This window comes from Tamandua tetradactyla, chromosome 12, assembly GCF_023851605.1.
Source record: "Tamandua tetradactyla isolate mTamTet1 chromosome 12, mTamTet1.pri, whole genome shotgun sequence".
Taxonomy (NCBI): Eukaryota; Metazoa; Chordata; class Mammalia; order Pilosa; family Myrmecophagidae; genus Tamandua; species Tamandua tetradactyla.
In genome coordinates, this window is record NC_135338.1 from 92,019,369 (window position 1) to 92,596,084 (window position 576,716).

Consider the following 576,716-nt stretch of genomic DNA (forward strand, 5'->3'; position numbering starts at 1 on the left):
TTACGGTTTTCCCCCTTTAAGAGGCCATGTACCCAGAGAAGAGATGGAAAACGTACATGTCCTCAGTGTCGAACTGCTTAACTTTTGTCTCTAGACCTATCCCAGATTTATCATTTCTATTGGTTCTAGTCTAAATGGCTTTTGTCACTGGACATGGAAAGGGCCTTCTCTGGAATGATGCTACATTCTGAATTTTCTCAGAGCCTTCAGCCAGGAAGTTGCCTTTCAACTTCCAGAGGCCATGGCTACCTTTGGAAACAGAAAAGGCCCCTGGCACGGGAAAGGAGGAGGATTGTGCCACTCGTTTCCTCCATTGGAACACACACCGTCAGCGTGGCTCCTTTTGATCTTGCAAAGCTGGTAGTAGACAGGAGAACTGAACAGGAACTACCTTCTCAGACCACTGGAGTTCACCCTCCATCACTGGTTGGCGATGAACTCCCCCGCATCAGCATTCACGCCAGACTGTTATGAGTGCTGGGTAACTGCAGCCCTGGGGTGGTCCTTGAGGAAAATGAAACAGTCAGGCTCCAGCCTGCAAATCACATCAAATATAAGCCCAGATTCTTGGCATTGGAAAATACCAAAAGGAACTTTCAATATCTTTTTTTTTTTCAAGAAAGGGTGAGTGGATATTTTTTTCAGGTGCGAGACATATGAAGGCAAGAGCGGGAGAAGAAGGCTAATTCTTTTCTTTGCAGATTCCCTCTGACCTTTGGGTTCCAATCTCTATAACTGTGGTAGCACAAAAATATTTTGCAATATTAATGAATGTATTTTCATCTCTAATGACTCCTTTTTTTTTCATTCTTTAGTCTTTTCCTATTTAAATTAGACATCTATTGCTTCCATAAAGGATTTGTAGAGCAGAAAAGCAGTAAAAAAAGAGTTCAAAAGCTTGGCCTTCTATATAAAAATCCAAAGCCTTGAAGGATGGCGAGGAGTCAGAAAGTCTCTTCCCTCTTCCCACCCCAGCACCAGATAAACATCCAATGACATAGGAGAGGGAAAGGAGAGAATCAGAGGGCAAGACATAGGGTGAACTCCAGTGATCTGAGAAGGTGCCGAAGCCCTGCCCATCTTCCCAGGGTGGAGTCACTTAAAAGTGGAATTCCCAGGTAGGTTAGGGGACAGTCCAAGTGTAGCTGTCACCTGTGTCTTAACGCTTTACCTGGGGGAGTTGCAAGCTTGGTAGATTCTACCTGAAGACAGCATGGCTGGGCAGATACAGATTAGAAGTGCCTGCTTAGTGTTTCTTTAGTCAGAAAGGTCCTGAGACAGCCTTGTGACTTCCCTAGAGCACACAACAATGGGAAAGAGAAGCTGAAATTCCTGTGACCCCGAAGAGAGCATGGGGGTGGCAGAGATGGAGCCAGATCTGGAGACCTCCAGTAGTTTGGGTCATGGCAGGTGCTGAAGTGACCTTATCCTTCTCTCTAAATCTTGCAGTAAATGTTTTCTCTACTGGAATAGAAAGGGGTTGTGACTGAAATTTCTTGAGTAATCCAGACGAATATTTGCCCCGGGATACTTTCAACCCTTTGACTTGGAGCCTTTGTAGGAGGAGCTCAAGCTTCCCAGTCTCTCCATTTCCAAGTAGGGTGTAGGGTATAGGGTGCAGGGTGATGTCTGAGGTCTGTGCTACTTAGTACAGTGCCACAAACAGATGTGACTATTCAAATTTAAATTTAAGTCTATTAACATCAAATTGGATTAAAAATTCTGTTCCTCAGTTGCATTAGCCATATTTCAAGCACACACTAGCCACTTGGGGCTTGTGATTACCATTTTGAATTGTACAGTATAGAACAGTTCCATGTCCATCATCGCAGGGAATCCTATTTGACAGCATGTGACCTCTGCAGCTATTTCTGCTGGGACAATGGCCGCTTCCTTTTACTGTGGAATACCCACACATGCCGCACACAGAGACACACACACACACACACACACACACACACACACACACACAAATGGTTGGCTGAGACCAGGAAGTTCTGTCTCCAGGCTCTGACTGGGCTTTTTCCTGGATTTGGCCACATTTGTTTAGTGGTGTTTTGCTGACACTTCCTAGTCTCCACGCTGCTCTTACTACCACCGCACTTCTGATGCTTTGGTATTGGGTGTAAGGAAGAATGCGTCATGAAGTCTCAGGGTGGGGACCCCACCTAAAGAATTGCCTGTTCCTCCAACAGCTATCTCAGATGTCAAAGCCTTTATGAAACCTGAATCACTTCATGAAATGGACACAGGGACTTGCAGGACCCTTTATGCCCAGCAGTGTCCTTGAAGAGTCAGTAATACCGTGGCTTGTGTGGGGGACATTGACAAACTCACAGACATACTGGAATAGAAGATTTACCATGAAAAACCAGTATGGATCCCCAGTACTCACTCTTCCCATCTGAATCAGTAATTAACACCATTCTTCCAACTAAGACTAGGAGAGAGAAGCCATTGCCCCCTACTGGAGATAGGAGCCACAGGGATTTGGGCTTGGACCCCAGCTCCACCCATTCCTAACGGGGACTTTGGTGGGAGCGGGTGTTACTTACCCCTGGAAGTATCTGTTTCCACTTCTGAAAAATGGGGACAATTGTACTTACCTTATAAAATTGTGGGGATAAATGTAAAACGTCTAGAACAGTGGCTACCACTTAATAGGGCCTCAATAAATAACAGCTGCTATTTTTATTTCTCAGCTGGCCGTTGGGATAATCTGCATTTTTAGAGTAGAGCAGCAGGAGTGGGACACACAGCAGTGGCTCGCTGCACCGCGGGTGGCTTGGCCTTGCCATCTGGCATAATGAGAACTTATCCTGCTTAATTTGTGGAAATGGCTTCCTACCTCAGGCCTACTCGGCGCTGGTGGGTTCTGGACTTTCTTCCTCAGATGGGGCTGTGTGTCATGTGCCTCTCTGGGGATGAATTCAGGAGCGCTTGCAGTTTGTCTTGAGGGCCTTTGGGAGAAGGAAGTCCAAGTCTCTTCTCAGAAGAGTTGGAAATACAGTCCGTTAGCCTTGACCTGCCTAACATAGGGTGAAGAGACCTCAGCCTCAGGGCGCTGGCCCACTACCAGCAGGACCGTGGAAGAGAACTGTGTGCTGTTTCCCAGGCTTTGAGTGCTTGAGGAAGGATGACCTTTTTGCCTCTAAGTGGGTCTCAGCAGAGTCACTGGAGAAACAACTTTTTAACCCCTCTCTTCCAAAAGAAGAATGGCTCATTCTGCAGAGTTTGCACTGGACATATTCAGAGGGATTGTATAATAATCCAAATTATACTCAGAGTGTCCTTGTCCTGGGCCAATGCAGACCTTAGAAAGGGGTAATGAGGGATCCAGATCACAAGGAAGGACCCACAGTGTCCCAACTTGATGCTAAGAATGCCCTTGGACTAGAGGAAGTTTGGAGAGGGGTCCTGGGTTGTTGCTAGAGTTGAGGACGTTGGCCTTCAATGCTTATGTTCCAGTCAGCTGAGGGTAAACCTTCCAGAACTCAGCAATGACTGATAACCCTAAAGGTTTCCCAGCACATGACACAAGCGTTCCCCTCTAGCAAGATGGATAAGTCATAGTTGTATCCTGGGAAGAGGGATTGAGAAGTTATGCAGTGTCTCACATGGGTGGCTATGGAATCTTGTGGCTTTCTGGACCACAGTTAGAAGCCACACAACCTAATCTACTTGAGAATGAAATCTTGGCCTCCAGCAAAAGACTGGGTTCTGGTCCTATACCATTTTCACCTGCACCTTAAATCAGGAATTCACTCCTGATTTTGCTGCAGCATCAAAGAGGTTAAAGCACTTAAACCTTGGAAGGAGGCATACCAGACTTTTAATCCTGTCACTTACCAGCCAAGTGTCCTTGGCTAAGCCACGTAACTCCTCGAGATGTCTGAGTTGTTGGAGAGTCAGGAAAGATCACAACTGTTTTAAAACTTTGGAAGAAATCTAAAGTATTACATAGGCATAGAAAATTATCAGTCCAGGTGGCTGATTTGGGTTAGACTAAGGGGAGATGGGGAAAAGGAAGATACTTTCAGTCCTGGCCTTCACCTGTGTAACCTGAGAAGAGCTCTATCTGAGCCATCAGGGAGGAAGTGTATGCTTAGAATGGTTCTGGACATCAGACTCTCTCCATGGCCATGTTGTTTGTCTTTTTAGGTCACTGGAAAAAAAAATTCACTGCATGCATTAAAAATGTTTAATGTACTGTTATAGGTACAAAGTGTTATCTTAAGCACGACCAGAGTTAGAGAGTTAAACAAGTTACAGATCTCGATTGTAAGGAATCTAAACTCAGTAGGGGAGAAGAAGTGCTGTGAGAGCAAAGGACCATAGAATATAATGGGAAACTATCATTCCTGTTGAATGAACTCTGTGTGTGTGTGTGTGTGGTGTGTGTGTGTGTAATCAATAAAACCTTGAGTTACTCACCATTGAGTTTTCTGGATCATTTAAGAGTTTCCCAGCCCAACTTCAGTCCATAGGATGCCAGTGGGGCTGAAAGATGAGCAACCAGGATTTGAAAGATGCTTTAATATGGCCATCCTGGGGATAAGTGGGATGGGCAAGATATCACATGGGAACAATTAAATGAACAAGTTATTGAATGACTGGCAAAAAGCCACACTTACTGAATGAATCCTAGAGTGCATCATGGTTCTTCATAACATTTGGGCTGGATGTTGAAGGATGGGTGGGATTTAGACCAAAGGAGGCAGTGACATTATTATTAACAGGGATGTCAGGACACAGGCAAATGAAGCTGTGTCCCCAGTCATGCTCCAGTGTAGGTCATGATGAGGAAAGGATTGGAGAGTGGCCAGGAACTGAAAACCTGCTCACCAAGGATCCCTGAAGACTTGAATCTTGTCATAACATGGTACCCTCTTCCCTCTGTCCCCACTTCTTTATTTGGGGCAGATACTGAGAAATGCAATTTCTGGGTCTTAATGTGTAAGCTTTAAAAAATTCACTGCCAACTTGTCTTCTGGAATGACTGCACCAATTTGTATTCTCTGCATCAGGACATGAGCCCTCGAGTTGCCCAGGCACCCTAATTGACATGAGATATTATCAAACGAGAATTTTTGCCACCCTCATAGGGGAAAAGCAACATCTAATTTTTAAAAAATTTGTATTTACTTGATTACTACTGAGTTTGAATATTTATAGGACATTAATTTTTTCTCTTTTGTGAACTGCCCATTCGTGTTATTTGCTCAATTTTTCATTGAACGTACAGAGATGATGATGGGACTGGCAGTCCCTGGAATATGTTATGGCAGCTCTGGTTGTTTCCCTTTTTTCCACTGATTTATAAAGATTCCTTACATAGTCTGACAGTAATTCTTTGTCATTTGTACTTATTTCACATATTCTCTTCTACTGATTTTGTATATGTTGCTTTAGATTATACAGATATTTAGATTTTGAACAAATGTGGCCATTGTTTTATTAGTGAATTTTTGTATTTTGGAACTTTTAGAAAACCCAGCGTCACAAATGTATTCTCCTATTTCCCCTAAATCTTTATAGTTTTAAAAAATTTTAGCCATGTAGGATTTATATTTTTCAATGGTGAGAAGTAAGTAATCAAACTTGTTTCCAAATTGTCTCCCAGAACTGTTAGCTGAGAAGCCCAATGTTTTCTCAAGAAGTCGAAACGCTCCCCTTTAATACATTCTAAGTTTTGATGTATGTGTGTTTCTGCCCGTTGTTACTATTCTGAGCCTTTGATCTATTTGTATGGTGCCACATCTTTTAAAGTATAGTGCTTTATTCCATGCTTGATCTTTGAGAAGTCTATTCCTCACTCTTTGTTGCTTTGTATTTTCAGAATTACCATGGCTATTCTTGAGCATTAACTTCCATATGAGTTTTATGATTAGCTTGTGAATTTCCATAGAAACTCTTGTTGGGATTTTTTAGTGTATTGAAATTAGAGGTTTATTTCGGAGAGACATGACATTTTTTCAATATTTAGTGCTTCAATCTAGAAATACAGTAATCCTTTCTATTTTTCAAGTTATCACTTTTGTCCTTGAGGATGGATTTACAGCTTTTGTCTGTGAATGATACACATTCTTTTCTGATGGTTCCTACACTTTTTTTTTCTTTTAAATTTTACTCTAATACCATATATAAGACTTCAGATTTCCCCTTTTAACCACATTCACATATATAATCCAGTACTGTTAATTACATTCATAATGTTGTGCCACCATAACTTAATCAGTTCCAAAACTTTATAATCAACCTAAATAGAAATTTTATACAATTTCAACATTAATTCCCTATTCCCTGCTACTACCTTGGCCTTTGGTAAACTATATTCTAGTTTTGTCTCTATGAATTTGCTTATTTTAATTTTTTCAATTCAGTGAGATTATACAGTATTGGTACTTCTGTATCTGGCATGGTTTTTTCAAGGTTCATCCATGTTGTTGCATAAATCAGGACTTAATTCCTTCTTTCTGTTGAATAATATTCAACTGAAGTATACACCACATTTTGTTTATCCATTTATTGATGGACACTTGGGTTACTTCCATCTTTTGGCAATTGTGAATAATGCCTCTATGAACTTTGGTGTGCAAATATCTGTTCATGTCGCTGTTTTCAATTCTTCTAGCAGTGGGATTGCCAGGTCTTATAGTAGTTCTACATGCAGCTTTCTGAAGAACCACCAAACTGTCTTCCACAGAGGTGTACCATTTTACATTCCCACCAGAAATGAATGAGTGCCCCTATCTCTCCACATCCTCTCCAATACTTGTAACTTTCTGTTTTTATTTCATAGCAGCCATTCTAGTGGGTTCTAGGCATTTTTATAGGCTAAGTGTGGATCAGAAATGAGGTGGCATTATCATCATTGCTTTTGTAATTTATAGCATTTACATATAAAATATCAAATCCTTTGTAAATAAACTGAGATGAATTTGATTTTCTGTAGCCATGACTTTGCATTTAGCTCTTTTATAAGTTTGAAAGCTAAGTAGGTAGGAAATTCATATTCCTCAGTAGTCAAGCAACAAGATGATGTATTTACACCTGGTATGTCCCAGATATGACATACAGATGTGTACAAAGAAAGAGGTGACCATGAGTCTGAGCCAACACAGATAGAGAATTGGTGGACCTCAACTCCCACGTTACTAATTGATGCACAGTCTACTAATGGTCCGATGACCAAGAAGGCCATCCATTTACACTAGTGTTCAGGCAAGATGACCTTATGTTAAACAAGAAAAAAAGAAGGCAACACAAGAATCTTTCTAATACCAAAAATTTTAGGTAAATATTTGGAAAGATCATTAGATGGTCTTCTGACAAGTTGAAGGTGGTGCAATTTGGTTGTCTTTATTGGGTTAGGTCATTAATAAATGTGGTTTGGTCTGATGGTACATTTCAGGGAAGCTTGAAATTCCCAAAGCTAACCGTGGTCTAGATTCTGAAGGCATTTTCAAACATCTGTGCAGTGGACATTGAACGTATCCATTTTTACTTCTGCATAGCATTGTGCAAAAATTCTCTTTCATGTCTCAAGCTGTTGGAAGTGATTAAAATGCTCTTGCAGGCCAGTAATGAATGGCTTGTGGCCCAACTCCTGCAGCCATCGTGGGACTCAGTAACCAGATGGTTATATCTTCCTCTGTGACAAGACTGAAGTAAGTGTCATTGGGAAAGACACCTTTCCTCTTCTGGATTTTTCCAGGGGTAAAATTAAAGTTTTATGCTTTTCTTATCTCTAACTCACAGAAGTATTTCAAGGACCTAAGAAGTATACCAGTGTAGACTGCTGCCAAAACTCATAAATGAAGACCTGCATAAAAATTCATGTAAATAACAGATACCAATTAACTTGAGCCTTTTGGAGTGATAAATAGTAGCCAAAAATTTAGGAAGTGAAAACTTAGACCTATGTTCATAACAACAATTAGAGTATTGCACACCACCAAAAGGAAAATGAAAACGTTTTATCACTCGGTGCCATAAATTTGGACTATGACTAACGATTACTACTCTGTTGTGGAATTCATGAAAAATTAGTAATGCATTTGTAAATTTAATTGTTAACGCCTTTTATGAGCCAAATTGCCATATGGTTATTATATACTTGTGGCATTTAAGGGCAGGAAACTATATTTGTGAAGAATGATCAGATTATATTACAGTCTTTGCTCATTTCTTAAAATATAATTCTCACGCCAGGAAACCATATTATCTGGTTAGTTATTTGCTGAATTTCTTTTACCGCAAAATATTATTTCTTTTATATATTGTTTTTATACAAAGATCAAGAGGATTTGTGTGTGTGTTTATGCTTGTGTGCATGTGTGGTTTAAAAACTCACTGTCTTTTCTTAGCTTCTCAGAGGTACGCTATGCTTTATAAGGGTTGGAGACATGCAGATTTTTGGAAAGGAATGAATACATAATTTGAATTCAGAGAACAAGCTTTTAAAAATTATGACCCAGCTTGGAGAATCATTTCTGAAATACCTCTGGGGAATAAATTTCTTTTATTAATCTAATCAGCCATTGGATGTCATTCCTCCAATTTAATTACGTTTTTCTGCCAATGGGTGATTCTGCTTCTTATGCGTGCAATTTCAGTGGGTGCAAATGGCAATGGCAAATAATTGCCCTCAGGGAGATAACTGCTGTTATAATTATTTATCCATGCAAGTTAACTCTATTAGAAATTTAACCCTCTGTCTGATGACCTGAAAATAGGATAGAATGGGTTTCCTATGTCCTCAAGTGGAGGAGGAGACCTGACAATTCTTGGGCATTTTCTAGATGCCACGTATAGCACGAAGGGCTTTACCTACTAAATCCTCACAACCTCCCTATGAAACGGGCCATGACTGCCTTCACCTTATTAATGAGGACCTCACAGTCATATAAGTAGCAAGTATAGGAACCCAGGTTTAAATCCAGGCCAACAGGTTGAAATGAAATGATTCATACTTCCCAGGAATTAAGTAAGGAATTACATTTGTAAAGAACTTAGCCCAGTGCTTAGTATATCGTTATGATTATCCTAGTGTCTGTTCATCAAGATTTTACTTCCTTAACCACTTTCTTGGCTCTTTTCCATTCCAATGGGCAGGACAAGGCATCATATCTGGAGACGACATAAGAGATTTTTCTCTTTGAGTCCTTTGTACATCCCACCTTCTTGAGAATGCTTTTCCTAGCTATGCCAATTCTTAGGGATTTCCATCCTCTCTATTTCTCTCATGTCTTTATCACTTAATAAGAGCACTTGGATATATAATGTGTCATAAAGATCTTTCTATTGTATGCAGGCTTTTTATTAATCTAGATTGCATATTTATTATGTACAGGTTTCCTGGAATCCCCCCACAGGGGCCTCCTGCAGTACAGGGATCCATAACAGGCCCTGGATCAATACTCTTTGATTTTAAGTGAGAAACCTAGAAATAACTAACCACCTGAAGGCTATAGAAGGTAGCTGTAGGTTCAGTCATTTTGAAAAGTTGAGGGACTTCTCTTGAGGGAGTGTCATCTGTCATTATCGCCACCTGCTGGCTGGCCTTCCTCTTTTGATGATAATGGCATATTGGGGTGGTGTGATATGTTGGGAAGGATTTATTGAGTTTTCTCCTTTTCCACAAAACCAACCCTACCAATTCCCTACTCCTTCCTCCCTCACACACAGGCTGGAGAAGAGCAGCAGAGGTCAGCTTTTGGGGGCAGGAGTGATGTTCCTGAAGGGGGCATTGACTGGTTTCTCTCTTCCAAACTGAGGAAAGTGGGTCCCTAAGGCAATTGTCCTTAAAGGTTGGGGACATGTTAAAGACAGGGAGGCTGGCAAACTGCACACTGGTTAGATGTCTGCCCAGCCCACGGCACTGCTCACTTGCCCGGTCGCCATCAGGACAGGTTGGGAGAGGTGGGGGCAAGTACCCTGAAGAAATGAGCTGTGGTATGACAGGGGGAGGGAGGCAAGGGCAGCCCTTGGGAGTAACCTGTTACACAGAGGTGGTAATAATGGTCCTGCTCACACCTCAAGCCCAGAGCTCAGGTTAGGAGGGAAGAAATGGTTGGGGGCTGTGGATTTTCCAGGACATTTAAAAGGGATGCTTACTGAAGAGGAATGAATGGTTGGCAACTAATGGTTTATGAGAAGTCGGGGCTGCCCTTTGAAAGGGAACCCTAGAGCACAGGAGCTCTCCTTGGATCATGTCCTTCAACTGGGCTTGTTGGGGTCTGCTTCCCTCCACACTAGGACTTTGCAGAGGGCCTAGATAGGCAGTGATGACAGTGATGAGAACAAGCTTAACCACAAGTGGTCGGTTGAGGAGCACTTCGTTCTTGAGCATCCATACCTCCAGTAGGAGCTGAGTTCCGCCAGGGAAGGTGGTGGAGAGGAGCAGATCATGGCTCCCTCCACTCCAGGCCTCCAGAACCATGGGTCCAGCCTGTCCTTGGGAGACGAGGGTGGTGGTGGTGATGGTGATACTTGAATGGAATATGAGCCCAAGGTTCTCAAATATCAAGATTATCTTAGTAAGTGAGGCAAAGCTGTTTTAATAAGTAAAAGTGACTCAAAAATTAAGAAATTGACTGAGAAGTCATTCAGGAAGTAGCCACCCAGCAGGAAAGAGCATTTCCAAAGAGCACAGTGGCAGCAAATATTGAAAAACAGAAGCTGTTTTATATTTATACCTCCAAAGACGAGACTTCTCAATGAAACTCATTACTTTTTGAGCTTCACCAGGGACTGTTGCCAGGCTGTATATATATTGAATTCTCACAACATTTCTGCAAAGCAGGCAGTAATCATCTTACTCTACATCCATACAAAGACTGAGGTTCAAAGAGGTGACTTGACTTGCTAACCTGGCAAGGCGAGTGAATAGTTGAGCTGAGATGCAAACTCAGTTATCTGCTCTTTCCAAGAAGCCATCTTGCCTCTCCTACTGATCGCAGTGAGGGAAATCTACTATGTGTCAAACACTCTGGAGAGTCCTTTACGTACTAACTTACTAAAAATCACAGCCTTGTTTTAAACCTGACATACATCATTTTAAAATGTGGAATGAAATTAACCATTTTCCTAGGGTTCTTCATTCACAGGGACCATAGAAAGCCGGAAATCAGAGGGTGAATCAAGTTAGAACCAAGTATTACCTAAGCTCCTTTTCACCCAGCGTGGGTTCTGAGTTCTGTACCTCTCCTCTCCAATAACTGCCTGTGTGTTTTCGTCAGTATTGATCTGCTGACATCATCTAGAGAAATGACTGATGATGATATGAGCCTTTAAGACTCATGGTCTCAGGTACAATTGCAGTTTAAATAAAATCTTAACTCTAATGCCCTACTTAAGACATATGTCTTCTTTTCTAGCATTGTATCATAATGCCTAATGATTTCTATCAAACTTGAAGAGCTAGGCAATGATTATTTTAGAAAACCTGAGGGGACTGCCAATTTATTTGGGTTGTTTCCCTTTTTACCTTAGATCAAGCACTGATTTTACTACAAAAGTATAGTTGCCTCAATATGGATTCCTTCCCCCAAAACCTAAAGAAGTAGGAATGGGGTGAGTTAAGCATCTAGGGTAAGTAGGGAGCCAGGTGCTAATCTGGGGAGTGTGACACTAAGGACAGTAGGCTTTTCATTCCCATCTCACTGGGAAGACACCTGTTTTAGTCTGCCAAAGCTGCCAGAATGCAGCACATCAGAGATGGATTGGCTTTTAATAAAAGAACATTTATTTTATGTATAGTATGCTTTTCCTTCAAAGGAAAGGCAGCTAACTTTCAACTGAGGTTCTTTCTCACACAAGAAGGCACAGGGTGATCTCTGCAGGCCCTCTCTCCAGGCCTCTGGGTTCCAACAACTTTCCCCGGGGTGATTCCATTCTGCATCACGAAAGGCCTGGGCTGAGCAGCGAGTGCTGAGATGAGGCATGCTGAGCTGCTTGGGCTGTGCCACATTGAGCTCTCTCATTTAAGCACCATCCAATTAAATCAAACATCATTCATTGAAGCAGGCATGCCTCCTAGCTGACTGCGGATGTAATCAGCAACAGATAAGGTTCACATGCCATTGGCTCATGGCCATAGCAATAGAACTAGGCACCTTCACCTGGCCAAGTTGACACCTGAACCTAACTACCACAACGGCTTAGTTGCATATGCATATTGTGGAGAAGTTTCTCCATGCCCTGTACAGGGGAATCCTCACAGGAAGAGGTTTTCTTTCCAAGGAGACAAGGGACTTTTGCCATACAGAGATAAGAGTCCCTACGGCAGTTTTCCGTATTACAGGTCAGATGAATGTATGCACTTGCCACCTCTATTTCACTCCATCATGTTCTTATTAGGAACAGAGAAGCGGAATTGCCTGAGAAGCCCTCCTTTGGGGATCAGATAAATACATATTCATACATTTCATAGCTGGGAACACTGGAACTCAGGGATATTAAGACACTTCTTAAGTGCTTTCTGGAAAGCAAGTGGGTCTCTGCCCTATGCCTTAACTACAGACATTTCTCTGCAGAGAGGGAAGCAGTTCTATAGCAGCATTTCCTTAAGTAACAAAGACTTTAAAAAGCAAGGGGAAGATGAGGAGGAGGGGAGGAAGGGAGGGGGAGGAGGAAGAGAAGGGAAAGGAGATGGGAGGGGAAAGGCAGCAACAGCAGCTCTTCATAAAGTGGATGTGCTAGCAGTGGTTCTGAATCCTCATTCAACATCACAGACATAGGCTGCTGTTACTTTGGTTGAGCCAAATGCCTGGGCACATGACACTTTCACAAAGACTGAGAAAGGAGTCAAGTTAGATTTTTGGATCTGGATCAAGAAAGATCAAATGTGTCTATGGCTCAAGGTCCTGGCAACCCAAGGTAGATGATAGGACATTGGGAAAAGATGGCATTTGGGGCTTAATCCAAACCTTCCATTCTCCCTGGGGTGGTTGAGCAACCTGTGTGGACAGATATCTCACGGACCCACCTAAATAAAAGTTGAAGGAAGAATCTCTTAATTCCACAAGAAATAAGTCGTCTTTGTGGGATTAAGATGGTGAGTGACATTTCCATAAATTGACTATCTTTATGAAGAAAAAAATAACAAGGGAAAAAGAACTGGACTGTTGATGAAAAACAAATATGAAAGTTTGAGCTGAAAGCACTGATGCCTTAAACAATAGCCCTTTGCTGCTTTCTTCTGCCTCCAACTGAATTTGCACAGTGCAAATGAAGCCCAGGTCCCAGGAGGAATCACTAACCACTTTTTCAGCCACTTCAGCATTTTTCATATTAGGGCAGAGAATGTTGAAATTGCATTTTCTTGGGATTTTTATGCCATAGAGAATAAATCATGTTGCTTTGTAAAAAAAAAAAAAAAAAGAACAATCACATAAATAACAGCATCGGGTTAGGAAAGAGTCCCCTAGGTGTCAACAGGTCAGAGAATTGGTCCTTAGAGAAGGTAACTTGCCCAAGCATACTCTTTCCTACTCCATCAGCCTCCAGAGTGAAAGGACAACTCAGGGCTGAGATGGGGGCAGAGTCTTCAAGTGATATTGGTTTGACAAGCTTTGATTTCAGATAAGCTGAACTTGAAAGGAAGATGGGGTCGTAGGGAGCAAGACTCAGGCTGGATGGGGATTTGAAGAAAGTGGCTCTGTTTCTGGGATTGGCCCCTAAGATGAGATCATCCTAGGTCTTTTGTCTAAAAGACAAGTACAGCATTCAGGCAAACATGTCTGGAGCTTCTGTCTGGTTGATGAAGTAACCCAGTGGCATTCTTAAGATGCATGCCAGTGGCGGGTGTCAGCCTGAGTAACTTGTCCATAGGAGGTAAGAATCCAGCCAGTGAACTAAGGATGTGGAGGAGAAGCTGGCCAATTAATAAAAGGCCTGGCAAAAGCCGGGCAGGTTATCTGAGTTCCATCCATGGAGTGAGGCTTGGGGGTGGGTCTGTGGGCCAAGAGAAGGGGAGGTGAATGCTGTTTTTGGAGTCAGACTATATGTAAAGCCCCACAATGGTGGGTGCGAGGCTGTTTGCTCCTCATTCACTCACTCATTGAGCACCCATCAAATGTTATGCCCCCTGCTAGACAGTGTGGTTGTCATGGCGAACGAGAAGATATCATTCCCTGCTCTCCCAGGCTTACAGACAGCAGGAGAATCAGAAAGGAAAACCAGATAGTGACAGTACAAGGACCTTAAATGTGTCCAGAAGAGCTGTACTGGTGCCGTGGGAGCATCGAATTCCAGCCAGAGGTTGGGGTAGCAATGAACAATTACTATTTAGTAAGCATCCATTCTAGGCTAGACACTATTCTTGGCACTTTCATGCATGATCTCATTTAGATCTTATCACAACTGTATACAAGAGGTGTTAATAGTCCCATTTTACAGATGATGAAACTGGGGCTCAGAGAAGTCAGATCATTTAATCAATGCTACACCAGAAATAAACATGGGGGTGAGGATTTGAACCTAAGTCGGTCTTGGCTCCAAAGCCCGTGCTCTTTTGAACATCTCAAAGCCCATTCATATAGAACACACACAACCAGAAACGCCATCCCAAAGGACCCTCTTGATCATTCTACCAGAAGACACAAGAAAGATAACCGAGATTACAGCATGAGACAGAGGAAGAATTAAAATAGTGCTTTTAATATAATTTTTCAGCAAACGTACAGTATGTACTTCACATCACATATTTCTAAACTGCTCATCTGGAAAATATAAGCTGCAAAAATACAGAATCCCACACTCAAAATCGATTGAGTATGTGCTTTTTTCTCTATTCAGTGGAACAGGGTGATTTTTATCCCCCTCCTATTAGAATCCAGCCTGGGCTGGTTTCGGGGGAGCTGTTGGAGGCCTCGGTCAGTGAAGCGTTTTGGAGAGAGGGTTTTCTAAAGCATGTCAGGAAGCCATCCCCGCAGGAGCCAAAGGAGGGATGGTCGGAAGGGAATTTGCATATCGGGCCAACACCGCTCTGCAGCCACCTGGCAAAATAGCCAACTGTGAGGGCTGCTTGGATGACCAACTGTCCCCTGCTTGGTCCCCCTCACAGGCCTGTGCTGAGAGCCTCCAAGGACCACCCTCTGGCCAGAACACCCACGTGGCAGATCTTTGGGTTCTTGGGCAGGGCAGAGCACGCTAGGTCGGGCCAGCGAGGCCCGTGGGTGGTGGTGGTCTGCTCTGAAGGAGGAAGAGGGCCAGGCCCTCAACTTCTCGCGAAGGAGTCTTCTGAAGGCGAGTGAGACTCAGGGCAGGCTTTCTCAGTCTCAATGTCTTGGTACTCTGTGCCTAGAGGGGAAGGAGGGAAGAAGAGCCAAGAGGAAAAAAGAGATCGGTCTTTTCAGCTTTTCCTTTTTGTTTAGACTTATCTAATGGCATCATGGTTTATCAGTGGAATGGATAAGAGCAGGAGTGCATGTCAATAAAGTGGCAGGTTTCCATGTAACCCCAAGGGACCAGATTCCAGGCCCCAAATACCTCTTTTGAGGCCTCTGAGATGCCCACATATCTACATGTCCATACCAACACCCAAGTGGATGTCTCTTCTGTGGGGGTGAGTAAGGTGTGTCCCGGCCATGAACTTATCCTTATTCCGTGTAAATGCCCTGGACAGACCCCGTGTTACTGTAGATCTCTGCTGGAAGAGGTGGCTCAGTGCCACCGAAAAGCCCCAGCACCATAATCTCATGTTTCCTCCTTCAGCATCTTGACCAGTGTGTTTTTCATTTAGCCACAAGATACACATCGCTTGCTGGGTGAAACCATCTCCTCACAGGAGCCAGCATTTTAAGCCTCTGCCACACTTCCAGAATAGATGCTTATAGGCCTTCATAGAAAAGGCATTAAATGCCCAACTCCGTGCCTGTGATTATTTACAAGGCGTGCAGATCTCATTGACCCTGACATGTGGCTTTCATGTTTCATGGGCCAGAAAGTCCCATTTGGGGTATTTTTCCTCTTTAGACTTTGACTTGATGGTACAAAAGGTGACAGGGTTTGCAATGTCACTCCTTTTCTCGGTATTTTGCAGCTGAGCTCTGGCACATGAAGAAGCCCATGTGTTCTAGGCAACATGGAGCATCCTTCCTCAATTTTCGCAAGGTTCAAGTTCTTGTTGTCAGGTTTCTGCTAGAAGCCTCAGAGACAGGGACAAGCTGTGGTTGGTTCTTGTTAGCAGAATGGAAGTGATAGAGGATGAGTGGCTGCTGATCTGGCTATGGTTGAGGAATGTAGGAGGAGTGTTTTTAAAGGTTCTCTGCTGTTTAATTATTAAAGTGAAAATAGTTGTTCTTAAATTCCTGTGCCTGCAGGCAGCCTTTTGCAGAGGCTCTTACCTCCAGCTCTTGGCTCATTTCTTTGTGAAACTGGAGACCCCTCTGTAGGGGCTTCCTGATGGTGGATTCCCTGCTGGCTTCCAAGAGGCTTCCCAGGCAGCTGGTCTGTATTCACTTTGGTGGCTGTGCAGCATAGCAGAAAGAGCACTGGTTTAGGAGCCAGACAGAGCTGGCATTAGCTCCTCAGGACTTCTTAAAAATTTTTTTTCCCATGGGCAGGCACCGGGAATCGAACCCGGGTCTCTGGCATGGCAGGCGAGAACTTTACCCGCTGAGTCACCATGGCCCACCTCCTCATGACCTTTATAACAAGCTGTGTGACCTTGGGAAGCATGATATGCGGAGTCTTAGTTGCCTGATCTGTACAAGTGGGAAACAATGATACTTACCTCCAGGGCTGAGGCGAGAGGACTGCTGGGAGCATTCCGGGGCTCCCATGTTTAGGGCACCTGACATGCAGCGGGTTCTCAATTTCCATGAGTTCTCTGCCCTTTCTCTCTTTTAAGTGGCTGTACTAGAGCAAAATTTGTTCAGTTGGGTCCCCTCTTTTTTATGAAACTTCCTACAGTACATAATTTCAATTTATCTTAGGACCTTTACAGTATCTAACCAAACAGTCTATTAGATTAGCATGGATTTAAGAAAAACACTATTCAGAGAGATTTAATGGGATGACAAAATCTCAATCTAAAGAATGCTAAACCTCTAAAGCTCCAGAAAATTGTACTATGAGCTTGATCCATTTATTGATAATAAAAGAACATAATCACATTTGCCTTATGGAAGAATATTAAAATTTTATGAAAATCACCAACTATTGACTGCTGGCTTGCATCATTATCACAAAAACAAATGTCAAGCTCTGTTCCTAAAAACTTAGAATCTGAGAAAAGAGTAAGATGTATATCCAACCAATGGCCAGCTTTGCAATGGGTTTGAGGCCCCTGGAGTGAGGCCCATTCTGAGGTTGGTGTTGCCAATGGCAGTAGTGCTGGCCACAGAAGGCATCTGGGGTCTCCCCCTGGAGCTTATGCAGACACTGGAGTCCCTCCCTGGCATCGTGGTGCTTTGAAAGTGCATTTCATAATGGATTAGAGTGGATAAACAGGATAAATCTCTTGTTACCTCTTACCTCTCCACCTCTGGTAGAATAGCTCATAGAAGTGGATGACCAAGCTGATGGCTCAGAGACTTAGACCCTTAGAAAAGCATGTGGAGATCAGATGTCCCCGGAATCTGGCTGCTGTGGAGTCCTGGTTCTGTGATTGGAGGCACGTGAGTGTGTGCAGAGCCCCAGAAGTATCTGGTTCGCTGTCTTCCTGATGAGGCAGTCCCTACAGTTGCGGAGGGGTCCTTCCCATCTTGTCCAGTAGGGAGGGAATACGCATAATGGCTAAGGATGCGAACTTTGGATTCATAGACCTGGGTTTGAATCTGGCTCTGCCACTCTCTAGCTTTGTGACCTGAGCCAGTTACGTCTTCCTCTGTAAAAGGGAGCCAATAACAGTTCCTGCCTCACAGAGTTATAATTCAGATTAAATAACCTAATACAAATAATAGGCAGCTGTTGGCTCATAGTAAGCGCATGATCACTGTTAGCTATTATTATCGTTGTTAGCTATTATTCGAGTGCAACAATTACTCCATCTGCCATATCTATTAGCTTTTACATGTCAGTTTTTTGTGTTGATGGGATGGAAGGAAGGAATGTGAAATACTATTTGATATCTGGATCCAGTCTTCTTTTTCTAGCTCCTACATTTTCCCCTCTTACATTTATTTCCATCATGTAAGATCAAAAGGGTGATTGGTTAGAACTCCCCAGTGTCAGGGCTGGAAGGATCTTTAGGGATCATATGGTTCAAGTTTCCCATTAGAGAAGAGAAAAGTAATGTTGCCATCAGTTACAAAAATAATTACATCAAATACAAAAATAACGTCTCCATCAATTTGATCACAAAGGGGCACTTACCTCATTCTTGGAAAATCAGATATCTGAGCTAGAGTCCCGTGGTCAGGGAGGTCAGGAGCACCTGGCCACAGGCTCCCACTCAAACCCATGATTCTGCCCAGACTTCAGCTGAAGCCCGTGAGCCACTTCACCAGTTGCTCCTACGCTGGGCCAATGGCATTCTCCAACATGCACAAGTGTTCTAAGCCTCGGCTTGAGTTCTAGAGCAGGAACCAGCATGCTATGGCCCTTTGACCAAACCCACCCACTGCTTGCCTTTTATAGTTTAATAAACTATATAGTTTTATGAACGAACATGCCCATGCATTTACAAATTGTTTAGGGTTGCCTTCCTACTACAACAGCAGAGGTGAGTGGTTGCAACGGAGACCATATGGCCCAGAAAGTCTAAAGTATTTTTTATCTGGCTCTTAAAGAAAATGTTTGCTGACCTAGCTTTAGAAGTCCTCTCTGGGAGGACTCTTCTTCCTTGGCTCATCTGATTTCTACTGGCAGACATCCACTGTCCCTTAGTTCTGCACCCCTAGACCCCCTTCTCTCCGAAGTCACCTGCCCAGGCAGAACTTAGCACCACCAGGAATCTGTCCTCATTGCACCTATGCAGACAGACCTCGGCTCTTAATATATTTTTTTGCTTTCGTCTGTGCTCTGCTCTGTCCATCTCGTTAGACTGTCCTTCTTTGAGGGCAGGAACTATGTGTCCTTCACCTTTGTATGAGGCACCTTACACGTGGCCAAATTTTAAAATAAAGGAATGAATGAATAAATGCTTACGAAGTGTCAAGCTCCTACAATGCAACCCCAGATTAAAACCATGCTATCACAAGGCTGCCTCTGAGAAGCAGATCTTTCCCATGTCTGCTGCTCTCACGGATCTCGTGGTGCAGGAGAATTTTTGCTTTCATGAATTTCCCACTTTCGGTTTCTTAAGTCACACCCTCCCTGCTGCGAATGACCAGGGTGGCTGAGGTCCCTCACGAAGGCGAGTGAGGGAGGCGGGGGGGGCAGCTGTGGGTCTTAGTGTGGAATCCATGCATCAGTGAGCACGATAAGCCCCGGGAGAGGCGTCTCAACAAAACCCCTCCCTTGCGTACACCACCAACCAGAGATTTTTCTGTCTTCTCAGTTTACTCTCGAGCCGTGATAACACCCCCAGGGGTGGAGGTGGGGACTGAAGCCTGTCGTTTAGGGCCAGTTGCTCTAAGAGATCAGGTCTCACAGCTGTCTACGTGTAGGAGTTTGGACTGAGCTGGGAGAGGTGGAATAAAGAATGAGGAGGGGAGGGCAGAACAAGGGAGATGCGATGATATGTGGGACCCAAACTATTCCACCAGCTTCTCTTCTTGGGAAATCTGGGGCCTCTTGGGAATTTGACCTGGACTTTCACTTAAAGGGCAACAGTCCCATGGAGTGTGTCTGAAAGAAAGCCAACAACAGGACAACTGGACAAGCTGGGGGCAGAAATCAAGTCCCTACTGCGTGGTGGCACTTTCTCCTGGCTTGGGGCCAGACATCCAGTTCTCTCGAGCCTCATGATGGTCAGGTGAGGACACCACTAGAGGACACATATTCTCCTCCCGGGGGGACTGAAAAACTGCTGGCCTGGCTTTTTCTCCTCCACTAAACCAAATCAAATAAACATATGACAATAGAATATGGTGTAATTCCACCAAACTAGAAGACACGTATCCTGTCCTCTGGTCTGAGCTGACTATACGACCAGCTGCATTATTTCTGCACATTGCCCATTATTGCCGAATGCGGATGAGGATGGCTTTAGGCCACCCAGGAGGTGCTCCGAGCAGATCGTCCTGGCCTGGACACATGGCCGGGCAGAGAAGAGATGACACTTCCCAGGACCCGAAGCAGCGAGCAGAAAGAAAACCAGCTTGAAAGGCCTGTGTAGAGGCAATGGCTGCTTTTCCTTAGAGGGTTCCTGCGTGTGTAGATATAGGGATCCCCTCTACCTTAGGATGAATGAGTGAGTGGCTCAACCAGAAGGTGTGGAATATATCCACTAGCAACCACTGCTGAGGAGAGAGGTCCATTTGGCTCTGATTTTGAGAAAAAAGACAGAAATTGTGTGTGTGTGGGGGGGGTGTGGGGAAGGAGGGAGACGGGGGGGGGGGGGGAAACCGTTGTATCTCTTTCTGTCTGTGCTGTGGTCTTAAATCTTTCCTGAGCGAACTCCTTGGGAGCAGTGTGGATTCATCCCGGGGACCTGCCGGCTGCCCCTGCGTGGAGTGAGGCTGGGGGTCCCCTCGGGCTGTGGGCTTCTGGTGAGCAATGGCTGGGAAAGCGCCCCATGCCTGAGTGAGGGGAAGCTTTGGGTGGCTATCAGACAGAGGGACATGGACTTGGGATTTGGATATACAAGGACCATTTAACCAGACTTTCAAAATCATATTACATTTAGCTCTTCCATTATAAGGTGATGAAAAACAAGCTGTCTTTGTGGAGAAGCCCACTACTCTCTTCGTGGAAGACCCTAGGAACTCAAATCATGCCTTAGCTTCTGCCTGCCCCTTATTACTACTTAAGTGCGACCAGCAAACTCCTTAGGGGCCTGCGAGAGGAGGCGTCTCTTGATCCTTGGTTAGGAGGACAGCCCCCACACTGCAGCCTCCTGGAGTGTGTCCCAAGGGTTCCCTGCAGGCTCACAGCCTACCTTCGCTGAAGGCCAGGAGGGGAAGGGAGCAAAGCGGCATAAAGTCACAGCTGAGGGAAGGCGGCAGACCCTTGTCCCCTACAGAGAGACACTTGCACAAAATGTGTTTACTTCATATGCAGAATAATATTGGTAAAAACTTCTTGGTTTGTACATAAGAGTTAAAAAAGATCTGTCAAAGTTCGCAACAAAGAGAATTTTCATTCATCTCTGGGCATGTTCAACTAAGATGAGGGAGGGGCTTGTAGTACAAGGGAGAGAAATCTAGCATTGACTTTCTAGGTTTATTCCATCCCTCACATTTTTGTTCTCTGCAAATCCAATGGAGATCTTACCAGGAAATCTTCTCATTCAAAAATACTACTCAAAACCAAACAAATAGCCAACGGGCTGGATCTAACATTATATGTACAATGGTTCTTTGCAGTATAAAAGGAAAACTAAAACTATACTGGGTTTTCTGTTCTGTAGCATGAGAGAGAAGTTAAAATCATAAAAAGGCAACACAATGCACTGGAGAGCATCTTTCAACAGGAGACTTTAAATTTATGTCCAATTGCTGATAAAACTTCACCCTGGAGTTGCTTTCTTTTGTCATTCTAACATCTTACTCTCATACCAACCTTTAATGTTAGAAAACATAAATCCAAAATGCAAAGGATTTCACATAAAAATTTTTTTTAAGCAAAAAGCCCTACAAAATATTAGGTCATAGGGCTCACTGTGGGTTTACTGAGTTTGGAGAGGTACGCAATAAGAAAAGAGAGCAGTGACCTATCAGCCATACAGTTTCAGAACAAAACTAAACCAAAACCTGTACAGAATGTCATCAAAGCTTCAGAAGCGACAGAGCATACATATTTTATGAACTGGTTGGAGAACCATCCCCCCTGTTCACTTGTTAACATACTGATGAGCACCTTCCGTTTCAGAAACAAAGACTTAAACTAAACAGACGAAACGACTGTTCGGAAGCATCCTGTCCCAGGTAGCATGACACAAGCTTCTTTTTGGGTTGTCCTTGCTTGACGCTTTCTCTCGTTTTGGACTATAGCTCCAATCTCCCCAGTTAAGAGTGTTTGTTTAAAAACGTGGCATACTCCCCATCTCTTCTTTTCTCTTCTGATTTTTTGTGGCTGTGTGGGTGAACTGCAAATATTATGTGTGAGGTGAAGAAACAAACCAACGCTTGAGGGCTTTTCCAGGCCCCTGGGGGTGACATGGACGAAGCTCACTGAAGAAGCATGAAGGCAAAGCAACTGGACTTTCTGTCAGTGTGTGCATGCATGTGTGCGTACGTAAGCCCTGCTCCTTTACGGAAATAGCCTTATAAGGCTTAGTGTGCTGGCTCCAAGAGGTTTTGCCACATGATTCTCGTCTCAAACATTGACAGGTTCATTCTCCAGCTGTTCAAGATTCAGCCATTTTCAAAACAAAGTCCTCTCAGTTCAGGATCGACCCTGAAAACATTACGGATGTTTTCATGCATTGGACACGAGGCAGCTGGCTTCCAGGAGCTTGCCGGTCACTTCACTATCACCCACACCACTGGCCGCTCCACCAAGAAAGGAACCTTTCATTCTCTTAATTCTTTGCACCTGAGTATGTTCTCCCCTCCCCACATCTCAGTGTGTACTTCCACGGGCAGAAGAGAGCGCCTCTTGGAAAGTGGAGCACGAATAAAAAAGGCTTTCCCATGACCATGATTACTGAATCATGGGGAATAAAGTGAGAAGGCAAATTCGCAATTCATCACATTATCCCCTATTGTCTCAAATGTGATTCTCCTGAAGGCTGGCTGCATTCCCATTCTCTTTTTGAAGCATTTTTCTCCCTTCTTCTTGGTACACCCTCTATTTCTTTATTGTTTTGGTAGAAAATCCGAATGAAGATAAAACGATAAAAAAAAATTACAATAGATTAATTGCATCCCTTGAATCACGTTATATTTTTTTGGTGCATGAAAAAAGGAGAAAAGTAAAAGCAACCAGCCTCATAAATTTGGCCTAGAGAACTGCCCTAGTGACCGAAGGGTTTGAGAAGGAGTTTAAAAACAGTATTAGAGGATGATACATAAAACAGTTCAAAATCCATATGCATCGTTTCCTTGTAAAAAAAAAAAGGTAAAATGCTTGGCAAATGTAAGCAGGTGACTTGGACTGAGTTGGGTCTGCTCGGCTCTGGGCGGTGGCGTTACAGCCCGGCGAGGCCCACAGCTTCCTGAGGTCGCTCTGCGGGGCTGGGGGAGGTGGGCGCCCACCGCGGGGGGAGGGCTGGGCGCCGGAGCCCCACACCCGGCTGCTGCCCCCCACCCCAGGCCCCCAGTCTTGAGTATGGAAATGGAGCTGGTGAGAGGTGCCAATGACGGACCGCGGCGCGGATCCCCGGTTAGCATCGCTGAGAGCACTCGGGGGCCCTGAACCACCGGAGGACGGGGCCACCCATATTGCGAAAGTTGGAGAGGGGGGTGGGCGTCCACGCCTCGGCCTGGCACACCCCCTGCTGCCCTCCCCCCCACACCTAGGAGGGAGAAGGGGGCTGGGCGTGTCGCTAGCGAGCAGCCTGGCCACGTGGCCGGCTTGTGTCTGCTTGGTGGCCTTGTGGACCTGGTCTTCGCGGCTGCTGCTGTTTGAACGCTTTCTGTCTGCCATGTGCACGCGTATCCAGAGACTTCGGTCCTCGGGGATGGCCCCCGCCGCTCCCCGGGGCTCTCGGCATCCGGGATCCCCCAGCGCCCCCAAGGGCAGAGGCTGTCCCCGCAGAGGGGCGACCTCCGGGCCTCCGGCTCTCCTCCGTGCACATCCTGTGTGGCTCTGACTTTGAGGAAAAGGGCAAGGGTGGTGTGTGGGCGTGCGTGTGTGTCTCTGTGTGTATTGCAATTTTTTTTTTTTAAAGAAAACCTTTTTTTTTTTTTTTTGTAAGAAAAACGACTCTTTTGATGTCTGATCACGAGTCCGGCCCTCTTTAGTCACTATAAAACGGACTCCATGTTTTCACACCACTCGTGATCTTCCAGGCTATAGATAAATTTTGTCCTATGGGGCTGGTGTGCAGGCACAGGGTCCCTCCCCGGATTGTCTAGGGTCAGAGTAGAGGCAAAGAACTCACTGGTGCTCAGCCCGCCCTCGTGGCTCTGGATGTAGCGTTTATAGTTCCTCCGCAGGCACTGCCACGTGGTGCTGTAGAGCAGGAAGGCCGACGACTTGAGCACGATGGCGATGCTCACGTACAGGTGGCGGTAGGCCACGTTGTCGTAGAGCGCGCAGGCGCCCGGCTCCCCGCAGAACGTGCTCCAGAACAGGCAGGTGGAGTCGATGCCGGCCCCGAAGATGAGGGGGGGCGGGATGAAGCCTGCGACAGGGAACAGAACAGTTACGCACCTGCTCGGCCGCTCGCCTCCCCTTCGCCCGTGCGCGCGCATTGCGGGTTATATAGGGCAGCGGGACCACCCACCGGTGCTCGGCGGCTGCGGGGTGTAGTGGTCAGCACCGCAGCCTCGAGACGCGTGTGTGCGGAGGCCGGGGGTTCGATTCCCGGCTCTGCCCCTTCAACACAGCGTAAGCCCTTAGTAGACACGAAATGAATACCAGCCAGGAATGATGATTACTCCCCTCTCTATATCAGAGCCTGAGAAGGGAGAGGGAGGCCCCCCAGAAGGGGAGGGGGCGTTTCATTCTTGGGGTCACAATGCAGACTCAGAGAGGGAACTAGTTGTTCAGGGGCTTCAGCCCCGTCCCAGCGAACCACAAGGGACTAGGAGTTGAACATGAGCACGTTATACCCGGTAAGGCAATTTATTTAGTCCGAGGATGGAAAATACCTGCGCACCCACTGATGACCTCCCTCCCCTGTTCTCGCCCTGCACCTGCGTGCTTCTCACTCTGGGCTGCGGACCTGTTTTAAAACCGTCACATCAGAGTGTTTCAGGCAGCTACAACAGCCACCTAGCTGGCAAGCGGGATGAAAACTACCCGCCATCCTTTATTCAGCTCCACCATACGCGCTGCGGATTTCCCTGCTGTTGTCCCCGAGCTAACTGTCTCAATCCCGGCTGCACATGACACACATCTGGAGTGTCCCTTAAACCAGCATGTTTAGAGCCGGTCATCTGCACTGTGAAAATGTAAAAATACAGCCTTCCCAGGTCTTTCTGGCTTGTTGAGAACCAACCCCCATTGCTGTGGGGAAAGCAATGGATGGGTCCCCAATGCAAATTAACTGTTGAAGAGAAAACAATGTCCCCTGAGGCCAGATCATGCAGCTCACCCTCGGTGAGAGGCCTCAGGAGCCCAAGCAGAGACAACCCCAGGCCCCGCTGCTGCCCACCTCTCCGGGCTAGTCCCAGTGTGGCCGAGTTCTGTTTTTATTAAGAAAGGCTCTCTGGGAATTTGATGTGATAAAAACTCTTCACCCAGAAAACTGCACAACCCCCACCCCACACATGCATTTCAGGGGGTTCATACTCGCCAGAATGACACTACATTAGCTTGGCAGAGCCCTCAGAGGGCAGCCCGGGAGAGGAAAGGCTTAATGAAGGAAACAGCATGTCCTCTGGTTTTAGTGACAGGCCCAGAAAGGAGCGAGAGGGTGACAGCATTATCCTATCAGAGCTAATGAGTTTGGTAGCATGCCCGGCTCTCCCAGGCTCCCCCTGGCCAGGGGCCTCAGCTCTGCTTTTTAGCCCTCTCCAGCTCTGTCGCTTGTGACCCCAAAGAGAAGGCCCTGAGAAGGAACTCTATTGGAAAGCTCATTAAATCTCCCAAGGTTTAAAAAATAAACTCCAAATCTAAGGATCCTGCCCGACCTGTCCCCTCCTCCAGGTCCAGTTCATCTTGCCCAGTGGCCGGCGGGTCCCCAGCACCCTCTGCTGTGCCAAAGGCTGTCCAGATGCCTGAAAACCTTCCCAGCAGCCTATGTGTGCCCTCCCTGCTCCTCAACAAATGCCTTTCTTCATTTAATTGACATAGAGCCAACTGGAGGAAATGGGGGCAACGACCACACTCCAGGACACTGAGCCACTTTAAATTATGGATAGATTTGGAGATATGCAGAGCTCATCTGGACTGTTCCTATGGCACCGTGGGGCAATGCAAATGCAGCCACCTTTTTGCTTGTCAGGGTTTTATTATGCTGCGATTAGCTCCCAGATGCTTCTCCCTCTGCTCCCTTTTGCCTCTTGAGAAAATGTTTTGTGATCATCTCACTTGGTACCAGGCAACGTGTGTGAAGGATACAGAGAACACCTTTGGAAAAAAGCTTTGCCATGGGAAGATGCAGACGGCAGAGAGTCCTTGCTTCACAACGCATGGGCTCCTGAGGAGTTGTACACAAATGCAAGTTTGGCAAATCTGGCCATATTATACATACGTCAAAGGAGATCTGAAATATAAAGGAACCACTGAGTGACACTTGCTTAAATCCAAGCATCCCCTGAAATGCCAGTATGTGGTTCCTTCATGGGCCTGCTTCTGAGATGATAATTTTTATATCCGGTCATCTTTAAAGCAGAGCCTATTTCTACATCAGTTTTATCGTGCCCATTGCCATGCTCCACTGCCAGATGCCAACGCCCTGGAAAGAGCTAGAACAAGCCTTCGAACAGTTATAAATTAGGTAGCTAAGTGCCTCAGGCTGTTTTTAATATTCTGTGGAACGTTTGTGGTTGAGAATAAAGAACCTTCAACTTAAGGAGTCGAAAGCTCTGGGGCAGGTCACTTGCTCTCCTGGAGCCTCAGTTTTGTCATCTTTACAGTGGTGCTCACACCATCTGCACCATCAGGGTTTACGTGGGAGTGGACACGGATGAGATATCCATGTGTTAGGCAAGTGCCTGGTCCTTCCACATGGCTAGACCTTTTGCTCCCTTATTCATGCCATACATGGGATTTGGGGTGGTGCTTAGAATAAACTCTGGGTTGAGTACCTTAATTATAGCCTTCATGAGATTCCTTTTATATTTCTGAAAAGAAAAAATATTGGCCTGCTCTTTAACCAAAGTCATCCACTCCTATTTATTGACTTACGCGTCTTTCTCCAAGGGGAGCTCCAACAGGTCCTAAATTCCAGGTGTGCAAAGAATACCAGCGATGAAGAACTGGCTGGATCTTTTTCACTGGAGGCCTTCGAGCTCACCTCTTTTGTTAGACGACAGTATACCTCTATGACTAATTTTCAAACATGGCCACTTTTCTTTGTATTTTTAGCACTCAGGCGGGCCAAATAAAAGCCTAAGCAGTCCCTGCAAGATGTTGGAATCCCAGAGACCAAAGGGAGCCTTCTATGGTCTGAAGACTATAACAATAGCTTCCATTTATTAACCCTTGGCACTGTACAGGCTGCTGTTCACACACTATGAATCCCCTCCATTACCTTCTAAACTGCCTCCCCGCCTCCAATTTTACGTAAAGAAACTGAGAAGCAGAGATGTTAAGTATTTGTTCCCAGGTATGCTATTTCAAAACCCCAAAGCCTATAATCGCTTACCTTCTAATTGGGAAGATTTTAGGGTTCTTAATAGGAATTTCCAAGGTTACAGAACCTCTTATTTACCCTTTGGTGAAGCTCCTGGTAACCACTGGTGTGTGGAAGCCTGGAGGCCTGGTTCTAAAGCACGCGGAGGGCGAGACAAACATGGGCCCTGACCTCTGCAAGGTGCTGGAATCTTCCCTTCTCCGGGTGCCTAATGCAGGGCAGAAGCTGGGAGACTGTTATTTGTAAACTCTCACCTTCTCTCCCTGTTCGGCAGAGGCCCTGTGGCAGTGCCGACAGATCCTTGTCAGCAGGCAGAGAAGCTGAGCAGCTGCCTTGTCTCAGAGACGGAATGTGCATCTGAAAGTTGCTTCGACGTGGGGTAGGAAATATGAGCTTTGGAACTAGAGAGAGGTGATTGCTGGTGGGTGAATCATGTCCCCCCCAAAGGCATGCTCAAGTCCTAACCCCTGGTACTGGTGGGGGGAGTGTCGTGAATCCATCTATGGAAAGAACCTTTGAAGATGTTTTTGGTTAAGGTGTGGTCAAACGGAGTAATTAATGGTGGGCTCTAATCCAACATGGCTGAAGTCCTTATAAGCAAAGGAAACTGGGTCCAGAAGTAGGAGGCAGAATAGAGAGATATTTCCATGTGACGGAGGCAGAGTCCAGTCAACACCGGAATGCTTCAGACTCCGGGAGCACCAGGAGAGAGCACAGCCTGGCAATACGCTGATGTTGGATTTCTAGGCTCCCAAACGCTGAGACGATAAACTCCTGTTGCTTAGGCCAATCCCGTTGTGTGGCATTTGTCCTGGTCATCCTAGCAAAGGAAGGCACTGAGTTTTGGATTCCACTTCTGCCACCTGGGAACTGTGTATCGCTGAGCAAATCACTCAACTTTATGGAATCTCAGTCTCCTTGTTTATAAGATGGGTGTGACAATACCTTCTTATGGAGTTTTTGTAAGGACTGAATGACTTCTGTTTGTGAGACCCCTCACCTAGTTGGCGTTCAGCCAATCTGGTTCTCTTCCCTCTCTTTGGCTTTTCTCTTAACCCTCTTTAGATAATGAAAATTTGACCTCTTTTAAATCAACACCTCTAGAGAAAGGGTTGCAGAAAACCCTTCAAGCAATGGTTCAGTCAGTAACCCCAACTGGCAATGATCCTTTGTATTATAAGGAAATTCAGTTTTGGAAGAAAGTCCAGAGCTTCCAGAAGGATGCCCACATGGGTGAGGTGTAGTTTGGTGTCTATTTTTCCTTGGGCATCTTTGCTTCGTTATGCCCTTAAATTCCTGAAGGAATAAGGAGGGAGGGTGGCGGCAGTGGAGCACTGTTTTGGGAACTGTGTGTTTCAGAAGAACACGCTCCCATTAGAAGCTTCGGGAAAGCGTTCTCTTCCTTTTGCCTCTTTTCCCTATGCCCGGGGTTAGAAATTCATGGACGGGACAGGCACCCACGAGGGGCCTGTCACAGGGACACTGCTGGGATCCCCTGATGTTGGGGAGGAGAGTTAGAGGCTCACTGCTGCTATATACTATTAGAGAGAATATTAAAAGGATTAAATCTTACTTCCTATTTCTCTTGGGCTTAAATTGCAGCTATATATATATATTTCAATGTAGAAATTGCACTGTTTAAGGAAATTGTTTCTGTTTTCCGGAAACCTATTAACAGAGCTTAAACCTTGGGGCTTTGTATTTTGGCTATTTAATTCACTCCCCTGGTGGGAAATGCTAGGCCTATTTATATTCTTTGGTCTAAACTTAAAAGGTGAACTGAAAGGCTTTTGTAAGTAAAATACACTCACCTTCCTTTATAGGACAAAATGGAAGCTAAAAATTACTTGGCCATTTACATTTAAAAAGATACCCGTTACTCTTCAGTATGCCTGCCAAGACTTGAATTCACCATGGAATCTCTGTTCATCCTGCTGGAATTACTGCTATGTCCAGCACGAGCAAGAGAGGAGGATGTTGAAAAGAATATTTTCCCGAAAGGATGAGTGGGTCTCCCTGCTTTGGCAATGCCAAGAGAGATACTGGACCGTGACATTGGCAAATGTCCCATAGACATTTGACGCCCACTCTTCTTATATCCAAGAGAAAATCTGGAGGAGCTCCCGTGTTTTCATCTCATTCCTGGGCACCTTGCTAAAACAACTGGGGCCCCAAGAGATGAAGTGACCTGTCAGAGGCCTCTCGTTCAGACACGGAAGAACAGGACGCAAACCTGGATCCTCCTGACTGCAGAGGGCTTCACGGCAGAGGTGTGGTGCCACCTTAGCACAGGTCAGGGGAGTAGATCCTGGGTGCTGGGGGATGAACTGAGTCTCCCACAATGATGTGTTCACGTCCTACGGCAGATAACCCCCAGTACCTGTGAAAGTGGCTTTTGGAAATAGGGTCGTTGCACGTGGGCTGGTTTGAAAGGATTATATACCCTTGAAAAGCCATGTTTCATTCCAGATCCAATCTTGTGGGAGCAACCCTTTCTTTTAATCCCTATTAGGTTTACTATAGGTTGGAATCTTTTGATTATATTATGTCTGTGGAGATGTCTCTGACCCTATTTATGGTGTTAACCTATGAGTAGAGGATGATATGACTCCACCCATTCCAGATGGGTCTTGATTAGTTTGCTGGAATCCTTTAAAAGAGGAAACAGTTTTTGGAAAGACCAGCAGAGCCACAGTAGAATCACAAGAACCACGAGAGCCCATGTAGCCAGAGACCTTTGGAGATGAAGAAGGTAAATGCCCCCGGGGGAGCTTCATGAAACAAGAAACTGGGAGAGGAAGCTAGCAAATGTCACCAAGTTCACCATGTGCCTTTCCATTTGAGAGAGAAACCCTGAACTTCATTGGTCTTTCTTGAGTGAAGGTCACCTCTTGTTGGTGCCTTAATTTGGACATTTTCACAACCATAGAACTGTAAACTTGCAACTTAATAAATCCCCCTCTTTAAAAGCTGTTCCCTTTCTGGTGTATTGCATTCTGGCAGCTAGCAAACTAGAACAGCAGGTATATTAGCTAAGTTGTGGTCATACAGGAAAAGGGTGGACCTAATTAGTTCCAACCACTGGTGTCCTCCCAAGAAGAGAAAACACAGATGCACGTCACGGGGGGAGCTGTCCGTGTGAAGGCAGAGGCAGAGACTGGAGGGATGCAGCCACATGCCAAAGGCCACTAAGGCTAGCTGGGCTGCCAGAAGCTGGAAGGGGCAAGCGCAGCCCTGCTGACTCCTTGACTTTGGACTTCAAGCCTCTAGCATTGTGAGGCAATATATTTCTGTTGTTTTAAGCCACCGAATTTAGGGTGCTTTGTTACAACAGTCCTAAGAGATTAAGACACTTGGAGATGCAGGTGCATCAGGAGGTCAGAAACACAGTCGGGGCAACCCGAGCACAGCTTGATGCCTGTTTGCTGAATTAGTACACAGATGCATGCTGGATAGAAGAGGTCATCCATGCAAGCCCCCCACTGTGTCCTGCTCCCGACTGTCCCACAGCTAGGTGTGTGGCCTCTCGCCTAGGTCCATGGCATCCTGTGCTGCCTTCCTCCAAAGCACCTGCTGAATGCATCTGGTTTTCCTGCTTGCCTATGAACGTCTTTATATTCAAGACTGTTCACAGTAGGAGCTCAATAAATGTTTGGTGAGCCACAACAGGAGTTTCCAAGATGCATTTTTCTGAAAGTCACAAGTCACCAAAGACCAGAGACTACATCTGCTTGGGAATGACAACCCAAAAGCGACATCCCCAGTGCTAAGGGCAGAAAACAAAGAGCAGGCATTTGTGGGTAGAGAGTTTCTGGTGGAGAGACCAGCCCATCACTCATAATACCCAAGACATTATTAATTGCTTCTGTTCTCTCTTTCTGTTAAATGCTTTTCTGTAGGCCTAGGCCCAGGGGTTCCAAGCTTCAGCTTTATCTTCAGTTTCTGCTTCTCTTTTGCTTTCACCTAATCAGTTAGGGGGTTCAGTAGCTATTACCTCCACAATATTGCTCCCATTTGTCCCTGCCTTTCCATCACCCTGCCCAAGCTGAGTTCAGGTTCTTCTTACCCCAACACTTTTGGTGAGCAGCTGTGCATCCTGGCAGACCACCCTGCACATGCTTCCAGGCTGATCTTCCTAAAGGAGGTTCTGAAAGGAGATTCACTCACCCATTAAAACTCATCATTTGCTTCACCCTGACAACTACTGAGCCAAGTGAAATCTTTTCCCCTCAAAATTCAAGGTCTTCTATAAATACTCTTCTAACCTTATACATTCGCCACACTTGCTTCATTCTCCTCGTGGAGGCCCTCAAAGGCAGGGTAAGACTCCTATTTATTTTTATACCCTTTGTGGCACCTAGAGCAGTGTTGTGGACATAGCAGGACATTGGTGAATATATGTTCAATGAATTTAATTCAGTGTAGTATCCAGGCAAACAGCAGACCCCAGAAGGAGTGAGATTCTAGATCAGACCCACAAGCAGATGGCTCGTCCACACCCACAGAGGAAAGTATAACCATGACTTTTGTGAAAGGCTGTAGAATGATGGACTTGATTACACCAGGAGGTCTGTTATGAGCACATTATTTGGTCACTCTGAGTTTACTATTCCTTATTCAACTCAGTGTCCTCCTCCCCACCCCCAACTTCTGTCACTGTCTTGGGTGACCTGAATTTCTCCATGGACATCCCATTCCTCACTCTGGCCCACAACTTGTTCTCTTTAACGTCACAGTTCTTTATGCCCTTTCAACTCTGGCCAACCATGTTCTGGGCTTGGTCATCTCTCAGAACCCTCTGGAATCTCAAATACAGCCACCACCACTCTGACCACATCTCTCTTTTTCATTTTTCCATTATCTACTGCAACCTGTTCTTATAGTCCTTTTATCTCTTTGTCCTCTCTACTCTCTCCTATCTTTTCTTCCTTCTTTATCCAATCTAGGCACCATGGTTAACCATTTAATTGCCCATCAGCCATCATCCTCAATTTCTCTGCTCCACCCTCCTTCCATTGCCCCCTCCTGCAAACCCCACCACTCGACTGATACCATCAGCCATGCTGCAACTTCGATTTCACCTGAAGGCTGCTAGGTAGCACTGTGCACATACTGACAGATGCCACTGGTCCCCGCCTGCTCCTTTCTACCAAGTCCTTTCCATTGGCATGGAAAGCAGCAAGGGAAACCAACATCACATTCACTTCTAGGTCCTGCCCTCTTTCTTGACACCCCTCAAACCACGTGTCTGGAGAAAGTGGCCCTCCCCTACTGCCCTCACTCTGACCCTCTGAGGGTGGGCATCAAACTACAGACCTCCCTCTTACGCATGTGTTCTCCAAGATGACTGTTACTGGCCACATGTGTCTACCGACATTAAAATGAATGAAAATTAAATGAGTTTACAGAAACCACAGTTTAAGTGACCATCAGCCACATGTGCTGCAGACAAAGAACATTTTCATCACCTGAGAAGGTTCTGTATTGTCTATGCCATCCCCAAACCGCTCTTCACCTGCTCTTCCTGTCTCGGTAAACAATATCTCCATTGACCCCTGACCCAAGCCTTTTTTTAGCAGCTGTCATTGTAGACTCTTCACTGCCAGATGCTCCAGTACTTATACATCCCATCAGAGATGAAGTCTTGAAGGTTATTCCTTCTTAATATCTCTCCAGCCCAGAAACCACAGTTTCAGCACTGCCCTCCTCACTACTCCTCCATCACATTAGTGGCTTGCATTCTCCTTCTCCACCGGTAGAACCAGGCCCTTTCTAAAAGCCTGATGGATCTGTCACCCCCTATATGAAATCCTTCAATGACTTCACTTTGCCTTAGAGATAAAGGTCAGACTCCTCCATGAGGCAGGCAGCCCTTCTCCACCACACTCCCGACGGCCGCTGTCCCTGGACCCATCTCTCACCAACCCTCTGCAGCCTGCACCCAAGTCACACCATGTTTCCCTCAGGTCCCCAACACACAGTGCCCTTTCCTCACCCCAGGCTTGTGTCCATTTCACCCCCTCTGTCTGAAATGCTCGCTCTCTCCTTCCTCGTTGTCTGGCCTTGGTGTGGACATTTCTCCTTTGCCCCCCACCTGTGCCCAACCGAATCTGTTGTGCACCCCAAGAAAGCCAAGCTCTTTAATCCTCATTCAACATTGCTGGGTGGGATCTTTTTTATTGTTTCCATGGAGATATGACCCACTCAATTGTGGGTGGTAACTTTTCATTAGGTGGCTTTCATGGAGATGTGTCTCCAGCCATTCAAGGTGGGGTTGCTTACTGGAGTCCTTTAAGAGGGGACCATTTTGGAAAAAGCTTTAGAGCCACAGGAGCTTACATAGCCAGAGATCTTTGGAGATAAAGAAAGAAAATGCCCCCGGGGAAGCTGTTGAAGAAGCTTAGAGAGAAAGTTAGCAGATGTTGCCATGTGCCCTTAAAGCTGAGAGAGAAACCCTGAACTTCACTGGCCTTTTCAGCCAAGGTCAAAAAGGATGCCTTAGGTATTCCCTGGATGCCTTAGTTTGGACGTTTTATAGCCTTGCCTTAATTTGGACATTTTCATGGCCTTAGAACTGCAAACTTGCAACTTAATAAATTCTCTTTTAAAAAAGCTGTTCCGTGTCTGGTATATCTTATTCTGGCAGCTTACAAATGAAAACACCATCCCAACGTCAGGGCCACTGGCATGTTCCCATTGCACCTGAGCCAACCCCATCACAGGTCTTGCCACAGTCAACTGAGGTGCCCAGAGACAGGACCTGGCACAAAGGATGAACAAAACAATGTCAAGAATATGATTTTGGGGGTGGGGGGACCCTCCATTAACAATAACGGTGGCTATTATTATCAGCTGCTGCAGGAAATGGAATCAGACCAGATGCAAAGACTTTTTTAATATGCTGCTTTTAATTAAAAATGGAACTGTGTCATATTCTTCTAGATCAAGGTTTTTTAACTGTGATTTGTGACCTGTAAGGCATGATAAAATCAATACAGTAGGTCATGGTACGCTTTTTAAAAAAGCATAAAACGAGAAAACTAAATTGAACTGAACAGAATAAAACAGAACAGAAAAGGAAAGGAAATATCGGAGTGCATTTTACATAGTAAGGGTCTGCATTTTTAAACGAAGTGTTTGTTTCAGCGATATCTATATATAGGCATGTTTGTACTGGGTCCTAATGTGAATTTCATCACGTGCCGTGGATAATGGTCACAGAAGGTTGGAAAACGTTCACTGTACTAGACAATGACTGGTTGATTATTCCTCGGGCAGAGACACAATAGTAAAACTGCTTTAGAGAAACCTATGATGATCTTCACAGTATCACAATATGCACTCCTTATAATTTTCAGGTTTCCCTCAAATTATCCTATAATTTTCATTAGCTTTTCAGAAATATCTTGTAAAATTTTTTATTTTGTGCTCGCAAACCTATTTTGAAGGGTAAATGTTTGTTGACTGTATTGAGTACTTAGTCTCTGTTTAGAGGTGCCCTGGCCTCGGTAGCCTGTCCACAGAGGTGGGGATGGGGTGGGAAGGGTCTTCCACTTTCCGCGGTTGGCTCCTGAGGACAGGGCTGTGCTCACTTACCTGGGTATGCTCCATGGGACACTGAACCCATTACGGGCTCAATAAATGTTAATTCATTGAATCAATGTGCATGTGGGATGGCTTCACCATTTTCAGAGAAAGGGTTCTCACCTTCTTAGCTGGTATTATAGTTTCATCTATTAAGCCACCCCCAACTGCCTGGGGTGAGAGTGGGGAGGTGATGACACATGCATAGTCTACCCTTCCAATGATAAAGAAACAAAATCAGCGTAATCATAGCTGTGTGGGTAGTAGATAACTGCAAGCTACTGCAACTTCCCAGGATGGCCTAAACTTTCTTTTTTTTCTTTTTAATTAGTGCTGAATTTGTTTTAGCTGGGACGTCTTGACAGACAGAGCATTTCTATTTTCCATAAATTAGAAATAGGATGGAGATGCCATTTAAGTTTTCATGGATTAATAGTGGTTAAGAAGGGTTCTGAGGCCTTTCCCAGTCATAGCAGGAACGATCACAGCAATAAGCTGTAAATTGCTACAGGTACAGAAGGGAAGTGAGGAGACGTACATGCATGTATTGCCATTCCCCAAACAGGAATTTATCTTGTTAATGGATCCATGGGGAAAATAGTTTTCTTTTTTCAGGTATCAGTTATACAGGAATTTAATCTGATTATAAAAGTAATGTACATACACACACATATATTATCTAAAAATTAAAAACAATTTTAAAAATATTGTTTATAACCTCATTATTTAAATATAACTGCTATTAATTGATATCTAGTTCTCCAATATTTTTTCTAGGCTTATATATATATATATTCAAAACACTATTAAATATTTTATCATAGACCTCTTTTGACCCTGCCACATATCACATGACTTTTCCATGTCTATAAATTTTTTTACAGAAGTTTAAAGGGGAACTATTATATGCTATAATTCACTTAGCTAATTCCCTGTGGTTATATGTTTGGGTTGTTGCCAAGCTTCACTTTTATAAAGAGTTTTATAAATCTTTTCGTAGCTAAGTCTTTGTGCTCTTCTGTGATTATATACTTGGAATGAGGATTTTTTTTTTCACTCTGAAATGCTGGCCATGATTATTTTCCTTTCTACATTAATTTACCATTTAAAATCCATTAAAGCAAACAGCTGCCCTATTATTTAAAGAAAAGGTTTATCTTGGTCATGACAAAGGAATGATCATAAAGCAACAATGTGGTCTCGAGGGAAAAGGACAAGGGACAGCTGGGAGCTGGGTATCCTGGGTGGCCATTCCAGCTTGGACCCTCCCATCCCACATGGCCCTGGGAAAATCACTGACTGCTCGCCTCCTCTGTTCCCCCTTGTAAAACTGAGGCGGTAGACTTTATTCCTTCTATGCATACCAAATCTTGGAACATGGGCCCTACAGCGTGAAGGTCACATTTGCCCTATACCGGAAACCCAAGGTAAATAAATTTGTTTGGAAAAATTTAAAGGATGCAAAGTTTTCATTTGAGAGGTAATGTGAGAACTTCTCTCTGTCTCCCAGCTGCGAGCCCAATAAATGAAGCATTTCACAAGCTGCTCATGGGTTGCTTAATGAGTATGCCAAATTACACCATCAAATTTTTTTCCCTTTGGTGCCATCACTTTTCCTCTTTATGCCATTGAGAATTCAGGGTGGCATGAAGACTTGATATAAACAAAAACTTTGCAATAGACAGAGAGTGCCTATGTTTAGTCTAAACCTGGAGCAAAAAAATTTTCACTTAAATCTCTCTTGTTTATTAATAATTAAACTTCATAGGAAAAAGGGACAAACTCAAGAAATGGGAGAATTCCACTGATATTTTTCACCTGTTAATAAGCATCAAATTCATTATTGAGGGAATAAAGAGGTAATACATACCCAACAAACGAAGGAGGAGAAAAAGAACTCCCAGGGCATAAGACTTGAGTTCTGGGCTGACTGTCCTATGGGCAAAAAGACAAGGAAGGAAAAAAATGATTCTCTTATCACTCTACTTTAATTAACAGACCCTAGAGTCGTTCACTGCTGTCTAACAGAGCCCTTCTTTAGAAAATTACTAATATACACATGCATATTTTGGTTGCCCTACCTAAAGTCTGAAAAACAACTGCAACTGTAGGGACAAGATAAGTTTAGGAATTTAACAGGGTTTTAATAATGATAGTTAATCTTGTCATTCAAAGGACAGAAGGCAAATCTTGTCTGCAAAGTCTCCATTTAAGATACTCTTTTGTTGGGGCAAGAAAGCATCTTAAGTTGGTGGGACGTTTGTATGGAGAAACATCAAGTGGGGAAACCATCTGTGGGGAGCAAGATGGAACCATTTAACACATCTGCCATCCTTAGTTCGTTTTGTGAAATCAACCAGAGTAGCCTGAGTGTGGCCCCTGAATGGACCATGTGGGAAACAATGCATTCATCTATATCACGTTTCAGTACATTCCAAATTGGCAAGGTATCTTCACATGGCCACAGTTCTTCGCTTTGAACTGAATTCAATCACCCTGACCTTGGTTTTACCAGAAGAGTCGCCGAGAATGATCTCAGACATTTTCTAGCACACTCTCAGAGTGACAGAGAGATGGGCTTGGAAATGATGATGATTCCAGATAAACCAGTCCACGGAGCTGCTGATACCATCTCCTTTGTCATGCCTCATACTTTTGTAGTTAGCATTTATTCAACGCTTGCCATCTCTCTTTGAGGCCAGGAACTCTCTGAATCTTACTTATCCTAACCTCTAAGGCTAGCATAGTCGAGCACACAGCACGTGCTGAGTCAACGTATATGAATGGACGGATGGACAGGCGATACCTCCCGCTTATGACCCAGTGCAGCCCAATCTCCTGGGGGTGAGGGAGCATGAAGGGAGAGAGATTTGACAGGCTGTGCATATGTACTTCAGGTCATTCTGAGCTCCTGGGCTATGAATCATCCTCTTCTCCAATTCCATTGGCGCCCCAGGGGACAGCGAGCTGTAAGCACGTGGCTGTGACCCTCACGAGGACTTGGCTAGGCTTAGAGCTCCTGTGAGACTGAGGCTCTAGAACCACCAGGGGCTTTTCAGTGTGGATGAGAGGCTAGGAAGACCCAGGCAATGTAGAGAGAGCCTGGGCAATTAATACTGCAGAAAACTACATATTAGAAATCAAGTTACTGATAGGATTTCAGTACACAGATATTTTTAACCTGCCTGATGGACTTGGTGGCTAGAATCATTTTTAAAATGACCCCAAGGATCACCCATCCAACCATTCAATGGCACCTATCCAATGGCCTCGTACCTGGTCTGAGCTTCCGGGGGATATGTCTTTGGCTGCTGGGGATGGTAGGCAAAAAAGACACTTCAAACTAAAAGGGCCTGGATACAGTTTTTACAATCATGCCTTTATTTCTGAAATTTCCAGGCAAGGCTAAAATCGTGTTATCCTTGGGGAAATAAGCATTTCTTCTCACATATAAAGAATACGGTCTAGGTACGTAAGCCCAGGGCAGGAGATCAAGACTCTCCCTAAGAGATGTGGAATCTCCCCTGAAGCTGATAAAACCAGACATGCATACAATATCAGCGATGAGGCTGGTGTTGCTACACAGCAGTACAGACAGTGCTCCTTAGCGTGCGCATGTTACAAAATCCAAGTTCTTCAAAGTCATTATCAGCTCCACGGTTCTAGTTTTACGCATTCATTTGAAGGTAATGACTTGAAAGATACACAAACAAAGGCAAACTCTCCTTCTCAAGAAAACACCCTGATATAATGAGCTGGAATATTTATCATCCGGCATTCGATTTTCTTTTAGCTATCATGTTGCAAGAAACAAAGTGAGCAAGGTGCTAAGATCTCCTTTCATATCCTGTTGGGAAACTGGCTGTCACAGAAGGGATAATCCTTCTTGGATCTAGTTACAGAGAAATGGGGGGCTCAGGTTGGAATGTTACTGAAAATTGCAGGCAAGATCAGCAGGGGAGCCTTGGCTTCCCAGCTTAACAGCTGAGTGACCTTGAACTTGCTGCTTTGTCTCTCTCCTAGCCTCTGTTTCTGTCTGCGAAAGGGGAACATTAATACAAACGTGAACACAATAAGCTAGAAAACAAGAGCGCAGTGCTGACACGTCTAGGGGGTCCATGACTGCCAGTGTCCATGTGCCCTGCAGGAGCTCTGCAAAAAAGCCTGAGAACAGGGCGGGGCATAGGCTGGCAGCTTCTGGGCCGAGGCACAGACTGTAACTCCGGGCTTGCCTGGAACACCTGCAATGGCAAGAGCGAGCAGGAGGTGACACAGTGCCCTCCCGCCCTGCCTCTCTCCGCACACGTGGCGCGTGAGCAGGTGCCGCCTGCATGGGGCAGGGCACCAGGCGCTGGATGAGGTCCAAGTCTGGGTCATTTAGGCCATCTGTTGCTTATTCATTTAAAGGGAATCAAATATTCCCTGAAAATCATCCAGATCTGTTCATCAAGCTGAGACTGGGAAGTGGTTGAGATTTCAACAGACTCTCTGCATCTGGTCCACCAGTCACCACTGCTTATGCCCTGGAGGCTGGATTTTTGCAAGGGGGTTATGTGGAGAGAAAAAATAAACGGGGCCTTGCCACGGCTAGTGATAGTGAGGGTCCTTTTCCCCTCTCTCGACGCCTTTTGAATGTGAATATCTCACAATATATCTTCAGGAGAACTTCTGATAAGAAAAATAAGCTCCCCAATAACGCAACCATTGCGAACACATTCCTGATTTCTGGCGGGGTTTGTCCACAGGCGTATTATATATCAGCAGCCTATGAATACAGTTTCAAATCCGACGGTCCATTTCCTAGACACCTTCCATATTCTCAAAGATTTTCATTATTCCATTGAGCCATAATTTAACTCACTACTCCAATTCAGGATTTTCTGCTGTTACAGTTAACATTATAATAAACATCTGCCGGTGCTGAATTCTTTTCTTAAGAGAAATCGAGTGGGTAGGATTCTCGCAGGAAAGGGCCTCAACATTTTCATGGCTCTTGAAGCTCACTGCCATATTGCTTTTTCTGAAAGGTGTAATGCACTATTCAATGCCACCAGCAATGTTACTTTTAACACTTTTGCCATGGCCTTGCAAGCGCTCAGTGTTATTTTTTAAAATTTACTTTTCAAACTTTGTGGATTCAAAACAGCCACCTGCTACTATACCCTTAATGCTTTTGCACATTAACAAGCGCTTGCTAATGACTTTCTAGATAAAGTAAGTACTTCTTATAAGTCCTCTTCCGTGGGATTCTTAAGAGACCCTGGAATGTGGTAGGCAGGGCTGGAGGAAGAGAGAAGCTGGATAAAGCAGCCAGTGACTGACAGTCTACACGGGCCACCTCTGAGCATTTTGTTTCTAGTTTTATTTTCAGTCCTCGGGACCGAGTTGGCTTGTTTAGATAATTGCATCCCAGTAAGTTAAGTCTTTCCTTGCAGGGTGGTGATGCTTCCCCTGGTTCGGAAGGATGCTGGGGTAGGAATTGGCACATTTCTAGGTTTCCCACACCAACCAAGACAACTTCAAAAGTGATAAAAGTTACTCATAATATTACTAAATGGACTCACCTTTGAGGCACCTCCTCTGCCCCAGGGACAGGTCCCGAGAGAGGGGGGACTAGGAGTTACGGCATTTTCAACCACCCAGCTGTATGAGAACCCCACCGCTGGCGAAGCTTCTCCCCACTGCTGGGATGCCGCCCTCCCCACTCCCTGATCTCAGGACATCTGCACCACAGGGTCTCACCTGCTCCTGCACCATGCCGGGAGGCAGGCAGGGCCAGTGACCTCACCCCATTGACAGGTTCAGAAACAAGCTGGAGGGGGAAATGGCACACCCCAGGTCGCATGGCTAACCCGCAGGCGGGCAGGGTTGGATAGCAGGACTTTCATCTGCTAGCCCAATGCCATTTTCAGTTTACTCCAACAACACTGCGCTCTCCCACGCTCAGTGCAGGCCGGAGGTCCCTTCCGAGCACCTGCAGAGGTCCCACCCGGGAGGAAATGACAGCGTTGTCTCTCCCTCCGGCCCTGCTGCCCACTCTGGATGTGAGGTCCCTACCAAGTGAAAGCGATTCCTACCAGCCTCGGGGAGCCGAGCCGACCCGCAGGTAACAGCTCTCAAGGCTCGGACCTCCGGGAGAAGGGCAGACGCCGGCGGGGGAGGGGGGGAGCAGGGGAGCCCGCGGGGCTCGCGCGGGCTGTTACCTGATGAGGATGATGACGGACGGCGTCTGCGCCATAGCGCCCACCATGCTGCAGGCACACATCACGCAAAGGAAGGTTAGGAAGGCCTCCTGGCAGCCGGGGCTGGGGCATTTCCCGGGCACCACAGTCGCGTTCTCGGGGGGCACGCTAGCGAGGCACGCGCAGCCGGTGAGATTCTGCAAGGGAAGCATCCAGCTCTTTTAACCGGGGCGAACTCCAGGGTCCCAGCCCACAGCCACCCAGCCGCTGAAGCCGGCGCAGCCTGAGGATGCATCCTGTGGCATTCCATTCATGAGGCCTGCAGGCACGAGTCAGCTGTCAGGGGGGCTGCAAGAACACATGCGAACAAAGGAGTGCCTGCGGGGAGGAGAGCCCGCTGCCCTCTCTCCCAGTACTCCACGTGCATTCTCCAGGACGCACCCCACCCCCATCCACCGCACCCTAGTCAAATGCACCCCCCCACCCCCCCCAGTGCAGTTAAAGAGGAAACTGAGCCTCCACAATATGATAAAACATTGCCAAATTAACACTGCAATTACTTGCCAATTTGTTTTCTCTTTATGCAGTTATAATTACACGGGAGTGCATTAAAAGGGGAAGATCAGGTAACGTCCATATTGTCACTGGTTCACTGCTCAGAGGGACACTTGGAACAGAGGACGGGAGCTGTCAAGGGCATGAAGTGGCCCCGGCCAGCAGCTAACGGGAAAGTTCCTTCGTGGCCGAGAAAGCCAAGAGGCTCAGACACGCCAGGTAGCTCAGAGGGGCCCATGGGAGCGGAAGCCCAATGAGACAAGTTCATTAATACGAGATCCAAGAGAAGGAAGCGATGGGAACCCATCCCATTTGATATTCTGGCGAAGGCTCCAGCTGCTGCCCGTTTCCAGGTATGGTCCCGCATTCACACTTGAGGAAGTGCTGATGGCAGAGGGAGAGGCAGGGGCTGGGAGAGGCAGTGACGAGTGCTGAGCCAATTAAGGTGCGGTAATAATAGTGTGGAGCCTTTAATGAATACGAAATGAAAACAACCGTCAGTGATTCACTGCTTCCCTTTCCAGGTCTGCTTGGTGTTCAGCGCCACCATGCATGGAGGTCAATCCTCCTGAGGGCAACGCAAATCCCCTCTGGCTTCTGCAGTTCTCCTCCTCACCTCTCTCCCCCTCCTTGTTCCTCTTTCCTTGCTCCTCCTTTTCCCTTCTTTTCTTTTCCCACTGAACCCATGGATAGGGGTTTCCTTGTCTCATAAAGCGACACAGGATGAGTCAGGGGTGTCTGGATGCCTTTTGTGTGCCCCCACCCACCTCCCAGCAGAGCTGCCCTGTGTGGCTGTGTCTAGCACTTGGGGCCGGAAGGCCGGAGGCACCAGCCCACGCTCCCCTCATCAGACTGTGAGCTTGGGCTGGACCCCTCTTCCTAAGCAGCCCACCCAGAGCAAGGTCTGTGTGCACGGCCCAACCACAGCGCCGGGGGCCGTCTGCTGTAGTTCCCTAAAAGATGCTGAGGCCCTTTCCCACCCCGCCCCACCAGGGACCTCTGCCTGGAGATTTCGAAACCAAGAGCGGACAAACCAAGAGCGGACAAACCAAGAGCGGACGTCCCTTATCCTCTTGCAAGGTCTCTCCTTGCTGAACCAGCTCCAATCTCCCCTCCTCGACCCCTCTGAACCCAGCACTCCCACATGCGAGGCTTCCTTCTTGCCTCTGGGAAACAAGAAGTGTGTTTTAGGTGCTCTTTTTTGAGTGTTTTATCCCAGCACAGTGGCTGAGATGTATTAGATGGAACGCAGCAAAGAGTTTAAACGCATGTGCGAATGAATCACTCTGCTTTTACTGGGAAGCAGGGCTGCTTCTACCCTAAGAGAATATAACTGGAAATGTCACCTCTCCCCTTACCCAGGAGAGGAAACTTGCCCCTTACACTCCAACTTCATAGCTAAACTTTTCTCATTAACACTCACCAGCCCCATTTCCACACCTCCAGTTCCTCCCTCTACTCACTCTACCTGGACTTCTGCCCCCACATGCATGAACTGGGTTTTGCTATGCTCTCCAGTGGCCTTCATAACCCCCACAGCCCTTTACCCACCAGCCCACTCCCCTTTTAGTGGCGCTGGGAGCTTCCAGGAGTCTATGTCTGCCGTCCAGGCCCTTGCTGGCTTCTGGGGTGCCGTTCTCCCGGTCCCCTCTTTTCCCCTCTGCTTGCTCCTTTTCCATTCTGTTGTTGGCACCTTCTTCCCACTCCCATCAGAAAAGGCCAGAGCTCCTCAGGGCTCTGGTCTGGACTTCCTTCTCTCCCCACCCTGCACCCTCTCCCTCGATCTCCCTCATGCATGTACCATCTGTGCACCTGCTGATGACTCTCAAATTTAATCTCCAGCCCAGAGCCCCAGACCCACATGATGTTTCCATTCCAAAGACTCTTGTGCGAGCTGAGATACCAAAACTGAATCCATGAACTCATACCCTGCACGGTCAACTAGGTGCTTTTCCCATCTGCAGGATATGTTTTCCCCAGAAGTCCCATCCCTGCATGGATTGGAGTTAGCCAGGAGAGATTCAGAAGGCAGAAGTAAAGTTATTTCTTAGAAAGTCATGCAGTCACACACGGGAGTGGATGGACATGGGGGCAGACAAATACAGGATGGATGGACATGGGGAGGGACAGACACAGGGATGGATGAACATAGGGAGGGATGGACACGGGGACGAATGGGTGCTCAGGAGGTCAGTTTGTCCTAGCACTGCCCCCACTTTAGTTCCGTCTTTCCTGCGCGTCCCGCTGACCCGCAGTGGCCCTACGCCCACCTCTGGTGCCAGGTTGCAGCCCGTGGAGGTGGTTCTCACGGATTTCTTACTTAGCAGGGAGATGGTTGCTTCTTAAGAGTTTCCCACAAGCTAACTTGTCCCTGTGCCAGTGCTTTAGGGGCCTTACAGAGTAACTTCACCTCACTTCCTCCATATCTTATGTCCCATCCTCACATAAGTTGTCATTCTTATATTAAATCCTTTGCTCCCGATGCACTCATGGGTGCTGGCATCCTGGCCGAACCCTGACCATCCCAATCTCCTTTCCTTCTACATTTCTTGCCTTAGAAATAGTAACCAGCTCCAGCCATAAGCAAGGCAGCAAGTCTGCTTCCCCACACCTTCCATCCAACCCATCTTTCCCGAGACCATACGGCTAGCTAGAATAGGAAACTCTGCATTTTTATTCTATAAAGGGCTTGACTTGCCACAGGGATTCAGTAATGACGCGTTGAATAAATAAATACCCAGGTTATCCTAGGGATCTTTCAAACCTTATTCTAGAGCCAACCACTCCCTTCTTTCTCTTTATTGAAGGAGCCTGTGAGAGAAGAGATTTCTGATTGGAGTCCTTAGAACAACATGGAAAAGGGTAGTGGGGTATAAACGAGGGCTAGTCCCCAAGGGATGTCTCGGGCCATATCTGGCTACCTGCCCAGGTCCTGACTTATGGGGCTCCTCGGGAACACTCAGGAATGTGATGTGGGGAATGGGGCTAAGTGAGAGGGGCCAGAAACTTCTGATGAGCCATGTGACTGGTGAGCTTTGGTTCAACAAAGAATCTTGCAGTGAGTACTGACATCCACTCTTAGACTTTTGCCACATACCTACAGTGGACTGCCTTACATTTACCCTAACAGAGGAAAGGGTCTGGTTGCTCTCTGCTCTAGATGGAAAACCCCTTGTGAAAGGGACCCACCCTGGATTAGGTCTGTGACGACACCCCTGAGGGAATGGGATGAAACGAGAAGCCTTTCACTTGGACTAGGGCTGGGACAGTAACTGTGCTGCCCTGTCTGGTGTGTGTGGGGGGACATACCCCAACTAAATGAGCGCAGTGTGTTCTAGAAGCCAGCATCCTGGGAGAAGAGGGAGCAGAGAGTGAGGCCAAGCCGGGGGTCTGCAGCCAGGAAAAACGGGAGGAGCGATGCTGGGGGGGGGGGGTGCACAGAGAAGGGGAGCGATGGGGCACGCGTGGACCAGGGAAGCCCCGCGGTCACCAGACAGTAACGAGGTGTTTGTAGCATCAACGCCAGCAGCAGGGAAGCTGGAGGCTGGCACACACGTGAAGGTGTCGGTCTGTCGGTGCCCAGGAAGAAAAGCTGGGCATTGGTGGGCCCCTCGCAAAGGTTCTAGGTTAATCTCTATTTATTTATTCAGATTTTAATCGACTTGGAAAGAGCTGTGCAAGAGGCTGGGGAGAAGGCAAGCCAGAGCGAGCCGAGCAAGGCCCTGGACAGGCTTCCTTTTCCACCAGACAAGTCATCTGACCGCTGGGTAGGAACTGCTGGGTGGGCCCACGGCCTGGGGACAGGGTGGGGCATCCTCGTGGCCCTTCCAGCGGGGACCCAAGGGAAAATGCTGAGGTCGTGGCCATATTGTAAGGGATGGGAAACGCTCTGATCTGGGGGTCTCGGGAGCAGAGATCTACGTGGACGGTGTGCTGCAGGGACTATGGTAGCTCTGGGGACATACGGTGATAAAGTTTTAAGGAAGAATCCACCACTGAAAAATCTGAGGGTGGTGGGATAAGCCTCAGACGTTGTTTCACCTTGCCCACGTGCATGATTGGAGGAGATGTGTCCCTCTAAGCTGGGCATCTAAGTGAGGGCCCTTAGAGCTGCAGAAACTCCAAGGAGTAGTCAGTTTGAAGGACAGAGATTATCTGAGTGTCAGAGAGATATCTACTTTAATTAAGGAGATCAGAGAGGTTGGGATTCTAATTCTCATCCTCTCCGTATACAATAATCCTGCTTTGCCAGTTCAAAAAGTGGATGGATTCTGGAAACTGCCTATAGACTATCATGGCATAATGAAGTGGTACACCCCACACTGCTTTCTTTGGCAGACCCTAATGTGGTGTAAACTATTCAGAAAATGCACCCAGCTCCAGGAGACTGGTTTACAATGCCTGACTTAGCAAATTCCCTCTTTTCCATCCCCAATTCAAAGGCATGCCTTGTCAGTTTGCCCTTCCCTGGGAAGGCATGCAGTCTCTGCTGTCTCCAGAAGAGTTGAATTCTCTGCCTGGTGTGGCAGTTTGGAGGGGCAGAATCTAGCTTTACTGGGAATAAATTTACTGTTGAGATCTAATGACCCTTCTTCTCACAGAGGAACAGCCTGACAAGCTTTGGAAGCAGAGATGCCCTAGAGGATGGAGTAGGACCGGCCTGCACATTCTAAAAGAATTTCTCCTACAGATATTTTATCCCAGGCACAAAGTGAGATATGACAATAGGAGCCACAATGTTGTTTGTAAAAGTTAAACTTCTGAAGCAATCTGAATGACCAGCAACAAAGATGGTTTAAATAGATTGCCACAGACCCACCCAATGGAATATTATGTAGCTGTAAAAAAGTATGTGGGTGCTCTTTATGTGCTATTATGGAAAGAACTCCAAGATAAATTATTAACAACAACAAAAAACACACACACAGATGGCCTTATATGTGCAGTAAAAAAATCCAGAAGGTTCTATAAGAGACTGAAAACAGTGATTAACTATTTGACAAAGTGGCAGGTTGAGAAGTGGGCGAGCCCGGGATGGAGGCGGAAGGGAGATTTTTCACTCCCGATGCCATGTATTTAAAAAAAAAAACAAATAAAAAAATCTCCAGCACATTACAAAATAAGAAAGAAATCAATGAGAAAAGAATGGCACTGTCATGGCAAATTGTTCCATTCATTAATTTAAATTGAGAAATGTTGCTATTTACATACGGTGATGGGGATAAATAATTACAGTTAAGTTGAAGACCAGAAAAATTACTCTGTGCAAGTTTGGATTAATTTTCTATTGATGGAGGAAATCATGAGCGTGGTATTTTGACAGTTTCTATTACAAGAAGAAAATACTCTTCAGCTGTGTTTCAGAAACGCTGGTTAAAAAAAGTTGCTTTTGTTTGGGCCTTTTCTTTACATTCAAAACTGATGGATCAATTCCTATTAATTGAACAAATAAAACAAATTTCTAGGATGGAAGATTATTTTTCTAAGGGGATGGGTATGGGTGATGCTATTTGTATTAAGAGCCTCTTGTGAAACCTTGAAAGGTGAGGAGAGACTTCCCTTTGCAATGCCTTTTTTCTTTCCTTTTTTTTTTTTCCCTGTAAAACATTCTGTTACCAAGAAAAAAAATCACAATTTCTATCAAATATCTGGTGCTGGTCCTGCAGTTCAAAAAGGGAGTTTGCCTGCTCTGCAGGCAACAGAACCAGAAAGGCAGGTTCTGTTCTGCTTTGCCTGTGAAATCTTCCAACTTTTGTATGTGACATTCTAAAAGCGGGGAAGGCAGAGGTCTGGTGACACCACCACAATTGACTGGGCCGTTTTCCTTTGAATGATAACACACTCCTTTGTGACCCAGGCATTTATGGATTCTTTCATGATTCACTGATGTTTCTTAGACATTCTCCTGTCATTCATTACTGCCTTTTCTGTAGCGCTGACTCCTGTTACCTCTCTGGTTTCACCCAAGCTGGTATTTCCAGGCAATGACTTCAGACCTTATCCAAAAGCACACTGTCGGCAACCCCTGGCCTCAAGGCAAAGGGGATATTGGAAACCGCGAGAAGAAACACTGTCTCTTCTTCCCTTGGACGGTCACTGACCGAAGGATAATGGCCAGGAGGACATCTCCAAAATGAAAGCAAGATCTCCTGTCCACCTCTCACTTCCATCACCTAGGACGCATGAGCCAGAAGACAGCGAGCATCCTGTCAGAGCCTTAGCCGTCTCTGGCAGAAGGGGAGGAAAGAGGCTGCAGGCTGGGGAGCGTCAGGGCACAGTGTGCTCTGGCCGTTTCAGGGCAGGAAGCTGAAGGATGTGCATGTAACTGAGCAGACGACACACGTCTCCCTCCTTCTAGCTTTCTTTCTCCGCACTCCAAACCAAGGTCCCAACTCTACCGAACACCCACGCTTACACACAGCTAGATCAGCCTTCCACGACTGTACACCAGGCCAACACCTGCTCAGCTTTCATGACGTCCACCTCCCTGCCAATACCTCCCACCCCAGGGAACAATGTCCACTCCCTCCCCGCCTTGGAACATTTTTACCCCAGGAGGAACAACATTGCAGGTTCACTAATTTGTCTACATATCTGCTTCCTTCCTATTAGAACGCAGCCACCTAACCTTTAATGTCAGATTTTTTTTTTTAAGAAAAAAGATTTTCTTGTGGGGAAAGTGATACATGTTCATTCTAGATACTTCAGAAATAAACAGAAAATTTCAAAGAAATATATGAGAATTAAAATTTCAATCCCCAGCCAGAGGTAACCTTTGATGAGCAGTTAGGTATATATCCTCGCAATCTTTTGTTTTGCGCAGTTATATATCAAAATCATATTTTGATTTTTCTTTCTCTTTATGAAAAAGCATCATAATATATATTTACGATTTTATAATGTGCTCTGTTCACTTAACACTATGCTGGAAACATATAAGCCAAGTTGGGCGCTGCTCTTTGGGAGTTTCCTTGTGCATAACTCTATTGATAGGTCGCGTCTCACTCTGCAGTAAACGCAGCGCCTTACCTTATTCATCACTAAACCTGCAATGCCCAGCAGGGGGCCTGAGATCTGGTCAGTAACAATGTCCTAGTAGGACTTGACTTCAGGATAGTCACAAGTCCCTCTCATCAGGAGAGTGTAGGCTTTTAAATCGGTCCTGGCAAATGGGGCTTCACACTCCTTCCAGATGGGAAGGTTTGCCCACTCAAAGCTTTTGGGTGTGAAATAGAAAACATGAATAAGAAAAACGGTCCAGGTTTATGGGGTGGCCAGCTGTGGAACTCTGGCTGGCTAGAGATGAGATGTCCTGTCTAAAGTGGCAGCCACTTCTCAGCTCCAGCCATCAGCTGCCCTACAGGGCGCAGGCCCCCCGTTAGCTGATCTTACAACATGTTCAGAGAAGCCAGAGATCCAGGTTGGCTGAGAAAACGGCCAGGCTGCTAAGCCTTGCTGTGTGCCACGGTGAGTGTATCTTCAGAGCACCCACGTTGCAAAAGCAGCCAGTTTGTTCCTTCTGCTGCAACATGTTCACAGGGCGCCTCTAACTCTCCAGCTTGGTTTCTTCCAGTACCACAAGAAGAAGTGAACAAAACAAAGGTACAAAGAAAAAGAAGACAGGGTTTCCAGAAAGATAACAGTGTCAAGAACATGTCTCATTCCCTGTCCTGAAGCAGGGGTTCTCAATGGTGGGTGTGGGGGGCTGCCTGCAGGGACACATGCCCCCGGGGACAAATGTCTGGAGGCATTTTTGGTTGTCCTAACCGGTGGGGGGTGGGGTGGGTGGCTACTGATATCTAGTGAGTAGAGGAGTGCTGTTAAACATCCCCCAATGCATAGGACAGCCCCCTATGGCAAAGACTCACATGTCCCCAACGTCAGGGGTGCTGAGCCTGAGAAACTCAGAACTGGAACACTGGCTCTCAACTTTGGTTGCATGTCCAAAGCACTTGGGGGACTTTAAAAAATATACCAATGCCTGGGTCCCTTTCCAAAATAATAAAATCAGAATCTCTGTGGCTGGGGCTCAAGCATGATCATTTAAAAACTCCCCAGTGATTCTAACCTGCAGTTGGGATTGAGAACCGTAGTAATAAATGGTGAGTGCCCTGCATGCATGGTGGGTCTGAAGTCGGTACTTTGCTCACACAGCGCTCAATAAATATCTGTTGCCGCGATGGGGCGATAAATTAGTCACCCATCATTAGTTCCCTATAAATTGCTGTGCTAGACTTGTATTGACTTTCAGCATTCTATTGGTGGCTGATAAAAGCTTTTTTTTCTTTAGTCAATTATTCAGTACATCAAAAGGATACAACATCCAGCAGTCACTCAGCAGCATACTAACGCACTTCCTGTTGGAATAATTATTTCTGAAAGCCAAAGGTACAGGGACAATCTGGACAACGTACTCATACCCAAGGAAGCTTACAAAATTAACTCGCAATCTTTTTGTCACCTCTCCTGGTCATAAGCAATGAGAAGATTTGGAAATTATGTATTAAATGCAATCCTGGAAACTTCCTCTGCTATCACACAAGGAGAGAGGAAATGAGAAAATAAAGCAAAACCCAAAGCAGCATAGGAAGGAAAGTCTAATATCGGGAGTAATTGCAGTTTCCTGATACTAGACTGCAAACACGAACCAGATTTCCTGACAGTCAGAATTTGATGGGTGACTTTGCACTTCTAGTCAAGTTATTAGGGATTTTCACGAATCTTGATGGAAGCTATAAAGTGGTGAGAGATGAGCAGTGAGATGGTGTTTAGTATTCGAATCGGCACCATCCAGCCAACCTACCTGCTGACTGCTAGTCAAGAGAACGGGCATGTCACCTGCGGCCACGGGGCCTCAAAGGTCAGGACAGGGGCCACTGCCAGGCCCTGAGAAAGCCTGGGACCTCTACTCAGAACCACAGGAGTGCCACAGCCAACAACAGGGCCTCCCTCCCAGGGCCCTGCAGTCTGATGAGATGCGCAGGAGTGAATGAGCATCAGAACCCATGGGTGCGAGCTGGCAGCCGAGGGCCATGCAGGGGGCTTGGTTCCACGGGAAGCGATGTGTCAGAGAAAGCTTCCCAGATGAGCAGCACAAAAGCCGAGTTCCAAGGGCTAAGGAGGTGTTAGGAGTGTGCAGGGGTTACACGGCAAGGTTATTCCGGATAAAAGCAAATGCATGTGCAAAGGCCCTGAGGCGAGTGACAGCCTGTTCGGTTGGGGGAATTGCTGGAAGCTCAATACAGCAAGTGTTTCTTTAAGAGGTGGGAGGGGAGGGGAGATAGAGGCTGGAGAGGCAGCCAAGGTCAGAATGTGGAGGCTAAAATGTCCCCTCAGTGGAAAGGATGTAAAAGAGGTTCTTTCAGTTAGAAAAAAGTAGGGGATCTAAGTAGGAGTGTCACCCCAAGGAGGGAAGTCGTAGAGGCAGATGAAAGGCATTAGCTTTGGGGTCAGACAAACTTTATATTCAAATGCTAGCTCCACCACATTCTACTGCATGACCTTGGACAAGTCACTAACCTCACCTGTAGTCAGGGAATAAAATAACACCTCCCTCCCGAGGCTGCTGTGCGGATATAAGACAGTACATATATGTGGGAGAAGATATGGGTGAAAGAACCAATGGAACCAGGTGAGAAGAGCTAGATTCACATCACAAAAGGCAGAGAACACCAGGAGAGAGTGAAGGAATAGATATGGAAAGGAGAAAAAGGTAAGAGGCTGTGGTAGTTAGATTCAGGTGTCAACTTGGCCAGGTGACGGAGCCTAGTTCTACTGCTGTGGACATGAACCAATGGTAAGTGAACCTCATCTGTTGCTGATTACATCTGCAGTTGGCCTGGAGGCATGCCTGCTGCAATGAATGATGTTTGATTTAATTGGCTGGTGCTTAAATGAGAGAACTCAACATAGCACAGCCCAAGCAGCTCAGCACACCTCATCTTAACACTTGCAGCTCAGCCCAGGCCTTTAGACATGCAGAAAGGAATCACCCGGGGAAAGCTGTTGAAACCCAGAGGCCAGGAGAGAAGACCAGCAGATATCGCCCTGTGCCTTCCCACGTAAGAAAGAACCTCAGTTGAAAGTTAGCTGCCTTTCCTCTGAAGAACTATACATTAACTGAATAAATCCCCTTTTATTGAAAGCCAATCCGTCTCTGGTGTGTTGCATTCTGGCAGCTAGCAAACTAGAACAGAGGCCCAAGGAAGCTGTTAGCTTGTAGAAGGTGCTAGAAGACGAGAAGGAAAGAGGGAGGAAGGGAGCAAGGGACAGAGGGAAGGGATGAATGTAAGAGAAATAGAATCCACCCTTGGGCCTTGTCTAAACTGCTGCGGCAAAGATTTAAAAGCCTTACATTGCTTGTTGCTTCCTTTTGGCAGTGGACCTGTGATTCTTTTGCCTCTGAACCCAGCTGCCATGGGTCATGAGTGACATGTGGAAGGCAGTGTTGGCGGCCCACTGGGGCTTCCGACAAAGCTCGCTGCTGGTGCAGCTTTTTATGACAGTGGTGGTTTTGGAAGGCTTGACTCCCTCGAGAGCCTCTTTCCAGGATAGAGCACTGCGCTGTGCTCCTGCCCCCCAGCTACCTGGTGGAACTGGCACACCCAAAAATCGTCTCTGGGGAGAAGCAAATGCCAAGCCCCCGCTCCCCGCAAGCCCCGTGGTTTGTTGTTTCTCACGCTCTGCTTTGTAATTGCACGGGATACCCACTCCCCTCCCCTGTTGCACCCCCCAGCAGACAATGTGAGGCCTCATAAAAGGAAGAAAAGGCAGGTGTCTGGGGAATAAACAAGGCATTCAGAGGTAAAGTGAAGAGCATGCAATCTGATAACTGCATTCCACAGTTTTGCTGCTTCAGCAGCTGGAAGCAACCCTGGGTCTGGTTAGGCTCATTCAATAAGACTTGCAACTGCAGGATCGGGGGAAATGCAATTTTTAAGACAATTTTTTTGGTCAGTGCATTCTCTGAAACGGCGGCTCACTGGGTCTAGGACACCAGCTTCCGCTGGGTCGATTTAATTCTTCCAACAGGGCAGTCACCCAGACTGATCTATAATATAACTTTTTGGATATTAAAATGTAAATGAAATTGTTGTCAGGAAAAATAATAGCTTGTGTTTTTATTTTGATGATTCTCCAGGCCCCGTGCCTTTTGTAAAATCCATTTCCACTCACATGAAGAAATTGCTTTCTAGCATAATTTAAAAAAATCGGTTCCTTCCCACCACCCTCCCCCATGGTGATTTGTTTTCTTTATAGAAAAATGTTAATTAATAACTGGCCAGGAATCTAAATGTTAAAAGCAAGGGAAACTTAAATCTTTGAAAATGAAAATAAATGACCCATTTTTTTTTTCTTTTCAGAGAAACCACTGTTTCCAAAGCTACAGGATGTGGGAAAGGAAGGAAACTCATCATCTCAACTCAGAGTTCCTTGAAAGCAGCCACGCTGCCCTGTTTGTGTCTTCCTTCTCATCCTTGGTTCCTTGGACATTTATGGAAGACTTCCAGGGTGCCAACCCTTTGCCAAGCACAGAGATTTCAAAAGATACAATCCCTGGTCCAGCTCCTCAGAGATCAGAGCACAGTGACAGATGCTTTGAACAGATCATTGCTGCAAAATGAGAGCAGGGCTTCCAGGAGAGACAGGTGCCAAAGGACTGTAGAGGCAAGAACCGCCTAGAGAAGGGAGGGTAGGGATGGCTGCACAGAGGCAGTGACATGTCAGTAGGGTTCTGACAGGTGAGTCGGAGTTGCCTAACTGAAGGAAGAAGTACGACAAAACACGTGTGGTGTGTGGGAGAGCTGAATTACACCAGCTGACAGGAGGCACAGCTGAAGAGGAAGGCTGAGGGACAGACACCGGGTGAAGACACGGACGAACGAGTCTAAGTGCCCAGACCTCATCTCCCAGTCGACAGGGCGGCATTCGGAAGGGCCATCTGTAGTGTCCAGCAATCGTTCTGGCTGCCGTGCAGGAGAGCGACCAGAGCGGGGTCACCCTGAGCCAAGGAGGCCAGGGAGACTCCTGCACTAGTCCAAGCAAGAGACTCGGCCGCGGCAGCTGAGGTGGCGTGGGTGGAGGAGGGCAGGTGTGACGGGCACCTTGAAGGCGGGGGTGGGCATCAACACTACTCAGTGGCTGGCCACTCAGCACCAAGTTTTCAAGCAGAGGACACTCAAATGCTACGGAGTGACAGCCAACTGTACAATTCACACGGAAGAGTTTAGTGGAAGATGGAGAAAGGTGGGAGGCATTTAGTCGAGAAGATCAAGGTGAAGGAAACTGAGTAAGGAAGAGGCTGAATTAGTGTCAGATCGTCTCAGGCTTAGAAGAGATCTTCCCTTCAAAGCAAATCCCAGGATTTTCTAGGCTTTGCTTACATACTCCTGGTGATAGGAAGCTCACTACCTCTAAGACATCCCATTCCGCTGACATCCTTTATGAGTGCCTCAGACAAAATTTTTGTCTCTGGTTCCATATATACAGCTTCTTTTGAAGTTCCTTAGAAAACTCACTTGATGTAGCAAGAAAGCCTGTATGGCCAGTTAGCCCTCTTTCCGTCCTGGCGAGGCTGAGGAAAAGCCAGAGGGCAAGGTAAAAACCCAGGAGGTTGCCCACTCTGACCATGACTGGGTTTTAAGCTATTCTGACTGCCTGGGGTCCCCTGCACTCAGGTTGTGTGTGCACCGCCCCGCCCCATCTGGCAGTCCCCGATACCATACCGTGCTGTTGCAGCCAGCGAAGCAGGCAGACAAATAGGTGATCCCATCTGCCCCACACACTGGAGTGAAGGAATCAGTTTGGCATTCACAGTTTTTATTGCAGGGTGAGTAGGGGTCCACGGCTGAGCTGCGAAAGAAAGGAAAGATGGAAGCCATCAGAGATCTGAGTTCCCCAGAGGACCTTCCCAGCGACAGCCCTCTGCCCTCTGCCGTTTGTGTGGAGTCACGTGGCATCCTTGGTCATGGAATTCTTACCTGGAACCCCTTTCCTTCTCATCTTCCAATCTTAAACCTCCCTGTCCTTCAAGGTCCAGCCCGGGAGCCCATGCTGCCATGCCTCTCACCAAGCACAGGGCTTTGTCTGCCCGAGGAAGAGGCCCCCTTTTCCTCCTTTGCACCCTCTGAGCTGGTGGCAGCCGTGTCTCGGTTAGCTCCACCTCCTCTGTGAGGCTGGCCCCATCACCGCAACCTCAGCTCACCGCCCCCACCCCTTCTGGATCAACAAGCACAGCTGGGCACTGCCTTCTGCCTTCTGTGGGCTGGTCCTTTGTCTCTCAGCTTTATTCATCCTGGCAGCCAGCAAGCCACCGGACACTCAATGCTCTGCTACGACTAGCCTAGCCTCAATGAATACTGATTGCTTGGTTCCTTTTCCTGGGGAAAATAACACCACAGTGTTTTAAAGTTTCCTTTGCATCATTAAAAGCACAGCTCCCTAGAGCAAGCAAATTGCAAAAGAGAAAAAGGTAGAGAACTCTAAGAGAGAAAGGATATCTTCTTTACCCTATTATTTTTGGTGGAATCTCCTAGAGCTTAGAGTCTTTCATAATAAGAAAGAAGATGAGAATGAGATCTGACCACTCACACGGGCACTTTCAAGGCACTGCACGTGTTATTTCATTTATTCTTAGTATACCTGTGGTGGGCAGGTGCAGTTATTTTCCCCATGGTTACAGATAAGGAAACTGAGGCACAGATAGGTGGCATAACTTGTCCAAGCATGTATAATCTGTAAATGGTAGAGCAGAACTGGAACTTGGGCAGTTTGACCATAGGTCCTGCCATTTTTTTCTCTTTTATTGAAGAATATCTTCATAATGGTAAGACCCTGCACTTTTAACCAGTATTGTTTACTACTCGAGGCCTGGGCAATCCAGAATAAAGGCTGGTGGTCTTTATCTCCAAGTCCTGCTATGCCTCGCATGGGCCAACTAGAGGACACCATATCTGGAGAGGAAGGAACTGGGGTTTGGAAGGGGCTGCCTTGGGGTGGTGGTGAAAGATGAAAGAGGGGCAGATGGGGCTTGGACTGAGCTTGGAGGTAAGTTGTTGTTGGCTCTGGTCTCTGGCCTGTCAGGCCACCTGCTCGCCTTTGCTGGTGGCTGCAGGTAAGCCCAGCTGTACTTGCATCCTCCAGCTGATGTGCAGGAGCAGCACAGCTGCCTGGAAGAGACTGCGAGGAGGACCTGGGGGAGTGGCAGGCCAGCCTGCCATGGCCCGAACCCGGAAGCCCCATTCCCAACGCAGCTTCACCAGAAAAGGGACAACTGCTGCTGCTGGATGTGAAAAGATCTATCATTCCCTCTAAAAGCACTTCAGATTAGACGCCAAAGCCTTGGGAAAATAACTAGGAAATGAGAGATGTGGTCCCCTAGGGACTCACTCTCCTCTTTCCTTCCTTTCCTCCTTGCTTTCTCTCTCCCTGCCCCGCTTTCCAATACCCACCAGGAGCCAGACCCTGTGATAAATGCATCTAAGGATGTTTCTGATACCTTAGTGGGTTGTTGACATTTATCGTTTCATTTTAAGCTGAACTTCAAACTGCACTTTATTTTTATTTCCTATATTCATGTCATTCATCAAGTCAAGTGCCAAAAATAATCATTAGACAATTCTGGGGTGAGGGGTGCATGAGTTATGGACTCCCCTGAGCTCTCAGCCATTCTGGAGAGAGCTTTGAGGGTGGAGCAGTCTGTCCTTCCCGGCCAGGGCGCCACACCGATGTGTCCAGCAGGGAGTAAGAGGCAGAGGTGGCACCCCTCCCCGACTCACGGTTGGTGGCATGAGGGGGGCGCCCTGCACCCATCACGGGGAGAACACCCTGGCAGCCCCAGGCGCATGGGTGGGTGCAGGCTTTTCCAGTGCTTACTTGTTTCCATAGGGAACAGTGACCCCCGCCACAGGGCCCGTGTCGCAGCCGAGGAAGAGGAAGGAGACGTAGCAGGCCGTGGACACCAGGTTGACAAGCATGGCCATCCGGATGGCTCCGAGCGCAGACAGGCTGAGCTTCTTCACCAGGAGGCCGCCCAGGAAGATGCCGAGACAGGCGCACGGGATCGCGGTCATCCCTGCAGGAAGGGCGGAGGAACGGGGCCATCACCGCCGCGGGAAGGGACGGGCCACGCGGAGGCCGCGCCCTGCAAGCAGCGAATTCCCCCGACACCAATGAGTGATCCGCAAGGACCGACCAGGGGCCTAACCTCTGCCCTCAAAGAGTGCCCAGAAAACGGGGGGAGTGCCCAGAAAACGGGGGGAGACAGACGAGGAAAAGCCAGGTGCCGGAGTCCGTGCACACCCCGCCAACCACGGGAAGCTCACACGGCTGAGGTGGGAGAAGGAAGAGCCGAAGCCAGGCGGACGGGGGCGTGGACGTGCATTTTAGGAAAGGAGACTTCGTGCTCCGCAGTTTTGAGGGGATGGGGGGAGGAGACCCAAGACTGTTCAGGGAATTTCTACCCCTCTTCTAATGAGGCAAGGAGGGCTCCAAGGAAGGGTCTGCAGGCTGGGGAACCCAAAGGTCACAGAATTCACCCGCCCACGGAGACAGAGCTTTAACCAGCCCTGCCACTGCTCAGGAAACAGCACCAATCACATCAACAGGTTTTATAGCTCTTCGTGACTAATTGGCATAAAAAAATATTTGTTTTCCTCTTTTATAAACAGAGCTATCTGCAAGGCAGCAGGACCTCCTATATCTGTCAAAGACGTGTGGAATTTGGGGAGGACCGAAGGATCCCAGGTTTCCAGTCTCTTGTTTGGTTTTGCTCTCTTCTGATTCATTTACTCTAACGCCCAGCTTTGAGGTAACGGTGTCATTTATCTACTGTGCAGATTATGCACAGCCAATTTTCTAGTCCGGGCTACGTCCTCCTTGCCAATCAACAGGCTCCAGGAGCAGTCGGCTACATCAGCAGGCTGGTAAGTGTGAAAGGAATGCAAATTAATTTTAATATTAGGATAAGAAAAGCATAAATGGGGAGGTTGAGCTCTGCAAGGAAACTGCACAAGTCAGTGTTAAAACGCACAAATCATAGCCATGGATTATCTGCAGCCCTCGGAGTATGTGTCACGGTTTAACCCTCGTGGGAGAGAAATGATCTTCACGGCGAAGTCCCGTGTGCTTCTCCACCGCCCTCTCGTGACCCCGGCCCAACCCGCTGCGCCCATTCCGCTTCCTTTCCTTCTTGGGATGAGGCCAAACCCTTTCAGGTCCCAGGCCAGGGCCCTGGCCAGTCCTCTTCTTGGGATGCTCTTCCCAGGCCGCGTGGAAAGGGTCCCTGCGCCCACTCGCCCCTGGGGCCCCACGGCTCATCTCCGGGGCTCCCACCGCCACCCGCCGCGGCCGCGGGGGTTTTGGTTTTCTGGTTTCTCGTTCTCTCTGCCCCACCACGACACGCCCTCCGGTTCACTCCAGGAAGAGTTGCGGGCTCTGGCACAGAGCGGGTGCTCTGCAGTGTCTTCTGAATGAATGAAACGGTGGGCACACGAGTCCGCGTGGACGCGCATCGGGGGGAAAACGCGTCGTCGTGGGGGGCAGACCTTCGCCTCACGGACTCGCCCCCAGGCGGGCAGGGCGCCCAGGATCGAGGAGCCGGGCGGGAGCACGCTCCCAGCAGCTGTCCCCCAAGCCGACCCCGGCGCCCCCCACCCGCCCCCAACACTCTGGGCTGCTGCTGCAGGACCATCCTCAGGCGCTGGCCGGGGCACACCGGGCCCTTCTCACTCGCAGACCAACGCCATCAGCCCTGCCACCATGGGGGCGGCCACTCTGTCAACTCTGCCCATGGCTCTGCGGGGTTCCTGGAGCCCGTCAGTGGTGCCCGAGGACAGCCGAAAGGGCGCCGGGTCCCCAGGCGGTGGAGCAGGTTCTCACAGGAGCCTCGGGCCCCCCAAATCCGCACTAAGCGGGGGGTGGGGGTGGGGGGAAGCCACAGGCAGGGCCCTGCACGGGGCTCGTGTGCTGCCTTCCTGGACCCCCGAGGGGGATGAGGGGCTGCCCCTCTGCGCAGCAGGCCAGGCCCCTGGTGCGAGCCAAGCGCTCTCATCCACGGAAACCACAGGGAAACGCGCAGGCGCAGCAGGCCAGACTGTTTTCCTGACCTCCTGTTCTGCACGCTATTGCTTCATTTGTCAATACAAACACTCAGGAATCGGCCGCAAGTAGAGCCCCAAAGTTCAAGCAACTGTGAAAATGCAGGCAAAATTTAAGGAATGGCAGCATTAAGATCATGAAAGAGAGACAAACTCTTGGGTGGGGAAGGGCCAGACAGGAGAGATTCTTAGGGATCGGACAGAAGCGATAATTTTATCCATTTTACCAGGTTGCTGTCAGAAAGGTATTAAAAGGCTGACTGCATTTTGTTAACACCTCTTATAAGGAAGATTTACAAAATAGTGGGTGGTAAACAGCTATTAGTTAAAAAGAAGAAAATACTAAGGCTTGTGTTACCCTAGCAGGGCCCAGGGAGGGATGTCACAATCCAGCCACACCCTTGTGGTAGGTTTTTGTTTGTTTTCTAGATTTAATATGTATTCGCTTCATTTATTCAAATATTTTAAAGTTAGTCACAGACCTATACCTTTCACTCCTAAATATTTACTTCCATGTGCGTCTCTAAAGTAATTTCCCTTCTTTAATAACATCTCAGACATCATCACACCTATAACATTAATAATACAGTAAACAGAAATGATAAATATAGTTTGTTGCTTAATTATTTTCCAGAGTAATTGTAGATTTACAGAAAAATCAAGCAGACAGTACACAGTTCTTGGTAGCTTTTTAAAATTAAAAAGAAAAAGATATAAGTCATGTGTAGTAAAGTGCACAAAGCTTAAAGGAATAAGCTGATGACTTCTTATTCACCTGTTTACAGCCCTGCAACTACCACTCACATCAAGCTATAGGACATTTCCAACACCAAGGAGGTCCCCTGATGCCCCTCTGGGAGAGCTCCCCTCCTAGGGAACTGGTATTCTAGGCTCTCTCACCTTATTTATTTGTGCACTTTTAATTCATATAAATACATACTCTTTCTTGTCTTATGTCTTTCTCTCAATATGGTGAGATTCATCCAAACTTTAATTCATTTGGGAATGAATTCAAGTCCTTTCTTTTTCATTCTGTTTAACAGGCCATTGTATGCATGTTCTCTCATGTTTTTGCCCATTTACTGTAGCAAGACACTTGCCTGGTTTCTAGTTTGGGGCTATTATGTTCAAACATAAATCTGTTTGAACACGTGCCTTTTTAGTAGACACAGGCACTCCTTTCTGTTGGCCATATGCCCAGAGAGGGACAGATGGGTCACGGGATAGACGCATGCTTAGCCTTAAAAGTACTGCCAAAGGGTTTTCCAAAGTGGTTGTACCATCTGACTTTCCCATCAGTGGTCTCAGCAGTTCCAGTGACTCCACACTCTCCCCAGCACTGGCTGCTGTCAGCCTGCTGTGTGTGTAATAGTATCTCACTGCAGTTTTCTTTAACTGTCTATTTTCAAATACTTTCAAATGTACAGGGCAGTTACAAAAAAAAAGACAAATTCTATTCAGAGAACTCCAGTATATACCTAGTCCACTCCCCCTTACCCAGAACCACCAATTTTAACATTGTGCCACATTTGCCCTGTCATTCTATCTCTCCATTCATCTATTTGTCTATTTATTAATGCATTTTCTGAACACTTGAGTGTAGCTTATATACATCATATTCCTTGAATTCTTAATTCTGCCATGCACATTCCCTTAGAGCAAGGATATTTACTAATGTGTGCATAAGTGCAGTTATCAAATTCAGGAAATTTAACATCGATAGAACTTACGGTCTATATATCTATTTTTTTCACATGTCCCAATAATGTCCTCCTGATCCTTTTCTCCTCCCTTGCCAGATCCCATCCAGGATTGTTGTTTTGGTTTGCTGAAGCTGCCTGAATGCAATAGACCAGAAATGGTTTGGCTTTTACAAAGGGGATGTATTAGGTTACAATAAATCCTCTTCGTAAAAGCACAGCTTTAAGGCTGTGAAATTGTCCAAATGTAGGCATCCAGAGAAAGATATGCTGACTTTGGAGAAAGGCCACTGGCATCTGGAGGACCTCTGCCAGCTGGGAAGGCACATGGCTGGTGTCTACTAGTCCTTGCTCCTGGGTCACTGCCTTCGGCTTCTGACTGCAGTGACTTCTCTCTAAGTGTCTGTGGACCTCACACCGCTTCTCTGGGGCAAATTCTGGGTTTCATCTCCTACCTTAGCATCTCCAAACATCTGTGTTTCTTGGTGTCATCTCTCTGCCCTCTGTGTCGGCTCTGAGCTCTATGTTTTCTGCTTTTTATTCTCTTCAGAGAGGACTCCAAGAAAAAGATTAAGACCCACCTTGAATGGGCAGGGTCATATCTCCATGGAAACAACCTAATCAAAAGACCCTGTCCAAAAGATGGATCTGCCCCACAAGACTGGATTAGAAGAAACACAGCTTTTCTGAAGTTCATAACAGTTTCAAACCAGCACAGTCATGTACTGCACTTAACTGCAATGTTTATTTAGTTCACCTCTCTCTCTCTCTCTTTTTAATTGTGGGAACTTAAATGCAACATAAACTCTCCCATTTCAACCACTTCAAAGTATACCGTTCACTGGGATTAATTGAATTCACAATACTGCAGTACCCTCACCACCTTCCATTACTAAAAATGTTCCCATCTCCCCAGACAGAAACCCTAAACTCATTATGCATTAATTCCCATCCCCCTGCCCCCCACCCCTGGCAATCTGTATTCTGATTTCTGTCTCTATGAGCTTGTATATTCTCTGACATTTTTTTAAAGTTATCATGGGGCCTAAATTTAACAACCTAAATCTGTAGTAATCTCATTTGCTTTGATATTTTATGCATTGCCTTTTAGATTCTATAGGAAGTAAAGAGTGGAAATACAAAATAAAAATATAATAGTACAGTCATTTATATTTACCCATATAATGACCCTTACCAGAGATCTTTACTTCTCCATGTAGCTTTGATTTATTTTTTATTGTCCTTTCCTTCTTAGTACAGCCAGTCCAATAGTAATAAACTCCCTCAGCTTTTACTGGGAATGTCTTAATCTCACCCTCGTTTTTTGAAAGACAGTTTTGCTGGATATAAGAATTCTTGGGTTGCAATTTTTTGTTTTCAGCACTATAAGTATGTCATCCCACTGTCTTCTTGCTTCCATGGTTTCTGATGAAAAATCAACATGTAAAAATCTTATTGAAACTTCCTTTTTAGTGACATGCTGTTTTTCTTTTGTGATTTTCAGTATTTTTTCTTTATCTTTGACATTCAACAGTCTGATTCTAACATGCCATGTTCTCTTTAGGTGCATCCTGTCTGGAGTTTGACGAGTGTCTTGGGTATGAATATTTGTGTCTTTTGTTATATTTGGGAAGTTTTCAATCATCATTTCTTTGAATATTTTCTCTGTCCCTTTCTCTTTTTCTTTTCCTTCTGAGACTCCTACAATGCATATATTGGTACACCTGATGGTGTCACACAGGTTCCTCAGGCTCTGTTTACTTTTCTTTCTTCCTTCTGCTCCTCAGACTGGATGATTTTAATGTTCTTACCTTCAAGTGAAATAATTCTTTCTTCTATCACTCCAATCTGCTCTTAAACCTCTCTAGGGAATTTTTAATTTGTTACTGTAGTCTTCAACTCTGTGTGGTTCCTTTTCATAATTCCCATCTCTATATTGAAATTTTGTTCACCTGTCATTTTCCTGATTTTCTTTAGCTCTTTGTCCATGTTTTCTTGTAGTTTTTTGAGCATTTTTAGGACCTATTTTTAAATCTTTCTGTCTTATGTCCCAAGCCTGGTCCTCCTGGGATGATGGTTTCTAATGCTTTAAACTTCTTCTTTGTCTGGGTCATCACTTCCTGTTTCTTTGTGCATTTCATATCTTTTACTGAAACCTGGACACTTTGATATCTTGATGGGCTATCAGTAGAATTTAGACTCTGAGGCATCTGCTCCTTAAGCTTGTATCTAGCTAGTGCAATGACAGAGCTTTTCTTGTATGTCAGGAGCTATCTCTCACTCTCTCTCTCTCAGTCTCTCTCTCTCTCTCTCTCTCTCTCTCTCTCTCTCTCTCTCTCTCTCTCTCACACACACACACACACACACACACACACACACACACACACACACACACACACACACACACGGAAAAAACCTTTCTCAGTCTTTGCAGATTTACCTGTGTAAGAGCTCTGCTTCAGGGCTTATGCATACAGTGGGTTTAGAGAACAGCTGGAGGCCAAAGTGTAGGAGCTTAGAAACCTGATCAAGTCTTTCCTGTTTTAGCACCACCACAGTTGCTACCCTTCCACCTCAGCTGCAACGCACATCACAGGCCTTTCTACTTTCCCACACAGCTAAGCTCCAGGAAAATATCCTGTGCTCTTTCCTCTCAACAACTGCTCCCGACATTGCAGTCTGGCCTTGGTCTCTGTCATGTCACTGACACAGCCCTTTAGAGGTTGAAAGGTTTCCTCATTATTAAAGCTTATAGAGGCACTTTAGCTGCCTTCTTGTTTGACTACTCATACTGCTGATTTCATTCTTGGCATCATCTTTTCTTCTACTCCCATGACCCTCACACTCTGGATTTTCTTTGAGATGCTGCTTCTTAGACTTCCTTGCAGGCTTTATGTGCTGTTTCCTCAGGTTTTTTTTGTTTTTTGTTTTTTTATCTTTCCTTGTCTAATTCTATACCTTATCTCTTTGTAAATTCCACTTTCGTGTCCTCAACTATCATCCAAATGTTGATGGAAACCATAACTATACACTAACCCAGTTCTCTTTCCTGAGTCCATGACTAAATGCAGGGCATCACGGCTTAGATATTTCACAGGCATTGCACACTCAGAAAATTCAAATATGAACTCACAATCTTCTTCACAAGTTGTATTCTTCTCTGTCTTTACAGTTTGCACAAATTATACCACCAGTTGTCCAAGTTAGAACCTAGAAGTCATTCTTGGCTTCTCCCTCTCCTGCTGCTCTCCTCCTCTTCTCACTCTCCTCACCATACAGAAATAATGCAGCTTCTCATGAGGGCAAACTAACTTTCTTTAGTGCGTCGACCCCAAACAACTGGAAGTATGTGGAGGTAGTCTATTATTAAGGACTGTAAGGCCTTCCCTGAGCTTAGAGGGAAGGAGTGCCATGGCCAGTATGTCATGGCTGCATGGGCGCAGGAAGGGGGCATGGGGGAGGGAAGGTACATGGCTTCTGAGCTCAGTATTTGCCAACCCCAGGTTTCATGCTGTCAAGAATATTCTTGCTTTCTTATGAACCTGAAAAAATTCTTTCCTCTTCCCAGATCCATCTTTATTCCCCTTTTCTTTCATTTTATTTCCCCCCAACCCTCCAGTTCATTCTAATCTATCAGTTTCCTAGCCTCTCACTATACTTCCTATGTACTTTTAATATTTTGGCTCTTTATCAAAAACCATGTACTTACAATACTTGCTTCAGGTGGGCAAATTGTACCCTGAGAATATAATCTGAAATTACTTCTGCACAAAGACCATACACATAATGCTTCTGCACAGAGCTGGGCTCTCTGGACGGTTTCGGTAAATTCTTATAGGATTATTCGTGCATGCGAAAGCTTCCCTCTGCCCTCTGAGGGGCACCGAGGAATGGACTTACCGAGCAGCTGGTTAGCAGAGGAGGTGGTGAGGTTAAACTGCTGCTCCAGGTACTTGCCCAGGAAGGCAGCGAAGCCAGCCACCACCGCAATCTCCATGCAGGCAGCCAGGACGATGCAGGTGAACACGGGGTTAGAGAGCAGATGCTTGGTGACCTTGGGGATCACTGTGGGGAGAGAGGAAGCAGAGGGCCAAGGTCGTACTCACTGCACTCCTACCTGCTCCAAATGTACCTTCTTGTAGACCCTTCCCCATATCAGTAAATGGCACCAGGAGTCACCAGGTCACTCGTGCCCAAACCTATACCCTATAATTAAGCAGTAATTCCTGAAAACTCAGGCTTCAAAACAGATTCTGAATCCAGCCCCTCCTAGGCACCTCCATACCTACCTCCTGCGTGAAAGCTTCCGGGAGCTCTCACTTAGGGCACTTCCAGAGCAACTCGAGTGGTGGCTCCATTTTCACTCTTGACCTGGCACAACCATTCCCTACCAAGCAGCCAAGAGGTCAGCTCAAATCATTTCCTGCCTAAAACCTGGTGATGGCCTCCCATCAAGCACCCTGGTTTGTGGTCTGCCCCCCTGTGATCTGGCCACACTCCTACCCCGGCGTCTTCCCTCCCTCCAGCCCAGATCCACCTGCTTCCTGCTGTTTCCCCCACGTACCAAGGCCATCCCCACTTCAGGGCTTTGTGCTTGGGCCACACCCCTCGATGGCAATGCTCGGCCCCGGCCGCAGGTCCCCTCCTCCTCAGGTGGTCTTTGCTAACCCCCCACGGATCCCTGAAGACCCCACACAGCCCAGGTGCTCAGGGCTCCTGAGAGAGTCCCTGGGGGGCAGAAACCCCTGCTGTGGCTCGTGCACCACTTTACACAGCGATGGAGCCAGAAAACGGGTCTTTCTGCGGTCAGGTGCTTCCATTTTATTTTATGTTATTACACTCTATTTTTCTTAAAGCTGTGGTTCCATAAACCACTACAACTTCCTCTTAGATGGGCCCTTTTGAAAATGGAAAATCACTTTCTCCCAAGTCCTTTTAGAACAGTCATATTATTTGAGTATTTCCACAGTTAGAATTCCTGGCACTTGATCTTCAGTCTCACTCACACGCGGGGCATGGACCTGGTGGTGTGGAGAGGGCTCTGGAGGTCCCAGGCCCCTCACCATTATTCTAACATGCACTTACAGGAAGAGTTAGTTGAAATACAAGTGATACATAAAACGTGTGTATTAAGGTGTGTATTAGGTTAAAATGAGTAAGTACATTTAAAGTTATCTACAGAAAAGTCCTATGTAAATAATGGAACAGGTGGGAAGCAGGTAAGGCAAAAATTATAAGGGTGGTCTGCCAGGGACTAAATATTTGACACACGGTGTATTTGTTTCTATCTGTTAGGGAGAAAAGAGAAAACACAGGTTCTCAGACGAAGCAGCTGCAATACCGGCTTTAGGAAAAACTAATCAGTGTCCCTGGCCATAAAGATAAACAGTGGGGAGGGACCGGAGTACCTCCTTCCTAGGTGATGTATTAGCCAGCTATCCAAAACAAAGGGAGCTAATTATAGGAGCCCAGTCTCATCTCCTAGGAGACAAAACCTCCCAATGGCCTAACTAATTAGCATAAAATAATAATAGTGAACATAAGTTTTTATTAACACTAACAGACAAGTTCAATAAATCAATATTATAGAAAAATGGGTCAGGAACTGGCAGAAATACAAAATTAAAATTTATCATTTCTGTGAAAGACACCTGTTTCAAACATGAAAATATATCAACAAGTTAGGGACTTAGGAGTCCTTTGGCATCACAGCAATAATTTAGTTATGAAAATGGACCGAATTAGGTGATGGCAGGCTTCAAATCACCATGGACAGGGCAACAAAATCCTACATTCCAAACAAGTGGCAACCAGATGAGAACTGGACTTTGTAACCGTAGCTGGTCTGCAATGGTTTCTTCCAAATTACTGAAACCTTAAGAATGCAAATCTTGGAATAACTGAAAGCACAAATAAAAATAAAATGAAAACTTTAAAAAGGATATCCGTAAGAATAAAGATAATGAAGAAACAACTTGAAACGCCCTGCTTTATTACAAACATACCGATGGCTACGGGTGTGCTTATTTTTGCATGACTTCGAGCATTGAAGATAATCTGATTTTTCTAGAAGTGTGATTCCAATGAAATGTTTAGAAGCATTGCATTTAAATATCTATGTTTCAACGTTAGGAAATGTTCTATTAAATCCCCATTATTTTCTAAAGCATTGTACAAATATGTAGCGGCATACGGACTTGGAGTGTTTAAAATGATGATTGTTAAACAAATAGATGCTGAATAAACTGGGCATACACAGAGGGCAGCGAGGAGTGTTTGTCTTCGTGGACAAAAGCCCCTTGGATATTAGGAGTTCGTCACCATAAATCAGTGCTAATGAGTGAGGCCGTGCTGCTGTAGCGCGTGGCACGTGGTCTGTGCTTGTGACAAGTGACTGATAGTCCACATCACAACACCAAGACGGACTGGCATGTCGACAGGCTGGCAGGGATCACGGTGGAGGGCCACAGCTCGTCACTGCCACTTCCCTGTACTGAGTGACCTTGGAAGTCCCCGGCTGTTTGCATATTTTGTCAGGTAATGGCACCCTCACTCAGTCACTGTGCTCTTTTGGACCTAAGATAGCTAAACTCTAGAAACATTCCCAATGATGAATGGGGGCTGGAGATATGCCAGGAAAATGATGCTCTATTGTGCTTTCATTTCAGGCTTCATTACCTTTGGTAGGGTGTAGACTCCTTAAATTCTGGGACCCCAGAAGAACGAGACACCACAGCCGTGCTTGCACATAAATAAAACTGCCGCGGAGCCGACAGCACCGGCGTCTGCCAATGGCTCCGATCAGGATTTGAGTTTGGCTGCGCCATCCACCTAGGCCCCAGACTCTCCTTGTCCTCGACCAGGGACCTCGTGAGTTGTTTGGGGAGGTGGAGGGCGTTTGCTCCACTCTGGCTAATGGAACATTTTTATAATTCAGCAAGCATTAAAATTATTCCAGAGATGATTCTGCTTCAGTGGGAAGGGCTCCTTGTCGAGACAGGAGCCTGCCTGCCTGCTTTGTTTTAATATCTAATGACTAATTCATCCTTGAATTAGATGTGAAGATCATGAAGTATGAGAATCATCTCACTGAAAGCCTGGGGGAGCCTCGGCGGGTCTTATTTGCATGAAGCATATGCTTTTTTCCCCCTGCCAAGCCTAGTTGCCTTCAGAGATGATTGCTTCTTCTCGTGCGCTGATACAATCCTCAAAGACTCTTCCCACTCCCGGTTGTGCTGCCCTGACTTATAATGCTCACAGAAGAAGATGCCTTTTCAAAGGTTCAGCCCATCCTGCAAAGCCCCAATTAGAAAACAGGTACTTAATTAGCTTGATCCTAGGGCTATCCAAGTGTTTCAAGCTTTTTCACTCAAATGGATTGTTAAAGCCCATAAACTCTGGCTTTCCAAGGAGGAGGGAGCTAATGAAGTGGGCCAGGCAAACAGAAACTGGTGAACCAAAGCTGTGCCAGGCCACTGAACACCTGCGTGCTCCCTTACCCATCTACTCCCACCCACAGATTTAGCCTCGGAAGCTAGGAGGGGGGCGGGGAGGGGGCGGGAGACAGGGGGGCTTGATGGGGCCGTCTCACCCGCTGGGAAAACCTTTTCAACTCTTCCCAGGAGGGCAGTGCTGTCCCCAGCAGGTGAGCACAAAATTGGCACCGGTGGGAGGAGAGTGGTCTCTGGGGGAAACCAGGTCTCCCACTGCTTGTCTTCAGGAGCCATTCCTTGAGGTTGAGGCTTCTTGGGAACTTGTGGGTCCTTCAGGAAGGAGAAAGGCCTGCTCGGAGAAGTGAGGAGTTCAAACATTGACGGAGGGCTTCCCACATGCCAAATAAGCACAGGCAACCCTCCCAGCAGGCCCATGACACTGGGACCATTAATGGCCCGATTTCCAGATGAGGGGACTGAGGTGGAGCGAGGGTTTCCATGCTCGAGCCCAGAGTTTCCATCCCGAGCTGCCTCCAGACAGGTAGGTACTGCTCTTGGTTTTAAGGCCACTCTCTGGTGATCAAAGGTGCAGCTTAATTCTCTCCAGATATAATAATAATAATAATAATAATAATAATAATAATAATAATAATAATAATTCCTACTCAAGCTGGGGAAAACGATAAATCAGGGCTCAGTCCATGCTTTCTGAAGGAGGAGAGCTAGGAAAGGAAGAGAGGGAGGAAGAAATAAAAAAAAAGCAAGGAATGGAGAGTCCAAAGACCCTAAAGGACAGCAGCCTTGTCCAGTATAAAAGGTTTCAGTGCACAGGGTGGCATGAGATAATAGCTAAAAACCTGGTCTACATGGCCAGGTGAGCCAGGTTTGAGGTTTGCCCCCATACCATTATCAGTCTGTGGCTTGAGCCCACCACTCCACCCCACAAGTGCTGGAAAGATGAAGAAGGGTGCATGGCAGGCATCTGGCCAGGGCCACTGGTGCACAGTCTGAGCTCTATTCGGATAAAGGTGAGGACGGTAAAGTGGCCACCCCAGGAGGAGCGCCGCAGCCCCTCGCCCCTGGACAGTGAGCCTGAGTGCACACGTAGGCCTGTTGTGAAGATGCCTATGTGGGGGCAGACGGGGCAAGGGACCGGGTGGGAAGAACTGGGGCAGGGGGACCCCAGCAGTGGGGGGTGCCCTGAGCTCCCCAGTGCCGGCCTGGAGCTGTGGGCTTCCCAAGAAGGCCCGGCTCCTCCAGAGGGTGTGACAAACACCAGGGGTGGACACGCTAAGGGCCAACATCTTTCTGGGAAACTGGGGCTGCCTAGGTACATGCTCCACTCCACTCACAGTACATTTCTGCATTCAATCTATCTCTTGTCACTGGGCTGGCTTTCTTTCCCCTTAACAGCACTGCTGTCAAGAGACCCACCAGTGACCCCCATGGAGGTGAAGCCGCTGTGTAGGACTGAGCTCCGTAGTAGTAGCCAGGACTGTTGGCTACTCAACAGGGCTCCAGGCTAAGTGCTTCTGATTTCACTCCTGGGCATCACCCTGGGGAGTCCCTTCCTCTCCACCAACGCTTCTCTGAGGGGCTGCAGCACCCTCCTCCCCAGGAAGGCAGAGCTGATAGGTGCAGATGGACTCGGACTCAGGTTTGCCCGAACTCCAGAGATCGATCACACTCCTAAACCCTAGGTTTCTGAGGGGGGGACTTGAATCAACAGAAAGCTGTTTTTCTGCTAGGTGAGTTTCCATGAAGCCCTTCTCTACTCGTGATCCCTGAAAAGAGGGAGTTGATCACCAGAAGTAAGAACAGAGGGGGAGAGGGAAGTGGGGGTGAGACCAACATCAGCCTTCAATTAGTGACTTAGAAATAAAGGAAAGAAAAGAAGCATGATATATGCAATCTCTTCTTGAATGTTTAGAAAATAGATTTGATAGCTAGTGGATGGTTGATCAACAGGGAGAAGGGTGGGAAGGAAGAAAGGAAGGAAAAGAAAGGAGAGAGGAAGAGACAGAACGGAAGGGAGGAAGGAAGAGAGAGAGAAAGGAGTTTTAAAAGAGTAACTCTGGGTATCTTGGTAGAGGGTATATTGGAGCTCTTTGTATTATTTCTGTACTATTTTTGCAACTTCTCTGTAAGTACGAAATTAACTCAAAGTAAAAAATTTAGAAAATGAAAGAGGAAGGACGAAATAATGAAGTGTAAAAGTGTGGAAATACCGTAATGGAAATACAAAAACAAATCTAAGGTGGGGTAAATCCCAGGAAAAATGAGGTTCCCTGGCATAACACAGATATTCAGTGGCCACAGGGTCAGTTCCCGCAGCCCCATGCCCCCACGCCCCTGCTGGACGCACCCTGACTCTCCCGCCCCCGCAGTGCTACCGGAGAGCAGGATGGAGCAGCTCACCGCTGGACGTGGGGGCTGTTCCTGGTAAGAGCAGACACTCCATAAACATGAGGTGGGTGAAAAAATCCCAGCAACTCGCAAATGCTGGTGTGGAAAGAGAGACACACATATGATCAAACCTCTGGTGGGCACGGGTTTGCACTGTGCTGGGAGTGGGGACAGCTGGCTCCTAAGGCCAGGGGAAGGGATCCTTGCTTCTGGGGCCAGGAATCCAGAATGGGCATCTCTTCCTCATTCCCACCTGGGGTTCAGCTGGGGAGGCGCGGCCCAAGGGAGCTGGGGGTCTTCTGGATGGCGGCCAGGCCTGGGGTCCCACTGGGCCACCTCTGGCTTCAGCGTCAGCCCCCCCAGTGGCCCCGTGTGCTGCAGATGCGCCCCCCAGCCCCCATGATGATTAACCCGGGGACCCCCTACACCCTCTCACTGCTGGGTTGGTAGAAGCGCGCAGAAGTTTCCTTCTGCTGTCCTGGGTGAGACTATAGCCAGAACGAGCAGCTCAGCGCTTCTCTAGTCTGGAGGAGGCAGCTGCGGTTTGAGTGAGCAAACAGAACAGCCATCGGCACAGGGAAAGTATGTTTAGACTCCAACCCAAGTGTCACCTGGGCAGGGATGCACCAGGACTGCCCAGAGCTGATCGATTCCATTGATTTTTTTCTTTAAATGGCTCTTTATAATGAAGGGAAACGAGTAGGGTGGCCGCCCCTTAGCCAGTTTAAACAAGAACCAAGCGCTCCTCCCAGGCACAGCTTACAGCGAGTGGCAGCTACAAATCGGTGCCATCCCTGTCATCTCCCTTCCTTAGGCGTGTGAACTCAGAAGCACAGACTCCCCACAGGGTCGCAGAGACGAAGAGGAGCCTGAGATGCAGCAATCTCTACTCAGACCCAAAGATTACGGCAGCAGACAGCAAATGACTAAGGGAATAAAGAGTCTTTTGTAAGCAAATAGCTACGTCAGTAACTTCACTCCAGCCCCTAACAACCGCCTCTGGGAAAATAAGTTCCCATCTCCTCGGTGGCAGGGCTGACTGGATCTTGTATTCGTGAAAACTCTAACAATATGAGAATTCATTCCTGGAAGCTCTACAAAGACAGACAGCAACTTTGAGGAGAGATATAGTGAGGTTAAAAAGCCAAAATTGGTGCAAATTCCTGTCTTTAAGCCTGGTCTCCTGATGCTGAATTCTGGCTGCATTTCCTGAAGCGCTGGGTGACTGCAGACCTTCTCAGAGCCTTTAATATGCTCATGTAAACTGTGACCCTCTTGAGGGTTACACAGCAGTGGGAGGGCCCCACATTTATCTTCATACACAGCTGCTGGAGGGACAGCTCTGAAGCCTCAGCCCCTGGTGGACACCTCTCACAGGGTGCCCGCTGCTCAGGCATTCGTTTTCACTGGGTGTTCACGTCAGAATCATGTGGGGTGCTCAAAAGCCATATGGGGGCTGGTCCCACCCCAGACTCACAGAGTCAGAATTTCTAGGGAGGAGCCTTGGCCTGGCTCCAAGCTGATGCTGATTCAAACCCTGGCAAAGAAACAGAAATGGCTCGTATGATAAAGTCCAGCTACTTTAGGAGGCAATCTTAAGGCTCTCAATAATTCATTCATTATTTTATCAAAGAATTACTGAGCCCCTTCAGGTACCCGGAACTCTTTAGGGAGCCTAAGCTGACCCCCGCCTCCCTTCTATCCTAACCTTTTCTGAATAAATCCTACATCCCCAAAGAAGGCGTCTATTTTTTCGGCCCCGCCTTGGAATTCCTACCCCCATACCTCTGTTCACACCTGCCGCTCAGCCTGGCAGCCCTCCCGCCGTCCCCCACCGCCTCCATCCCTCCAGACAGGACTGAAATGCTACTTCCTTCAAACGCCTCCCTTCAAATCCTCCCTCCTTGGAACTCCGTACATCCCCTGATGCCTCCCGTGATCCTTGCCAACTTCTATCCTGTATCTTAGAAGCATTCCCCACATAAATCTGAGAAATACGGAGGAAATCAAAGTCAGCCAGCTGTCTGCAGAGCTGGCCTTTCTCAGAGCCTTAGTATGCTAATAAAACTGACACATCTCCAGGAGGGTCATCTGGTGTACAGAGAGTTCACCAAACTTATTTGGTCATGTAGCCACTCCCCTTTTTGCTGTGGTTGTTGCTGATTTCTGGAAGGAAGGGATGCTGGGGGAATACGACAGACTCGAGGGAAGCCGGTGTGGCCGGGCAGGACAGGACAAGGGAGGTGGTGGCAGCAGCTGGATGGGGTAGAACATAACTAGGCTTGGGGTCACGGGATGACTTTGCCTGTATCCCTTCAAACAGGAGGTGCGGGGGGACCGGATGCATTCTGAAAAGATCAGAGTGAGGATAACAGACAAATGTTAGCTGTCGTTGTGTGTGTGTGTACATGCTGGTGGAGTTAGCTGGCAAGAAAGCACTCATTTGTTTCTTCATTATTTGACCAATGTCATTGTCGTGCTATAAATGAGAGCTGCCTCCTCAGAGAAACAACCATCTTTTGGCAGATACAGACAAATAAAGAGTCCATCATGATAGTGGAGCAACAAATGTTTGGTGGGGGCCATGCGGATGATAAAGGAAAACAGCTCCTCTAACACAGGGCATTATGTGGGATGCATTTAGAGGGGCTGGAGGGAGGGCTTCCTGGAGGAGGTGTGGACCAAGTCCAGTCCAAAAAAAGACTGAAGGAAGAAGAGTGTTCCAGCAGAAGAAGCAGTAAAGAGGGTGACTGCTGCACACCAGGAACAGCACAAAACATGATGGGGATGGGGAACAGATGTATGGCCACAGTAGTGGCTGGATTGTGAGGGTGAAGGACTTCCAGGGTAAGGGACACCAGAGACACTTTCTCAATGAAATGTGTAGACATGAGACTCCACACACTTGCTGGTACACTCACTGTACATTGCATGTTATGGGCTCCTGAATCCCTCCGTCCCTCCACCTCCAGCCTTTCAGGAACAATTCTACCAACTCTGAGCATCTAGTCGATTCAGGACACCAAACGACAGGCAGTCGCTGCCCACGCACAGCTTGCCACAGAGGGGAGGGGGCTGAGAGGACATGAAGCCAGGTACGTAGGAGGAATGGGGAGAGGGCTGTGACATGTTCCCAAGGACAGATGAACAAGACAGGGTCATTGAATAGCAAGATCAGGGAGAAGCTGAGTTAGATCTGGGGCTTAAAGGAAAACCTGTTTGGAGGAACAGTTGAGATGCAAAAATGTTCTTGCATCGGTAGGCTCCCACCTGCGGGAGACACTGGAGTTTAGCAAGCCCAAGCGTTTGCACCCCTGCCGACTGTTTTGCAAAATGGTATGTGACTGTCACCATAAGATGAGACCCTCCAGGCTACACAGACACAAAGGAGTAAGAAGTAACAGCAACTCCACACAGTTTCAGACAAGATTCTGGGCTTCTTACCTCTCATCTTGTCTGGGTGACAAACTCAGCTGATGGTCATGTTTGTTATAAACAGACCTTCTAGCCTTGCTTTTTGGAGAAGTGACCCATGGTTCTAAGTTCCTATAACACTGTTCCAGAAATGGGAATAATAAATCAACCTCACTCAGCTGCTGTAAAGCTTGAACCAGATGCTAGGTCAGAGCTGAGGGGCATTAAGTAGTGGCCAAGGATCCATGCACAGGAAGTGTCCGGGTGGGATTCGAAGCCCAGGTGGCTCTGCTCCATAGCACGCAGCAGCGTATCTCTCCCTGAAGCAAACCCTCCATGGGGAAGAGGGCCTGGGCAGATGGAGGGGCTGTTCTTAGAGGTCTGCTTGGGGCCTGTGCTACCTGCAGAGTTAGCGTGAGGCACAGGTTGGTGGCTGAAGAAGATAAGCATTTGCAAACCCAAACGAAAAGGATGACCAATGTTGAGTCCTCTGATATCTGCAACCCTGCTCAACCTATTTGTATCCATAACTGTGAAACCCACTTCATGGAGACGATGGGGCTTTTAAGGTGGCCACTTTGATAAAGAGTACAGGACACCAGGTAGCATTGCTCAGAGCTTTTGGTGTGAATGTCTGGATGGCAAAAAAAAAAAAAAAAAGTCTCACTTGGGAACAGAGAGGATGTAAACTTCTGTGACACCTCTCTACCTGCTTGCTTGAGTATTATTTGTTTATTAGCACACTAGCTCACTTTACTGTGTTCTGGCTCGTGGAGATTCTTCTAGGGACACTGCCTTCCTTTCCTGCTGGAACATCCTGTATGTCCATAAGAGCACCTACTGACTCTGGGAATTGCCAATTCTAAGAAACCATTAAGCATCAGAATGAAGCCTGCCTGTCTACAGGTCACATAGTGGCCATGTGTGCTGGTCTGAATCTGTGGTGGACCCCAGAAAAGCCATGCCCTTTGATCCTCATTCAATATTGCTGGGTGGGAGCATTTTGATTGTTTCCATGGAGATGTGACCCACCCAACTGTGGGTGGTAACTTTTGATTAGATGATTTCCATGGAGGTGTGTCTCCACCCACTGAAGGTGGAGTTGCTTGCTGGAATCCTTTAAAAGAGGAAACATTTTGGAGAGAGTCCCTTTTTGGTAGAGCCACGTGAAAGCCAGCAGATGCCGCCATGTTTGCCATGTGCCCTTCCAGCTGAGAGAGAAACGTTTGACGTCGTTGGCCTTCTTGAACCAAGGTATCTTTCCGTGAATGCCTTTGATTGGACATTTCTATAGACTTGTTTTAATTGGGACATTTTCTGGTCTTAGAACTATAAAACTAGCAACTTACTAAATTCCCCTTTTTAAAAGTCATTCTATTTCTGCTATATTGTATTCCAGCAGCTAGCAAACTAGAGCACCATGTACAGACTAGCAGGTCTCAGACCCATCGACCCAACTGCATACTTGACATCTCAATCACAGCCCACCCAATGCTTACTATTACTTCGATGTTGTGTATTGCACACCTCTCCCTCCTAGAGTACCAGCTGCCTTAGTGAGCTGTTTTCAGACTCTGGTGGGACCTTAGTAGATACTGAATGGGTTGACCAAATGAGTTAATGAGCGACTGAACCATAATCCAGGAACCGTGAGGCCATAACATGCCCCAGCGCTCAGCTCAGCTCCTTCCCTGAGGAAGCATTTGCCGAGCACTCCCTCACCCCCACCTGTGGCCCACAAGTCCTTTTTTCCCGGCCTGTTCTATTCCTCTTACTCCAGACCTCATCAGAGGGGCTGTCTTCTCGGGCTCGCTGGTCTGCCCCCACACTGGACAGTGCGTTCTCTGATGGCAGAGTTGACCTTTCTCATCTTTGCATCTCTGTAGATGATGATGTGAGATTTCCATTGCAGCCCTGCAGTCAGAGCCGCAGGAAAAGAGCATCGTCCACCCGCATGCAGGGCTGGAGCGAGGTCCGTTCACACACCTTCCGGATGTGCTCCCCTGCCCTGCCTACTGGAACAATCTCCGTGGCTGGCTGTGCCACCAGGAGAGCAGCAGGGCCACCCCCAGGTACAAGGTGGGGGGGCCCTGGGAGGTGAGCCTGTTTGCTGGGGAGGGGGTGTGGATCTTTTATGATTAAGCACAACTTCCTGGGATCCAAGCCAGGGCAGCCTCAGAGAACACAAAATGTACGTCCTTCTGGTCTACCAATGCATTCTGGAACTTTGAGAGATGAATTTTGAGATTTTCTAAGGACAATTCCTAATTACGACTTTAGTAGAAACCATAGCAGATCATGGGGTCGGATGTGACATGAGATCATTAAATTTAGTCTCTGTGGGGAAATGGCACAAGTTCTTTTGATTACTCATGAACCAACAGGTACTAGAACAGACACTTCTTTAATTCTTTAATTCTCAGGACACCACTGCCAGGAACTGTATTATAGTTTTACAGTTTGAGGAAATGAAGCATGGGGAGAAGTTAATTACCATGGAGCTAGAGAAGGACAGAACAGGGTCTGACACAGACAAGTCTGAAGTTCTCTCCATGATTCTTGGGCATCTTCCTTCAAAGGTGCACCTCAGCTTGCAGAGACTCAGTAAAGAGACTTGGGCTATGATGGAATTTCTAAACTGAGCACTAGTCTGTGTCTGCATCGGCTGACGGCCACCTCGGCCAAGTGCCCAGGTTCCTGCAGAAGTAGTGACTGCCCACCTTGTGCATATCTCTTAAAACCCAGCAGGCTCTGCAGAGAACCCAAGGAAGGGGTCCTTGGGAATTAAGAAGGATCTGCGTGCACCCGCTGGGGAGGGGCTGTACTAGAAAGCGGGTGGTTTGGAGGGGCTGTGCTTCCTTTGGCCACGTGGGCATTCCCCCACCTCGCGTGGAAAGGACCTGGTGGGGAGGCAATCTGCATTCTCCTTCTGTGTCATTGCTCATATCTCACCACTTTGTCAGAAAAGCTGCTTTGTTTTTTTCTTTTGAAAATGACAGAGTTTTGTTGCCTTGTTTACTACTAGGACTGTGTTAATAGCTCTTTTCTGGGCGGCACATCTCTCATCTTCTCTGGAGGGGGATGGAAGGGCAGCGTGAACCTGGAGAAAGGTATCTGGAGGTGGCTTTTGAGGAACGCCTGCATCGGGAAAGGGAGCCAACTTCAAAGGCCCTTTGCTGCTCCAATGTTTTATAAGTGGACGGAAAGAGGATTTTTGTTTTTCCTTAAAAAAACAAAACGAAACTCTCATTCAGAGCTCTTTTTAGAGTCCTGCGAAGTGTCTAACTCCGTCCTCCCTTTCTTTGTTTACTTCCTTCTGCAAATATTTGTATCTATCTATCGTCTGTCAGCTCCTATGACAGCCACCAGCTCCTCTGCCGGGGGACAAGGGGAGCTTCCTGTCCCTTCAGTAAGTGACACTTACCTTATTTTTGTTTGTATTCATCAATTCAGGTCAAGCACAGAACCGGAGGCAGGGAAAGCCGCTCGTGCAAAACAAATACTCACTGCCTCAAGCGCCCTAGAACCAGTCCCTGGGCCCTGGCCCCTGCCCCCCGCCACCCGTACCTCTCAGCTGCTGGAAGCAGGAGGCGCTGCTGTCCGGCTCCAGGGGGTGCCTCAGGACCCCGTTGCTGGGCTTGGGCCGCTCGAAGTCTCTTTCGGGGAGCATGGCCTGCTCACTTTCCATGGCGGGGCCTGGGTGCGGGGGCAGGGACTGGGGGAACCCGAACATCAAGAGGGAAGAGAAGAAGAGTGAGGCACCGCAGAGCAGAAAGCCGCCCCACCAGGCTCCGATCCAGCGGGGGTCGTCCGGCGTGATGTCCAGGTTACCTGCCAAGGGAAAGAGCACAGCTCAGCGGGGCCGCAGGCGTGGGCGGACGGGCCCAGGGCTGGGGGAGCGGCCCCGGGGGCGCAGGAAGCCCGTGTGTCCACATCGGAGCGTCTGTGCCTCTCAGAGTCGTCCTTAATTTTCCCGTCTACCCCATGCTCCCATCAGTCTAAGCAAAAGCAGCAAGAAGCCAGACAGCCTCTGAAATGCAGGATGCCATCGGCTGCTTTGGCAGAGCTGCCAAGGTCTGCTAACGAAAACACGAGAAACAAAAACTGACTTGAGGCTCAAGGGCACATTTTCACTAAGTACACTCACTCGCATCCCCCCAAAAGCAGCTGGTCTGAGATTCCACACCGCAACCCACGCCCACTGGTCAGGTCAGTAGCACCGTTTATAAAGAGAGTGGTACAGCATGGACCTCAAGAGCAGGCTCTGGAGCCAGGCTGCCTGGTTTCAAGTCCTGCCACTGCCCACTTGTAGCTGTGTGACCTCGGGCCAGTGACTTGAACTCTCTGTGCCTCTGTTTATATATCTGGACCACACTGATGATGACAGTACTTACCTTTGGGAAGACTGAATGAGCCACACCAGACAAGGTATTCAGAATAATGCTTGGCAAGTGCTTGAGGACTTCAATTCATGCTGGTTTGATTTTTATGTTAGGGGCTTCTGATTCCAAGCTGCTAATGGACATGTTAGCTTGACCCTTGTCAGTGCCCTGAGGCTTGGGGCCAGGCATCTATCAGAAAGCAATGCAGCCAACTCTTACGTGGGAGACAACATGCATATGGTTTGGCCTCCTTGTGCTGTTATAACTTTGATTTGCCAGCTGATGTCATGAGGTCACAAACTGCAGCTCTAGCCCTCGAGGTTTCTTTTTCTTTCCTTCCAATTGCCTGGTGTAGCAGCACTCCCAGCTGAGCTGCGTAGGGGTGGCCCCCATAGTCCCTGGAGCACAGAAGAAGTGTTTTGGGGACGTGGGCAATGGCACATCAGCTACAACTAACAGGGCTGGAGGGCTGGGTCAGACAGATGGACAGACCTGGGAAGACCCTTTACCATTTATGAAATGTTCTCCCAGAAAACTCTCACTTGACCTTCAGCTTACATTAATGAAAACACCAGCCATCATTTACTGAGTATTTACTTTGCACCAGGCATTATCAAAGCACTTTTTTTTTAAACATAAGCATTTAGTCAACAAGCCCCATAACCTCACAAGATAGGAATTTTATCCCTATTGCACAGATGGGGATACCGAGGCTTAGGAAGGATTGGGTACCTCTCCTGAGTTCGCAGAGTTGAACCCTGGAACCCAAACCCATGCTCTTCACTGCTCTGCTCTGCTGCCCTCTGATAGTCTGGACTTTGCTTTGGGCTCCCTGTAACGCCCTGGGTGAGTGTCCAATTCCTGTGCTTTGTCTAATGGGCCTAAGACCACCAACTCTACTGGCAGCTGCCAACTCAGCCCTTGGAACATCGGTGGTCTCTGTCTTGGAGACTCTGGCATAAACCCAGCAGCAGTAACCAGGCGTTACAGTGGAGCCAGGTGCTCTCCTGTGGCTGCACGCTGGAGAGGGGAGGGTAAGCTCAGGAAGGCTCAGGGTTCAATCCCAGCTCTCTCACTTACTAGCACACGATATCATGCTATATGTGGTAAGTTACAGCCCCTGAGCCTTTGTTTCACCATTTGCAACATAAAAATGACATCCAGCTAGAGTGGCTGGGAAGACTAGAGAAAATGAGCAAGAGCCACCCAGCACATAGTAGGCTCTATGTATATTGTAGCTCTTGTTGGTGATACTTTTATGTATGGATGGATTTGCATTAAAGGGAATTTCAATATATGGATTTCTTGAATGTATACTTTGGATGGTTTGTATGGTGTGTGAATATATCTCAATAAAATTGCATTTTTTAATAAAAAAGGGTAAGGCTAGGGAAACACAGGCTGATCTCGAAAGCATATTTATGCAATAAAGGAGAAGAGGAAGTAAAACTGCCTCAGGCAGCTGAGCAGGAAGGTTTTCACCGCCACTCACGATGCTTCTTCACCTGCTGCCGACAATGAATGAAAACAAACGAGAGTAAAAGGGAGCTGCAGTTTTCCCTCCATTATCTGTGGGCTCCATTGAGTAGGAATGGAAAAGCTGGCTAATGTGAGCCAGTAAAGAGAGAGAAATCCTGGTAGTTATTTATCTGGGGGACCAAAATTAGTAACGTGCAGAAGTGGTGTTTTAGTTAGGAAGTTAGTGTCGCCGCTGTGTGCGTGAGAAAACAGCCCGGGGAGCGGAGCTGCGGTGGGGGAGGTGGATCTGAGCGTGACTGTGTCAGCCTGGTCCCTGCAGGTACTTGCACGTGTGCTGAAAGCCAACATTTGTTTGCAGTGAGCAGGGCAGGGCGGGCAGGGCCACCTGCAAAGCGAGCTGGGGAGTCGGGACCTGCATGAGGGCTGCAGAGGATGGGATTCTGCAGGTCCAGGAAAATCACAGTCCACTGGCTATTTGGGGAAGTATGCCTCTTTTATTTTCCATTTCGATTTGCCAGGGCACTGTGGCAGGGAGAGACCACCACTTTGAGCAGCTTTGGCGTGGGCTGCTCTCAGGTCGGGAGGTACTGGGCGAGTGGAGCTGAAGTCTGGTGCTGGAGGTTCCCGAGAAGCCTACATGGGAGCTGCCTCTAGTCTGAGAACCTTCTAGTGTAACTGGTGCAGAGGGAGATTTCTCTATGTGGAGTGGCCACAAGATTTCTCTATGTGGTAGGTGTTACTGTGTCTGCATTCAGATCTCCTCTTCAGGGACAAGGAGGGCTACAGCCCCCCTCACTCTGTGAAGTTAAATGCACCATGTGCCTAATATTGCCACGGAAATATGAGCAGAGGGAGCTTGTCTTTCCTGTATGGAAGTGTTCACAAGCTGGCAGATGACTCCCCACACTCTTCCCCTGCCCTTGTGATCAGGAAGCATGTGAAATCTTCAAGAGGCGGCACCTGATGGCCAGAGAACAGTCACCTTGCTAAGCTGCACTGGCTACCTAGTATGCACAAGAATTTAAGCCACTGAGATTTGGGAGTTGCTTGTACCTTCTTGCTTATCCTGTCTAGTACAAAAGACTTTGGAAATCAAAGCTCAGGCTCTTTAAGAACAAAGGCTCTGAGTGGGCTTGGGGGAGCAGAGTACAGTCCTAGGTACAGCTCGGAGGCAAGGCTTGAGAACCTTTTTGCTTCTCTTTCTACCTTGTTCCAGTTAGCATGTTGACTGTAAAAAATTGCTGCCTCTTTGGCCTTGTGGTGAGAGCTTCTGTCAGCAAAATGCTCAGAACAGAGCTTAAAAGCCCAGTCCGTCTTACTTATTTGGATGCATTAAATTGCCAATGCAACTAGAAGCATGGATGGAGGAAGATATTGGAAAGAATGGGGGTGGGCCAGTATCCCAAGCTGAGCTAAGGGGTCTGTAAGAGGACCCCTAACCTCACTCCAGCCACATGTCTACCCCTTGGCTACTCCAGACCCCCCCAAAAAAAAAAGATGCTGCTTCATTCTCAGGGGAGTCTGGGGAGGGGACAGAAGGATGGGCGCAGAATCAGAAGGAGAGCTAGCCACGGAGCGCCGTGACGGCAGGGCCTGCCTGTCACGAGGTCTGCCTCTGCACAGGTGTCTATGGGCGTGAAAGGTTTCCCTTCTTTCCAAGATCTGTTTTCTTAACCCCTCCACTCTTGGAATTTGACCTTTGGGGTGTTCAGTGGTTCTATTGGGTAAGATGAGCAAGTTCTTGGCAGCTATTTGTTCCCGCCGTTGAAGGTCAAATAAACACACGGGGCTCATGGAAGTTCCCATCCACTTCCGAGGACAGCTCCATGTTAGGGGTCAAAAGAACAACACTGGGAACAGGTTACACCAGTTTAAGACCAACCGACTGACCCATGAGGATACGTGAAACTGTGAAAAGTGCAGAGCAAAGCAAATCGGGGACATTTCCTTCTTACTTCTGGGCCATACTGATGCGTAAGAGATACTGTTCGTCTAACTAATTTTTTGAGACTTTTGCTATGGGACTCCAGAATTCCAAGAGTATCATTAAGTTACAAACCTAATTAGAAATGGGAGACAGGGAAGGGTTGGGAGGTGGGCAGGCTGGGAGGGCAGCAGGGAACACGCAGGATCTCCAGCTGCTGGGCTAATTAGTCCAGTACGAAGGCTGCTGGCCGCACAGCCAGGCCTCGGGATGGCGGAGCAGGAGGTTCTCGGCTCGTTGACCTTTTCTGTGAAGCAAAGAGGTGGCGTATTTTGTTCCAGCTGGAAACGCGAGGCACCTGGTTGCAGGGCCGGCTGGCGTGGGCCGTGGGATGAGTCTGTGTGGTTATGGCGGCGAGGCTGGGTCACTGCAGGGAGGCCTTTGTATATGCAAGGAGGCAGCCTACTGGCCAAATCCAGGGAAGCAGGCTGTTAAGACGCGGGCTTTGGGGTCAGAGAGGCCTGGGGTTTGAATCCTGGCTCTCCTCTTTACTAGCTGCAGAGGTTAGGTAACCGCTTGGCTTGCTCCTAACACCTAACATTTATTGCATGCTTCCTTCATGCCTGGTCTAAGCGCCCGGTGCTAAGTGTTCTCCGCGGTTGATTCGTGTCATCCAAAGATAGACCTTCAAGCAGTAATGCAGCCAGGATCACAAAGCTGGTAAGTGGCATCGCCGGGATTCAAACTGAGGGGTGCCTCCAGTGCCAGAACTCTGAACCAGTGCGTAGGAACCCTTCACCTGCTCGATGGGGATAATAATAGGGTCCACCTTTCAATGGAAATGTTCTGAGGTTCAAATGAAGCCTTAATAAGTGGCCAATTCACAGCTGCCCTTGCCATGGCCCTCCTAACCAACCCACCACAGTAAGGTTGGCTGATTCAAGGCGTGGGAGCCTACTCTGCTGCTGAGTCCTTCTTTTTCCAGGTCCTGCTATAGACTGGGTCTTGGTTTAACAAGGATAATCCAAAACAGAAATTCTGCAGGCACCATCCTTCCTTTTCCTGACTATCAGGGGAAGCCACACGGGGATCAAACAGGTGGCTGCTGCAGAATCTCATGTCTAAGCCCAGTTAGTCGACTCCTCCAGGTATGCTGCCCATGGGCCGCCACCCACAACTTGCCCATCTCGAACCAAACTCCTCTCCGCTCCCCAGGTGCATCTACTCAGAGATTTCAACCATGCTTCCTCACTGGCCTCTCCTTCTGGATCATGCTCTCTTAGCTGCTGCCAGACCACATGGGGGAAGGCAAATTCTCTCCTCCATCTGCCTGACAAATGGGCCCCCCATGGACCTGTTTCGCCCACCTCCCCATTGGCTTTTCCTGGTCACAGCTTTCCCTTGTATACTCCCACTTAAGGTCCTGCCTGTATAGATTGGGCAACCCTAAAGAAGTCCCCTGTTTTGGCAGGTGTGGGCCATTCCTAAAGAATTTAGAGCTTCCATGTCAAAATCCACTCCCAGACAGAAGGACCAGTTTCAATGATAAGATTTGGAAAAAAACATTTCTTTCTGGAAACCATGGAATTCTCTGGCTGCCTCCCTAATGGAATAAATTATATTCTTCTGCCCTCTACTGGCAAACAGCAGTACTAACTCTTATAGTCCCTCCAGCCACATGGCAAAGACTGCGACTCAGTTGCCTCCTTCCATCCTTCAGAAACAGGCTGGGAAGTCCAGCGCTGACCCCGGGAAGAGCTGCCGCCAGGGTGGAGCCGAGCCGCACCCAACTGTCTTACACTCGGACGGTCAGACTGCCAGTGAGCCTGGAACCTGGAGGAAGTCCCCTCAAGGGTGCGGCATCATCGGGGTGGGGGGCTGTGAGTGGACTGGCCCAGCCCCCTCCAGCCACCCATCTACCCGTGGTCATCTCACACACTGAGAAAACCACTCTTCTACTCTCCGGAGAGAGTGTGAGGAGGGGGGCTGTTTCGTGGAACTACCCCTCCCCTGCTTGATCGGGACACTTGGGTTTTAGTCGAGATACACACCCCTTGCAGCAGCCCTTTCCCTCTCGGTGCCTCAGTTTCCTCATCTATAGTCAACAGACCCTGATTCAAGGTGGCACTCCTGATCACCCTGGTTTGCGCTCAAGGCAGCTTCCCCCACTGCCCTCGAAGCACTGCCGCCCCTCCTGCCTTTCGCCTTTGGGGATGCAGAGGAAGCCAGCTTTCCCATCCCTGACAAGAAAGGTGGCAGCTAGCTCTGACCGTGTGCCCTTTTGCTTACAGCCCACCCCACATCCCACTATCTATGAATAGGGTGCAGAATGCCAGCCACCTTCCGGAAAAAAAAGAAAACGCAGCATTCATCACCCTCTGAACAGACTCAGCACTTTAAAAGAATTAATAAATAAGGCTGCGTTTGATTCTTTTTTTTTCCATTTGGAAATCTGTAACATCATTAGCTACAAGTACATGCATCTGTGGGATTAACGGAGTGAATCACAAAGTGGCTTGATTGGATTTAAAACCACATTACTTCTTTGGGTTGAATTAGTAAATTTAGCACTGTCAACAGATGATGGATTGAGAATCCAGAAAATGAGAGTTCTTATCGATCCTGAGAATAGATTGGCCCGGGAAGGAGAAGCTGGAATGGTTTCCCACACTTTGTTTTCAGAGAAAGGAAACATGGCTTCTCTACTTACTGAACTACTTAGAAATACATGGTAGAAATAGAAGTCTGAACTATTTAGAAAGATATGGTTGGAGTATCTGAGCTGGCCCCCTGCCTCGTGCCACTCATGTCCTTGTGCATTCAATCCTTTCTCCTTGAATGTGGACTGAAACAAGTGACTCACATCTAGCAGACAGAATGCAGCGGAAGTAATGAGACATCATTTCTGGGGTGAGGCTATAAAAAGCCTGTGGCTTTTGTGACAGGGGTTTTCTCTCACCCTCACTTGGGCTGTTTGTTCCAGGGGAGACCAGTTGCCGAGGTGTGAGGTAGCTCTGTGGAGAGGACCATGAGATTGGGACTGCAGGTGGACCTTCCATGGCCTGCCAAGAGCCCTGGAAGTCGGCTTGGAAGTTATTCCACCCAGTGTGATCCTTGAGCCGATTGCAGACCTGGCCGACGCCTGGGGTGGAGCCTCATACGCCACACTGAGCCTGATCTACCCAGTAAGTGGTGCTGTGCTCCAGACCCACAGAAAACTGTGAGATAATCAGTTCGTTGTTTTAAGGCATTATGTTTGGGGTAATTTGTTATGCAGCAACAGAAAACGAATGCACTAAGTGACGTGCTCTGGCCCCAGAAACACGAGTGGAAGCAATGTATGTCACTTCTGAGTAGAAGCCTCAAGAGCCAGTGTGCAACTGGCTACAATCCTGTCGTGCAAGGTGAGAGGTCTGGATGAAACTTCTGTGAGCCTCAGTCAACTCCACCCGCCCATGCTGGACGTGTAGTGGCATCAAGAAACAAACTTCTGTTATATTTAGTCACTTAGATTAGGGGATCCTTAGTTAACGCAACCTAACCTAGCCTGTCCCGGCTAGTATATTATCCAACCACAGGATCGTGATTCAGGGGCCCTAGAACAATCTGAGAAATACATTCACTCTTTCTGCTGAGAACATGAGAAGTTCCGCCACCACACGTCTCTTATGGAAAGGACTTTCAAATACTCTGCTTCATTTATCCCATTCTGGACCACGCACTCCAATTTTGTTTAGAATATAAGGTTTTCATAGAGCTTAACAGACCCACAGGCAATGGATGCATACATAGGCCAGGTACTTCTACAACTAGCTTTCATTTATTTTTACAATAACCCTGAGAGGTGGGTATAATTATTATCCTTAATTTGCAGTGATGAAAATACAGATTCGAGGTGTAAAATCAACTCTAGCAGGTGATTCGGCCCTAGGCAGACATTGGTAGAACCCGGGCTTAGATCCAGGACAAATGTTCTCTCCAGCTGATGAGAGGTGAATTGCATTAAGACTCTCACTTGGATGATTTTAGGACCCAAAGGCTGAAGACTCTTTTATGAATGGGGAGGGGGGCTGGATATTTGTGGGAGGCAGTTAGAAATTCAGATATATTCTTACTTGTATCAATGAAGACTGCATCCACATAGATTTTGGTACAGAAAGAGCCCAGGATAAATCCACAGGCTGGTCCAAATACCAGCATCGTGAACAGGATTCCTGAAAGAAGATGAAACAAAGATTAGATTAGAAAACAAGGACCACTCGATGAACCAAACCATCCAAGGTCAAGGAAACTATTTTGTAATGATACGATGAGATGACTGATCATATAAATGGTGTTAGAGGAATAGTCTAAAAATCTTAGAAAGGAAAAGTTAGGATATTTAACTTTTGGAAACTCTACTGAAGCACTGCGCGTTATGCAGGAATTCTATAGTTGTGGGTAGGCTGTCTTGTGGACCCTAAGTACACAGGTCTAAGTAAGAGACCTCCAATCCCACATCACACTGACCTTATCAAAACACACCCATACCTATCATTTTTTTTGCTATAAACACATGGAAAGATGTTTCTTTATCATTTTTGCTTTTACATTTATTTGGCTCTATCCAATTCCTTTAATTTATAGTTGGCTAAGATTTCTTAATACTTCTTGTGCAAAATCAGGAATTCTTTTGAGGTGAGAAAAACCTAAGCCAGAAATTACTTTCAAATGCAGTGAAATGTTTATGAGCACTAAATTTAGCAAATAACAAAGCTGACATAGTGGTGTGCTTTGAGAGCACTTAATAATATATTTATTAATTTTAATTTTACAAACTTCCCCCAGGTTTTGGGAGCCATTATTTGTAGCTGTTGTTGCAACAGTCTTCTGGGTCCCGAGCATTTCCATGGCCTTAAGGAGGTGGCAGACCCTGGGCACATGATTCGGGAGCCACTGGACACAGTACCTGGAATTTTACACAACCTTTTGAACCATCCTGGGAAAAGTACTGGGCCAAATGAAAACCTACAGGCTGCCTGCATTTAATCAAATTTCACATTGGCAGACATTTCCCAAGCACGAACATTTTCCCAGGTTCTAGGGATAAAAATAAGAGCAAAATGTGGCCCTCCTCAAGGACCTTGTCATGTTACGGGGACAAACAATATATGGGTTTTGTCAACTGGAACACCCATCCGGAGGGCAGGAGCCAATAGCTTGTGAAAAGCAGGGTAGGAAGTGGACTCAACTGCAGGGAATCTGAGCTCAGTAGAGGGAACCTCTTCCACCTGGCCTGAATTCCCTCGGCGATGCCCCCCGTGGAACCAACTATTCATCCATTTGATCAATATTTACTGGGTGCCTTCTATGTGCCAGGCGCTGTTTTCAGGGATGAAAATTCAGCCACGAATCAAACAGGCTAAAATACCAGCCCTTGTAGGACTCATTAATTTGGAAGGCAAGGGGAAAAAAACAACCTAAGACTTTATAGCCAAATAGCTCAAATGGTTTATAAATACTCGGTAAAGGAAGGTTTGCATTGCCAGAGCCCCAAAACAATCACTTGAAAACTCCTTGCAAGGAATTATAGTTCGATGAAGGAAGGAGTGAAGATGACATTTTCCATCATGGAAATGGGGCTGAATCCACTCCCTGTGAGATCCCACTGTGTGATTTGAACAAATCTAGAAACTCTAGTATCTGAAAAGAGCCATTCCCATAGCCAGCCAGCGCTCCCCAGCTGACAGTTCCTCCTGTCTATAGAAGGGCTCCATCTGAAAAACGTGAAAAGACAGCATCTGGCAGGGAAGCAATATCCATACCCTGACTGCATCAGCGCTGGTTTGCCACAGCTTAGATTCAGATGGCCCAACAGAGGAAGGTGGGAAAGCTGGGGGAGGTGGTACTACTGGAAAACTCAGGAACATCTGGGATCTTTCAGTAGCTAGATTGAGAGGGCATGAACCTTGGCAGAGGTGGGGTCAGCGGCTGGGGCAGAACCAGTCTTGTCCCCCATTCCCTGGGTGGAGGAAACAGAAGCAGGAGGAGACGCCAAGGAAGAGGCAGGGGAAGAGGGAAGTGGAAGTGTCCAAGGCAAGCTCAGCATCAAGGGTGGAGGAAGGAGATTCTTGCCTCAGGGCAAAGTCATGAGACCAGCTACGTGGCCCGTCCAGCCTGCAGGCGGAGGTGGGCCCTGGGTCAGAGCAGCTACGCTCCCGAGGAGGCCCAGCAAACAAACCACTCAGTTCTTACCCCCTAAAGAGGGACAGGGGAGCAGGACACAAGGGCGCTGCAACTTTCCTTCTGACTTGCCACGTGTTCCCAGCTTTCACTCTGACCCTCGGCAGCTGCCCCCCCCTCCCCAAACCACCACAATAACATGCCTTCTTTCACGCAAATTAAATAAAACTCACCGCTAATGTAATAATCACTGAGCCATCCCCTACAGATTGAATGAAAACTATAATTAATACTCAATGGGTCAAAGGGCCAAGCTTTTATGGATTCTTGGAGAAAAAAGACCCAAGCACGGAGCTGAAGAGGCTGTGTGGCAACTGCTCTCTGTCCCGACACTTGGGGACGGGAGAATGTGCCGGCCAGACAGCGGGGGACAGCGGGGCCCCCACGCCCTGGGCCTCCTGCAGGGCCTGCGTGGGCGACTGGGTGGCGGCTGGACAGGCGTGGCCTGAGCACACACCGTGTACCCGGGGGTCCTCTGTGTCCACCTTGGAGCACCTCCTGCTCCAGCCCCTCTAGGAGAACAGCGGTTTCGGGAGCTTTTGGACCGTGTTTTTCCATTTTAACAAGACAGAGTCCTCCCCTGCCCCCAAAGGAACTCGACAGGACCCCAATGCCAAAAACCACTGAAGCAGGGAGGACACATGCATTTTTAGGTAAAGGACATTTTTCCCCTCACTCAAACATCTCCTGGGGCCATTTCCTAAGCAGCTCCTCCTGAGAGAAAGAGGTCCAGCTAAGTCTCCAGATGCAAACTGTTCTAAAACCTTTCCCAAGGGGCGTGGGGAGGGGCCCTGGTGCAGCAGGGGGAGCCCTTTCCTTTTCTCTGCAGGGAAAGCTCCCCCCACCCCGGGGCTGCAAGGCAGGCTGCAACCTCAGAGGAAGGCACGGCAGAGCGTGCTTTCCTTAGGCTCGTCCTGCCAGCCTGGGATTTGGTTCTTACAGACTCAGCAAAACCATCTTCAATGTTCTGCCTGAAAAGGACTAGGAATGCCTCCTCAGGCTCTGAAGTCGAGGGTCCTACGGGGCAGGAACGTTCCAGAGCGGCTCAGCACTGCCCCCTGCTGTCTGCTGGGTGCATGTGCACCCCAGGGGGCCAAGACGGGAGAGCCAGAGCCAGGGGCAGGGGTGAAGAAAGCGGGAAGGGCCACTCGTCCCTCTGCGGCCCCAGCACCCTGTGCCCGGCGCTTTACACAACAAACGTCCCACACGCTTTCACCAGCCCCGCGGGGGGAGGTTAACGAGCCCATTCCACCGCGGAAGAGACAGGCTCTTGGAAAGGGTCAGCCTCTCACCCCGGACACACAGGGGCAGCAGCGGCAGGAGCCGAAGCGGGAGTCCTCGGATGGCCTAAGGCAAAGGCCCCGGGAGCTGGTGAGCACACGGACGGCCTGAGCTCCAGCCCCAGCCCCGCCACTCCCAAGCCCCGGGAACCTTGGGCAAGGTATTCCGCGTGCCTCGTTTTCCCTCCTGTGTAAATGGGAATACTGGTAGACCTGATTCACAGCGTCGCGGCCAGGGCTGAATGAGTCAGTATTTGTGAGGCTCTCAGACCAGCGTCCAGCGTACAGGAAGGAGCCGTGTCTGTTTAGTAAACAAGGAGTCTCTTCGACGGCAGCTCACCTGGGTTCTGAGTCCTTCTCTTTCTAAAGCTCGTGTCAACACCCCTGCTCCCCCAACCGTCACTTCCTAAAGCTATCGGGGAGGCCAGCTGGAGGCAGGCCCCCGAGTTTCACCAGGGCCCAAAAGACCATCCATATGGAGCCCGCCCACCCCCTGCCCTCGGCCTGCCTGCCAAGGGCACTGGGACGCTCACGTGGCTTCCCAGGGCTTTGATAAGTGGACACATGGGGCAGAGGGAAAGGCAATGACCCCGCGGGGCTCTAACTGGCCTTCTGGTCCGTACATGGGCTTGGGTAAATGAGGGGAGTGTACACCTGCAATCCCAAAACTGTGTGCCGGGGTATCTCAGGGGTGCTGTGGAATATGTGAAGCTTTTGAGGGAAACTCCACAATACTTGTCAGCTACTGGACACTGTGGAATGAATTGTCCAAGGCAGCCGACAGTTTCAACACTGGAACCCACTACATTCCTTTTGATCAAATTATGTGTTTGAGAGGCTCAGTTTTTGGTGGTTGCTGGGATTAAAAAGTAAGAGCAAATGAAAATCAATGTGGAAAGGAAACAAGCAGTACCCAACCTGGTTCCAAGTTCTGAGAAGCTGTGCGGTCCCCACAGGGACACAGCTCCCATTAGGAAGTGATTGTGCTTATTTAAAATACAATAAAACACTTTCTCTTTCAGATTATGTGTTATTTCTTCCAAACAGCTACAGAGTTGTTGGGACATAAATACGTATTAAGTCATTTGGACCTAACTGACTGACAAATGGTTAGGCATTTCTTTCGGATTCAGCGCTTGGGGAATCTAAGGGCATAGTGTGATGGTTAGGGGTTCTGGTGTCAACTTGACCAAACGGTTACACCCAGTTGTCTGGTCAGGCGAGCGCTGGCCTGACCACTGCTGCAAACGTATTTCATGGCCAGCTGATAAATTGGAAGGCTGGTATATTAAATCATCAGTCAATTGACTGTATCTGTGGCTGATCACATCTGCTATCAACTAAGGTATGTCTCCCACAGGGAGATAATTCAATCAGTTGGGGGCTTTCAAGGAAGAAGAGAGATTCTTTCACTGCTCCATCAGCCAGAGAGATCCTCTCCTGCAGAGTTCGTTCAGACCCTTCATTGGAGCCACCAGCTCACAGCCTGCCCTACGGATTTTGGACTCTTCCATTCCCACAGTTGCACGAGGCCCCTTTATAAATCTTGCATTTACAGATCTCTCCTGTTGGTTCTGTTTCTCTAGAGAATCCTGACTAATACACATAATAAAGTCTGGGAACTTCTGGTGCAAATTTGCCTGAAAAGCTGACTGCTAAAGAGTTTCCAGCCATGCCAGGTGTGACAGTTTGAAGCTGTACATACCCCAGGAAAGGTCATGTTCTTTCAGTCTGTTCCTGAGGGTGCAGACCTTTTGATTAAGCTACTTCGATTGAGATGCGACTCACCTTCTTCATGGTGGGTCTTAACCCTCTTAGTGGAGTCCTTTATAAGAGCACAAAAGACAAAAAAAGCCCCCAGAGAAGGTGAGAGAGGAAGCCACTGAAGCCAGAAGCTGAAAGCAATGAAAGCAGGAGAGGACCACCAGATGCTGCTGTGTGCCTTGCTTTCCAGCAGAGGAGCCCAAGCTTGCCTGTAGCTGTTCTTCAGGGAAAAAGCATCACCTGTCGATGCCTTGAGGCGCACATTCTCACAGCCTAAGAACTGTAAGCTTCTAAGTTAACAATTCCCATTTTAAAGTCAACCCATTTCTGGCATATTGCATTTTGTCAGCATTAGCAAACTAAAACACCAAGCTAGGCTAGGTAGAGCCATGCAAATACAACAAGGAAATGACACTGGTAAGACCTTCCGGTGGTGAACCTGCCTCGACTACACTGTACCATCTTCCATATTTCACCCCAGATTCCTTGGGAGGCCAGAGAAGAAAGATGAAATGGATGAAGATTTGCCTCCCGACACTTGCTGTCTTACTGGAAGGACTTTCCACCACTCATTCAGTTAGTCATTCAACAAACAGAGTTCAGCACCTACTATAGACCAGACTCTGTGCCAGGAGCTGGGATATGGCAGTGAACGAAGCAGAGCAAATTCCTGCCCTGCTGGGGCCTATATTTTGGAAGAAGAAAGGTAGTAAATAAACACCAACTTATCGTATCACGTCCAGAGTGGTGTCCAGAGGTGAGAGCATGATGGGGATGGGCTAGAGAGAGACCCCCCTACTGCACTCAGTCCTATCAAATGTACTCATGGTACAGGGTAAGACGTGCTGTGCAGCCATGGCTGGTGGCCTTGGAAGTTAAGGGTTCCATTACTGAGGGAGAATACTGGCCCCCCAAATGTCCATGTTCTAATCCCTGGAATCTGTGAACATGTTATATTATATGACATGGGGGAATTACGGTGACAGATGGAATTTAGGCTGCTAATCAGTTGAGTTTAAGAAAAGAAAGTATCCCAGTGGATTATCCTAGTGGGCCTAATGTAATCACAGGGTCCTTTAATGTGGAAGAGGGAGGCAGAAGGACAGAGTGAGAGCAGATATGTTCATGGAACAGAGAGATGGCATCACAGGAAAGACTTGACTATCCTTTGCTGGCTTGGAAGAGAGAAGGGGGCATGAGCTGAAACATGAGAATGGGTTCTCTCCTAGGGCCCCCAGGAGGGCCTGCAGCCTGCGGCCACCTTCACTGCAGCCAAGTGAGCCCCTTCCTGACTTCCAGCCTCCAGAACTATAAGTAAAGGAACTTGTGTGGTCATTTAAGCCACTAAATTTGTGGTCATTTGTTCTATCAACAAGAGGAAACTAAGAAAATTTGGGGAATTGCTGTGTTCACCCAAAGGGTGTTTTAGATCTTCTGAGTGCTGATATGCACGTGAATCTCTCAAAAGCAGGACAGTGCATGAAGTTTTGTTAACTACACAACGACAGGGCCTTTTTGGTGGTGCATTTCTCGGGATTGGTGTTCACTGGGGCCCCGTACGAGAGACACCAGAGCAGACTGCAAGCCCTCATGAGGCAGAGATGGGACCTGATTATTCTTTAGTTTCCGAGGCTGGCCCAGGGCTGTTGAAAGGATGTGTGGAGGAGAGGATGAGGTGCAGAAGCAATGTGACAGGTGAAAGGCAAAGCTGGAACTCAGACCCCGATCTGCTCTTTCCCTGCACAGAGCTCTTTTCTCAGCCTTGTGTCCCTGGGTGCTCTACACAGGTCAATGTCCCTGAGTGCTGGGGACAGCCCCGCCCCATTCAACACGCCCCCTTCTTGACAGCAGCGATGGGACTTGCCCGACTGAACTCAAAGAAAGGGTCAGGCTGGAGGCATAAAACCAGAAGAACAGCTTGGAAAATCCAAATAGAAAGTTCTATTCAGAATTTACTGGTCTGGTCCAGGAAGAATTATTCAATGTTGTTATTATTGCTAATATGTGATAATTAATAAAAGTGATAATGTTTTTTGCTTATGGAATGAGACAAGTTACTCTAAATTGTTTACAGAACTGCAAAGAGCCAAGACCAGCCTAGCCACTTCTGAAATGAAAAGAACTGCTGTTTGTTTTTTCTCTAATGCATCGGGACTTTTAAAGAATGCTGCGATGATGATGATGATGACAGCTTTGGGCACAAGGAAAAACAAACACATCAGCGAGGCAGAATAAAGAGCCCAGAAATAGGCCCAAACCTAGACGGACACCTGATTTATGACGAAGGGGAGACTACAAAGCTGTGCGGAAAGGGTGCTCTTTTCCCATCAATGGTGTTGAGAGAACTTAAAATTATAGGGGGAAAATAAAGAGCCCCAACCTCACCACATACGGGAAAAAATCAGTTTCAGGCAGATTGAAGACCTAAATATTAACAGCAAAACAGTAAAGTTTCTAGGAAGTATCTTCATGATGTTGGGGAAAGGGAGAGATTCTAAACTGGCCATAAAAGGCAGTAACCATTAAAATAGATTCATACACTGGTCTCCATTAACATTAAGAACTTCTATTCATTAGAAAAACCCATTAAGAAAGTGAAAATGTGATAAAACATTTGTATAACATAAAAACTACTATAAATTAATGAGGAAACGACCACCCCATTGAAAAATTCGTAGCTACCAAGGCAAGGGTTCCCCCCAAAAGGAAATCAAAATGGACAATAAAATGTGAAAGCTTAATGTCATTAGAATTTGAGGAAATGTAAACTAAAACCGCACTGAAATACCATTATATTTTCAGTGGACTGAAGAGTCCGACAATGCCACAGGAGACCTAGTTCCCCGGTTTTGGCAAGGAAACGAAACAACTGGCCAGGAGACAAAATATCCGGAACTCTCGCATGCTGCCGGTAGGAGTGTCAATTGGACAGCACTTTGGAAACAGTTTGGCAGCGTCTGAAAAGCTGAAGACGAGCTAACTTACGACACACCGTTCTAACTCCCAGGTAAATGCTCCACCGCAGGTGTGCCGAGATGTCCCTGGACACACACGTGCCCGCACCTCATCGGTATCAGGACAGGGAAACAGAGTGCTCTCGGCATCCTCTGAAATCACTGCATAGCAAAGAGAACACTTCATCTACATGTCAACCCAACCACGTGAATGACTCTTAGGATGTGCCGGTGTGCAGGTGAGCACAGACAGACAAGAATGCACACAGGTGTGATTCCACCGATACAGAAAGCCGGACAGCTGAATCTAACTACATTTAGTGGTCTGTAACCAGGTCGTCAAACTATACAGACAAACAAGAAGTGGAGCTAATAAAGGTCAGGACGTGGCTGCCACCAGGGGAAGGAGCCAACTGTGGCCAAGAAGGGGTCCATGGGGGGTGGGCAGGATGGAAGGCTCCCTGGCGCTGGTTTTCTGCTCCAGCTGCTTAGGCCACCTGTGTGATTATGTTACAACAATCTGCTAAGCTATGTAACTGTTTCATGCACAACACACGGCTGTTAGATTTTCCTATGTATTCTATGTGCGTGTGTGGTATATGTTCATAGGCACACGTGGCTCCTTCTTGAGTGCTTACGTTGTCATACCGGGGACTGGACCACATGACTGAGACATGACTTCATGATTCCTTCTAACAGCGCAGTGAGTGGGGTGCCCTTATCCCAGCTTCACCCAAGAACAGAATAAGCAGCTTGCCGGGCATCTGCCTCCTGGAGGCACACTCTGCAGCGTGGCTGAACGTGAACCCAAGCTGGCCATCCAGAAGTCAGAGCTTTCCACTCACACACAGTGTAGGATAATCCACTGGCGTTTCTGAGCTCAGTCTCCCCACGTGGGGAAGGACAGGGACCATCCCTGCCTGGAGGGGGAGCTTGGGATGCTACAGGAGGGGCAGTTTGGGGCTGAGTGGCTGCACCTCCACTGCGGCGGGGGCGCCTGTGAGCACACACTCTGCGTGCGCTGCTCCCTCCCCCGTAAAATGAGATCCTGCCAGCCCCTCCCTGCTGGGGGGCCTCTGAGGATCAAAGGAGTGAGGTACAAAGAAGGGTTCAGATCAGTTCCTGCAGCATGGACCTAAAAAAGTATGGGCTGCTAGGTGTTATTCTCACTGCTGCTTCTAACCTCAGGCTTTTCTTTCCTTCTGCTTTACGAATTTTGTTTTTCTGAGTCCTTAAGCAATAGATGCTTATTTTAGAGAATGTGGAAAATAAAGAATTGCAGAAAGAAGTTAAAATCTTTCTCATAGTTCCTCTAAGGCATTCTCTCTTTAGAAAAGATCGTATTTCCTTCTATGCATGTTTTACATTGATGAGACCGTAAAGGTTCATTTTAAAACACAAACGCTCTTCCTTATTGTAGAAGAAACCCGTGTGTATTGCAGAATGACCTGAGAATGGATGGAGGATGGCGTGGCAGCACAGAATGTGGCTGAGAACACAGATCCTGGCGCTGCACGGCCAGCGTTTGCATCCTGGTTCTGTGCTTTCTGGCTGTGTGACCTTGGGAAAGCTCCTTACCTTCTCTGGGCCTCCCTCTTCCCACTTGCAAGGTGGCTAATAAAAGTACCTACCTCATAGGTTTTTCTGACATTTAAATAATTAGGTCAAGGGCTTACACCAGTGCCTGGAATACAGTAAGTGCTCAATAAATTTTAGCCATTCTTAATAAAAGGCAAACAGCACAAATCACCATCTTACCACCCAGCAAGAAATAGATATGTATTTAGATAAGCTACCTAGAAATTTGTACTAGAAATAGGTACATAGTTTACTTTTTAGAGTATTTTTCTTAACCCCCAACACAGCTTTCCTAATGAAAGAAAGCTTGGAAACAAATGTGATTTTCTAAAGAATACAGTTCTAAAGGACAGAATTATCTACTGCAATAGAATTCACGGTGCTGGTGGCCCTGCATTCCGCGGACCAGGCACTTCCCACTGTTCTCAGAAGAGCGCTGAGGGACTCACCTAGAGGTCCCTCCTGCCCAGCACCAAGCCCCTCCTGCTGGTCCCTCCTCCCTTGGGAAGGAAGGGCCCCTGAGGATGCTGTGACCTCACCCCAAGCCCCAGGGTTTTCACAGGGACTGAGAGAACCCTGCAGGGCAGAGCTGAGGTCTCTGTACCTGATGAATTCAAAGATCACTTCAGGGAAAGCCTGAGGTTTTCTTTGAAGGGATTCTGGTATTTGCTTGATACAACTTTGAAAAAAGTCTCTCCTATAGCATCTCACTGGGCTGATCCACACAGGTAAGTGCTTAGACCTTTTTTGAAGAAAGTTGGCATAATCAAGCTTTCATTTTGTCTAATAATAAAAGTAATGAATTCAGCAAGGGAGGGGGAAGCCACCGCCATCTCATGTCCCAAGGCAATCAATCACTTTCTTCAAATTTTTTTTCCATCCCTTTGGATACTTTTGAGATCAAACAATAATTCTCATGAACATCTTATAAGGTAAGTATTATGACCCTCTTTTCGTATCTGAGAGCACAGAGACTCAGAGAGGTTATTCAGTTGTCCCAAAGCCACACAGCTTGTACACGATAGAAGTGGATTTGAACTCAGGCCTCCAGGACCAAGGTCCTCGGAGAAAGAAGAGATTGGAAACCATGGTATGTGGTGAAAGCCCTGGCTTTAGAATGAGCCAAGCCTCGGTTGGAATTCTGGTTACACTTTGTGGGTGACTCATTACCCCACTTTGAGTCTGGGGATAAGAATTATAGGACAGTGAAAATTAGATACAGTGCTGGCAAAGCTTTTAGTGCCTGGAATGCTTTCTAGAATTATCTTAGCGTCTTAGGGATGATGAGCTAAAGAAGGAAGCCTGCATGGCTGGTCTTCTCTGGGCATGTCTCTGTTTTTTAGGTCTGGAGGGTCCGCCCTGGAGTGGGAAGAGAGAGGCTGGAGCTCAGGGTGCCTGTGGCACTTCCCCAGTAGAGGGCAGTGTCGGCTTAGAAAAGAGAACGCGGCTGCAAGGCGCCCCTGCTGTCCCCCACCTCCCAACGGTCCAAGAATCTTCTGTCAGGGCAGTTCATCTCCCACTTGCCTCCTGTGCCCTCGATTTATACAAATGCATTCTTCCGTCCTGAAATCCTCAGGCTGGAAGTTCTCCCCTAAGAAGAGGTGTTCTGCATCATACATGCATGAATAAAACATCCTCCATAAACAGCAGGAAGCCTGCGAGATAGGCAATACATATTTATCCGGTGCCCATGCCTGGCCTGACAGCGTCACGCAACTGACCTTGCTGATGTCCGAGGCTGGAGGACACACTCACGGAGCACATATTACGGGCCAGACACCGCTCAGAATTTGTGTACTAGAATCATCCCCCATTGCAAAGCTTACAGACAAGACAACGTAACAAAACCAAAGTTGCTCAGGCAGCGGGATATAGCAGAGCTAGAGCTTATATGCCTCTCTCACAGGATCAGACCAGTTGCTTCTTCCCCCATCAGCTAGATCACTGAATGTCAAACTCGGCTGCACGTTGGAATCACCTGGGTAACTGTAAAAGCTACTAACGCCTAGGTCCCATCCCCAGAGAATCTGATGTAGTTGGTCTGGGTTATTTTGAAGCTTCCCTGGGGATTCTGAGTGCAGCCGAGGCTGAGGAAGGCTGGGCTAGAGAGAGCCTCTGCCCTAGCTGACCTTGGCTGAGCTTACTTTCCAGTCAAAAGCATCAGCGGCTTCCGCAGCACTGACCAAGGAACCAGTTGGTACCCAAAACGCACAGGCATGTAGGAAAAGGGAAGTACATGGATGCTATCTCACATAAACCCTACAGGGTGAAGGGGCAACTGTCACTGAGCACGGCCAGAGGAGGCCACAGCCAGCCAGAGTAGCTCCGTTCACTGCCGCAGAGGCACACGCAGTTACAGGACTGCCCGGTGCTCTCGGTGTGGCCCCTGGTGCTGGTCAACTAAAGCAGGTCCTCAACTCAGGTTCTCCCTCTCCTTCAGACTGCAGCATCACAATGAAGTCCTATTTTTCATTCAATGTCTGCCTGAAATGGCACCACCTCCAGGGGGCCTTCCTCGATTTTTTCATTTGAACTTCAACCTTCCATTCTCTTCTTTCCCTTTCACTTAGCTTGAGACTATTTTTATAGCGCTTTCAGGCTTGCCTCTTTGCAAAAATAAAGTTCCATGTTTTAGGTATGCCATCATAATTTTAAGTTCAGGGAAGGTAGAGCCTCTGCATTAAAAAAAATTAATAATAACCCTCTTTTTTTTTCTCACAGGCCAGTGTAGCCCTTCAGCTGGAGTAGGCAGCCAGTGTTTGTCTGATGAAATGATTATGACCAGACCTGGGAAACGCAGGGAGCCCTCGCTTTACAGAGGGCAGCACATTACATAAACATCATCCTAGAGTGCTGGCTCCGTAAGGATGCTCAGGGAAAAGGTGCACGTTTGGGCAAAGCTGCAGCTGTGGCCGATCTTGGCTTCTTAGCCCAGTGGACAGAAGTCTCTCTTCTTCCTCTCCAGCCCTGGCAGGGCCTTTCCTGGGTGAGGGCACATGCTTTCTGGCTGGCTGGTCAGCGGGACATCTGGACGGAATATCCACCGGGAGGAACTCGGCTATGAGCAGGGGCCAGACTCTGCCAGCCGCCCTGTGGACCTCATGTGACAGGGGTTGAATTGCCATCTCCTCTTCCTGTAGCTTTCTTTGAACACGTCAGATGCTAAACAAGGAGGGTTAGAACTAGCTGGCTCTCTTCAAGGCAAGTGAGAGCAACCTTCACCACTTTCACTGAAACCTCTGGCAAAACCTCCTAGGAGCAGAGACTCCACCGGCTGACAAATGGGAACATACTGCTGACAGCGTAAGGGATAGGAAGACTTGAGTCCTGTAAGCAGGAAATCCACCCAAATAAACAACAGGGTGGATACCTTCCTGGGAAGCCCACATCCTGTCTGCGAACCAAGCAGCTCTTCCTGGAACCTCTCTGAAAGCACAGGGTGGCAGATGTCCCATGGTTTCCTGCTGCCCTAGCAGCTCCAACAGGAGCAGTGGAGAGTCCAGGGTATGGCATCCAGCCAAGCCTGCCAGCTTAGGGCAGGAGGACATGCCCCCATCACTCGCCCTCTCTCAGCCTTAGCAGCACCGCCTGTAAAATGGGGCAGTGACACCTGCCTTGCTTCCAACAGGAGCAGTGGAGAGTCCAGGGTATGGCGTCCAGCCAAGCCTGCCAGCTTAGGGCAGGAGGACATGCCCCCATCACTCGCCCTCTCTCAGCCTTAGCAGCACCGCCTGTAAAATGGGGCAGTGACACCTGCCTTGCTTCCAACAGGAGCAGTGGAGAGTCCAGGGTATGGCGTCCAGCCAAGCCTGCCAGCTTAGGGCAGGAGGACACGCCCCCATCACTCGCCCTCTCTCAGCCTTAGCAGCACCGCCTGTAAAATGGGGCAGTGACACTTGCCTTGCTTACAGCCCATGACTGGTGGGAGGATCACATGTGACAATGCCTGGAAGCTGTAGAGTGCCACACCAACGGCAGGCACTATTAGATGCATAAGCAAGTCATTAAACAGTTGTGAAGCCAGCCCAGGACTCTCGGATGCTGGGCTGGAATCTACATCCCACACAGCCTCTGTAGGTATCACGTCCTGGTTAGGACTGGCAAGATAAAAACTAGCAATGAGCACTGCCATTGTGGCGTTTTTTGTCATGTTTATTACCTCTGAAGCCCTCACTGTGCCCAGGCCATGGCAGGTTCTCAGTAAAGGTTTTTTGATTGTTGGTCACAAGAAAAGTGGTGTGTAATTGGGTGTAAGCTTGAGTGTGACAGAAGAACTGCATAAAACCAGATGAGGGAAATATCCCATTCTTAGTATAGGGCTGAATTTGGTTTCAAAGCAGGTTTATTATTACTGAGTTGATGGTGGTGATGGTGATGATAGCGATGGTGAGTGACAGTGGTGATGATGGTGACAGTGGGGCAGAAGGTGATGTGATGGTGGTGACAGTGGTGATGGTGACAATGGTGCTAGTGACAGTGATTATGATGGGGTGACGGTGGTGATGGTGATGATGGTGATGAAGGTGATGATGGTGGTGATGGTGATGATGATGATGAAGGTGATGGTGGTGAAGGTGGTGATGGTGATGATGGTGATGGTGATGAAGGTGGTGATGGTGATGATGGTGATGATGGTGATGAAGGTGGTGATGATGGTGATGAAGGTGGTGATGATGGTGATGTTGGTGATGATGGTGATGAAGGTGGTGAAGGTGGTGATAGTGATGAAGGTGGTGATGGTGATGATGGTGGTGATGGTGATGAAGATGGTGAAGGTGGTGATGGTGATGAAGGTGGTGAAGGTGGTGATGGTGGTGATGGTGATGAAGGTGGTGATGGTGATGAAGGTGGTGATGGTGTGACGGCGGCTGACAGCACGTGGAGGGCACTTTCATTTAACCCTCATTACCACACTGTCAGCAGACACTCTCCCTTCCATTTTCCATGTAAGGAAGCTGAAGCCCAGAAAGTTAAATTAACGTGTCCAATGATACATATACAGTATGTGGGAAGTGCAAATAAGAACAAAGGGATTTAAGAAAAGGGAGGAACTTGGCAACATGGGACAGAAATCCTAGAATGAGCTGGGACTCAGCATCAAGGGATTGAGAAAACCTTCTCGACTGAAAGGGGGAAGAGAGAAATGAGGACAAAATAAAGTATCAGTGGCTGAGAGATTTCAGATAGAGTTGAGAGGTTATCCTGGAGGTTTTCTTTCACATGATATAGATATCCCCTTTTTAGTTTAAGGTGTAACAGAGAGGCTGGAGGGAACTGCCTGAAACTGTAGAGCTGTGTTCCCGTAGCCATGTGTCTTAAAGATGATTGTACAATGATATAGCTTTCGCAAAGTGACTGTGTGATTGTGAAAATCTTGTGTCTGATGCTCCTTTTATCTATGGTATGGACAGATGAGTAAAACATATGGATTGAAACTAAATAAATAATGGGGGAACAAATGTTAAAATAAATTGGGTAGAGGGAAACACTAGTGGTCAATGAGAGGGAGGGGTATGGGGTATGGCACATATGAGTTTTTTCTTTTTTCTTTTTATTTCTTTTTTCTAGAGTGATGTAAATGTTCTGAGAAATGATCATATTAATGAATGTACAGCGACATGACGATATTGTGAGCCATGGATTGCATACCATATATGGACTGTTTGCATGTTAAGAATGTATGTTGCTTGTATGTTGTTTTGTCAGCAAAAATTAAGACAAAACCAAAACCAAAAAAAGAGGAGAAGTGAGGAAGGAGAGGAAGAAGGCAGCCCAGGAGATCACCCCGGCGACGGCACAGCAGTGGGAGCAGACCCAGGAGGCTGGCAGGCAGAAGGAGACCCTTCAAACGAGGGAAAGGTCGGTGACGTGGCTTTGCAGAGACGGTGGGGAGTGGCTGTCAGTGGCGGTGCCCGCAGGGTAGGCTGCGTGTGCGGTGCCTGCTGCAGGCAGCATGGGCAGCCCCCGGGCAAAGGCATGTCCTCGTGAAGCTGTGCTAGAAAAATAAACCTGGAGGCAGGCTGTGGGGCAATGCGAGGGCAAGTGAGCAGGCCGCAGGGAGACCAGTCAAGACTCAGGAAGTGTCAGGGAGGGGAGGAGGTCATCTAACCTCCAGCTAACGTCACTGTTGCTGGCCCCTTCCCTTCCTAGGGGCCGCTGTATCCTGGGACCCCTCCAAGAGAAGCAGGTCACGGCCCGGTCACTGCGTGCGGTGGACTTTCTGGACCTCCCAGAACCAGCCTGCCCTGGCTCTGCCGACAACTCACCGGCTGCCGAGCTCTGGCTGTCTGATCTTCACAGGAGCTATCTGAATCTTCAAAGTGCTCTACAAGCCTTCACGAGCTTCTCAGCAGCCTCAGGATGACCTTAGCTACACAGGCTGCCAGGGAGCTCTGACAACGGTCGTGTGGCCAGTGACAGCCCAGGCTTCGGAGACAGCAGGACGCAGTGTCAGGGCCCAAGCCCGCCCCCTAGGTGTTCTTCACCCCCAGTTGCAGGTGAAGAAACTGAGGCACACAGAAGACAGATGGGCAGCCTGAGGACACATCATGATCCTGCATACTTCCCTCCACCCTTCACTCAGCAGCAGAGGGGTTATGGGTCCATGGAAATCCCTCTAGAAAATTCTAAAGGAACTGCGTCTGCAGGGGGCTGAGAAGACCCTGAGCTGAGCCTTTGCCCGCCTGCCGCAGGGAAGCGGAGTGGCCAGAGGGAGTGTGGGAGGCCCCCAGGCCTTCCTTTCCCATTCTCAACCTCACAGTGTGCGGCCCGAGGTGAGGCTTCGGCATGTCACCTCTTGTCACCAGAAGGAGCCAGACGCCAGCCCATGCCCAGGACGCTCGGCTGGACAGCAGGAGGTGGTAGGGAGGCCGCCTCCTGCTCCCCTGAGGGCAGCTCCTGGCCTGAGCAAGCAAGTGGGCAGCAAAGGATGTGGCAGATCCATGGACATCAGAGAAGGGCAGAGGCCCTCAGGCTGCATCTGTCGAGAAAACAGTGTCTCCAAAATCCCTGGGGGTGGGGTGCTTGGGTCCTAAGATCCACGGTTACAGGGCCTCCCACTCCCCACAGGAGGCACAGCCCCTCTCTCCCAACCGCAGACTAGATTAATCCAAACTTGTCTAATTATACTCCTCTCTGGCTTGAAAGTGTCAGGGGCTCCCCACTTTTTACAGCTCCAGTCCAAACTTCTGTCCAGCCCTGTCGCTAGGAGTGGCGGGGTGGTGAGAGGAGATGCAGGCCGCCAGCCGCTGCTGGGGTCCGGCCGCCGAGAGCAGGCTGCGGACCCACAGATGGGTGGGCCCCAGGCCCTGAGTCCCCCACATGCACCCTGAAGGAGGGGCAGCCCAGCATCTGGCATTGACAGCACAAGCATGATATCCGACAGGGACAGGGAGTCCTGGACCTGGTCTGAGCAAAGAGAGAGACCTAAGCATCGGGGCTGGGGGCTGGGATAGGGAGAGGTCCCTGGGGCCCATCGTGGCTGCAAGTCCAGATCTCAGGACAGGCGGCCCCTGGTACAAGCAAATAAGCAGAAGCCTGGCTATGGTGCACTAGGTACAGGACAGGGATGGGGTCTGGGACTCTGGAACAAAACGGAAACCCCATCATCAAGCCAGTGTCTTGTGTAAGAAACGCTGGCCCCAGAGCATGGCCGGCAGCTGCAGAAATCCCTCCCGATGAGACCCAGAGCTGGCCTTGACGGGGATGGCCCACCCCTGTGGCTGACATCCTGGGGTCCCAGTCAGGACAGACGGCAGAGGCGAGAGGCAGGGAAGGCTGGTGAGGGGTGAGCTCCCCACACACCTGAGCAACCTCATCTCTAGCAGGTCCTGACACCAGGGGCTTTGTCTGAACAACTGGAAAACAGTGGAGATGCCGATGAAATGAAAACCACTCCCCAATTCTTATTAGGAAGGGAGCCACAGCTGCCTGTCGGAGTGACAATCTGATGATTCTGAAGCCTGAAAACTTCGAGGATGGATTATTAAATGCCTGGTTTGCGTGTTCTGAGAGAAGGAACCCGTGGCACTCAGAAGTCGACAGAGGTCAGCAGGAACAAGGTGCAATGGGCCGGCTTCAAGTCCTCTGTGGTTTCTGATGGGGTGGGAGGCTGATGAGGTGGGGAGAAAGTCATAAACATGCTGTCTTGGGAGGTGAGTATGAATGGGACAAAAGCTTGCTCGTGATGGAGAGGGGAAGGCGGCTCTGATGGTCGGATTCAGAGCTGGCTGAGCAACCTCAAGCCAATGCAGCAGCTCTGCATGGAGCCAAAAGGGAATGGATGCATTGGTTCTTTATACCAATTGAGATGAGGTTGATATACCAGGGGTACAATAAGGAATCTCGATGAATTATACAGGCTGGAATTGGAGACCCAAGCTCTCAGGATGAAACATGGCAAGGATTCAGGAATCTACAGGACATATGAAGGGAGGCTGGGGAAGGTATGGAAGGCTAGCTGCTCAAAGCAGGGTGAGTTTCAGTTCCCTGGGTTGCAGCACAAGTGAGTTCTGCTTTGTGAAGCAGTTGGCTGAAATGCCCCTGCAATCTCGGCAGCACTGCGAGAACTGCGCCTACCTTCTTGCCTGGTCAGACCCCGGCATGCATGGACTGGAGCACCACATTTTGGGAGGACCATGCCACACTGGATCATCCCCTGGAAGAGCTACTGGACAAAGGCCGTGGATTCTTTTGCCTGAAGCTCAATAACCAGTTCCTGAGACACCGGGGTTTCAAAGAGAGAGAGTTTATTACTAGGTGCATAGTAGGAGAGCAGATGGCCTAGTGGCCCAAAATCTGTCTCCCCAGACTGCAGTAATTCAGATACTTTATTAGAGAAAACATTGGCAGGTTTTGGATAATGAGTACAGTGGCCCCAGATGATGCAATTTAGAGGTGATCTGATTATTAAGCATGTGCAGACTGATTACATGCTTAGTCACAGGTAGGAAAATGGAGGAATATTATAATGAGGCCTAGGGGATTTTTGGTTAAAGTCTAAGCTATTGCACAGGTGGGCCCACTTTGGTTAGATGCAGTCTTGGTTATCAAGATAACTTTGGCTTTGGGTGGGTTAGTTCTGGGCTGACCCAAAACCCTTCATTAACAAACACTAGGGGGTCTCTTCAATGATTACAAGACTCTAAAGTTGAAAAACTGGGTAACCATACAAAGGATGGTTAGTCAGAAGGTTTTTACAATCACAGGGGCTGAAGAGAAGAGCTAGACAATTATCAGAGATCAAGGCAGCTGGGCTATGATTTAGAGATTTCAGGAATTTCCCTTTTCTACTACAATATACCAGAAAGCAAAAAGGAATATCTATATAATGATTCAATAATCAAAATCATTCCTTAAATCCTAATTTCTTGGTTACAGAAGGGCACCTGGGAAAGCAAAAGATCTAGAAGCCAGGGTTTGAAATGACTGAAGGAATTGGGAAAGTTTAACTTCAAAAAACTTAGCGGGGCATATGATCACCAGCTTTGAGTGTCTGAAGCACTGTCAAAGAGAATCAGATGGCAGCCAGATTCAGGACGGGGTTATACTGAAAGCAGGAGGGCTGGGCACCAGTGCTATCTGTGAGGTAATGAGCTCCTCACCATTAGAGGTGTTCAAGTGGAGGCCAAGTGCTGGGGTATAAGGATAAGGTCTTCGTGCTGGGGATAGACCCCTCTCCTGGGGTCTCAGTGCTAAAGCTCCATCTTTGTGTATGGACACTGAAATTTGAGAGAGGGCTTCCCAACTCACAGGCTGGAGAACGGGAGTGAGGAATGCCATCCTTTAAAAAGGCAACAAGACAGACGGATGGATGGACAGGCTTCTCTCTGAGTGTATTCCATGCTCACCTGGGTGAGTCAGTAGGTTGTGGGTTATCAAGGCCGATGCGAGAACAAAATCCAGGAAACCACTCAGGTAACAGGACCAAATATGGTGAGCCTTTTGCTTGGAAAACTGCTTCTGGTTCTGCTCAGAGATAGGGCTGAACAGTGGACCCCAAAAGATATGTCCGTGTGCAAGAACCTGTGAATGCACTGTGACCTCAGCTGGGCAAAGGGTCTTTGCAGATGCAATTGAATTTAAGGATCCTGAGATGAGACCCTCCTGGATTACCCAGTAATCCAGAGACTGGAGAGATGCAGCCATAAGCCAGGGATACCTGGGGCCACCAGAAGCCGAAAGAGGCAAAAAGGAAGGATTCTCCCCCAGATCCACTGAATATACTGTAAAATACAACATATAGACCAAAAAGCAGTTAATTTCAAAGTAAATTTTAACAAATAGTTATAGAACAGATTTCAGAGTTTGGTACTATGGGTTACAGTTCCACAGTTTCAGGCGTTTCCTTCTAGCTGCTCAAAGACACTGGACACTAAAAGAAATATCAATATAATCAACTCAGCAGTCATACTCATTTTTTAAATCCTATCTTCTTGTTATAACTCCTCCTTCTTCTTTGATCTTTCTCCCAGTCTTTAGGGGTATTTGAGCTATGCCCATTCTAACTTCTTCATGTTGAAGATTCGACTTTATGGGGTAGGGGGATGGAACTGCCTTATGTTTTTGGAGAGACTGGCACCTCTGAGTTTCAGGATTTATCTGGCCTAGGAAACATCAGAAGCTTTAGGTTTCTAAAAAAATAACCTTAGTATGTGCGATTTTGTAGGATCTCAGATAGAGCCCTGGGTGTTCTTTAGGGTTAACAGAAATGATGTTGGTTGGGGTTTTGCAAACCATGGCAATTACAACAGAAGACTCCATTCTATTGTTTTAAGCCTTCAGGTTTGTGACAATCTGTCTAATACAGGATTGTTTAAAGAAAGGATCCCAGGGTCAACGGTTTGAAAACCACAACTCTATTTGGCCAGAGCAGGGACTCAAAAATAAAAGCAGACAGAATATCAAGCAATGACTAAGGCACAGGTGTCTGTCCCCCGCCATAGCCATTACCAACATATGGTCAATTTCTCTGTAACTCCCGTAACACTGTAACCACTGTAGCTCCTATCGCTGAGTTATTTTGTAGCACATCCCCAGACACCACTACATCTGTAATTATTTCAGATGTATCTTTAAAAGATAATGACAAAATCACAACATGTTTATCAAATCTCCAACACTGCAGAAGGATGTTTAACTTTCAAAAGCCTTTCCATGCCTGAACTCCTCTATCTTCCACACAACCACGCGAGTGAGATGCCATTGCTAACCATTCCACAGACAGAGAATCTGGCGCCCGGAGAGGCTGAGTGATTTCCAAGGGCTGCCGATGTTCAGACTTTAGGCTTTCTCCATCAGATGCTCGCTTTTCACCCCGCCTTTGCTGCTCTGCAAGGACGCCTTGCGCTGAGCAGCTGACACCGAACGACCCGAGGCCACACAACAGAAGAGTATTCATCAAACTCTGACCTTTCTGGATTCTAATTTGGGTAGTCTCCCAGTTTGGCTTCTTTAAAAAAAAAATTACTTTGTTTTCTTATTATAAAAGTTACTGCAGTAAGACGTCTGAACTATCTTGCGTTTTATTTTTAGCCGTGTGCGTGGAGAGGCAAGAAAGGAATTGGGAAAGCGGATTTATGTCAACTGTGTGAGTTCTTAGCCACCACTCCAGGAGGCTTTCCCCGGTGAGTCATGCAGCAACTCAATTCTGCCTCCCAGAGCGCGTCGCAGGCTGGAAGCCCTGGATGAGAAAGGGGGCGCTCACTGCCAGCATCCCGGGGGGGCCTCCATTCTGGGTTCCCTCCGCCCTGATGGCCCTGCTGACCTGTCAATGCAGGTGAATTTTAAAATATATATTTTTTTATTGAGAATTATCTACACATGTACATCCACCTGCATTATATAGTCAATGGCTCACTTAGGTGTGTATTCATCATGACCATTTTTAGAACATTTGCATCACTCCAGAAACAGAAATAAAAAGAAAAAAGAAAGAACTTGTACATCCCATACCCCTTACCCTCTCCCTCTCTTTGACCACTAGGTATTTCCATCTACCCGATTTTTACCCTTTATTCCCCACCCATTATTTATTTTTTATCCATATTTTTTTTTACTCATCTGTTCATAACCTGGATAAAAGGAGCATCAGACACAAGGTTTTCACAATCACCCAGTCATATTGTAAAAGCTATATCATTATACAATCATTCTCAAGAAGCAAGGACACTGGAACACAGTTCAGCAGTTCAGGTACTTCCCGCCAGCCACTCCAATACACCATGAACTAAAAAGGGCTCTCTATATAATGCATAAGAATAACCTCCAGGGAAACCTCTCAACTGTTTGAAATCTCTCAGCCACTGATACTTCATTTTGTCTTATTTCTCTCTTCCCCCTTTTGGTCAAGAAGGTTTTCTCATTCTGATGATGCTGGGTCCTGGCTCACCCCTAGGAGTCAGGTCCCACGTTGCCAGGGAGGTTTACACCCCTTGGAGTCATGTCCCACATAACGGGGAGGGCAGTGAGTTCACCTTCAAGGTGGCTTAGAGAGACAGGCCATGGGTGCAGGTGGATTTTGATGTTAAGTGGAACCAAGAGTCAGGACAGGACTGGATCACACGAGCCAGCTCTACGTCCACTAGTGTGACACCCTCTGCAGCAGTGCAAAGACCGCTTTCTTTCTTTTGGCATGTCCCACCAACATGGGTCCTTGCAGGAGCACAGTGCTGAGTGAAGGACAGCTTTACTGAGTCATAGGCCTTGCATTTGGACTACTTTATTTAACTCTCAAAACTTCTACAACACGGAATTGAAATTATTTGTTTATATACCCGGATTTGTCCATGAGACTGGGTTTCAGCAATTGCGACCCTACTGACCTGAAGCGGTCGGTAATTCCTGGTTGTGGGGGGCTGACCTGCACATTGCAGGATATTTAGCAGCTTCTCTTGTCCTGCCTTTTAGATGCTGGCAGCACACCTTCTCCCCTCTAGCTGTGACAGCCAAGAGCGTCTTCAGTCATTGCTGAACGTCTCCTGGCCATGCACATGGCTCCCAACTGACAACCACTGATATAGGGCGCGAGCTTATTGAGGAGTCTTTGTCTTAGTCTCCTATTTCCCAGCCCAGTGCCTGGCACAGAGGTGAAATTCCAAAATATCTGTATCTCCAAAGATTTCCCACCATGTCACAGAAGGGGCCATCGAGGCCCCAGTGGGTGTGGGTTTGCCTGGGCTACACTGCCAGGGAGCAGCAGGGCCAGTGACTCCACAGCCTGTGCCCCTCCAAGCCCCGTCTTTGTGATGAAGCGTCATCAGGGGTCTTTCTGTTTCTAACCCTGGCCACCAAAAGAAGGAGCTGTTAACGCCATTCAGACAGAACATTGCAAGTGCCTGCAGCTGTTCATTAATGAAAAGCCACACCTGGACCTTCTGTGCTTGGCAGGATCAGGTGACAGGAAGCCTCCTGCATGGACAGGGCAGGGTTAATTATTTTTTAACTCTCTCTAGGAGCTGAAGTCTGCACACATAATGATTGGAAATGGGCTTGATAACTTTGAAGGCCAGGGGAAGCTCCGTGTCCCAGCGCAGTTGGGCTGCGGAGTTATTTAGTGAAGCTTTGAAGTGCTGTCTTAATCAGATTTGGATTCTGCTTTTGTTTGTCAAGAGGGAAGTAGAGCAGAGTAAACCATCCTACGTGAACGTGGGAGTAAAGCAGGAACGGGCCCACACCTGGCAATCCAGAACCTGATTTGCTGATGAGAAAAGGCTAATTTCTCACTCCTTCACTGAAGGCTGATTGCTAAATTTTCCTTCCTTGCCTTTAAAATTGTAAGGAATATAAAAGCTTCCGACGTCGATACGCTCAAGCAATGTCATGTCTGTACCTGCCTTTGCCTGGCAGTGTCTTAAGGAGGTGGCCTGGGCCAGATGCCATTGTTTCCAAGTGACCCAGTGCTGCAGGGGGAACCACAAACGGTCTGCACTAGCACTCCTGGTTCTCGACAGCGGGTCCCTAAAGGCATGGCACGGTCCCCTTGCAGTTAGGAGATGCTTAATGAGTCTCATTTCATTATCAGTCGACAGCACTTGACACCAGGATGTCTTCTGTGCTTCTGATTGCAGGGGTGCGAGAAGTCCACAGGCTTTGTTAGGAGAGAAAATGAAAACAAAGAAAAACGTTCCCAGCATAGTATCTTAATTTGATTCATCAGCTTGCTCACGATAATAGAAGCTCTCTCCCTCCTCTTTCTCTCAGGGAGGTAGGGCCGCAGGCTCTGGTGGGCAGAGAGGAGGGAAAAGTACGTAGGGCTCAGGCAGCCACCAAGAAGTGGAGGGAGGTGGGGACGGCGGGTGACAGGCCGAGGGCTGTGCAGGCCGGGCACCTGGCCGAGGAAGACAGCGATGGTACGAGCCTCGGTACCAGCTCCCCTCTGGAAGAGGCCTCTGACCGGCCTTTTCCTTCCACCTGCCTTCAAGACAGACCCGTGAGGCCCACCTCCAAGGGCTGCTCATCTTCTCCCTGAAATGCTGCTGCCAGGGAGGACGAGCTGCTCCTTGTCCTTCCCGGGATGGTGTTCACCTCTGTGACCGTCACCCTAAGGTGCCTCGGTGCTTTCAGCCTCAGAAGAGCTTGCTGGAGGGGCGGCTTCTGAGCTGCTTCCTCAGGAGCCTTCGTGAACAGCCTGGGAACCAAATTTGCGTTATAACACAGAGCTTCCTTGATTCAAACTTTTCAGTCGCAGGCTTAACAGAACCAGCGCATAACATTTTATCTGCTTTTAAAGAGAAATAATGGGGGTGCTGGAAATATGCTTTATATGAGATTGTGGTGATGGTTGCACAGCTCTGTAAAACTGCACACATAAAATGAGTTGAATTTTATGGCATATACATTATACCTCCATAGAACTGTTTTCAAAAAGAAAATAAATAACAAGGTTAGAAAAAAAAAAAAGAGAGCTATAAAGGGACTTGAGCCCCTGGATCCTCTGTTATTTTGCAGAGAATTAGGTGCTATGTAGGAAACACAGCCACTTCCTTATGATAAACCAGCTGGGATATTTAACCCATTCTTCTTTCTTCTTTGCAGGAAAACTGGAATTGAGGCTCTAGTTTCTCCAAATGAAACTTAAGTTCATTGGAGGAATGGGGGGGAGGGAAGAAGGGGGGATTAGTGGCCCCAAAGCAGAATTTTGCATAAGGCACCCCATCTTAGCTCTCATCCAGGGGAACCATTCCCGGGAGCCCCGACGGGGCCCTGGCAGGGCACCTCGTAGCGTGGACAAGCAGGAGGGCAGTGGCTGGGGAGGTGATGGAGGTTATATACCCCAGGATGCTGGTCAGCTCAGAGCAATCCTGCTGCACTCCCTAAGTCTCAGCCATCCCATCTGTAAAATGGGTGTTGCTCTAGTACCTATTTCAAAGATGTGTCGTGTCCTAAGGTCAAATGAGATGATCATGGAAAAGGCAAAAACTAGAACGATGCGTGGTTCAATGATTTTTGTTTTTAACTCATATTGCCTAAAGGGGACTTTTGTGGGCAGAGCTCACACCCTGCACTGGTGGAAAGATGAGAAAGAGAGGCTCCCTGGGGTTAAGGCACCTGCATCACCCCCACACAACATTTCCAGGATTTGGGCTGAAATGGATTGAACGGGTGACCTCTCTGCCTGAGGGGTCCCACCAGCACCTGTCCCATTACACAGCTCCCTGTCTCTTCTGAAGTCTACACTCGTGGGTGCCAGGGCCGCCATCCCAGAGCAGGTCCTGATGAAACACCCAGCACATCAGGTCCCCAGCTGGTTGCATTTCCAGCTGGCCTGGAGCTCATTGCTTACCAGCAGAACTGGCTTAGCTCTAAGGGCCGTCTTCAGCGGCCCATCTTCATTGTCTTTTTTGGGTGATCTGACAGTTTGAGCTGAGCTGACATTTTCTGCTCACCAATCTTAGCAAGAGAGAGGTTCCAGAGGGTTGGCCCAAGACAGAGCTGCAACTTCTGGCTTGGTTAAAGGTTCTCCTCACCTCCAGCATGTTCCAATGCTCACCCTTAGTGCACCTTCCCATCCCTTCCACCCTACTGGGCTCTGGATTTCTTATTCATGTGAATACTAGACCTATTGTACTGAACACCTCCCAAACATGTTCCATCCCACAGCATCTCATTTGTACCCAGAGATCATCATCTCCATTTTGCAAATTAGGGGACTGAGATCCAGAGAGGTTAAGTGACCTCCCTGATATCACACAGCTAGGAAGTAGGGATGCAGCTTCACTGAAGACACACCTATTGTACTCTCAATGGTGATCTGAGATCCCTGCCCACATTGTCCCTCTCAGCTACTGTCCATGGGTCCGGCCCTTTTCCCTGACTCAGCTCTTGCTGTGGAAGGCCACAGAACCCCAAACAAACCCCAGAGAGAGAAGCCTGGGGGAAGGAGGCAGGCCCTGACCCGGACCCCTCCCAGCACTGGCGGGAGGGAGGCTGGATGGAGCTGATGGTTTCCGGGCACAATGACTTGTCATCTGGGGAAGCCTTAGTGAGAACCCAGCAGAGGGACCACCATGGCCACTCCACTGGCCATGCTCCAAGCCGTGGGCAGGACAAGCAGGGGCCAGAGAGAATGGCCTAGCATGGCAAAGACTGCTTCTGGGCGACAACTCTGGGTCCCACCATGCCCAACTGACTCCCCTAAATGTCCATAAACAGAAATTCATTCCTTAGGCCAACTGGTTCCCGTGGCCAAACCCTTCCCTTTCCAAGTCCTTACTACATTGCAGCAGAGCTGCCTTCTCCAGGACACACGGTTGACCACGGATCCTCCTCCCCAAAACTCGTAAGTGATTCTTCACTGCCTTCTGGACGAAGCTCAAACCTCCCCTCCAGTTTTGCAAGACACTGCAGCCCTCCCCAGAACCTCCCTTCCCCCAGCACCACACTCCAGACGGTTCGGTCCATGCCATTTTCTGGGTGGTCTCCCCTTTCCCCACGTCCTGATCAACAGTAGGGATAATATCAGCGTCAGCCGTCATTTGTGATGTAACATTCCAAGTCCATCGGCCCACTTGCTCTTTATAGCAACTTTCCCGGTGCAGATTGAATTCCATCCCACCTTACAGAGGGAACCTGGGCTCTGGAAGTTGGGCCCGATTTCCCGGCGTGGCGGGGTGGTAATTCCGATGCACTCTGAGTCATCACAGCACAGTTCATTCTGAACTCACATTGCCTCCCCCATAAACCCACCCCCCACCTCCCAAAGTTTTGACTTCTCAAAATTTAAAATTTAAAATTTTATTCCTTGGAACTTAATAAATGCGTGACCCAAGTTTGCTACACTGGATTAATTTAAGGCATCTGTCTTCAATTAAAATATGGAAATTCTAAGGAAGTGCTCCTTAGTCATTGGCACTTCACTGGGTGCTTCCCTGAGTGTAGAATTTGATGGTGGGGTGAGGACGGAGCGCCTGACCTGGGCAAGGAGCACGGGGGCAGCTCCGGGAAGGCCTTGCCTCCCCTCTGAGCCACGGAAAGAAGGAGAGACACAGGGCAGCTGCCTGCAAGCCTGCAGCCCCTCTGCTCTTCCCCACCCCTGCCATGGAGAACGCATTTTCTGCACCTTGTTTTTTATAATGGTATGATGGGAAAGGCATTCACCCAATCACAACAAGACTTGAAAAATGGGTCTTGGCTAAATGATGGCTGTTTGCCCTTGGGTATTTGGCTCTCACTGTGCTTCTGTTGAAAGTGGTATCAAGGAGCTTGTGGTCTGATGGGACAGCCTGGCTCGGGCAATGATCTTTCTGCCATAGAGAGTGTCAGTGCAGTGGGAGGCGAGATTTAACTCATGGCCATGCTCTGAAATCATCCAGGGAGTACAGAAACCGAAGCCCTGTGAACATGTGATTTGTCCACTATCCTACACCTCGTAAGTCGGGAAACTGGGACCAGAAATGAGACCTCTGCAGGCCGGGGCCAGCACTCTGTCTACTTGCCACACTGTGAGTCTGACCACATAACACAGAGGCCCATGCAGCTGACACCCGAGCCAGGTTCCCATAATGCACTGGCATATGCCACGTGGCAATGGATACAGGGGGGCTGGGCTCCGGTCTCCTCTTGTGGAGGGCTGGATGCCAGAGAAATTCAGCCTCAGCCCCGGGGCTGACACAGTGACCTTCAGGATAATTCTCTATCAAAAACGCATTCTCATACAGAAGGTTCTGGAATTCCTCTGATATCCAGGCCTGGAGCTGGACACATCTGTGGGCTAACATAAGCTAGTGCCAAAATCCCTTTGCTGTATCCAAAGAGGCAGTCTCTTCTACACATGAACTGCAGCATGTGTGTAGCCCTCTGGCTGTTCAGCGACCTCAGAAGCCACCGATCAGGACAGCTCCCCAGGGACATTAGAAGGATTCATATCCATACCCCCCACCCCCAATAATCTATTAGGAACTAACATCTATCAAGCACTTAGTAAGTGCTAAGTGCTTTTATCATTTTTAAGATAAGAAGCAAAATGTTGTCCTGAGATGGATTATCTTTATCCACATTCAACAGGTGAAGAAGCTGAGCATCAGAGAGGTTAAGCCACTTACCCAGGGACACACAGGAAGAAGTGGTGGAGGCAAGTTGAACCTAGGAAAATCTGGCTCCAAAACTAGTTCACTTAACCACTATAGCCTCTCAAGATGCAAGAGACTGGGCTGTATTCAGCTTCACATCTCCTTATCCAGTTCCGGGCCTGCATCTCAGTAAGTACTTAGTGAATATTTATGTATGAGCAATCAAATAAGCCCACGTTGGTGAACTCCACGGTATACATCTCCTTTGGGGAATATCAAGGGGTTTTGATCACCCTGGTTTGCTTAGAATTCCCACAGCACTGGAAGTCTGGGGGCCCTGATTGCATCAAGTCACCCTTTTAATAAATGCTCTCCTAGTGCCCTGGTGGAACAAGGAGGGGCTGTTCCCTCCCAAGAGCCCTGCTTCATTGCTTACAGTTTCCGTGGGGCTTTCTCAGCTCCTCACCCCTGGCAGCTCACACGAGGCAGAAGGGCTGCCCTCTTCCCAGAAGAGTGAGACAGAAAAGGCGATCTTGCTACCGGATGTGAGGAAATCACAGGAGAAAAGTCATGCACAGGGGTCCCTTTTCTCTGCGGTCCGCTATAGAATGCAAATGAAAAGCCCTGAACCACTTCACAAGGCGCAGGCGAGGAGAAGGCACCTCTGGGCAGGCACTGAAGAGATGGGGGTGCGGGGCTGGCGGAGGTCTTTTTAGTGGCAAAAACCTGAAAGTTTATTTCCATCATCTTTTTATAGGACCTTTCCACTGAAAACATCAACATGTATCTTCAAAGTCCCTCAGGGAAGACTGCATTTTCAAGCCCTCTGTCTGATTTCAGGTCAAAGTGGGGATTCCAGAGAGCCCGTGAGTGAAAACCAGCCCTACACACCAAAGCAGGAGACTCCTGCCTGGTTTGGGGGCCTAGGGTTCACTCACTCCATAAGGATTTTTGACTCTTTAAAAACTTTCTGGAACAGAATGGGATGTAAATTGTGTGTGTGTGTGTAAGAGTGGGGAGAGGAGGAGGGAAGGGGGGGAGAGAGAGAGACAGAGATTGAGATGTGAAAGCCTGCAGTTGGTCATGGCTCAGCGCTGTCTCCTGGATGAATTTCCCAAACGTGTGCAGATACAGCACTGAGTGGGAGTTCTGGGCTGGCAGGTGTGTGTGTGTGAGTGTATACACATGTGTGTGTGTGTGTGTCCACGCATGTGTGTGTGCTGGGGAAGTCTATCAAGGCCTCACAGGAAGGCAGCAGGCATGCGGCTGCCACAGGTTCGCTGATATGACCTGCCCAGAGCCTTGCGTTTCCACGTCTCTAGAGCCCTGGGACAGCCACAGGGGAGCGCGCAGCTGTGCGTGCAGGTGTACGTGTGCACGCAGGACCAGGCAGTGGGGTGGCTGGACGGCCATGTGGGTCCCTGGGGCACACCCCGCAGGCCTCCTGCCCGGTCTCTGCAGCCTGCAACCCCTGGCTTCCCACAGCTCTGTTCCCGTCCGGATGGCCAGCAGGAGCGCAGTCTGGCATCCTCCATCTCTGAGCTCCCCACAGCTCCAGGGGCCCTTTGGGTTTTAGAAATTTCCAGCTGGTTGCTCTCAAGGAGCCGTCATTAAAGAACCACGAGTTTGATTCAAATGTGAGTGGCGAGGGCTGGCCTGGGAGAGCCCATGCTGCGCTTCTCTTCCTCCTGGCTCGCTGGCGTGGGGCCCGGCCACGCCCTCTCATTCCTGTCCCCAAGGAAGGAAGGGGGCACCCAGAGCAGGGCTCCGTGGTCGGGCCCCCACCATATGCCAGACCCAGCACAGGCAGAGAGGAGGGGAAGCGGCTCCCACAGACTCACCCTGCACCAGGCCGGCAGTGGGGAGGGCGAGAGATGCACGGCCGCTGCCCACGGGGGTCAGCTGCACACGCTCAGACGCGAGGGCGCAGGGACCAGAGGCTCTGCCCAGCATAGCCCTTGCCCGCGGGTGTGGTGTGATCTAAGGTCCGCGGTGCTGTTGGGGACCCTCCCTGCCATCCACTCACCAGATCCAGGGAGCCCGGCCCCAGAGCTCAGAGAGAAACACGGGGCCAACAGGCATGGGGCTCCTTGGGCACCACTGGGTCAGGGCCCGGGGGCCACTGCTCACAGGCTGGACGCAGAGCGGAGGGACAGGCTTCCCCGAGCCCGCCTGCTGAGGGGGCCGTGGACAGCGGAGGCCGGGAGACCCCTCCGAGGGCGGGCTAAGGGACGTCACGGGGCCCAGCCCCCTGCTTCAGGGCAGAAGGGAGGCTGACCCTGCCCGGCAGCGGGGCACACATCTGCTTCCTGGGCAGGGGCAGATAACACAGCCCTTCCAGAACGCCCACCCCCCCACCCAGCGTCTCGGCCTCTGCCTTGCTCTTCTGGTGGGACCCGCCCCGAGGGTGGCAGGCAGGAGGGGACGGGACTCACCCGACCTGAGACTCTCCACCACCTCCTCACCTGCTGGTAAGCACGACAGGGGTGGGCTGACGAGGGCCCCACAAACAAGACGCCCGCGTCCTGAGCCCAGAGCCTGGAAGATGACATTTCAGAAACTTGATTTTGGAGGACCAGCCTCCAGAACTGCGAGAGAATAAGTTTCTGTTGTCAGAAGACACCAAGCTGGTGGTAATTATGCGGCAGCCCTGCAACCAGAACAGCTGCCTACTGTCCTGGCCAGGTGACTCCTGATGGGACCTCTGGTGACGTGGGCTGGGAACAACTGTCAGCCAACGTGGGTGGCACACGAGGCCATCGGCCTATTCTCCACCACCAAGGCGGCCGCTGGGGTCACCCAATACGGAGCTGGCCTCCCCTCAAGGGACATTCTGCAAGGCCGTCTGAAGGTCAGTTCTCTTAGAGATAACAGGGGCAGGGGAGGCATGGGTCTTGTCAACCTTCTGATTGATTTAAACTTGTAGAGTAAAAGGGGAAAAACTCACAGAATTAATTATGCTTGTTCGTTAACTCTATGCTCAGCGTTAGAGCACTAAGACCTGTTACTGCACACAGGAGAAGCACAGAGCTTAGACTCTCAGACCTCGATCGCATTCTCCCAATCTTGTGGAATCAATTCCTCCCCGCCCCAGCCCTCCTGGGGATGCAGGGATGTGTGTGTGTGCATGTGTGCGTGTGTGTGCACACGTGAAGGTAAAATCCAACTAGACCCCTGACCTGCTGCCTTGCCAAGTCACACGCTTCTCTGGGTCTTAGTTATCTCATTTGAAAATTGGAGGATGTGCTAGGTATCTTTCACAATGACAATAAAAATTAGAGATAATAAATGCCACGAGCCTTGAACACTGCTGGAACACAGCATGCCTTGGTTTCACATTAGATGTTATCACCAATCACCGTCAGAGCTGGGCCCAAATTCAGGTTCTATTATTTTCCTGCTGTCACCTAGAGCAAGGGACTGCTCTCTTCTGCAACCCAGTGTCCTCATCTGCCCAGTGAAGGAAAGGGACAGGATGATGCTGAAGAGTCAGCAACCTCTGGCAATTAGTGATTCTTCAAGTAAGATGGCTTAGGACGTCTTACAAGATGAGTGCACCAAGAAGAAGCAAACTATCTCAGCAATGTCTGCATACTGCTCACAGGCCTCCCTTGCTGCTCCCTGATGATCAAAGAGACGGTGAGGCTCCTGGGGCTGGGCTGGGCTCTCCAGCCCCTGAGGAGTGGGGTTGTAAGGAGTCCCTTCTCTCTGGGGCTCTGTCTCCTCAAGGACTGACCGGTCTTGAAGTCCATGGGCAGACTCCATGAAAACAGGCACGCCAGTCCCAGAGACTCCAGCACGCTCAGATTAAAACCCCCACTGTATTTTGTTTTCTCCCAACTTAGCCCTGCATGTGATGTTTGGTGCTTGCCAACATTTTTAGTGCTAAGCACTTTTTTCAGGAAAAAAGCAAGTGACTCAAAAGTAATAAGAAAACAAACACAATAAACTCCTGCCCAAGACCTAGCTTTTCCTGGGATGCCTTCGTTCTCTGACATGTGTGCGGCTCGGGCTGCGGTGGGGCAGTGGTGTAGGAGCCACCATGCCCTCTGCAGCCCTGCCCAGCTGAGCCTTTCTATCTGTAATCAGGAGGCAGCACCCATGGCAGAACCACCCATGTGCCTACAGGCTTCTAGAGGAAGGATGGGCAGAGCGGCTGGTCGGCCAGTCTAACAAACGAGAAGAGTGACTGCCAGGCCAGTGCTGCCTTCTGGAAGGGGACTGACGGGGGGCTCTGAGATGCTGGGGAAGGTATTTTCTAGCCAGAGGGAGAAGATGACATGCCATGAAAATTTTGTCCATCTGCTATGAAAGAATCAATTGGGTGACAAAAGAAAGAAAGTTGAAAGCCAAATATCTACAGACACAAAAGTGGTAAAGACTAGTTCTCTTCTTTAAGCCACTCTGAGTGTGGAGTTTACCCTGATGAGCATGAAATCCCCGTGCTCCCATAAACACAAAACGTGCTGCCTGCCAGTTAGGTTTCCATCGGCAGAAGTCAACCAGGAAGGCACCTTTTCTGCCCAGTGGGGAGAGGGCTAAGGAATAGATATTTTTACACCGTCTTGCAATCACTAACAGCAAAAGAGGATACCTCCACACTGGATGTCAGGAGAGCGATTTCGAACAACTTGAAAAGGGGATTTTAGGAAATATGGCTCTGGAGAAAAGGAAGCCCTAAGAAATAAACAGCCTCACTAACACCACACAGGGGATAAAAATAAGATGAGTCTAGAGTTTAAAAGGGAATTCTTAGATCAACTTAGAATTTCTAATGACAAAAAAATGGAGGGAATGAGCAGTTTTTAAGGATGTATGTCAAAGAGTGAAAGAGACCTGCAGCAAGGATAGGCTTAGTCTGGCCCTGAAGGAGTTAAGGTTCTGGAAAGTCAAGACCTCAGAAACGCAATTTCTTGAAGCAAGAAGTAGCAGCAAGGGTTTGGTCTTGAATTTAGATGGTTCACCAAAAAATTGAAGTCATTTAACTACAATTTTGATTTTTTTTTTCCTTCAAGGATACATCTCTCCAATCCCAAAAGGCTGAACAAATGTGATTATGAGGGAACCAGAGCCCAGAAAGAAGAAAAAAAACAAGTCTCCACGCTCGCCCCGGCACTGGACACAGACGACCGCAGGATCACACAGAGACTGCGTGGGAAAGGCATGGAAAACAAAGAAAATACTCCTAGTGCCCAATGTTGAAAGACAGATGAGCAGATTCTGGAAATGACGATGGCAAAATTACAGTGTGAATTTAACCAACGGTTTGTGGGACTCTTAGGGAAACAATGGCCATAAATAGGATGAGAATGGGTTTCCCGAAAGCAAATAATATCCAACCAACCTCATTTGCTATTTTTTCCTCAGGTCGCTAGACTGAGTAAGGGAGGGGAATGCTACAGACAGTGAGTCTTAGCGGACAGTGACTCTCCTGACGTCCTTCCTTGATTCCAGACACAGAAACTGGCTGTGTGAGGACCACACACAGACTCCCGCTGACCGTGGGTCCGCAGGCTGGGGGCTGCCTCCGCACAGGCCTTGTCTGGCCATGGCAAGAGGACACGACTCTCAACTGAATGCAGGGCAGGCAGTGGCTGCGGGAAATTGCGGCCACAGGGGGTCACGGCGGGCTGCAACAATAGGAGACTCAGCAGTGCAAGAAAGTTCTGCATTTAGAGACCAAAAGTAAATTGCGTAAGTACAGCACAAAAGCAAGCTTTGACTTAAGAGGAGTTTGAATGAAAATAAGTCCTGCAATCTTTCCGCTTGACAGAAAAAGCTCAGTGTGGTGATACAACTTTTAAATGTTTTTCCTAAAGGTTATTTATAGACGTATACAAGGAAAAAGCAGTACTTACACTAACATTTAATCCTCGGAACGCCACCACAAGCTAGATGCAAAAATACCCCCATTTTAAAACATGCTGAGCATGCAGCATCTTGTCATGCCAGAATCAGGAAGCATTAAAAAACAAAAACAAAAACACCCCGCACGGATAGAGTGTGCCTAAGGGACAGAGCCCACTGAGAGAGTCCCCAGAGGCCAAGGCAGGAACATTCTGAGGTGCAACAAAATAAAGTAGTATTTGATTATAACTTCTAAAGTGAAAAATAAATACCCATGAGACCATAATGATACAAATAAATGATTAAATAAATGGGGAGAAGAGACAAAGCCCCCCGCAAATAGAATTTCAAATAATTTACATCGATACTCCACCCTCAAGGAGGTGCGACGTAACTCCGGGTTCCTGGGTGAGCTGTGCACAGTGACTTCCTTCCGAAGGGCACAGCAAGGAAGGAGGGGGACAGGGCAGCTTTGCGAGGTGCATCCCGACAGACACAGCCTCAGCCAGGTGACCAAAGCAACCTCAAGAGTGAGCAGTCAAGGTGACAGGTCACACGCGCCCCGATGTGATGTGATGGGGATGGCACCTTACCCCAAACCCACAGCCCTGGTCCAATCATGATCAGATAAATCCAAGCTGAGGGACATCCTAGAAGAGACAAATCCAAGCTGAGGAACATCCTAGAATAGACAAATCCAAACTGAGGGACATCCTAGAAGAGACAAATCCAAGCTGAGGGACACCCTACAAGAGACAAATCCAAGCTGAGGGACATCCTACAAGAGACAAATCCAAGCCGAGGGACATCCTACAAGCCAGCCGGAGCTCCTCGAAACCAGCAAGTCTTCAACCACGAGGGAAATCTGAGAAATGACCCCAGCTAAGAGGAGCCTAAGGAGACGCGGTGACTAAATGGAGTGTGGCTTCTGGATGAGACCCCGGTGAAAACCAATGACATGTGAACAAAGTGTGGATGTAACACCACGATAACGTGTCGACACTGGTTTGTCGATTGTAACCACTGCCCAAGCACGCCAACCTAAGACATAACCATGGGGGAAACTGGGTGAGGGACGCGTGGGGCTCTTGGCACTGCCTTGGAGACTTCCAAGTCTACTCTGAACTTTAAGCGTCTCTTAAACAAGAGGGATAGGGGGCTCTGGGAGCTGCGCGTGCACCTCTGGGACCAGTCAGGCCCTGGGACGCAGGGCTCACCTGGGAGCTCCCCCTTGAAGAGGAGGCCAGCCCAGTGGAGAGGCAAGAGGCGGCAGCACTGCGTGAGGAATCTCAAGGGCACCCCGGGAGCTGCTGAACCTGGCCTGAGGCTAGAGTGCAGAGAGGAGCTTGGGGGGGGGCACAGTCACTTCTTCTCCTCCCTGACCCCCGACCCCCTCCTAACTCACACAGTTTGTCCCAGGAACAAACGACTTACCCAGGCTGAGCCATTCACATGGTCTCCCCTGGGAATCTGGACTTGAGACACAGAGACTGAGGCTACCTTGAAATAACGAGGTTGGGGGACAGGGCTGCTGCAGAGGCTGTTGTTGGGGGGGCACGGAATGGGAGGGGCGCTGCTGTGTGGGAAGGGGCAGGCAGGAAGGCAACCCCCGTGCACAGGGACCAGAATGTAAACTGAGCTTCCAACCCTCCAATTCTATTTCTGTCGGCCCAGTCGAACCACATTTCCTGCTCTGAGCTGCCTGTCAAATATCCCACTGAATCCTCAAAATAAACCCTGCCCGTGAGTTCTCTTCCTTGCAAGCATAGTCACTAAAACAATGGGCTCTGACGTCCGGCCAACCTCAATTCAAGCCTCAACCCTAGTCCTTATCATGTAATCTGGTCCCCAGGCCTCAGTTTCTCATCTGTGAAATGAGCCTAATGCCACTCATTTCCTGGAGATACTGTAAGGCATGCATGAGTCAGGGAGGTGGCAAGGACCTGCCTCGCATTTAATAAGTATCTGCTGGATGGAAATTCTGCTCAATATGTGTGTGTGGGGGGCAGGGTGTGAGGAGCGGGGGGGGGGGGCATCTAGCGATGTCTGGAGCCATTCCTGGGGGAATAATAAGCATTCCAGCAGGAGCAGGGCAAGAAATTATGGGCCCCAAATGTCCAGGGCGCCGAGGTGGAGAATCCCTGGTTGGAAATTTGGCTTACAGCCTCCACTCAGGCCAGGGACTCCGCCCCCCAAACACAGCCGCACTGCACCTCAGCGATGGGACTTTTGAAGTGACCCCTCCCAGACCCTCAGCCCCCCCAGTTTCCCCTCGGTCCCTCTCGCTCCCATGACACTCCCTCACCCCACCCCGACCCTCCTTTCTTTGAGGGGATGAAAGTGGTCCATGGGAATGGTTTTAGATTTGGGGTGAAAGAAGAGCCTGTGATCACACTTAGAGTTGTGTGGCCATGAGCACCCGTGGCACGTCACAAGGATGGGCAGAGGGGGGAAGGGATGCAGGGGCTGTTGGGGCCCGGCAGTTTCTGAGATTCCCCAGGGGAGGACGGAGGGGACAGCGGCCCAATTTCAGAGTCTAACGAGTGTAGCAAACGCACCTTCCTAAGAACTGACTGCCAGGTCTGGGGTCTGATGAAGGAGCAGAAGCCCCAGGCAAAACAGTGATATTTGGGGGTCTGGGGGTGCTGGGAACATTTGGCAGTTCAAACAGACCCCAAGTAGCATCTGGGGTCAGGGCAGGGGAAGGGTCGCCATGGAGAAGAGGCCATTCAAGGCCAGCAAGGTGCAACCCAGGGCCCCAGGCTGGGTGATGGGGGCGTGTAGTTCAGTGAGCTCATGAGCATCATGCCAACTCAGCCCTGGCTCTCAGATCCCAAGCTCCCAGCAGCAAGGCTAATTTCAGCCTCCACCTGCCACCAGATGGGGCATCTGGGCCACTGCCAGACTTGGGGGGAACCAGCTGAGGCAGGGGACTGAGCGGAATCTGCAGCTGGGAGCCAGGGGGCCAGAGGGTGGACAGGAAGGCAAGAGGCTCAGGCCAACAGCTAGGATGATACAAAATGTGGAATGGATCCTGAACGTCAAGTAATGTAAAGGAGTGAAGGATCTGCATGAGGCAGGTTCTCACCACCTTTAAATTAAATTGGACTAAAATCAAGATGGTTAATTGCATGACCTGCCATTTAATATCCTGCAAGTGGCTAAAGGCGATGGTTGTCAAAGCGTGGTCCCCAAACAGCACCATCAGCATCACCCGGGAGTGCGTCAGAAATGCAAATGTGGAACCAGAAATGCGGGGGGGGGGGGGGCACATACTGTGTTGGGACAAGACTCCCATCCACTCCCAGGGGATTCTAAAGACTGAGAACTAATCACTTGAGGAAAAGAAAAAGGCCCAGGTGACAGGAAATTAAATACTGAGATTTTAATACTCTGGCAAGGAAATCAGAGGCGGGAGTCACATTCTCCCTCGGACTCTGTTCTACCCGGGGGGGACTCACAGCATCTGCAGCTGAGGTGCCCAGGGCTCGGCACTGATCCTCTGACACCCACAGGGGGTGGAAGTGACCACAGGAATTGCTGCATTAGACAAGGCAACTGGACCACCTTTCACTATAGCTACAGATTCAGACACCTTAGCACAGAAAAGGTAACAGAGGACATCATGTCTTAAAAGTCAGATCTACGTGGCTACTATAGGCCACTCACACTGAGTCTACAGACAGAAACCCCTTAAACCTCTCAGCTTCTTCACTCATAAAATGCAAAAGTCCATTCCAGCTCTGATTAGGGCTAAGATAAGCCCTAAAGGTGTACACTAGACATTTAAGAGGACCTTATAATGTCAGTAAAAAAAGCAGCCATCCACCATCGACTGCCCTGGGGAAGTGTGGCCCCAGTGCTCAAGGCACTGTACTGCGACCAGCACCTGGACAAGCAGCGAGGGCCGGACTTGGAAGCAGGGACTGGAGCCAAGCCAGTCCCCTGCAGCCTACCCACTGGGTGTGATGTAAGGCAAGTTACTTCAGATTTCCGTAAAAACAAGGCTGCCAACACCAACGCTGTGGGGTAGCTCCAAGGAGTGAATGGATTCATACAAAGGAGGCACCAAGCGTGGAGGCTGCACCCAGCAGTGGCCAGGTAAATGCGACGTGAATCTGGATTATACTAAATGCTAAATCATACAAAAGGGAAAACAAATGACTAGAGCAAGAGAACAAGGGTTTGTTAAAATTTATAATCCTAAGAACCTGGAAGCTGCAAAATGATCTATAAGAGTCTACAGATTAAATAAATCAATCGCACATGCCTATGATGGGCTGTTACTCAGTTATTGAAAATGTTGTTTAAAGACAAATGAATGGAATGGGGAAAGTCTCATAATAGATTGGTTAGAAAATAAAGACAAAATGTCTAAATAGCATTAGTACCAATTTTGTGAAAAGAATATATACTCGTGTAGAAGTATGCACACTTAACCCTTGAAAGCCACCCACAAATAATCACAGTAATTTCTGGGTGGAGGGATCATATGTGAATTTTCTCTCTTCTATAGACCTTTCTGCTCTTTAAAACACGTTTTACAGTGAGTATGGGTTATTGTGAGACAATTTTTATTTACATTTTATTTGTAAATCTTAGAAATAAGAAGCAGGATGAGTGGACGGCTAGGAAAATGAGAGAAGGAAAGAAAACAGGAGGATGTTGAGACCAGGAAAGAGGAGAGCCCAAGAAGTGTGGATGCAGATGGATTCCAGAGCAAGTGTGGGGAGGGCAGGGGGGTGCAGGCTAAGGAGACCTGCTTGCTGAGGCTGAAGAACATGCTGGAAGTCAGGGGAAAGCAGTCTCAAAGGACAGACAGTGTGGCAGCTTAGGAAGAAGCCGACATCAGGGGGGGAGCAGATTCCATGGCAAAACCCACTGAGGAGCCACTGCAGATTCCTGAACAGGAAGCAACACAATGAAAAGCAGTGCCGTGGGAGCTGCACCAGCCCCCGAGAGCAGAACGGTCTGAAGACACGGGGCCCTAGAAATAGGAAGATGAGGAACCACTGACAGCAATAAGATCTAGAGGAAGGAGCTCTGGGGTTAGGATGGGCTGCCTGCCTGGTTGTGCCGGGAAGGGCTGAGAGGAGCCATGGGTGGCTTCCCTTTTGCTGGCCTGAGAGGACAAGCACACAGCAAGTCTATCCAAGGAAATGGGCAATGGAAGGAGGTCTTATCTAGGGGTCTAGCAGATGAACATGCCCGGGGCTGCGGCTCATCTGAACAGTATGAGAGAAAGAGTCACAAGAGAGAGAGAAAGTCCTAGGGAGAGAAAGGATGGAGGTCCACAAAATAGGCCTGGAGAGGTGCTCATCGCTAAGGGACTGCAGAAAGGAGAGCAGTTCCAGAAAGGGATGAAGCAGTGGTCTGCAAAGAAGGACGGCACCCAGGCCATGTCCTTCCAGGAGGCCAGGGGAGGAGAGGGCTTCATGGAGGGTAGCAGTGGTGCTCAGAAGGCGATCATTGGTGCCCTTTGGAGGCGGGGCTGACCCTAAAACCTAAAGGGCTAGGAATTAGCGTGCTGAGTCATGAAGCTATGCATGAACAGTTACGCAGAAGTAGGAGAGAACCCGAGCTGAAGTCAGAGGGAATATCTGGGCCAAGAGTTCCTTTAAAGATAAAGGAGATAGAAGCAATAGAAGCTGGAAGCAAGCCAGAATGTGTCTGAAGGCACAAAGGGAGTAGGTTCTCTGAAGCGATGGCAAAAACGACAGGTTCTCAAGCTTCTCCGAGCTTCACTGGGCTGATTTCTACCTCTCATGTTCTGGAAAAGGATTAAATGAATTAGAGCAGGTAAAACACTTGACGTTTTCAATACTTGGAAATGGTTATGTGGAAATAAAGTACATTTCCGAGATGCAGTAGGTTGAACCAGAAATCAGTTGGGAACTTCACCTAGAGAAAGACACAAATGAAACCAAATTCCTCCATGCATGGAACCGTTTACTATCTGGCATTCAAATGTGGGCAACCTTGACCAAAGGTCACATTTTTGTGAACACTGAGTTCTCCATTTGGGGGTGATCAGGGTGCCAAGTGATGGGTCTCCTATGGTGGACCTGATTGTGGTCAATGAGGGGCCAGCTTTATGAACTTCATAAAGTTAATAAAAAATTAGGCCATTTGGGACCTGCTGTTTCTGGTTATGCAGGCGGAGCAAAATCCCTCGTCAAAGATACATGGAGGCATTTAAAAGTTTCCTTGGTCAGTAAACAATTCACAAACTGGGCAGCATCAAACCAAAAGTGGTGAGGAGCCCTGCTGAGGGAGTGGACAGGCGAAGTCTATATGGGGCAAACATGGAAATAAGCAAGGAAATGTTCTGATGGCTGATGTTAAGTTTCTATTTTACATGGTGGGGGGGGGCGTGGTGGCACTTTCAAAGTTGGGAGCAGATATGCATTGATTAGTATGGCAGGCTTATCTGTTCTGATAAGCTCTCTCTTCTGGACTGGAACTGACTTATCTCCAGGCATTGCTCATCAGCAATTCCACAGGGTACTTTCTACTTTCTAGGAAAGACCCTGCAGGTCACATGTTTCTGTTTTCTGGAAAATCCTTTCTTGGAAAGGCGTCCCTCCTGACCACACCGGGTGCAGGAGGCCATTTTATTTTACTTAATATCCTGCAGCTGTGGGATGTTCCTTTCTCAGTATGTCTTTCAAGAGGGCAAGTTCTGTCTGATCTTTAAGACAATGGCTTCTGTTCCCCAAATTTATCAAATGCCTCTTTTTTAGTTCAGATTCAAAACCAAATACTGCTGACCTGTAATGAATGCATGAAGGGCACTGGAGTATTTATACAATGCCAGCTATTCGGCTGCTGTTTGTTTGCGGGCCTGTGCTGGGAAGACAAGAGAGTGCCTATAATCAACAGGGGACGCATGCCCTCTTTCTTATGCTCTGCTTTCGTTCAGTGGCTGAAACAGGTCCCAGCACTTCCCCCCACCCACTTGCCCTCAAATCTGGCCAGGTTTAGGAGGCTGGCCCTGCCCCAAGGAGCAAGTTCAGGGCAACTGACCCATCACTAGCATCACAGCCTGAACAACTCAAGCCGATCAACCAGGGCTGTGACAACTGGCAAGCATTGTCACAAGTGATTAGAATTTCCCTCAGCTTCTAATCACTCTGGCCACCTGAGCCATCTTCCTAAAATAGACATCTTAAAACCCACTGACAACTTCCTGTGGCCTAAGAGATAAAGCTCATGCCCCTCTGCAGCAGATAGGGCTCCCCAGAAAATGACATCAACTTCTCACTTTTCCTTGACCTGTCGTACACTTGGTGGCTTCTAAATGAGACTTGCTCTGTCATACTTCTCTACTTTTATATCTCAGTGGGACACTATCCCCTCCGAACGGGTTGTCTTCCTTCCTTCCTTGTCTATTTGGTGAACTCCTATTCACCCTTCACTGCTCAGCTGGTCATGCCTCGTCTAGGAGCCCTTCTCCGCCCCCACCAGGTAAGCCAAGGTCCCACCCCTCTGCACCTTCATGGAGTGTGGACACACTGTGTCCCCCCATGTGCTCCCCCGGAGTGGGAGTGACTCCCGAATCCATCACGGCCCTGCACAGCGAGTACCCCCAAGGAGAGGACCTTAGAAGCCAAGGCTGCATTAGAGCCTCAAGTCTGCATTAACTGGCCCTAAAGTCTGGATGCTCAAGAGGTCATTTTCTGGGGGCCATAACAAAACAGTCCAAACTAATCCCTTAAGCCATCCTCCGCATTTGTCTGCAATCATCAACATTTTTTCACTTTTAGAATTAATTTTAGGTTTACTAGGCAAGACGATCTGAGTAGGTTTAGCACAGCCTCCGCCTGGCACATTTTTGACACCGTGTGAAAGTTAAATGGCAACAGAAAAAAAGAAGAGTAAAGAGAGTTTGCTTAAGGAAAGATGCCAAGAGCCAGGTTTAGACGGGAGCAGCGTGTACTACTGTCCCTGTGTGGGGACGAGTGAGGACCGGGCAGGGCTGCGGAGAAGTCGGTGAGAGCCGCGTGGAACCATGTGTGGTGGCCAGTGTTCCCGCATCCTACCTCCCACCGCACCCCACCTCATCCCGACTAGAAGGGGCATCCGGCTCGCCGCATATCTGAAGCTGCACCTATGGCCACTACAGGTATTACAGAGTCAAATACACATTTAAAAATCAAGAGCATCTCCCTACCCCATGTTATTGACAGCCTCTTTCAACATGAAAAAGTTAGAATGGGCATAGCCCAAATACCCCTAAAGAGTGGGAGAAAGATCAAAGGTGATGGTGGAGTTGTATAGAGAAGGTAGAGTTTAACAAACGAATATGATTGCTGAATCACTAAATTGATGTTTCTTTTAGTCTCCAGTATCTTAGAGCAGCTAGAAGTAAAAACTTAAAATTGTGGAACTGTAACCCATACCAAATTCTGATATCTGTTCTACAACTAATTGTTGTGCTGTGCTTTGAAATTTGCTTTTTTGCATATATGTTATTTTTCACAAAAAAGAAAAAATCTTAATTGTGACAGCAACAAAAAAATATTTATTCCTTCTACCCTCCTATTTTCCGGAGCAGCTAGAAGGAAAAATCTGAGATGATGGTATGGTAACTCATGACAGACTCTGGGATCTGTCCTGTAATTACTTTGGAAACTATTACTTTTTTCTTTCTTTGCTTTGTATGTATATCATACAATAAAAAAGTTAAAAAAAAAACCAAGAGTATCAAAATTAGATCAATGAAAACCAGCCTGGTGTGATAAGCAACATCTGGATGGAATGTGACATATTCAGTTAAAGAACTGTCTATCTAATCATGTTGGTTGAAAATGGCTGCTTTGGAGACTGTAATGTTGGATTTTCCTGAAAAGATTAAGCCATGCAAGAGGGGTGATTCTAGTGTTAGCGAAATTAAGTGTCAAACTTACATGCATCAGACTTCCTGGAAGATGGCAGCTTAGTAAGACGCGCGGATCTTAGTTTCTTCTCCAGGGCAGCTACTAGGGGACTAGAAACGATACAGAAAGCGCCCAAAGCCACAACAGAGATAAAAAAGACAGCGTACCCCATCCTGGAACGGCTGGCTGGCTGAGAGAAGCAGCTCGGGTGAGATCGCCGAGGCGCGTGGGCCTCACCGGGCGGGGCGGGAAGCGGCCGGAGTCACTCCCTTCCCCCTTCCCGGGCCGGCTGGGAGAATTGGAGAGGCGGTCCCCTGAAACCAAGGCGGCTGGCGCCCACACCACGCGCAGCCCCCGGACCAACTGAGAGAACTGGATCGGAAATCCCCAGGCCGTGGAGAACGGTGACGGGTGGGGGAGGCCCCTTCCAAACCCGTGACTCCCGGGGAACGTGCACTCTCCCGGGCGGGCCGCTGCCGCTGGCGCCCTCTCGCCACGCTTGTCGCCCAGGGCCGACTAGGAAATTCGGACGGGCTCTTTCCCGGGCTGCGGCGACCAGCAATCCTACCTGCGTTCGGACCCTGGGCCGGCTCAAGCCGCTTCGGCTAGCGAACCCCCCGGACGGCGAGAGTTTTCCAAAGTTTAAGGTCCCACAGCACCTTTTACTGGTGGGACCCGCAGACAAACGTGTGCCACGAGCGCCACCTACTGGGAAGGATAAGAAAAACAGAACCCAGAGATTTCACAGGAAAATCTTCCAAACTTTTGGATCCAATACCCAGGGAAATCTGTCTAAATGCGCAGACGCCAACAGAAGATAACGGATCACGCTCAAATAATTGAAAATATGGCCCAGCCAAAGGAACAAACCAATAGTTCAAATGAGATACAGGAGCTGAGACAACTAATTCTAAATATACGAACAGAAATGGAAAACCTCTTCAAAAACGAAATCGATAAATTGAGGGAGGACATGAAGAAGACATGGGCTGAACATAAAGAAGAAATAGAAAAACTGAAAAAACAAATCACAGAACTTATGGAAGTGAAGGACAAAGTAGAAAAGATAAAAAAACAATGGATACCTACAATGATAGATTCAAAGAGACAGAAGACAGAATTAGTGATTTGGAGGATGGAACATCTGAATTCCAAAAACAAACAGAAACTATCGGGAAAAGAATGGAAAAATTTGAACAGGGTATCAGGGAACTCAAGGACAATATGAACTGCACAAATATACGTGTTGTGGGTGTCCCAGAAGGAGAAGAGAAGGGAAAAGGAGGAGAAAAACTAATGGAAGAAATTTTCACTGAAAATTTCCCAACTCTTATGAAAGACCTAAAATTACAGATCCAAGAAGTGCAGCGTACCCCAAAGAGATTAGACCCAAATAGGCGTTCTCCAAGACACTTACTACTTAGAATGTCAGAGGTCAAAGAGAAAGAGAGGATCTTGAAAGCAGCAAGAGAAAAACAATCCATCACATACAAGGGAAACCCAATAAGACTATGTGTAGATTTCTCAGCAGAAACCATGGAAGCTAGAAGACAGTGGGATGATATATTTAAATTACTAAAAGAGAAAAACTGCCAACCAAGACTCCTATATCCAGCAAAATTGTCCTTCAAAAATGAGGGAGAAATTAAAACATTCTCAGACAAAAAGTCACTGAGAGAATTTGTGACCAAGAGACCAGCTCTGCAAGAAATACTAAAGGGAGCACTAGAGTCAGATATGAAAAAGACAGAAGAGAGAGGTATGGAGAAGAGTGTAGAAAGAAGGAAAATCAGATATGATATATATAATACAAAAGGCAAAATGGTAGAGGAAAATATTACCCAAACAGTAACAACACTAAATGTTAATGGACTGAATTCCCCAATCAAAAGACATAGATTGGCAGAATGGATTAAAAAACAGGATCCTTCTATATGCTGTCTACAGGAAACACATCTTAGACCCAAAGATAAACATAGGTTGAAAGTGAAAGGTTGGGAAAAGATATTTCATGCAAATAACAACCAGAAAATAGCAGGAGTGGCTATACTAATATCCAACAAGTTAGACTTCAAATGTAAAACAGTTAAAAGAGACAAAGAAGGACACTATATACTAATAAAAGGAACAATTAAACAAGAAGACATAACAATCATAAATATTTACGCACCGAACCAGAATGCCCCAAAATACATGAGGAATACACTGCAAACACTGAAAAGGGAAATAGACACAAATACCATAATAGTTGGAGACTTCAATTCCCCACTCTCATCAATGGACAGAACATCTAGACAGAGGATCAATAAAGAAATAGAGAATCTGAATATTACTATAAATGAGCTAGACTTAACAGACATTGATAGGACATTACATCCCACAACAGCAGGATACACCTTTTTCTCAAGTGCTCATGGATCATTCTCAAAGATAGACCATATGCTGGGTCACAAAGCAAGTCTTAACAAATTTAAAAAGATTGAAATCATACACAACACTTTCTCGGATCATAAAGGAATGAAGTTGGAAATCAATAAGAGGCGGAATGCCAGAAAATTCACAAATACCTGGAGGCTCAACAACACACTCTTAAACAACGAGTGGGTCAAAGAAGAAATTGCAAGAGAAATTAGTAAATACCTCGAGGCAAATGAAAATGAAAACACGACATATCAAAACTTATGGGATGCAGCAAAGGCAGTGCTAAGAGGGAAATTTATTGCCCTAAATGCCTATATCAGAAAAGAAGAAAAGGCAAAAATGCAGGAATTAACTGTTCAATTGGAAGAACTGGAGAAAGAACAGCAAACTAATCCCAAAGCAAGCAAAAGGAAAGAAATAACAAAGATCAGAGCAGAAATAAATGAAATTGAAAATATGAAAACAGTAGAGAAAATCAATAAGACCAGAAGTTGGTTCTATGAGAAAATCAATAAGATTGATGGGCCCCTATCAAGATTGACAAAAAGAAGAAGAGAGAGGATGCAAATAAATAAGATCAGAAATGGAAGAGGAGACATAAATACTGACCTCACAGAAATAAAGGAGGTAATAACAGGATACTATGAACAACTTTACACTAATAAATACAACAATTTAGATGAAATGGACGGGTTCCTGGAAAGACATGAACAACCAACTTTGACTCAAGAAGACATAGATGACCTCAACAAACCAATCACAAGTAAAGAAATTGAATTAGTCATTCAAAAGCTTCCTAAAAAGAAAAGTCCAGGACCAGATGGCTTCACATGTGAATTCTACCAAACGTTCCAGAAAGAATTAGTACCAATTCTCCTCAAACTCTTAAAAAAATCGAAGTGGAGGGAAAACTGCCTAATTCATTCTATGAAGCCAACATCACCCTCATACCAAAACCAGGCAAAGATATTACAAAAAAAGAAAACTACAGACCATCTCTCTAATGAATACAGATGCAAAAATCCTCAATAAAATTCTAGCAAATCGTATCCAACAACACATTAAGAGAATTATTCATCATGACCAAGTAGGATTCATCCCAGGTATGCAAGGATGGTTCAACATAAGAAAATCAATTAATGTAATACACCATATCAACAAATCAAAGCAGAAAAATCACATGATCATCTCAATTGATGCAGAGAAGGCATTCGACAAGATTCAACATCCTTTCCTGTTGAAAACACTTCAAAAGATAGGAATACAAGGGAACTTCCTTAAAATGATAGAGGGAATATATGAAAAACCCACAGCTAATATCATCCTCAATGGGGAAAAATTGAAAACTTTCCCCCTAAGATCAGGAACAAGACAAGGATGTCCACTATCACCACTATTATTCAACATTGTGTTGGAGGTTCTAGCCAGAGCAATTAGACAAGAAAAAGAAATACAAGGCATCAAAATTGGAAAGGAAGAAGTAAAACTATCACTGTTTGCAGACGATATGATACTATACGTCGAAAACCCGGAAAAATCCACAACAAAACTACTAGAGCTAATAAATGAGTACAGCAAAGTAGCAGGTTACAAGATCAACATTCAAAAATCTGTAGCATTTCTATACACTAGTAATGAACAAGCTGAGGGGGAAATCAAGAAACGAATCCCATTTACAATTGCAACTAAAAGAATAAAATACCTAGGAATAAATTTAACTAAAGAGACAAAAAACCTATATAAAGAAAACTACAAAAAACTGCTAAAAGAAATCACAGAAGACCTAAATAGATGGAAGGGCATACCGTGTTCATGGACTGGAAGACTAAATATAGTTAAGATGTCAATCCTACCTAAATTGATTTATAGATTCAATGCAATACCAATCAAAATCCCAACAACTTATTTTTCAGAAATAGAAAAACCAATAAGCAAATTTATCTGGAAGGGCAGGGTGCCCCGAATTGCTAAAAGTATCTTGACGAAAAATAACGAAGCTGGAGGTCTCGCGCTGCCTGACTTTAAGGCATATTATGAAGCCACAGTGGTCAAAACAGCATGGTATTGGCATAAAGATAGATATATCGACCAATGGAATCGAATAGAGTGCTCAGATATAGACCCTCTCATCTATGGACATTTGATCTTTGATAAGGCAGTCAAGCCAACTCACCTGGGACAGAGCAGTCTCTTCAATAAATGGTGTCTAGAGAACTGGATATCCATATGCAAAAGAATGAAAGAAGACCCATCTCTCACACCCTATACAAAAGTTAACTCAAAATGGATCAAAGATCTAAACATTAGGTCTAAGACCATAAAACAGTTAGAGGAAAATGTTGGGAGATATCTTATGGATCTTACAACTGGAGGCGGTTTTATGGACCTTAAACCTAAAGCAAGAGCACTGAAGAAGGAAATAAATAAATGGGAACTCCTCAAAATTAAACACTTTTGTGCATCAAAGAACTTCATCAAGAAAGTAGAAAGACAGCCTACACAATGGGAATCAATATTTGGAAACAACATATCAGATAAAGTTCTAGTATCCAGAATTTATAATGAGATTGTTCAACTCAACACCAAAAAGATAGCCAACCCAATTACAAAATGGGAAAAAGACTTGAATAGACACCTCTCAGAGGAGGAAATACAAATGGCCAAAAGACACATGAAGAGATGCTCAATGTCCCTGGCCATTAGAGAAATGCAAATCAAAACCACAATGAGATATCATCTCACACCCACCAGAATGGCCATTATCAACAAAACAGAAAATTACAAGTGCTGGAGAGGATGCGGAGAAAGAGGCACACTTATCCACTGTTGGTGGGAATGTCAAATGGTGCAACCACTGTGGAAGGCAGTTTGGCGGTTCCTCAAAAAGCCGAATATAGAATTGCCATACGACCCAGCAATACCATTGCTGGGAATATACTCAAAGGACTTAAGGGCAAAGACACAAACGGACATTTGCACACCAATGTTTATAGCAGCGTTATTTACAATTGCAAAGAGATGGAAACAGCCGAAATCTCCATCAACAGAAGAGTGGCTAAACAAACTGTGGTATATACATACGATGGAATACTATGCAGCTTTAAGACAGGATAAACTTATGAAGCATGTAATAACATGGATGGACCTAGAGAACATTATGCTGAGTGAGTCTAGCCAAAAACTAAAGGACAAATACTGTATGGTCCCACTGATGTGAACAGACATTCGAGAATAAATTTGGAATATGTCCTTGATAACAGAGTCCAGCAGGAGGTAGAAACAGGGTAAGATAATGGCCAATTGGAGTTGAAGGGATACAGACGGTGTAACAGGACTAGATTTTGATTTTACTATTATTACTTTTATTTTTTTCTCTATATTAACATTCTATATCTTTTTCGGTTATGTTGCTAGTTCTTCTAAACCAATGCATATGTACTAAGAAATGATGATCATGCATCTATGTGATGATGTTAAGAATTAATGATTGCATATGTAGAATGGTATGATCTCTAAATGTTGGGTTAATTTCTTTTTTTCCGTTAATTAAAAAAAAAAAAGAGAGAGAGAAGGGATAATTGGAGCTGAAGGGATACAGACTGTACAACGGGACTGGATATAAAAACTCAGAAATGGACAGCACAATACTACCCAATTGTAATGCAATTATGTTAAAACACTGAATGAAGCTGCATGTGAGGTATAGGTTTTTGTTTTTGTTTTTGTTTTTTTTTTCTTTCTATTGTTTTAATTCTTATTCTGTTGTCTTTTTATTTCTTTTTCTAAATCGATGCAAATGTACTAAGAAATGATGAATATGCAACTATGTGATGTTATTAAGAATTACTGATTGTACATGTAGATTGGAATGATTTCTAATTGTTTTGTTAATTCTTTTTTTAATTAATAAAAAAAACTTACATGCATCATTTATATGATCAGTTTGTTCTGCATCGAAATGCATTTTCTGTTCAGAGAATATGAAGAGTGAGCTCAGATGTGCACAGAACTTTATAACACACCACATACTGCTACCTACATTAGTTTATATATTTCCTCCTGGACACCAGTGAGGCTGTTCAGACTGGGGTCATCATCTCCATTCAGGGATGAGGACAGAGGATCAGAGAGAGCAGGGGGCATGGCCCACACCCAGCTCTCCCAGGTCCCGTGGAGAAACCAGCAACTGAGTGCAGTCTTCAGCCCCAGTACGCTTGGCTTTTCTGTCTGACCCTCAAGGGGGGCTCTCATTGATCTCTGAATAATTTCCTTTGGATCAGAGCAGGTCTGCAGGGCCCACTGAGGACCGTGTGAGGTTAATCCCTCTTCTCGTGACCTGCGACACCACTGGTCCAGAGGTCATTGTTAGGCATGGGCTGTCCTGTCATGATGCAGAGAACCAGGTGATGGTCTTGAAGCCAAGACCCTTTTGGAATGCACGCCACTCGGCTGCTACACTGGTCAGAGAAAAATCAGAACCTAAGGGGAAAGAAACCTTGTAACATCGTGTCTAGGGAGCCGGTTAAAGTTCTAGCAGCTGAAAGAACACTTTGGAGCAAGGTAGTGTAAGCGGCAGAAAGCTTTAGGTCTTAGCTGTGTCTTCCAGGGAACTACACAGTTTGACGCAGAGATGGAGAATGAATGAGAATGAAGTGACAGCATGCTTTTGGTTAACTCAAAACTGGTGTTACAGCAATTTAAACACAGCTTCAGGAATCTGACATGCTGGAGGTGGGGAGGGGCAAGGCTGGAAACAGGACCTATGAATCAAGTTCTAGGTTTAGCTTTCTGGAAGCTGACTCCCTACATATGGGCACATGACTTTATTAGGTCTTAAGATTTTAGTTGAAAGAAGCCTAATCATAGAATAAAAAGTCTGGGGGGAGATAGCTAGCTGGACCATTTCTTACAATTATCACCTTGAGTCACTGCAAGCCTAATGTTTCTATCTACTCACAGGAGAGCTGTTTGGAGGGTCTAATGAATAATACATTAATTCCCTCAAGTCGCCAAGAAGAAAAGACAGAGCTGTTTGGCAGTGGAACATAGACTCTGCCACATTCGTTTCCAAACCCACGTGGGTAAGAAGTACTGTGGACCTTGAAGACGATGGCTGTAAGCAACAGAAAGAGATTATGGAGGATCAAGCTCTGGGGAGATACAGAGACAGTCACAGGTATCCCTGTGCATATGATTACAATCTAAGCTGCTCTCTTGAGAACAGGGTTTTGTTTATTTACAGCAATGTCCTCAGTAGCCTCAAGAGTGCCCAGCATCTAGTATGGACACCTTCAGTCATGATTTTTTTTTTTTAATTTTTTTTTATTAATCAAAAAAAAGAAAAGAAATTAACACAACATTTAGAAATCATTCCACTCTACAAATGCACTCAGTAATTCTTAGTTTCATCACATAGATGCATGATCATCATTTCCCAGTACATTTGCATCGATTTAGGAAAAGTACTAGCAAAACAGCAGAAAAAGATATAGAATGCCAATATAGAGAAGAGAATTAAAATAATAATACTAATAATATATATAAATATATAAAGAGGAAAAAGAAAAAAAACAAAAACAAAAGATACAAACACACAAACAAACAAACAAAAAACCATATTTCAGGTGCAGCTTCATTCAGTGTTCCAATCTAGTTACATTACACTTAGGTATTATTGTGCTGTCCATTTTTGAGTTTTTGTATCTAGTCCCGTTGCACAGTCTGTATCCCTTCAGCTCCAATTACCCATTATCTTACCCTGTTTCTAACTCCTGCTGGTCTCTGTTACCAATGATATATTCCAAGCTGATTCTCGAATGTCGGTTCACATCAGTGGGACCTTACAGTATTTGTCCTTTAGTTTTGGGCTAGACTCACTCAGCATAATGTTCTCTAGGTCCATCCATGTTATTACATGCTTCATAAGTTTAGTCTGTCTTAAAGCTGCATAATATTCCATCGTAGGTATATGCCACAGTTTGTTTAGCCACTCGTCTGTTGATGAACATTTTGGCTGTTTCCATCTCTTTGCAATTGTAGATAATGCTGCTATAAACACTGGTGTGCAAATGTCCGTCTGTGTCTTTGCCCTTAAGTCCTTTGAGTAGATACCTAGCAGTGGTATTGCTGGGTCGTAATCCATTCTGCCATTCTATGTCTTTTGATTGGGAAATTCAGTCCATTAACTTTTAGTGTTATTACTGTTTGGATAATATTTTCCTCTACCATTTTGGCTTTTGTATTATATATATCATATCTGATTTTCCTTCTTTCTACACTTTACTCCATGCCTCTCTCTTCTGTCTTTTCGTATCTGACTCTAGTGCTCCCTTTAGTATTTCTTGCAGAGCTGGTCTCTTGGTCACAAATTCTTTCAGTGACTTTTTGTCTATAAATGTTTTAATTTCTCCTTCATTTTTGAAGGACAATTTTGCTGGATATAGGAGTCTTGGTTGGCAGTTTTTCTCTTTTAGTAATTTAAATATATCATCCCACTGTCTTCTAGCTTCCATGGTTTCTGCTGAGAAATCTACACATAGTCTTATTGGGTTTCCCTTGTATGTGACAGATTGTTTTCCTCTTGCTGCTTTCAAGATCCTCTCTTTCTCTTTGACCTCTGACATTCTAACTAGTAAGTGTCTTGGAGAACACCTATTTGGGTCTATTCTCTTTGGGGTGCGCTGCACTTCTTGGATCTGCAAATTTAGGTCTTTCATAAGAGTTGGGAAATTTTCAGTGATAATTTCTTCCATTAGTTTTTCTCCTCCTTTTCCCTTCTCTTCTCCTTCTGGGACACCCACAACACGTATATTTGTGCGCTTCATATTGTCATTCAGTTCCCTGATCCCCTGCTCAAGTTTTTCCATTCTTTTCCCTATAGTTTCTGTTTCTTTTTGGAATTCAGATGTTCCATCCTCCAGTTCACTAATTGTAGCTTCTGTCTCTTTAGATCTATCATTGTAGGTATCCATTGTTTTTTCCATTTTTTCTTCTTTGTCCTTCACTCCCATAAGTTCTGTGATTTGTTTTTTCAGATTTTCTATTTCTTCTTTTTGTTCAGCCCATGTCTTCTTCATGTCCTCCCTCAATTTATTGATTTGGTTTTTGAAGAGTTTTTCCATTTCTGTTCGCATATTCAGCATTAGTTGTCTCAGCTCCTGTATTTCATTTGAACTATTGGTTTGTTCCTTTGACTGGGCCATATCTTCAATTTTCTGAGCGTCATCCATTATTTTCTGCTGGTGTCTGGGCATTTGATCAGATTTCCCTGGGTGTGGGACCCAGCTGGTTGAAAGGTTTTTCTGTGAAATCTCTGGGCTCTGTTTTTCTCTTCCTGTCCAGTAGGTGGCGCTTGTGGCGCTCGTCTGTCTGCACGGCAGTCGGTCCGGGAAACCGCGCGTGGAGGTGGGGGTCGCTGGCCGTCGCGGCTTGGGAGAGTGCCGGTCCTAATTGCCCAGCTGGCCCGAAACGCCAAGCGTGACGGGAGGGCCCCGCTATCCAATGTTCCCAGTCAGACCAGGGAGCCACGTGCGTGGAGGGGACCCCAGTCGCCCCGGCCGGGAAAACGCGCGCCCCTCGGGTATCTCACCGCAGCAGATTCTCCCTGCCCGTTCAGCTGTTCCAGAATGGGGTACGCTGTGTTTTTGGTCTCTGTCGTGACTCCGGGAGCTGTTTCGTATTGTTTCTATTTCTTTAGTTGCTTTTCTGGAGGAGGAACTAAGACCCGCGCGTCTTACTAAGCCGCCATCTTCTCTGGAAGTCTCAGTCATGATTTTTTGAAATAATAAACCTTTGGGGCTGGTCAGCAGGGAGCAGAAGATCTTGGAACATCCACATACCCGGTTCTACCAGTTAACCAAAGTTAACCAGAGTTAACCAAACTGCTTCAGGAGATGCAGACATGCCAACCTGCCTCCGTCATCCTTGTCTTCTCAGAGGTTATGTTTTAATGACCTATTGAATGAAACTGTAATCATCATGGGATATTCACGATTCTTAGCATGGCTAAGTGAGGAGTTAAGAAAACACAGAATCAGAAGACTTCAGGGCAGGAAAAAAATCACAGAAGCCACCTGGCATCCCCCTATTTGGAGAGGAAGAAACCGAAGCCCAGTAAGGTTAGGTGAATTCCTGTTTTCAGAATTGGTTAACAGCAAAGCTAGAATGTAGAACCAGGTAGTGTCAGCTGAAGCAATGTTCATTTATAGAGAGAGAGACCTCGGCTCTGAATGCCTCTGCCAGGTGGGGCAGATGTGGGCTGACAAGTCTGAGACCTAAGGGCAGCTCGCAGGAGCTGAAGCCTCTTCATTCTTGGCAAAACGGAATCTTCACTGAGATCGAAGGAGAGAAACTTAAACAGTGTCATACAATAGTCTCAGAAGGTTTCTCAGACACCACAGAGCTCTTCTTCAGTAAGAGGAGGGCAACTGAAGCATGCGGATTCGATTTCCCTAAATGAACTCTGAGGCTGCCTTTAAAAATTGGAGGAGAATGTGCCCCAGGCAAGACCCATTTTGAATTTTTATCAAACCCAGCTGGCCAGAAAGACTGTCAGAAACACAGGTGTAATACAGAAAACAGATGGCGTGTCTTCCTCTAATTGCAACTCGCCTGGGGAAGTTCTGGTTGGAGCAGAGCGTGGAAGTGCTGGTCCCATTCCAGGGCAGTGGCCGTGCCCCAGTTCCACCAGAGGAGACGGCCTTCAGTGGGCAGTGTGTGGGCGCAGCAGGCCTCGCTCAGGATGGGGACCAGCTCCCAGAACTTCTGTCCTCTCACCACCATCTGTCCTTACATCCTCTGCATGAGCCTCTGAGCTCCCCTCGCAGTAGGGGTGGGGGAAACTGGGTGAAGGGTGGGGATTCAGACTCTCAGGGGCCTCCCATGGATGACCCCCTCAAGGGAACGGTCCCCTGCTAGGGTCTGTGGCATCGTGAACATCTTCTTCTCTTTCATCACTGCCTCTAAGTCTCTCCCCCTTCAGTTTTCCACTCTGTGTGTCCATCCAGCTGCCCAAACTTGAACGTGGTTACTTCTCCCCTAACAGGACAGGAGTGGGGAGGGCGTCTGTGGGAGGGGGCAGTTACTCTGCTGCGTGGGGGGCAGGAAAGGTTCTCCTAGTTGTGGGGACACTGGGAGGAGACAAGTGTGAATGTCAATGCTTCCAGATTTTAACTTGCTCAGAAATCTTCAACTTGACTCCCTTTTTCAATGATCAACTCCCATGTGGGCACAGCCCAGTTCCCTCCCCACAAAATGGAGATGGTACCTTTGCTCCATTATGCTATTTCTGCATGTGAGATTCTTTTGTAAATTCTAAAATTCTATGCAAATTTGAGCAGACCTTACTAAGCTCCTTATACCATTTTCCCTCTGATCTGTCATCTGTGTCCCAAAACCACACCCCACACTACCTGCTCAAGTTTCTGACATAGGCCTCCCCAGACACCGCAAAAATCAAAATGCCCAAATGTGACTTGCCTTCTCTCATGTCCCCCTCCCCTTTCCCCACCACAGGCTGCCAGCTGCGCCAACTTGACTCTCAGGGTAACTGTCATCTCCCTGTCCCTCCTTAGCCCAACCCAACCAGACCCGTCTTTGCAGCCCTCTCGGCGCGTAGTCCTCACAGCTGTCTCTTCACCCGCATCTCTGATTTGGTCCACTGCCTCCTAACATCTTGCCAGGAATACTGCAACCGCCTTCCAAGGGGCCTCCCCACCTGCAGCTGCTTTCCCTCCAGCCCACCCACACGTGGCAGCCCGAAGTTTCTGCCAAAAAACCCAGAGTATCTCCACTATTCAAAAGCTTCCAACACTTCTCCCATTACACACATAATAAAATCTAAATTCCACAGCCTTGTCCAAGGTCCCTCCCTTCCAGATTCATCTCCAATTATATACCCTTCTCTTTAGGGTGGTGGAAGCGCGACGCGGCTCTAAGACCCTACATTGCCCTGTGCTCCCGGCTGCTCTGCCTTGACTAATTCTTCCTTTTACCTGGACCCCAGGTGAAAGCCCTCTTCTTCCCTGAGAACCTCCTGGGGTTCCACATCCTCCTTCTGGGATCATCCTAGTGGGCAGGCAGTTGCTCTCTTCTGCACACCTGGCCCTGCTATTCCCTAAGGCTCCCTTCCCCACTGACTTGAGCGTGGCATGGCCTTCTGGGTTTGGGACAACGCTGGACGAAGTTTAACAACAGCCCTTCTCTTACGGGGTTCTGCATTCCAGTTCCCAGTGTTGGCCCAAGACACCACTGCAGAGACCCCACAGGCTACACGAGCCACAGATATGGTCTCCAGCAGTGGCCTGAGGGTAAAGGCCAAATAACTTCGGTGCTACAAGGACCACAGACTGACCAAACCGCCATTTAGTCCTTACACCAACCTGTGAGTGGACAATGCCGAATCCATGTACAGAGGCTCAGAGAGTCTGGGGCACAGAGAGTCTCAGCCACTCTGCCAAGGTCACACAGCCAGGAAGTGGCAGAGCCCAGCTTTGAACCAGTTCTGTCTTGCTCCAAGGACTGCGGTCTTGCCACAACCCCAGGCCCCTCCCGGGAGTGGACGTGGCTACACCAGACTTAGGCGCTGACCTCAGACAAACCAGGTTCAATTCTGTACCATAAAATTCTGAAGAAAATCATGTTTAGGGATCGCTGAACCAATGCACCCCAAACCCTTTGCGGTCTTAAGGACTACGCGAGGGTATTAGCAGAACAATTGAGCAGCCAGCTCAGCCCCCTTCCCTGGAAGTGGAGAAAGTGTTGATAGAAGGATGGTTTCAACCAAACAAAACAGGCTCCAGCTCCTGCTGTGCGGTGAACAAATTCTAAAAGGTTAACATAATTAACAGTCTTTCTTTCTTCTTAGGCTTTTCAAATTCTTTTTATACTGCTATTATTTCTCCACTGAGTCATCTCTTTGAAAAAAAAAACCTCCTTGTGTTTAGCTCCTTTAATTTGTTCTCATTCAAGAAGCCGGTTCTTTCCCCTTGTCTTTTCTCCTCCTTGCCCCTGGCTTTCACTGCGGGCTGCGGCACAACTAAATAAAGCCCAGGAGATACCAGAGCCCGCGAAGAACATTTCTTTAAGGGGGCAGGAGACACGCACAGCATTCAGAACATGCTGTCCTCACGGCACTCCTTCGCAGGGACGGCTCCCCTCACACAAGATGCCAGGTCGCTGGATACTGCAGCTAGCAGGGCATTTACACAACTCAGTTACGACAAGGCACTCGTTTCAGTTATTCACAAGCTGGGGGACTCCATAGGTTGGCATCTGTTTTCAAGTACTCAGACTGTTGAGTAAACAGCGTTTCTCGTTTCCATGGAATCCTGGGGACATACCTGTGGTGTCCTTAGACTCGGAGCCCTAAGAGGCACCAGAGGGGCACCGAGGAGGCGCGGCCTGGGCCCCGGAGGATGTGGGTTCGCATCTCCACTCTGCCGTGGTGGACGTGGCCAGGAGCAAGCTGCTGGACCCTTGTGGGGCCTCAGTTCCATCATCTGTAAAATCAAGGTCTAGAAGACGCCTCCCAAGGCCCCCTTTAGATCTGACATTTCCTGAGTCTTTTATTCCTTTAGTGAGCTGGATTTATGGTAGCGTTCTTCAGAGTTCACGCTGGGCTTCCTGGGCTCAGAGAGCGGTAAGGGCGCCACTGGGCTTTTACACCTTTCTTAGGTGGGGTATGATTGTCCTGTTCACGGGGACTCTGTTGTGAAGCATAAGAAGGGACGACCAGCCTTTCCCCAGCTCCCCCGGCCCTCCCATGGCTGAGCTCCTGCCAGAGGCTCTCAGATGGTGAGAAACCCTCTGTCACGGATTCCCAGGAGGAAATTTTACATTTCACAAAGGTCTTTTCCATTTTTCCATCTAAGAAAAGCATCAATTCATAAACCTCAAGGCCACAGAAGAGGAAGCAAAAAAAAAAAAAAATCCAACTGTGTCTAAAACGCAGCTTTTGAAAAACCAACTAACCCTTTGGGGCGTTCTGTGGCAGCAACTACACAGAGAGACTCAACGGGAGGACGGCGTTAAATTATTCAATGGAACATCATTAAAACAAAATTTGCTCTGCCGATGGGGGACTGGGCAGAGCCGATGTTCAAGATAAATGCCTGGTGCCCTTGGGACGCCTATTAACAAACTGTTACAGAAATGGAGCCAAGAACAATTTTTATTGGAGCCATAAAACCACCAGAGAGGGAAGACCCAATGGGCGACAATTCCTCAAGTCTCCAAGGTAGCTGAGCAGTGGCCTTTCAGCTCACAGACTTTTCACCTGAGCCCAGAAAGTGTCTGATTGAGTCTCAGATCTTCTACTTTGCTAACACGAGACCGAAGAGTTGGGGGGCAGGTTTCAGCTGGAAGGGGAACCCAGCTCCTTGGAAAGGTGAGGCGGTCTGCCTTTCCTTGACACAAAGTCCTGGGAAATAATTCAATCATGCAGTGCCAACTTGACTGCGTCCGTGTGCTCGGGAGAGCATGCTGGAAGAAAATAGACAAAAATGTACTTGATCCCAAAATTGTGGGCAAATGGGTGATTCTTAGCTGCCCCCTGTGTCTTTATGGTAGCTGCAGATCTTCCGGTGGGAACATGCATTCATGGACCTCTGCCCAGACTAAGATTACTTTTAAGTAGGTAAAAGATGCAAAATGGAGTGTTTGTATAGGACACCCACCAGGCCTAGGAATAATCCCCTGCTTAGGGCCCATGCAAATGTCTTTAATCACAGTGCAAAGATCTCCGGCTGCACATGCTCAATGGACTGCATGTGTCTGGCCTGGAAGGCAGAGACAAATCCCTCACAGCTGTTCCCCCATTGCCAGGGACAAATCCTAAATTTGGCATCCTCTGGAAGCAAACAAGTTTCCTTTCTTTCCCCCAGGGTCAGAGATTTGACGTGTAAATACAATAGGCCGTAGAGACTTTTCCAATAAACCATCTCCTCCCAAAGAAAGCTTTCGTAAACTTTCCCAGAAGAGACTCCATTTACCACCTCTCCTCTAAGAAATTACTTGGCAACAGGATGGAAATTAATTAAAGAATTTACTTAAATGCACACCCTCTGGGGCCTGGAGGAAACGGGGTATTTTACTAAGCAACCGGCAGTTTTTTGGGGTTGTCTGACCACAGGTGGGGCTTTTTCGGATGTTTAAACGTGCGCATATGCGTGCACACACACACGGACACACACATACACGCACCCTGCTTCTGAAACAAGAAGTCAAGAGCCCCTAAATGCTAGCCAAAAGCAAACGATCTCATTTGCAGATGCTCAAAAATTCGTGGGAATGCCAAACTTCTGGCATTCTCCCCTTGACTTCTGAAGGGACTGAAAATGCTTCAGTTACAGCATCTTCTTCCTGAAGATTAGAAGCAGTTGTTTCCTTGGGGAATAAAATCTACTTAAAAAAAGCATCTGAGTCCTGACCATCGTAGCCTGAAACCTTCACTGTGTATCTCAGGTGTGTGAACACTGCACCAGTTCCTGCACCCCAGCGGTCTCTGGGTAAGAACACTACCCAGGGTAGGACACTTACATCTCTCTCTCTCTCTGTAATACGTCCCCAGGGTCTATCATATTCTCTGATGCTGCTGCCCTTCAATAAATATTTACTGAATAAATAAATCTGCTGAATGGAGTCTGGCAGGGATAGTCCTGAGAAGCACGAGGGAGAGGGGCATGCATCTCTGGGGTAGGAGCCAGTAGACCCAGGGCAGCTTAGCCAGGGCAGATTTCAGCACTGGGGGCTCACTGCGGCACGGATGGGGTCAGGAGGACTGGGTTCTCTTTGGGCCTTGACCACCCCGGCTGGGGCCTGTGGGCTGCATCCTGTGTCCCTCTCACGCTGGCACCTGCACCGACCACCCACACAATTATTCTGCACACCTGTGTGCCTTCCTCTCTCCCTTCACTGGGCCTTCTCTGGCTTGGTTTCCTCCAGGGTGCTTGGCGGCAGGTGCGCGGTCACGGTGTAAACAATAGCAAACCAGCAGCAGGGATGGATCTGCCCGCTGCTAATCCGTGGCAGAAACTTAGGGGAAGATCATCAAGCAGGTGGTTCGTGCACATTGAGAAGAGAACACAGAGATCACAGAGGGTCCACTTAGACCCCTGGTCATCCTCGGTGTTTTCACATGCTCTGATCCTAAACCCTCCTCTTGCCCCTTATGGCCCATCTAAAAGTTAAAATAAACCAAAAACCAAAACGCAGAGATGCACACATTTCAGCAATCACTTGTTGTCTCTGCCTGTTCCTGGGCCAGATGGGATTATTTCACACCGTGCTGTGCATAATCTGTTCCTCCAGCGTGTGTCTGGGTGGCCCAGTGACACGGGCCTTTCAGGTTTCTATCCAGGTCATTGACAAAAAAGTTGACAAGAGCGGGTGCGAGGGTAGTTCAGTGGTAAAATCCTCGCCTGCCATGTGGAAGGCTCAGGTTCAATTCCTGGCCCATGCACTTCCCAATCAAACGAACGAAAAACCAAACAAAAATTCAGCAAATGGTGCTGCAATAAGGAGATACTCACATGGAAAAAGAATGAAGTGTGACCCCCACCACACAGCATACAAAAAAAAAAAAAAAGTTGATGAGAGCAAAGCAAAGGGGCGGATCCTGTTATGCTTCATGCCAGACGGCTTTCCAGGCCAATGTCAATCCATTAATAAATACTTTGGGGGCAAATTGTGCTACAGTCGTTCTTGGGAGGCAGTGGGAAGAGAGACCTGCCTAAAATGCTGTGTGTCCACTGCCTGCTGTGTGTCATTGGGCAAGCTGCTGAATCTCTCTGAGCCCTCATGTGCTCATCTATAATATAGGAGAAATAATGATGGTTAGTCAACTTAGTCTGTCTAATACCCAACTCATTTCCTAAAAAAATGGAAGCAGCATATTGTTTTTCAACAAATTCATAAGGATAGTATGAGAAAATGTGTTAACACATTGCCAGGAAATTACATCGTGGGTATCACTTGACCTCACAGCAGCCCTATCAAAAATGCAATGCATTAATTTGCTTTGTTTGCTTTTAGAAAGCTCACTGCAACTCCAAGTAATCTCTTATCAAAGCTCACCATCTGTTTAATAATCCACTCTAGACATTTGGTAGGGCATGCTTTTGCTCTCTCTACAGCATTGTCTATTATTTCCAGAATCCATCTTTTCCTGCTTAATAAAACTCATGACAACTTTCCCGGCCTCTCTTGTACATCTCCCTTTTCTCAATTCTCATGATTTTTCAAAAGAACCAGACAGTGCATCTATAAACTCGCATCCCCATGTTCTCTTCAGAAAACGCAAAGTAGAGCAAGGGACCCCCTCACTATGTTAGTTACTACACACTCCAGTTGCCTTGTAAACCTGTCCGCCCCACCCTTTCCATTTTTAAAGTACTCTAATGTGTGGGAAAAATAAACATGAAACAGGAGCTGACTAGTTATACTTTCTGTCATCTGTTGAATGCAGCACCACCTGCTCGGGCCATTTCTGCCCCCTTAGCGAGAAGTTTCCCTTAGATTCAGAAATGGAAGAGCCAAATGAAAAAATCCAATCTCCTGGCCCCATCTCTCTGCCCCCCACCCAACCCCCGCCACTTCGAAGATAAGGAAACCAAGGTTCTTGTCTGCTGCCAAATCAATTAAACCAATCAAACTGGGAGGTCAGATTCCAGGCTGCAGCTCTCTTGCTTGCATTTCCTAATCTTAACCATTCGAGGGATCACTGGGCGTAGACTCAGGGCCCTGTCCCTATGTCTGGCCACCAGTGGTGGACACTGTGTTGGACGTGTGCAGGGGTGAGAACTGCTCCAGAATATCCTGGATGCACAGGCAGCAGGGCTTCCCTCAGCGCTGACCGGGAGGGCTGAGATAGTAAACAGTCAACTCCAGTAACAGATCAGCTGAGCTCAATAAAACGCCTTTATGAGGTAATTAGCAGTTCATAAAATCTGTTAACTAACTCAGAAACCTCTGTACTACTCCTTTAGCATTCCTTGCTGATTAAGGACCCTTGGGAAATATAAGCTCTTAGTCTATGATGAATCATTCACCATCCAAGAGGTAGATAGTAGCTGCTTGCAGCAAGTGCAATTTTTAAAATCAAGCCATTCTGCCTTTGCTGAGAACAGAGGCTCAAGCCATCCCAGTTTAATGCTCAACTGTTGCCGGAGACAGATGTGAGGATGGTCAGGGAAGGAAGAAAACCATACTGGCCTTAACTCATAGAATGGGATGGACCTTCCTTAGGAATTATTTTGCACTGCTCTAAACCCATCAGTGGCCACCCCCGATGTGTTTGCTCTAAGCAGCAGCAGTATTGTAGTTGTCATCTGCAATTAGCACTCACCGCACACCTTCATGGATTCCCCATGAGAGCCCTACGAAGTACCGACCACAGCCTTCAAACAAGAACCTGAGGCTCTCTGAGAGCCTGGCTGGGCTACCTTTGAATCCATACCCTTAAGTGCTTCTTGGATTTGAAAACCTCTTGAAAGTGAACAAAATCACTCTTACAACATAAAACCCAAAAATATAAAAGGAAAGTCTCTTATGAGTGAAAAAGCATAAAAGAAAAAAAAAAAAACCTGTAACAATCAGCTATGGAAGGATAGCAAGGACGGTAATTATTCTGCTGCAATGGTTTGTAGGGGATTAGTGCATCTTCATGCCCTGCCATGAGGATGCGCCATTAGGATGATGGGTGGATGGTATAGATGGGCAGATGGAGCCATGGATGGGTGGACAGACAGATGGATGGGTAGATGGATGGATGGATAGATGAATGGACAGATGTATGGATGCATGGATGGATGGATGGATTGTGAATGGATGATGGATGATGGATGATGGATGATGGATGGATGGATGGATGGATGGACAGATGTATGTATGTATGTATGTATGTATGTATGTATGGATTATGAATGGATGCTGGATGCTGGATGGATGGATGGATGGATGGATGAATGGACAGATGTATGGATGCATGGATGGACGGATGGATTGTGAATGGATGCTGGATGATGGATGGATGGATGGATGGATGGATGGATGGATGGTGACGTAGGTGAGTGCATGAGTGAGTGGGTGGGTGGATAGCTGGGTGGGCAAGCTTTTATACTTTGCGGGTCCCTAAATACCTTCCAGGGTCATTCCTTCACTTCATGTCTCTGTTCAAATATCACTTTCTCAGAAAGGCCTTCCTTGACCTACCTATTGTAAAATATCACCTCATCTCCCCCTGCTATTTTATTATATTTAATTTGTTCATCTCTGTGTACTAGGGGAACACATTTATTGGAGATCAGATGGGTGAGTAGAAAAATACATATACATTTATATCAATCCACAGAAATATATATCAATACATGGTAGTATCCATTCCACTTATATACAGATTATCATGGATTTCAGAACAAATCTAAACTCACAATAACAGCCAGTTGCACAGCACAATATTTCCATAAACTTCCCACTACCCTGGCACTCGATTTTCTTTGAACACCAAGGCCTGACTGGGGCAGGGGGATGGGGGAAGAGTGATTCTCCCTTGCTAACTCTCAACCAGTAACTTCTACTTATAAGACTGTAATTCAGCCATGAATAGAAAAGAGAGATTCCACTAAAGCGAACACTGAGCACATCAGTGCTTTCCATCTTCTGGATTCGGCCCACAACAGGCATAGCAGTAGGTCATATCAGCTCATTTCACTTGATTTTTCATTCACGCTTTTGCTCGTCAGGGGACATACTGAGCCTGACCATGTGTTAGACGTGTGCTATGGCCTGGGTCTTGCAGCCTGGTGGTCACACAACAGGGAAGAGGCAATGAAGCGAGCCAGGCATGAAAGTGATACTCAGGGAACACAAGAGGCAGTGGAACTGGGACGCAAACTGCCCAACCAATTTATTGGACCTGGCTCCAGATACTGGACCTGACTTTATAGAAAACATATCCTTTCCCACCACTGAGAACGAATGAAAAACGGTGTTAGTTCAAGAAGAGAGAGCTCAAAAGCATATTCAGTGTAAGTTTCCATGGGGGAGGAATCCAGGCCTAAGGTGACTTCCCAAAGGAAGAGGGAAAGGACCAAATCAACTTTAAAATGTGTGTTTATTAAAAACCAACAACCAACTTTGACTCAAGAAGAAATAGATGACCTCAACAAACCAATCACAAGTAAAGAGATTGAATTAGTTATTCAAAAGCTCCCTAAAAAGAAAAGTCCAGGACCAGACGGCTTCACATGAGAATTCTATCAAACATTCCAGAAAGAATTAGTACCTACTCTCCTCAAACTCTTCAACATAATCGAAGTGGAGGGAAAACTACCTAATTCATTCTATGAAGCCAACATCACCCTCATACCAAAAACCAGGCAAAGATATTACAAAAAAAGAAAACTACAGACCAATCTCTCTAATGAATACAGATGCAAAAATCCTCAATAAAATTCTAGCAAATTGTATCCAACAACACATTAAAAGAATTATACATCATGACCAAGTAGGATTCATCCCAGGTATGCAAGGATGGTTCAACATAAGAAAATCAATTAATGTAATACACCATATCAACAAATCAAAGCAGAAAAATCACATGATCATCTCAATTGATGCAGAGAAGGCATTCGACAAGATTCAACATCCTTTCCTGTTGAAAACACTTCAAAAGATAGGAATACAAGGGAACTTCCTTAAAATGATAGAGGGAATATATGAAAAACCCACAGCTAATATCATCCTCAATGGGGAAAAATTGAAAACTTTCCCCCTAAGATCAGGAACAAGACAAGGATGTCCACTATCACCACTATTATTCAACATTGTGTTGGAAGTTCTAGCCAGAGCAATTAGGCAAGAAAAAGAAATACAAGGCATCAAAATTGGAAAGGAAGAAGTAAAACTATCACTGTTTGCAGACGATATGATACTATATGTAGAAAACCCAGAAAAATCCACAACAAAATTACTAGAGCTAATAAATGAGTACAGCAAAGTAGCAGGCTACAAGATCAACATTCAAAAATCTGTAGCTTTTCTATACACTAGTAATGAACAAGCTGAGGCGGAAATCAAGAAACGAATCCCATTTACAATCGCAACTAAAAGAATAAAATACCTAGGAATAAATTTAACCAAAGAGACAAAAAACCTATATAAAGAAAACTACAAAAAACGGCTAAAAGAAATCACAGAAGACCTAAATAGATGGAAGGGCATACCGTGTTCATGGATTGGAAGACTAAATATAATTAAGATGTCAATCCTACCTAAACTCATCTACAGATTCAATGCAATACCAATCAAAATCCCAACAACTTATTTTTCAGAAATAGAAAAACCAATAAGCAAATTTATCTGGAAGGGCAGGTTGCCCCAAATTGCTAAAAACATCTTGAGGAAAAAAAACGAAGCTGGAGGTCTAGCGATGCCGGACTTTAAGGCATATTATGAAGCCACAGTGGTCAAAACAGCATGGTATTGGCATAAAGATAGATATATCAACCAATGGAATCGAATAGAGTGCTCAGATATAGACCCTCTCATCTATGGACATTTGATCTTTGATAAGGCAGTCAAGCCAACTCACCAGGGACAGAACAGTCTCTTCAATAAATGGTGCCTAGAGAACTGGATATCCATAAGTAAAAGAATGAAAGAAGACCCGTATCTCACACCTTATACAAAAATTAACTCAAAATGGATCAAAGATCTAAACATTAGGTCTAAGACCATAAAACAGTTAGAGGAAAATGTAGGGAGATATCTTACGAATCTTACAACTGGAGGCAGTTTTATGGACCTTAAACCTAAAGCAAGAGCACTGAAGAAAGAAATAAATAAATGGGAGCTCCTCAAAATTAAACACTTTTGTGCATCAAAGAACTTCATCAAGAAAGTAGAAAGACAGCTTACACAATGGGAGACAATATTTGGAAACGACATATCAGATAAAGGTCTAGTATCCAGAATTTATAAAGAGATTGTTCAACTCAACAACAAAAAGACAACCAACCCAATTACAAAATGGGAAAAAGACTTGAACAGACACCTACCAGAAGAAGAAATACGGATGGCCAAGAGGCACATGAAGAGATGCTCAATGTCCCTGGCCATTAGAGAAATGCAAATCAAAACCACAATGAGATATCATCTCACACCCACCAGAATGGCCATTATCAACAAAACAGAAAATGACAAGTGCTGGAGAGGATGCGGAGAAAGAGGCACACTTATCCACTGTTGGTGGGAATGTCAAAGGGTGCAACCACTGTGGAAGGCAGTTTGGCGGTTCCTCAAAAAGCTGAATATAGAATTGCCATATGACCCAGCAATACCATTACTAGGTATCTACTCAAAGGACTTAAGGGCAAAGACACAAACGGACATTTGCACACCAATGTTTATAGCAGCGTTATTTACAATTGCAAAGAGATGGAAACAGCCAAAATGTCCATCAACAGAAGAGTGGCTAAACAAACTGTGGTATATACATACGATGGAATATTATGCAGCTTTAAGACAAGATAAACTTATGAACCATGTAATAACATGGATGGACCTAGAGAATATTATGCTGAGTGAATCCAGCCAAAAAGTAAAGGACAAATACTGTATGGTCCCACTGATGTGAACGGACATTCGAGAATAAACTTGAAATATGTCATTGGTAACAGAGTTCAGCAGGAGTTAGAAACAGGGTAAGACAATGGGTAATTGAAGCTGAAGGGATACAGACTGTGCAACAGGACTAGATACAAAAACTCAAAAATGGACAGCACAATAATACCTAATTGTAAAGTAATCATGTTAAAACACTGAATGAAGCTGCATCTGAGCTATAGGGTTTTTTTTTGTTTTTGTTTGCTTGTTGGTTTGTTTGTTGTTGTTGTTTTTTACTATTATTACTACTTTTATTTCTTTTCTTTATATTAACATTTTATATCTTTTTCTGTTGTGTTGCTAGTTCCTCTAAACCGATGCAAATGTACTAAGAAACAATGATCATGCATCTATGTGATGATGTTAAGAATTACTGAGTGCATATGTAGAACGGTATGATTTCTAAATGTTGTGTTAATTTCTTTTTTTTTTCTTTCCGTTAATAAAAAAAAAAAAAAAACCAATCTAGCTTCTTTGTAGTCGTATTTTCTAAAAGCACCAGCTTTCTTCTTATATATATTACCAAGAAAAATGAAAAGGGAAGGGAATTTGCAATAACGTGAAGAATTTCAATCCTCCAGCCTTGAAAGCTTGAGCAACCTAACCATTTGGCACAAACGGTGGGCAACACCAACCAGACCTTTTCTTTAGATGTTCTGTAAAGAAAGCCATTTATTCGGTTTTGGCTGTCATCCTTGGAAGGCTTCAGAGACAGATCAAGGAACCTTTGAAGTGCCTTAGCACACTTAGCATCCAATCCCCTAGTGCTACAGGTGAAGAAACCAAGACCCAAAGGGAAGACCGGGCTTCCGGTTCAGACTCTGTCCTAGAATGTGTGACTTCGGACAAACCACTTAATTTCTCTGAGTTTCATCTCCTATAAAGTGAGAGATTTGCTGGGATGACATCCACTCAGTGACCCCATGACTTCAGGCTATATCCAAGAACCGGATTCTTTCAGCTTTGTTCCAATACCCAGAAGAGGGCAGGCACTACACGCTTTGCATAGCCCAGTGTCTTTTTTACCTTGGCAATTGACTATGACATCTGAGACCCTGGTGCAGATGTCACCTCCTGTTTTGAAGAACCATTCTCCGACTGACTCTAGCAGTACATTCTTCATTTATCTGTTACACTGCTTATCAAAGCAAGTTTCAACTGCATGTTTGCAATGCTCCATGAGGGCAAGAGATCCAGCTCTAGGAGAGATGAAATGTCTCAAATATCGGATGGATAAATGCACATGTTAGAGAACAAACTTGCCTTTATAGATTTAAAATGTTTCTTAAGACTATATTTGATGGAATTTTGTCATAGTAAACATGAATAATGTAACATCATTTATGGTTATAAAATCACTTCCTTATCATATATTACAAGAAAATAATGAAATGATTTAAAATATCTCTAAGGGAATATACATATGAAAGAATATATATTTTTGAAAAATGCTGCACTGCACACTCTACCTTCTGGACCTGCTAAGATTTCCACCACTGCCCAGTTAAATGAGACGTGAAAATGCAGTAAGTCTTTTCAGGGCATGCTGTCTAAGAGAAGGCATCAAGGATCATGTCCCAGCTTGACTATCAGGGGTGGGGGACGGGCATAGGGTGGGCCCCAGCTGGGCCACTCACCCTTGCCCATGCACCTGCCTCCTACCCATATCTATCCCCTCACTTCCTTAATCAATATGACCCCACACATAATGCATGGAAGTCAATGGCAGGGGCTATAAAACTATAAGAAAATGAAAGCACTTTCCAATGGCCAGTTGATCCCAAACCTGCAATGTATTTTTCATTTTCCCAGGGCAGGGGTCATGTGGGCCAGCCTACATGGTTTCAGGAACTTAATGTTTCTGCCAAATAAATCTGCTGAGATCGGACTGTTAATTCATTTGAGCTGACAGGTTTTGCAACATTGCTTTAAACCAGAACCTTCAGGACACGACAAAGATGAGTGCTATGGGCAGGAAAAAAGTCCTATCAGAAGTCATAAGTCTACTCGGCTGGTGAAAAACTTGATATAACCAAAGAGAAGCCCATAGACTGGTCACAAAACAGCTGGGAAAATCTGGCTGATCCTGCCTGTGGCTGGAACACACGTTAGGGGAAGAGAAACGAGCAGCAGCTTTTTGGGAGCATGGCTTGCACCCACATTTCTTCCCCTACCTGGTCCCCTCAGACCTGTGCTTTGGGTACAGGGGAGGACATAGTATACACAGCCCTGATGTAGGAGGACCACTATGACCTCTCTCTCCTCATCTACTTCTGGGGCAGAGTAGCACCAAAGCCCTTACAGCTGCCAGGAGACAGCAAAGCTTGAAATGAAATGATGTTCACCCAGGCAGGGTGGAGCCATCCCACAAAGAGCAGGGCTGGATCCTCCAAGGAGACCTGGGAAGCTCTCAGGGGCAGTTTCTGTGCAGAGCTTTCCCAGATGGGGGGTTGGAGTTTACCCTTAGGAAAAGAGGCAACAGCCTCCCTCTCCTGCCTGCCCATAAAACTCTGCCATCAGACAAAATCTGGAAACTGTCAGGTAGGTCTTGAGAGGAGGGTCTTCTCATAAGAAAAGCCTTGGTAGGCAGGAGGGGGTTATGGTGAGAAAGACTAGTGTTTATTGAACACTTAAAATAAGCCAGGAACTAATGAGGAGCCAGACACTTTGCCTTTCCTGATCTGACTCTTCCAAGAACTTCAGGAAATCAGTACTTTGATTATCTCAAGTTCCAGATGAGCAAACTGAAGCTTAGCAAGGTTACACAGTGGTGGCTACAGGTCACAGGGCTGACCGGTGACAGGGCCAAGACTCAAAGCCGGTAGCCTGAGTCTGCAACCCTATACCACCAGTCCCCTGCATGGGGACTGCAACCCTGTACCCAGAGTCCCCAGTCTCATGGACCTCCTGGGGGTCTCTACAATTTCCCGGTGCTGAGGGGACCAAAGTCCTTTAGGACTTGACCCTGCCGAGTTCACCCAGTCAGGTGTAATCCCCAGGTGAGAGCGGGGCTGCCCTTCCAGGTGGTGGACCAATGCTTTTCCTCGCTCTGCCTCACTTTACACTCACCCAGGCAGCCGTTGCTGATCTGCCAGGGCTGAGGTCAGGCTCCCAGGAGGCTGGGAGGGGACTGGATTGAACCCAGGCTGGCTGAGAAATTCCGAGCTTCCAATTCTTGCAGTGGGGGAGTGGAGGTGTCACAGGGGGGTGGCTGCCTGCTGATGCCCTGAGCAAGGCTGGAGAGGGGAGTCACACCCCCCCACCATGGCTCGAGGACCTGAGGCTGAAGCACACAAAGTGTCCTGCTCTGAATCACCACCGGGGCCTTCTGCTGTCCCTCTCGACCACCTTGCACAGGGGGATAACAGAGCTGACGAGAGATCCTGGTCTGGGAAACCAGAGCAACTTGCCCAAGGCTACACAGCAGAGTTGTTAACTCCAACCTAGTGTCCCCCAACAGCACCCCATTGTACTCCCTCCCCAAGCCCTGCCTCATGTTTGTCTTCTTTGGCCTGTCCTTCCCTGTCCCACGGGGACTTCAGCCCTTCCAACTCAGCTCCCTGTCGGCCACAGTCCAGTCTGGTCCACCTTGTCTTTGCAGTATCAGTGTGGGGACCCTCTCCTGCACCGGCCCAGCCTTCTCCTGCACCGGCCCAGCCTTCTCCTGCACCGGCCCAGCCTACTCCTGCACCGGCCCAGCCTTCTCCTGCACCGGCCCAGCCTTCTCCTGCACCGGCCCAGCCCTCTCCTGCACCGGCCCAGCCTTCTCCTGCACCGGCCCAGCCTTCTCCTGCACCGGCCCAGCCTACTCCTGCACCGGCCCAGCCTTCTCCTGCACCGGCCCAGCCTTCTCCTGCACCGGCCCAGCCCTCTCCTGCACCGGCCCAGCCTTCTCCTGCACCGGCCCAGCCTACTCCTGCACCGGCCCAGCCTTCTCCTGCACTGGCCCAGCCTTCTCCTGCACCGGCCCAGCCTTCTCCTGCACCGGCCCAGCCTTCTCCTGCAACAGCCCAGCCTACTCCAGGCATCAGCTGCTCAGCAGCTTCCTTCTTCGAGAAGCAGCCTTCCAACTTCCCTATACTGCGGAAAGGTCAAACCTCCTGCCCTCTCACTTGTGCCCATCTCAGCCCTCCGACAGCCTCTCACCCTCCAGCCTGCTCTGCTGGACCACCCCCACCCCAGGAGCCCTGTGCACATTCTCCCATCTGCTTCTCGGGCAGCAGGGTTCTGCAGGGAGTCTCCTGCACCCCGAAGGGCTCTCCTGACCTTCTCAAGCATCTACCGAGTCCTGAGCCAACGCTCTACAATGGCTACTTCGCATTTCTCCTCCTGCCTTCTCCCACCCATCCTCAGCAGCTGCCACCTCATGGCATGCTCCGAGAAGCCTGTGGCTATTTGGGGCAAGTGGCCTGCTCCTCTTCTATGCACTCCCGAGAGACATGCTTCTCCACCCCTTATCTTCCCCCCGCCTGAGGGAATAGGAATGCCACTGCCCTTCTAAGGATAAATGTCCTCCCTGCTTGGGAATTTAAATGTACACCCCTGTTCTGGTTTGAAAATTGTTCTGTACCCCAGAAAAGCCATGTTTTTTAATCCTCATTCAATATTGCTGGATGGGATCTTTTTGATTGTTTCCATGGAGATGTGACCCACTCAACTGTGGGTGGTACCCTTTGATTAGGTGGTTCCCATGGCAATGTGTCTCTACCTATTCAAGATGAGGCTGCTTACTGGAGCCCTTTAAGAGGGAATCATTTTGGAAAAAGCTCCAGAGCAGACAGAGCCCACATAGCCAGAGACCGCTGGAGATGCAGAAAGGAAATGCCCCTGGGGAATACATTTGAAGAAGCCCATAGAGAAAGCCAGTAGATGTTGGCAAGGTCCTTCCCAGCTGAGAGAGGTATCCAGAAGTTAAAGACGCCAGCAGATGCCAGCCACGTGACTTCCCAGCTGACAGAGGTATTCTAGTTGGCATCAGCCTTTCTCGAGTGAAGGTAACCTCTTGTTGGTGCCTTAATTTGGACATCTTCACAGCCTTAGAATTGTAAACTTGTAACTTAATGCATTCCCTTTTTAAAGCTGTTCCATTTCTGGTATGCTGCATTCTGGCAGCTTACAAACTAAAACAACCCCATTTCACCCCTTCTCCAGAACATGTTTTATGCAGGTCCTCTTTTCTTTCCAGGGTTTTCCTTCCCACCAGGTGGCATAATTTAGTCTCACCTACTGCTTTTTAAATTCACTTGACGTCCCTGCTTCCTTTTGCTACTTGGACTTATGATTTCATAACCATCCTCTTTTTCTCTACCCTCTTAATTGTAGCTTCTCCAACTCTATGGAAACCACATTCCTGAAAATCTGTGGAACTTCCAGGGAGCTGTCCCAGATTGGAATCCTCATTCTCCCTGACCCACCACAGCACGTGAAACTGCTGATGTCTTGCTTCTTTTGATACTTTCCCCTTCGCACATAATTGCTTTTTAGGGTCCCATCCTAGCCTTGAATTTCTCCTTTATCAATTAATGCTCTTTCTTCAGCCCCTCCCCACATGGGTACTGAGATCTGACCCTCTGTATTCTTTCCCTATACTCTCTTTGAAGGAAATTGTCTCCACACTTCTATATTAATTTACTCTACAGATGAAACGATCAAATATACAATCCAGCCTGAATCATTGCTACATCTTAGCCCTACCCAAAGATGTCAGCAACCATACATCCACTGCCACCCTCAAAACAACCTGTCCAAAGTTCATCTGTCATCCTCTCTGAATCTTCCCCTCCTCCTCCTTCTTTGTCTGTGTCAACCTGTGTTCACTCATTCCCTCAGGCTTCATGCTCCTTACTTCTTCCATTTTCCTCTATCTTGTCCACTCTTTGATAAATCCCTGGGATCCATTCTCCCCTCCTGCCCCCCTCCCCCCAATTCCACTGTTACCACCCTGGACCAGGCACTTGCCAATTCATTCTTCAAACTGCATAACAGGTCCCCCGGCCCACTGCCAGCTTCCCATCTCCACCTCGTGCTGCACATGACAGCCATGTCAATTCACAAAGGCCACTGGGGATTATGAATGCCAAGGAACACACGCTCTTAATCTTAATCTGCACCCAAGCGGGTGTTAACCCCTTGCAAAGAGGACCTTTGGATGATGTTATTTTCAGTAAAGGGGTGGCAACTATACCAAGATGGGACTTAATCCGGATTACTGGAACCTTTATAAAGAGAACCCTGAAATCACAGAAGCAAGAGGAAAAGGACATCGCCAGGTGACAGGAGGAAGATACGCAAGCCAAGGAACCTGAAGGACTGCCAGCCGCCTAGACCAGAACCCCACAGATTTTGAGGAGCAGGCAAATATCTTTCTGATACCTTGATTTTGGACTTCTTCTAGCCATGAGACAGTCAATAAATGCTTGTTGTTAAATGTATTTGTCATAACAGCCTGGCAAACTAAGACCCCTTCCTGTGGCCTTCGAAACCTTTCCCAGCCGCACCCAACTAACCTTCAACATCAGTACCTGGGTTTGCTGGCTCCCACTCTGGGACTTTTTTTGCCATCTACTTATCCAGAATGTCCAACTCCTTCCTTGTGCCTGACAAAACCCTATAAGGCTGAGCAGAAATCCCTTCTCCTCCTCGGAAATGCCCCAGTCTTAAATCATTTCTCCCCATTCTTTAACTCTACAATAATTTAGTGTCATGACAATTACTTAGTAATTACTCATGCGCCAATTTATGATGGTGCTTCTGGTACCAGCTGGTCCTTCTTTTGTTTTTCCATCTCCTACTCTTATGTCTTAATCTTCTAACTAAACTATCGGCTCCTGCCTTCGCCAGATCTTTTGACCACTATTTCTGAGCCAATCCCCTACTACAAGCTCGGGTCCTCTGCTCATGAGCAGAAGGGGTCAGGGGCTCCTGACTGGACTCAGGGACTGGACTCAATTTTAAGGTCTACATAAAGAGGCAGCATTATTCTTGGCACACTACAGCCTGTTCACTCACCTCCCGCACTGCCACGTCTAAACACTGGCTTGTGCCCCCAGCTTCCCGCTGGCTTCTGCTTCAGCTCTCCTTCCGGAATGGAAGCCTGTCCTGAAACCCGAGCCAGCTGATATGATGTACGGAGAGCTCCTGGCATTAAACAGACCTAAATGGCCATCCCCACGCCTCGCTCGTGCCTGAGAGCCCAGCCCCCTGAGAACAGACCTTGCTCCTCTTAAGCCACTCGGAATGGTTCTCCTGCCTGGAACCAACGCTACTGCTCACCCGCTTTCCAGCACCTCCTGCTGTCCAAGGCTTCCAGCTGCGGTGTCTGCTCAGCCAGCGAGCCAAGTCAGAATGCACAGGTCAGTGGGGGTCTCCCCCTTAGGGGACTACCCTACAGCTCGGCTGGCTACCTCCCTATCAGATCCAGGCCAGCACCCCCATCTCCTAGCTCTCCCTCTCCACCGGGCCATGCAGCTGAGATCCCCAGGAAGCCCAGAGTCTGAAAACTCTCAGCCCAAACCACGGAACTGGCAGCCCTTCCTTAGGAGTAACGTCCTTCAAATTTCCATTGTCCTCGCCACTTCCAACACACAGGCTGGCAAACTAGACAGGCAATCTCTGTGAATTTGATTTTTGAAGGAAAGCATCTTAGTGGGCAAATGGAGAAGGAGGTGGGTTTTTTGGGGTGAATGAGATGGGGGATAGGAGCAGGTTTGATTTTTATTTCTCTTTAAGCATCAAGCCTCTTGTCCTTTGTGCTGTTTGAACACAGTTCCTGATAGGCCTGGCTGGTTTCCTATATTTACAGAGCCCAGGGCAAGCACAGTTCAGTGCCCATAATAGCAATAAATTATGATCATAATTTTAAAATACAGGCCTGGAAGGAAACCCCAATGGCGGTGCATTTTCGCTCCTGCAGCCCTCCAAACAGGACTAGTTTTCTTTCCGGCTTTCTTTCCACCCTCATATTGAATCTGTACCCAAGTATTTGGTGCAAACTGGAGCTGCACTTAAAAAGATGGGCAGGTGGCTAGTTTCCCACATGGCCCCGTGAACTGTGGGCAATAGAGGTAAGCTACTGAAGTATGAAGAAAAACAGCTGGTCTTTGTCCCCAGTTTCCAGGGAAGCAAACCTCTGAATATTTGGAATGTCTAGTGACAGGAATGTCTTTTGTGCTTTGGCATATGATCACTGCTGATGGGTATCAGGTGGGACAAGCCACACTTGCAGTCTTGGGTTGGGGGCTGCCACACCAAAAAGGCCAAACATGTGATTAGGGATTGGGGCTTTGAGCCTCTTTACATTGGCCCATGACAGCCAATGTCAGCCCATCTTCCCTCTTCTGGGAGAAGGGCTGGGGATTGGGCCATGACATATAAACTGGGGACACTCAAAGCTGGGGAGAGCTTCCATGATTGACAGCATTCATCTCCGTGCTGGGGCAGGTGACGCACACTGGCTCCACATGGAGAGGACATGGAAACTTGAACTTGAGACCCTCCCAGGCCTTGCCCTATGTATCTAGTCTTTTTTACTAATTATATTTTCTTTCTTGGAGAAGTTGTGGGTTTACAGAACAATCAAGTGTAAAATACAGGACCCCCCATATAGCACCCCACTACCAACACCTTGCATTGGTATGGAACATTTGTTATAATTGTGATAATGCATTTTTATACTTTTACTATTAATTAAAGTCCATGGTTTAATTTGTGATTCACTGTTTGGGTAGTATAGTTCCATAGATTGTTTCTTAAACTTTTATTTTGTTGCAATATATTCAATATAATATTTCCCCTTTTAATCTTATTCAGATAAATATTTCAGTGCTAAATGCATTAAAATGCCATGCTATCATCACCTCCAACTATTACCAAAGCATTTCTATCATTCTAAATAGGAATCCTGTACATTTTAAGCCTTAACTTCCAATTCCTTCTCCCTACCCCACCCCTGGTAACCTGTACTTTAGATTCTGACCCTGTGCATTTGTTTATTCCAATTCTTTCAAATCCATGATACCATATAATATTTGTCCTTTTATGTCTGACTTGTTTCACTCAACATGATGTCTTTCAGGTTCATCCATGTTGTTGCATGTATCAGGACTGCAATCTTTTTTACAGTTGAATAATATCACATTGTGTGTATATAAACCATATTTTGTTTATCCACTCATTTTGGGTTGCTTCCATCTTTTGGCAATTGTGAATAATGCTGCTATGAATATCAGTGTGCAAATATCTATTTGAGTCCCTAATTTCAATACCTCTAGATATATATCTAGAAGCAGGATTGCTGGGTCATACAGAAGTTCTATACTTAGCTTTCTGATAACCCCCCTACTCTAGTTTGAAAGATGATGGAATGTGATATACCTGAAATGGAATGACTTTTAGAAAGGAGAATTTATTAAGCTGCAAGTCTTCAGTTCTAAGGTTGTGAAAATGTCCAAATTAAGGCAAGGCTATGAAAATGTCCAATCTAAGGCATCCAGGGAAAATGCATTGAAGAAGGCCGATGATGTTTAGGGTTTCTCTCTCAACTGGAAAGGCATATGGCAAACATGGTGACATCTGCTAACTTTCTCTCCAGGTTTCTTGTTTCATGAAGCTCCCCTGGGGCATTTTCCTTCTTCATCTCCAAAGGTCTCTGACTGTGTGGGCTCTTGTGGCTCTAAAGCTTTCTCCAAAATGGTTCCCTCTTAAAGGGTTCCACTAAGCGACCCCACCTTGAATGATAGAGATGAATCTCTATGGAAACCATCTAATCAGAAGTTACCACCCACAGTTGGGTGGGTCACATCTCCATGGAAACGATCAAAAAGCTCCCACCCAACAATACTGAATGAGGATTAAAGGTCTTGGCTTTTCTAGGGTACACAACAGATTCAAACCGGCACATTCCCAAACTGTCTTCCACAGCAACTGAATCATTTTATATTGCCACCAGCAATGAATGATTGTTCTATATCTCTACATTCTCTCCAACACTTATGTTCCATTTTTTAAAATAACACCCATTCTAATGGAATGGAATTTTATGGTGATGATATGGATTTTATGATCTGGATTTCCCTGATGGCTAATTATGTTGAGCATCTTTTCATCTTCTTTGAAGAGCTGTCTATTTAAGTTTTTTGTCCATTTTTAAATTGTGCTATTTGTTTTTTTGTGGTTAAGTTGAAGGATTTTTAAAATACATATTCTGGATATTAATTCTTTATTCAATATGTGGCTTCCAAATATTTTCTCCCATTGTGTTAGGTGGTAGTTTTATTTTCATGATAAAGTCCTTTCAAGAAAAAAAAGTTTTTAACTTTGATGAGGTCCCGTTTACCTATTTTTTCTTTCACTGCTTGTGCCTTGGGTGTAAAGAAACCATTCCTAACACAAGGTCATGAAGATGCTTTTAGTTATTTATTTCCCTATATTTTCTAGGAGTTTGATAGTTCTAGCTCTTACATTAAGGTCTTTGATCCATGTTGAGTTGATTTTTGTATATAGTGTGAAGGAGGGATCTTCCTTCTTATGGCAAATGAAGATCCAGTTTTCCCAGCACCACTTGTTGAAGAGACTATTCTTCCCAAATGAGTGGTCTTCGCCCCCCTGTAAAAAATCAGTTGGCCATAAACATGAGAATGGATTTCTAAGCACTCAATTCTATTCAAATGGTCTAAAGGTCTGTCCTTGTGCAAACACCATGCTGTTTTGATTATGGTGATTTTGTAATAAGTTTTAAGATGGAAAGTGTGAGTCCTCCAACCTAATTCTTCTTCTTCAAGATGGCTTCAGCTATTTTGGGCCCATTAAACTTCCATATAAATTTGATTGGCTTTTCTTTTTCTGCAAAGAAGGTTGTTGGAATTTTTATTGGAATTGCATTGAATATATAAATTGCTTTGGGTAGTACTGACATCTTAATGATATTTTGTCTCCCAATCCATGAACACAAGGCATTTTTCCTTTTATCTAGGTCTTCTTTGATTTCTTTTAGCAATGTTTTATAGTTTTCTGTGTATAAGTCCTTTACATACTTGATTAGATTTATTCCTAGATATTTGATTATTTTAGTTGTTATTGTGAGTGGGATTTTTTTTCTTGGTTTCTTCTTCCAATTGTTCACTGCTTGTATACAGAAATACTACAAATTTGGGGTGTTGGTCTTGTACCCCACCACTTTGCTGAATTCACTTCCCATAGCTTTCTTAGACTATTTTTGCTTTTAATATTTCATCTTTCTGCTCCTCAGTCTGACTCGTTTCAAGTGTATTTTCTTCAAACTCACTGGTTCTTTTTTTTGTCAGCTCCAATCTGCTCTTGAAACCCTTCTAGGGCTTTCTCATTTCAGTTATTGTGGTTTTCAACTCTAGTAGTTCTGTTTGGTTCCTTTTTAAAATTTCTATCTCTTTACTAAGAATCTCATATTGTTCATTCATTGTTTTCCTAATGTCCTTTATTTATTTCTCTGTTTTTTCCTTCATTCTCTTGAGCATTTTTAAATGGTCTTTTTTTTAAGATTTTGTTTGGTATGTCCACATTCTCTACTACTTCACTAGTGTTTTCTGGATTTTTATCCTCTTCTTTTGGATGGGCCATCATTTCCTATTTCTTTCTCTTGTACTGTTTTATTGCACACTGTAAGTTTTAATATTTAAAAACATTAACTCAGGGATTTATTTCCTGGGATGGCTGTAAATTTTAATATTTAAAAATTTTAGTTAGTTCTGGGACTCATTCCCTGGGATGTCTTTTTCAAGAATATCAAGTGATATCCTTGAGCTTCAGCCCCCTTCTATCTGGAATGTCTGCCCAAAGCATATGCAACGTGCTGGGTTTCTCTGTTATTCAGACCTTTATCCTGTCCTGGGCTTTTGCTTGTTAGTTGTTTTGGAGTTCTCCTTTTACAGGGGTTTGTTGTCCCCTCTGTTTCCCAGGATACAGACCTCCCTCTCCCAGGTGTTTGAAGCTGGCAGGCCTGTGTCCCAGACTGTCCAAACTCTATAGTTGTTTACATCCCTATCATTGACTCACCGTGCTTTGGCCTGGAGGGCAAACTCTAAGAGGAGGGTCACCCCGGAAATGACTTTCCCAACTCCGCCTTTCCCAGCCAAACCAAGACCAGGGCTCAAGAAGTGGGGAGACTGACTCCAAAGTGTCCAAAGGAAGGGTTGAGCAAGGGCACTAATAGCTCCTCCAACTGTTCCCCAAAGCTGAGCTTTCTTGGTCTGCCCAGCAAATGCAGCCCTTCAGCTAACTGGCCCCTGCCCTGAGGAAGCACTGTGTCTTTACATCTCCATATCCTCTGCCCCTGCCTGGGGAGGGATGAAACTATGGCTGCTGCTGCCTTTTTCCCAGCAGGTTTGAAACAATCACTGACTGAACAGGGGCCCTGAAATCCAAATTCACTAATCAAAAGCCCTGATCAACAACTGGTTGTGCTGGTGTTGGGGAAGAGGGTTTTTACATACATTTCTGTCATCAGTGAACTGGCCAGGGACTGGACCCCATGGCACTGCTTTAAGGTGGGGGGGTGGGGGGGGTGGTGCAGGCACCAGCTGCTGCCATACACTGAGAGCAATTTACTGAGCTTTAATGTTTTTTATCAGCCTCTTCCTTCACCTCTTCCCTGGATGCTGTGTGATGTTCTTCTGGCCTCTGGAGTTTCAAAATAGTTTTTTTCAGAAAGTTCCTGCCTGTTTAGTACTTGTTTTGGTGGAAGGACTGAGTCCAGGAGCTCCCAACTTCTCTATCGTCCCTGCAAGTCCTGGCTTCTTCTTTGTATCCTTTTACTATAATCAAGTTTTTACTCTAAGTGCAGTGCTTTCAGTGAGTTCTGAAAGTCATTCTAGTGAATTCTCAGACTTTAGGGGATGGTGGGGACCCCCGAATTTGCAGTCAGGTGGTCAGCAGTGCAGGCAGTCTGGACCTGACTGAGGCTGAGGGGTATAGTGTAGAGAACCACCCTGAACCTGTGAAGTCTGGCTTAATGTGAGAGTCAGAGTCAGAATTGGAATGACTGAGTCAGAAGCAGTCCTTGCCATTGCTGTCTGAATTTTTATAACATCTGTGGGCACCCACCTTTTTCTTGGTGCAACAAAAGGAAGTAATTTTTCTCCATGCTTCTTCCCTGCCTAGATCCAATCAAAGGGAGATGGGCTTACATTGAAGCTTCAGCCTGGCTAGGGGACATCATGAAGCCTCAGGCTTGTTGCACACAGTGTCCACATGTGCAGAAAAGATGGGAAGTGTGACCAAATGAGACGCCCCCATCACAGAATCTCAGGTTCCTCAAAACCAAGGGAGGTAGAGTTCCATGTATTTTTTAATTTTTATCCTAGTATGTATATGTAGAACACAATGAACTCTGATGTAAACCATGGACTACAGTTAATAGTAGTGTAGTAATAGTGTGCTATTAGATTCTTAATAGTACAATAATGATAATATTTTTCATCAATTGTAACAAATGTGAACACTAATGCAAGGTGTTAATACTGGGAGGTGAAGTGGGGTTAAGGGGACTCTGTATCTTCTGCGTGATTTTTCTGTAAACCTGCAACTTGTCCAATAAAAAAAGGGAGGTCAATTTATATTTTGTGAGCACCTACTATGTGCCTCCCCTTTTCTATTCAGTACCCTGCTCAATTTTTATCACATCCCTGCCACCCAGGTGAGCACTATTCTTATGCCATTCAACAAGGTAAGAAAAAGGTGCAGAGAGATTCAGTATCATGCCCAGATCACAGAACTACATGAGGCAAGTCCAGGAATCAACCCAATGTATCTGATTAAAAAATCCAAACCCACAGGTGCATGGGTGGTTCAGCGACAGAATGCTCTCCTTCCATGTGGGAGACCCAGGTTCAATTTCCGGACCATGTACCCCCCAACAAAAAAAAACCCTAACCCTTCTCCAACATCTTTCTGCTGCAGGTGAGATCACCTTTGACAGTCCTTTCTGACTTCATGATTTCATAGGGTTCTATTTCATGACTGGATTTAAACCCAAGTCATGAAGTCTGCTCATAAGTGACATTTTCTGTATCACCTCTTGCATATTCGTGATGGTTTATGTCCTCGGTTGTCAAGTATAACCCAGCTCAGGGGCGGCTGTGGCATGCTTCCTCAGTAAAGGGCTCCGTGTGCTGTGCTCCCAGGCATGTCAAACACAGGACAAACTGCAAGTCATTCAGCCTTTTATCCATTGTCTCGGCCCTAGAAAGCGAGTAGGCACCTGGCACAAAGTACAAGCAGGTGCTGTGGAAATATAAGGGAGTGGAAAACCCTCTCCCTCCAGTATTATTTGTGCAACCCCGGGCAAGCTTCAACATCTGTGCTCCCATATTTTCATCTCAGAATGGAGATAACAAAAGCCATCTTATTACATCGATGAGAGAACTGAGGGGTTAATGGAATCTGAGTTTAGAATTTCCAATCCCTTTGTGCTGAGAAGGGCCCAGTTTGCCCATCCCAGGAGCCAGCAGGGACTGTCTGGAAAGGTTGTCTGTCCTCTGGCTTTAGGTCCGGCATGCACGAGCCCACCCACCTGCACATGAGCTGCCTCTTTCTTTCCAGCCCAGCCAAGACATCAGGCCCCTCTTTCTTATAAGGCCACACTCTCAGCACTGCTGGGCCAAAGGTGATTTTCCTGGCAGACCCCGTGACACTGGGTGCTCCACTTACAGTCCGTGACAGCTTTGAGCTGCTGCAGTGGAACTTTTATACTGAATAAATGACATTTTCTCTTTTCATAAGGAGCTTCTCTGAATTTTTTCAGTCTCCCATTCTTCTGTGATTTATTTGTCCTTTCTCTAGCTCCTTTTGGATTCTCTGAGGACAGTGGCACCTCCACCACGCAGGCCCCTCACCCACTGCCAGAGCTTGGGAAAAGTCTTCCCATGCCAAGGAGAAAGCTTCTGCTTGATCTGTATGAAGTTCTTTATTCAATAACATAGACTCTGAGGTTAACCATTTCTAGAGCCAAAAATTCAGTGACAATAAGGGGACACTTTCCACGAGGCCATACCACCTTTGGGTATAGTTTATTATTATGACTGGGAGAAACGACCTAAAGTGCAGGTGGGCAGCTCACACACCTGCCTGCCATTCTGCAGGGTTCTGCCCGTGGCCTCTCCCTCCATATGCTGTCTTTTCTCCGTCCCCTCCTCTCCTGCAGTTCCAGTCCCCACCCTGTGCTGATGATTCTCTGGCTCTCACCTTACTTCAGCTGTGACAAGTTATTCAGAAGCAGCTGCTTTTGAAGCTGGGAGAAGTTGCCAGGCTGAGTAGCTCCAGCTACAACTGCAGCTCCCTGACATTCATAATCTTTTGTGCATAACTCATCCTGGTCCTATCACCAAGAATGCCTGGCTCTTGCTGTTGTCACCTCTTTAGCAATTAGATACTGAGTTCTGCCTACGTGGCTGTGAGCAAAGCCAAGGCACTGCCCTCACACAGTGGCCATCTCAGTGGAGAGAAGGAAAGGAGATGACCATCAGAAAGCCAGGCTTGATGGGTGCTGTGGGGAAAATAAAGCAGGAGAGGGGATGGAGAATAACTGTTGGGGCATAGAGAAGGGTCGATGTTTTATATGGGATGGCACAGGCAGGCCTCTCTGGTAAGATGCATTTGATAAAAGGAAGTGAGAAAATGAGCCATTTCAACCACAGGAGGAGAGTGCCCCATGCAGAGGAGAGAATAAATGCAAAGGCCCTCAGATGAGAGACCACCTGGAGCATTCCAGGAAGAGAAAGGAGTCTGGGGTGGCTGCAGCAGGGTGAGGGGAAGGGGGTAGGAGCCCAGGCCATGTAGAGCTGTGCAGGGCCACTGTCATGGTTTTGGCATTTCCAGGCCAGAGGACTGATTTAATCGGACTTGTGTTTTAGCAGGATCACCCTGGCCGTTGTGTTGGAAACAGTCTGGTTAGGAGGTTACTGTGATAATCCAAGTCAGACAGAACTGCAGCTTGGTCCAGAGTGATCAGTGATGGAGGTGGCTAAAGTGGGGGCTGGCTTAAACAACAACGGGAATGTGTTGGCTCACAGATTTGAGGCTAGGAGAAGTCCAAAATCAAGGCATCAGCAAGGTGATGCTTTCTCCCAGAAGACCATGGCATTTTGGGGCTGGCAATGCACATGGCGGCCTCTCTTGGCCTCTCTGGGTTCCGTTGACTTCTGGCTTCTTCCCGTGGCTTTCTCTCCATGTATCTGAATTTCACTCTGCTTAGAAAGGAACCCACTTCTAAGAGGTTTAAGACCCGTCCTGATGGAACTGGGCCACACCTTAGCTGAAGTCACCTTCGCCCAAAGGTATGGGTTTAGACTAGAGACACACAGCTCCAGGCCACCCCAGGGGACAAAGGTGACAGGACTGTAGAGATGCCCTTAAATTAAGCAGGGCCCCCTGGGACTGCCCAGTGGGGTCTCACTCCATCGTTCACAACTGAATTTAGCTTAAGCAGCACAGCTTCAGGCAAGGATTTCACAGGGCTTCTGAAGTAGAAAAGCAAGAGTCTGAGTCAAGCCGAACACACATCCCCTCTGACACTTAAAAACAAATTTAGGGAAGAAAAAGCTTTTGCATTCAAATAAGAACAACAGTACTCTTAAAGGAAGAAATGCCTACAAGGAAGTTCAGTAATTACCTGGAAACTTATGAGAATTTATGATTATATAAGAATAACAAACAATATGCCATCGATTGGTGTTTCTCAGTATGTGTGAGCCTTCCATGAAGCAAAGAAAAATCTTTCTCAGACCCAATGAACCTGGGAAACACTAGGGTGAATGAAATTAAACTGGTTTCTTTGCTGCAGGACCTCTGGAGAGAGGGGCTTTTATATGCTAAAATGCACTTTCATTTTCTAAAAAAGGATCTGGGGTGTACTTGTTCCCTCTCTCCTTGCCCTCTCTGTTTATTTGTTTATTTAAATGGAACCCCTTCCAAGAGTTCTGCTATTTGCAACACTTCAGAGAAACACTTAATAGAAACATTTATGTATATTGCCCCAGCATCCACTTTGTGGACTAGCATCCCATAATTCTGCAAACATTTTCTGGTGTCCTATGCTGGATACTCGGGGGACAAAGAAGTAGATATAGTAAGTGCCATGTGGACTTCTGTCCTTGAGGGGATCAGGCCCCCTGCTGCACCTTCTCTCTTCAGTCTCCCCTGGGGCACGAGTGGGGTGGGGCTGCAGGGTAAGGCTGGGCAGTGCAGACACCAGCTGCCCACATGACACTCCCCACAGCACTCCCCCCCGCATGAAGCCTCGGCCCCGCTGTCCCGCTCTACAGGTCCAGGCACTTGGGGAGGGCCTCTGCAGATAAGGTGTATTTTAAAAGCCGCGCCACAACCCACCGGAGGAGAGGAGACTGCTACTTGCCATGGAGGAAAGTGAGGCTCGGGACTCTGCGTGACGCGCCCAGGCTCATGCAGACAGTAGGCGGTGCGATGTGAAAGCCTCTCTCCTAACATGCCGGTTCCTGAGTTAGGTATTCAATGGGCTCTGCAACAAGCAACAGGCACGCTGGGTGCCATGACAAACTGGCAAGGGCACCCTGGGAGTGGAAGAGGCCAGAGAGGCTCAGAGCCTGAGCTGGTCCACCAGGACCCTCGATCTCTAAGGGGCAGAAAGACGGAGGACCACGTGGACTCAGGGTGGGGTCACCTGTGCATTTGCTCGGCTGTGACTAAGCTGTGTGAGCACCACGAGCACCGCTGCTTCTTGCTTATTTCCATTCCAGGGCTGCTCATCTAGAAAGCTTTCCCATGGTGGGGCCAGTCCACCCGCTTCCCAACCTTAACCCCGCAGACGGCTCAGCAGAGCACGAAATTCAGGGCCAACACGCAGCCTCGGAGCTGGACTTAGATGACGGCCGGGGTCACTGCGAAGGAAAACAAGCCGGTGCAATGAAATGTCAGCGTGTACGAACGTCACTTCAAAAAATCAAAAAATATGTCAGAAATAGGTTATGCTTTCATTCCTCCTACAAACGACTCCATCTATGATAAGGTACAAAATCATTTTACACATCAGAAATCCATAAAATTCCTTCAAATAGACTCTATCTCTGAAATATGCCTTTTTTGATAGAGAGGGAGTTTATCTTCCTTCCATGCCCGTGAATGATCTTACCCAAAGCAGATTTGCTTTTTGAAAATACTCACTTTAGGTCTCAGTTTTACATGCACACATATCGTACACATTGTCACTGTCTTAATTATTCTTTTCAATAAATAATGATCTCATTTTCCAATATCACTAAACAAATACATTTAGACCAATGAGAAAACAACCTATTCCTGTTTTACACATATATATAATTAAAAACCTTGTGTTCTACCAATTTGAATACAAAATTTTCAATGTCAATATTGATTCTTCAAAACCTGTGAAAATGAATCCAGGTCATTTTAATAAAGTAAGCTCAGAAAGGAAGACATGGATCGAGGAATTTGAAATAAAAAATCTTAAGTACAATTTTCTTAGCACATCGTATGTACCAGTGAGCTAGATACTTTATAAACATTACTTCATCTTCACAAAACCCCACGCGAAGTCAGTGCTACCATTCTGATATTACAGACGCGTAAAGGGGCACTCAGAGAGGACACACGGCTTGTCCTGGGGGGGGCTGGATGTGAACCCCAGCCTAGTTCCTGCAAAGCCTGTGCTCCCTGTTTTCAATCGCTGGGCCCCGGTTTTGGTCAGACACATTTCACCCCAAGAGGTAGCAATTCCCAGGCATACAGCCCTCTGCGTTGCGTGTGTGTGTGTGTGTGTGTGTGTGTGTGTGTTTACTATGAAGAGGGGGAGAGCCTTATGATTTTGCCAATGGGCCACTTGGGGTCCAAGTAAGGAACTGTTCAGTTCATTCAAGAAATGAAGACATGGCGCCAGAGATGGGATGCTGGGCTTAGCTGACTTCGGAAAAGGCAACCATCTCCGACCCCTTCCGAGACTGTGGGGCCCACTGGTCAAGACATGGCAAGTCGCCAAGGCTGCCAGTCTCACTCCTTCGGAAGTCACCCATATCAAAAAGATTCTTTCACTGATTCGGAAAGGAAATAAACTTGCACTCTGAGCAAACTAGGAGGACTTGGGATCTCGGTTCTTTGGGTGGAATAATCAAGTTACCTGAATATCCTGGATATTCAGGATAGCCTCATTTTATGCTTGGGGGGGGGGGGTATTTCAAAACACGTAACTTGCAATGCCTCAGAAATTTCAGAAGAAGAAAAATGAGTCGCAATCTCCCCCTACACCCTTAGTTCTGATTTTCAGAAGCACTTGCTGCTCCTAAAGCCTCTAAAAGCAGGTAAGGGATTCTTCTCATCAGTCCATCCATTAAAATAATCCACATCCCTTGCTTCTCACTTACTTCCCAGGGCCATCTGATTCTGTGACTCATCAGGAAGTCAGGCTTCCCTCCACATTCTTCTATTATAAAGTCTCTCCCCATCTTCTCTTCTAGACTTAGACTGCATGGGACAATCTTTTCTTCTTCTCTTACATGCCTAATTCTCGGGGACATCATGGACCCCACAGAACAGAGGTCTCCCCAGGCTTGATACTGCAGCCACGCGCCCACCTCCTGCGCATGCCAGCTCAGGCTCAGAGTCTGCGACAGTGAACTGCTGCTCTCTTTCCTTACAGAGCAATGCCTGCAGAATTTGTGCTCACCTGTTATCCAACTAACTTTTACACTGACCTGACTGATTATTGGACAGCAAGCTGTATCTCACTTATTCTTAGCAGTATTTACTTAACTTTTACTCAGAAGAGAATATAGGTATAATTACATTATCCTCAATGCTTCGTTACAGACTTCTCCAGTTCTTTCCAGTGTCTGCGGGAATGTTGCTTGTTTCGTATATATAAGCTCCAGTACAATGCACACACATGCTTAATCAAGGCAATATGACATTAAAAGTTATGAGACTTGATGTAGCACAATTCCAAAACCGGCTTTAATGGGCCTTTCTGCTACTTCCTTCAGATAATATTTCATCTAGATAAAGAACTCCAGTTCTCCAAAATAGAGATCAAATAGAGTAGATACTGTTAGGAGGTTTAAGCTGGAGAAACGAACAGGCGTCTTAACTAGCCCTTCCCCGGAGGGGAACTCCATTTTTGGATCTGGTGACTTAATGAAGCCGATTTAGTCAGTAACGTGGAAAACTCTGCACTGAGCACGTCTGTCCTGTGTATTAAGTTTATCACATTCTGTCTTTGGGGCACTGGGAAACTAGTTTTGAAAAAAACTTGACTTTATCACCCCACTGCAGACATCTAAATGAATATAAAATTGGCTTTTCCCCTTTTTCTATTTTATTCAGTGCCCCCTGCAGCACTTGACACAAAGGCGTGTCAGGCACAGGAAAGGCAGGAGAGGCCTGGGCAGGAAGAGGCCTGATCAAGCAGCTCTGCAGAAGCCAGTCCCCGACACGGACCACAGAACCGCCTTTGGTGAAAAGACAACTGGCAGAGACTTCCATTTAGGGGGCTCTTTCCCTAATGTGCTGGATCTGAAAAGCATCTTTTCTCCTGAAATAACAGTACTTGCACCAGCCCCAGTAAACTCACTTATATCTGCCGAAAGGATTGTGTTCCATGGTTCGCAGGGAAGCTTTAGCTCACGTCACGGATGGATCTTTAGCTAATGTCACTCGGTGAAGGAGATCTTGGACAGGCCAAGGTGACTACCCCTGGAGCTGGGACGATGCATAAGCCCTGCAACTGGAATAGGTGAGACCTAATGAACCTCGGAATTTCTTTTTTTTCTTTCTGATTTTTGCTTTCTTGGCTTTATAAAAAAAACACAGAGAAGCAAATTTGCCAGTAGCATAACCAAGCATGAGATCACAGAGGTAGCTTGGGCTCTCCTGAGTGGCTAATAAATGCATATGAGGCACACCTGGGGTGGTTCCCTAATTTCATGGAAAAGGGATTTAAAAAAAAAAAACTAATAGGCTCTATTTTTTCAGGCGGTTTCAGGTTGACTGAAAGAAAATGGGCAGAAAGTACAGAGAGTTCCCATATACCTACCTCCTCCACGCATCGGTTTCCTCTGTTATTAACATCTTGCATTCTGTACGGTACATTTGTTACAACTGATGCGCTGATACTGATACATTCTTATTAATAAAGCCCACAGTTTACATTAGGGTTCACTCGCTGTGGATACAGCTCTATGGGTTTTGACAAATGCACAATGGCACCATTATAGTATCATACAGAAGAGCTGCACTGCCCTAAAATGCCCTGGGCTCCATCTAGTCATCCCTCGACTCCTCCTTCCGAACCCCTTGCAACCACTGATTGTTTTATTGTCTCCATATTTTTGCCTTTTTTTCAGAATGCCAGAGAGCTGGAATCATACAGCATGTAACCTTTTCGGTCTCACTTCGTTCACTCAGCGATAACGACATATCTCCTTTAATCCATATCAGGTCCAATTAGCTATTTATTCCTCGTGTGACAGTCAGAAGGGCTGAACCTCAGAGAGGCTTTCCCTAGTCCCAAGGTCATTCATAAGGAGAGTCAAGTATGGAATGTGGATGCACCTGATTCTCTGGCTTGTATTCTGCTGACCACAGGGATATAGGCCACCAAAGGTGACCATGAAGATACAAAAGATTTTCCAGTGAACAAGGATGGAAACTCTGGGTTGCCTGGAAATGAGCTAGCTGCAAGGGGCTCCCCAGTCCCCAGGAAGTAGGGCTGTGCCCAAACGACTTCCCACAGGACTAGGAGACCCAGATTTCCAGATGCTAGACAGCTGGCCTTTCTGCACTCCTTTAAACAGGCAGCACAAAAGCTCAGACTGGTGCTAGGACCTAACTTGTATATTCCTGTTCAAGGTCATTTTCAGGTTTGCCTTGAAACACGGGGAACCACAGGGAGTCAGAGTCTCTTGCCTAGACCCCAGGCCCACTATGAGTCCAACTGTGCCCAGATCAAATCATACAGGTCTCCAAGACAACTGAGAGCCATGTGTCTGCACCTGGCAGGGACAGGTGCAACATCAACTTCTGGATATAGCACCTTTGTACCAGGCTCTGAGTGGAGCATGGCTCTCTGAGCCAAGAGCATGGACCTGCAGTGGTTTCCACATGCAGACTCTGAGCCCGCAGGGCGAACTCCACATCTGTGCACACAGATGTTTGTCAATTTTTAATTCTTTCTGTTTTTCAAAGGCCAATCAGATTTCTGGGTCTCACTTCCCCAAATCCTTCCATAAGGTTTTTTTTTTTTTTTTAAATACATGGCCAGGCACCAGGAATCGAACCCTGGTCCTCTGGCATTCCAGGCAAGCATTCTTGCCTGCTGAGCCACTGTGGCCCGCCCTTTCCATAAGGTTTTAAATACTGATCCCTAAAACAGCTAGGAGAAGATTTAGCTAATTAGTTAATTAGACAGTCTTCAAAATTAAAAATAATGCAGCCATCATGAACTTTTCCTTTACCCAACTGCTCTACTCTTTTCTTACCCCTCGTCAAGATTCCATGTAATTATGGTGTTCAAGCAAACTGACCACACAAGTTAAATTAGATTATGTGCTATAAAATATAAATTTTGCACCAAATAAATGCCTTTCTCTTTTGTCTTACACAGAGATTGAAGTCTGAAAATATGGGCCATATCATCCTTTACCCAGTATTCTGATTTAGTCCTATCCAAATCAGCTTCATTCGTATCTCTGGACGAAGTCTGATCACTTTCTCAGCCTTTTAAACTGTTGCTGAATGGGGTAGTGCTGACTTTCATAGCTTCAGAGCTCTAACTCTTGAGTCTTAGGTGTCAAATAAATACTCGAAGTTTCAGAGAATTACCAGCTTACATACAAACAGCTCAGTATCCCAGAATTTAGAAACAACAGTTACAACTCCTGAATAGATGTGAGTGCTGTAAGAGTTTACAATCTAGGACCCTTTACAACAGGCCCCAATTTGATAACCCATGCTCTCGACTTTAGTTCACTAAGTTTTTATATTATAGTTAGTTAATATGAGTGAGGCATGATAATATTTGTCTTTTGGTTTCTGGCATTTCATTCAACACACAGTCCTTAAGATTCATTCACCTAGTTGCATGCTTCACAACTTCATTCCTTCCTGTGGCTGCTCAGTAGTCCATTGTATGCATACACCACAGTTCCCCCTTCCATTTCTTAGTCGTTGTACCCTCAAGCTACCTCCATCCATTGTGAATCATGAACACTGTTGCCACAGACACCAGTGTGCACATGTCCATTTCTGTCCCCACACTCAGTTTCTCCAGGTATATACCTGACAATAGGGTTGCAGGATCATACGGCAGACCCACCCCTAGCCTCCTGTGGAACCCCCACACTGCCCTCCAAGGAGCTGCACCTCTCATTTCCCTACCAACAGTGAATAAGTGCAGCTCTTTTTCCACATTTTCTCTAGCACTTGTTTCTCTCTGTTCATTTTTAAATAAATTCATTTGCACATCATACAATCCAACCTAAGTAAATAGACATGCCTTCGCCACTATAATCTATATGAAGACATTTCCTTTTCTTCTGCATAGAAGCTATAATGCTCCCCCATGCCCCCCACCACTCGCCCCCCCCCCCCCCCCAGCTTCTTGACTTCTGGCTTTGGCATAATGCTTTTGTGACATTCCAACCGCTCTATTCTTTAGTGAGTTGTAGCAAATCAGGTCACAGATGTTTATTTAGGGCTTAATAAAGAGAGTTTCAGAGACTTTAATGGCTTTTATCTGTTTTTAAGCCTTTCCCATAAAGATAAATGACCAGAGTTTCAGGGCTTAGAGCACAGACCACACTTTGAGTGCTATGTTGCTTATCGTCAAACAGCATTACCTCCAACAGTTGCTCAAATTCTGGCATGAGATGCATCTAGAACTGGGCTTTCCCAGGAAGAAAAATACAAAGAAAGATGCTTCAAAAAAGAAAACCCATCAGAGGCGTGAAAGGGTAGTTCAGAGGTAGAATTCTCACCTGCCATGCGGGAGACCCAGGTTCGAATCCCAGCCCATGCACTTCCCCCCAAAAACAAACAAGCAAGCAAACAATAAAACCAAACAAAGAAAAATTCAACAAATGGTGCTGCAAAAACAGGGTACTCACATGGAAAAAGAATGAAACGCGACCCTGCCATACAGCATACAGAAAAAAAAAAAAACAACCCAAAAAAACAGAAAACCCATCAGAGTTCAGTTGAGACTAACGCATTTACAGGGACACTAGAGAGGAAGCTCCAATTATTGCTTCTGGGGGTTGTATCTGCTTTCATTCCAAAATCGCTAACCAGCATCTATCCCCTGCTAAACTCAATTAAAATGCTTCCCTGAAAATCACTTTGGAGAATTTGCTGGTGCACAGATGAGGGTGATATACAATCCAGGGAGTTAGCGTCCCTGGTTTCTGAGGTTCACCCTGTCAACAGAATGCTCAATCATTCATTCACCTATTCAACACTTGTCAAGCATTTTAATTTCGCGGTGAGCAGAATTAAGGAGACTGTCGCCCAGGACCAACATCACCACTGTAACCAACACCAGCTACACTGAGCCGCGGTGCCTAAATGCATTATCTCATCTCACTCAGTTCTATGACCCTGTGAGACAGACATCATCATCAGGCATGGGCATGTCTGAACGGGCATGGACATTCAAAGAGGGGTTGTTACCACGAGCCACCAGCTGGTTGGTGGCCAAGCCTGGACTCACACCCGGTCTGCCAGCTCCAAGAGCCAGACCCCATGCCTCCCAGCATGGCCCTTCCATGAGGATTCCCGCCACCTGGGGGCCTGCTCAAGGCGAGGCTTCCCAGGGCCCACCCCAGAGCGCCTCTCTCAGAAGGGCTCAGTGGGATCCAGGAATCTGCATTTGCTACCAGTGCCTGACGGGGGCCATGCAGTACCACGTACCTCACTGCACTGGTCTCTCTCACACATTTCAGGCAATTTGGGCAATCACAGGGAATCAAGGATAGAGGTGGCAGCCACAGCTGTACGGCAGATAAGGGCAGAAGTTCGTGGGAACCAAGTGGCTGGTCCCCTCCTGTGCAGTCCTGGGGGGCAGGCAGCACAGCTAGGCACCCACTAACCCAACGTCCCCTCGGGTGAGTCAACTGCCGACCCACGGCATCCTCTGGCCAGAGAAGGGCTACCCGGCCCTGTATCCCTGAATCCAGTGAGCTGCTGTCCATTGAGTGTAACTAGCTTGTTTCACTGCTGTCACCTGGGCCATGAGTTTTATCAGGTGGAAACGCCCCTGCTCCCGCAAAGAGAGCACTGCATGCCACTGCTGAATCCTGTCCTGCTCCCGTTCCCACCTCGTGGCCTTTCCCCTGAGGCTCGGGTCTCCTCATCAGCACAGCAGAGAAAACAGCAGCGCGCCAGCTGAAAAGAATAATGGGGCGAGGCAGCAGAATGATTGGGTGTCGTCGCTGGTTGCTGAGGCTAATGAATGACAGGCCAGCTGATAAAAAATAACAACGAAGGGCTAATAAGCCAAAGGAGTGTACATACCATTCCACACTCTCCAAAGCCAAGGACACTGCCTCATTATCAGACACCAACCGTGGGGGATGAGACTGGACATGTGTGAATCATTTCAGCAAACTGGCATTCAGCATTCAACTGACACTAATTGAACCTGTTTCATGCATTTATTCATTCATGCCATCAACATTTTCACTGCACTAACACTCTGCTAGGCTCCCTTCCAGGCACTGAGGATCTAGCAGTAAATACTGTGACAGAGAGTCCCCTTCCATCAGGAAGGCTGAGTGCAGGGGAGGGGGCGGTAAAGAAAGATGCATAAGGTGCCCACAGGCACTGTGGTTTTAACGCAGGGGAAAGAGATATAATGACCTCATTTTGAGCCTTCAAGACTCTTTGTAAGATAAGCAAGTGTTCTCACCCCTATTTTACAGATTTGAGAACTGAGGCCCAGGGCACTTAACAGTAACTGGTTGCATCATACAGCTAATAAATACAAGAACAGGGACGTGGGAATTCAAACGATCCTGTGCAGAGTTAACACGTAGTATTTGCAATTGTTCATCGCAGGTTCCCCCTCTGCTTTACAAACTAAGTTTATTCAATTGAAAAATATATGCACCGGAGAAAATTTAATTCATATGCTATAAGAGTGTTCCATAAAATCGAGTCTCCTATTCACCCAGGCCCTTCCAGAGAGGCAACTGCGATGACCAGTTTCTGGGAATAGCTTTACTACGAAACTCTTAATCTACCATGTGTATGCCAAGCAAATAAAATTGTTTGGAAATGCTGGAATCAGTAAGAAGATAAATTCTTAGAATGACAAGCAGGAATGAATAGACCCACATTCCATGTTAATAATCTTGTTTTCTTTAATACAGAAGAGAAAACGCTCTAAACTGTGTTCACGCTATGCTGTTTTCATCACCTGGGCATTACTGAGTTATAAGAACTGTTGTCAGGCCCTAAAAACCCATAGCTATGGCTCGCCAGGTTTCGAGTAAGGACTTTGTTAAAGTGACTGTTCAGGATGAAATCTCTCGGGGGGCTCATCCTCGGTGGTCTTGGGCTGAACGCTGGTGCCTGGGAACAGGGAAAATGGCATCTGCAGGTGCCCGGGAGTGGACATCTGGGCTACGGTTGTAGTGAAGACCACACACCCATTCCACGGGCTACAAATCTCCACAACCGCAGTGGTCTTGGGCCCTGCGTTCCAGCAGCCATGGGTTTGGTTCAGTATCGATCCGACAATTCCTTACCCAGGAGCCCTTAACTAATGGTCTCAGAAATGCATTAGGAAAAGGGGAGGTGGCAACGAGCCTTGCCAGCACAACAGGGAGGTCTGTATCCAGCCGGCTGATTATCGCGGGAGAGGTGCCTGCTTAGCTACTAGGGAAAAAAAAGCCACGCAACTTTCTCCCGCTTCACATTTCTAAAATTCTGGCCAAGAGTAAGAACTCGATCAATACATGCTGGCTGGCTGGTTAGACTAGACTAGAGATCCTTAACACAGGGCCAGCTTTAAAGTTCTGAGAATGTAAACCCTTCCGGGTTGATAAAAAATGTACATATTTGATTTTGTGTGATTTCATGCAACCCTGGACTCATTAAGATGTTTCCCTGAGGGTAGATGTGAGATTAGGAACCTAAGCCGCATTTAGGTGGCCTGATGAATCCATTTCTGTCCTTCAAGGGCCCTGAGAGGCCCCGTGACAGAGGCAGGCATTTATTCCAGGGGCATTAGCTAAGCTCTGTCTAGTGATGTGTACTGGCGTCAAGTCCACCGCTGGTCGCTATCATCGTCCCTGCGGCTCTCCCAGTGGTAGGAAGGGGAACAGATGCTCTACAAAGACAACCCAAATAGGGGGTGCGAGGGTAGCTCAGTGGTAGAATTCTCACCTGCCATGCGGGGAATTGAATTCTCAGTTCCCGGCCCATGCACTTCCCAAAACAAACAAGCAAGCAAGCAAAGAAAGAAAGAAAAATTCAACAAATGGTGCTGTAAGAATGGCATACTCACGTGGAAAAAGACAGCATACAAAAAAAAAAAAAGAGAAAGAATGCAAAAAAATTTTTTCTATAGTTTTCCAGTCCTTCAAGCATATTAACTGCTTATTTAGAGAAAATGGTTTAAGGTGGTTTCACATCAATGGCATTGCCTTTTTGATTAGGCATTCACAGTCACATCTTAGGAATGAATGGTTGCAGATGGGAGATGGGAGATGCGGAGAGCAGCTACTAGATTCCTGACCAGGTGAATCTTGTCTTTAGGAGACAGAGAGACAAAGACAGACAGACTGATCCAGAGTGAGAAGTCCAGGCCTCGCTTCTGCTTACAGTCCCCCGAAGGAAATGAACAGCCAGGATGCAAAGCCTGGCTGGATTCAGTACCGCGAAGAGCATCCCAGCTGCCAAGCAACACCAGCTGTTTATATACCTGAGCCTGCGATGAATGCAGGCGCGTGCACATCTCCTGTGCACAAACACCTCTCTCCGCAGGCCTCAGACCCAGGGGGATTCTTCCTCACTAGGAAGGGACTGACTTCCACAGAGCTTTGGGCAAATCTGAAAAGTGGTGATGGCTGTGGTCTCAGTGCAGGATTTCAAACACACAGACAAGCACCGAGAATAATTTAATAATTATTGTCACTGACCCCCCAATTAACAAACACATATATACTACCATAAACAATGTAAGGTGCTGTTTGGTGCTTTTAAAAAAATCCATAATCAGAACATTACTTTATTGCAACCTCTTTTCTGACTTAACACTAATGTTATTCAGATTTATCGAATATATTCATTTCCTTGCTCTATAGTATTCTATAGTAAGCATATAAAATACTTAATTTATCCATTCCTTTCCAGGTGGATACTTAAGACTGCTGCCAGTTTTTAACTCTTACAACAATGCTGCAGTGAACATTCCTATAGACATAATTATATGTATGTATGCATACATATATATGCCCACAAACATATGCATTGTGTGTGTGCATGTGTGTTTGTGTGTGGGGGTGTGGGTGTATTTCCTCATGCATGTACAACAGAGGTTTTCTAGGATTTATCTGTAGAGGAAGAATTGTTGGCTTATAGTAGAAACTGCCACTTACTCTCCAGTGATTTTGCCACTTTTCACTCCCAGCAGCATTGTATGAAAATCCCCACATATTTACAAATCCTTGGTGTTGTCAGAATTTTTAATTTGGGCCAATCTGAGCCGTGTGGGCTGGTATCATACTGGTTTTCAATTTGCATTCCCTGATTACTAGTGAGGCTGAAATGCTTTCATTTTTTTGCTCATTCAGTTTCCTCTCTGATTTCCTCCTGTCCCACTCTGTGCCTCTTTTTCTTAGTGATTTGTACGAATTCAAATATTCTGGATATTAATCCTTGATTGGCTAAATGCAGATGCCTTCTCCTACTATGTGACTTGCCTTTTAATTTAGTTTAGTTTATTGCCTTTTAATTTAGTTTAATTTAGTTTAAACAATTTAGTCTATTGTTTCATGCTCTTCGCGGTACTGAATCCAGCCAGGCTTTGCATCCTGGCTGTTCATTTCCTTCGGGGGACTGTAAGCAGAAGCGAGGCCTGGACTTCTCACTCTGGATCAGTCTGTCTGTCTTTGTCTCTCTGTCTCCTAAAGACAAGATTCACCTGGTCAGGAATCTAGTAGCTGCTCTCCGCATCTCCCATCTCCCATCTGCAACCATTCATTCCTAAGATGTGACTGTGAATGCCTAATCAAAAAGGCAATGCCATTGATGTGAAACCACCTTAAACCATTTTCTCTAAATAAGCAGTTAATATTGAAAAAGGATTTCAACTCAATGCAATCATGACAGACAGTGCTTTTCTTTCATAGTTTGTACTTTTCCCTCTAAAAGTTCTAATTCTTTTGCTTTTCATATTCAGGACTTCATAATCATCTAGATTTATTTTAGTACGACATGAGGTAGGGACCTAATTTTCTTTTTGTTCCTTTTGTTTTGCTGATAGTTTAAGCACCATTCACTGAATTTTTCCCTCACTTATTGTAATCTCACAGCTCTCACTTACCACATATAGATTTGTTTCTGGGCCCACCTGAGAGTTTAAATGGCATGTTTTAATTACTACCACTTACACTCTGATACCTGTTAGAGCAATTTCTTTCCCTACATAAAACTATCTTAATTTTGATCATTTATTTTTCAGTAAGAATTTTAGGATAATCTTGTATAGCTTCACACAAACAAATCCCTGTTTACTTTTTATTACAATGGCATTAAAATTACAGACTAAATCTGGGGAGAACAAATATCTTCATGTTGCTGAATCAACCTATTCATGAACATGGTATGTTTTACTCCTTGCTTGAAAAGTCTTATATTATGACCTTCAATAAAGTTTTATAATCTTCGTAACAGCCTTGCTCATCCTTGTTGGATTTTGTCCTTAGGTACCTTACAGTTTTTGTCACTAGTGTAAAGGGTTTGTTTAAATTTTTATTTCCTACTTGTTTTTTGCTTCTCTATAGAAATGCTATTGGTTTATGTACAATGATCTTACAGCCGTCAAACTTGAACTCTAACTAATAGCACAGAGATTCTTGTGTTGCTATTGTTTCATGCATCGACAATCATATCATCTGTAATTATGGACAATTTTGTTTATTCTTTCGTAATCTCATTCCTCATTTCTTTTCTCTTCTTGGTCTTTTAAATTGCTAGAACATCCAGCGTGATAATGAGTGGAAGCAGTGAAAGACAGCTCCTTGAACTATCTCTATTTTAAATGGAAAGTTTCCAAAGTTTCACCATTAAATATCGTGTTTGCCACAGTTGGGTTTTTTCCCCCTATAATACTCTTCATCAGAACAAGGAAGTGTCCTTGTAAATTGTCAAGAGTTTTTTCTTGTTTTGTGTTTTTAATCCTGGATGCACATTCTATTCCATGGCAAACTTTTTTTTTTCCTCATGTGTATATATGAAGGTGTCCAAGGTTTTTAAAGAAAAAGACTTTCATGATACATAATAACTTTTCTCTTCTCCAGGGGTCAGAAACACAGACTTAAAACGACTAAATCTCCAGGTACCAATCTCCCAGCCAGGCTTGGTCTAAAGCATCTAAGACGCGTGTATCCTAACGCATTAGGGGCTTCTGGGGACCGCACAGGTGGTCTACATGAATCCCCAGGCACCATGTGGACAAAAATTTTCTCTACCTTTCTTTTCAAAATAAGCTCTTCCTGCGTGAGCTTGAACTCCTAACTATTAGCTGCCAATGTCACTAGCCATCCATCCTGACCTTTATGAGCATAAAGGGAAATGACACTGAGGGCATATCACATGTTATACCAGGTACCCAGCTATCCTGTGGGATTCTAGCAGAGAATAAATGAGGTCAGCATCATCACCCTAACCTTCCCCTGAAGGAAATTAAACTTCAGGGAGGTGAAATAATATGTCCAAAGTCTCACACCACAATTTGATGGAGCTGGGTTTCAAACCCAGGTCTGTGTGGCTTTGGAGACCTGCTGTTTCCAGCTTATTATGCTGCCGCATCAATCTCCTTCTACACTGAACAGAATCCTCTCTGACTCCACAAGCGGACCTCAAACAGCCTGCAGAGCCCCTCTCCTTCCTTTGCGTTATCTCTGCCTTTCCAACTATTTCGTAAATTAGCAGGGAGGGCTCCAAACCACCCATTCTGCAGAGTGCAGGGAACAACGTAATTAGGCACAGGAAATGGGCCTCAGTCCTTAGTCTGCAAGCTAGCAAGGAAAGTCAGGGGAGGCTCAGGAAGTCACTTTTTCCCGAGCAAGAGTTCAGCGCAGAGTGTCAGGTGGGAGAGAGCAGCATGATGGTGTGGGCTGGGAGGCCAGTCCTCCCCTGGGCAGCATCCGGGCACAGCCCATGATTGCATGAGCATGGCCTCGGGTGTCACATGCCCCATGCAAGGGGAGTGAGCTTAGGCATGCTCACACCCGGCCGGTCAGCTTTCACGCCTGATCCCACTTACCCAGCTGTACAGATGAGTAGATGGAGGTTCAGAGAAGCGATTCATCCAAGGCCTCAGGTGGTGCCCCAGCTGGATTCACAACCCCAGTCCATCCTCGCCTACATCTAAACCCTACACTTCATCAATCCCCTGGCTTTCTAACTCAGTTCCTCCAAGATGCTCCTCCTCAAGGACAGCACAATGTAATTGTTGAGAATGTGAACAAGACAGGTTAATTCCAGCTCAGCCTTTTACATATTATGTTTGGGAAAGTCATTTAAACATCCTTGTGCCTCAGTTTCCACGTGTGTAAAACGAGAATCACAATAGCACCTACTTCAAAGGACTGCTATAAGGATTGATGCGTTAATATTTGTAATGGCCTTAAAACAATGCCTGACTCACAGTGAGGGCTACGTATCAGTGACCTATTGCTGCATAACAGATAACCTCATCACCCAGAGGCTTGAAACAACAGTAAGCATTTATTATCACATGCAGTCCTTATGGCTCCTGGTTTCTCATAGGGCTGCAATTAAGACACGGACCTGGGCTGCAGTCATCTGAAGGCTTGACTGGAGCTGGAAGAGCTGCTTCCCAGGCATTTCGCTCACTTGGCTGGAAGGTTGGCACTGGCTCCTGGTTGCAGGCCTCTATGTTTTATCACGTGAACTTTTCCACGTATTCCTGGTTTATCCTCCCATTGTGGCAACAGCTGAACACCAGAATCAGGGGTCCAAGAGAACAAGGTGGATGAAGCAATGTCTTTTATGACTTAGCCTCGGAAGTTACACATCATCATTTCTACAATATCTTACTGGTTATGCAGGGACTCCTTATTTACTATGGAAGAGGACAAAATGCAGACATGGACACCAGGAGGCTAGGGTCTTAAGGGGCCACAACAGAGGCTGGCTACCACAGATTATGCAGGGTCTGTTAAATAAAGAAAGGACTTGGCGCTTAGCCACACTTTCATTCTAAGTGGCTGGCACTTGATGAGATAATCAATAAACATTTATCAGTTGAATGAATGTATGGATGAAAACAAAAGGAAAGATCTGCGTCTTCCTGGCCAAGTTCCATTTTAGCTCTTCGCTGTTTTAGTATCTACTTTCTGAACTATTTCCAAAGAAGGAAGTATTTGCTCTCAATTTCCACCCTAAATCATTATTCCTATAAATTAGCTCTCAAATTTTATCTTCATACAAAACTATTCAGAGTGGCAAGCCCAAACCAAAAGTACTATTTAACTTTCTCTCTCATCCAAGTATATCAATATTAAATATTTCCTCTGGATTCAGAAGACACAAAACAAAGAAGACTGAAATTTTATGCCTGGGTTGAAAGATTTGCACGAATGTGATTGTGCAGCCTGTGTCCCAAAGCAATCATGGGAAAGTTCTTCCTTACCCAAAGGCAGACTGTCTACTTCCTCCTCTTCCCACCAAACCTATCCTTAGAAGACAAAACTGGCTGGAAGCCAGTGAGGATAGAAACAGGCAAGAAGGTAGTGGCTTAAGACTTGGGAAGTAACCACCTCTCCCAAGGGCCAAGGATGCCCTTTGAGGTCCCTCAAACCTCTGCTTCTCAAGGACCTCATTCTAGGCAGCTTTCTCACGCTGGATCCATGCCAGACAATTTAGACACGGGGACACAACACAGCAATGGAGAGCCCACTTAGCTCTAGGAGGACCTTTCCAACAGCATTGGCAGTTCAATCCAGAATGATATCCTCGACTGTTCCATTGCCCTAACCTGCCAGAGATGCAAGCACTGGCTCCTGGAGAGCACTGGGGGGGTGCGCCTTCCACCGTGCTAAAGTCGTCACTGAGGACATGAGTCAAATTCAAGCAGGTATGGCCAACAAGGTCAAGCAGATATGGTCAGCTATCCTGAGAAGCTGTCACACTTTCCTCGATTCCCTCCAATTGCAAAGGAGCAGCATGATGGCATAAATGGCACCTTTCCCACTTGGCCTGTACAAGGTACAGAGGGTCTGGTAAGAGCACAATATTTCCAGGGCACGCATCTCCCTGTGCCATGCTGTTGAGATCTTACCCTTGGAAAATGCCAACACGGCTTCAAAAATCATCACCTTTGTGTTTTCACCCTCGACAGATCCTTGAATGGACCAAGGGTAGATTCATAAGGAAACAAAATCCACTTAGTTTGGACCAAGATAAGGGTCATGGGTAGTCCTACTCTTCACTAGCCCAAGACTCACAGTAACCCCAGGATCCTGCTCCCCAGAAAGAATGCTCATTGAAAGGGCAGATAAATATTGGATGGAAACACCCATCTTCATCGAGCATATTTGCTAAATCTCGATTGAATGATGGCATTGTCACTGACTTCAGAACCTTCTTCCCCATTTCACACTGGCTTCTCTGATGCTCATTTTGTTTTAAATGCTTAAAACAAATGCTTACCCTGCCATGCGCCCTTTAGAAGGACAACAGCTTGAAGTGTAACCCCACTTCAAAGTGTGAATTAGAACTACGACTGTGAACTCCTGTGTGATGGGAGAGCTCCAAACAGAAAAGCCCTTAAAAGAGTTCCTGACAGCAAGGCTTGAGGGGCTTATGGAGGTCTGTATTTTATCACTTTGTTACCACCCCAGAAGTTCTTTATATTTTGTTCTTTGTGTTAAAGTTGGATCCATTGTTTTCAGAATTATCATCTACTTTGGTTTATCCTAAATGCAAATGAAATTGCCCTACACAAATATAATGAATAAAATGCCATCTTACCATAAGTGCGTGACATTGACCCTTGTTCTTCATTACACAGAGCTGCACTGTCCAGTAAAGCAGCTTCTAACCATGCGGGGCTGGTGCGAAATGAGATGTGCTGTAAACGTGAAGTACACATGAAATTTCCAAGAGTGAGTGTGCACTGGGGATTGAATCACGTCCCCCACAAAAGCCATGCTCAGGTGCTAGCCCCTGTCCTGCAGAGGCAAGCCCATTTGTAAACTGGACCTTTGAAGATGCGCTATTAGTTAAGGTGTGTCAGACTGAACGATACTGGGCCTTAGTCCAACACGGCTGAAGCCCTTATAACCAAAGCAAATCAGATTTGGAAAGAGAAGCCACAGGAGAAGCACGAAGCTAGAAGTCAACAGAACAGAAGAGAAAGGAGAAGACACTGCCGTGTACAATGCTTTGTGACAGAAAAGCCAAGGAACCCTGAAGACTGCCTGCCAGGCCAGCACATACCCACCTTGGGAGGAAGCAAACTTTCCAGTCTCTGAAACACTGAGCCAAAATATTCCTATTTTTAAGCCAACCCATCACATGGTATTTGTTTCAGCAGCCAATTGACTACTAAACTAAAACAGTCTGCAAAAAACAGGAGGGTAAAATACCTCATTAACAATTTTTATATTGAGTACAAGTTGAGATGATTACATTTTGGAAATACTGGTTTAAATGAAATATATTATTAAAAGTAATTTCATCTATTTCTCTTAACTTTTTAAAATTTGGCTACTAGAAAAATTTATACCACATAAAAATCGTATATGTCTACTACATGGTACTGAATTAGAGATTGCAAACTTGAATCCGAGAGCGCAAACTTGAATCCGAGAGCGCAAACTAGCAGTTGAGGCCCACACGTGACTAACAAGATAAAGTTTGTAGGATTTCCCTAATGTTAGCCCAAAGGGTGATTTCAATTTCAAACAGCTTCTAACACTTGAAAAAAAAAAGAGGAGATTTAAAAACAAGCAAATAAGGGCAGGCCATGGTGGCTCAGCAGGCAGAGTTCTCACCTGCCATGTCAGAGACCCGGGTTTGATTTCCATTGCCCACTCATGCAAAAATAAAAAAAAAAACAAGCAAATAAACAGATTCTGCCTTCTCTTTAAGATTAAGAAAACTGATAAAACTGGGCCTGTTTTCCTGCATGGCCAGGAGGGCCTGGAGCTGAGCCTGAGGCCACCTACTCTCTAGTTCTCCACAGCCCTTGCCAGTCCCTACTGCTGCCCCAACACTAAGGGAAGGTCAGCTGCCATTCATCGATTCTCACATTCAAATTCCCTTCCTCACTTCCACACAGACTTGAGTTCTGGAGAGCCTGAGTCCAGAGTGGGGGCAGGAGGCATTTTAGGCAAGGGCAGATGGGAAGGCAGGACTATGGCATATGCAAATAAGAGGAAACATCTGGGAAAGGAGGTGGGTTTAAGGTAGATATGTTCAGTTTCAGGATTTTTTTTTTCTTTGAGACTGGACACTAAGTAGAGATGTCCCAGAGGCATCTGGAAATACATAAATGAATATATATAACGAGCTGAAATGTAAAAGATTTAGGGACGCCAGAGGCAAGGGGAATACAGATGAAACGAAACCATCTAAAGAGTCTAGGAAGAATGGACAGAAGGACGATGGCAGAGGGTGGGGGTGAGGTGGTGCGTTGAGCAGCAGGTGGAAAACAAAGCTTCCCTGGACAGGTTGCCAATTGCAGGTACCACCTTAAACTGCATCATTCCTTTGACAGAATGCCATGCCAGGCCACTTCTTCTCCTTTAAGAAAAGCTATTGCTTTATCTCAAAGTTAGCTTAGAAAAAAGCAAAACATATTATAAAAGCAATTTCACAAAATCCTAGCACCCCTTCTGCCTTACTGGATAGAGTCCCACCATCCTGTTTGTTTCCAAACAAAAGAAATGGTCCATTTCCTCCACCTTGAATCACTTCCCTCTCCCCGTTGTGTGTGTAGCACAGGTCACATACGCACATTGTGAATACACATGGACTGAGGTCATGGACCATCTGGCAGGGGGGTTTGAAATATTCTCCATGGTTAGGATTCTGTAGCTGCTCTCTTCTAGGTAAATGGAAGAAGTCTTCATTCTCATCATCTTTTTGCAATATTAGCGAATATTTTCCCAAGTGATTATGTTTACGCTGGGGATTCAGACCCTGGTTTTTAGATTCGTCTGATGACCCATCACTGTGATCACAACATAAAGGAGATTACAAATGCTTGTGGATAACTACTTTGTGATATTCCCATCCCTGGGCTGGGATCTGCAAACTGCTTTTCACTAGGACATACATAATCCTTTGCTTCTTCCAAGAAACAATTAATATACTAGAGAGATTCAGACTGCCAGCGATGCATGGCAATGAAAGTGAAACCTCAGGACCACTGCTAGTCTTCTCATTACTACCTTATTTACACCATGACTCTGCACATCTTTCCCAAATATCAGTTATTTGAGTTCTCTGCATCCCTTTTATTGGTTATGATTTCATTCTATTCATTTCTCATTAAAGACTGAGAGATCTGGGATGTGTTCATAAAATCATGCAATCATGCAGTCCACAGATATTTACTGTGAATCTGCTATGCGTGGGCTGGAAAAGGAGGCCCCAAACTGAGAGATGGAGATGTGGCTGATGCCCTTGAGTAGCTCACCCAAGAGGAAGGGGAATATACACGTGGCCAATTATAATACAGCATGACACGTGCTGTCGCAGGAGTTATGATCAGATGCAGAAAGAGCGTGGATGGGGAACTATGGAGAACCCCAAAAAAGCCAATTAGAGGTGGCGTCTGGGCAGGGTTTCTGAGGAAGAATAAAGTCTTCAGTGGGTTAAAGGAGAGGAAGAACACTCCAGGCAGAGAAAAGTTTTATGCAAGGGCACAGGGGAATGCAAAACAACATAGTGTGTCTGGAGAACCACAAGTGATGGTTCCTGCAGCTTCTCCCAGGGAGAGGAAGTGAAGGGAAGGTCCAGATCACAGATGGCCTATTTTGGTGTCCACAAAGAGAGATACAAAAAGGTTGGTTGACCTAGTCAAGGATACCAAAGGAGACCTCAGGCAGAGATGAAAACCTTATGGGCTTTCCCCCTGTGGTGTTCCCACGATAAGAACAGGGGCAGCCTCTCTTTCTGCAGGATAAGACTGACAGTCTGGCCTTGCATTGACCATATGGAACCACCACACAACGCTGTGGTACGTGCAGAAGCGTCAGGCAATGTTACAACCCAATGGCTCTCGAAGTGGAATTCCTGGTTCATCTGCATCAGCATCTCCTGGGAACTGGTTAGAAATGCCAAACTACTTAATCAGAAACTCTGCCTATGGGGCCTGCGATCTGTGTTTTAACAAACCCTCCACGTAATTCTGATCCTTGTTCAACCTGAGAACCACTGAAATAGACACAAAAGCTTTGCCCTTATTTTTCAAAATGAGCTCTGACTTTGCCTCTTTATGCTGAACCATCCCATGGAACAAAGCTTCCCTTTAGCTCACTTGTTTCTCATTTTAATGATTGTAATTTATTGATTTCTTTGTTCACTAGTTACACAACCCATGAGGGCAGATTTCCAATCTATGCCTTTGTGCTAACGTGCCCCTCCTTCCTATCAGGCCCCGGAAAATCCCAGGTCTGTAAATGGTAAGAAACAATTACATGGTCAGGTCACAGATACCAGCTCAGAAATGGGCTTGTGAGCCAAAATCAATTTAAGACAAGTGTTCTTGAATGACTCCTCTTAATCCCTTAGCACCAAATCCCACCTCCTCTACGTGTGAGGTATTTAAATGTCTATAGTGCTGCCTGGCTAATTATACCTTCTAAGACTCACGATAACTACTGATTTTTTTTCTCAGAGTGCTTTGAGAATAAGTCATGTGTCTGGTCGTCATTTGAGCTGAGTCCAGGATTGATTTATTGTTAGTATTATTATTATTAACAAAGACTTCCCATCAATAGCATCTAAGTCCAAAGAGAGCAGGAACTTTGTGTGTCTTGTTTACTGTTATATCCCCAGAACCTAAAATAGCCTCAAATGCAAAATGGGTGCTCAATGAATGTACGTGAATGAATGAGTCAATACATCAACTTGGCTCTAAGAATATGGGGATCTTTCCATTTCTTCATGCAGCACCTAACTATGCACAAGGCAATGAGGTGGGGCACTGAAGATGAATACAAAATGGTCCCTGCCTACATCCCTCTGTAGACCACCGAGATGGACAGAGCCTGAGTCCCCAGCTCACCAGGGTCTCTCTCCAGGCAGCCTCATTCATTGACATTAGCAGCTGACCTGCACGCATCTGGGGGCAGAGTGTGAATGGACACACACTTACCATGTGCAAAAATGGTAAAAGTTTAAAAATCAAGCTAACACACTGTCTTAGTTCGCCAGGGCTGCTATGACAAACGGCACACAAGCTGGTTAAACTACGAGAATTTGTTGTCTCATGGTTTTTGGAGGTTGGAAGTACAACACAAAGGTACTGGCAGGGATTGCTTTCTCCTGGGGTCTGTGATGTTTTCCAGCAATCCTCTGTCACCTGGCGAGCTCTCTCTCCTTGTGTCTGCTCCTCTGGCTTCTGGTTTCTACTTCCATGTCCAAATTATTTGCTTATAAGGACTCCAGTCATATGGATTCAATTTGGCCTCATTTAAGTAAGATCTTGGAAGATGCTATTTACAAATGTGTCCACACCTTAAACGATAATATCTGTACGTGGGCTCAAAGGCACAGGAATGGGGTTAGGTCCTGAACATCTTTTGTGGGGGACCTGTTTGTCAATCCCCAACAAAACTAGTAAATACAATATGTTCTATCCTCCTACCTTCCAAACAACACAATAAAAGCCTAAGTATAAAGCAATCCTTGATAGGAAATAACCATAGAGGGTACAGATCCAGCCTAATTTCATTCCCACCAAAGGCTATTGACCCTTGCCAATGCCACCCTCTCAGCACAGCTAAGGTCCTGGCCTGAACTGAGATGCACTGTGAGTGTAAATTCACATGGGATTGTGAAGACTAAGTAGGAAGAAATGGATACAAATGTCCCAGTAGTATTTTTATTTTGACTATTTGTTGAAATTATAATATCTTGGATGTATTAGGTTAAATATAAATTATTAAAATGAATTTCCCATTTCTTTATACTTTTTACATGGGCTACCAGAGAAATTAAAATGGCACCTGAGGTTTACATTCTATTTCTACTGGACCACACTGCTCTAGGAAAACGGAGTCAGGAGGTCAGAGTGGGATGGAGATTGAGAAAGGAAAGGATCCTGCTGCCCTGCGTACTCCTTTAATTTCAGTTCTTTCCTCTACTTATGACCTTCTTTAACATAAAAAAAAAAACTTTTTTGCAAAGAAAATGTGGACTTGAGAAAATATCAACAGTACGAAAGTAAGTAAATACCCCCCAATGGCAGAACTTCGCCTTCCCCTAGTAACAGCTTTCATCAGTTATATTACAAGGTTTCAAACAATGACAAAAACTCAGCGAAAAAAAAAAAGTGAAATTATGGGGAAAATAATTTGAAACAAGGCTTATACTCAAAATCATTAAAAATAATCATCAATCTAAGTGTATATTTATGGGTATATTTTGGTGATATGATATATTTTTGTGTGTTGAGATGATGTGATTGTATGAAGCCATTATCTTTAAATACAGTTTAATTCCTCTTTACTTTCCACTTACGTACGTTTTTTGCATTCTCCACTAAGGAATAAGTATATAATGTATATATAAGTACGTAAGTATTATTGGCACTTATCAAATCTTTCACTGATGGGTTTTAAGCAAAAACATTTGGAATTCCTTATCTAGACACACAGGCATAAATGTATCTTCTTATCGCTCAGGAAACAGTCTCAAAGATATCCAGGCTTTAAGGAAATTCTGGACTTTAAAAAATTATTCGTAAATCTCCAAATAAGCAGGATGGTTGCATCATCTAGGGAAACTGCTTTAAGTCTTCCTTTTAACACAGTAGAAGAAGGAGGTTATCAAATTCAACTTTATCTCCCTTTTAAGCTCATGAAGTAATCTGGGCAGAGGATTTATGTTGCAGTGCTGAGTTCCCACCGCCGTCCCTTGAGAAAAGCCAACAAGGGAGGCTCAAACAGCTCATGACTTGGCCAGATGAGCAATTAAAAATGAAAGTCTAAACTCCTCTTCCAGTGGGAACAACCAAGCACAAATCTGACCCCTGGGCCCCTGTCTGGATAAACAGAGCACTTGTTTGGTTTAGGGGAGGGTGGGCTGTTAAGGCAGCTGAATTTGAAAGCCATGTGCCTAGGGATGATTCCCACCTCTTCCCCGAGCACCTCACCTCCCTCCTAGCAACCAAACGTGATTTTTCTCTTTGATTTACTAGCCTAGTTTCCATGGATGGAGTCATCTCTAAAATATATGACAGCATCTAATCCAAAATTAGGGCTGTACTGATGACCTGGCCACCTAGTACCGGTTGAATATCTTCTAACTGGACTTTTAACATCAACGCTCTGTGCCTATGTTCATGAATTACATCTTTCCTCCACCCAGACTCTACTACCACTGCACCTGGAAAATTTCACATTGATCTCATGCTGATGTCCATCAAGGCTATTGTATTGTTTTTTTTTTATTAAGAAACACAAATATTAAACCTTGATTTTCACAAAGCCACAGTCCCCATGGCCTCCGCATGCCACAACCCAACAAATGTGCTTTTTCCACCTCAAGACTGAAATAAGTAATTTACTTTTAAAAGTGTGCTGGGCACTCAGGGGAAATTCAGCCTCACACTTACTTCTGATGGGTTTCAGCTCTCCATCCTTTCAGGAGAGACAATTACAGATTGAGCTGAAATTGGAGAGAAATCTTCCAGGATGGCTGGGCTGTGGCAGCTTCTCCATCAGGCCAAACAAGAGATGAGGATGAAGGGTGGGGGGCCTATAGGGGCAGCACAGAGGATGGCTACCGATATAAATAAGCCTCAAGCCCGGTGACTCTCGGGACCAGGCTTCAAGAAAACTACGAGAAATCAACAGGACCTTGACATTAAAATTCTTAGCTGGGGCAGCCATTTTTAAAATAGGGAGGTTGCAAAAATGAAATGTGCTAATGAGTACAGAGCACACAGTGCTATGCCTGGCATGGTCTGCATGCTCAGTTATTGATTGCCAGAGCCAAAAGTCAAGTTCCTCTTGTGAAAACACAGCTTCTTAAAGCATGACTGTTATTGCTGGCTGTCCCACCTCCACCTGATATGGGGGGAGGACTTCACTTTGGGTGAAGCCAGCCTCTTGCTGCTGCTTCTATAGTCCCAAACAGGAAATACCATTCCGTGACGGGGTGCCCCTCAATTCCTAGGAGGTAAACTTAAGGGGGTGGCACCCCACAATTCTTAAGAAATGCTGCAGAGGGGGTTGGACAGCAAGTGCACAGAACTTTAAGCCCCACATCCCTTCCACCCAGAATTGACTTCACCTACTTTGCCAAATTTCATTTTAAATTTCTATCCAAGATACTGTTTGAACTAAGTATTTTCTGGTTCAAAAAGAAAAAAAAAGGAGTATGGAAAGCAGTGGTCTAGGGGGTTTAATTTCATGAAACTTTAAAGGAAACTTCAACAAGTTTCTTAAAGAAAATGCAGGATCATCTTTCTGAGAACTTTTTCTTATATGGGCTCTCCTAAAAGCCAAGGCTGGACTATGACTGCTATTTAAACCTGTACTCCTCGGCAGGCTAAGCAACCTTAACTCTAGAGACATTGCTCTGATTGCTAAGTGACCCACCTTGATGCATGCCAAGAAGCCAGCACTCTAGGTATCCTTGTCTAAAGAAATGTGTGGTTGACATCACCCAGAGGCAGACCTTCCCTCCCAACCACCAAATGCTCTAGCCACATTGCTGGCAGGAATCTTTAGCAGCTGCCTGAAGTCCAGAGAGATGAGCTTGCTGGCTGATGTGAAGTCCGTGTGCATGCCTCTCTCTTGTGTTGCAGCAGCATAACTCAAATGAATGTGTGCTGGGGTGCAGAGGAACACATGCGAAGCCTGCAGCACAGTGCCTGGCAGGGAACAGTAGAAACGTATTCACCAAAAAGCAGCTGCTCTTAATACAAATAAGCACCATCTCTAGGCCAGGGGGTTGTACAGGGCACTAGGGAAGGGAGTTTCTGCCGTCAAGGAGCTGAGAACCAAGGGCAGAAAGTAAACGTTTCCCCAGATGTCTACTCCCTGCAGGATCCACACAACAGTTTTACCAAGAGGGCCTAAGAAGGGATGGACCAAAGACCTTTTTTGCAAAGGCTTTTAGGTTAAGGTGATCTCATGACTTGGTTTTCCCAGGAAGCTCTGGGATTGTGGATTTTGTCCCAGTTTGAATAAGAAATTCCCCGGTCTCTGTTTAAATAGAAGATGTGGCATGTGAACTGGTCCTTGAGGGTCTACAGAAGGTGAATAGGTGGGAAGCATTCCACAAGGAGGGAACAGTTGGACCAAAAAGCCTCAAGGTAGGAAAGCATGGGCACGCTGGGAAAATCTCAAGGGGTCTGGTTTGGCTGGAGCATAAGAGCCATGAGGATGAATCAAAGGAGAGATGAGAGAAGATCTGGGCAAATTGCAAAGAGCCTCATCTGCTGTGTCCACATTTTCTTTGAGGGAATACAGCATTCCATGGAACTTTCCAAGCATTCTTTAGCAAGAAGGAGTGGGGTGGGTCCACAGGCCAGTGCAGGAAAGGAAAGAGGGCCTGACAAATCTGCCATCCAAATCCTCCCATCCCAGTCTAGCCGGGCCGTGGTCTCCACCCTGCCAGCCTGCCTGCCATTCCAGGCATAGCTGGCACACTCTCCTTAACTGGAGCAGCCTACTTGCACCAGTTGCTAGATACATACTGGTCCCAGCACTGTCTAATTTTGGCCGTCCCATGGCTAGCATTTGACAAGAAAGGCACAACTGCTGGCTGTCCTGTCCCCGCAGGACACACTGTCCCATCAGGGGTCGTGTCACTTTCTGTGCATGAATTATAGTCACCTGTAAAGGGCAAAGGGGGCACCTCCTTCTTGAGAGCCACCGTGCACCATTGTTTTTCCAGGAAGAGGAGGCCAACTGCCTTTCGTGCACACTTGCTGAAATAGACGAGCAGTAGTAGTTCCTGGGATTGTGTTTGTACCAGGATTGCCTGGGCACCAGGGAAGCTTCACCCCCAAGCCATTAACCCTGCCTGCTCCATCTTCAGCAACAGCTGCAGGGTGTGAGGGAGAAAACTGCAAAAGGGGCCAGGTTTAGACCTCTTGCTGAAGGTTCCCTGAAGTAAGAGAGATTTATAGTCAAAGAGTTTTGTTTAGAAAGAACCCACTCAAAAGCAGAATGAGCTCAGACGCTTTGCACCCACGAAAGCTTCATCTTTGCCCAGCCACCCCCTCTACTCCATCACCCTGTTAAGCCATTCACCATCCTTTCCTTGGATTATTTTTAAATTCGTAGGCTTCCCAGTCCCCCAGCTTTTGCCTCTCCAATACATTCACAGAATTGGGGTCCCAAGCAGTAAGCCCCTTAATGGCAGGGCTAGGTATTAACGTTCCTTGATAGCTCTGTGCCTAGTATAGCAAAATAAATGTTGAGCAAATGAATGAATAAACCAAAAATGAATGAAAGAACATCCGTCACTTGGACAGCTCCAACAAGGCAGTGTGTTCTCTCCCCACGCAACCTGAGACCTGTGAATGGAACTACAGCCACAAGTATGCAGCTAAGGCTCAGAAAACTGGCTGAGAAATCAGGGAGCCTAAAGGAAATCAGGCAGTAGGTCTCAAAGAAACATGCAAGCTCAGTCTCTTGGATACTTTATCTTTGGGAATGTTCGTAGGTGAAACACTGAATTAATTTCCCAAGGAAGACGTGTTTTCTTTGTTTACCCAAATGGAATTCAGTGGCAGAGGTTTGGGCTGGAAGGTGGGGAGGGCCAACCCTGCCAAATGTGGGTGGCCCTGAGACTTTCTGTAATAACACGATTCCCACCGATCGCTTGGACCCTGAGTAATTAAACAATAACGATTGCAGTGGCAATGAAAAAAACAGATGCTACCAAGTAAGTAGTATATACTGAGTGCCGGGCATGCTGCTAAGTAAGCACTTAACACCCATTACTTGTTGACTGTCCACAATGTTACTATAAGATCGGTACTAGTACTCTAGCATGTTTAAGGAGGGTACTGAGCTTTGATAAGATTAAGCATCTTGCTCAAGGTCCCACAACTAGTCAGTGGCAGGGCTGTGGGTTTTGCTCAAGGTCCCACTACTAGTCATTGGCAGGGCTGTGGGTTAAACCCAGAAGGTCTGGTGGCAAATTTGCTACTACAGTATCTTACCAATCCATTTTTTTTTCAGGGATAACTTTCATATTTTGGGGGGAAGAAACAAAAAGAGGGAAGGGGCATAGAGATGGAGGACCTGCTAGCTGCCAGTCATTATGCTGGATACTTTATAGATGGAAATTCACCAGAGGCACAGGTAACACTAAAAATATACCCCCTTTGTGCAGACAGGGCACCTGGATCTCCGAGGGGTTGAACAGCACGTCTGAAATCGTACCTGATAATGAGTCCAGCTGCAGGGACTTGAGAATGGCAAACTTATTTTGGTCCAATAACAGAGCACAAGAAGAGCCGGGGGGGGGGGGGGAAGTTGGGGGTGGTCTAAGTGTTGAGCCAGGTCAGGGGTGACAGGCTTTTTCTATAATGGGCAGACAGTAAATATTTCCTGGTGGAAAAGCAGCCATAGAAAATACAGGAATGAAAGAGTGAAGCCATATTCCCAAATATCTCTAGTTACAGACACCAGATTTGCAGCAGAGTTTGCTGCCCCTTGAACAAGAGGATGATACAATACATGGGAAGTCTGAGTCTTCGTGAGACTTCTGTTCCTACAAGTAACTTATGTACATGAATTCATTCGTAAGTTCTGATGGTTTATTTTGTTCTAAAAATCTGGAGTCATTCGCAGACATCATGAGAAGGCAAAGCCTTGGGTAATTATTAAATTTGACTCCAAAAGGAAAATTCTACACCATGTACAGTTTTTATGGTGGGAACAAAAAGGGAAAATATTTTCCAGTGAGAGGAAATAATAAGTACCCGTTCCATACTAGCCCTGAAAGCAGAACAGATGCTAAGATCTAAGCCAGCATTCAAATCATCCGCCCCTCTTCTGCCTGGACCAAGGCTGAAATGAGTCTGTGGCTGGGGTCATCAGAAACTCTAATGACCACCAGCTCTCATTCTAAACTCCACATGTTCACAGAACGCTTTCTCCTTGTGCAGATGCCAGAAACTTATACTCAACACCATTTTCACTGAAGAATGAAAGATCTTATTTCATTGAGAAAAAGAAAGAATTCAAGGACTAGAAACATTTGAATCAGAAATAATCCACCTTCAGGAACAGCAATGAGAGGGCAGGGGATCACAGGCTGAGGCTCTCATCCACAGGTGAGAAAAGCCCTCTGGTAACTGGGTTATGGACTCACCTTTGACAAATTACCTCCAATAGTTGTGTATCCTTGTCCTGGCCAGTTTCAGAAAACTGGGCCATGGGAGAAAAACAGCAAAAGGCACAGGGCGGCGTTCTTTTGTTTGGGAGATTATCTGGCTCAATATCTAATTCAACAACCAATACTTCTATACTCAATATCTGAGTCAATATTCAATATTTACTTAGTGCCACTCTGTGCCTGGCCCCGTGAGAGCCTCAAGGAGACAATGATGCGCAAAACAGCCCAGGCCCCTGTGTTCAGGAGGTTAGCATCTACTGGGGAGGATCCCTTAGAATATAAATCTTTAACCTCGACAAATGGCTTCACATTACAGGAATCAGATTAGGGCCTGAACAAGTCTTCTGTGGGGAGCATTATTCAATCCTCAATAACAGGAACAAAAAGACTGAATGCAAGTGAATCACCAATTTCCTGGGAAAATAAATGAATGAACACACACACTTGGATGACCTCAAGGTTAAAAAACTATCCTCACAAGCAAGCAGGCAAGTTAAGCAAGTCCATGTATATGCAAGGAACATAAAATTAGGCTACCTTTACCTATTCTCCTAATACATAAAAAGATAATGAAATAATATCTGCACAATTATTGGAGGACATGATGGTGAAAACTTTTCTACCTGGACAACTGATTATCTAAGTATGAAGAAAGATGAAAAACTTAAGACACTTAAGAACTCAGAGCTCCTGTCACTCAGATGCCTTTACTGAGGGAACTTTTCAAAGATGCACTTCAGGCAGCTGATGGCTAAAGTCAAGTAAAGACCTGAGAACAGGAGAGCCACACAGTTCACGAGCAGGGGCCGAGGGCAAGGGTGTCATCAGACTTAAAGAATTATGCATAAATGGCTGTTAAAATTATGGTTTTAGAAATTGAGGTGCAAAACCAAACTCTTACGCTCAAAGAAAAAATTTACAGCAAAAATAATGATGCAACAATGACCTTGGTCTCTGCGGAATTATAAGCTCTATATAACCTTAGAGTTATTAACAACTGGACAGTGGCAGGGGGCAGATTAAAAAAGAGGGAAGAGCAAAGAATTTCTTATTTTGTCAAACGGGAATGAGAATTTATTCCCATCTTTTTTATTGGCGCCTTTCATAATTAGAGAGATGTAAGCTTACATCTGATAAAAAGCAGTAGCAGGGTTAAAAATAAGTTGTCTGTCTTCCAAATCGTAACATAGGTAATATAGAGAAAGACGAAAAATATAAACAAGTTAATACAAAACATGAAATTCTACATAAAACAAAAAGAAAACAAAAGTAAGAGCAAGCAATTTAAAATTTAATTAAAATTCCCTTTCCCTTAAAAAAGAATGGGTTTGGGGGTGCACGGGTAGTTCAGTGGTAAAATTCTCGCCTGCCACGTAGGAGACCCGGGTTCGACTCCTGGACCATGCACTTCCCCAAAACAAATGAACAAGAAAGCCAACAAACAAAAAACCAACCAAACAAAAACTCAACAAATGGTGCTGCAATTACAGGACATGCACATGGAAAAGAATGAAATGTGACCCTCACTGTACAGCATACAAAAAAAAAGAATGCGTTTAAAAATAAATAAAACATAATCAGCATACAAAAAAAAGAATGCGTTTAAAAATAAATAAAACATAATCCATATATGCTGCCTGACAAAGTACATGAAGAATAATAATTATGAAGTCTAAAAAAAAAAATGAACAGAGAGTGGGCCACGGTGGCTCAGTAGGCGGAGTTCTCACCTGCCATGCTGGAGACCCAGGTTCTATTCCCAGAGTCTGCCCACGCCAATAAATAAATAAATAAATAAATGAACGGAGAGAAATCAAGCAGCCCACATAAAAAGGAAGGAGAGCAAAATGAGACAAACTAATAAAACTCGCATTAAAAAGCATTAACAGACACCATATAACCCAGCAATCCCAATCCAAGAGAAATGAAAATGTATGTCCTCCCGGATTGCTGTGAGCAAAGCTTGTATCAGCATTATCCATAACTGCCCTAAACAGGCAAGAGACCAGAAGTCCATCACAGTCACTGGATAAACACAGAGGCACATCTATACAGTGGAAAACCACTCTGCAACAAAAAGGAGCAAACTACTGAGAAACTCTAACGTGGTTGAAACTTCTAACCTGGCTGAATATCAAAAGTATTAAGGTGAGGGAAAGGAAGCAAATGCAAAAACCTACATTCTGTTTGATTGCATTTTCATACCTTCTAGGAAAGGCAAATTTACTGGGATAGAAATCAGATCGGTGGCTACCAAGGACCGAGGAGAGAGGGGACTGGAGGCGAGGGTGCAGGTGGGAACATCTAAAGGTGACGAAACCACATGGAACTACTCTGTATCTGGACTGTGCAGATGCTTACAGAGCTGACACAACCGCCCAGACTTACCAACCACACACACAAAAGTGTAGATATTATTGTATCTAAATAGTATCTCAATGATCCCAACTTGAGGAAAAGAAAAGCATTCTGGGAGCAAACAAGGTCATTTTATATTTCATAAGATATACCATATAAAGAAGGAATATTTGATGAAGCAAAAACATCTAAAAATTAAAGCAAAGAGAAGCTGGCAAAGGCAATATCTCGGGAGGGTTTAAAATCCTTTTTCAGTCCTTGACTGATCGAGTAGAATTTTAAAAAATAAACAGAGAATTATAATAACAAAATTATAAATGAATAACTGAAAAGTAAGCAATGACAAAATCTCTATCCACTGAAAATTAACAGAGTCTAACCATGAGACATGGAATCTCAGTTTTGCCTGCTTATAATGACACTACCAGAGGGTTGTTAGGGCAGATGAGGAAACAGAGGTGCAGGAAGGGTAGACAGTTTGACAAGGGCCTTATACCCAAACAGTGACTCAAACCCAGACCAGTGATCACGGAGGTGACAACAGTCAGTCCTAATAATTTATACTTTTAAGTCTGCTACAAGTCAACATAAACATTGTATTTCTTTCCATCCTCCCACCCCTTTTTCATTTTATCCGCTGTGCAATAAAGGGCAAAACAAATTCATGAGGAATTCATGAGGAATTTGTTTTTCCCATCAAATGTTGTTGGTCCAACCTCTGTTAAACTGTGCAATCCCAAACACTGAAAAATTGTGCCCATCGGCAATCACACCGACACAAAGATCCATTCAACTCTGAACCACAAGAAACACCACGGCTTGCAGTGGTCCACCAGTCACAAAACCGCTGACCCTGGAGAACTGCAGCAGAAAGCAAACTTGTGTTTCTGCAAACCTTCCTTTGGGTTTCTGTTCACAATCCCCCGTCACACTGAAGCTTTCCAGAGCAGGGTGAAATGTTCAAAGGGCCCTTCTGAAGTCTGAGGACGAGGCTGACAGAGCAGACTATTCTACACAGGCGCTCTCCACTGCCCCCCAAACTGCCAGTGCACCCCAACATACCTCAGAGCCATTCATTCAAGCCTTTGCCTAGAGCCTGCCGGGTGCCAGCTGGGAACACAGAGATCAAAAAATAAACAAGTGTTTCAGCAGAGTAGATGACAAGCACAGGTAAAGAGGGGGAGCCCAGGGCGCCAGGGGTTGTGGGGAGCAGAAGAGAACCCCAAACCCAGACGAAGGGACAAGTCTTTTAGGAAAATTGGATGCCAGATATTGTTCTGAAGGATGAAGGGGAATTATCGCGGTAACGTAGCTGAGTCCATTCCAAGGAGAAGGAAGTAGAGGAGCAAAGCCTGGAGGTTCACAGAACATTCCAGAACAGTCAGCATATATAGCTAGAGCTGTGCTCGCCGTCCCATACCAGAGCCACTGGCCCCATGCGACTATCATGCATGAGAAGTGCAGCTGAGACGGGCTGCCAGGGTAAGGCACAATGGATTTCAGTGAATTAGCACCTAAGTATGTCAAAGATCTTACTAATGATTTTATATTGATCATATCTTGGAGCAATATTTTAGCTATTGGAGATTCAACAAAATATAGTAAAGAAGTTAATTTCACCTGCTTCTTTTCACTTTTTCTGTGCGGCTACCAGGAAATTAAAAACCACAATTGCATTTTGCATTTGTTCCTCACATCACATTTCCGCAATAGAGCGGGCGTCTGGGAATGACTAGGGAGCATAATAACTGTAACAATCATAGATATTACATAATTTTAATAATGATGGCTAGTATTTATGGAGTGCCCACTATTCTGAGTTCTGACAAGATTAGCTAATTTAATCCTCCTGACTCTCCCAGGAGGAGAGTATTATCCTGGAGTATTTCATTTTAGAGGGTAAAGATCCTGAGGCAAAGTAGCGTGGGACCCCATCTTGCAAGGAGTGGGAGGGTAGAGATTCAAACCTGGCTCAAAGCCTCCCTCCTGAGTGTGTCAGGGGGAGGCAGGGGCAAAGGAGGGCAGTGGGAGTGCCTTCGGCCTCAAGGCCACAGGAAGCCCTCAAGGTTTCTAAGGAGAGTGACCTGAAATCTGTCGCAGCGCCCAGCCCTCCAAGGGGGTGATGTGATTCAGTCTGGAGCTCAGGGAGCAGCTCAGAGGGAGCCTGGGGACGTGCCTATCCTGAGTTCTAAATCCATGTAAGAGAACAGCCCGGAGACCTGACTCTGCCCTTCGCTCCCCTCTCTCAAGATAAAACAGAGCATCCTGAAGCATGAAACCCTCTTGGGGAAGTGTTTCTACCTCCCATCACCTGGCCAGCAGCTTCCCGCAGCAGCCCCAAGCCGCCTGCCACCCTCCCCACAATCGGCATAGCCACCCCTGCTTTCTGGCCTGGGCTGCGGGCTGCATAGCTACACTTGGAGAAATAACGCCACATCGTCCATTCAATCATTTTGAAGGCCGATGTCCAGTAGCCCGGAGTCACAGAAGGGGACCTGGACTCTGAGGCTAGGAGACCCGCCCAAGACCACACGCCAGCTTCTGTCTTCTGCCCACAGCCAGGGCCCTGGCGTGCTGGACCACTAGGGCCCTCCCACCTGGAGTCCCCACCCCGGCTGATGGGGGGTGGGTAGGCTCTAGTTTTCACAAACTGATCTTCAAAGCAAAAGACGAGCTGGAGGCCAAGGAGGAGAGAGGCTGAGCCCACAGGCAGGGGTGTCACCTGAGAAGCAGGTGGGACCACAGCCGCGCGCGTGGGGACAGAGCCTTCCAGGCGCCCTCCCACCCCCAGAACCTCCTGCCTTAGGGACTGATCACCTGTGAGCTGGATGCATTCAAATAACCAACAAGCACCCAAGTGACAGCTGCTATGCCTGCTGTGTCCGGTCCCCTAATCCTAAATACAGCTTCTCTCTCCTCCTCTCTGCCTAACACAGCTTCCTGTTGCTCCCCAAATCGATGGCCTCTGTCCTCGGGTCCAGGGAGTTGGGGACAGGGGCGCCCCCAAACAGGAGCAGAGCTCAGGCAGGTAAACCAAGCGTGCATTTGGAATGGCTTGGGGAAGGGGCGCTATATTTCAATGCCAATGCCTTTTATGGGGCCATAAGACTTTTTCTGTGGTTGTTGTCACAGTCATACGTTCTTCTGGGTGAGCAAGAAAAGTCATTTTGCCTTTTGGCATTTAGCTGACAGAAAAAACAAACGTTACACTTCCCTGGTCACCACAGCAAATGTCATACTAGGGAATTTCTGACACACAAAGAAAAACCAGCTAGGACGTTAGAGTCTACGCAGACTGTGCCGGTCTGAATCTGTGGTGGACCCCAGAAAAGCCATGTCCTTTAATCCTCATTTAATACTGCTGGGTGGGAGCATTTTGATTGTTTCCATGGAGATGTGACCCACCCAATTGTGGGTGGTAACTTTTGATTAGATGATTTCCATGGAGGTGTGTCTCCACCCATTGAAGGTGGAGCTGCTTACTGGACTCCTTTAAAAGAGGAAACATTTTGGAGACAGTCCTTTTTTTTGGTAGAGCCAAGAGAAAGCCAGCAGATGCCATCATGTTCGCCATGTGCCCTTCCAGCCGAGAGAGAAACCCTGAACTTCATCGACCTTCTTGAACCAAGGTATCTTTCCCTGGATGCCTTAAATTGGACATTTCTATAGACTCGTTTTAAATGGGACATTTTCTCAGCCTTAGAACTGTAAACTTGCAACTTGTTAAATTCCCCTTTTTAAAAACCATTCTGTTTCTGGTATATTGCATCCTGGCAGCTAGCAAACTAGAAGATGGACCTTCCCTCTCAGCTCAAACGTTGTCCTGCCAGCAATTCAAAGAGCCGACACTGCCCCACTCCCCCGACACTCACTGCGCTCCTGCCCGGCCTCCGCCCCAGGGGCTGACAGAGGTAACGCAACCCCTTCCATGGGAGGGGGCCCGGGGGAGGGAGTCCGGGTCACGCCAGGCCCAGTGTGGACATCTTCATTGGTAAAGTCATCACATCGCTTGAGAGGCCCAAGTAAAAGTGGATTAGTGGAGTAGATTTGAAATAAAGACACCAATAAACAGATGAGAGTTTACTCCATAAGAACAATTAGCTCTTAGTTTATAGTAGCCATTTATTCCAAAGCCAGAAAATAATAAGAAAGAATGATTCACTCATTCATTCATTAACAAATACCTCCTAACTGCCTCTACGTGCAGGCTCTGTGATGTGCAATGCAGGGGCGCCTACCCCAGGGGTGCAGTGGGGCGCAGGGGCGCGGGTGGCGGGCACGGCACAGGGAACAACAAGGAGGGATGACGACGCGCCTGCAGGGAGGGCAGCGGTGGGAACGGGGGAGACCCCATGGCACGGAGGGCCTGACAGCTGCACAGGGGCAGAGGTGGGAGAGAAAGGGCAGTCTGTGCAGAGGCCCCAGGATGTGCCGGGCATGAAGGCAGGAATAAGCTACTGCCCCAAGGAGTGTGGTGCCTGCCGGTGGGGCACGAGGAGGGCAGGCAGGTCTGTGAGTGCCACCTGTGGATAAACCACGTGTGAGTGCTGCACGTGTGCAAGTATGTGTGTGTGGGGGGGGAGTGGGCAGACGGCACTGCAAAGAGAGGCTGCCCGTGTCCTCTCGCACTACCGGACTCCACCCCGGCCCCTTCCCGCTCCCCGCCAGGGACTGGGAGTCCTTCTATTATTGCCACCATTAGGTGCTGGAGGTCCCCATGGTGGGCCATGGAGGGCCACTAGCCTCACCACGTGGCCCAATGTGCTGGACCAGAGGAGCTGTCATTGCAGTGACACTCCACGAGCACGGGACACACAGGGACATCCAGGGCGCCGGCTTCCCTCTCCCACCCGTCTGTGGCGGTGTCAGTGGCACTCAGCAGAGACCACCCATGGGGGCTACAAAGCCCCCCTCGAGGATTCCAGGAGACATCTCTCCTGTTGCCCCGACTCTGTCTGGTGAAGAAGTGGGTGGAACAAGAGCGGGCAGCGGGATCGCAGGCGGACCTCTGCAGTCCGGGATCCCGGAGGGGACTTGGGCACACGTCTTCTCTGGTGGCAGCTGTGACGATTTCCCCTGCTTGAGAAAGCAGGCCTGCACTGCACTTGGACAGGGGCTCGGAGGGAACCGCTGGCGCCCTCTGCAGTGAGGCAGAGGGATAGGGACGAGGCTCAGGATGGAAGCATCTGGACAAATACGGCAATCAGCAGGGAAAGAGGGCCAGAGCATTTCAGAGCCCCCACATCTCCGCAGGAAGAGAGAGAGCAGAGGAGGTGCGCAGAGCCTTCCTCTAGTTCTAACCACCCGTGGATGTGCCATGTCCTAGTGGCGTTTGGCTTTTGCTACCAAATCTGGTAAAGTAGATAGTGCCAGGCTGGTGGGATTTGGGAAATGGCTGATTTTTGCCATTATGTGGATCCAAATGGTCGGTTGTCTGAAAGCCATGAAGTGTGCTTTAATGTTCGATGTTTCTCAAATAGGCAGGAAAAAATGACAGGTAAGAAAATCTGTTTGTTCTCATAAGGATTAAACTAAACCACCGTTCACTGCTGTGAAAGTAAACGAGAAAACTGTACTCTCTGCCCTTTATACCTCTTCCATATGTTCTGAAAGTTTAAAAGCTCTTATCACTGGGCATCTTTATTTTAGATTTATTTAGACACAGACCCCTATCGTCTAATCATTTCTGCGCTTATTTAAAAAGGATAACATAAGCAACAGTCACAGATTAATGTATTTCAAACCTCTTCAGAGTCCAACTCTTCTGGATCATTTACAAAGATAGTTTTAAAGCCATTTATAAAGTCTTCTAAAAGAGGAGTTCAAAAACCCAGATAACTTCTCATCTACCTTGCTGGGAAAAATAAAAGCTGCATACAGTTTTTGTCTTCTCCATGACCGAAGGCACCCCATGGAAGTAAAATGCCATACAAAATGTGATTTGTTGCAGAAGCAAGGGCTCACCTTTTTTACATCCTGCAAAGCACTATCTTTATCGTCTAGCCCCAGGTGGAAACAGCCTCTCCACCTGACACACCACTGCTATTTGGTTTGAGAAGCATCACCAATGCCCAGACACGGATCCTTCCATGGCCAAGACATTCTATTATCCCCAGGTTAACTGGGATTTGAGAGAGGTGACTGCCCTATGGGTCCCGTTCAAATAAATGCTCCTAAAATTTGCATTTGGAAAGCATCTCACTAGCCAGCGCTTTCATGCAAACCTGAGCCAACGAAATCTGGGTGCTCGGCACCCACTCTGATGGGCCCCATCCTGACCTGCTCAGAACTGGAACTCTGTGCCTAGTTCCAGCGTGGATTTTGTTGCTCCGTGCCCCCTGGGGGTTGAGAACTTGTGCGGTGGGAAGCATATCTGGCTGAAAGATGTTGAGGCTCCTGGTAAAATCTTCTCTCTGTGGGGAAACTTGTAAGAGGCCATGAGAATCATCCTCATTGTAAACTGCGGCTGTTCTTCCCTCCACTCCCTGGCTAGGAATCTCTCCACCTGCACTGGAGTCAGCTCTGGCCTCTGTCGGTACAAGGCCCCAATTCCTCTTTCCTCTGTCTCTCAAATTTGTCATAAAGCAAAAATGCCCTGACCTCACCCTGAGTCACCATGATGCAGTGGGGGCAGCTGGCCCGAGCCCCTGTTTCTGCTTGGGTCGTTTCTCCCCACCTCAATTCAACCTTGTTACTTCAAATCAGAGCTGCCCATAATTAGCTGGTTCAAATGCCCTGCAGCTAGCAAAAGAATGATGCCTGCTGGGTGACTACACTGAATCAACCTGACAAGGGTGAAATGCACGCATTGCTAAAGGAATTGACCAGGAAAGACACTGACGTGGCAAGCTTCGTGACATCCCTTCCAAGGCCCCGACTGGGCATCTCCCTCCTTTCAGCAAGAGCCAGGAGTTGGGATCAGTGGCCTCAGGGCTGCCAGCAAATGACTATGGCTATTCCTTTCTGATACCCCAGGAGGAGATACGAGGAGTAGAAGCAATTCAGAGAGCGTTCAGAGCCCTCCCAGGTACTCACGCCGCACTCCCGCTCCCACTCCCATCCGCTGACTCCCCATATCCAAGCACACCTTCAGGCCAAGTATCCTCCTCCAATGTCATACAGCCCATGAGGCTCTCCCAACAGCCAGGCCTGCCAACCACCACTTCCCAGGGCAGGGCAGGCGAACGAGAGTAGGAAGGAAAAGGCCGGCGACACAGCAAAAGGACAGCTGGGCTGGAGAGTAGGTTCTCCACTCACACGGGTTCAATATCCATGAGGGATATTTTTAGAGAACCTGAGGCTGAGAAAGTCTCAGAAGTCAAAACGGGTTTGTTCCTTACAATGCTGGATATCTATTCTGACCTTTTGGGTCTGGTTTTAAAAGTCCTTCTTCACTACCACAAAGATTCCAGGGATTTGAGTAGGATCTTAGGTTTCCAACCATCAAGAAGGGTGAATGTCGCCCTGAGGGATCCCTAAGAGGAAAGACGTGGCTTTGGTTTCCCACGCACTAGGATATCCTTTGTGCTTTCACTTCACTCACGTGCCTTCTCTCTCATCACCCTGTTCTTTGGGGCACTGTATTTCAACATATACCTCCTTCTCTTCCCAAAACGTTCTACAGACGCTCACCACCCACTCGCCCTGGGTCTGTGTTATCAGCGGGGAAACAAGACCCCAGAGTCTTTCCTCCCCGAAGCCTGCAGAAAGTCAGGGCTTCTGGCCGCACTCAAATCCAGGATGCAGTTCAGGACAGGGCTAAGAGTCTCCGGACCTTAGTCCCGACTCCAGCACCCACTGCTCTGTGATAAGCAGGTGACTCAACTTTCCTTATTCTCCATGTCCTCAATTGCAAAATGGGAATCCAAACAATTTTCCTATGAGGACCACAGGAAAGAATGTTCAAATACATGTTCTGAAGAACACAGGACAGTTTGCAATTTAAAGGGATTATTGTGCTGAAAATCACTGACTCAGCTGTGGCAGAGCAGCCCTGCTGTTCCCCGAGCCTGTTCTGTCCTTCCCAGGCGCACTGCCTGACTCTGTTTCCCAGTCTCCCATGTGCAGCCATGGGACTCAGTTCTGGCCTGTGGAATGGGGATGCAAGTGACCTGCATCCTTCATCCAGCCCGCCCACAGAATGCCCCACGCCCCTTCTACCTTGTTCCTTCCTCCTCTACCAACTCCCTGACAGTGAGCACAGCAACCTAGAAAATGAAGTATTCAATATGACAATGCTAAGATGGAAAGAGCCACCACTAGAGGAGAGCAACCACCTACTGGACAAACCTCTTGGGGACTTTACAGGAGCAGGAGATAAATATCAATTTAAGCAATTAGGCATGTTGGGCGCTGCTGGTGACAGTGGCTGTTACTTCCTCTACAACTACGTTTAATATACCCCTGAAAAAGGGCATAAAGTATAAGGTGAATCTCTCAGCTAAAAAATTAGCAGGAGACACTACAAACGGCAGGGCCATTGCATCTATTTTCAGAGTTCAGACCCGATCACGCACACAGAGTTCATATGATTTGTGGCTCATTCCAGGTAAAATATCATCTTGAGGAAGTTTTATGGGGCCACTGTAGATCCTCTTGTCTTCCAAAATATTTTCACAAAACTAAAATAAAAAGTTTCCCCATCTATACAATTCATACCTATTGCAACGAAATCATACCATGCATTCCACAGTCTGAGCCTATGTGACTCCGGGGGTGATTTTCCTCATTGCCCGGGCCCCATTTTCACTAACACAACACCCAGCATTAGTGATCTGGAGCCTGCCACATGCCTGCCCTGCCTTACAGGAACATCCGGGGAGGTTGTGCCAGGCCGTCGGCAAACAGAATGAACGGAACCAGTGGAGTCAGCCTCGCCAGGGTCCAGCACAAGGCCCCTCAAACGTCACTGCTGGGGCGCCCCAACTTCCGTCAAGGAGCCTCTCTCATCGTGTTTTACCAGGTTTCAGTTGTTTCCTGTTTGCCCTCTTAGGTCACAGGAAATCCTTGCTCCATAGCTCTTAAAATTTCCACTCCAGACACTACTTCATGTGTCATCTCCTGCAATTTCTAAAAATCTCCAAATGACCTACAGGGGCAGTTCTTGGGTCCTGCAAACCTGGGAGATGGCTCTGCTGGGACAAAGACAAGCTAGTCTCGACTTAGGGCTCAGCTAGGACTACCTCAAACCCGTAAAAAATTATCTCCACTCAGCTGAGCCTGGGTTTCTTCGTTCTACATAGTGGGAGTAACAGGGCCTTTGCCCCACGGTTTTCATAAAAACTAAGTTCACTCACTCAGCACAGATTTCTGGCATGCTTCACGCATTCGGAGAACTGTTTTAAGCTTTAGAGATGGTAATAGGGAACAGTGCACTCTCTTGGGGCTTGTATTCTGGTGAAAAACAACCAACCAATAAGAAAAACATATGTATTATGCTAAGTGGAGAGAGGTGTTATGAAGGAAAAGCAAACCGAGTAAGGGGGCAGAGACTGACGGTGGCTGTGGGGGAGAAGGGTGCTCAGGGAAGGTCTCTCTGAAGGGGGAAATGTGAACAGAGGTCAGAACGAAGTGGAGGAACAAGTGCGAAGGTCTTGAGGTAGGATCCGTGATATAACGTACAGGGAAATGCGTTATACGAAAGTGCTCTAGGAACAGGAGCTATGCCTTCTCTCTAGCATCCCACAAACCGTGGACTGGAACGTTTTCAACCATCTTCCATGCCTGACACTAACGGACCGTACTAGTCGTCCTCTCCTCGTAGGGCCAGGGAGCTGCTTCCCTGCATCACCACACCCTCCTGTGAGAAGATGTGTCACTGTGGCTTATGCCCTTTGGGGCAGAACCAGGGACATCAGGCTTCCTTCAGGAAAAGGAGAAGTGCAAATCTGAGAAGCTCAAACACTAGGAACTGGCAGAATGTTCCCAGTGCTACCTTTGTTATCACACGCTCATCAGCAAGACTTAATGGATCTTCTAGAAAGACTTTGTGTAATTCTACTGGGATCATGGATAATGAAATTAGGAGATAAAGAAATTGACTGCAATGAAATGAACTGAAGACACAAAGACCACATTTCAGACAAGTCTGCTTAAGTCAAGGGTTCTCAGAGAGAACAGAAAGTTCCATTGAAAAAAGGGACACTGAGGGAGAAGGGAATGCAACGTAGGTGCTGAGATAGGGTGATGTCAAGCCATGCGGCTGAGTAGAGTATGTCCTAGGAGAGACACCAAGGAGAACAGATTCTTATGAGTCAAAAAGGGGGGTCACAGGTGTCAAAGTCAAGTGAATAACCAGCTAGTCATATGAAAAGGTAAAACACATAATGAGGATAACGGAAAAAAATCGATCCTATATCTAAAGAACATCTGCTGGGATTAGTAAAGTAGTTCTCTGAAAACACAATCCCCATTTGAACTAGATGCTGCTAAAGCACAATCAGGTACTATCAGAGGATGTGGCATCTGGCTTGAGCTGCGAACCCTGCTCAAAGGAGACATCCCTAGGCATCCCTGACTTGGTATGGCGGGCTCCAATAGAAGCTCTCCTGGTCCACATAAAAACTGGCACAAGAACTTTCATTACAATGTTATTCACAATTGCCAAAACTTGGAAACAACCCAGCCATCCATCAACAGATGAATGGATGAACAAAATGTGGTCTAACCCTACAATGGAATAATATTCAGCTATAAAAAGGAATAAAGTTCTGTTACATGCTGCAATACAGATGCACCATGAACCCCTTACATTCAGTAAAAGAGTGGTCACAGAAGGCCACGTATTGTATGCTTCTGTTTATATTAAATCTCCAGAACAGGCAAATCTATGGAGACAGAAAGTAGCTGAGCGGCTACCTAGAGCTGAAGGCAGGAGGAATGGGGAGTGACTTCTAAGGATACAGGGTTCCTCTTTGGGGTTATGAAAATATTCCAAAATTAGGTTGCACTGTTGATTGCACAGCTGTATGAATATATAACTGTTGTATTATAAAGTTTAAATGGACAAATCTTATGGTCTGTGAATTATATCTCAATAAAACAGTTTATTTATTTTACTATTATTTTTTCATTTTTGGCATGGGTAGGCTCCAAGAATCAAACCCGGGTCTCCAGCATGGCAGACAAGAATTCTGCCACTGAACCACCACTGCACCACCCTCAATAAAGCAGTTTAACAATAACAAAAAAAAATGGCTTTCTTCTGTCTAAGACTAAAAGGATAACAGTTAACAAATACTAAACACTTAAAATGCCATTCCTCCAACAGCCCTACAAGGTAAGGCCTGCTCTCTCTATTCGCAAGTGAATAAATGAAAGTGCAGACAGGAGCCTAAATTCAAATCCAAGACTGCTGAAATCGGAAAGCGAATCTCTGCTCCAGGACGCCACAGTGAGGTCGTGCTGAGTGTATGTGTGTGGTCCAGGCTTGGGGCAGGTGCATGCGAGATGGAGACTCAGGCCTTCATTTTCATTTACACCACATGAAAATAGGTGAGCATCTATTATGTTCCAGAACATACTGGAAACATAGCAGTGAAGTCAACAAGGTCCTTGTCTTTATACTGCTTATATTTTGGTGTAGCAGGCAGAAAACACACACACACACACACACACACACATAACAAAACAGGGGGGCAGGGAGTACAGGGAAAAGGGTACTACTTTATATAAGGCCATTTTCTTTCTGATAAGAGCAGAGCCCAGAACCAAGTAAGGAAGAGAGCCATGAGGGTATCCGGGGAAAGAGTGTCCCAGGTAGAGGGGACAGCAAATGGAAAGGGCCTGAGGTCGGGAATCAGCTCGATATGCAGCACAGTAAAGAGGCCAGTATGGCTGCAGGTAGGAAGACAAAGACCGGGCTGGTAAGAAATGAAGTTAGAAAGGCCAAGTGGCTCTGATCCTAAGGGTCATGGTAACACCTGAGCTTTTACTCGGAGCAAGTGAAGGCACCAGAGGCTCTGGTGCTCAGATTCGCTCTGCAGTTTCAGAAGGTCACGCTGGTGACTGCAGTCTGCTGGGGCAGAAGTAGGAGACTGGCTGGGGGGTGACCACAGAGGGAGAGAAATCATGGGAGCTTGGTTAAGGAGGACACAAAAGTTGACTGGGCAGAGAAAGTAAACCTCTCTACCAAATTCTCAAACTGCCAAGAGTTTGTCTTAGGCTCTTTCTCATCAGGGTATAGCAGGAAGGTTCTTACTTTAAGAAGAGTCAGAAGCCAAATCCCTGCTGCTTGTTCAGGCAAGGTTAGAGATCTCTCTATGCCAGAGGCTATTTCCCACTGCCAGATGAGTTATTCATTCCCAGTTATTTTCCCTTCCTCATATGCAAATTGCTTCCCTTTGAAAAAAATTCCAATTACTTCACTTACCAGTAAACACAGAGCTGATGGGGAAAACCCACAAAGCATGCTGCAACTGGGGATGCCCAGAAGAGGCAAAAATGATAACAACTGACATTCACGTGGCCTCTTGCATCTACAACAACAGGGCCCCATATTGAGCCAAGTCCTTCTCATCACTCACTTGCTCACAATGGTGTGTATTGGTTCCGGGGTCTCAGACCTCCTGCAGAGAGACCACCCAGCCTCTGTGGAGCTCAGAAGCCAGCCAGCCCCAGCAGGAAGTCAAAGAGCAGACAGTGAAGACAGCAGCTCATCTCCATTCTCCAAAGGCTCTGGGATGGGCCTTTTGACCACCTGCCTCGGAACAAATCATGCTCTCATCATCCCCGATTCTTGCCTTCAAACAACTTCTCCAGCCTAGGCCTTGAAAAGTACTAGTCCCAAGAGACTTTCCTTTTAATTCCTGTAAAAACAATACCTCCTGTTGGCAAGGGACTTCACAGCTTACAAAGTCATTTCAGAAAAGCATCTACCCATGACTAGGATGGTTTGGGGACCTGTCTAGACGTTATGAATTCATGCCTCTGGTCTGAAAAATGCCGGTAATTACAGCTTTCAGACATCATGAGTGCATGCATTCACCTCTTCTGTGGTCTGCTCCTCAGCTCATGTACTCATTTCTTTATTAAGGGCATCTCAGGAGGCATGCAGTTCCAGGCAAGTGGGATATAAAGATAAGCCTCTAACAAGCACCTAGAATGTCTCCGGCCTGGTGATGCAAACACAGGGCCCAGAGCTGGAAACAGAATAACACAGGATGAGAGGTGACATAACCCAAGGTCAAGAGGAGAGATGGGAGCCACCTGGCTGGGTGCCAGCATCTGTCCCCGCTCCCCTGTCCCCTCCCCCACTTACTGGGTGCTTATCTCCCTCACTATGAGATGGGATAGCTACGGGGTTGTGTAAAGTCCCTGGAATAGGAGGCTTCCATTATTCTCAGGGCAGAGGTATGACAGGAATCAGAGGTGGATGGAGCAGCTGGGGAGGGGTCCCTGGGGAGTGGCACCTGTGGTGGGGGTGAGAGCCAAGGAGGGTCCAAGAGGGGAAGGGGAGGTAGGAAGATCCCAGCTGGGGGAAAGGGCAGCAGGAGGCTCCTAGACTCTGCAGGACCCCAGCACCCCAGGCAGCCGCACTCACGGGGCTGACAGAATAGCCTCCTGCTCCCCTGCCTCTTCCCCGTCAGCCCGTCAGCCCTGCTGTGGGGTTCTCGGCCTGCCCAGCACCCCCCCCCCCCCCCCGCTAGATCTGGCCCCTCATCTTCATCCCTCATCACAGAGCTTGTCAGAGTTGCAAAGCAATTCTCAGCTTCAGTGACTATGTATTCATCTGGCCCCAGGGGACCCTGGAGGGCAGGGATCTGCCTGCCCCACTGACCTCTACCCGTCCCTCTCGGCCATCCCCCTGCCCTCAGGCCGCCCCGGCTGAGCACAGTGCCCGACCGCAGAGCTGCGCCCCGGCGGATGGGGGGTTATGCAGGGAAGGCCACCAGAGGCCCAGTGACCACCTAGATCATGGACGGGTATCGTGACCAAGTGGTCCCCAAGAGCCTTTCGGGGGGTCTGGGAGGCCAAAACTATTTTCATGAGCACACTGAGAACTCACTTCCTTTTCACTCTCATCCCTCAGTGGGTCTCTACGTGACGTGCAACAGACTCCCCGATGGTCACGGAACCCGGCCCTGTGGGGTCGCATGGCCTCAAAATGTCTCAGTTTTGATGTCTAAGATAGTAAAGATCAACAGACACAACCCCAGAGCTTTGAGGTCCTCCATAACAGTCGATAATAACAGTCAAGAGTCCTGAGAAGCACATGTTTGAGGACTGTTGTTCCAGCTGGTTCATCCCTACCCTGGACCCAGAAGTGGGATGGAGCCAAAAAGACAAATCAGCATCAGAAAGCTGCTGGATGAGGTTCGGTGTTCCAGAGAAGAGACGAGAACAATCACCCCAGACAGACTTGCCACACCAGGCTGAAACACTTTGGAGAGAGTCTGGAAATGACAGAGAGCAGATGTAGACACTCAGAGAACCGACACGGATGTTCGCAGATGCTTGGAGCCCAGCAGACGTTTCCATGTGCCTTCCCATGAGATGTTAAGCAAGCTAGAACCTGGAGAAAGCCAAGGGAAGCCAAGAGACGAAAGCCAGCCCCACAGAAGCAAAGTGAGGAGCCCCCACAAGAAACAGAGGCTAAAGGAAATGAAGCCCAGGAGCAAGGGGTCAGCAGATGCCAGTCACGTGCCTTCCCAGCTGACAGAGAGGCTCCAGACCCATCAGCTACTCTTGAATTAAGGTATCTTTTCCTGGATACCTTAGTTTGGACATTTTCATAGCCTTAACTGTAAACTTGTAACTTATTAAATTCCCTTTATAAAAGCCATTCCTGCTTCTGGTACATTGCATTCCAGCATCTTAACAAACTAATACACACACAGTGCACAGATGCCATTGCCCCACCTTGAGGCCATCCCTGCAAGGAGGTCAGTCCCCAAACACACCCTTCCCAGACCCTAACCCTCCCCAAAAGCAGAGCTGAACACTGGGCACAAACCCTGACAGCCAACTGACTTTCCCTTTCCCCGCTCCCTGTCCTGATTCCCTGCACCTCCCACAGCAGCCTTGAGGTTTCAGGGGTGCAGGCCCCAGCCGGAACCACACCCTCTGCCTGCAACTCCCCAGTCTATCGGATAAACATTCCTCCTGGCCAGCTCAGGCCCAGCCTCGCTCTGCCTCTCAGTGGCTCCTTAAGACCCCGAGGGAGGTCTGACCACTCCTTCCTCTGCTGGCTGGATCCCATCCCACCCCACACCCATTCCACATCTCTACTTCTTAGGACTCATTTGCCTCCAGTCTGGGGTGCCCAGGAAACCACAATTCCTTGAGAAGAGGAGCTGTGCATTACTCATCTTTCACCTAGCCCAGGTACTTCCTGGAATATGGCAGGAGTTCAACAAGTGTTTATTCAATGAATGAATGAATGAATGAGTGGATGGATGTATGAGTGAATGAATGAGTCAGACAGTTGAATTACACTTTCTAAGGTTACCATGTATCCTACAAGAACTGCTTTATAAATAGATGTCTTCCTTCTCAAAGTTGACCTGGGTCCTCTATCTAGATTAAGGAGCCTCCAGGTCTTACCTGCAGAAGGAGAAACCTCTTCTGTGCAGATTATTTCCCGAGGCAACCCCGTTGAGGCTGACTCCTACTGGTTTCTTTTGATTCTTCTTCAATTCCATTTTTCAGGGTGACACTGTCCCACCTTGTCCTTAAACCTGAGACTCCCCCAGCTGCATCTGCCCTGATAAAGGTGAGGCTGCAGCTGGAGCCTCCCTCACCTGGATTTCACCCTGTTGGGGACAGGATCATGTTCCAAAAGAAGACATTTCACGTCCCAACCTCTAGTCTTGTGGGTATGAGTCCATTTGTAAATATGCTCTTTGAAACTAGTATTGTCAAGGTGTGCCCTAACTAAATGAGGGTGGGCCTCCATCCACATACGGCAAAGGAAAATGGATGCAGAAAGCAGAAGCCACAGGGAACAGTCAGAAGCTGGAAGTCAGCAGATGTGAGGGGAGAAAATGTACATATGCATCACCATGCAACAGAAAAGCCCAGGACTAAGGATCACCAGCAGCCAGCCCAGAAAGCCAGTCTTTGGGGAGAAAGCATTGCCTTCCTGATGCCTTGACTTTGGACTTCCAGCCTCAAAAGTGTAAGCCAAAAACATTAAGCCAGCCTATTATACTGTATTATCTTAGCAGATGGAAAACTAACCTGTCAGTTTGATGAGGTCGTTGGGAATTAGGCCTGTGTAGCAGGGCTGGAGTCGCATGAGGGCATAAGGAGGTGTGCAAATACTTGCTGAGAGGACAATCAATACCTGACAACTGTAATTCTCCATGCAATAATTACACCATGTCTACAGGGCTCTGCAGAGTCACCCCATCGATTCCGGGAGAGTATAATTACTGCATCAAAAACACACGTGCAAGCCCAGATCTGTTCTCCAGTCTTTCCCTTCACTGATCTTGAAAATATCATCTAGAGACGAGACGCTTCAGCATGCAATCTTGCACCTTATGCCTACGCGGTTTTGCTCAGCAATTTATTATCCATTTCTGCCTATCTTACTCCGATCCCATTTGTATTTTCAAAGATGGCAAAGGAGAATCACTCACTGTTTCTCAGTAGAGTTTCTGAGCACTATCCTTTGTGGGCCACCAAGAGCCCAGTATTCTGGTGAAAGGCACATGTGAAAATATATAATTAACACAACTAATAGAGTGGGAGGAAAATTTTGCAAATCACATGTCTGATAAAGGTCTAGTCTCCAGGGCAGATGAAGAACACTGGCATGTCAAGAATGAAACAACTCAATTTACAAATGGACAGTGGATTTGGACAATCATCCAAGTAATATATACAAATGGCCAATAAGCAGATAGAAAGATCTTCAACATCATCAGTCAGTGAAACGCTCAGAACCAATGCCCACCCACTAGGACAGCTTCAATTCCAAAAGGCAGACGATAACAAGGACTGGCCAGTTTTGGAAAAGACTGGAAGCCCCATACATTGCTGGTGGGAACAGAAAAGGGTGCAGCCACTTTGCAAAACAGCTTGGCATTTTGTCAAACTATTAAACATAGAGCTACCATTCGACCTAGCAATCCCACTTCTAAGCAGATACTCAAGAGGACTGAAACCATATGTGCATACAAAAATATATACCCAAATGTTCATAGCAGCTACTCATAATAGCCCAACAGGGGAGACAAACTAAATGTGCATCAACTGATGAATGGATAAACATAATGTGCTTTCTCCATACAATGGAATAATATTCACTCACAAAGGGAATGAAGTACTGACACATGCTACAATTTGGATGAGCCTTGAAAACCTTATGCTAAATCAAAGAAAGCAGACACAAAAGCTCACATACTGTATGACTGCATTTATATGAAATTGGCAGAATAGGCAAATCCAAAGAGACAGGAGGCAGATTAGTGTTGCCAGGAACAGAGGGAGAGGGGACGGTGTGAACACTAATGGATACATAGTTTCTTTTTGGTGCAATCAAATATTCGAATTAAATAATGGTGATGCTGCACAACCTTCTGAATAAGCTACAAACCACCGAACTGTGTACTTTAAAAGGGTGAAACTTATGGTATGTGAATTTCATATCAACAAAGTATTGTCTACTTAAAGATGTGAATAAATGAGATGAGTATCAGTTTAAAATAACTCAATTCAAAACCACATCAGCCCCAGGGAACAGTGGAAATGGCCTTAGCATGAGAACATGCAAAGCCAATTAAGCTCACCTGTCAAATGAAGTGAACGCCAGGAAAATATTTATGTGCTTTCTTTCTCCAACTGGAAACTAGTTACAAGTTGGCGCCACAGAGGGTGGCTCCCAGATTATATTGCCCAGGAAGTATTTGTCATCACATTACTGAAGGCAGAATCAGTTCTTCACAAATCCTAAAATTCAGCCTTGCCAAAGACATTCACAACCATTTGCCAGCAGTCACCCCAAAGAGGAGACGCAGGAACAAGAGCCATCAGATGGGTTGTGAAACAGAGAAAAATGAACTTGTACAAAATCTAAATTTGTTCCAAAGAGAGAAAAGGTGGGACCATGCGGTGGATGGGAAGTGGAAGAGAAATGAGTCAAATCCAAGGCCCCACAGGTGGATTACACAGTCCACAGCTGAAGGGAGCAGCCTGCTTTTACTGCACAACCTCCACCTGTATCAGCTCACCTGTCCCCCTACACTCCTGCCGGACTACCAGGAGTTCGAAGCCCCTTGGTCAGGGCCTGGGGTGAAGGGCCAGTGGCCGGACTGGGTGCCCACTGGCTGCAGGTCAAGGCGCAGGCATCACATAGAGCAATGCTGACTTCCTTAACCCATGGCTCTCCAGGGCTTCTTTTCCACTTCCCCAGCCCCCCTCGTCCCCTCCCATATAAGCACACCCTGAACTCTGGGCACAGGGGCAGCCCCACATTCAGAAGGTGCAGGAGCAGTCACCCCCTGCACTTGTGCAAGCTGCTGGCTCTGCCTACTACAGCATTCGTCCTCGAAGGCAGCCCCACTCTCACGATCTCTTGAAAGCTCTCGAGTCAGATCTTCGTTTTTCTTCCCCTACACTGGCAGCACGCGGTGTTCATCTCCTCAGAAGAATCCGCTGCAGTCTGCCTTCTAGAATCATCACCGTCCCATGGGGCTTCCCAGCTGCTGGGCGCTGCCTTGGTGTTTCACACACAGTTACCGTTTTACCCTCACCACAGCCTGTGAGTTGGGCACTGCGCGTTGTTTCCACTTATAGATGAAGAGCCTGGGGCAAGATCCCAGGAGAGCAAACGGGGGAACCGCATTTGACCCCAGGCAGCCGGCCCTGTTGCCCCTGTCCTTCGCCACGGCACCATCATCTGCATGAGTGTGTGTTCATGTGAAGTCACACATGACATCTGCCGTCCGTGTGTGCATGTGAAGTCACGCATGACATCTGCCGTCCATGTGTGCATGTGAAGTCACGCATGACATCTGCCGTCCGCGTGTGCATGTGAAGTCACATGACATCTGCCGTCCGTGTGTGCATGTAAAGTCACACATGACATCTGCCATCCATGTGTGCATGTGAAGTCACACATACACATGACATCTGTCGTCCCTGCGGGGAGGCTCCCATCAGAGGACCCAGCCTTTTGGGCTATTTGTTTATTATACCGTTCTCCAGCACTGGCCCCGTCCACAGCCAGGCACTGCGTGCAGAAGGTAAATGCTCAGTAAATACGAAATGAGAGCTGGATAAAGACATAGAGGGACCGTGATGCCATCTGTGCAAGGCCAGGGAAGTTTACGCCAGGGATGAAACCTGAGGGAATGATTCCCACAAAGGATGGTGTAAATGGAAAGCCAAAAAAAAAAAAGCCTTCTAACATACTGACTTGTTTATGGATGACCAATTCTTTAGGTTGTTAAAGAAACTGCAGATGGGAGATTTTCCTGGGTCCCTCAGACTTTTGCCAAGGAGGCTGGGCAGGGACCAACCAGGATACATTTGGGACCATTAGTCAGGGAAAAAGGACCTGATCGGTCTGACTCTGAGCTTCCATTTCCTTCACCTTCCTCTTCCTCTCCTTAGAGCACCTTCTGGCATCAGGGGGAGAAAAGCCAGCTCTTGGGTCTGTACACACAGGGCACCAGAGAGAGCCCCTAGAGGACATGCCTCCAGAGTCCTCAAACTGCTATAAAAGCTGTTCAACCTTGGGGGGAAACTCCCAGAGCCATCAGCAACAGCTGCAGCAAGTTCAAGGATGCACGTGTTTCCTATAAAGCCTGGTTCACGATATGTGCTACCCAGTGTACATGGACTTCAGAGAACAGTGGTGCTTGGACTGGGAAACTCCGAACTCCTAAGGAAGGGCCCTTGCTTTCCACTGCGGTCTTGCTGGTGCCTGCTAGCACCTCTGAGGAGCCTGCAAGCTTAGGTGCAGGAGTAGGATGGGGGAGGCGCGGCACCACTCATGGTGCCTCGACTTCTAAACTCGGCTCCAGCCCTCGCCCTCAAATCCACGCACAGAAAAAAGAAACAACTATACACAGATACTATGAACAACCGTTTGCCAAAAAATTAGATAACCTAGACGCAATGGGCAGATTCCTTGCAACTCACAAACTACCTACACTGACTCAGGAAGAAAACAGAAGATTTCAACAGACCAATAACTAGTGGAGATTAAATCGGTACTCAAAAAGCTCTCAACACAGCAACGCCCAGGACCAGATGGTTTCATAGGGGAAATTTACCCAACATTCCAACAAACATTAACACCAACCCAGCTCAAATTCCTCCAAAAAGTTGAAGAGGAGGCAACACTCCCTAACTCCCTCTCTGCAGCCGACATCCTCCTTCCACCAAAGCCAGATAAGGATATTATGAGAAAAGAAAATTACAGGCCACTATCTCTTATGAACATAGATGTAAAAATCTTCCACAAAATACTGGGAAACCAAATTCAACAGCCCATTAAAAGAATTATACACCATGACCAAGCAGGATTTATCTCGGTATGCAAGGTTGGTTTAACATAAGAAAATCAAATAAAAACAGCACATTAACGCAAATAAGGGGAAAAAACACATGATCATCTCAATTGATGCAGAGAAGGCATTTGACAAAAGACAGCATCCCTTCTTTATAAAAACACTTAGAAAACCAGGAATAGAAGGAAATTTCCTCAACATGATAAAGGGCATCTATGAAAAACCCACAGCTAAAATCATAATAGAGAAAACCCTGAAAGCTTTTCCTCTAAGATCAGAAACAAGACAAGGATGCCCACTGTCACCCCTGCTATTCTACATCGTACTGGAAGTTCTAGTCAGAGCACTTAGGCAAGAAAAAGAAATAAAAGGAATTCAAACAGGAAAGAAAGAAATAAAACTATCCCTGTTTGCAGATGACATGATTCTATATACAGAAAATCCTGAAAAATCCACAACAAAGCTCCTAGAGCTCACAAATGAATTCATCGAAGTGGAGGAGAGGCGGTTACAAGCACAGCACCCCAAAATAGTTGGGTTCTAGACCATGACTCAAAATGGATCAAACACCTAAATAAAAGAGTCTGAACTATCAAATTCCTAGAAAAAAAAAACACAGGGAAGCATCTTCAGGACCTGGCATTAGGCAATGGTTTCCTAGATTTTACATCCAAAGCACAAGCAACGAAAGAAAAAATAAATGGGACCTGACCAAAATTTAAAATTTGTGCAAAGTACTTTGTCATGATAGTTAAAAGACAACCTATACAATTGTAGAAAATATTTGAAAATTACATAGCTGGGAAGGGTTTAATATCCAGAATCTATTAAAACAAAATCCTAAAACTCAACAATAAAAAAGACAAACAGCTCAACTGAAAAATGGGCAGAAGACTTGAGTAGACATTTCTCCAAAGAAGATAAACAAATGGCCAAAAAGCACTTGAAAAGATGCTCAACAAAATTCGACATTAGGGAAATGCAAATCAAAACCACAATGGGTTACCATTTCACATGGCACTAGAATGGCAAAATTTTTTTAAATAGAAAACTATCAGCGTTAGCGGGGATGTGGAGAAATAGGAACATGTCAGTAGGGATGTGAAATGGTGCAGCCACTGTGGAAGACAGTTTGAAAGTTCCTCATTCTCAACAAGTTAAATGTAGAATTACCATATGACCTGGAATACCTACAGGTATATCAAAAAGAATTGAAAATAGGGATTCAAACAGCTATGTGCACACTGATGTTCACAGCAGCATAATTCACTATTGCCAAAAGATGGAAGCAACCCAAGTGTCTATCAACCAATGGGTGGATAATTCAAATGCAGCATATACGCTCCATGGAAGGTTATTCAGCTACAAAAAGGAATTTCCGAATCATGAGAAAACATGGATGAACCTTGAAAATATGATGTTGAGTGAAATAAGCGAGACACAAAAAGCCAAATATTTCATGATCTCACTCTTATGAAACAACCGGAATAAGCAAACTCATAGCTTCAGAAGCTAGAATTTAGGTCACCAGGGACTGAGCTGGGGGCAGGCAATGGGGAGTAATGCTTAAGTTATAAAGGGTTTCTATATGGGATGAGAGAAAAGTTTTATTAAAGGATGGTGGTGATGGTAGCCCAACACTAGGAATAAATTCACAGGACTGAAATATTTGAACATGGTTAAAAGGGGAAATTTTAGGTTGCACATATTTTGCTAGAATAAAAAAAAAAATTAAAAATCCATAGACCTGTACAACACAGTGAAGCTTAAAGGACTACAGTTACTAGTACAATCATAAAAACATTCCTTCATTAATTGCAACAAATGAAATGCAAGGTGTTAATAATAGGGTAGTATATGGGAACTCTGCATTTTATATGTGATTTTTCTGTAAACTTACAACTTCTCTGGCAAATAATAAAAATACAGCACGCACACACACACACACACACACACAAGCCCTGCACATGGAGAACACCTTTAGGAGCATTGCACGGGGTTGTCCGTGGGCCTTCTGCAAAGGGACGAGCCAGTTGTGACTTTCACACATCAGTCAGGGCAGAGCAAGCTTCCCAGGGCATGGCCCGATCAGCAGATCTGGTAAACAAAAGGCAGGTAATTATCAGAGACCCAGGGCCTTACCCACTTGCCGGCTCTTGCCCCTATTAGGGTGTGGAAAGTTGAGCAAGTAAAGCCGAGGCCAATCTCTATGTTATCTTCATTTGACAGCCTATCTTTGCCATCTGAGCTGTGCTTCTGCTCCCACGGCCCTACTGGAACATCTAGTCGGGAAGACAAACACAGCACACATCAGACCGGACAGGCAGCGGACAGGTGGACGGTGGCTCTTGCCTGGGAACAGTACAGGGGGCAGAGGTGGGCTCCCAGCAGCTGTGCAACAAGCAGAGCCCCAGCCTCCATGACGACTGTCTGCAGTCCAGACCCACCAAGGGTCCCGAAGTCAACCGCCTCCTCGGGCTGAGTGAGAGGAACAGAAAAGGAGAGCAGACAGGGTGGGGCTGGGGCACGTGAGGGAAGCATGCCCTGTCCCGAGTGCAGCTGCTTCCGGGTCCCAGCCATTACTGCTTCAAACCATTTACTGCTAAACCCAAATTTCACATTGGGAACTAACTCAAATTTTTAATAATCGCTGAAGTGGGTTATACAACAACAAAGTTTATCACCCACTGAAGACAGACTGCTGGCCTCTGGTGACAAGGATAAGGGGCTGCTTTACAGAGTCCATTTCCTGCTCTTAGGGTTATTTTTTCAAGGCAATGAGGGCTTGAGAGCCCCCGAGAGGACCAGTAAAAAAACCCCAGAGCAGAGAAGAGAGGGAAGAAGAGGTGCAGGGTATCCAGGCAATGCCACCCCACCTGAGTGACAACTCTCCCAGTGGCCCCAGCCTGAGGCCCCTGAGACTGTTCGAGAAAGTCCAGGCCTAAGAGTCCTCAAACCTTCTCAGAAGGACACCTGTACAAGTCGGATTTCTGAGTTAAAGACCAGTTGCTCTTCTTGTTGGGTGAATGTCACTAAGCCACGGGATGTCCCAAAAAGGCCACACCTGGTAAGGAGGCATCTTGTCACTGGAGGAACACACAGGACGGCAGCCCAGAAGGAGTGAGCATGGCTATTTCAAAGAACCGAGTTTCTCTGCCTTCCCAGCCCCATGCGAGGCCCAGGAAGGAAGTATTCGGGGCTGAAGGCCAAAGCACATGGCCCCGTCCCCCCCATTGCATCCTGTGGTCAGCCCTTCGCTCAGGGAACCAATTTTGAGCTTCCTTCTACGATGCTTATGGAGCGCCATGCTGGGGATGGATGACAACGCCATGGGCACGTGCTGGCCCATCCTGCTGGGACTCGCAGACACACCTGATGACATATTTCTGCCAGGAGTGTACAGGGCAGGTGAGTCCCTCCTTTGTCATTCCACGCGGCACATTTCCACTGGCTAAGAGTCACATGCTGCCCTCCCTTGGAGGGGAATTTTGGCAACTCTGGTCCTATTATTCTTGCTCCATGGCCTATAAGCATTAGACAACTAAACAGGGGGCTTCAGTTCTGATTGCATGTTTTCTTTCTTTTTAATATATTAGAACTGCATTAGAGGGGCCAAAAATTAACAATCCTTCCAAGTCCTTTACCTACAATGAATGCAAGCCCAACCATATTATAGTTTCAGAACCTCTCTTCCATTTGGTTGTCTACCATATGCATTCCAAAGATACAGAATATTCTTTAAACCATTGTCTTTAATCATTGCAAAATATACAATCATTTTGATAATTGACTGAACCACTTCCCTCTGTGGGAGTCTTCCGATTATATCCCAGCTCTTGATACTTTTGGTGATTTGCACAACTTCTCAGCCTTTGCTTTTTCATCTCAGGCATATTTAAAATGATTCTTCTACACTGAAGGAGCTTGGGTCCACATACTGCACCGTCTTTCTCCACTCACGCAAGCACAGGCCATTCATTGACATTTCATTCTTAGAAGGACCTTCTGGGATTTCTCTCTTCAATAGGCTTATAGGTCAAAGCTAATTTTATTACCTAAGTCACTTTAATGTTCCAAGAGAAGCTTCCTCATTAAAGGAAGATTGCAGATTGGAAAGCACAGACTGATGGAAGGCCTTGTTTCTGCCTCCTGAAATGGCAAATTGTGCCTCCACATTCCCATGTGTAAATATATTTTAAGATTCCTTTCCCTCAGACTTTGGTAGGGAGATGTATCCTGGTGAGTCAACCAGCACCCATTCATTATAAACTCCAAAAAGCATTTCCGTCCACCATGGCTTGAGTGTCAACAGACCTGCGGTGGCTGCCACAGAACCCAGCAGTGTCTGGGAACCGCTGGGCAATGGCTTTTGACAGGGCCCCACTTATGGTCTAGAGCTGACTGTATTGGGAAGGCTGGAGATAAAGGACTATTACTTAGCCTTAGAAAGGAATGATGTACTGACACATGCTACAACTTGGGTGAACCTTAAAAACATTAAGCTGAGTGAAAGAAGCTAGACACAAAAGTCTACTATTATAGGCCCATTTATATGAAAGGTTCAGAATAGGCAAATCCATAGGACCAAAAGCAGATTAGGGTTCCCTAGAGTTTGGGGGGGGGGGTATGGGGAATGAATACTTCAAGGGTATGGGAGCTTCTTGTGGGGTGATAAAAAGCTTTGAATCTAGAAAGAGATGGTGGTTGTACAGCCACTGAATCGTATCCTTTAAGATGATTAATTGCATGGAATGTGAATTTCACCTAAATTAAAAAAATAAAAAGAAATGCAGGGCGATGCAATGGTGGCTCAGTGGCAGAATTCCTGCCTGCCGTGCTAGAGACCCAAGTTCAATTTCCAGAGGCTGCCCATGTTAAAAAAAAGAAATGCAAAGGACTGTAGGTAAAGTTCAAAGACTTGTAGCCGGGCTCCCGCCATTAACTAGGTTTGTGACACAACTCACGGTCTCCTGATCCGGTGGCTGACCCAATGACCTCCAAGTCCTCAAAGAGGTCTGCCCACCTGGGCCAGAGACCCAATCCATTCCAAACCTGTGATCGTGAACTGGAAAAGCATTGCCTAACACTTTTACTTTGCTCTAAAGAAATAATATTTATATGGCTGAGGAAAATGTTAGATCATTCTCAATCAAGATAAGAGGTGGAAAGAGATAGACATTTGGGAAAGCCAGAAACTCTAGGAGTTTTCCTGGATTCTTCTATATCTCTGTATCTCCCCCACCCCAACCACCACCACCCACAATCCATAAGAAATTCCTACCACCTCCAAAATCTTTCCCAGCTCCTTCAGCAGTCTGGGCTGCTAGTATGTTTCATGACCACTGCTGCGAGAACTTCTGCTTGGTTATCTGTCATCCATTCACAGAAGCAAGCATCAACATTCCTGCTTAACCCGAAAAATGGATCCCTATGATGTACAGAAAACTCATCAACCCCAGGCAAACCTCTCGTCTCAGCTCTCCGTCCCCCTCCTGTTCACTCCTCCTCCCAGGTTTTATTCTGGTTGCTCAGATACACTAATTTCTCTCCCTGCCTTGTGTCTCTTGCACACACTGTTCCCTCTGCCTAAGTGTCTGCTCGCCACCCCAGGGTTAGCACTTCTCAGCCTCCGGGTGTCAGCCCAGAGGTCACGCCACACGGTCTCCTCCCAATCAAGTGACGCTGCCTCCCTATCACTCAGCACCTGCCTTATCCCTCTCAGAGGATTCACCACAACTTACAGTGATTTTGTCTGTTTACTATTTCACTCACTCATTCATTCATTCCTTTTGGCTATCTTTCCTACTGAAATGTAAGCACCAGGAGGCCGGGGTCCTGCTCTCTTTTGTTCATCAATGTATTCCCAGGGTGTAGCCCACCTAAGAAATAATTAATGTTTGTTGAATGAATAAACAACTGCAAAATTGACAGTTTGGAATCGTGAACTGCCCAAAGACAATTCAAATAGGGTCCTAGTGCTTGAAGCACATAGCAAAGAAATTCAGAGAAAGACTGAAATCTTGACATGGCAGAGACATCTAAGTGTATACTAAACGAAGCTTCAGGAAAGTGTGATGTTTCTGCAGTATCTGAAGAACGTGTGTTTGAGTACATGTGTGTGTATGTGTGTGTGACAGTGGGTATGTAAGTGTGTGAGACTGACTGCGAATGTATGTATGTGTGTGTGTGAGTGGGTATTTAAGTGTATGAGGATGAGTGAGTATGAAAGTGGGTATTGTGTGAGACTGAGTGTGTTTGCGTGTGATTGGGTATTTAAGTGTTAGACTGAGGGTGAGTGTGAGTGTGTGAGGCTGAGGATGAGTGTGTGTGTGAGTGGGTATGTAAGTGTGTGCGGCTGAGTGAACATGTGTGTATGTAAGTGTGTGAGGCTGTGTGTGTGACTGTGTGTGTGAGGCTGTGTGCGTGTGTGTGTGAGGCTGAGTGTGTGGGACTGTGAGTATGTACGTGTGTGAGGTTGAGTGTGTGTGTGTGTGAGGCTGAGTGTGTGTGTGTGTGTGTGTGTGTGTGTGTGTGTCCTGGGCTCTCCCTTCCTCAGGATGGCCGCCATCAGATCCATGTGGGGTGTCGTACTGTCCCCAGCCCACGTCCCCTCCTTGGCCTGCTTCCCACGTGTACCTCCTCTGGGGCTGGCCTCCTCCGGGAAGGCACCCCGTGGGAAAGGGGGGGTGTGTTAGCTTCCCAGGCTGCCCAAGCCGACAGCGGGCAGTGGTTAAGCATCGGGCATGTATGAGCACAGGGTCTGCGGAGAAGACGAGCCCAGCAGGGCCTCACGCAGACGGCGCTGTCCTCCCGAAGGCCCTGGCTGGAGCCTGCAGGCAGTGATGCCCAGACTCCAGCTGTCACGGGGCGAGGCACGGGGCGAGGCGCACGGCGGCCCCTCCCGGCTCCCCCCTCTCCTTCGGTTCCTCAGATGCTCAGCCTCTGGCAGCCCCTCTTCGCATTCATGTCTGTCTGAGTTTCATTCCACTCGGAAAGGACTCCTGCAATCGGACACACCATCGCGACTGGGCTGGGCCTCACCTTTCGGTGTCGGTGCAGTGGGCTCACCCCTCAGCAGGGACGGGGCTGAAGAACATGCTTCTCTGGGGCACACGCAGCCCCAGACCACTTCAGGGAGTCGCACTCTACCCCCTGCTTGTCCGAGAGTCAGACCCCCAGGACCCCGGCGGGCAGGGCAGGCACAGCACCACGGGGACTGGCAGGCTTGTGGGGAGCACCACCCAGGAAGCACGGGCCCAGGGCCATGGGGCTGCTCGGCGGAGTGGGGTGGAAGGAGGCGCCCTCTGCAAGCTTGGGTGCAGCTCAGCGCACACCTCTCTCCTGGGGGACGACAGGCCGAAAAGCTCCTGGACAACACAGGCCCCTCTCCTCGGCCGCAGCCGTCTTGCCCCTTAGCCCAGATATCAGGTCCTGTGCAGGGCTCAGGCTGGAACGGGGCACTCGGCGGACCCAGGCCTGCGTCACAGGCTTGAGAGGGGCCCTGTCCAAAGCGTACAGTGACCATTAAAACACCAGCAAAGGCTCATGTAGGGCTCACCGAGCACGGCAGCTGCTGTAAGCCATTACCTGCACCAGCATACATCCACCACCCCAACAAGGCGTTTGGCAGATAAGGGAAACTGACACACAGAGAGGTTGTGCAACTTGCCCAAGACGCCCAGTCATATGTCCTGAGCCAGGAAGAGGTTGTGCAGGTAGCGGGCGGGACACTCAAAGCTTTCAGGCAAAGCATGCTTTCAGAGAGCAGGCAGTAGGGGGTCCACCCTACTGGAAACCCGAGGGATGCTGAGGCCTCCCCAGGAACGGCAAAAGGCAGCTCCCAACTCTAAGCCTGGAGAGGGCCACTGGGATGCGGCAGGAGCCGGCCATGGGGCAGGAAGGCGGCGCTCGCCAAGACCAGGGCCCAGCAGGGAGCTCTCCTGCACTCCGCTCTCCGATTTCCCCCTGGAGCCTCGCACCCAACCTCCACATGCTCACTGATAAGACAGGACAGCTAGACCAGACCCGGGACTCAGTGAGTTCTATGGCATCGCGGATGCCAGGGGCAGACGATCCAAGGAGATACTTTCAGGGGAAGGAAGGGACCCCGGCGAGGCCAGACCTGCACCCCAGATCCTGCCCCACTGCAGGCAGAGCAGCCGTGCTGAGTCTGCTTTACACACTGGGGCTCCACTTCCATTTCCAAGAGGCAGAGTCCTGTCGGCCAGCCTGGGTGAACAGCAGCGAGCCTGAGCAGGCTGCATCTGAGAGCGCAAACCATGGATGCCCCTCTCCAGGCCCATCATTCAAACTGCAGACTGTGTACAGCACCCCCTGGAGTTGTGCAGTCGGTAGCACCGCTGGAAGGCACATTCTGCCTGCAAGGTTTAGGAAAATAAACTCCCAACACAGGACTGATGCTTTTTCTCAGCAGAGGCTCACAAGCACCCACCAAGGACAGCAGCGTGTGCTGCGGCAGCCCCTTAACACCTGGTTTCCATGGATCAATCAAGAGGAAAGCAACAGAGTTACCATCTTGTCATTTCTACAACTAAAACTCAAAACAAACGCTACCATAAACCCAAATTATCATCTGCTAGACTCAGGTACCTTTAAACAAGAAAACAGTAGTGGGGGGTGGGGGGGGGGGCGGCGGGCATTATCTCAGAATAAAGAACAGGACTTGAAATTGAATAAATTAAGCTTATGACAAAAATCTCCATGTTGCACTTATTTTTCTGTTTAGTCGTGGATAGATGGGGACCAGACGCAGGACAGGCAGTCCACCAGCATCTGGGGACTCGGTGCAGATCCACCATCTGCAGCTGAAAGCGGCTCCTCCAAGGCCTGCCCAGGAACTGCAGGTGTCCAGAAACCAGGTGGCATTTAAGGCACTCCTAGGGTGTACATGGCTCTGCGGTAGGCCCGGGGGACAGAGGAAGGTCCACGCACTCAAGGACAGGGGTAACAGGGAGGCTCCCTTGGGCTAATGACCAGAAAAAACGTTAGCCCTAAAAATTAAGAGAATGAGGGGGAAAAAAAAAACTTGAAGAGAGAGACAGGGTGGGAAACAAATATCCTAAGTGTTAAAAGGTACAAAATCTTTCTGAGAGTAGAAGTTTTAAACCCTGCAGGAGAAAGGAAGGGGAAGGGTGCTTGGCTGGGTGGAGCAGACTCTAGCTTGCACCCGTCTCCTTTGCACAGAGGAGGAAAGAGAGGTTCATTGACGCCAAGTAAGCTGGCCAAGCGCCTCCTAAGGCCAGAAGAACGAGGCTGGCCTTGCACGGTACTGGCACTGCTCCCCTAACCCAGATCCCCGGGAAGACCAGGGTCCCAGTCCTAGCTGGTTACCTGTCCAGGACCCCCAACGCCCCCACACCTGACACAAGATCTGGGTCCTTTCCCAAGAGAACAGCATGGCCTTCTCAGCAGGCCAGTGAAACCCTGGAGCACTTTCGCTCACAGTCATGCAGAGGGAGCCATGGAATTAATTTCACATGGTAGCTGCCTAAAGCCCTCTTATTGCATGCCTGGAGGCTCACACATTAATGCGGGCAAAACTGGCCATCAATTTAAAAGGGTGTCTTCTGTCCCCAACCTCCCACCGGCTCCTTTTCAATAAATCACTCTCCAAAAATGGGTGGCAAAACCAGAGGCCAAAGGTCAAGGGGACCCTCTCCAGCCGGACGCCCCATGGACTGCTCTCTCTATTGCTAGTGGGGTGTTTGTTCTCAGGGCTCCTGAGAACACCCCCGGGCTGTTAGGAGGTGGCAAAAATAACTCGGTGGCCAGGATGCATGATACTTACCAAAGTGACTCAGCTCCCAAGGCCAGCCGGCACAGGAGCTCGTGCCCCGGACGCCCTTCGGGTTTGTAGAGGGAGATTCTGAATTGGGGATCAGCACCCATAGGCACATTTGACGGGGACCACCTCCCAGCCCAGGGGTAGGGGTTGGCGCACAGGAAATTGTGAGCGTGCGTCTCGGCTCTCTTTTGGGGGGGGGGGGGGGTGCCAGGCCAGAGATGCTTTTCATGGGCCTAGCCTAGGTTTCCTGGACCACAAAAGCGCCTCGTCCCCTGCCCCCCACCTCCCACCCCCAGCCCCAGTGAAGCTCCCTGAGCCTCACTCCCCTCCTCTGTTGAACGGGGCTTTGGGGGACCCCGAGGCGGTAATGACCATGATGTGCTCAGCCAGGCACCGGCACAGACTTGGGGCTAGGCAAGTCTTATTATCCATGGCCTTGTTTTACTGAGAACAGGCAGTGTTCAGGCCCCGTGGGAGGCACCAGAAACAGAGAGGAGGCAGACCTCAGCCCCAGCGGAGAGACACGTCGAGAACTGAACCATGCCGGTGCCGGGCAGGGATTGTGGGCAGTGGGTGTGCATGACCTCTGGATCCAGAAGAGGGAGAACCCCAAGGAGGATGGGGGAGGGGCACAAGAGGAAGGCCCTAGGCAAACGGCATGCTGGGAATGTAGTGGGAGCACCTGGCGCAAAGCGGGTGAGGATAATTGGGTTAATTAGTATGCGAAGGGTATAAACCAACATTTTCGAGGCAGAGGCTGGAAACACGGGCCCAGAATCACACAGCAGGGCTTCCAGGCTACTCTGCAGCTGTGTGACCCTTAGCAAGTGACTTGACCTCTCTGTGCTTCAATCATAATGCTGGGACTAGAAGTGTCACTACCTCCAAAAGGCGTTATGAAGAGTAAATGAGCTAATATATATCTAGGGCTTAGACCAGTGCCTGGCCTGTGGGAGGGCTCTGTCGTCACTGGCTGTGAGTATGGAGTACGGGTGGCACCCAGTGGGCTGTCCGTGGTCATGTAGAGGGAAAAGGTCCTGGTGGAGGTGTGGAGCCCTTCCAGGCCTGCTGCAGCCAGGAAGCAGCGGAGGGAATTGGAGGGTTTTCCGCCCTCTGCAGTGCCATGGGGAACCCGTCCAACCTTGCCAAAGTGGCAGGTGGGGGTCCAGGAGCCACACCACAATCTTCTCCAGATGCCCAGGCCAAGGTTTTACCCAGAGGAGGGGACGGCATACCAGCCCAAGTTTAGAAAACCTGGCGCCTGCCCGCCCTCACCCACCTTCTCTGGATAAGCCCAAAATTGCCTGGTCATCTAACTGTGCTTTCTTCCAGACTAACCCCCTGTCTCCGCCTCTGTGGCTCCTGATGATACAATCTTCTATGCCACCTAAATGCTAAGTGTAAAATGCAGTCCCCCTGCTGTCTCTGGAATTTCAAAACTCAGCCACTGAGGTGAAGAAGGTGTAGACTCTGGGGTCTGTGCTCCAGGGTTCAAACCCCTGCCCCGGTACACACGTCCCAGCTGGGTGATGGTGAGCAAGTTATTTAGACTCTGTGCCTCAGTTTCCTTATTTGTGAAATGGGAACGACAGCCCTACTTAGAGTTGTCTTGAGGGTTTAAATTAGTAAGTATAAGTGAGATATTTGGAGCAGCTTGGCACATATTGTACTGGTCAAGGATGCCTTCCTGAAATGATGACACAATACCTAGATACATAAAGCAGTGTTCTGAGTTTCCTGCTGAAGATCCAGTGTCGCACGGGGGCCTTTCCAGCCTACACACAGCTGTGGGCTCCGTCTTCCTCAAATGCCATTCCATCTCATCCCTTTTGGAATGAATGAGTCGTCAAGTGATTACCAGGAAAGTCGGCTGGGCGAGGAGAGGAGGCAAGAACATTTACTGAGCACATACATCCTCTAAGCCTGGCCCTGTCCTAGGATTTTATAGACCCCATCTCATTTCAACTTCAAAGAAGCCGCGGGACATGGTAATAGTATCTCCAACCGGAACAATCAGGACACCAAGCTGAACTGGTTGGCCAAGGTCAGCGGCAGAGGTGGCATTTTAATTCAACTCCAAAACCTATTTCTGTTTTAACAACGATAATTAAAATAATGGGAGGGGGAAGAAAAAAATAATAATGACAGCTAATTCTCACTGAGGGCTTACTTTATGCCTCAGTGATATTCTGAACACTTCTCAATGCATTATCTCACTGATGTTCAGAACATGCCTCGGAGGTGGGTACTATTATTATCCCCATTTTACAGATGCAAAGCTCAAGGTTAATTTACTTACCCAAGCTCACATAGATAGGGAAGTGGTGGAGCTATATTAATAGGCTGCTTGCTGTTCCAAATTAAAACTTTGCACAAGCTGTTCTTCCTGGAAGCCCCTTTTCTTTCTGCCCTTTCCACTTTACCTACCTCACCTCCTCTTCCCTTTAAATGTAGCTCTGAGTTCCCTTCTCCCCAGAAAGCCTACCTGCTCCTTCAGCAGGGAGTAGTCACAGGTTCTTCCTCTAGGCACATGCTCCCCACAGGGCCTGGCCTTACAGAAACAGTCAGAGAAAATGCTTTTGTCGCGCTACATGCTCAACAGGTAAGGCAGAAAGATGACAGCTGAGCATTGCACTCCTTAAGCACGCCATCCCTGATGAGCCCTCAAGAGCAGAAACACATCTGAACGCAAGTGGGTGGTTTCCTTTTACATCGTCAGCTGGGAAGACAGCCAGTTATTCAGCTACAAAATGTACAGCTCACGCCCTTTACCCACTTCTCAGGGAGGCAAAACCCAAAGGAAAGGCAGGCGAAGGTATCCTGGCTGTCCAGCCCCTTGTAGGATTCATTTTTCTTCTTTGCAGATGCAGGGAGCAGATCCTGGACAGCATTAATTATCTATCATCAACAGATGAAGGGAAGGCCTAACTGTCCCTTAATCTTGGACCATGTCTTTGGAACCCAAGTGGGACATATGGTGCCTTTGGGGAAAATAGGATGGGATATTAGAGCTCAGGAATGTCTTAGGGACTGCAGCAAAGGAGGAAATGCAGCCTCTGTTACTGCAAGGTGAATTCCAGTGGGTTGTGAAGGCCAAAGCATTCCAGCCAAGGCAGAGGGTTCCAGGGACCTCAACCACTTCTGCACATTTCTGGCTGACAGAGAGAAAGGAGCTCACTTCTCAACATTATCTGCAAGAGCTTCATTATCATCATTAACCCTGTAGTCACTGAAACTGTCTATTTCTATAAGTAGCACCATTCTTTTCTATTTACAGAAGAGGGCACAGAAAAGGAACTGACACCAGGAGGGAAACATCCAGAAATGCACACTAAGTCATCGGAATGACGTCAAATGAGCCGAGACCAGAGTTGTGCAAAAAGAACTTGCCACGATGACAGAATTCCTCTATAATCTGAGCTCTCCAAAATGGCAGCCATGAGCCACAAATGCTATCAAGTCTGAAAATTTAGTTAATGCAACTGAGGAACTGCATTTTTAATTTTATCTGGTTTTAACACATTTAATTTAAATAGCCACATGTGGCTCTTGGTTGCCATATTGGGCAGTGCAGCTCCAGACCATAGCAATACATATTTAGAAAAATAAATTGATTAGCTTAAATCTAGAAACCATGTAGGTTGCTACTGAGATTGGGCTTCCACTAACATTTCTCTCCCCTGCTTAACAATAATAACAATAATAATGTACTAATCACTTACTGTGGATCAGCACTGGCATATGCTCATGTCAGCTCCTATAATCTCCACAACACCGCTAAGAAGAAAAGATACTATTATTATAACAACCATTGTCATATGAGGAAACTGAGGCACGGACCTAGTAAGCAGTGAGCAGCCAGGACCACAGCAGGCAGGCCGGCTCCAGAACTCTCACCTTCAATCACGCATCTGCTTGTGATTCCTTGCTCGGTGTGTTTCATAGTTAGCAAGACTTAAACAGTGTTCTCTCCATGGAGAGCTGTGTAAACCTTAATAATTAGGTCGTATATTTCATCTTTTGTTCGCAAGGCATATTGTGGTTTCCCTCGAAGTTTTCAGGTGCTAAACGACCCCATCAATGCCTGGTTCAACCAAAAAGCATTCCAAGAAGAAGAAGCCCAAAGAGCTATCAAAGGGATGGCGAAGTAGAGACACGACATCTCTTCAGCAACATACTCTGCAAGCTCATCTGTAACACTGTTCTAGAGTTCACCAGGAAGAAAGGAACAAGCATTTCACTCTTCCATGCATTGCCCACCCCTGAAAAATTCCCTTTTTCAGCCCCTAGAGTCTATCACCTTTCACTGAAATTGACAAACAGAAAAGGCTGATGTTTACTACTAGGTTAACTAAAAGTTTACTAAAAGTTTTACTAAAAGTAGGTTAAAAGTACCTACTTTTAACAATCAGCCAGGTTGAATTAAATGGTACTCATTTTAGCAGCTAAGAGGGGCAAGCTAAATTTTGAGATGAGAGGTAATGTGTGGCAAGAATGACCTTTGCCCTCTTTGTCCTGAATTCTTCCCCTAATTCAGGATCCGATCCACGCTTCTGATCCATGGCTCACAGTTTTCCCCAGTGGAGCATCACTCCACATTCACAGATGCCCACTGCACTGCCTTTTCCTCCTCTCAACTCAAAAGGCCACTTCTCGGCATCAAATATTTTATCCTTTCATATTTCTCATCTAACATAAGAAATCCAATCGGAAGATTCATTGAAAATGCAAAAGCACTGGCAAGAGCTGCCTCTGAAGAGATTATTACTCAATGTGTTAATAGGAAAAGGTGAAGTTACTAATTAGGATCTCAGGAAGGGCAGTAATTTGGAGAATTATAAAAATCGTTGGCAAGGAAAACTGAGCTTGTCAACTTCATCCCTCGGCTGGTTTTAAAATTCCCATCACAAATGAATGAGAAAAGCGACACGTTTGCAAAATGAAAAGTGTTTACAGTTTGTTAAGGTGGGCTTCAAAATGAATAGGTCTGGGTATTTCTGCAGTAGGACTACGAAACCTTGAGGGAATATGTCAACAATACTGGTAAATGCCTTAGACAAGCAGCAGTTTGGCAAAGGAGGGTATGGGGCACCCACTTGACTCTATTCTAAAACAAATAAGACAGGTGCAGAGAAGTGTCGGTAGAGACAGTTCTCTATGGGCTGGGATGCTCTGACCATTATCTAGCCATTTCTCAGGGTTCTTTTTTGCAAACTTAAGGGATGAGATAATATCTTCCTCTGAGGGCAAAGTGCAGGCTTGCTTACTGCTTGTTATACAAGAGGTAACTCCCCAAGTTTAGAAACCTTCTCTCCCATTTCACAACTTACTTGGGTGTGCAGACATCCATCTGACCCTCTGTATCACCCTGTGGTATTTAGAGTTAGTTCAGCAGGGACTGATGCAAACACACTGATTATTGCACCATGAGTAATAAAATCCTTTGTCTCTGACCCAGGAGTCTCGTGTCTTCTGACAGCATTTATGAGATATTAACCAGCTATACTTTTTAGCTTGTAGTAATATAAAATCAAATCACAACTCAACAAGAAGCTGCACGGCAAGCTAGTGGTCAATGGAAAAAAGTCACAAAGTTAGAGCCAGTGCAGAAGGCAGGTGATGACACTTCTTCTTCCAGCCTGACAAGTTAAAGGTCACTATAATGCCCATGGATTATTAGCTTAGCAGTCTACAGCAGCAGTGGAATGCATTCTTAAAAGAACACGCTTGTGTTCTTTTTGTGAAGAATAGCAATCTTTGTTTTCCCCTTCATCTTTCACATGCACGTGTTTCCAAACTGCAAACACCAGCCAGCAAGGCAAGCACAGCAGACCCAGACAGAAGAGACTGCAAGGAGAACCTGGCAGCAACCCCTTTTAGGCTGGCCCTAGATGATTCACAGGAAGCCAACCCTCATTCTCCCAGCTGCGAATGCTCGTGTGCTCTGAAAATGTTTCTCCCACATGACCAGCTGGCTAGGCCGTAGACACTTCCGTCCTTTCTGAGGCTATTATTTCTTTGCCCCAATAAATGCACCATCTCAGGGAACACCATTTGATACCTATGAAAAATGGGGCTTACATGAGTTCTTGCTTTCGACCATGCAGAGCAATGTTTCTTTCCTCCAAGGCAACATATCTCTCTGAAAGAACCTGAGGCATTCCACACAACTTGTCAAATATTCCTAAGCACATCTGGCCCATATACAACTTCTCACGTACAAATTCCGATGCATGTTTCTATTAGCCTCGTGTTTCGTTTTGCCCTTCCTGTGTTTCAAGCATTTGGTTTGTAAGACAGTGGCTGATAGAGTTAGCTGGAAAGCAGGTGAACACAGTCAGGAATACATTCTCGGAGAAAGAATCCTCTGAGCTCAAAACCCAGTGTTGCCCCTTACTGGACAAGTTACATGACCTGTGTCCTGATTTCCTCCTCTCAAACGGAGAAAATAAAACTTAACCTGAAGAATTATTTCCAGAATTACACAAATAACTAATGTAAAGAACTCAGAACAGTTTCTGGTACATGATAAGTGCTCCATGAATGTTAGCTGATGTTATTATCTTTCTGTCTTATGGGTGGGTGCTACATCTGATTTACCCATGTGTTCTCAGAACTTTGTATAGGGACTGATACATGGTGATTAATGCTTGTTGAATGAATAAATGAAATAATGAAATGCAGACAATTAAATGTAACATGTCAGTTAAAAGTGGGTTATTTTAAAGTCTTCTAAAAATACAATATCATTACCTTTATATATGCATTATATTAATATACCTAATCATATTTCTATTATTCACTGGGCATGCAATAAAATTAAATTCCATGCAGATTTCTTGGAACTTTCATAACGAAAGTTCCAGAACAATGTGCATCTCTCCAGGTTTACAAATATTCCGAGCCTGCTGTACAGTAGGAGCAACGTGCAGTACAAACTGGAGCCTGGACAGACTGGGCACAAGGACACTCATCAGAGGCAGTGGCAATCACCCAGGTGAGAGGTGCTGAGAGCCTGGCCTGTGGCAGTGATGGGATGAGCAGAGAGGACTGGAGAGCTAGACCCAAGAGACCTTCAAGAGCCTTGATCAGGAAGAGCAGATGGCTGTTAAAATCCAGGGTCGGGAGAGGAAGGATGTGTGAGTCAACAAGAAAGCAAACTTGGGAAGAAATCAAGGAGCTGGATTTTGGACTTTCTGAACTTCACGTATCTGAGGATGCCCAGAAGGAGATGTCATGTAAGAGGCATCCCGAGCACATAGGAAGTAGGTAAAGTAGGTAACCCCAGTCTTCCAACTTTGCACCATGTTGCTGGATTACAAACTTGGTCAATCACCCATTTCTCACCCTCTGGTCCCCTTCTCCACTGCCCCCTAGTAGACCAACAGGAGACTATCATTTGTCTAAAAGCCACCTAAAAATCTCTCTGAGTGACTTCAGAAAAGTGTGGTGTGATGACATATACTCACAAGAGTGGTCAGCTACTTGGACATGATGTTCTCCAGATGCCTTGAGGAGGACTCTGCCCCACTGGATCCACAGTGTGACTGCCTCCTGCTGCTGGCCCAGTGCACTGCCATGGACGTGTGTGGGGTCTTTGGAACCCCACACGGTGGAACAACTACAGATGCCGATTACCTCCCCGTATTGCAAGGCCTGGGGAGTTACATTATTTTAGTTTGTTGATCTCGTCCAATTTCTCTTTCCCATGTCTTCCCCCACGATCAATGAAGTCTTTCTCATCCTACTTTCTTATCATTTTGGTCCCAGGTGTGGTCTAGAAAGCTATAAAGTCATTCCTTGGCTTGCACAGAAAATGAATCAATTAGGCAAGCCTGGGAGTAAGAAAACTCAAGTCTGAGTTGCACAATAGCAGCGAGCATATTCCAATTAAACGCTGCTAGGACCTGAAATGTAAACACAACCATCTGGTGAGTGAGTTTCTCTCCGACTTGACTACAGGGAGATTCTGAAAACAACACACCTGTTTTTTTTAGGGGTAAACATTTATCTGATGAGTTTCAAAAATTCCCAAGGCGTGGCCTGGTCCTCCCTGCCTACAGTACCTCCACCATTTCATACCCGGTGTCTAAAATGACAAGCCCCCCAGGGCCTTCAGTATGCCAACAACAGAGATGCATAAACAAGTAGGTAATCGGGATTGTCAGTTTTAATATTTAATGTAACATGCTTGGGGTCCTACCTTATCCTGTCAGGTACATCACAGTATCTAGGGATGGGGGAAGACATACTCTAAGGTAGAAAAACATATGGTGGAAAAGATACAGCCTTTGGGATAACAGAGCCCAGGGCTGTCATCCAGGCTCTCCTTTCACCAGTATTTGGATCCGAGCAAGTTGCTGAACTTGCCTCAGCTTCATTTTCTTTATGTGTACAATGAGAATAACAACCCAAATCACTCTGAGCTTTATGAAGGGAGCAAGAAAGTTCACGCAAAGCCCTGGTTCTCTGTCTTTGCTACATAGTAGGGATTCCACAAATGGGAGCCAATGTATTCAATGTGATTATGGTCCTTATTCAAACCCACATGTGCTTAGCGCACTTGTCTAAACAAGCAGAGAGCTGTTAAATTTTCTTCTTGACAGTAATGCATCCTACCATTAAATGCCTGCTCACAATAAGAAACAAGGCCAATGTTAAAAAATAAAATAAAAGCACCAATGTGCAAGACATTTTGTTCATTATTACACTGTCCAGTGGTCTTTGTATCTTGATGTTAGCCCCTGAATCACAGGTTTCAATTTGTACTTAAATACATACAGTAGATCTAGGTGGATCAAGACAATCACCATTTCCCACATACTGAAAATGCACAGCCTGAGGCCAGGGTAGGCAAAATGATTTAAATCTAATAATAGACACAACTGGGCTTCAAAAGGTTCCAAGTGTCCACACACAATTTTCGAATCTATTAGATCCTTGCTGAGTTAATGAGGCCTCTAGCTGGGAAACCAAATTTCCTTTGTAAACCCCATTAACAATCCACAAGGCAGGTGGGCAAATGTGAATGTTCTTATGGCAGTAATACCTTGCCCAGAAAGGGAAGCAGAAATCATATCATTGGTACCACATGCTTAGAACATTGCACCACAAGCTTAGAGCACTACAGACCGAAGGGGAGAAAAGAGTCTCTCCTTGGAGTGAGATCAAAGTGAGCTCAATCCCAAGAGCTCCTCCACCTCACACACCTAAAAGAGGTGGGAATGGTAATTTTGGTAGAAAATACAACTTTCCAAAATGCTGCAACCATCCCCCAAATCCACTTGACCTACAGTAAAAAGTTTGCCCAGTACATGACCCCGGATGATTTTTTAATTGTCCCAAGCGAATGTCTCTTAGTAAGAACACATGGAAAACTGTGACTTTGAGAGTTAAGATTCTATTAAGGATCCAAGGGCATTAAAAAAAAATTCTTTTGCTTTTAGAGAATAAATAAATAAATAAATAAACCAGCTTTGCTTTTCCTATCTGTGCATCAGTTTGAACTGGCACAGAAAATTTGCTGATTATTACCCAAAATACCCCTGGTTTGGCTCAAAGAAGGGATGGAAAATTTCAGGGCCAAACGAACTGGGGAGAGAGGGGGTGGAGAAGAAGGCACAGGAAGAGGAGGGCCGAGTGGGCGTCTCCAATGCAGATGCCTGGGCCATGCTCAAACGTTTCCTGTTATAAGTACAGGGGCTCTCCGAAGAGCAAATGAAGTTAAGAGCTGAAGAGGGGAGAACATTCCAGTCCCCAAATGCCATCTGTCATTCCTGCGGCCTATCATCTCACTTCAGCTGTATCGGCCGAGTTGGCTGCCATCAAAGTCTGTGCAACATCAGGACTCGGCAAGCTTCTGTCGTTTTAACCTTTATTGGGTCAACCACAAAATACACATACACCTAATTCTCATATGACTTTGGAAGACTGTGGCCCACCCCCCACCACAGCACATCCAAGGACCTTCAGCTTCAAACATCCCAGTTAAGTAGCCTGTAATTACTCCAGACATTCTCAGGCCAAACCCCTGAAAACCAGTTCTAATGGCTCCACCTAAGTTCTTATCAGTGTTCATTAGCTGCCTAATGTTCTGGCATCTTCAGATTCCATCTTTATGTGGGCTACAATAAACACACACATACACACACATTAGGCTTGGAAGGAATCAAATGGCAAAGCCGAGCTGGGAATGCAACACAGACATTTAGCTTATTCGTTCCTAACAACATGAAGTCATTAAGAGGGAATGAAGGTAGCTCTGGCAATTGCCTTCATGTAAAGGGGATGGGGTTGGTTATGTTTTCTCCATTCAATAAGCAGCACCATTGAATAAACTGAGCACACGCAACACTCTCCTGCCCACACAAATGACTTGCTATTGAACACTTACTGTCTCTGCACAAAGCCTACAACAGGTTATTGTTAAATGCTTTTGTTTGGTTTTGGTGGAGAGGAGGAAAGAGAGGTAGGGCTTACTTTGACCTCTGGGTTCCTGCTGAAATGAACGACAAACCCAGAACATTCAACCTAACTCCTCTAAGCTGTGATCAGAAGACAATCACCTTATATATGTTTCCTCGGGCAGGAGCACTCAACTCTATCCCTATTTGAAAGGTGCGTGGTCAGACTTGAAGAAAAAAGCAACCCAGCACAACTGTTACATGACATGAAAGGGTATTCAAGAATGATCAGGTAGGATCATGTCAGCTGCAAATGTTGGAAAAGAAAATTTATTTGCTCCAGTAGACGGGATGCTAAAACCTAGAGGCTAGCTTCAGTCACAGCTGGACCCAGGGAGCCCTCTCTCCCTCTCCTTCCCCTGGTTTAATTTCCTTGAAGAGTCCACATCCGTAAACAAGATCTCTATATGTGGTATCAAAATAGATATGGGAATGTTTGGGCATTCAGAGTTCTTCAAGCTAGTGATTCTAGAAGAACAGGTGCCCTCCCACTCTCAGGATCCATTCTGCAAATCTCGTGGTGGACTGTGACAGGCCCAATCACGATTGACCAGAGCCCTTCTCTGTGTCTTGGCTGGCCAAGCTGGGATTGCATGAGCACTTCTGCAGAACTACCTGGGATGGGGGAAAGGCACTTTCCCAGTGAAAAGTGAGGGGCTGGACAGACAAATGCAACAACCAAGACTCTCCTGTGAGGCATTTTCACACTGAAGAATTCTCTAGCAATGAAGAACTTCCACCAAGGAGGAAGGACATTAACCTCTGACCCCAGAGTGAACAGTGACCAACAGCAGTTCACGGACCTCTACAGAAACCACGCTGTACCCCAGCTGCTCTCATAGGAGGTTTCCTGTAGGTAACAGGGGGGAGGGGAGAAAACCAAACTTATTCTCTCTCTGAAAGAAGTAAATAGTCTAGAAATACACTGAAGAAAAATATGCAAGTTATGTGGGAAAATATCTCAAAATCTTCTTGACTTAAGAACAATACCTGTGGTACAGGTGAAAGGCCAAAAAAAAAACAATACTGGGTCTGCTTTGACCAGTCATGAGAATCTTCCCAGCCCTGATGGAAGGACGCTCCCCTGCTTACGTCCCCGCCTTCCCACCTAACTTCTGTGTCCACCTGGGCCTCTCTGGTCCTACATTTCTTCTATAACACATTTTGATGCCGGGTTCTTAAATCCCTTTGAAAGACACTTTCTCTAAGCATCCATCCCAACCAGCCAAAAAAGGCATTGGCCTCTGCATCCTCCAGGGAACTGTTAGCTGCATTCTATTCATCCAGGCATACTTCACCTGAAAAAAAACCTGTTTCTTTTCCATTCTTACATTCCTACTCCTACCAGGCAATAGCGAGGCACCAGCCACAGAGCACCCTAAGAAGCCCATTTGGCCATGGGTGCCCACTCATGCCCTCCACAGCGACCGATGTTTATGTCCGAGACCCGTCCCCCTCCCTCAGACTCAATGCCTGTGTCACGGGGACCCAAAGCAGGTGCCCACTGCTGTCCTTGCAGTGGTCACTACATACAACAGCTTCCCTTTCCTCCTTTCTCTCTTTCTTATATGCTTTACTTACTTGCTCCTTGAGAGGTGAGTATAAGGTGATGGTCTAGAGTAAAGAACCCCAACTGGCAGGACCCCATATGTTCAAACTGGCTTCCACAGCGCCGACCCACTGAATTGAATCAGTTGTCAATTCAGTGCACCTGAAAAGTATGGATTTCTAGTCCCTCTTAAAAGCCAGATGATCAGGAAGACTAATTTTGCATATCCCCAGCGAAACAAACGGGGGAGGGTAAGACAAGGTCCCTCTGTTTCCCAGTCTCCACCCAGCCTGCTTTTCTCCTCTGTTAACTGAGCCCCTGCAGCGCTGAAGATTGCTGCCCCTTCCCACCAAGAAGCAGACCTGGGCGTGGGCTACAAAACAGGGTGGCCACCACCCGGCCCGAAGCTTGCTCTCACAATACTCTTGTGCCTCACTCAGCTATCATCTGGAGAAAGTCACATTAAGGCCAAATGGCTGGTTTTCAGCTCGCACTGAAATTTATGTGAACTAACCTGAGTTTTCAGTTTTCAGCAAATGCGGATGAGGCTAAAATCACATTCATCACCTAAATGTCCAACAAGTAAGAGTCCAACATGTCTAGACTGAAAAAAATATTACACAATTATCTAAGATGATGTCTCTGATGTATGATACAGAAAAAAAGCATGATATGTGAATTAAGAGGCAGGTTCACTTATAATATGATTTTCAGTAAGTAAAAATACAAGGAAAAAAGTCTGAAGTGAAATAGACCCAAATATCGGTGGTAATTAGCTAAAGGTGCCTAAATTACAGATTACCTATGTTAATTCTTGATATAATTTTGATTTTTCCTAATTTTACTAAAACGAAAGTGTATTATTTTTAAAAGCTCAATCGATACCCTCCCAAACTAAGAAGCAAAGGCTGATCCTCGAGATCCAACCTGTACATCATCTTGGGGCCATGGCCATATACCGTGGCACCTCCAAATTAAAAAGCTCTCCTCAGTTGCCTGGGACAGCACTGGCACTGTAAGTACTTTGAACGGAGCCACAGAAGGGGATCTGCAGGAAAAGAAGAGCCCTGCTGGTTTAATTCAGAGCCCAAGAGGCCGTTATTCTCAGCTCTACCAGGCTGAAAATCAAGGATTACATGCCAGGCTGAAAATCAAGGTCCAACGATGCTTGTCAAGAAACCTGCTGATGGGCGGGCCGCGGTGGCTCAGCGGGCAAAGTGCTTGCCTGCTATGCCGGAGGACCTCGGTTCGATTCCCGGCCCCAGCCCATGTAACAAAAACGGAGAAACAGAATACAATAAAAAACAAGAAAATGTTTAAAAAAAAAAAAATGTTTCCCTTTCTTCCTTCCTTCCTTCCTTCTATCCTTCCTTCCTTCTCTCTGTCTTTCCTTTAAAAAAAAAAAAAAAAAAAAAAAAAAAGAAACCTGCTGATGTGTTTGAACAAGTCAGTTGCTCATCTGTGCCTCAGTTTCTACATGTGGAAATGGAGAGGGTGTGGCAATGAAGATTAACGGGACAGTGTTTACTGAGTCCCACTGGGCACATGACATCTAGTGCACAGGGAAAAGCATTTTACCATGGAGGGAACAGGCTCAAGGCAGTTGGAACCAGATCCAAGACCCCAGAGGCAGATCCATGGAAGGGCCAGAATTTCTATCCCAAGACTGGTCAGACTCCAAAGCCCCTGCTAGGCTTCTCATCCAAGGTCATCTAGGCAGCGGGCCCCGCAATGATTCCATGCACCACGGGGCATGAATTATGAGTGACTGAAAATGAATGAGTAACACCAAGCAATATGGAAAGACCAGATAAGAGCCACAGGCACCTTTCCTAGCTCGTTGCTAAAAAACACGCTGGAAATGGCATATGACTGGGCAGCTGCGGAGAAAGAATGGAATGTGGCCAAAACAAATTGACTGGTTTTACAGTGTCATTTATTTTAGAAAAAGAAATTAATGAGGGAAACTTCAATATCAATGAAGTTGCAAGGGTATAATGAGCTAGGCTTGCTCCCGGGAGGGATATCTTTTTAATTATTTTTTCAGATGAACTGCAGTCACAGTGTATTTGATTCATACCCAACCCACACTCTTTGGAGAGTTAAAACACATTTTACCCAATGTCAAGTTGAAAAAAAAAAACAAAACTCATCAGAAGCAAAATAACTCTTTGCTCCCAGTGCTCTGAAGAGAAATTTGGTTCTCTTTGGTTGCCGGCTGGTGTACTGTGACCTTTGTACTAAACAAACACTTGGCAGATGAAATCTGAGAACAGTTCTCTTTGCATCATTAACTGGAACATGGAGGGCTCCATTGGGTTTCAATATAAGCAAAAAACAAAGGAAACATGACACATTCCTGTCTCAGATACGTGTCGCCGACTTGGAGCGATCGCTCTGTGCATTCAGCCAAGCTGCAAAGACCCCTGTTCTCCTTGAAGACACAGAAGGCTCTCGCTGGAAGATCTCCTCAAGGAGTCACTTTCCTCTAGAAAGTCCCTCTTTTCCCATCATTAGGAGAAACGGCCAGCCTTCTCCCTATCTCTGAGGCTCCCTCTGCATGTCTTTCTCTGTGTGTCTCTCTCTGGGTATTCGGGTATCTTTTCTCACTCCCCTTCTCTGAGCACATGTGTCTCTGTGTGCAGGTCTGTGTGTGCCTGGGTGAATGTCAGTGTCATATGTATGTGCATGGCTGCCAAACCCATTTGCAGGACTCAAAATTATCTGGTCTGACTCTCAATCTGCATTTTTAAAACCACATCCTTCACATGGGGTACAATGCACAGAACCATACGAACACACACACACACGTGTGTGCAGGTAAAACTGGTGAAATGTGAATAAGCTTCTGTTAGATACCGACGTTAATTTCCTGTACTATACGTTCCCCTTGTGGCAAACTGAATGAAGGATACATAGGACATCCTATATTTTGCATCATCTTGTGACTCTATAATTATTCCAAAATAAAAAGTTCAAACAAACAGACAACTACATCCTCAAAAATTTCCTCTGAGACATTGGGGAAAAAAACACAGCAATGCAGCTCCTAACGGAAAAGTTAAAACAAAAGAGGCAAGCATGGCCCTGGGACCCAAACAGGCTCCACCCGGGCACCCCTCTCTGAAAAGGAAGCAGGAGCTGAAGTGTGCTGGGAAATCCAGTCAAATACGGAATGAAGGTCAAAGGAAGAGGAGCCAAGCTCTAGGCACCCCCCACTAAGGCTGTGTTATGCTACCTGGGGCGCTACCAACATATGGATAAGGGACCTCAATTTTTCAGGGTGGGCCCAGAGGGTATAACCGGAAAGTTGTAAGAGGACAGATTTCTAACACAGCACAAGGAAAATTTCATAATGTATGTCATTCAAAAATGGAATGATGGAGAGGACCGAGAAGCAGTGGAATAAACCAGCCGCCGCCACCCCAAAGCCTCAGTTCTCATCTGTAGCCACCTCGACACAAAGCCCTGAACTAGAGGAGCAGCCTCTGTCCAGGACCTGAACTGCTGGGTGCGCCTGTCCTCACTTCCTTTCCTTTTCCGACTCTCCACTCTGGCTTGGATCCTTGTTCTCCGTTTGCAATCACCCCTCCCTTGGGATTTGAGACACAGTGCTCTCTCCCTACGTGTCCCTGCTCCTAGGATTTCCGTGCAATGCCTCTGGCGAGCACATGAGCCCCGGATCCTCCACCAGCCCCCAGCCCCCAGCCCAGCCCTGGGAGCAGATCCCAGGCACACCTGGAATAAGTTTCACTCTCAAGAGTCAGAGACCTGGGTCAGAGCCCAATCGCACCCAGCCAAATCATCTCGGACATGTTACCCCCACGGAATCACAGTTTTACCTGTCTGCTTTGTACATAATAGCAAAAAAATTAAAACCCCATATCCAACAGTAAATGTCATCAAATACTATGGTATATATCCATAAGAGAATATTATGTATTACGTTTGCAGTAATAATGGCATTATAGAAGAATATTTAATAACATGGGGAAATGCTCATGAAGCACTAAGAGAAAAAGGACCTTCTATGACATTGTTTATTATAAACACAGTTTGGAGAAAAGCATATTAATGCAGAGAAAAAGACGAATTATATACAGTAGATCAAGAATAACTGTTCTCTAATTGTTCTTTTCCCATGCTTTCAATGAAGCTGTTGACAGTGAACAACACTTTAACTCAGAATAAAGTTAGTTAAAAAATTTTTACCACTCTTCACCTTCCTCCTCCTCAAAAAAAAAACTTTTTTAAGGTAACAACCAACTGAGGTAGCAGTGCTACTAAAAGAACACAGTGAATCCGTTCCATCATTCTGCTTCTACTTTCATAAAAGGCAAATATGACCTGCTATGTTTGGGACCTGGAGAAAAAGGACAGCTAAGTGGGCTAATGTAAGGTCACAGCATGCAGCCAAAGGCATGACTGGACTTCCAAAGTGCCAGTTCCTGGACCAGTTGGTTCCTGGACCGAGTCGTGCCCCCAAATCAAAGGGTTTCCATCTCTTTGGACCTTTCTTCTCTCTGGAAGGACTAAACAGGCCATAAATTCATATTGATCCCATTCAGGAGATACTCGCTAATCCTTCCTGCAGCCAAGTGACTCCAGGAACTGACGCCCCATTGTAGGAGAGAAATGCTGAGCACGCATCGCAATCAGAAACACTTCTTTATGACCTATATGATAAAAGAATGGGCCGGTTATGCTCTGCATATGCCACAGTCTTCTTCAGTTGTTCCCGGAGAATTCAAACTGTACATGGAATACAAGGCCACCTGTTGAGGGCCAATCTGTGCAGAAAGCTCACTCTCTGCTGCTCCTATAAACACAGACTCATGAAGCCAGTTCCCAGAGGCAGAGGTGGCACTGAGAGCCTTGGGAGCGGTCATGTGTGGGAATGCGGCCAGATGGACCTGGGCTGCCAAGCCCTCCAGGCATCATGCAAATAGGCACTGCTCCAAGCCCTCTCACTCCTTTCCTCACCATCAAAGAGGAAAACAAGGCATCCAAGCAGAAACTTGCCAAATACTCTTCCGACCCAAGGCTAACTGCCATTTCCATACAGGAGGTATCCCACTTCGTCTCGAATGGTCAGCCCTGCTGCCAATGCCGCCAACTCCCATGCACGAATCCAAAATGCCTCCTTATCCCCCAGCTTTGTGCAAACCTGGCCCCTGTGGGTGGGGGTGGGGGGAATTCTGCAACCCAGCCCATCAGGGAATACTCTGAGCAAGGGGTTCTGAGCCTGCTGCGCCAGGCAGGAGGCCCGGGGCAGAAGTTATTTAGCACTTGAATGACTTGAGGAGGGAATTCAGGGAGAAATGATACTAGCTTATTGTACCATCAGAGACAAGAACTCAGCTTCTCACTCCATATTTCCTTCCCTGTGCTCTGATTTAATGACACACTTTTACTGCCACCAAAACACCTTTTCCAGGGTCCTTGGGTGACATCAGCAAGGCAGGAACCAACTGTCCAGCTGGCCCTCAGGAGACCTTTCTCTTACATGCTATGACTCGTGTCCTGTCCTGCAGCTGACTCACATGAAATGGCTTTTACACAGGCTTTGAATGCAATAGAATGCCGATAACTTCCTTGCCCACCCCTCCCCTGCAGGCACAATAACGGAAGCCCCTATTATGCTGGGGAGGGACCAACCTTCTGTAGCCTTCTTCTGTCTGGCATTCTATACAGAGGACATGACCAGACTCACAGGTCACCACCTTGTATGGAGAAGCACATCCTTTCCCACCCAGAGCCGTGTTCAAAGAGGGCAGAAACACATGTCTGCAATACCCTTTGTTCAACAAAGGCATCGACTCCAGAGCTGGGACAGAAAGTCACAAGGAAAAATCAGCCTTCAGGTGTTTAACCATTCAAAACCCTCCTGTCTCAAAAACCGTGGGCAGCAGATGGAGGAGCTTGGCAGTCAGGAAGCTTTATGTCAAATTCATTTCAAATTCTGTTTTAACCTAAACCTCTCTATCATAATTGACTTTATACACCAGGGCACACTGCTTCTGGGAGACCTGGCACAAAGCTCCCCCAGGCAGAGGTAATTCTTTTCAGAGCTGAGCACTCAGTGGCTGGGGAGGTGTCAAAACAATCCAACAGCTCCTGGGAGCCAAAATTGTATTTGGTGAACTGGAGTTTCCAGTTCTGGAGACTGGGCCTGGAGTGCCCAGCAGGCCAGCCAGTCCCCTAGAAATGACCATCCAGCAGAACCCACAATCAGAGAACAAAGCTGCCTTTTGTTGCACAAGCAGCTTGTCCCTTAGCTGCCTCATAGCCCAGGGCCTGCAAGTGGCCTCCGTCCTTCCAGTACAGAATATCAGAAATGATTATAGCACCAAATAGCTTGTAAAATTACACGCCTACCTTTTCTCTGCCTAAATCGTGTTTCACTGCTATAGAAAAACATTACCAGACATCACCAACTTTCAACTTACAAGGGTTGAGAATGCCATCACCCTGGCTCTCGCCTCCCACTCTGCACAATGAGCAGAGGAACACTTTGATAATTAAAAGTTGTGGTTTCCAAAGTAGAGACCCCAAGTGTATCTTGGTGGTCAATGCCAGGTGACCCACAGGCCCCCTTCACACACACAAGCAAATAAATAAAGGACTCTTCCCCCCTCTTGAGACGTGTCAGTGCTCTGGCATCCTGGATCTAAAATCCCCCTATGAGAGTCCCCCTAGGAGCTGTTAAAAAGCTACACGGCCGAGGGTGTGCTGCATCCCAGACAATGCCACCAAAGTGCCCCGACGGAGGCCGGAACCCAAGGGGCAGTAAGGCGCAGAAACCAGCACACGCGCTGCCAAGTCTGGACACCGGGCCTCCGGCCCACCCTGCTTGGCCAACACACGCGGTCACGGTCACGGCCCCGGCCACGGCCCCACGCGGGACCCGGGCAGACCGCCCTTCCCCAGCCCCGGCCGGGGGCGGCTCCTACCTATGTAGAGTGAGGAGTCCTTCCTGCGCACGTGGTCGTCGATGTAGGAGACCCCCAGGGGCTGCACGGGGGTAGCACCGATGCCCAGGAGCACCTGGGCCCCAATGAGCAGCAAGTACATCATGTTGGTGGCCGTCCGGTTCCGGCAGATGAGGTCGGGGTCGGGGCCCTGGTCGCCGCCGGAGCCGTTGGCGGCGCACACGTCGCGGCCCTCGGCCGCCCACCTGATCTCGCCGGCCTCGTACTTGTACTGGTGGGTGAGGAACTCGGGCAGCGCCGACAGCAGCGCGCCCAGCGCCATGACGATGCCGCCGCAGCCAATGAGGCGCGGCCGGTGCCCGCGCGCCCCGAAGTAGCTGACGAACAGGATGAGCGCCAGGTTCCCGATCTCAAAGCTGCTGGCGATCACGCCCACGTCGGCGCTCTGCAGGTTGAACCTCCGCTCCAGCGTGGTCAGGACGCTGACCTGCGGGGAGCGAAGCGGAATTTCAGAGCCAATTCGGGAGGGCCGCCTGGAGGAGGCTGCCTGCCGCCCCCCGGGTCCGCCCCCCGGGCCCTGACCCACCAGCCACGGTGTGGCGATTTGCAAAAACAGGCAACCACGAGTGAGAGACCATTTGGCTGCCATGGGGTGGCTGTTATTTTACAGACGGGAAATAGTTGACAAGGACGTGGGGAAATTGGGGCTCCCGTACGTGGCTGGTGGGAGTGTAAAAGTGGGTCAGCTCCTGGGGAAAGGGGTTGGTTGGGGAAAGGGGTTGGTGGCTTTTCTGGAAAAGTTAAACATTGAGCTACCATATGACCCTGCAACTCCCCTCCTAGGTATATACCCCAGAGAACTGAAAGCAGGGCCTTGAACAGGTTTTTCTACAGCAATGTTCACAGCAGCATTATTCAGAATTGTCAAAAGGTGGAAGAAACCCAAGTGTCCCTCCGCAGATGAATGGATAAAGGAAATGTGGTATATACACACAATGGAATGTTACTGTTAAAATGGAGGAAGAAGTTCTGATGCATGCCGCTACATGGGTGCACCCTGAAGACATCATGTAGCATAAAAGAAGCTGTGAAACAAAAGGACAATATTGTAGGAGTTCACTGATCTGAAATAGCTAGAGTAAGCAAATCCATAGAGACGGAAAGTAGATCAGAGGTTACCAGGGGCTGGGAGAGGGGGGATGGAGAGTTATTGCTTAATAGGCACAGAGTTTCTATTTTAGGTAATGAAAAAGTTTTGGTAAGGGATGGTGGTGCTGATAGCACAACATTGCAAATGCAGTTAATGCCACCGAATGGTACACTTAAAAATGGTTAAATGGCAAAATTTATGTTACATGTATTATACCATAAAAAAGATCTTTGTGCAAATTGATTTAAATCCAAAGAATCAGATAAGTGTTTATTTAGTATTATAACCCTGTTTCAACTGCTAAAGCATTAACTTTCCTGCTAAGAGATTTCAAAAAGAGTTGAGAGCTATTCTGGAAGCTACCATCATGCAAGCTTCAGCTAGTTATTGCTAATTGCCATGGTATGCCAAGCCCCAATCAACAGTATTCCTGTAAACCCTAAAGAATACCCAGGGCTCTGTCTGAGACTCTATAAAAGTGCCCTTCACTAAGTTTATTTTTCAGCAATCTGAAACCTTCAGATGACTCCTAGGCCAGAAAATTCCTGAAACCCAGAGTATACCAGTCTCTCCAAGACCACCCAGGGCATCCGCCAACCCCATAATGCCAACATCCCTTTTCAACATGAAGAAGTTAGAATGCTCAGGGCCCAAATATCTCTAAAGATTGGGAGAAAGATCAAAGGGCACTGTAACAGAGAAGACGGAGAAGACAGGATTTAACAAATGAGTATGACTACTGAATCACTATATTGATATGACATTTTTAGTCTCCAGTATCTTGGAGCAGCCAAAAGGAAATACCTGAAATCGTGGAATCACAATGCATACCAAACTTTGAAATCTGTTCTGTAACTACTTGTTAAAATGCGCTTTGAAATTTATCACTTTTTTGTATATATGTTATAGTTCACAATAAAAAAAAATGTTAAAAAAATACCATTTGCAAAATACATATATTTTTTAAAAAACAAAACAAAAAGAATTTCCTCATACCAAAGGAGTCCTTCTTAGCTTCTGTTTCCATCCTTCAGGGGGCATTAGTTCCCACACCCATTTAGGACACATGAAGTCGTGTATAAATCCTGAAGTCTACACACTCCCAACTTTACCCTCTTTATAAAATCCATGCTGGAAGGCCTTAGCAGCCAGGGCTTTTTAAATCAGGACGTTAGTCGAGTACACTTAAGGAAGATAAATAAATAAATAAAAGCAACCCCCTGAGTGGCGAAATGGACAAGCTCGATTATACCACCAGGCTGGCTTGGTTGCTCTCTTTCCTTCCCTTTGGAAAATTTCAAACAATGCAGGTTTCCCTAGAGTTCACCAGGCAAATAAATCCCTAAATGTTTCTATGTCTTATCACCCTGCCAAGGCCCCTTGGATGAAATATTTTTATGCTTTTTCTGCACCATTTTATCCTTGTCTGCCCTCTATTTGTTTAACAAATATTTACTGAACATCTGCTATTTGCCTGGCAATGCCCCAGACACAAAATATACAAAAAATGAGGAAGAGACCAGCACCTGCCTTCCACGCGCTATTTAGCAGGGAAAGGTGACATGTGCCCAACTATAAGGCCCAGAGACTTGGTACTATGTTCAAAATGTAAACCTCACACTTTGGGGCCAAGAGGGGGGCTTCTGAGGGCTGGGAGAAGGTGAGGAGGACCTTTCCTGCTGTTTGCAGCTTCCCTGCAGTGCACTCTGAGCAAGGAAGGAGTTCCTGCCTTGGGATATCTGAAAGCCGAACCAGTCCATAACCTGGGCAGGGAAGGGCGCTCAAGCCTAAGGAAACAGCAGGGGCAACAGCAGGGCGATGTGACTTCATGACGGAATGGAAAATCGTAGAAAGGCAGGTTGGGGACAGATTGTCACCAACTACAAATGCCACCCTAAGGGATGCAGCCAATCCCGCGCAGGGCAGTGGAAAGGGCATGGGTCACGGAGTGTGGACAACCTGCTCTGAATGCCTGCTATTGTTTCCTTAATTAGCTGCGTGTCCTTGTGGGCACGTTACTTAATCTCTCCAACCCTCAATTTATCTGAAATAGGGATAATAACACCTACCCGGCAGGATGGATGCGAAGCTTAGGAAGAGTGTAAGGAAAGTCCTTTGGCACAGAGTGGCCTTTTTCTGATCAGCAGGAGATCAAGAGGGAGGCAGCGTAGCAGAGAAGGGCAGAGCGCAGGCTCCACGTGACCTTGGGCAAGTCACTCGCTGCTTCACCTGCCCATCTGTAAAATGGGAATTAGAATGCTGCCTGTAGGGCTGGTTCCAGGAATACAGGACACGTGTATGTAGATGCCAGGTAAGGTTACCAGCATTCATCCATGGGCATCAGGGAATACGGAAGGCTTTAAAAAGCACAGGAGGGATGCTGGGTGTGGCGGGAGGGTGGCAAACGGGGGGTGGGAGAGGGAAGACATTGAGCCAACCCACGAACAAGCTAGCAGGTTATTATGAAGAGAAGGGGGAAGGAAAAGCCCAAGACAATCCAGTGGCAAGGCAAAGATCTGAGAAACATTTCAGAAGCAGGCTTAGATCTCAGGGATTCTGGGCTGCCTCGGGGTGTGTGCCACTGGGCAGGGACATGAAGGAAAGTCCCAAGGACCTGGCCTTCCTTCAAATGCACGCATAACCAGGTGCCCTGGGTGGACACACCCATGCATGTACGGTGGCTCTGCAATGTCCACACATGTCCTGTGATGGCCCGGGATGACACCAGGCCTTAATTCCACTGAGCTTTACTATCCTAACCACACAGCAGCCAGGAGGGTCCTTGTGGTACATGTCAAACCCACACGCTTACACAGACTCCTATAGCCCAGGGGCTCTCTCCCAGCCTGCACCTGGGAAGTACCAGGGGAGCACTGAAAGTTCAGGGTTCCATCACAGAGTCTCTGACCTATTTAGCCTGGGGAGTGGCCTGCACCCTGGGAGTTTTTAGAGCCTCCTGGGGGACTGTGACGAGGGTGAGATGCACAGCCCTGAGGCGATGGCACCTATTACTGCTGAGGTCCCTCCCTCAGCACGGCCACTGTGGCCAGGTCAGCAGAGCAGTGTCTGAGAACTGACACAAGCCCAGGCTCACACACGACAACAGGACGTCTGGGTGCAGCCCTCTCTCACTGGTGCTGCCTTTTCAGCTCCATTTCCACCTGCTTCAAAGTCAAGGCCAGCTCCTGCCTCATCCAGACCTACGAGAAGAATTAGATTATCCTTTTTCAAACACAAAGCATTTGGAGCCATCAGGGAAAGAAAGCTAGCGAGTGCAGGCCTCATCAGAATGGCTTTCAAATACTGCCAAAGAAGTTCTTTCCAGAAGTTTGGGCAAGTAAAAACAATGTCTTCATTTGTGCACTTCTTTCCTTCATAGCACAAACGTGACAGAGCCAAGGCTTTACCAGGGGGTTACATGAGTGTGCCCAGAGGTGGGGGGCTTTGTCGGGGGGCAGAGGGCAGATGGGGGTCCGGGTGGGTCAGTGCAAATCACTGTGAGCAGACTTGGGGGGCTCGGGCCCAGCGACCACACTGTGCGGTGGCATATAGGGGCGGGGGGCAGGGGGGATACGTGGAAGCGGAAGCTGTATCTCACCCTGCTGTGAGGCCTCACCCCACAAATACTGAGGCAGTATCTCCGATACCTGACAGTGGGGCCTCTTCAGCCACGGTGGCCCCTTATAAAATACCAGGCAGGTGCATGCATTTATGATGACAGATAAGGGGGGTGGGGACAGAGACAGCTAGGGGCAAAACAAAGCATAATCAGCTCTTCAATCAGAGCCTGCACCCGCAGGCCTTATCCTGGCTCCCTCCTGCTCTTTTCAGAGCAGCCCTTGGGGGCCACAGGAAGTCAATGGGTCTCTCTCCCCTTGACCTGTGGCCTCTCACAGGCCCTGGGGACGCCTGTTTGCTGAGCTGTATCAACAGTTAAGCTACACAAAGACTCTGGAAAGATGCTTTGTGGATCAATTAGATCAGAAGCTAATGTCTTCATTCACTTAAAATTCAATTTTGAGAAGATGGACTAATTAAGTATACATGAGGCCATAAAACCCGCTTGTGGCCTTTATGTGGCAGTGAACGATCCAGCGTGGAGGAAGCGGCGTGCTAAGGGGAACGGTTGCCTTTACTTAATGGGTAAGGGAACTGATGGAAATGGCTTGATAATTGGAGTCAAAGAAGCAGCAGCTATAGGAGGAAAAGAAAAGAGAATGAGACTTTACCCTGGGCCAAGTGATTAAAAAAATACTCCGCCTGCATTGCAGTCTCATGGAGCACTTGGTAAAGAACAGATTCCCAAGCCCCGAGAAGAGGCCGGAAGTCTGAGGCTCTACAAGCTCCCACCGGGGGGCCAGGCGCCCAGGCTCACCATGAACCCTGAGCCAAGGCCCCTAAACCTGAGGGTGCGACAGAAGCACCCAGGAGTCAGGTTGCTGGGCCCAGCCCAGAGTTCCTGATTTGGTAGGTCTGTGGTAGGGCCTGGAAATGTGCATTTCTAACAAGCCGGCAGGGGGTGCTGGGGACCCCGCTGTGAGAACCACCGCTGACGCGGGCCACCTCCCCTTCCACCAGCCCACTCCACTGCAAAAGACTGAAGAACTGTTCTTTAAATTAGGTGCAAGTTGAAAGCACCGCCTCCTCATTTCCGTAGAGAAAGGCATGGTGACACGCTCTCCTCATTTACACTCACTGGGGTGCCTGTGGGGAGGCTCCCTGGGGCTCCTGAGTCAGGCCAAGCCAACTGCAGCCACGGGGGACCCAGCCCAGAAGGGAGACCGTTAGACCATGCGATCAGAAAAGCCACCAGGCAGCGGGCACCCAGTGGCCACTGCCAGGTACAGCAGAGCCCTTCCTCACTTTCAAAGGCTGCAGACAAGGGCAAGGCTTCAGGGGCCCATGAACAAGAAGCCACCTTCTTAGGGGCAGCAGCCGGAGCTCAAGGAATTCTGTAAACGCTCCTGAGGTGAGCCTACCTTCTACGTTGGGCTTGGGCAGTGGACCTGGACCTGGAATCACCTAGGGAGCTCCTGAAAGCACCTACCCCTCTCCCACCAAGGCTGGAGCAGTAGGCGCGAAGCGGGCTGGGACAGCACCTTTCAAGGGCCCCCCCTTCAGTCAAGAGCACAGGCAGGTAGGTGACGGCCAGCCTGGTCACACCAAGGCGGCTCTGAAGCTCAGATCTGACTTGGCGAGCACGTGGTCCAGTCAATCTTCCTGCACCTGTTCCCAGTCTGTGACGCGGGGTTGACAGGACTTGCTTCTCTGAGAATCAGGGGGGAAAATACCAGGTAGGCCCCCACCCCGCTGGTCTCACCACTGGCCTGCAGGCCCTCTGTGAACTCTACAGCTTCAAACCCAGCTCTGCACACAGCCAGCCCCTGCGCCACGCAGGGGGCAAGAGACAGTCCCCGCCCTGAAGGAGGGCGCAGCCTGGGGTGGGGGTGGGGGGGCAGAAGGAAACACAGAGCCGCAAGCCCCCATCACAGGGTAAAGAAAGACAAGAGCGTGGCACCACAGCCGAAGGCAGTGAGGAAGGACATTTGTCTGGGGCTCGTGAGCGAATGTGTGCAGGGAAAACCCTCTGGGCTGCAAGAAGGGTGAGTGGATTTTAAGAGACGGGAGGAGTTGGGGAGCATCGCAATATTTCATGAGCCAAGAACAGCGGCGGGGTGGGGGCACAGCAGTGGAGTAGCTCAGATGACCCCTGGGGAAAGGGGACAATGCTGTTTGGCTTTAGAGCCTTGGGAGGATTCGCAAGCAATAAGAGGCCCTTGAAGCCAGAGTAGGGGGTCTGTCCTTGATTTGGAGGTCAGTGGGGAGCCAAAGCAAGGTCTTGAGAAGAGTCACCTTTTAGCCATAATGTCCTGGCAGTGCTGTAGAGCATGCAGCAAAGGGAAGCTGCAGGGGCAGCTATTTCAACAGCACTGGGGAGAAAGGACGCCTTGAGGACGGCAGCACTGGCAGAAAGTGGAAGGAGGACACGTGGCTGAGGGAGGGCAAAGTCAACAGCGCTGGCAGCTGATGGAGGCGGGGGTCAGAGAGGGCGCAGTCGGCGGGGCCCTGGGGGGACCTCACCTGGAGGCCAGGCTCGCAGCCCCCTGGAGCTCAGCGCCCTGGTGAAGGTTGAGAGCAGAAGGCTGCCGAGTGCCCAGCGGGAGCCGCAGAGTGTGGAGAGCCCAGCAGCCAGAAGTCCTTCTGCCCCGAGGGCAGGCAGCATGACCAAGCCGAGCAGGCACCCCTAGGCCAACCTCAGGAAGGGTGCACCCTCAAACTGCACCCTCACAGCAGGGCCCATGTCAGGTAACAGGTGCTGCCAGCAGTCCAGGAGAGGTCAACCTCCCAGTAAGCTGGGGCCACACAAGGACCCACGGCCCTCCTGCAGGGGGTCCTAAACAGGGGTTGGCACACTTTTTTCCTTAAAGAACCAGATAGTTCTTTTGGCTTCTGGGCCTTAGAGCCTCCATTGCAATACCCAACCCTTTTGTCATAACACAAAAGTAGCATCCATCCCCAATATTTAACCGATGGACATGGCTATGCTTTAGTAAAACTTTATTTACAAAGCACTGCAGCTTGCTGAACCCTGCTCTATACTTCTCCGTGGATCTAGTTTGGGAAATTACAGCAGATCACATAAACACTGGTCAAGTTTGTTGATAACACAGAAAGGCCATTTTAGGCACAACTTTCACACAAGGGGTTTTTGTTTGTTGTTGCTGCTTTAATCCCACTATAGTAACTTGCAAGACGATTTCACTTTCTCGTCTGATGTTCCAAGGACAGGTCTTCTGGTGGTAAAGGGGGAACGAGGCTAACCATCTAAACCCAGGAATCATCTCCCCAGGAGGCAGCAGTCGTTTCTCCATCTGCGAGAGGCGCCTTGTGTGGGGCTGCACCTCGCCTAAGCAGCAGCTCCTCGGCACAAGTAATTTCGGGCACGAGGGACATGGCACACAGAGCGCATCCACGTGTGGATTCCAGGATGCACGTGTGCAGAACGAGGTAACGGCATGGGGCAGCCTTTTCTAATCACGTTGGTGGCAACGAAAGCCCCCCTGCCTCCAAGTCGGGTAAAAGACACACTGAGTCCGTGTTGCTTTATTTCTGGTGGAAGGCTCCTCACTTGTACCATGCCCACATAATAAACGGGCACAACGTTATAACAATTTGTCTTTACAAAGCAGAGAGTGACATGGGGAATCTCTGACTTCAAGGCTTTATCTGGCCTCATTCCGCCATCCCACACCACAGACAAAAGCACCCTCGCTTATGAAGGGGCAGTGGGGCCACAGGAGGGGGGGCATGTGGGGGACGCGATGCCACACTGCAGACAAGGCACCACCCACCAGGGACTCCTTTCACCCGCCTGCACCTGCAGGGGACAGTCCTGCTCTCCCTCCTAGTCAGGACGCTCATTCACATCTTTCTCAGGCTACTTTTCCCATGTCTGCTTCTCTCATCCCTCTCTTATCCCACTAACTTTCTTCCCTAAAAGGCCCAAAAGAACAACAAGAGCATTTTTTAAAGTTATTTCTGATATTTGGTAATTGCTTATGTTCGTCAGTTCATTCTAAGAGAATGCACAACATTTTATGATTTCTAAAAAAAAAAGCCTCTACATTTAACTGCTTCCAACCCGTAAAGCTCATCTTTAACTTTTCATCTGCCTACCTGCAACACGCCCAGGGCTGTGAGTGCCAGTGCGGCTGGCTGTGCTCTCCCCCGGGCAGTGCCCCTCCCCCAGGCGGTGTCCCGGGACCCACCAGCTCTCCCTGGGCCACACACAGCGTAGCTCTCTCTGCCCCTGGGTCTTGATCCAGAATGTGATCACGGTCTCTGCTCAGGTGGTGGCTTTGGCCTGGAAGGGCGAGCCCTGGCCTGGCTTTGTCCTCTAGGTACCCCGTGATCTCACTGTCTCTGGGGCTCCTCTCTGCCGTCCCTGCATCTTTCTCTACTTCATTCAGCATTAGCATCTTCCTCAGGCTATGTTTCTCTCTACAGCCCATTTCTTAGTTTCCCTCCGCTCTCCCTTCCCCCATTAAATCTCTTCCCTAAATGGCCCTAATGAACAACGGAGGTATATTTTTAATTACCCTTTATGTGTAGTGGATTTTTATGTTCATCAATTAATTCTAAGCAAATGTATAACATTTTATGATTCACTTCCAGCAAATGTCTCTAAATTGAATTGCTTCCTACTTAATAAATCTCGTCATTGATTTCCCTCCATAGATCACTGGTCCATCATAGAAAAATAAAGATTTTTTAATCAACTAATAGACTTTCCTTTTGTCCAGTCACTGAGCTTTAATGTCATTACCAGGTACTTTTTCATCGGGCTGACTATTATTAATAGGTTGTATTTAGCACCTTTCACACAACAACTCGAAACATCATTCACTCCCAATGCCTGCAGCGCCATGTCCTTTTAGTAGAGAAGGTAACAATAGGAGTTAAATGATTTCCTCAGCCTTCAGCAAAAACGCATAAGCCATAAAAAGGACCAGACGTGGCCCCAAGAAGATTTCTGCCCGACAAAGTAAAAATGTACACACACACACACACACACGCACACACACACACACTGTCTCCAGACAGAATTACTCTCACTGTACGCGGCCCCGCCTCTCAGCCTCAGGGTCCAGCTTTCTGTCCGGTGACCTGGAAGACCCTCTCTGTGCCCTGTGCCAGGCCAGGGGCTCCTCCGGGGGCTGGAGATGCAAAGTTTGGTAAGATGTGCTCGCTGACCTCAGCCAGTTCACAGTAGAACAGAGATGACACTCATGAAAACAATTATCAAAAAAGGGGGATAAAGTTTCTTTCTGCCAGAATAAAGGGAAGCACTCAGTCAGTGCCAAGGTTGCCCAAGGACGCAGCCGTGATGGAGGAACATGCATCAGGGAAGGTGCCCTGATGAGGATTGTCTTAGTTTGCCAGCGCTGCTATAACAACACTCCGCGGCCTGGTGGGCTGAAACAGGGATGTACTGGCTCACAGCCTGCAGGCTACAAGTCCAGAATCTAAGTATCGGGGTAGAGGTGGAGGGTTCTGCAGGGTTCTGGACGTGGCCATCTCTGCCTTTGTCACTTGGTGTCCTGTCTCTTTCTGTCTCCTCCTGCGCCTTGTTCTTCCATAGTCAAATGACCTTTGCTTATTAGGACCCCAGTCTTATGGCTAAAGACACCCTGATGCATTTAGAAATGTCTTTACACCCACAGGACCTGAGTTATCACTTGAACACATGTGTAACATGATGCAATCTGCAATATGATTAATTACAGTCCTAATGAATATCAATTACTTACATGCCAGGCACAGTACAAAGTGCCTCACGTGTATGAGCACATGTGCTCTGTGCCACGATTTCGTGGCATAGGTAATATGACGACCCCAAGTTTGCAGATGAGGGACATGGCAGTCCTGCCGGTGGCAGCACCCGAAGGAGACGGCCCTCTGCTCCCCCGCCACCTGCCCCAGCGACAAGCCGCTGCCCAGGATGTTATTGATAAGCAGAGGCAGCCCCAGAGAACTGGAGACTGAGCTTGCTATAATAAAAAATGTTTAGTTATTGTTAAAAGTTATGTAGGTAGAAAAAGAGTTACATATGTTTTTTAAGATACTGAATTGACAAAGATGAATGGGTTTCTTTAGGACAAGACTTATGAGTTCTCCAAATGGTAGCATTCATTGTTAATTGTCTATCAAAATATATGTCATGTAGCATTCCTGAAACTCCCTTGACCGTGGAGCCATTTGTTTTTGTCTCTGTTTTTTTTAATACAAAGCAGCCCTTGAAGACGGATTTATACTTTCAAGGACACACTACATGAAGGCCTTTGTCCTTATCTCTCAACCAATATGAGAACTGTCTTTAAGTGCCGCAAAAGGCTCTACTGTTCCTAGGATCTAATTTTATTGTTTCCTCAACCTTACCTACCCCAACTAAAGGCCATTAAACAGTGCAGTTACGGCTGTATTCCCTTTTTTGCTTTGGTTGCCAGGAATCTCAGAGCGAACACTTATAGCCAACCTAGAACAATGGTGTGAGATGTCATGGTTGCATGGAAGCATTTCATTTCTTTTTCTTCCTGACCTTCAAATTCCTCTTGTAATGCCACAAGATTGTTGTGCTTAAAATCTGCATTTACCAAGACAGAGTACAAAGTCATTATATATAAAATTCCATAAGACTAAACCACTGAACAGGTAGGATTAAGTTCTAAATCCAAGATAAGCTTCCTTCTACCTAATTATAGCACTCTCTTGCAAATGAACACCACAAATAAGGTGATAAGGAAATGACAGTGTTACCAAAACTCATGGGTACAGGTGTAAGGTCAACGCAGGTCAGAGCAAAACAGCTCCAGCTCATGGGCAGCATTAAAAAGCTTCGAGAAGAATAAGAAAGGTATAAGAGCAGTAAAGGAAACAGCCATGCAAAATCGAGTTTTCCTTCCTCGAACTACCCACACCAGATAGCTCACTGCCCACATCCAGCCCTCCATCTTTCCACTTCCTGTTTCAGGCACAGTATACTACCAGCTTCATCTGAGACACACAGTTCCTGAACCTCAGTGATCACAGGACCAAGAAATGCCTGCCACGGGGGAGGTGGAGGGTGTTGGAGCCTGGTCCCCTCATGGCACTGGAGGAACCTGAGCCCAAAGGAGTGATCTGACTTGCCCAGGGTTACACACTGGTCCTCTGACACCCAGCCTAGAACTGGTCCCACCTTGGTTAGAAGGATAAGTAGACACATCACTTGTTGGTGTCACTCTCTCATAAGCAAAACTGCCTGGCCCTTGTTGGGTGCATGTTACGTCAAGGGTTTAAAATGCTGTATCAACAGGCACAAAAATAAGTCCCCAAGATGTCGCTATAATTGAGCAAAGAAGAGTCCCTAACAAAATGCAAGATGTGACAGCACCATCTCAACCTGCTGGGGCCACAGAAGGGGTCCTGATATTCAGAAGCAAAGGGTCAGGTTGGGAATGGGCTGTGGGGCCCCAGCCTGAGAAACAGTTGCCCTCCCTCCTGCTCAGCATGGGGCTCTCTGCCCAGACCTACCCACCAGGTCCTGAAGACTTTTCTCCATCGTTTGGTTCTCTTTTCTTTCTTTTCTACCCCTTGTTGGATGCAAGTTAACTACTTAAGGTGCTAACAATGCTACGCCAATAGTTACTAACGGACGCCCCAAAGGAGGATCTACAATTGAAGAAAGCAGTGGAGATGGTGACATAAGTATAGTGGACACCAACACAAGCCTCACCCTCCCTACTGGTTCTTTCTCTGTCCCAGCTGCAAACTTGCCCAACTGTCATCCCCTTAAAAACTACAACTTAAATTCATCCTTTCTGTCACTGCCATCCTCCTTCCTTTCCTTCCATCAGCCATCTCTAATAATGGCCCACATCTGCTGGGCATGCACATCTGCTGGGCAGGCACATCTGCTGGGCACGCACATCTGCTGGGCATGCTTCCCTGCTTGCTATGCTCAGGACAACCCAATGCAACCGGGCTGCTTGCCATAAAGGTCCCCGAGGACCTCTGACTTTTTAAGTATAATCATGACTTTCCTGCCCTCATCCTACCGGGTTTCTCTGCGATCTCTGCCATAGCTGACCACTCTCTCTTGTGACTCGCACAACTCAGCTGTCCTTGATTCTCCTCCTATCTCCCTGATTACTCCCTCTCCTCTTCCTCCACTTCCTTCACCGGGGAACCCCACATTCTCCTGTCACTGACATGCTGATGACACCCAATCTCTCCCTCCAGCCCAGAGTGCACCTGGTGCTCCAAATCCCTCATCCGACCACGACTGGCCCTGACCACTTGGATGGCCACAAGCTCCCGGACTCCAAGAACACAAAGCAGAATTCCACTCTCCACCACTTTCTCAACACACCCTGCTCTCCTGGTCCCCCTCTCGTTAATGTCAGGACTTCACTGACAGCTGCATGGTCCCAGACCCCAGACACCTGCAATCACCCCAGGCTCCCCATCCAGCTGCTTACCCAGTCCCACCACTGTTCTTCCTCTCTCTCACTCCAGATCCCCAGCATCTCAGTGCAGCCCCCCATCATCTCGTCCCTGAATTCTTGCAAGTACATTTTCACTGGCTGTCTCCTTTCCTGTGTCACCCAGTCTAACCCACCGCCTCCCCGCATAATCCTTAACAGTTCATTCTCCTATTTAAAATTCTTCAGTGATGCCACAGCCAAATGCAAAATCCCAAGCTCCTCGTCTGGCTGCATTCCACCTCTTCAGCCTCCTCTGCCGCAGCAATCCCTGTTTGTACCTTCCTATCCTGGCTCAGATCTTTCACATGCCCCAGCCTCTACCAAAACACCTTCCATCCCACTTCCATGCTCACCTGGGAAATCCCTACTTATCTACATGCAGTTCAAATACCACCTTCTCCATGAAGCCTTCCATGCCTACATCTTCTCCCACACAATTCAGATCTTCACACAGCTTGCACGCCATGGCCATGACACTAATACATCTGCCTTCCCTCTTTTTTTTTGCATGGTCAGGCACCAGGAATTGAACCTGGGCCTCCAGCATAGCAGGCAAGAATTCTGCCACTGAGCCACAGTCATACCACCTGCTTCCCTCTTGAAAGGTGAAAGCTCCCTAAGGACAGGGATGTCTTTATCATACCTGTAGCCCTACTCTGAGCACTGAGCTAGGCACACGGTGGCTAAGCTAGAGCCACTGTGTATGGTAGAGCAGGATATACATTACCCTGCCCAAAGGCATTTGGCCCAGGTGATGAGTGGACACTGATTTGTGTGCACAGACACAGGCTGCATGCACTGGAGGAAGCAGCACCAATTTCTGATTTTCACAATGGCTCTGTACGTGTGAGCAGCAGGCTGGGCAGGCCCTCCACGACTTTGGTGAACATATGTCCAAGTTCCTCCCGCCCTCTCACAGGATACCCTTTGGGGATGCTAGAAAAGCAACCTGGCCAAGCCTCCTTGTCCACTTCCATAGATGCCTTAGCTAGAGGCACTTCTGAAGTGGTGACAAGTATGCTAATTAACTACGTGGAAGCATGAGTGTGCAGGCTCTGGTCTCAAGCCCGGCAGGGTATGTGAGCAGCACCAGGCATTTTAGGCAGTTCCTGGAGCTGGGAGGGAAAACGTGCATGGGCTCAAGACAAAAACTGACCAACCTTGAGCCACAACGAGGCACAAAGCCATCTGTTCCCCAGGTCCCCTGCAGTCCTTCCTCCTCATACCTGCAATTACTCCGTGAGCTGCCCTCAATTCCACTTAGTAAAAGAATAGCTGAGGGTCTATGGAATTGACTTTGTGCAAGGTGCCAGGCCAGGGGTATGGAGGCTGAAGTGCTAAATAAGATAGAACATTTTACAGCATTTTCAGTATGCCAGCACTGTTTCTATCACTCGTGCTTATTAATTTCACTCTTACCATCACCCTGCAAGGTAGGTACTACTGGCATCTCTATATTACAGATGGGGAAACTGAGGCACAGAGAAGCTAAGGAACTTTTCCAAGCTCTCACAGCTAGAAAATAGCAGGCTCGGGATCCAAACCCAGGAAATCCAGTGCCACTGTCCACATTCTTGACTGCCACATTATTTTGCCTCCCTAGAAAATGGGAAAAAAACAATGGGGCTGAAATGACAATGCGAAGAGCTTGGCAAATCCTCTACTCCAATGATAAGACTGGACAAAACTGTCAAAAACAAACATTCCAGGGCTCTGGATACCAGCTGACAGCACACAACAGATGAAGAAGCGTTTCTTCACAAGAAAACTCCCGAACCTGGGTCGGGCGGTGGGCTCCGGGGTGGTCTTCCTGCCATGCGCCCCCCCGCCCCTCCTGTCTCGACCGGTAGAGTGGTCCTGCCAGGGCAGGCGGCCCACGGAAGCCAGCAGCTTTGCTGGGGGGGGGGGGGGAGGCTTTAGAGGGAAAGGTGGGAACCCCACATCCAGTCGCCTTGTCAGTAAGCGCAGACCGTGATGAGAAATAAACGGGGAGCCCCAAGGCCAGCACCCTAATGCCGCGGTCCTGGGTGGGGTGAGCCCCGGATTGTCAGACAAGACAGAAAGAAACTTAACAGCAAGATCTGCCGCAGGGCCTTGACGAGCTCCCCACATGTCTCTGGCTGGCTGGAAGGCTGTGCACACACAAGGACGCCAGGGAGAACCCCCATAGCAGCTCTGCCCAGGCTGATGGGAGCTGAGAGCCATCTGCACCCACTACAAGGCAGATCGGAGGCAGAGGAACCCAGGGGAAAGCAAAAACTGGGGAAGACTTAAAAACTGGTTTAGCTTTGAATGCACTCTCGGGGCTCGAGGTATTTGAGCACAAATTCCAACCAATCACTGGCTGTGCAGACACAGAGGCAACCCTAAGGAGGCCAGGCTTAAAATCAAACATGAGAATTAAAAACATGGATAAAAAGAAGAATTAAAAACCATGTCAAGATGTCAGTGGCTACACACCATGAGGGAGAAAGATTTAAGAGATTTAGTCCCGGGAAGTAACTAAACAAAGAGACACAACAACAAACCTCAGTGTTGTATGGGGTGGGGGTGGGGTGGAGGGTGAGGGCAGAGGAAGCAGAAAGCAGAATCCAGAGTTGCCAGAGCATGTTAAATAAAATGTCCTGCTTCCAAGAAAAATTGAGACCTGAAAAAAATTAACTAAAACCCCAAACAGGAAAGTGTGACTCTTACTCAGGAGAAAAAAAAAAAAGTAGCCAATAGATGTTGTCTCTGATTGGCCCTGATGATGGACATATCAGCAAAGACTCAAAGCATCATCCGCTATAAATATCTTCAAAGAACTAAATAAACCCATGTTGGATGGGTACTGTGTGTATACCTGTGCTTTATACATAAAAAGTAAAATCCCCCTCCCCCAAGAACCAATTTTCTCTCCATTAGAGGTGGTATAACCCCACCCACATTCCCATAAAACCATTGAAAATCCATGCTTGGGGTCTTATGGTGACAGGAAGGAGAAGACACAGGGAATTGCCACCCATCCGCACCATGTATAACACTAGTATCTTGTGGATTTAAATGTTACATCTCTTTAGCTGAATTATTCCAGAACAACTGGAATTGAGGAAGTGCGTACAGCCTTCTTGGCCCATCCAGAAGGGATTCAAATGCCTCTGGAGACCACAGAAAACGATGGAGCCAAGCCAGCAAGGAAGACAATTACAGAAATGAGATGCTTTGTGTCTGATAAAAGCTAGCAGCCAGAAGAGACACATCGTTTGGGGAAACTACATAGCAAGTGTGTCTAAGATGGTATTAGCAGTATTATCAAATGTAAAAGAAAGTGGACACCCAGCCAAAAACTAAAGGACAAATACTGTATGGTCCCACTGATGTGAACGGACATTCGAGAATAAACTTGAAATATGTCATTGGTAACAGAGTTCAGCAGGAGTTAGAAACAGGGTAAGACAATGGGTAATTGAAACTGAAGGGATATAGATTGTGCAACAGGACTAGATACAAAAACTCAAAAATGGACAGCACAATAATACCTAATTGTAAAGTAATCATGTTAAAACACTGAATGAAGCTGCATCTGAGCTATAGGGTTTTTTTTGTTTTTGTTTGCTTGTTGGTTTGTTTGTTGTTGTTGTTTTTTACTATTATTACTACTTTTATTTCTTTTCTTTATATTAACATTTTATATCTTTTTCTGTTGTGTTGCTAGTTCCTCTAAACTGATGCAAATGTACTAAGAAACGATGATCATGCATCTATGTGATGATGTTAAGAATTACTGAGTGCATATGTAGAACGGTATGATTTCTAAATGTTGTGTTAATTTCTTTTTTTTTTCCTTTCTGTTAATAAAAAAATAAAAAATAAATAAAAAAATAAAAAAAAAAAAGAAAGTGGACACTCTGGAAGGACTGTGATCTCCAGGTTCAGGATGGGTGGCACTTGTCTCTGCAGCTAGATACAGAATGCAGAACATTCTTAACTTTTGTAAGAAACAGGCTGAACTGCCTAACTCAGGACCAGTGAGCTGAGGGCAGGTTTCTAGGTCCAACCAAGGGCCACGGCTCGGTTCTTGAGCAACGTCATGGCCACAGCTAGGAGGTCTCAACCCTCAGATGGTGTTAGAGTTAAGAAGGGTGCTTGGGAGTGATGGATTCTCAGTGGATGCATCCACAGGGAATGCTGGCGCCCTGGAATGTTAACTGGGCAGCACTATGACTTAATGCTTAGAAGATAAGATGATTTGAAAGAGACCCCTTCGTGCAGATGAAGATCACCAGTAAAGAAACAGTGACCTTGTGCCTTCTGCATGTCATTAAGTTTCTCATTGGGAAATCATTTATGTCTAGATTAACGATGCCCTCTCACACTCAGCTATACCTTGCTTGTCCCTCTCTGGTGACAGTTTCCCTTTCCCTAGCATGCCCTCCTCATGCTGACTGCCATGCACTGCAGAATGCCTCTGCAGATATGAAAACAGAGGCCTTGGGCACCTAGTTCCAAGACAGCCCTTAGACACCGCTGCTGGATGCTATGCTGCAGTGGTGGACTCAACGAAGCACATGGGAACAAGCAGCATTCAGGGAGCATCTAGGGAGACCAACCTTATTGAGCCACCAGCATCCAGGGAGGCCAACCTTATTGAGATGACAATCCCAGCAGTTGTGCTAGGAGAAAAACATCTGTACCACAGTGTTCTGAGTAAGTCCAAAGAGCTAGGATGATGGACACAGACAGAAATGAAGAGAAGGCTGCTGAATTTTGGTTTCGATACAATGAATGTGAAAACTGGGTAAAAGATTAGTTCTAATGTCAAACTTCTTAAAATTTTTTAATGTTCTTATTTTGTTCTAAAAGCAACAATTTGACCATCAATGATGGTGTAGTTGGAACTTAGCACACTAAGTTGTAAATGTTTACAAGCTTCCAGCTACCAGGAATGCATTAGCACCTCCATTTTTCAGAGGATACTAAAGATCAGATGAGTTCTATGACTTTCCTAAAATCATGCTAGAAGGTGGCAGAGACAGGACTTGAACCCAAGGCTGTCTGGACCCTAAGCCCTTGGTATATCACCAGTTTGCATAATTACAGCTGGCATTTCTAACATTAGATGAACCGAGTACAATTCAGACCATCCTCTCATAAGATACGGTAAGTCCCGATGGCACACATCTTGTACAAGACTCACCTTCATTCACAATGGAAGTGCGTTAGTTCAACAGAAACCCCTCCATATTCCATTGCTGCCTGGGTTTCCACCTCTGAGAAGCAACTGTGGTTGCACCATGGATTATATTATTGGCAGATAAAGAAGAGTTCTTTTCAGCTGTGTCACTGGGCCATCACTCTGAGTCTGGTTTACCTGTCAGGCCAGGCTGACAGAAGACAGGGTAGACACCGCAGACCCACAGGCGCACATTCAGCCTGGAAGCACCTTTTGAGACACACAAAAGTTTCTGCCTTAAGTCTAAGACAATATGATGAACTGAACATATTTCATTAAGGGCTAAGGTCATGCCTATTTCTTCCTGACAAGCAGTTATCCCTGGAGTTTGCAGTAGTTCCACAAATGGAAGAGAACCAAAAGGGAAACACAAACATTGGAAATCAGAGGAAACAGGCTTCTTTAAAGGAGCAAAAGTACAAACAAGTCAAGTGGTTTTATTGAACAGCTTCCTACTCAGAAACGAGAGAGGATATTGGTGGTTTGGGTGGAGGGTGGGTAGAGACAGTACAACATCCCTCACACTGCCTAGTTAAAAAATCTGTGTGGGCTCCGAAGGGAAGATTTGCATTTATTACAAGTGATGAGCATAATAAAAATGCAAAACACCACATGATAATTTAATAACCTATAATGATAAACACCATAGCACCCGGGAACTCTAAAGATTAGATAGAATAAAGCTGGAGTACATGCTTGGTGCAATAACCCTAAATGTTTAGATTGGAGGAGTCAAGAAAATAACTCAATATCTCATATAATATGAAATGGGACAGATTATTAAGAAGCCCCATGAATCAACGGTATTGGTTAGTAAACCAGATGGCAAGTCACAGTAATTTTCTCTCAGTAATCAATGTTAGTTTCATTTACAAAAAGGTTCCATATGGAAACTAGCCTCAGTAAAACATCCTGTGCTTTATAAAAACATTCTGTGCAATATGATTGAACTGCCCCTTCTACAAGGATGGTACTCATTTCAAAATAGCCTTAAATCCTAGGACCCAGCAGTAGGCTTCACTTACAGTGATCTTTTCCACAAAATGCATCCTATTAAATAAACTTCTTGACATTATTTTTCCCATTTCATTAAGAAAATGGATCCACAAAGAAAGACGTCACCAAGAAGGGAGCATAAGAAATCCCCAGGAACAGTTCCTTAGAGACAAAAAAATGAAAGGACAGATTCAACTTGCTTGGAACTTTAAAGAACCACAGAGACTGGAGAAAGACTCCACAAATGCTGAATCAAAGAAAAAAAAAACACAAAAAAAGGAGGAAAGGAGCACCATCTGCCAGACCATATCATCCCCCCTGCCTGCCCAAAACACACACGCAATCAGTCCCACAAGGCTTAGCAGACACACAGAAGCAGCAACTTAGAGCTCCAAGCACATCCAGGCAAGGGGATCCAAGGCTACATAGTTCAAAGGTGAGGCCTTAGTGGCCCCACATGCACAAAGCATTAAAGTGTTACCCCAGAAATCAGAGTGACCCACAGTGGACCTACTGACAAACTTCACACTCGTGGTCTGGTCTCTAAGTGCAGGTGACCTAACAAAAGAATCGGTATTTTTAAACACTGGCCCCATCTGACTCTGGGGGTAAGGATCCCCTAGATCCTAATGCAGAAGCTCCTAAAGGCAGAAACGCTTCATGAAAAGGAAAACTGAACTGCTGCAAGGGAGCACAGACTCAGGGCTGAAAAACAGGGCAAAAAGGTGACCCAGAGCATGGGAGAGGAGTTGAGCAAGTCCCAGCCACTAGGAAGGAAAATTTGTTTAAAAATAAAGAGAACAGCTTCAGACTCCTAGAGAAGGGACAGAGGAAATGAAATCCACTACTGGAAGAAAATAGTTGCAAATAATAGGATAATCTTAAGAGTAGCTGTACTTGCCCAGGGCAAGAGGCAGAGGCAGAAAGACCTGAGAAAATCTGAACTGTTAAACATGGGCTGCTCTAAAGGTTCAATATCAACTGGACCAAGTGCTGAGGAAGAGCCTTAGTACACAGCAAATTACACAAAATCCCTAGGCTAGAGAGAGACTGACATCCGGAGTTACCACATCAAAACAATCGAAAGCTCAGAGATCAACAAAAGATCACAAGCCACATGCAGAAATAGGAAGAGATGGTTTAGTCCAAGGAATAAATTAAAATATCAGAGGAAACACACAGTGGAACAACTAATCAAAGACATTCAGTCAGATGTCCTCAATCAATTCAAGGAGCTAAAGGAAAATATGCATCAGTATAAACTAGATTTATATATATAACTAAAGGATATAAGGAAGATGACATGAGAACAAAAATTAGAAGTGCAAAAAGAAACATAACAGAACTTAAGGGGATTAAAAAACAGAATCGTGGAGATTAAATGTACCCTAGAGAAATCAACAGCAGATTTGAACAAGCAGGAGAAAGAATCAGCAACTAGTAGACAACTGACATCATATAGTCAGAAGAGCAGGTAGAGAAAAGAATGAAAATAAGTGGGCAGAACAACATGGAACAACATGAAGCATACCGACATATGCATTGCGGGAGTCCCAGAAAGAAAAGAGACGGAAAAGGGGCAGAAAGAATCTCTAAGAAAATAATGGCCAAATATTCCTCAAATCTTACAACAGATATAAAGATACATGTTCAAGAAAAACAACAAGCTCCAAACAGGATAAACTCTAATAGACCTGCTCCAAGACACATGCTAATCAAAATGTAGAATGCCAAAGGTAAATAATTCTGAAAACGGTAAGAAAAAATGGATTTCTCATAAACAAGTGATTCTTAATAAGACTACGTGCCAATTTCTCATCAGAAGCTAAGGAGGCAAGAAGGCAGTGGTATGATATATTTGCTGTATGATATATTTAAGATACTGAAAGAGAAAAGCTAGCAGCCAATTAATTTTTTATCTGGCAAAACTGTCCCTCAAAAATAAGGGAGAGGTTAAACATTCAAAGATAAAGAAAAACTGTGAGAGTTTGTCACCAGGAGAACTGCTGTAAGAGAAATGCTACAAGGAGTTCTTCAGGCTGAAAGTAAGCGAGAAGATGGCAGCATGGAACAGTAAGAACAAGTGAAGATCTCAGTAGGATAATTACATGGGTGATCCAATAGTATGGCCTCTTCAGTATGTAGCTCTACTCTTTATTTCTTATAAGATTGAGAATACAATTTCCATGGTATGGACAAGCAAAATACAAAGAAACAATTTGTGATAAAAAAAAAAATCTAAAGAGTGGAAACAGAAGAGCACAGGAGCAAAGATTACGTATGCTACTGAAGTTAATATCATTTTGAACTAGTGGGTGATAGATTTAAGTTGTTTAATACAACCACAAAGAAAGTATTTAAAATATATTCAGAAAAGGAAATAAGAAAAGGAACCCACCAGTTATATCACAAAAGATCAGCTATACACAGATGAAGGCTGTAGCAAAGAAAATGAGAGACAAAAAAAGATATAAGACATAAAAGAAACAAAGGACAACATGGCTAAAAGCAAGTTCTGCCATATCAGTAATTACGCTGAATGTAAGTGAATTAGATTCACCGATGAAAAGACAGATTGGCAGCATGGATTAAAAAGCATGATCTTACTATATGCCATTTATAAGAGACTAATCTTAGACCCAAGGACATAAATAAGTTGAAAGTGAAAGGAGGGGGAAAATATTACATGAAAATAGTAGCCAAAAGGGAACTGGGGTAGCTACACCAATACTAGAAAAAATTAAGTTAAAGTCAAAAGCTATTACAAGAGACAAGGAAGGATACTGTATATTAATGAGAGGAATAATACACCAAGAAGATATACAAAGCATCTTATCTGACCATAATGAAATGAAGCTAGGAATAAATAATAGAAGGAGAACCAGAAAATCCACAAACATATGGAAGTTAAACAAAATACCACTAAATAATAAGTCAAGGAAGAAATCACAAGGGAAATCAGTAAATATCTTGAGACACATGAAAACGAAACAACAGCATATCAAAACTATGGGACAGGGCAAAGGCAGCGCTCAGGGGAAAGTTCAGTTCTAAATGATTATATCAAAAAATAAGAAAGAGCTCAAATCACAGACATAACCTCAGACCTGGAGGGACTAGAAAAAGAAGAGCAAACTAAACTCAATGTGAGTAGAAGGAAGGAAACAATGAAGATTGACCCAGAGATAAATGAAATAAGGAATAAAGGGAGAGAGAGAGACAGTGAGAGAGAAAAGATCAACAAAACCAAACGTCGATTCTTTGAAGATTACAAAAAAATCAACAAACCTTTAGCAAGATTCACAAAGAAAAAACAAGAGGTAAGATGCAAAAAAAAAAAAAAACTAAACTAAAATCAGGAATGAAAGGAGGGCATTACTATAAAAATAAAAAGGAGTATAAGAGGATAATATGAACAGCTGTATGCCATAAAAATGTATGACCTAGATGAAATGGACAATTTTGTAGAAACACACAAACTTACCCTGACTCAAGAAGAAATAGACAATCTCAACAGAGCAATAACAAATAAAGAGATCAAATCAGTAATCAAAAACTTCCCAACAAATAAAAGCCCACAATCATATGGCTTCATTAGTGAATTCTACAAAACATTCAAAGAAGAGTTAAAACCAGTACCAGCAAACTCTTCCAAAAAATTGAAGAAGAGGAAGCATTTTCAAACTCGTTTAATGAGGCCAGTACCGTCATGATACCAAAGCCAAATAAAGATAATGCAAGAAAAGACAATTACAGACCAATATCCTTCATGAACATAAATGCAAAAATCCTCAACAAAATTCTAGCAAACCAAATCTAACAGCATATTAAAAACATTATTCGCCATGATCAAGTGGGATTTATTCCAGCATGCAAGGGTAGTCCAATATAAGAAAATCAATTAATATAATACACTGTTTTACTAGAACAATGGGAAAAAAATCTAAAACAGGATTATCTCAATACACACAAAAAGGATTTGACAGAATTCAGCAATCCTTTTTCATAAAAATCTAAGAAAACTAGGAATAGAAAGAAATAGCCTTTTCATGATAAAGGGCATATGAGAAAAACCCATAGCCAACAGCATACTCAATGGTGAAGGATTAAAAATTTTCTCCTAATATCAGTAACAGGATAAGAATGCCCACTGTACTGTAAGTTCTGAGCAATTAGGCAGGAAAACAAATAAAAGGCATTCAAATAGAAGAGGAAGAAGTAAAATTCTCCTTATTAAGAAATGAGTCTATACAGAGAATCCTGAAAAATCCATAAGAAAGCCACTAGTGCTAGTTGTGAGTTACAAGATTAACATGTAAAAACCAGTCATGTTTCCATATAGTAGAGATGAATAATCCTAAGAGAAAATCAAGAAAAATATTCTATTGCCAGTGAAAACCTAAAAGAATCAAATACCTTGGAATAGTTTTAACCAGGGATGTAAAGGACATATACACAGAAATTTACAAAACATTGCTGAAAGAAATTAAAGAAGAGCTAAGTAAATGGAAGGGCACTCCGTTTGCACAGATTGGAAAATTAAATATGGTTAGGATGTCAATTCTACCCAAAGCAATTTATAGATTCAACACAATTACAATAAAAACTCCTAAAGACTCCAGAGAAATGGAAAAGCCAATCAAATTCATATGGAAAGATAAGCAGCCACACTGCTTTCAAAGCCATCTTGAAAAAGAACAAAGTTGGAATACTCAAACTTCTTCATTTTAAACTCATTGCAAGGCTCAATAATCACACAGCATGGTAACGGAACAAGGATATATATATACTAATGGAAGAAAATCGAGACTTCCTAAATTAACTGATCTTTGACAAAGTCATGACGGCCACTCAATTGGGCAAAGACTAGTCTCTTAAACAAATGGTGCTGGGAGAATTGGATAGTCACATGCAAAAGCATGAAGGCAGACCTGTACTTCACACCATATATAAAAATTGATGCAAAACAGATGAAAGACCCAAAATATAAGAACTAATCATAAATCTCCTAGAGGAAAACATCTTCAGGACTGTGTATTGGGCAATGGGTTCTTAAACTTTACACCAAAAACATAAGCAACAATAACAAAAATAGATAAATGGGACTTAATCAAAATTAGAAAACTGCTGAACATCAAAGAACTCAATCAAGAAAGTAAAAAGTAAACCTAAAGAAGGGGAGAAAATATTTGGAACTTCTATATCTGATAAAGGTTTTAATATCCAGAATATACAAATAACTCTTATAACTCAAAATAAAAAGAAAACCCAACCAAAAAAACGAGAAAAAGATTTCAACAGACATTTCTCCAAAGAAGGTATACAAATGGTCAACAAATTCATGAAAAGATGTTCAACATCATTAACTGCCATGGAAATGCAAATGAAAACCACAATGAGATAACATCTCACACCCTCTAGAAGGCTACTGGTAAAAAATAAATAAATACGTAAGTGTTGAAGAGGAGCACTCATGCATTGCTGGTGGGGATGTAAAATGGTGCAGCCAATAAATGGTGCCAACAATGTGGAAAACAGTTTGGCAATTCTTCAGGAAGTATAGAACTACCACATAACCTGTCAATTTGACTTCTATGTATATACCCCAAATAATTAAAATCAGGGACTCAAACAGATATTTGCACTCTGATGTTCACAGAGGCATTGCTCACAGTTGCCAAATGGTGGAAGCATCCCAAGCACCCATCAACAGATATACGAATAAACAAAATATTGTATATACAAGTGGTGGAATATAATTCGGCTGCAAAAAGGAATGAAGCTTAGGGCGGTGCGATGGTGGTTCAGTGTCAGTGGCAAGACTCTTGCTTGCTGTGTCAGAGACCTGGGTTCGATTCCTGGTGCCTGCCTATGCAAGGAAAAAAAAAGGAATGAAGTTCTGATGCATGCTACAACATGGATGAACACTGGTGACATCATGCTGAGTGAAATAAGCCAGACACAAAAGGTCCAATACAGTATGATCCCACTTAGGTGAAATAAACAGAATATGAAAACTAATAAAGTCAGACACCAGAACACAGGTTACCAGGGGCTGGGTGTGGGAGGGGAATGAGAAGTTGATGCTTAGTTCGTAGGAACTTTCTGTTGGAGGTGAAGGAAAAGTTTTGGCAATGCATAATGGTGATGGTGTCACAATTTTTTTGTGGATGTTATTCACACAACCAACTTGCATATATGAAAAGGGATAAAAGGGGAAATTTTAGGTGTCCATAAGTTACCACACATAAGCCAAAAAAACATAGAACTGCACAACACCAAATAAGAGCCCTAACGTCAACAGTGGGTTAAAGTTAACAGCGTAATGATAGTATGAATTGTTTCATCAATTGTAACACATGTATCACACCAATGCAAAATGGTAATAAGAGGAAAACTGTGTGAAAGGGAGGTATATGGGAACTCTGCACTTTCTGCTTGATTTGTCTGTAAACCTACAACTGCTCTAATAAACAAGTAAGAAAGAAATGGATCCATAGCTAGAGGCAGTGCTTTGGAAGGGGAAGTTCCTCTCTGCTGAAACGGATCATCATATTGCTACCATTTCTGGTGATCAAGTCTCATTCCCGCCCCCCCCCACCCCACCCCTGGACACTATGTCAATTCACTGTGTTAATAACACACAGCTGGTTCTACATAGGAGTCACACTGCCTTCAAGCCCGCAGGTCACGCTGCCTTCAAGCCTTCTTTTTCATGTAAAATACATCCCCTCAAATGCAGTTCTAGAGACTGGACTTGAAGAGACAGGCCTACACTGCTACAGGCTGTGAAATAATTGCCAAGCAACTCAATTCCCAAAGGAAAAACAAAGGAGCAGGGATCTCTCTGTCTTCACAGCAAATTCCTCAAGTCTCCCAGGGGAGTTAACAGCCACAAATCCACATTGGCCCTATGGACCCAGAACACTGGACTTCACCTGAAGTCTTGAGAGCTTTTCCAGGTGAGCTACACCTGCTCCAGTGCCTTCCCTGAAACCAGGGACTCTGAAGGGTCATTATTTTCATGCCTCTGTGTAGCTGGAAAAGTGTAAGCCCTTGCTAGGTAAAGCGTGGCTTGAGGAACAGGAGAATTGACATTAACCGTGAGCCTTTCAGAAATGCAGGATATCAGACCTGGCCGCAGACCAGCTGAATTAGAGTCTGCATTTTAACAAGATTCCCAAGTGATAGGTCTGCAACATGAAGTCTGAGAGACACTGCCTCAGGCTACAGGGCATAAGCGCCCCCACCTCCCACCTCATGGCTTCCCAATGCTTCTTAGGAGCTTCCTAAAGCACTGATGTATGGAAGGTAAACTTATTCAGTGGAAACTCCACATGCCTAGTCTTACTGTCTAAGTCAACTTGGGGAGCAGGACATAGGAAAATCCAGGAAGCTTCCTCAAATGCATGTTCTGCTCCCTTCCCATGTGCCAACCACCCTCAGGAAGTTCTGTTGTCTCTACCTTAGTAGATGCCCACTGTCTTCTCCTCTCTGTCTCTACCACCACCCTTGGCCAACCTACCATCATCCCCTCACCTGAGCTACCATGATCCACTCCCACTGGACCCCTGCCACCACGTCTGCCATGCTTTTCCTCATCATCTGAACATCATCTGGCAGGGTTCAATAGCTCCCAAGGGTTCCTCCGAGGGAAGGAATGATTCCTGGAATAAAATCCTACCAGCAGATCCTGACATGTAAAGTTCTATAAAATTCAGCCACTGCCCTCCTCTCTAAGCTCATCCCCTACCATCAGCCTCTATCATACATTTGAGCCACACTGGCCTTCTGTTCCTCAACAGGCCAATATGTCCCCAACTCCAGACAGTTTGCTGTTCCTCTGGCTGGAACACGCTTGTCCCAGGTCATAATGAAGCTAGCTTCTTCTCACCAAGCAGATCTTCACTCAAACGTCCTCTCCTGAGAGAAGCTTTCCGTGAAGATGCACCACCGTCCCTCCCAAGCCAACTCCCACCAAAATGCCCTCTTCTGTCTTCATAGCACTGCCAGTACCTCATCTGGAATTGCCAGGCCTATGATAATATGTATTTTGTTATCTAGTTCCCCCACTAGCGTGTAGGTTCTTTGAAAGCCAAGACCTTGTCTGTCTTTGCTCACTGCTAGTGTCCGAAGAGTAACTGGCATATAGCAGGAACATAATTAATATCTGCTGAATGAATGAGTGAATGAAAGGATGAATGAATAAATAAGTGAAAAAGTACTGGCCTAAAAGTTCGGATTGTTTGGTTCTTATTCTGGCTGCATATTAATCACCTGTGGATACGTGAAAACAATGCCAGTTCCAGAGCAACTGATCACAATCTGACATGGTAGCCACTAGACACATGAAACCAATTACGTTTAATTAACATCAAATACAATTTAAATTGCACTATCCACGTTTCAAATACTCCATAGCCATGTGCAGCTAGTGGCAACCGTGTCAGCACAGATATAGCACCTTTCCATCTAATGGACAGTATCTAATTTGCTATTAGATGGAGCCTATTTATGCATCAAACAGTACTTATTGATCACTATTGCTAACCAGCTCCCATAGTAAGTGCTAGAGATAATGCTAATAATAGTAGTAATAAAAGGAAATACCTTCATAGTCCTTAGTTTGTACCAGATATTGTTCTAAGAGTCACACACATTTACTCCATTTTCAAATGAGCCATAGGAGAGGAACATAATTTTTATTCCCACTCTACTCATGAGAAAACTGATGCACAGAGAGAGCCAATAAATTTGTCCAAGATCAGACAGTTGGCAAGACGCGAGTCAGAATTTAAATCCAGGCCCTGCATTAAGTGGACATTTACTTACAGCAGAGTCCTCTACATTTTTTAGCTGTGAGTACAGCATCTCAGGCTGACAAGGGGCCTGCTGGGATGGCACAGCTACACATGACACTGGCCTGGTAAGAATAATCCTCAGCAGGGTGCCTCCCTCTCCCTGCCTGCTAATTACTGCACAGGAATGCAGCCCCAGGAAGCAAGGCTCGGGCTGGGAAATCTCTAAAGCTTTAGAGGATGAGGCCTACCTGCATTCAAATTACCAGTGTTCTAGTTTGCTTGTAGGAGCCAAGGGTTAAAACAAGACCTGCAGAATTTGTTGGGAGCAGCTGGCATTAAAATGGTGCAAGAAATTGAGGAGACAGTTATTTGCTTAATGGAGAACAGTCTGGGAGAGAGAATGTTTGTTTTGTCTTAGCCCCAGGTTCTTTGTGGTCATCTTAAGTAAGCACTCTGTATTCTCACCAGGTGCATGCGTACTCTTTGTCACGTGAACCCTGTAGTATATAAGCAGGAACCAGTTAAGAACAAAGTTGTCTGATGTCTCTGGTCAGTTATCGCTGAGCTTCAGACCCCCTGAACCCATCTGTGTCTGTGTTTCATTCTGTCTTTCATTCTTTCTTTCTCATCATTCCTTAATATCCTTCGAGTTCCATTTCATAGGAAGCAACATTTGCTAGCTGATGGAATGCAATATACCAGAAACGGAACGGCTTTTTTTTTTTTGGCTTTTAAAAAGGGGAATTTAATGAGTTGCTAGTTTACAGTTCTAAGGCCAAGAAAATGTCCCAATTAAAACAAGTCTAAAGAAATGACGGAACGGCTTTTAAAAAGGGGAATTTAATAAGTTGCTAGTTTACAGTTCTAAGGCCAAGAATATGTTCCAATTAAAACAAGTCTATAGAAATGTTCAATCTAAGGCATCCAGGGAAAGATACCTTGGTTCAAGAAGGCTGATGAAGTTCATGGTTTCTCTCTCAAGTGGAAGGGCACATGGCGAACACAGAGTTTCTCACTCATTGGAAAGGCACATGGTGAACAAGGCCAGGGTTCCTCTCTCAGCTGGAAGGCACATGGTGAACATGGTGTCATCTGCTAGCTTTCTCTCCTGGCTTCCAGTTTCATGTAGCTCCCTGGGAGGTGTTTTCCTTCTTCATCTCCAAAGGTCACTGGCTCGTGGACTCTCTGCTTCATGGTGCTACAGCATTCTCTGCTCTCTCTGAATCTCCCATTCTCCAAAACGTTTCCTCTTTCATAGGACTCCAGTAAACCGATCAAGACCCACCCAAATGGGTGGAGACATGTCGTCACCTAATTCAGCTTAAAAACCACTCTTGACTAAATCACATCATCCAGGGAGAGGATCTGATTACAGTTTCAAACATACAGTATTGAATAGGGATTATTCTACCTCTATGAAATGGGATTTTGATTAAAACATGGCTTTTCTAGAGGGCATACATCCTTTCAAAACAGTACAACCTGTTTACAGGTAAATGCACAATTTCAGGGGACATGCAGGGAGTGTGTGGTACTAGCAGGGCCTCTTCAGATTATATGAAGATCTATTCCTCGGATGCTTTTTTTTCCAAATAGTGACTTTAACAGCACTGCCCAATTCTTCCCAGAATGCGGTGAGGTAGAGTAGGAAGAGTGAGCTGCAGGGTTAGATCCGATCCACCAGGTGTGACTCCAGGAGCCATCCTCTTCTCGAGCAAGAGAACCTCAAGGAACCTGTTTCCTCACTGGCCACACCACCTTGAAGGTTGTTTGAGCTTTAGAAATGACATCCAACAAGCATCAAAAGGACAAGGTGGGACTGCTCTTCTATCTCACACTGGAGCATGGTTTAACAGATCCACTCAAGCATTATTGAGTTATCTAGGACCAGGTCAGGTCAGCAAACTAAGGCCCTTGGGCCCTTGGCCAAATCCAACCCTTTATCTATTTCTGTAAATGAAGTTTTATTGGAACACAGCCACACCCCTTTGTTCAGTCAGCATGGCTGCTTTCCTGCTACAACAGAGGTGAATGGTGGTGAGACAGCAACACAAATCGTGGGGCCTGCAAGGCCTAAAACACCTGCTATCAGGCTCTTTACAAAGTTCGCCAAGCCCTGGTCTAGCAGCACACATCTGGGTTTGATCCCAGTATTTAATTCACGTGAAGGTCTCAGCCACCGCAGAGCCACACCGCCCTACGGCATGAGCAATAACCCCACTAGTTATAGGAATATTGCTCTGCAGGACATTTGCCCATTTTGCCTCTGTCCCGCCCAGGAGGCCGCCTTGAAATGGACACTCTTAAGGGGTGCCTAGGGGTCAGTCCCTGCAGAGGGAGAAGGACACGGCACAGGCGGGCTGCAGTGTGGCCACAGTGAAGCCTCAGCTGACCCCAGAGGGAGTTCTCAGCTACAACGAGCTCCCGGGTTGGAGGTGGTGGGGTAAGGGCTTTAGACCCCTCATGGATCCGTGTGGGTGCAGGCTGCTAGGGAAGGGGGTGACACCCTGCAAGGCGACTCTCTTCAGCCAAGGGGGTCCCTGAAGGGAGCTCCACACCCCTCGCAGCTGGATGCCTGAAGGGCAAGCCAAATGGGACATGGCAATTCGCAGCCCACTCACCTCACAGCTGTGCTCTAACATTCTGCGTTCAACATACATGCAAATGCCCAGCTCCTCAAATGCTCTTTGAACCAGCTGTAAGGACTTTACTGGCTCCCTTACTAGTAAGTTAAATTAAATATTCGACCCATAGTTATATGAGAGGCACATTTTTACATTTTTCATGACTACTTTTTGTCAGAATGCATGTGTTAAATGGAAATTACTGGGACACTGGGGTAAGGGAGAAAGACTTCTGTAAAATGAATGGGGCACTCCGGCACTGAGCCCCGTGACTGGCCAGGACAGTATTAAAGCGGCAGAAAGTCGATTTGGCAGAACGCCTGCTCGTGGCGAAGGTCAGCCTAGATGGCCAGCTGGGGAGGGGTCAGGCTGCCCATGCCACAGAGTTCTTGAAATTAACCACAGGGGAAACCGAAGGCTAACTCAATCTGTCTTTGGAGTTGATGTCAGTCAGTCTTAAAACACCAGGAGTCTTTATTTGGCTTGTGCTGAAGGAGGGAGACCACAGAGAACTTTCTGGAAACTTTGGTTAAGTCTCCTAATGTGAGGAAGTAAAAGGATAGATACAACATCTTGAACTACCTTGCTTTAAAAGCACAGTGAGAATCAGATTGCAGAGGCCTGGCCTGGCAGAGAGAGACAGAGCTGTGGGTGAAGCCACCAGGAGGGCTCTGACTTGCTGGGGAGGCTTGGGGCCAGGTAAGGAAAAGGTGTCAGGTTTATCTACAAGTCGGGGGCTCAGGGAAGACAGACGGGGAAATATCTGCTCCCTGTTGCAGCACAGAGGGTCTGGGCTCGATTACTAATGGCACCCAACATTCTTGGAAATACAACAACAAAAAGAAACAGATACAGGGAGGGAGAGAGAGATGGACAGTTACACCCTAAAGCAAATCTAGAAAAATGTTCGCGGCAGACTCATGACAGTGGCTATGTGGGTGTTTGCTGTACCATTTCACTTTCCTGTATGTTTGAAAATTGTGGTAATAAAACATTGAGGGAAAATGACTACTGACAGGCACAGGGGGCAAAACATAGCCTCAATCCTTCTATACACCACAGGTTAAACATGTACATACCTTGAAAATAAGCCTATCTGTATGCATCCACACTCATATAATACAGTCAAAATGAAGAAAATAGACACATGTACATATATAATATAGTCATATATAAATTATATATTTAGCATTGGGGATATGAACAAAAGGAGACACTCAATCTGGGATCTTGTTTTGTTTCCAGCAAGCAATTTATGCTCAAGTACTTTTTAGACTGCATAATTCAGAAAATTGTGAACTACCTTTCTCTTTAAAGTATCTTATCTTTAACTATAACAGAAAGTTGCTCAAGGCAAATAGTGTTGGCGACTCTATGTCAGAGAATAACAATTCTGAATGACTCAAAATGAAATCATTCAATCAGCCTAAAAAGGAAAACTAACAAACTACAAATTTTGTGCTTTCACCGTAGCTGCTGGTGGATCAGCCTGGGCCTAAAGGAATGTGTAGGGCACAAGGCTCATCCCTTCCTTTATATGGCAGCAAGCCCAGAGCTGCCCCATTGGGTGCAGACTCCAGGTAATGATGCTAAGTGAGCAGCAGTCTCATTTGAAACAAGTCTACCTTATCGAGTCTCCAGGCTACTAAATTCATAGAACAAGCCAGCTGTGTGGTTTGGGAGGTCCAGGGCCTTGGATGAGCCCACACCCACTGCCAGCCTGCCAAGGGCCCCGACACCCACAGAGGTAGGGACAGGCAGCGTGGGCTCGGGGCCAGACGCCTCAGGGAGACTCCGAGGGGCTGGGCAAAGAGCCGGGCACTGGGTCACAGCCTCAGGGAAGACGTGAGAGGCCCGTGGGTGCTGCAGAGCCCTAAAGGATTACAAATGCACCCCACATTGGGCAGGGCCACCCACCGTCACCTTAGAACCAACCAAGGCCACGTAGCTGGAACACATTTATTTGGTAAAACCAGTGCTCAAATGTTAGCAATTACTAAAACTAGTCTCCATAAGCATTTACCAAGCCTGTATTCAGCACTTTTCCAGAACATTCCCCCTAATTCTCATGGAACCCTATGAGACAAGCGTCATTTCTACTCTACTTTGCAGATGAAGAAACTGAGATTTGGTCAGTTGCCCAAGGCCACCCAGTAGGAGCTACAGCAGGGACTGGAACCCAAGCGGCCTGCCTCCAGAATCGCACCAAACACTCTGCCACAGATATCTGCTGGTTAAAAACCAGAGACGGTACCACTGAACAGCACAACTGAAATTAAATGAGAGGCAGAGAGCAACAGCAGACACTCAGGATGCGATGAGAGCACCAACAGCCCACGGCGATGCAATGGGTCTGCTGTCTGAACCCCTGCCCGGGCTCCTGAGGCACTGTCAAGCCCACCGCCAAGGCAGGGGGCAGGGAGCCCTGCAAGGGAAGGACTACCTTTCCTCTCCTGACTCCCATCCCGTCCTCCACTCTGCAGCAGCAAAAGGGAGGGCGGGATTCTCCAATCAGTTAAACACAGGATCAAAGCAAACCACAAACATGGGCATAATTAAAGGTCTTTTGTTTTCAAAGTATCTGACATCTGCCAAGCACAGAACACTGTACAGAGCAGAGCAGCAAAGCAGGTAGGCTTGGCATTTATTTGCCTTTTTCTTCTCCTGCCTGGGATTCTATTAAAAGCTAATTATCTATTTACTGCACATGGTGTGCCAAGACCTGGACAAGGTGCTTTCCATAAACATTACCTTATTAAACCCCGGCCCAAACTGTGTGGCACAGGTATTATTTACTTCAATTTTGAGATGGAGAAAGGGGGGTTCAGAGAGGCTAAGTAACTCGTCCAAGGATGCACAACTAGTGTGGCAGATGACACTTTCAACCTCAGGTGGTCTACATCTAGCCTGATTTTATTAAACTGCGCTGCCACCTGGAACATCTGAAGCTGGGCCAAGAGCAGCAGCCCTCGGAAGACCCCGGGATTGAAATTCATTTATCCATATGAAGTGGCAAATCACCTCTGCAAGGCAGCCCAGCAACAACCTCAGCATCAGCCGGGCTCAGAACAGCCAAACCCCACAGGCCATTTCCAGAGGCCACAGTGAGAAAGAGCATTGTTTGGCCGCAGCTGCTGCAGGGCTCACACGCAAACAGGCAGTGCCATGCCACTCACGGGGTGGGGGCCGGCGGGGTGCAGGGTTTGCCACTGCAGTGTGCAGCCCAGCAGGACAAGACGTTCTTAAAAGGAGTCTTAGGGTCACTGTCAGGGGGAGTGGGTGGGCTTGGCCATCAAAACTCAGAAAGCAGCTCAAGTCAGCTATGCTCGGGGTGGGGGGGGGGCGGGGGAAGGAAGCAGGAGGCGGGGAAGGGTGAATACATCCAGAATGACGCTGTTCTAGATGCAAAAAGGGAAGCATTGAAGAATGAAGCACCACCCTTTTCAGTGTTTTGGATTACCTCTAAATTCTAAGGCAAATATTTCTAAGTTCTGTCCATGAGCCAGCGCTGAAGCAGGTATTTAACGCTGATGATGCCAGCTGGCCTTCACACATCAGCCTTGCTGCACCTTACTGCCATAAGACCCGGCAAGGCTTCCAAAGGGAAACTGAGGCTCGGCCACAATCACAGACAAATGCAGAAACGCAGGGGTAAGTAAGCTCCTGCTCCCTCTCCCAGTCACCCATCATCTCAGCTCTGAGCCCAGTTCTTTGGCCTCCTCGAGTTCTGAATGACACTCAATTGCAGGAGGAGAAATAAGAGTAGGGTGGCATCATCTGCACCTGCCATGAAGCAGGGACTCATTAAATGCCTATTGTTACTTATATTCACGGTGTTTAAGGGAATCAACAAAGTGCCACCACATCACACCCCTTCAGTCTTGTCTGAAGTTAAGCTTGACATGGTCAGAACTGAGGTCCTGAAAATACAGCCCTAAAGACCAGCTCACCAGTGGGTGACTCATTAGGGGAGAAATGCCTGCTGTGGCCCCCCTGCAGACACAGCGCTGGGGCCGGGGGCTGGCTGCACCCCACGTCACCCCATGGAAGGGCAGAGCACAAAGGGGCAAACCACCGTGTCCAGGTCAAGGCTCACCTGGGGATCCCTGGGGCCACCCACCTGAGGGTGAGGCTGGGGGTCCCGACTTCTTTCAACTCACCCCAGTGAGGAGCACACATAGGAGGGCTGCCTGAGCCAGGCAGGCGGTGGGCCAGGGACACGCAGGAGGCAGATCTTACCTAATGGGGGACTCGGAGAAAGCTTCAATTGAAAGAGAAGCATGGGGCATGGGCTTGGAGGCTCGGATATCATTTTCAGTCTCATAAGAAGAGTTAGCTCGGAAGAAAAAGATACAGTCCTCTACGTTTCCCATAGGCACTTTTGTACCCTGTTACTACTGTGAGGAAAAACTTTCTACTGCACACTTAAAAGAGATCCAGGGGCAAGGCAGGGCATGCCAGAGGAAGGGTATAACCAAAGGCAAGGATGCAGGGGTGAGTAAGGATCCTGGGGAAATGGACCAAAAGCATTTGCCAGCCCCAGAGAGTACTTACAGGGGATCAGTTCAGACAGTGCACGGCTACTCACAGTGGGGTTCTCCCAAACTGCCTGCTATAAATGGAGTCAAGGTCAGAGAATGATGCACACGTTCAAAGCCATCTCGACAGCTTAAGGGAGGATATCTCGCAAGTGCTAGACCCACCCTAAGCATCTCTAGAAGACCATAGGAGTCCTGGGTCCACCTGCTAGCAGAGAAGGCCTCCTGTTTCCGGAAGTTTGGCTGCTGGAAAGAAGAGGCTTCTGCAGACTTCTGCCCGAGATGCAGCAGCCAGGAAGCCTGAGCTTTGAGAAGGGCTCTCTGCCCTCAGATGACCTGTGTCTTCTGAAACAGGAGCTCAGGAAACGCCTGACCCCTGAACTCACTAAGGAGATGGGGAGTGGGAAGAAAAGGCCATGATGGGGCTCAGGCTCAATTTGGGGGTCTAGTGAGTGGCAAGGGATGGGACAAAGGGGGAGTCTGCACCTCTGCTCCTTGTGACTCTCCAGCCAGGGGACCCTGAGCAGGCCAGGGTAAGTCCCCAACTCCCCCACTTCCTTTTCCAGCCCCACCTGGGATGAGAAGGTGCTTTCCCTGCTAAAGAAGCAAGGGCTCGAGAACCCACACACTGAGTCTACCCCCAGGCAGATGCCCTGATGCACTGGAGAAAGGAACCAGACCTCCTGCTCCCGGGTCACAGAGGGCCTGGCCAGCAAGGTGCCAGCTGCAGGGTCCAAGCTGGGATATCACACCTGTCTTGTCCACCGCTCTGGAGCTCAGTTCCCTCAGATCTAAAAGAACAATATTATTTTGAGGGTTGCATGAGAATTGTGAGGCTTCCATGTGGAAAGTACCCAGCACAGGGACTGGAATACAACAAGCATTAAAAAAATGTTTAATACCGACAAATGACTCCGATAATACATAAAAGGAAAAGTCTAAATTAGAACCAGAATCTAACTATCAAGCCATCTAGAAACTGGCGAATTGTGAAAATTACTTATACCCAATTTAATACGAAAAGAGAAAGTTCACAATCTCTCATTTCAGTGATTTACATAATCTCTGTTGAAGAACTCAGTAATGGTTTCTTTATTTTAAAACGATCTTATATTATTTTACAAAACAGGCTCCAGAGTGAGCTGGCCTGCTTTGGATGCCCAGGCTCTGCTGTTTTCAATCTGTGACCTAGAGAAAGTTTCCTAATCTGTCAGGGTCTCCGAATCCTCATTTATAAAATGAAAATAATAGATGTACCTACTTCACAGGGTTTTGAAAAGATTAAGTACATTAATCCACATAAAAAGCTTATGAGTTAGATATTACCATATGATTACTCTCATCCTTATTATCATTATTTTAATCATGAATGCAGTCTTCTACATGATGCTAATAGCGGCCAAGCTCTGCAGTCAGGCCAGCTCTTTGCATGAAGCCAGCTCCCCTACAGTTTCCTACTGTGTGAAATGTTTCTGCACGTGTCTTAGCACAAGGATTAAAGGAACAGTAGATACAAAGCATTCAGCACAGTTCCTGGCACAGGGGAAGGAATCAATAAATAGGAGTGTTGTCAGAAACCAAAGTATATGATGATGCTGCACTCGGGGATCAAGATTCTGCTTGAAAATAGTTGTCTCACTCAGACTGAACCTGAAAACAGAAACTACACTTTACTGTCTGCATTAATCCCACTCTGCTTTTCCATTGCCTCTATTACTGTTTCTTAACTTCTTTGGGACTCTCCTGCCCAAGCAAAGACTTTGATTGTTCATCACAGCTGCTTCCCCAAAGACCTGCCGACTCTTCACTGGAGGCATCAGTGGTTTGTGCCTGAGGATTCTTGAATGCTGTGCTATAAAAATCCTCACCTTGATAATTCCATCAATCCTGGACTGTTGATTAGGATTGGGTAAGAATCCCTATCCAAGTTTCTGCATTAAAAGATCCACTTTAAACCAGAATTTCAATTTTCAAAAAATTTTAACCTGCCCTTCCCTTCCCTCCTGTAAGACCCCGTCAAAGCTTTCCAAGGTGATCTCTCCCTTTATGTAGCAAGTTATAAACTCTGCTGTCTTATCAGAAAAAAATATACAATCAAAATTTCTATGCAAAAATCAGCAAAACTCATTAAATAATTATGAAAGTATGATGCAAAAGGACGGCCATAATAATTATGTGTTATAAATGAAACTTGGAATTTATAACCAACAGCAACATTAAGGATACGCAATGGCATAAAATAAGATAATTACAGATTGCTGAGTGGAATGAAGTCCTAGAGAAATGACTGCCACGTGTAAGGAAAGGCAAGGGAACGCAATGTTGAGGACGTGGAGTTTGTTAGACACCCCAGCAAGCCAAAGCGAGGTGGATTCTCGCAGCACATCAGGCGTCAGAATAAGAGGACCAGGCAGGGATCAGACGTTCTGATTCCTCAAGCTTCTGACATTGCCTTCTGCACCTGAGCGAATGGAGCACAGAGGCAGCCCAGAAAGAAGGGATCCTCAGGTCTCACGGCCAAGAGTCTCTCCTCAGGCTCAGGATAAGTAGACGTTACAAAGGGAGTCTCCTTGCCGCCTGAGGAAACTTGTCAAAAAACCTTTCAGCTGTCAGCTGTCGATAAAAGGGCTGATTTATTATCAGCTGGTCTCAAAGCATCCTGGCAACTTGAGGATGAAGATGAGCTCATAGAAGGGCCCAGAATGAGTGGCTGGAGCATGTGGCTCCTTTCTGAGTCCTGGCTGCTGACCTTTCAATGGGCGGGGATGGCGCTGCCCTGACCGTGCCCTGGCTGGTGGCCCATCTGCTCTCCCCAAACCCCCCAGCACTAAGTTACAGCCCTACTACCTTCTTCCAGAACAAGGGGACACCACAGCCCCTGGCCCCACAGGGGAGGCTGAAGTGCAGAGGAAACTCCGGTTCTCTCCAGCCCATAATAATCTGCTGGCTTTAATGAAGTTACTGGTTTTGGCACATATTCAGTCACATGTAATACGATCACAGTGGGACTGAGCTATCACGTATGGCAAAGAACTGGGGATGGAGGGAGGAGAGGATGCCAGTCCCCAAATCCATCACTTCGCAGTAAATTTCGCATTTCTCTGCTTGATTAGTCATTCACTTATTTAGCAAGTATTTACCATGACCACATGCCCAACACTGAACACAAAAACACACAAATCCACAGCTTCAACAGCATGTCCCTGAAAGAGTGTGAGTGGTTTACCCACCATCTCCCTCCCTCAATGCATGTCCCAGCATGGGCCCAGGGAGAGAGGTGGGAATTTCTGTCCTCTTCTCAAGCATGGTTCCTCATGTGCCTCTCCTTACACGCAGAGCTCACCATTCTAAGCAAGAGTGACCCTCAGAGATCGGCATTTTTTGGACAACATGACACCTGAATGCACAACTTACTTTACACGCAACTGAGGCACATTGATGGGTAATCTCTCACCTACACATAATGTTGGCATCACAAGTTGCTTAAAACTAAACTCCCCAGTAAGAAACAACTCACTGCAAGACACTGCTCTCAAGGATTTTATGTTATAATAGGGTCAAAGTGCAAAGAAAGCCACAAGGGAGGGCACCGGACACAGCATGGAGTTGGGGGGGGGAGTGGTGAGCAGTGGAGAATGTTGGGGTGGGGGGAGGAGCGGTGTGCTCCAGGAGAAGGAAGATAGGAGGGGGTAAGAGATTTTCCCACATTAGCAGGGCACTCTAGGTAAATGCTAAAAGACGACAGGAGCTAGCCGGGCAAAGAAGTCGTGCTGCCTGTGCGAAGGAAACCACCTCCTGAAGTCTGGACCAAAGGAACCTGTGTCTGTTTTCCTCTCCAGACATCTCCCAGGTTGCTTATTCACCAAGGGCTGCCTCTCTGACCATCAGCCACTGATATTAAAAGCTTCGGATCAAATACATCACATTTGCTCCGAGTCACTTTTAAACCTCCAGTCTGAATGCTAAAAGATGCCAGGGAAAAAATCTTTCCTGTCTTCAGGTCAACAGCTCAAATAGCAGAAGACAAGGATGGCCGAGTCTGCCTGCCAAACAATGCAGGGTAAAGAAAAATCTTTCTATATGGAAAGAGCAGTGTCAAATCACTGGGTCCGCTAGCTCAGGCCACTTCCGATGGACCTCAGACCAGAAATACACAGAGCTGCATTTGGTGCTCTGAGAAAGATTTATATGTATTTAAATTCTGTCACGTGATCTGTTCAACAATCCTGCTATGTATTGTAACACTTTTCAAAATGAAAATCAATCTGTGAGACCAAGAACAGGATTCCCTCTGCTTCCGTCCCAGAACAGAAATTTAGGTTTTGATCCTCCCCAAAAGGGTTTGAGGAAACAAGTAGGCTGAGCAGCAGGTTTACATCTTTTGTCATCAGTTCTTCAGGAAAGGTACCATCTTCCACGTTCCCTTAAAAGGGACATGCAGATGTCTCATCCCTGGTTCCGGAACACATAGCTCAATTCTGCAAGGAAACGCTTCAGCTCTTCAAGGAAAACTTCAGCTCAGCTCTGCAGACTTAGTAGACCAGACACCAAGGACAGCTAGCTCTTCTGGGCTCAAGTCTGCTCTCTTCACTATCTCCAATTAAGCCTTGCTGCTTCTGGAGCAAGCCCTGCTGAGCTCTCCATCAGGTAGAAATTGGATCCCTTTAAAGTGCTCACTGATTCTGCAGCCTTAGGCTCCCATGAGCCCTCCCCCAAATTCTTCTGTGCAGAAGGATAAGCACAACCCAGATGTCCTCCAACCAGCGAATGGCTGAACTCACTGTGCTCAGCCACAAAAAGGAACGTGACACAGTCTGGGTGGATCGCAAGGGGTTGGTGCTAAATGAAAAAAGCCAAGCCAAGAAGGTTGCATGACGTATGATTCCACTCATATAACAGCCTTGAAATAACAACATTACAGAGATGGGAAGCAGGTTAGCAGCTGCCAGAGGTTAGCAAGTAGGGAAGGCTGGGAGGTGGCTGTGGGTACAAAAGGACAACAGGACGGACACTTGTGCTGGACTGCTCTGAATCTGGATTGCGGTGGTGATCACACAAATCTCACATGGGATAAAACCGAGAGGACACACACACATACACACAGGTAAAACTGGGGAGATCCCTGGATGGATTATATCCACCTCAATTTCCTGGTTGCGATTCTGTACTAGAGCTTTGCCAGATGTTACCACGGGTGGAAACAGGGTGAGGGATGTACAGTGACTCTGCGTTATTTCTTACACATGCATGGAAGTCCACAATTATCTCAAAGTTTTTAAAAAAGAAAAGTTAAGCAGACGCATATCCACGGATCCCAAGGAGATAAATGGAATGAGGACACCCGTAAGCCAGCTACAATGAGACACTTGCACAGTGCCCTGAGCATTAGAGGCCCAGGTGGCCTTCCATGAACTTGCAGTGCAATCTCCACTGCCACACAGACAGTGAAGTCACATAAAGTCTCCATCCAAAGCCTCTGAGACCATCGCTCCTCTTCAGGGATCTTAAGAGTTCGGTTATACACCAGAATTAATCAGCCTGGGATACAAATCTCATTCACAAAGCCAAAGAACTATTCTCCTGCAGCACCTTTATGGGGGGAAAATGGACAATTAGTTACTACAAACCACACCTACACAGAGAACTCGATGCATTTGTAGTAAACATGGGCCAAGCTTCTAAAAAGTATGCGCTGGGCAGTCAAAACAATTATATGAGTCCCCTGACTTTATTTTTCTCAATTTTCTTCTGTACTTCTTAAAATTTTCATGCTCATTTTGGTCTGCAACCTAGAAATCCCACAAATGCTGACTTTTGTTAAATGCGCACACATCAGGCTAGCTATACTTGTATAACCAAACCACTCCCTCAGACATACTCATCATTTTCCCCAAGTGGAGTGTAAATTTCAAACCATTAAATAAAATGATTTTATACTGTCCTTGTGGATGTTACTAACCCTCAGCCCCACCAATGACATCGCTGTTTCCATAGTAACTAATGTACTTCCAAGTGGAAAATGCAGATGGTGGCTTTAAATAAAAGGGGGAGGGGCAGACTAAATAAGTGATAGAAACCAGGCGTATCACAACGTTAGTGGGGGTGCAGAGTGCACCTGCATTACGGGGCTCCAGTCCAGGGACAAGCGATAAATATTTTAGAACCTTTATGCTAACAGACATTCTATATCATGGCAGCCTCTCAGATTACACTAGCGCCTTCGGAGCCATGGCTGCCCGATTCACCATCCTACCCCTCAAATTTGCATGTGGGTAAAAGTGCGTGTCCAAAAGCCCAGGCGCAGATTACAAGCTGATCCTTGTAACGGAGTCATATACTTTATTTTACAGATGTGTGGTCACTATGCCTGACTGAGAACAGCTATTTCAAAAACATTTGAATGTCAGGAAGAAAGTAGCCACTCACAAGAGAAAAATGGATAAAACTGATGAAGAGAAAAAAAAAAGAAGCCTCAATGCCTATTTCCTAAACATAGGAAAAAAATGATAAAACCTCCGTGAAATGCAACATTTCTCTTTTTAAGCCTATGGCCCTTTTGATTAAGCAGAGGTACTTTTGCAGTTCCTGCAGGCATTTCATCGTTTGGATGCCTGTGACTGAAGGTTTTTGGGGGCATGAAAATCCAAGCTCTGAGTTGTAAGAGAGCAGCTAGGAGGTGACAATTCTGGATGGTTTGATACAAAACTAGAATCTGGTTTTAAAACATAACAGAGTGTGGTGGGAATGTTGATCTTCCGCTGTCAAAATGTCATTCTTCACACTGTCTGCAGACTGAGCAGACGCGCCAGCAGTTTCATCGTTTGGTTTCTGTGCTGGGGAAGCCAGTGATGAGAGCCCATGGAGATGACACCATGGCCTGCAGACAGCCAGTGGACATCATCACTTCTGCTGGCGTCTGGATACCAGGCCTAGGAATGCAATCTGGGGTTCAGAGGTCGTTGAAAATGCCTCTCTTCACTCCCCAGTTAAGGTCTCACCTGATGATGGCTTTGCTTCCAGGGCACCAGATTTTACCTGCTTTTACCAGCACGTTCTTCTGTGCTTCAGCCCATTCCTCACCTGCAGTACCTGGCAAAGGTCATGTCTGTCTCCACCTGAATGTGGAAGTCATGGAAATAGCTTCACATTCAGTGGAATTAGATCTGATCCGTGCAGGACTCCAAACATACTGGCAAAAATAAAACCTGTATAATTGGCTGATTTGGTGTTCCTCAGCCAGCAGGGGGGATGAGGGGAAGTTCTGGTTATCAAAACTGACCACCCCACCCCCCACCCCCTGGACAGTCAAGAGCAAGGCAAAGGACAGCTCTGCAGCAGCCACTGGAAGGGACCGTGCAAAACACAAATAAGCCCACTGAGCTGCTGGCTGGGAAGAAAGGCCCACAAATACGGGGTATATCTCCAGTTTGGGGATCTTCAGATATTCCTTATTCCTAATCGAGAGAATACATCTGAGCATTCAGGCCTTTTGTTTGACCAACCAGCCAAACCGTCCCTCCTCTGGAAGGTTCAAAGATGCCCCCTCTGGAAAAAAAAGCCAAAGGCAGGAGTTCAATAGGAGGCAGCATCTTATCCGAGGCACTGGGCCCACTGGTCAGAGACCACAGCTCTAAGAATTCTTTAAGACTCTAGAGCAGGGATCAATGACGTTTCCTACAAAAGGCTGACAGTGTTTTAGACTTTGCAGGCCATAAGTTCTCTGTCTCAATGGCTCAACTCCACTGCTATAGTACAGAAACAGCCATAGATAATATGGAAATGAATGAATGACTGAGCAAGGCTGCATTCCAATAAAACTGGAATTACAAAAATGGTCAGGAGGCCACATGCACTATAAGTTGGCCAACCCCTGCTCTAGCACTACCGTCCCTACTTCAAGTTTACTACCGATCTTCATTTACCCCCAGTTTCTCCAAAATGAGTTCGGCACAACCTTCAAAGCAGAAACGGCCTGAGGAAGTGTCTGTAGAGACCCCCAGAAGGGTGGCAGTAAGGGTGATGTGGACATTAAGTGAGCACGTGTACCAGGTACTGGACGAAGGCCTTCGCGTGGGCTAGCTCACTCCCTACTCACGAGAACCCTCCGAAGTAGGTACTTTTGTCATCCCCCGGGGCACATAAGGAAATGAAGTCCATAGGGTGAGAAGCCAGCACTGAGTCACAGAGAGGGAGTAGGGATCCAGAAAGTCTGCCTCAAGTGCTAAGTTTTCTCCTGTGCATACCCCAAGCTGGAAAGACGGGGCCCACAGCGGGTCATCTAGCCTAGAAGGAAAGACTTCCCCCACTCAGAGTGGGTGGGAAGCTATAAGAGGAAAAGGAAGGCCTGAGAATTGTCTTCGGAATGGAAGGACAACTGGAGACCCAACACCGCATTGTAAAATGGGGGAAACATGCATGGAGTCCGTTAGCCAGGTCCATCCCACAGCAGGCACTCAGGAAACACAGAACTGAGATGACAGCCAAGTTAGCGCCGCCTCAGAACTCCAGCAGCACCTCGCCAGTGAAAAGGGTGCTTGCACAGATGTCTTGCTAAGTTCAAGAGAGCAAATGTCCCTTTGATCTGGGGAAGTCTGGTTCTCGACACCCACTGGTGGTCACTTTTCCATCATGAATAGCAGACAAACTAGTCATCATAATATCTTTAAGTAGTAGAAAGAATTCTTTATCAGGTATCTAATCTATTCAAGCAAAATGTAAAATCTAATCAAGCAAAAACTAACTTCTGAAGTGTAGGCAGTCCAGGGAAGAAAGGACAAGTTAAGGAGGAAATAATCAGATGAATTTAGAATATGCAGCACTATATAGGACAACCAGCCTGACCTCTTCAAAGAGTCAACACAGTGGGATAAAGAGGAAGGGACTTATTCTAGATTCAAAGAGACTGAAAATCATATAACCCATGGCATGCATGAGCTTTAATGGGTCACTGGTTGTTTTAAAAACAAATAGAGTTGAGAGGCTACTCTGGAGGTTGCTCTTAGGCAAGCTTCAGGTAGACATTGCTACCTATCATAACCTGCCAACCCCAACCAGGACCATTCCAGCCAATCCTAAAGAACATCTAGGGTAAATATATAAAATTCCACAAGGGTTCCATGCACTAGAGTAACTTTCCAGAAACCTACAACTTCCAGATGGGTCCCTGGTCCAGATAAGTCCTGAAACCTAGCCCAACCTCTCCAGAACATCAAGAATTCCATCTCCCTAACCCAATATCAAAAATTTAGAATTGCCATAGCCCAAACAACCCTAAAGAGAGGTATGGAAAGATCAAAGATGATGGTGAAGCTATACATAGAAGATAGGATTTAACAAGTGAGTATGAATGCTGAATCATTAAATTGATATCTCTTTTAGTCTCCAGTATTTTAGAGCAGCTAGAAGTAAAAACCTAAAATTGTGAAATTGCAACCCATGTCAAAGTCTGAAATATATTCTACAACTAATTGTGGTGTTGTGCTTTGAATTTTACGCTTTTCTGTATATATGTTATCTTTTCACAAGAAATGAAGGAAAAAAAGTAGATTGTGATGATAAAAAAAGTATTTAAGCCCTCTAGCCTCCTATATTCTGGAACAACTGGAAGGAAAAGTAGGAGAAGATTATATGGCAGCCCATGATAAACTCTGGGATCTGTCCTGTAACCACTTGTTGAAGAGTGCTTTGAAAACTATTGCTTTTTTATTTCTTTGCTTTGTAAATTTGTTATACTATACAACAAAAAAGTAAAAGAAAAAAAACAGTGCTGGAGATAGAGCTAGTGCTAGAAGCTAAGGATGCCAATAGCAATAGCAACAGATATATTTTGGGAACATTTGGAAAAATCTGAATATTTATGGGGTATCAGTTGAAAATATGAAATGGTTCATTTTTGAAGAGTAGTAACAGTGTTGTGGTTTTATAAGGACATGGCAAGATTTTATACAGTGCATACTGAAGCATTTAGGAGTGAAATGCTATGATAAGTATTATTGATTACTTTAATGTGGTTCAGTGCAAAAAAGGTATGTGTAAATATTTGCATATGCAAAGCATCTACATGCACATATATGAAGTAACTATGTCTAATCCTAACAAATGTTCAAACCTAGGGATGAGTGCTCGGTATTCACTATACTGTAATCTCTATTTTTTTGTTGGTTTGTTTGGTTGATTATTCCCAGGGGTTGTCTCCTAGAGTTGTTGTAAGGCTCATATGAGATAAAATCCATGAAAACACTTTGGAACCCATTCAACATTCCACACATCCAAAGGAATGGCACCCATTTTTGGTTCTGATGAGAAAACAGACACACAGTAAACAAATGACTCACCAACCAGAAGTCTTTTCATTAACGTCAAAATGTTATTCTTGGTAAATCCAGTGGAATACCTTTTGAATGAGGTAAACATAATTGGTGCTAAGATTTTACAAAATAACCCTCTGTTGAAGAAATAAACGTTAGAGTATGTTCACGTTGGCACAGGGCAGTTTGCAATTGTGTGGTGGTGGTTACAGCAGAACGATTACAGAATGGTCCTGTTATTGAGTGGCTGATAAGTCCTGAAACCTAGCCCAACCTCTGTACTCCTGGAGCCTTTGTTTCTTTTCATAGAGAGAATCAGCCTGCAGGTAAGGGCATGCTGGCATCGGGGCCCTGTGCCCTGCCGGGGGATGCTTACAGGCTCATGTGGGAAGCGCTCCCATCCCCTGCAGATGCCGTTTTGCAAACATTGACACTCACATCCTGGAGAGGAAGAGAGGTACAGAAAACATGGGCAGTTCTCTGGAATCAATGAAGTCCTTTTCAATGTTAATTAACTTCCTCAGGGAGGGAACCAACAGGGAAAGAAGAAGGAAGAGAGGTATGAAGGAAGAAAGGAAGGAAGGGTGTTCTCTCATAAGTCATATGGTCCTGAAGTGATATCAAAATATCAGATGTGCGTGAGCATTCAATTCAACCGTGATGCCTTGAGGAGTTGTGGCCTGAGGAAACAGAAGGGATTTGAGAGCAAGAACGAACTGAGAGGCTCTAACTGTGTCAGCTCAGGCCAGTTATGTAACTTCTCCGAGGTTTGGTTTCCTTACCTACCACACGGAGACAATGGCAGTGACCCACAGGACTGCTGTGAGAGCTAACACACACCATTTATGTACTTCCTGGCACACATCAGCCCCCCTGTCTTAACTCCTTCCATATCTGTGACCATCCCCTTAATTTCATAATCCCATGTTATAAGTCTGAAAAGAAAAACAGTGAAAAGTAATGTGAACTCTGAATTCATATTAGCAAAACAAAACTGTAAACAACCTACCATATACAAATAGGGTGGAATATAATGGACTACAATGGAGTATTATATAATCTATTTAAATGATGCTAGACACTTTTCACTTAAAATGATAACACAAGGACTTCCAGAGAAGATGGCGGCTTAGTAAGACGCGCGGGTCTTAGTTCCTCCTCCAGAACAGCTACTAGGGAAGTAGAAACGGTACAGAACAGCTCCCGGAGCCACAACAGAGACCAAGAAGACAGCGTACCCCATTCTGGAACGGCTGACTGGCTGGGAGAACCCGCTGGGGTGAGATCACCGAGGGGCGCGAGCTTCCCTGGGCCGGGGTGGCAGGTGGCCGGAGTCCCTCCCTCTCTCCTTCTCCGGACGGCTGGGAGAATTGGACAGGCGCTCCCCCAAACTGCGGAGGCTGGCGCCCCCCCACCATGCTTGGCACCCCGGGCCGGCTGGGAAATTTGGACAGGCGCTCCCCCAAGCCGCGGAGGCCGGCGACCCTCCCCACGCGCGGATTCCCAGGTCGGTTGGGAGATTCGGATTGGCACTCCTCCAAGCCGCTTCAGCTGGCGACCCCCCCTACAGCGAGAGATTTCCAAAGTTAAAGGAGCCACAGCATCTTTTACTGGTGGGACCCACAGACAGACGAGCGCCACGAGCACCACCTACTGGGCAGGATAAGAAAAACAGAACCCAGAGATTTCACAGAAAAATCTTTCAACCTGCTGGGTCCCACACCCAGGGAAATCTGACTAAATGCCCAGATGCCAGCAGAAGATAACAGATCACGCTCAGAAAATTGAAGATATGGCCCAGTCAAAGGAACAAACCAATAGTTCAAATGAGATACAGGAGCTGAGACAACTAATGCTGAATATACGAACAGAAATGGAAAACCTCTTCAAAAACCAAATCAACAAATTGAGGGAGGACATGAAGAAGACATGGGCCGAACAAAAAGAACAAATAGAAAAACTGAAAAAACAAATCACAGAACTTATGGAATTGAAGGACAAAGTAGAAAAGATAGAAAAAACAATGGATACCTACAATGGTAGATTTAAAGAGACAGAAGCTAGAATTAGTGAATTGGAGGATGGAACATCTGAATTCCAAAAAGAAACAGAAACTATCGGGAAAAGAATGGAAAAATTTGAACAGGGGATCAGGGAACTCAAGGACAATATGAACCGCACAAATATACGTGTGGTGGGTGTCCCAGGAGGAGAAGAGAAGGAAAAAGGAGGAGAAAAACTAATGGAAGAAATTATCACTGAAAATTTCCCAACTCTTATGAAAGACCTAAAATTACAGATCCAAGAAGTGCAGCGCACCCCAAAGAGAATAGACCCAAATAGGCGTTCTCCAAGATACTTACTAGTTAGAATGTCAGAGGTCAAAGAGAAAGAGAGGATCTTGAAAGCAGCAAGAGAAAAACAATCCATCACATACAAGGGAAAACCAATAAGACTTTGTGTAGATTTCTCAGCAGAAACCATGGAAGCTAGAAGACAGTGGGATGATATATTTAAATTACTAAAAGAGAAAAACTGCCAACCAAGACTTCTATAGCCAGCAAAATTGTCCTTCAAAAATGAGGGAGAAATTAAAACATTTTCAGACAAAAAGTCACTGAGAGAATTTGTGACCAAGAGACCAGCTCTGCAAGAAATACTAAAGGGAGCACTAGAGTCAGATATGAAAAAGACAGAAGAGAGAGGTATGGAGAAGAGTGTAGAAAGAAGGAAAATCAGATATGATATATATAATACAGAAGGCAAAATGGTACAGGAAAATATTACCCAAACAGTAATAACACTAAATGTTAATGGACTGAATTCCCCAATCAAAAGACAGAGACTGGCAGAATGGATTAAAAAACAGGATCCTTCTATATGCTGTCTACAGGAAACACATCTTAGACCCAAAGATAAACATAGGTTGAAAGTGAAAGGTTGGGAAAAGATATTTCATGCAAATAACAACCAGAAAAGAGCAGGAGTGGCTATACTAACATCCAACAAATTAGACTTCAAATGTAAAACAGTTAAAAGAGACAAAGAAGGATACTATCTACTAATAAAAGGAACAATTCAACAAGAAGACATAACAATCATAAATATTTATGCACCAAACCAGAATGCCCCAAAATACGTGAGGAATACACTGCAAACACTGAAAAGGGAAATAGACACATCTACCATAATAGTTGGAGACTTCAATTCCCCACTCTCATCAGTGGACAGGACATCTAGACAGAGGATCAATAAAGAAATAGAGAATCTGAATATTACTATAAAGGAGCTAGACTTAACAGACATTTATAGGACATTAAAACCCACAACAGCAGGATACACCTTTTTCTCAAGTGCTCATGGATCATTCTCAAAGATAGACCACATGCTGGGTCACAAAGCAAGTCTTAACAAATTTAAAAAGATTGAAATCATACACAACACTTTCTCGGATCATAAAGGAATGAAGTTGGAAATCAATAATAGGTGAAGGGCCAGAAAATTCACAAATACATGGAGGCTCAACAACACACTCTTAAACAACGAGTGAGTCAAGGAAGAAATTGCAAGAGAAATTAGTAAATATCTCGAGGCGAATGAAAACGAAAACACAACATATCAAAACCTATGGGACGCAGCAAAGGCAGTGCTAAGAGGGAAATTTATTGCCCTAAATGCCTACATCAGAAAAGATGAAAAGGCAAAAATGCAGGAATTAACTGTCCACTTGGAAGAACTGGAGAAAGAACAGCAAACTAACCCCAAAGCAAGCAAAAGGAAAGAAATAACAAAGATTAGAGCAGAAATAAATGAAATTGAAAACATGAAAACAATACAGAAAATCAACCAGAAGTTGGTTCTATGAGAAAATCAATAAGATTGATGGGCCCTTAGCAAGATTGACAAAAAGAAGAAGAGAGAGGATGCAAATAAATAAGATCAGAAATGGAAGAGGAGACATAATACTGACCTCACAGAAATAAAGGAGGTAATAACAGGATACTATGAACAACTTTATGCTAATAAATACAACAATTTAGATGAAATGGATGGGCTCCTGGAAAGACATGAACAACCAACTTTGACTCAAGAAGAAATAGATGACCTCAACAAACCAATCACAAGTAAAGAAATTGAATCAGTCATTCAAAAGCTTCCTAAAAAGAAAAGTCCAGGACCAGATGGCTTCACATGTGAATTCTACCAAACATTCCAGAAAGAATTAGTACCAACTCTCCTCAGACTCTTCAAAAAAATTGAAGTGGAGGGAAAGCTACCTAATTCATTCTATGAAGCCAACATCACCCTCATACCAAAACCAGGCAAAGATATTACAAAAAAAGAAAACTACAGACCAATCTCTCTAATGAATATAGATGCAAAAATCCTCAACAAAATTCTAGCAAATCGAATCCAACAACACATTAAAAGAATTATACATCATAACCAAGTAGGATTCATCCCAGGTATGCAAGGATGGTTCAACATAAGAAAATCAATTAATGTAATACACCATATCAACAAATCAAAGCAGAAAAATCACATGATCATCTCAATGGATGCAGAGAAGGCATTTGACAAGATTCAACATCCTTTCCTGTTGAAAACACTTCAAAAGATAGGAATACAAGGGAACTTCCTTAAAATGATAGAGGGAATATACGAAAAACCCACAGCTAATATCATCCTCAATGGGGAAAAATTGAAAACTTTCCCCCTAAGATCAGGAACAAGACAAGGATGTCCATTATCACCACTATTATTCAACATCGTGTTGGAGGTTCTAGCCAGAGCAATTAGACAAGAAAAAGAAATACAAGGCATCAAAATTGGAAAGGAAGAAGTAAAACTATCACTGTTTGCAGATGATATGATATTATACGTCAAAAACCCGGAAAAATCCACAACAAAACTACTAGAGCTAATAAATGAGTACAGCAAAGTAGCAGGTTACAAGATCAACATTCAAAAATCTGTAGCATTTCTATACACTAGCAATGAACAAGCTGAGGGGGAAATCAAGAAACGAATCCCATTTACAATTGCAACTAATAGAATGAAATACCTAGGAATAAATTTAACTAAAGAGACAAAAAACCTATACAAAGAAAACTACAAAAAACTGTTAAAAGAAATCACAGAAGACCTAAATAGATGGAAGGGCATACCGTGTCCATGGATTAGAAAACTAAATATAGTTAAGATGTCAATCCTACCTAAATTGATTTACAGATTCAATGCAATACCAATCAAAATCCCAACAACTTATTTTTCAGAAATAGAAAAACCAATAAGCAAATTTATCTGGAAGGGCAGGGTGCCCCGAATTGCTAAAAGTATCTTGAAGAAAAAAAACGAAGCTGGAGGTCTCACGCTGCCTGACTTTAAGGCATATTATGAAGCCACAGTGGTCAAAACAGCATGGTACTGGCATAAAGATAGATATATCGACCAATGTAATCGAATAGAGTGCTCAGGTATAGACCCTCTCATCTATGGACATTTGATCTTTGATAAGGCAGTCAAGCCAACTCACCTGGGACAGAACAGTCTCTTCAATAAACGGTGCCTAGAGAACTGGATACCCATATGCAAAAGAATGAAAGAAGACCCATCTCTCACACCCTATACAAAAGTTAACTCAAAATGGATCACAGATGTAAACATTAGGTCTAAGACCATAAAACAGTTAGAGGAAAATGTAGGGAGATATCTTATGAAACTTACAATTGGAGGCAGTTTTATGGACCTTAAACCTAAAGCAAGAGCACTGAAGAAAGAAATAAATAAATGGAAGCTCCTCAAAATTAAACACTTCTGTGCATCAAAGAACTTCATCAAGAAAGTAGAAAGACAACCTATACAATGGGAGACAATATTTGGAAACAACATATCAGATAAAGGTCTAGTATCCAGAATTTATAAAGAGATTGTTCAACTCAACAACAAAAAGACAGCCAACCCAATTACAAAATGGGAAAAAGACTTGAACAGACACCTACCAGAAGAGGAAATACAAATGACCAAAAGGCACATGAAGAGATGCTCAATGTCCCTGGCCATTAGAGAAATGCAAATCAAAACTACAATGAGATATCATCTCAGACCCACCAGAATGGCCATTATCAACAAAACAGAAAATGACAAGTGCTAGAGAGGATGTGGAGAAAGAGGCACAGTTATTCACTGTTGGTGGGAATGTCAAATGGTGCAACCACTGTGGAAGGCATTTTGGCGGTTCCTCAAAAAGCTGAATATAGAATTGCCATATGACCCAGCAATACCATTGCTAGGTATCTACTCAAAGGACTTAAGGGCAAAGACACAAACGGACATTTGCACACCAATGTTTATAGCAGCGTTATTTACAATTGCAAAGAGATGGAAACAGCCAAAATGTCCATCAACAGAAGAGTGGCTAAACAAACTGTGGTATATACATACGATGGAATATTATGCAGCTTTAAGACAGAATAAACTTATGAAGCATGTAATAACATGGATGGACCTAGAGAACATTATGCTGACTGAGTCTAGCCAAAAACTAAAGGACAAATACTGTATGGTCCCACTGATGTGAACCAACATTCGAGAATAAACTTGGAATATGTCATTGGTAACAGAGTCCAGCAGGAGTTAGAAACAGGGTAAGATAATGGGTAATTGGAGCTGAAGGGATACAGACTGTGCAACAGGACTAGACACAAAAACTCAAAAATGGACAGCACAATAATACCTAATTGTAAAGTAATCATGTTAAAACACTGAATGAAGCTGCATCTGAGCTATAGGTTTTTTTTTGTTTGTCTGTTTGTTTGTTTACGTCTTTTTTTACTATTATTATTAATTTTATTTTTTTCTCTATATTAACATTCTATATCTTTTTCTGTTGTTTTGCTAGTTCTTTTCCTAAATCGATGCAAATGTACTAAGAAATGATGATCATGCATCTATGTGATGATGTTAAGAATTACTGATTGCATATGTAGAATGGAATGATTTCTAAATGTTGTGTTAATTTCTTTTTTTCTTTAATTAATAAAAAAAATAATAAAATAAAAAAATGATAACGTGAAACTCCTGCCCAGAATCTCAGCCTTTCAACACCCCACAAAATTTTTAAAAGCAGAAATTAAAAAAAAAAAAAATACATCTCCAGCCCAAAGCAAACAATGAGTACATCCCAGTTTCATCAATTTCAAAAGTGCCTCCCGAGGAAAGTAACGGGAGAGTCTAGAGCAGAACAGAATGCGACCGTGTGGAGAGACTCAGGCCCTACGTCCATCACCTGCAGCAAGAGCGGCCGGTGAGCAAATAAAAGCATGACAGTTAATGGCACCCAGCCTGGGGGAAGGCAACCTCGGTGGGTGTCAGTATATTTCCCTCTTCTGGAGACCAGCAGAAATAGCCACTGAGGGAAAAAAGATGAAATGGGGGCGCCATGAGCCAGGGGGCTGATTCTCTATGGAAAGAAGCAAGGGCTCCAGGAATACAGAGGGAAATCCGGGGCTGCCCCGAGGCCAGACAGCACTGCCCACGAGTGTGCAGCACGCGCCCCCAACCAGGATGGCTGAGCCCACTCAGGAGGACCCTGAAAAATCCCAGAAGCAGACATTGCCCAGCCCACCTGTTCTAGCCAGGGCTTGTAAGTGCCCTGCACATCACCTGCTATAGCTCTGCTGGCCCTGATCTCTTTACCTGTCTACAGAACAGCAAGTGCAAACCAGCCTTCAAACACCAGCTTGCTGGAGACGGCGGGGAGAGAAGAGGCTCCAAGTCAAGAAATCGCCCCCACTCAGAAGAACAAAGATGAGGGCAGATCTACTCAGGCAAGAACAGAGAGAAAATCCACCCAAACAAAAGCCCCAGCATCTATATACAGAGTCTTGGGGGAAAGGAACAAGAGAAGCATCGTATCAAAGACAAAGAACCCAGCCGAAAATAAACCATAACCCAGGAAGAAGAGGATTCTTTGGATCAAAAAAAATGATCAAAAGGTCTTTGAGTCATAGAACTTAATAAGAACATGAGTTCAACGAATCAAGAACTCAACGGCAATATAAAATAAATGAGATTATAGATCGAAAGAAATAAATGTTCTCTAAAACAGCATTAGAGAACTATTATATGAAATAGAATCTACAGAGAACTGAAGAAAGATGCTTCAAAATCGAATTACTGACTAGAGGAAAGCAAAAGATAAACAGAGGGAATAAAAACAAAAACAAGGGATTAAAGTAATCAAAGCAAAATGAATAACTATGGAGCACAAAGTCAACCCAACATATGGAAAACTGACGTCCTTGTAGTAGAGAATTCACTATACCGAACCAAAAACAGTGTTCAAACGAACAGAGTAAGAAATTTCTCCTGAAATGAATAAAGAACGGAATCTGTTGATTTAAAGAACACATCATGCTCAAAAAAAAAAAATATATATATATATATGCCACACAGCTTGCAGCAGGAATATATATTATGGTTAAGTTATATTTCAAACATAAAGAAAGGATTCCTCCGGTAAATCTATAAAAGAATCATCTACAAAAGAAGGTGAGATCTGCCTGGCCTCAGACTCATCTGTGGCAACGTTCTATGGTAGAAGGCAGTGAATTCTCTCTAGTTTCACTTCAGTTTCTGTTTCTTTCGTGAAATTTGAATGATATTAAATGTAGTGATTTTTTTTAATTAAAAAAATTAACTAACAAAACATTCAGAAATCATTCCATTCTACATATACAATCAGTAATTCTTAATATCATCACATAGTTACATATTCATCATTTCTTAGTACATTTGCATCGATTTAGAAAAAGAAATAAAACGATAATAGAGAGAAAAAAAAAAAACTATACGTACCATACCCCTTACCCCTCGCCTTCACCTACCACTATTTCAAACTGAATTTATTTTAACATCTGTTCCCCCTATTATTTATTTTTATTCCATATGTTCTACTCTTCTGTTGATATAATAGCTAAAAGGAGCATCAGACATAAGGTTTTCACATTCACAGAGTCTCATTGTGAAAGCTATATCATTGTTCAATCATCATCAGGAAACATGGCTACTGGAACACAGCACTACATTTTCAGGCAATTCCCTCCAGCCTCTCCACTACATCTTGAACAACAAGGTGAAATCTACTTAATGCGTAAGAATAACCTCCAGGATAACCTCTCGACTCTGTTTGGAATCTCTCAGCCATTGACACTTTGCCTCATTTTACTCTTCCCCCCTTTGATCGAGAAGGTTCTCTCAGTCTCTTGATGTTAATTCTCAGCTCATTCTAGGGTTTTTCTGAGTCCTTTGATGCTGAGTCTCAGCTCATTCCAGGATCTTTGTCCCACATTGCCAGGAAGGTCCACACCCCTGGGAGTCATGTCCCACGCAGAGAGGGGGAGGGTGGTGAGAATGCTCATCATATTTAGCTGGAGAGAGAGGCCACATCTGAGCAACAAAAGAGGCTCTCTTGGGGGTGACTCTTAGGCCTAAATTTTAAGTAGACTTGACCTATCTTTTGTGGGTTTAAGTTTCATGTGAACAAACCCCAAGACTGGGGGCTTAGCCTATAGCTTTGGTTGTCCACACTGCTTGTGAGAATATCAAGAATTCAACTTGGGGAGGTTGAATTTCTCCCCACTCTCACCATTCCCCGAAGGGGGCTTGCAAATACTTTTCCAGTCATGTAGTGATTTGCATTTTAAGAACACATTTTATAAAGTCTATCAAGCCATCCATCCATCTTTCCAGGTAGGTACAAGAATGATAATTATAAGGGGAAATTATTCTTCCCTCCTTGTCGAATTTCCTTCCATGCACACTAGATCCCTCTATCTACCTTCTGGACAGAAGAAACATATCCACCTTCTCAACTTCCTCGTGGGGTCCTCCCTGAAGAGAGGAGGAGTGACTTACCTGGTTAGTAACACTGCGAGGAGGGCACCAGGAGCCTTGTCCACCTCTTCCTTGTCCTCTGCTTCTGGGGATGGCCCTCTGGGGATGGCCCTCAGGCTCATCCACCTTCTTTGCTCCTCCAGAAGGGAAGCTGACCTGGGTAGGTCGGCCCTGCAAGTCAGAGCGTGCAATTCTGACCGGGTGTGCAAGTTTGAAGCTACCGTGTACTCTAGAAATCCATGCTCTTTAATCCTGATTAAATATTGTTGGGTGGGAGTTTTTGATTAAGTTGTTTCCATGGAGATGAAACCCATCCAATCATGGGTGGGGCCTTTTGATGAGATGGTTTCCATGGAGATGTCTCTGTCCATTCAAAGTGGGTCTTAATCTACTTACTGGAGTCCTTTAAGAGGGAACCGTTTTGAAAAAAGGCTAGAGCTAACACAGAGATGTTTACAGATGCAGAAAGAAAACGCCCCTGTGGAAGCCATTTGAAATCAGAAGACAAAGGACCAGCAGATGCCAGCCATGTGGTGTTCCAGGCCCATCAGCCTTTCTAGAGTCAAGGTATCTTTCTATGGATGCCTTAGTTTGGGCGTTTTTATAGCCTTAGAACTGTAAACTTAAATCAATCCCCTTTATAAAAGCCAACCCATTTCTGGTATATTGCATTTCAGGAAACATTGACAAACTAAAACACAGGCTGCATTTTATTCTGGAGGCAAAGTAGTGGGAAGCCTGATTCTGGCCAGTAGCTGAGTTGTATTTTCCAGTCCACACTCCAGCTGACATTTTTATGTTCCTGTGACTGGCTGGTAGGGCTACTTCCCAAATGATTCTTAATCTGAAAGGGGAGTGGGGTGGAAAGGGAGGTGTGATTAATGATCATTCTGAAACCCCAGCATATATCATGATTATTTCTAGATGGTAGGATTTAGAGTCATTTTGTAACATTTTTTTCATCTGAACTTTTCTTCATTTTAAAATTGTGCATGACAAACATGCATTGTTTTTATAAAAACAGTAAGGTCAGTTTTCTTTAGGAACATGATACTTGGGAAGAACATCTAATATTACAGAAAAAAACGACCACAATGTTTTAGTGGAAAAACCAGGTTTCTATATAGAATGTGTACTGTGAGCCAATTGTATCATTAACATATAGTAATAGTAACATTTACTGCTGAGAGGAACTGGAGAGGCACTGGCTAAGCACGTTGGATGGATTATCTCATTCAGTATTCAAAAGAATCAGGTGACGCAGGTATAAATATCAGCCACATTTTGGAAATGAGGAAACCAAGAATTACAGAGGTATAAAGTCACCTGTCCAAAGCCAGGTGCTACTAACAAGCAGCAGACATGGACTTCAAAGATTCTAAAGCCCATTCCCTTGACCACTTCGTGGTCTCAGCAGTCACAGATGGATGCAGGTGAACAGAGACAGAGATCGAAGGACACACCCCAAAATGCTGACAGTGTACCTGCAGGCCACAGAACTTTGGATGATTTTTTTCTTTTTTTAATGTATCAATATTTATATGTGTTTTCCAAATCATCAGCAACACATAAGGGCTGTAACAAATAAAAAGTAATGTCTTTACATTAAGAAAAAAAACACCACAAGCCTGAATCTGGTCTAAGTTAATGGCAGAGTCCAGTGGTGTGGCCCCATGGGGCTCAGGTCCCAGCTGGGCCAGGGCTCCCATCGGTGGCCCCGGTGCAGACAAACGGGCTGGGGCATCAGAAATGCCTTGGGGCTTTGAAGCTGAAGGGAACCACCACCAGTGAACCTCCAGCTGCTCTCCAACTGCCTTTGTCAGCTGGGACTTATCACAGCAGCAGGGTAGCTCTGCTCCCAGGGGAGTGTCATTCTCTGGACCCTTGAATTAGCACCTCTTCTAGGGGACAGTGTCCCCTCCAGGCAGCTTGCCAGGTTCCTCCCCAGGAGAACAGGAGGGGAATTCTGAATGGCCTCGATCCAATTTTTTAACTGTAAACTGCACGCCCACTTTTTGTTTGGAGACATTTCCTGTGTGTGACACAGTTTGTTCCATTACCAGCTTTCAAGTTATCCGGAGCTGATATATCCGAGGCCAAGCGAAAGTGCTCAAGACAAAAAAGTCAAACATCATAGGACCATTCCTAATTTTAGTCCACCTTGCAGCAATCTAATTTATGGGCCAGTCCAAAAAGAGAGGTTAAATACAGAGGTGTCCTCGTGTCCTCAGGGCCAGCAGCCTTCTCGAGGGACGCTGCCTCCTCCTCCTCCTCTGCCTCCATTCTGGCGAGTCCCTGCGTCCCCGGGCAGCAGGTGCCCTGGCCACACCATGCGGGGAAGCCACACTGCTTCCAGCAGAGACTGACCATGTCCTGGAGGCAGCTTCCTGCCACAGGCAGGCGCATGGGCTCTGAGCACCATTTTAATGCACCACTTTCAAGCTGGGGGGAGGACAGAAGGATGGACGCCTTGCCCGGGGATGCGTGGAGAGCCCTCCGCTCTCCTGGAGAAGAGAAGCAGGAGTGCTAGCCCTGACACGCTCGTGTGTGTGGCCTGTTTCCCTTCTCCCGCTCCCATCCACCTCCCCACGCACTCTCCCCAGCCAGGCTCTGCCCACACAACACCTGGCATCCGGGACCCCCGCATCTGCCCTGAACAAGGTTAAAGAAGACAACAAGTTGGCAAAAGGGCTCTTATATTACCTCTCCAACCATAAACGTTCTCCCATCCATCCTGAACATCCCCAACTTCACCTCCTTCCCTTGCAGACACTTTGCTTCTCTTTTCTACCAGACACCACCGTGCGCTATGCACCATGAAATGGCCCGACTCGCGGCCCCACACCCGAAACTGCAATGAATGATTAATTAACCGACAAGCTACTGAGCCTGCCATTGACCCCCGTAGAATACAGGTGCTCCGTGAGGGCCAGGAAAGCGCCTCAATCCACTCTGTTGCTCACAGCACTTAAGGAAGTTGTCAAGGTTAATTCGTTTGGCAGAGACCAGGCAGAGTTTTTTTTTAAAGAAGCCTGCGCTGAGAAATTCCAAAAAGCGTACAATTCCCACTCCCACCAAAAAAACCACAGAGATGAATGAGATCAGAATGCAGGTGTCTGGGGCAGCAGTGACACCCACCTGGCCGGACCTGAGGCTGGCTGGCACAGTGCACCGCGAAAAAATCCCTTCCAGTCTCCAGGCACAGGACAGGGCTTCAGAGAGGAGGCAGAGCCAGCTGGAAACTTTACCAGGCTTAGTTCCAGCTAAGGAATCCAGGGCATGAGGGCTGTGGGAAATGTATGAGTGTACACACACAGGCACACACATATGCACACACGCACACACACATGCACGCATGCACATGCCCGCACACAGGCTTCTAGGCTTTTTTACAGGGCATTTCCCTGAATCAGATGACATGATCATTCAGTATAATCCCTGAATTCAGTTAGGCTCAGGCAGGAGAAAGGATTTGTTTAAAGATACTCAACTATCCATTCGGGCTCACTGGTTCAAGTCTAACCACCACCGCCAGGCTGAGCCACAGGACTCTTCTAGTGAAAGGAAACAAGGATGGCTTCTTCAGAGGCAGGGTCTCCCAGCGAGAAGGGCGCCTTGACCCTACATTTCACTAAATCTCTCACCACAATCCCTTTCCCATCCCCAAATCCTTAATAGGACAAAGAGCTTGCCTACTGCTTTTCCTTCTGGTTTTTTGGACCCTCAGGCCCCTTTAGGGTCCTTTGCTCTTTTTCTGCCCTGGCTTCTCCCTTCAGAAATGCAGGAAGGCACACCCCTACCCATTCACCCGCCCCAGCACTCGCCACGCCACCTGCCAATCAGCCGGTAAACTTTAAAGGTCGCCTTCCCTTTACTGTACATTGCATCTTTCTACATATATATATATATATATATATATATATATATCGGGGGGAAATATAAGCCAATATTGGCCTAACACCTGAGCTAGTGAAAATGTTAGAGACAAACTATACTGACATACAAGCTCCACAGAAGTAAAAGGTTTAAATAAAATATGAAGACCCCCCCCACCCCCACCCTCATCTTTAACTCCTAACCCTGCTCCCAGATTCAGCACAGCAGCGCTCAGAGCTGGTCCAGGAAGCCAAGAACTAACACACAAAGGAAGGTGGAATTGTTTTGTAAAGCTTCTAATTGTCCAAGGGCTCAGCTCCTTTGCTGGTGGGATGAGAGCAAAGGAAAATGCTAGAAAGGAGGATCAGACACAGCCCCTGGCCCAAGCCTGGCACAATGGTCTGCCAATCCCAGGAGGGATTTGGGTTTGACTCACGGGAGGTCCCACTTACCTGCCTGTGACATCTTGCCGAGGTCAGCAAAGCCCGGCACAGGTGGAGCCAGGGGCAGTGGATGGAGGAAAGGATAAAAGTAACAAGCAGCCCAAAGGCACACTCCTGACTTCTGTGCCCGGGACCTGTACAGCTCAGCTAACTCAGAGCGACAGAAAAGTGGACACGGAGGCAACAGACCCAAACCCCAGAACACCAGGCTTCCTTTCTGGAGACTAAAATGTTTCATCTGTCACCCTGAATAGTCTCCCTGATACCCTTGGGTGCAGCCACCAGCCCTTGAGTTCTTTTAATGCCAGCCTTGCTACTGTTATTTTTAAATGACAGAAGAGCTCCCCAATGAAACCCAAAGTGTCAGAAGGCAAATAAATATCAATGTGTGTATTCTCACCCATTCACTAGACTAAGGATTGGTATGGTACCTGATTAGGAAGCACTGAATCTATTAAAAAAAAAGAGAGAGAGAGGAAAAAAGTTTAAAAACAGAGAGAAAGAAATGATTTCTTCCAGCAATCACCAAAACAGTATTTATATGTTCATATTTTTAAAAATCACCTCCAAAAATAAAACTGTAGGGTGTCTCCTGCTTACCTTCTCACATTTGCTAGTTAATATGGTCTGGCTCTGGTGAATGGGGATGCATATTTGGCTAAGATACTTCGTTCTGTGCTCTGATTTTATCTAAGATGAAAGCAACCAGTGCCAAGTTTCTGTACCGTTACCTTTGAAAAGGCACAAGAATGAGTCTATTTACAGGCCACCACCAACCTTGGGACACAGGGACAAGATGCCTACTGGATAACCAATTGCACTTGTGTGCCTTTAGAAGTTTAAACATTTGGATTTCGACCAGTGCCGCTGGCTCCACGTGCCTCTCTGAGCCTGGATGAAGCAAATCAGACCTCCCCATCTGCCTCCATGCACGGTAAGCTGCAAAACTGCTCACTGACTTTTTAATCTATTTATATGCAACTCCATGGTTTGGCAAAGGTAAAAGGAAGGTGCTAATTTATGTTTTTTATTTCCAAAAGATGCCCTTATTTGGGTTGCCTGAGAAACATGTCATTGGCATGTCAAAGTCTCCTAATTTAAACATTATTTACCAGCACTGGGGAGGCAACCCAAGACACTACATAATAAATCAGGAGCCTTGCCCTAAATCTTTTGCATAGAAAGAGGAGAGACCTGTCTGAAGCTGCTCTGTATCTATTTCCACTGGTCTATTTAGTTTCTCTTAATCTTTCCCCGCTGCCCCAACCTCCATCTGGCCAAAAAAAAAAAAAAACTAAAACTCCTTGCCTACATTTCAGGAGGCCAGAAATTCGAAATCAACATGTAGTGTGCTGCTGGGCTGTATACCCCATGTATGTTGCAGCTTTGAGAAGAGGCAGGTGTGATGTGCCATGTTGGGGCACATCCAGGTTAAGCAAAGCATCCCATAAGACAAAGTAAATTTCAAGTGCCATTGCAATAGTCCTTGGGGGAAAGACGTGGCCAAAGGATGGGATCCACCCCGATCAACAGTGATTTTGCTAAACTGCTACTTACTTGCAGGCAAGTTCCTGGACGTCCCATTAAATCACATGAGCAATCTCTAAAGTTGACCTTAACTGAGGCCTACCCTCCCTGACCTTGACCGTCACAGTGACCACAGGCCCAAGACCAGCCCCATGCATCTTGGGGAGGAGAGGAACCAGCAGCCGAGTTCTGGTGTGCCATTCTAGGTGGCTCTGTGAATCTACTGCAAACAATTCTCTGACCCAAAAAGCCAGCAAAGAGATTAACTAATCAGCACCGTTCTTTATTTTACAGGTTGGATCACAATAATTAAATCTTACATAATAAAAACATATGGGTCCATGCTGCTTAGAAATTTTCATCTTCATTAAGGGAATTCTTTGCAGAGTAAACACAAGATTTCAGGTTTGGTATTTTACAGCTTAGATAATCAGTCAGGGGGCAACTTTCCAATTTAAACTTGCTTATATTCGAGGTGGTAATTTCTCATTTAATCAGTTGAAGTTGGGAAAGCAGAGTCAGAAAGGGAGAACAAATCAACAATTAGCCAAGGAGTCAGGCCTTTTTTTAAAAAGGCAAAAAAAAAAAAAAAAATAGCCTCTCCCATGAATACTTCACAATAGTCTTTAACTGAAAAACACCAACATGACACAGTCCTCCCCACACCAACCTTGCAAGGGCAGAAATGGAGGTGAAAATAATCACTCCTACCTTTCTCAAGCTCCTGTTGCTGTGTGTGTGCAGTAGTTTAGAGTGTAGTTTGCCCACAACAACTCTCCCCAGGGCTAGCTGTTGAAATCCTACTGAACACCTGCCTATGTCTGCTAACTCCACACAACCTGAAGGCTGGGCAGCTAAGGGCTGAGAGCCCCAACAGGCTCCAGAATTATCAAGTACCAAGGCCTACTTAGGCCACCAGGTTCGTTTTCCAGAAACCGATCCCAAAATGCAACTTGTCAGACAAATCAGAATCTGCCCCCATTGCAAAGAACTCACTGAGTGCATAAATAAGAATGGATAGATGGATGGATAGGTGGACTGATGGATGGATGGACCGATGGACAGATGGACTGAAGGACAAGGAGCATGCTCCAGGGATCTGAATGGACTCACATCATTGCCCAGTAACAACTCGCTGGGACGTGTACCTTTTGCCACATTGTAGAGATACATACTTAAACCCTTTGCCTGCTTGGATAGATTTGTGGCCATAACCAGCAATCAAGGATTTTCAGAGGGTCCAGGGCAAAGGTTCTTTCTGGTCTAGCAAACACCAATGTTCCCTCATATCTATGGCCAACTGATTTTCAACAGGGACACCAAGACTACCCAACAGGAAAAGAATAGACTCTTCAACAAATGGTGCTGCGAAAACTGGATGTCCATATGCAAAAGAATGAAATCAGACTCCTGCTAAACACCATATATAAAAATTAATCCAAAACAGATCAACAACCTGCATAAGAACTAAAAGTATAAAACTCTAAGAAGATACTCTTATAGAAAATCTTCAGGCCCTGTGTTAGGCAATGGATTCTTAGACATCATGCCAAAAGCACTAGAACAAAAGAAAAAATAGATAAAATGGACTTCAATAAAATTAAAAACTTTTGTGCATCAAAGGACATTATCAAGAAAGTGAAAAGATAACCTATAGGATGGGAGAAAATAGTTCAGAACCACATATATGATAAGGGCTTAATATCCAAAGTATATAAAGAACTTCTACAACTTTTCAACAAAAAGACAAATGCCACAATTTAACAATGGGCAGAGAATGGACACCTCTCAAAGGAAAATATAAAAATGACCAACAAGCACATGAAAAGATGCTCAACATCATTAGTCATTAGAGAAATGCAAATCAAAATGAGATAACATTTCATTCCCACTAGGGTAGATATTTAAAAATGGAAAATAAGTATTGGCGAGGATGAGAATATAGAGAAATTGGAATCCTTGTGCACTGTTGGTGGGGATGTAAAATGGTACAACCACTATGGAAAATTATGGGCAGTTCCTCAGAAGGCTGAACACAGAATCACTATATGACCCAGAAATCCCACCTCTACATAAATAAACAAAAGAACTGAAATCAGGGACTCAAACAATGATTAACCAATATTCATAACAGCATTATTCAAAATAGCCAGAAAGTGGAAGCAACCCATGTCCCCCAAGATGAATGGATAAACTCAGTGTGGTGCAGCCATGCAACGGGATATTATTCAGCCATAAAAAGGAATGAAGTCCCCTGATACCGCTACAACCTGGAGGAAGCTCAGAGACATTACGCTAAGTGAAATAAAGCCAGATACAAAAGGAAAAAGATGGTAGGATTCCACTTACATGAAATACCTAGGATAAGCCAACTCAGAGGGAGAGAATGTAGATTACAGGTTTATAGGAGGCTGGGAAGGACGGGAAGGAATGGGGAGCTATTGCATATTGGGTTTCGAGTTTCTGTTAGGCATGGTGGGAAAGTTTGGATAATGGATGTTGGTGATGGCAGTCAACGTTGTGAATGTAATTAATTTCACTGAATTGTACCCATCAAAGTGGTTAAAGGTGAGAAATGTTGAGGTCTCCATATTACCAGACTAAAATTAAAACACACACAACCAACGCTAAGTGAATAAGCCATCCTTATTACTTAAAAGGCCATTAGGATATGACATCCTAGAAGAGACAATATTGAAGAGGTGCCAGGGTATTTAGGAAGGAAATAATGAATGGAATTTCCTAAAATTTTTCTCCTTTCAAAAAGTAAAACTTGAAGTAGCCTATGCTGCCTTTTGTCTTTAAATATTTCCAATCTGTGTTGACTGGAAGGAATGCATGAAATTTTGTTTCAGCCCAGGAAAATTCTAACAACCAAATTAAATTTTAGTGAAATAATGATTCCCTCTTCAAAGAGGAACGTCCAATCACTGGAGAAACAACTGGGTTGAATCAAGCTACTAAATCATCCGTCAGGAACTGCTTCCCTTTCCAGAGGGGCTCAACTTCAAACCACATAAGAAGAGCCAGAATAAAGAAGTTGGGAAGTCAAGACTTAAATCCCTCTAGTTTAGCCCACTGCTGAGAGTCTGACCACATCCGACATTGTTTCTTCTTTCCGTGTTGCCACTGGAATGTCAGAAGGCAGGCTGGCCACGCTCATTTACCCCACAACTGGGGTGCAGAGTCTCAGTGCTTGAGAAAGCTGACCTGTCCCTTCCCCAGTGACACAGTCACCCAGAGCTGCCAGGGCTCTGGGACTCGGTGGTCCTAAGGGTGCACATTTGCTCTTGCAAAAATTCTAGCATCTGAATGTGAATCTAGGAACTCCCTTGTAAACCATTTGCAACAGCCTGATTGACTGAGAAGAGCCCAGCTCATTGTCCATCCTTCCCAAGGTCAGGTTTGAGCTGCCTCCAAAACTAACGATGGGAAGTGGAAGTTATCCGCCTCAACAATCAGCATCGCTGAGATGGGTGAATCCGCGGGATGGAAAGCAAGACTGCAATCAAGAACTTCTTTGCTCTGTGTGAGAAACCGAGAAAGACCAAGATCAGGGAAATGGCCAACAGCTACGCCTGCTGAGGCCTGCTGAATTCTGCGAGCTGAGCCAAGATGAAGGCAGTGGGCAAGGCGCAGGGCTGGAGCCCTTGCAGCAACCAGCGCTGAGCTCTGAGGCTGCATGCCTTAAACCAGGTGGCCTGGGGGCCAGCAGATGTCTAAACCTATGCCCCTTGGTCCTCACCTCCTGAACCCCGGGGCTTCCTTGAAATGGACACTCAGTCTTTTCATCCAGCGAGGCAGAGCAAGATGTGGTCAAAATTGGTTGCCACATGGGAGCAGAGCCTACAATACTGGGCAGTTACATTGGTCATTGAGCCAGTGGACAGGTGGAGGTGGGAGAAGCAGAGATGGGTGCAGGGCTGGCTAGGAGGGCCACACTGGAGCCCGCAGGGTCTGTTTTCTGCTTTGTGGATCCAGGGCCCAGCTCTCTGCTTTGGAAACAGAAGCCCAGGCAGGCCTCATGATAGAGAGTCCAAATCCTCAGGGTCCCAGGAGGGACCTCTGTGGGTGCCAAGGTGAAGGAGCAGGGTCATGTCACTGGTGTTAAAACAAGGATGGACTAGCACTCCCTATGCTGAGCACTTTCTCACAGTTCCATTTATTTAATCCTCCTGTCCATCTGTAAGATCGGTCTGTCATTGTCCCCATTTTTCAGGCAAGGACATTGAGGCTCAGGTAAGTCAAGTCTCCAGGAGCTAGGAAGTGGCAGGGCCAGGTACAAAGCAAAATCTTCTGACTCCAAGCTCTTTTCACCTTCACTCAGCCTTCTCTACCCTGCACTCAGGGAACACAGCCACAGACACCGAGGGCCTCCAAAACCACCCAAAGCCACCCACCCAGGCCCCGACCCCTCCCGGCCAGCCGTGCGCCCATTCCTGATTCACTCACCTCCACTTTCCCATCAACTCAACGATCAGCATAACCATTACTGTAAAGGGTTCCTCTTCCACATGACTACTAATTTTATGGCATTTTTAAGATGAAACAGATTGCTGTTTTTATAATAAGGGAATAAAAAGAATTAGCGCCTAGTACATACTTCTCGCTTTTGAAAACTTTTTACCTCCCAGAGAGAATGTTCATGCAAAAGAGGAAAAAACTGGAGTGTAAAGCTCACGAAGTTCAAACCAAGGCTTGACTGTAATTTTGTTTCTCATTAGTTGGGGCTGCATAGTGGTTATGTTTGCAATAAATATGGCTAACAATATTATTATTAATAATCACTAGTATTTATTGATATGTGACAAATAGCTTCAAATCCCTTTACTTTGAAGCTCAATCTATCCTGACAACTTTGTTTTGAGAGTAGGTACTATTATCATTGCAAATTTAAAATGAAAAGCTAAGGCCCAGAGAGGTTAAGTAACCAGCCCAAGGTCACACAGCTAGTAAGAGGAGGACATAGCAATGAATTCCAGGACTATTGCTCACCTAAAGAGCCACAGGTGCCACAGGCATTTGCCATTCTTCTCCTCTCACATTAACAGCTAAACAGATGACATCAAATACAGGTATCTTTGAAGCACATCAATTCACTTATCCTGTGACCCAAGGTCAATGATTCTACTTTTTTCTTCTTCATTATCTACATTATAGATAAAAATATAGAAACAGGAAACAAAAATAAATTATAAGAGCAAGGATGCTAACTTTCTGACCTACTGATTGCCAAGGGCATTTCTGAGTAGGAACAGAATGTAGCCAAGACTTGTCTTTAGAGCAGACAGGGTTCTTAAACCGTGTGTAAGCCATACAATACAAATCGCCATTGAAATGTCTCTTAATACCTTCAAAAAAAATTCAAAATATGCCAGTATGATACGCGACTCTGTGCAAGAACATGTATGCAGATATATATTGAATAGACTAAGGTAACAGAAATAATAGCATATGTCATGGTTAGGTTCATGTGTCAACTTGGCCAAGTGGTGGTACCTGTTTGTCTGGTTGGGCAAAGTGTTGGCCTGTCTGTTGCTATGAGGACATTTCATAGAATTAAATCATGATCATGTCAGCTACATCCACAGCTGATTCCATTTGTAATAGCCAAGGGGAGTGTCTTCTTTAATCAGTGATGATTAATCTAATCACTGGAAGCCTTTTAAGGAGGATTCAGAAGAGGTAGGCTCTTCCTTCCTGCTTCGGCTAGTGAGCCTCTCCTGTGGAGTTCGTCCAGACCCTCCATCGGAATTGTCAGCTTCACAGCCTGCCCTGCAGAGTTTGGACACTGCGTTCCTGTGGTCAGGTGAGACACTTTCATAAATTTTATATTTGCCAGTGTTCCCTGTTGATTGGTTAGAGAACCGTAACGAATACAGCGTATGTATGCAAAATGTAAATGAATGGTACTTTTAGGAACTTTATAGGCACATGGTTATTAAATGATGTGTGCAGTTACATCTGGGCAAGTTAAATGCGTTCACGATGTGATGCCCACGATTTAGGCAAATTAGAAGGTGCTAGAAAAATGCTGCCGGATCAGAGTTTTATTCTTCACTCCCGCAAGGGTTGTGTACCTCCTGCATACCTGCCAGCCCATGGTGACCCAGCAGACAGCATTCTCCTTGTCTGCCACCACACGGGCACCCTCCAAAATCCATAATCCAAGAACCATGGTCAGTCCCACAGAACCGGAAACCAAGGTCAACCACTGCTCTGTGTCTTTAACCAGCAAACTGCATTGACAGATGTTGTTCTTTATTCAAGACATGCAGCTACATGAAATGCAGCTCTGCCCTCATCTTTTTTGAGACACAAAACTTACTCATCCCCAGGCCAGTCTGCTTCAGCTCTAAATGAGGCAGCACTTCGAAGGTCACCTTTAGCTATGCAAAACAAATTAAGAGACCCTCTGGCTCAAGCTGGCTTAGCCCAGTGGCTCACGGATGGCTTTCTGTAAGAGGAAACCTATCAAGCATAGTACAGAAGAATGGCATTCCCGAAGCACATAGGAGGATGAGCTATAAATGCTAAGCAATTGATTAGCAAGCCAGTGCCACTGCCAGAGGCCTCTGGGTTATCCTTTTTAGAAGGTATCTAAAATTGCAATGAGGTGACAGCTACAAAATTCAGGAGAGAGATCACGCTCACCTTACAAATTCAATTTCTTTTCCTATTAAACATGCAAGGGAAATCCCCCGCACCCAAAAACAAAGTTGTACACTGAGCTGGTTGAAAGCAGCTTTCAGAAGTATGCTTTTTTTCCTAAATAATTATTAGCTAAACATTTTAAATCAAGCTGTAAGAAAAAAAATCAGGGTAATTTTCTTTCTTACTACCTGAGGCTATACAGTAATTATGCAAATGGCAAGGAATTTGTCGCTTTGAGTAACCATAAGTGTGTAAAATAATTTGATTAAGTAAAATACAGTTGCCTTAGTCATCCTACTAATTTGACAAGGACTTGAAAAATGTCTCTCAGCTGTCTGCTGCTGGGTTAGATACGTAAGAATCCATCTTCAAAAATGATGCTTCTTTAGAAAACAAAAGAATAACAAAGCCAGAGGCATCTCACCTCACCTATCAATTGCAAGCCCAGTGAATGTTTTCAAGCTTAAAAAAAAAAAAAAAGACTAGAAAGCAGTGAGATGGAGCTCTGTTAACCAAGCTCAGGCACCTGTCCCATGACTTTGTCACCACAACCTCAGATTTACTTTGGCCTAACTCAAAAGGGAAATAAATGCTCACCTTGGGAACTGGCTGGGGTAAGTCCCATTCAGGAGTCTAGGCTGGTCTTTGTAAGTCTTATGATCTGGAGAAAATTCAAATGCATATGTATGTGAGCCTGAATCGTAATTGCCCAGAAGTTGCAGAGGTTTTAATTTCCTGTACACATCCTTATCTACTCCAGCCCGGAGACATCTGATAGCAGTGGCAAACCACTATGGACAGCGCTTCCCTCAGTCAGTGGCTTGAAACATCTCAGTGGGTTTTGACAAAACACCAGCTAAGGACACACAAAGCAACGTTCTTGGCATGTAGTGCCCAGCTGCCTGCACCTTTTCCAAATAGTCCAGGACTTCAGCAAGATGTTACATTCTTGCAAATAGGTCAGTTCCGACTGAAGCCACCCAAAGCAAAGACCCAGGTAGAGAAAAATGAAACTGCTTTCCCTGATCGGCACATAATGACTACCAAACTGAGCGGGCTTCTCTTGCATGAAAAAAAATTATATACTAATCAGGAAATTTAAGTGACTGCAATAGAAAATCCCCACAACTGTTGGTTGATCTGAAGCATGATTTTCAGTTAAAACATTTGCAATCGTAACCAATTTCAGATGCCAGCTCCTGCCCAGGTTCTATTTAGATTACCTGATTTATATCACCAACGCTGGCCATCAAGATCAGTGATCTCCACTGCCCTGGAAGCCTCTGCCACCCAGCCTAGCCTAAAAATTGGTGGCCTGAGCATACACAGTTCTCCCTTGGCTGTCCTCCCTGGGCAGGTTTTTAAGGGAAAACACAAACACACACTCACAAAGTCCTGCTTTTCAAAGTTGCTTCTCAAATCACAAGCAACTTCCTGCCTTCCTGCTTCATTCAGTTCTGCAGTTGGGAAGCCTGCACCAGTGTCACTGAGGAACACGGACAATCTGTCTTTTCAGAAAGAAATGCAGGGAATGAAAGGAAGCCTTCAAGAAAAATGGCACCAGGAAAGACTACATAAACAGGTAGCTGCGGAGACTTTTGGAATCAAGTAAGAAATAATGTCATTTGCACAGAATTTGCAATCATCTCTCTCTATGGGAATAAACATTGTTGAATCCACGTCATGACCTTCATCCGGAATGCTTCAGAGGACAGGCTGATGGCAAATGTAAAGGGCAGGTGTAACCCACACCTTACAGGTGGGCCCTGAGTAGGTGAGCACCTACAGACACAGGTTCTCAGGTTTCCCAAAAAGAAAGCCATGATAAATAAGAGGGAAGAAATATGCCTTGACTACAAATGTCCTGCAATATTTTACTCTCAAATTATCCACAGAAAAGTCTCCCATAGCTGAAGGAACAACAAACATCTTTTTTCCATCTCCCGAGGAAGAGGGAGGTGAAAATTCCCTAAAACTCTGAAGTGTCCAGAAAAAAAGCCCATAGCAAGCAGGTTCAGTCAACCCTGGCAAGCTATTTATTTTCATGAGGTTCAGATAGCAACGGAAAGCGGAGGGCAGCTGGGCAAAACAGAGCCCTGAGCACCTTATGCCTCCACTCCTAGTAATCAAAATGAATTTCATTTCCCAGGCCTCCATCTGCTTTCTACAGGTTACCTGTTGACTCTAGTTAGCCTACCTCAAAGTCAGAGGCTTCGCATCAGCCAAGGCTGGAAGTGCCAGGTGCCACTGCCAGGTAGATGACCTCCCCTTCTGCCTGCTACTCACCCCTTGGGTTCCAGTCCATCTCCTGTCTCCTGCTTCCCCAGGTCCACCACTCTATGGAGCCCTCTGCTTCCTGACTTTCTAAAGAGCTGGGCAATTAATCTGTTTGTAGTCCAGCATCATTTCTTCTTAAAACCCTTAGATCAGGGCAGGCTAAAAACAAGCCCAGGCCTTTATGATTTGTGATGTGAAAAGCTCTGTTAGCATTTGCCACACATAAATAACGCACTCTTTAGAGCAAAATTGGTCTGAGGCAACCGGACTGTTAAACAGAAGGCAGTTGTTGATATACCAAGTACTTCCTTTTAAACATAGACCCGGTTAGGTACTATGCACGTTTGCTTATGCTACAGTACAGACCCACATATATTTTATTAATGTGCATTTGGATTTTAGTAATACATGTACCTATTCAATATTTTAAACATTTAAATTCCCTCTAAGGAGGCTCTGATAAATTGACAACCAAGTTAACAGTTGTCCCCCAACCTCAAAACTCCAAAGGCCACAGGTGCTATATGCAACTGTGCATTATAACTACAGACAAAATGAGTGTGTGCACTTTACCATACAGAATCTAAATAGAAAACAAAATGTGCTTTTAGCCAAAGGGTTCGCCTGCAACATAATGTCATGGATGTGCCCAATGAGATACAAATTTAAATGCCTTTCATCTCAGAAAGAGCAAGGGAAATGCATCTGATTTTCAGAAGCCCTGCAGTTTGTCACCCCAGGAATCCAGCTAAGTTAGAAGACTCCCTAACAACTAAATAACTGACGTTACTCAATACTCACGACCAAGCGCTGCTTGATTACCCTCTGAGAGCAAGCAGCAAGTCCAAGGGATTGTTTATGAATGGAATCAGGCACCCAGCATCTGACCCTCATTAACTTTAACCCAAGGCCAGGCATGAGGGATTAGTGGTAACCTCAGGAAGAGGATAGCTCTAGCTCTGGATGTGGTTATCCAACAGTGGTAATCTTGTCCAATTCTATCTTCATCAAACTTGCTCACTAACACTTAAAGTCTGTGACATTGGATTCCAGTTTTAGGTCAATAGCTAAGTAATGATTTAACATCATAAACTCTGAAAAATCTTTCCCAATTTACCCAGGACTCTACTTAGGTCTGAAAGTGCACTCTCTGGAACTCAAGTTGGGACTTTACCTGATCAAGGCAGGAGAAAGCAGCAAAGTAGGTACTTGACAGTGCTGAGTCATTACAAGCTGTTTCCTCTGATATGTCATGCACCCATGGGCCACCTGAACGTTAAAATACCCTTTCTGGAGACGAATAAAATACATGCACATTGTGCAAAATGATGCAACCCCTTCGTGGGCAAGAGACCTCTGTGGGGAATTTAGCTCTGAGTGTGGGTAGCAGGAACTACCCAAACTCGCAGCTGCTCTTCAGGTACTGTAACTTTATCCCAGACGTTTCCGATGGCTATTGGGGTGCCTGATGGGAATATGCCCCCTCGCAGCGCTGGCTTGGATCAGGGCCACATTTGGGAACCTTTTACTCTAAGTCTTTAAATTCCCCCCAGCCCCCACCCTCTGTAATTGGCGGATGGAGAAAGCGCCTAGAGAAAATGATGCATAATGGATTTGTTCTCCAGGCAGATGGAACGGGAAGGGGAGGACACAGGATGCTAACTGGCTTTTCTTCCCATGTGCAGGTCACCTGAAAACAGCGCTGCCTGCCTCTCCAAGGAGGCTCCCAAACTACCATCTGGCTCCCGCCTTCGAGGGGAAGAGGAACGGTTTTCACGCCCACCTGCCCGCCGCCTCTCCTCCCACCCCTGGTACCCCCAGCCCCCGGCGGCCGCGCGAGCTGCTGCCGGCATCTGCGGTCCCCGCCCGCTCGCGGCTCGCGCGGCAGCCCCGGCCGGCAGCTCCCCCGGCGGCCGCCTCTGCACCACGCGCCAACCTCCAGGCCGGGCCGAGGTCAAGCCCGCCCGCCCCCGGCGCCCCGGCCGCCCCCTCCTCGCGCCAGCCGGCAGCTCGGAGCGGGTTGGGGCGGGGGGCTCGCGGCAGAGTCGGCACAGGGACTCACCAGATAGGCGCCCACGGTGCCCTGCGCCAGCATCAGGGCGCACTCGGACACCAAGAAGATCTTGATGTTGGAGAAGCAGGACGCCTTCTTTTTCTTCTTCTTGTTCCTCTGCGCCTCGTCCCCCTGCAGCTCGCCGCTCCGGCCGCCGCCCGAAGAACCGCCCGGCTTCTTCCCCTGCATCCTTCCCCTGCCGCCGCCGCCGCCGACGCTTTCCCGCTCGCGCCGGGTGTCCGGGCCGCTGCCAGGCGGGGGTGCGCGCCGGGACCCTGCGTACTGTCCCCGCCCGGGGCCCGCCGTCGCCCCCGTCCTGCCGGGGTCGAGAGGTGGAAAGCACAGCTCCTCGCCGCCGCCGCCGCCGCGTTCGTCCCCTTCCTCCTCCTCCTCCTCCTCCACCACCTCTTCCTCCTCCTCCTCAGCCCTCCCCTCGCCGCCTCCTCCGGCTCGAGCTGTGCCAATCACAGGGGCTCCTCGCGCCGCCCGCCGCCCCGCTGCCTCGTCCTCTTCCCCTCGGCCGCGGCCGCGCCTGCCCCCGCCGGCTCTGGCCCCTGCCCCTCGGCCCGGGCCTCGGGGGCCGCTCGCCGCGGCTGGTGCTCCCCCGGGCAGGCGTGAGGGAAGGCGCACTGGGGCGCGCAAAGCGGCGCCGCGCCGCGGCTGGCAGGGTCTGGTTGCCAGGAGGAGCGGGGCGCCCCGGCGGGGGGGGGGGGGGGGGGGGGGGGGGGGTCCGGCCCGAGAAGCGGTACCCGGCCCCCAGATGGCGCTGCGGGGCGCCGTGGCGGGGCAAGGCGGGTGCTGCAGGGAGAACCCCGCGCGCCCAGATCGGGTGCCAAGGCGTCCCCGTGCAGCCGGGACCTAAGGTTTAGGCATCGGGGTGCTAGACAGGAGGGAAGAGGGGGTTTCCAGGAAGAGGGGAGGGGAGTACTCCCACTCCGCCCTGATATTTCGGGACAGAAATTGCGCGCTCGGGTTTGGGGAGGTATCAGAGGTCAGCTATTGGGGCTCCGCCAGGCCACTGGGCGTGCCGAAACGGCCCCCGGGAAAAATGTGAGAACGGGACTGAAGAACAGCCAAGAAGAAGTTCGCTGAATCGGATGGGAGCCACCAGAATATCAGCCGCCCCCTGCCAGGGTGTCCAGAAGGTTGCAGGGTCGCAGAGACCCCAGCAGAGGGCCTTGTCCCGCTCCGGTCCTCTGGAACCCAGCTGCAGGAATGGTGCAGCCTTGGCCCGGGGGCGGCCGGGCGATGAGTAGCCACAGCCAGCCGTGCTCGGCACCCCTTCCCTTTCCACGTGGCCGCTCCACCTTCCTGTGCCTGAATGCCCCTGGCCACTACCCTTGAATCGGTTCCCACACTCAGCAGCGCCAAGGAGTTTGGGCCTGATGGGCTCTGCTAGTCCTCAGCCACAGCTTTGGAAGCTCAGAGAAAACTGGCCTGGAGAAGTACCAGGAAGCACTCAGCAACTTCCACCTGAGGAATTGGGGGGGTAGGTGAGTCTCAGCCAATCACTTGAAAAGACTTTCCTTAATCGTGTCAAAGAAAAAGATCCACTACCCTGTCCTCCTATGTCCCACTGCAGGCTTAAATTCCAAACCAAACAGCAATGAACACCACCCTGATTGTTACTTTTTCCCAAAGAAATGTGAATAGTTTGTGTAAATGGCTGGGTCTTTTATTTTTATTTTGCCATGCCATTTAAATAGTAAATGCTTCATCCTTCTGTGGTTCCAGACATGATCTCACTGGGGTTCAGCATCCCTTTGAGATGCTGTCCTCCCCTCCCTGCCCTTCTTATCTGGGTCACCCCGCATCTGAATTGCCCCACCCCAAGTCCTTTTCCATTTCCCTCAAGTTCTATCATCACTGGCTACTCCGTTACTCAGGAGACCTGTCATGAGAATCTTTCCTGCCTGCCCCTCATGAATCTCCTCCAAACTCTTCCTTGCTCACTTGCAGACTTTTCCGTAGAATCTTTCTATATCTACATCTCCAGCATCTCTCTATCTTCTTCAGTGTCTTCAGTTTCTCCCCTTGTCCCTCTCCATCACTCTTGCCACGTGGAAGAGACCCTGAGCCCTTGACCTAGCTCTCTTTCCTGCCTTTGTGCCTGTAAGCTGCAAAGTTGGGACTTGTTACTTGTCTCTGAGCAGTGATTCTATCGCTGTGGAAGTGGCATTCAGAGTGCTTATAGTCTTCAAATCTTATTTACATACATTCCAGTGACAAGAGTTAATGTTTCTTGAGCATTTACTCTGGCCAGATACCTTTCTAAATGCTTCATCCTCATTAACTATTTAATCCTCAGAACAGTCCTCTAAACGAGGGCCTATTATTAACCCTGTTATACAAGTGGGAAAACTGAGACCCAGAGAACAAACCTGTCCAAAGTCACTTGTCCAGTAAATGGCAGAGTCAACTTTTGAAACAGGGTGTCTGCTGTCACAGCCCGGGCTGTTAATGACCACCAGAAAATTACCCATTTCATTTATCACCCAGTGGTCTTGTAGGGAGAGCAGCACATATCATTCCTGTTTGGTAAATGGAGGCCCAGAGAGGTGTTGTGGCTATTCCAATGTCACACAGCTAGAAAGGGACAGAACTGGAGTCCAGCTCTCTTTACTCCCTGCCACAGGCAGAGACACTGGCTTTTTTCAGTTTTGACCATTGATTTTAGATCTTTTTAAGAATTGCCTTTGAGAAATCAAACACTTTTGCTACCAGAAAGGGGATTTTGAATTAGGTTTGTAGATTCTTCCTATAATTAGGAGTAAACAGCCATAAAAATAATCCTGTGCCTAAGGCTTAAGAATGATCAAAGTCAGCCTGAAAGAAATCAGACCATGACCTAACAACAATCGGAAGGAGGGTATTAAACATGACTGAGTCTTCCCTCCTTGCTAGTCCTTTATTTTCTTGCAGATCGGGTTTCCAGGGATGTTGAGGTGGGTTTATGAGCAGCAGATGCTTCTGCCTGGCAGTCACCTAGCTGAATATGCAGAAAAATAGTAACAGTCCTCAATTCTGTATAGCACATTAGTGTCTATAAAGTATTTTATGTCCTGTATCCCAGTTGATCCTCACAACAGGGAGAGCTGGGTCTTATTATCCCTCTTTAACTCATAAGAAAGCAGCAAGTGATTTATCAGAGCTCACAGCTAGCAAGTGGCAGGAATAGAATCTACATTTTCCACCCCAAATCAGCGGGCGCGCCAAAGAGGAGGGAGGAGATGAGAGACTTGGCTCTCTCGTGATCTGCCACAGCCCCTCCATCCAGCCCCTGAAATGGTCAACTGGCAATCATGGAAACAGTGAGGCAGACCCTACCCACACCCCAATGCCTGCAGCCTTAAATGCTGCCTTGGAGGAATGTGGGAGCCACACCTCGAGGCCGCAGCTTTTTAATTTATCTGTCCCCCTAGTGGTGGATGCAGAATTTAGGACAGGGTCAATATTATGAATGACTGTAGATTATTTTGGCCTCTCAACTATTTTTCTGGGCTAAATGACTTTTCTAAGCTAGGAGAACATATTACTAGCTAAGGCTGTGGTTTCCTGGTCCCTTATCCTGTTGGTTACTAGAGGTATCTCAAACATTCGGAAGCCACATAATCTTGAAATCTAACCTAGGTAAGTAAATAGCAGATTGGATGACATAAGAAGATAGGCTGGCTTGTGATTCTTAAAATATTAATAAGCTGTATGTAAATGCTATAGTGATTAGGATTTGGAGAACATTTCCCCCTTGGAAAGGATCATCAGCTCATTTATGTAGGAGAGAAGTAGGTTAACTTCATAGGCATGGAAAAAAATGACAGTCTCTTCCACTGTTACTGGGCTGTGACAGGATTTCATAGCAAGCAGCCTTGATGTAATCCAACACAATGAGAAACTGTTGTTCAAGTAATTCACAAGAACCATCCTTTGCCAGCGTCAATTTTGTTCACAGGCAAATACAAAGTTGAAAAATAAATGCAGAGAATGATTTCTGATTGTCACTGAGACGGAAAATAGATGCCCAGATTCTCACCCTATGTGTGGATTTTTTTTTTCTGAAAATGCACCAATCATTTACTGTATCCAACCAAGGATAGAATTGAGGCCAAGTCAACTTCTTTGGCTTGAAACTAATATTTGGGCTGAGTTGACGCTCAAATTTTTTTTTCTCTGAGCTTTTCTCACCCCACTCCCATTTTCTGATTAGCCTGGTCCATATGCCCTTCTACAGTATAGCCTCTGCTTGCTACTTACTATATTCATCGTTTCAAGTTTTAAATTTTATCTTTTAATTTGAATGTGTCTTAAATCTCAGCAAAGGATAAGCATGAGTGTGGATACAGTTTTTTTTTAAAAATAATGAATCCAAAATCCAAGTGGAGAAACAGAAGGAAGAAGAAAGAACATTCATGGAAATTGGAAAATAGATATGACAAAAGTAGGGTTTCAGGACTGTGTTATATATGCAGAAATTGGGAGTTTTGAGGTAAAGGAGAAGGAATACAAATAATAAACAGCCACCAATATCAGTGCATTGGGGGAGCTTATGAATTGCTACCCTCTGTTTATAACGACGGAAATAGAGCTTTTTTAAATCCACATAGACCGTAAGCCTCTTGAAGGTAGAGGGAGTGTTTTAGGCACCATTTGAACTCCTGAGTGCCTAGCAGTCCTGCTGCCAAGAAATCCACTGCTTTGTGATTAGGACAGGAGGATGACCGGGAATGTGCTGGGGATTATAGAAAACTTCCTTCCGAGAAGTCTTCCTGCCTGGAGCCACTTCCCGGTCCCAGGCCGGCTGCTCAGCCCTCTTCTTCCAGCAGTGCAGGCCCCCACCGTGTTTCACTGGATAGCCCCCTTCCACCCTGCTCGCCAGGGCACTGGGTATAGTTTCCCAGCTTTTCTCCCAGTCTCTGACACAAGCAGACAACCCTTTCGTACTTTAAGGATGGGAACTGATAGTAAGGAAGGTAAACGAAATCAGGCAACCCTGAAAATGTTTCGAAGGGCCGATAGCATCGTGAACAAAGGAAGTACGAGGCTTACAGGTTAATACCATGCCAAGAGTTTCATGGCTTCCAAGCCTGGCAGAAAGCAGACTTGAGTGTTGATTGCTTCATCTTTATTGAATATTTATGTACTGACACATTGGGAAGTGCTTATATATATATGTTCATTATATATATCTATGTATTTTTATATATATATATGTAAGATTACTCTGGCTCATAAAAGCAGATTTTACATTCATGTACATTTCAGAGTTATCATTTTTAAAAAAATAAACATGGATCAGGATTAAGGTTTTTAAAATTCCATGAATCAAAAAATATATATATATAATGAGCATACATATATATGTATGTGTGTATATATATGTTCATTAATAGGGGGCCAGCAAACATGTTAGCATTTGCAAGAAAAAACAGTAACCAGCCATTTTTAAGTGATCTTTCTAAAGCATTGTAAGATGGGGAAAATATTCTAAATAAAATGAGTAAAAGAAAGATTCCAAAGTGTGTTGCAGTAAAACCCAGTTTTTGTTGTAGATGCACACAGGCACACATAATTAAGACTGTAGGTCACGGGTTATGGAGTCAGAGTCACGTGACTTTGGTGTGAATCACAACTTACTACCTTCTAGTTTATGACCATGGTAAGTTTCTGAATCTCGCTGTGCCTCGGAGCACCCATTTATGAAATGGGAATAATGATAGGACGGACCTCAGCATTTTGTTTAAAGATTGGTGGAGTAATTCAATGTCAAATACCTAAAGTAGGGCCTGGCTCATAAAAGCAGATTTTACGTTCATGTACATTTCAGAGTTATCATCTTAAAAAAAAAAAAAAAAACATGGATCAGGATTAAAGTTTTTAAAATTCCATTAATCAAAAAATGTATACACACATCGTCATTTTTAGACCCAATCACCTCGGAGCCCAGGTAAGTGAGCAGCCTCTAGAAAATTGGCGTTTCTCATGCACTTTGCCCCAGCTCACTGGGATGAAATGAAACCTGGGCTACTGTCCAACCAAAATCCACCCTGGTAAGGTGACTCTGAATGAGAGATCAGCTAGTTGCGCTCTCTACTTTCTAGCTCTTATCTCTCTGCGCAGGTGTTCTCATGTTTCCTTGTCCTTAGCCTCTTCCTAGATGTAAAGGTGTCAGGATATACCCTGACACATCCTCCAGGGTGGGGGAATCCCCTTCCCCCACAACCCTTGGAGAGACATTAAACTAGCTGCAAACTCTTGGGAAGTCCCAGCTCCCATGAAAAAAGTTCAACCAGTCTGGACTTAACAGTCAAGAAGAATACTCTTTAAAAATGTAACAGAGTCAGGACTTCTAGAAGGAAATAGATTAACCGGGCTGGAGACAAGGTAAAAAAGTGCTCTCTGTCCTTTCGATGTTGACATGAAAGAGAGTACCCAGAGGCCACATCTTTCTTCCTATCTTCAAATGTTTCGGAAGTCAATGACTGAAAAGTTAGCATGACAGATACAAAACTGGGGGTGGAGAAAAATAAGAGATATGGACCAAGGGAAATAGGGTGGCCCTCCAAAACTGAATCCCAAATATAGGAAATAGTCTTGAAGATATGTGAGCATAACATAACATCGGTAGGACTCCAGCCACAACAGTTATTTCTCAGGAGTGAGAAACACTGAGGTACATTTCCCAGGGGCCAAGGAATCATTAGAGATGAGAGTCACACTTGGAAATCAGAGTAATAACAGCCCGGAGGAGATGGTAGAACAAAAGCCAGCACAAATATCAGTGTGGTGTGAAGACACACATGCAGGCAAATTAATATCAGGGCTAGAACTATGAAAAAGATAAGGTTCAAGCTGAGGTCATTTATTGTATTAATATATTAGAAAGTCTCAGAGATCGATAAAACCTCATGCCATAAGAAGAGTAAGGTACCTTAACTTAATTATGTTGGTAATATTAGAAAAAATCAATGCAAACTCATGCCATTAAAAGCAATATTTTCTCCCAATTAATAGTGCCTCAAACAGCAGCAGCATTTTCGTTGACTGCCTGTATTCACATGAACTGCTAAATGCTCAGATCTGGAACTTTAACACTTCTTCATTGAAAGAAGCAGCACATCTGGCTGAGTCAATCTTTGGGGCAGAGGCAAATACATACGCACAGAGATACACACACAGAGATGCACACAAACACTAGAATGGGCCTGGAATTCCTTATTGTCCCCAGAAAGCAGAGTTATTTTCAGAGATGCCAGGGACAGTGCTGAAAGGACAAAAGAGCCAGCTTAGAGGGCTCCTGCCAGCCAACCTGCAATTTGAGCATCAAAAAGGGTATAATAATTGTGGTTAATTAAAATAAGATAAGTTTGTGAAAGGCCATAATTTCATAATGAATTTTAAAAAGTTAATATAAAGTATACTAAAGGTAATTGGTATGAACATAGAAGATCGACTATAAAGGGATATGTGCAATTTTTTATTTATTTTAATGAGAAGAGGCTAATATAAATTGGTACTTTATTTCTTCTGTTAATTATCTGTTTGATTTTTTAAATATACACATGAAACTGTTTCTCTGAGTTAGTAGAGAAGTGTAAATACAGAGAACTATGAATTTACCAAATCGCCATGGGAAGACATACAGTAATTCCACCAAGAAAAGGAGGGGCTTAGCCAGCGCCAGCATCACATACAATAACTGGGCAGAAAGAAGGTTCAAAACTGTGTTCCAAGACGATGGATTAGCCAAATGTCTTAAAAAGTTGTGCTCACTGGACAACCTCATTATTACCTCTGCTGGTACCTGGAACCTTTAGATGTTCCACTAATTATAAGGAAATACTAATAAAACATCAAAAAACTTGAAATAATGCAAAAAAGACCAGGTGCATTTGTCAGAATGACAGGACAAGGGCTCTTTCACGCTGTCCAAGAAAGACTTCAACATTCAACGGGGGAAATTCCAGGCTATTGAAAACTCAAACCCATGGGAAAGCATGGACTTACTTATTTATTTTTTATTTCCATGAAAAGTGATGCTTATCTTGAAAAGAACATTTCAGCTTAATACCCCTTGTTTGTGTTTGAATAGCCTTTGGAGAAAAGCTAATGCTCATGCCTTAACCGAGAATCAATTGGGCAACTAAATCCTGTAAGCCTTAGCTCTCTGAGCTGATGTTCCTTTTCTTTTTGATCTGGATAAGAATACTATAACCTCAGAAAGGTTTTTAATTAAGTACTGCTGCAATCTGGAGAAATATATAATTAGTATTAAGATGATAAAGAAATGGGGAAGAAAACAAGCTGTTGGCATTTTTGGAATCGGTTTAGGCGTGAGTATGATAACATTTTTGTTATCATGGTTATGTATGTGTGTTTTGTTAGATGTGTTCGAATTGCTCAAAAGAATATCAGATAAAGCAGGGACTAAAAATTATCCTTAAAAAATGACTCCCAGAGGATTTTTTTTGGTGAGCGTTTCAAGGTTAGTTTCTGTTGCAGTTTTGGGAGCAGAGCTTGGTGGGTTGGGAGCAAATGGAAGAGGGTTGAGACCGGGGTAAGGAGAGTGAGGCATCTCCTAGGATACAAAATTTAAGGGAGTGCCAGAAAACCAAGCAATCAAGATTAATGTATTAAGGCAGTGTTTTTTGTTTTTTTTTTTTTGGAAGATCAAACTAATGCAGAAAAGCCCATGATGAACAAAATATCAGCATTTTACATACAGAGAGGATGGAAATCAATGGAGTGTGGACAGTAGGTCTGCACACGGGAGGTGAGGAATTCGGGCACACCGTAGGAAGCTGCATGGCAAACGAATTCTTACTGTGCGTGTGGCACTGGGCGGGGGGAGAAGGGGAGGCTACCATGGGACAGCAGATGCCCTGCCTCAAGTGGCAAGCAATTCCATCCTGGGAAGCCCACCAAATTTTATCTCCTGTGGTCTAGGTTGGGATGAGATCGTGATCCCCCCGAAACCTCACACGCTCCTCACTGCCGACCCCCTGCCTAACTTCCAAGAATTTCTCCCCCAGACTCTAATTCTGTTTTCCCTCAGCTTCTTTCATTTGACCACGGCAGCTCGGGGGGTGGGGAGGGGTGGTAGGGGAGGTGAGGATGGGGAGAGAACACTACCCCTTGCTAACTTAAAGTGTCTGGTGGGACCAAGAGCGTTGGTGTCCCCTGGGAGCCCGGTAGAGCTGCATACTCTCTGACCCACCCTGACTAAGGTTTGCAGCTGCTACCTCCTGCCCATCCGAGCCACGTGGAGAACTTCAGCGAGCACGGATGCCTCCTGCTCACCTCCAGAGATGCTGGTGTAATGGGTTGCCCCCTTCTCCCTGGGCATCAGGGTTTTTGTAAAAATCCCCCAGGTGCTTCTAATGTGCAGCAAAGCAGCCAAGTCTGAGACCCGCTGCTCAATGGCTCCTGTGCTGCCATCTTCCAAGTCCCTTTCCTAGCCTCTGTCCTTCTAGTCAACTAGAGAAGGGCAGGGGGCTTTTGACTCATGATCGTGGGCTGGCAATATCGATTTGATTTCCCCTTCGAGGGACCTGTGCCTTAAACCTGGTCACATTTAAGGCCAGCAGGTTCTGTGCTGTCCACAGCACGGGATTTACAGACTCTGTGCCTGAGGGAGTGAGTTCCCTCCCGAGTCCGTCTCGCTCTGAAATTCTGAGGAGGCTCCAAGTTGGAAGAAGGCTTTGTGGTATGAAGGCCACACACCTCTTCAGTTTTTATTATTCAACCTCAGAGTTTGGTTTTGAAATAGAAGGTTTATCACTCTACATAAGCTCCCAGGCTTCGCTTTTTTGGAGCATGATTGGTGTCAGCTCAGCCACTCTCTTCACCAAGGAAAAACCACAAAAGCTGAGGACTTCTCTTACTTTTGATCTTTGAGGTAGTAGAGCTCAAAGCCACATTTTGAGTGCAGCTCAAAATCCACAGAGCCTGGATTTAACAATGGAAATCAGGATTTCATTATTTTGAGGTTTTTCCTAAACCAAATGCAATCATTTGACTCAATAATTAGCCAATAGTATGAACTATAAAATAAAAAGTAGAAGGAAGAGTTAAAGAGCAGAGGAAAAGGAAAAAAAAAAGGAGTAAGAAGATAAAGATATACAACACAACAAATGACCTTCAATGAAAGAGCTTCTTTGGAAACAGTTTTGTCACCTACTTAGGACAAGCTGAAACAGTCGTTAATTACTGTCGGAATGAATAAATGAATGATCAGTTAATCTGCCATTCTGCTCTCTATCAAAGCCAAAGCCTCTTTTCTGAATAAACTCACCATAGTAGCATGAAGTAGGTAGAAGAGAGCAGGGAGATTTCTTTTTCCTAGAGTATAATCACCTATCTGGGGTCCAGATGAGATAAAATTAAGGGCCACCTGGTGAGAAATTCTCTGCCTCTTCTACCCAGTAGAGGCTCTAACTGCAGGGATGGCAGCCGTCTTCTGTCCAACTCTTGTACTTGGTGACCAACACTCCTTTCTCTGTTTTGGAGAACTGGCAAGTGGCGAAGAAGGAGCCCTGTGTGACCCTCTCTACTCCCTGCAGTGAACATGCCCTGCTCCCAACAAGAAACCACAAAGGAACTGGGAGCTCCATATTCCACCTTAGCAAACACAAACTGACATTTGGATCTGCTTGTCTCACAACCCAGGCATGGCACAGGGCAAAGGCTGACATACTCCTAGGAATTCACATGAGTTGTTTTGGTCACAGGGTCAGTGAAATGGGTTGGAAAGAAGAATTGGGCACTTTGTCTGCATGTATTACAGTCCAGCTGGGCACTTTGACAATGCAGTAAAACCAACAGCTTATCAATGACTTTTATCAAGAAACTCTTATAGCGGAGCTCTGACAATACTAGCAAAAGTATTGTTTAATCTTGTAACAAAGTGGAATTTCAAATCTCAGAGGTTTAAGAAGGCCTGAGAACAGCAGGAAATCCCCAGGTCTTGTTTGTAGCAGAGTGACACATGTGAGAAAGACATGTCACACTTATTCTTACTATTACCTTTGGAAGTCCCAGGAAGCACCACTAAAGGAGTGCTGGGTTGGGTATAGACTTGCACTACTTTAAAGAATATCAGCTAAGAGCTGAGAGGTAAGTTACCCTCCATACTTCAGGTAGAAAGCCTCCTTCCAGGAATACATTGCAAGTCATATTTTATTACCTGATGCCACAACCTGGAGACAAGTCTGTTCTAGAAAACAGCGAGAGGGAATGGTTTTAATATCTCCCCATGAAAAAGACATATATAATGGTTATAATTTATCATGTATCCAACCATATATTAATTCACAGAGCATTTATCACAGCAATAGGGAGCAAAATCAACTTCAGATTGAGGGAATTGTGAATGATTATTATAATCAGAGGGCATGACCCTATGTAATGTTTAAATATGATTTTAAAAATAATTTGTAAATAGGAGTTTGTCATATTTCAATTTCAGTTTCCAAGGAAAACTCTGATTCATTGTGTTGACCAAGAAATTACAGCCTGAGCTGCAAGGCAACAAAGTGTTTATTTAGGGTCTTAGAATTGCAATTTGGGGAGCACAGCTTCCAGTAGCGACTCAAACTGTGTCCTGTCTTGGGGCTTCCAAGCAAGAATTTTAAAAGAGAAAGAAGATTGCATGAGTTGTTTGTAAAGAATTGTGATTGTTAGGTATTTGGGGCTTTTCAAGTGTCCTTCGAGTTAGGCAGTTAAAGCGATTTCTTTATCTTGTAGCTGGCTCACGGTGTCCAGACGTGTTCAGAAACTTTGTTGCTTTGGGTTTTGCATCTCTTGGTTGTTTGTGATATCTGGCTGAGACGGGCATAAGAGTAACTTCCTGATGGGTCTCCCAACTCCATTTTAAATCTCTTAGCCATAGTAACTCCATTTCGTTGTATCTCTTTTCCCAATTGAAAAGGCATTCTTTTCCTTTGGATACTAATACTTTGGAAATCATCACATTAAAGGAATTTGAAACTAAAGCTGGACTCCCTGTCTACATGGCTTTGCTCAGGCTGCTCCCCTTTGCCATGCTCAGTCCTCAGGTCTTCTGTCCCATTCTCCAGGCCTCAGCTGAGACGTCACTGACCTGCCCTGGCCTCCGATCTAAATTAGGTTGCCCTGTCCCTTGTACCGCTCTGCTCTGTGCTTTCACAAGTTTTGTCACAATGGATAACGGTATGTCATAGAACCTAAGATGCCATTCCTTGCAAAATGCATCATTATTGTTCATGCCACTGAGAAAGTTACTGAAAAAAAAAAAAGAAAAAATGCTCAAGGTGGGGAATTTCTCATGAGATTCCCCGCACAAAGCTTGCCCACCCATGTAAGGGCACTTGAGAAGCAAACCCAGCACGGAAAAAGGGTCAGCTAGGAAACTCTCCAGTCTCAAACTTGGCACTGGATGAAAAGACAGAGAAAAAGCTCTCCTGGTAATCTGAAGCACTAAGTGACAGCCGTGTAGGTTTGTAGACAGAAGCCAAACCACATGCATAGTCCAAAGGACCTCAGACAGATTCCGATTTCTAATGGGTCCCCTGGTGGGAGGGAACCCCAGCGAAGGGAGAAACACAAATCTCCTCTGGAAGAAATGGTTCCCTCCCAGGTCAAAGGTCACAATGTTTATATAATGCATTTCCTTATTGAATATGCTGAGATGTTTTTAAAAATTAATGAAATTTAGTATACTTTATATGCATGGATATCATTTAATGTCTATGGTTTATAGTTAGGAATGTGTCTGTTTGCTCACAACTTTATCTCCTTTATCCAACCCAATGCCTGCATATGGTGGGTGTTTGATAAATAGAACAGAATAGAATGGGATGGAATATGAGTAGAACAATAAGTCATTAGAGAAAATTCTTAAACTTCACCCTGACTTTAAAAAAATTTCAACTCTATTTACTTATGTGTGTTCAATAACATTTTCAGGTAGTAGAAAGAACACTGGACCTGGAAATCTGGAAACCTGATTCTGGGTTTATCTTTGTTACTGATGAGTCCTATGGCTTTGGGCAAAGGTTTTCAACTTTCTCGGCCACTTTCTCCTTACCTGTAAAGCATAGGGTTGTATCCTATGATCACCAAATTTTCTTCCATCTCATAATCGGTGCTTCCACTGCATGGGAATGAAGCCACACCTGGGGAATATTCATCGTACCCTCTCCTGAGAATCAGATGGGCAGTTGGACAGTTCTGAGAATCTGACCATAGGTGAAATCTTGATATGACTCTTTTTAATCTGTGCTGACACCTCCCCACACAAGGAGGACATCTTTCATGACTGTTTCAAATACTTTCACACAGTGATGTAATGGAAGTCCACCGTAGATAAAGGGTAAGAAAGTAAAGCTGAGAAAAAATAAAATATGATTAGGAGTAGCAGGTATTTGTTCTGGGTAAGAAGAAGTTCAAGCCTTTGAATCAAGGCAGAGACAAATAGCTGGGGTCAAGATAAATCGTGTGTAAGAAGTAAGATAGATCTACAAGAAATAGGCCAATATAAACTCTGAAGCTTTAAGCCAAGTAGAAGTGATATTTATTGGCAATCTGATAACAAGGGTTTCGTGGGAGCTGAAGGAAGAGGGCAAAGCAAGGAGAAGGCAAGTGAGAGGCCAGTGCAACAGGGGCAGCATGTCCACTGATGCCCACGTTCAGGAAAACTTCCGACCTGTTCTGCCCAGGCCCACTTGGTCACAGTGGCAGCACCCCCCCCCCCCCCGCCCCCGCCTCACTAAAGGCCCAGCCCTCTGTTGGAGCACTAACAAGTGTCTAGGGCCACATCAGGAGCTTATCCCCAGGTAGTGGGCCAGCCCTGGAGAGGAAGCCCAGCAGAGCCTCTGGGGCAGTGGATGCTCAGTGGCTGGTGGCCTGGTGGCTGCAGTGCTGAACCTCACTCAGTGACAGCGCAGGGTGGTCAGCTTCCACTCAGCGCCCTGGTCCTGTGAAGGATGTCTCTCCTCTCATGCACTGAGCACTGAGATTTAGGCCCACCTTCTTCTCCTCATCAAGTCACCCTGGGGGTCTCTGCCTGGGGACAAGCTACTCTCTTGCCACCCTGGATGCCGCAGGACCTGCTGTGGGTATTCCTTTGGCCTGGCCATGGCTCCTGGTGACCTCCTATATAGCGTGGCTTCTCCAAATGTCTTGGTTTCTTAGGACTACTGTGATAAAGTTCCATAAACAGGATGGCTTAAAACAACAGACATTTATTGTCTCACTGTCCTGGGGACCAGGAGCCCAAACTCAAAGTGTTGGCAGGAAACCAGTAAGGGAGAGTCCTCCTTCCTCTGCTGGTAACCTTGGGGCTCCTTGGCTGCAGATGTGTCATTCTGTCTCTGCCTCTGTCATCACATACCATCCTCCCCATGCCACTGTCTCTTCTCTCCTTCTCCTAGGACACCAATCATATTGCATTAGGGGCCTCCCTACTCCAGTATGACCACATCTTATCTAATTTCATCAACAATGACCTTCTTGACAAATAAGATCATATTGAGGTACTGGGAGTTAGGATTCCAACATAGCCATTGGAGGGACAAATTCAACCTATAACACCAAATGTGTCCTAGGACCTCCACTGTCGACCCGAGCTTATGCTCTGAAGTTGAGTTTTCTTCTCCAGGAAAGGGTGTCCTCTTTCAAGAATTCATGAAGACAATGTCTCCCTTCCCTCCTTCTGCTAAGAGTCCCACATCTGCATCTACCCACCCTCTCTCATAGGGTTTTGACCTAGGCCTCCAGATGATCTGGATTTCTCATTTTTATTGCGTTAACCCAGTGAAGTACAACCACCTGTGACATACAGTGTATTAAATGTTCCAGGAAAAGCCCTCTCTCCTTTTCGAAGGTACCTGGGGGCTGGTATGTGAGCTGCTGGGAAGCCAGGGGTGGACACAGTACTCAGCCAGCACCTGTTTATTTCTTGAGCCACACTGGAGCCCAGAAACCAGATGTGGCAAGAGGTGTGAACTGGAAAGCAAGTCCACACCTCTGCTGCTTTGGGGAAGGGCCCACCACTCCCCACTTCACAGGAGAAGCAGAACTCACCCCAGGCTCATCTCCGTTCGAGGAAACTGCCTGATTGTGTGACTAGATTCTGTAAGGCTGAGTTTCCTTGGAAAATGAGAAGGAATCCTCAGTGACAGGAAGAGAGACTTTCAGCTAGTAATAAGCTTCATCTGGCCAAACTCTGGGGCTCCTGAACGATGGAGAAAGAGAGAGTTTCAGAATGAGACCTAGTTCCCACACTCTTGAAAGGAATTGGATTCCTAAACAAGAGCAAATGTCCTTGGGGGCAGGGAGGGAAGGTCACAAAAGTTTACAAGGGGAAGAATTTATTGTTTCTTAAAATATTAAAGAAAATGTGTCATATATTCTTCTCCCTAGTAAATTAAGCAACAATTCCAACATAAATCTAAGGAAGATGAGGAGGCATATGTGTACAGTAAAGGCTGAGAGAAGAAGAGGAAGGGAAAAACAGGCCTGTCTACCTGGGAGATGACAGGAAGGAAAAAGGAAAGAGGCATGGAGGGCAGGAGGTCAAACCCTAAGGTCCAGACGCCCTTGCTCCCAGGGAAAGGCTGTGTGGCCTGTGATGAGACACGTGTCTGGGAAATCAGCCTTCCTGGCTTCAGTCACATCTGATCCTTGTTTTCCCTTCTGCTTATTTAATTCGTTTTTTAAATTTTATCATGCATATGTTTGTCATCCATCGCGAATACCTTTGCAATGAGGAGCAGTATGCCTTTTTTACAAGAATGCATAAAAATAGAGAAATAGCCAGTATCTAGGCCTACTCCAGATAATTGTAAGGTTTTCAATTTTAGAAAACAATGAGGACTTTGGAAAGGTTACTTATGAATTTATGAAGTGCAATAGAATCCCGGTTTCTTTTTTATTTTTTTCCTGAAAAATTATGATATGTGTGTGTGTACAAATATATGCACATTTGGGTGTACACATGTGTGTGGCTGGGGAACAGCAAGTGTAGAATTGGAGCTAAGGGTGCTGAATATAAAGTTGAACTAAAAATGGCAATTATATATTCCTTGTATGTTTCTAAGGAATAGGATACATCATTCATGCACATACACATACACACACCATATGTCAGTTCTTAGAGAATTAGAACACGATCAAATACACTTAACACTAAGATATGCTGAACACAATTTTAATCTTTCTTTGATGATTCAGAGCATATTTTAGGCTCCTTATGCCTCTAGGTTATTACTACGAACATAACGTATTATGCAGTTTTGTGCAATCTGGGTTGTTCGCATTTTTCTGATAATTTTGGTCCTGAATGAATGGGAGATTTCACAGATTTAATTACTAAGCAGAACAAATAACGAGTGTATCAGATCATTTTAGGTTATCATTAGGTCAGCTTACAGGAGAACAATAAAACTCATCCTAAAATGGTCATGGATAGGAAGACATGGTTGGTCATACATTTTGAGTGATTGGCTTTCCAAAGCAAATACAGAGGGATTCCAAGAAGGGAGAGCTCATAGTTAGTTAAGGAGTTAAGAGAAGAAGCTAGTGAGGAGGCTGCCTTTGAACTTGGCTTTGAGGGATGAATAGAGAGCAGAGGGCTGTCCAGGTGGAAGTAATAACAAGAACATAGTTTGGTATTTGGGTTTATCTGAGTTGTGGGCTGAGGACCAGCAGAATCCACATCTCCTGGAGTTTGGGGTTAATGATGCTGAGAACATCATTCCAGCCCTACTGAATCTGATTCTACATTTTGAACAAGATTTGTAGTTGATTCATATGCATATTAAATTTTGAGAACTACTGGTTTGAGATGTCATATATATTATTGGCAAATAAGGCTGAGACTGGTTTCCATTTATGAAGAGTCTCGATGCCAGGCCAAGGAATTTAGACTTCACTTAGTAGAGCATGTGAAATACTATGTTTAGGAGCAGATGCTGATGGACAGAGATGCTTTTCAAAATACTCAACAAGAAGTACTACCTGGGCACCAACAAATCAATGCTGTCCTCATTGCAGGGACAAGGTCTTAAAGACCCCCTGACGTGTCAAGTTCCTTGAACGTGAAGTCTGGAGAGGGGACGGTGTGTAGTGGCTGAGCTGCCAGGGCGCCCCTGAGCAGTAGCTGTTCACCAACTGCTGATGTAAAAATAGTACTTTGGGAATGTTCATCTGGCTTCTGTCCTTTGAATGAGTAGGAGTGAGAAGACATATACTACAAAGGAAACTACTTGAAAAGCTTTGTGGTAGTTTAAATAAGACTTCATAAGGAAATAGAGGAGGTCATAGAGAGAATGGAAACAAGGATACAGAGATTTGATATAGCGCAGGTAAATAAACAAGACTTTAGTTTTTCGCAAAGGTTGATTTTTGTTCCTAGGGGATGCAAAGCCCTGTGTTGAGTCCTAGGGATTCAAGAGAAGTATGTTTGTACAAAGTAACTCAGACCTAGAGAAGCAGACAGCAAACATTGGCAAAGAGGAAGACAGTGAACCCAGGAGTTTTCAGGAAGTAAAAAAAAAAAGTTCTCCCTATGAGCTAACCCACATGAGCTTAGAAATTCTTGGAGTCTTAGAGACACATAATCAACTTGAAGAAAATTCACTAAGTGTTGCTGAAACATAAAGTTTCGGAGGAGAATAATACAGAATGAGGCTGGAAGAATTAGCAGAAGCAAGATCAAAAGGGCCTTTTATGTGCTATTATGGCAATTGCACTTTATCCCATAAGCCTGTAGAAAATACTGAAGGATTCTGAACACTGAAATAATGTGGGGAGAATTGCACTTTATATAATAACTTTGCCAATAATGAGGATGACGAATTGAAGGAAGAGACAGAGCACAGTTCTTTTAAGAGCCCACCTTGGAGTCCAAGAAAGCAAGTATAAGATCTTCCATTGGAAGAGTGGAGAAGAGGATACGTCTGAGACAGCTAAGAAGTAGGATGGAAGAAGTTGGTGACTAACTGTCAGTGAAGGTGAAGGAAAAGGTCAAGGTGATGTGTATGGGGCATGGTGAAAGGAGGTACAGGAGGACGTGCATTTGGGGAGACTAGTTTCTTTTTGAAATATGACTTCGAGGTGCCTTGCCACATTTTGGTGGAGAAGTTCAAAGGGCAGATCTGAAGCCTGGGAGAACAGGTGGAATTAGAACTTTAGATTTCCAAGTAATGGGAGCAGCAGAGTGTGTGGTGTAAAAGAAGCAAGAGAAAAGGGGGTGAGAGGTGAGAGGAAGACTTAAAGAAAGACCTTTGGGTAGCATTAAAAGGTAGGTGTTGAAAAGGATCTGAGAAACTAATCTTAAAAGAGCTGTAAACAAACAAACCTGAAGAGAAATGTGAGAAAACCACTTTGTTAGAAACCCCAAAGAAAATCAAGTCAAGTAAGAACTGGAAAAAAAAGCCCATTGTTTTGGCAATTCAGAGGTATGGGGGGAGGCGGGCCATGGTGACTCAGTGGCAGAGTTCTCGCCTGCCATGCTGGAGACCCAGGTTCGATTCCCAGTGCCTGCCCAGGCAAAAAAAAGAAGAAGAAGAAGAAAAGAGGTTCTGGGGATCCACAGAACCAAAGAAAAGGACTTCAGTGGAGCAGCAATGGAGTTGAAGGAATAGAGGGGCTTGGGGATGGTCAGTTACAGCTGATGGGATATGGAGCCCTATGAAGAGAGAAGAGAGCAAATGCATATACTTATTTTATCTATCAAATTTGTCTCTTCAAGAAACAAAGGATATCATCTGAAAATTTGTTCTGTATCTCCTTTTCTCCTAGGTTACTGCTACAAATATACCTGATAGTTGCCTAATGAGTGATTGTCTACATAAATGAATGAACAATACATTTTGGTCATTTTGCTTTACCTTGGGGTCCCTTAAGCTATCTTTGCATAATTTTAATATGATTTTGAGCATAGCGCTATGTGGCTGAACTGATTTTTTTTTTCCCACTTAAACTGGCAGGTAATAGCAATTTATGGAACTCGATCCACTTAACCAATGTTTTCATTTCTTCTCTTGTCAGTATTATCTGATAATACTACAAATGACTGAAAAAAATGCATTCCTTTCTCAAAATATACTTAATGAGTTCAGCTGGTTTTCAGCATTAAAATGTATGAAAGACTTATATACTCTGTACTGGACGGTTTTTACCATTGAAGTAATATATGGTCTCACACTAAGAAAGAGCGAGGGAACACTGGCATCGAGTGGCAGAGTCATAAAAGTCTAAGAGTAAATAAAGTCAATGCATAATTTTTATTTAAAAAAACCAACAACCTAACACTCATTGAGCATGTGCCAAGGTTCCTGGATTAGTGACCTTACATGAGCTTGGCCTTCATTTCATTTCTGCAGCAAGCTCAGGAGATAGTTCTTTGCACCCCATTCAAAACAACAGTGGCTGACACGGGTTATTGGCTCAAAGCACCTAGACTCTGAGACATGGGTTGGTCAATGCCAAAGCCAATGTGTTTTCTTTCACCCCAGAATACCTCCTGAGGAAGTAAGATTTAGGAACTCCCTTAGCCATGGTAGGGAATAAATTTTCCAGTGAAATGGATAGAAAATGGAGAAATGAAAAAAAAAAAAAAGAGGAAATGTGGGCAGCCAGGGCCTCTGGGAGAGGTCACTGAGCTGGTTTGGGACTTACAGTATGGCAGGGGCTGCCTCTGAGTTCTTCAGAAGAGGCAACACACATGAATGAACAAAAAGCTTTGGAGGAAATAAAAAGTGTGATTTCTTCAAGCAGGAATCAGGTGATGTCCACTCGGGAAATATTTACAGGCTATCAATGGCAACATTCAGTGATTGGACAGGCAAAGAACGTGAAGCCCGTGTTGATGGTTATGGTTGTCAAGTCCAAGTCCCAGTTAGTCTGCGGCTTTCAGTTCAGGGATTCTGACCTTTGTGAGCCCATTAGCCTCCCCTGGCCCCCGCTGCACCTCAGGGTTACAGCCAGCAGCCGCTGTTTCTTGAGTGCTTGTGATGGCTAGATCGTAGACCAAGAGCTTCACCTCCACAGTATTCCCATTTAGTCCTTACAACTGCCCTAGGAGGTAGATGTTTTTCCCATTTACACATGAGGACAGTGAGGCTCAGAGAGGGGGAAAGTTAAGGACCTATTGCCAGGTTTGCATTCAGATCTGCTCCTGTTTCCAAAGGGGAGTTCTCAGAACCACCAAGCTCCACTGTCTTTTATAATCTGTTTCGTTTTTTTTTTCCAGCTGATCATTTACTTCACTGACTTTCTCACTAGACTCACTTGAGGACAGAACTGAATCTTATCTTTCAATCCCTGAAGGCAAGGATGGTGCCTAACATGCAGCAGAAACTCACGAGGCATTTGAAGGAGGGAATGTGTGTTGGTTGGGGTGTGTGGGAGGGGTAGTAATTATTAGTAGTATTCCATGTCTATCCTAGTATTTTCTGCATTAAAATCAAATATAAATTTAATTTATATTAAATTATATTAAATTAAATATAAATTTTCTTTCTATATTTAAAGTGAGAATATCATATTATCCATACCATTTTGTAAAGTAATACTATATAATAGCTTCTTTTTGTCATTAAATATTATTCTAAAATTTGTTTTGACTTAAAAAATAAATATATGCTATTTCCCTCTCTTCCCTTCAGAAAATAAAATATGCTGCTTATCAAAAGAATATGTCAAAATATATTACCTTGAGATTCTTTCATAGGACATAAGCTTCTAAAACTCTATTCAATTGGTAATTTTCACAAAAAATATTAGTCTTCTTAAGGGTAGGATTAGATAGTTATATGGATAAAGTTTGGTGAGACTATTTCCAACTTTAATTTTATCTCATCCGAAGGCCGCGGCATTTCATGAAATGAAGCAAAAAGCCCAAAACAGCAAAAAGAAAAGTTCTTGATAATTACATCAGTGCTCCAGACTTTTTTCTGTTTTCAAAGGCCACAGCAGGTAACTATAAGGGAGCTGTGTGTTTAGTCATGTGCATGTGAGGTTAGTATTCACCACATGTTGATTAGCGATTGGATTTGGAAGGTTAGTCTCTTTTTGTTCTAGTTTGCTGGCTGCCGGAATGCAACACACCAGAGACGGATTGGCTTTTAATAAAAGGGGATTTATTTCATTAGTTCTTCAGAGGAAAGGCAGTTAACTGTCAACTGAGGTTCTTTCTTATGTGGGAAGGCACAGGGTGATCTCTGCTGGCCTTCTCTCCAGGCCTCTGGGTTCCAAAAGCTTTCCCTGGGGTGATTCCTTTCTGCCATCTCCAAAGACCTGGGCTGAGCTGCGAGTGCTGAGATGAGGTATGCTGAGCTGCTTGGCCTGTGCTACATTGAGCTCTCTCATTTAAGCACCAGCCAATTAAATCAAACATCATTCATTGCAGCAGGCACGCCTCCTAGGTGACTGCAGATGTAATCAGCAACAGATGAGGTTCATGTACCATTGGCTTATGGCCACAGCAACAGAACCAGGTGCCTTCACCTGGCCAAGTTGACAACTGAATCTAACTACCACATCTTGTAATCAACAATTCAACATTTTTCCATCAGGACTGAGTAAGGAGTCAAGAAAGCAATTCAGGTTGTTGGAGCTCAAGAGCTAAATCCCAGGTGTGCTATATTTGGAGAACCCAGGTAGGGACTTGTGGATCTGGACGAAAGACACAGTCTGGGTACCTTGTGAGATCTACAGTTCTAAACTAGCCTAAAGCTTTGCTGCCAACACAGAAGATTAGGCTATGAGAAAACCCTGAGGGGGTGGTGACACTGAGAGGGATGTCTTATTCTTGTCTACTCTGCCCATATCCTGCCCCCATCATCCCCCAGGCAGAAGTAAAATTGGGTCTTCTCTAGAGGTGGCTGAAGGATGCACTGACTGAGATGTAGATTGGTGAACAATGGTGTAAACATATGATTGAACATGGTGCTGCTATAAAAAGGAACGAAGTGGTGAGGCATGCAATAAATGAAACTGTGGGACATTTGATGAGGCAAAATAAGCCAGAAACAAAAGAGCGAATAATGAATGATCTCATGTAGAAAATGCTTATAAGAAAACTGGGGCATAGACTGTAAGTTCTTAAAGCATTCACATTTAATCTGGCGTGGTAATTGTTGGGTTATGAGGGACTGTTTTATATATCTATAACCTGGTATTTAGAGATAAGAATGAAGCTGATCGGGTCGAGACTAAGGTGATTCAGAATACAGGGTAAGGAGGACATTGCTTGTATTTTAGGACTTCGACTACTCTTTGAAGACCGAAGGAAGAAAGTTTTATTTGTCCATAACATAGGTTTTCAGTAGCATATAATCTAACTCAACCTGTCTGGATAGATCATTTAAGCAATCCAAACACAGGGAGCCCAGAATAAGAATGAGGGCCTTTAATCTGTGTAGCTTAATGTAATGCCTGGATACAGCCCAGAGTATACTAAGAAGATAATCAGAAAGTATTAGCAAAGTCCCTTGAGGGATGGGAGAAAATATATTGAACTATTAAACTTTACCACCAGGGAAAACCTGGATACTGTGCCAAACATTAGGGACACCCAAATCAATAGGCCAAACCCTTAAACTCAGGGCTTGCTCTTGTGAAGCTTATGTATGTAGCAAAGAAACTTAGCCTACCTATAGGTATGTCTAAGAATCACCTCTGGAGGACCTCTTTTGTTGCTCAGATGTGGCCTCACTCTCTCTAAGTCCAACTCTGCAAGTGAAACCATTGCCCTCCCCACTACGTGGAACACGACATCTCAGAGTGTGAAGTCTCCCTGGCGGCAAGGGAAATGACTCCCAGGGATGAGCCTCACCCTGGCACCGTGGGATCAATAATACCATCCTGGCCAAAAGGGGGAAAAGAAGTGTAACAAATAAAGTATCAGTGGCTGAGAGAGTTCAAAAGAGTCAAGAGGCTACACTGGAAATCACTATTACACATGCTCCAGTTAGACATTGCCACCTATCATAACTTGCTAAACCCCAACCAAAACCATTCCTGTCAACCTTAAAGAACACCTAGGGCATTATGTAAGATTCTATGAAGGTTCCATGCACTAGGTTACTCACCAAAACCTACAACCTCCAGATGGTCCCTGGACCAGATAAGTCCTGAAATGCAGAGGGGCCAGCCTTTCTAAAACATCAACTATCTCCATCCCCCATCCCATATTATCAACAGCCCTTCCAACATGAAAAAGTTAGAATAGGCATAGCCTAAATACACCTAAAGAGTGGAAGAAAGATCAAAGGTGATGGTGGAGTTACACAGAGAAGGTCGAGTTTAACAAATGAGTATGAGTGCTGAATCATTATGCTGCTATTTGTTTTAGCTTCCGTTACCTTAGAGCAGCTAAAAATAGAAACCTAAAATTGTGGAATTATAACCCATATCAAACTCTGAAATCTGTCCTACAACTAATAAATTTGAAATGTATTGCTTTTTTGTATATACACAGGAAAAAAAATTTTTAAATTGGGTCTTCTCACCCTAAATAGTGGAGCTTGTTCTTGTGCTTTCTCACAGGAGCGTATGGCAGTTGCCCTTCACAAGCCCTTTCCCACATTTTGGCCCAGTTGTTAGAGTCCTAAGGCAAAGTGGGGAAAGAACGTGCCCCTAGCTGAGAGTACACAAATGCAAAAACATATGCATGGCTAGAACTTATGCATGCAGGACTGGTGGGCTTAAGTTCCTATAGAAAAGAAGTTTCATGATCTGGAATCACAGAGATCCAGGAATCTAGTAATACAATTTCTCTAAGCTTCAAATGACTTATCTGTAAAATAAGGATAATGAATACTCTTTGTTAAATAGTTGTGAAAATGAAATAAGGAAACGTGGAAAGCGAATAAGGCAAGGCCAGTCACATGACTAAGGTTTCATTCATTCATTTAGTCAACTAATACATATGAAGCACTGACTTTGTGCCAGAACCTGAGGCTCCAGTGGTGAGACAAACAGACATGATACCTTTCTGCAATGAAAGGAAGCTCAGCAAATGTTATTAATTTTTTGTTACTATTATTATATGGTGTAATAGTTATCTCTTGCTATGTAAGAAATTACCCCCCTAAAACTTAGAGACTTAAACAACCATCCTTTATGATGTCAGTTTTTATAGGTCAGGAATTGGGGAACCAGTTAACTGAATGGCTCTAGATCAGCCTCTTGAGGTGTTGTATGGGGCTGCCTCTGAAGGCTTGACTGGGGTTGAAGGAGCTACATTGCAGATGGCTCACTCACCTGGCTGTTGGCAGGAGGCCTCGGTTTCTTGCCATGTGGGTCTCTTCCCAGGGCTGCTAGAATGTCCTCAGCACAAGGCAGCTGCTTTGACACAGAATGCAGGTTCCAAAAGAGAAAGCAGAGAGGAAGCTGCAATACCCTTTTTGAAGAGTTACCTTCAGGAACCACGTCCCATCCCTTCCACTTCGAGATTCTGTATCTTAGAAGCAAGTCAATAAGTCCAGACCACATCAAGGGGAGGGAAGTACAGCTCTGTCTTTTGGAGGGGGAATGTAGAAGAACTTGTGAATGCATTTTAAAACTACCACATACGGTAGGAGAGAGAGAGCAGAGAGGACTGTGGCGGAGTTGCTGGAAGAATCAAGCAGGGTTTGCTAAAGAGGGGGAGTTTCCAGCCGGAGGCAAAGGGAGCTGGTTGGCTACTTTTGTAGCATGTGTAATATGAATATGGAATCTGTGAAGAGAGCATTTTGGGATCATAAGGATGGCCTCATTTGAGTTTCCTCTGTTACACAAGTTTCAAAAAAATGAAACATCCATTTGCTAAATATTCCTGGTTTTCCTTCCATTCCTTTTTCTCTTAAGTTCTGTTAGAAGAGACTTGTCCTTATGGAAGTAGAGAGAACTGAACATGAGATTCTTTTTTAAAAATCTGTAAAGAAACTCCTTCAAGTTCAAAAACATATTACTACTTAGTAAGACCAGAATAGTCTGTTCAATCACAGTAAGCAAGCACAATATTCCTAGAAATGATTGAAAACCTTGGATGCTCAAGACTTTGTTTTATGCCACAGTTCTCCCTCAGAACTCACAAACATATGCTAACGTCAATAAAAGAAATGATACAAAATTTTGTTTTGCTTCCTTTATTTATCTTCCTTCTGGAAGGGCACTTGCATAACTAAAAGGACCAGGAATACTTTATTAGGGAGGAAAAAATCGTTTCTCCCATATTATGCAAAACTCCAGCAAAAACTTAAAACACAGGAGTTATGTACTTAGATATTTATGTGTTTGATTTATTTGTATGTTTAGTCTTGTTAAACACCACATTGGGTGAAGAGACACCTTAAATATGTTGATTTAAAGACAAGGGAAAGAAAACTCATGTTTCTCTGTCACTGTATTTTAAGAGAGACTGAGGAGTGGTTCAAGATTCCCGTTGACAATGTGTTTAGAAGTCAAGTGGGACCCCTGGTGCATTTTCACAGAATGTTTCCTGTTGTAGACTGCTTATCCCAGCATTAACAAGTGGTGGTTAATACCCCAAGAAGTAAAATTATAAAACACTGCCCCACCCCTCTTTCTCATGCTTCCTTTCGTAAAGTGGGTGTTTCCTTGATCTCATTTTCACTAGGAAAGTAATGAAGAGAATTCTCCTTTCATCCAATAGCTCAATGTTTTCCTGCTCGGAACTTTTCAGTGGGGTTGCATTGCTCTTTGTAGAAAGACAAACCTCTTGGCAGTTGGCCCATAAGGCTTGGCCCTATCTTCCTTCCAGCTGTACTTTATAACACTCTTCCCCTTTCTCCCTCATAGTTCCCTTGATTCCTCCTGCCACGGGACTTTTGCACATGCTGTTCCTGCTGTTCCAACCACCTATAATCTTGCCTCTCAACTTCACTTCCAAATCTCAGCTCAAGGCACATCAGTGGAGCCTTTCAGAACAGGTCAAATCCTCCTCCAAGTGCCATGCAGCTCTTCTTTCTAGCCCTTGGGAAGGTTGTTATTCTAATGCATGTTGGTTGTGTAATTAAATCTTAATCATTCACCTTGATAGGTGGAGGTTAAAGTCTGTGCCTGTTTTCGGTCACACTGATTCTCAGGGAGAGTGCCTGGGACATAATGGTGCTCAATCAATATTTGCTAAGTACATGTGTGAGTGCACCGGGGTTTGACTTCCAGCACTGCCATTTTCTAGCTCTGTGAACTTGGGCAGGTTATTTAATTTTTCTAGCTTTAGGCTTGCCTTCCGTAAATTGGAGTTAATAAATACATACTGTCCTTCTGAGGCTGTTGGGAAATGAGATAAGGATGTGAAAATATTTAACAGGGTGCTAAGCATGTAGCAGAAAATAAATGTTTGAACATTTGTATTAATCTTCAACCTTCATATATTCCTCAAAAACAAAAACAAGAACAAAAAACCAGGACCTTCCTTATGCTTAGAAGTCAGTATGATTTTTAAAAATTGAGTCTAGACCAATGCTTCTTCATTTTGCAAATGTGGAAATGGAAAAAGAGAAGGGTTTAGTTTCATGCCTAAAGTCAGTGGCTGCCTAAAGTCCATCCTTCATCTTTGTAAGAGGGACATTATTTTTCTGAGCCAAAAATTCACTCATAAATATTGAACGTAAGAAGCTAAATAACTCCTTTTTTTTTTTTAAGTCTTTGATCTTTTCTTCTCCCCCATCAAAGCTGATTCCTCCAGTCCTGTCCCAGATTCTCTCTTCTATCACACTGACACCTGAATGGATGAAGGAACACTAACACTTCTTCCAAAGAACTGAGTTTGTGGCTGTCGCTGATAGGCCTTATTTCCACTGTCTCTTCTTCACCCCACACGCACGAAAGTACAGTCCCAGTGGAGGGAAGAGAAAGATGGCACGTCCATCGGTGGATGGTCCCCAGCCCATCAAACTAGCTGTATCCTGGGTTTGGGGAAGTGGAATGATTGCCACGCCTCCCACCCTGTACCTTTAATCAAGCCTAACCCACTCCCACACCACAGAACTTGAGGTCAGTGTAAACAGAGCACGGGCATCACAACTTTGTGTTGATAATGGTGAATGGATCACTTTATTCTCATTGACTCCCCAGTTCTAGACTCTGAACCTTGTCTTCTATTCTTTGAAACTGATCCTATCCTGTGGACTTTCCAATTGAGCTTGGTTTCTTCAGCTCTGTCCTCAGCCCTGAGGGTGATCATGGCGATCAAATAACCATAATAATTTTAAAACACCTTCCATGTGCCAGACACAATATATATCTTTTTTTGTAATCTTTATAATAACTTTTCTTACACTCAGGTGACTGGCAGGGAAACTGCCAGTCATTGATGTGAAATGGCTATAAAGCACCCGATTTATAAGTGGCTTATTTGAAAATTGTACCCAGGTCTTTCTGACACCCATATTTTGCCCTTTCTATCCTGTCACATTGTTTCTCTAAAGACTTTATCTTAGACCCACTGTCTTTTCCTGTTCTAGGTTACGTTGAGAGAACTCCTTCCTTTAAGCCCCTCCTACTTTCAGAAGCCGGTTCCTAGGTGCTGTCCCCATATGAACTACCCTGGTCCCTGGTGAGTCAAGGTGGGGTTTTCAGCACTGCCCGGTGTAGATGTATAGACTCATTGCCGCATCTAAGGGCCTCCACACCTGCAGGCTGTGGGCAAGTGGGAGTATGAGGTCTCAGGCAGGAAGGGAAAGTTGGGTAGGAAGACTGATATAGTAGGATGGTGAGGAAGGGGGAATAAAGGCACAGAGGATGACAGAAGAAACCTGTGCAGGGACTTAATGGCATTCATTAGCCAGTCAGGAGTTCTTTCATGGCACAAGAATCCATTAAGCTGCAGGGTCCATTTATAATGGGATCTTATCCAAGGGTGCATTTATTTAATCAACGACCTTCCTTCCATTCCCACCCCACACATGAGGCCCTTGGGTATTCCTAGCACTGAGAACAAACTATGGTCTTATTTCTTGATTGGCTTGTCCCCAGACGCCTGAATGCTAGCAAAGAAGCCACTTGGCTGGAAGAGGGACAAAGACTAAGAAGTCTGTGGTTATTCAAATGTCTCTACTGAATGGCTGCCCAAAGCACTGGGAACCATGGGTGATGGCATTCCAAGCAATAAACTGCGTGTTGATTTCAAAGATAAGGTTGGGTTTCAGGATCTTTATAGGTTAAAGCCACTTTAGCCAAGCAAAATCCACAAGGTCTCAAAATGGTGGTTGTTTTTTAATGCTTCTTCATGGACTACTGCCATATCTTTCTCGCCATGAACTACTTCAAGTATTATGAAAAGACATTGGCTGCTTTCAAATTAGATAATGTCTCCATTGGATGCAGAGATTGGACAAGAAAACCTGTTTGTCTTAGCCTGTTACATGGGTGAACACCCTGAGTTGAACTGCACGCTCCTGGGGACACCCAACAGGCTGAGACAGACATCAAGTGAACCTTTCAATCCAATGAACATCGATCCAACTCTGATTACCTAATCTCCTAAATGTCCTTGGCTTGATCCATTTTAAGTCACAGTGCTCCATTTAGACCTCAGCAGTAAATTCTCCAGAATGTGTTAGGAAGTAGACATTTCTCTTGGCCTGGACAAGGCCCGAGATGATGTTAATTTCCCTCTGGCCATAAAGGAGTCCACACTGTATCTGTTCTGAATTAGCAACATTGGAAGAAGTAATTCTGATGATGATGATAAAGACCTTTAGATTTCCAACATAATTGCTGCTTTCTAATTGGCTTTTGTTGATGTGAGACTCCTAGCAATAGCAGAAAGCCAGAGTAATTGCTAAGATGTGATCTTTTCATTGCTTTTTGAAGTTTTCTCCTTTTCATAACAAGAACAAAATGGTGAAAGCAGTGCAAATTTTGATGTATTTCACCATGTAGCCCTTGACTTACATTTCATAATGACTAAGCAACTCCATGAACCTGCTACCTCTGAAATTCATGTCTTGTCTCTTATTATTATTATTCATATTAACTATATATCCTTGATCCACAGTTCATATACATCATACCATCCCACCTCCATGATTCTGTTCACAGTTTTGTCAGCTTTCTCCTTGCTCTTCCTATGATCTGTTTCCCAGGGTAGACTTTAACGGTTCTTCCAAACCCAACCAAATGAAAAGCGGGTGGTGATTTTGGTAGCAAAGGACTATAACTTTCAGTTTGAAAATCAGGATTAAAACCTGAGGAGTGGGCAGGCCATGGTGGCTCAGCAGGCAGAGTTCTCACCTGCCATGCCGGAGACCCAGGTTCGTTTCCTGGTGCCTGTCCATGCAAAAAAAAACCTGAGGAAGAATGATTTTCAAGTAACTCCTCAGCTCTCTCTTCATTTTTACCTGGAAGTAAGAGTTCGATGAATATTCGTTGATTTAAGTTAACCACTTCAAAAATCTCCTCCTTGGAGAAGCTTCAGGTCTCTTTAAATCACCGGGCATATAAAAATGGGAACCTAAGAAGGCTTGATATTGAAGAGTGAATGGCTACCGCAGTAGGTCAGGGGTTTGTAAACACTAAAAGAACCCTGATGTTTAGTCTGAAGAGCTTTGAGGCAGCTCCTCTGGGAAGGGCTAATAGGGCTGGAGGTAATGTTTCTTAAACCTTGTCCTCTTAACGCCGCTGTTCTGTGCCCACTCGTGTCTCCAGTCTATGCCACAGTGATGGCCCCAAAATCAAGTGGTAGCTGCTTCCCTTGCCCTGTCCTTGCACACTTGTAGCTGGAGGAGCATTTTTGAGTCACACACTTGCACTGACTAGCAAACACCTTGCCCGAAACCATTTGTGGACATGTCCATATCTGCAGAAAAGCACAAAACTAAATCAAATAAATACAAACTGCGTCATTCTGAGTTGCCTTGAGGCCAGCCGTTGAAGAGCATAACATCTGAAAGGCTATCTGACTCAAAGGAGCCTCAAAAAGTAACGTAAGTGTTTGCAGAAGTTCTTCTGAGGAGGCCAAGATGACGAAAAAGATCACAGAACACAGCAATGTTTCCTGAAACTCTCTTGACCCTTATCTCTCCCCCAAGACCTAAGGCTTAGGCCACCTGTTCCTCCTTTCTCTTCCTTCTTGCTCTTCCTTCTTGCTCCTCCTCCTCCTCCTCCTCCTCTTTCTCCCTCCTCTCTCCTTCTCTCCCTCCTTCAAACCCCCACTGGCTTCCCCCGCCCCCACATACACATCTTTTCTACCCCTTCTCCAGGTCTCTGGCTCCCCTCACACCACGGCTCTGGGTAGGCAGCTTCTCACCCTGCTGAGGGCCTGGGATCTAGCTCCCACTTCCAACTTGTAAATCCTGTTTTCCACCAGCACAGCAAAGGCGCAGAGACGGACTCTTTCCTCATCTGAAAACATGCACAACAGCTTCCTTTTTTATAGAGTTTGGGTGGTTATAAAGAATGTTTCAAAGTGGAGGACATAACAGGAGGTACCATTATTTTTCTTACATTATGGAACTCCATCATACATCTAAGATTTTTATATTAAACTGACTAACTTTAGTCCAGAAGAGTGAGTGATTCCTTTATAGGTTCCATTTAACCACACCTCATGTCTGTTTCTCTTAGCTAGTGATTTAAAAGTAGATTCCCACCACGGAATGTCCTTCTCCTGGGCCACTTGGCTCCCCTCTTGTTTTTCTTCTTTTGAAATGAGACATTTTAGTGGTTTCATGTAACATATAATACTTAATACTTGTCTCTAGCCCAGGCTTCCCTCCTCCCTTACAGATCTGCATTTCTAATGCTCTGTGGGACACTTCAAACTGAGCAAGCCCCAAAGCTAACACAGCATATTCAGTATAAATGTCCTTCCCTCCTGCTTCCCACACCTCTGGAAATGGCATCGCTGTCTCCGCATTCTCGCCTCCTCCAGGGCTCAGCCATTCTTGCCTCCTCCCTCCCTTCCCTGCATCTCTTGCATCCAGTCTGAAGGTTGATTTTCCTCTGCATTGTCTTGTCTCCTTTTCCACTCCCTCCACCATCCTCACCCCTTCCCAGGTTCAAGACCCCCATCATGTCATACTTGAACTATTGCCCATAAGAACATTCACAGCAGCAGTTTTATAATAGCCCAAACTGGAAACACAAAATAATCCAAACACTCATCAATAACAGAACAGATAAGTCAACTGTAGTCTATTCACATAACAGAATGGAGCTAGCAATGAAGCTGGAAGGACTCCAGCATGCCAACGTGGCTAAATCTCATAACACAGTGTCAGCAAAGGAAGACAGACACAGCAACACACACACTTGATGATTTTGTTTATATAAAGTTTATGCAAACTTTATACAACCATTTCAGCAAAGCGAACTGATGGCGGTAGAGTCTGGTAGTGGTACCCGTGGGAAGCTTTTGAGGTGATGCTGGGGTTTTCTTCTCATTAGGGTGGCCACTACTCAGATGGCCTCACTCTTTAAAGATCCATGCACACTTAGTATGTGTGCACTTGTTTGGTATAACTGCTTGAATTTTTTAAAGTTTACTGTTTACAGACAAGTGTCCCATGTAACTGAGTAGCAATTAACAGCAAGTGACCATCTATAAGGAAAGCTAGAGGTTACGATATGGGGTTTATGACACAGTGAACCCTGAGGCAGGTGTTTAACACTATAAATATAAATGGGCTCTTCCATGAACTAGTACAAATGTACACTTGTACAAAGAGTTAATAACAGAGTGGGATATGGGGGAAATGTACCTGTTGCATGCTATGGACTACAGCTAACAGTAATATCTTAGTATTCTTTAATCAACAGTAACAAGAGTACCAAATCAATATTAGGGGTCAATAATGAGGGAGGGCGATAAAGGTCTTGGGGTACTTGCGGTTTTATTTTTTTATATCTACTTGTTGGTTTTTTTTGGAGGAAAGGAAATGGTCTAAAATTGAGTGTAATGATGATTGCACAACTAGATGATGATACTATGAGATATTGATAATATACATGGTATGTGAATATAGCTCAATACAAGTTGCAGTTAAAAAAAAAAAAAAAAGAGCTACAGCTTCTCTGCACCAGAATTGCTTTCAAGGTCCTGCATAATCTGCCCTCAACTTTGGGGCATGCCTCTACCTGCATTCTTTCCTTTACTGAAACATTGCTGTCTACACCCATTTCCTACTGGTCAAATTCCATGCTTGGTGCAATCAAATCCCCCCTTCCTGCCATGATGTCTCAAAATGGAAGTAACCGCCCTTCTCTCTGTTCCTGTCCTTCATCTGTCAATCTTCTGCCTCGGCCTAAGTCGTTGGTGCAGTGCCTGCCATCAGAACTGATATATGGTTCTGGTTACTTTCTTTAAGCCACTCCCAGCTTCACCTCTGGTCCATTTTCTGCCCAGCGAGCCCTGTGTCTGACCCCTGTGGACTGCATCACTCATGCTCCTTTGCCCTCTGGCTTCCATTTGAACTTGGTCAATTTGAGGCACTGGCTGGAGATAGAAAGGTAGGGAGAGAGCAGTCGGGTCTTTCTTACCCCTTCCCTCCCTGTTTCACTGTCGTCTGCACCCACAGCTCCTCTGAGATAACACTTCCCCTACCAGGCCTTCTTTCACCAATCTCCCATCACACAACTTCCCTATGCTGTCCCTACAGGCCTTGGGCTGCTAAGTCTTCTCCTTTTGCTGGTCTCAAATCCCTTGTTGATTATCTTAGCCCTGCTGTATGAAGAATCCCATCCAATCCTGCCCTGTTTCCTTCTAGTATTCTGACTGGATATCTAACTATCTAAAACCCAAGAATGACACCTAACTTGAATATCAAGGTGATCAATTGATAGCAGCTGTCAGAACACCATGATGAGCAAGAGTCTAAGAATGCCGTAAAGAGTGAAAGGATGGATCACATGTGCTGTCCTCAGCTCATGAAGAAGACAATGTGGTCTAGATCCTAACACCCATAAGAATTGCCTCATTCTTATGGCACTGGCCACATTGCCTGAGGCACCTCCTCAAATCTGGATGGGACACTTCCCATTGGACACTGACGAATGGAATGGACTTGGAGGTCTGGGATCTGAAAGTGGTTACATGGGGCAAGATGGGTGAATTGGAACACCTTAACCTGCAGAAGAAAAATAAAATGGAAGGAAAATATGAACTTCAAATGTCCATAGGGTTGAAACATTGCACAGAACTAGATATGTCTATATTGCTCCCATGGATTAGAAACATAACCAATGATGGATAATATATGAATTTAGATCTTACTTGAAACATAAACTTTGTGATGAGCTGAATGCTCCACAGGTGTAATTGTCTATTGAAGCTCCTGCATTACCTGCTGGAGATCCACTTGTGTTTTTGACCTAGATAAGGTAGATTTTAAATCTGGATCTGAGTGAAGGTCAAGTACAATAAAATGGGAAATCATCATGCATGATAAAAGGAAGTGTGCTCTTCACAGTTCCCAGAGAGAGGGAGGTACCACGAGAAGTTGATGGGAAATGCAACTGGCTCAGGTTTAGCAGGTGGGGAGCTCACAACAGAGTGAGAGGGACTTATGGGCTGGTAAATTGATCGTGGTCCAGGTATGAAGATGAGTAGGTTTCCAGCAGGAATCAGGGGGTTCAAGCGTGGTGGGGATGGTTAGCTAATCATTGGGGACCAGCTGTGGGTTTTGGTGAGATGTGTGTATGGTATGAAAAGTGGCCGCAAATGTGGGTTTGGGGTCTGGGGGAATTTATGCCCCAGGGCTGGAAAGCTGCTTGTTAACTACATCAGAGGTGTGTGTTGAGGCAAGTGACTCAGCCAAAGTGAGGTGGATGCCGAAGTAGCACACAAATTTTTTTAATACTTATAACAACCCGGAAGCATTGTTGAATGAGAAGATGAATCAGATAGGTGGCTTCAGTGATATAATCAACCCCTAGGATTATAAGAGTATTTGATTCATAGCATACTTAAATTCTAGGCAGACAACAAATCTGAATTATTTTTATATCCTCCACTGTTTGTGAGGCAGAGAGCTCAATAAATATTTGGTTGAATTAAATTTAACACTGAAACACAATATTCTTAAACCTGAGAAAGCTGACCCACTAAATTCAGTGCATTTGTAAAATGAATTCCTCCAAAAGCATAATTTTCTTTCCAATTCCTTAAACTCAAACTGCATAGTTAGAGTGTAAGCAAAGATCTCTGACCAGTAAGAGAGATTCAAGTTCAAGGTGGCATGCTGGACTCAGGGTACTTGGCAGCTGCACCTTACATGAACTGGCACCCCCAGAACAGTCTGTTTTCAACCATGTACCATCTAGGACATCCAACAAGCACATTTCATATTTATGACATTCTAATTCTGTAATAGGGGACTTTAGCTTGTGAAAGGATAGCTTTTAGGGAAAAACATCTTTGTAGGGCACTATCCCCTTTCCTTACCCATGGGTCTATAAGACATTTAAAAAATAAAAATTCTCTTCCAGTAACATTAATTTGTACTCCTACATGGGAAACAAACACACAGAACAAATAGCAATGTCTCCTTTGGCTCTCTCCCCTCCTGAAAACCAAGCCGCTATTAAGAATTCCATTGCTGACCTAATCTTATCAGAGCTGTGCTGTTGAATGCCATTCAATGAATGCACTTCTTAAATTTGGATTTGCACATCAGTAAAGTAGATGACTAATTTATTACCACTGATTTAATAATGCCGGATAATGAAACTGTTATATGTTTCAAAATTCAATTTAAAATTGATTTTTAATGAACAATGGCTAATTAGGCATCTTTCTCGGTATTTGTGGTTTTTCCCTTCATCATTTTTAATGTATCATTTTTTTAATGTAATGGATCAAAATTCATTCATGTCTGTGCTTCAGATATTCAAGTGTTTCCTCGAAACTGGCAGAACTTTAATCTGTGATATGCCTTCAATGCAAGAGTTGGATGGACGACCCACCCAAAGAGAACAGCTAGGTCAGCGTAAAAGGTCTCTACCCCAGGCCAGGAGTGTGTTGCCAGAATGTGTTGTCCTGAATACAGTTGAAAGGTGGCCAGCGTGGTATTAGGGAATGATAAGGCAAGAGGACTAATGGGAAAGGGAGGCTAAGTATTGAGATTGGTGGCCAGAGAGACCATAAATGGAAAGAGAAAAGGCATCTGGCTGTCAGGGTGAGCAATTGTGGATTTTGTCCAAGAGAGAAGTAGTGTTTGGAACTGTTTATATAGTGTTGCAGGGGTAGGTGTCAAGAGCAGACGGTGATAGAGGTCACTCTCCACCCATGAGTGGTATGGCAGAAACTTTCAATTATCTACCAACTTCTCTTCTTCCCTTTTTAATAACTGAAAAAGTTGCAAACCTTAGCTGGATATTTGGATGTCAAGAATAAGATTAAATATCCCAGACTCCCTTGCAGCTAGGTGTAACCATGACCGCATTCTGTCTAACAATATATGCAGAAGGGGCGTGTACAATTTCCATGCGTGTCCCAGAAAGGAGAAGCCGTGCTGTTCTCCTTCACTTTTCTCTTTGGAATGGGAGATAATGGCAGGAGAGGAGTAGCTGATTTTGACATGTTGAAAGTTGCAACTTGATAGCAGATCGATAAGATAGAAGGATCCAGCTCTCAGCCGCTAAAATTTTCATGAAAAGGAAATGTGCTTCTTTTTGCTATTGTTGTTAATGCATGCTTCTTTTTGTTGTTAATGCATGTTTCTTTTATTCTGGGTTTCCAGTTGTCTGCAGCAAATATTAAGCAATGCAGGTGGAGAGGGAGGAATAGATGAGAGCAGGAATCTGATCAATGTTGTTCTCAGATATATGATTCTCATTTTCCTTCTTCTACAATTGCTTTCTCTCTTCTCATGGAAAAGCTTGGATTGACCTGGGGAAGTCAAGACTGTACCAGTCTAGCAGTTTGCTGACTTTTAAGTTATTCCTGACATCCTAGTTTGCATTTTCGTAGCTATGGTATTAAAAGACCATCAATGGAAGGGAGGACACTGAGCACCCTTGTTCTCTCATTGGCCATGCAGTTTCTCTTCTTAGCCTCACTCTCGTCCCTGGAGCTGTACATCTTCTTCATTTGGGGATGCACATGACCCCTCCACCCCCACCCCACACCACCCTCCAAAAAAAGACCATCAGATGTTACAGAAAGATGATATTTTCTTGGCACCATATTCCTTGGCTAAATTGTAAGTGACAGAAATATTTTTTTCACATCTCTCCCACCTTTCCTCAAACCCCAGCCCCCATAGCATTCCTGCTGCCTCCAATGTGAGGGAAGTAAAAGTGTAAGAGGCCAGAGGTTGGCAAACTACAGCCCACCAGCCGAAACCAGTCCACTCTCTTTTTTCATCCGGCCATGGCTAAGAATTGTTTTATATTTTTTAATGGTTAGGGAAAAAAATCAAGAGAATATTTTGTGACACATGAAAATTACATGAAATACAAATTTCAGAGCCCATAAATAAACTTCCATCGGCACACAGCTACACTCATTTGTTTACATATTGTCTATGTCAATTCTCACATTCCATTGGTAGAGCTGGGCCAGAGCTGTACAGCCTGAAAATACTAATATTTACTAATTAGCCCTTTATAGTAAAAGTTCCCCACCCTCTATAATAGTTAAAAGCACCAGATTTCATTTGAATCCAGGTCCTATCACCAGATAGAATTGACCTTGAACAAGTCTTTTCACCTCTCTTATCTTCATCTTCCTCATGTGTGAAATTTAGATAATAACACCATTTCTTATGGAACTTTGTAAGAAGAAAATAAACACTTAGGAGTTTGCCTAGTGTAAGGTTATGAACCTAAATATGATAGTTGCCTTATCTCAAATTCTCCATTCCACTAAGGCTTAAGTTTTCTACCAAGATAACCTTTCCCACACCCCATCCCATCATGAAAAAGTTAAAATATTCAGTGCCCAGAGATCCCTGAAGATTGAGAGAAAGATCAAATGAGAGGAAGGAGGTGTAACTGAGAAATTAGGATTTAACAAATGACTGTGACTAAGGACTCATAACATAGATATTTCTTTTTAGAGTCTAGTGTTTTAGAATAGCCAGAAGGAAAGACCTGAAGTTGTTGAACTGATATCCTGCAGTCCTGATCTTTGATAATGATTGTATAACCATATTGCAAAAAAATAAAAAATAAAAAATTGCTTGCTCCTGTTTGTATGGATTTACTTCTGGCTGTTTTGTTTTGTCCCACTGATATATAGCTATTTGTCAATACTGTGCTGTCTTAGTTAACCTATCCCTATTTTAAGTCCAATAATTGGGTAATTGCAATACTAGTGGTCAACAAAAGGGAGGGTAAGAGGTAGGGGATATTTGGGGTTTCTTTTTCTTTTAATTTTGTTTTATGGAGTAATGCAGATGTCCTAAAAATGATCATGTAATGAATACACAACTATGTGATGACATAAATTGCATACTTTGGATGGATTGTATGGTGTGTAAAGATACCTCAGTAAAAAATGGTTAAAAAAAAGGCAAGCCTTCTCCATGCACACTTGAAAGAATTGCATTTCAGCTATCAGATGGAGCAGTTATTATTGGATGCAACATTAAATCAGATGGCACTCAAGTGATGGCCAATTTTGACAAGAGCTCTTGACCAAGAGATGAAGATAAGAGAGTTAAATACATCAACTGTATTGGTGATGAATGTGTTGAGCTGTGAGTTCTTTGGTATTCCTTGTCTCCTCTGAAAGCTGTGACTCCATTGGTCCTCAATAACTTATGTGGAGTTTGACTGTTTTGATTTTTTACGTTCATACATCTGTGCTCATATAGCATTGAGAACATTATCATTACTTCTTTGGGTTCTTACTATGTGGGTGGGAGGCACCACGCTAGGTTCGGGGGATAAACTATGAAATGACTCTCATGGTCCCTGTTTTTGTGGAGTTTATTGTTCAGAGGAACTTAAAGTGAAAGCCTTTAGGGAACGGTTAGCCAGGCCCTTCGGGCGCTCAAGTCTCTCCTGTCAGTTTAGTCAACAGAGGATTTGGTGAAATCACCAAATTGAAAGGGAATTTAAGAGGCCCTGTTCATATTTATTTTGGGGTATTTCAGTTATTTCTATGGAATCACATTTATAACCATTATAGAATATCATGACTTACGTGGTTTAAATTGTTTTATCTTTTCCATGAGGAATTTTTCTTAGCTAGATTAGAAGACTGTTCTATTGTGCTTAGAGAAGGAAATTTTTAAAAGTGCAATTGTTCTAATGAATTGTAAGAAATACAAGAGCTGGATAAGGAATTCTATGCTTCATTTAATGCCACAAAGCCATTCTTGGAGTATATGCCATGCAGTAGGAACATTTTTCCTCAAGCCATTGAACTTGGTCTTTCTGTTGAACACAATTCTTTTCCATTGGATGATCTTGGCTCCTAATCTCATAAAAGAGAAGCCATCTAACCAATGTAGCATTGCCATATTTATATACATCCAAATTTGAAGTATTTCAATAATTGTATTTTAAAAATCTCTTCAATATTTTAAATTCCCTTCCAGTTTATGGTAGTCAAATAAGATGAGACAATTTTTTAAAAATGGATCTACCTGGAACTCTTTAAACAATTCCTCTTTCTTACTTATATGTCTTTTTGTGATAAAGATGATCAAAACAACCACAATTACAGTTGCAGTCTCATTAACATCAGGAAAAAAGAAGACTCTCTATTGGGTGCTATGGTTTTTTTTTTTTTTTTTTGGTCTAAAGAGGATGCTTTTTTGTATGTACTCTATCTCTCTCTACTGTACTCTTCTCCCATTATCTGACTAGGAACTCCTGCCCTACTTCAGCACTCAGCTCAGACATTGGCTTCTCAACCAAACCTTCTCATTCCCTCTGGTGTCTCCAAACTCTGCAATTCTCTAGCACTTCATTATAGCATTTCTCACACTACACTGTAATTATTTGTTTACACAACTGCCTCTCCCATTAGACCCTGCAATTCCCCAAAGGTATATGTTGTATCTTATTCATCTTTGTATCCTCTGCTTCTGAAACATTGCTGGACACTTATCAGGGGCTCAATAAATATTGGAAAACCAATTAGTAAGGAAAGGACCTGGTGGGAAACCAGCACTGAACAGTCTACCTGGGGCTTCACCTGACAAGAGAAAGGTCTGGATCTGCATAGCTGATCTTCTGATGAGGCAGGGCCCCAGATTCTTTTTCTTACATCCACCAAAAATTAAATCTGTGGCTGATATGTTTTAATTCTAGCTTCCACTTTCTTCATACAATTCTGTTCATCAAAATGCTCCAGTTGGCTTCTGCCTTCCAGAAAGTATTTGGCATTTCTCATCAGCTGATAATCTTGTTGCTCTTGCAACTGCCTCCCACCCCACCCCACCCCACCCCATGCCTGCCCCATCCTTGCCCCACCCCTGCCTCTTGCCTGGGCCATTTTCTTCACTGTTAGTTGTTTAATCTTTTTGAAACTTTTCTACGATTTTAGCACTCTTGAGAATGAAAAGAGACTCCCTCTCTCTTTCTGTATATATGTATATATATACATACACACAGACACATACATTTACATACACACTCTGTATACCTGCTTAAATCAGAAACTCTTGATTAAGAAATATAAACAGAAGAAGTATAGAATGGGAGGCCTCTTCTGACCACATTTTACTTGAAAATGAAAATAGCTGTATCTTATGCGATGCAATAACTAAAAGAAAACTTGATGTACATTGCATTTATAGAAGTCCAGTGTCCATATTAAGGAGATGGGATCAGCTTTCACTTGGCTAATGGGTTCAGTTCAATAGGCATATATCCAAATGAAAATAAGGAGGGTGAAAAGTCCAGGGGTAATGCCATGTAATGAAGAGTTGAAAAAAGAAATATTTCCTTTGGAGAAATTACAACATAATGGGCTTTCCAGTATCTGAGAAGTAAGCATATGACTTGAGAAAGACTTGGGAATCCAAATGAGCTAAGATTTGATCTTCTTCTCCCACCTATGAACTCTGGGAGTTTGGGTTGATGAGTTAACCATTGTGAGAATCAATTTTCTTATTAAAAATTGAGGAAAATAAAACTTTCATTCCAGGGTTATCATGGGTATCAAATGAAATGAGCTGTGTCAGGTTCTAGTTCAGTGACTACATAGGCGTTGCCTAGTCCTCATTAAAATTCAGTGAGGCAGGGACTCTAAGTCCTCATTTACAAGTGAGGAAACCCTTGCTTGCAGAGGTTAACCCTTGCTTGCCCGTATTTGTAAATGTAGCGCCCAGTAGAGAGTAAGTGGTCAATGAACAACAGCTATTAATAGTAGCAACTGGAACAGGAAGAGGTATTATTCTGAGTTGTTTCAGAAACCGGAATGAGCCATTAGTAGGTAGAGATTGTTGATTTTCGCTCAAGGAAAATTCCTATTACAATTTAGAGCTGGCCAGCACTGAAAATTTCCTCCAGAACCCAGAAAATGCCCTGCTCCTCAACGTGTTCACACTGAGGTTGCTGAGTGTATTTCAGGGAATCTGTAGCTGAGATTTCCTCACTGACGGGAAGCCAAGACTTCATGGCATTTAACTTATCTCCAGCTGCTGGCTGAGTGTTTGGTGTAGATGGCTGTACCTAAAAAATGCACATCCTCTGTGATGGTTAAGGCCACCTATCAAAGTGGCCAGGTAATGGAGTCCAGGTGTTTGGTGGGGCAAGCACTGGCCTGATTGTTACTCTGAGGGTATTTCATGGATTTCAATCACTAGTCAGCATCCATGGCTGATTACTCTACAATCAACAAAGGAGATTGCCTTCAACAACAAGAGAAGTCTCATCCAATCAGGTGAAGGCCTTAAAGGCAGAACTGATGATTTCAGCTGTCAGAGAGAAGAATTTCTGTCTCGACTCCAGCCAGCTTCTCATGGGAAATTCATAAAAAATTTCATTGGCGTTCCCTGCTTGTGGCTTGCCCTATGGAATGATGACTTGCCCACCCTACTGTCACACGAGCCAATTCCTATAATAATTATATATATATATATATACCTTGTCAGTTCTGTTTCCTGGAGAACCCCGACTAATAAACCCACAATATCATCACTCTCCATTCCTTCTTCCAACTTTATCTTCCCTTTCTAACAGGTGCTACTTCCTGCTATCATATCACCTTCTTTATTACCTTGTATTCTCTTCCATCCAGACAAGAATGAAAGCTCCACTAGAGCAGGGACAGCATCCTGTTCACTACTGAATCCCCAGAGCAGTATCTGGTCCTCACAAGTACTCAATGATGTCACACGGTGGCAGTTTGAAGCTGTATGCACCCCAGAAAACATGTTCTTCAAGTTAATTCATTCCTGTGGGTTAGAACCCATTGTAAGTAGGACCTTTTGATGAGGTGACTCCAGTTAAGGTGTAGTCCAGCTCAGTCAAGCTAGATTTTAATCCTATTACTAGAGTCCTTTATGAGTGGAATGAAATTCACTCATAAAGAGAAAGAGAAAAGGGAGAAGAGAAAGCTACAGGAATCAAGAAACTGAACATCAGTGGAACCACGAAAAGAAAGGAAAGACCAGGAGACACCGCCTATGCTTGCCACGTAACAAGCTAAGGACCAAGAATCACTGGTAGCCAGTCCTAGGACACCAGTCTTTGGGAAGAAAACATCAGCTTGATGGCATCTTGATTTGGATTTTTTCCCAGCCCCAAACCATGAGTTAGTGAATTCCTGTTGCTTAACACCCCACCCCCACCCCCACCCCCATTTCATGACATTTGCTTGAGCAGACAAGAAAATAAAACACTCACTTACACTCAAAAATCAATACATGGCCTTGGGAAGATATTTATTTTTCTATGTCCTTCTTATTCCTTCCACTGAAATCTTTCATCCCATCACCTCCTGAGACACCCATATGTTAGAATGTTCTGGTACCCCCCATGAGAAAGAGATCTCCTGCCATTTTGTGAAAGATGCAAGAACTGCCAGTGGCAACCTGCAGAATCCCTGTGTGGGATTTTCTAGCTATTGATCAGTCCATTTGCAATTCCCTTCACCATATGAAAAACCCTTAGTCATCAACATGTATGTGCCAGAGAACAGTCTTTCTCCCATATACGTGCGAACTCCATGACGCTCAAGAAGGAAAAGAGACAGTTGCTTCCCTTTGAGAGAACAAAGTTAAACAAAAAGAAAGCCTATTATTGGGGAATATGATATCCCATGTCCTGAAATTTCCTTCCATGAGGAGGGACCTCCATTAGAGAAACACTAGCAGCCTCTCTTCACCGCTTTGCTCATTTATCCCTGGGAAAGGAGGAGTTCAAGAGAAGTAACTCTTTCTTCCTTCTTCTATGTCTTCTCTTATCCTATTTCTAAATAAGGTCACATTTCTTTTTACTACTGTGTTCCAGATTGCTCTCTGCCCATGGTTGGCCAAACATTCAAGGCTCTGTGCCTGTTGGTGGGGTGACCTGTCATTTACTTGCACTGCCTGCAACTGGGTAGGTATTCCTGATTAACTTTGGAATGTGGCTTTAGGAAACTCGTGATCAATGCTCATCTAAGCCATACCCTTCAACTGAGTCCTCATCAATAATAAAACAAGTATTTTAGACTCCATTGGCCTAACTATTTTGTGTCTCTCTTTTAATTGGCTCTAAACTCAAGTGGTAAGGGGTACAGTTATTTAGCCCCCTAAGATCCCAATAAAATTTGAAGGCAAAACCATAGTATGGTTGAACTCCTTCCTCTCTCTCACTTAGAGAGGAACAAGAGTTGGGCCCCTCACAGATTCTCCTCTCAGGGCCAGAACAAGTTTCCGCATATCTATTTGTCTTTCTGTGTGTATATGCTATGGGGATTTGTTGAAATATGGTACCACGGTTTCAGTGGAAAGCCTCAGGTAATGGGTAAGAGAGCTGTTTTCCTCTGTAGAGGTTAGAAATCACTGCTCTCCCCATCCCTCAGGAATGGCCTGAGAATGCCTATGTCCCTTCTTAAGCTCCTACATACAGAAAACAACTTAAGCTTTTCTTTCAGTTTTCCCCTTATGTGCCTGTTTCTCCTTGAATGGAGGCTATGTAAGGGTAAGTCTTGGTTCCATCAGCCTAATCATTTTGGATTTCTGATTGGATTCCAAGGATGAACTAAGTTCTAGTAGGAGCTAGGTCTAATTCACTATCTTCATAACACTGTAACTTTCATTAGCTTTTAAGAATAGGACAATGGTGATCATCTCAGATAATAATCCCATTCTTACACCCATCACTCGGTCAGGATGAATACCTATGCAACTTTCTTCTCTTCATCATGCAACTTGATTGCCAGTCTCTTCAGAAATCTTTATCCTCTGTTTTATTTAATGCTATAGAAATTGAGAGACTTTGTGGACAAATCTCTCAAATTAACATGTTTCAGGCTGTTTGCCTCTTGTCTCTTCTGATTTAGCTGAGCCCCTGGATCCTGATAAGGTCTGTCTATGACACATCTCTTTCCTCTTATGCCAGAACCACAATGATGGAAGTGTAGGTGGTATCTGTTGGTAGAGAATTGATCATTGCCGCCCCACAGGAGCAGGAATAATGCTAGAGGCAGCGGTATTGAAATAACATGGGAATAAAATTCATTGAGCTATATGCTTATAATTGGTGCATATATTTGTATACTTCAATCAGTAAGTTTGTTCATTTGTTTTTAAGACAGAGAAAGGGAAAGTTACAAATGGAGGTGAGCTCTGGGATTGAAGGCCATGATTCAATGGGAAAGGGAAAAATCCTCAGTGATTATGTGACCATTAAAGAATTGTGAAGAGACACAAGAGAGGAACTGTTCTTAATTACTAATCTGAGCTTGAATAAAATGATACAAGCAGGGGTCCAGACAATCCCCAGAAATGAGCAGGCCAGGGTCCTGGCAGCTCGGGCTTTCTCCTTTATTGTCTGGGGTCAAGGCACTGTGCAAAGCACTTCACATATGGTATCATATGTGAGGCTCCCAGCACTCCTGTGAAGTAGATATTATGCTTCTCATTTACAGAGGAGGGAACTGAAGCAAAGAAAGGGTGTGCTCATTTTCTAGAGCTGCCAAAACAAAACACCCCAGACTGGGTGGCTTAAAACAACAGACATTTACTCTCTCACAACTCTGGAGGCTAGAAGTCTGCAATTGAGATCGACCGTGGAGCCATGTTCCTCTAAAGCCTGTAGAAGAAAAACCTTCCTTCCTCTCCCACCTCCTGGTGGTTTGCCGACAGTCCCTGGTTTTCCTTGGCTCACAGCCACAACACCTGAATCTCTTGTTCAGGTGTTGTTCAGACCATTGTTGCATGGTCTTCTCCCCTTGTGTGGCTTTGTCTCTTCTCCCCTTCTCGTAAGGCCACCAGTCATATGGGATTAAGGACCTGCTCTACGCCGGTACAACCTCATCTTAATTCAACTAATTCCATCTGCAAAGACTATTTCCAAATATGGTCACATTTTCAGGTACCAAGGTTGGGACTTCAATGTATCTTTTTAGGGGACAAGCACTGAGCAGAAGGTGAGTGACTTGTAAAGGTGAGTGTTGGGCTGGATTTGAATGAGGTCTGTCACTTCCAAGACCAGAGCTTCAGACCAAACTCCACGGCTTCACCTGGATCCCTGCTGCTGCTTGTGGTTTGCGCATCCATCTCTGGTCCACTCAATCAAGCCTTGTATGCTCCTTGTACTCTAGAAGGTCACAGCCTGGCCCAACAGGAGAGAGCCAAGCAACAGGCTTGGGTGTGGAGGGCAGGACCACAGAGCTCTCTGGAGAGGGATTCTGCCTGGCTGTAGTTTGGCAGCATGAAGCACTTACCCATGATGGTTTTGTTGTTCGCAGAATTTAGGAGGAGAATCTAGGAAGGCACTAAAGATGTCTGAGGCCCTCGGAGAAATCCTTTCCCTGTGCACAGGACAGAATCTGAACACACATGGACGAGGATGACAGTGAGACGAGATGTTGAGTCCATAGGAGGCTCACAAGCAGTCAGCCACGCTCCCCTCCCTCCTTCCCCAGACTTCAGATAATTTTACATTCTGGTCCCCCCAGAGGTAGAGCATCCATGCTTGAGTTAGAAAAAGAAGCAGGTGAGGTTTGCTTCCAGTTCTATCTTACTTCATGAAAGCTCAAACTTTGAAAATGAAATGGACCAAATTGCACAGCTATTTGCATTAAGAAACAACTCCACTTATTTTGAGAGGTTATTTAGATCACGTAGGATGTGATTTGGGTTAAAGAAATTCAGTCAGAATCAAGCTTTAAACCAATACATGATGAATTAAAAATAAGAGCTAGGTCGAACTTTACTGAGTGAGTTCAGAGCTTCTGTTGAAAAACCACAACACAAACACAAAATATTGGAAATGATGGCAACATGGGTGCAAAGACTAAAATAATGTATAATCACTCTCCTGTGCCGGTGGTTAATGAAGTATCTAAATCTGCCCTGACATCCTCTGTTGGCCAAGACGTTTTCATCTCTGACCGTGTCACCCACCACCCCATGGGGCAGCCAGTGACACTACCCATGTTTCGGGCAGCGGAGAAGCAGGTCCTTACCAAGGGGCAGGACTGGCTTATCTCCTCAGAACCGGGTCAGACAGCTGCTTAATGTTTTAAATCCATGCTAAAACCCTGGGCCCCAGGCCTGCACTGCTTCAAAGCAAAGGCACAAAGAAACAGTCTGGGCTGTTTCTGTAGCTGCTACTGCAGGGGAATCATGTGAACAGGTCATGCTGGCACCACGCCGGCCACACGATCTCAGCAGGAATTTATTCTGGGCTCGGTTTCACAGATACTTACCCTTGCCACTCGGTTTCGGGACTGGAAATGTTATACTCTTTTTAGAAGCGTCAACGGCTCCCAAGAACCTCACCTCAAATAAAACTCACGAGCCTCGTTTTGAGGACTGACCTACAAACCTGCTCTTCCATCCGAGCATGTTTTCAATCCACGTCCCCCTTGCATGCTCCTCAGACCACGATGCATCTCCAATTCTTCTTTGAAATGAAGCTTTTTTTCTTCTGCAATCCTACTAGGATCTGACCCCGATGAGGACAATGACACCATCTGTCTATTTTTACTTACTGTTGTATCTCCACTTCCTAGCCCACTGCTTGAAGTATCTCTCCTCTGATTGCACCAACAAATGTCAAGATAAACTCTGAAGTCACAGTAAATAAATCACTGTGGTAGCAGTGCCCCAAAAAACAACCAGGTTCCTGGGACAGAAAAGATAGCCTAGAAATCATCTGAAGTATGGGCAAAAATGGAGTTGTATAATTTTATTCTACATATACTTATTTAGCAAGTATATGTGCCCACACACTTAGCGATCACCTGGAAATAATTGATGAATATGTCACATATGGCCCCTGCCCTAGGGTGGTGGGGAAGACAGACTTTAAACAAAGGGTTTTATTTGTAAGAAGTGCTTCTAAGAGAGGGACTGCTGAGCTTCCATCTCAGGAACTTTGCACGCATGGCTAAACTGCATTTAGTTCCCCAGGGCTGCCCTAATGAAGGACCATGGACTGGGTGACATAAAACAACAGTTCTGGAGGCCACAAGTCTGAAATCGAGGTATGAGCAGAGTTGAGCTTCCTCTGAAGCCTGTAGTGGAGAAGTCTGCCTTGGGTCTTCAGCTTCTGGTGACTCCCAGCAATCCTTGGTGCTCCTTGCCTTGCAGATGCCTCACTCGGAGCCTTGTAAGACCTGTTCTTCTTTCCCCAAGATATTTGCATGCCTTGTTCCCTCACTTCGTTCAGCTGTTTACTGAGATGTCACCTCCAGAGAAAAGTCTTCTCTGACCATCCTTTCCTCAATAGCAGCCCTTGTCCTTCTCCACACAAACCCTCTTTGCTTTTCTTCGTTGCACATATCACCACCTAACAGCATGCTATAAGGAACAGGTCTTTACTTCCTTGTTTATTGCCTGTCCCTGCCACTAGAATGCAAGCGCCCTGAGAATGCCAGGATTGTTCTTGTTTGTATTCCCCGCCCCTGGGGTGGTGCCTAGGTGGGAGGAAGCACTGACCAATTTCACGGTGAAGGAATGAGTTATGGAGAGGATAAGGAGCTTTCCCAATCAGTGGGAAAAGCACCCACTAATCAATAAATGGGTTGGTTGGTCACTATGCTTCCAGTTGTTACCACTCTGTTCTGCTAAAGTTGCCGTCTCCTGATTCCTGACACCGTAGATTAGTATTGCCTATTTTGAACTTTATATAAATGCGTGCATGCAGTTCTTTTGCTTTACACTATATTTTCCTGAGATTCATCCATATTTTGCATGTACAAGTTCATTCATTTCACAGTCCTAAAATACTCTATTTTATGTGTCCATTCTATTAATGATAAATTATGGACATTTGGATTGTTTCTAAATTTCAACTATTATAAATAAAGCTGCTGTGAACGTTCTTGAACATATTTATTAGTGAACCTAAGTATGCATTTCCATGGGGTATATCTTTTCCTAGGAATGGAATTGCTGGATCATAGAGAATGAGTATGTTCCATTTTAGCAGATACTGCCAAATAATTTTCCAAATTGCCTTAATTTACATTCTCACCAGGAATGCATGAAGATTCTGGATTCTTCACAAGTGACCAATATTTGTTTCGTTCATTCATTTTAATTTTATCCATTCCAGTGAGCATGTAATGATATCTTATTGTGGTTTTAATTGGAATTTTCTCGATAATTACTATATGTTTTGTTAAGTGCCCTTTCAAATCCTTTGTCTGATTTTCTGTTGTACTTGCTATCTGTTTCATATTTATATATTCTGAATATGAGACTTTTGTTGGTAATATGAATTAAAATATATTCTCCAAATCTGTAGGTTATCTTTCCATTCTCTTAATAGTGTTCAATGTAAAAATTTATAAAACTCTATAAGTCCAATGTAACAATGTTTCCTTTATAGGTTGTGCTTATCTTTTCCTGTCTAAGAAATCTTTGCCAAACTGAACTGCTAAAAATTTTACCTTTGCTTTTCCAGATAGATGACAAATTTGACATTGTCAATTTTCACACGCAAAGAAACCTGCTGGGATCTAGATGAACCTGGAAAAATCAACAAATTTACAACATTGAGGCTTCAAATCTATGAACGTGGTATATCCTTACACTTATTGGTATCTTTTAAATATTCTTTTCATTATATATATATATTTTATTGTAGGAGTCTTTCCATTAGTTTATTTTTAGGTGTTTGTTTTTTTTTTTGGATATATTCTAAATGGTATCATTTGGCTAATTCATTTTTATATTTTTGTTGCTGGTCTATAGAAAAACAATTTATTTTTTATATTGACCTTGTATCCAACACCCTGTTAATTTCATTTACTGCTTTTCTATTCAATTTTTTGGGGGACTTTCTGTGTAAACAGTCATGCCATTCTGGATTATTTGTTTATTTTATTTATATAGTGATGTTTTCCAATGGCCACAGCCTCTAATATAATGACATATATGTATATAGATAGCAAGCATCATTGTCTTATTCTTTCTTGATAACTGGTAAAAATTGTAATAGTTTATCATTAAGTAAGATATTTGCTTGTTAGTGTTTTGTAGACACACCTTATCAGATTGCAGAGGTTCTCTTTTGTACTTGGCTTGGTATAAGATATATATATATTTTTATCACGAATGAGGTTTGAATTTTGCCAAATGTTTTTTCTACATCTATTGAGATAATTTGGTTTTTCTCTTTCATTCTATTAGTGAGATGAATTGCATGAACTGATTTCTGATTGTTAAACCAATCACAAAGTTCTAGAAAATCTTAAAATTGGCCCTAATGTATTGTATTTTTATATATCTTTAAAGTCAGTTTGCAATTAAAGTTTTTTTGTTTGTTTTATGTTCAGAGGGAGGTTTACCTGTAATTTTCCTTTCTGGTAATGTCTTATAAGTTTTGGGAATAAAAACTATGCTGACCTCATTATACTAAATAGAAAGTGTTCTCTATTTCTATTCTCTGCAAGATTATGTTTCAGACTGCTGTATCTTTTCTTTAATTTTTGGAATAATTCCTCTGTGGAATCATCTGGTCTTAGAGTTCTCTGTGTGTGTGTGTGTGTGTGTGTGTGTGTGTAAAACATCAGCCATTTTATCATCCTTGTAATTTTGTGGGTCAACAATTCATGCAGGAACTTTTCAAAAGAGGAATTCATGAGGGGCATAGCAGAAATAACTTTTATCTGCTTTATGATTGATGACTGGAGCCCCCAGTGGCTGGGGTTGGCTGGGATCGGCTCTGTGGAGCCATACGTGTGGGGTCTTGGTTCTGATGTGGCTGTGTTTCTTGATTCTTTTCCATGCGGTATCTGCTGAGGCTGAGGCATCCAAGATGAATACGTCTCTAAAGTGTCTGCTACCTAGGTTGGGCTGGCTGGAGCAGCTCGGACTTTCTGAGTGTCTAATGTCTTTGTATAGGCTTCTCCAACTGGCTAGCTTAGGCTTCCTCATAGCTGGGAGCTCCAGAGTAATGGAATTTCTTGTATGGCAGCTGCTTTCCCCCGCCAGTATTCCGGGTCAAAGCTTCAAGGCCTCTTGGATCTGCTGAAAGCCATTGAATTCCATTTTTGCCAAGCAAAGTCACTAAATCCAATCCAGGTTCAAGAGGAGGGAAACTAGACTCCACTTTTCAGATGGAGGGGTAGCAAAGAATTGGAGTTCTGCTTTAATCAACCAAAATTGTGAAAGAGGAAAGACTAAATCATTAATTTGTTTTGTCTTTATTTCCTTAAAAAAAAGCAAAAAGAAAACTAAGGTGCTAGTAATGTTGTAGTTTTCGATAAATTGCTTAGTTGGCATGAAGAAAAATACATCCATTTTCTATAGTCAGAATTTTAGAGCTAGGAGAATCATTTACGATAACCTAGTCTGTCTGGTTTGGAATCCATCTTGTCTTGGAGTTTTCTTGTGAGAAGTTTAAAACTATACTAATGGTTTGAATAACTTCTATTTTTGGGGATGGGGGAATACAGCATCTGGGAACTGAACTGGTTTGAATAACTTTTAAAATCTTTGATTTGGTACCTTCTTCTATTTTCTGATGTGCTTGTCAGTTATTATCTGTTCAAATATTGCTTCTGTCCCATACCTTTCCTCCTTTGCTTCTAGTGTACCAGTTATTCAAATATTAGATATTTTTCTTATATTCCATAATCTAATATGATTGTTTATGCTTTTTCATGCTTTATTTTTCTTTCTATTCTTTAGTCTGGCTATTTTCCATTGACATATTATCTTCCAGTTCATGGATCCTTTTTTTTTTTTTTCTGTGTCTAATCTGCTACTTACCTTATCTAGTGAGTCCTTAGTTTTCAAATATTGAGTTCTAGAATTTCCGTTTGTATCTTAATTAACGTCTTCAGTGCAGTCCTCCAGCTTGTTATTCTTCAACACATTAATCAGATTTATTTTAAAGTCCGTGTATGAGAATTCCATTATCTGGATCATCTGTGGGTCTGTTTTCTCCCATGATTTTGTTCATTTTTCCTAACTCCTAGCACGCCTGGTAATTCTTTATTGAGAGTCAAACATCATATATGGAAAATTATTGAGATGGCGTGAGGTTCCGGATAACATCTTCATAGAGGATTTATTTTTCCTTCTTGTAGGCTGTTAGTATAAGGGTCACATCTCTTTAATCTAGTTGGGATTGGGAGGTTTGAATCTGGGTTTCAGTTTGTATGAGAGCTGGGCTATTTCCAGTTAATCTTTCCCCCAAACCCCAAGGATTCTAATTGGAGGTTTGGGGTATTTACCAGTGCTGCTTCTCTTTGATGGGTTCTGACCCTCAATTGCTGCCTCCCCAGCTCTGTGAGATCACCAAAATCTCTGCTCAGCCTTTCAGCCTCTTAGATACCACTTTAAACTCTGCTTCTTAGTCTCTTGGCCTGAGCAACTTCAGATTTGGCATGTGCCTTGAACAGAAAAATGTCTAGAATGTCAGCTCACATCAATGCACTTCTCTTCTCTGATGTTTTGAAAGCTCTCCAAAGCTTTAAAATGGAATTTTTTGAATTGTGACCAGATTTTCTAGTTGCTCGTGGTGGGAGGATTGGTTTGCCACTAGCTAGTCCACAAAAAATAGAAAAAATATCGTTCACTACATTCTATTCAGCAAAATCCCATAGGAATTCACCACTAAATGAAGTTCCCCCAATGACAAACATTTCAATGAGGAACGTGGAAAATCTACAGTTCCTTAGAATGTGTGCATCTCGTTAACATAATCAAAGAAAGAATATCATCACGATTTTGAATTTTAAATTCCTCCTCAATCAATTAAACCAAGCCTAATTCAAATACCATTCCTGTCTTCAGAAATGAATGCAATTCAACCCTGAACCCTTTTACTAAGTCAGTTTGGAGGTAATCCTTGGAAATAAAGCTAACAATGAATGACAATTAAGATCTGAAGAGTCTACTTCACTTATATAAATGGAAAAACAGATGAAAATTCAGCACAGTCAGGACAGATGTTGAAAAATTAATCTGGTGGCAAGAACTTAGGTGAAGTTTTCGTGCTGGGTGTAAATACAGTCAAAGTGGTGATTAGGATAAAGTTTAGTGGATACTGTGCTAAGGTTTAAATCCACCAGCTATAGCCATTTATTAGATGATATATATATTTTCTTTCATGTGTCAACCACAATGAACTGTCGAGAGAATATTGGAGGGCTATGTGGAGAAGAATTTTGAGGTTGCATCTGAGCGCAGGCGAAAAGAGAACTGTGATCAACTAGTAATGTCTACCACTGACAGTACATGAGTCAGGCATCTGCCATCTGCAATGTCCATGCTGCAGAAATAGGTATTTATGAGTAGAGCCTGGGTCCATGAACAAAATTGGTATTTTACAATAATACCATAGACACTATGCTTCTTATTGTTTATGGCTATGTTTTATATTAACCATCAGGTTCCAGCATGTCCTGTGCCATTTAAGTTGGGAGGCTTATCTCTGTATTGTAGAGCTGGTGCCTTACTCACCTGAATGTTCATACTTTTGTATTATATCAGGATTTTTCCTGAACTGCTTGCCCTGTTCATGTATGCATGCTGCATCCCTCCCCATTACTGCTCCTCTGGCTTCAGAACTTTGCACTCATTCTCCCACTTTGAGCCTCATCGTACCGGTGTTAATATCTGAGTCTGTTTCCCCAGCCAAGGCCATGACTTGTCTCCATAAGTAAATTCCCATTGATCTCCTCCTGGTGACGCTGCCCCAGCTTGCCCAGCACATATGATGTGCAGAACAGGTAAGGCAGCATGGAATCACAAGGATGGTGGTCCATGGCTCTGCAGAGAGAAACACCTGGCATGACCAGTGTTCCAAACGCTCTGCCTCTCCCAGACTTAGCTCATTCCCTCTACTGTCCAGCCAAGGTCTTCACTCTTTCACCTTCTGTCCTGTCCCCAAAGGGGACTCAAAAGATCATTTGCAGCTCATCCCTGATTATCTTTGTACCTTCTCCACAGGTGGCTTTAATTTTTACATGTTGTTAGCGCATCATAAGAAGACAGCCAGGAACGACGTATAGAAGGTCCAGTCGTCGTGATGACTTCTGCTATACTGGTCGGAGTCCAAATATTCCTTGTTCTCACATCCTTGTAGGAGTCTCAGCATCAGAGAATTTTCATGGATTTTTACTCTATCCCTGTGTCTTCAGATTATTGATCAAGACATTCTCTCAGATCCTCAAGATTGGAATATCATGTTTCTGTACTCTATCATGCCGAATATTTCTAACAACACTTAACCACACAAGTTTACCTTTAAAACCTTCTAACTAAATGTACTTTATGTACTTAGTTCTTAACCTATGAAATATCCCTACTCCAGTACAATAAATTCCCTTCTGCTAATACTAGGCATCAAAGGGGCAGTGGCATTGAAAGCATATATTCCCCCAAAGCCCAAATCCGTTGTGCTTTGATTCCCGTTGAATGATGTTGCTGTGCAACTGTCCTCCCCTCCCTCCTGCTAAGTCAGAGGTGGGAGAACTGCAGTCTGCAGGCCAAATCCAGCACTCTTCCTGATTTTGAATAGGCTCAAGAGCTAGGAATGGCTTTATATCTTAATAATATATTTTATTTTGCTTCTCAAACCACAAAACTAAATTATTTATTATTTGGTCCTTTATGAGGGAGTTTTGTCAACACCTGGCACGAGGGAAAGGAATGAGTCCTGTGCCCTTCGGGTATTAGGCAAGTTGCAGAAGTGGGGTAAAGCATGGTGGTTCTCCATGTGCAATTGCTTGACCACAGCTTGACTGAGTCAGGGCTCACCAGGCTGGGTCTGTTCATTTTAATGTTCAAATAGAATGAGGCCACTGATTTTGTGTGGAGGATGGTGCTCCTGGTTTGGTGACACTTTCCTTGGGTCTCATCCTCTAAGGAGATGAGCATGAGAGAGGGGAATGGAGTTGGGGGGCAGATTTGTGACTTATCCCCAGGATTACACAGCCTGCTGAGGAGCCCATTCACCTGCCTGATCTGCACACCAATATCTCTCTTATTCCTCCTGTTTTGTTATGAAGACAAAAGGCAGTCAGTTAAATAGCTGCAAAGTTGGAGCAAAATCTGCAGGAGCTTAAGACACCACAAAAATCCTGGGGATTCTCTTCAGGTGCCCTGCCTTTCTGGGATAAACTGCAGGAGAAATATTTGACATAAATGCTGTCGGCTCATTTTGAAACAAAGATCAGATGCTTTTCGGGAATATCCAAACTAAATTTTTACCTACATTTCACATTAGAACATTTCATGTAAGGGTGTGTCCTTCACAAGGCAGGAGTCTCCATTTCTTCCCTCTCGGTCCTACGATGGCAAAGCTTTAACTGAAAATGGAACTTCGTATTGCAGCGTACAGCTGTCTGGCTTTCCATGATTTAAACTGTGCCCATCCGGGTGAATTCTCCAGGCTGGGCCTGAGGGGAAAGTAGTAGAGCAGAGAATATAGGACTTTGTGAGATGTGACATTTTTTAATCCAGTCCTTAGTTTTATAGACTGAGGAACATGATTTTCTTTTTCATCCATGTCAGATGAGGCTCTTGGGCAATGACTCACAATAACTCAACTCACAAGGAACCAATTTATAAACCAGATGCCTGTTTGTTAATTTTCAGTGGAAGAAGGACTTGTCATGAGATCCAGGGCTAGCTGATCCCTACTGTTGGAAAAGCTCTCTCTCCATGTTGGTGGATTGGCTCAGAAAGCCAAATTAAGACTGTTTAGCAGGCTCTGCAGTGAAGATAAAGACTTGGACAGCTTTAAGGGCTACTTGCATCAGATTCATACAGTCTTTAGTACATTTCTACCTAAAGAAACAGAGTTCCTCTAGACCAAGTTTCAGCAAACTACAGCTGCTTTCTGCAACGGAGGTGTAGACCACATTACCCAAAATATTTACTGTCTGGCCCTTTACAAGAAACATTTGCTGACTCACATGTAAACTAGTATTGTCAAACCAATTTAAAGAGTTAGAACCAGCATTTAATTTAACTGAAATAAAAAAGCATGGAAAATATCAGAGTCCACTTTATTCTCAAGGTAAGTCTTGTTTTTGTGATACTTTTGGTTCTGTTGATACGTATATACATAGACATATGTATACTGGGCCACAGTGTAAAATGTTTTTTCTTATTGAGGATCATGTTAAATAAAAAGTTTCATAAACATCAACTTAGAAAAAGTCCTCCTTTCCTCAGACAGTTCTAAACAATGAAGAAATCTAACTTTCAGACTCACCTTTTAAGTCTTATTGGCATTCATAATGTTTAATAATAATATTGTACAACACATTATTTTCAAATCCTTCTGTGCTAATCTCCCATATAATCTTTGCTGCACGTTTGTGACAAAGAAACTGCTTTATCACTCCTGTTTTAAAGTGGAGAAATTGAGAAAGCCTTGGCCCCAGAATTTAATTGCTTTGATCAAGGCCATGATTCTCAAGAAAGACAAGACTTGCCTTACACCCACGTCTTCTGACTCATTGTCCATGGTCTTTCTTGCTGTGTGCTATCTCCCTAGAGTCTAAGAAACTCCTTCCTGAATGATAACTCTTCCAAAATGTTTTAGGATTTTCAGTATTATCTCTAGGATTAAATGATCTGGAGATTTTTCCCTCAAAATTACCCCTCTAAATCTCTCTCAAAGGCCGGGTGGTAGGAGCGTCTCAGCCCCTTTTCCGTCCCCTGCAGAGTCACCAGGAACTTAGCAGGATGAAGATCCTCCAGCCAAGAGCAAGACTGAGCAGTGGAGTCAAGGTGACCCACCCAGACATTATTTTGCTCCTGCCCTCTTCTCCCTTCCCAACGGTGCAGAAAAGTATAATAAAATTATCAGGCCTGGAGTTTCCAAGGATCCTTGAGGCATTGGGAAGTTGGGCAACAACACTTGGGAGCTTCGTTTTCAGGACTGGGCAATGTCTTGAACTTCCTTGGAGAATGAAGGGGGCCTGGGGAGAAGAAGCAGGGGTGGGCTCCAGTTCTCACCACTGATTGAGGGCTATGCCGCCCTGGACACCTGGCTAGGATGTCACCCAGAAGAACTGAGGTCAGCTCCTCACAGTGCTGTGAAACAACCAGAGCTTAAAAAGGCTGGGTGAGTTACACCAAGATTCATAGCCCGAAGGGGCAGAGCTGGGCCTCACACTCAGGCACTCTGACTCCAGAACCCATGTTTCCACCACTTCCTTTGGAATGAAGGGAGTAAAAATGCTCCTGAGGCTCTTTCCTTCCAGTCTGTGGGGTGCAAACCACCCAGCTGGGAAACTAGGGGTTGGGGTGCAGCCTGTCCAGGAACCAACCCCACCACTGGTCCTTCTCCAGGCATAAGCATCTGGACCGGACCATGAAAGATGACATGCACCAAAGGCCATGGGAGGAGGGAACCCCAAATTCTCCAAAGACGGTCAGACAAGTAAGACAAGAAAAACACTGTGAAGGCAAAGCCCCTCTCCAGGTTTTGGAAAAATGGCTGTGAGAGGTAGACCCTTCCCCTGGTAGCTTTCAAACTGGGAGGAGACATTGGTTTGAAGACAATGGTGTCATTTCCTTCCTTTCTCCCCTTTCTTTTTGTCCTGTAATGAACAGAAACAAGGGTGAGAATGAAGATGAAAGGCACCTCATTTTCAGCTCCAGAGCCTCCCTACGGGCACCTGGGTGGCCTGAGGAACAAAAGGGTCTTCCATAGGTCCCCAGCCCCCCGGGTCTTCCTGGGTGGAGAAGGGGAGGCAGAGGTGGCCAGTTACCACCCTTCGGAGAACCTGGCTGAAGTTTTCTGAAGATTACCCAAGGCAGGAAGACAGGTAGCTAATTCTATAATAGTGGGCAAGGGGGATAGGTGTCACTGAGGCATTGATTTCAAGTGCTGGAAACATTACCTAAAGAAAAGCTAATCAAAAGATATTATTTTTAGCAGCCACTTTTCTTTGGAAGGACTGAGTGGCAAGGAAAGCTAAAGCTGGGTTGCTGAGTTCTTAAGGAGAAAATCCACCTGGACTAATGAGTTTTCCAGACAACATATTACCATAGCCTAGAGACTATCTGAGGTCTCTAACAGGACCCTCAGGAGTGAGGAGAAGAGGATGAGGGGAAAGGGAAGGAAAGGAACTGAGCTGTAACCATTCTCATGGAGCAGGGAAGGCCAAGGAAAGGAGAAATAAGAGAGAGGTAAACATTTTGCTCAAGTACGATGAACAGACTGCTAAGAAGCTCAGTTTCAGAGTGTCATGTAAGTCTTAAAATAGTTAACCCCCTTAAGTATTTGTACATTGCTTAGATAAGGGGCTTGTTTGAGAACCTTCCGGAGCCTCCTGGGGATACCCATATCCTAATTCATTTTGAAATCCAACAGTCAAAAAGAAGGCCAGGAGAGGCAAATAAAAGGGGGAATAACTGGATGTGGTGGTGGAGGTTGGAGGTGGGGGGGAGAAGAAGATGGGATGAAGCGTAGCCTTGAAGCAGAAGCTGAGGTATACAAGGATGTGGTACAGGTCAACATAGCAACACACTATTGATCAGCTAAAGAGCAAGCATCTGGTCCTGGAGAAAATGATACTTGACAATTTTTAGGAATAGGGTAAATATTTATTTAAAAAATTCTCCCATGACACTGGATCAAAGCTGATATAGGTACCAAAAACTGCAAATGTGCCACCCAGTCCCCCATTCTTCCATTCTCCTGTCCCCAATCCATCCATCCCCATCCCCTGATCTATCCCTCCCCCCTCCCTCCCTCCACCTCTTCAGTCCATCCATCCATCCATCCATCCATCCAAATGATCAAGTGTGTCTGCCAGGAGCTACACAAAACAGGCACTGGGAACATAGAAACAAATACAACATATTCCATATACACAAAAAAACGAATAGTCCTGTACAGGATAAAGAGAGGCGCATGAATAATTACAATGAAACTCAATTAGTGATATGATCTACTTAACCAAATGCGTCAGAGAGTTGGGTGTGGGTTTTATCCCTGAGGCGTGCTAGGTATTTTATCCCTACCAAAGGCATAAAGCCATCCACAGCATTCGTTCTCTCATTTGAGGACTAGCGCAAACCCTAAAGGGGCTTGTTGGTTCCATCAAAGGCCTATTTCATGCTTCTTTCTCATGGTAACCAGGTGAACTGAGACACCGAGTTCTGGGGCTGGTAACTAAGGAACCCTGGGGAAACGCCTTATAACCAGGTCTGTTTACAACAGCAAAGCACAGTGATGTTAATTCAATTTGGCAATGATAATTCCTTAATGAAGAAGAATGGGCAATTAATGCTGGAACCAAATACTAACCTCACCTGCAATTAATTTCTGGTGCATGTGTACATGTGTGTGAGCACACATACATGCTTGGCTATCTGCTGTCTGGATAGAGAAATATGCATAAAATATTATATGGAGATGTATCTTAAATCAGCTTTTTGGCCAACCAAATATAATTTTGTACACCCAATATGTTCAGTAAAAAAGCAGGGACTCAGTTCTTAAAAATCATTTTCATTAAAATTTTGAAATCCAGAGAAGAAATGTCCTATATAGCTATCATTTAATAGGGCCTACTACAATCCAGACTCATTTTATATTCACAAATTTTGGAAATAGACACTGTTGATTTCATTGTAAAGATAGAGGCTTAAAAGAGGAATTTGTCTGGATAGCTATTAATGGCCAAAAGTGGTATCTGAACTCAGCCGGCTTGATTTGGTGGCCGTCTCTCTATCATATTATGCTGTTTTATCCTATGGAGAAGAGGAACACCAAAAGATGCAAGTTCTTAGGTTGGGATTCTGGTACCTGGAATGGGTAGACCACGGAGCCTCTGAAAAGTGGACCTGAAGGTGGCACTCAGAGAAGGGATGGTTTCCACGGAGCCAGAGAAGAAGCTCCACAAAGACTGAGCCACTTGTCTAACTCCAGAGGAGACCACCGCAGAGCCAACCACAGCAGCTCTCAAGCCTTATGAAGTGGTCACTGTCTCAGACCCTGGGAGAAGATGAGTTTAAAAAGTATCTTCCCTGCTCTTAAGGTCCTCCTAAAATTTAAAGAGAGGGGTGGTTTCTGGATAAGCTCCCATGAAAATACAAACCCAAGAACCCACAAACACACAGGGAAGAAGACTTGCCTACTCTAGAATTCAATCTTAGAAAATAAGTAGGTGGGGATTCTTTGTATTCCAAAATGACGATTCTGTTTACAAAGGATTTCATACAGGATAATAGCAGCAAGCTTCTCTACTATTTTTCAAACATGCTTGGAGGTACAAGTCTGATTTTATACCCCACCTTTCAGGAGTATTGCCATTTGATAATGCAAGGTGCACTTTGATAAAGGGTGCTGGATGCTGAAGGGAAAGGGGATTAAATAATTAAATCAAGCAGGAGGGACCTAATCTTGGAAAGCATCACGGTAGAGGGGTTGCTTGTCAATGGTTTTTAAGAGGAGATCACATTTCACTTTAAAAGCAAGGAGAATGGAGCATGTCCGATTTGGGCATGAAAGGTGACTAGGAACTTTGCCTCCCTGCCTGGAATGGACCAGATGGAGAGTGCCAGAAGGGCAGATGTCATGTGGGGGAAAGTCACCCACACCCGAAGCTCAGTGCTGCAGCTGGCACCTCCTGGCCCTGTACCTCTCTTCATGCTCCTTTTAGCAAAGCTCCTGCATTCCCTGAAGTCCCATCAAATCTGAGCAAACATCCCTTCTACCTTTATCCCTCCCAACATGTGTTTCCTCACTTCTTCACTCCTGTATCGGGCCCTTATCAGATGTGACCTGATATTGTAGCTGCTCCAACGTGTGCCCCATCTTCTCTGCTAGATTAGAAATGCCTTGAGGAAGAGTCTGGGTCTTTCTCATAACATCCCTCCCTTGATACCCAACACAGAATCTGGCTTTTCTCTTCATGTCTCTAGAGCAGAGCATGACCTAGCGTGCAGTAAGGTAGGGATGATTCCTGAAGGTAAGGAAGACCCACAGGTGCTCCTAAAGCATATGGTGACTGACTGATGATGAAAAGCAGTAGGCCAGCCTGTAAGTTTCTTTAAAATGTGATAATATTCAGACCTGCCCCAGGCTCTCTGACTCTTACATCTCTACAACTTTGCAGCTCTTTCAACACAACATGAGCCAACACAACCTTCCTGCGGGATCAGCCTTATGCTACGTCTAGGTACTCAAGGGTCCTGGGACACCTCAGCATCAAGCCAGGCTTGGGTGCCCCCTCCCCAATCCTGAGGCTCTGATGCAAGGACTGAGTGTCCTGACATCTACCTGGGTGTCCATTCTGCCCTCTCGTTTCCAAAAGGTTGGAGTCTCTGGCCCTGAGCATCCATCTCCTTGGGCATTTTCTGGCCTTCTCTGGAGACCCCTCCCCTCCCACGTGCCTTTCAATTGCATCATGTGCATCTTCTGGGCACTTGTTCTTTTCTTCCCTGGTAGTTGCCTTTCCCTTGCTTGGACACAACCCCTAAGCTAGGCACAGGCTTTGGATCACAGGGCCATGTACCTTTTCCTAGAAGAGCCACTCTTGTCCTGCTTCCATGTGCAGATTTAGTGCCTTCAGCTGATCCATGCATACATTTGACTCCTAGTCTCCCAGTATGGGGAAGATGGGAAAGCCAGAACTTTGCTGATAACTAACTAAGATTCCAACTTCCATTCTGTTTGTGACCTCAGAAGAGTAATTTGACTTCCTTCAGCTTCAATTTCCTTAACTCTAAAAAAGTGACTTTTTATATATGGTAAGAATTAAATGAGATATTATGAATTAAGAATCTAGCACAGTGCTTGATACATGGAAAGTTCTCAATCCATGTTCCCTTCCCACCCTGGCCTGCTCATCTAATTATTTCTCTGAGCTCCAGTTATGATACCATCAAAGCCAAGATTTTCCAGAAAACTTACAACTGCCTAAATAATATATTCTTAATTATTCTGGAATTCTGCCATTAAATAAACTTTTGCATTGGCTCCATAAGCACGGGCATTATCAATAAAAGCTGAATTTTTTATTGGAAATCCAGGAGTTCTTTTAGCAGCAACATATTTTCAAGATTTAATTCAGCAAGTTAGCTGATTAGTACCTCCATCCCTAAATTGTAAACATTGGGGCAGGTGAAATTCAGGTTGAAGAAGGTGGCAGGGGGAGACAGCAGGGTTCCAGAGTGGGAGGCAGACATAAGCGGTGGGCAGACATCCCTCATTCACCTTAACTCAGGCTGCCCTGGCACCTTAACATGATGGGCAAGAGGAAAATGAAACCTTTCAACAGATGCCAGCCCTGGCAGCTGCAGAGACCCAGCCAGGCAATGGGGAAAACCTTGGCGTGCTCTCCAGGCAAGAGGGATGGTGTCAGCACTCAGCATTAATAATGAAAGAACAGAATCTTCCATGAGCTTGAGAGAGTGAGAGTCAGGAACTTTGCTCTATTTTTAATACCAATTTTCTCCCAGCCTTGCTTCCTTCTCATATATAAAGATGACCTCAAGTGCAAAAATGTGATTCTGCTACAGTGGTAGAGAGAAAGAATTTCTAACTGATTAGACTTGGGATTTTTTCCTGTTGCCACTACAGTTAAATAGATATTGGCAAGTATTCTAACCTGCAGGGAACCAAATAGAGGGTGGAGGAGCCTGTTTGGTTATAATTAGAAATATACATCATTCCCCTTTCCCCGGAGAGCAAGAGAGTGGTATTTAAAGGGACAGTGAGCAACGGTACATGAGCAGGCTTGACTCAGCAACAGTTGAGAGCTACTTTATAAATTACTATGCATCTCACAAATGTAGTTAAAGCTCTTTCTCCTTGATTTTTAATAATGTACTTTAGTCCTAGTTGAAGCGAGTCTCAGAGTTGAAGCTAGAGGCATGAAAGCTCAAGATGGTTGCATTTCAACAATAAATTCCATTCGGAAATATATGGCAGTTTTATCTGCAGCTTGTATGCCGTGTACCTGTGTTGAAGAGAAAGATGATTATCCTGTCATTTAGGAAAAAATAAGATAAATACATTTAAAATAGATACCTACAGAAAGGCCTGTTCATATCCCCTAGCTCTGATGAAGGCAGTAGATGCCATTTCTTATCAAGAAGCCCCTGGGTTCAATTCAGTTATATTAGACCCACAGTAATAGAGCGCTAACCATGTCCTAGGTGCCCTGTTGTGGACAGAAGGCTGAGGGCTAGCTGGGAAGTTGAAGGAGGAAGTCTAACCCAGTGGTTAAGTGCATGGACTTTGTGATCTGACACATTGGATGTGAAGCTTCCCTCTGCTCCTTTATAACTGAATGAGCTTAAACAAGCAGCTTAGCTTTTCTGAATCTCAGTTTTCCTATCTGCCAGCTGGGGATAAAAATAATGCCTGGGTTTTTACAGTTGCTGGTATGAGAATGATATGGGAAAATGAAACTCTTGGTGGGTCTCTCCTTTCTGAAGCTTGGAAGTTAATATCTTCCAAGGTCCCCATATCTAATTTTAAGCAGTTGCAAACTCATGGATCATGTCACCCATCCTCTCAATGGTACATCCTCATGAACAAGGAGGCTGGGGGCTCATAAAAACAGTTCTATGGATTACAAAAGGGGGAGAGAGCCAAGATGGTGGCTTAGCGAGGTGTGGGATTTAGTTTGTCCTCCAGAGCAGCTAGTAAATAGTCAGGAACAGGACAGAACAGCTCCTGAGGCCACGTCAGTGACCAGACACACAGCATACCCCAGTCTGGACCAGCTGGACCAGCTACGAGCCCCCCCAGAACTGTGAGCTCCCCAAGCAGTGGTGGCCAGTGCCCCTCCCCCACAGGCTGCTTCCCAGAGGGGAAAGGAAAGAGACTTTACCAGCAGCAGGGGCTGAGCGCAACCAAGCTCCAATTGTGGAATTAAGTCACAAATTCTGACTACTAAAAATAGGCCCCCAGCTCAGCTGAACCTGGTCAAAGCGGAGGTTGCTGATTTTTGCTCCTGTGCCGAGGGGGCAGGGCTGATGGGAAAAAACAGACAAAAAGAAACAGAGGTTTTTTGGATAGGATAGCACATAATACTTGAAAGGGTCTGGGACCTGAAGGAAAGGAGGGGGCGCATAGGATCTGAAGGTACACAAAGCAACATACCAACTTATGCTCTTGATTGGCAAACCTGAGAAACCGGGGTCCTGCCCTGAGAAGGATTTTCTCCTTTTTTTTTTGTGGCTATGTTTCTTCAAAGGCTGGACTGCCTTTTGATACAGCAGCAGGGCTTCTCAGGCTGCAACTGCCCCAGGCATAGGCAGAAACAAGCTTGTTGGAGAGCTTGTCTAGAGCATGTGCCTTCCCCAGGAGGGGGGGTGTGCAGCTCAGGTGGAATCCCTCCCTCAAGGAATTCAGACCCCAGGGTTTGGAAATTTGAAGCAATTAAAGCCAGCCTACAACCTCTCCTCTGTCTCCACCACACCCCCAGCAAGGAGAGTCTGCTGAAATTAAAGGTACCACATCACATTATGCTGATGGGACCCGCAGGCAGAAAAGCACCACATACTGGGCAAGACAGGAAAAATGCAGAGTTCGTAGACTTCATAGGAAAGTCTTCTAATCTGCTGGGTCTCACCCTCAGGGAAAACTGATGCAGTTGACACTTTCCTCCTGAAAGGAGACCAGTTTGGTCTCGGAAAATCTGGCTGGGGTCTACAATACCTAAACAGACCCTCCTAAGGGTGGGGGGAAAAAGGCACTTTTTCCTAAAACAAAACTAGGCTAGTGGTCCAGAATAAGCTGAACGGAATGTCAAAGAACAGATAGACAACAATGATTTTCTTCATCCAGCAAGAAAATCCTGGGTAAAAGAAGTGAAAACAATCTCCAGAATAAACTACTTAAGGTAATTAAATGACTAGACACCAGCAAAAAAAAACAAATCACACTAGGAAAATTGAAGACATGTCCCAGTCAAAGGAACAAACCAACAATTCAAATGAGATACAAGAGTTGAAACAATTAATTCAGAATGTTTGAACAGACATGGAAAACCTCATCAAAAATCAAATCAATGAATTGAGGGAGGATATAAAGAAGGCAAGGAATGAACAAAAAGAAGAAATCAAAAGTCTGAAAAAACAGGGTGGGCCACAGTGGCTCAGCAGGCAAGAACACTTGCCTGAGGACCCGGGTTCATTTCCTGGTGCTTGCCCATGTATAAAAAAAAAAAAAAAAATTAAAAAAAAAAAGCCTGAAAAAACAAATCACAGAACTTATGGGAATGAAATCACAGTAGAAGAGATGAAAACAACAATGGAAACCTACAATGACAGATTTCAAGAGGCAGAAGATAGGATTAGTGAACTGGAGGATGGAACATCTGAAATCCGACAAGCAAAAGAAAATATAGGGAAAAGAATGGAAAAATATGAGCCAGTACTCAGCAAATTGAATGACAACATGAAGCCCGTGAATATATGTGTTGTGATGTCCCAGAAAGAGAAGAGAAGGGGAAAGGAGGGGGAAAACTAATGGAGGAAATTATCACTGAAAATTTCCCAACTTTTATGAAAGACTTAAAATTACAGATCAAAGAAGTGCAGCATACCACAAAGAGAACAGATGCAAACAGACATACTCCAAGACACTTACTAATCAGAATGGCAGACGTCAAAGAGAGAGAATCTTGAAAGCAGCAAGAGAAAAGCAATCCATCACATACAATGGAAGCCCAATAAGACTATGTATAGATTTCCCAGCAGAAGCCATGGAGGCAAGAAGACAGTGGGATGATATATTTAAATTACTAAAAGAGAAAAACTGCCAAACAAGAATTCTATATCTAGCAAAACTGTCCTTAAAAAGTGAGAGAGAAATTAAAACATTTTCAGACAAAAAATCACTGAGAGAAGTTGTGACCAAGAGAATGGCTCTGCAAGAAATACTAAAGGGAGCACTAGAGGCAGACACAAAAAGACAGGAGAGAGAGGTGTGGAGAAAACTGTAGAAATGAAGATTATCAGTAAAGGTAAACATAAGAAAAATTAGATATGACATATAAAATCCCAAAGGCAAAATGGTAGAAGAAAGTACTACTCATACAGTAATAACACTAAATATTAATGGATTAAACTCCCCAACCAAAAGACATAGACTGGAAGAATGGATTAAAAAACAGGACCTATCTATATGCTATCTACAGGAAACACATCTTAGACCCAAGGATAAACATAGGTTGAAAGTGAAAGGTTGGGAAAAGATATTTCATGCAAATAACAATCAGAAAAGAGCAGGAGTAGCTTTACTAATATCCAACAAATTAGACTTCAAATGTAAAGCAGTTAAAAGAGACAAAGAAGGACACTATGCATTAATAAAGGAACAATTCAACAAGAAGACATAACAATCATGAATACTTATCCACCAAGCCAGAATGCTCCAAAATATATGAGGCAAACACTGAAAATACTGAAAAGAGAAATAAACACATCTACCATAATAGTTGGAGACTTCAATTCCCCACTCTCATGAATGGACAGAACATCTAGACAGAGGATCAATAAATAAACAGAGAACTTGAATAATATAGTAAATGAGCTAGACTTAACAGACATTTATAGAACATTACACCCCACAACAGCAGGATACACCTTTTTCCCAAGTGCTCATGGATCATTCTCAAGGATAGACCATATACTGGGTCACAAAGCAAGCCTCAATAAATATAAAAATATTGAAATCATACAAAACACTTTCTCAGATCGTAAAGGAATGAAGCTGGAAATCAATAATAGGCAGAGTGCCAGAAAATTCACAAATATGTGGAGGCTCAACAACACACTCTTAAACAACGAGTGGGTCAAGGAAGAAATTACAAGAGAAATTAGTAAATATCTCAAGGCAAATTAAAATGAAAACACAGCATATCAAAGTTTATGGGATGCAGCAAAGGCAGTGCTAAGAAGGAAATTTATTGCCCTAAATGCCTATATCAAAAAAGAAGAAAGGGCAAAAACTGAGGAATTAGCTGTCCACTTGGAAGAACTAGAGAAAGGACAGCAAACTAATCCCAAAGCAAGCAAAAGGGAAGAAATAATGAATATTAGAGCATAATTAAATGAAATTGAGAAAATCAACAAAATCAGAAACTGGTTCTATGAGAAAATCAATAAGACTGATGGACCCTTAGCAAGGTGGACAAAAAGAAGAAAAGAGAGGATGCAAATAAATAAAATCAGAAATAGAAAAGGAGGCATAGCCACTGACCCCACAGAAATAAAGGAAGTAATGAGGAGATACTATGAACAACTTTATGCTAATAAATTCGACAATGTAGATGAAATGGACAACTTTCTAGAAAGGCATGAACAACCAACATTGACTCGAGAAGAAATAGACGATCTCAGCAAACCAATCACAAGCAAAGAAATTGAATCAGTCATTAAGAAGCTCTCCCAAAAGAAAAGTCTAGGACCAGATGGCTTCACATGTGAATTCTACCAAATATTCAAGAAAGAATTAGTACCAATCCTGCTCAAACTCATCAAAAAACTGAAGAGGAGGGAAAGCTACCAAACTCATTCTACAAAGCCAACATCACTCTCATACCAAAGCCAGACAAAGATATTACAAAAAAAGAAAACAACAGACCAATCTCTCTAATGAATATAGATGCAAAAATCCTTAACAAAATTCTTGCAAATTGAATCCAGCAGTGCATTAAAATAATTATACACCATGACCAAGTAGGATACATCCCAGGTATTCAAGAATGGTTAAACATAAGAAAATCAATTAATGTAATGCACCATATCAACAAATCAAAGCAGAAAAACCACATGATCATCTCAATTGATGCAGAAAAGGCGTTTGACAAAATTCAACATCCTTTCCTGTTGAAAACACTTCAAAGGATAGGAAGAGAAGGGAACTTCCTCAAAATGATAAAGGGAATATATGAAAAACCCACAGCTAGCATCATCCTCAATGGGGAAAAACTGAAAACATTCCCCCTAAGATCAGGCACAAGACAAGGATATCCACTATCACCACTTTTATTTAACATTGTGGTGGAAGTTCTAGCCAGAGCAATTAGACAAGAAAAAGAAATACAAGGCATCAAAATTGGAAAGGAGGAAGTAAAACTCACTGTTTGCAGATGATATGATACTATATTTCAAAACCCCCCCAAAATCCATGGCAAAACTGCTAGAGCTAATAAATGAGTACAGCAAAGTGGCAGGTTACAAGAGCAACACTCAAAGATCTTTAGTGTTTCGATACACTAGTATTGAACAATATGAGGGGGAAATCAAGAAAAAAATTCCATTTACAATTGCAATGAAAAGAATAAAATATTTTGGAATAAATTTAACTAAAGAGACAAAAAACCTATACAAAGAAAACTACAAGAAATTGTTAAAAGAAATCACAGAAGGCCTAAATAAATGGAAGGGCATACCATGTTCATGGACTTGAAGACTAAATATAGTTAAGATGTCAAGTCTACCTAAATTGATTTACAGATTCAATGCAATACCAATTAAAATACCAAAAACTAACTTTTCAGAAATAGAAAAACCAATAACCAAATTTATCTGGAAGGGCAGGCTGCCCCAAATAGCTAAAAGTATTCTGAGAAAAAAAAATGAAGTCGGAGGTCTCATGCTACCTGACTTTAAGGTGTATTATGAAGCTACAGTGGTCAAAACAGCATGGTACTAGCATGAAGATAGATATATTGACCAATGGAATAGAATAGAGTGTTCAGATATAGACCCTCTCATCTATGTACAATTGATCTTTTATAAGGCAGTCAAGCCAACTCCCCTGGGACAGAACAGTCTCTTCAATAAATGGTGCCTAGAGAACTGGATATTCATATGCAAAAGAATGAAAGAGGATCCATATCTCACACCCTATGCAAAAATTAACTCAAAATGGATCAAAGACCTAAACCTAACACCATAAAACTGTTAGAAGAAAATGTAGGGAGATATCTTATAAATCTTATAATAGGAGGCACTTTCCTAGACCTTACACCCAAAGCACGGGTATTGAAGAAATAAATAAATAAATGGAAACTCCTCAAAATTAAACACTTTTGTGCACCAAAAAACTTCGTCAAGAAAGTAAAAAGACAGCCTCCAGAATGGGAGACAATATTTAGAAACTATATGTCAGATAAAGGTCTAGTATCCAGAATATATAAAGAGACTGTTCAACTCAATAACAAAAAGACAGAAAACCCAATTACAAAATGGGCAACAGACTTGAACAGACACTTCTCAGAAGAGGAAATACAAATGGCCCAAAGGCATATGAAAAGATGCTCAACTTCCCTGGCTATTAGGAAAATGCAAATCAAAACCACAATGAAATATCATCTCACACCCACCAGAATGACCATTATCAATAAAACAGAAAACGACAAGTGCTGGAGAGGATGTGCAGAAAGAGGCACACTTATCCATTGTTGGTGGGAATGTCGAATGGTACAACCCCTGTGGAAGGCAGTTTGGCCAGTCCTCAGGAAGCTAAATATAGAATTGCCATATGACCCGGCAATACCATTGTTAGGTATCTACTCAGAGGACATGAGGGCAAGGACACAAATGGACATTTGCACACCAATGTTTATAGCAGCATTATTTACAATTGTGAAGAGATGGAAACAGCCAAAATGTCCATCAACAGAGGAGTGGCTAAACAAACTGTGGTATATATATATGATGGAATATTATGCAGTTGTAAGATAAAATAAACTTACGAAATATGTAACAACATGGATGGACCTTAAGGACATTATGCTAGGTGAGATTAGCCAGAAACAAAAAGACAAATACTGTATGGTCTCACTGATATGAACTGACATTCGTGAATCAACTTGGAGAATTTCATTCATAACAGAGACCATCAGGAGATAGAAATAGGGTAAGATATTGGGTAATTGGAGCTGAAGGGATACAGATTGTGCAACAGGACTGAATGTAAAAACTCAGAAATGGATAGCACAATACTACATAACTGTAATACAATTATGTTAAAAAACACTGAATGAAGCTGAAGGTAAGAATGATAGAGGGAGGAGGGCTGGGGGCTTAAATGAAATCAGAAAGAAAGACAGACAATAAAGATTGAGATGGTATAATCTAGGAATGTCTGGAGTGTATAATGATAGTGATTAAATGTACAAATTAAAAAAATGTTTTTGCATGAGGAAAAGCATAGGAATGTCATTACTGCAGGGTGTTGAAATAGATAGTAATTAATATTTTAAAATTTTAACTTATGTGTGAGACTAAAGCAAAAAAATGTTTATTTGGTACAAAATTTATATTTTGACTAGTGCGTTTCCCAATATAACTAATGTAGACAGCTTAATTGAACACCATAAGTACATAGAATCTTGAGTAGGGCATGAGAGATTTTGTTGGTTTGTCCAGAGTACGGATAATTGATAAATCCCAGAGTGATTTGAACAGTGAATAAAAAAGTATTTGCAAAGTCCCCTTGGGGGAATGGTAAGAAAGGGGGAAAATTCAACTTCCCCAAGTTGAATTCTTGATATTGTCACAAGCAGTGTGGACAACCAAAGCAATAGACTGAGCCCCCAATCTTGTGGTTTAATGATATGAAACTTAACCCCCACAAAGAATAGGTCAAGCTTACTTAACATTAGACCTAAGAGTCACCCCACAGAGAACCTCTTTTGTTGCTCAGATGTGGCCTCTCTCTCCAGCCAACACAACAAGCAAACTCACCAGCCTCCCCCTGTCTACGTGGGACATGACTCCCAGGGGTGTGGACCTTCCTGGCAACGTGGGACAGAAATCCTAGAATGAGCTGAGACTCAGCATCAAGGGATTGAGAAAACCTTCTCGACCAAAAGGGGGAAGAGTGAAATGAGACAAAATAAAGTGTCAATGGCTGAGAGATTCCAAACAGAGTCGAGAGGTTGTCCTGGAGGTTATTCTTACGCATTAAATAGATATCACCCTGTTAGTCAAGATGTAATAGAGAGGCTGGATGGAACCACCTGAAAATGTAGAGCTGTGTTCCAGTAGCCATGTTTCTTGAAGATGATTGTATAATGATATAGCTTTCACAATGTGACTGTGTGATTGTGAAAACCTTCTGTCTGATGCTCCTTTTATCTTATCAAGAGATGAGTAAAACAAATGGAATAAAAATAAATAATAGGGGGAACAAATGTTAAAATAAATTTAGATTGAAATGCTAGTGATCAAGGAAAGGGAGGAGTAAGGGGTATGGTATGTATGAACTTTTTTCTGTTGTCTTTTTATTTCTTTTTCTGAATTGATGCAAATGTTCTAATGATCATGATGAATATGCAACTATGATGATATTATGAATTACTGATTATATATGTAGAATGGAAGGATCATAATAAAAATAAATTTTAAAAAAGGTATGCAAACCAGGAAAGAAAAGTTATTACAAAGCCACAATAATCAAAATAGCATTTGTACTGGCACAAGGACAAATATATCAAGGGAATTGAATTGAAAATTCAGAAATCTTCCCTCACTTTATAGCCAAATGATTCTTGACAAGAGTTCTAAGTTCACGCAATTGGGAAAGAATAGATCTCTTTGACAAGTGGTGCTAGGAAAATTGGATGGTCATATGCGAAAGAAGGAAGGTTGACTGCTACCTAACACCACATATAAAAATCAACTCAAAATGGAGCAAAGACATAAATATAACACTAAAAACTCCTAAAACATAGGGAATTCTACCCAAATTTATAGATTCAATGCAATACCAATTAAAATCCCAAAAACTTACTTTGCAGAAATAGAGAAACCAATAACCAAATTTATTTGGAAGGGCAGGGTGCCCCAAATATCTAAAAAATATCTTGAGGAATTAAAAAATGAAGTGGGAGGTCTCACGCTACCTGACTTTAGAGCATATCATGAAGCTACAGTGGTCAAAACATCATGGTACTGGCATAAAGATAGATCCACTGACCAATGGAATCAAATAGAGTGTTCAGATGTAGACCCGCTCATCTATGGATAATTGATATTTGATAAGGCAGTCAAGCCAAATCACCTGGGACAGAGCAGCCTCTTCAAAAATTGTGCTTGGAAAACTGGATATCCATATGCAAAAGAATGAAGGAGGATCCATATCTCATGCTTTATACAAAACTGAACTCAGAGTCAATCAAAGACCTAAACATTAGAGCTAAGACCATAGAACTTTAAGAAGAAAGTGTAGGGAAATAGCTTATAAAACTTGTAATAGGCAATTCCCTGGATCTTACACCCAAGGCATGAGCATCGAAGAAATAAATAAATAAATGGGAACTCCTGAAAATTAAACACTTGTGTGCATCAAAGAACTTTGTCAAGTAGGTAACAAGGCAGCCTATGCAATGGGAGACAGTATTTGGAAACCATATATCAGTTAAGGTCTAGTATCCAGAATATATAAAGAGATTCTTCAACTTAACAACAAAAAGACATACAACCCAATTGCAAAATGGGCAAAAGACATGAGTAGACACTTCTCAGAAGAGAAAATACAAATGGCTAAAAGGCCCACGAAAAGATACTCAACTTCCCTGACTATTAGGGGAATGCAAATCAAAACCACGAGATAGCATTTGACACTCACTGGAATGGCCATTATAAAAAAACAAACAAACAAAAAACCAGAAACAACTAGTGCTGGAAAGGGTGTGGAGAGAGAGTCACACTTATCCACCGCTGGTGAGAATGTAAAATGGTACAACCACAGTGGAAGGCAGTTTGGTGGTTCCTCAGGAAGCTAAGTATAGAATTGCCATATGATCCTGCCATCCCACTGCTAGGTATCTCTTCAGAGAACCTGAGAGCAAGGACATTTGCACACCAATGCTTATAGCAGCATTATTTACAACTGCCAAGAGATGGAAAGAGCCCAACAAATGAGTGGCCAAACAAGCTGTGGTATATGCATGCAATGGAATATTACGCAGCTGTAAAACAGAATAAAGTCATGAAGCATGTAATAACATGGGGGTACCTTGAAGACATAATGCTGAGTGAAACTAGCCAGAAACAAAAGGACAGATATGGTATGGTCTAACTGTTAAGAACTAACATTAATGAGTGAACTTGGAGAATTTAAGAGAATACAGGTTATGAAGAGATAGAAATAGGATAGAGATTGGGCAGTTGGTGCTGAAGGAATACAGACTGTGCAACAAGATTGTAAAAATTCAGAAATGGATAGCATAATACTACCTGATTATAGCACAAAAATGTAAGTACATTAAATGAAGCTGAATGTGAGTATGGTTAAGGGAGAAGGGCTGGGAGCACATATGAAATCAGAAGGTAGGATAGATGATAAAGACTGAGACAGTATAATTTAAGAATGCCTAGAGAATACAATGATGGTGAATAAATGTACAAACTAAAATATATTTTTGCATGAGGAAGAACAAAGGAATGCCAGTATTGGAGGGTGTTGAAAATAGTTAGTATATGGGTAAAGTATGCTTTCAGTTTATGGTGTATTTGAGTCGCTAATGGGTAGTACCTGAAACTGTAGAGCTGTGCTCCAGTAGCCTTGTTTCTTGAAGATGATTGTATGAAGATACAAAATTTACAATGTGACTGTGTGATTGTGAAAACCTGTGTCTGATGCTCCCTTTATCTAGGGTGTGGACAGATGAGTAAAAAATATGGATAATAAAATAAATAATAGGGGGAACAAAGGTTCAAGTATATAGTGTAGATGCTAGTGGTCAATGAGAGGGAGGGGTAAGGACTGTATATACGAGTTTTTCTTTTTATTTCTTTTTCTCGAGTGATGCAAATTTTCTACAAAATGATCATGGTGATGAATATACAACCATATGATATTGTGAGCAATTGATTGTACACCATGTATGGAATGTTTGTGTTTGTAAATTTTGTCAACAAAAATATTAAAAAAAGAAAAAAAGTTCTGTGAGTCTAAGTCATTAATTCCTCACTTTTTTGGAACTGAGACCTTTATGAAAATCAAAGACAGTTGTAGGCATGCACTCATGCACGCACACACACACAAAAATCATTTTGCACAAACTTTTAGAAGTCTCATTGACTCTTGTAGTAAATCTGTGGCTCTCAGGTTAATCTTGGACTGAACATTGTTAAGACATTTGGAAGAAAGTTTGCCTTGTTGAAATACGTCTAAACTTAGGACTCCTGGGCAAATGCACCACGGCCTTTAATGATTGTAAGAATTTCAGTGAAAATTAATATGGTTTTAGGATCATTAATATTGTTTTAATATCAAATTCCAACTGTACCCAATGAGCTGCAGCGCAAAATGGACAGACTTTGGGTTCAGGAGTCCACAGAGCTGAGTGAAACTCTGCCGCTTCCTGTTGGGTGCATTGCATAGCCTGTGCTACCTCAGTTTTCCCATCTGCCAAGGGAACTCATATCTCAGAGGATTTTTGTGAGAGTCAATCATGCCTATCATGATATTTTGAAATATGGTAAATGCTTTAACAAATTCCGGGCAACCTGGGCTAGTACATCCACTCAAATAGGCTAATGTTAGTACTTTTCTGCGTCATTTTGGGCTAAAGTGAGATTGTGGATGTAGCATTTCCTGTGCTGGGTGGACCATCAATAACTGTTAATTTCCTAAAAGCCAGGTTTTTCAGGTTCTGTTTTGGGGAGAAAGTAAGGATTAAATTTATCTATTTTCTAAATTTATCTATTGTTCACCATCGGGTTTCTTGATGAATGAGATTTTCTCACTACTCCTATACCACCAGCCCCCTGGTATCTCACCAGGATCCTTTGCCTTCTCTCCACAGCAGGGCTGCAGCTCCCTCTGACAGTCACAGAAGGCTGAGCTTTGCCCAGTTCAGTCACATCGCAGGCAGAAGAATTATCATCCAGGATGCTCTCAGTAGGTTCCGGGAAGCTCCTGTCTCCCTTCCCATCTTTCAAAGGCATATATTGTTTTAGACACCTGTAAAAATAATAGCCATGGATTATTTATATATAAATATTAATGCCGCATCCATACCAAACAAATCATAAATTGAATAGTTCTATCTGCATAAGGCTCCAATAGATTTAATAAAAATTTCCTCCCAAGTCATATATTATTTATTCTTGGTATTCAATAAAACTGTACACCAGTGAATGTAATGCTTTTGACATCTTTCACTTACAAAACATTAGAGTGAAGGTTTTGAGGAAGATTTGAATTATGATTGCTAAACTTGTTCCAATTCTGTCTGTGCCAACTCTGAAATTCCTAGCAATAACTGCTTTTCTTAAGAAGAGAATAGCCATTTGGAAACCGTATATTGATGATGAGAAATCTTTCACTCCCCAACACCCCTCCCCCCAACAAAGAATCTCAGAATATCAGAGCAGAAAGGGACCCCAGAGGTTAGCTATTGCTGGCCCCTTATTTTCCAGCTTCCTAGCATGGTGAAGTGACTGAACTAAGATCACTCAAGGCATTGATAATTAAGGAGCAAGATGCTGTGTCAACAGGTACTATGGCTCCTCCTGGACAGGCTGGAGAGAGAAAGGTGAAGCCCAAGCTGTTTCTTTTGTGCACCACAATATCAAATAACAAGATTTGCCCATGAAAACCACATCCAGCCCAATGGCAAATTAGGGGTCAAGAAACACACGTGGCCCTTCCTCATGATTGAGTTCAGCCAAACCAGTCTGTGCAAGAGTGAGCAAGTGTGCACATACATGAGTGCACATACATGTGTGCGCGTGTGATGGTGGGGTTAGGCACGGCCACCACCAAAGATAAAGAAGAAAGGCTGGTAGTAACATGGGCTGAATTATTGATTTTTCAGTGGCTTCCGATATTTTTTATAAAATTGCAATGGGACTATCTTTTGTCGTATTACTACTAAACCATCTTAATAGAAAGCAATATGATTTTCCATTTTGTTGCCTTTAGTGAGCCTATGGGAAGTATGTCATTCACATAAATATGCCAGTGACATCAGTAATAAAACCACTACTATTTATTCAGCCAGGCACAATGCATATCAGCCGGTGAGGCCAATGCTGTTATAAGCACTGTTGAGTCACCATCTAAATCCCTGGAGATCGAGGATTCAGTTTCTGCCCCAGAAGACTAAACATTCAATTTGCAGATGAAATGAACCTGGAAGGGCAGCACATGTGATATGACATAATTAAGAGTCAATATGATTTTGATGGACCAGGGTCAGGACCAAAATTCAACATGGACCCCCAAAATGTGAAGTCCTGACCTTGGGTATAAGAAAGAGGGAAAAAATATACAAAGAAGGATTTAGGGGATCTGACTTGTAGAAAAGATCTTGGGGGGATTTTCAAGGTCTAAATAATAGCTTTAGTGATATTTATTGTATAATGAATGTAGACTAAGTACAGTGTGCTAAAATACCATAATTATGAAACTATTATTTACAAATCTGAGGAGGAGTTGTCCCACTGGGTGCTGTGCCCACAACATGGAGTGGAATTTGGAAAGATTTTGGCAAATTAGATACGGTCAGTCAAGGGTGTGTCATGTAGACATTCAGAGATGTCGGAAAGAACTGGAGATATTTTGATCTGAAAAGGAGATGAAGGGGAGAGAGCAGGGTGGGAGTGGGGCAGAGAACCCATACAGCAACTATAAAGTGTCTCTACAACTGGGAAATGAGATCATTTTTAGAGGAAGAAACCTGATTCAAGGCAGTGCAGTACAGTATGAAGATTAAGGACCCAGGTCTTTGAAGGCCACTGCCTGGGTTTGAAAGCTAACTGCCACCCAACAGCCAGGTAGACAAATTGCAGAATCTCTCTCTGCGCTTTGGTTTTCTTGACCATAAAATGGGAAAACTCATAGCACCAACCTTATCACGTTGCTGTGACGATTCCATGAGCTTAGACCACCGCTTGGCACCTGGTGTGCTAGTGGCAATTGTGGTGGTTGTTATCTGCAGACAGATATGGCAGCTGAGGAACATATCTAGGTGACTGGAGAGGAGTTGGAGGCAGGTCACGGATGTCATTGTTATATAAGGAAGTAGCCACATTCTTATTGTTCGTAATGGCTGAAGAAAGAGTATGCACACAGGCAGGAGAGAGTCTGCATGGGTTCTAGGAAAAGGAAGTGCAGATGTGGAGGTGGAGAGGGGTGGTCTCCGGGGGCAGAGGAATGAAGCCTGGCCATCGGGAGGTGGGCGCTACCGTGGAGCCTGGACAGAGTCCAGCCCCTCAATCCCTCTTGTTCCTTTTGTTAGGACGCTATGCCCACCAAGCACATGGCTAACTTTTAATTTGATCTCCTGGGTGCCGACTCTCTCAGAGGACAGACTGATGGAGTATTCTGGCAATTGAAAAGGGAAAAGAATCCAGGGTTCATTTTACCTTGGTTTCTTTAGAAAGCAGAGCTTGAGGAAATGTTTATGTGTTATTACTAGGTAGAGAGTCAGGGTCTTGAGGAATAAGGAAGAGAAGAAGACAGAGCTGATAGAGGGTGTCTCACACAGGGGTTGGAGATGGTCCTCTGAGAAGTCTTAAGCATGTGTCTCTGGGCAGTGGAGAGGAGAAAGAGGGAAGCATATATCCTGGGTCCTGTTAACCATTGGTCAAAGATTCGTCCTACGGTGGTGGTGACTCTCCCACACTTCAAGTTTGTACACAGGTGGGCACCGAGGAGTCTGCTGCCTCCCCCACCTCAGCAGCAACTACAGGGATGGCCCATGGTGGAGAGCAGCAGGCACAGGTAGGAGGAGCATGGCAAGGTTGTGCCTGCATGAGATCAGAGGCCACGCAGAGTTGGCTGCTGCTGCAGTAGCTGGAGCAACAGCCAGATGAGGCCAAGGGCATCTGAAGAAGCTCAGTAGAAGAGTCTGGTTCAGAAGGTGAGGGACAGCAGCTAACCGGTACTGGGTGCCCCAGGTAACCACACCAAGCACAAGCATTATCAAGGCTCAGAGAAGTTAGTTAGCTTGCACAAAATCACACAGTTAAGAAATGCTCAGGCAAGTTTGGATGATTCTAACCTTGTACATTTGTTTTGAGAAACTGGAATCCTGCTGTATATCTATCAGTCCTTTACAAAATTGTCTGAAGGAAGCCCAGTCGATTCCAAGACCCCTGACCAAGCTGAGTTTCTGGACTTTCAAAGCTGAGGACTAGAACCTGGAATATAGTGACTTCATTAAAAAAAACTGTCTCCTGGATGGTTTCTCTCTCTGATATCTCTACATTGTCTCTCTCAATAAGTCTTAAAATATTTGGGAGGCTGTTGGAAGACCTGTTCTGAACTGATCGGAGGGTATAGATTACTGGGAAGCGCATTTCAGTTCCATGTGCGCTTTTGTAATATTAGGATGCCTAAGGAGGTGAAACTTTCTGCTATTAAAAGACCATTGTGGAAGAGGGTAGCACTAGTTTCCATGAGCAGAAAGATCTCTCTGAGTTGTAACTCTGTGCATTAAACATTCAGGGAAAACCATATCCTCCTTGCAGGAGAACTCAGGTGGAGGCTCTAAGCTGATTTCATTCAAGGAAGATCTGAATTGCTCTACAGTTGAGTCTTCCATCCCTTCCATCCATCATTCATTCATTCCTTTCACTTTTCTATCTTTCTGTTCTTTCATTCTTCCCCCTTCCATCCTTTCCTTCTCTTTTGAAAGCTTTCTTCTGCCAACCATCTGCACTTTCTTTTAGTTGTGGCTTTTTTGTTGAAAGCAACAGTCCCCAAAACTCTGGATTATTTAAGCAAGATTTAATTTGGGAGAGGATATCAGAAAACACTAAGAGTCAGTGATAAGTTCAGAAGATCAGATTTAAAGCAGGACATTATGACATATTGGGACCTTTCTCCAGATGTAATAACTAAACCCAATAATCTTTGCATTACTATAATAGGAGACAAAGTCCCAAGAGTGTGTGCTCTCCGCCCCCCCCCCCACCACCACCACCTTTGATGTACAAGAAGTAGCAAAAGGAAGGCTCTAGGAGAAGGCTTTGCAGGAAACATTCAGCTTCTGGGGTGGGAATGCAAAAAAAAAAAAAAAAAAAAAACTTTTACAGCACCCAGTGGTGCTTGGGGAGGTAAAACTCCGAAGAAAATCAAGCTACAGTTATGAAAAAGAACACTTTCCAGGTGGAGAAACCATCTTTAAAAAATAATTCCATATGCTTTTTCAGCCCTTTTCTCACTTTTTGTACTTTATCCAGGAAGTTTTTACGGTGGCTTCCATGAGTCACTTGCTCCAGGGGGAGAACTGAGGCAGCGTGTTCTGACGTTTCCTTCCAGAAGAGAATGCGTTATATCATATAGCATCTCATAATTCATGTGTACTTGGATATGCATGGTCTCATTGCAAATATTTTCACTTTCTCTGTAATGACTGCTCCTACTCCTGTAAGGAAACCAAAAGCTCAGAGAGGTCGGGCTATTTGTTGAAAGACCCACAGTGAATGAGTGGCAGAGGAAGCAGATTTTCTGACCCTCTCTGTTACACCACCCTGCCTGCTTTCTGCTCCAGTCTACGCTGGACAGCAGGGCTCCACTCTGCGCTGTCGAGTCTCTTTTCTCCCACTTCCAGGTCTAAGCTCAAAGAAGGAGGGAAAAGAACCTGTGTCCTTTCAGTTGGCTGTACACTGTTAAGATATCACCTTCCATAACTGTCAGCTTAGTACATTCCTTTCCAAATGCATTTCCTCTCCTTCATTTCCTCAAGCGATGTTGAAATTAGTGGAAAGTTTAACTCAGTAACTGCTATTGCCAATCAGCATAAGAGCTGATGCTGTAGTCATTCTCACATATTGATTTCCTCACCAGGTGGGAAATATGGGGCTTTAAGTTGAATTTCATTTATTACCAACGTAATCAAGGAAATTTATTTCAATAGTCATTAACCATCTTGTTGAAAAAAGTCATAGTAAATTTGGTGATGTCATTACCAGGATTATGTACAACAAATAGTAATATTATTTTTAAAGGGAACTTCTGCCAGCCCAAAGGATATTTCACAATCCTTATAAAGCACAAGTCATATTACATTTTGTGATCTTGTCCTTCCGAGTTTAACCTCTCATTCCCATCTAAATTGTGTATTTTTAGTTGGAGGTGTGTATCTATAAATAAAGAAGTCTTCTAGAGAGAACTATGAGATACCAGCTAATAAAATGAATCCCCTTCCGTCACCTCATTACCCACCTGTGTATTGGAACTCGCAATGTCTTTTTGCACTAACCTCCACTGTAGCCTATTCTTCTTCCTAACAAGCTGCCTCAAAGAATAAATGTGCATTTCACCCAATTCCAAAACCTTCTCTCTCAGAGTACAAAGTCAATCCAGATGGATAGCTCCTCAGTGTTGCCATGATGTGTGATAACACATCCAGCAGGAGCATTTGTCACTCACACACTCATGGTCCTGAAATAGCTGCTGTGCACCTGGTCTGGGAGGGCTCCGTGGTATATGACTTTCTTGGGACTGTGACTCCACTAAAGCATGGAGCAAGGGAGATGTGCTTGGGAATGGACAGGAGAATTCTTGGCACAGCCATATTTTTCTTTATTCCAGAACAATGCTTAGTACTTAGTGCTTAAAGGTCAATAAAGAATATGCATTGATTCTGACATGGTGGAGGACAAATCCCCCCAACATTCAAAAATGCAATGATGTCACCAGATGTAAGAGGCATCTGAAAAAATGCCTCTTGCATCAAACAGCATAAACCTTAAAAATAAAGACTGATCTAAAGGAAGGGTTGGGATTTGTTTTCAAGTAAAAGAACTTGCCTCCTATTTTCTCCATTTGCTCCTGCTACATAAAAAATGCTTATTGGTATACTTAGCATAATTTTAACAAAAGGAAAATTTTAGGGAGGACATTAATGTATTCTGACATTAATTCAGACAAGCTCATTTGCAGTTTTATCAAGTTATGGATTGGCCAAATACTCATGACAGATATTTGTAAAACACATAGTTATTCAAAACCTTTTAAATTGTTTGTTGAGCTTCAGACACTAGGATAAAAAAACCCTTGTTTTAGTTGCTAGCTTTCTCTCCTGGCTTCCTGTTTCATGAAGCTCCCCGGGAGGCATTTTCCTTCTTCATCTCCAAAGGTCGCTGGCTGATGGACTCTCTGCTTCGTGGTGCTGCAGCATTCTCTGCTCTCTCCGAATCTCCAATCTCCAAAATGTTTCCTCTTTTATAGGACTTCATAAACTAATCAAGACCAACCCGAATGGGTGGAGTCATGTCACCACCTAATCCAGTTTAACAACCACTCTTGATTACATCACATCTCCAGGGAGATGATCTAATTACAGTTTCAAACATACAATGCTGAATAGGGATTAGAAGAAATGGCTGCCTTTTCAAAATGGGATTAGGGTTAAAACATGGCTTTTCTAAGGGACACACATCCTTTCAATCCAGCACAGACCTTAATCAGAAGTTCTGCTTGATAGCCTTCCTCTGTCTTTGTAAGTTTTCAGTACTAAATTCTCAATGTGAGTTTCATGAGTTTCAAAGGTTTTCATGATGTTTATGTTTATACAGATATGCAGAAAACTTTGCTTTTGAATTTAATCCCCTTTCCATGACTGGGGGCTGGGGGTGTAGAGAGGGAGAAGAATTGATTCTGCTGGCTTGATAAAAACAGATAAGATAGCATATTTAGAGATATGGATTCTGAAAGATGGATCAGGAGGGCTGGAGAATGCCTCTTACATGTGGTTCATTGTGCTTTGAAACCGTGGAGCCAGTATAAAATAATGTGCAAGAGAGAAGGGGTCCAATCTCAAGGTATTGGGGAGAGGACTTGGGAAGAGGGAGCTTTCAAAGTCTTCATGTCCAAATAATCAGAGAATGAGATTAATGAAGGCAGGCACCGTGAGTATATATTATCAGGTGAGAGAATGCAAGGTAGAAGCACAGAGAGCTTAGCCAAGATTCACAGGATCTGTTCAGTGGGGATTTGGGCATGGGGAGGTGGGTGCATAGATGGATCAAATTCATTTATACAGACTGAGACAAAGGGGAGCATTTTGCACATCAATAGCACTCCTTCAAAATGCAACATTTCAAGTATTTTCAAAATCTTACTTTTATATAAGTATCGTAGATATTTCAGGCAAATTAAATTCAAAAGATAAAAATCAACAAAGTTTGCTGCCGTAGGTGTTTCAGCATATATTCATTCATACTTTTTTTCTGTTCAAAGGTAAAAACTGTGTGTATGTGTGTGCATGCCTGTAAAATTGGTTTTGAAATGGTAACATTCTGAATGGGCTTCTTGCTTGGTAAGTAAGTTAAAAGAAAATTTTCATTACAATAAATATATTTCCTTAATATGTTAAATTGCTCAGCAGTGCCAATAATAAGACATGATTTATTTAATTAGCTCCTTACTTTTGGGCACCCAGGATATTTCAAGTCTACATAAATAATGCTACAATGAACAATTTTACAAGTAAATCTTTGGGTTTACCCATAGGGAAAAAATTTGAAAATGGAAATTTTGTCGTGCCCGCATTCCTATTTGTGTGTATGTGTATGTGTGCGAGAGAGAGAGAGAAAGACTCATGTGGAGGGTTATTGGGGGAAGGCAAAAGCTGGATGGAGTTACTAAGGACAAAAAAAATTCTAGAAGAGAGTTCAAGATGTCATAAAATCAGAGGAGGTTGGAAGTGAGTTGGAAGTCAGAAGTCAGGGGTGAAGAAAAAAGAGAGAATCTATTGTAGACATCACCAGTGGTGATCAATGTCTACTCTACTTCCTGGACACCTGGAATTCTCCTCTTCTCAGCCATTTCTGTCAGGTGGAGCCATGTCACCTTCCTGGCCAATGGGCCCTGAGAGACTTCCAGGTTCTAGATTTTGAATTGCCAGTGCACCATCTAAGTCTCTTTCTTGCCCTACCTTGGTATATGGTAGGCCTTGTACTGAGGTGTTAGAGCACCAGTCAGCCTGGTTCCCTAAGTGTCTAGTGGAGCGCTCTCTGCCTACCTGTGTTGGGCATTTGAGTTGGTATGAATAAAAAATAAGTAATTACTATGGTAAACCATTTGGAGGATTTGGAGGTTTATTGTTGTAGTCAAACCTAGCCTAGTTTATAAATACAGACGCATCAACTAGTTAGTTCCAAACAAAGGCCATGAAGAGTAAGGTTGGGGGGAGGGCATTCTGAAATAATTGCCTAGAAACTTTTCATGAATCCTCCTGTTCAGGGGTCTTGCTTTGGGTTCCCATATGAAAAACAGAAGCACAGCTGTTTGGGGAACCTTTGTTCAGAAGCTCCTTAATTATCGTTTGGAAACTTTAGCCTGAAGATAAACAATTAGCAATTGTGGACTACTGACAGGAGTACTGTATTTAGATGGATTAATCCAGTTTAGAGAGTGACTCAAAGTAGGACAACTGTGCCAGTTCAGAGCTAGGTAAGTAAATCAGAGACTGCTTGGCTTCTAGACTCCCCGTTAGCTGAGACTATGTGAAGGAGGTGATGCCAAAATGAACCCATGTTCTTAAGGCATTGAGTGAGTTGCAAAATAGACACTTCAAGGGGGAGAAAAATCTTAATTAAATCCTAACTCTCTTCCTATTTCAGAGAAAGGGCTTTGTGTGGGTATATTTGTGATAGAAGTTTCACTTTTCCCTTAAGCAAAACTCCCCTGGGGTTTTCAAGCAGCAGGAAGCCCAGTGGAAAGCTCAAAATGAACCAATTAATGTGATCAATGTGCAAAACAAAAGCTAGTAGAGCAAGCTGTAAGAGATGCCACCCAGTCCCCAAATTAACAGGTTTAAATCAAGCAGATTAGAGAAGTGGCCAAATTTTGTTTTAGTCTGTGCTGTGTGGGTAGTGGTCAAGGTCTGCTCTGCCTGGGAGCAAGATTTTATGACACATATTTTATAAAGAATGGCCACTCACCACCTTGGAAACTTAGCAAAGTTCTTAGCAAGTCCTCTGATGGCAGGGTGTTTCTCTTTCCCATTATGGGAACGCTCAGAGCTTCTTGTTATAAATTACAAGCATTTGAATCCTCCGTCACTTTGTAGTTGATGGCACTATTGCGAGGAATTTAAGGAGTTATGGCAATGCAGATGGGACCTTCTGATCTCTGAAGATGCGAAGATGTCTTCAGATCTTGAGCATCCAATTTAGGGTATAGTCGTAGTAATCTTTGGTATTGTAATTAAAGTTTCGGGGAGAAAATCCGTCATATGGAATACAGCTGCTAACGTCACAGTGATTAAAGTCAACAACATGTCTACTTGAGGGCCATGGTTTTCTTTAATGCCAAACTACAACCAGGGTACTTAAAAATTAAAATTAAAAAAATAAAATTTCCTGGACTTCAGACCTTGAACAGGACATGGGTGACCCTAAGAGTAACTGCCTTGGTTTTTTTCTGTCTTTAGATCTTTTATATTGTTTGCTTAATGAGGGTAAGTTCTAGAGTTTCTAGCGGTTTTTAGTGTAAATTCTTTGCTCTGAAACTAAAGAATAGGTAAGGGACAGAAACAGCTGCTGATTTTCTTTACACGGGAAGCCTGATATTATCAGCAGAAACTCTTTATAGTTGAGAAGTGCGAATTGCTTTTTGCCTGCCTGAGTTTTCAAATTTCTGGCAGATAAAAAAAAATCACTTTGCTAATTTATTTTGTGTTTGACTTGTAATGAGAAGCTTTAGAGCACAAGATCTAAAGTGTTTGGACTTCTCCCAAATTCATTGTTCTCTCAGGCCTATGTGCCTTGCATATTCTATTTTTCTTTCTTTTTCTTTTTCTTGTTTTTTTTGTGTATATTCTAATTCTTCATTGTGGAAAAGACAATATCTACATTCTACAACCTGTCTATCTGGGGGAAAAAAAGGCAGTTCTTCATCCTGGATATTCTAACTCAAATTTCTGTCTTTTCTTGGAAGTCTTTCCTTATTTCCCAGAAGACCTGGGGGGAAATCTTCTAGATTCCCAAATGTACTTGCCTCAGCTCCTTTGTGAAAATAATGCTATTTATCCCAGCTATTTATTTTAACCCCTGCCCTCCCCCTGGACAGCAAGCTTTTGGAGACAGGACTTTGTGTCTTTTCCATTTTTTGTTGCCATAATATGAGCCCTAGCATTTATTGGACACTACATATCTGGAATTGTTCTAAAAGCCTGTTTGCAAGTTAATTCAGTCTTCTTGACAATCCTATAGGTTCGATTTTATTAGTACCTGTATTTTAAATTGAGGTACACCAAAGTTAAGAAACTTCCTGACTCACGTGTAAATCATTCTCCTTTTCTAATTAGTTCACCTAGAGCCATCAGTCTAGACGTTTTCTTTGTGGCACAACTCTTTGGAGTCTGCTGCCAGTAGTTCTAGAATTTCCTTATCCTGAAGAACCTGGCTTTCATTAGCTAGAAGCCAGCATCCTATCCACATGACTGCAGTGTCTACCACCAAATTACAGGAGGAGCAACTCAAGCTCAAGTGAAGTTGTTACAGGAGCTCAGGTAACCCAAGCCAGACTGAGCTGGAGAAGGGTGGAGTGGAATCATAGGGGTTGGAGAAGGCTTGAGGAAATTATCACTTGAGGTAACATTCCTACTTGACTTCCTTTCTTATCTATCTGGAGCACTCACTAGATTCCATTCTGCCCTCCCCTTTCTGGAGTGCCATCCTACCTTAAACCTCTCTGCACCTGACCCACTCTAAGTGACCCCATCAAGTCTCCTCTACCCCAAGATATCCCTCACCACAACTGCCTGAGTGACCTTCCCATGCCTTGATCCCTTGGGGCAAAGAGTTGTGGACATGATCAGGAGATGCTGAGGATATGTTATTTGCAGCTGTTATTTATTTTCTTTTTCATCCTCAGATATAACACATTTCCTATCTTTTCACTCTACCCAGACTGTAAGCTTCTTGAGGACAGGAAGAGGTAAGTTTCTTGGAACTTTGTATCCTGGCTCATGATTTATAGCTAGTAATCAAGAATTTGTTACTTTCATTTTTTTTGCTTCTTTTCTCTTTCTTTCATGCACATGCATACAATGCAAATTTCATATTTAATGACCATTTTAAGGGGAGTAGAAGAGAAGAGGGACACAGAGAGAATTCTCTTTGGTATAGATGAAGAGGGGAGAGCCAAGGACTGGGACCTCCTGTTTTCAGGGCTGCATTTCCTAGCACTCACCTCACTGTCACCTTTTCTTACAGTTCCTACTCTTCTCTTGTCACCTCCTACTCTTCATTTGGTCCCCTTGCTCTTCACTTGGTCCCTCTATCCACAGCAAAGCACAGGGTTCCCCTCGCAACCATAACTGGACACCTCAGGGATAATCCCATTGGGCCAATGGAGCATGGGTCTCTGTCTTGAAAGCTTCTTGATTCTGGTTGAGAGGTCAAGTGACAAACAGAAGGCCTTGTTCTTACCGTAAGGACTCGTTGACCTGGCCAAATTCCTTAAGGAGAGAGACAGGTGGTAACATAGGGCATTACCTTGCAGGAGGCCTGCTAAAGATTGTATAAGGATTTGTCTCATTTTTACAGAACAGCATGTGCCTGTGGAAGATCCCTCATCTTAGACAGTCAAACCCAGTTTGAAAGTTCCAGTTTTGTAGTAGTTGAGACAAAGAATAACCAAATATCTGTCTGTAGCAAGGGACATTCATACTTATTAGTATTTTTTCCCTGGTGTCTTACCTGGTGATCCTTAGCTTTCTTTTATGTATCCCCACCATTTTCCATGTGTGGGGATGCATCTTTGGCAAAAAGTCTCTGAAAAAAATGGACAAGAGGGGGACTGAAGGCTCAGAAACAAGATCTTTGAGTCTCCAGCAAATCTCTGAGGCAGCTCTGTGATGCTCTCCTTAGATAAGGGTGCAAATGACAGATGGTGCAGCTTCTCAGAAGATGCCTCCTTTAAGCATGTATAGAAAGTCGATTCCAGCCTCCTAAGAAAAGAGATAAGTACCTCTTTCAAAGAGGCTTTGTGCCAAATGTCCAAATTGTTTTGCAGTCCTTCCCCTGCCTGAGGAAATAGGCAAGAACCCGGCAAGTTTTTGGCTTAACAGTGAAGCTGTAATTTTAAGAGGTTGCCTTTTTAAAATAAAAATTGTGATAACATACATATAACATAAAATTTGCCCTTTTAATCATCTCAGATGTATAATTCAGTGGCATTAATTGCATTAACAATGTAGTGACACCATCACCACCCTTCATTACTGAAATATTTTCATCACCCCAAAAAGAAACTCCATACTCATTAAGCAATTGCTCCCTGTTTTAGGGCGTCTTTTAGGCTGCTGAGAGCAGACAACAAAAAATGGGTCATCTTTAACCATGGAAATTTATTCGCTTACAAGCATACAGTTTTGAGGCCATGAGAACATCTAAATCAAGGCATCATCAAGGTGATGTTTTTTTCCCAAAGACTGGCTATTGGTGAGCTTTGGCTTCCCTGCCTCAGCAAGACACATGGTGGTATCTGCTGATCTGTCCCGTCTCTTCCAGGTTTCACTGATTTCAGTTTCTTATGTCCATGGCTTTTTTCCTCTGTATTTATCCTGTTTTAAATGACTCCAGCAAGAAGGTTAAGATCCACACAGGGCCATGCCTTGACTGAAGTAACCTTATGAAAACTTGCAATAGATTTATACTCACAGGAATGGGTTAGCTTTAAGAACATGATTTTCTAGTGTACATACATTTCCAGACCAACACACTCCCCATCTTTCTCCCTTAGTCCAAAGTAATCTCAAATCTACTTTCTGACTCTTATCGGTTTGCATGTCCTAGATATTTCATCTAAGTGGAACCATATAACATTCGCTCTTTTTTGTTTGGCTTCTTTCTTTCAGCATAATTTCTTTAAGGTTCATCCATATTATAGCATGTGTCAAATGCCATTCTTTTTTACAGCTGACATTTTGTTTATCTTTTCATCTCTTGATGGATACTTGGGCTGCTTCTACTTTTTGGCTGTTATGAATAAATCTGCTGTGAACACGGGTATACAAATACCTCTTGAGTCTCTGCTTTCAATTCCTTTAGGTGTATACCTAGGAGTAGAATTACTGGGTTACGAGATTGCCTTTTTAACAGTAATATGGGTCCATTGTAGGCAATACGACTCTCATCATATTTGAATCATCACTCAATGATGTCAATGGTTAGAAATATTATTTACACCAAAAACTAGAAAATTAAATTTTGAATTCATCTAGCATTTTATCCTCCTGTGTGCACCTGCAGGCATGTTCCCAAACCTCCTTTAAGTGAGGATCACTGCTTTAGGAGATAAAAAAAAAAAGATGGCAGGGGGCTTCCCTGGGGGGCCAGCTCTGCCTTCACAGGCCTTGGTGCTTGTACTTCTTTGCAAATAGTTTCCACTCAGCAGGGCCTTCTATGCCTGCCAAGAGATATTCTTGTTGAGCTTTTTTTTTTTTAAGCAAGATAAAGGGAACTTGACTAAGAGACTAATTGCGTTCAGCGCTTTCTGGTTGAAGGCGCCCATACCCCAGGAACCCCACAGTGGTTTTCAAGTTCTAATCCACATGCATGGGTGTTCAGACCACAGGCACAGGGTGCTCCATTTAATGCTTCCCTTGAAGTGTGAGGTCTTTTTGCAGAGGGCATGGATGCCACAGCCTCCAGACAGAAAACGTACTAATCTGAGCCTTTGCTCTGCCAGCCCATCTACGCCATCGTGTTCCCAAGATGGGGATCCAAAGGTATCAGTAACTCCCTTACCTAATTAGAAGGGTCACAGGCTCGCCAAATGACCTCATTACACTTAAACTTGATATTCAGCACAGACTCGAGAGCATCCCCCCATTATAATTTCATGCACAGCTATCACTGTGACCAGTGTAAAATGAGGATTTGTGACAGGGGTTTATTTTAAATGTCCTTACTAGTCAATGCAGATTGTGGACCATGGAAGACATGGGATTGCTATTTTCTTGTAAAATGTAGATAATAAATGTAAATCAGACTATCTTTATTCATAACTTGACAGGGATCAGACATGAGATAACAGCCAAAAACCACTATGTTATCTATAATTTTAAGTGATTTAATATCGCAAACACTGAAACACTGGACAAACAGCATGAACAAAATGTTTTTTCTTGGTCATCTTCTTGGTGAGCCGTATTTAACATACCTGTCAGTCCCTTCTGTGCACAAGATTGGAACTTGAAATGATATATATTTTTTCCTTTCCTAAGTCACCTTGTACTTTCAACTGTGCATGCAATGCTCCATTCTTTAAAGGAAGAAATCTGGGTAGCTCCTGTCTGTTAATTATGTTGCTGTCAGAAGCAGCTTCTTCAACTGTGGGCCCATCTTTCTTATTTTGCTATTAGGAAGCTTGAAAGTTCCAGCAAAATCCCTTGTGCTTTTAGTTCCTTCTCGGCTTCCAGGGCCTCAGGAGGTGGAGGCAGCCCCTTGAGTCAGAGCTTTAGCCACTCTCTCATCTCTCCTCCCTCACAGCCTGCTGTGGTCTGTTTTCCCCAGTGACCTGTGTTACTGGGACAGCTGAGAAATGAACTTCCTGTTTGACACTAAGGAACTCATATCCTTCAGAGACACATTTTTCTCCAGGTCATCCAATTATCCTCATTCAGAAGAGTCATCACTGAGAACCCATGGTCTTCTTGGAATCAAAAGGAATTTCTGGGTTTACCCAGCCTTGCTTATTCATTGAATCCCCTGAGGATCCCCAGCCCAGCTCTGTCATCTTCCAGCTCTGTGACCTGAACTTGGGCCAGCTGCTTCACTTCTGAGCCTTCCTTTTCTTCCTCAACACTGAGCTAATGATGCCTTTTCTGGTAGATGAGCAGAGGCTGCGGAGGTGAAGTGGCATAAGGTGGACACGTGATAAATGTGAATTCCTGTCTCTTATCACTTGCCTCTCCATAGGAGTTTATTTTAACTTTTGGGTTACGTAGATGCAAAGATACCTCCTCAAACAGTAAACAATGATCAAACAGTTGATGACTTGTACAGCTCTTTCACATGTTTTCACATGTTTTTTTTGCAAGAAGGGCTGGTGGGCTTCCTCCATGTATGAGCACATGGAGTCTCAGAGAAGTTAGATCAATGGGCGTCTTCCTGCACTTTGCTGCATTCCATCCCCGAGTCCTTTCCCAACATATTGAATTACTGTGTTTGCTATTTATTGTCTGTCAATGCCTGCTGGGATGTGGGCTTCCCAAGGGAAGCTGTCAGGCCTGCAGAGCTGTTTTCTGGATAGAGCCCAGCATCCTCCTTACAGAAGGTACTGCTCCACCAGGCACATACCATAGGCTTCCTGCGGAGCGGGAGATATGACTGCAGGGGCAGGCGGGGTGACCCACTTGCCTACCTGTGCAAGCCCAGGATCACATCCCTCTAGATACAGGCGGTTATCAGTACTGGTCCTGGAGATGGATGTCCTACTTGGCCAGGGCACAAAGCAATGATTTTAAGGGGAATTTTATGACCTTCCATATAGGGAGGAGAAGAAAAGATATGGGGAGATCAGGGTTGGTCATGGGGAGGGGTTGTTTCCCAGAAGGTATACCAACATGCCAGAAGAAAGCAATAAATTGGAATTTAAGCCAGTGTTGAGTCCTTAAATGGGCAGCTCTCTTGAAAGAGACCTCATGTATTATAGCTCCAACCCCAAGAGCTGGTTCCCAGAAACTTATCAGTTTGGAGACTTCCTGTCCCCCAAACCTCTGTGGGGGAATTTCCCATCTTCCTTAAGCCAGCAGATGTGAGAGGAGGAGAACTTCCCTTTCCTACCATAACCTGGTACCTGACTGTTTCTTTGACTGCTAAAGGAGGCCTCGGGTCCCTGTGTATTGCTCCCCGCCAATGTGGTTTACTCAATCTGGCCCTCCATGGGCCAGTTTCTTCCTTCTACTTGCATGAAGTAGTTGCCAGATTTCTGGGAGAAAAGATTTAGATCACTATGCAATGAGCTCTTACCAGCAGCTCAACACCGCCTAATCTTGGCCAGCTATTGGATGGGTGTTGCAGCCAGCAGCATGTAGCAGATATCTGTTTATGATGTAGGGCAGGGATTGGCAAACTCTTTGTGTAAAGGACCAGATAATAAATACTTTAAACCTTACCAGCCATAAGATCTTTGTTGTAATGACTCAACTCTGCCATTGTAGCACAAAGACAATAGTAAATGAACTGACATGAAGGAGTCCCAAGTAAACTTTGTTGACAAAAACAGGTGTAGGGTGGGGGAGATTTGGTCCAGGGGCTGTGGACTGCTGACCTCTGATCTAAGACTTTAGTGCCTGAGTGCAGGCCCCTGGCTGTGAGCCCCAAATGTTTCAGACAGCATATCTCTTCTCACTGAAGCCCACAAGATGCCAAGTAAAATAGTCTTTGGTGAAACCTCTGTGGGGGAAGAAACAAGTCATGCTTTCGCATCTTAATCAAATCATCCCACCTTGATTCATTTTGGTTTTGGAAGCCCAGACGTGGCAGTAGGGGAGTGAGGCCAAGTTAGGTGAAAATCATCATCACCAATCATCACTGCCATCAACAGCACCATCCCCCTCCCCATCATCAACAATTAAACCCTTATTAAGCATTTATTGTGTACCAACACTCTTCTAAGCATTCTACATTCTACATCGTTAAATCTTACAATGACCCGATGAGGTAGATTCTATTTGCAGCCTTGTATTGTCAAAGAAGAAATTGAGGTGCAGAAAGGTTAAGTGTTGGGCTAGTGTCAAGACAGAAAAATGTTTGTATTTCATATAAACATAAGCTGTTTTTCTTTTAAAAAAATGTTCATGGCACAGATCAAATTTTATTTTTTTCTGTTACATGCCTTTAAAAAACAGTAGAAAGTGTGTGTAGAACCATCTATATTTTCCCAAACCCATCATGAGGCTTAAAGCTTCTGTGTTTTTATATAAGTATTCCTTTTGTCACACAGGTAAGTTCAGCTCCTTTGTGAATCCTTTTGCTTTCCCTGCTTTCCTCACTCTCCCTCTCCCCTCCCACAGACCTACTCACTCCTCCCTTGGAAGGAATTCTGGACCTCTTATGCATGTCTCATTGTTAAATGTAGGAAAGACAATTGCAAATATTCTCATCTGCATCGGTCAGTCCTATTTATGTCTGCATCTCTCATGTCTGATGTAATCTCTGGCACACAGTAAGTGCTCAATAGTTGCTTGTTGGACAAAAATAAATTTTTACTTATCTATGTAAAATAATGTTCAAGTGATCCCATCTGGAACTAGGTCTAGGATATCAAATGAAGGGAAAGGTTCTCATCCTGAGTTTGACCCTTGTTCTTCTCTAGCCCAGAGCTTTGTTTGAAAGTAGCAAATGCTTTTTACTGCCTGGGAGGCCTAATTGTCTTCTGGGATGTCAATTTGAAAACCATCTAGGGATGTCAACCATGAAATTACCTTAACTGTTCTATAACAAAATTGATATTATACGACATTTTCATTTTACCCACAGATTTCTCCTACGCCACTTTATTTCACTTTCCAATACGGACAGGGAAGAAGTATGAGGTGGCTATTAGAACCATCAGCCTGAAAGGTTGGAGATCTGAGTTCCAGTCCCAACACTGCCACTGTCCAGCCGTGTGGGTGTGGGTGGGAGCTCAAATGTTCTAACTCACAGTCTCTGGAACTCGAGGCTGATAATCCCCCTACTCTGTCTTCTTTGCAGGATTTGTCCAAGCAGCAAAGAGACAGGATATATTAAATGTATTTCAAATTAGCAAAGCATTTTGAAAATAGAAGGTGTCTAGGTCATCATTTTTCAGTGTGACATCCAGCTTTCTTTCCCCAATCAATGTCGCATTCCAAGATCTGAGCGTGTACCATGGTAGCAGGACACCAGGACCAGTGGAGATGGTGCAGTTTGGTACCAACCCCCCTATGCCCAGGTCCACGGCAGACATCATTAATCAACCCCAGCACTGTTCCCTGCACAACCTGAGTTGGGCTTCTGAGTCATCTGAATGCCAGGCTTTGTCAAGCAATGTTGCTCAAATAATTTTCAGTGAAAGCGCTGTTTTCCCTCTTTTTAAATCTCCTATTGCACATGACTAGTGCACAGCTCATAGCACAGGAGATGCTCCATGAGAGTTTGAGAAAACTTGAAAGGGCTCACACTCAGCTCCATTGATCACACACTTGGAAGTCAGGACAATATTAAAATTTTACAAAAGTTAGTAAAGTCTCATTGTCCATTTCTAACCAAGGACTGTATTTTGCATAGTACCGCTCTAGGCAGCAGATCTCAACTGGTAGGGGTTGAGTTGCGAGATTCAACTTCTTGGTCCCTCCTGGTCCTGGTCCTTCATCTTAAAATGAGATGAATAGCACCTTTCAGGCTTCTCACGAGTATCAAATGAGAAACTATGTAAGGAAGCTGTTTGTAAACTCTGCCACATTCTCCAAATGGTACCTTATTACTTTGATCTCCATATCCATTGCCTGGTCCTTGAAAATTATTTAACAGTACATGTAAAACTTTTGTTCAACAAACACCTGACATTTTCTCATTATGGTGGTCTTCCTTTTGTGTCTGCTTTCCTAGAAAAATGTATGTTCATATATTCATTTTTCTATTTATATTCAGCAAGACTTCAACCCTATTGTAAGAACATGAGAAAATGTCACTCATTCTGCTGGGGTTTTTCAGCTGGGCCACAAATCTTAGAACAGGACAAAAAGCTACAAGTGCCCCCCCCCCATCCTTGGCAGAACAGGCAGAGAGATAGGAAAACCAGTGGTGGCAACAGTAGCCCTTCGCCCACTTCAGACCTCAGGGAGGAGGGAGAGGCTGGGAGAAGGAGGATTTCTTTGGACAGAGTTTCCAGAGTGCTCTGTCCATCCCCTGCCCCTACTCTGTGGGGGATGGGTGCAGATGGCTTCTGCCTCATTTTTTGTCAAGTGAGAGGCTTTCAGGGGACAACCCAGAGAGTCCCTCATGTGGCCCACTGACATCTGGAGCATGTGGGAATATGTATGTTATTGCCCAGAGAATCCAGAGGCGAGCAACTGGGGGTGATGCTGCCCCTCTGATTATAAAGAGCAAAGGTGAGTGTTATCCAGATGTGGGCTACTCAGGGAAAGAAGGCAGAGAGGATATCCTGGAGGAACAGGGTGATCCCAAGAGGGGTTGGCCCATCAGAAGTCCAGAAAAACTAGGAGAGTTTTTCCTGTGAAGAGAAGCAGCTCTCAGAAGGGTGCGTGCATGTGCATGTATGTGTGTGATGATGAGTTGATAAGGACCCTGCAAATGTGCCCAGGAGATTAAATGTGCATCTTCCAACCAGAAAGACCAGAGGAAAATGACAAGCATATCAGCACAACATTTGACCTTTCCCCCTTATCCTCTCACCCTCTTCACCCTACCAGGAGGGATCTGTTCTAGTTTGCTAGCTGCCGGAATGCAATATACCAGAAACGGAATGGATTTTAAAAGGGGAATTTAATAAGTTGCTAGTTTACAGTTCTAAGGCCAAGAAATTTTCTCAATTAAAACAAGCCTATAAAAACGTCCAATCTAAAGCATCCAGAGAAAGATACCTTGGTTCAAGAAGGCCGATGAAGTTCAGGGTTTTTATCTCAAGTGGAAAGACACATGGCAAACATGGTCAGAGTTTCTCTCTCATCTGGAAAGGGCACATGGTGAACATGGCATCATCTGCTAGCTTCCTCTCCTGTCTTCCTGTTTCATGAAGCTCCCCAGGAGGGATTTTCCTTCTTCATCTCCAAAGGTCGCTGGACGGTGGATTCTGCTTCTCACAGCTATGTCATTCTCTGCTCTCTCTCTCTCTCTGAATCTCCCTCATTCTCCAAAATGTTTCCTATTTTATAGGACTCCAGAAACTAATCAAGACTCACCCAAATGGGCAGAGACATGTCATCACCTAATCCAGTTTAACAACCACTCTTGATCAAATCACATCTCCACGAAGATGATCTAATTAGGTTTCAAACATACAATACTGAATATGGATTAGAAGAAATGGCTGCCTTTACAAAATGGGATTAGGATTATAATATGGCTTTTCTAGAATACATACATCATTTCAAACCAGCACAGACTCAAAAACAGCAGCCCAGGAATGGTGGTGATTAGGCTTGCACCCTAAAGAAAGCTTGAGTTGATGAGAGTTCACAATGTTTTTGTTGTTGTACTTTACCCCACTGGGGTTTGTGAGTCTTAAACTCTATAGTTTGATGCCAAACAGAGAGACTATTTCTTTATTATCTTAACATAATTAAAAAGCTGTGGGTCCTCTCTGAGACTTCATCCAGCAGTGGAAGAAGAAACTGTTTGAAGGGTGGAAGAGAGAAAGTGTTAAGTTGGATCTTCTAACCCTTTATAGGGCTGAGATCATTCAATAAACTGGCTTGGTCTTCTATTATGTTAGTTCCCCTTCCTGGACCTTCTACACTTATAGGAGTTTTCATAAACTGAGAACATCCACTGTATGGGCCAGAACTAGAAAACTAGTGAAGTCCTACATGAAGAGATGGTTTTCAGCTCTTCTCACGAATGCTGAGCTAGTCAAGTTTGTATTCTCTCCAAGGCACCCGCTCGGGACTTAACAAGTAAACACAGCACAGACGCCACCACACCCTCCACTGCCCCTCCCTCTACCACCACCTCTGCCGCCACCGCCACCACCACCACCACCACCTCCACCACCACCGCCACCACCTCCACCACCACCGCCACCACCACCACTGCCGCCGCCACCACCACCACCTCCACCACCTCTGTTGCCACCACTGCCACCACCTCCACCTCCACCACCGCCGCCGCCACCGCCACTACCACCACCGCCGCCACCACCGCCACCACCACCACCGCCACCACCACCACTGCCACCACCACCACCGCCACTACCACCACCGCCACCACTGCCACCGCTGTCACCACCACCACCACAACCTCCACCATCACCACCACCACCACTGCCGCTGCCGCCACCACCACCACCTCCACCACCTCTGTTGCCACCACCGCCACCACCTCCACCACCACCACTGCCACCACCGCCACCGCCACTACCACCACTGCCACCGCCACCACCGCCACCACCACCACCACCGTCACCACCACCACCACCACAACCTCCACCACCACCACCGCCACCACCGCCACTGCTGTCACCACCACCACCGCCACCGCCGTCACCACCACCACCACCACAGCCACCACCACCACTGCCACCACCACAACCTCCACCACCTCCACAGCCATCTCCACCACCACAACCTCCACCACCACCTTCTCCACCACCACCATCTCCACAACCACCACCACTGCCTCTACCACCATCTCCACCATGACTGTCTCCACTACCCCTCCCAGCACCACCACCACAAACTTCATCACCACTGCACCCACCCCTGCTGCTATCACTACTGCTGTTGTCATTACCACCACCGACACCAACACCACTGTCACCGCTGCCACTATTTATTACATATCAGTATGTTTAGAGTGCAGTGCTAAATACTGCGTGTGTAATATCTTATTTAATGCTCACAACTGCCTTTGGAGGTAAGTGTGGTCATTATCCTTATTTTACAGATGAGGAAACAGAGGCTCAGAGAGGTTAAAATTTTGTCCCAGAATGCAGAACTATATTTGACCCTACTGTTACATAGTAAAAATAAATAAAATAATGGAAGTGCTAGCCTTTGAAGAGTTCTCATTTCAGTAGCATCTTTTATTAGGCCCCTGAGACTAAGACATTTCCCTTCTCGTGGTTTATCCCTTTAAAGATATTCCTAAAGAGGTTTAATTAACAGAGAAAATTTATAGCAAACACATTAATTCTAAAATACATTTCCAGGCTAAAAATCTCTTTAAATCCAAATCTCAAAATTCACATGAGTGTTTTCGAACAATTGTTGAAATGGAGAGGACAATTGAAGGAGGGGAAGTGAATAGAAGAAACTATACTCTTCAAGGCCTCTGTGCCTCCTGGTGATTGTTCCATTATTAATTTCCTGAGCCATTTACTTGTTCCCTAGTGACAATGGTTTTGCATTCCTTGGCTAAATCGCTGCATCAATAAGGTAAGTGAGTTTTATAAACCTTTATGATTATTTAATGAGGAAGAAAATTATCCTCAGTCTCAGTGTCATTTTAATGCCTCCCTCCCAGATTCTATCTCTCTGATTATTTCCTCTGTTGTACCACCATCATCCTTCCGTATCTCCACCAGCAGCCCTGGGGGTGATTGTTCAACTTTCTTGGGCCAACTTCCATGTGCTTTTATTTAATAAGGAGGGAACCTCCCCAGTAAGAGGAGCTTTTTTGTTTGAGTTATTGTTGTTTTGTTTTTCTTTTTTTTAAAACTTTTTTTATTAATTAAAAAATTAACAAACAAAACATTTAGATATCATTCCATTCTACATATAAAATCAGCAATTCTTAATATCATCACATAGTTGCATATTCATCATTTCTTAGTAAAGAAACAAAAAGACAACAGAAAAAGAAATAATAGAGAAAAAAAAGACTATCCATACCATACCCCTTACCCCTCGCCTCCATCTACCACCAGCATTTCAAACTGTATTTTAACATTTGTTCCCCCTATTATTTATTTTTATTCCATATATGTTCTACTGTTCTGTTGATACAGTAGCTAAAAGGAGCATCAGACATAAGGTTTTCACATTCACAGAGTCTCATTGTGAAAGCTGTATCATTGTTCAATCATCATCAAGAAACATGGCTACTGGAACACAGCTCTACATTTTCAGGCAATTCCCTCCAGCCTCTCCACTACATCTTGAACAATGAGGTGATATCTACTTAATGCGTAAGAATAACCTCCAGGATAACCTCTTGACTCTGGAATCTCTCAGCCATTGACACTTTGTCTCATTTCACTCTTCCCCCTTTTTTCTTATAGGGCATCTGCTCTCTCTTGCCTAGTCCACTTTGTAAACAACAGGGCACGTTGGTAAACATGATAGTGTTGGCAATACACTCGGTTGGGTTTAGAAGTACAATTTTTAGCTGTAGAGTGGGATGACACGTTTTTGGAAGACAAAGGTACTGGAAACCATATTTTCCCATGGTTGAAAGGGGTTAAGGGTGGAATACTGGAACCAGGTAGATGCCCCTTGAAATGTTCTGGTTATTTAACATCATCCATTGACTGATAGCTTGAAATTCTGCTTTCTCTAGGGCTTATGTTTTGATTAATTACATCTAGATGCCACTAGTCTAAGGACTTTACCCAGGCAAGGGAGAGTGGTAGTCAATTAAACCAGTTTTGAGGATGCAAAGTGAAGAGTAACGTCAGATTTTAATTCAAAGAAATTACATTGGCTCTGTCTGCTGGCCTGCGTATGACCTGATGCCATCTTCCAAGAATGACATTGCCTGCTCAGAACATCCCCATCTCTCCCTTTTTAGTAATACTTAATTGCATTGAACAACATAAAGCAGAGGTCACAACAAATGTATTTTATTTGACTCTCTTGAATTAAAAAATTGATAGGTTTAACAACCTTTAAAAATTAATATTTCGCACAAAAATAAGTTCTCTTGAAAAATCCAAAAATTTGGCAGATGAAGCTGCAAATTTTCTCTTCCCTTTAGAAAGGACAGATGTTGCCCAGGTCAGTACTCTAGTGACCGTCAGAATTAGTGCTCAGTATCAATTGTGATTCAATGCTACACTTGTGCTTTGTTTTGTGTTCTTATTCTCAGGATGATTTTTACTCATTTACATTATCTGCTTATTTTGGTAGAAATTTGAGCTTACAACTCTGAGGTCTGAAGTTTTAGCCTATTCTTATGGCTGACCTGATTGTTTTCATATACAGACATGTTTCAGGGGACACAGATGGGGCCCAATTTTAGCACCTTGTATTAGTTCATTAAGCTGCTGGAAAGCAATATACGAGAAATGGAATGGTTTTTGAAAGGGACTTTAATAAAGTTACAGATTTACAGTTCTAAGGCCATAAATATGTCCTAAGGCATCCAGAGAACAATACCTTGGCTCAAGGAAGGGTGATGGGGAAGGCACGTGGCTGGTGTCTGCTGGTCCTTGTTCCTGGTTCTGTTGCTTCCAGCTTCTGTCACCAGTGGTTTCCTTTCTAAGCATCTGTGGGCCTTCACTTAGCTGTTCCAGGACAAAATTCTAGGTTTCATCTCTTAGCTTAGCATCTGCTGGAGCCAGAGATTTCTTCTCTCCAGTTTCTGGCTATTTCTGTTTGTTCCTGCTTAGCACCTGGACTATTTCTGTCTCAATCTCCAAATGTCTACAACAGCTCTGAGCTTTCTCCAAAATGTGTCCTCTTTTAAAGGACTCCAGTAAACAAATCAAGACCACCTTAAATGGGTGGTATCACATCTCCATCTAAACAAAAGGTCACACCCAAAATTGAGCGCATCACATCTCCCGGGGGATAATCTAATCAAGAGTTTCCACCCTACAATGTTTAATCAAGATTAAAAGAAATGGCTGCCCCCACAACATTGAATCAGGGTGAAAACATGGCTTTTCTGGGGGTATGTAATACTTTCAAATTGGCACAAACTTTTAAACCAGGAATCAGCCCTCAGAGCCAGTACCCAGCATTCTGCTAGCCCTCAGCAGGAGATCCAAGTGGAAGCTCTTTCCTGCTGCTATCTTAAGGAACTGCAAATGTTTTCAGCACCGTCATCAAGCAGAGTTAAGGTGCTTTCAGATAACAACAGAGCATTTCATTCAGTCCAACAAATTAGCAATTTTTTGATGCTCTGCTTTTGAGAAATCTTTTTTTATAGGAAAGTACATAATCTATGTTTTTGTTGATGATCATACTGATGTAATCTCACACTGTTATTCAGACTTTATCCCAAAACTGTTCTAGAATCTGGAAACTAGATTACCATTCTAGAAACAAAGGATTGGAGTTAAAGGTCATCATAGAGAGCCACCAAACCACGGGCAAATCAAAGGATGGAGACAGAACTTCGTCTGATGTCAGTACAAGGCTCTTTTCATGTGACACATCCTGAACTTCATTATTCTGAAAATGGAAATAAAGCTTTCTAGGTTCTCTAACACAGCAGTTCTCAAAGCATGGTCCTTAGACACAAGGGGTCCCAAGATGTTTTCAGGAGTTAGGCAAGAGACATTATTTTCCTCCTTCACTGTGTTGACATTTGCACAGATGGTACAAAAACAATGGTGAAGAAAACTGTTTTAGAAGTGATCAAGGCAGTGACACCAAACCATACTAGTAGTTACTGGATTCTTTTCCATCAGGTGAGTACTCATAAAGCACTCCTGCTGCAACTGAAGCGCCACAGTTTTCCAGAGGAAAAGCACTTGGGTAATTGTCTGAGTTGCACATTGAAGTTAGCTTCTTTTTATTTTGTTAATTAAACACCATTTCACTTGCAAGCGTGACTGATAGACAAATTCTTGTTTTTCGGACTTGAGTATTTGGAAGACATTTTCTTAAAAATACATGAAGTGAACCTGTCACTTCAAGGTAAGCAACTAATATTTGTTGCCTATGACAAAATTCATGGCTTCAGGTGAAGATTAGAATGTTGGAATGCTCATATTTGCCATTGCAAGCTTGACAGTTTCCCTATTTAGTCTTTTCTTATGAGATTGGTGGTGCTACTAATAAATGTGATTTTTTTGATATTGTAAAATGAAATATGCTATTTAGATGATCTTCACAACTCGGTGTATTAAAATTTTCCAAATCATCAACGTGTGTTGATACAAAATGACACGTGAGTTAGAGATCTATTCAAAGTGCAAAATCCAAAGCTCCCCCAACTCTTGTCTTTCCCCCTCAGTGAACTTTTTGTTCATACACTAGGGGAGGTTTGGATTTTCTATTTGGTGAGGGTGTATTTGTTGGTTATCTTTCTCTTGGGAACAATGAAATTATCTAAAATTGAGAGTGTTGATGTACTATTGACTTTGGACCTAATACACGAGGCCCAGTAGATGGAAGTGGCTGAGAGATGCACTGACAGAGAAGTAGGTTGGTGACCCATGGTGTTTGCATATAACATGGTGCTGCGGCATAAAGGAATGAAGCTGTGAGACATGCAACTATGTGAGTGAACCTGTGGGACATTTGGTAAGGCAAAATAAGCCAGAAACTAGACAGCAAATATTGAATAATATCATTTAGAAAACATTTATAGGAAAGCTGGGGCCCAGATTGTACGCTCTTGTAGCAATCACATTTAGTCCAGAGCAGTAATTGCTATTTCTGGATTTTGAGGTTGTTTTATATATGTATAAGCTGGTTTTTAGAGATAAGAATGAAGCCAACCCGGTCAGGATTAAAGTAATTCAGAATACAGGGGTAAGAAAGATGTTGCCTATATTTTAGAACTTTACCTAGGAAGAAAGCTTTATTTTGTCCAGAACCTAAATTATCTACAGCACATACTCTAATGCAACCTGTCTGCACAGATCATTTAAACAATCCAAACACAAGCAACCCAGAATAAGAATGAGAGCCTTTAATCATGTACAGCATAATGTAATGCCTGGATACATCTTAGAGTATATTAAGCAAATATTGACAAATTCCCCTGAAGGATGGGAGAAAAAATATGAAACAATTAAACTTTACCACTGAGGAAACCCCTGATACTGTGTCAAACATTGGGGACACCCAGATTAATAGGCCAAACCCTTGATCTTGAGGCTTGCTCTTGTGAAGCTTATGTAGGTAGTGGAGAGGCTTAGCCTACCTATAGGTGTGCCTAAGTGTCACTTCTAGATGACCTCTTTTGTTGCTCAGCTATGACCTCTCTCTCTCTAAGCCTAACTCTGCAAGTGAAACCACTGCCTTCCCCCCTATGTGGGACATGATGTCCAGGGGTGAAATTATCTCCCTGGTAGCGTGGGAGATGAATCCCAGGGATGAGCTTGGCCTTGGTACTGTGGGATCAACAATGCCATCCTCACAAAAAGGGGGAAAAGAAGTGCAACAAATAAGGTATCAGGGGCTGAGAGAGTTCAAATAGAGTCAAGAGGCTACTCTGGAGGTCACTCTTACCAAGCTTCAGGTAGGACATTGCTACCTATCATAACCTGTCAAACCCAACCAAAACCATTCCTGCCTATCTTAAATAATCCCTTGGGCATTATATAAGGTTCTACAAAGGTTCCATGCACTAGGGTGACTTTCTAGAAGCCTACAACCTCCAGGTGGGTCCCTGGACAAGATAAGTCCTGAAAAGCAGAAGGGCCAGTCTCCCCAGAACATCAACTAGTTCCATCCCCCTCTCACCTAGCCCCTTCCAACATGGAAACATTAGAACTGGCATAGCTTAAATGCCTCTAAAGGGTGGGAGAAAGATCAAAGGTGATGGTGGAGTTCTACAGAGAAGGTAGGGTTTAACAAATGAGTATGAGTGCTGAATCATTATATTGATATTTCTTTTAGTCTCTAGTACCTAGAAGTAAAAACCTAAAATTGTGGAATTGTAACCCATACCAAACTCTGAAATCTGTTCTATAACTAATTGCTGTGATGTGCTTTGAAATTCATTGCTTTTTGAATATACGTTATTTTTCATAAAAAAAAGGAAAAAAGGAGGAATATAACAAAAAAGATAGGATTTAACAAATAAGTATCGCTGAATCATTATATTGATATTTCTTTTGGTCTATGGTGTTTATGAACAGCTAGAAGAAAAAATGAAAAATCGTGAGACTCTAATTCACACCAAATTTTAATATCTGTTCTATAATTACTTGTTAAAATGCACTTGGAAATTTATTGCTTTTTTTGTATATATGCTATACTTCAAAATAAAAACAAGTTAAAAAAAAGTCTATTGATAATGTTTCAAATTCTGTATTATGCTCTTTGCCGCCTCTACTGTGAGAATGAAGACCCTCCTCAGCAACCAGACTGTGACCGTTCCAGAAAATGTGGGCATCACGCTCAAGGGATGCACAGTTGTTGTGAAGGGCCCAGAGGAACCGTTTGGGGGGACTTCAATCACATCACGTAGGACTCAGTCTACATGGGAAGAAGAAGAAGAGGCTTCAGGTTGACAAATGGCAGGGAAACAGGAAGGAGCTGGTTACAGTTCACACCACCTGCAGTCATGTGCAGAACCAGATCAAGGGTGTGACACTGGGCTCCCATCAAAGGATGAGTTGGTATATTCTTACTTCCCCATCTACGCTGTTCTTCAAGACAGCAGGTGTTGGCTTGAAATTCGGAGTTTCTTGAATGAAAAATGCATCTGCAGTGGTTCAGATGAGGTCAGGTGTTGCTAGTTCGGTATCTCAAGCCCAGAAAGATGAGTTAATTCTTGAAGGAAATGACATTGACCTTGTATCAAGTCCAGCTGCTTTCATACAACAAGCCACAATAGTGAGGAACAAGAGTAGAAGAAAAATTGGGGTGGTAGCTGTGTCTCTGAAAAGGAACAGTTTAGGAGACTGATGGAAAAGATCTAAGATTGGACAGCAAGGGAAACAACAAGATACCAGATCTATTTGTGATTTTAGAACTGAGTTTAATTCATCTGTTTACAAAAGTTCTATGATGCTAACTACCATTAAGAAACTATTTAGATTTTGGTGTAGTAGTAAAGAAGACTATCCAAACTATCAAAAAAGATTATATTAAAATCTCTTCCATTTTCCACCTAGATATCTGCGTGAGGCCAGAATTTCTTCATATACTTCAAACAACCCAACATGTTGCAACAGACTAAAAGCAGAACCAGGTATGAGAATCCACTTGTGATTTTTAGACGAACAAATTTTGAGAAATGCAAAACTATGCCATTCTTCTAACAAAATATTACTTATGGTTTGGGAAATATAACAATTTTTCATTGAAAGGTATTTTAGTTAATATATAAAGGGTTTAGTATTATTATGTTTGATGTTTAAGTAGATATTCTTAAAGCTTTTCAGTTTTAACTCTTAATTGATAATAATTGACAGATGTAACCTACATAAACAAAAGCTCTTTGGGGTCTTACATAAATTTTAAGAATGTAAAAGATCCTGAAACAAAAAATTTAAGACTCTTGTCACACCTCATAGGGAAATCAGAAAACAGTAAGTAGTATGTGTTTGTTGGTTTCTCTGTTCATTTAATTTTGGGGAGGTATATACAGAAACATTGATTGGTTGTTTACTGTGGGTAAAGCATGGATCTTAAATCATGTAGGAGAAACAGAGAGAAATATGATAAAGTTGTTGTCATCAAGATTCTTATAATTTAGTAGAGCAGGTAAACAAAAAAATAATTAATACAAAGGAACTGATTTATTCTTTCAATAAATGTTTTTTAAATGTGAAAATTTCTGTGCCAGGCATGATGAATCTGATTGGCCCATTCTGGAGCTCAGATTCTAAATAGACTTGTGCAATTAATTATCAAATTACATTTCATTTCTGGTAAGATGGAAAATTCTAAACGAGTTAATCAGGGAAGCTGTTAATCAGTTAATAGGTGATTGTCAGTTAATCAGAGCTGTCCCACAGGAAGTGATATTAAAAGAGATGTCCAGAAACAATGGGCATTAGCCTGGCCAGGGGAGGAGAAAAAGAGGGGAAAGGCATGTGGAGTGGGTTTAAGTGGGAAGGTGTGTTCTTCCTTGGGGCACTTGAAGTTCACTGTGTTTGGTTGGCGATGAGGCATCAGCATCTCTACGGTCAACAGGCTGAGATTTCTAAAATCTTAGCCAAAGAGGCCCCTAATGCTTTACTTCTCCAGATAAAAGCTATGGCTTTTCCAATGCTGAGGGCTGTGTGATCCTCAATGCTTTATTGGACAAATACTACCTTCAAGTTATGCGCTCAGTGCCTCTATAGATAGCCTTTTTTGCAGGGTGATGGCATGTGATGAGGCCCACATTTTCCTCCCCTGCTGATCATCACAATGTCTGGTCTTCACTACCTGAGTTTCCCGAGGCCTCTCTTCCTCCGCTGGGGGTCTTTAGTGTGCACATGTCTAAAAGGAAGCCCGTGATTCTGATGTGTTAGGAAACCAAGTTGAGGTGATCCCCGGCCATTGGCTGGTATAGAGTCTTTTCCTTCCTGCGTACACTGTAGTTCTTATAAAAGGCAAAACCTTGTTTTCAAATTCTGAGTATGTGGTCTTTTTTCTGACACAACATCAAACCAAAGAATGCTGGGGAAAGGGGAGAACAAGACAAGGATGATGGAAAAGAAAGTGGCTGTTTTGTTGGGGTCCTGTATATCTTTTCAAAGATTTTTCATCTTATCTTACAAAACAGAGAGAAACCGCTGAAGGATTTAAAGTTTGAACAATACGTGATCAATAGTGGTTTTAAACTAAATACATTTTGTTGTAGGGAGATGTTCAGAAGAAGGTACGTGTGGATGCAGAAAGACCAATTGGAGCCTATTGCAATGATCCAGGTGAGAGATTAAGGCTTCACCCAGTGGGCTCCAGTAAAGAGGAAGCAATGTGGACAGATCTGAGAGAGATTTTGTAAGGAGAAGCAAGAGGACTTGATAACTCCTGGATCTGTAGTATGTTGGAGTGGGAGGTCTCCAGCCAGGTTCCTTGATGATGGAATGTTATGAATGGTGGTACCACTTCCTGATGGAGGAGACCCTGGGAAAGAATGAACCGAGCTTGGAGCTGGGGTCCCTAGTGCAGCTGTGAAAATCAAATTTGAATTTAAGTTGTCCGCGAGTCATCATGGTAGATCTACTAAATGGGTAACTGAGCACATACATTTAGAGTTCAGAGGACAGGGCTGAAACGTGGAATGCTTATTCAGGAAACATCAATATATAGCTTGTGTATATGATAGCTTGTATAGCTATGAAATAGACAAGCTTGCCCAAGTAGAGTGCATACAGAGAGAAAGGAGGGGCTGGGGGAGCCTCACAGAGGGTGTGTATGGGTTGAGCCCTGAGTATAGAATGAGTTGAGTGAGGAAGTCATCAGTTGTAGGAGTACAAATTGAAACATTATTGCTATAATTGTTAAATAGCATTATTGCTATAGAATATTATTACAGAACTAGAATATCTCTGTTTAAAGGAAGAAATTTTTTAAATGAGCAATAATTGACATTTTAAAAATGTTGAAAAATGAAGAGAAACAAAAAAGAAGATAGTCAAGCAACATTTTACAACTCAAGATCATTACTATGAACATTTTGATGTACTTCTTTCCAGCTATTCAAACTATATTTTATGTTACATATTGTTATATTGATGAGCTCACATAACATATATAGCTCAATATTTTGTTTTGTTTGCTTTCCATGACAGTAAAAATGATTTGAAAACATCATTTGAATATGTGCATAATATCCAACCATGTGAAAAAGGAATGCTTTTAAATTTTACCATGCTGGCATGGTAAGAAATTTGTCTTCTATCTGTGGATAGGAGCGCAAACTGGATTTAAATTCAACTGGGTAGGGAGAGATAGGTCCATTTTGAGAAGCATTTGTGCATGAAACATTTTGAGACTTCTGTGACTTATTGCTTTATGTGACCTCAGCATATGTTTCCCCCCTTAAAATGGAAGTTATTCCTTCTATTTTCAAAAGCTGCCAAATGCATGAGGGAACCAGGAGTTTGAATGCAATACTAAGTTCTAGAGACATTATTACAATTATACAAACATATAAAATCTTGCCTAAGTTGGGGGTGAAATAAGTCATTTTCTACCATTTTTTGATTTGCTATTATCAGAAAATTCCAGGAATGAATGCACTAGAGATTAGCATACATTTCCAGTATCTTCCAGAGGAAGATATAGTCACATGGTATGCTGTATATGTGATGTGTGCCTTCTGCATTTATATTCAAAAATAGTCATGGGATGCTAGAATTCATAAAACAAAAAAGGAGGGTGCACGGGTGGTTAGTGGTAGAATTCTCCCCTTCCATGTGTGAGACGTGAGTTCGATTCCTTGACCATGCACCAAAAAATTAAAAGGGGGGGGGAAGTTTTATAATATGCTAGATTTTATAGAAACGGAGGAACTTTATAAAAAAAAATTAATGGAGGGGAGGGACTGAGTTTGGGAGGATGTGGGGAAGAGTAGAGAGCCAGGACTATTTCCAGGAAAGGTTATAAAATTGGGCATCCATTCATCCTGGATTAGAGATGGAATTTGAGAAGGCAAAGTCCAAATAGTCAAGTTATTCTTTCAGAACCTTGCAAGTTGCTACCCCAAGAAAATAGAAAACCAAGCAGGCTTCTTTTCTTTTGTAGCTCAGAACAAGGCACTATTAGTGGCTAAATTTGGTTCCTCACACATTGTGATTAAATAGCTAGTCCCTTCTAATTCCAAACCTGGATAATCCACTTAACATCCTGAACCTCAGTTTCCTCACTGTTACCCCCTGCATCAGAGAGCACACTAGAGAGTTTGCATAACATAATATGTGTTAAGGCATATTGTAACTGTAAAGTGCTATATGAATGAGTCCTAGCAATTTTGCAGATAGGGATTTTATAAACAAATATATCTATGAACTATTTTGTATCTGACAACTTTAAGACAGGTCACAATGATACAGGGATGTTCTAATTTTTCTCCCATCACCATCTTCTGCCTGTGACCTTTACCTTCTGTTTGGTACAATCATTTTCACTTGCTTTTGAAGATAGTGAGATGGTCAACTCATGTACTCTGACTCTCCTGGGATGATTTTGTCTCCCTTGGAGGTTTAATTGCTGATGACAAGTGCAGAGCCTTGGAAGACTACTGCTAAGTAAATCCTTGGGAGTGTTGAGAGATGAAATGTTAGCCAGGACCTATATTTTCCCTGCACGGGCTCTAACACCAGTCTTTCATCACAGTTCTTCACTCAACAGTAACGATGGACAATGTGAGCTGGAACACATCTCTTCCTGTGAAGATTATGAGCTTTTCATATATCCAGGAGAACCCATGGGGCTCAGTCTAGTGTTTACCATGAAAGATGATTTCCCTTTTTCATTTATCTTGCTTCAGTTCAAGTGTGATATAACATCTATCTTAGTGTTTAAAATATCTCTTGTGACAAGATCGAAGAGCCTCAAATGAATGTGTAAACTTTCAATGTACCAACAAATGTATAATCTGAACCCAAGAATATTGGAGGTTGGGTTAGCTTTCTAGTGACTCTGAGCTCTCCATATCTTTTTTGCTAAGAAATGTTACTTTTTTTCTGCCAAGAATGAATATTGTACAACCCAGTTCTATGAGGGGGTATCATCCCCTACTCCTTTTACCAGCAAAGGACATATTTAGGCTTTTTAATATTTGTGTCTTTTATGGCTGATTTCACAAGTTTATCTCATTCTTCTCTGGTCATTGTTTCTCAGTGGCTCTGCTCCCCCATTCCACTTTGCCTTCTTTGAACACCCACTTGTTTGAAACCTTGGGACTTCTTCCATGTTAAGGGCCAAGAAGTCCTTAGAAACCCACACATGGTCTGGCTCTTCTGTGGGCAGGATCCACAATGTGGCAACTCCCTGCTGACGTGTGCTCAGTGGAAGGACCTTATAGCCTGCTCCATTTAAATATTTGCTCTTTACCACACTCTTACTTATTATGTGCTTTCCTTTCAATTTCCTAGTCGATGTAATGAAATGGAAAATGCATATGATGCAACTCTACTCTATTATTGGGGGTCAGTCCATGCACTCAGCCCTCTGCTTCCACTACCTCAGCTCCAACACGCATTTTCATTCTACCCCAGACATGAACTAGAGAGAGTCAGGGCAATGCTTGGGCTCTCCTCGTCACGCTTCTTTGGCCTTCCCAGTATGGTCAGTGTCCATCAGATCCTAAGCTTTTGGGAACTCGGCTAACATACCTAAGTTAAAACCTAGCACCCAGCCTCATACGCACTAGAGTGGCTACTATTGAGAAAATGAAAAATAAGTGTTGACAGAGATGCAGAGAAATAGGAACCTTCATGCATTTTTGGCGAGAATGCAAAATGGTACAGATGCTGTGGAAAATGTTTTGGCAGCTCCTCGAAAAGTTAAACACAGAACTAGTATATGATCTGGCAATTCCACCTCTAGTCTATACCCCAAAGAATTGAAAGCAGGGACTTGGATAGATATTAATACATTTGCTCATAGCAACATCATTCACAAAGGGTAGAAGCAACATAATTGTCCGTCAACAGAGGAATGGATAAGCAAAATGTGGTAGACACATACAATGGAATAGCACTCAACCTTAAAAAGGAATGAAGTCCTGATACATGCCACTACAGGGATGAAGCTTGAAGATGTCAAGTTGAGTGAAATAAGCCAGACACAAGGGACAGACCCTGTATGATTCTACTTACATGAAATAGCTAAACTAGGCAAACTCATAGAGACAGAAAGGAGAGTACAGGGTACCAGGGGCGGGCAAGAGGGGGAGTGAGGAGTTTATTCTTAATGGATGTTGGATTTCTGTTTGCGGATGGGAAAGTTCTGGTAACTTATGATGGTGAGGGTGGCTCCACATTGTGAATACGATTAATCCCACTGAATGTTAACCTGGGGAGGGTTAAGATGGATACTTTTATGTTTTATGTAAGTTTCTACAATATAGAAAAAGAAAGAGTGACTAATGAAACTGCGATACATGATCCTAGACTGGATCTGATAGTAGAGGAGAAACTGCCCAAAAGAACATTATAGGGGTAGATGAGAAATGGAAAATAAACTAAAAGCTTTATATCAATGTTAAATTTCCTGAACTCGATATAATTATACTTAAAGTGATGATATGAGTGAATATCCTTGTTCTTAGAGAATGTACATGGGAGTGTTAGATGTTCAAGGAACGTGATGTATATAACCAACTCTCAAGTGTTTAGAGAATGGATGGATGGATGGATGAACAGATAGATGGACAGTTGGGAAGACAGAATGATAACAGTAAATGTGGCAAAATGTTAAAATTGGTGGATCTGGGTCTCTGGACAGGGGTGTGTGCTGGAGTTGTCAGCATGGGTTTTACATTATTTTTACAATTGCCCTGTAAACTTGGAGTCATTTATAAAATAAAAAAAATTAAGGAAAACAAATGACAACAACCAAAAACTAGCACTTGGTCTCCTGCTCTGTTCTTCTATTGTCTGACTTCAACTACTGGGAACATGTGTGCCCAGAACATTACCTAGAAATTGGAAGGTACAGAAATGAACCCTGTAAGTGCAAGTAGATAAAACTCAAAGCTTCTTTAACAAGGGATTTATAAGAGATTCTTTAGAAATCTGATGTCTTGTGAATCACTTTCTTTATGTTTAAGGAATGACTGTGGTGGAAAGCTTGGGTGGTCCTGTGCTCTCTAATGGGGTGGCTACCAGGAGCCCATGGCTTCTCAGAGAGAACACCTGTGTGATGGCTAAATGCTCATTTTTGTGGGAGATTATCTACAGTTTTATCAGATTCTCAAGGGAATCAGAAAACCCAATTATAAGCCAGTGCTCTGAGATTTTCTCATTCAGCTTGGGATGCCCCCACACCCTATTAACTATCCCAGTAAAAAAAAAAAGAAAATAAAAATTATTTTAAAGTGATATGCTGTCTTTTGTATTTTGGATCTATTCATCCCTTATCTATATATCTATCTGTATAATGTAGCACAAGTTTGGTTATTCCTGGGTCTGCCTGTTTGAGTTAATGTTTTCATTTCTGGGGTTTGTTCCATCTGGCTATGACTCTGACCTTTTCTGCTGTGTAGGCTTCTGCTTACTGAGCCTCTCTCTGTATCTTTGTGTGTTCAATGTTCCCTTTGGGGAAAGTTGCTGCAGATTTGCATTGAACCTGCTGTTTGTGTCTTTGCTCAAGAGACATTTTTCTCATATTACATATACATGTTGTTGTTGTTTCAAAAAAAAAACACAATTGTTTCTTGTGACTTGGAGCAGAGGGAATTAAAAAGATATATCTCTGAATTATACCTTGAACGGGTGGCTTAGCCATTGAGAACTCTCACTTCCTTCCCACGTACATGTGGAGCTTAAAGCATGCCTTTCAAAGAAAACACAGAGATGGTATTGAGTTAACTGACAACCAAATGTTGCTTAACTGATTTTACACGTTTTAAAAATAGTGGATTACTTAAACAATTATCTGCATGCTCTCATCTGCTGTGCGAGGGATGTAGGGTATGTGTTCTATTGTCCAGGTTGATGTTGTGAACAAGCAGCGCTGTGTCTGGGGAAATGCTTTGTGCTTGAAGATAGGGAAATCAAGATTCGATGTCCAGCTAACAGTGCAACTTAATACATCTGAGTCTGAAAAACTGGCCTCTGCTGCATGTTTTTTGTGCATGCCTCTTATGACCATGCTGGGTTGGTCAAGTAATGATCATACAGGGCTGGTCCAAGATGGGGGGTATTTCTATGCGTTTCAGAGGCAGGTGTTCAATAGACATGTAGTTATTAAATACCAAATATTTTGAAGAGGTGTGGATTGTATAGCAAACTCTGACCAGGAGAAATCCAGCTGCTCTAGAAAACACAGCTCCTTTGGTTTTCCTTCTCAGTAATGACATTTCATCTCTTTGGTTTGCTGTGTCCATTCCTGTCCATATTGATCCACAGGCATGATGTGTTGCAGTGGAAATAGACCTGTGAAATGAAATCAAAACATTCAGCAAAGAGGCCATTTTTTTAGACAAATGCATAATGAAGCTTCTGATTGTCTCAAATGATTTGCACCAGCAACAGTTCATCAAGTTTGGTGCACTGTTTTTTGGTGAAATTGGAGATTTCAGCCCAAAATGTGAGACCTGTTCTTTTTTATGACTACTGAGAGAATAAGACAATTGAACAGGTAGCTGGGGGGGATGGGGAGGTAGAGTTACTGAACTTATTAAATTGTGTGTGTTTGGTAATAGTGTAGTCTCTTTGGAGTAATTTTTATAAACAGTAGAATTAATCAACTCCTTCTGTTTCTCCTTGTATTTTTTTGCTCTTTTCTTTTCTCTGTTAATTGGGTGGAGAGGCAAAATTTCTCTGGCCTCTGACTGAATTTTCCACATGGAAAGTACCTGTCAAATACTATGACTCATTGCTGATGTAGTGCAATAGGTTTTTCGTGTTTTTCCTTTCTTAATTTTTAATTGTGTAATATATCATAATTTATGTATTCTACTGTTAATGGGTGTTTTATGTTTTCAATTTTTCAACTATTATAAAAAATACTGCAGTGATCATCTTTGTATAATTCTCCTGATGTGTGCATTTCTCCAGGGTATGTATACATGGTAGGGGAATTACTGATTATTCAAGTTTGTTAGCTGCCAGAATGCAATATCCCAAAAAACAGAACAGCTTTTTAAAAGGGGATTTTATTAGGTTGCAAGTTTGCAGTTCTAAGGCCATGAAAATGTCCTGTTTAAAGCAAGCCTAAAAATGTCCAAATTAAGGAAACAACAAGAGGTTACCTTCACTCAAAAATGGCCAATGATGCTCAGGGTTTCTCTCTCAACTGGAAAAGCACATGGTGAACATGGAGGTCTGCTAACTTCCTCTCTGGGTTTCCTGGGTTTCTTGTTTCATGAAGCTCCCCCAGGGCCATTTTCCTTCTTCATCTCCAAAGGTCTCTGGCTGCGTGGACTCCCGTGATTCCCTCATTGCTCTCAAAGGGACTCTCTCCAAAGTGTTTCCTCTTTTAAAGGATTACAGTAAAATAATCAAGACCCACCTAGAATGGGCGAAGTCATATTTCCCTCTAATCAAAGGTTAATACCCGCGATTGGGTGTGTCACTTCTCTGTGGAGATAATCTAATCATTCCAAACTGCAGTGCTGAACAGGAATGAAAAGAAATGGCTGCTTCCACAAGTGGATAGGGATGAAAACATGACTTTTCTAGGGTACATGATCCTTTCAAACCAGCACACTGATTGCAGAACTGGTGCATTTTCAACTTTATTGTTTATTACCAAATGGATAACCTTCCTTGCTCCCTAGCAGGTAACTCCACAAACTTATACTCTTGCCAGCAGTGGTTTTTTTGAAAATTTTTGAAGGTAAATATTTTACTTTGGAATAGTTTCATATTTATGGAAAAGTTACTCAACCAGTACAGAGAATTACCATTTATCTTTCATTCAGCTTTTGCTAATGTTAACATCCTATGTAACCAAGGCACATTTGTCAAAACTGAGAAATACAAATTGGTACAACACTAGTAACTAAACTACAGGCTTTATTTCCCCAATTTTTCCACTGTTGCCTTTTTTCTGTTCCAGGATCTGAGCCAGGGCTCCATGTTGCCTTTAATTATTAACTGTCTCCTTCAATCCGTGACACTTTTTCCGTCTTTGACAGTTTCCAACAGTTTTGAAGAGACTGGTCTGGTATTTCATAGAACATCCCTCAATTTAGGTTGTCTGATATTTTCTCATGATTAGACTAGAGTTAAGGGTTTTTGGAAAAAATGCCCCAGTAGCAAAGTGCCCTTCTTTTTACATCATATAAAGTGACTTATTACTGGGGCTGTGAACCTGGATCACTGGCTAAGGTGGCATCTGCTTGGTTCCTCTGCTGGGAAATGACCACTGTCCTCTTTCCATACTCTATTTTGTTGGATAGGGGTCATTAAGTCCCCCCCACACTAAGGAGAAGAGAATTCAGTTCTAAGTATTAGAGGAAGACTGTACATATATTATTTGGAATTCTCCTATGGGATTTATCCCTTCTCCTCTAAGTATTTATGTCTTCAATCATTTTTTTATATCAGTACGGATTCGTGGATATTTGTTACAACCAAATACTCGTGTTATTTATTTTGTGGCTTAAATTTTACAGCTCTGACCAGTGGAAGCCCTTGAAGATTGCCTCCTGTGGCCTTTTCAATGACCTCTGCCTCCCTTCCTCTCTTCCTGCTCCTGCTCTCCTTCCCCTTCCTTCAATCCCTTTCTCTCTGGAGGGGGGGTGGGGTGGGAGTGGCACTTCCTGACTTTCAGGTACCACAAGATGTTTCTGGCTCATTTTGTATTTTTTTTCCTTCCCCAGTCCTGGAATCAGCTATTTTTCCCAAAAAGTACAGAGGTGTCGAGGGTTTTGGACTTTTTTTGTTTTTAAACACAGACTTCTTTTTTTTTTCCTGCCAGAAAACCTGAGTTTTAGCCTGTGTTGTATCACAGTCTGGCTGATTACTCCAGGCAAGTTTCTTAAACTCTCCAAGTCTCAATTTCCACAGCTACAAAAGTGGCTATGAATAGTCCCTGAGTCATGATGTTCTGATGCAGGTCAATCCATGGAAAAGATCAAATGCAATCTCTTAAGTACATGTTCTCACTGCCCCACTTCCTCTGCTGTCAGAGGCAAGTGAGGGATGCCACGAAGAGGGAAAAAGAATTCTATACCTTGCTGAACAGCAGGGCTGGCAGAAGCTTTGCAAGAAGGTATGGCAAATCCATCTCTGGAACGTGTATCTATTACTGTGAAAAAAAAATTCTTGCTTTTTCCATGGGGGAGGCAGCCCCAATGTGGCCAAGCTGCTGCCTGTTGAAGGGCTGGTCCTGCCAGGGTCAGTGCCATGCCTTGGGCTTAATGCTGACTCTGTTCTTGAGAATTTGGACACTCAGCAAGGACACCAGCCAGATGAGACTGGTGGGAAGTCCAGGCTTATTATCCTATATGTTTTCTCCATCTCTTCCATGGGGGTCACTTTGTTCATGGGCCCTTTGAGCCAACACTGGCATGGATGAGAAAGCAGACTGGTATTTACAAGGCAGGTCATCTTGTCTATCTGCTCGTTGAGAGACTCCACCACTACCAGCACCTTCTGGGCGGGCAGTTGTGTGGTATTTGCATATCCCCACACTCTGCTGCCAGTTGACTGGCTGGTCCTCCAATGGTAGAGCTCCTTGTGGATGGACTAACTCAAAAACTCAACTGGACTACAGAGTGATTTTCCTGCTGGGGTCCAGGAGGGTTACATAATGCATCTCTCTCCCCCAGAGAAACTTCAGATAACATTGGATCTGCTGGATCATAAGAACCAAGTGGAGATCAGCCTTACAGGGCACAAGTTAGTGGGGAAAGGTGGACTGGGCAAATGGGTTTCTTTTGCCATCGTATCTCCCAAAGATCCCCTGCCCCTGGCAGTGACTCATCCTACACACTGTTTATTTCCATCACAGCACTTACAACTATCAGAATTTATCTTGTTCATTTATTTACTTATGATTTGTGTCTTCCTCACCTACTAGAAGGTAAGCTCCATGAAGGCAGATATCGGTCTATCTCATTCATTGCTGTATCTCCAATATGTGGAATAATACATGGCACATCATAGGTATTTGATAAATAGTAGGTGAATACATGACCCACTGTAAAGACTCCTCTAGCTCTACTATTCTACTATTCACTTGGGGTCAGTAAGTATTCACTAACCTTTAGCTATCCTTATGATGGTGTAATTTATTTCAACTCATCACATAATCTGCATAGCTCAGTGATTCTGGAAGATAGTTATTTTCTGCCAGTCTAGGGAATCTTTTGTAATGAGGCAACCAGCTCTGCTGTAGACTACCGATGCCCTTTGGAATCAGGCAAGCACAACCAGGTAACTATGACCATGTATGAAGCCATTTGATTTTTTTTATGTTTGAAGTCTATGTGCAAACACATGCACATACACACATATCAGCTTGGCATTTCCTTTCATAGAATTTTGCCCCAGTGAGAATGAGCCTTTGTAACCAAGGAAAGGACTTGGTCTCAGTCCAGTGCAGCATTGTGAAATTCCTCAAAGATAAAGAACAGGGGTGCATTGTTCTGCTCGACTCCTGTTCCAGGGTCATCTTAACTCCTGAGTTCCCTCGTCTGCTTGTGACCCCAAATGGTGTAACAGCCTTATTCTGGCCAGCAGTCAAAGGTCCAATCACTATCCACAACCCTCCTTGCTTGTTAGGGACTGAGCAATTGTATTTAAGATTGAATTGGGCAAAGAATCACTAGTCAGGGGCCATTTTGTGGGGATAGTTTTTGATTTCTGTTTTAACCATAAAAGAGAACCAAACAAACCAATTACAGGTCTTGAACTGGCTAGAAGCTATAGCTCCATTCTTTTTTCTCCTTGCCAACTTTCCCCAGACTATGATGTCCTTGTCTTGGCTACATCACGAAGGCCAAATGTTGGACCAAGGCCACTTGATAAAGAAGGGGAGCTCTTGAATATACATTGATTATCTCCCAAGGCCACCACATCCTGACAGCTTAGCTTTGCAGAGAGAAGTGATCCACTTATGTCTTCTCTGGGACCCTCTTCCCAGATGCAGGGCAATTCCACTAAAGTAGTCCACGAGTGGCACTGAAGCAGCTATATAAGGAAGGAGAAAAGGGAAAATGACCCTCAGACAAATAATTAGCAAAGAACAAAACAACAGGAAGTTTCTTTAGGCACACATACACCCAGTCTTCATTCTGGTCAGCACCCAAAGACAACCAATGAAAAGCTCAGCTCCTCTGTCCCTCATTAGCATAACCAAAGGGTTATTAGCATAACCCTCCAAGTCCTTATAATGTAGGCGTCCCAGCCCAGGTGGGCCCTTCTCCTCCCTTGGGGAAAGGCCCACTTATCCCCTTTGAGCATGTACTTTCACCATGCATTAAACTAGTCCTTGAATTTTTTTCTGAAACTTACTCAAGGACCCTCAGGGTGTCAGCCCCTGGTTGAGATTCCCACCTTTCCAAGAACTCCTGGGGCTTCTCAGCATCAACATGCTGTAGTTCTTCTGAGCAGCTGAAGCTCCTCCTCCCCTGGAACCTGGGAAATACTGGGAGGGGAAATCCCCCCTCCTCTTCCTACTTTATCCCCTTGGTCTTCATAGGGCTAACACATAGAACTGTGCAAAGTTTTTAAATGAGTAATGGAGGAAATTTTCAGAAAAAGAATACAAAGTAAGAGATACAAAAAATAAAGTCCTAGCTAATTTAAACTTCTTTGACTCATGTAAGGGAAGCTATGCCTCAACAAAGGCAAAAAGAGTGATGTCCTAGCATAGACATATTTGCCAAGAAGTTAATGAAGCTTTAGCTTCAGGGTCCCCAATTGCATGAGCCTCTTTCACAGCCCTGGGAGAAGACCTAACCATGGGTTCAAGGACCTGTAGGTTTTTGTTACATTTGCAGATATTTTAATTGCAAATGATTAAGAACTCTCTCTCTTGCCATTCCATCTTATTCTCTGTCACACATGCCTCGGACTAGGGGAATTTGGAGTGGTCAGGGACATCTGTAATACATAAAGAGGAGACATGGAGTTGAGAACATATTTAGTTAGCTTCAATGTAAAATATTTATTTGGTTGCTGTCACTTCCATGTATGAGTGCAAGTAGCTGTCCTCGGGTAGGAATGGTTTCTAGGGAGGCCCATCCCTCCTCAGGCTCTGCCTCACCCAGCATCCTTATACAACCCAGGAGGTCCCAGGTCAGGGGAACCTGTCTGACGGTGTCCACAATGTGAAACGCACAGAGCCAGACACCAGCCTCGAATTTGGGATTCCTCATTAGGAAAAATAATATGAAGCTAAAAATATAAAAAACTCTTCCAGATTTTACAATTCATACACAAAACAATCTAAATCTTGGTTTTGTAGTACTGGTAGCAATTCCCCCAAATCATATGACAATTACAGATAACATTTTTGAAGCTAAAGTAACTTTATTAGACTCAGTAATAAAAAAATAAATTTTACTCTGCCATACTAAAGGAAAGACTAAACTACCTTCCTAGTCTCTCTATAGAAAGATGACAAAATCCCAGGACAGATAGCCAAAAACTGGGAAAACACTATTAAAGAGGTGTGTCAAATAGCTAACTAATTAAAATACAGTGTATTTACTGAATATTTTTGATATTGTCAGCTTTTACAAATTTGTATTTTGTTTTGATTTCCTTCCATCCACATTCTAAATAAATGATCATATTTGAAACTTATTTTTATATTCTTAGTTTCATATTATTTTTCCTAATGAAGAATCCCAAATTGTACACACTTGTATAAACTCTTTCTTTTTATTGCAAAAATAACATATATACAAAAAAGCCCACATTTCAAAGCACACCACAACAATCAGTTATAGAACAGATTTCAGAGTTTGGTATGGGTTACAGTTCTGCAATTATAAGTTTTTTCTCCTAGATTCTCCAAGACACTGGAGACTAAAAGAAATATCAATCTAATGATTCAAGCAGGCTTACTCAATGTTAAATCCTATCTTTTCTGTTATAGCACCACCTTCTCCTTTGTTCTTTCTCCTAATCTCCAGGCCCTATAAACTCTTGAGCTGCCCCAGGCTCAGCGATTCTCCATGCACAGTGGGCCTGGCCCTTCCTACCACCCCCCTCACACCCTCACAGTAGGACAAGACTGTCCCCTGCCTTGTCATCTCCTACCTTCACACAGACACCAGTTCCAGTCTTCAGGAGACAGACCTGGGACTCAATAATGGTTTTCCTAGAGCAACCCCAAACTTGTTCACTTAAAACCAAAAGAATTTATTCTCTCATAGTTCTGGAGGCCAGAACTTTAAAATCAAGGTGTGGTTGGGCTGGTTCCTTCTTGGAAGCTCTGAAGGAGAATCTGCCCCATACTTCTTTCGTAGCTTCTGGTGGTTGCTGGTGGTTGCTGGCTTATAGGCACGTCACTCCAACCTCCTCCTCCGCTGTTCCGTGATACCTCCCTCTGAGTCTGTCTCTGTGTCCAAACTCCCCCCTCCCTTCAAGGACACCAGTCACCGGATTAGGGCCCACCCTGAACAGTGTAACCTCACCTTAACTAGTTACAGCTGCAAATACCTTATTTCCAAATAAAAGTCACATTCTGAGGTTCCAGGTGGATGTGAATTCAGCGTCATGCAGGCTCTGATGGGGTGGACGATGATGTAGCTGCCACACAATTTCAGTTACTGGACATGAGGATAGGCTTAACTGGGTGGGCAAGGGTAAGACTGTCTCCTTCCATCTGAATGTCGTTTGCAATGCTCTGTCTAAAAAGAGGGGTCTCATGGTCCCCTGGTCATGGATCCCTTCGCTAGGCGATCTAATAAAACTCATCTTTCTAGCAAAAACATTTATTTTTCTTAAAGACTATACAGTATGTGATCACAATAAGGAAAAAATATTTCATTTTTTAGTGAGACTGTTTCTGCCCTTAGAGAGTGTGGGACATCATCATCTTCCTGAGAAGCACTGGGTTCATTTCCTGGAACTGTTGGGATGGAGGTGAGGATTTCTGAGGACGTCTTAGAATGGTTTCATTGACTAAGATTGACCACCAGGAGAAAAATGAAAGTGCAAGATGAACCAAGAATGCTCCATTAAAATGTGTGCCCAGATTAAAAGAAAAGTAGTTAATAAGTTCATGATTTATCCTGCTGATAGAAATCACCATTATATTTTGGGATCCATGGAAATGAAGGATGTATCCAAGCCAGTGAATAGGAGGTAGGCAGATTTTATTTCCTTTGACTTTGTGTATATTGTCCCAGAACAGAGTTGATGATCTAATTTCTTATCTTTTTGTAAGCAGGTTTATTTTATATGTATAGTGGCATACTCAATATTCAATCATATTTGCATAACATTTGGATTATATTTGTTACGCTAAATAGACTTTAGCAATAATGCCTAAAAGGGGAGGACAGAATGGGCAGAGTATAGAGTAGAGGCTTGACCCTGGAGACTTAGTCTCTGTATCCCCATGTGGTTTTCTCTGTAATCCTGATTATAATCACTTCATGTATTGGTCCCTGCCTTGGCAAAATGGGTCTTGCTGTGCCCATACTTATCATTGCAAATCCTCTGGGGGCTAAAGAAAGAGTCCATAGAGCTTTGTGAACCCCCTGGAAGAAAACATTTTATGATCTACCTGTTATTAACTGATATACAATGATTTCTTCATAAGAACTCAAGGGCACACCATGTCCAGGTTTGCACATGACATAATTTATGGCCTTGTTCCTCTCAAACCTGATTACCTTTTCCTGCTTTGAAAACTTTTCTGGCTTGAAAATGTCCTTTCGTATTTAAAAAAAGATTGTTGGTGAAAACGGCAGACCCTGGCAACTGGGCAGCATCTGAAGTGGGACAAGATTGGCTTTGAGAGGTAAAAGGACTTATGTTACTCCTTTCCAGTTCTTACTCCCCCTTATAATGTAAAGGAGACACAAAATTTAAATAAGACTGATATCAAGAGGAATTTTATCTTTAGAAAAGGAGTTGCATGGGGTGCTAACATTTTGTTCATTTATTGATCTAGCATTTGACTTTGTCACTGATATTTTGGTCATCAAAGATGTCCCCAAGAGTTAATGGCAGGGGGTCAGTTTTTCTGATAGTGAAAAATAAAGTTTAAAACTTAATAGAAAGTGGTTCACTTGTTCTTTCTTTTGCCCAGGAGCCTTCAAATTCAGGGCTATTACATGTGGTCAAAGCCTAAAGCATTTCTTTTGAATATCCTTCATGGTGGCAAATCTTTGTCCTCCAAGTCTGACTGTTTGAGGGAGCAGCCTGAAGTTATTTAAAGCAAATTTGGTATGAAACCAGGAGGGCAGTCAGGCTGGTGGAAAATACCTTTTTCAGGTCAGAAATAAAGCAAAAGTCAAGTCATACTGGTGGCTTCTCATTTTCCAACCACCTTCCATCTCTTTAGCTGCTGGTCTTCTTGTGAACCAGGCACTGAAGTCAGTGAATGTTTAGGGCAAGCCAGAGCGGCCGGTGTCTATGCAGCAGGTGTGGTATTCAGCATATGACAAAATTGGAGCTCTCTGGGAGAGCAGGGACCCACCGTGGAGGAGGAACGCAGTCATTTTAGGGTAAGAATAACCCAGCTTTAACCTCAATTAATTGTGTGGCCCCAGATCAACCATTGAAACTCTCTGACTCTCAGTTTTTCCATCTGGAAAATGGGGAGTTTGAATACCTGTCTTAAAGTGTCCTGTGAACATTATGTGTGAAGAGATGTTTAAAGGGCCCCCCACAGGGCCTGCCATACATGAGATATGTGTCCGCTGGGAGTGATTGTTGCTAGGCAGCTTCCCAGGCTCAGCTTGTCAATTCTGCCCTTTAAGGACAAGTCCTGAGCTGTGTCACTGTCCTCAGTGTGTTGGCCTCCGATAGCACCTAGCACCCTGGCCTAAAATTCTCTGTATTTTTGTCAGTCACCCCTAGTAGGTTGTGAGCTCCTTGAGAATAAGAACTTGTCTTGTTCCTACGTCTAGTCCCAGAACTTAAGTACGTCGGTCATGATAGGCACAGCAGCACAGCAGCAATCCAGTAGAGTTCATGCTTAAACAAATGAATGAAAAAGTGAAAACATCTATTAGTTAGGGTAAAGACTTAAGCCATGGTAGCAAATAGATCCAATAATAAAGTGGCTTAAAGAATGTAGCTTCTTTCTCTCATTTGAATCTGTTTCCAGGTGAACTGCCCAAGTCAGTAGGGGCATCTCTGCTTGACAAGGCCATTAAGGGACCTTATTCCCTCTTCCCCTAAGCATTGTCATCATCTACTCAGTGAACTCTGAATCCCCTCCTTTGCAAGCCAGTGAGTAGGAGAAAGAACATGTGCCTACTGACATAAGGCCTTGGCATCAAAAGTTTACACATCATTTCTGCTCACATCCCAAAGGAGAGAACATAGTCACACAGCACAGCTAGCTACAAAGGAGGCTGGGAGATGTAGTCTGGGCTTATGCCCAGAACGCTCATTTAGTGTCTTGCTGTATATCACAGGGAACCCATTTCAGTTTGCTAAAGTTGCCAGAATGAAATATACCAGAAATTGGCTTTTACAATAGGGACTTATCGATTTACAATCTACAGTTCTTAGACTGTTAAATATCCCAGCTCAAGGCATCAACAGGGTGATACTTGGACTCTGGAGTCAGGCTGCTGGCATCCAGGATAACTCTGTCACGTGGGAAGGCACATGGCTGGCATCTGCTGGTCCTTCTCTACTGGGTTTCATTACTGTCAGTTTCTGGCTTCAGTGTCTTCCTCTATTTTCTGCGGGTCCTAACTTACCTTCTCCAGGGATTTTCTGTAAACTTGTTTGGGTCTTCTCTGAGCTCCACTTAATTTAATCTCTTGCTTTTATATGTGTTTTATTCTCTTATAAGGTACGCCAATAAGAGGATTAAGGTCCACCTTGAATGAAGTGGATCACATCTCAATCGAAATAACCTAATCAAAAGGTTCTACCTGCAATAGGTCTACACCCACAGAAATGGATTAAAAGAACATGACCTTGGGCAGGCAATGGTAGCTCAGTGGCAGAGTTCTCACCTGCCATGCTGGAGACCTGGGTTCTATTTCCAGTGCCTGCACATGTTGAAAAAAAAGAGAGAACATGACCTTTTCTGGGACACACACAACTTCAAACTACCACACTTGTCTTCTGGCTTTGTATAGAACTAGCCAGTAGGAGGCACTGAGCAAAGATTGGAGGCCAGGAGCAGGCAAGAAGCTAGAGTATTTCCCCCTCGAAGCAATAGCTGTGTTTCCTCCATGGCCCACCTCCCGCCAGCCCCTCCCTCAATGGTCTTGGCTCTCCCCAGATATATCCATTGTGGTTCTGGCTTCCTGGGCTATAGGAATATCCCCTCCCCTCCCTTTGTCTCTTTTTTTTTTTTTTATTAATTAAAAAAAGAATTAACAAAACAATTAGAAATCATTCCATTCTACATGTCCAATCAGTAATTCTTAATAACATCACATAGTTGCATATTCATCATTTCTTAGTACATTTGCATCGATTTAGAAAAAGAAATAAAAAGACAACAGAATAAGAATTAAAACATTAATAGAAAGAAAAAAAAAAACAAAAAACCTATACCTCACATGCAGCTTCATTCAGTGTTTTAACATAATTGCATTACAATTGGGTAGTATTGTGCTGTCCATTTCTGAGTTTTTATATCCAGTCCCGTTGTACAGTCTGTATCCCTTCAGCTCCAATTACCCCTTCTCTTTTTTTTTTTTTTAATTAACGGAAAAAAAGAAATTAACCCAACATTTAGAAATCATACCATTCTACATATGCAATCAGTAATTCTTAACATCATCACATAGATGCATGATCATCATTTCTTAGTACATTTGCATCGGTTTAGAAAAACTAGCAACATAACCGAAAAAGATACAGAATGTTAATATAGAGACAAAAATAAAAGTAATAATAGTAAAGTCAAAACAAAACAAAACAAAAACCTATAGCTCAGATGCAGCTTCATTCAGTGTTTTAACAAGATTACTTTACAATTAGGTATTATTGTGCTGCCCATTTTTGAGTTTTTGTATCTAGTCCTGTTGCACAGTCTGTATCCCTTCAACTCCAATTGCCCATTATCTTACCCTGTTTCTACCTCCTGCTGGACTCTGTTACCAATGACATATTCCAAATTTATTCTTGAATGTCTGTTCACATCAGTGGGACCATACAGTATTTGTCCTTTAGTTTTTGGCTAGACTCACTCAGCATAATGTTCTCTAGGTCCATCCATGTTATTACATGCTTCATAAGTTTATCCTGTCTTAAAGCTGCATAGTATTCCATCGTATGTATATACCACAGTTTGTTTAGCCACTCTTCTGTTGATGGAGATTTCGGCTGTTTCCATCTCTTTGCAATTGTAAATAACGCTGCTATAAACATTGGTGTGCAAATGTCCGTTTGTGTCTTTGCCCTTAAGTCCTTTGAGTATATTCCCAGCAATGGTATTGCTGGGTCGTATGGCAATTCTATATTCAGCTTTTTGAGGAACCGCCAAACTGCCTTCCGCAGTGGTTGCACCATTTGACATTCCCACCAACAGTGGATCAGTGTGCTCTTTCTCCACATCCTCTCCAGCACTTGTCATTTTCTGTTTTGTTGATAATGGCCATTCTGGTGGGTGTGAGATGATATCTCATTGTGGTTTTGATTTGCATTTCTCTAATGGCCAGGGACATTGAGCATCTCTTCATGTGCCTTTTGGCCATTTGTATTTCCTCTTCTGATAGGTGTCTGTTCAAGTCTTTTTCCCATTTTGTAATTGGGTTGGCTGTCTTTTTGTTGTTGTTGAGTTGAACAATCTCTTTATAAATTCTGGATATTAGACCTTTATCTGATATATCATTTCCAAATATTGTCTCCCATTGTGTAGGCTGTCTTTCTACTTTCTTGATGAAGTTCTTTGATGCACAAAAGTGTTTAATTTTGAGGAGCTCCCATTTATTTATTTCCTTCTTCAGTGTTCTTGCTTTAGGTTTAAGGTCCATAAAACCGCCTCCAGTTGTAAGATCCATAAGATATCTCCCAACATTTTCCTCTAACTGTTTTATGGTCTTAGACCTAATGTTTAGATCTTTGATCCATTTTGAGTTAACTTTTGTAAAGGGTGTGAGAGATGGGTCTTCTTTCATTCTTTTGCATATGGATATCCAGTTCTCTAGGCACCATTTATTGAAGAGACTGCTCTGTCCCAGGTGAGTTGACTTGACTGCCTTATCAAAGATCAAATGTCCATAGATGAGAGGGTCTATATCTGAGCACTCTATTCGATTCCATTGGTCGATATATCTATCTTTATGCTAACACCATGCTGTTTTGACCACTGTGGCTTCATAATATGCCTTAAAGTCCGGCATCGCTAGACCTCCAGCTTCGTTTTTTTTCCTCAAGATGTTTTTAGCAATTCGGGGCACCCTGCCCTTCCAGATAAATTTGCTTATTGGTTTTTCTATTTCTGAAAAGTAAGTTGTAGGGATTTTGATTGGTATTGCATTGAATCTGTAAATCAATTTAGGTAGGATTGACATCTTAACTATATTTAGTCTTCCAATCCATGAACACGGTATGCCCTTCCATTTATTTAGATCTTCTGTGATTTCTTTTAACAGTTTTTTGTAGTTTTCTTTATATAGGTTTTTTGTCTCTTTAGTTAAATTTATTCCTAGGTATTTTATTCTTTTAGTTGCAATTGTAAATGGGATTCGTTTCTTGATTTCCCCCTCAGCTTGTTCATTACTAGTGTATAGAAATGCTACAGATTTTTGAATGTTGATCTTGTAACCTGCTACTTTGCTGTACTCATTTATTAGCTCTAGTAGTTTTGTTGTGGATTTTTCTGGGTTTTCGACGTATAGTATCATATCGTCTGCAAACAGTGATAGTTTTACTTCTTCCTTTCCTATTTTGATGCCTTGTATTTCTTTTTCTTGTCTAATTGCTCTGGCTAGAACCTCCAACACAATGTTGAATAATAGTGGTGATAGTGGACATCCTTGTCTTGTTCCTGATCTTAGGGGGAAAGTTTTCAATTTTTCCCCATTGAGGATGATATTAGCTGTGGGTTTTTCATATATTCCCTCTATCATTTTAAGGAAGTTCCCTTGTATTCCTATCTTTTGAAGTGTTTTCAGCAGGAAAGGATGTTGAATCTTGTCAAATGCCTTCTCTGCATCAATTGAGATGATCATGTGATTTTTCTGCTTTGATTTGTTGATATGGTGTATTACATTAATTGATTTTCTTATGTTGAACCATCCTTGCATACCTGGGATGAATCCTACTTGGTCATGATGTATAATTCTTTTAATGTGTTGTTGGATACGATTTGATAGAATTTTATTGAGGATTTTTGCATCTATATTCATTAGAGAGATTGGTCTGTAGTTTTCTTTTTTTGTAATATCTTTGCCTGGTTTTGGTATGAGGGTGATGTTGGCTTCATAGAATGAATTAGGTAGTTTTCCCTCCACTTCAATTTTTTTGAAGAGTTTGAGGAGAATTGGTACTAATTCTTTCTGGAACGTTTGGTAGAATTCACATGTGAAGCCATCTGGTCCTGGACTTTTCTTTTTAGGAAGCTTTTGAATGACTAATTCAATTTCTTTACTTGTGATTGGTTTGTTGAGGTCATCTATGTCTTCTTGAGTCAAAGTTGGTTGTTCATGTCTTTCCAGGAACCCGTCCATTTCCTCTAAATTGTTGTATTCATTAGCGTAAAGTTGTTCATAGTATCCTGTTATTACCTCCTTTATTTCTGCGAGGTCAGTAGTTATGTCTCCTCTTCCATTTCTGATCTTATTTATTTGCATCCTCTCTCTTCTTCTTTTTGTCAATCTTGCTATGGGCCCATCAATCTTATTGATTTTCTCATAGAACCAAATTCTGGTCTTATTGATTTTCTCTATTGTTTTCATGTTTTCAATTTCATTTATTTCTGCTCTGATCTTTGTTATATCTTTCCTTTTGCTTGCTTTGGGATTAGTTTGCTGTTCTTTCTCCAGTTCTTCCAAGTGGACAGTTAATTCCTGCATTTTTGCCTTTTCTTCTTTTCTGATATAGGCATTTAGGGCAATAAATTTCCCTCTTAGCACTGCCTTTGCTGCATCCCATAAGTTTTGATATGTTGTGTTTTCATTTTCATTTGCCTCGAGGTATTTACTAATTTCTCTTGCAATTTCTTCTTTGACCCACTCGTTGTTTAAGAGTGTGTTGTTGAGCCTCCAGGTATTTGTGAATTTTCTGGCATTCTGCCTATTATTGATTTCCAACTTCATTCCTTTATGATCCGAGAAAGTGTTGTGTATGATTTCAATCTTTTTAAATTTGTTAAGACTTGCTTTGTGACCCAGCATATGGTCTATCTTTGAGAATGATCCATGAGCACTTGAGAAAAAGGTGTATCCTGCTGTTGTGGGATGCAATGTCCTATAAATGTCTGTTAAGTCTAGCTCATTTATAGTATTATTCAGATTCTCTATTTCTTTATTGATCCTCTGTCTAGATGTTCTGTCCATTGATGAGAGTGGTGAATTGAAGTCTCCAACTATTATGGCATATGAGTCTATTTCCCTTTTCAGTGTTTGCAGTGTATTCCTCACATATTTTGGGGCATTCTGGTTCGGTGCGTAAATATTTATGATTGTTATGTCTTCTTGTTTAATTGTTCCTTTTATTAGTATATAGTGTCCTTCCTTGTCTCTTTTAACTGTTTTACATTTGAAGTCTAACTTGTTGGATATTAGTATAGCCACTCCTGCTATTTTCTGGTTGTTATTTGCATGAAATATCTTTTCCCAACCTTTCACTTTCAACCTATGTTTATCTTTGGGTCTAAGATGTGTTTCCTGTAGACAGCATATAGAAGGATCCTGTTTTTTAATCCATTCTGCCATTCTATGTCTTTTGATTGGGGAATTCAGTCCATTAACATTTAGTGTTATTATTGTTTGGGTAATATTTTCCTCTACCATTTTGCCTTTTGTATTATATATATCATATCTGACTTTCCTTCTTTCTACACTCTTCTCCATACCTCTCTCTTCTGTCTTTTTGTATCTGACTCTAGTGCCCCCTTTAGTATTTCTTGCAGAGCTGGTCTCTTGGTCACAAATTCTCTCAGTGACTTTTTGTCTGAGAATGTTTTAATTTCTCCCTCATTTTTGAAGGATAATTTTGCTGGATATAGGAGTCTTGGTTGGCAGTTTTTCTCTTTTAGTAATTTAAATATATCATCCCACTGTCTTCTAGCCTCCATGGTTTCTGCTGAGAAATCTACACATAGTCTTATTGGGTTTCCCTTGTATGTGATGGATTGTTTTTCTCTTGCTGCTTTCAAGATCCTCTCTTTCTCTTTGACCTCTGACATTCTAACTAGAAAGTGTCTTGGAGAACGCCTATTTGGGTCTAATCTCTTTGGGGTGTGCTGCACTTCTTGGATCTGTAATTTTAGGTCTTTCATAAGAGTTGGGAAATTTTCAGTGAAAATTTCTTCCATTAGTTTTTCTCCTCCTTTTCCCTTCTCTTCTCCTTCTGGGACACCCACAACACGTATATTTGTGCGGTTCATATTGTCCTTGAGTTCCCTTATACCCTGTTCAAATTTTTCCATTCTTTTCCCGATAGCTTCTGTTTGTTTTTGGAATTCAGATGTTCCATCCTCCAAATCACTAATTCTATCTTCTGTCTCTTTGAATCTATCATTGTAGGTATCCATTGTTTTTTCTATCTTTTCTACTTTGTCCTTCACTTCCATAAGTTCTGTGATTTGTTTTTTCAGTTTTTCTATTTCTTCTTTATGTTCAGCCCAAGTCTTCTTCATGTCCTCCCTCAATTTATCGATTTCGTTTTTGAAGAGGTTTTCCATTTCTGTTCGTATATTCAGCATTAGTTGTCTCAGCTCCTGTATCTCATTTGAACTATTGGTTTGTTCCTTTGACTGGGCCATATTTTCAATTATTTGAGTGTGATCCGTTATCTTCTGTTGGTGTCTGCGCATTTAGACAGATTTCCCTGGGTGTTGGATCCAAAAGTTTGGAAGATTTTTCTGTGAAATCTCTGGGTTCTGTTTTTCTTATCCTGCCCAGTAGGTGGCGCTCGTGGCACACGTTTGTCTGCGGGTCCCACCAGTAAAAGGTGCTGTGGGTCCTTTAACTTTGGAAAACTCTCACCGTCCAGGAGGTTCGCTAGCCGAAGCGGCTTGGAAGGGTTCGAGCCGGCCCGGGGTCCGAATGCGGGGAGAGTTGCTGGCCGCCGCAGCCCGGGAAAGCGCCCGTCTGAATTTCCTAGTCGCCCGGGCGACAAGCGTGGCGGGAGGGCACCAGCGGCAGCGGCCCGCCCAGGAGAGTGCACGTTCCCGGGGAGTCACGGGTTTGGAAGGGGCCTCCCCCACCCGTCACCGTTCTCCGCGGCCTGGGGATTTCCGATCCAATTCTCTCAGTTGGTCCGGGGGGCCGCGCGTGGTGTGGGCGCCAGCCACCACGGTTTCAGGGGACCGCCTCTCCAATTCTCCCAGCCAGCCCGGGAAGGGGGAAGGGAGTGACTCCGGCCGCTTGCCGCCCCGCCCGGTGAATCCCGCGCGCCTCGGTGATCTCACCCGAGTGGCTTCTCTCAGCCAGTCAGCCATTCCAGGATGGGGTATGCTATCTTTTTTATCTCTGTTGTGGCTTTGGGCGCTGTTCTGTATCGTTTCTACTCCCCTAGTAGCTGTCCTGGAGAAGAAACTAAGATCCGCGCGTCTTACTAAGCCGCCATCTTCTCCTCCCTTTGTCTCTTTTTCACAAGGGGCAAAAGAAATTTTTGCTGTGGATAATTTATGGGTTGCTTCACTTCCCCACAGTCACCTTCTCAGCTGTTCCAACACAATTCCTTTCATTTAATTCCTTCTCTTTTAAAAACATATGTATGGTGTGGTTTGTGTTTTCCTGATCAGTCCCAATATTGTTCTGATCAGTCCTGATCAGTTTCCAATACTGGATATTGGAAATATCCAATAAGAAGAGAATGGATTTTTAGGCATAATGAACATCTCCAACATAGTACACCCCTGTAGTCACCAAATAAACACGTGTTCTCTTCTTCCCACATTTAGAATACAATCACCATTTCCCAAGGGAGTCAATCCAAAGTACCATACTGTTTCTGCATCCCTCCAGCCTGACTTTGTCTCTTGATGGTCCAATAACCTATGAGCCAATAGACAATGTATATGTATCCCTCCCCCTCCAATATATATGAAGCAAGAGCAGGGCAACTGCAGTAAAAACTCCCAGATTAAAAGAGAAGACTGGAGAACACAGCTGTCACTGGTACAGAGCAAAAGAAACCCTGCAGGAAAGACTTTGTGATGATCCATTGCCCTAGAAGTGGAGTGGGCTCCTTGGTTAGACTCTGGTTCTTTTTTTTTTGGAGAAACTCCTTTGTAGATTTTTGTTTGTGCCCTTGGGAAGTTCCTCCTCGTCATTCATTATTCTCTGTAGCCACATCTGGAGTGGGCAAGGGGGAGTAAGACCTCCTCAGTAGTGTCACAGCTTTTAGAACCTACTCCCTGATCAAGAAAATTTGGGGCACTTGGCTTTAAGACCAAACTGTAACCAGTTCTTGCATGTCGGTTTATCCTTTCCTTGGCAATCCAATTCCATTTTCTTCCAGTCATTTTCCTATACCAGTAACCACACCCCATTTCTTCCTGGTCATTCTCTCAAACCTGCCTTCATTGTTATTTCCATCCCTCTCCTCCTGTCTTTGATGACTATACTGAAGCCTTTTGAAACAACACACTGGATTGGAAGGCAACACTTTTAATCTGATCCTTGGTTAAGGCTGGATACCTTCATTTGACTTAATGCTTGGCTAAGAAGTCTTAACAAAGCTTTGAAAAACAGGCTTTGAGTGATAATCCTTTCTCCAGCTATTTGGGACAAAGATAGGGTAACCATGTAATTTATCATCCAAATGGAGGAACTCTTGAGTGTGTAAGCAAGTACTGTCTCAAGGACTATCTCAAGAAAACCAAGTATAGAAGGGTTACCTCATCCTATACTGTCAAATCCTCAATCTCTATAATCTCTTCCTCTCTTCTTGTACAGCAGCTAATTCTCACTACAGCCCAACTTTTCTTGAAATGCTTTTTCAGGAACAGTCAACATACAGCAATACTCTAGCTTTTTCCTGTTCCTTCTTCTCAAGTCACTGTCTTGAAAAGTATGTGGTCTCACTTTCAAATTATAGAAGGTTATAGCTTGGTTAAATATTTCTCCTCAGCATATAAAAGTTTTTTGCAGCCTACAACATCAAGTGCTGTGTCAGTCAGTATTCAGTGCAAAAACCAGGAATAATCTCAGGTGTTTCAAACAGAAAGCAACTCAATACAGAGTAATGTGTGCTTGTAACATTATTAGAAAAGCTAGAGGAGCAAAAGCTAAGGACCTGCAGCCAGGCTTCAAAACTGTGCATTACCAACTATGATTTGGGGGTTCCTGCTGCAGCTGGCCAAAAATAAGGAAACATCAGAAAATTCTGCCAATTCCATAGCAGCCCCAAATCCACAAAGCTGGTAATCAGACAGTGGAAAGTGGGGTCTGGCTGCTGCAAAAATTCACATCTGCTGGAGTCCAATCGTCAGCTACTGACACCACAGAAAAATCAATGTCTTCCTTCCTTCTCATTTCCAAATATCATGCAGTAGTATTTCAGGAACAGAACCTAAATCACACCCAGGACCCTCACATCAAGGCTGTCTGGGAAATAAATGTAGGACATGGCAATTCTAAGTCCTTTCAGAAGCAAATGCCAAGATGGACTTCAATATGTGAAATATTTATCAGGGAAATGCTTTTGAATGATCAAGGGAGAGGAAGCACAACCAAGCAGGAAGAGTTTTCAGACTTCAATACAAGGAGACAGGAAAGGAAGGATTGGGTAGGAGAAGCCTCAGAGAGCGGTACAACTCCAAGTTTTGGTGAGACCAATGGGAGGGCTCTCAAGTGTAAGTCATTCATTAGAGGAATCTCAGGTTGGTCAGGAATGGGCTGGAATTATTGTCACCACTGTGCTTGGTCATTGACTATCAACAGCATGGGGAAAGTATGGTCTTGAAGCAAGTGTGGTGGATCCAACAGGAAGGCAGCTGGAGCTCTCAGCTAACTATACCCACTCTTGGAGATCTGAGAAGCACAAATCCATGGCCACCCATAGGGGGTTCAAAAGAAGATAGAAGTGGGTGCTGACACCAACAGATAATACCTGTCATAGTGTAGTGCACCTGCCATCCTTCCAGGTGTCCCTTTGATCAACCCCTTCCCACTAGTCCTCTTAAAATAACTTCAGTGTAGCTAAAAGCAAAAAGTAACTCTTTTGCTCATTTTTATCCCATCAGAACTTTCAGGAGAAAAATTCCTCAGGAGTATTATGTGAAAATAAAACAAATTTAATGAAAAGTACTTTAATCTTCTCAAAGAAGGCACAAAAGGTCAGCTAGATTAATATACTGGGAAACTTTTCTCTTCCCTGTAAAATTCTTGGAATTCCAATACAAGTCAGGCTGCCTTGTTTTCTAAGTTGTGCTGTCACTCTTTTCATATTAATACGAAAATGCAATAATTATAATAATAGTTAACACTTATTGGCACTTATGTACCAAGCAACTTACCAAGTGCTCTCCATATATTAACTGATTAATTCTTACAACAAGAGAGGTAAGTATCATGATCATCATCCTGATTTCACAAATAGGGAAGCTGTGCAAGGTTAGACAGCTCACTCAAGGTCATTCAGCAATTAAGTGGAACAGGATTGAGACACTGGAACGTTTGGCTCAAAGTCTGTACCTTTTGCCCTGGTTCTCTTCTCACTGGATCTTTCCATGCACTGGGAACTGTTCTATGTATATCACTCTATTAGTCTTCCAAGCCCCAGAAAGTGGGGAGTCCTTGCAGTCCACTGTCCACTTCCCATTTTGCCATATAGTTTATGGCAACAGCACGTCCCATACTTTTAGCACAGTCCAAGTATATATGTCACAGATATGTCTTACACAGTCTACCATTTAGTTAATGGTTATTATATACTAGACAATGTACTCAGCACATACAAAAGTGACCTCATTTAGTGCTCTCATCTACTTTAGGAGGAAGGGATTTAATCCCATTTTACAGATGAGGAAACTAAGACTCAGGGAGATTAAATTCCCACAGCTCAATTTAGCCACAGTCAGGATTCACACTCAAGTCTGTCTGACCCTCTAGCCCATGCTGCTAATCCTAGAGCCACGCTGCCCCTGAGAGTCACTTCCATCATCGCAGAGGTAGACCATGCTCACCATTCAGCATGCCCTGATTTGAGGGGTGGAAATTCTCAGCTCTGTGTATTGTGTGATTTCTGCAATCTTGACATCTGGACCTAACTAATTTCACCTGAAATTTGGTCTAATTACCCTTAAAATATCCCCAAACATGCTGAACAATCAAATCAAATTTCTTAATAGGCAGAGAAATACTAGATTCTATTATCACCAACTTCTTTCACCTCAAAAATAAGCTTGCATAAGAGTGACGTCCATAGTAGCCTCTCAAATCTATTTGAACTCTTTCAGCCACTGATACCTTATTTGTTACACTCCTTTTCTCCCTTTTGGTCAGGATGGAATTGTTGATCCCACAGTATCAGGGCCAGGTTCATCCCTGGTAGTCATCTCCCATGTCAACAGGGAGACTTTCACCCCTGGATGTCATGTCCCACATAGGGGGTTGGGCAATGATTTCACTTCCAGAGCTGGGCTTAGAGAGAGGCCACATCTGAGCAACGAAAGAGGTCCTCCAGAAGTAACTCTTAGGCATACGTATAAGTTCTTTGCTACACACATAAGCGTTACAAGAGCAAGCCTCGAGATCAAGGGCTTGGCGTATTGATTTGGGTGTCCCTAATGTTTGACACAGTATCAGGGGATTCCCTGATGGTAAAGTTTATTAGGTTCATATTTTTTCTCCCATCCCTCAAGGGACTTTGCCAATGCTTTTTTTATTATCTGCTTAATATATTCTGGGATGTATCCAGGCATCACATTAAGCTATTCAGGATTAATGGATCTCATCTTTATTCTGGACTCCCTGTGTTTGGGTTGTTTAAATGTGCTATCCAGGTTGAGTTAGATTATATGCTACAGAAAAGTTAGGTTCTGGACAAAATAAGCCTTTCTTCCTTTGGTCTCAAAGCTTAAATAGGGTTCTATAATATAAACAATGTCTTCCTTATCCCTGTGTCCTGAATTACTTTAATCCCAACTGATTGGCTTCATTCTTATCTCTAAATACCAGTTCATACATTTATAAGACAGCCTCTCAAAATTGAAAAATAATATTTACTTCTAGGACTAAATGTGACTGCTACAAGTGTTTATAATCTAGGCTCTTGTTTTCTTATAAGCATTTTCTAAAGGAGACCATACAACAATTGTTCTTTCATTCTTTCTGGCAGCCAGGTATCTCTTGCTTTGGGCTTAGCTACCATTTTATCCAAATTCAAGGGTCTTGAGAAAATTTCCTTAGGCACAAACAACTTATAACTTCAGTTTACTGCTGTGAGGAATCTTTACAAATTCCTAGATTTCATGACTTTTAGTTCTTCTGGATGAGTGCAGGAGTGTTTAGGTATAATATAAAAGGAAATGATTTATTATCCTCATTGGAGGTTAAGATAGCATCAAAGCTTAGTTCATGTATTCAAGCTTTAGCTCTTTCAACTTTCAAACTCACCTTCCTCTTGGACTTATGGGCAAGGTGGGGAGACCATCATAGTATCTGCTTTATATTAGAGTCCTTGGAGAGAATTAAATAAAAAACACTTAGCAGAGTACCTGACCCTTAGTAAACCCTAACATGATGTTAAACAGTATTAATATTATTATTCTATCATCATTAATTAAAGCCCGCTACTGTGGGTACACCCTTTTAGACTTTCAGGCAACAGAATGCATTCACATATTCTTTGTGATCAAGGCTAAGCATGGGTAAGTGATTAGTGGTTGTGTTGTTAATTAACTCTCTCCAATAAAAAGGGACTAGAGAACTCTGTTCTTAAGCCATTGCTTGTGATACAATAAGCTGTATTATGCAAAGGGTCTGGTCTGGGGCCCTTTGCCTTGCACTGAAGGAAAACTGGAGTTAGATTGCAGAAAGATCACCACTCCCTTCCTATTTAATTAGAAAGCACTAAGAAGATGAAAATGCATAATAAGGCTCTGCAGTAGTTAAGTGTAATTCAAGTAACGTGTGCCCCGGGATTCACTCCATCAAGACTCCAGGAAGCAGAGTGGTGTTGTTGAAAGGTAGCCAGTCAGAGTTGGGCAATGCCCAGAGTTCAAATATCAGCTCAGCCATTTACTAACTGTGGGACATGGTCTGGGCATTTCTTGCCTCTACTGAGCCTCAGTTTCCTCACTGGTAAAAATGTCTATAATGAAACCCACATCTCCACCTACTTGTGAGAGCATAAGGGGATGATGTGACAAATGATGGTATGAGCCATTGCATGTTGAGTATTTAACACATCCTGGCACATCAGTAAACACCTCATAGATGTTAACCCTCCATGTTATTTTAGGAAACTCAAAGCATCCAGCGTAGATTCTTTCTTTTGTAAATCCTGTGTCAGAAAAAATTAGAAGATGGAAGTCAGGTAGATGATGACACCATCCTGGTTTCTTGAATTGAAGATTGAGTCTTCAAATTCAATTAGGCTTTCATAGTAGAATTGTTCACAATTGCCAAAAGGTAGAGGCAACCCAAGTGTCCATGAACAGATGAATGGATAAATAAAATGTAGTATATATTGGAATATTATTCAGCTGTAAAAAGAACGAGTTCTAATAGATACGACAACATAGATGACCCAAACACAAAGAGACAAATATTGCATGATTCAACTTATATGAAATACCTAGAATAAGCAAATTCATGGAGACACAGTGGATGGATGGTTGTAATGGTAGCACAACATTGTGATTATCATTAATTCCATTGAAATGTACACTTAAAATGGTTACAATGGGAAATTTGTGATATATATGTCTGCAATAAATAAAAAATAAAAATAAACAAAAATAGCTTATGTGAAACTGGAAATAAGAACAGGTGGGGAGAGGGTGTAGAAAAGAAGATGGGAAGCAGGGAAGTTCTCAAGATTCTTTGTTACAGTTTTCACACCCCATCGAGGGCCAAGATTAAAGGTCTCAGTGCTGCATAATGGAGAAGGAAACAGGCTCTGAACTGAGGCTGGGATGTTCAAAACCATTCTCCACTATTTCTATTTGTGGCTTTTAACTCAGAGTCTCCACGTTCTCATCTGTGAAGTGGGTATATAGTACCTACCCTATTCAGTAGTTGGCATTTAGTCCTCTGCTAGCATGTGGCAAGCATTTAAAAGCCATCGGCCCTTTTGATAGACTTGAACTGACTTGCTAAATCTGCTACAAATCAGTTTCTGGGATTAATTCAAGGTACAACCCAATATCTTAATATTCAAATATTAAGTCTTGTCAAAGTTTTCCCACTTTGATTTTAATCAAGCCAAGTATTTAATCCAAGAGATACCTGAAATAAAACTAGTGTGCATTAAAAAACAAATTTGGTGCAGTGCAAGAACATTCATTATATAATCACCAGTATTTACGTAAGAGTTCACATCACAATCATAATACTTAATATTTCTCCTATATGAGGCTCACAGAAGCCATCACAGAAATATGAACTGCTTTTCTCTTCATGGTTTCCTCCTTTTCTTTTCAACAGTTAGGTCCTTATTGCCCACTGACTCAGGAAAGACAGGCAGAAAGTAAAAAAAGAGGAATTTGCTTGGCTTTTATTTACCAAATTCTTAAACTTAAGGAAAATGGAGATGATTCTGAAGCTGAGAAGAAGTAGAGGAGGTGTGGGGATGAATGGGAAATGAGGAAAACTGGGATCTGCAGAGGTAATTAGCTTGAACCTACGCTCTGCTTTCTGGTTTGAGGGTTTCTGGGAGGGTTTTGCCTTCAGGCAGGTTTGGGAGAGCAAACTTCACTTAAAACACTAGGTGATGTGAGTTCATGAGATCTGTGGGAAATGTGGGATGCCCCAAATCCTGATTGCACCTTGAAAGTAGGAGAATTGGTAGGTCTTATTCAAGATTGACCCAAGTCTGAAAGTCAGTTCCATGAGTAGGAATTTCCACCACTCCACATGGTCCCCTGAACCTGCTCTTCTAATTTGTCCTCTTTTATATTTTCCTTCTCAAGACAGAAGACGACTTTTCACACACACACAAAAAAAACTCTCAAACAGTTGTAGGCAATGGGGGACGGGTGCCTGCAATCCTTTTCTTACAGAAAGAGGCTGGGATCTCTAGAGATTTGGAGTATCTGCAATTTCTTGCAGGCTGTTCCTTGAAATCACTGTCCTATGTCTGCGAGTGTGGCTGGGGATATGGGATGAAATATAACAGACTGGGTTCCCTAGCCCCAGGGTTGTGGGTTTCATGTCCTGCTTGCTTGCATAGACCCAGGGCCCCATGGATGTGCAATGGGGTAGAGTGTTTAATGGGTACAGCTCCGACAAGTGGTGTACTGGTGCTAGCCCCCCTCTACTGAGAGAATTAATTGTTGGGTTATCAGAAATTATGTGACTAGTTGTTAAACAAAGCCATTAAAAATAAAAGTACTAGTCAATGAAATAAGTTACACTCAAAACAAAGAAAATAAACAATAAAAAATTCATTGCTTTTTATTATCTTACTACAGTTTTCCATTTTTCCATGCTCTTGAGATTCTGCCTATTTTACCTATATGGGAAAATGGCTGCAGATTGGTGTGCTACGGTGCATCCCTCTCCAAGTCCATGTTCAGGGGAATCAGCCGTGGTAGGAGTTTTTATATACCAGAGAAATCAGCAAAAGCTACAAAATTGTAGAGCTGGTTAACAAGAAGGGGACTTAACATAGGCACGGGGTTTTGAAGACTTTAGGAAGCCCAAATCAAAAGCACAAGCTGAAAAGGGGAATAAGAAATGTAACTAATAAAGTATCAGTGGCAGAGAGAATTTAAATAGAGTTGAGAGGCTACTCTGGAGGTTGCTCTTATGCAAGCTTCAGTTAGACCTTGCTACTTATCATAACCTGCCAAACACCAACCAGGACCATTCCAGTCAATTCTAAAGAATATCTAGGGCAATATAGAAGATTCCACAAGAGTTTCATGCACTAGAGTAACCTTTCAGAAACCTATATCCTTCAGATGGGTCCCTGGACAAGATAAGTACTGAAACCTAGAGGGCCCAGCCTCTCCAGAACATCAGATAGTTCCATCTCCCTACTCCAAATTAGTGACAGCCCCTTCCAAAATGAAAATTTTAGAATGGCCATAGCCCAAACACCTCTAAAGAGAGGAATGGAAAGATCAAAGGTGATGGTGGAGTTATACAGAGAAGATAGGATTGCTGAATAATTAAATTGATATCTTTTTTAATCTCCAGTACCTTAGAGCAACTAGAAGTGAAAACCTTAATTGTGGAATTGTAACCGATGTCAAACTCAGAAATATGCTTTACAATTAATTGTGGTACTGTGCTTTGAAATTTATTGCTTTTTTGTATATGTGTTATTTATCACAATAAAGAAAAAAAAGTCGATCGTGGTGATAAAAAATATTTATTCCTTCTAGCCTCCTATATTCTGGAGCAGCTGGAAGGAAAAATCTGAGAGGATGGTATAGAGACAAACTCTGGGGTCTGTTCTGTAACTACTTGCTGAAGAGTGCTTGGGACTCTTGATTTTTTAGTTCTTTGCTTTGTATATATGTTATATTATACAACATAAAATTATTGCTTTTTTATTTTTTTGCTTTGTATATATGTTATATTATACAATAAAAAAGTTAAAAAATATATTTATATAAACACAGGCTGTGAATGATAGTAGTTGGGGGTGTTGGGCCGTGAGCCTGGGATACCCATGATCTAATGGGTGAGATGCATGAAACGCCACCGGAAAGTGAGCTGACCCCAGCAGGGAAATCCAGGGGTAAGCACGAGGTCAGACAGTCAAGACACTCTAGCTGGGTCATCCAAACCCTAGGAAGCAGGAGAGGAAACAAAATACTTTCAGACTCTAGCCCTCATCAGCCAGGGTTGCAGCCAGGAGACAGAAATCACACCCATTATTTGAACAGAGAGAATTTAATATCAAGACTTGCTAGCTAGGTAAAAAGTCATCACCTAAGTAAGTGAGGGAATAAGAGATTACTCTAAGGTTTTGAAGTGTAGCAACTGCAGAAGTAGCATCTACCTCAAGGGCTGGAAGAACAAAAGGAAAGAGATGGGAATTTTTTAAAAGTTAAAAACTCAGAGGACAGTACCTCCCCATGTAAAAAAAAAAAAAAAAAAAACTCAGAGGAGAAGTCCTGTAGAAATGAAATCCAGACTCCTTAGAAGTGTTATTGCTTGGCTGCATCTACATCTATGGGGATGGCAGGGACCCAATCAAGCTGTTTTCTGCAGATGTTGAAAACACTGTATTCAGTCACTGCCATAGGAAGGAACTGCTGGTGCAAAGGTGAAGAAACCAGTCTATGATAAGCCAGAAAGGAACAGGAAAGAAATAGAAAGGAGCAAGTCTCTTCTTCCTCCTGCAGCCTCACAACCTCCCTCCAGCAACCTCTGTTGGCAGTGCTTAATAGGAAGCAGTTGGCAAAGTGGAAATGGATTTGCAGAGTCCTCATAGGTACAGAAAGGTGGCTGTGGAGCTAGCATATCTTGACATGGTGTAGGGCTGCCCTTAGACATGGTAGATAATGAGATCCAGCTATGGGCAAAAGCATGAAGTTCCATGCCAGACAACACTTCTGCTCTGCTAAATCTAAAACTGAAAAGAAGAACCAACCTCACTGATACTTTGCCAAAGCATTGATTTGACTCATCTAAAGTTAATTTAGGTAGGGAAAAACATTACTTCAGTTTTTCCAAGGGTTAAAAGCTTAAGGAATGGGGTTAGGAAAAAGAAACGGAATTCTGAAAGAAGGAAAATACGGATATTTTGGAAGGAAGGTTATGAAAATGAGTGAAAGCCTTGATAAGAATATGGACTGTCAGCATTTATTTAAGTGGCCAATTTTAAATAGATTTCTTTTAAATTATTTTGTATTAGACAGGAATTTTGTCACCTTAGGTTTTTGAGATTTTTAGGTGTATTTTAAGTTTTAGGCTCTTTCCGTATTCCCAGCTGACCTCCTTTCTAAAAAGAATTGAAAAATTTCTTTGTCTTGTGTTCAGGTGATGATCAACAAAACCCTAGGAGGTTACCTTTTCTGATAATAATACCTGCTTCAGTAGAGAAAAATGTTTGTCCTCTTGGAAAGTATCTTAGCAACTGAATCTCAATAGCTACAATCTTCTGATGACCTCTTACAGACCAGTCTCCAGGTCAAATGCTAAAAGATACATTGGTGAGGGAGATACAGTCTCCACCCACCATGAAGTCTTAGTTCAGTGGAGGAGGCAACAAGCACAAATATCCAAGACAGTACTCAGAAGAGCAATAATTCCACCTGAGAGTACAGTATCGGGCTGGAAGTAGGCAAAAAGTAGGAAATCTGCAGAGAACACGGAACATGTAGTAGCCTCTGGAGAATGAGTAGGAGCTTGCTAGGTGGTAGAGAGGGAGAAGAACATTCCAAAGGGGAGCTCAGGTGTGAGAGAAGAGATACAACAGGGGAAGGACTGGAGAGAAGCCTCTGAAGGTAAGAGGAGACCAGGTCAGAAAAGCATCTTAAATGACCCGTTGAGGCATTTGCTAGTTATCCTGTGGATGTTGGAGAACCATTATAAGAAGCTATTTGTGCGGCAGCTATGCAGTGGCCAGTTTCTCAGCTGTCCATATCCTAAATCACAGCTGCATAAAATCATTTTAAAAAATTCTAAATCCTACCAAATCCTGACCTCTAGTGTGCTCTTCTCATCTTTAGTTTCATTTCATTTGCAGGTCATGAGATGGACAATGTGCTGTGGTAGACTAGAGATGGTCCAGGTCAGTGCTGCCTTCTCAGCTGCACTTCCTACTCCACATGGCTCAATGCACGAAAACCGTTGTAAAGGCCTAGACACAATAACTGCCAATAAACTGCATGGCTATAATTGACTCTTATGCAAATGCTAAGCTTTTTCTAATCAGAGTGAGGCCTTTGACTGGCCCTCTCCTCTGCCTGCTTTGAGTTGCATCAATTAACTATTGCTATATAACAAACAATTCCAAAGCACAGAGATAAAAACTACCATAAATTATCATAGCTCCTGCATTTGCAGTGAGGCCAAGGGCTCCATGAGATTCTGATATTCCTCCTGAGATCAACAGGCTTGCCTAGGCATATTCTTCTCATAGAAAAGGTAGAAGATCAAAGGTCCAAGTGGAAATACGTGCAGCCTCTTATGACCTAGATTTGAAACTACCTCACCTTCAATTTTATCCATGTATTATTGGCCAAAGTAAGTTCCATGGCTAAGCCCAAAATCAAGAGTCAGAAAAGTACAATCTGCAACCCAGGAGGCCAACACAGCTGTGGGATGCAAGGAATGGGAGCCAAGAATGCAATCTACCACACCTGTCATGGTAAATCCATTCACTAGCTCTTCCGATTCTTTCCTTATTCAGCTGAACGCTAACTGAGATGGAAACTCAAATTTCAAAATGGGGCTCAGGTCTCACTTTGGGCAAGCTAGTGGCAGTCCACCTATTGTGGGGGCTTTGTACTGTGCCAAATTGGCTAAGATAGAGCCATGTTTCTCAGAATTCCCCTCCCTGTGTTGTTCCTAGTTAGGATTGGCCACCAGAGACATCTGTATGACATTTGAAAGAAAGAAGTGAAGCAACATCAGCATTTGCATTGGGAGGTTGGTGTAGGGTAGCATCAAGCTTTATTGTAGCTTGTGATCTGCTGCCTTGCCTTGTTGGCATAGTGTATCAAATAAACCTGCTGCTACTTCAGCTTTTGCCTGATCTGCTCAGTCAACTCCTCTGAATCTTGGCTAAGGTATACATACCACTCCATGGTAAAAGACCAGCACAACCTCAGTCATTGAGGTTCGAGGCAGACTTGGGTTCCAATTCATTCTCCAGGTTTCATTTTGTCCTAGCTTCCTCCACTTCCTGTCCATCTTTCCTTCCTGACTGTCCACACTAACTTCAGCCCTAACATCGGATATAGAGGAAACTCCCTTCTATAGAATGTTTGTTCAGCTTTCACAATTGTGTAAGGTCTAATCTCGAAATTAAATCTCTTATTCTACAACACTCATTGTGGTTCTTTCATTCTGATTAAATCCCACACCTATTAGCATAGGTAACTTAAAACAGTTGAAAAGTATATTGAAAGTTGGTCCTATTTATTTACCTGTTCAACCATGTTTGTCCATCTATACATTTACTGAAATTCTAGTACATGATAATTCAGTTGGTCTGACTATAAATGTCTCTAATATAGACTCTATATGATAGGGTTGCTGCCCTGGAAGCACTCACAGTCTACTGACAGCTATGCAATAAAAAAATTACAATGCAACATAGTAATTGCTGTAATAAAAAAGCCCAAAAAGCCATTAGAATATAGAGAAAGATGTATCTCATGCTGTTTGGAGAAATAAAAGAAAGATTTTCTTAAGAGGTATTGGATAAACTAAAGCTTGAAGGATGAGTAGGTGTTCACCAGTTAAACAAAATAGAGGAAGGCTGCAGGAACAGCAGTCAGTAGGTCCCTGGAGGGGAAACCACCACTGAGAAGCTTGTACATTCCTGAGCACTAGCAGCCAAACAACAGTGTTACCTTGCAAAAGTCCCTATTCAGTTCGTGATTTTCAATGTCTTTGGAAAATGTTTAGGATGCTTTAGCACCCAAGGTGTGTGTTTACACATTCCATTGTGAAAGTCAATTCCTTTCCCCCTCCATTACCTACTTATTGGTCTGAAGTGTTCAATGGAAACAGAAAGAAATGTCATTAAATGAAATCTCAATGGAGTCAATAACACAGGTTCAGTCATTGTAGACTGTAGAGCCAAGACCTGGGAATCCCCATTCAGGTGGGCATTTGGTCATCACCTTGGAATGGTGGCTACCATCTTACCTGTCCTCAGGTTTAAGGTAGAAATTCTTCCATCAGAATATGGTGCCATGCTGTTATCATGGCACTTACTTTTCTTGTAAAAAACCCTGAACTTTGATCATCATACATCTGGTCATGCCCCATATTTTCTCTCTTCCATTTAGCAGCTCTTGTCCACTGATGCATTTTCTGCCGGCACTTATAGTTTCGTTCCATATTGACCGCAATCACCAACAGTTCAGAGCCCTCCCTCACCAAAATGTTCCACAAGATGGCCTGAGCTCATTAACATGAGCTCTTGAAGACACAGCTGGGAATTTAATTTAGTTTTTATTCCCCCCTTTTTAGATTTTCCATCTCTTACTAGCAGTGCAAATTGGACAAGTTATTTAAACTTACCATGTCTCCATTTTCTCACCTATAATATTAGGGTAAGAGTTAGGCTCACATCAAAGGATTGTTGGCGGATGGAATGAGTGAATCCATGCAAAATGTTTAGAAATACTGCCTGGCTTATTTGGTGACGGCTCTGAAAACGTCAGTTGTTGCTATGATAGCTACTCTTCTTATTGTCTCTGTGTGTCCTCTGCCTTACTGTGTTCACGTCGCTGGCCCAGGACAGTGGAATAAGACAGAGCAGACAGAGAAGAAGCAGAGTAAAGTATGAATGAACACCAAGCTCCTGTGGTCCTGAAATATGCCTGTCCAGTGAGACAAAGTCTAACTAGCACTTCAGAGTGTAGGTGGTGATGCCATTTGAGTTTCCTATGGAAGCACTGATTGCACCTTTAATGAGGTGGCTGTCTTATCTCTCTGGCCCTTTCCAAGATGCATTGCACTTGTGAAAAGTGCCTAGAGACCAAATACTCCATGATCATAAAATATTGTCGCATCCCTAATGGCGCTAACCCAGGAAGAAACATCACTGTGAAACCTAGTATTAAATAAGAGCTAAGTGACTCAGGGTAAGGAAGGAAGAAGGCTATAAACTGTGTCAAAATAAGGGGTTTAACCAAATGGGAAACCACATGATGAGAAAGATTATAGTGGTGCAGAGATTGAATTGTAGGAAAAAAAGGAAAAGAAAGAGAGAGCAAGAACATTTCACTGACATTGAAGGAAAGGATTTGCTGATAAAGGGGCAAAGAGAAACAGGAGAGAGCAGTAGAAGTGTTCAAAGTCATCTGTGGGAGAAGCAGCGAAGGGGCAGCCATGAATTTCACAGAATTCCAACTGGAAAGACTGAGGAGCAGAGCTCAGAAAAACAGAGACTGGCATAGATGAAACCAAATTGGAAAAAGAAAGAGGCTGCGAGTAAAATCTGCCTGGAAAGCCAGGCCTGAAAAGTCTAAGGTGTATTGGAGACAATGGAAGATGGCTTTAAGAATTCATAAAAGATAATGTGTGTGGTTGGGAAGAGGCTCTCTCAAAATAATATCATGAGAATAACTTAGGAAATAATGGCTCTACTCAACAATATTTATTGTGTGCCTGTGATGGGCCATATGCTGAGGTCTGTGCTGGAGTTAGAGAGATTAAACACCAATGACGCCGACTCCTTAGCGATAATGGTTATTGGCTCGCAAATTCGCCGTGTCTAGGGAAGCATGGCCCCAAGGGTCTACTTTTCAATTGGTTTTGCAGCAGATATTTTATCAGTCTTCACAACAGCCCTGCGGGGCATACAGAGCAGATATTATTTTCATTTCACACTTGCACTTGGAAATGCAATCTCAGGGCAAAGAAGTGAATGGCCCATTTGGCATAGATGGGCAGACACTCGGCAGGACTGGGGACCGGGGGACCCAGGCCTCCACACCCCGTCCACACTGCTGCCCTACATCTGAGTTGATTAACCCCATTTACTGCGGGTGCTGCGTTTACTGAAATACATACACATCTATATTTCTAGTTGTTACAGCTAGAATGTTATTCTTCTAAGAAGCCCGAGGCATTTAAAAATTTTAAATTCTGATTCATTCAACCCTCCTCGGGAGACAGAGAAGGACACCTAAGTGTCCCAAGTGGTGGGTGCTTAATGGAAAAATAGAAAATAACAATTTATATTTCCTTATAAACACCTCTGACCTCCCGGTAGGAAAGTAAATGTAAATTAGGAATGAAATGAGCATAGAACCAATAACAAAATTGGGACCTGATGCGCGCATCCCAAGGAGGAACTGAAATATTTCTATGCAAAGCTCTTTTCATGAAGAGCCCCAAGGCCAAGATAAAAGTGAGACCTGGCCATACGGAGCAGCCAAATGAGCAGGATCAGACTAATGTCAAGGTTGGCTGTAGTCCTGGAAAATCTGCCTTCACAGCCCAGCCAGTTTTTCCTTCTTCTTGTAATTGCATTCTTCATGCCACAGGGTATAAATTAATTGCTTTGGTTTGTCAGAAGCTGGTGTTTCAGGGTTCTCTGGGTGTATGCTTTGCCTTCCTAAATATGTGTGCTTGTTTTAAACAGGTTTGGTCTGTACTTTCTAAGAAGAACTAAATCTTTTTCAGAAAGGGAAGTAGCATGGACATAAATATAAATGTCCCCTTTCTCTAGAAATTTTTGTTTATGGCTGACTTCACTTTACCCACCCTATCACCTTTCTTTCCTCCTTCAGGGGTTCATTACTGTCCCCTGGATTTCTGCCTTGCTCTCTGGTGCATGCAGAGAAAGATTTCCAGCGTGCAGTGTCACATACTCCAACCCATTCTCCATTCTGCCACCAGAGAGAGAGTTTAAAATGCAAACTGATTATGTAATTTCTTTTCTGAAAGTACTTTAGTGGCTCCTCACTGTCTTTAAAATAAGGTTCAGGTTCCTGAATTTGGCACGCAAGGTCCTTAAGAAAACAAAAATGGAATTCATTTACATTCTTGATTTAGAAGGCATGTCTGAGCTTTCACCTCTTTGTTCACATTCAGTCCTCTGACTAGAACACCCTTTTCTCTCTGCTGTACTTCTTCAGCCTCTGAGCTCCTATGCATTCCCTGGATGAGATACCCCACGTATTTGTCCCTTGCTACTCTAGCTCACATTTACCCTCACTAGATTTTAGTTTTCTATTTCCTCGCCTATTTCTTCTCCTAAATCACTGTTGTCCACTAGAAACATAACATGAGGCACATATGTAATTTTTAGTTTTCAAGTAGCCACATAAAAATAGTTCAAAAAAGTAAAATAAAACTCAGGTGATTAATTTTAATAACATATTTAATTAAGCCAATATATCCAAAGTATTATTTCAGCATGCAATAAAAATACAAATTCTTAGTGTGACGTTTTATGTGATTTTCATACCAAGTCTTATAAATCCAGTGCTGCCTGGGTAGGGCTTATATTAGAAGGATGCAGAGGCAGGAGGCAAAACCACACCTACTGACCTTTTCATCCCTTGTAGGGAGAGAGCTTGTCCCCTCGGGGCAATTCTGGAACCACTGCAATCAGGTGATGCTAAATTTTCATCAGATACACTTAGATTTCATAAAATTCACAGTCCAAGAAGGAGACTCATATTCCTAAATTGTTCTAAACATACTTAAACATTTTCCAATAGCTGGATCAGTGTCACTTTTTGAAATTAAAATGAAACAAAATTACAAATTCAGTTTCTCAGTGACATGAGTGACATTTCAAGTGTTCAGTAGCGGCCTGTGGCCAGTGGTTCCTTATTGGAGAGTATGGAAGGCCCCTGCGGGCAGGTGGTCCTTCCAGCTACACAACTCCAGGGGGCACCACTCCTGCCACACTCCATTGTATAACCAGACAGCTCTGGGCATGAACAGTCCCTTTCTCCCTCACCTCTGCCTCCGGCGCCCAGAGCCTGACACACAGCAGGTGTTTGGTATGTGTCAGAATAAATGAATAATGGGGAATGTGTGATAGCGGTGAAGGCAAAAGAAATTAATTTAAGCTGGCGTTTTTATTTTCCATTTTCAATGAAGACGTGTAAGCATAAAAAATCTTCCCAGATTCTCCTTCTGAGTGACAAGAGGTTTCACACGGTGAGGTTAAAAAAGAAGAAAAATCCTTTAGCTAACTTTATTTCCAGAAAGTTTGCCCAATTTGTAAGTGCCTCTGTGATTCTGGATTCTGTCCAGACCCCAATGTGACACAGCCAGGCTTTAAAAAAATGAGATTTCAGTGGCAGGCTGGTCCCAGTGGGAAAGGAGTTCCAGAAATGTGACAAGGGTTTTACAGTTTCTTTGGGAAGATGTAGGAGCTTTGAACACTTCTGTAATAAGCTTTTTTTTTTTTTTTTTTTTTTTTAAGGAAAGACAGAGAGAAGGAAGGAAGGATAGAAGGAAGGAAGAAAGGGAAACATCTTTAAACATTTTCTTGTTTTATTGTATTCTGTTTCTCCGTTTTTGTTACATGGGCTGGGGCCGGGAATCGAACCGAGGTCCTCCGGCATAGCAGGCAAGCACTTTGCCCGCTGAGCCACCGCGGCCCACCCCTGTAATAAGCTTTTAAAAGGGAGGTTTGAAGGTCTAATTGCCTGTGGCCTGGGTGGGGGTTATATTAGATTGATGCACAGGCAGGTGGCAAAACCCCACTTCCCGACCTTCTCATCCCTGCTGGAAAAGAGGCCCACTTTGCAATCCACTGCAGTCAGGAGACAAAGGGGAGGGGTAAGGAGGGGGAATGTCACCTACCCAAAGCGCTGGAAAACAAGAGTGCATTAGGGGTCTGAAAGGGCTGCACTGACCTTTTATTCAGAGCAAAGTGTTTCTAAATACCTGCCTTTTGCCTTGCATGTATAATTGCTGGACAAAAGTGGAGAGGCTGTCACTGCTGGTAGCACTGCCTCTCGGGTGAGTAGTTTGAACTTGACATAAGGAGCCACTGGACTCTTGAAAGAGACGGGGAGCAGGCTTGTTTCTCGGTCAAGTCCTTCCCTCTGAGGACCCCAGCTCCAACACTGGTAGCTTGAGGCAAAATCTCCGTGACTGTGTGAAGCTCAGGGAGCTTTCCCTGCTGGTAACTCCCAAACTGCAACTAGGGACAAATAGCTCTAAGATGGGATGGCACCAAAGGAGGAGCTTTGGCCCATGGCGCTGTCGAAGCCATAAAAGTCCGGGCAAGCATCCGCATTTACCCCTCTCTGTTCCTAAGGGAAAATATCTATATGTCCTCATTCATAGGAAATATGTTTAATTCTTACTTTATGGGACAGCAACATTTCAGTTAGCCTTTTTCCCATGGCCAGCACCTGTTGAAGATGGGAGAGTGAAGTCAGGTGCAGTAAGCAGTGCCTAAAATCATTGCTTCACCTTTCCCCCCAGACCAACATGTGGTGGTCAAGCAGTGGGGCTGGAGAAGTAATGAAACAGAAAACCCCTTCAAGGAAGCAGAAAGAAACAATTTGGGGATGGTCAGGGGGAGACAGGAAAGAGGGAAAACATGGAAACCCCATGCTTCTCTCTGTGGCATGGATGGTGCTGTGTGCCACCAGGCCCAGTCCTGCCTGGAGGGCTGGGGCACTCATTCCCCCAGCTCCCCAGTTGCAGCTTGTTCTCCCCAGGAATTGCCCTCAACTTAAAGGAGTGCCCTTGGCCAAGATTGCACCCATTCTTGAGGCAGCCACATCCAATGAGTCCTCAGTGTAGGCGTTCCAGGGACCAGCTCCACTGCTTCAGTGCAGGTCAGTTTCCAAGCACCATCCTGGCTCCAGAGCTGCCTGTGAGATGGAAAGAGGCCTGTGTTGAGCTGTCTTGTGTTTCAGCTCCTTGATCCACCCACTCTTGCTTCCAGCCTGTTTTCCCTCCAGCAAGGGACCAGATCACATTTCCTTCAGCCTGAGCACCCAAGGAAGCAGTTGGTTTGAGTAAAAAGCCATCATATAAGAAAAATCCCATCTTAAAGTACTAGAACCAACTTATGCATAAGGTGCTTGCAGGAGATCAGCCTGATTGAGGGGATGGGTTATTTAGATCCTCCGAATCATGCTGACCGTCCAGGGCATAAGGCATGGCATGTCTGTTTTGGGAGTGGAGTCAAGCACTTTATGATTGATTGAACCATGTACCTCAAAGAAGGGCATGTTCTTAAGCTTAACCTATGATCCTGTGGGTTTGAGTCCATTTGTAAGTAGGGCCCTTTGAAGATGTATTATCAATAAAAGTGTGGACTTATATATGAAAAGGGTCCTCTAAGATCCTCCTTAAGTGTGACCATACTGGAACAGGGTGGACTTTAATCCATGTTGCTGGAGACCTTATAGAGAGAAATCAGAGAGGGCATCAAGGACATCACCAAGGGATGGTAGGCAGGCATGGAAACCAAGGAATCCCTAGGATGACCAGTGTGCATAAGACGAGCATAGGCTTTGCTCTTACGGAACTCACACTCTAGAAGAGACCACAGGTAGGTATTAGGTGCATTGTTATGTGGTTGTAGTTGTGGTAAATTGCTCTAAATACATGTACTCCGTGCAAGGAGAGCTTGCAAGAGTGAGACCCAAGCTCATGTGGAAGCTCAGGTCCTTTGGGAAATGACATTTCCGCTGAGGCCCAAGGGTGAGCAGAATTTAGCCTGGAGCAGGGGGTGGAGGGAGAAGGGCTCCAGGCAGGCCTGTACTTGGCATCCTGGGTCCTGGCTGGGGCAGGGGAAATGCAGAGAAAAGCAGAGCCTTGCTAAGAGTTTTTTATTTCATTCCAAGGTAAGTGGTAAGAGGTTGAAAGGACTTTAAAGAGACAGGCACGATAGAATTCAGATTTAGAAGAATGTAGCTCTGGCTCCTGCCTTGGACAAGACTAAGTAAGAGGGAAACTGGGGGACCCGTTCATAGGCTATTGAAGTTGTCTTAGGATAGAGATGACAGCGGCTCAGGAGGGAGTGAATTTTAGAGATTCATTAGCCAAGATTTGGAGCCTGCTTGGATCTGGAGAGGGAGGATTTGAAGAAGGACACTTGGATAGGTCACATCTGGGGCCATTTTCCCCTAAGTAACTGTGAACTTCCAACTCAGAACTTTATGGGGGAGGCCACCCATGTGATTGTGGAAAAGACTGGATGCCAGCATAGCCACATTACACATTCACTTCAATTTGACAGAAGTCGGCTTCAGGAGGACAGGGTGTCCATAAAATGTGAATTAACATAAACCCTGGGACAACAATCAGAATATCACTTGGGGTCCAAGGATGCTATCTGCATTGCTGGGTTTGCTATGTAGGCATGAATTTGAGTTTACACAGACACGTTTGCTGTGTGAAAGAGAGCACAACCTCTCCATACTGTTTAGAGCCACACAAATTAGCTGAAGAATGGCAAGCTTTCAGCTCTAAGTTTTCATTCTTTTCACTTAAGAAATGACCCAGCTCTTGTCTCTCTTCTGATCACTTATAATTATGAAAGTTAAGGTGAGACTAGCAGGAATGAAATTCTGTTTTGAGTCTTCGAAAAGCAGAACCTTTACCACCTAAGACATACAACTTCTTCAGAAAGAGCTACATTAAACAGATTCTAAAAGTTGCCTTTCGATTGCTCTGTAACCATGGTGATTGATGCAATAGAGACCAAGACAAATATTAACAGTTCATAGCATTTTCTTAATACCCTGCCCTGATGTCTCGAGTCGTGTAATACATACATTCAACAGGTGTTTGTTGAAGGATTTATACACATGTGAAAATCTATTGAACATGACTTCAATGAATAAAGTTCCTAAAAAAGAATAGTCAAGAAGCACTACACTACAGGAATTTGGCCAGAGTTGCTTGGGACAAGGAGAATGAAAATAAAGATAGCTTTAACTCATGGATCCTTTGTTCAACCAATGGAAGCAAGGGAAGGCTCCAGACTGAAATGTTTTGAGTCCTAAACTCTGATGCATTGGGACTGCAGCCCTCAGGTTCTTTGTTTAATAATTGCTCACACATAGTTGACTTGACAGAGACCTTTTAAGGTCCTTCCAGTTATGGGATTCTGGATTTTGCTATGAGATTTTTCTTGTTTTCATATGACACATTGGAGTTCACACTATGGAGAATCTGCCTCAGAGAAAGGCAAAAATACCGTAGGGGCTGCCTTAATCACACCCTCCTCTACCTCCGACCCCATACTTTCTAGCAAAGATGGTGCAACATATGAACTCGTGCTATTCAAAGTAAAATGACAAGGTATTGCTTTTTCTGTTCTAAACAGAATAAAACTCCATTGCAATATTGTTTAAAGCAATAATTTAAATTTTCAGCCTTTCCAAACGATATGATTGCCAAAATGCCATGATAAAGAGGATGATGACTGTGCAAAGAACAATTCTGTCAATTCCTTTTAAGAATATTGCTGACACAGCCAGAGGGAACCCTGGAGGTACATGGCAAATTCCCACCGACTGTGAAAAATGCAACTTCTCATGACAGTGAAAATGAGCTTGCACCCTCTTGGCTGGCAAAGCCGTCCAATGTGACCAACAGTTCCTGTGTGGGTGGGGACAAGGCCAAGGGAAAGCGTCTGGGATGAGATGTGATGATCTCTTACAGCGAGCTAAAAAGAGCCAAAAACTTGTCGAAGATACCTAATTCATCCATTTCCTCAGCAGTATTTTAGAATCAACTTTTCTGCATTTGCTCCAGCTGCCCAAACCCTAAGACACAATTGCATGACATAGTGATAAATTAACCTCTCATTTGAGGCGGCTGGTTTGTTATTCAAAGATTGGGAAAAAACCAAACCAAACCAAACCTAATATTTCGGTGTCTCTATGTAGGCCAGGACTTAGCTTCCACCATAGGCTCATCTGCCTCCAGGACTGAATTTTTTATCTGATCATTTCCATGGCAACAGCTGTGGGATTAGAATAGGACGAAGGTTTAGGAAGAGTTGCTGGAATTCAGTCCTAGGCAAGTGAGGATTATTTGACTACACACTGGTGCTGCCATGGAAACACAAATTTACAAATCAGGCAGGATTTTTGTAGCTCAGTAGCACAATATTATGTTCTTAGGGCTGCTTCAAATCCCCCAATTCCATCTCCTCTCCCAGCAGGGGGGAAATATCCTACCAGACACAATTTAACTATTCCTTAAATACTCAATTTTAACTTTTTAGGCAAAAATATAAATAGACTAAGACTAGGATCAAATTAATGCTTCTTAAAATGCTTTTCTATTTTACTTTTTTAAGCAAAATTTTGTTTAGTCTAAAGAGAAAGAATCCCAAACATATGATCAGGTGCATATGCATACAAGGATTAGCTAAGTATCAGATAAGTCCAAACCAAAATTATACCTATTTTTTTTAAAGACATTTGTTTCTTGCAGATTCTATTCAGCACCAGACATCCCATTCATTTAACACTGAGTTAGTTTCAGGGAATCAATAGTATTTCATGTTTATCTACTGTTTTAGTATTTATAAACTATTTTCATGAGCAGTAACTTGCCTGAGTTCATAACAGGCCCCTGCAGTAGAAAGGGCAGGAGTCAAAACCTGATTTATAGGTTTATAGGGGAGAAACTGGGGTTGGTGGTGGTGACCTGGCCTGCCCAGAGCCGGCAGTCCTTGACTCATTTCCCATGACTTTTTCAGTTCTTTTGACTGCTGATGGGAATATCCTGCAGGACTCTAGTGTTGACTTATTTAGTTCTTTAAAATGTTACTTACAGAATTCCTCAGAAATGTATTCATTTTATCTTTTCTTATCCATTCTTCCTTCCCCATATTGCTTATCTATAGGAGAAAGTGAAGGCTGGCAGCACATTGCTTGGGCTGTGAAGACCAATGACCACTCTTCTGTCCTATTTTGGAAAGAAGAATGTGGGAATCTGTGTTTCAGCATGTCTTAGAACATGCTTGAACATGGATCACTTGCATAGCAAAATGGGGCAGACTGAGAAGAGCTGGACTTTGTGTCTGTCCCAGCCCAGGGATGGAGCAGGTACTAGGGGTTAGAACCAACTTTCAGACATGATGAGAAAATCTAGTGCTAGTATGAAATGGATCTCACCATCTACAAATCCACAGTCACCATATTCAGAGTCTGGCAGGGAGACTGGTAAAGTCAGAAAAAGCTGCGATGAGCATGACGAAGTTGTGGAGATGCTCGAGTTATTACTGAGGTTGCAACTCGGGGAGAAGCTGAGGAACTAGAGGAAGGAGGCCATCCCTGAGACCCTTACTGGGGCTCAAGGTCAGCCAGACCAGCCACCAGGAGGAAGTGATGTTGGTTCTCTGAGCTTTGGGCTGGAACTCTGTTCAGCTGTGGAAAGAAGATGGTGGTAGGAGCTGGGATGTGGAATGGCCACATTGGTGGACCATACACCCCAGTTCTTTGGAGCTTGGACTCGAGTCAGATCCCAAGTTTGGCCTCAAGTTCCTCCCATCACGGAAATGGAACTAAGGCAGCTGCTTCATTTTTTGAATCCTCTATTTTCTCCTCTGGAAAATGGTGGTAATTATAGTTTCCGTATCGTTAGGTTGTATTGCGAATTGAGTAAGTTAATTTAGTTTAAGCACTTGGCACAGTGCCTAGCTCCACTAAGTATATTAAAATTTTGTGGCTGCTGTGATCTGACTTCATGCTACTCAGAATAGTAGAATGTCAGAGCTGGGACAGGCTGACAGAGAAAACAACCCTACAAGAGATGGCCATCTGGGGGTTGCATCATCAACAGATCTGTCATTTTGTTTAGTCCACAGGCTGTTTTAATATTTTTGTAATTAGTTGCCAATATTTTAAAATTGGAAAGTGTGGCGACCCCAAACTCTCAACCCAACATAGCAACTATCAGCTGTAACCAAGGGGTGGCTCCCCAACTGCCCTGGAAATCTCCTGAATGCCTGGTCTCCCTGGAGAGTTCCTGAACGCCTGGTCTCCCTGGAGAGCTCCTGAATGCCTGGTCTCCCTCGCCTGCTATGCTCATCCAGGAAGCTGCCCGGCCCCTGTAGTCATCTGAGGTTGTGACCCTTGTCTAGACAAATACCTTCATTTTACAGCCGAGGAAATGCATGTCCAGAAAAATTAAGTGCTGTCCCTTACTTGTCAGCATCAGAACCTCAGACCTACAGATTGAGAATGGAGATAGAGCATAATTATTAACAGTATATTAGGGCTCTCCAGGGAAACAGAACTGAACAGATATGCATATTATCATATTTATATTTATATATTTAAATATTTATTATACATCATGTAAATTCATTGTGGGAATTGGCTCAGGTGACTATAAGGATGGGCAAGTCTGAATTCTTCAGAGCAGACCACAAGTTGAGAACTCTGATGAAGGTTTTGATGAATTTCCCAGGAGAAGCTGGCTGACTGAGATGGAAATTCTCCTTTCCGACTGCTGAAATCATCAGTTCTCCCTCTCAGGCCTTCAATTGATTGGATGAAGGCAATCTCCTGAGTTGATTATAGATGTAATCAGCCATAGATGCAATCAATTTACTGATGATTTTAAATCCAGGAAATAGCCTCACATTAACAAATCAGGCCAGTGCTTACTTGACCAACAATTAGACACCATCACCTGGCCAAGTTGACTCCTGAACTTAACTATCAAAAGCATTTATTTCTCTTTATCTCACTGGGTCATTTCTGGGTTATTTAAAAAAGTATCAAAATTCCAATCTTGCAGCTGCTGGAAATTTGACACATGAAGAAGGTAACATGGTGATGGGGGTGGAATCAGGGTCAGTTCCAATGGCCTAAGAGGGCAAGACCCACAACTAGGCCTGATTCTTACAGTGTCTGTGCCATCAGACAAGCCTGGAGTTCTCTACACCACAGAACATCCTTTCTTAAGAGTAACAACCCTACATTGCAGCTGGAATCATGTGCCGTTTAGTATGATCAGAACCTATGCAAGTGAACCAAAGATGCTTGCAGTATTCTGCCATCTTTTGTATTCTCCCCCTGCAAACTCAAAAGCAGCCATGCGTTATTCTCCCCATCTCTATGCCCCCTCCTACCTTTCCACACCTTCGGGCACTGCAAAGCCCCACACATGGCGAGCACCGCCCACCCCCATCACCATCACCCCTGCCAACTGCCTAACATCAGGATGGAGAACTAGAACTTGTCAGAAGTAGAGCGACTTTCTCAAGGTTACACAGGAACATAAAGGGAGAACCAGCATCATCAGTCTGAGAATCATAAAGTCAGAACAAAAGCTGACAAGGCCCTTTTGGGGACAGCACAGGAATAGACCATTTGCACGCTGATTGTGGCCTGGCTGTTCCGAAGGAGAGCTGTGATGCACAGAGTAGAGTAGGCATCTTCCCATGAAGAGGGTGCCACGCTGAATGAAGCACGTCATGACAGTATTAGCCCAGGACTTCAGCCCGGGCAGAGCTAGCGTGTGGCCAGGGTTGTGGGCTGTAGGAGGGTAGAACTTGTCCCAGGTCAAGGGTCATCCCCTGAGAATGCGACTGCATGGAGCGGAGGATGGGGAGGGGAGGTACTATTTTGCAGGATAATCTGGTCATGTGTATCAATACTTTGAGTGTCAATACTCAAAGGCAGATGGCTTTTAACCCATGAATACTTCCTGCTAGTTATCCTATACCAATACAAAAAGATAAATGTTCAATTTACCTATTATTTAGTATTATTGTCATGTTGTTTGTAATAGTAAAACATAAAACAAAATCCCCCATATCAGGAGACAAGTTATATATCTCTTAACAGAGGACTGATTATACAAATATGGCACAAATATTCAATTTTGGGGCTGTTAAATATAGCCCCAAAGGAGACAAACAAGGTATAGAAAAGAGTGTGATCTAATGTGTGCAAAAATACTACAAACATGTGGATATGGGCTATGGATGTGTAAAAAATTTCTGAAAAGGATTCATAACTAAATGTTACCAGCAGTTATAGCTACACAGTAGGCCAGTGGTCCATAGAGAAGAGTATGGCATTTATTTCCCATTTTATGCTTTCAAGACTCATTGTAACTTTTAAATTGGGCATGCAACATTTCTTACTAGTAAACATTATTTTGTTAGAAAATAAATGAAACAGATTGAATTGGTGCAACAGGCCAATAAAAGATGGAGAGGGGTTAAGAAAAAGAAAGAGTGATAAAAGAAGCAAAGAACCACTTTAATTGGCAGGAGTGAAAGGAAATTTATAGATCTCTAAAAAAACACATTTTAACAGCTTTGTTGACTTAATTTATATACCATGATTTTCAGTGATTAAAAGGGTACAGTACTCTGATTTTTAAGTGTATTTATAGAGTTGTGCTGCCATCACCATGAGATTTCATATAAATGGAATCAAATACTATGTAGTCTCTTGTAACTAGCTCTATCCACTTAGCATAATATATTTAAGGTTCATCCATGTCCTGGTTTTTTAAATTGAGGAACAATTCACATAACATAAAGTTAATCATTTTAAAGTGAAATATTCTGTGGCATTTAACACATTCACAATGTTGTGTAACCCCCACCTCTATGTCATTTCAAAACATATTCACCATCCTCAAAATAAAACCCTCATACCCATTGAGCAGTTATTCCCAACTCCTCCCTCCCGCTACCCCTGGCAACCACCAATCTGCTTTCTGTCTCTATGGATTTGTCTATTCTGGATGTTTCATATAAATGGAAAAAGACAATGCGTGACCTTTTTTATATGATTTCTTTCACTTAGCACAATGTTTTCAAGCTTATTCCATGTAATAGCATGTACCAGTACTTCGTTCCTTTTTTTGATGAATAATTTTCCATTGCATGAATATACTACCTTATGTTTATTTATCAATTGGTGGATAATAATTTGGGTTGCTGTACTTTTGGAAAATAATGTATAATGCTGTTATAAAAATTCTTGTAAAAGTTTTTATTTGCCTATAGGAGTAGTGAGATAATGTGGTAGATGGATATTTGACTTCTTAACACACGGCCACACTGCTTTCCAAAGTGAATGTACCACACTTCATCCCAACCAGCAGTGCAGTTCCTCCCCATTCTTACCAAAACTTGCTATGGTCTTTTCTCTTGAGCAGTTCTCATGGTTGTATAATAGTATCTTATTGTGGTTTTGATTTACATTTCCTTAATGAAGATTTTTTCATGTGTTTTGGCCCATTTGTTTGTCTGTCGGGAAAATATCTATTCAGTTTCTTTGCCCTTTTAAGACGGCTTATCTTTTTTATTTTCAATAATAAACAAAATTATTCATTGTAAAATTCTGAATGCCTTTTATCAGATATATGATTTGTAAATATTTTCTTCTATTCAGTACATTGTCGTTTTACTTTCCTGATGGCATGATTTGAATGACAAAGGCTTTTAATTTTGAAGAAGTCCAACTTATCCATTTTTTCTTTTATTGTTTATACTTTTGGTGTCGTATCTAAAAAACCCTCACCTAACTCACAGTTATGAAGATTTATGCCTATGTTTTCTTCTAAGAGGTTTATAATTTTTAGGTCTTATATTAAAGTTTGTTAATCATTTTAATACTTTTTTTTGTATCATGTAAGGTGGGGATGCAATTTCATTCTTCCACATGTGGTTATCCAGATTTCCTGGTTCCCTTTGTTGGTCAGAAAACACCAAAAACCTATTTCATTTTGACATTCTTGTCAAAAATCAATTGACCATATATGTAAGAGTTTATTGCTAGACTCTTAATTCTGTTTTATCAATCTGCATGTCTATATGCATGCCAGTACCACTTTGTTATCATTACTGTAGCTTGGTAGGATGTTTTGAAATTGGTAAGTGTGACCTCCAAACTGTCCTTCTGTTTTCACATTGTTTTGCTTTTCTGAGACCCTTGAATTGCAGTATAAACATCAGGACCAGCCTGCCCAGTTGTGTAATAAATATAAGGATTGCCTTGAGTCTTCAGCTCAATTTGGGAAGTTCTGTTGTCTTGATGATATTAAGTTTTCTGATCCATGAACACAGAATATCTTTCTAGTAATTGAGTTTCTTTAATTTTTTTCAATAATGGTTTGTAGTTTTCAGAGTATAAGTTCTGCACTTTTTTCTAAATTTATTCCTAAGTGTTTTATTCTCTGTGATGCTATTGTAAATGTAATTGGTCTCCAATTTCAATTTTGAGTTGTTTATTTCGAAGGTATAGATATACAATAGAGTTTTGCATATTGAGCTTATATCAAACAAACTTGCTGAGCTAATCTTGCTGAATTAGAACTACTGCTTCAATCATCTTTTAGTGGATTCCTTAGGATTTTCTATATACGAGATGATGTCATCTTCAAACAGACAGTTTTGCTTTTTCCTTTCCAATCTGGATGCCCTTTATTTCACTTCTAGACGAATTGCCTTGACTAGAACCTCTAGTACATTGCTGAATAGAAATGGTGCAAGTGGACATATTGGTCTGATTCCTGATCTTACAGAGAACTCATTCAGTCTTTCACCGTGAAGTATGACATTAGCTGTGAGTTTTTGGTGGGTTGAGGAAGTTCCCTTCTGTTGTTTGCTTGTTGAATGTTTTTATCAGGAAGAGCTGCTGAATTTTGACAAGTGTTTTTTCTGTCTATTGAAATGATCATGTGCTTTTGTCCTTTATTCTACTGATAGTGTATTGATAGAGTGATATATTACAATTGGTTTCCAGATGTTAAAACAACCTTGCATTCTTGAGATAAATTCTACTTGACCATGGTGTATAATCTTTCTTATATGTTGCTGGACTCGGTTTACTAGCATTTTAAGATTTTTGTGTATATATTCATAAGGGATATTGGTCTGTATTTATCTTCTCTTGTGTTGTCTTTGCCTGATTTTGGTGCTGGGCTAATACTGGCCTCATAGAATGTGGTCGGAAGTGTTAACCTCATCTGTTTCTTGGCAGAGTTGTTGAAGAATCAGAGTCCATTCTGCTTGTAGAGTTTGTGTGCATTACCATCTAAGTCACAGCTTTTCTTTTGTTACTGATTCAATCTCTTTACATGTTAAAGGTCTGTTCAGATTTTCTATTTCTTCCTGAGTCAGAATCAGTAGGTTTTGTCTTTCTAGGAATTTACTCACTTCATCTAGGTAATCTACTTGCTGGCATCCAGATTTCATAATATTCTCTTATAATCCCTTTTATTTCTATTAGTAGTGCTGACGCCTTGCATCCCTGCTTTTGGAAAAGGACATTTAGAGGTAACTTTTTAACTCCAAAATGAAATGTGAATTAAGTGGGACTTAGGAAAGTAAAGAGAGAAGAAGATTGGAGAGACCAAGAATGTCTTTCCCAAATCTATGTTGTACTTGTAGAAAGACACTCTTTAATTTCCTCTTGTAGGAATATTGTAGGAATGAGGTTGTTTAAAGCTCCAAATTTTAATAAAAGAGTATTACTTTTTTTTCATAGCAGCTGCAGCCAGGTATAAGGCTTGCTTAGAAGAATCCACTTAAGAATAGAGGTAGCATTTAGAATCAGTTTTATTTTTCTTCTAAAAGTCAAGGGAAGTTTATAAAAAAAATCCAACTCCAGGAAGGTAGAGAAGAGAGACTCTTATAATAGATGCTTAACAGAGAAAATACTAATAAGACCTGTGGACTCTAAAATTCATGTATTTTTGCACAGTCTTGTGAAGTAGCCTGACAGAACATAAAAAGCTATAGATAAACATTTTTGAAGAAACTCTGCTCTCACGAACAGAGAGTTTGTGTTTTTGCTGAGACAGACCCTGAGCATACTTTTTAAGTGGCACATAAGCTCTGATTCAAAGAAAGTTACCTAATGTGATCAGTTTGAGATATTGGAATTTCACGGAATGTCAGAAAGGATCTAAAGGCAGCTTGCAACTAGGTGTTGAAAGAGAAAAGGAGACTCAGGCATCCTCACAGCCAAGGCATTTCGTTGGCTGCTCCTGGCCGAGTGCCTGCTATGCCCTAATGAGGGGACAGGGGTAATTACAGCCAGTCCAGGCTGTAGTGATGTCTGCTTCTAGTCTGCTGTGGGCATGTCACACTGTGTAATGGGATAGCCTTCATTCGTCTAGTGACCTACAATTTTTCTCAACTGAACATTTTGGAAATCTTTATAAAGCCCCGAGGTGTCCCCTTCAGATGTACAAGTGTATATTGCTGTCATATTCCAGTGTCCAGATTCTGTGGTCTAGAGCAACAGCTGCATTTGAATCCATATCAACAAGAATTCCCAAGCTGGGAAAATCCTCCTGAGTGACTTGTTGCTGGTACTAATTGGGGGGGGGGGGGGGAGCCAACAACCAAGTTTTCCTTTTCTTCATGGATTCCCTGTGCTATTTTCCATGATAAGCCTCCACTGATTTCCCCTGGAAGTGAAAAGAACGCTGAGGAGATCTAATCGAACTTTCTGTGTATTGGGTTTTAGTGTGGTACAGTATCTTTGGTGATTGTTCGTGCAGATTTAGATGGCTAGGTTGAGTGCTCTCCAGTTTCCTGAGGAGGTCCAGAGTTGTGCTGCTTGTTGTTTAGCCAACAGCCTTTCCCAGAGAACCAAGAGGTCTAACAATGTTTGTGAATGTTAATCTTTGCTGAATTGTTAGAGGTAGAAGGGATTCTTGACAGAGAGCTTGAGTTAGATTGCCAATGAATCCTCCATAACGTTTCCTGCATTTTGTGTTTCTCTCTGTCTGTTCTGCTTCTCTCTGTCTGTACATCCTCACCCCACCCCTGCCCACCCTCAAAACAGAGTGGGGAAATTAGCATCATTGAGCTTTACAATTTTGACACCCCTCTTTCTCATCTCCTTTGGGAGGTGGGTAAGTAGGAGGAGAGTGTTAAAGACCTGTTCTCCTGAAAGGGCTTTTCCTGTGGGAGAATAGTAATTTGAATGCCAGCCACATTTTTCCGTATTAAGCAATGGATTGGTGTCTCTTGTCCCACAGCTGTATGTGGACAGGAGTTTTCATTTTTAAGCATGAGATCTAATTTCTAAGTATCCCAATGTGTGCTTTTATGGTCCACTTGCCCCATGAGACGCTCTACTAAAATGAAAAGCAATGAATCTATGGTCAAATCATTTCAGGAAATCTGCATACTCTATACACATCAGGAAGGTTGTAAGTCCTGCTTCCAAGACACCTGCTCAGTTTTGTTGAATTCAGCATTGCCAATCTTATTTAGAGCTCAGTTAAGGATAGCCAGCCCCTCCCCATGTGCTGAAGGCAGGAAGATGTTTGAGACAGGAGTTAACAGCAGGTTGGAAAGATGGAAATTTGGAAATGGGAGATGAATCCACTTGCCACTTGATAGATTCCTGTTTTGTTTTGTTTTTCAATAATTTTCCCAAAGAAGGCATGCCTCAAAGATCCTACAAGTAGTCAGCTACCTTCCAATATTAAATAAACATTCTCCTTAGTTAATAAACACACTGCCTCCTCTCCCACTTGCATGGAGACTGCTGAGCTTCAAACATTTAAATAGTGTTTCTATCACCATCCTCATAGAGACAGTTCCTAGACAAATACGGGAAAATTTTTGGAACCCAGGCCAAACTGTCTGCATCCCTGGGTTGACTGAATATACCGTGATTAGGTTCTCTTTGGCAATCCTGTTGCAGAGAAATCCATTAACATGCCAGTCAGCTTGTCCCTTGGCTGAAGCGGTCTTATGTGGTGTGTCTGAGTTCCAGGGTGGAAATCGTTTCGTCTAGACCTAAAAGAATTAAGGCGTTGAGTTTGGACTGTTGCCTGCAGGAGGACCAAAGGAATTTCTTTCCTTATAAGCAGCAATGGATCACCAACTGGTAGACACTCAGGGAGCAAACAGGCTGCAGCCCACTGATCCCTTCCTTTTGGTCATTTTTCCTTTATGCAGATTAGTTCAAGAACCACATCTTAAACCTGTCTTTTGCCTGATTATTATACTGTTACAGCAATTGTTTGTGCTCCAAACTTATAGATCATTGGCGGAAAGATGATGTTGAGAGCATCCGATGGAGGACTTATCAAAGGTCTAGAATTGTTGTTATGGTTAGTAGCTTTCCTTACTCCATGGATAATCATGCATTATAGAAGGTACTGTTCATGGTGAAGATGGATGAGGCACAGTCCCTTCCCTCATGAAGCTTCCACCTTAAGGAAAGAGAAAAGTGAATAAGAAGAACACGCTACTGTATTATGGTGAACGCAGGGTCCCTAGACAGACAGTGATAACTAAGACTAAGGTGGTCAAAGATGGCTATTTCCGAAGGACACACAGGAGTTCCCAAAGACAGGAAGGGTGGAAAAGATGTTTCAGGAAGAGGGAACTGTGAGAAGAAAGGCTTAGAGACATGAAACTCCGTGGGGTAACTGAGTGCCTATGCGTCATTGGGTACTACTGCTGGAGAATACACTAGGAAGGAGACAGGGTGGGGGCAATCAAGTTTCCTGTTGGCCATTTCCCCAAAGTCCACTGGATAAACTGAGTTTAACCCTCATCTGTCCATGGGACTGTTGTAGGCTATGAACCTGGCACATAACGACCTCTTTTTAAGTCTTTGTCACTATTATTATTATTATTAATTTTAGGACTTGCATTAGTGGATTATATTAGAAATTTTTTTAGGAATAGGACTTCTAACCCATGCTGCTTTTGATAGTACTTTTTAAAATAACTTTGTCAAAATAAGTCGATTCTAAATATTAATTTTTATTTTCTGCTTTTCAAGAGTGTGTAAACATCTAAACAAAGGAAACATTTAATCAAAACTTCACTTCAGCCAAGCATTTTTATATATTTATTTTTTTTATCCAGGGAAAAGGGTGATCTGGATTAGGTATCTATCTGATCAGTTGTTAGGTTCCTGGGTTCATGCAAAAATCTGTCCTTTTTAGAAGACAGGAGGAGAAACCAGGATAAATACAGTGTCAAGTAATGCGGAAGTTGTTCTCTGGTGAGTGGTGGGGGGAATCCAAGCTTTGGAATCAGGTAGCCCCAAGTTCAACCCTAGTTCTGCAGGGACCAGCTGAGAGCTTGGACAAGTTATCTGAGATCTTTGTGCCTCATGGTTCTCCTTGATAAAATGGAGCTAAAGCTGCTAGGATTGTTCTGAGGGTGAAATAAGATAATGCATATAAAGTGCACATGAACCTTCAATAAATAATAGTATGGGGTTTATAGGTAGTTCTGTGGTAGAATTCTCACCTGCCATGCAGGAGACCTGGGTTCGATTCCCAGCCCATGCACTTCCCCTGAAACAAACGAACAAGCAAAACAAACAAACAAAAAACAAAACAAATAAAAATTCAACAAATGGTGCTGTAATAACAGCGTAATCACATGGAAAAATAATGAAATGTGACCCCGCCATATAGCATACAAAAAAAATTTAAAAAGAAATAAAAGCAGTAGCATTCAGTCAGTCCCATGGGACACGGAGTCAACCTTAGCACAATATGGAACCCAACTTCCCCTCAGGCTTATTCCTTGGAGAAACAAAGACCCAGAGTAGGAAGAGAGTCCACCATTGGCCAAGACCTTCCAGTCACTCAGTTCAGAGTCAGCCATGTGTTCTTCCATCCAGTGAGTACTTATGGAGCACTAGTAAATGCCAGGTATTTTTCTAAATACTAGGGAGAAAGCACAGAATGAAACAGACAAAAATCCCTGCTCTCATGAAGCTGACTTTATCGCAGAGAGAGGAAGATTAAAAACGTGAATAAGTCAAGTATGTAGTATGCCAGCTGGTGAGCAATACTATGCTGCCAAAGAAAACCAAGGTGGGACCAGACATGACATGGTGAGAAGGATGGCTGCTATTGGCGTTGAGGGTGGTCAACGCCAAAATGCTCATGTGGAGGTGATTGAGGATCTATATCCACTCACACAATATCCTGCTTGGAACCCAAAATGGTACCTGCCACTCTAAGCAGAAAATAGGATCCAGAAAGTGAACTTGGTCAACACCCCCGGCAGTTTCCTTATTACCCACCTGTTCAGTGGAGGCTTTCCATTAGAGTCTTTCATTGTGTGGTATGAATCAGCCCCTTTGGAAAAGGGGGCTGTCCCATCCAAGTCTTCAATGTCACCCAAAATGTCCTTGAGACCCACAGGGATCTTGGTGCCAGTCTGGAGCTCACTTGGGAGGGGGGCTCCAAATAACTGAGCCAACACCCCATTGCAGAGAGGCTGCTCAGCTCAGCACACTGTGCTACTGAGTCTACTCCACAGAAATCACGATTCTTTCATTCCACAAAGTCCTGGAAAGCAAGAGGTGAAATATCCTGACAATAGGAATGGGAAAGGAACAGAACTTGACTCTAGTGTGAATTTCTTGGTGGCACATTTTTGTCCAGTGCAAAGGATTTCACTTTGTGGACCAGCATGAGGCAAACAATAAATATAAAGAGATGGCACTGTGGACCCTGGTTTTCTGGGCTCACATCACAAGTGACTTCATCCAGTAAATGTCTTTGTAATTCAGAATTGCTTTCTGTGCCCAAGATTTTAAGAAACAGAATGTTGCTCAAAGCTGTGATCTCCACGGGGAGGAAGCTGCTTCACAGATACCATTTCTTCTCCAAAATTGAGCTAAATGAACAGGCAACATTTTTTTCTCTGACTTCACCAAAGGGAACAATTACTTACTGATCTCCTACTACGTTCCAGTTATGAACTTGACACAGGTATCAGCTAGCAATCCATTTAGCTATCACGTTTATACCAGGTGAGTATGAATTGAATGATAAATGCATTTAGTTATGTCAAGTAGTCAGACAACTTTTGTATGTCGCTACCCTGCCATCCTGAACATATTGGACTTTGCAGCTCTCGTGCCTTTTGCTCACAGTCCTGACATCGATGTAACAATTCCAGGCTATCAGTCAGCATTCATAGCAACAGGAAGGAAAAGGATGGTTCCAGCCTCCTCTGTCCCTTTTATCAAGAAGCAAAAGATCTCCTTTAAGTCCCCCAAGTGGCCTTCCCCTTATGTCCAATTGGCAAGAACTAGCTTTGCAGCCATCCCTGGCTGTGAGGAAGGCTGAGCTGAGATTTAAAGCACTGGTTCTCAAACTTGTGCACACCTTAGCATCACCTGGAGTCCTTGTTGTACTTATTAAAGCACAGATTGCTGGAGCCCACTTCAGAGTTCCTGATTTAATAGGTCTGGGGCAGGGCTGAGAATTTTCATTTCTAACAAGTTCCCAGGTGCTGCTGCTGCTGCTGCAGCTCCAGAGATAACTTTGAGAACCATTCATTTAAAGGAGGTCTTTTATATTTTTATTGACCCTATCCTAAGCAGACTCTTATTTGCTTTTACATGCAATAACTCTCTTTGTATTAACTTCTTCCATGTTTGTCTTGCCTTTCATCTTCGTCATTCAAGTCATACATCATTGCCATATTTAGTTTTCTAAGTTCCAGCTCTGACAATATTACCCCTCTATGCAGAAAATGTCAGGGAATCTCCATGGCATGGTATTCTCTGGAATTCAATGCCCTTCGTGATTAAATACCAAAGTGTGCATTTCCAACTATTCATTGTTCGTAATCAACGCTCTGTTTACACATGGCCTTTACGAAAGGACCTTGTGATGACTCAGCTGTATCAGGCCAGTCATCTTTCTGAAGACAGTTATAAAAGCTGGACAAAAATTAAAAAAACAGTTGCATGAAAGCATCATAAGGTAACCGAGACAGCCAGCCCTTTGGCAGCCAAGAGCCAAGAAAAAAAGGAAATTCCTAGATAAATGCTTCCAAACATTTAAGAAATAAAGAACCTCAATCTTACACATGCTTTTCCAGAAAGGAATGAAAGAGCGATGGCTTTGCAAGATGTCAATGAAGCCAGTATAGCTTAGATGCCAAATCCGGATGAGGACACTGTAAGAGGGGAACATAATCTGCCAACATCTCTCACAAACACAGATGCAAAAAGCCTTAACTAAAATAATAACAAATTGAATACAGCAATGTATAAAAAGGGTAATATATCACAACCAAGTTGGAATCCAGGAATGTAAGGTCAGCTTAAAACTAACAGAAAAAAGGAGAAAAGGCATAATGTAAGGTCAGCTTAAAACTAACAGAAAAAAGGAGAAAAGGCATATGATAGTCTCAATAGATGAAGAGAAAGCACTTGACAAAATTCAATTCTCATTCATGAAAAAAAATTAAGTTTAGGAAATTAGGAATAGAAAGAAACTTCCTTAATCTGAGAAAAGATATCTCCAGGAAATCTTCCACAAACATCAAATTCAATGGTGAAATGGTGAAAGCTGAGATTGGGAATTAGACAAGAACGTTCCCTATAACCATTTTTATTTAACATCATATGGAAGACCTGAGTAGCACAATAGGGCAAGAAAAAGAAATAAAAGATACAAGAACTAGAAAAGGAGAAATAAAACAGTAATTATTCACAGATGACCTGATTGTTAAAATTAGGTGGGGCTAAATATTTGCTATACTTATATTTCTAACAAAAGATTCATAGCCAGGGGATTTGGAGACCATCTAAAAATCCATAAGGAAAAGACAGAGACCCCATTTAAATATTGAACAAAAAGACTTATTGGCAGGTGTCAGCAAGGTTTTGAAGCAATTGGAACTTTTACAATAGCTGCTTAGAGGGCCAGTTTTTGTGCAGTCACTTTGGAAACCTGAACACAGGTATCTCCCATGACTCAGCATTTCCACCCACAGATATGCCCAACAGAACTTGTTTCACATTGAGTTAACTATTTCAGGATACTCAGAAGCAGTCCCTGAGATAAGGATCTGTGTACGAGTAATTTTTTTTAAGGACATCTTTTTCAGGAGAGTTTAATAAAGAGGTGGGGGCAGAAGAAGAGACAAGGGGAATTGGCTAAGTATGGGTATGATTTATGACCCGGTCCTGACAAAGGCAGCATGAGCCTTGTTTTGCAGGGAAACTGTGAAATGTAAAATGCCTCAGAGTTCATCTGCACTCAAGGGAAGGAAGCTAGGCTTTCATACCCCTATAGCAGTCAAGCAATGGTTAAGGATGGTGGTGGGTGGGCTAGTGTTTTAGTTTGCTAAAGCTGCTAGAATGCAATATACCAGAAATGGAACAGCTTTTGAAAAGGGGAGTTTATTAAGTTGCAAGTTTACAGTTCTAAGGCTGTGAAAATGTCCAAACTAAGGTATGCAGGAACACATACATTGATTCAAGAAATGCTGATGTACGGATATGAGGGTAGTTCAGTAGTAGAATTCTTGCCTGCCATGCAGGAGACTCAGGTTCGAGTCCCTATCCATGCACTTCCCAAAAACAAGCAAATAAGCAAAACAAACCAAAACCAAACAAACAAAACAAAAAATTTGACAAATGGTGCTGCAATAATGGGATGCTCACATGGAAAAATAATGAAATGTGACCCTGCTATACAGCATGCAAAAGAAGGCTGATGGGTCAGGAACACCTCTGTCAGCTGGGAAGGCACAAGACAATGTCTGCTAGCTTTCTCTCTTGACTTTTCATTTCACAAAGATTCCCCAGGGGTGTTCTACTTCTGCATCTCCAAAGAGCTCTGGCTGTGTGGGCTCTCTTGGTGCTAAAGCTTTTTCCAAAATGGTTCCTTCCCCCCCAAAAAGCTCCAGTAAGTTTGGAGATTAAGGTTACTTACCTTGAATGGGGGGAGACTCACCTCCATGGAAACCATCCAATCAAAAGTCACTGCCCACAATTGGGTGGGTCACATCTCTGTGGAAACAATAAAAAAGATCCTATCCAGCAATGCTGAATGAGGACCAAAGGACATGGCTTTTCTGGGGCTCATAAGAGTTTCTAAATGGTACAGCTGGAATGAAAGAACTTAAACTTCCAGGTACTCCTGGACCTCTCTCTCTCTGTGGGCAAAGCAGTTCCAGTAGCTCAAGATTCATAGATGTGGCTTCCAAAGCAAAAGCACACAGAAGCTGGGAAAGGGACTCATGGGGCCAGCCACAGAGCATCACTGGTGTCAGCTACAAGATGTTTAACAAAAAACATGTGCAGCAATTTCATAGCAACGTTATTGTGATAGCCCCAAACTGCAAACAGCCTAAAAGTCCAACAGGAAAATGTATATCTAAATGTGAACTAATCATATAATAGCATAGTATAAAAGCAACGAAAATGAATGAGCATAGCTCTACCGCGCAAAGAGAATGTTGACCGAAGGAAACAAAATACAAAAGAGTGCATAATGAATGATTTTGTTTGTATAAAGTTTTCAAACAAGCCAAACTGATCTTTGGTTACAGAAGTCGGGACAGAGGTTTCTTTTGTGGACAACAATGGGGAGGATGCAGGAGGACGCTTCTGGGGACTGGAAACGTGCTATTTCTTGGTGTGGGTTGTGGTGAAAAGGCTATTCTCATGTCATAAAAGTTTTTCAGTGGTACAGTTGACATTTATATGCTTTTCTGTTTGTATATTACATTTCATTAAATGTGTGCTTTAAACAAAAACTAAATGAAACAAGAGAAACAAGCCATCCTCTGGCATACGTTCATAATATTCTCTTTTGCCTCACAGGCCTTTCTCCCCTTATGTCACCTGTTTACATCCATCCAACATGAAAGGCGCAACTTGACAGCGTAATTTCAATCTTCAGACCAGACTCCATCTCTCCTCTGCGAGCCAATGGGACTTGGCTGTGGTCTTCACTGTAGCTCCTCCATCCTACAGACTAATTCTGAATGCACAAGTCTCATCTTCCCGGGAAGACAGAAAACTCCTGAACGCTAGGATGATTGTGGGCATCTGCTGTGGTTCTTGAACTGTGTGGAAAACATAAGTTCCTGACAGTGCTTATGACTCATAAAGAGAAAATATTTATAAATATGCAAAAAGAAACCAAACAATAAAAAAGTCAAGACTGAGATAAAATGGAGTATCCATACATGTGACGTAGAACATAAATACTGGGCAGTGCGACAGTGGCTCAGTGGCAGAATTCCTGTCTGCCATGCCGGAGTCCCGGGTTCAATTCCTGGTGCCTGCCTATGTAAAACAAAAAAGAAAATAAATACCATAATTTTGAAGAAATGACAAGAGTGAAAGGCCTGGAAAAAATGGCAAGTGCAAAGGTCCTGAGAATGGGGGGGAGGGGAGGAGCTTGTCTTGCCCTAGAAACTGTCAGAAGGCTGGTATATTCTCCTGGACAGTAGCAGAGAAGGGGAGAAGCAAGGAAGGGCCAGATCAGCTGGGACTTCTTAGGCCATGTTAGGGGTTTTAGTTTTTATTCTAGTTCAGTGGGATGCGATAGAAGAGTTGAAGGCCTGCTTTCTTGTCTCTTGTCCTGAGGTACCGATCTACCAGCCCTCTCCCATCCTCTCAGAGCTCAGCTGATGAACATAGTTTTCTCCCAAAGAGGTTGGCACAGCACCTATTTTCAAATGAATGATCAGGGTAAGAGTTGGGTGAGCACTGAAGTAGAAATGCAAATTCATGAGTAACATGATAAATGGTTATGAGTTATGCTGATTGCTGCTCTATTATTATACAAATACATTGCCTTTCAGTCTGTCATTCAACAAGTACCAATTTATAGGAGAAACAGCGTAGTCTGATGGTGAAGGACACAAACTCTGGTCTAGACTCACTTTACTCAAAGTCAGGTCCCCAGACCAGCAGGCTCAGCATCCCTGGACCTTGCTAGTAATGCAGAATCTCAGGCCCCACTCAGCCCTGCTGAATCAGAAAATCTGGGGGTGGGCAATCTGGGCTTTAGCAAGCTATCTGGGAAACTATCAAGTGTGTCAACATTGAGAAACACTGATTTAGACTGCCTGGAGCTGAACCCTGGCCCATCACTTAGCACCTAATGACCCAGAGCAAGTTTCTCAAACTCTCAGTGCTCCAGTTTGCTCATCTGAAAATGCAAGGTAATAATAGGTCATTTGGTTGTTGTGCAATGCCTGGCATTCAATAAATGTCATTGATATTGAGTGATTGCTGTAAGCTCAGCACAATGGAGGTTGATAGAGAAAAAGCTAAAGTGTAGAAGTCATTGTGTCTGCCTTCTGGAGCCTGTCTTCTGATTAGGGAGGTAATATACAACACTTTTACTTTGAAGCTCTATGACTTGGGGTGTATCTGGGCTCTAAGTCTCAGTTTCCCCATCTGCATAATGGAGGTAAAAATGCTACTTTACCTGTAAGATTATTGTGTAGATGTTTGAGGCAATGCCTGATAAGATCTTGCAACAGTGCCTGGTATAATTTAAATTCTAACAATATATTCATCATGATCTTTAGTATGAACACAGATAATGCAATGAGAGCCTGGATGCCAACATCAGATGGAGAGCTCTAAAGGGAGATTTCAAAAGAACACATGTTCTTGAAGGACACGTGTTAGTCAATGCTGGGCTTATTACACAATATTCTTCTTGGCGAAAACCCCCGAATGCAGACAGCAACTACTGGCTAGATAAATTACACATGAGGTTAAAGTAGCTTTCTTCATAGCACTGCTTGTTGTCTGTAATGCTATTATTTCTTTACTTGCTCATGATCTTTACTTGACTATAAAACCCACTGGAGTAAGGAAAGACTCAGGACTTCCCTTTATTCTGATACCAGCGCCTATCCAAAATGGGTGACCCCTATTTGTTGAAGAAAGAAAGGATGCCTGACCCAGAATCAATCCACAGACTTGCTATGCAGAGCTGTCTGATAGAGTAGATCTGGACTGAGATAGGGAGGGTAAGGTAGGAAGGGAAACTATTCCATATATTGAATAGTTCATCAGAACAAATATTTCAGGGAATTGAGAAGAAACCTACACATCCAGACCACCTCTACTCAGGGCTTCGCATGAATCCTGGAGGTGTTACAAACAGTGTTGAGATGGTCAATACACAAAGTGACACTGGGTGGGTCAAAATGGAGAGCAAGGGGACCATCTGGGCAGTGGTGGTAGATGTGGTCAGTGATCCCAAAGGCCAAGTTGGTGGTAAGGGAACAAGTTCAACTCCCAGCATCAGGTGAAATACACAGCCACAGAAAGCCTAAAACAAGGGAAAAGAGTAGATAGATAATCAAGGAATGAAGAATGTCTCTTGGCATTGGAAGATAAGGACATGTAGGCAATCACTTGGTTCTTTTTAAACTTTTAAAATATGATAACATATATACAACTCAACATTTTCATTTTTGACCACTTTCAAGTGTATAATTCAGTGGTACTAATTACGTCCACAGTGCATTGCCTCCATCACCACCGTCCATGGCCTGTGCTCCTATGGAGTAAGACTGCCCTGCCTGGGCCAGTCACTCAGTATAAACCTTGGGCAAACTATTAACCCTCTTAAACCTCAGTTTCTTCATCTGATCACGATTTTATCTGTTTCCTAATCCAGGATTGCTGTAAGGCTTAATTGAGATACTGCATGGAAATGCCTATTTCTTTCTACCAATATTTCTTTAAATATTTTTCTGCCTTAATCTCTCTCTTTTCTCCTTCCAAGCACAAGTGTTTAAAGGACCTGTTCCACAGGTTACTGAGGTTCTACTCATTTTTGAAAATGCTTTTATTCTGTTCATGATCCTTTTTGAATAGTTTCTATTATTATGGCCTCAAGTTCTCTTGTTTTTTCTTCTGTAATGTCTGAACCAGTATTAAAACCATCCAGTGTTTTCATTGCAGATATTGTGTTAATATGTTCAGAATTTTGTTTAGTTCCTCTTTTTATAGTTTCCATTTCTCTACTGAAATTTTTCTATTTCGTTTCATTTATCCATTATGTCAATGTTTTCCTTCAAATTCTTGAACATTTTATAATATGTGTTTTTAAATTCTTGTTTGCACATTCTATTATCTGTTTAAGTAATTTCTGTTATCTGTTTAACTAAGTTTCTATCAACTTAGTTTTCTCCTGGTTATAGATCGGATGCTCCTGCTTCTTCACATGTCTACTAATTTTCTATTTATACTGGACATTATGCATACCACATTGTTCAGTATCTGGGTTTTTTTGTCTTATAGTAGAGCATTGTGTTTTGTCCTGGTAGGCAGGTAATTTGCTTCTGGATCATGGTGTTCCTTTCAAGGCTTGTTTTTAAGCTTTGCTAAGATGGTTCTAGTATTGTCTTAATTCTAGTGCTAGATTAACCCTATCCTAAATCAACCATACTGAATTCTAGAAATGTCCAACAAAATCTCTCCACATGGCCCTCTACTGCACTCCACCTAGCTCACCCATTCCTGGGTGAGCTCTTATGGCTGCTCAGCAAACACTGTTTCTCACCAGTTGTTCTCTGTGGAGCCTCTCTCTGCATATGGACATCTTATTGTTTGGCCAAATGCTCAAGGGGACTGCTGCGTAATTTTTAGAAATTTTTCTCTGCACAGCTCCCTTCTCTTTAGTACCCTGACCTGCAACTTCCAGCTGCCTCAGTAGCCACAAATTCTGATCTCTGTTTCCTCAGCTCAGAGAGATCACTATGCTGTGTGATTTTCCTGGGTCTTAGTGGGGAAAGTGCCTCAGTAGAAAGCTCGGGTGATATGACAACTTGCCTCATTTGTGTCTCTTCTCTCAGGGATCACATTCTTATAATGCCTATTTTATTATATTTGAAAATAGTTGTTTCTCTTATTTTTGTCCGGTTTTCTAGTTGTTTATGGTGGGAGGTCTAATCTGGTATCTCTTAATCATCAGCAGAAATAGAAGCTGTGGCTTACATCTTTTAAAGATCACTCTGGCTGCTCTGTGGAGAGGAGAGTAAAGGCAGGGAGGGAGGAAGCTGGCTGACTGGTTAAGAGACTAGTACAGTCGTTCAGGTAAGGAAAGATGAAGGTTTGGACTGAAGAAATAGATATTTAAGGGCAAATTTATGGAATGGAGAAATGTCCATAAACATTCTTACTCTCTATTCATCTGATTTATTGTTACTTTTGAAACTTTTCCTCTCCAGAAGCTTGAGTCGGGTTTTTTTTTAAATCTAAGGAGGAAATTTGAGAGGTAACACACAGTGTTCAGTTTTATCTACATGAATACATGTATGTGCTGGGTCAGGAGATTTTCATCTGGCCGCTCAGAGATAAAATTTTCATTTTCATGATATTTGGGGACAGATATGCGAATGACATTTTGAAAACTAATTTCAATGCCAATTTTATATTTATATTACAACCAATATTAGCTATCTCTTATTTCCTAAAATATCATAATATAGACTACCATGCAAGGGAAATATTTACTAATTGTTCCCCATAGTGCCTTGATTAAGAATTTCTCTTTCTTTGAAGCCTCCTATGCAGACTACAGTCACTGGGCCATGCTTTATTAAATGCCCACTGTGTCCAGACCCTTTATTAGACATTGTGGAAAGGTCTGAATCAAAATGGAAGGTGTTGCTTCTGACCCGGAAGAATTATGTTGCAACAATAGAAAAGACAAGCCCAAATAAGCAAGAGGAGATTGCAGTGTTCACGCTGGCAAGGGTCCTGGGGTGAGACTCAGGAGACCTGGATTTAGTCCTTGGTTTCTGTTAAGTAACAATGTGACCTTTGGAAAAACACCGAGTTTCTAGTTCTTGGTTTCCTCGTCTATAACCTCTAAGTTGTTTTTGTTCCACAACCCTTCCCTCCTCGATTCTGATTCGTTTGCACTAGGAGGGTGCAACCTGGGTATTAGGGTTTTTAAAAGTTCTCCTGGGTGATTCTAGTCTGCACCCAAGGTTGAGAACTCAGAGGGGCTGTGCAAAAAGGGAGAAGTAACAAAAAACTATAAATAATAGATGGCAAGCAAAAGTTCTAGAGTGGGGGAGGGGGGTCTAAACAAATATTGAAACACTCAGACAAACCCTAATATTTCCTGAGGGCTGGTGAAGCACGAATCAGGAACTTCCCTGGGGTTGAGGAGGGCTTAGTGAGGCAGTGTCCAATCATCTGCTGGTCAGCAGGAAAGAGAGATAGAGTCAAATTATAAAAGCTGAAGAGAGTTTAAAGGTACAGGCAGGGGTAGAGAGATCTCAAGGGATGGTGTGCTATCTGGTGCTAGTTTTAGCTGGGTTGGATTACCAACCTTAGACCTCAAGGGCAATGGTGGAGAGAACTCTGTGGAGAGAGCCCCCTGGAGGGAGCTGTCCCCTTCCACTGATGTCCAGAGGTGGGAGCTGGGCCCATAAATACCTGATCTCAGTCTCCTCTCTCCCTTTCTCCTGGGAATCCAGAGGACCCATTCATGTGGTCCGTGGAGCACAGCCTCCTGGGCAGAACCCAACAGGGATAAGTGTGGGGAGTGGACATGAGGGCCAAATGGAAAATGTTCAGGACAGGTCCTTTCCAACAACCAGGACTGAGATCCTCAGGCAACCAGGGACAACTGCCACTCCACCCTCCAGGAAGGGTCTATGGTACTGAAGGTACTTGACTGGAGAGAGTTGAGTACACATAATTGGTCTCCAAGCTAATTGGATGGTAGTCAAAACAGAGAGGATATTTATCAAGTAGCCTGGTATGTTGATGCTCAGCTGTCCCAGCAGCCCTACTTCTGGGAGCCTATGCCAGAGTCAAGGGCTGTAATTTGGAAAAGTCAGTTGAACACAAGGAAAAACATCACTATACATCCTTCTTTGGAGTGCCCAGCAGTTTTGCTCTGTGGACTGCTCAGAATCAAAAATGGCCAAAGGAAAGTTATTTCTCCATCTGAGGAAAACGGAACAAGGGCAGAAATAGCAGCTGGTCCCAGGATATCAGCATAACTGCAGAAATGGCAAAAAACAGGTGGACGGAAATAGTGGGGGTCTTTTTTGGGGACAGGTGAGCCACGCTTTCTCTTAGACTCTATTCTTTTGGTTGCAAAGAACAGAAGCCTAACCAGAATACAGTAATTAAAAAAGAAAGACTTTCAAATATATGGAACCTTATCTAGCTCACGGGGCTGGATGTGAATTGCAACAGGGCCTGGTACTAGAAGTGGAGAAGGATTTGGAATCAAGACAGCTGTTTTGTCCAACTGTCTCCCTCCAGGGCCATGGGCTCTCAGCTCTCTGCTTGCCTTTCTGCACATGTGCTACAGCTTCTCTCTCTGCAGGCAGCAGCCTCCACTTCTCCTTATGGGCATATGGAGGAATGTAGCCACCAGGCAACTTTGGAGTTTAACCATCTTCAGAGCTCACCTCTGAGTCAAAGAGGAGAGGATTGCATTGACCGGGCATGGGTCAGTTCTAATTAGCTATGGCAGTCATCCTCAAGGGCTGGGCCCCGGAAAAGCAGCCAATCAGCCCCACCCCATTGTTACTGAATCAGAAACTGTAGAGGTGGGGCCCAGGAATCTGGTATCACAAACCCTGAGGGTGGTTCTGATACACCCAACTGTGAAAATCTCTGAACTTTGGCAAGATGAAGGTGGTGCATGGGTTGTAGGAGTTCGAGAACTAGCTTATATAGTGACCCATTTCTGTGAGCGCTTAGGGCGCAGATAGTTCCCAAGGAAAGGAAATTGAAAATAGGAAGTAACTACAGAAGCTGCCTGGTATCTCTTCTTCCCACCTTGCATTTTAAAAGAAGCATTTGAGCTTTTAACAAAAATTAAGGATCTAATACTTTATTATTACTATTATAAAACTATTATATTCCAGGACTGGAATGAACTAGAGCTATGTAGATTATAAATAATAATAATAACTTGTTACAGTCCCAGGGAGTACAGTAACTAGAGCAATTAAAGTGAAAGTTAACTAGACAACCATTGTTCTACTATAGTGTCTCTCAACTTTGGCTGCATATTAGAATCATTTGTATCACCTGGGGAGCTTTAAAAAATACTGACACTGAGATTCCATCTCTGTCCATTTTCATTCAATTGGCCTAGGGTGCAACTTGGGAATTAGGATTTTTAGAAGCTCCCAGCGGGGGCAGCTAAGATTGAGAACCACTCGGCTAAAATTTTATCACCGAGGCTGTGAGCTTTAAGTGTCTTTTGAAGATGTTAAGGGATATGATTTACTCCAAAGAGTAAACAGAGGAACTAACAGAGGGATCATTTAGCTTGAAACTGGTACAGAGATTGCATCAGTAGAGCAGAGAGTGAGATTGTGTCTGGTCCAATAGGAGATGAGGGTCAGTTCTGTTTGAGAGACCAAACATACATATGGACAAGGACCAGGGAACTCTGACCCATGATCAGCGGTTATCAAACCAAAACAACACAGGCCCACTACCTGTTACTATTGTCCGGGAAGCTGGCCACTATCTAAAACAACCAGTCCCTGAAGTTAAAGCACGAACTCGTGATGATCGACCTAAAATAGTGAGGACTTGATCAATAATTGTCAGCTTCCTTAATTTTTGGTCATGTTTCAAACTTGGGACCAACTGGAAAAAGTCAAATATGCTCCCCTGACCAATCCCATAGGACAGCCCACCTCCGGCTTCCCCATGACAAAAGCTTCCAATCAGAGCACACCTGCAGTCTTCTCTTTTCTACTGTAAAGGTTTCCCATGCCCCTAGCTGCCTTTGAGTCTCTGCCAGGACAAGTGATGGTGGCTGACTTTCTTGTTACAGGGAGCTCTGAATGAATAGCCTCTGCTTGTTCTCATTTGGGTGTTCTTTGTTTATTTCTAGAAGTTCAATGGACATTTACTGAGCTTTGTGTGTCAAGCCCTCCGCTCAGTGCCAGGGATACACGTGGTGCTGAACAAAAGTCCTGGGTTCAGCTCCCTGTCTGGGGCAGGAATCAGATGCACAGTGTGACCTGGAATTTTGCATTGTCTGCACTTTGATTGATGCGTCTCAACTTTGAAGCTAAAGTGCATTGAGATTGATCAATTGTTGGCATGCTGTAGTAACATGTTACTAACCATAGCTAAAGTTCCAAAGTCACAATGAATAAATTATGGTGAATTTATGACTATCCCAATAATAGTGTCATTCACTCACTTAAGCTCTAGCATTTAATGAGAATTAGAGACAGAGTTATGGCTTGAAATTGTTCATGACCTGCAACAAATGACCATAAAATTACTTATCAAAGTTTCAGCCACATTTTTGTTTGGCTGATTTTATGAGTAAACTCAGCTTAGCAGTCAAAATGGTGGATTACAAGCAAAACTGTAATACATGTCTGTATTTTAAGATAGAGAAGGGAGAAGCAGAATGGGCAAAGTCAAACCAGCAATCCCAAGTGGTCAAGCAGCTCCTAGAAATTCTGTGAAAGCAGAGGCCCCATCTCTGTATTTTCCTGAGTCCAGTACCTGAGACCCTGCCTTGCATCTAGAGATCAACAAATGTTTAAATATTGCATTGAATGGCAGGTTTGCTAGTTAATCTAATGTCTCAGGATTGCTGTCATTTGTATTTGTCAGGGGGCTAGGAGCTGGAAATGACCAAAACCCTCTCAAAATGGTGACAGCAAAGCTCAGATATGCCTTTAGGATATTAGCTTTGCCTCTAGACTCTGCAGTCCTCTGTGTTGACTTCAAGCTCTCCCGCTATGGAGGCCAAGTGGCACCAGATGCTCCAGGCTCAAGTTCAATTAGCTGAGCAACCCCAGTAGGAAAAGCATCCCTGCAGGTTACAGCAGTATCCTCGAGGGTGAGCGGGAGAGGGTTGATAAAGATTGGCCCAGCTTGGGTCACATGCCCACCCCTGAATCAATTATTGTGGGATATAGTTATTTCATGGGTAAAGCCTTATAAACAACTCTGGAAATGTGGGGTGGGCTCAGCCAAATTGACTTAGAGTAAAGGAGGGGGTCCCCTAAAAGGAAAATCACGTTGCTGTTCCCAGCTCCACATTTGAAGAAATTGATGTTCAGAACAACAAAATGATTTGCCTAAACTCCAGAAGAGTCAGTAGTACTCAGTCTGCTTAATAGTGGCTTGACCTCAAGAATAGAGTACCTGTGAGGCTGACCAAGCTTAAACTTCAGGGCCCCTCATGTACATGGATCCTTTCTAAGGTACTAGTAAGAACCTCAGCAATTTTTTAGTTAACATATAAATTTTTAATTATGATATATTCCATTCACATATCTTAAATGTAACCACTTTAAAGTGAGAATTTCAGTGACATTTAGTACATTCACGATGTTATGCAACTATCACCTCTATGCAGTTCCAAAACATTTCACCACCCCCAGAGAAAAACCTGTACCCCATTAAGCCATGATTCTTTGTTATCCCTAGCCCCAACCCTAACATGGAATCATGCAATAGGTGACTCTTTTGTCTGCCTTCCCACACTTAGTATAATATTTGCAAGGTTCATCTATGTTGTATTGCCTTAGCAAAAATTTAAAAATAGCTTTGCATTCTTTTTCTCAAAGAGAACTGTGATAACTATATAAGATTCAAGCCCCCCGCCAACCTCATACCACCCCTGCCCCAATGCACACACAAAAAACCTGATTGAACCCTGCTTATCTTCTTTGTCTTCCTTTCTCTGCCTGCCTTAACAGGTTGTTTGGGGATATATTCTTCCAAACTCAGGTACTTACTGAGTTGAAACTTTCTCTAGCTTCCCCAGTGGAACATGTCTACTCCCTATACACAGAACTTTCTTTGAAGATGTCCCAGAGCCCCTGTCACATGCTCCCTTGCCTTGTTGCAATTAAATGAGTGTGTCTCTTCTTTGCTAAAGTGTAAGTGACTTTCAGCATAGTTTCCATGGTAGTAAGTATATTGCTCACCTGAACGTACATAGTACATGCATGGTGGACGAATAAAGCATGAACATATGCAAGGGCTTTTCCTTGGATCTTCCTGGGACCCGATTTTTTTTTTATTTTGGGATAACTCTTTCCCTTAATTTTCCCCAAATACGAAATTAATTGCTCTAGAGGTATGAAACATATTACAGACCAGATACTCTCTTAGTTTTCCATGGGTCATAAACATTGCATTAAGGGAGTTGCTAGAAATGCTGTATCTTATAATTTCCCTGTGCTTCTCTCCCCTGGGACACTTTCACCACTTACGTAGATGCTTAAGAGGTGGTTGGCTTGTTGTCAAGTCTTTACTAGTAAATATTTAATGTTAAAGTCATTTTCAAGTTTCTCTAATGGTGTATGTACCAAATAATGGACTTTTCTCAACTGTATCCTGGACTGCCTATAGAAAATGCACATCTCCCCTGCAGAAGAAAGAATGCTATTTTCTCAACATGATAATTCTGTTTTTGTATTACAAAAATCTTTAATCACCACATTTTTTCTAAATTACTTTTCAATACAATTTCTTTTTACCTGTTGGAAATATAATTCATACACATTGCGGAAAATACAGAAAAATCTATATGAGGGAAAAATACCTCCCTGAATATTATTTTGTATGAATATTTTCTTGCATAGATTTCTGAAATGTTTTAACCCATGTTTCAAGTGCATTGACATTGGATCATTAAATTTCATCTCACAGTATATCTGTGCATGTGCCCCCATTGAGACATTAAGATGCTTTTTTAAAACAATTGGAGAGGAGACATCACTTCACCAACCAGCATTACCAATCTGTTAATGAATGTGATTAAGATGAAACAAGCAGGACAGAAAAATAGGTTTATATACATCAAGGAAAATGAATCAGAACCTCGGAGGGCCATGACTGCAGGCAGCCTTAACTGCCTACAGACTCCAGTTACATTTCAATTTCAAGAGAAGATTAGATTCTGAAAACATCTATTTTGAGACTTTTGGAATTTTTGTTATTGTTAGATTTCCCCAACAAAAGTTGCTTTTGGAACACTCTTAAATTCTTTTAGGCAAAATAGGAAAGAAAAAGGAGTTTTCATACCTGGTCCAGGAGTAAGGAAGAATGAGGAAGCCCATCAAGGACCGGTGTGGACAGGTTTATGGAGCCTGGTCTTGGTCCTGAGGAGTCTGAGATAGAGTGTGGAGCCACCAAAAGGGATCATTCCCACCTGAGCCCATCCCTCACCTGCTCTGCCTTGGCCCTCCGAGATATCTGCCTATCCCATGGATGATTTGCCCACACTGTGTGGATGACACCCTGTGGTGGACTGAACTGCCTTCCCCAGTTTGGACATGGTTTTGTTCTCCATCCACATTCTGGTGGGTGTCAACTGTAAAAATAAGATCTCTTTGAGATATTACTTGACTTAAGGTGTGGCCCAGCTGAATCAGGTTGGGCTTCTGTCTGGATTAGTGGAGTCCTTTTTAAGCATAATGAAAGTCAGATGGAGAGGGGAGATATGGGAAGCAGCTGGAAGGTGGAAGTCAAAGGAAACCAAAGAAAAAGGAGAAAATGCTACCATTTGCATTGCCATGTGACTAAAAGCCAAGGAATCCCCCAAATTGCTGACCAGCCATAAGGTACAGACCTTGGGAGGAGTCAAGTCTTCTAGCCTCTGAAATGAGCCAGTCTATTTCATTATTTAAGTCAATCCATTGTGTGGTATTTGTTTTAGCACTTAGGTAACTAAAGTACACCCGTATCTCAGCTTCAACCCCAAAGGGCATCAAGCCTTTATTGTGAACAGCCATCAAAATATGGCAACCATGACTGAACCTGAGCTCATTCATCCCTGCACTGGGATTTCCCTACTAGCATCCTCATTTCTATTAAATGCACCCCCGTCTCCTAATGTCCCCAGTCCATAACTGCAGTCACTTTTTTTGACCATTTCTGTCATTTAACTTCTACCACTCACCTCTCCTCCAGCTCTTACCAAAATAATTATAAGGTCCTACTAGTTAGTCCTTGAAACTCCTTTTAAATCTTTTGCCCTCCCATTATATATGTATCACTGCATTTTTCTCCCATTTTATATATCACTGCATGAACAGGCATCTTTAATTGCCATTTATAATCTTCAACCCAATATAAAAGCCAACATGTTATATCAACTATTCTCTTGTTATATCCTTAGCACAGATTTTTTAAAACATCCTAACTGCAGCACAGTTTCAGACATTTCTCTTAACCTCACCTGGCTCCATAGTATTTTGCCCTTCCCTGCTCACGATATGGCCATCTATACCCCTGTCCCCACTTCTCAAATTCTCTTGTGAATGCTCTAAAATATCTTCCAGGGCCAGAAATAGATTGAGACAAGCAAGGCTCTCATCTTGGGCACAAAATTTAAAGAGGTGCCAAAAATTCAATAATGAAAACAAATGACATTTTAATGTACTTACTTAAAAAATAAAAATTAAAACAAAACAATTGGTGATGAACAGAATATCAACATTTTAAATCATGCCAGGATCTAACCCTGCACTTGCATGACTTGGCCACATTCGCCTCCCCCTGGATTTGGCCCTGATAATGTTGCTCCATGATCAGCAAAGTCACCGTTTTAAGTTTCTTAAGGCTGCCATCACAAGTTACAACAAAGTGGTGGCTTGAAACAACAGAAATTTATTCTTTCACAGTTCTGGAGGCCAGAAGTCCGAAATCAAGGTGTTGGAAGGTTGTTTTGGTCTGGAAGCTCTGCAGGAGAATCCAGTCCGTGTTTCGTCTTAGCTTCTGGTGGCTGCTGGTGATACCTGGCATTCCTTGGCTCTTGACTGCCCTCCAAGCTCTGCCTCCATCTTCACATGGTCTTTCCTTTTGAGTTTCTCCTCTGTGTGTCTGTGTCCCTTCTTATTAAAACAAAACAAAACAAAAAACATTGAATTTAAGGCCCACCTTAAATCCAGGATGATTTTCTCTTGAGATCCTTAACTTTACTACATCTACAAAGGACCTTTTTCCAAATAAGTTCACCCTCACAGGTTCTGAGGGTTATGACTTATCTTTGAGGAGTGGGGTGTCACTTCCCTCCACTTTCTGACTTAACAGAAAACCAGTTCGCCTTAGAAGACATCATTTTGTTCCCTTCCAGTACTCTCAATGGCAACTATTCATTCTCTCCCATCCCGTGTGACTGAGGCTCATGAAGTGGGTTTTGTTTCCTCTGATTTCTGTCAGAAGATACTCACTCTTCACCCTCTTATAAAAAGTTCTGTTTCTTTTAACCCCATTCTCTATAACCATAGCACCCTTTCTTCCTCCTCATTGTTTTCCTGTTAAATGGTCCATCATTCCCTATCATTGAAAACTTTAGATCCTGGATTAATGCTTTCCTCTCCATACCAAACCCTGCCATCCCCCCAAAAGAACTAATGGTGCACCTGGAAGATCCATCCAGAACCCTGTCATCTCAGTTTGTTGATCTCCGATGGCTTTCTCTCTCCCTCAACCTCCGCTTATAATGCTATAGCCCCCCATGGCCTTCTTCACCTCTCAGAAGGGCTCCACTTCCAAAACCACTAACTGAATCATCTCATTCTCTGACAACATCCTGGGTTCATTTCAGTTTGCTTGTCCGCTACCCACAGTAACCTCATTGTGATCTCCAGTCAAAAAATCACTCTCCAAATTCATCAGCCCTCCCTTCTCTTCACTTCTTGCCTTATCTGGCCCATCTTTTCAACAAAGCTCTTGCAAATACCCTAAACATTCCTGACACCCTATCTTGTCTTCTCCATATGGTAAAAAACCCAAACTTTCACATTTTCATTTCTGTTTTCCCCTGCCTCTACCTCAGTAACTGTGAACTGAGCAAGAAAGACTGTTCCATTATAAACTCATGATTGCCAGTTTCAAATGGGCTCTGAGTACCATCAGGTATTTCTATTAGAGTCCTCTAGCCAACTCTCTTACCCAGTCTACTCAGCTATTTGCAGCCATCTTCCATCTCCTCAGAACTTATGTCATCTGCCTCTATCCCCTCTGCTGGTCATCACAATCTCTTTCTTCTCAGCATGTGGTTTTAACCCTTACTTCGCAGAGGAAACAAGTCACATTAGATAGGAAATTCCCTAAATGTCCTACTATTAAACTTACAACCCCCAACTCCATCTTCACCCATCCTTATTTTTCCTTCCCATCACTTATAATATAGGGACTGTACAACCTATTCTGTATGCTCAATCTCTCCACTTGTGTTTGGATGACACTTCATCCTCCCCACTCATCTTCTCCAGTTCTTTGGAGACCCTCATTACTGGGGAACTCTCACCTTCAGCTTCCTTCTGATTGACAGGTGTATGTACATTATGCTGTTGTCTCCTCTTTCCCCAGCACCTGGACATACCTCCTGTCGGCAATACCCCCAACATATTTCTGTTATGGTCTATTCATACTTGCAAATAGCTCCAAGGGCAGGCTCTGAGATGACTCCACTCCAGCTCTCTCTTGTGGGTGGCCCACCTCTAGTCTATACAGTATGCTTGTTCTTTTTTGCCCTGAGAAACTTTGAAAGTGCAGGCTGAGTCCAGTGCAGGCACTTTCCTTTGCTTCCATATAGTTCTCATAGGCAACTTCTGTCAGTCTCTCATTCTTCAGATTTCTAAGGCATGAGTGAAATCACAAGCAACTCTTTAACTCCTTCACTAAATTGAGGAGACACATATTAAGCTCTCTCTCTTTTGACTTGTAGTGAAGTGTAGGCACCAGTCTACCCTTCTCTTTTGGGAGACCTGGAACAGCCATCTTTAACTGCCCTCTGTCAATTTTCTCCCTCGATTCTCTCTCACCAGTATTGAATAAGAGACAGGACACTCATGCCTAAAACACTTTTATGTCCTTGAAGTAGGTGAGGGGTTGAGTTGCATAACTGGTGTTTGATCACCTAATACAGATATTCTGCATATGATCTAGCAACTCCAGTTTTACCACCTGTATTGGCCAGGGTCAGTCAGGAGACAAAAACCACAGCGCAAACAAGGAACGTTTACGATAAAGAATTTCTGACTTTATTTATAGGGAGTTGGCTACTGAGAAGGGATAAGAACCCAAACTTGAGAAAGAGGCCTTCTCATTAAGGCTGAAAGTCAGACTTTGTTGGAGAGGATGTGGTTACAGCTCACTAAATCGCGAAATTCACTGGGTTGCATTGGCCAGAGATGGCCCATAGTCTGAATGTAAAGTTGGCAGCAAAAGACCCGTGGTCTGGGACTGGCAAGCTGGAAGCATCCTCTTGGGTGGCTATGGCTACAGGGCAAGAAACCATTTACTGGTAGGCTGACAAAACTCACCAGGAAGCTGACCTTGGGGCATGCTGTTGAATTCACTGGGAAACTGGCTGGGGCTTGGGTGGGCCTCCCTGGAAAGGCTCTAGGAAGGCCCCTGCCAGGCATATTGCTACATTTACTGTGAAATCAACTGAGTTATCCATGGAACTTGCTGGGAAGTTGCCCTTGATTCTGCCTCTGGAACTTTCTGGGCCTGAGTTTCATTGAGCATCTTGCATGCCAGCTGAGTGCTGTGGATCAAGGAGGGGAGAATGCACACGAGAACCAAGAAGAAGCCCTTTCCTTCTGCAGTGTCTGTCCTGCAACTTCTATGAGCAAATGAGATATGTTTAGTTGACCCATCTCCATTGTCACAGACAGTGCAACGAAGGGTAGATTAGGGATTGAGAGGCAATAAATTCATCACTATCATATCACCCATGCTTAAAATCCTTCTGCTTGCTATTTTTAGCCTACAATCTGAGGTATTTCATACATGGTTGTTGAATGAATGTGCAAATGAATGAACACTTGGACCCTTACATTATCCATTATTCTTGATACTCTCATTAGTGGCATGCATCAAATATTTCTGAGTCTCCACCTGCAAGGCAATGGTAGAATTGGACTTCTTGGCCCCTTTGTGGTTGGGTTGAACAATTTGACTAGTTTTGGTTTATGAATAAAAGTGAGATGTGTCCAAAAGGGTGCTGGTGAATGTTTTAACAACAGATTCTCAGGGAGTGGGGGAAGCAGGAAGGAGGACCTGATTTATATCATTTGCCAGTTTCTGTGGTGCAAATACTCCCACCACAGTTTCCAATACTTCTAACATGGCGTTGCAGAGTACGGAGTTGGGAAGAGCTGTGGACGGTTGGCTCCTATGAGCTGTATGAACCATCTCCAGTATACTACTGTGTGAGTAATTTTGGTGCCAAAGCATTTAACTGCTAGCATGAGATCTTCCACAGCTTTTTTCCCTTTTACCATTGTAACCAACAAAGTTTAATATAGTGGCACCTCATCAGGCTGGATCACTCTGTGAATATAAAGAGGAGGGCTCCCTCCTTCCTCGCAATGGACAGTTAGTGTGAGTGAGAAATAAACCATTGGTTTCACAAGAGTTTTGGAGGTATTTGCCTTTAGCCTAGCCTGACTGACAGCCTCCAAACTGGCTTGACTATAGCACTTTGTACTCCTTCCAATCATCCTTTTCCACTACTACCAGATTAATATTCTGTAATCATGCTTTTCTTCACATTTCACCTTTAATGAAAGTATTTAATGGTCCCACTCCTCTCCCACACCAAAAATACAAAGCTCCAACTTTTTAGACTTTTTAGCATAGTGCTCAAAACTCTCCAAATGTGTTCTCACACATTTTCTATCTTATCCCTCACCATTCAGTTGTACAAATGCACCATTCCATAACATTTCTTTGCTTTTTCAATACTTCATCTTTGCCTCTACCTGTCAAGTTACCACGGTAACTTGAACATGAAATATTTGTTGAATATTCTTTCTGCTTATCTTCACTTACTCAATCAAACAATTCTAATTTCAAATAAAATTTTTAAAGCAAAATTATACCAGTATCTAGAAATAAAGTTTTTTGGTTATCTTCAAATAAATTTGGGGTACCCCCAGGGTCTGGAAGTATTTACTAATTAGAAGAAATTCTCTCCTTTATGAGTCAGAGAATATCTCTTAAAACACTCAGTCAGGGAGGTGCGACAGTGGCTCAGTGGCAAAATTTTTGCCTGCCATGCTGGAGACCTGGGTTCGATTCCTGGTGCCTGCCCATACAAAAGCAAAAACATACAGTCACAAATTACATGCTAAGAGGCAAGAAAGGCACAGTAGTTATACAGTTGGAGAGAGAGCAAAGCAACTAAAAAGAAAGAGACAAGACAGAAGAAGAAAATGAGTGACAGAAAACACAAACTTAAAAGACTAAGAATAGTGGTAAGTGGCAAGAAACAAATTCACTGAGAGGACCAAAAGGCAACAGTGAGAACAGCACATATCACACAGGAGGAGGCAGAAGAAGCAGTAACAGGGAAGTACAGTGATCCAGGAAAAGACTACAAGAAAACAAATAAAACAAAACAGCTTATTAAAGGCCTTCTATGTGCCAGGTACTAGAAAAATGGCTTTCTGTAGGTCACCTTACCCAATTCTCACATTTTTATGAGGCACAGGTAATATTTCCATTTATCAGATTTAGAAATTAAATATAAAGATATTAAATAATTTTCCAAGTTCTCACAATGAGTAAGCTACATTCCCTTGCTTATCCATCATCCTCCCAACTCTTCTTCCGTCCTGGTATGGACCCAGTTTTGCTCACCCTTCTCGGGGTTCCATGAGCCTCCATCCCAGAGGATGAATTCTGATGGGTCTAAATCAACCCTGATAACCCTGTCGCCTTACCAGGGATTGATTAAGAGATGTGGATGTGACCAAACTCTAGAGGAAGATTGATACATGGGGAAAAAGACTGTTCTGAACCTTCTGGGAAAGTTTTTGTCCCTTTCAAAAAGAGACCCAAAGAAGAAATAGTCTCTTTTTTTACTGAATGCTACTATGACTGACTATGATACATGTAACTGCAGTAGTGTCCATCTGTAACCTAAGGACAAATCCCAAACCCTGAGGTGGCAAAGAAAACAGCAAAAGAATCTGAGTCCATGATAACTTCCTGAAGTAAAAAATTCACTCATTCTGAAACAACCCAAACTCCTAAATTCGTGATTGTAAAATACTAATTTCTTTGCACTTAGTTGGAATTTTAAGTTACTTGCACCCTAAAGTATCCTAAATGAAAAAGAAGGGATTTAAATCCCAGTAGTTCGATTCCCAAGAAATGCTTTTCATAACTACACGTATCTTGCCTTTGAGAGTACTACTTGATATTCTTTACAAATAACCCTAGATCATGAAGGCAAGGGCAGTTGTCTAATATGCCACCGTATCTTCTTATGCAAAGTAACGTGGGATGTTTCAGAAACAGATATAAACAACAAAAAGCTAATGATTTTAAAGGATTACCTTCAGTGTCTTAAGATTCGCTCATTCTGAATGGACTCCTTTTCAACCTAGAGGATACCTAAGGTGCCATTAAATATCCTGCCCAGTCCAAATGGAGTTGTCTGAGAAGGCTTCATGGTCACCATACACCAGAACTTAGTGAATTTGGGGTGTTTAGTAAACACCATGAAGAATGTCGGCTGCTTGAAAGATAAATATGCTGTGAGGTCAACCTAACATTATTCATCAAATTGAATAACCTATTATAATGGATTGTAATGATGATTTATTTTTGATGCTCCCTCAGTTACTCTCTGCCTCTGATAATTCACTTGACATAGATACAGTCTAGTTGATATAATGTATAAACCAATGTACTTGATTTATGCATTTCTTAATGGTCAAGAGTCATTAAGGCTATTGTAGAAAGAGATAATGTAATAAATATGAATTTCAATTTATAACTGTGTGCAGGTACTAAAAAAAAAAAACAGGGATAATATCTTCTTAGAGTCCAAATTTTAAAATGCCAAACAGTTTTAACAACTTGATCTCCGACCCTGAGTTTGAACTCTGGAAGTTGTCTTGCTCAAAAAATATGGGGATACTGGAGAAAAAATACACCAAGAAATGGAGATGTCTTTTTTCCTACAAAGAGATACATAATTAAAGGTACACAAAAGGCACACATTAAAAGACCTGATCATTTTACAGCTGAATAATATTCCACTATGCGTCTGTACTACATTTTGTTTATCCATCCATCTTTTGATGGATATTTGGGTTGCTTCCACCATTTAGCTATTGAGAAAAAAATGAAGCTCTAAAACATGGTACAACATGGATGAACCTTGAAGACATCATGTTGATTGAATAAGCAAGGCACAAAAAGACAAATAATGTATCATTTCATTTACATGAAATAACTGGAATAAGTGAATTCATAGTGACAGATAGCAGATTCCAGGTTACTAGGGGTTGGGAAGTGAGAAGAATGGGGAATTATTGCTTAAAGGGCAGAGTTTCTGTTTGAGAGGATGAAAGAGTTGGGGTAAGGAATCTTGGTGATGGTACCAAAATACTGGGAAAGTAATTACTGCACTAAATTGTACACTTGAAAGTGGTTAAAATAGGAAATTTTGAGTTGTATGTATTTTACTACTGTAAAAAGTTTAAAACGAAGAAATAGGAAAAAGAAAGATTCAGTAAAAAGCAAACAAACTAGATAATCATCTAGTTGTAATATCATAAATAAGTTCTGAAGGAAGTTGTGGCTCCATTAAACAATCTTCATAACTCGTGATTTGTGGGCACTGTCCAATGGCTTTCTCAAGATGATGAGGCTATTGAAGTGATCTTGGGAGTAAGGGATTCTTAGAGAGTTATGAGAGGAGGGAGAACATAATTCTACATAGGAGAAATGCCACAGGCAAATATAAAATGAAAAGAACAACCTATTTATATATAGGTAAAATTTGAGTAGATTATTACTGAAGACATTATTTGAGAACATAAAGAGGAAGGGAGATGGTGAAATTTTGGTGGTATTGATAAGATGCCCTGGGAATCTGGAAATAGGCCATTCAAACTAAAATGTTGCATCTTTCACCTAATAGATATCACTGGATTTGGAAACTGAAGAGCCAGGTTTAAATTCCAAAGTCCCTGCTTTTAGATGCCACACCTCCTTATCTTTACGGTTGGGTGATGATAACGTCGGATTTGCATGGGCCCCATGAAGAAGCCCCTATCTTAGAGCTGGCACAGAGAGACTCCATCACTGATCCTTCTGGAGAGTGATTCCAGGATTAGAGCATGCATGACACAGAGGTGCTGACTTCCGATTACTTCTTGGTAAGTCACTATAAATAAATATAAAAAGCCACTGGAAAGTCCACCAGTCAATAATGAATTAACCTGGATTTATTGATAGCCAGGAAACCTATGGGACCCCAGGTCTTGGATGCCTTTCCTCTTAAAGTGGTTATTTGATTGCTGAAATGAAGCAATTTCAACTGTTACAAACTGAGGAGGTCCTGAAAAATCCACTTGTCCCAAGGCCACCGCACAGCTGACCAAGGAGTTCTTTCTCTGTGCTTCCTTTCCTAAGCGCTTGAAGCCAACAGGTGGTGCTGTGCTGGACGGTCGGCAAATGGATTTCCGGTGGAAAGGCTCTTTATCTCAAAGTGAGCCATCACTTGCTTTGTAATTAAGTTGACTTCACTATGTAACTTCCTCCCACCCGCTGTAATTCCTCTCCTTACCCACAAGATGTTGTGGCCCAATTGCTTTCAAAGATCTTTTCAGGAAATGCTCTTTGAGCAAATTAAAGGGGTGGCAGAAATAACTGATAAATATTTATGCACCAAACAGCATATTGCCAAGTCATACTGTGGCCACAGGAGAAAGCCATCCTCACAAGTGGCTGAGGGAGACTAAGGAGCCTACAGCGGGTAGCAGCCTACAGTGGCTAAGGAGCCTACAGTGGCTGCAGCAGGGAAGGAGGCATTTGGTGGTGGGGAGGAGCAGGGTTGCCGTGTGTGTAGAGGATGGTAAAATATGAACCCTTGGGGAAGAAAACAAAGCTACATTTTAGATGAAATTCTAAAATGTAGAATATTGTCCAAAGGAACTTTGTGCGGTATTGGAAACGTTCTATATTTCTGCACTATCCAGCATTGTAGCCGCTGTTATGTGACCATTAAGCACTAGAAAGGTGGCCAATGTGACTGAGCAATTGAATCTTTAATTTTTAAAAGTTTAATTCATTTCCATTTTGAATAGCCAAGACAGACAGTGGCTACTGCATTGGAGAGTTCAGGGAAGGTATTCTAATCCAACCATGCTAAGTACACAGTGTTCCTATAAGTACCCTGAGCCTGCAATCAAGTCTACACCTGGGCACCTCCAATGAGGAGACAACCAATGTCTTCCCAGTTGGCTCCCTCCACTTTGGGCTCCTGCCAAGAGAGAACTGAACCTATTATTGAGTCCAAGTCAGACTTTTTGCGTCTTCCACAGTCTGATCCTAGTGCTTTCTTCTATGGACCCCCATAGTTACAAAGGGTTTTAACATAATTTGAAAACATTCAGCCTGTTGCTGACTAGTTCTTACCCTAAACAAAACATTCCACAGGATGTGGTTTGAATACTGTCTAGTTGTTAAGAGCACAGCTCCTAGAATCAAACTGCCTAGGTCTAAATCTCAACTTCACTATTCACCAAATACATGACAGAAGATAAATTACTCATTGTAATCCCCAATTATTATTTTCCTCGTCTGTAAAGTCACTGGAGAATTGAAAGAATTAAATAAGCTGTAACACTTAAAACCATCAGTATAGTGCATCACTTATGCTAAACTGTCCAAACTGTCAGCATCGCTTACTGTTATTGGTCTCCTCTGGATGTTCTCCCATTTATCCATGCTCTCTTGAAATGCAATATCCTGAACCGTGAGACTGTGTGCAAGTGCTTCATAAAGTAAAGGGCTATAAAATATATGGCTTTTTAAAAATTCTGTTATGATCATCAGTGCTTCCCTCTCTCCTCTTCTCCCCCACTTTTATGGTGTTTTGAGGTGCAACTGTACCTTAAAGTAATACAGCAAACTTTTGGCTGGAACAATCTTAGGATGCTTTATTGGGCCAAGCCTGGCATAAGCCTGAAAGTAGTTTCATAAACAGGCATAAACAGTCAAAATATTACCATATTTCCTAGTCTCTGTGTATGAGCGTTTACTTTCCATCAGGCCAATACCAGAAAGCATTAGAGAAGAGATGCTGGTATGCTCATACCACAACCAAGAAGCAGTTTACTTTCTTTTTACCTATCAGTGGGTCTGGAAAAATGTAATTATGGGAAATCAAAAAACAAATGGAGCAACAAAAACAAAAACAGTGCAAATATGTGACCATCAAAGCTAGGTCTTCAGGTGGTAATTCACAGGCAGGAGGACAGGCAGAACCCATGTTGTGTTGGAGCTGCTCGTACTGACTTGAGAGAGCTCATTGTCAACATTTCAGGAATTTGGTGACCTGGCTGATTTCATGGAAGTAGCTTGAAACTGGCCATGGTTGGAATATTTATACCATGGAAATCAGCACGTTCTATTTCACCCCTCATTCACATCCTTGACTTCACCGTCCCCACTCCAAGACCCCTTGCTTCACAGATATCTGATTTATATCTCAAACCTAAAATTAACAGATGTCCACTTACTAAGTTGAACTGTATTTGGGAAGTTTAGATATTACCAGATCATCTTGCAATAATTGCACTCTTGAGTGTCCAAGGAAGAAATATTTACATTTTGTGCTATGGATTTTTTTTGGCTCACATGTATTGCAGACTGAAATTTCCTTGGCTTAGATATGAACACCACGCTAGTAGTTAGAAGTTGAGTTTTAATGCTTCATGGTGTGGTCTTAGAAAAATCTTGCTACCTTTGATTAGCTGCACAGGCAGCAGTGACCTACTCAAGTCTTCTTTGGCATAGGTCTTAGGTAAGTTAACTGGAGAATAAGGGATAGATTACAATGGAAAATATGAAATGAAATGTTCTGAAAGCCTGATGAAAGTTGGCCATGTAGATTCTACCATGAAAGGCAAGTGCATTATGGGAGGCAATAGCTGGTTTTAGCTCAGAGAAACAAGGACTGATATCAAAAGAGCAATATCAGTCATTTCCAGTGGGAAGTAGGAAGGTAGAGGCAACGATCAGGGCAGTGGTGAAGCCAAACAGTATCCTGATGGCCCAGAAGGGGTCTGTCTATCCTCAGTTGAGGCTGCAGTATAGTGTCGATGGCTAAGGAATTGTTGGTCAAAGAGGGGAAAAAAAAATCTTGGCAGTTCAGAACTGACAGGCAAACAGATGGGTCTACAGAAACACCTGTGGGAAGAGGAGTTGTCAAATCAAGTATGGCTCTAACTGCAAAAATAATCCAGAGCAAATTAAATGCAGCCAATGGCTAGCATCTTTAACTGGCTGGCATGACTTTCAATTGCCAGTGCTTTTGTAAGGACCACAGCTTCTGATCCCTGTGTCCTGTTTACAGGAGCCAAACCCAAGCCCACAGCCCTTTCTTAGCCCTATTTATACCTCCTGCTCACAAAGAGGCTGCTTTTTGTGCAATGCAGGGAAGTTGAAGTTAGACCTTGCATTGTGATCCATTTTTCTTTGTTTCTGCCATGGCTTTTCTCTTGTTGATGGAAGGTCAGATTCAAGACCATCAGAGTATCAGGAACAAGAAAAGCAGGAGAGTGGTATGTGCCTCAGGATCAAAGTAAGAGAGACAAGAGTTTCCTGCTTTCTAGGAGACAGGTCAGTTGATTTAAAAGCCCATAATTGAGCTAGATAACTAACAGAAGTAGGAAGAACCAGAGGGACCAAAAATCATTGAAGTACTTTATCATTTTTATAAGAATCTTAAAATACATTTTATTTGCTGAATACTTGATCACTAGGTATATTTTCCAATGTCCTTGGGAATTCTGAATAAAATTGTATTTGACAACACTTAGCAGTGCTGTATAGTGAGACTTTGCTATATATAGAATATAGAAAACTGAAGATGTCAGAAAATTAGGGTATTACGTAGAATTCAATTTTAGTGCAACCCTTTATTCTATCTTCTTGGATTAGATATGCACACCATATTTAAAGACATACATTTAAAATATAAATATATGTCTTTATATTTTAAGAAGACACTGGAAATACAGGGACTGTGTTTATATGACAGGACTACACTTCCCTTCATATCATGTAAGATCTGGTTTGTTATTCTGAGAGCTATTACACAGAACTTCATGTTTGCAAACCCTTTTGTAATCAATTATTAATCTCTTCCAAGATCACTCCTGGTTATATGATTTATTTCTCCTTTTTCTGTTTTCCACCAAAAAAGCCATATAACAGTAATATTAATTTTGTAAAATAAAGATCATCCATAATCCCTAAACCTTAATACAACCTCTCACATTTTTCACGTACTTTTTCAGCCCTTGTTTCTATGAATATTTATTTTATTACAGCAGCAAAACTGCATACAAAATTTGGCTTTTTTTCACTTAGCATTTTATAAAGAAAATGACCTTTTTTCTAGGTAATTTCAAAATGTTATTTTAATATTTTGTTTTCGTCGTCAATATATCATAACATGAAATAACTCTCCACTGTTGAACATTAAGTTTGTTTCTAGTTTTCACTATTAAAATGATGACTAAATTGAAGGCTTCTGTGGAATCAGTTCTTTTGCTTCTATGCCCAGATCACAGCACAGACTGCCCCAGGCAATAGGCACAAAAAATATTTGAAATGTTAACTAAGAATGATGCCCTTGTTTCCTTCTGACTTTTTAGAGTGAGTTTCCAAAAAATAAGAGAGATTATTGGGTTAAAGGGAAAAATATTTTAAGGTTCTTCTTATGTACTCACATATTGCTTTTAAAAAGAATTACACCAATTCTTTAACACTTGGGCTATTATTTTGATTTTTCAATTTTCCGAATGGTACCCTTAGAGTTACTTTAATTTGCACTGTAGAATTTAGATGACATCATATTTCTAGTGCTTTTTGGGTGCCCATTTCCCCTCCCAGACATATGAAGAATAACTTGATCCTTCTCCAATTCCAGGTCCCAACATAATACTTATAGTAGATGCTCAATAAATTTTAGAACATTTTTGACAATTTATGCTGTTTAATTTTTTAGTATCCAAAAGAAGAAAACCAGAGTAGTGGTTAAAGCATAAGTTCCAGAGGCAGGCTGCAGGTTCTAAATCCTATTCTGCTTTCTTTGTCTTTAGGAGAAGGTGGGATTATGTCTGTAAAATGGAGATGTTAATATCACTCATTTCTTACATGAGTTAATGAAAGTTAATGCTTTGACTCACTGAAAATGCTCTACATACATCACTTGCTTTTATAATTTTACCTAAGCCCCTTTATCTCTGGAGACTTCATGCTTCCTTTATAAAATTGAATAGGCTTTTAAGGTATGGCAAAATTAATCATTCGTTTTGTTTAACAACTTTAATGTAAATGCTTTCATATTGTGTATTTTTAGATTTAAATTTTAGTTTTCATTATCATATGAATTTAAATTTTTTATTTTAGTTAGTCTTTTGCTTGACCTTTTTTTTTTTCTTTGAGTCATGTTGCAAAGGTCTTGGTCATTTCCCTGAATATGTACTTAATATTTTGTTGTATTTTGAACATGTTTTTAAGACTAAAATTTGTTTTTAATATACTAAAGTTTTAAACATTAAAATTACTTTTTCATATAGCCAGAGTTTATTGTGACATATAACACAATGAATAAATCTCAATTCACTCTTTCAGTATTTATTAATTAACAATCTTTTCTCACATTCTTGCTAAATTAATTTTCAGTCCTGTTGCAGCATTTCATGCATAGATTTATTCCTGGGGATTTTGTTTTAATTCTGGTATCAGGGCCATACTGTTTAGTTGATTTTATTTTATATACATTCTAATTTCTAATTGGCTAATACTCATCCTTTCCCCTCTTCCTAGCTCCTCACCATCACATTTTGTTTCCTTTCAGGCTATCTTTTGAGTTTCTTGTCCCATCAGCTTGCAAATAATAATTTGGTTAGAATTTTTATTGGAAGTGCTTGAAATGTATGGATTAATATGGTCTGCCAATCTAGAAAGTGGGAACCTTCATTTCAGGAAGTGATGAACATTTACCAAGAAGTCTTTGTCATATTTAAAAAGCACAGGTTGTCTTTCATCAAGTTCCTTTAAAGTTTTTTAGTTTGCAAATGGGGGTCCATTTTGTCATCATGTTTCCTACTTGAATTTTCTTTATGTATATATATATATATGACAATCCTATTGATTTCAGAGCATGTCTTTTGTGTGCCATTTTAATGAACTATTATTCATAAATATAGCATAGTCTTTTAGGTTTTTCACATGTATAATCATGCTATCTACAAATGTATCTTTGCATACCTTTCCAATGTTTATTTATTCCTCTAATTTATTTTTTATATTTCAATGCATTGATAAAAACTATCAAAATGCTTTTGAAAATAATGAAGATAGTTGGTGTCCTCTTTTTCTGACTTTACGATGTAAACAAAATAAAACAAAACAGAGTTACTATGGCTAAGAAATTTCAGATGGAGCCGGGAGGTCATTCTGGAGGTGACTCTTAGGCAAATATCAGCCAGAGATTACACACTGCCAAAGTATACAAAACCTCAAAGCAGCAACTTTCCTGAAAACCTCAAGGCCACCCGGACACTATAAAACAGACCACAAGACAAAGAACTCAGTTATTCTACCTAACCAGAAGGACAACTGGAGTACCCCAAATATCCATCAACCGTAAATGACTTATCTCATCTTTCTTTTAAAATATACTTGCCTGGAAATACCAAGACAGACATAATTTGGGTTGCTGTTAAATCTGTGCTCCCCGAATTGTGATAACAAGACCTCAAATAAATACATGTGTTGCCCTACAGCTTGGTTTGTTATTTCTCAATTGACAAAGAGAATAATTCTCATGCTCTTGGTTGAGTTTAGCATCACTTCGGGTATAAAGAGAAGCCCTACTCTATTATTGCAGAGTCTCTCTATTCTGATATATTAAACTCTTTGTTTGGAAAAGGCACTAAATTTTATCCAATGCTTTTTCTGTGTCAGTTAATATGATCAATAAATTGTATTGTAACAGTGGATTTTCTAAAGAGTAGTTGCAATCATTAAGCATTTATTGAAGACACGGTATGTATCAGACCCTCTGCTGGAAGCTATATTTAATCCTGAAAACAACTGGTGAATTTTGCAGGTGCTGAAACTGAGCACCAGCGTAGTCCAGCAGTGCCCCAGGCCATGCAGTAGTAAATGGCAGAGTCAAGTTCCATCCTCCTAACTTTCAGAGTAGAACTATTTTTATTCCACTATTTTATGGCAGAGGCTGCAATACGCTCATAGAAATGATTAATTCAATGAAAACTGTGCTTTAAAATTTTTTTCGAGCCTGTTTTAAAACTTGGAGAATCTGCACAAACATCCAAAATTTGCACCTCTCTTAAGAACTGATCTGTGTTCCTACGGCAAGGACTCTCAAGTAGCCATGCCCCTTTGGAAGGAGTACTTGCTCCCCACCACCCCAAACGTCTGTGGTCTCAGCCACCCCCTTCTCAGTGAGAATCAGGGCCAGGGGGCAATTACCACCTGTTCATCTTGGTGTTTTTCTTTATAGAAGAAAAGTATTTCTCTGCAATCATGTCCTTATCAAAAGTAGGAAAATAAAAAGGCTGACTTGAAGGACTGCCAGAGAGAGCACATATCTTTGAGGAAGTGAAGCTTACATTTCTGCATCTAGTAGGAAAGCCCCATGCCTGGTCTGCAAATGGGTTTAGAAACGCTACAGGTTATGTACAGCCTTCTTGCATCTTGAGCCCTGCAGGATTCTCTTTCAATGCATAACCCAAATGTTATTTCCAATATAGTATTTTATTAAATGTTTGTGTTATCAAAACTTGAATTATAGAGACAATTTGTTCAATGGGGATTTGTTCAATGGGGATCAAGATGCTCTTTGCTTTAAAGTTTCAACTGGTGATAACTACCTTATCTTCAGAAATATCCAGACCAAAGATATTTCGTATGGCTGTAAAAGAACAGCTACAAAATTGTGACATCATTTGAGCAATACAGCTTTCTTTTTCTATTCCTTCCGGGGCTATTATTAGCACAAAGGGTCTCACTTATTTTTTCCCACTGATAGACAAAATACCTGATAAACAAAACCCAAAGCCACTCGAATAGAATTGCCTTATAGCTAGCCAGTGGCTTTCCCCTGCCTGAGTTGCTATTCCAAATGCTGAGTGTAGGTTTACCAGTACAGCCCCCAGGAATTCAAATCAGGCTCTCTCATCAATTAATCAAGTTATCAACAAGTATCTTAAGAAAATATGTTCATAGAAGTAATACATGTTTTAATTTTTTTCGCTGTCCTCTGATGGGACTGTTCTTATAGATTGAATGATGAATAAATAAAGGTCTCCTTTGCCTCCATCAACTCACAGTGGGAATTAGGAGGATCAATCACTCATTCAAATCCAGAGCAAACCACACCTAATAGTTTGAATTTTTTTCTTCCAGGTTCCTTTCTTTCTTTTAAAGTGTAGTTTTGTTTTTCTTGCATAAGTGAAATCATACTGTATATTCAATCTTGGTTCCGACTTCCATTGTCTGATACTGTAAAATGAGCTATTTTCAAATGTTACACATTTGAATTCCTACATGTTATTTTTTCCAGGTTTGGGGATCAGAGTGAAACTTTCCTTATAAAAAGAATTTTTATCACTGATCTTATTCTTGCCACTAACTTGTGTATGTGGCACAGCAATTATTTATTCATTGAACATCTGAAACAATCCAAGAATGAAATGTTGGTGTTTCCTAAGCAGGTAAACCCTAATATCTTTCTCAGTTTTTTGGGGTTCCCGAGTCTCCTTGAGCTTTTTTTCTTTGCTTATTAATTTTTAAAAATTATTACCGTTAGAGTTTATTAAATCTTATTTCTTCATAGATTTTTAGATACAGAGGTCAAAACAATGGATTTAACATATGTGGATTAATATCCATTAATTTTGGCATTTCATGTTTTTCAATAGGGCATATGGTTCATTGCTTTTTTCAAAGTTAATATCGTATATTTACCTAAAAGTTGTGTGAATTTAATCTCTTTTCTATTGGCTGTTTACCCTTTCTTATTTTAAAAATGGCTGATTTGTTCTTTTTCTCTATTTTTCCGTTGTTAGATTTACCAAGAATTAATCTATTTTATTAAGATTTTCAAATATATCACCATGATATTTATTTATAACTTCTACTGTTTTGTATATTCATTTAAGTTGCTTTTCCTTTTATGTTTATTTACTTCTTTTAATTTTTCTTGAGCTGTTTATCCTTCTATACTTTGAAAATCTAATTGAATTCTCAAATTGTCAGTTTGTTAATTTTCTTAAAGAAATTTACCTTAAGTACAAGCCTGTCTATATCCATCAGTTTTATAGTAAAATGCAGTAAGTTTATTTTTATCACTATTATTAAATATTCTGTCTTATCTTCCTAATTAACTCCTTAACCAGCAAGTTATACATAACAGTAAAATTGTCCTTTTCTTTCTTTGAGCATCTTTTAGGCTAATCCTTGGGAAGGCAACCCAGCAGTAGGCTGGTATTTCAAGATGTGAATCATGGGACTGCCACAATTATATGCACAGGTCAGGTCAGGCATTGTACACCTGCAGGGGGTGCCACTTACAACTCTGGGTGGAGGGATTTTGTAGACAACATTCCTTAGACTTGAGCAGTGAACAACCTGCCAAAAGGCATGCAGTATTTTCCAGATGAGGCTCATGCTTTTTGCCTCAGTAATCCAAATCCCAAGATTTTATCTTTAGAAAATCGTTCTACACAAGAAAAAATGCATTAATTCTTAACCACAATGATGAAAAGTTGGGAATAATTATCATATTTTGGAACATTGTCATAAATTTCATACATTTAGATATCATGTACCTTAAATAGGTGGGCTATTATGCAATTATTACAGTGATAATTACGAAGAAGTGGGGCATGTATTTAGACTATATATTAAACAAATAATTATAAATTATTATATTCATTCTGATCGTAACTTTTTATATCAATAGTTATTCACAGAGACAAAATTTATATGGACATATTGGAAATGAAAGTACTTATGGGGTTTTTACTTTTGTAAAAATAGTCTCAAACTTTATAATCTTATATATGATTTTTTTCTAATGCAAGAAGTGAACAGAACTAAAGCTCCTATAAAATGAAAAACATTTGGTGCCTTTAAAAGTCAGAGCATCATTCTTTTGGCTGAAACCTTATTTTTTAAAAGAGTATTTCAAGCATAGACTCACCATCTTGCTTCCCTCTCCCTGACTTATTATGGAATAAGTGTTTGCATTCCATTTTGTCATAGGTTGCTCTGGCTTCTTTGCCCCCCTATAAATTTCTGAAGACCGTTTATGTGAAGCCCCTGAGCTGTTAAGTGTAATCAGCAAGTGCGGAAGCAATTTTTCCCTCTTTCTCTACCAGCAGTGATAATCCAGGAGAAAGCTGGTTTTCACAGAGTGAAGGAGAAATCGGCAGTGGGTGGTTTTCAGTCATTTCGACAGCACCTCATTGAACTGGCATCTCTTTCTAAAACTCAGCAGGAAAATTACTCAGTTGTCAATCCATACATGAGGACATGCTGTTTCAAAGAATTTCCCTCAAAAGCTTGCCTAATTTGTGATAAAGCCACAGGGTGCCTCTGACCACAGTCAGGGCATTCAAAAAAACACACACACAATGCAATCAGGTTATCTGGTTTCATGTAGATGTTATTTGAATTCAGTTGTGTTTATGTCCCAAGAATCCAGGTTACATACATTGTGTGTAGCATATACTGCAGTGCCTTTAGAGAATTATAAGGCAGGCAGATTTTGTAGTAGGATCCTGGTACAGTCTCATTCCTGACCCTAAGGCTAGAATCTTTGTTCTTATCAGTCTCTTGAAAAGAAAAAAAATTCTATGTATAAACAGATGAGATTTAAAAAAAAAATCTATTTCCAAGCCCTAATGCAGAGACATTTGTGATAGTTAATCAAAAGCATATCTATAAATACAAGTAAACATTTGATTATGGCCTGATCTATTCCTCTGGATAACAAATACCCCATAAATGATAAATGATAAACACCATGTCTTGACTGCCATGAAATCCCAAAACTTGCTATTTAGGACTGATTGGATGCTCTATAGATTTTAGTTTCCAGCGAACTCAGAAAAGAATAATTTGAACAAGTAATTCATTTTTCAATTTAGAAATTTGATGCAGTTGGTTGCTTCATGTAACCCCTGAGTTTTCCTTCTTCTATGGTTTTCATCAATTTCATACTTAGTATCTGTTACTAAAATGAAATTACTTTACTGATATAATCTGCTTTTAATACAGAGCAGTATTTCTTGAATCTATGTGGTGAATGCCTTCAGAAGTCCCTTGACCTTCTTTCATTTCCACAGTTTCAATGCCCAGTGCTTATGCCCTGGCCCACTGGGGCTGGAGAGGCCCTGGAATTGGGAGAACCTGCATGGAGAGACCCCTTACCCACGGTCCCGATCAGAAGGCAGTTTTCAAGAGCAGGATTTTCTGGGTGAGTCACATCAGAGCCAGGGAGATAGTCTCGGTGCAGGATCAAGAACCCAGATGGTCCAGTGTTATCAAAGACAATGTGAGCAAATTAGCACTGGGCAAAGTTCTAAGGCCAGGGCAGGGGAAGACAGACTGAAGCTGCAGGGGCTGCTTGCCCTGTCTTTGGTGCTTATGTGAGTATGCCAACATTGTTTAAAGAAGGAGCTGCAGAGGAGACATTTAGGATTCTTGCTGTTTTGTTTTTTGTTTTGTTTTTAAAGGCTGCAGATTCTTGACACTCCTCCTCAAGTTCAGACAGCTTCTGACTCACCTCTAACAATTAAACCATTTCTGAGGCTGGATTAGAATAAGGTAGGCGATGCAACTTCTGCCTTGTTTGCTGACTCATTAGCCCTGGAACTCTGAGCCACCAGGCAAGGAGAACCACCATGCTGTAAGGAAGCTACATGGAGGCCCCAGCAAGGTGCTCTGGTCTGTAGCCCCAGGTGGCATTGACCACTAGACCTGTGAGTGCATATACCTCAAGATACTTCCAGGGCTGCACATTTGCTTCCCTCCTGCTGTTGAATCTTTCCAGTTGAAACTTCAGATGCCATAGAGCAGAAATAAACTGTACCCATTGTACCGTGGCCAAAATAAAACTCCATGCCAATAAGTTTTGAAGTCATCTTTGAATGCATCAGTAGTTACCAAAACAAGACCTAGAGGTATTAGTATACCTATTGGTGAATAGATCAATATACACAGTTTATTCATTGACCTCCAAGTTCACTTTGAATTTTGAAAGTTCTGAACAGCTCAAACATGGATCCCTCCCCAAAGAGGGCCAGAAAAGATTGCAGTGGATCTACTAAGCTACATTATAAAATCCTTACTAGAAATAATTGAGCAGACTAATCTGAAGTCTTGAAGGGAGATACCAGGTTTAAATGCCAAGGAGAGTTAGGTTAAACTCAAAATCACAGGAGAGGGCAAGGAGGAAAGTTACAGTACATGGATATCATTGTATTATTCTTTGTACATCTTACATCTGAAATAGTCTATAACAAGTTATTCTTTAAGTGAAAGAGATTTGAGGAAATCTGAATGAACATGTACAACAAAGCATATATGCATTTACTAAATCCACTACCTCATCTTGAAAATAAGTATGAAGTTGAAATCATGGAGTCAAGACATGAAAGCTGCAAATGCGAGATGTATACAAAAACTGTTTGAGTTAAGGTGGATTGTGTGGTGAGTTTGATCAGTGCCTCAAATCCTAATTGATGGTGGGGTTTGCTTACTTTTATGGACCACCAGCAATACGGTACGTGCTGAGTCTCCCAGGTTTGAGCTGGCATTTTGTAGCTGTTTTCATAAGGGTGCCTTTGCATTGCATGGACAACAAACTTCAGCATTTCAGCATTCTATGGATGTGGGCAAAGGTGAATAATACACAAAAAGCCAGGGCAATTGGTAAATTTTCTGGATTTAGAGCAATTGTAGACAGCGAGCACAAATGCTTTGCAATTGATGGATCAGCTCTGACCCAGCCTCAGCCTTATTGTGTCGGACACAAAGTAAATCATCTTGGTGTGTGGGCTAGTAACAGATACAGACAATAAAGAAAAAGATGAAGAATGATGAAGAGGACAGATCAAGTCAAGATCAGATATCTTTTTAGCCCCCATGACCAGAACTTCATTGATTCCTTAGTAAAGAGATTGATATTTAACAACAGATTTTTGTGCTTGCCATTTGTTCTATGTGGTTATCTGCTTGAAGTGCATCCCTTTTGTGGTGAAGCTTTCATCATCCTCAACTAGCGTTTGGTCTTCTTTATGAAGCTCCAGGTTTAAAATAATGTGTTTAGGAATGTTTACAGAAAGACACTTGAATCAAGTGGACCCCATAGATCTATGCAGGCAGTTCAAACTAATGGTTATGGTTATTATCTAGTGAATTCTGAGTCCCTCAGGGTTGCAGGCATGTAGTGCTGACCCCGGCTGATTTAGGCAGAAGAGGAATTTATTAAGAGAGTATAGAGTTGCTCAGCACCTTACCAGAAAGTAAGAGAACCAGGTTTAGAAAGTGGGCCGGAGGTCACGTTGCCAGAACCACAGTTAAGTCATGTTTTAGAAGAATTCTAGTGGAAATGGATGCTGACGCTGAGCAGTGGGCACCAGCTGCTGCTTCTGGCATTGCAGCCCCTGCTGCCCCAGCTAGCTGGGTGCTCCTGCTGCCAGGGCAGCCCTGCGGAAGGATTCTCACACCCTGTTTATTTTGGGTGTGATCGCCTAGGTAAAAATCTGAGTAGATTTAGCTTGTTGGTCAAGCCTAGATAATGTGACTCAGCTTGGGTCAGGACCCTGAACCTAGATGCGAAGGCTGCTGGGAAAGTTGTTATCTGGGATTTTCAGTTTCTATTTCCCACTAAGATGCAAGAGGTAGGGAATTACCCAAAAGTCAGGGTTTAGATCCTGAACGGACAAAGGCTGACAAATACGCACCAAAGTTCTCAATTATGGGTTGGGCATTTTGCTTAACACATCACATAAATTTTCTTATTAATTCTTGCAGCAACTTTTTGCAATAGAAATTATTATTATCATTATCAAATTATTATAATGATTACCCACAGATAGATGAGAATATTAATGTTCAAAGAGCTTAAATAACTTTTCTAAGATTAAATACATGGAGTGAGAAAGCAAACCTATGTCTATCAGGTAACAAAATATGTATAGAAAAGGGTGTCCTGAAAAACGAGGACTCTTCCTTGCAGCAGATCTAGGGGACCAGCAAATTCATTCAGAGCTCAGTTAAGCCTAAAGTTTATAGGATATAATTTTATGGATGAGGAGACAGGATAATGTGTTCTGCAGTAACGAATTTATTTCTTCTCCAATATTTTTAATTGATGAATTATGTAAGTGAAAATTATGATGATCAAAGTGGTTCTGGAGATTGACTTAAGTGATTTATTGCAAATTAATGCTTCAGAAAAATATGCCTGGCAAGGAAATTGGCCCAGGCTCCTTGCGTGATGGAGATCAAAAGTGCCCATTTTCTTGGGGAATGTTCTTGTTACAGGATTTTACATTTCCCAAGCAAACAGCTGGTGCATCACGCAGGCTGCTAAGTAATGTAAACTCCACTGACTTTATTACAAGGTTGTGTTTGGGTGCCCCTAAAAGTAAATTCCCAGCCACAACGTAAGACACTGGGATAAGCTGCCCACAGGAGGCAGGCAAATCTACCTTCTGTAGGTGTTAATTGGGGTGTTCTCCCTGCTAGGACCCCAAGCACCACTTCGTACTAGAAATACAACCTTCAGAAACCATTCACCAGTAAGCACAGCAGTTCTTCCCTTCAGGGGGTTATGATGTTATAGCTAGATGGAGGGCAATCTTGAGATAACATCCTAGAACCCCTGAGTTTGAAAATCTCTGGAAAGCACCTCCCTCACCTACCACAAATACAGCAATTGCTGTGGGTCCTGCCCCTGGGTGGTGGGTCTCCACATGGCAGGAAGGTTGTTCCCCAAAGGCAGTCAGAGAATGGAAGGGATGGGGGGTAGTGCCGGTTCATGACAAAGAAACTCTGAAGGCCACCCGTGGGCTTGCAGTCTGGGAGCATATCCAGGAACTTTCCTGGCTTCTTCCCACAAATATCCCTTGCCCTCATGTGTGATGCCTTTCACAGCACCTACAACTTTCAAAGCCTCCATCGATGTCTCTGCCCTGATTCTATGTTTTCTAGTTTGAGCTCTTCCAGAAGCAAAGCCTGAGGCCGTACGTCTGAGTATAGGTTGTTTATTTGGGAGGTGACCCCAGGAGGCACAATGTGCAGTAAGAAGAGGAGGGGGGGCGGCCATCAAAACCATGTTAATGATTGGGTTCTCTCAGTGGGCAACTGAGACCCAATCCTGCTGGGGACCCTCTGAGAGACAACATGGAATACAGAATGCTGAGGCCTTTTCCACCAACTCCTATCCTTCACTTCTAGCCCCTCGTACAGGCTGCACGCACTGGCAGCTGGCCAGCAGCCTCAAGCTCAGAGACATCAGAAGCTGAAGTCCCATTGAGGAGCCAGCCCTGGGGAGCTGCAGGTGGGCCAGGGGGCTCGGCGGTCCGTGACATCTGCTGACATCTATGAATGAACCAGGCCCACCATATACCTGCTGTGCAGTCCCCTGGCCTTCATGGCCAATCTGGTGTCTGAACTCTAGGAAATGGCTCTAGAAGAGAGTATTTCGGTCCACCCAGCATTTCAGGAAATACCCCTGCTGCCCAGTACCTGGTTACCAGGCCTCAGGGGATGGTCAAGAACAAAGTGAAACTGAGGAGAACCTAAAGGAAATGTGTGGTAGTTAGATTCAGTTGTCAACTTGGCCAGGTGAGCGTACCTAGTTTTGTTGCTATGGACATGAGCCAATGGTACTTGAACCTCATCTGTTGCTGATTTACATCTGTAGTCGGCTAGGAGGCGTGCCTGCTGCAATGAAGGATGTTTGACTTAATTGGCTGATGCCTAAATGAGAGACCACAACGTAGCACAGCCTAAGCAGCTTGGCATTCCTCATCTCAGCACTTGCAGCTCAGCCCAGGCTTTTGGAGATGCAGAAAGAAGTCACTCCAAGGAAAGTTGTTGGAACCCAGTGGCCTGGAGAGAAGACCAGCAGAGACCATCCTGTGCCTTCCCACGTAAGGAAGAACCTCAGTGGAAAGTTAGCTGCCTTTCCTCTGAAGAACTAACAAAATAAATCCCCTTTTATTAAAAGCCAATCTGTCTCTGGTGTGTTGCATTCCAGCAGCTAGCAAACTAGAACAAAGTGAAACTTTACATCCAAAGAAATAAAATATGTCACAGCTTCATACTTTAATAATTCGAGAGTTGGAAAGATGAACCAACAAACACCTTGCCCATCTGCCATCACTGTCATGCCTGCTCCAATGCATGTGAAGTGACCATTATGTGCTTGTCAGGTTATCTTCTTAACCTGTAACAGGACACGTAATCATCCATTCTCTTGCTAAAGACACACAGGAAAAGATGCTTCACATCTCTCCATCACTTGAATAATGAGCTTAGCTCTTCTTTTGTCCAATCCAAATCTTTCCTAAGCTCATTTTGTTATTCAGTTACGTCACTTAAACCAGGCCCATATGTACATGTAGAAGTATTTATTTATACCATATGATATTTTTCCTTGGAACCAGAAAACAACATAGCCTCATTTTTACCATAGAACATCCAGAAGGAAAGAAAAAGAATGAATATTCATTTAATATCTTATGGTCATCATAAGAGCTAACACTTTTAAAGTACTTTCCAAGTAAGTACTGTACTAAGAGATTTACATAAAATTACTCATTTAAACATCTTGAGAACACAGTGAAATGGGTATTATTATTTCCCAGTAGGTGCTATTATCATTTTACAGATAAGGAAACTGAGGCACAGAGGGGCTAAGTAGCTTTCCCAAGGCCACAGAGCTAGTATGAAGTGGAGCAGGACAGAGCCCAAGCAGCTTATCTTCCAGGCCACTGTCCTAACCAACTCAGGGACCCACCTTCTTGATGTGTCCTCAGAAAGTTCAGGGCATTTGCCAAAGACATATAGACAGTGGGTGGCAGAACCAGCTTCACCCCGGCTGTGACTCTCCCCAAGCACCTGCACTGTCTTCTGTGCTGTCTGAAGTCACGGTCACAGATCACAAGTCACAACCAAGTAATCCAGTAGCTTAAAGAAGCTTTATTCTTTCACCTCGTGAGTGGTGCTTCCCAGACAGATGTTCATGGGAATGTGTTTGACAGAAAAACTCTCTATATTCAATTTTTATGCATTCCTATGTTTACATCAAGGTATATTCTACAAAAGATTTGACATGGCTATTTTTCAGTGTATATTCTTGACTTAGATTCTTGGGTTTGCTAAACCGAGTCATATCCAGAGAAAGAGGTGGTAGAGTACTGAAATTAGCTATGAAAGTAAATTTAGGACAGAAAAACACAAAGATGGTGCACATGGAGCTTGTTACCCAAGATGGCGAAAATGTAAATAGGTTCAAAGATGGTTGAGATAAATTTGTAAACGACAGCCCTCAAAGATTAAGGAAATTGGAATATCACTAAGGAAAATTGGTACACGGAAATTCTTTCCTATTCTATTTATGGAATTTCATCTCATCAGTATTTGTGTTGCATTTCATCATTTCTGAATGGCTCTCCTTTGCCTCATACTGCTTTATTCATGAGAGAAGGGGATTCTTTGGCCTCCACTGTTGTCACCAATAGCATTCTGAATAAGAGAAGACCACCCTGAATAAGTGGGGCCCTGTGTGCTGCCAGAATGTACCCCCACTTACATATTACGATCTGAGGCCCCCTCTGTTTAAACATGCTAATACTATAACTAACCCTCGGGGCTAAAACTTTTGCCTCAAAAATGTATTTCTTATGGCAATCTGAATGCTAGAAGGAATAACACAGTATCACATTGGTAGAAACTTGTTTATCATTCTGATGAGAAGCTAAAGGTAAATATCAAGGGCTTTTGATTTCTGTTTTTATTTTTCTAGGATTGTATGGACTTTGAGAGGTCATGGAGTCCAATCCTTTCATTTTACAGAGGAGGATACTGAGGTCCAGTGTCCCAGTTATTGATATGAGACAAATGACCCCCAAAGGTAGTGGCTTAGCACTCTCAATTCTGTGAGTTCTGAATCTGGACAGGGCTCAGCTGGTTGATTCTTCTGCTCCTCGGTGATCACTAGGTTTTATTTGGCTGGTGGAGGATCCTTTGCATCTCCCTCGTCTTCATACCTGATACATTCCATTTAACCACAGAGCATCTCCTCCCAAAGAAGGGATCATTTAGAGAATTCCAAATTGTTCCCCAAAGTTGTCTGCCGGTGACTCACATTATGTGGACAATGTTGGGGGTATGTGCTAAAAGGATGTCAAGAAATACTTTTCTTGTCTTCAGTTCTATAAGTTGTCAAAAGTCTCCCATTAGATTATTCTTCTCTTCTAAAAGAGGTCAGCATTTGTTAGCTGTTTTGTTTTTCTTCTTCTCTTTTAAGTCATTCCACACCTCCTCATATGCATCCCTTCTCTCCTTTCTGGTTGATGAGTAAACTAATACTTGTTGAAGACTCAAGAGCATTTGCCTTTCTTGGTTCATGGCCAGTGGGAGGAGGAAGCAAGTCACCTTGAGCTTAAGTCTGAGTGAGCTGGAGCCCTGCCATTCAAGCTATCAGTTCCAACATGCACAGTTTCCAATAACACAGCTTCTATCTTCTGCTAGACAGAAAGAAAGGGGTAGCAGGTGTTGTGGGAAAGCAACAGCCTGAGCTATCATTATTTTGCCGGACAAACCATTTGTTCTGATGAATGAGACTTAATAGGAACCTAGATGTGGCTGCCCCTCATTCTTTCATGTTTTCTTCTTGCTTTCTCTCAAAGGAAGATGTGGGGAACACATGCCTCTATAAATCATTTTGCACCGCAGACACCATAGAAAGTGTGTTAATAAGCTACTGCTTTAATCCTTGGTTCCCAGTGGCTGTGAATTTTATTTCAAATCTACTTTTTCATATTTGCTTTTTAATTTTGCGTTCCCTTCTCCCACCACCCAATTGGCAGAGGATCGGAAAGGGAGCATCTGTAAGCATTAGCTGTACATGTGCATGGCTAGCCAGTGGGGTTGTTTGCTTAAATTATGAAGTAGAAAAATCAGTTGAAGTAGAAATAATATAAAGTTACTGAGGATGACAGAACAGAACTATATAAGCTTTGCATTAGACTGATATGAGTTCAAAGTCTAACTCTGCCACCTAACATGTGAGCTTCAGCAACTTTAAAACCCTCTGAAACTATTTATTTTCTCAACTGAAAAATAGGCATAACAGCCCTTGTCTCATATGATAATAAGAACTGAATGAGGTGGTGGATGTGTGGTGCCTGGCTTGGTGGGCGATCGATGAATACTAGTGACCTTTGCCTGAAGAACTGCTCTGTGAGCAAGTAGAACATGCAGAAATGGAAGGGGCTACACTGCTGTTAATATAGGCCTAAAAATGTGAGATCATGAAACTACTGGGTTCTGTGGAGACAAACATGCAAAGTCAAGTTCTCAGACCTCAAGGAGGTTAGTAGTAGTGGCAGGGGGAAGGACTTCTGAAACACCACAGCACAAGAGGACATTTACTTTCAGAGAGACATGCAAATGTGCTGAGGGAGGCTGGGACAGCAGGTGTCGAGGTGAGATGCAATTCTTTCATGACAAAATCAGGTGAATTGCGTGATGTCACACAGGAGGTCATACTAAAGGCTATAGGAGTTTTGAGTTGATTGACTTTTGATCACCCATCAGAGTAAGTCAATTTTCTGGAAGAATTACAAGAAATAAGAGAATTAAGCATCCCAGAAATTCGGAAACAATAAAAAGTTGAGATAAGTTATTCTTTGATCAGTTTGGGGGCAAAAAAGAAGAAATTTTGGGAAATTTAGAGCATATAGAATATGCTTTTAAAGTGATCTTTAAAGATCTGATAATTCAGGAATATGCAAATACATACTTTTATTTATATTGTCAGAGGTTGTTTATATTTTAAAATTTTGGAACAATTTCAGATTTATAGAAAAGTTGCAAAAAAAAATGGTACAAAGAGTTCTGTATAAACTTCACCTACATTCCTCAAATGTTCACCTTTTGACACTTTATACTTTGTGTTCTTTCTGTTTCTATTTATAAGCTCTTAGACTTTAAGGAATTGAGCATGTTTTAGGCTACATTATTTTCCAGGAATCAGGGGAAATTTTGAGACAAGGAAAAAAACTGATATTTTATTGAAACAAATCAAGTCATTGTATTTTAAAGGCCTTTCCTATTCTCCAGAGTGTCAGATAGGTTCAGGGAACTCTTACTTGACGAAATTTGCTGAAGGATTAGGAATGGGGTAAAGTGGAAGGTAAGAAGATACCCCAGCTAGTTGGATATAATTTCTTTTTTTTTCCCCCAGTGGAATTTTATCTAAACCTTACTTTCAGATTATCACTGTCAGCAGTCTGTGCTACATCTAAGGTATCATTTTTTCAAGTTGAGAAATGTTTACTCCCACTAAAGATTTGCCCAAATTGAGATAAGCTTCTCAAGTCCTAAAATTTGGCTTATATCTTGCTGTCTTCTGAGCCACTCTAAAATAGACTACTTTTTTTCCTATGCTATAGAAAAAACTAAGGAACTGGAAGTCGGTGGGGGGCAGAGGGCTCGGCCCCATCACTCTTGCAGAGGTTGAACAGATATTGCCACGAGCGACGTGAGAGGCCTTTGCAGGCTGCTGAGGGAAAAAAGGAGGCTGGGGTAATGGGTTTGAGCAACTGTTCACCATCATATTTAATTCTCATATCAACTCCCAGGTAAATATTCTGACCCCTGACATTAATTATGAAAAAAATTGGACGAGTTTTACAGTCAACACCCACATACCCACCACTTAGCTTTTACCATTGACATTCTACTATACTTGTTTCACATCTTGATCCTACCTATCTATCCATCTATGCATGCATCAGTCCATCTTTTTGGAGGAATATGTGTCAGGGTAAATTGCAGCCATGTGTCCACTTCCAAGGAGGGCACTATGTCCTAGTTTCACCAAAGAGGACAGCGTGCCTCAGCCCAACACCTTCCTTGTCCACGGACATGCAGATTTCAAATGATAGGAGTGAAATGTGAATCTAGGTTTGCTTAGCTCTTAAGCTCGGGCTCTTCCCTCTTTATCCAGCTGCCACCTTTCAGAAGATGTTGCATTTTATAGGGTGAATAAGATTGTCAGAGCTCCTGTCTTTTTGGCCTTTGCCCATTTTCAGTTGTACCTTGCTCCCAACTGTGTCCTCTGCTTTCTGTTTCCATCACTGCCATGGATATCCATCACAACAGGAAAGTACCTGATCTAGGTCATGTACACTTGTGCTGAATCTCATTCTTTTAAACAATTCCAATTCTACTTGTATTTTAAAGCTAAGCTATCTTTCTCTTAAGAATTTGAAGATTTTCCCACCTCCACACTTAACCCCTGTTTTAAAGTGGTTTCTGACCCAGGAAAACAAGTGCAAAGATTTAATTTGGGTAGTGTCTCAGGGAGATGGGAGATAGGGGCTTCTCCCCATCCTTGGTGGTGACTTCTCTCTAGGACTGGCTGGGAAGGAAAGCCAGTTTAGGTCCGTTTTGGTGTCGGGGAGGAGTCAAAGTGTCTCATCTCTCCTTCCAGCTCTCTTGGCTCCTCTGGGAAGAGCTGTTCCATGCTACTGGAAATGGGAGAGCTTCACCTGGATGCACCATCCTATTAGAGCCTCTGTGCCATCAGTTCTTTCCCACTGAAGCCAATGTCCTAGTTCACAGATCCTTGCAAAAAAGTAAAAGAACAGACAGGAAAGCACTTCATAAACTTTCTGAATAATTTTTGGTATGTGTTTTGTGCAATATTGGGGACATATTGCACATTATTATTTTTTATCTAAAATTAAAATTTAATAGGGAATCCTGTATTTACCTAACTAATGCACTCTTGGGAAATGGAAGTCAGTATTAGCTTCCTGCCCTGTGACACCTCCTGTTTCAGTTTGAAAACCACCAGAATGTGATATACCAAAAACAGAACAGCTTTTTAAAAGGGGAATTTATTAAGTTTCAAGTTTGTGAAGTTCTAAGGCCATGAAAATGTCCAAATTAAGGCACCAGCAAGAGGTTACCTTCACTCAAGAAAGGCCAATGATGTTCAGGGTTTCTCTCCCAACTGGAAAAACACATGGTGAACATGATGACATCTGCTAGCTTTCTCTCCAGGCTTCTTGTTACATAAAGCTCTCCAGGGACATTTTCCTTTTTCCAATTCAAAGATCTCTGGCTTCTCTATTGGTTCAGAAGCTTTTCCAAAATAGTTCCATCTTAAAGGGCTCCTTTAAGCAACCCCCCTTTAATGGGTGGAGACATATCTCCATGGAACCCATCTAATCAAAAGTTACCACCCACACTTGGGTGGATCACATCTCCATGGAACCAATCAAAAAAGTCCCACCCAGCAATATTGAATGAGGATTAAAGGACATGGCTTTCCTGGGGTATATAACAGCTTCAAATCAGCCCACCTTCTTTCTAGCACCCACAGGGGGCTAGCATCCCTTCTGGAATGCCCTGAGGATCATGCCCTGTCTACCCAATAATTGTGTGGCATGAGATTGGTGGGTAAAATGAACGTTCTGGGAATTTATAATCAAGTGGTGCATACAAACTCCATGAGATTAACTACCCATATTTGTTTTTATTTAAACTATAATTGAATATGTGAATAGAAAATTAGTGTAATGTATTGATACCATCTGGTGCTCCAATTTTAAACCACTTTTTTTTTCATCTCTCTTAATTAAAACAAGATTGAATTTTCCTCCTATATGTGATTTTTTTTATTGGTTACTATTTTCATTTAGGTGCCTGTTGTTGACCATGATCCTAAATGGATTTAATAATTTGTATATAATAGGACAGGTGCGATTTTATACAGATACTGAGACTCAGTAGTTCACCTGCATGCCAAGATTGAGTTATTTACAATCAATCAATGTGGGAAGGTTAAAATTCCTTCCCACATTGAGTTATTTACAATCAATAAATGTGGGAAGGTTAAAATTCCTTCCCACATTTATTCCTTCTGTATCTATTTATTGACTGCCTACTATTTATTAACTGTCCTATGTGCCAGAGACTTACTGGGTACTAAGAGCAGAAAGAGATATAAGAAATAGTCGTAGTATCCACAGCATCTCAGCCTGGTGAGAGATTAAGTCCTTTTAACAGATAATGAGAGTTTGATTCAATCTGATACAATGACAGTACTCTGGGGGCACAGAAAAAGGGGTCCCTGACTCTGTTAGAAGGAAGAGAAATGAGCATAAAAGAGAGACAGTGAGAGAAATGAGCAAAAAGCATCAGGAAAAGGTATTGATCACAATTCCACTTTCTATATCTTTGGCTTAGCTAAGAGCACTTTAGACTTTAATAGGGATTTAGATTTCAAGGCACATTCCCAGATGTCCATGAGCACATATTGTCTGAAGGAGCAGTGCCAGATTGTCTTTCAGGACAAAGAAGCACAGAGTAGAATAGAGACAAAAGGGAGGTAGGGTTTCCATTTCAGGTCCTCGCCAAGGATGACAGGGATATGAGACATAGTCTATTTAGCTGGTCCAAGGTCAGGGTTTATGGGTAATCTCTGCCATTTTTGCTTATCTCTATTTTCTAGTTGTTCTGCCTTAAGCATATGTTATTCTTTTATGAGAAAAAGACTGTAGAAATGTTGCAGATGAAAAGAGGCTAAAGACATGACAACTAAATGGAAATCCTAACCCTAGACTGGATCCATTATTGGAGGGGTGGGGGTTGGGAAATGCTATGGAGACCAAATTGAGTCAATTAACAAAATTGTAATATGAAATGTATATTCAATAAAACTATGGAATATTGTTAAATTTATGAGGTTGGTAACCGTACTATGGTTATGGAAGAGAATACTTTTATTCTGAAGAAGTACAGACTGAGGTATTTAGATGTTAAGGTCCGTGACGTAACTCTCAAGTGATTCAAAAATATTTACATATATATAAAGAAAAAAGAGAGTCTAAACAAGTGATAAGTGATGAAGTAAATCTAAATCTGGTAAATAGGTAAAGGGCATGTGCATGTTCCATGTATTAATTTTATTCCTGCAACCTTCTGTAAGTTTGAAATGCTCTTTGAATGAATTTTTTTTAAAAGTACTTTTATACATAAGCTTTCTCATCCTCATTGCAACAATCAGTATAGGCCTTATTATTCCCATTACACAGATGAATGGACCAAAAGGTAACATTTAAAATCACTTGACAAATTTCAGACTAGAACCCAGGTCTTAATAGTAGAAAGTCTGCGCCCACATCATATCCTTCTACTCGAGCAGCCACTGTCTGATATGATTTAAGTGTATATAATGGTGAGACCAATTTTTGGACAGTCTTGCCCTGGCTAAACGCACTGTGTGTTACATGCTACCTGGATTAAGTGCCTCTTGCCATCTTTCCTGTCCTATAGCAATCATCTCCATTATTTTATGGGCTTCCTCCTCACTAACCTAAACATCCTAAGACTGGCCTCTGAAAGTTTTCATCACTGTCTATGGAACTTCTTCCTCATGGCAAATGAACTCGCCTATACCTCTAAACATTCTTTCAGTTCATTGCCTCAGCTGAAACCTGATTCCCCCAAGAAGACACAGCCTCCCCTGTACCTACCCCGAACCCACAGACACCAGTGACAGGAGAGGGATATGAATTTTCCTTGCTCTCTAGGACCGGCTCCAGACCCTAACTCTCTATCTCATCTAAAAACATCTGCTCTACTGGGATTTGATCTATTTGGCTAAATCATTCTCCTCTTCATTCTCTTCCAACAAACTTGTGTCCCTTCCCCTCATCTTCAGAGGAGTTGGTCTTCTGGTTTATTATACATCTCTTAAACCAAATTCCGCCATCAGCTTTCCATGCATGGGACATTCAATGCTCTTGACTCTTCCTTGGCCACCTTTTCTCTAAAGTCAATGCATCTCCACTGCACTTTCTCATTCAGTCCAAGGCTATGTCCCAGATCTTCTCACCACACAGAACTGTTTGTTTCAGGCATGGTTATTGGTTGTAAACTACAGAAATAAAATATGGCCTACTAAAGTAGGCAGAGAATTCATTGGCAGGATACCTGCTGGTTTACCGAATGACGTGAAAAATTGGATAGCCAAATCAGAAAGTAATGAGGGGCCAAGTGAGTCTCGACAGCTGAGAACATGGCTGAATCACAGACCACTGCCAGTACAGCTTGACTACTGGCCCTTGACTCATACAACCACACCACGGGGCTCTTGCATCGAGTCAGCTGGGAGTAACCACTAACCGCTTTTTCTTCTTGGCCACACTCTTTTAAGATAAGGGACTTGTGTGGAAACAGCTGATTGTCCCAGCATGGTCACTTCTTCTAACCTCCAGGAAGCTGGGAAGAGGAGTATGTCCCCATTTCAGCTGCCCCAGAGGGAGTAAGGCCATGCTTCTCACCTCTTCTGGGTTTACGCTAAATAGGAAGGGTGTTGCATGCTGGAAGCCAAAATTGACAAAGTCCTACACAGTACACCTCCTTGGCAATACTGTGTCCCATACGTTCTTCTTCCCCAATCAACCTTCCAAATAATGTTCTCGCTTAGCTACTGCGACTCACCTTTGTATAACTGGAAGCTCAGTGACACACTCCCATTCTCCCCTCCATCCCCACAACCAAGGAGATTTCACAAATATCTCAGCTAATGAATACAGCTCTGAGTCCAGGTTTTCAGGAAAACATCTATTCCTTCCCTGGTTCTTTCTGGATCCTGCCTTAACAAATCTGCAATTTTTTAATGAACACAATGTACAAACAGTGGTTAGGAGAAATGGATGAACTAAAAGTCAAACTAGTTTATATATGTATATAAAGAACAACAAAAGAAATATTGGAGGAGGCTATGACTTTTGTACTGCAATGGCCTCAAGGCCATAGCTGATATCTATGCCTCTCCCTCAGCCCCTCTACTTTCCTTGTTTCCTAGGCCTTCAGCCACCACCCACGTTGGTCGGGGATGTTTGCCTATGAAATGACTCAAACCTTCCTTCCCTAACTGGTCATGCCCACTAGCATTGTAGGAATGGCTTAACTAAAAGATGCCCAGGAAAACCTGCATTCAATTTCTAATTCTCCCCACCCCACTATTTAATGCAGCACAATTTTCCCTGTAGATTAAGTGCCCCAGCCAACAATTCACTACCCTTTCTGCTGGATGATTGAATGGCATGAGGACCTCAAAGTGGCCAGATGGCATTCCTAATTTCCAGTTCCATGAATTAATGTATTCATGGGTAGAAGCATTATGTAATTAGATATTAGAATGTCTGAACTAATAGAGTCAGTTGTTTCAGGAGAGGAAGAAAAGTTTTTGCTAGTGAGTCATAGATTCAGTTTTGTGATGTGCCCTCCACTTCTAGCCCTTGGAATGGATTCTTATATTATGACTATCAGATTCACTAAATTATATTCTGGAAATTGATTCTGAGCAGGTCATTTACTCTTAAAGCCTGCGTCCCTTCCAAGGAAGCTATTGTTCCCCATTTGGGACAGGGGGATCTGTTTTCAGTATGCACATACCTGCACATATGTTCATATATAATATATAATACATATTATGAAATTTCCAAGTAACTAGGTGATGTGTGGCTGGCAGGGAAATACCCCTCCAGGATGGAAGAGAGTTTATGAATTCAGTCAGCCTCTAGGTACTTAGATGGTGCTGGACTCAGTTGCTGCTAGGGGAAAGCTGGCCGCTCGACACTGGTAGCCGGATAAGTCTTGGAAAAGAGAAACCCATCCTCTAGGGCACACGCACTGTTTTGCTACCATCTACCTGCCCGTGGGAAGGCCCTGGTTGGGGGTAAGGGTGTCTGTCTTGGGAAGGTGGTGGATGCTATTCCCAGCCTGGATCTGCATTACCTCCTGATTATTAAGAACTTACTCTGTGGTGGAAGTGCTGTGATCAGTTCTCACACATGCAATTATTCGTGCATTCTGCAGCCATTCCTAAAGCTCCACATATTTCTTCTCTAAACATCTTTGTCACCAGTGCTCCAGTACTGCTTCTCCCAAGCCCCCGGCCTTTAGCTGCTCTCCGAGAATCAGTTTACATACTCCATTCAGACCATCTCGCCTTCTAAATAAAATAGCCAAGGACGGGCTGCTAGATTTTGTTTGCTCAGGTTATCTGTTCTTTTTCAATGTCATCCCTGAGTAAGCTGTTACATTTCATCAATCAATTTTGGCAACTGCCAGAAAATCTTACCAAGCCATCCAAAAACAGGCTTGAGTTTTTCTTTCTTAGTCAAGTGGCGTGGGGAAGAGCCTGTGAGGTCACAGGCATGGGTTGAGGGAGGGGCCACCAGTGCGCAGATACAAAGTTCTCCTCTGTAGCCCCATAGTACCTGGTCTTCCCACATTATAGGATTTAATGTGATACAGGGTTTTGAATACATGTTTTGTGTGTGTGTAAGTGTAGTCACAGTTACAGACATATTTATACTAAAAAAATTGTGTTTATCTGAAATTCAGATTTACCTGGGTGTCCTGTATTTTGTCTGACAACCCTAAAAGTTGGTTCTCAATAAGTACAATCTGCATAAATGAATAAAAAATAAAAGCAACAATCAGATTTATTTAGTGTTTACTATTGTGCAAGACCATTTTCATCTCCTTAACCTTTTCCATAGTAATATAATATGATGAAGTACTAAGCCCTTCTCCTGCTGGCTGCTAGAGATGGCCACCCTTGCCCCAAGGTGGAGTTATCCCAGCAGAGTCAAAGAATATAAAATGTATGCGCTCAGGTGTAAGATGGGAAGATTCGCTGCTAAACAATGTTTTCTCTTGCCTAGGCTGAACACAGGCAAAGGGAAAGAGAGGGACTCAGAGAGATTTTCCTGAAAAGACGGTAGTGGCTTTCCAGCCTGGCTGAATACTGGGTGCAGAGCAGTGATTGAATTCCCAGACAGATTGGAAGGTCCAAGAACAGAGAGGGCCTCTGTCTTGCTCTCGGTCCAGCTCCAGCAACAATGATATTAATCAGCTATTGCTGCATAACAAATAGCCATGGACCCTTTTGGCATATAGTGCTAAGTATTTGCTTTTGCTTACACATGCGCAGGCTGGCCGTAGTGGCTCTGGATCAGGGTGGGCATCTGCTGTGTGCGTCACAGACGGAGGAGCAAGAATTCACGGTGGGGGTCGGATGCCCCCACAGGCCTCACCCACAATCAGACCCTGTCACTCTGCCCACATGGTATTGGCCAAAACAAGCCCAGGGCCAAGCTCAACATCAATGGGTGAGGAGGTAAACTCCTCCTACAGAGCTGGACAGGGGAAGAAATGAAAATTTGCCAAATAATTGAATCTACCACTACAGTAAACATTGTAAGACAGCTGCAGGGGGTGTTAAACAGAAAGATTGTCTCTTTGAGATCTTGAATCCTCTCCATGAAGAGAAGGGGTTGAAAATTGTTTTCCTCTATTACCTAGAATGATGTGAAAACCGTGAAGCCCTGGTCTCTGAAATATTGTACATGTTCGTAAAATGTTTACACCATCTTGGCAACTCTGCCATAGACCGTGGTTTTATCTAGTGTCTACTTGGGCAATGCAGGTGGGATGAAATAGTCACCATTTATTGCTATGTGGTATCTACTGTCTCAGTTAATCCTTCAAATCACCCTACATAATAGATATTATTTGTAGATGAAGAGGCGGAGTAATCAGCCCAGGAACCCCGGTGGCAGAAGGGAGAGCTGGTATCAGAATCTACCTGCATGTGGCCAAAGCTGATGGCTTCCAGCTTCTCCACACTGTGGCTGTGAATCCAGAGCTCCACTCTTGGAGAGTTTTTCTCCTCCCGCTTCCTCAGAAGACATTCCCAGACGCCAGCTTTCAGCCACAGCTATGGGAAAGCTTCTAAAGAAAAAAGCTTTATCAGGTGAATTAAGCCGCCCTCACCATAGGGCTTTGGAGAAAGGACTTGCGACCAGACCACTGGAGTCCAGAAAGGGTCTCTACCAAGAGGCTTTGCAGCGGGCAACCTGCTGGCCTCACCCAGCCCCGGAGGGATTCCTGGCAAGGGGAGGGAGGACCGTGCCCTTGGTGCTGGCAGGAGGCAAAACGGGGCCGTGCTCCTTGAGGTTTCACTGCCCCCAGCTACCCTCTGTTTATCAGGCTCCTGGCTTGCCCCTGGCCTCGCTGGCCACTGCTGAGTCCGCTTGGTTAGTGTGTAATAAAAATCATTGTGGCACTATAGAAATGAAAGATTGGGAAAATAACCAAGCTCGGGGGTCCTTCTCCTTCACTGGTTCAGGGGCACAGAGCCTGTGATACTGCAGCCCTTTCTCTCCAGGCAACTGCAGGGTCCGCGTCTCTGAAAGCACCTGGCCCACGGGAAGCCTTGGCCCTGAGAGTCCTGCATTGGAGCTCCATGAAGATATGCACATGAAATCAGAAGATCAGCCTCTGCTTTATTTACTGAACGATGGTCCAGAGGCTGATGTGAGTGGTTTGGTGTTACCACATTGTATGATGGACCAAACCCGCTTCAGTGCCCCCAGCTCTCCTTCCAGAGAGGCTCCTGAGGAGCAACTCACCCAGGGACAGTGGTGAACAGAGAACCTAAGTACCCTTTGATGATCATTGCTAACTGGAGTTGTGGCCCAAAGGCTACTGTTTAGCTTTCTGGTTATCTGAGCTGGAATGGGTGGCTGAAGCCAACGTGAAAAGGCCCTGTGCCTGTGTGAAGGGACGATGTGCCCTAGGAAAGCCATGTTTTAATCCTGATCCATCTCGTGGAGGCAGCCATTTCTTTTAATCCCTATTCAGCACGGTGGGTTGGAAACTTGATTAGATTATCTCCACTGGGATGTGACACACCCAATTGTGGATATTAACCTTTGCTTAGAGGGAGATGTGACTCCACCCATTCCAGGTGGGTCTTGACTAGTTTACAGGAATCCTTTAAAAGAGGAAGCATTTTGGAAAATCTTCAGAGGCAGGAGAACCACCAGAGCCCATATAGCCAGAGACCTTTGGGGATGAAGAAGGAAAATCCCCTGGGAGAGCTTCATGAAGCAAGAAGCCTGGAGAGAAAGCTAGCAGATGTCACTGTGTGCCTTTTCAGTTGAGAGAGAAACCCTGAATGTCATCAGCCTTTCTTGAGTGAAGGTAACCTCTTTGTGGTGCCTTAGTTTGGACATATCTATAGCCTTGCTTTAAATTGGACACTTTCAAAATCTTAGAACTGTAAACTAGGAACTTAATAAATTCCCCTTTTCAAAAGTCATTCTGGTGTATTGCATTCTGGCAGATAGCAAACTAGAACAGGCCCCTTCTCTCTTTCTCAGCCCAAATGAAAAATTAGGGGTTTTATGGTCCTCCACAGTAGGCCTTGCTGCACAGAATATGGACAAGGCAAAAGTGCCTGTTCATGTGAACCCAGGAGGAGAGAGTGAGCTGGTCAGGCAGCAGGCCTGGCCCAGCCGGCAGAAGTAACTGAATAAAGGAAAGAGGAGCAACCCATCAGGACCTCTCCTGCCCTGAGATCCATCTCACTTTTTAGTCATTTCTCATGGTGCATGACTCCCTTGTTAGTGAGTTCTTGGAGGCCAGGCCTTATGTCTTCTCTTGGTAAGTATTGCAACCTGAGGTCCTTGCTTCTGTTTGCAAAAGCTGCCAGAATGCAATATACCAGAAATGGATGGGCTTCTACAAAGAGAATTTATTGAGTTACAAGTTACAGTTCTAAGACTGAAAATGTCCAAATTAAGGTACCAAAAGAGAATACCTTCTCAGAGGAAAGGCAGCCAGCAGCCGGTGTTCCTCTGTCCTGTGAGAAGGCATGTGTTGACATCCGTTGGTCCTTCTCTCCATAACATCTCTGTGGGCATTTTCTTTCTCTCTTCGTTTCTCTCAGCTCTGAGCTGTCTCCCTTAAAGGATTCCAGCAAGTGAATTAAGGCCCACTTTGAAATGGGGGGGTCACATCTCCATGGAAACAACCTAGTCATAAGGTCCCACCTAGCCATAGGTCTGCGCCCACAAGATGGGACTTCGAGATCACTGGCTTTTCTGGAGTATATAATGGAGTCAAAGCAGCAGAATTCTCTGCCGATGCTCCTTAAACATCGCCAGTGGAGCACTGGGGGAAAGATATGACCTTCCACTCAGACCTGCACAGAATCTCAGCTTTATCACCTTTCTACACCTTAGTTTTCTCACCTAAAACACTCCTCCAACCCTGGAGAGTTCACTGTGAGGATCAAACTGAAAGAATCTATTTACTATGTCACTTACTTCAGACCCAATAGGTAGTAGTTTCAGTCTTAACACTTTAAATCACCTATCCACAGTATGTACATGCTTTTAAATGCATTATTCCTGAGTGATATAGTTAGTTTCCCCAGCATTTCACTGGATTTAAAACTAAACCCCATGGTTTCATCTGGTTAAAAGCAATATTGCATCTGTTTAATGTCTGATTCAGATGTTAGCAGTGTATCTCTATCAACTTTTTATCCATTATCATAGGGAAAATTGCTCAGCTATGAATTTTGCTTACCCTATTTATCCAGAACTGAAATAAATAAAGCAGTAAGTCTGAAACTAAACCACTAGTGGAAATCACAATTGCCTCTGGACACCCTGTGTTTAGACATATTGACGTTTTGTATAAGTCTTAACTCGTTCATCTCTTAAGTGAAATTACAAATAAATACCACTTACCAAGCTTAAGGTATGCAATTTCTTTCAGTTATTCAATGCTTGGTAAAACAGCAAGCAGCCAGTGTTCCTCAGGATAAAATTGGCCACTCTCGAAAAGAAGAAAAATAGAGTGTGCCAGATTCACAAAACCTGCACTCTTTGGCCCAACGTGTCAACGCTTTGCACTCGTAGTTGAGCGGCAGTGGGAACAGCAGTGATTAACAATCCATTTTCGTGTTCTGAGTGTTCGAGGTTCAGGGTAAAGCTGAACAACTGGGGTGTGCAATTCTGAATTTGGGAAGAGTTTCAGGAAAGGAAAACACCTTCGTAGAAACTTGGGAGCACCTTATTCTTGATACTGTTTATTCCTTGAGGCTTCAAGGGAAGTGGAAGGTGTGGGTCAGAGCAGGAGGTGCTGCAAAGCATAATTCATCCCTTCATCTTCAGACATTTAGTCCCGGCCAAATCTCCACCTTCCAATCAGGAGTAAAATGCCAGATAACCAGGGTCTCCGTCGTTTCACTTCTAGGACAGTGTTCTAAATGTGTACATGTAACGAATGACTTACCTTTTATACAAGCAAGGCAGGAATAGTCATCAAGGAGACCTGTCTGCCTTGCCAGTTCCTAGGTGGTTGGTTCACTTAAAGAAATCCACTTCCTTCTCTGACTTTCATTTTCCTCCGCTGTAAAATGGAAGACTTGGTCTAGATGCTCTCTAAGTCTATTTCATACTTGTTCTTCTGGACCTCTAGGAAGTGACTGGTCCAATTGGCCATTAACTCAATGATGATGAAAAAAATTATTACAAATGTTTTACTTTCAAATGTGGTTGGGATAAGATATTAACCAGCCTGGTTGTGCATTAGAATCACCTGAGGAGATACTTTATTTTTAATTAAACTTTTACTGAAGTGTAATACAACATGCATACAGAAAACTTTGCCATTGGTGAGTTTTCTCAAAGTGAGCACACCCTTGTAACCGGTTAGATCAAGAGCTACCACATTGCCCTCTTGGGGGGAGCTTTCTAAAGCATAGATTCCTGTCTCATCCTGAACCTACCGAATCAGAATTTCTAGCGTATAAGCAGGGATCCTTGGTTTTCAAAGGCTCCCACCTGTATCAGATGCAGCCAGGCTAACGTTGTCATTTGGAAATCCCCAAGGTAGACAGTATTTTGTTGATGTAGTTCAGATAAACATGTAGGTTCTTTGATCTAATGATCTAAATGGAGCAGGTGCTAGGTCAGCAGTGTTAGCCTGAGGCCAGGCGCCAGAACCCCTGCCAGGAGGGAGGAGCTATCCCACAAGGAAGTCACTCATCATCCTGAGGCCACACACTCAACCAGAGACTTCAGGTGCATTGTTTCTAATTGCCTACAAGCCCCTGCAATGGCTGTGATGTATTCTTACCCTGCTGATGAAGAACTTGAAGCTCAAAGGGGTTAGATGCCTGAAATCATACATCTAGTGAGTGTTAGTGGTAGGTTTGAAATTTAAAATCCATCTACTGCAAAAATCCATAGTCTTCCCATCTGCCCTGTCACATCAGCTTTATTCCAAGATCACAACCAGTTCCAACACAACCAGCATACAATTAACTGCAGATGAAGCAGGATTAGAATTAGGGTGGTGGCTGGATAAGCAAAGGGCAAGCTCCAAAAAATGGTCAAGCCTCAAGGAGAAAGATACCTCTGAGAATAATGGCAATATATAGTACCTGGGGCCAAATGACCCCACCTGAGTGAGTCATTGGCCCTCGAGCATCACAAAGGAGGGAGAAGGGTGGAGCCAACCAGCCCTACTAAGGGAATCACCTGCAATCAAGCATCCACAGATGAGAGAAGAGGGGAGAATAGTAAAATAGTTAATTAAAATTATGAAAGGAACAAACATCTATAAAAGTAGATTTCCCCACAGTGTTGGGGCCTCTCACCTCCCACCCCTCTTTTCTTGAGAGAGTGCCCACATGCTCCTTCCTTACAAATATACTCAATAAAGTTTCTGCTTGCTTCCTCTTTGGGCTGTGCCCTTGAGTTCTTTCTCATGGCATGGCCGAGAACTTAGAACCCAAAGCTGAATCCGGCAATACTGACACTGGTGTTAGTTCAAATAAAAATTTTAAAACATTACCTCCATTTCAAAATTAATCAATTCTAACTGTATTGTGGAGGTTCTAGAAAAAACTTCACTAATCCTATCTTTTTGAGATCAGACGAAAAAGCTCCCTGTTCTGGTTTGCTAGCTGCCGGAATGCATCACACCAGCAATGGATTGGCTTTTAATAAAAGGGGATTTATTTTGTTGGTTCTTCAGAGGAAAGGCAGCTAACTTTCCACTGAGGTTCTTTCTTACGTGGAAGGCACAGGATGGTCCCTGCTGGTCTTCTCTCCAGGCCCCTGGGTTCCAACAACTTTCCTTGGAGTGGTTTCTTTCTCCATCTCCAAAGGCCTGGGCTGAGCTGCAAGTGCTGAGATGAGGAATGCCGAGCTGCTTAGCTGTGCTACATTGCAATCTCTCATTTAAGCACCAGCCAATTAAGTCAAACGTCACTCATTGCAGCAGACATGCCTCCTAGCTGACTGCAGATGTAATTGGCAACAGATGAGGTTCAAATACCGTTGGCTTATGTCTGCAGCAACAAGACTAGGTATGCTCACCTGGCCAAGTTGACAACTGAATCTAACTAACACACTCCCCCATACATAGGGACATATAGAACACCACTGTCATTCTAGAAATGTAGTTTTGACTCCATAGAAGAGCAAAAGTACACTTTTGCACTTTTTTTTCCACCAATTTCAAATGTTGTAAATCTTGTTGGGTCAAACACAAATCTTTTAGTGTTTAAAATTGTAACATAAGTTCCAGCTCTCCCCGCCAACCCCAGATGAGTCTATTATGGGACTAAATGTAGAGGCAAGTACAATCAGCATTCTACAAAACTGCAAATTGAAATTTGCAGTAGACCATGGCACCTCCTCTCATTGTGTTCTGGTTTGAAAATGTTATGTACCCCAGAAAAGCCATATCCTTTTAATTGTGATCCAATTTTATGGGAGCAGACCTATTGTTGAGGGTAAACCTTTTGATTAGATTGTTTACATGGTGATGTGATCCACTCAATAGTGGATGTGACCTTTTGATTAGCTGGAGATGTGACTTCGCCCATTCAGGGTAGAAGCTGGTTGGCTTACTGGAGTCTTTAAGAAAGCTCATAAAGAGAGAAAGAGTTCAGAGCTGACACAACAGACTGAGATGTTTGGAGATGCAGAACCCAGTAGACGTCACCATGTGCCTTCCCATGAGATGCTAAGCAAGCCACAACCTGGAGAGAGCCAAAGGAAGCCAAGAGATGAAACCAGCCCAGAAAACCACATCAGGGACCCCCACAGGAAATAAAGGCTAAAAACAATGGAGCTCAGAAGCAAAGGACCAGCAGATGCCAGCCATATGCCTTCCCAGCTGACAGAGGTATTCCAGATGTCATCATTCTTTCTTGAGTGAAGGTAACCTCTTGTTGATGCTTTAATTTGGACATTTTCATGGTCTTAGAATCAAAGCTGTAACTTCGGGTGGTGTAACAGTAGCTCAGCTGGTAGAATTCTCATCTGCCATGCTGGAGACCCAGGTTCAGTTCCCGGTGCCTGCCCATGCAAAAAAACAAACAAAAACTGTAACTTAACAAATCCCCTTTATAAAAACCAGTCCATTTCTGGTATATTGCATTCTGGCAGCAATATACCTTTGGCAGCAAACCAAAACATATTATATTTATTATACGCTGTTATTCTTTCAGTTTTTTGTCAGGGAGCAGAGAGTTAGTCTCTTTTCTCTGACATGCATAGCGCTGATAATGAAGACCGATAAAAAAAATGGTAGGAAATTATTAGGGAGTCATATGACAGGTTTCTTTGGACAGTAGATTCTATCTGAAGATGACTTTGTCCCCCCACAGGACATTTGCCCATGTCTAGAGATATTTTTAGTTGTCCCACTGAAAGGGGGTGCTACTGGCATCTATTGGGGAGAGGTCGAGGATGCTTTTAAACATCCAATGAAATACCAGGCAGGCTGCACAACAAGGGATTATCCTGGCCAAAATACCAACAGTGCTGAGGCTGAGAAACCCTGGCAGAAAATGGTAATAAATCTCACACAGAGACCAGCTTTTCTGTAAAAAACAATGGGAAAGAGTAAGTTATTTCTACATGGATTGAATAACATGGTCCTAAGGAGACCATGTATTTGAAGGGGATTGCTTAGATTCTAAATTGGTTCCCCTCAGGGCTATATTGGAAAATGGAGCTAAAAGAAAACCACTTCCTCTCTGAAACTCTGATTATTAAGCCTTTCTAATCTCCTCCATCCCAGCACTCTCCCCCTCCCCACCAGCTCTCCTCTGAGGGCAGAAATTGCTATTCTAATGAGAAATCAGCGCACTAACTAAAAAAATGGTAGCAATGCAAAAATGCTTCTCTCTTGAGCAAAGTTTATTTAGGTGTGTAAAATCTCAATTCAAATACTGTCACTTAAAATTTTTTTTTTAGATTGCTAACTTTGAATAAATGTGACTGCTCTGGTGTCCCCAGGAGAGAGTTGCTAAGGAAACCAGAAGCCAGTCCCACTGCAGAAGCACTGCATGCCCATGGAATGTCGTTATGGCCCACCAGTCATTTTGAGAGGTAGAGACACCACAGTGAACAAAATGACGACTTTATCTGTTTATCCCAAGAGAATAGTTTCAAGGAATAGATTTACCCAATGCAATCAGAAGATTATCTAATGACCCCTCCTGATAATGAGACAGAAAATGGATGTGGCACGCAGAAATGCTACCTCAGAAAACATTTCCAAGTCTTTCATGTTGTGATTATAAAAAATGCAAAGTGCAATTTCTGATAAATTGAAATAATATATCCACAATAATAACTATAGGTAAGGCCAATTGCATATTGTATATAAGGGGGCTATTCTTTGGGCACAATGCATTAGCATAAATAGACCTCTTATGCAGTTACTGTAAGAGCTGAAAAATTTCATGAAACTCTCCCTTGGTGTGCCAGGCACAGGAAGCATTTTTTGGTGCATTCTTTACAGATATTATTGTGTTTGAAATATTGAACTAGACAATGGCTAAGGAGAATTTTCAGTCAATGTGACCAGAGTCGCAATGCTGCAGAAATAACAGTTATCTGAAATAGGGGTATTATATCTGATAAAGAATATTATGGGATGGTGAGAGCTGCTTTCTAATCTGTACAGCTCTGCCAAGACTGAAAGTTTCTCCTCCACTCAGTGGGTCATGCCATACCTTCTCCAGAGAGGGTTGAGCCTCTTTCCATGTTGTGCTTTTTGGGTAATTTCCCTCAGCCCCTGGGTGCCCTTTAGAGTTCTCTTTCCTTCGTCACAGCTACTCCCTTAACAAAACTTATTAATTGATTATTTATAATATGTTTGTATGGTATCTGTCTTCTGAGTGAACCCAGACCAAAGCACCCTTCTCCCTGCACTGTCTCCCAACCCCTGGAATTTACAATGATTTCATTTGTTTTGTTGGCATAGACAACACTGAAATTAGGCACAGGCTGCTATAGCTGCTCCACCTTTCCCAGGGGGACTGGTCTCTGGGAGATCAGAGAGAGATTAGAGCACAAGCTCTCCTGCAAGTTCATGCTTTCAGGAACCTCAGTAACTTCGCTCCATGTCTCTTCAAGGTGACCTTGCTCCTTCCAGAGCTTTGGTGCTGCCAAGTGATGTCAGAACTAAGTAAAATCCTGGCAAGGCTTCTCTGTGCGATCAGGCTCTGGAAGGTGGCTCTGAAAAGATTCAGATTAAAGGATGCACAAGTTTCCTTTTCTCCCTCCTCCTAAGAAATGCGCACTCTCTCCAGGCAGAGCATAGCAACTTGTTTTAGCAAGCTACGGTGACCCATAACACAATATGGTATCAGTATCCCAGTTCTGTGTTTCTTAATAAAGCACAGTCATTCGTCCTCTCTGCTCCAAAAGTGTTAGACCCTTTTTCCACATTAGTGTGTGTGTATGGTGGTGGTGGTGGTGGGGTGTTAGAATTACATTGTGCTCATCATAGACCAGACACTATTTTGTGCCTTTACATATTAGTTTATCTAATCCTAACCACCCTATTAGAGAGATATTAATGTCCTCATTTACAAATGAGGAAATGAAGGTCAAGAGAACTTAGTTTCACTTAACCAAGGTCATAACACCATTTGACATTTCTCTGCTCACCTGCGTCACTATTGGAGTTGACTTCACATGTATCCAATAAAGGAAGGTAAGAGGCTAAAAAGCCAGTGACCCTAGGGACGTGGCTCTTTATTATTCATGATTAAGCATGGGGAAATGTAAATCATAAGCATGATGAGTTGTTTTCTTCTTTACTTTTAACCTAGTGTGTTGGAGAAACGAAAATGCTGGGCTCTTTCTCTCCCTCCTCCCTTTCCCAGGTCGGTGAGTCAATTCCTCTGAAAATGCCCAGCCTCTCAGGAAAAACTGTAAGAGACCTAGGAGACATCTGCCAGAGGGAAGCTCATCTGGAGACTCAGGTTCACAGGCATTTAGGACTACAGCAAAAGGGACCAGGGAACCACAGTTACAGTGGCCATATAATTTACCAAAACTAGGATTTTTTGAGAGTGAAAGGGGATGTGATTAGACATTAAATTGAGACAAATTGTGTAAACTAGAACTATCCTGGGCACACTGGGACACATGGCCACTGTGCTGTTTATTATCATGTGTCTGCTTAGCTAGGTTGTGGTGTCAAGTTGTTTAACTGAGCAAGCAGTGGCCTGACTGTTACTGTGAGAGGATTTTATAGATGGATTTACATCTCTAATCACTTGATGCACTTGTAGTTGATTGCATCTACAATCAACAAAGGAGATTGCTGTCGGCAATGGGAGGGAAGCAGAGAGTCTTCTCAACCAATCAGTTGCATTCTTATGAGCCAGAACTGAGGATTTCAGCAATCAGGAAGAAGAATTTCTGCCTCAACTTCAGTTAGCCAACTTTCCCTGGGGATCTGGACTCTACTTCAGCATCAGCTTTATCAGAGTTTTCATTTATGGCCTGCCCTGTGGAGTTCATACTTACCAGCACCATAGTCACATGGGCCAAGACCTTATAATAAATCATATATATCCTATCAATTCTGTTCCTTAGAGAGCCTGGATTCAAATACAGTAACCCTGTTAGACCTCCAGGGTATCTCTCAAATGGAGAAAATCAATAAAGGGGCTATTAACTGTGCTGACCAAGGACCAGCACAGGCAGAAGGAATTGCCAACCCTTGACCAATGTTCTAGTTTGCTAGCTGCTGGAATGCAACACACCAGAGACAGATTAACCTTTAATTAAAGGGGATTTATTTCATTAGTTCTTCAGAGGAAAGGCAGCTAACTTTCAACTGAGGTTCTTTCTTATGCGGGAAGGCACAAGATGATCTCTGCTGGCCTTCTCTCCAGGCCTCTGAGTTCCAACAACTTTCCCAGGGGTGATTTCTTTCTGTATCTTCAAAGGCCTGGGCTGAGCTGCGAGTGCTGAGATGAGGTATGCTGAGCTGATTAGCTTTTCTTTTGCAGGAATAAGTTTCATTGGGGTGAGCACCAATGGGATTAGCCTATGGGATTTGTTGTCCCCACTGCCTGTGAGAATATCATGAATTCCCCAGATGGGGAAATTTAATATTACCTCCTTTCTCTCCATTCCCCAAGGGGACTTTGCAAACACTTTTTTATTCTCTGTCCAAATTACTCTGGGACATATCAGGGCATCACACTATCCTATACAAAACAACAATATCTCACTCCCTATTCAAGATTCTATATATTTACAATATTTGAATAAACTGACCATATAAGTTAAATTAGATAATGCACTCCCCAAAATACAAATTTTGCACCAAATAAACACTTTTCCTTTAGTCTCACAAAGAAGTTGAAGTTTTAAAATATAGACCATATCATCCTTTACCCTTATAATCTTAATACTTTAATTCCTACAGTTCATCATGTATGGCTTCAATGGGTAATGCTGCAAGGATCATTATTATTATTTAATATAATTGTACTAGGGTTCTCTAGAGAAACAGTATCAACAGAAAATACTCACAAATATAAAATTTATAAAAGAGTCTCAAATAACCGTGGGAACACAGAGTCCAAAATCCACAGGGCAGACTGTGAAGCTGACAATTCTGATGGAGGGTCTAGACAAACTCCATGGGGGAGGATCACTGACCAAAGCAAGAAGAGAGCCTGTCTCTTCTGAATCCTCCTTAAAAGGCTTCCAGTGATTAGATTAAGCATCACTCATTGCAGAAGACTTTCCCCTAGGCTGATTACAAATGGAATCAGCTGTGGATGCAGCTGACATGATCATGATTTAATTCTATGAAATGTCCTCATCACAACAGACAGGCCAGCACTTGCCCAACCAGATAAACAGGTACCACCACTTGGCCAAGTTGACACATGAACCTGACCGTGACAACCAGTAAGATCTGGAGCCATAGAAAAGGTGCTGCCCACCAAGCTGGGACTTAGAGGCTTGCAGCCATTGCCAAAATTACCATGAGGCAGAGAGGAAGCAGGGGGAAAATATTGCACTGGTTTGAAACTGTTATGTATGCAAGGAAAGCCATTCTCCTTCAATCCAATCTCATGGGTGCAGACATATTGTGGGTGGGATCTTTTGATTAGGTTTTTTCCATGGAGATGTGACCCACCCAATTCAAGGTGGGTCTTAGTTTACTGGACTCTTTAAAAGAGCTCACATAGAGAGAGAGAGAGAGTTCAGAATCAACAAAGAGAGCAGAGAGATGAGACCAAGGGACAGCCCTCTGGAGATGCTTGGAGATGGACAGATCTCTGAGAGGAGGCCACTGGAACCAGGAACTGAAAGCAAAGAAACACGGGAGCAAAGGGCCAGCAGGTATCGCCATGTGCCTTCCCATGTGATAGAGAAACCTCAGATGTGATTGGCTTTTCTTGAGTGAAGGTATCCTCTTGTTGATGCATTAATTTGGACTTTTTCATGGTCTTGAAACTAAACTTGTAACTTAATAAATCACCTTTGTAAAAGTCAATCTATTTCTGGTATATTGCAATCTGGCAGTTTTAGCAAACTGAAACAAATACTAAACACTTTCTCCTTCTGCCTTCTGACCTCTTACCAGAGCCTCTCATTGGCCAAAGACAACTAGAAGCCAGAGGGCAACCTAACCTAGATGGTACAGCCTGAAGGGAAACCATTCTCCCAGGACACAGAGAAGGGAAGACATAGGTTTCAGAGCACAATCAAGCACAAAAGTCAGCACATTGTAACCAATTCCATAATGCTGCTTTACCATTTTACATCAGTTATCATAGGAAATCTGAGACTCTCATGTTGTTCCCAAACATCACCCAGACTCTAATGCCCATAAAACTTTGCCTAATCTGGCTCCCATTCCCTACCTCTCCCAATACCTAACCCCTTTCCACTGTGCCTTCTGGAACTAAGGGCAATCATTAGCAATTTCTTCTGTGTCTTCAACCTCAGCTCTCAATGTGTTTATATAACAGTTTATCATACTTCAAAACAAATATCCTCATTTGCCCTATATCTATCTTCATCTCTGCACCCATCTTTTGTACTTCCTTTTCTAGAAAACAAAAAGATCCTGGAATAAAGTCACCTTCTCCATTTCTGTTCCTCTTATCCTCTCCTAAATCCCTTGCCATGTGAGTTTCATCCTCTCCTCACCATTGCAAACAGCTCTTGTCAAAGATACAAATTACCTCTTGGTGTCCAAATCCAGTAAATAATTCTCAACCCACAACTTACTCCATTTGCTAGAATTTTAGGTGGTTCATCACCCTCCCCTTCTCCAAACATATTCTTACACTAAGTTTTCCAGTTACTGCCCTATCTCCCACCTCATTTAGTCACCTTGCTGGTTTCACCTCATTTCTCCTATCTCTAAATGTTGGAAATTTCGTGGTCCAACTTGAATTTCTTTAGTCTGTTTATAGACTTTTCCTTAGTCTCAGAATTTTAATTTACACTCTGACTATCAGGTTATATCTCTAGCTCAGATCTTGTCCCCTGAAATCTCGACTCATATATCCAGCTGTCTGGGTAATATCTACCTGGATATCAAATACAAGGCATATTTGGGTAGGCCACAGTGGCTCAACAGGTAGAGTTCTCGCCTGTCATGCTGGAGACCTGAGTTCAATTCCTGGTGCCTACCCATGCAAAAAAAAAAAAAAAAATTCAAGGCATATTTCAAGCAGAAATAAAATTCCTGGCACTCCTGATTATCCTCCCTAAACCTTCTTCTGCCACCTTCTCATTCATCACAATATATGGGTGTTAGGCACAGAATTGTTTAGGAATCCACATGGGACAGCGAGTCAAAGCTTAATAGATTTATTGAAGACAGAAAAAGTAGGCAGGAGGGAACCAGAGAAAGGAAAGAAAAATGGTTCCCCCTCTTTGTTCCAGGAGCTGTGTTTTTAAAGAGAACGTGACGCTGGGAGGGGAGGGTACCTACTAGGTGGTATGTTGTACCTTGATTGGATGGGGGCTTGTTGACTTAGGGTGTGATAGATTGCTGAGGTATTGACGCACTGTTCTCCTGATGTGCAGTTGCATGTATCAGGCAGGGTGAGACACTGGTAGGGAAGGGCGTTATCAGCAGAGACAGATTATGACTGTATTTCTAGTTATCCGGGATGTCTTTATTCGTCTGGAGGATACAACACTAGTCAGTATGGCGATTGGTTCATATCTGGTTCCTTGACTTGCCAAGGATGCTAAAGAGAGGGGCTGAGGTGGCTTTGCATCAAGAGTTCCTTTTGCTCTTAGAATTCTTTTTCTGAGACCTAACAATGGGAACTCCATCTTGAGATAAAAATTTTGAGTCGCTGTTAACACAATTTTTCTCACACCAGACATTTAATCCATCAGCAAATCATGGCTGTCTTTTGATTCTAACTACTTGTCATTACAAACATCAACACCTACATCCAAGACCCCATTTTCTCATTTTCTGGGTCATTGAAAGAAACTTCTAACGGGTCTTCTTGCTTCTTCTCTGGCCTTCTACTGCCTTTCTCAGCACAGAAGTCAGAGTGAACCTTTTCAATATAAGTCATACCACATTACTTCCCCGTTTGAAACAAAACAGTGTTTCCCATCAGACTCAGAGCACAAGCTAAAGTCCTTAGCATGGCCTCCAAGACTGTATAGGAGCTGACCATGGGGTTTCTCAGTCCTCAACTTCTTCTATTCTTCTTTGTTCACTTCAGTCCAGTCACACTGACTGTTTTGCAATTCTTGGACATGCCAAACACACTTGCAACTCCACGGCTTTGCATTTTCTCTTTCCTCTTCCTGGAACACTCTTCCATGGAGAACTGCATGGCTAACTGACACACTTCATCCAGGCCTCTTCCCTTCCCTCTTGTATTAATACTCTCTGACATGCTCTGTATTCGTTTTATTTACTGGCCATATGTATGTTTAGTTTCTGTCTCTCCCACTAGCACATAACCTCCATAGACGGCAGTGGGCACTAAACACACACATTTTGAAGAATAAAAAATTGAAATGATTGAAGTCAACCATGTTATTTGTAATTCAAAACTCTCTCTCTTTGACTGCAAGTAAGTCAAAGAATAATCAAACAAAACCTGATAAATGCATCTTTATTTCCCTTTTAGACTGAATATTTCAACTTTATCTTATTGTCTTGGTGAAAATTACTCTTGGAGATGCTTGAAGAATAGTGATTATTGACGCATAGTTGACTTAAAAGCTCAAGAGCAATGAGCATTAGAGTAAGGTGTACTATTTGGTGTGTTATATTTTATTACTTATTCAAAAGATTCTCTGCCTGACTCCAGGCCCTTTGGAGAACAACAGTTCCAGGCTACTGACACGTGACTGGAACCTGCATCTGCTCTGACCAATGGGGTGGGATGGAAGTGACAAATGCCTCAACCATGAAAAGCTTCTGGGGTCAACATTTGATTTTGCCATGGCCCATTTCAACTTTCCCATGAGAAATATGCTCCATACATACAACCCTGTCAGCCTGTCCCAGAGCAGAATTGGACTAGAATTGCAACCAACATGTGGCAGGTTTTTGTAAGAAACCAGGCATCTTGGTGGTTTGTTACCACAGATTAACCAGAAATACTAATTAACGTTGGCAAAGATGGTACCTGAGGCATCTGGAATGGGTATAAGGAAGGCACTGTCACTGTCCCTCTTTTCTTTCACCATACTCACCTAACAAAGTTCCAATTCTGTTTCAGTCAGCTCTGTATCTACTACATGTGTGCACCTCTGCAGCTGAACATGGCTGGGGAAAACATGTTATGTGGACACATCTAAATTTATATGTGTGAGCACTAATGTGAGAGAGACACATAAGCTAGTCCTAGATATTGGTGAAGGTGGTTACATTTCAAGTGAATAGTAAGAAGAATTCAGTTATGCTACAATCCAAGGAAAAGAATCCAAGCAGGAGCAGCAAGTAGGGAGGCCCCAAGTTTAGAAAAAGCTCAGCAAATTCCATAGAGGGAAAGGAGCCTGCAGCTGCAGGGCAGTGAGAAAAGGGCTGGGGGAACACTATGATATGAGAAGGATGGCCAAGGGCTAGATAATGGAAAAATTTTTCAGGCCACAGTAAGGATGCTGGATTTTCTTCACGTGGCAACGGGAAGCCATTTCAAGCAAGGGAGCTATGGATTTACAGTTTCCCTTTGCTGCATAAAGAGCAACCCTAAAGTTAGTGGCTTAAAATAACAGCAATATCTATTTTTCTCACAAACCTGCAATGTGGGCAGGCTTGATGGTGTCAACTTGTCTCTGTTCCCTTTGGTGTCAGGTGGGGCAGCTGGGGCAGGAATCCCCTGAAGGCTGATCCACTCCCATGTCTGGTGGTTGGTGATGGCATTTGACTAAGACCTCAGTTGGACTGCACATGGCCCTTCCATGTTTGGTTTCCTTACAATACGGTGGCTGGGTCACTAAGGAGAATAACTTGAAAGAGAGAGAGCCAAAGAGACTTGTAATGCATGTTCTAACTTAGCCTTGGAAGTCTACTCATTGAGGCCTCCAAAAGCCTGTGCAGTGTCAAGGCAAGTAAGTAATACAAACCCTACTTCTCGATGGAAGAGTCTCAATGTTATCTTGTAAGGCAAATGTATGAAATGGGATATACTAGTGGGGTCTTTTTTGGAAAACACCATCTGTCACAGACAGGGTATGATTTACATGTTTAAAAAGACACTTTGGCTACTTTGAGAAGAATAAATGATAGAGGGTGTATTAGTTTCCTAGAACTGCTATAACAAATTACCACAAATTTGGTGGCTTAAAACAACAGAAATATATTCTCTCACAGTACTGCAGGTTAGACCTCCAATGTCAAGGTCCCTCTGGAGACTCTAGGGAAGAATCTTTCCTTTCCACTTCTTAGATTTTGGGGCTCCCAGCAATCCTTGGTTTTCCTTGGCTTGCAGCTACATCACCCCAATTTCTGCCTCCATCTTCTCAGGGCCATCTTCTCTGTATCTCTTCTTATAAGGACACCAGTCGTTGAATTCAGGGCCCATTCTAATCCAGTAGAAACTAATCGTACTCTAACTAATGCCACCTGCAAAGACCTCATTTCTAAATAAGGTCACATTCGAGATTCCAAGGTGGACATGGGTTTTGAGAGGCCACTATCCAACCCATCGCAGGGAGCGAAGGTAAAGCAGTCTGATGGTGGCTCGAGCGGTCTTGGAGAGGGAAGATAAGGGCTTTGTCTATAGTAGGAAGAACCATAAATAAAAGTCAGGGAATGAATTTAGCTATTAATGCCAGGTTCAGACACATGTTAGTATAAAGACATAAGTGGCTCCCGAAGGCAAAGGAGAGCCAGCACCTTCGCAAGCACATTAGCAACTGACATGCTTATGTTTCCTCTCACTCCTTTCCATACGCCTGGGTTTCACCCTCAGAGACGTGTGTGTATTTTTGGTTATTTTAATACTATTATTTAAAATATTCATACGTGGAATGGATGTTTTAGTAGAGCAGAACTACTATGCTGAAAAAACAACTGTGAGGTACCAGCAAGAGCAGCTCAATATGATGGTGGAAGACAAATCTGAAAAGAGCCTCTGTTCCTCTGGAGTGGATTTGAAAAGACCAAGTCCAGGGTCAGCACCAGGGTCCTTGACCTCTTCTTGGTGGGGGGAGCCCAGCCAGGGGAGACACTGTTAAAGAGTAAATTCATCAAGACTTCTGGGAAACCATGGTACCCACTCTCATAGACCATGTATCCTACTTAGGTCAGATTCCATCTCCTCTCTGGGCCCCACATTTCAGACTTTTAACATTAAAGCCTCCTTACTCCTTTATTCACAGAATAAAAGAAAGAGCACTGGCTTTGAAATGAGGCAGCTCTAGTCTCCAATCCCAACTCTATGTGTTATTTGACTTGGGGGGATATATTTAACCTTTATACACCTGAGTTCCTTTATCTGTTAAATGAAGGTGATAACTTCTGCCTTATGGGTTTTACTGTAAAGATTAAATGAAATACCAAAAGAGAAGCTAACGCAGAGCTTGACACATACTAAGTGCTCAATAAAGAATAGCTGTAACTATTACAAATTAAAGGATAAGAATGGCACAACATTTAGAAATCCATTCCAGAATTCCCAACAGCTAAATCTGTACCTACACACTATTACAAAACAACTGACACTGTCTGCTTGTTGAGGTCACGTTACATCTTTTTATGGCTCAGCAACCTAACATTTAGGAGATAGGACTTTCACAGTGAGAGCACAATGAAACAGAAGTAACACCCCAGAGAGCGTTTAAACAACAAACCAAGGTAGATGAGCATGGATTTCTCAGCTTACTCTGCCAGCTGGATGACTTTTACATTCTCTCTCAGCAAAGCTACCCTGTCCCAGAGATTGTTGCAAATTCACCAGTGCTCGTATGCATGTCAGCTGACACTTTTGTATCAATCTCCAAAGCCTGGAGCAAATGGTGGTCTGAGAAACACTTAGAAAAGCCAGTTAGAGGAGTTACCCCCAGCCTGAGCTCTCAGGTCACACTCAGGAGGACAGTGGGCCATCTAAGACATTTATATAACAGCAAGTACTCCTACTTTGGAAATGCCCAGGTGATTGATTTTTTTCAAAACTTCCCTTCCAGTAGGGTAGCATCAGATGGCTCGGTGCATTCCAACTTGATGCATTCTACATTATATGTCAAAACCTAACCTTTCCCTGGTAAGAGGCTTTCTTTTCAGAGCCAGGTGGAGTTGCTCTTTATGAAGTGCTGCAAAAGCACAATGCACTATACTAGAAACCGTACATTGCTGATCACATTGTCTCCTAACAAACAACCAGAATCATTTGTTCATCCTCTTAACATTAACACACAGGGTGCCAATGACAAGGTACCATTTTACAAAGGGGATCTTCAAGTTGTAGAGAAGGTGAGTGACTTGACCAGAGTCACAAGAGGGCAAGTAGGAGAGCCGGCATAGGGGTAAACCAGGTTCCCCCACTGTTCCCATCAAGCTCTGCTTCCCTGGGGTGCTGGCATGGTGGAGGGGAAGGAAGGCTTGACCTGGAGCCAGGAGATTAGGTGCTCTGCTTGCCCACTTACTGGTTATCCGACCTTGAGCGAACCACTTACTCTCTCTGGGTTTATTTCCTTATCTCGGTGGCACATTGTTGATCACTTTTTGACCTTACTCCTGGTGTTTCTGTAAGAATTAAATGCTATAAAGTAATAATGCGGATGAATCTCATGAACGTTATGTTGGGTGGAAAAAGCCAGATGTAAGAGAGCCCATTCTGCATGATTCCATTTATAAGGATGTAAAATCAGGCAGAATGAATAAAAAATAAAGATACTGGTTTCTTGGGGAAGGAAACAGGGAGTTACGATTGGAATGGAAGAGGAAGAGACTTCTGAGACTCTGGGTATGTTCTGTTTTCAATAGCAACAATGTAAGAAGTTTAAATTTACATAGGTATGTGAAAGCACTTTGAAAATGACGTGGCAATAGAAGGCAGTACTTGAGCGTGGTCTCAGCTCTGCTCCCCCTGCATGCACATGCGCTGCTCCGTTGGGGCTCCTCCAGCAGCCATCTACCCGGGCAGCTCTGCCATCCCTTGGTTGGATCCCCAGGGTAGGTCTGGGTAAAAGTCAGGGGCTGGAGTGTGTGCATAAATCACATTTCCAAAGAACTCCGAATCTCAGAGTCGGTCTCTCTTAGACAGCTTTTGGTTCTCTCTAAGAACACTTCTGATGGGGCACACAGTCCCTGCTCAAAGGACTCCAGTGACAGAGAATTTAACCTCTTGCAAAAAAACCAGCAATTCCATTATTGGGAAGCCGTAGTGGTTTCATCCAGGGAAGCCTGCCCTCCTGCGGATCCCTGACTACACCTCCTTTCTTGCTCTCTTCAAATGTATAATTTTTCATTTGAAAACATTTTTCTTTGAGTCTATTATTTTAATATACAATTTATATAACAATATTGACTAATCTTAATATTCTTATATGAAATATAAAGAATAAGTAATGCAATCATTTCTCTCTAATATATATCCATTCCTATTTCTCAAATTTCCCCATGTGCTTCTCTTTTAATACTTTGTGATAGGTTTTTTGATCAGGAAGAAGGAAAAGAGACCAAAACTCAATTAAAGAAGCTTTATTTGTGAGGCTATGCCCAGGTGGACTGACGCTTAAGATGGCGGCAGCACCGAGCTGAGGGAGGGCGTGCGGGGCAGGATTCAGCTTACCTAGGATGGTTGTTGGGAAGGAGGGAAAGGGAGGTGGTGAGTTTTCTTTGTCTAGCTGGAGAGAGAGAAGTTGGCAGGTTTCTTTTGGTTGGTTTTGGAAGCAGGGGGCTAAGTTGGAAGTTGGCAAGTCTTCATTGGTAGGACTTAAAAGTTAAATGCCGTGCAGTCATGCAGTGTTGTAACTGCCAGAGGGTGAATATTGGGTAAGGGGGTTGTCACAGGAATGTAGTTGCCAGAAGGCAGATGTAGGAACAATCCTGCAACTGCTGCATGCATTGGGGGTAAGCTTCTTGGAATATTTGCTATGGGTTGGCCACATCATGGGGGAAGGGGTTCTGTCCAACATTTTGGACAGGTCATATTTAATTTAATTTTTTGTTGTTGTTATTCAACTTAGAAAATGAAACAAATAAACTTTATTCTTTAACCCAGTGCTTTATAAACTTATACAAAGTAAGAACCCCCAATTTTTTCTCCACTCCTCTCCTCTCTTAGTTCTACCCACCAGAGATAACCACTATAAACAATTTGATCTTATTTTTGCAAATTGATTTTTCCTTTATACCTTGCAGAGATAACTATGAAAATACCCAGATGCTTTATTTGCTTTCTAAGGAAAATGAAATCAGGCACTTCATCAAGGGTTGCAAACTCAAAGGAGAACAGCAGGTAAGAAGGTGATGTGAATGGAAGAACCAAGTGGGAAGGAAGATGATGTGGAGTTGTGGGACTGGGGAAACCGGAGTGGCTGGCTGTGTCTGGAGGGTGCAGCAGTGTCCCCTCCCCTGGGGATCATTGCCCATAGGCATACAGACCCAGGGCTATCAAGTCTTCTGATTTTCCAAGAGAAGCCAAAAATGCAGATTTATATGTAACTCCCGGTTTTTCAATGTTGGCAACAAAATCAAATTTCTTAAGAACTATGCAGAAGAAATGGCACGCTTCTTCAGGCTTTCTCTGGCCAAGAGGCTGCCAGATTGGACACATGTAAACTGTATTATGGATAATCTTCCCAGGTCAGTGTGTCAACCTATCTATCTATCTATCTGTCCATCCTTCCATCTTTCCATCCATCATCTATCATCTATCCATGTATCTATCCATCTGTCATCTATTTATCAATCTATCTATATCTACCCACCTACATATATATATATATATACCTATGTTTATGTATATGATTATGCCCATGTATATCACTAATTCCTTTTAACGGCTGCACAGCAGTGTTCCATTGTTTGGTCATACCTTCATTCAGTCAATTCCCTGTTGATGGCGAAGGACTCTGCAAATGTTCAAACAGTTTTCATGTTTCCTTGGCTCTCCTTCTGGCCTAGTTTGTGCATCTCCAACATTAAACCTTTCCATTTCCATTCCCCTCATGTTTCTCATACCGGTTTCCAGACCACACTTCTTATCACCGTCTTCTTTCAAATGAATTTTTGCTGCGCTCTTCCATTAATCATCATTTATATCCGTATCATTTCTCAAGATTTCCAATGAGGATCCTTTCAACCATAGTTTATTGAACACAACTCAAATGTCTATTACAAAGGATTTATCAGAGAACGTTCTTCCAACAGCAAAGCACAATAGCAGAGTTCTTTACATGACAGTCCATAAGTATTTTTCAGGCAAGTCTTATTTTCTTTTACAAAAAGGATTCTTACATTATTAAAATGATTCATGTTCTATGCAGGAAATTGAGAAAATAGAGGAACAAGCTCCCATAATTATTGTGATTGCAGATGCTGGCTTGCTAGAAACAATTCAGTTTATAACTATTGATCCAGCCCCACCATTAGTCTCCCAAGTGTCTCTACTTGGAAAATAAATTATAGGCTCACCATAGCCATAATCTTACCTACCGGAGAAAAGCACTGTTAACAATTTATTGTAATCCATTCAGTCATTTTGTATGCATATTTTACATCTGTGATTTTGTCCTACATATAAAAATTTTATACTCTAATTTTATATTTAACATGAAAACCTAAGTATTTTACAATATTATTCAAAATAGTTCACAGTTATTTCAATGGGTATATTTTATTTTATTCTAATTTGCTTACTATTACCCTTCTAATTTGCTTACTATTACCCTTCTTTTATAAATTACAATTTATAAAATGTAATAATATACACAGCTTTGCAATGAACTTCTTTAGGCTTAAAACTCTTTCTTAGTTTCAGATCATTTCCATTAAAACTCAGAATTTCAGAGGTAAGGGGTACCAGTATTTTCAAGATTTCTGAACTCTATACCACTTTTCTTAACTAAAGGCTAGAACCATTTATATTCCTTCCGGCTGTGTTGAGTATGACTTTGTCACTGCACTCAATCTCTAGCTTTGCATATTCTCATTTTTTATGGTTCTATTAATCTGAGAGGTTAAAAATAGCATCTCATTGTTATTGTAATTTTCATTTAGTTGATAATGAATGAGGTTGAAAAACGTTCAGATGTTTATTAGCCATTGATATGCCTCTATTATAAATTGTCTTTGTTCCTTCCTCCCTTTATTTATTGGGAACGTCATGCTTTTACTGCCCTTTGACATGAGTTCTTTTTATATTAAGGATAGGACCTCTTCTCTTGTTTCAAGCCTAGTTTATTTGCTTTTTAAGCAATTTGGGGAGAAATTTTAATTTTTATGTAGAAAATCTACTAATCTTTTCCCTTGTTATTTCTTTCACTGCTTTTGAGCTTAGAAAATTCTCATCCCAGCCTTATGTAAAGATTCGATCTCTATTTATTTCCATAGTCTTTTAGTATTTTTTTTTTTATGATGCACTTTTTAAAACAAGCTTAATCCTTCTTGGTCGGGCTGCACCATCTAAGGTTGATGTTTAATAGGAAGTTTTAATTTATATTTTGTTTTGTCCACTTAGAAAGTGTATTGCTGCTATTGATTGTCCATTTTAATGAGGTTCTTCTGTACCAAAGCAATTATGCAAAGAACACTACTGAAAACATCAATAGTGAAGAACAAATGCTTTTTCTCTCATTTCATTATTCAGACAAAGAAATGCCAGCTGTTTCTCAGAAATGAGACACCTTATTTTAAACCAAATAGATTTGGTGAAGATTATGCATTTATTTTTCCTGAAATAGTGGTAGAAATGAACTGAAGTTTCAAATTATTAAAGTTTGTTGTTTTCCAGGTAAGTTCACTGTTTCTGGCATCTACAAGATGAATTGTAGTCCAATGAGTTTCCTAAAGTTGTTAACCAAAACTTCAGCGACAAGGACTAACATAATTTTACAATGCAAAAAAAAAAAAAAAAAAAATGCCAGGCAAACTCTGCAGACAATAGGCTATTTATCACAGTTTGCTGAGGTGGAGTAAGTACATAATTTTTTTATTCAGTTGACACTTTCAATTATCTTCTAAAAGTTCCTATCGCAGGACTCCTTTCAGCCATTTATTGAGTACAAAAATGTAATCCATGATTACAGATATTTCATGTGCCTTGTATCAAAAGCACAACATTCCTTTCCCAGGGTTTTCCATCTTCCAGACAAACTGGAAAAAGAAAATAATTGCTTGACAATCAAGACTTGTAAAGTGGCCATGAAAGGCAGCAGAGGAGCTAAAAACAAAGAAAAAATACATAGATAATATGGGTCTAAGTTTTACAGTTGCAGAGGAAATAATTTGTTGCATAGTGTAGACTCACAGATATCTGGGACTAAAAAAAAGGGTCTTTGTGAGAATTAACTTAGTCTGTATCCCTGCTTTTAGCCATAAGTAATAAAACTTTCCAAATCTATGCGCATATCTTAAATTTAAAGACCAAAATGTAGTACAGTGGGTTCGCTTCCTGGTGCCTGCCCAGGCTAAATAAAAAATGTAGTACAGTAGAAAAATCAAAGGTTAGGTTTGAGGTCAATGCTACCATTTCCTAGTAGCATTTCCTTGAGTTACTGGTAACTCAAACAATCCCGGATTCTTATCTGAATATATAAGAATATTAATATTTACTTGGCTTGGTTCTTGTGATGTTTAATGAGATGACATATATGGGACTGCCCGGTCCTTGTTTACAACAAATATGAGTCTCATTTCTCTCCCTCTTTCACACCTTCCCACCAAGAGATTTGAAGAGACAAGTTGTCAATAAGCCTCAAGATATTTCAATATTTATCAACCCTATAAAATGGGAAAATTCTCTGTATGTCCAAATTAAAGTCAGCACATTGTAGCTTTAACTCATCTGTTCTTGTCTATTTGTTAGTGGAGTTGCAGAACAGAACATGACCAAACTTTGTAAGACAATCTTCCATTTAATGCTTCTGTAGGTTTGATAGCCGCCATCTGAGCTATTTCAGGGGCCTTGTCCTCTTACCCTCAGCCCTTAAAAATGAAGGAGAGACAGTGAGTAGATCATATTGCCAAATAACATCGGACAAATATCTTCTTTTTTCTTTCATTTCTCACATCCAGCTCCCTTACCTCCTCCCAGTGTGCTCCATTTTATAATTCTTTGAGGGCAAGCCTGAGGCAGGAGGCCTGGTTTTAAGTTGGACTGTCTTCTTCAAGATGTTTATTCCATCACAGCAGGGGCCAACAAAATGCATTTCTTCTATAGCTATTTTGTAGCAGAACTGAACTGAACATTTGATCCCAGCTCAGGTTCAAAAGAATGCCAATGGACTGCATTGAATGCTTTCCGTTTTTACTTAAAATGCTTGAAACAAAAGTCCATCCATTTATGGAAAATGCTTAAGAAAACTTTTAAAATGGGAGGAATTAAAGAGAACAAGTTTTTCTTCTCAGATTAGGAAAACCAAGGCCCAAAGATGTTCAAGGAGGTCCTGAAACCAGAAAATAGGTCAGTCAATGCACAGCAATACACAAGCTGCTTTTGGCTGCTCATTTAGTGTCTGATTTGTCTACTCCTAGGTTGATGGAAAGGACTTGTGCAAGTGAGGTCATTATCTCTGAAGTCAGAATTGATACATGACTAGGAAAAAGTTAACCTTGTTTGGTAGAGTGGCTAAGGCAGTTTCTGGCATATAATTGGCAAATAAATAATAATGACAATATATTATATGTAACACTATTATTGTAGTGTGATAGCTGCAATAACCGATCGGTGAACTCTCACTTCCTTTCCCCTCCTACTGTGGGTAGAATTTATCTTATCCCACTGATGTCAGGGCTGCCATGTGACCTGTTTTGATCAATGGGATGTTAGCAGATGTGATGTAAGTGGAAACCAAAACTGCATTTGTGCCTTTTGGCTCCAGTGCTTGGGACCACCATGACAAGAGTATGGGCCAGGTGTAACTGGGAAATTAGGATTTAAGGGATGATTTTGATTACTGAATCATTACATATATATTCCTTTTTGCTTTCTGGTACATTGACGTAGACAGAGGGGAATACCTAAAATCCCTAAACTGTAATTCAGCTACCCTGATATCTGAAATGATTGTAAAAGCCTTTATCTTGTGTCTTTGTGATTCTAAGAGCTGTTTCTCCCTTTATCCCACCATTTTCTTTAGGTAACTTGTAGGGTAAAGGCCCTAATGCTAATGAAAGATTTGAAGTCAGCCATTAACTAGTTCCATTTATAAATTGTATCAACTAGACTCTGGTATTGAAAAGATAACTGTCTCCTTCTTATTGAAATGATAACTCAGCCTCTCCTCTTTTCCAATTACGTTCTCCTATCAAAATGATCATGATAACTCTGTTTCCTTTTCTGCTTAGAACTTGCTATTTGAAATTGTAAATAACTCATCTCCCCTTGCTAAAATCCATAAAAACCTTGAACACCCTAAACTCAGAGAGACAGATTTTCGGCCAATACACAATCTGCTCTCCTATTACACACCTAGTAATAAGGTTTTTCTCTCTTTGACATCCGGCTGTCTCAAGAATTGATCATTGAGCACATCCTGCAGAAGAGTCCACCACCTTTGTCTGGCAGCACAGCTAACTGCTACGTCTGAGCCTTGGCCCTGGGCTGGACGCATGTGGAACAGACTAAACTCAACTGGCAGCCTGGAACCCAGGCCAGCTGAAGCCCAGGCTGAAGAAGAGCTGTGCGCCAAGCCCACAATAACACAATCACCCCAGGGGCTCTTGAAGAAGTAAATAAATGTGAATCATCATGAACTCTTGAGTTTGGGTGTCGTTGGTTACACAGCACTATTGCAGAAACAGTTGCTAGCACACACAACCAACTTTTAGGTATGAGCTATGTGACAGACTCTGTGCTTAGGACTTAATGACATCATTGCAATCTGATAATACCACCATGAGGGCAGGTGACAATGTTAAAGATGAGGACATGAGCTTCAGGGAAGTTAAGGAACTTAGTCAAGGAGATACAGTAATAAAAACCAAATTATTTCTGATTCCAACAGTTTGCTATACCAACTATGCATTCTTTTCATTTTTGAGCTAAAATGGGAAAAATTAAAGAAATAAGATGGCTGTTACTTATCAAGGAGGGTTCCATTGTGAGTATGGAACCAAACAACTGCCACTCTGTTCCTCTATTTCATTCCCAGTTGTTTTCACAGATAAGTTGTTAAGGCTTGTGTCTCAGCTTTTGCCAAGAACTGGGCTGATTCAGCCTTTAGAAGTTCACTCCAAGGAGCAATTGATAAAAGGTTCTCTTAGGGAGACTGATTGGTATTTCTCAGCTAACTTCTGCAGCAAAATTCCATCAGGCCCAGAAGATCCAAGCTCCTAGCCAGGACAAAAATGAATTATGTATCACTGCTTTGCTCTTCAGTGTCATCTCTTGAACTACCTGGAGCAAGGGAGATTTTACCATATGAAATATTCCCAGCTTTGAAGTTGGTGAAAGCAAAGCAACCAGATACTCTTGTTTTGAGCAGAGGGCAAGTCTATTAGAATTAGCTCCTTCAGAGTTCTTTTGTCTTTGGGTGCTTGCCTGAGGGCTTCAAAAGCAGCTCTGGCTGTCCCCATTATTAAATTCTGAAAATCTTAATTTCTTACAAAAGAGAAAGAAACCCTTCGCACAAACTCTGGCTATCCCCTCCTATTTCTTTGCTTCCCTGCATTATTCTTCCCTCCTCTGAACTTTGGTATCAGTGAGGCTTGGCAAAAGTTATGAGAAAAGGGCTACCCCCACTCCTCAGCCTCAATGAGGGAATTTGCTTGACAGTTGCTCAGAAGACAGGTCAATGGGGACTGGAACCCATGCAAAACAATAGCATCCTGTAGCCAAAGGAGTGTAGGAATGCACACCACTAGACCTGATCTTTCCTCTTTGGGTACCACACCAGGCTAGGACTGTTCTAACCCCATGGTGGGACTGGAATCACAAAAACAGCTGAGATAGACAACCCTGTGGGTGGAAGATCACAACACAGTATCTGACTGATGAGAATAGTCTAGAAGATGAGGTGTGGTAGAATGAGGAACTACACTCCTAATTCATTCATTAATTCATGTGACCGATTTTTACTATATAAATGCAACAGGCATAGTCCTTTCTCCAGGTATACAATGAACGAGAGAAACAAAGTCCCCACTCTTGGATCTTATATTGTAGTGGCAGATGAGAAAGAGACAAACAGATGTAAGACAGTGCAAAGAAGATGGATTGGAAAAATTTACATAGGGCGAGTGCCAGTTTGAGGGGGATGTGTACCCCAGAAAAGCCATTTTTTAATCCTGATCCTGTCTTGTGGGGACAGCCGCTTATTTTCTTTTAAAAAAAATTTTATTGAGAAATATCCACACACATACAGTTCAACTACATTATACAATCATCGGCACATGACATCATCACATACTTGTGTATTCTTCACCATGATCACTTTTAGAACATTTGCTCATTGAGGCTGAGGAGTGGGGGTAGCCCTTTCCTCATAACTTTTGCCAAGTCTCACTTATACCAAAGGTCAGAGGAGGGAAGAAAAATGCAGTGAATCAAAGGAATAGGAGGATATAGCCAGAGTTTGAGCAAATGGTTTCCTTCTCTTTCGTAAGAATAAACTAGAACATTATTTCAGAAAAAGAAATTAAAATAAAGAACATATACATATCATACTCTTACTCCGCCCATTGTCCCACAGTATTTAAATCTTCCCATTTTTTACCCTTTATCTCCCTCTATTATTTATTTATTTATTAGCCTTATTATTTTTTATTCATCTGTCCATACCCTGGATAAAAGGAGCATCAGACCCAAGGTTTTCACAATCACACAATCACATTGTAAAAACTATATAGTTATGCAGTTTTCTTCAAGAATCAAGGCTGCTGGAACAGAGGTACTTCCCTCTGGCCATGCCAATACACCATAAACTAAAAACAGATATCTATATAATGTTAAGAATAATCTCCTGGATAATCTATCTATTCTGTTTGAAATCTCTCAACCACTGAGACTTTATTTTGTCTCATTTCTCTCTTCCTTCTTTTGGTCAAGAGAGCTTTCTCATTCCCATGATGCCAGGTCCCAGCTCATCCCTGGGAGTCAGGTCTCACATTGCCAGGGAGATTTACACCCCTGGGAGTCATGTTCCACATACGGGGGAGGGCAGTGAGTTCACCTGCCAAGTTGGCTTAGAGAGAGAGGTTACATCTGAGCAACAAAAGAGGCCCTCTGGGGGTGACTCTTAGGCATAATTATCATAGGCCTAGCCTCTCCTTTGCAGGAATAAGCTTCTTAGGGGTGACCCCCAAGATTGAGGGCTCAGCCTATTGAATTGTCTCCATAGCTTGCAAGAATATCAGGAATTCCCCAAATGGGAAAAGTTAATATTTCCTCCTTTCTCCCCAGTCCCTGAAGGGGACTTAGCAAATATTTTTGGGGGGGAGGTGCATGGTCTGGAAACTGAACCCAGGTCTCCTGCATGAAAGGCAAGCATGCTTTTTTATTCTCTGCCCAAATTACTCTGGGATATATCAGGGCATCACACTAGCCTGTGCAAACCAACAAGATGTTACGCCCTATTCAAGATTCCATGTAATTATGGTGTTCAGGTACATTACTGTCCAAGTTAAATTACATACTGTGCTACTCAAAATATAAATTTTGCACCAAATAACATCTGCCTTTAGTCTCACACAGAGGTTGAAGTCTGAAAACATGTGCCAGATCATCCTTTACCCAGTATTCTGATTTACTTTAGTCCTATCCAAATCGTCTTCATTCATATCTCTAGCCAAAGTCTGATTGCTTTTTCACCTTTTTAAACAGTTGCTGAATGGGGTAATGCTGACTTTCAAAGCTTCAGTGTTCTAACTCTGAGTCTCATAAATACCTTTAGTTTCAGGGAACAATCAGGTTATATACAAACAACTCAATATCTCAGAATTTAGAAATTTTAGTTTTAAGTCCTAAATATAGTGACTGCTATAAGAGCTCACAATCTAGGACCCTTTACAATAGGCCCCGACCTGATAACCCATGCTCTCGACTTCAATTCTGAGTTTGTATATTGTAGCTAATCCATATGAGTGAGGCATGAAATATTTGTCTTTTTGTTTCTGACATTTTATTCAACATACTGTCTTTAAGGTTCATTCACCTAGTTGCATACCTCACAACTTCATTCCTTCTTGCAGCCACACCGTAGTCCTTTGTATGTACACACCACAGTTCCCCCTTCCATTCTTCAGTCCTTGAACCCTTAGGCCACTTTCTTTAACACCAGTGTGCAAATGTCCATTCATGTCTCCACACTCAGTTCCTTCAGGGATATGCTGAGCAAAGGGGTTGCAGGATCATATGGCAACCCCACCCCAGCCTTCTCTGAGCTGTCCTCCAGAGGGGCTGTGCCTCTCATTTCCTTACCAACACTGAATAAGTGTGGCTCTTTTCCACATTTTCTCAGCACCTGTTTCTCTGTTCATTTTCAACCAAAAAATTCGCACATCATAGAATCCAACTTAAGTAAATAGACATTTCCTTTTCTTCCCCAGACTCCATACCCCACCCCTGTGCTCTCCGTTTGCAAACATTTAATTTTGGCCTAATGCCTTTGTTACATTCAGTGGAAGCATATTACAATGTTACTGTTGATTATAGACCCTAGCTTGCGCTGATTGTACGTTTTACTGTGTACCATCCATCTTCAACCCCTTGCAATATTGACATTCATTTGTTCTCCCTCATGTAAAAAAAGTTTTTATATTTGTACATTTAATCACCATCACTGTCCACTCGAGGCATTCCTAAATTATACCATCTCAGTCTTTATCCTCTATCTTTCCTTCTGGTTTCATACATGCCCCCAGGCCTTCTTCCTCAACCATACTCACATTCAGATTCATTTGGTGTATTCATATTATTTTGCTACCATCAGGTAGCAGCCATTTCTCTTAATCCTGATTCAGGACTGTAGGGTGGAAACTTTTGATTGGAGTGTCTCTACAGAGATGTGGCACGCCCAATTGTGGGCATGACCTTTTACTTAGCTGGAGATGCGACCCCCACCCATTCCAAGTGGGTCCTTTAAAAGGAGAAACATTTTGAAGAAACGACAGAGCTGACCCAGACGTGGACGCATGGAGAACAGTTGCTTCAAAGCCAACAGAGAGACCCGATATAGACATTGGGAGATCGAGACAGAAATAGCCCAGGTAAAGCAAAGACTCACAGAAATAGCCAGAACCTGAAGAAAAGAAATCTGCAGCCCCAGCAGATGCTAAGCTCAGAGATGAAACCCAGAGTTTTGTCCTGGAACAGCTAATTGAAGGCCCACAGATGCCAAGTGAGGATTCGTAACAGGAAACAGAGGCAGGAGCAAGGGACCAGCAGATGCCAGCCACGTGCCTTCCCAGCTGACAAAGGTGTTCCAGACAACATAAGCCTTTCTTGAGTGAAAGTAAACTCTTGTTAGTACCTTAATTTGGACACTTTCATGGCATTCGAACTGCAAACTTGTAACTTATTAAATTGCCTTTATGAAAGCTGTTTCATTTCTGGTATGTTGCATTCTGACAGCTTAACAAATTAATACAGGTGACCAGATGAAGTCTCTCTTAGAAGCAGACATTTCAGTAAAGACCTCAATAAAATGAGGGTATAAACTATGTGAGTATCTAAGGGAAAAGTGTTCCAGAAGTTTAGCAGCCTAGAGCTGTGAGAGTGATGTGCTCAAAGAACTGCTCAAAGGCCAGTGAGTGAGAGAGAGGAACAGTGGTAAGAGATGGGCTCTGGGGGGTTGGCAGAAGCCAGAGCAGGAAGGGACATGATTGGAATATGGATTTTTAACCCTGGTAATATCAGATGCCACTAGAGAGTTTTGAGCAGGGGTGACATGATCCAACTTTGTTTCTAAAGAAACCCCCGGACTATTGTGTGAAGAGATTATGATGTGGTAAGAATAGAAGTAGGAGGACCAGATAAAAAGTATTGAAAGGATGCAGGCAAGAGATGATGGTAGTGGTTTGAAGAAAGATTATAGCAGTGCAAGAGTTGAGAAGTGGCTGAATTTTGGATATATTTTGAAGTTAGAACACAGAATTTAATAGCAGGTTGAACATAAAATATGTGAAAAAGATGGAAGTCAAAGACAACTTCAAGTGCTTTGTCTTGAGCTACTAGGTGAATGGCAGAGCCATTTACTGGATGGATATTACTGGGAGAAGTGAGGGTTAATACTGGCAGGGGAGTAATGAAGGGCTCTATTTTGAGATGCCTATTAGACACCCAAGTGAAAACAATACGGAGACAGTTGAATGCGCAAATCTGGAGTTCAGAGGGAAGAAGTTGGCTGGAGACAGAAATGTGGGAGTAATCAGAGCATCTGCCCAAGGGAAGAAATAAGATCATGTCAGCATTTAGAGGTTGAAAATAAGAGAAGTAGTCAACACAGTAGACTGAGAAGGAGACCGAGTGAGGTGGAAGGAAAGGCAGGAGATTGGTGGCTCAGAGGCCAAGTGAAGAAAGTGTTTCAAGAAGGAGGGACTAATCAACTGCATGAAATATTGCTATTTGACCAAGTAAGAGAAAGACTGAAACCTGGTTGTTGGATTTAGCAATGCGGATTTCACGGATGATCTCGATTTGAGCCATTTCTCTGGAGTCCTATGGGTAAAAGCTTCTATGGAGTTGGTCCAAGAGAACATGGGATTATGGAAAAGGGGCTGGGTCAAGAATAGGGAGCTCTGAAGAATTCTGCTACAAAGGGAGAGTGGGCAAGGTGGAGGTCGGGGTCAAGAGAAGTTGGCATTTGCTTTTTGTACGTAACTTAGGCGATCAAACAGCATGTTCCTATGCTGATGAAAATGATCCAGGAGAAAGGAAAAGGTGGATGTAGCTGAGAGAATGGAATTGAAATGGCTGTGAGTGTTCTGGGGAAATGGGATTTAGTCACAGACTCAGGCAGGAGGAGGGGCAATGCACCTCATGGCAATGGCTGTGAGGCAGTTTACGCCACCACCGACGGAATGGGCTAGAAGCTGAGGTGTGGGACAATGAATACTTTTCTCATGGTTACTATTTTCTTCGCAAATGAAACTGAATCATCAATTGAAACTGAGGATGAGGAGAAGCTGTTGGCGGTGCGAGGAGACAGGAGGGGTAGTTCTCTGGGAGCATGGAAGACTGAGGTGACAGGAGTGGCTCCTAACGCCCTTGGCAGTGAGGGAGCTCAGCAAGGCTATAAACCAGACTGGGACCAACCTGGCTATGTGCTTTTCTCAAACCACATTCATCCTGCACCTGGTGGGCTGGGGGTTGGGTGGAACTAAGCTGGGGTTTTACCAGACAAGGATGACAAAGGGAGAGGGGTGAGGGAGTTAACAGTCCACTGGACAGGCTTATGATACACAACAACTAATATAGCTACTTCTAAGAATTCCATCAATTATGCTCCTGAAATTTTTTTTTTTTACTATTCAGAATAAAGCTGTATTGTCTTAAAGGCAGAACTAGCCTATAATTAATTCCATTATTGACATCAAGCACATGTACAATCATAGCTCACTATTTCGATATGACATTAATAGCATCCCATTGTAAACAAAATGGTATAAATCTTCTGTTAAACTGATAACCCAATTACCCAAGGTAACAATAAACATTACAGATGTGCTCATCGACAGTAGAAATCCAGAGTAATTTAATCAACCCCTCCATCAACCTTCATAGAGTATAAAGGTCAAAATCATAGAGAATAATCCTCCCTCTCTCGGCACCAGTTCCACAGGTAGCTCTTACTTGCTACAAAAGGAGAAAATTCTTGAACAAATTATGCTTGCGTTCCCTCCCTTTCCTTCCCTCCTTTCCTGCTTCCCTCCCTCCCCCTCTACCTCTCTCTTTCTCTCTCTCCTGTTTCTTTCTCAATATTTAGATCATACATTAAAAAAGAATGGAAGAAAAGCCCAACCTCTAGCATTAACTATTCACGTGTGCTTAACCCACCGCCTTCCCTCTGCTCTCCAGAGCTTTACCGGATTCTATCACTTCAGAACTTGGTGCGTTACCATGGTAACAGTTTCCCCAGCTTTTTCTTGGGAAACAGTTTGCCCTGCCCTGAGAGAAGTCACCTGGGAAGTGACCATGCAGCTGCCTTATGTTCCACCTGCCTCAGTCCTCACCCCTGATCTGCAGCCGCCCCGAGGTCAGGGGCCCACATCCGGAGGCTCTCGTCCTCACCTCCCCCACCTGTCCTTTTATGTGATCTCACTAATATGAACTAATTATAATAACTAGGCTCATGGAGCCTATGTGGATGGACACCAGGGGTAGGCAGCACAGAAGAGTCTCTTTTCAAAAGTAACCGCCTTCTTTCCTAACTGCTGCCCAGCTGCAAAGGAATCAAGTCCCAGTCCTAGAATTTGACAGATCCCCTCCCTCACAAGAGGGAAATTTCCTCTTTATTGATTTGCCAAAAGCAAAAACAGCATCCCTAACCACCTACCACTTAAACAAGAGCAGATGTGTTACATTTAGCCCAAAGGACATAATTGGAATATTGTATGTGCCGACCAGTGTTGCCTTGCCTGGTTAATGGATGGATGCTCTCTCGCTTACCTCCCCCAACTCTACACGCACTCTTCTATTTCCCAGAAGTTTATTGAGCTATAGTCACACAGCAAACAATCCATTCAAAGTGTGCAATCAGTGGTTCACTTTTTAGAACATTTTCATTATTCAAACAACAACAAAAAAAGCACATCCTATACTCCTTGTCTCCCCCTATTGTTGACCTTTAGCATTGGTGTAGTACATTTGCTATGGTTGATGAAATGATATTAAAACATTACTGTTAACTATAATCCATGGTTTAAAGTAGGTGCATTTTCCCCATATGTCACTCTATCATTAACTCCTTCTAACAGTGACATACATTTGTTCTAGTTCATGAAAGGACATCATTATATTTGCACTAATTAATCAGTCATTATCCACCGCAAGATTCGTTGTGTTATCCAGCCCCCTGTTTTATCCTCTAGCTTTCCTAGTGGCATGCTCTATGCTAAACCTCTCCTTTCAACCACAAGCACACACATAATTCAGTGCTATTAATCACATTCACCATATTGTGTTATCATCACCTCTACCATTTCCAAACCTTTGAATTCAATCTAGTTAAAAATTTTGTGTACATTAAGAATCCACTTCCCATTTTCTGCCCACATTATATCTCCTGGAAACCTGTATTCTAGGTTTTAACTCCATGAGCCTAGTTATTATAATTAGTTCATATTAGTGAGATCATATAAAATTTGTCCTTTTGCATTTGGCTTATTTCGCTCAACATAATGTCCTCAAGGTCCGTCCATGTTGTCATGTGCTTCAGAACTTCATTCTTTCTTACTGTGGAATAATATTCTATTGTATGGCTAAACCACATTCATCTATTCACTGGTTGATGGATACTTGTATTGTTTCCATATTTTGGCACCGTACATAATTTTAGCATTCCTTCTTCCAGTCTCTGTGCATTGTCTTCCTTCCTGGTCTAGGATTTGCCCTTTAGGTGTGGTCATGGAAGGAGATGTGAGATTAGTCACCTAAGTGTGAGTGGGCATATGAATTGAGTCCCTGACCTAAAGGCTCCAGCAGTTTCTTTGTATGAATCACTTGTGAAAAGCTAAGGGGTTGTCACTTATTCCCTGATTGATCACCTCTCTCTTATCAAGAGCCAGGAGGAGGATATTAGATTCAACTACTGGTGCTACTTAAGGCCAGCACCATGTCCATGACTAGGTACTGTTTTTGTGGTCTTTGTCTGATTCTCAGGTGGACTTGGGAACACAACATCAGGTGCCATGGAGGTGGACTGTTCCAATCTTCCCTTTAACTTTCGTGTTTAGAAATGAGACCATCTTTTGGATATTGAGACTTACTAAATGAAACTTACTGCAATAGACAATAAAAAGAGATGTTACAGCCCTGTGTAACAACAAATCTGATTCCATTTTCTGATGCTTGACTGCTAGCAACCTTTAAGTCAAACCCTCCTTTTTCCCTTCTGCTCCAACCCTTGGATAGGTGATAAGAAAGCCTAGATGTATAGATTTAAGTGCTCATAATAAAAAGAAGAAAGCCTGAAAACTAATTAGCTAAGTGTCTAATTTAAGAAGTTAATAAGAAGAAAGTAACAATGACAGAAGGGAAGCAACTATGAAGATAAGAACAAAGCTGAATAATAGAAAACAAGGACCAAACAAGAGGATCAAACAAGCTGAAAGCTGATTCTCTAAAGACCATAACAAAATAGATAAATCTCTGAAAGACTGTTGAGGTCACAAATAATATTAAAAATGTAAAAGAGGAAATGCCTTGAGATGCATCAGACATTTAAAAGATACATAAAACTATGAACAATTTTGGGGGAGAAACAGAAGAATTTTGAAGAAATAAACAAAGTCCTAGAACATATAACTTATCAAAACTAACCCCTACAAAAATATAAAGCCTGAATAATCTAGAACCAATGAAAGAAAATGAAGCACCAACAGGGACATACTTGATAAGGTCAATTTCAAGGTGAATTCTACAATACTTTCAAGTAACAGCTTTTGCCAGTCTATACGATGTCTTCCAGTGAATGGAAAATGTGGAAGTACTTTCCAACTAATTCTACAAGGTTGATATGATTTGTTAGTAAAAGCAACCATGGACAATATCAGAAAGAAAAAGTACAGGCCAATCTCAGGAGCACAGATGTAAAAGTTCTAAACAAAATATTAACAAGCCACATCTTAGCAGTGCATAAAAAAGATGGATTTATCTCTGGCATGCAAGATTTTGTGTTAGGTAATGTATAAATATCATTCGCTATATTAACTGTTTAAAAGAGATGGAAACATGGTGGAATTATCTCAATAGATGCAGAAAAAGCACTTGATAGCATTCAAAACCCATTGAGAAGAAAAACTCTTCAAAAATTAGGAAGACAAGATAAAGAGCGTCTACAAAAATCTGAACAGAAACTCCATCTAAAAATTTTAAATATATTTTCTTTGGAATAAGGAGCAAAACCACAATCTCTGTTACTGTCATTTCCACTTAACACCAGATAGAACTTCCTTGTCCAATGCAGTACCTCTGTGCACACGTAGTTTTTGAGCATTGAAAGATGGCCAGCCCACGCTGAGATAAAAGCGTCAAATGCACACTGGATCTAAAAGATCTTGTGTTAAAAAAAAAAAGAGGGGGTTGCAAAATATCTCATTTATATTAATTGATACATGATGAAATGAAAATATTTTGGATATAATGAATTGAATAAAATATATTGTTTTTTTCCTTTTTAATACCCTATGAGACAATTTTAAATTGTATATGGATATCTAACTGAAAGAAGCCAGTCACAAAAGACTAGCTATTGCACGATTTTATTTATAGGAAGTGTCCAAAAGAGGAAATCCATTGAGACAGAAAATAGATTTGTGTTTGCCTAGAGCCAGGGGTTGGGAAGAAATGGGAAATGACTGCTAATGGGCACAGGGCTTCTTTTAGAGGCAATGAAAATGTTATAAAATTTATTGAGGTAAGAATTACACTGTACTAAATATACCAAATCGTGTGAATATACTGAAAATCGTTGAACTGTACACTTTAAAGGAGCAACTTGCATATGAATTATGTCCCAAAAAGCTATTAAAAATTACATACAGAATTTACTTTTATTTCTGTTAGACGACACTGGTATAAAGGTTTTAGCCAGTGCAATAAGAAATTAAAAGCATAAGAATTGGAAAGGAGGAAATAAAACTTTTTGTTAATTAATGGTAGAATTGTCTACATAATCTATCCCACAATCTATAGTAGATTATTAGAAATAATAGGAGAGTTAATCAAGACAGAAAACCACAGCACAGAAAAGACTTTCTATTCCATCACTAAGGAATAATTAGAAAATGTAATTTAAAACCACTACTGAAAAGAAAAACAGAAACCATAAAGTTCCTAGGAATAAAATTAACAAAAATTATTCAAGAACTATAAAAAGAGGAGAATAAAATTTCTCTGAAAACCATTTAAAAAGACTGGATTAAGTAAAGAGATATATCATATTTGTGTATAAGAAGATTTAATAGCACAAAGATGTCAATTATGTTAAGTGTTGTCATTCTTTAAGGCCAAAAACATGACAGATACTGTTGAGTATTTTCAACATTGTTGTATGTACAGTTAGAACTTACAAGGTTATCTCCATTTTACAGATAAAAAAAAAAAACGATGCTCAGAAAGATCAAGGAATTTATCCAAGGATGCACAGCACTAGCAAGAGGCTGTGCTGAGAGGGTTTCTAGGTCTGATCCACAAAGACTGTCCTTTTTCCAAGAAATTTCCCTGGGACTTAAATAAAACAGGTCCTCGCAAAGCTAGAAAAGCAGGTCCCACCCACGGTTTCTCTCTCCCTCTTACCCCACAGCCAACCTTCCTCAAGTTCTGTAAATTTCACCTCTTAAAATTTTCCAAATTAGCCACTACTCTCCATTCCCATGGGCAAAAGCTTTGACTGCCATCATCTCTTGCCTGGAGTACTGCAATACAGCTTCCTAACTAACCCTTAGCCTATTCGTTCTCCATGCGGTACCAGAATGATCTGAAACCCCAGTTTGGTCTTCTGCTTAAAACCTTTTAGTACCTTTCTATTTTTATCCTCAAGATAAAAATCCTTAACCTATAGCATGGCAGACCTTCACAATGGAGTTCATACACGTTTCTCCAGTTCCGTGTCCAGTTGCTCCACTCTGAAGCATTTGTGATAACCCTGTGTGGACAAGGTTATCTCCTGCCTCCAGGTCTGTTCACATTTCTTCTTCCTGCTTCTCTCATCCTCTACCCCTGCAGTTTTCAACCCCTTCCCCTTCTGGTTCTAATGCTAAACCACATGTCTCAGCCCGGTGATAACCCTCCAGGAGGCCCTCCTTAGCCCCTCAGAACTGGTAGTTAAAACTCGTCCTACTTCCAAGATACCCGGTCCTCCACCTTGGCTCACACTGTATTATAATTCACCTTTGCCTTGAGCACGCTCACAATCGAAATTTAGCATTTTAAAGGCAGAGACACTCCCTTTTATCTCTAGATCATACTTAGAGCCTGCTGCACAGGAAGAGACAAATAAATGTATACTGAATGAATTTCCTTGGGTTCTATTGCAAACTAGGTTAAGCCCTGGTTAAATATCAAAAGGGAGATCATTGGTAGGTCCAGGATACATATGACCCTGGGCTATAGCTCCATTAATACCACATTAATCTAATCTAATAACTCATAAGTGAGTAGAAAATTAAGAAAATGTACTAAAAAATTAAATAAAAAATCTTAAAAGAAACAAAGTGGCCATGAGGTAAACTCAGATGATAATATCGATAGACCGTGATTACCATATGGAAAGCAGAGATTAAATGGTGAACTTAGAATTTTTACAGGACCTCAATTCAAGAGAGAGTTTCAGTCTTCCTCTGACTTTGACCATGATATTTAGTATAAAAATAGCCTCTTATTCCTTATTCCTCCAGAATAAAGAAAATAAAGAGTCATAGCAATTGTGAACAAACATGATCCCTATCTCAGAAAAGTTTCATGAGATGCACATGAAATAAAGCACAACACTCTGGCTGTCAGATTCATATACTTCCCAGGGAACTGAATGCTTGGGACGGTATAGGAAGGTTTGGGGACAGGGCATGTTCATACCTGGATGGCTGGCAGGAAGAGGTTAGAGCATCTTCCCCTGCCATTGGCAGTGCATTGAACCTCCTTATATTGACTTTTATGAAGATAAAAGGCTGGTGAGATGATTTAGAAACTAGGGTGGCATTTCTGAATTCTTCTTTTTTTAAAGGATCACAAATTGGAACATCTCCCTGACTGTTCATCCTTTCATAACACTGGAAAAATGTATTTGGCTTCGATGTTATAAAACTAAGATATGGAGATATTTAACCACTCTACAATTGGGAGAAGCAGCAAGCATTTAAAAATCGTTATTGCTTTGTACCCAAGAAGGGATCTGATTAGCACACATTGTGGATTTTTCTAAATTCATAGGTTGCCCACTCCCTCATCTGAAGTTGCTGCTTCCTAGAAACTGGGTGAAGTGATCTGGGGTAGGCTTATTACCCACGGATCTGATAAACCTTTGGACTCAAGTTACAACCTTCAGGCCAGATTCCCAAAAGTAATCATAAGCGTGAGAGTGCACTGGAGAACATGAAACAACAGTGTTGTCTGTTCTTTTGCACTTCTCGCCTTGATAGAAAAATACAGTTAATAAGGAAAACACAGTTGTTCATTTGGGGGTTTCTGGGTATTTTAGTGGAAAGGGAATCCTTTAAATTCACAACTATTAATATTTATCATGATGTTTTTGAACTCTTTAGGCAAAATGCAGGGGAATCTCAGGCTACTTTGTTGGGGATTTTGGAGTACAAGGAAATGTGTTGGTAGTGGCAGCCTCCCTCACCTTTTCTAAAAGTCACTGTCAATGTAATAATCATCTCAGTAGCCTATGTATGAAAGTTATTGCATTACATCGTATGAATTCAATGATTTTCAATTTGTATTGTACAGTCAACAAAGACAGAAATTGTGAAAAATCAACTTTTCCTACAATCAGTTAGCAAATGCAATGTAAAAAGATGTCATTAGAATAACAGACTATAAAATACATATGAAAAGCTTGACCAAAATAATCTAGACCTGTAGGAAGAAAATTAGAAAGCCATAATCCAGTC

At 43.9% G+C, this 576,716-nt stretch overlaps 1 protein-coding gene and 3 long non-coding RNA genes across 7 annotated transcripts; 1 reads left to right on the forward strand and 3 right to left on the reverse strand.

Annotated features, from left to right (window-relative positions):
• Nucleotides 1-13,679: 13,679 nt before the first annotated feature.
• Nucleotides 13,680-321,670, reverse strand: SLCO3A1 (solute carrier organic anion transporter family member 3A1). 2 transcript variants are annotated; one of them, XM_077124117.1, is made up of 11 exons: nt 321,491-321,670; nt 249,122-249,587; nt 85,734-85,832; nt 77,401-77,664; nt 64,481-64,645; nt 56,659-56,857; nt 54,510-54,636; nt 41,251-41,426; nt 36,918-36,982; nt 24,101-24,343; nt 13,680-15,306 (listed from the first exon to the last, which is right to left on the reverse strand). In XM_077124117.1, the coding sequence occupies exons 1-11, from the start codon at nt 321,668-321,670 to the stop codon at nt 15,224-15,226; spliced, it is 2,067 nt and encodes a 688-aa protein (XP_076980232.1). In that variant the 3' UTR covers nt 13,680-15,223. The 2 variants fall into 2 exon arrangements, with proteins under 2 accessions (XP_076980232.1, XP_076980231.1); XM_077124116.1 differs by lacking the exon at nt 13,680-15,306 and having other exon boundaries at nt 20,457-24,343.
• LOC143652486 (uncharacterized) lies at nt 80,066-84,031 on the forward strand. Its single transcript, XR_013160718.1, has 3 exons — nt 80,066-80,177; nt 82,252-82,338; nt 83,339-84,031. It is a non-coding gene; the product is annotated as an uncharacterized LOC143652486 (long non-coding RNA).
• An 11,331-nt stretch (nt 321,671-333,001) lies between the features above and the next one.
• On the reverse strand, nt 333,002-381,591 carry LOC143652485 (uncharacterized). 3 transcript variants are annotated; one of them, XR_013160716.1, is made up of 6 exons: nt 381,474-381,591; nt 362,592-362,769; nt 345,728-345,808; nt 336,539-336,689; nt 334,542-334,840; nt 333,002-333,735 (listed from the first exon to the last, which is right to left on the reverse strand). It is a non-coding gene; the product is annotated as an uncharacterized LOC143652485 (long non-coding RNA). The 3 variants fall into 3 exon arrangements; XR_013160715.1 differs by lacking the exon at nt 362,592-362,769 and adding an exon at nt 369,426-369,504; XR_013160717.1 differs by lacking the exon at nt 362,592-362,769.
• Nucleotides 381,592-559,821: 178,230 nt separating this feature from the next.
• Nucleotides 559,822-569,985, reverse strand: LOC143651668 (uncharacterized). The gene is made up of 3 exons (XR_013160120.1): nt 569,903-569,985; nt 561,027-561,388; nt 559,822-560,927 (listed from the first exon to the last, which is right to left on the reverse strand). It is a non-coding gene; the product is annotated as an uncharacterized LOC143651668 (long non-coding RNA).
• Nucleotides 569,986-576,716: the final 6,731 nt, after the last annotated feature.

Coding starts and splice junctions, on each gene's coding strand:
- SLCO3A1 (XM_077124116.1), bottom strand. CDS start 321,670: ATGCAGGGGAAGAAGCCGGGCGGTTCTTCGGGCGGCGGCCGGAGCGGC. Junction 249,588..321,490: donor GCACCGTGGGCGCCTATCTG/GTGAGTCCCTGT, acceptor CGCTCCCCGCAG/GTCAGCGTCCTGACCACGCT. Junction 77,665..85,733: donor TGCAGTCTTCATTGATACAA/GTAAGAATATAT, acceptor TTCCCTTGGCAG/GTAACCTGGACATCACGCCG.